We start from the raw sequence: 576,716 nt of genomic DNA, 5'->3' as shown, positions 1-576,716 counted from the left end.
AGACGATAAGGTACTGACCGGTTCTCTAGGTGCTCTTATATACTTTCGGGTCGCGCAATGATGACGTCATAGGCTGTCGCTGGCCAATAGGATTGTCGTGATTTGATCATTGTTTTCAGACACCGGTTCACGAGGAGGCGTTCCCCAAAGCGTGTCAAACGCAGTGTCTTGTTCTCTGTTCTCAGGGAACCATGGTTACATACGTAACCTGAGACGTTTGACGCAATTCATTTTTGTGTTTAAAATAACTTAAGAAAGATGGCAAAATCATTATTGTATTTTTACAGTAGATTACATTTCAATTATTTCAATGGTTCTTACAGCTTAAAAAGCAAAACAACCAAAAACCAGAAAGACACTGACCAAGCCAATAAATATAAAAAAACAACAGGATAATAATGATTTCGTTTTCATTGTGACCCTGTTTCCTATTGTGTGCCTGTTTGTTCCCTTGATTGATTCATTATTCAGTTCACCTGTTGTCTCATTAGCACCATGTGCATTTATTCTACCTGTTCTGTTCAGTTCTTTGACTTGTCTCGTTAACACGTAGTGGTTTGTTTCTCCTGTAATTCTTTTTTTTCTGCCTGTACCTTGAGTTTTTAATTAAAAACTGTTCCAGTAAAATTTTCATGCAGTTCTTATGTGTAACCACCCATAACAATAAGTGTAATAATTGACTCTGGGCCATTGAATATTAGAAAAATATTGCATACCCAAGGTGGTCATAACAATTATTCAATTATTCCTTTATAGTGCTGGGAATTGTACCGGTTCATCCGGTATACCGGTTTCAGTTTCACATACGATATGTATTTTTCAAATACCACCATAGTGATGCATAGCTGAAACAACTGAGCATCTATTAAATGAAAAATTCAGTTGTGATTCGCATTTAAAATTAAAAATCTTTTTTTTTTATTTTTTTTTTTTTTAATTAAAAAAATCTTTTTTTTAAAATTCAAAATCTTTTTTTTTCATGCCTCAGGCTGGAGCAATAATCAGAATACAATCGGACCTTCTTTTTTTTTAATGTTTTTTTTTTATTGTTGGGGCATATTTATTATGATCAATCACCAATCTTGTCTATAATATAATTCTACCCAATAATTGCACTCAAACACAGAGGATATGACAAGTTTAAGATGATCAAACCAGTTATTTTTGAATAATTGACTTTTTGCTGGAAAGTTTCCTTTATTTGAACAACTTCAATTTGTTCTAATACTTGATGATTGTATCAGAAAGTGAAGTAAGCACATAAAAGCAATCTGAACACTATTATTGTTTAATTTGTACTGTCTCTACTCGTAATTAATATTGTATGTGATGTATAACCTTGTTTTATTCTAATGCCCTTTAAAGGGGTCATGAACTGCGTTGTTTTATTGTTTTATAATGTTTCCTGGGTTGCACTTATAATGTTAGCGTGGCATGAGGGGCATGTTTTAGCGAGGTCTGTGACAGGAGAGTCAGGAGACAGGTGGTGAGTAAGTGGGTCAAGTACAAATGACAAACACCTGTGTCTTGTTTCAGTAATTGGCATGAAGAGACCGTATAAAGCCACCTGAGAAAGGAGAAGCATGGAGAGGGATTGACTGCAGACTCGTGGTGCTGGACTCTTTGCTGGAAAGCTCTGGAGAGCGTGATGATCCACTGAGCAGGACTCAGTGATTGAGAGTGCACGAAGCGTGGATTTATGTTCTATTGTTTTTTTGAAAATAAAACCATGAGTCTCAGTCAAAGCCGACCCAGTCTTCTTCCTTCATTTTATTGAATCTTGTTACAGTGGTGCCAAAACCTGGGAGGAAGAAGCAGCCGCCGCCATGCAATCTCCATTAACTTTGCCGTTTGCGGATGTCATCTTATCCCTCACTGACCTTCATCAAGAACAACAACAGGCGTTGCTGGACATGTGAAGCGACCAGGAGCTTCGCTTCCAGGCAATCATCCAAGCACAAGAGGAGGACCGTGAGAGCTTCCGGAGCTTGATGGACCGGGAGGTTCGGGCAGAAGCGTCAGCACACCCAGCCACTTCCACCCACCTGCCGTTGAACAAGATGGGGCCTCAGGATGATCCTGAGGCATTCCTGGATCTATTTGAGAAGACCGCAGAGGCAGGTGGGACCTCCCAGAACCTCCTGTTTTTTGACGACTTGAAAAGTGGCATCTTACAGCGGGGCCCTTCGTGATGGCTCAACAGCTCCGGGACTCCTGCCGCAAATGGCTATTGGCTGAGGGAAGTGACATCGAGCAGATCGCTCAACAAGTACCTGAAACAATTCATTACGGGAGGACGTCCGAGTGGGTCCAGTGCCATCGGCCGACGTCACTGGACTTGGCCATCCAGTTGGTGGAGGACCAGATGGCGGCGTGCCCAGGGGTCGGCGAAACCCTACCAGCAGTCTCTCTCTCTTCCCCTTCCCTTTCTTTTTTTCTCGCTCCACCTCTTCCCCTAGACCTGTCCCTCTCCCTAGGTCCCGTCTACCAGGCCCTCCTAGAGTCCCGCCCCGAGGGCGGGTTGGGCCCACTCTGGACTATGCTGGTGGCCCGAGAGCTCCGCCCAGGGGTGGCGGGGCTGGCCACTACTGGGACCAATGCTGCTTCATCTTTCAATGCATGATCCATTTCCTGCCACTAGGGTGGCGGGTAGGTCTGGGCTGGCCTGCTGGCGTTGCGGGGACCCAGAGCATTTTATTGACTGTTGTCCGATGATGGAGGTGGCGACAATGATCTGGGTCACGGATGTCCTGCGGGCTGCCCCCGATATTAAGGGGGGAAACCTATCAAGCTCTGGTGGATTCAGGATGTAACCAAACCTTAATCCATCAAAGCCTGATTCAGTCTGAGGCATTGGATACAAGCTGCATGGTTGAGGTACAGTGTGTACACAGGGATGTGGTAAAATATCCCCTAATGTCCACTGTTATTCAATTTAGGGGACAAAAGCATAAGGTAGAGGTGGCAGTTAACCCGCACCTCCGACATCCGCTGATTTTGGGAACCAGCTGGCCTGCTTTTAGTGAATTATTGGGGTATTTATGTGCGGATGTCTCTTGTGGAAAGAAAGAGCAGAAAAGGGGAGCGACCGTGCAGGTGGGAGAGGCTGAACTGGGACCACTGAGATCTGAACCAGGGGAATGGAGCGCAATTGAGAGGCTGATCCTCTCGGAGCACAATGACTTTACCCTGGAACAGTCTCAGGATGGTACATTAAAACATGCCTTTGAACAGGTCCGTTCTATTGACGGTCAACCTCTCCAGCCTGCTCATCCGCTTTCCTATCCATATTTCGCTATTTTGAAGGATCGGTTGTATTGAGTGACACAAGACTCTCAGACAAAACAAGACGCAACCCAGTTATTAGTACCAAAAGCGCCTTTGCGCCCCCTCCCATTGATGCAGGTCCCCTTTCGAAAGAATTGGAATGGACCTCATCGGGCCATTAGAACGATCCGCACGGGGGCATCGCTTTGCATTAGTTCTGGTGGACTATGCAACACGATACCCTGAAGCAGTGGCACTCCGTAGCATCTCTGCAAAGAGTGTCGTGGACGCGCTGTTTCACTTAATCTCCCGAGTGTGGATCCTGAAAGAAATCCTCACTAACCAAGGCACGACGTTTATGTCACGTACTTTATGCGAAGTTGGAGATCTCAATTATGAGGTAGTGCGGATAGATAGGAGTGGGGCACGTAAAATTTACCACCTCAACATTCTTAAAAAATGGACTGAGGCAGAATCAGTGATGCTGGCGACGGTACAGAAGATGATCTTGGGCCAGAAGTAAACACAAAAATTAAATCACTCGCTCTGGCCTCAGGGGGAGATCATCTTTCGCCCTCCCAGATCACTGATGTAGCCAGGTTGCAGGCAGAATTTGCCGATGAGTTCTCGCTCCTACCCGGCTGAACAAATTTCATTCAGCACCATTTTGAAACTGAGCTGGGCGTGGTGGTGCGCAGCCGGCCATATAGACTACCTGAACACAAGAAAAAAGTGGTTCAGACTGAATTAGAGGTGATGCTCGAGATGGGAGTAATAGAAGAATCCAACAGTGATTGGGCAAGCCCGATAGTTTTAGTACCTAAAACAGACGGCTCTGTTCGTTTCTGTGTGGATTACCGCAAAGTAAATGCTGTGTCGAAATTTGACGCGTATCCAATGCCGCGGATTGACGAACTGCTTGATCGGCTGAGCACCGCTCGTTTTTATTCGACATTGAATTTAACAAAAGGGTATTGGCAGATCCCCTTATCTCCTCTATCCAAAGAAAAGCTGTTGTGCTGTTTGGATTACACCAATTTGTTACTCTTCCTTTCGGGTTGTTCGGGGCACCGGCCACTTTTCAGCATCTAATGGACCGGATTCTCCAGCCACATGCTGCATATGCTGCTGCCTATCTAGATGACATCGTCATTTATAGCAACAACTGGCAGCGTCATATGGAGCATGTACGGGCCGTCCTGAGAGCACTGAGGGTGGCCGGGCTAACCCGAAGAACTGTGCAATTGGGCATGTGGAGGTCAGGTATCTGGACTTCCACTTGGGTCACAGGCAAGTGCGTCCCCAAATTGATAAGACGGCAGCGGTTGAAACTTGCCCGAGACCCAAGACCAAAAAGGAGGTGAGACAGTTCCTGGGGCTGGCGGGAAATTATAGAAGGTGCCTAATTATTCGGACCTCACCAGTCCAGTGGACGGAATGGTGTCAGCAGGCTTTTACCCAGGTAAAGGCTGCTCTGTGTGGTGGGCCGCTTTTACATTCTCCTGACTTTACTCTCCCCTTCTTGTTACAGACTGACATGTCAGACAGGGGGCTGGGGGCAGTCCTGTCTCAGGAGATAGAGGGAGAGGAGCGGCTAGTACTGTACATTAGTCGCAACCCAGGTGAAAAATAAAAAGTATACTTGAGTGCATTAAAAAAATACTTAAATGCAAGCAAGTACATTTGTAGTACATTCTTTATTTTGGTGCTAAATAAAAGTGTCAAAGTTTAATACTTTAATACTTTAACACTATAAATACACTAATTCAAAGTATATTTGTACTTAATTAGTACTTCACTGCACTTGGAAAAGTATACTAAATACCACTACTACTTAAATAGATTTTTAGTGCAGTGAAATAAAGTATACTACCTCAAAAATATATATAGGAGTTTTATTAGTGTATTTGTTAAAAGTGTGCTTTGAATGCTTTAAAAATTAGTTAAAAATTAGTAAAAATCTTAGTAGACTTTTAAGTAGTAATCCTAAGTTTAAATGAAATTCATTTTATTACAAAAATATTACTAATGTTCTAGTTATAAGTACATTTTCCCAACTGTGGTACTTAAGTACACTTAATATAAATGCACTAATTAGCACTAACACTTAAATAGTTTATTAGTGCATTGAAATAAAGTATACTACCGCAAAAATATACAGAGGAGTTTTATTACTGTATTTCTTAAAAGTGTGCTTTCAATGCTTTAAAATTAATTTCAATCTTAGTAGACTCTTATGTAGTAATCCTAAGTTTAAATGACATTGATATTATCACAAATATATTACTAATGTTCTAGTTATAATATAAATGCACTAATAAGAACTAACACTTCAAATGATTTTAAGTGTAGTCAGATAAAGTAAACCAAATATACAGTGTTTTATAAGTGCATTACTTAAATTGTAATAATATTTCACATTATTACAGTTTTACAGTATTTTTCATAAACATGAGAATTTTTACACTCTTTTCAATAACAGAAATCTCTATTTCACAAAATGACAGGAGATCAGTGAGCAGGGGCTGTCAAGCTCCTGACAGGACAAATACTATAACCACTAGAAAGGCACCATAGAAACAGTCCACATTCGACATTCCAAGTCTTCTAATCTAGACCATACCAGATCATTGTGTTATATGGACTGATTGTAGGTAGTTAAACTGTCCCTGTGTGAAAAAAAAAGCTGTGTAAAAAATCTTCAAAATTATTTACTATTTGCCATGTACACTAGGAAAGACAAATAATAATGTAAAGAAGTATGCTAGTCATTCATTAATGTAACTGATAAGCATTTCAATTAAAAAAAAAATAGCATTTATATTTCAGTATGGTGTTATATTTTTATGTTAGTAAGTGGTGTTAAAAATTGCTCTGTGCATAACGAGCTGGTGGTTTTATGGCGTGGTGTGATGCGACCGAGTGAAATGGGCCCAGGTGAAAAAAGTACACTTCCATAATGTACTTAATGTGTGCTCTATTTTCTGTTTTTGTACTTAATATATTAAAAATTCTTCTTTAGTACTTCTTAAGATAATCTTATAAACATACTCATAAAGTGTACTCAACAGTGCTATTTTGAAACACCATGAATATGAACTAAAATGTGCTTTTAACATACTAAAAAAATGTATTTAGTTACCAATTGTAGTATACTTATGGGTTCAAGTGTACTGAGAGAGCACATCCTGTATTTTATTGTATTATAATGACTATTTAATATTTACCTCTAAACTTTGACTAGGCTGGGTATGTTGCCTATTAATTGTTCTAGGAACCTCAAAGCATATTTTAATTTTTGTGTATTTTGTGCTACTCCATAATGATGTTCTAGTTGAGGTTATTTGTTGCATAGGGAGGGCCCAAACATAAACTTAAGCCCAGGGGTCCACAGCCCCTATAAGTCCTGCCCTGATGACATTGTTCTGAGTGGATGAATCCCCTATGGGATGATTACAGCATCATAGAAACACCTTTGAACAGCATATTTAAAGGTCAGGGAAAATACATTTTTCTTCAGAGATGTACATGTTACACATTTTGACTAATGTTTATATTAACAGAGTTGCCTTCTATTCTGTTCTACACAATCTATGTAGCAATAAATTAGTTAGATTCATAATAGTGGAACACTTCTGAAGTAAGTATATTGTTTTATTTGACAGCTACCAGTTGATACATACTTTACACTTTGTGAGATATTTGTTTTGTTTTTTTAGTTTACTATGTTGCATTTATTTATTTGTTTTATGAGTACTTCAAGTTGAAATGCTATTAATGAAATGCTAGCTCTGGTTGTTTCTTTTTCCTTAGATTTTTGTGAAGAGCTGAGAATGGACAACCTGACATTCAGACACAGCATTCTCCTCCTTGAGGGACTGAAAGTTACACCTCAGTCCTCCTATCCAGTTTTCATCCTGCTCTTTTTGGCTTATGTCTTTACTATGGTATCTAACTTTGGACTTATAGTTCTGATCTCAACAGAAAAGAATCTTCATCATCCTATGCATTTTCTTTTTTGTAACTTGCCACTGAACGATATGCTAGGGACCACTGTCATTTTGCCACGCTTAATGCAAGACATATTAAAGGAAAGCTCAGAGCGATATATCACATATATGGAGTGTGTTACTCAAGCATATTTTGTACATATATTTATAGCAGCATGCCACTATGTGCTGATAATCATGGCCTTTGACAGATATGTGGCTATATGTAATCCACTTAGATATTCAGCTATAATGACTAATAAGATGGTGGTTAAACTATCAGCATTTGCTTGGGGCCTGGCCATTCTTTTGGTGACAATTATGTTAGGTCTCACTGTACGACTGTCTCATTGCAGATCTCAAATTGAAAACCCTTTCTGTGACAATGCCTCACTGTTTAAATTGTCCTGTGAAAGTGTGGTCATAAATAATATTTATGGAATTGTTTATACTGTGGCTGTACTCTGCTTTTCAGCAGTATCTATATTTATAACATATGTCAAGATTGCTGTTGTTTGCAAAAGTAGCAAAAACAAAGCACTCAACAGCAAAGCCATAAAAACCTGTAGTACTCATTTAGCTGTTTATTTAGTCATGTTTTTTTCTGGAGCTATCATGACATTTCTCCACCGTTTTCCTGAATACTCTGACAACAGGAAACTAGCTAGTATAATGTTCCACATTATACCACCAGGATTAAATCCCTTAGTATACGGTTTACAAACCAAAGAGATAAGACAAAAAATAGCTAAACTTTGGTGGAGAAAAAAAGTTATTTCTTTTTAATTTTTTATTGTTGTTTTTTTACAAGAATAGTGGGGAAAACTGTTTTCTTTAAAATTTGTTGTTTCCTTTTCTCATAAAGAAAATGCAGTATATGGTTAATAACCTCTCTCTCTCTTTCTCCATCAGGGCGGTGATTGCATTGCGACTATTCTAAAATTATTTTCTTGCAATTTTCATACAATTTGTTTCATACGTTGACTAACATGTAGTCCATTGTCAATTCAAATCATTTTAACTTTCAAATACAGGAATTTTACAATTATTAGCAGACATTACATTTATGTAAACAAATCAGAAAGCTATATTTATTCAGACCATCTTTGTTTTCCTCACCGATCATTATCTGCTTATATATATTTATCTATATATTTATGAATCTAAAATGGTCTCACTATACTTTGTGTTAATCAGATCATTCATCACGCATATAGATCAGATCATTTGGGGGTTCTAAGTCTTTGGTACATCTTCAAATGTTCTTGATTTTTTTCCTCATTAAAGGATTAGTTCACTTCAGAATTAAAATGTCCTGATAAATTGGGGTGAATAATTTATTTATTTGTCATCCAAGATGCTCATGTCTTTCTTTCTTCAGTCGAAAAGAAATTAAGGCTTTTGAAGAAAACATTCCAGGATTTTTCTCCATATAGTGGACTTTAACAGTAACGGGTTGAAGGTCAAAATTGCAGTTTCAATGCAAATTTCACTGCAAAAAATAAAAAAATAAAAAATGTATATACTTTTTAACCAAACATGCTCATCCATGACTTCACGCATTATGCAGTCACGTTGGAAAGGTCACGCATGACATAGGCAAAAGTTTTTCGAGTACTCACGTGTGACCTTTCCAACGTGACTATGTAATACGTGAAGTCGTGGACACTAGTGCAAAACGATATATATATATATATATATATATATATATATATTTTTTTTTTTTTTTTTTTTTTTTTTAAGAAAATGACCAATCATTTCGCTAGATAAGACCCTTATTCCTTGGCTGTGATTGTGTGGAGCCCTTTGAAGCTGCATTGAAACTGCAATTTGGACCTTCAAACCATTGAAAATCCTGGAATGTTTTCCTCAAAAACCTCAATTTCTTTTTGACTGAAGAAAGAAAGACATGGACATTTTGGATGACATGGGGGCGAGTAAATTATCAGGAAATTTTAAATCTGAAGTGAACTAATCCTTTAATCCTTTCTTCTAACTGCAAGGTATTACAACATATTTAATGTCCTGTTTCAGGGACTTTGTATCTCCTGAATTTCTCCATTGTCTGAGATCACATAGCTTGCATCTTAGTCCAAACCAAGGTCACTAAAGGTCAGACCAACTCAAAACTAAGACTAGAAAGGGCTGAGTCTGTGACAAGACACTCTAAATAGGTTAGTCGGAAAACATTGTGGAGAAGAGAGTAATGTAATGAATGTGTCAAATGTAAAGTGTTTGAATGATCATTGTAAACAATAACATGTTCATATTGTTCAAAGCTACTCTATAGTTGTATCTCAATCAGCTCCCTAACTCACTAGGTCGTGAATCAGTAGGCTATACCGTGTACACAAATTTGTGCACTGGTAGGACCCTGGCTCACTACTCATTGGGACACTGATGACTCTATATCCGGCAACATGACAATGTCCTCATTATACAACGTCACTACTGGTATTTATAAATATCAGCAGAACTGGCATCTTTGACATAATTGTTTTAATGTTATTTAAAGTACATTATGATAAATACTTTGCTTGTTATATATAATGTAACATTTCAACCTTAAATAAACTATACATTTTAGCTATTATGTTCACTACCTGTCTAGCGTATATTTATGCTGAAATATAATAATATAACGTTTTGATTTTTGACATCTATCGTGTCATTATGTGTGGTGAGTTGGCTTGCGTGATTTATGTTTGGCACTTCTGTTAAGAAAATATAGTGAGCATCGATGCTCCCTGGTTTTCATGGTGCATTGTCTGTCTTTTTAGGGAGTGAATGTTTCAGTGCACTGGAAGAATTTTGAAATTGAGTTAGCCCTTAAATGCTGGGAATGCTTCTGCGTGACCTGCGTCGGAAGCACATGTGAAATCACTTCAATCTTATTAGCCAAAAACATGGCAGATGGAGGCATATCCAGAAGCTATAAAGGATACCTGGATCAAACATTGTCGGCTTCTGCATCTTTAGTAAGCACAGAGGGGTCGAGATTCTGGAACAAGCCTTTTCCGCTTATGTCTCTGGTCCCTCGTGGTCAAATTACTCTTTGATCATGGTTAATGAACAAAGGCATGGGGTGATGCCCAGGGTTGAAGAGACATTGGCTAGTTATCTCTCCCCTGAGTCTGTGGCATCCCTAAAGTCTCCAATGTTACCCACCAAGTCATGCAGAAGTCAAGTCAAGTCACCTTTATTTATATAGTGCTTTTTACAAATGTAGATTGTTTCAAAGCAGCTTTACAGTGATAACAGGAAAATAATGTAACGAAGTTTGTTTTCACTGTACAGCAGCTCTAGAAGAAAACAGTTTCATTGTCAAGATTAAGTAAGTTCAGTACTGATTCATTTCCATTGTAAAAATCATTAGTTATTAATTTAGTTCATTTATCTACACAGCAGCTTTGGAGAAGACAGTGATGCCATCGTCTAGCACAGTTTAGTTCACATACACTGGTGTCAATGCAGGAAGATCAGTAATATTGTTGAATAGTAGGTGTCCTCAACTAAGCAAGCAAGGAACCCAAACTCCATAAGGTGAAAAAATGGAGAGAGAAAAAAAAAGACCTTGGGAGAAACCAGGCTCAGTCGGGAGACCAGTTCTCCTCTGGCCAACAAACGAACAGTGAATAATTTATGATTTAGGCAGCATTTCAGGTCAGAAGTCAGATTGGGATCGGAACATTCAAAATATTTAATCCAGTTTCATCCGGTTGAAGAGTGGATTCATCACGCTGGTATGGAGACGAGTTTGTTGAGGATCTGCGCCACTGGCTGTCGTGTCAATGAGGCCTTCACAGGGCATGGTCTAGTTGATCCAATCTCTGCTGACACAGAGATGTGTTGTATTTGGGTCGTGTTTATCCTCGATCTGATCTGGATACGGCCTGGATCCAGCTGACTACGGTAAACCTCGGGATAAACAGAAAGACTAATATTAGTGTAGATGCCATTCTTCTTATGATGTAACAAGTACATCGAGTGCTATAGGAAGTGTTCCCAGTTCCTGCTGACCTAATTTATGCAGCCTAACAATCCTTTAACAGATGTGAAATTATAAATTGATAATGTGTTGTGTGTATGTGTAAGGTTGAAGAGATGTGTTTTTAGGCTAGATTTAAACTGACAGAGTGTGTCTGCCTTTCGAACAATGCTAGGAAGACTGTTCCAAAGTTTAGGTGCTAAATAGAATCTAACGTCTGCAGTTGATTTTGATATTCTAGGTATTATCAACTGGCCAGAATTCTGAGATCGCAATAGACGTGAAGGACTACAATGCGTTAAGAGCTTGCCCAGGTACTGGGGTGCTAAACCCTTTAGTGCTTTGTAAGTAATTAGCAAGATTTTAAAATGTATACAATGTTTAATACTGAGCCAATGCAGCGTTGAGAGAACCGGGCTAATATGGTCATACTTCCTGGTTGTAGTAAGAACTCTAGCTGCTGCGTTTTGGACGCTTTACTGATGAAACTGTGACTTGACACGGCACTTACATACTGTTGTACTCATGTTGATTTGATTGCTTCTGCTATTCTCATTTGTAAGTCGCTTTGGAGAAAAGCGTCTGTTAAATGACTAAATGTAAATGTAAATGTTATATGTGTTTGGACTGATAACATGGGCTTTGACCCTCTGCCTGGTATGAATTATGACTTTTGGGGTATACTTGTAAATAAACTGCATTTGGATCCTCACTCTCTGTTGAATGCTGTTTCCACCCCAAATCATTACAGTATTCTAGGTTATTACGTGCGGAGGTTTTTGGTCCAATAATTAGAATCTCTGTTTTTTTTCTGAATTTAGTAGTAGGAAATTACTAGTCATCCCATTTTTTTTATTTTTTTATTTTTTTATATCAGCTATGCCTTCCGTTAATTTTGTGAATCGGCAAGTTTCGCCAGGGCACAAAGAAATATGGAGCTGAGTATCCTCAGTGAAAACTAAAGCCATGCATCCTAATGATATCTCCTAAGGGTTGCATGTACAGAGTGAAAATTAAAGGTACTAGTACTGATCCCTGCGGTACTCCATACTGAACTTGTGGTCGGTATGACATATCTTTGTTTACTACTACAATTTTTTTTTATACTTTATTTTTGCTTTTCATAACAGGGAACCATGAATAGCAACATGTTCATAAGTTTCAGAAACAAGACTTCACACTGCATCATTCGTTCAAGTACAAATCATACATGTTGTTCTCATAGTAAATGAATAAGTGACTGAATACATAAAAAAGATGTCTTGTATGAATATGTAAACATATGAGAAAAAATAAATAAATAAAATGAATTAATAATAAAATTAACCTAAGAAAGCATACTAATAATATCCACATACATACAGATTTATACATATATACATACATGACCACACATACTCACATACTCGTCTTGCGACAACCCACATACGTCTATGTTCATACACATGTCAGTGAAAATAAGTTAAGTGAATAACCAAAGTAAAAAGAATATAAGAATGGAAATAAAAACTGTAAATGACACTTACACACTCGTTCCCTTTGACATTAACAAGAAAAACAAAAGGTGGTAACAATCTTTATTAACCTAATTGTCAGATGTACTATAGTTTCTAGTTAAAATAACAGACAGTACCTAAGACTAGTCAAAGGACACAGAGCACCCATCTATCCTTGACCGCTGAGCCCTTAAGAAGTTATCAATTAAGATTAAGAAATGATTTACCGCTACAAATTGATAACGGTTAGATAAGTATGATTTAAACTATGCAATTCCACTAATGCCAACATAATTTTCGAGTCTATTCAAAAGAATGTTGTGGTCGATAGTGCCAAATGCAGCACTAAGATCCAGAAACACTAATAGAGATGAAACCACGATCGGATGATAAGAGCAAATCATTTTAACTCTAATGAGAGCAGACTCAGTACTATGGTACAGTCAAAATCCTGACTGGAAATCTTCAGATACTATTTATTTCTAAAAATGAACATAGTTGTGAGGATGCTGCCTTTTCTAGTATTTTTGACAGAAAAGGTAGATTCGAAACTGGCCTGTAATTGATTAATTCTCTAGGATCAAGTTGTGTTTTTTTTTTTTTTTAATAAGACGTTTAATAATAGCCAGCTGAAAAGTTTTCGGTATGTATCCTAGTGACAAAGATGAGTTAATAATATTAAGAAGAGGATCTGTGACTTGTGGAAGCATCTTTTTCAGTAGCTTAGTCGGTAAAGGTTCTAACATACATAACATCTAACATGTTGTTGATTTAGGGTCTAACATGTTGTTGATTTAGATGATTTAACGAGTTTAGACAATTCTTTCTCTCCTATGGCAACAAATGAATTGATTTTTTGACGGTTGCATGGTTATAATTTTCTCTCTAATATTATCAATCTTGCAAGTAAAGAAGTTCATAAAGTCATTACTGCTCTGCTGTTTGGAAACATCAAAAGTTCAAGCTTTATTTCTCATTAATTTAGCCAGTGTATCAAATAAATACTTAGGGTTGGTGTTTGTTTTCTTCTAATAGAGTCAAAAAATAAGCAGATCTAGCAGTTTTTAAGGCCTTTCTGTACCCAAAAATGCTTTCTTTCCACGAAATGTGAAAAACGTTTTCACGTTTTGTATTCTTCCATTTTTCTGGCTGCTCTCTTAAGGGCCCCAGTGTGCTCGTTGTACCTCGGCGTTGGATTATTTTCCTTAATCTTCTTTAAGGTCAAAGAAGCAACTGTGACTAATGTATTGGAAAAAAGAGAGTTAATAGTTTCTGTTGCAACATTGAGTTCTTCTAAGCTATCTGGTATGCTGAAGAGGTTAAACTGATCAGGAAGATTATTTATAAAGCAATCTTTAGTGGTAAAAGTGATAGTTCTACCATATTTGTAACAGGAAGTCAATTTTGCAAACTTGGCTAATAGTATACACAAAACTAGATAATTTTCTGAGATGTCATCGCTCTGCTGCAGAATTTCAATGGCATCAATATTGATTCCATGTGACAGTATTAGATCTAAAGTATGATTCTGACAATGAGTGGGTCCTGACACGTGTTGTCTAACTCCAATAGAGTTTAGAATGTCTGTAAATGCTAATCCCAATGCGTCTTTTTCATTATCTACATAGATCTTAAAATCACCAATAATTAGGCCTTTATCTGCAGCCAGTACTAACTTCAATAGAAAATCACCAAATTCTTTGATAAAGTCTGTATAGTGCCCTGGTGGCCTGTATACAGTAGCCAGCACAAATGTCAAATGGTATTTATAACTTACACTAGATAACGCTACATAAAGCACCATCACTTCGAAGGAATTCGAAGTATATTCGAATTATATTTGAAACTATACTTTTGAGTAAAAGTGAAGATATTACTATACACTACAGCAACACCACCCCCTTTGCCTTTCAGACGAGGCTCATGTTTTTAACAGTAATCTTGGGGCATGGACTCATTTAAAGTAATGTAATCATTTGGTTTTAGCCAGGTTTTTTGTCAAACACAGCACATCTGGTCTATAATATGTGATCATAAAATTTACAATAAGTGCTTTTGAAGAAAGGGATCTAATATTCAGCAACCCACGCTTTATCATTTGTTCATATGTATTATCTCTGTTTTTTAAATGGATTTGGGGTTTTTTGTATTTACTAATTTGGGGAACAGGCACAGTCTCTGTGATGATATCTAGGTGAAAGAGTCTCTATGTGTTGAGGTTTATCTTACTTCTGTGACGTGAGACAGCTAGCAGATGGTCGGTTTAGCCAGTCAGTTATATTACTTGAAGTAAGCCCTTAGATTTTAAATTAACAGGTATGTCAATAATAAAATTTAGTCAAAAATAATAATAAATAATAAAATAAAGTTTAGTTTTCTGATGTCGGTTAATGGTCACATGACATGCAGGTAAACAACATTTTTAAAAATCCTTTTTAGTAAATATTTTATTTTGATTATTTTTATTTTAAAATTATTTATTATAATTTAAAAGTGTATTATTTAATTACTTAATAGCTTTTCATTAAACTCAAGAACCCCTTGCTGTTCCATCACTAACCCCAGTCTGGGAAACCCTGACGCACTGTAATATTTAATGCACTTCATGTTGTTAATAACAAAGACTGCAAAATACTTTGTATTTTTATATCAATATGGTACAAGATTGGCCTATTCAAATCAATGAGATAAACGAGTTAGGTCAAAAGTAATCTAAAAAGTAATCAAAAAGTAGTCAGAAAACATTACCTAAAATGAGTAATCATTACTAACGTCTCGGTTACAAAGGTAACCCTCATTCCATGAAGGAGGGAACGGAGACGTATGTCAGACAGACCGACGAATAGGAATCTCGCTAGAGAGGCCAATCTGCTTCGAGTGTAACTAAACGAGCCAATGCACATTGGCATGCAATCATATGCATCAGCTGCTCGCCTCTCAGCGCAGGTATTTAATGAGCAGCAGGTGCGTTGCATCTTCAGGTTTTTGCTGAGGAGCCGAACAGGTTAGGCGGCAGCATCAGCGGGGTACAGCGCCTGTGGCGACGGGACGTACGTCTCCATTTCCTCCTCCAGGGAACGAGGGTTACCTTTGTAACCGAGACGTTCCCATTCAGTCGGTCACATTCGACGTACGTCGGACAGACCGACGAATAGGAATCCCTACCAAAGTGCCACAGGGGCTGCCTCCTTCCAGCGCTCTGTGCAAGCCTCCTGTACCCCCTTGCCTATGGACGGTGGGACAGGGCTAACACAGAGAGTGTCGATCACTGCTGTTCCCCAAAAAAAACCATTCAGTAAGAGTATTGGATAACACTGGGAAAGCGTACCCTTCCACTGGAAGGAACGCTGCGGAAGCCACATCCTTCCCCGAAGAAGTTATGTGGAGAGTACATATGGACTAACCTCGTAGGGCTGTTCTACATATGGAAGTAGAGGGGTGACTCCAACCTGATGAGAGGTGGGTTCTCCCAGAGGGAAAGACACGGGCTTCGTTTAGGAGCAACCGTGGAACTACACATATGGGATCCCTGTAGGGTCACATATATGGTACCCAGCCTAAATGCAGCATGAACTTTGAGGGTGGAGGGGGACAGCCTACGCTCCAACCCTTGCTGCAAGAATGAAAGCACGACTCTGATCGAACATCTTCGGGGGTCTTCCCGGCGAGAAGAGCACCACTCGACTAACAGGTTCCACTTCAAGGCGTAAGCACGTCTCATAGATGGTGCTGGTGCCGAAGTGATGATGTTAAGTACCTCGGGGGGTAAGTCACCTAGAACCTCCGCATCCCGTCCAGGGACCAGATATGGAGTTTCCAGAGGTCTGGACGCGGGTGCCAGAGAGTGCCCCGTCTCTGAGAAAGAAGGTCTTTCCTCAGAGGAATGCGCCAGGGAGGGGCTGTCGCGAGGAGCGAGAGTTCCGGGAACCAGGTCCGGTTGGGCCAATAGGGCGCAACTAGCAGGACCTGCTCCTCGGCCTCCCTGACTTTGCCCAAGGTCTGTGCAAGTAGGCTCACTGGGGGAAACGCATATTTGCGAAGGCCCCGGGGCCGGTTGTGTGCCAGTGCATCTGTCCTGAGTGTTCCCTCGGACAGGGAGTAAAACAGCTAGCAGTGAGAGGTTTCTGGCGAGACAAACAGGTCTACCTGAGCCTCTCCGAACTCCCTCCAAATCAGCTGGACCACCTGGGGATGGAGTCGCCACTCTCCCGGCAGCGCAGCTCGTGAGAGCTCGTCGGCCACATGGTTCCACATTCCAGGAACATGAATGGCGCGAAGCGACCTCAGATGCTTCTGACTCCAAAGGTGGAGATGGCGGGCGAGTTGCGACATGCGACGGGAGCGTAGACCACCTTGACGGTTGATGTACGCAACAGTCGCAGTGTTATCCGTACGAACCAGCACATGCTTGCCCCGTAATGGCCCTATCAGGCGGCTCAGGGCAAGGAGTACTGCTAGCAACTCGAGGCAGTTGATGTGCCAATGCAGTTGGGGGCCCGTCCAAACCCCTGATACTGCATGCCCGTTGTACGTGGCACCCCAGCCGGTGGCAGAGGCATCTGTGAACACCACAGCATGCCGGGACACCTGCTGTAGGGGCACTCCTGCCCGAAGAAACAAGGGGTCTGACCACGGGCTGAAGGTTTGGCGGCATTCCGGAGTGATTGCCACTCGGAACGTGCCACGTTGCCACGCCCATCTTGGGACTCGGCCGTGAAGCCAGTGCTGAAGCGGTCTCATATGAAGCAAACCGAGCAGGGTTACTGCTGCTGCGGCTGCCATATGCCCCAGGAGCCTCTGAAAGAATTTCAGTGGGACTGCTGTCCTGCCTTTGAACGTATTCAGGCAGTTCAACACCGACTGAGCACGTTCCTCTGTGAGACGTGCTATCTGTTCGACCGAATCCAACTCCATACCGAGAAAAGAGATCCTCTGCACAGGGGAGAGTTTGCACAATTGAACCCGAGACTGCGCTAAAATAAGCCAGTCGTCGAGATAGTTGAGGATGCGAACACCCTGTTCTCTCATGGGAACAAGGGCTCTCTCCACAACCTTTATGAAAACGTGGGGAGACAGGGCCAGCCCGAAGGGTAGGACCTTGTACTGATATGCTCGACCCTCGAACGCAAAGCGTAGGAACGGTCTGTGTCGAGGTAGAATCGAGACATGAAAGTACGCGTCCTTCAGGTCGATCGCTGCAAACCAATCCTGGGGACGGATGTACTCGAAAATGCGTTTCTGCGTGAGCATTTTGAACGGTAGCTTGTGGAGGCTCCGATTCAAAACTCACAGGTCCAAGATCAGTCGTAACCCACCGCTTTTCTTGGGTACAATGAAGTAGGGACTGTAGAACCCTGACCTCATATCAGCTGGAGGGACCGGCTCTATCGCGTCCTTCGCCAGTAGGACCGCGATCTCCGCACGCAAGACATGGGCATCGACAGCTTTCACTGAAGTGAAGTGGATGCCCCTGAACTTGGGGGGACGCCCCTGAACTTGGGGGGACGCCGGGCAAACTGAATCGCATAGCCGAGCCTGATGGTCCGAATGAGCCAGCGAGACGGATTGGGGAGCACTAACCAGGCTCGCAGAGACCGTACAAGCGGGATCAAAGGAACCGTAGGCGTACCCGCAGTGGATCAGCGAGGTGGAACGCAGGGACGCGGCTCGGGAGGCTCTCTTAGAGAGGCGGCCCGTAGCGGGTTCAGAGTGTGCTGAGCAACACTTACCTGGTTCCAAGGTCGGGCAGGGGGCGCAGGAGAGGCTTTGGCCGCCTTCTCGAACTGCACGCTGCTGCACTCTGGCGATGGAAGAGGGGGATGAGAGTGGAGAGGTTCTTGCCCTCCCACTGCTCTCCGATCCCTCTTCAGACCCGGAGATGAAGGAAACTGCTCTTTTTTTGAAAATTTGGGTACCAAACAGAAACAAAATGAAACAAAGGATTTACCACCTGGCCCTCCTCCGGGGGAAGGAGCGGGGGGGCACCCACGGTGACGAGCAGGCTGAGGTGCTGCCGGTGGCGGATGGGTGGATGGGTGGCAGGATGTGACTGATGGCCTCAGTCTGCTTCTGTACAGTCGAGAACTGCTGGGCAAAGTTCTCGACCGCGTCGCCAAAGAGGCCGGTCTGGGACACGGGGGAATTAAGGAACCTGGCCTTGTCGGTATCCCTCATGTTGGCCAGACACAGCCAGAGATGGCGTTCCTGGACCACCAAAGTGGACATCGCACGACCCACTGACCGCGCCGTAACCTTCGTCGCACGAAGCGCGAGGTCCGTCACAGCAAGAAGTTCCTGGAGAACTTGTGGATCATGACCACCCTCGTGCAGGTCCTTCAGTGCCTTGACCTGATGGACCTGCAACAACGCCATAGCATGTAAGGCGGAAGCGGCTTCCCCGCAGGCCTGGTAAGCCTTGCCGGTAAGATCCGACGAGTGCTTACAGGCCCGGGAAGGGAGAGACGGCTCCCCCCGCCAGGTGGAGTTAGGGCACAGTTGCATAGCAATGGCCCGTTCCACAGGGGGGATGGGCGTATAACCCTTCGCCGCACCGCCATCAAGGGTGGTGAGGGAGGAGGACCCACCGGAACGGTTTCGGGCAGTAAAAGGTGCCGTCCATGTACCGGTGAGTTCTTCATGCACCTCTGAGAAGAAAGGAACCGGGGTGGGTGGCTGAGAACCAGCACGCGCCACCCCGAGATACCAATCGTCCAACCTCAAGGGCTCGGGACATGGTGGAGGGTTCCACACGAGCCCGACCCTGTTGGCGGCCTGGGAAAGCATAGCCATCATCTCCGGATCCGAATCGGGCACAGTTACCATTCCCGAAGGAGGCAACTGCGCCGACTCGTCATCTCCAGAAAAATCTGGCTCACCCTCCGATGCAGCTATCGACATCCGGTCATCGGGGGGAGCTCCGAAGGATACGGATGGTGCATACCTTTGAGATGGCCCACCGCGCTCCCCCGGCAGCTCTACTGGCTGCGGAGTGAGAGTTCCTAGGGGGTTGGTTCCCCGAAGGAAGCGCGCTCAATGTAATCCTCAGATCACCAGCGCCACTACCTGAAGCAACCATCTGAGGAGGATTGGAACGAGGCAGCGGCACTGGGACTCCGCCCCTTTGCAGGAACTGGAGTCTCGATCGCAACTCCGAGATGGTCATCTTCCCACAATGGGTACATGATTCATCCACGAACGCTGCCTCAGCGTGCTTAAAGCCCAGACACGTGATACAGCGATTGTGACCATCCCTCGGTGCCAGGTAACGACCGCATCCAGAAACACACAAGTAGAATGTCATCTTTAAAAAGACGCAAGCTCTACTTGTGTAAGCTCTTTCAGGGACTTGCTCTTTAAAAGTGCTGAAGCACGCAGGGGAACAGCCGCAGCAACACAGACAGGGATTGTGTGCAGCCTGTCATGTGCTCTCCTCTCTTTGAAGACGCTGTTCTTACCAGCTGTGAGAACAGCTATTCAGCACTCAAAAGCGCACCATTACCGGCCATGAAAACAGCCTTTTACAGCTGGGAACAGCTTTGCTCAAATAAAGCAAAAAAGAAAAATAATCAAAAGAAAGAGAGGACTCGACCCCGTTGCTATGCTGTCCGCCCGCACCGAGAAGAAGAGCAGTATAAAGAGCTGGACTCGTCTAGAAGACACTTGCTTGCAGAAACACACAGACGCATCTGTTCGGCTCTGAAGTGAAAAGCCGAAGATGCAACGCACCTGCTGCTCATTAAATACCCGCGCTGCGAGGCGAGCAGCTGATGCATATGATTGCATGCCAATGTGTATTGGCTCATTTAGTTACACTCGAAGCAGATTGGCCTCTCTAGCGAGATTCTTATTCGTCGGTCTGTCCGACGTACGTCGAACGTGACCGACTGAATGGGAACTACAATTTTTGTCATGTAATTTAGAATCAGTTACTGACTACAATTTGTAAGTAGTAATCTAAGTAATCCCAGGCAGCACTGTTTATAACCGAAATGTGCTCTGGCAATCTAGGCTTATCTTCCAGTGTAAAAATTTGTTGTTTCATTAGTTGTTTGTTGTTCAACTATCAACTTACTTATAACGCTTGAAAAGAGTTTGTTTATTCTTTCTGTATTGGTGGTTTAATCTTGCTTATACGGTATGTGTTTGACAGCTTGTAAAGAAAGAAGAGAGTGATGTAATTTCATGTTATATCTTTATCATAATCTTCTACTAATCCTAATGTTACTGTCCACAGTTAAAGGCCAATTCACACCGCACAGACAAACACGTTTGTTGGGTTTTGTCTGATCAGTGTGTTACCCCTGTTGGCATCTGTTGGAGTTGGTTGGAGTTTGTTTTCACCTCACTGACCATGTTCAATCAGTGTTTGTTGGGGTCTGTTGGGGCAATGTGAACATGACAGTTATTTTTTATAAAATTCTAAATCCAACTGCCAACTTTGTTGATTGTGTTTGTTGGCATTTGTCTGTGCGATGTGAATTGGCCTTAAAACCACCTCAGTGGTATTCAGAGATCATTTGAAATAAAAATGGAATTGGGATTTTTTTAAATGGTATATTTTTAAATGTAATATTTCATCATGATATGAACATTACAAAACAGTTGTTTCCAAATGAAGCATACAGTTTTAACAATCCTAAAACATATTAGAAATTATAATCTGAAATCACTTTGACAGTTTTTATGATTCAAGTAATGGATAAAAATGTAATATCTTACGTGGAAAAACAAGCAATCAAACAAAATTATAAAATCATTACAAATAGTAGATCTGTTGAGAAAATACAATGGAGTGAAAGAAATTTCTGTAACAGTAATAATCAACTGAATGTTTTAACTACACAATAACCAGGTTTATATATGTATCATCAATAAATCCAATTTGCTTCAGTATCATACATTGTAACTAAATGAATCTTGTTTGTTCCACACATATTCATACTTTTTAATGGATGAAACTGAATTGTTTTCACAATGAACAGATTTATGCAGATTCTAAGCAACAGAAGGAACTGTTTTCCTGGAGGTTTTAAAAGTAACAGTGCATCTACAAAACGCTCTCTTCATTGCATCTTGCAGTTCTTTATTCCTCAAGCTGTAAATGATGGGATTCAGCAGGGGTGTGAGCACAGAGTACAGCACAGCAATGACTATGCGAACATCTGGGTCAAATCTAGCAACTCGATATGAGATATACACAAATGTGGCTGAAACATACGAGATACACACCACTATCAGGTGGGACACACAAGTGGCCGCAACTTTGAGCTGCTGTGCCTTGCTCATTTTTCTCATAGCTTTGCCAATACAGACATATGAAATTAAGATGAAAAGGAATGTACTGAGAAGTGCAATGAGGGCATTTGTTAGGGATACAATACCATTCCTGGTGGTGTCAACACAGGCAAGGCTCACTACTGAAGAGTGATCACAGAACATGTGCCTAACGATATTAGGCCCACAGTAAGGCAGCTGAGTCGCCCAAATAGCTGCAGGCATCACTATAATGGCCCCAAAACCCCAAGAAGCAAATATCAATAGAATACAGAGCCGCCTGGTCATGATGGTCGTGTACCGAAGGGGGTTACAGATTGCTACGTACCGATCAAACGCCATCACGGTCAGCAAAGCGCGTCCTGTCACTCCAGTTGTGAGAAAAAAGTACATCTGTACAAAGCATCCTGTTTTGGAAATGGTCTTGGCCTCAGTCAGGAACACTGACAGCATTTTGGGAATGGTCACTGATGTGTACACAATATCAGAAAAGGATAAATTATGAAGGAAAAAATACATAGGAGTGTTGAGCTTGGGGTCGGTTCTAACAAGGTAAATGATCATGCTGTTTCCACTCAGAATAGAAATATAGACAGTGAAGAAAATGGGAAGCACGTATCTGTCCTTCAGTCCATCGAGGATGAAATATTCCACAGGCCCGCTGGTGTTCATTGTGGTGATTTGCAAGCATGCAGATCCTGACCTGGTCGAGGAAATATATGTGGGAAATAACAGTAAAACAAAACAAAATAAATAAAAAACAATTTGCAATGTGTGCTGTATATTGGGGGATACCTTTTTATCTACAGTACATACAGTTTTATGCTACATCTTGGAAATTATGTAGTCTTTATATGAACCCACATTAAAAATTAAAGAGAGGCCTTATATAGTACACTGTTTACTATATTAATAAATCATAGTATATAATAAATATTATTATATTATATATTGCTATTAATAAATAATATGCTTTAGATGTCATTTAAACATGCCATTAAAGTTCATATTTTTTACTGCATAAAAAAAGAATTTAGATATTAAAAATATCTGACAATTTCTGGATATGTAGAGAAATTGAACTAACCTTACAATAAAATATGAAGTGAAATGTAGTCAGTACTATATCTAACCATCATTCATAACAATTAAATTCTGTAGTTTAGTTAAGTCTCTAACAGTTGAGAGTCAGTATAGGTCAGTGTTGTCACTCTGGCGTCTTCCTATGTGACGAACATTAAACACAGAAGGGGCTTTAAATGCGGACATTTTCAAGAATGAAAAAAACACGTTGTTTTTCTTTTTTTTATTAACCACTTTCCATTTAATGCTTAAATGATGTTGTGCATTTTAAATCCTTGGCAACAACTCTCATGGTGCATCATTAAGAGTAGCAAATGACAGTTTAGTTTTGTTGGATTCATGACTATACATTCATATTATATTATTATTATTATCTTCATTATTATAAGCTGAAAATGTTTGAAATGTTGTAAAGATATATTTAAATAATATAAAGGAAACTTATATATAAACCTGTGAACCTGTGAACAAAATGAAAAAGCTAAACAGTCAATTCTATTGATTTTTTTATTCAGTATTTTTGAATGAGCAAAGATTATTTTGCATGATATATTTATATATTGTAATATATTTACTATGTCTATGACGCTATCTAGTTTTGAAGAAAAGAAAGTTACTTAACTGGAAACACTTATATAATATATATATATATATATATATATATAATATATATTCAGTTCACTAAATGAATGTATGCAGGGTTTGGAAAAATTTAAATATAAATCATATATATATATATTGAATATACTCAATTCAGATTCTAAGCAACAGAAGGAACTGTTTTCCTGGAGGTTTTAAAAGTAACAGTGCATCTACAAAACGCTCTCTTCATTGCATCTTGCAGTTCTTTATTCCTCAAGCTGTAAATGATGGGATTCAGCAGGGGTGTGAGCACAGAGTACAGCACAGCAATGACTATGCGAACATCTGGGTCAAATCTAGCAACTCGATATGAGATATACACAAATGTGGCTGAAACATACGAGATACACACCACTATCAGGTGTGACACACAAGTGGCCGCAACTTTGAGCTGCTGTGCCTTGCTCATTTTTCTCATAGCTTTGCCAATACAGACATACGAAATTAAGATGAAAAGGAATGTACTGAGAAGTGCAATGAGGGCATTTGTTAGGGACAGAATACCATTCCTGGTGGTGTCAACACAGGCAAGGCTCACTAATGAAGAGTGATCACAGAACATGTGCCTAATGATATTAGGCCCACAGTAAGGCAGGAGAGTCGCCCAAATAGCAGGAGGCGTCACTATAACGGCCCCAAAACCCCAAGAAGCAAATATCAATAGAATACAGAGCCGCCTGGTCATGATGGTCGTGTACCGAAGGGGGTTACAGATTGCTACGTACCGATCAAACGCCATCACGGTCAGCAAAGCGCGCCCTGTCACTCCAGTTGTGAGAAAAAAGTACATCTGTACAAAGCATCCTGTTTTGGAAATGGTCTTGGCCTCAGTCAGGAACACTGACAGCATTTTGGGAATGGTCACTGATGTGTACACAATATCAGAAAAGGATAAATTATGAAGGAAAAAATACATAGGTGTGTTGAGCTTGGGGTCGGTTCTAACAAGATAAATGATCATGCTGTTTCCACTCAGAATAGAAATATAGACAGTGAAGAAAATGGGAAGCACGTATCTGTCCTTCAGTCCATCGAGGATGAAATATTCCACAGGCCCGCTGGTGTTCATTGTGGTGATTTGCAAGCATGCAGATCCTGACCTGGTCAAGGAAATATATGTGGGAAATAACAGTAAAACAAAACAAAACAAATAAAAAACAATGTGCAATGTGTGCTGTATATTGGGGGATACCTTATTATCTACAGTGCATACAGTTTTATGCTACATCTTGGAAATTATGTAGTCTTTATATGAACCCACATTAAAAATTAAAGAGAGGCCTTATATTGTACACTGTTTACTATATTAATAAATCATAGTATATAATAAATATTATTATATTATATTATATATTGCTATTAATAAATAATATGCTTTAGATGTCATTTAAACATGCCATTAAAGTTCATATTTTTTACTGCATAAAAAAAGAATTTAGATATTAAAAATATCTGACAATTTCTGGATATGTAGAGAAATTGAACTAACCTTACAATAAAATATGAAGTGAAATGTAGTCAGTACTATATCTAACCATCATTCATAACAATTAAATTCTGTAGTTTAGTTAAGTCTCTAACAGTTGAGAGTCAGTATAGGTCAGTGTTGTCACTCTGGCGTCTTCCTATGTGACGAACATTAAACACAGAAGGGGCTTTAAATGCGGACATTTTCATGAATGAAAAACACACGTTGTTTTTCTTTTTTTTATTAACCACTTTCCATTTAATGCTTAAATGATGTTGTGCATTTTAAATCCTTGGCAACAACTCTCATGGTGCATCATTAAGAGTAGCAAATGACAGTTTAGTTTTGTTGGATTCATGACTATATATTCATATTGTATTATTATTATCTTCATTATTATAAGCTGAAAATGTTTGAAATGTTGTAAAGATATATTTAAATAATATAAAGGAAACTTATATATAAACCTGTGAACCTGTGAACAAAAATGAAAAAGCTAAACAGTCAATTCTATTGATTATTTTTATTCAGTATTTTTAAATGAGCAAAGATTATTTTGCATGATATATTTATATATTTTAATATATTTACTATGTCTATGACGCCATCTACTTTTGAAGAAAAGAAAGTTACTTAACTGGAAACACTTATATTATATATATATATATATATATATATATATATATATATATATATATATATATATTCAGTTCACTAAATGAATGTATGCAGGGTTTGGAAAAATTTTAATATAAATCATATATATATATTGAATATATTCAATTCAGATTCTAAGCAACAGAAGGAACTGTTTTCCTGGAGGTTTTAAAAGTAACAGTGCATCTACAAAACGCTCTCTTCATTGCATCTTGCAGTTCTTTATTCCTCAAGCTGTAAATGATGGGATTCAGCAGGGGTGTGAGCACAGAGTACAGCACAGCAATGACTATGCGAACATCTGGGTCAAATCTAGCAACTCGATATGAGATATACACAAATGTGGCTGAAACATACGAGATACACACCACTATCAGGTGGGACACACAAGTGGCCGCAACTTGAGCTGCTGTGCCTTGCTCATTTTTCTCATAGCTTTGCCAATACAGACATATGAAATTAAGATGAAAAGGAATGTACTGAGAAGTGCAATGAGGGCATTTGTTAGGGACAGAATACCATTCCTGGTGGTGTCAACACAGGCAAGGCTCACTACTGAAGAGTGATCACAGAACATGTGCCTAACGATATTAGGCCCACAGTAAGGAAGCAGAGTCGCCCAAATAGCTGGAGGCATCACAATAAAGGCCCCAAAACCCCAAGAAGCAAATATCAATAGAATACAGAGCCGCCTGGTCATGATAGTCATGTACCGAAGGGGGTTACAGATTGCTACGTACCGATCAAATGCCATCACGGTCAGTAAAGCGCGCCCTGTCACTCCAGTTGTGAGAACAAAGTACATCTGTACAAAGCATCCTGTTTTGGAAATGGTCTTGACCTCAGTCAGGAACACTGACAGCATTTTGGGAATGGTCACTGATGTGTACACAATATCAGAAAAGGATAAATTATGAAGGAAAAAATACATAGGAGTGTTGAGCTTGGGGTCGGTTCTAACAAGGTAAATGATCATGCTGTTTCCACTCAGAATAGAAATATAGACAGTGAAGAAAATGGGAAGCACGTATCTGTCCTTCAGTCCATCGAGGATGAAATATTCCACAGGCCCGCTGGTGTTCATTGTGGTGATTTGCAAGCATGCAGATCCTGACCTGGTCAAGAAAATATATGTGGGAAATAACAGTAAAACAAAACAAATAAAAAACAATGTGCAATGTGTGCTGTATACTGGGGGATACCTTTTTATCTACAGTACATACAGTTTTATGCTACATCTTGGAAATTATGTAGTCTTTATATGCACCCACATTAAAAATTAAAGAGAGGCCTTATACAGTACACTGTTTACTATATTAATAAATATAATTAATAATATATAATAAATATTATTATATTATATGTTGCTATTAATAAATAACATTATGCTTTAGACCGCATTTAAACATGCCATTAAAGTTCATATTTTTTACTGCATAAAAAAAAAAAATTAAATATTAAAAATATCTGACAATTTCTGGATATGTAGAGAAATTGAACTAACCTTACAATAAAATATGAAGTGAAATGTAGTCAGTAATATATTTAACCATCATTCATAACAATTAAATTCTGTAGTTTAGTTAAGTCTTTAACAGTTGAGAGTCAGTATAGGTCAGTGTTGTCACTCTGGCGTCTTCCTATGTGGCGAACATTAAACACAGAAGGGGCTTTAAATGCGGACATTTTCAAGAATGAAAAAAACACGTTGTTTTTCTTTTTTTTATTAACCACTTTCCATTTAATGCCTAAATGATGTTGTGCATTTTAAATCCTTGGCAACAACTCTCATGGTGCATCATTAAGAGTAGCAAATGACAGGTTAGTTTTGTTGGATTCATAACTATATATTCATATTGTATTATTATTATCTTCATTATTATAAGCTGAAAATGTTTGAAATGTTGTAAAGATATATTTAAATAATATAAAGGAAACTTATATATAAACCTGTGAACCTGTGAACAAAAATGAAAAAGCTAAACAGTCAATTCTATTGATTTTTTTTTTTTTATTCAGTATTTTTGAACGAACAAAGATTATTTTGCATGATATATTTATATATTTTAATATATTTACTATGTCTATGATGCCATCTAGTGTTGAAGAAAGGAAAGGTACTTAACTAGAATATATTCAGTTCACTTAGGGGCGGTTTCCCGGACGGAGGTTAAGCCTAGTCCTAGAATAAAATGGCCCTTTAAACCAGATTAACAGAAATCTGCTTTCTCTGTCATGGTTTAAAATAGTTCTAGACTTAGTCTAGTCCAGAGTTTAATAAGCTGATTTCCTGGAGGAAGACTAGAGCTACTCCAGGACTAAATTGAGGCTTAAATTAAACCTACCAGGAGGCAGGTTTAACTTCAGATTAACATTGTTTTTCAAAGAAGACACATGTATTACTTGGATATATATCGATATTGATATACACTGTTTGTGTGTGAGTGTGTATATATATATATATATATATATATATGTTTTCATTTTGAAATAACATGTTTCAGTCAAGTAACCCAACTTCCCATCATGCTTTGCACCGGGCTGAATTGGAAGAGTAAATGTTGAAAAGTGTTATTTTATGCTTTTTTTTTTTTTTAGAAAGATGTGAATATGGAGAGACTTCTTACTGTTTAATGTTCTATTATGTAAAAGTTTTTGTTATGTTAGTGTTTTTTGGAGATTACCGTTGTGGTGAAGTGTTGAGCTTGTGCTTGGGTTGAGGGCCTGCTAACAAGATTTGCCTTTTTATATAATGAAACAACCACTAGGATAGTGAATCAAACCAGTATCATTTCTAGACTGCCAACACTGATTATCACATGTGTAAATAGTTATGTTTAGTTTGTTGGTATATAAAGGACCAAACAAAAGCATTAATAACCATAGGATTACTATATATATTGAATTCATCTATTTAAATAGAATTCATTACAAACAGATTTCCAGGCATTTTTTTTTTTTCACAGCTAATGTATTTTGCTTGCTTTAAAAGAAATGTCTATTGTTTAGTAAAGTTTTTTTTTTTCTTTTTTTTTTCTTTTTTTTTTTGAATTGCAGTCTTTTTCTGCTGCCATTGTTTTCTTTGGATTTGCTTCTCAGTTCCATGCAATTTTAAGCTTTTCTTGGTTCATTCCATGTTTTCTAGGCAACCTCTCTCATGCTAATTCAGATTAGCACAGTTGGTTTTAAATTAATCTAGTTTACTTTAATTCAGGACTCCACAGTCCATCTTTATTCTTAAGATATTAAGTACAAAATTAGAGCACTTTGAGTACATTATGGAAGTGTACTTTTTTCACCTGGGTCAAGCTGCTGAACCTGAAAGAAAGTGCTGTGGAACGATAGATGTGAGCAGTGATCTATACTTCACCCTGGGTTTGGCCTTTTGAGTGGCATATTGTAAATACACCTGTCAGTTTGACTGCTGTTTGAGAAGGATCCTCTATCTGACCTTCCTCCAAACTATCCTGCCATGACACGCATGAGCACTCTTGATTACTCGAATCAAAGCTCCTCCTGAGTCAGCAAGAACTGTGGCACTGCAATCAAGTCAAAACTGCAAGGCCAGAATCCTGCTTCCCCTGCAAAGCACCAGAAAGTGGAGTCTTAATGATGAGGAAACTTAAGGTGAACTTATAGTCTATAGCATTTAGAATTAAAGCTAGAAAGCACAGCTAGCATACCTGCATAAATATTAGTTTCATATTCTTCATAAGAAAGCATCTTTTAATTTCTGGAATGTCATGATATACACTACTGTTCAAAGGTTTGGGGTCAGTAAGATTATTTAATGTTTTTTTAAAAGTCTCTTTTTTACTCTTATTTACCAAGGCTGGATTTATTTAATCAAAAATAGTGTAAAAACCACAGACTGTAAAAAAAAAAAAAAAAAAAAATATGGACGTAGTGTCCGTGACGTCACCCGTAGATTTCTGAAGAGCATTTTTGAAGCGAAAAAGCGGCCGTTGCCATTTTGGTAGCGCGTCACTCCCAGATAACTGAAAATGGGCAAAGAGGCGGGACGTGGTTGGAACCACAACGTGATCATGTTAGCAGGCTCAAGAAGCTATCTATCTTAGACACTATCTAAAATATTAATAAAGATAACAAGTTATATCATTTGAAAGGTTTACTGCCAATCTACGGTGTCTTTTCTACGATATAGATGCTCCAGCAACAGTAATATTGTAATTTGTGTCGGGTGTGCAAATGACAACACAAAGATTCAAAACAGGACTTCATACCTTTGTAATGAAATAGCGATCGCGATATGAATCCAATCCATCACACTTGTGTAAAATGAGCATCCATTGAAAAACAAACAACAGCACTTTTTGTCCACAAAAGCATTCAATCCATGAAATATTGATATATTGTCCATTGTTTGCATCACATTTCTTCTGAATGATCTTCGTTCTTCAAGAAATTATTCAACCTGAGCAGCATTTGTTGTAAAACTGTATATGATTGTATACATTAGACTCTCACAAACACATGAGCCCACATCCAAAGTATAATTTTTCAAAATAGTACAGCAGTTTTAGTTATAATATCCAAACAGTGCTGTCGGAGTTTGTGGTGTCTTGAGAGGCATATTCTCCAGCCATTGTCATAGTAAATCTCACGAACAAAACGTTTGGCCAATGCCAAGACGATCCAACAATGTGTGTTCTGTTTATCTTACGCATGTGTGCACATGTACACCGACGTACATCTGTCTCGACTATATAACCGCACAGAAAGCCATATTATTTGATAATTATATAAAATAATCCAGAAAAAAGCACAAACACGACAGAGATGCCAAATTCAGCGGCTGGATTTAGCTGAGGTAACATAACAGCTCACAGACAGCAGCAGCAAACTACCTGTCACTCAAGCGACCATGCCCTTAATTATGCAGAACTTTAAGGCTTAATATAATTTAAACTGATGAGTTATAAAAAAAATTCACCCCCCTCAGAGTTGTCATGAAGGGCAAAATTAGCTGTATAGACCAAAACCACAATTTGTACCAGGATGTAAACATGTTTTTTTCCTGCTGTAAAGTTGGGCATTTTAACATGGGGTCAGTGAGATTCTGCTCTCTTTTGGAGCCTGTCCCTAGTGGCCAGTCGATGAATTGCAGTTTAAGTCACTTCCGTATTGGCTTCAAGAGAAACTGGGGGAGGTTGCCGCTTGGTAAAAACAGTAATAATGCGAAATATTATTTCATTTTTAAATAACTGTTTTCTATTTTATATATTTTAAAATGTAATTAATTTTTGTAATGGCAAAGCTAAATTTTCAGTCTTCTGAATTTTGAGTCTTCAGTGTCATATGATCCTTCAGAAATCATTAATATGTTGATTTTGTGTTTTGTTTTTTTTTGTTTTTTTTTTAACATTTCTTATTTTTATCAATGTTGTAAATGTCACGGGTTACGACTGCAGTTCCCTAAAAAAAGAGAACGAGACACCGCGTTGGAAGTTAAGACGCTACGGGAATGCCTCTTTGGAATGCCAGGATTGTGTCTTGAAGCACATGTGTAATCAGTCCACTGGCATGGAGGGACATCATCCCCTAGCACGTGACATCACAACCAGGAAGCTATAAAGCACACCCGGACCAAACATTGTCAGATTCTGATTGGCCGAAGCACAGGTCTATCACAGGCATGCATGCAGGAAGTATAGCAAGGGCAATGCAGCATCTCGTTCCCTTTTCAGGGAACCATGGTTACAGTGAAAACCTGAGACGTTTCCTTTCAAGGGAACTCGTCAGAAGTTAAGACGCTATGGGAACATTAATACCCACTCTGCTGTACTGACAAGTAACTGTCTGGTGTGAATCCTGCTGAGCACAACCTAAGACATGAGCACCGGGGACCCTGGTGCGAAGTCCATGTCTAGGTTATAAAACCTCACAAATGTCAGCCTGTCGCATCACAAACTTCTTGTAGGGATACCCCTGCCAACAAGATTTTGGAAGCTGCCATACTTTTAGTTGAATGAGCTCTGTCAGCCATAGGTGAAGGCTGTCCACATGCATCATATGCAAGAAAGATAACCTTGGCTATCCACTTGCTCATCCTTTGCTTGGTGACCAGAAACACACGGACAATTGATCAGACTTTCGCCACAGGGCAATTCTGTGGACATAAGCATCCAAAGCCCAGACAGGGCAAAGCAAATTAAGATTCTCCTCATCCAACATCCGAAAGGGAGGAGGGCTAAAGGCCTGCAACTCTATAGATCACATTAGTCTGGACCTTAGGCACGTAACCCGGCCTAGTGTGTAGAAATGCTTTCACCATACCAGGTGCAAACTCTAAACACGAAGGGGCAACCGACAGGGCCTGAAGGTCTCCTACTCTCTTTAGAGACGTAATAGCCAGCATATTTTTTTTTTCAAAGTTAGAATTTTATCTGCAATAGTTTCTGTGGGCTCAAAGGAAGCCACTGACAGGCCTTCCAGAACAATGGCCAGATCCCTAGTTGGAAACCTTGTGCAGCTTGCAGGCCTCAGCCTCAAAGCACCATGTAGGAAACGTGACACCAACGTGTTTCTTCCTAATGAATCATCACCCAAAGGTGTGTGGTAAGCAGCTATGGCCGCCACGTAGACCTTTAGAGTGGAGGGGGTTACCCCTGGGGAGAACCAATCCTGAAGGAACTCCAACACTGAGCCATTTGGGCTGTTAAATGGGTCCATCTGGTGCACCATAAAGTGAAAACTCTCCACTTCAAGGCATACAGTTTCCTTGTGGATGGAGCTCTAGGTTGAGTATGGTCTCAACGACCTCAGTTGAGAGACCAAAGTTTAAGAGTTGTGCCCCCTCAGAGGCCAAACTCCCACAAACCCCCAGTTTCCACCGCCTGAGACAGAAGGTCCCTCCTGATGGGAATCTTCCAAGAAAAGCCACTGAGGAGGGACATCAGGTCTGAGAATCCGGCCAGAACAGGGCTACTAGTATTAGACAGGGGACCCTCTCTAAAACTCTCAGGAGCAGAGCGATCCCTCAATGTATCTCTCGATGTAATTGAATATGAGAATGCCCTGGAGTCACAGCAGCACCACAGCTGCATCCACACACTTCATAAAGGTGCAGGGTGACAATGCTAGGCCAAAAGGAAGAACCCAATAATAGTAAGCATATTGTCCCTCTCGCTTGGGAGAGGAGGTCCCGTCTCAGAGGGATTGGCCATGGCTCCAGGGGCGATAGCTGAGATAGCTCTGAGAACCATGGTTAGGGTCCTCCAAAGAGGAACCACCAGGAGGACTTTGTGAGCATCTTCCCTGACTCGTCTGATTACTTAGGGAATCAGCGCCATTGGGGGAAAAGCATAAAGGAGGAGGCTGGGCCAGTCGTGGGCCAGCGCGTCCCTGGCTTTTGAGAAATATATTGGGCAGTGATGTTTGTCTTCTGAGGCAAAGAGATCGACCTCTGCCTTCCCGAAGACGTCCCAAATTCTCTGGACTGAGCGGGGGTGGAGTGACCACTCCTCTGAGGGAAGGTTGCTCCGTGACAACATGTCCTGCCCCTATGTTCAGCACGCCCTGTATGTGTGCTGCTCTCAACGAGAGCAGGTTGCACTGGGCCCACTCTAGGATGGTTTTCGTTAGAGTGAAGAGGGGCTTCGAAGAGAGGCCGCCTTGGTGATTTATGAAGGACACCACCATCATGTTGTCTGATCTGACCAGGACATGGTGTCCCACTAGGAGAGGAAGGAAAACCTGGAGAGCTCGATATACCGCCATCATTTCCAGGCGGTTGATATGCAGCTTGCTTTCCAGGTCTTTCCAAGCACCAAAGACCAGACGGTTGTCGCACAGAGCTCCCCAACCCGGTTTGGAGGCATCTGTGAAGACGACCTTCCTCTTGTCTATCGCCCCAATTGCCATGCCCTGCTTGAACCAGCAAGGGTTCGTCCTTGAGCGAGCAACGACCATGTTGCCAGGCTAGGGGGAGGGCCCGTGGCCGCCAGTCTCCCGGGCGTATTTGCAGGAAGATCTGCTTCAAAGTGATCGTTCTGAATGAGCGCTTTATCAGGGCCCTGTTCAGATGTCTGAGATCAAGAATGGGTCTGAGACCGCCATCCTTTTTGGGGACGAGGAAGTACCTGCTGTAAAAACCTGACTCACTCAGTGCTGGAGGAACCACCTCTATGGCTCCTTTTGCCAGCATGGTGTTTACCTCGGAACGCAGGACATGTGCCTCCTTGCTTTCCACAGAGGTTTGGACCACGCCGTTGAAAAACCCTTTGAGTGAATTGGAGTACATAACCTCATTTTATTATGTTCAGAACCCAAGCTGACACTCCGGGGATGGCCTGCCAGGCCTCGGCCCGTGTGGTGAGGGGCTGAATTGGTTCTAGCACAAAGTCGCTATGAGGGACTGTGGTGCGTGTATCGGGTGGAACAGGAAATTTGCTCTCTTTTTGAGTATGTTTGTTTTTTATGTCCGCTATCACAGCGGTGCACTGCCAAGACGTTTGAACAGGCTCTGTGCAGGCAACAAACACTTTTTCTTGAACACCCGGAACTGAACGGGGTAACAGGAAAACTGGGCGAGGCATTTTGGAGGGTGGTCCGGCCGCGGCGGGATTTAGCCTCCTCCTCTTCTTCTCTTGGACATCAGGCCGACTTCTGAGGCGCAGGGTCCAACGCTATCTTGGGCTGGGTTACCTGACGCACCACAGGAGGGTGGCACCTAGCAGAGCGCGAGCGTCATCTGTGCTCAGAACATGGTGCAGGACTAGTGGCTGGCGGCTTGTCTTTGGGCGGCTGCTGCTGAGCTGGCAATGACCTAGGGCAGCTCAAAGCAGAGGAGCTGGAGCGTTTTGGTAAAAAGTGTTGCATGGCCTGGGATAACTTTTGTGCCGCTGTGAAGCGCTCGGCGAAACCATCGATGGCGGGCCCAAAGAGACTAGTGGGGGAAACTGGCGAGTCAAGGAAGACGGTCTTATCCGCGTCCTTGATCTCAGTCAGGTTGAGCCATAAGTGGCGCTCCATCACCACCAGGCTGGCCATCGAACGCCCAATAGCCTGAGCCGTGGTCTTCGTGGCGCGTAGGGCCAAGTCCGTGGCACTACGCAGCTCTTTAACAGTGTCTAAGTCATGCCCAGCCTCATCCAGGTCCCTGAGGACCTTCGCTTGGTACACCTGGAGTACCGCCATGGAGTGTAACGCAGAAGCTGCCTGACCGGCCGAGGTGTGCGCCCGTCCAGCGAGGGCCGAGGTGGTAAGGCAGGGCTTGGATGGGTGGGCGGCCTTCGTCTTCCATCCAATGGCAGCGGGCGGACACAGGTGTGCGGCCACAGCTTCATCCAAGGAAGGCAGCTTTTCATATCCTTTCTGCCCGGCGCCGTCAACAGAGGTGAGAGCGTGAGAGGCAGAAGGATGCAGGCGGGCAGAGTAGGGAGCTATCCCAATGTATTGTAGTTATCAATATTAATTCATTTGAAAACGAACAATGTACATTAATAAACATTCAAATAAATGTAAATTCCTCTTTGCCAGATTAAGTCATTGTTTAAACCAAATGAAAAAAAGGAGGAAAAGAAAAATATAACAAACAATAGGCTAGATAATAAAACAAATAGGTTTTAAACAGACTGCATGAACTAAAGATCGTTAATTTTGCTGTCCAACACATTGTGATAGACTAGTTGTTCATTTTAAATAATTTTAAAAAATAGCTTATGTCACTACTGTTTTTCAATATATAGTATATTATTATGTGTTTTTAAATTTAAGTTGTTAGTTGTTGTATTTACCTTATTTTAGGAAGCCAGTCAAATGAGAATTTCAAGGGGCGTGGTTGATTGGGCGTGCGAGTGTTTGGAAGTTTGATACTGTGGCTCCTCCGAAATCGCGTTCCTGGGGTTTGTTCTCTTGCGGTAGAAATCGCGTTCCGGGGGGCAGAAATGGGAATGCGGGGGCACCGCGATGCAACCGCAAAGGGCACTTTCGCGATCAAAGGGGCAGGAGGTCGAGCCCCCCCGGGCCCTTGATACTGTTAACAAAAATTCCACCACCAGACCACTAGGGATTTCAAGTATTAATTGCGAATCTATGTATTTATTTACTAAATTGAAGAATCTCAGAACTCACAATATATTGTATTATGAAACTATCACATTTAACTTGAGTTCTCAACGTACTATTGAAATTGATTTCTGGACATCGTAATGTTATTTTTTTTTTTCTACAATTGTTTTTGTACATATCTGATATAGCATTGTATTAGCAACAATTTCCTTCACTGTTTTGTTTCTTTATGTTTTATTAAAAAAAAAAAAAAAAAAAAAAAAAAGTTCCCCCCAGTGTTCAAGACATGGTTACGGCCTTGGTTGCCTTGTGTGCTTAATTAAGAGGTAGCCCACAGTAACTCTACTAAATTTTGCAGCCCTCTAACGTGATTCTTTTGTTAATATGCATCAGTATGTTTGACTCATTAGACAAGTAAGTTGAGAGAGACGGCAGCTTTTTCATGAGTGGGTGTGGTTTCCGCGCCGACAGCAAACACACCCCCAGCATTTGAGAGCAGAGAATACTGTTTATTTTTTCAAGATTTTGATAACTTATTTCATTTACTTGGTGTTTTTTTAATCACTCAAATCTGGCTGGGTGGTTAATAACATTTTTCTGTGGTGTGACATACTCAGAACAGTTATTTTAAAGGTGCAATGTGTAAATTTTAGGAGGATCTATTGACAGAAATGCAATATAATATACATAACTATGTTTCAGTGGTGTATAAAGACCTTACCTAATGAACCGTTATGTTTTTTTTATTAACTTAGAATGAGCTATTTCTATCTACATACACCGCGGGTCCCCTTACATGTTAAGTTGCCATTTTGCGGCGGCATGTTTCTACAGTAGCCCTAAATGGACAAACTGCTCTACAGAGCACGTTTGCTTGACTGGCTACTCTCTCCTGTCTCAGACCTGTGTTGGCCATCATAGCTTCTCTATATTGCAATTCACAACCTCACCGCTAGATGCTGCTAAAATTTGCAAAAAAAAAAAAAAAAAACATTTACACACTGCACCTTTAATATTGCTTTACATGGATTTTAAGCAAACTTGTAGGGTCATTAAAAAAAAAAAAAAACCCTCCACACATCACTTTTGGCCACTACTGTGTGTTTGGTGTGGTTAGTGCTGCAATATTGCTATTTAAAGGGATGGTTCACCCAAAGATGAAAATTCTGTAAATGTCAGTAACCAAACAGATCTCACCCCCCATTTACTACCATAGTAGGAAAAATAAATACTATAATAGTCTATGGGGGCAATATCTGTTTGATTACTGACATTCTTCCAAATATCTTTCTTTGTGTTCAGCATAACAAAGAAATTCATACAGGTTTGTAACTACTGATGACAGAAGCTTTGTTTTTGGGTGAACTATCCCTTTAAAACCCTCTTACTGTGGACTCAAGGGTCCAAGTCATCACCAGTGCACTGCTGCATTTTTCCTGCTGCCAAAAATGTCATTATTACTGTCAGTTCTGCAGTTAAAGCATTGATTTGTAGAGTGGGAGAAGTTATTAAAATTCTTACAGTTACAAAAAAAAATACCTTGACGATCAAGCTTTTATCATTTAATCAACTCCCTGTCATCATTTAACTCCAATACATTATATTTTTGTTGGAAAGTGTGTGGTATCTCCTCTTCTCTGCTGCCATCTTGTTACACCTAACTAGGTTAGGATACCTCTCCTAATTAAATAATTTAGGAGCTGAGACCTAGTATTAACACTTGGGAGCTTTTATGAGTAACACTTATTCTTATGTCTAGGAATAAGGGAAAAATTGCATCATTCTTAGAATTTTGACACACTTTTTACTTTGAACGGCTTTATACATACGGCGCCAGACTTTATCTGATACATGCTGAATAAAACTATTAATTTCCTTACAAAAAAATCTTACTGAGCCCAAACTTTTGAATGGTAGTGTAGGAAAAACAGTTTGAAAGGAATTGTAGGGTTAATTTCAATTCTTAATGCATATTTGGAAAGTCTCAGGGGGGCTCTGTAATCAAAGAAGAAGTTCGATAAGCCTCAATTTGTGTGATGAATGTAGTTTTTATAGCTCTACCATCCCTCCTGAGGTCTGCTGAAGCCAAGAGCTAATTAACCTTACCATTGCTGTGAAAGTACACAGAGCAAAAGGTTAGATGGTAGGGTGCAAGAAATAATGAATATTTAATATTGTAATTTGATGATTTATATCAAATCCATTATTTCTGACTGTGAACTTATTAAATGTTCAGTAACTACATCCCCTCCTTAAAAGGGATTTAAAATATGCTGAAAGGGTTAATTGCATAAATCTCACCATTAACAAATTATTGAAGGTGATGAGCATTTAGTTCAGTCCTTTTTTTATGGGATGTATGAGATGAAATCGTGTCCATGGATCACAGGCAGTATCTTCTGTTGTCACTTTAATGAGGATTTTTGATGGATTTACACTGTGTGAAATTTGTCCATTACACATTCATAAAACATCACAAAATGTTTTGCTTTAAATATCCCAATAAACATCCTGTGTCTCACAAAGTCAAGACATTGGCAAAGCACAGCTAAACAATTAAATGCTGTATCTAAACATTTAATGATATTGTGCATACAGTAGTGCATATAGTATTATATATATACACACAAATCAGGCAGTACCACGGCTCACATGCAGTAACAGCCAACATTATGGAATAGGCTTATATCTGAAACAGTCAGTGTTACTGTGGGTGGATTTGGCTCCATTTGTCATTCTGCTCTGAATTTTTGTCCTTCTCCATTTCCCCATGTTTTTTACAAAGACAAAAAAAAAATTAACAACAGCTTTCCATTAGCTTTCCATACTGCATGTATCACCTCTCTCTTGTCTCTCTTTTTTATATTGCAAACATAATGCTTTGATATTCCTGCTTAAAACTATTCAGAGCAGGAAAAACTTTAGTAAGGATATTCAAACAAAAAAAGGGCATTTATGTAGTAAAATGCCTGGTTGGCTGTTTGCTTGGCTTTTGCCTTCAGAGATCTATTTTCCCTAAGGTCAATAAACATAATGAGGTACATTAGTTTAATGTTGCTGATACGTAAAACATTTCATTTCATTTCCATTTCATTTACCTAATACCAAAAAAAATAAATAAATAAATAAACAAACAAACATAAATTCAAGGAAGTTGATTTTTGTGACCTTGTAACCTGACTGATCAACCCAGGGACTTAATGTCCTGTACCAAAAAACACAGGCCAACACACAACACACAATGGGTCTGATTTACTAACCAAATTTAAATTTTAGGATAAAAAGGACAAATATTTCATGTTGGCATTTTAAATCTGGAATATATTAAACTGAAATGTTTATTTATATACATCAATTGTTAGTAGTATTTGAATTACTAAATGAACCTACAATACATCTTACCTATTTATAATAACTGAATCACAAGTAGAATAATAACCGATCACAAGTAGTCTAGGCCTATATAAAATGTGTTTATTGTGTTCAGCTGATTTTGAGAATGGCAGGAATGAGGAAAGGTTGGGCATGTACACTGCTAAAAAAAAAAATTAAAGGAACACTTTTTAATCAGAGAATAGCATCAAGTCTGTTAAACTCCTGGGATACTGATCAGGACCCGTATTTATCAAGCCTCAGAGAATTACTCACAAGAACACTGCTAAGAATTGACTTAAAAGTAAAAAAATTCTTGGCTCAAAGCTGTGCTTAAAAGTTAGTTATCAAGCATCTCAGTCGTAATTTAAGTGAAGTGTAGGACTAAATCTTAAGTGTCAGTCTTAGAGATGATTCACGAGACTTTGCTCTGCCACAAACAGGATTTTAGATGACAACATAGGCATGGACCATTCACTGAATAGATTTTCTTATTTAAGAATATTCTCAGATAAATTCACACTGAATGGTGAAATTCCTAAGAGGAGTTTACATTCAACACATTTGACAATAAAGAATTTTCAAGAGAATACATTATGATATACACGTTGGAAATGAAAGATACACATTTTCCACCATGTTTTAATTGCAAATTTTAAACTGGTGTGCTGTTAACTGACCTGCCTATGTGTAGCCTAGATTTTATCATATAATCAGCCACCATGGATTCCAAAAGAAAACCGAACTGGCATGAGGAAGAAGCGCTACTGCTTGCTGAATTAGTCAAACAATTCAGCCCAACATTAATCAGCGCTGACAAAGATGATGCCTGCTCTGTACAAATGATACCGTTTGATTAACTGCTCGTAGTCAAACATTTCAAAAACTTGCTCCCCTGAAAGATTTGCACACGTCTCTGTCTCCTCGGTGCCATCACAAGCCCTACTGGCAACTCCTAACCACTTGAGAGACCTCTCGAGCTGTCTTATATAACTGGGAGAGTAAGAGTGATTCTTAGCTTTAAGAAATTTGATAACTTGCATTTATACTTAAGTTTGAAAGTAGGAGTAAATTTCATGAATTCTCAGCATTTAAGACTAAAATGGCACTTTGAGAAACTTGATAAATATGGGCCCTGGTCAGTTAAGTAGCAGAGGGGGTTGTTAATCACTTTCAGCTGCTTTAATGTTAATGAAATTAACAACAGGTGCACTGGATGGGCAACAATGAGACAACCCCCAAAACAGGAATGGTTTTACAGGTGGAGGCCACTGACATTTTTTTCCCTACTCATCTTTTCTGACTGTTTTTCAATAGTTTTGCATTTGGCTAGTGTCAGTGTCACTACTGGTAGCATGAGGCGATACCTGGACCCTACAGAGGTTGCACAGGCAGTCCAACTCCTCCAGGATGGCACATCAATATGTGCCATTGCCAGAAGGTTTGCTGTGTCCCCAGCACAGTGTCAAGAGCATGGAGGAAATTCCAGGAGACAGGCAGTTACTCTAGGAGAGCTGGACAGGGCCGTAGAAGGTCCTTAACCCATCAGCAGGACCAGTACCTGCTCCTTTGTGCAATGAGGAACAGGATAAACACTGCCAGAGCCCTACAAAATGACCTCCAGCAGGCCACTGGTGTAGATGTCTCTGACCACACAATCAGAAATAGACTTCATGAGGGTGGCCTGAGGGCCCGATGTCCTCTAGTGAGCCCTGTGCTCACTGCCCGGCACCATGGAGCTCGACTGGCATTTGCCATTGAACACCAGAATTAGCAGGTCTGCCACTGGCGCCCTGTGCTTTTCACACATGAGAGCAGGTTCACCCTGAGCACATGTGACAGATGTGAAAGGGTCTGGAGAAGCCGTGGAGAACGTTATGCTGCCTGTAACATCATTCAGCATGACTGGTTTGGTGGTGGATCAGTGAAACTTAAGGTATCGGGATGAAATCCTTGGACCCATTGTCAGACCCTATGCTGGTGCAGTGGGTCCTGGGTTCCTCCTGGTGCACGACAATGCCCGGCCTCATGTGGTGATAGTATGCAGGCAGTTCCTGGAGGATGAAGGAATTTATACCATTGAATGCTCATGCTCGCCTGACCTAAATCCAATAGAACACCTCTGGGACATTATGTTTCGGTCCATCCGACGCCGCCAGGTTGCATCTCAGACTGTCCAGGAGCTCAGTGATGCCCTGGTCCAGATCTGGGAGGAAATATCCCAGGACACCATCCGTCGTCTCATTATGAGCCAATACTCCAATAACGTCGACGTTGTCAGGCATGCATACAAGCATGTGGGGGCCATACAAACTACTGAGTACCATTTTGAGTTGCTGCAATGAAATTTCAGCAAAATGGACTAGCCTGCTGCATAATTTTTTCACTTTGATTTTCGGGGTGTCTTTGAATTCAGTCCTCTGTAGGTTGATAATTTTCATTTCCATCAAACGATGTGGCATCCTTTCGTTCCTAACACATTACCCAGTCCATATCAGTATAGAAATCCAGCATGATATTTTTCCCCATTGAGATCTGATGTGTTTTCAGAGTGTTCCTTTAATTTTTTTGAACAGTGTATTATGCTAATTGCTAATTACTGTGGGCACACACTCCCTTATTTAGAATAATCTGGATTTATCAACAATATACAATCAATGATATAAGAACAAATGAGACTTAGTATGTCCAGCTTGCCCTTGTGAAAAGGAAGTACACTTTAGCATACTTTAAAAAAAAAAAATAGAAGGCCTACTTATTACGGAAATAAGGCATAGTTCACCCAAAACTGAAAATTTGTTCCAAACCTGTATGAATTTCTTTCTCCTGCTAAACACAGAAGAAGATATTTTGAAAAATGATGATAGAAAAATTATGTATATATATATATTCATATTATAGAAGTCAGTGGGGTTCATCAACTGTTTGGTTACCCATTATTCTTCATAATATCTTCTTTTGTGTTCAGCATACAGGTTTGAAACAACTTGAGAGTGAGTAAATAATGACAGACTTTTTATTTTTGGGTGAACTATCCTTTTAAGTGCATATTGATTTTGAAATATGCTGAATCTACTAAAAAAGCATTTAGGGTAAACTAAAACATACTTTAATGTAATTTCTATTGAAACTTGTATTTCATGTATTTAAATATTTTTGTGGTTACACATTTGTAATGATGAGGTGGTAATTTAGCATTACCATAAATACCATTTAACATTATCATAAATATGGTAACTTTAAATGTAATATCGAATAACATAAAACAGTTAAATTATAATCAAGAACATGTGCTTTAGTATGTCAAGTCAACACATCAGTATAAGTGTACTATTTCAAATCAAGACAAAAAAAAAAAAACAAGCTAAAATGTACTTTAAAATTATACTTTTAATTGGACATTACTACAGTGCACTCTGTACTCTCTTTAAGTACAATAAGTGGCCTTTTATTTCATCAATTTTATGTTATTTGCAAGCACAGTTTTTAAAAAATAAACCTTTAAGATCTGAAGTAGGATACTAGTGCACATTCAATACAATTAGGCACACTTCTTTTTCACAAGGGAGTTCCATCAGTGTTGATGACGTATTTTGTCTTTTTATTTCAATTTTTGCATTCGCAAATCTTTCCATTCATTAGTATGCTAACTGCACAGACATTTACAGAATGCATGAGGCCCCTGATGTCTTTCATATCAAGCATTCAGACAGCTTTCCCTATAATAAGCAAACTCATCAGGAAGACCATGATGAAAAATATCCACATAAAGAAGCGATCCATGACTTTGGCAACTTTCCGCCACTCCCCGTTTCGTCTCTGTGTGGCCTTCTGCTCATGATAAAAGTTAGCGATGTACTCAATATTCCTCAAGAGGTTTTGCTGATGGCATAAACACTGACCTTCAACAAGTATCTCCCTTTTCTTCACCGATTCTTTTCCACTTGCTCCGCTTTCCACCATTCTCTCTCCTGTAGCTCCTGCAACCTCTCCATGGTCAATGCCCACACAGGTACCATCTGTCCAGCCAGTGTGACACTCCTTTCCTTGCCGTAGTGATAAGGTTGGACTGACATCCTCATTTAATTTATCTTTTATCTTTTGTGAACAACCGTCACTGGCTGAAATGCCTCGTACCCTCAGAGTGAAGTCCTCACCCCCGGCCTGGCCGATTATAGTGCAGTTGTTTCCCTTTTGAGCAGGTTTGTCTGTGTGCACAGACAGGCAGCCCTCTCCCATGTCATAGACGAAGCAAATCCGAGCCAGGTAGTGCAGGATAAAGCGGCGTGCCCATGTAGGAACAGGTTGGGCCTCTGGTCCACAATGGTGAATGTTCATAATGAAGATGGTCAGGGCTGTAGAAGCTGTAACCATGGTCATTGTGGCAATGTAATATTTCCCTGTGGAAACATTGGGATTGATGAAAGTAGACAACAGACTTCATTTCAAAGCTTTCAGCACTGAATAGATATTTAAACTATGCGTGACATGAGAATCATTAATTATCTGACCTCAAGAGGAACATTTCTGTAAATTATTCCAATGTTAACCATTGAATGTGCTACAACTCCAATAACGAGTTTGCTAATAAAAGGCACAGTTGCAGGCGGTCCTAGATTAATTAGGAAGGCTCATTAAAATTATTGACCCATGGCGCATTGTTTATTGCTCCATCAGCCTATTTGTGTCATAGAGTCTGATAATTATTTGTTTCAGGTCTTGTGGGTGGGGGTGTTTTCTCTTTGGTGAACTACTTAAAGGATTAGTTCACTTTAAAATGAAAATTACCCCAAGCTTTACTCCTACTCAAGCCATCCTAGATGTATATGACTTTCTTCTTTCTGATGAACATAATCTGAGTTATATTAATAAATATCCTGATGCATACAAGCTTTATAATGGCAGTGAACAGGACCAACGAGTATGAAGCTGAAGAAAGCTCATTCATCCATCATAAGCGTACTCCACACAGCTCCGAGAGGTTAATAAAGGCCTTCTGAAGCAAAGGAATGCGTTTGTGTAAGAAAAATATCCCTATTTAACAAGTTATAAAGTAAACTACTAGCTTCCGCCAGACCGCCTTTCGTATTCAACTTTTGAAGTTGAGGTTAATTTGAATACGGAAGGCGTAGGACGTAGTGTAAAGGCCGGAACACACCAAGCCGACGCCGACAAACTAGTGGTGACGAAAGCAGACTGCAGGGTTGGCTCATGTCGGCAGCGTCTGTGTCCAAAGTTGCCCTGACACACCAAACTGATGCTCAACACCCGACAGCCAAGTAGCACGTCCGTTCTGCGCCTGCGCAAGATGAAATGCCTTTCCGTACCAGCAGGTGGCAGTAGCTGAACAGCCAATCAGAATGATCAGATGGCCTGACAGACCGACTAGCGCCGACGCCGATTCAACATTTCAAATCGGCCGGAAAATAGCCGATGGAACCAACTTCAGCCGACAGTGCAGAACACACTGAGAAAAACGAACAAAAACTGCCCGACGGCCAACCGTCGGCTTGGTGTTTTCCGGCCTTAAGAGTTTGAACTGCGAGAGCCGTTACACTTTCTTCATAAGTTGAATACGGAAGGCGGTGAGTAAATCTTGGGGTTATTTTCATTTTAAAGTGAGCTAATCCTTTAAATTAATTGCACACCAAAGGAACCAAAGGGGGTGTTGTGCTGAATAGAGAAGACTAAACATTTATACAGCATGTACCCACTTTTATGAGTAGGAAATAAAAGTGCCAGAACAGATTTACCCAGCCAAAGACACTTTAACACAAAGAACCCAAGATGTGATAGAAAATTATGGTTCTAATTGTCCATTAATTGATGTTAATTGGGGTCAAATTATTTAGTTCTACTTAATGCTGCATTAATTGTACAGACACACAGGATGCCAGGAAAATATGGGAAAAGTTATTATCAATTCCAATTAATGAGGACACTTGGGATGATATTTGGGAACATGCTAAAAAGATATCAGTCTGTAATTGGGCAAAAGCAGTTCAGCTGAAGATACACAGTACACAGATTACATGTATCACCTAATTGTAGACATATCTTTTACTATTCTTTTCACTCTTTTGTCTCAAATGTAAGACTGAAATTGGTACTCACTGTTTATGGTCATGGTATTTGATACAGAAATAATGACTTCAACATACTTTGTGAAAAGCAAAAGATCTTGAGTATAAACTTAGAATTAAAGGATTAGTTCATTTCTGAATTCAAATTTCCTGATAATTTACTCACCAATATGTCATCCAAGATGTTCATGTCTTTCTTTCTTCAGTCGAAAAGAAATTAAGGTTTTTGAGGAAAACATTCCAGGATTCTTCTCCATACAGTATAGTGGACTTAAGTGGGGTTCACTGGGTGTAAGTTCTAAATTGCTTTTTCAGTGATGCTTCAAAGGGCTCTACACGATCCCAGACAAGGAATAAGGGTCTTATCTAGCGAAACGATCGGTCATTTACTTAAAAAAAAAAAAATGTATATTAATCTTTGCATGTTCGCTTTGTATACACTGGATCGGTACTTCCGCCTACGTCACACATGACCTTTGTAACATGTTTACGTCATGCATGCAGATCGCAGAGCTAGTGCAAGACGAGCATTTGTGGTTAAAAAGTATATAATTTTTAATTTTTTTTTTAGAAAATGATGATCGTTTCGCTAGATAAGACCCTTATTCCTCGGCTGGGATCGTGTAGAACCCTTTGAAGCTGCACTAAAACTGCAATTTGGACCTTCAATCCGGTGAACCCCACTGAAGTCCACTATATGGAGAAAAATCCTGGAATGTTTTCCTCAAAAACCTTAATTTCTTTTCGGCTATAGAAAGAAAGACATGAAGATCTTGGATGACATGGGAGTGAGTAAATTTTCAGGCAATTTTCATTCAGAAGTGAACTAATCCTTTAAATTGTTTGGTATTTACAACATGCAAAAAAAAATATTCATAATTAATAATAAATCATGGCCACGCTGTACTAATTTGTTCCCTCATTTTTGTAATAATAAGCTGTGGGGATAATAATCACAACATGGGAACAAATTCTGGCCACAATATATTGTATTTTTCCCTTGTTATCTTGTTTTTGTTTTCATGTCAATAACCTTGTTACATTTATTTTGACTATGCTTTATTCAACTTAATTCAAAATAAATTCTCTGAAAGCAAGTCATCTGCTAAATATTATCTAACCAAATTTTGCTTTTCAAGTAACTTGATCTTGTTTTAAGCATGGCTTTTTTTTCCCATTATTTTATGCAGTGTATGCTGAAGCCACTGAAAGCATCTGCCAATAGCATAAATGTGAATTATATATTGTACTGAACTTGTTTAAAAACCACAGACTATGCACTACAATCATTAATAATCAAATTATTAATGAGCAAAAAAAAATATATCACAAAAATATCACAGTTACTGCATGTTAGAATAAAAACTAATTGCAAGTGAAACTTATTTGGCAGGATCTCACCAATGAGTGGCACATTCTCTGAAGGAGGCATGCTCTCCGCGACCAGAAGCTGGAAGACGGTAAGGGCTAGTAACACTGTGACCCCTAAAGACACTTTCTCTCCAGAGTCGGCTGGCAGGTAGAAGCCAAGCGGAGCCAAGAAGGAGATCATCATGCACGGAATGAGCAGATTAAAGATATAAAAGGAAGCTCTTCTCTTTAGGTGAAGTGTGTAGGTGATATCTGGATAGGGGTCTGAGCAGCAGCCATAGAGAATAACGTTCTTCTTAGCAGGCATTCCCAGAACCTCCCACTCTACATTCTCCACAAAGTCAGCCAGATCAGCACTGTCCAAGGCATTGTGAAGGTCCATCTGGTTGCCGTTGTGTGTCCAAGAGCCAAAGGTGAGGCGGCACTGCTGGGCATCAAAAGGGAAAAAAGACACATCCACTTTGCAAGAGCTCTTGGATATTGCAGGTTGGTCCCACATAATCTGGCCATCATGGCGGATCACCACATTGGTCTCCATAGAGCTGGAGAACTGGTCATCTGCACTGGAGGGCAGAAGGTGGAAATCAATAAAATCATTCTGATAGTCTAGTCAATTTTCTACATTTCATAAGCTTAATTAAAACCAAAAATAAATGCATGAATCATCTTTGATAGTCATATTCAAGAAGTGCCTTCTTACTGGTGACTAGTCGAACACTACAAAAAAAATCATTTTCTTAGCTGTATTTTTGCCTTGTTTTCCAGGAAAAATATCTAAACATCCTTAAAACAAGATAAATATAATAAATGCAATATAATAAGAAATATTAGCTTGATAAGTTGAATTAAATTTCTTTTTTTTTTTATCTCATTTCAATTTTATTATTTTTCTAACATGTGTAAATGTTGTTAATGTATGCTTAAAACAAGCAATATACCATACAGTATATATATTGGTCAATTGGATAAAACATTATTAAGATGTGGCGATGCAAACATATATTAATCAGGTATAGGCTACAGATCTTATTTAGGTATATTTAAATATTTTTACAAGACAAAAATGCTGATTTAGGAAATTACTTTTTGCAATGCAGACAAATAAACACAATATTCAGTTTTTCTATATAATTCCACAGTTATCTAAGACAAACAAGGCCAGTATAGCCACATATATGAAGACAACCAGAGCTGTGTTGAGGATGGTCATGTCAGATTGGTTATGATTTGCTATGTCACACACAAAACTGTCCAAAACCTTTGAAGTGTCAGAATCTGAACTTGCTCTATAAATTAATTACTAGTCCTAGCATGTTTTGCTTTGATGAGCCTTCTAGACATGAAAAATAATGAGTAGAGAGTTCAGGCCATCTGTCAACTGACCAGCATCAGATCAGCTAAATCTTTGGAAAGAGCTTTAAAGCTGCAGTGTTATGGCCAAAGCTGTTATGATTCAAAAAATGAAGATGAATATATATATATATTAATTAAGATTAATATTGAATATTTTACTTTTTACTTGTTTGTTATTGAATTAACTGATAACAATTTAGTGCAGTTTGTTATGAGAAGAAACCGCAAACTAACTGTACAGTCCCATGAACAAGCAGTTCATAAGAATGTACAGCCTTTGCAACAAAGTGATGGACAGGACATGACATATAATTTGTGGCTGAATCGATGAAACCCAATACCAATCCGACCTACTTGTTATATAGGACAATATCGGGTCTCCATACATAACTACTAGGTATACGGATGGTATCAAGCCCATCGTAGTCTGTCTTATTCCAGGTGAGGTAGGCATCAAACCACACCTGACGAATCCACAAGTATGTTGTGAGGATCTGGTTTCTTTCATCCTAGGAAAAAAGATAGATTTCACAACTCATATTAACAAATATAATCCAGTCAGCAAATTAAATAAAATAGCTAATAATTTTATTATTATTATTATTTTTAAATAGCTAAAATGTTCTGGCATTGTCTAGTGTTCAGATGTGACATTAGTTTATTTTTGTTAGTACATGCTTTCAGTTTAGGAATTACAAGGGATTTTATTATTTTATAGGGCATGAAGTTAAAAATGTCTATGTGGTATAACTGTCCAGAGATTGTATTAAAATATATATATATATATATATATATATATATATATAAAAGTCTAATTAAAAGTTTAAGTTTTGCACTTATCTTTAATCTTTAATTATTATTCTTAAACAGATAAACAGTTTTGTTGTAAAAATGAAAACAGAAAAAGATGTCACAGAGAGAACCTCTGTATATTGTGTTAAGGTCAGTAAGTTTGTTATTTTTTATTTATTTTTTTTATAATATTGATTAAATGTGTACACCTAGTGTATTCAAGAAAAAGGGAAATATTTTATTACCTTTGACTTGATGGTTGTAAAAGCTGACATTTTAAAATTATTCAATAAAAAATGTTAAAAATTCCTTTTTTTTTTTTTTCCAAAACTGTATGATACCAACATGAAAATACTTAATTTCCTAGCACATTTATTTTAATATATTTAATGCAAGACACTATGAGCTAAACCATTTCTCTCTCTCTCGCTCTCTCTCTTATATATCTCTGGTTTATATAACATTTTATTCATAAAAACATGGTGAAAATGCCATTTTTTCTGACTCTTGACAGAATTTTCTGATTTATGGAATGATAAAAAGAGATATCCAAAATTCCCTTTGTAAAATCCTTAAACTCCAATACATGAAAATAAAAACTAATTATGAACCTGGCTTTGTCTACTGTTCAGATTTCTGTTCTGGAAACTAAAGCATATATAAACATAACATTTTAAAATACTTGGGTCCCACTTTATTAAGTGGCCTTAACTACTATGTACTTACATCAAAAAATAAGTACAATGTACTTATTGGGTTCATACTGAATTGCAAAACACTTTTGCTGCTATTGAGGTGGGATACGGGTAAGGTTAGGGAAAGCTTTGGTGGTATGGGTAGGTTTAAGGGTAGGGATAAGGTGTAAGGAATGGGTCAACAGTGTAATTATAAATGTAATTACAGAAACGAATTACAGATGTAATTACATGCAGGTGTTTTTAAAAAATAAGTACAATGTAAAAACATGTATGTACACAATAAGTGCATTGTATCAAATGATTAATTTAAATGTAAGTACATAGTAGTTAAGGCCACTTAATATAAAATGGGACCAATACTTGTAATACAAAAATAATTGTCTTAATGTACTCCAATTAATCAACTAGGGAATTTACAGTATGATGATATCTATTACTTTAACTAGTTTAACTCTATTCACCTAGTTGACATATTTGTTCAGACAGCACAATTCAAAGTTAAAGAGCTTATGCAAAACAACGAAATGAGCCCAGAAAGAAGGAGAATGAGAAAGAATGTGTGATTGATCGAGAGTCATTACCATATCAATAATCTGGGAGAGAGTGATCTGCAAGGTGACGTTAATGATGTTGTCTGTGTCCTCCACAGGCCTCAATGCACTGGTGTAATTCACAAATAAATCATTCAGCAGCTTGAATGCATATTTCCCCTGGGCACACAAACACACTGCCAAAAAGGAAGAGGAAAGTGATTTAGATTTGGTTTTATTAGATTGATTAATCAATTAAAGGTGGTTACTTGAGTAAAATGGCTATCCTCACATCCATAATGTGCTTGGTGGCTTGTGATGGAATAGTTTGGTAAGGTCCAGGGCTGATAAAGAATAATCTGAGCACTTGAGGCATTTGCAACTGTTAGCTTATTTATGACAATAAGCCCATCAGACCCTTTAGCACTCTATAGTCAGTAATGGTCCCCTCTCAAAGATAATTCTGGAAAATTACCACCACACCACAAACTATTTTACTAGCTTAATTATCTTTATTTCATTTCATGTTGAAGAAAATTAAAATATTTCCTAAAGGATTTTCCCTGATTTTCCAAATTCCCTTGATTCTTGCTGACATTTGGATTTGTCTGTAGGACAAATAAACAAGAATAACATCATTCAGCAAATTAGACTTGATCATTTTCTTTTTAGTAACCAGCTGGGTGTTAAACTAGTTCAGAGCTGCTATAAAATATGATTTGGCTGCCAGCTCAGGACGGCCTGATGAATGAGCATGCTTTATCAAAACCGACTTTACCAAAAAGCACTAGTAACAGGAGAGCTATAACAACCTTTCAAACTGCAGTCCATATATTTGATTGAAAATATATGAAGTCCATATATTTGTTCGCTGAGGATGAGTGTGGTCAGCGCTTTCACTAGCGAATCAATTCACACCAAGTGCCAGACAAAATAGCGTTCTAATGAAAGATAAAAATGGAGGCTGTGGTGTGAAAAGGATGTGTGAGTTCCAGCTGGCAGCACTGCTGTCCTGCAGCATTAACTGAGCAAGTGTGCAGAAAGTATCAAATTCTTGTGATCAAAAACACTGGTGTCAAAGTTGCTTCTTTAGACAAAATGCAAAAATGCTTTAAGGACTCTGTGGGTCATTTATTGGGTTCCTAATTGGGCAACTGCCACAAAAATAAACTTTTAAGATACACTTAATAATACATTTCAATAATACATCAATAATACATAGTACATTTAATAATACATGCTACATTACATTTATCTTTAATAAAAAGTTATTCAAGTTTCCTAGGATGTATGGACTTGAGAATGAGCGCAATTGTTGAATGTCCAATATGTAAATTACAAATCCATATACACACAGGAACTACTCACAGAAGTTCCATTCTTGCGTAATTAATAATAATAATTAAAAAAAGCACTTCCATCAGGAATTAAATAGAAATTCTGGGTAATGCTGGACTGCTGATCTTTACGTAAGCAATAAGGTACGAGAGGCTGTGCTGTATCGTGAATAAGTCATGGCTGAAGGACGTTGTTAGGCACGACGCGAAGCAAAGAGAAGTAAACTCTTACTAAAAGCCTTCCTTCCGCCGGAAAAAATAGTCCCTGACCGTGAACAGCAACAGAAGTTACATTATCACGCCTTTAGATGGCGGCAAAGACTGTCTTTATAAGTGTGACAACTGACAAATGCTTTGACTAGCGACTGTCAGTCACGGAAAAAACCCTTAACTGTTAAAAGGACAAGATAATACATCGGACATTTAAACAGACTTTTTATTATGAACATAGGACTGACCTGAAGGAAAATGCTAAATCTGAATGCAGGTAATAAACTCGCTCACTCGATCTCTTTCTCAGAATACTCTTCTACATAATACAGTAAGCTTCAATGAACAATATAAATTGAGAACATACAGTTTACGTTGCTAAGTGTGGTTGCTAAGGGTGTTGTGTAGTGATACACAGAACCATTGGGTAAAGCGGTCATAGCCGTGTTTTATCGTGAATAAAACACAGCTATTGACCAATCAAAATCAAGGACAGGGGCTAACTGTTTTTTAAATGCCTTCAATGGAATTCTAAACACTATTTTTTGTTTCAGTGGGACAACCTTCTGGAAGAACAGGTCAGATCAGGTTGATTAGAATATATCACACATTAAGTTATAGATCAGTGCTGTCATCTGTCCACTGTCGTTAAGGTTCAATCCACAGATATTCCAGAGTACTGTGGGACATGTCCATCTTAGAATCTCTTGGAGGAATATTTGTGTGTAAATTGATGCTATGAGCATGCAGAGCATTTAGGACAGTGATTCTCAAACCTTTCCTGGAGTACCACCAGCCCTGCACATTTTGTACGTCTCCCTCATCTATCACACCTGATTCAACTCATCAACTTATTAGTAGACTGCAAGACCTGAAATGGGTGTGTCAAATATAGGGAGACATACAAAATGTGCAGGGCTGATGGTACTCCAGGACAGGTTTGAGAACCACTGATTTAGGAAAACAATCATGTGTTGAAATTTGCTGTAAACGCAAGATCTTAATTCAGCATCAGCCTTTATCACATGGAGTTTATTTATTTGAATAAGTGTATTATTTAAGAATTCACATTTAGCCTATATGACTACATCTACCAAATAAACAAACACACAGACAAAAACATAAAATCTTAATTATCAACAGCAAATTAAATATAAACTCTGCAAAAGTTGCAATAAAAAAAACAATAACAACGTAAAATACACAGAAACACAAAGCCTATAGCCAATACATACAAGGAGTTGAATAAAAGACGCTAATGTCAGTTCTATCAGTAACTCTTGAGTAATTATGATCTTGTTTAAACTTAGATATAGCCGGCATATAGCTAAAAACGCAAAATACCTTGGATGTCTGAATAAACTCGTTCATTAAAATGTGCGCAGTCTTACCTGGAATAAAACCAATGGTGGCAATCAAATGGAAAGAAGCCAAAATGACACGTGGATTCATTTTGTGGCGTGAATGAGGAATAAAAACTCTTCTGTGATCTCGTGAAGGCAGGTACAGCATTTCTCAGGCATTCCCATAGTTCAGTATCGTACTGTTACCAGGCAGGCAGCGCAAGATCCATGCGCAACTCGCGAGGCAAGAGAAGTGTCGCGTGCTAGTTAGTAGCGGTGACGAAGAGTTTAAGTACTAGATACTGAAGTGCTGATAGTCGACTCGTTTTTTGTGGTAAACTGGGACCGTTGTGGTAGTTATAGCAATACATTGCGTAGACTGGAGACAAGAGTACTGAGAGGACACTACGAAGACCACTTTTGAGTGAAAGTAGGCTACTCTACCCACATGAAAAAATACTATAGTAATTTATAGTAAATACTATAGTGTTTTTGAACCATACTATAGTAAATTGTAGTATACTGTATATATTATAGTATTTGCAACACTTTGTTAATGAATGCTACAGCATACTGTGTTAACTATAGTGAACTGATAAACTAATAAATACTGGGTTACACTTTGTTGCAGTGTAATTATACATTTAAGTACTGAGGAATATTAAGTAACTACATGTGCTTACTATAGGGTTAGGATTGGGGTTTGGTTTTAGTTTTTACTACAGTAAACTGTAATGTATTGTAGTATAATATACCCTATAGTTGTAGAAAACTTAGTACGGTATTGGATAATTTATATTACTATAGTTATATTACCACAGCAACTATAAAATTACCACAACAAATTACTTTACTATAATATGGTTTTAAAACCATATTATCTAATGTTTCTGCCATTAAAGGTAAGACATAACAAAAACTATGAAATTCTGCAATTAATTTTTCACCTAAAAGACTTGCTGATATGAATTTGTAAAAAACAAAACAAGCATATTTGGATTGCTCTTAGCCATCTGTACTCCACTCTATATAAAAATACATACACAGAAAATTTTCTTTAGAAATTAAAAGTATTTTATTTGTAGTTTTACATTACAAAAAATTAAGCACGTTCATGCACAGTAATAATCAGACATCCACAAACACGCACCCATTCAAAAAGCACAACCTTAATTATCTAAAGCATAATCTGTCATAAACCAAGTTTAATGTTTACAATGCTTTTAGAAAATAAACATTACATGAAACAAGCACATTACTAGATGCTGGAGCATTTTATATCACTAAAAGAAAAGAAAAAAACCTGAGAGGATAAAGGGTTCACATAATGCTCTAATGTAATTACATCAGCGAAACCCTATCCTAGTCAGAAGAGATGTCATGTTGACTTTGATTAAAGTTTTATAAGAATCGCCAGTCACATATTGTTGAACACTTTAGAAACCCCAAAATATACTATGAACTTTAATCAATAGCATTGAATTTATTTAGTTTTACATTAGGTAAACCTTTAACAATAAGGTTTTCCAGATCAACATGTTGAAAACCCTACAAAAATAGAGATATGCCCACACTTTTACATTTTTATTCTTGCCATATATTTTTGGTGTGAGGAGAGTAATTTTAAATAAATGTGTAATCTCCTCGAAAGAAAAAAAACAAAACAAAAACCCTCAAACTTACAGGTTGAGTAACCTTTATCATTTACACAGAAGCTTGCAACTTGTAGACTAAGGCAGTCCACGGGAACAATGAAAATACTGTACTTACAAAAGGTATACACATCATGGTTACACTAAGATTTAAAAACACTATTACTGAAAATAACAGTCAAAAGAAAACATTCCTTTTTTACGTCTTTATGAATTGTACAAGGTAGGCTCTAAACACAAACACATTATTATATTTTAGCTTTGAATGGACCAGATGATACTTCACAATATAACTTTGTAACTGAATAGACAAATGTCTGGCATTTTCCTTCAAAGTATCTTAGGCAGATTAAATCAACAGATGTATTCAAATAGATACTTTAATTATTAAAGACACTCACACAAATCATGTCTGACTACAAAACAGGATTTGAAAGAGAAAAAAAAAAAAGCTCCTACACAAACACAAAAGGGAATGCTTTATTCACAAGTATTGTGCCTAAATATGCATCGAAAGTTCAACCACGGCCTGAAACAGCCATATAATTGGAGTGCTGAAGGTAATTCCACTCAAGACTCATGTTACTTCTGCAGAACTGATCAAGAAACCTATATCTTGATATTCAGTGACTGATAACATACTCTTGCAGGTACGACTGAGTAAGGCTGCGGAGTTCCTCTAAAGCATAGTCCTCTGGCATGGGTAGACGTCCAATGTGTGGAGCAAGCTGGCAAAGAGGGATGTGTCGGGGATCTGGGGTGCCTTCACCACCCTGCTGGAGACTCAAAACCACTCGCAGGATGTTAGCCACACGTTTGGCCATCTCTATAAGGCAAATTTATATCCAAAGTTACAATTCTACAGTAATTGTATGGATTCATATTGTTAATTCATATTGGTTTTCTAGCCGGTCCCATAATCTAACAAAGAAAATGGTTGAAATTAAAGGGTTAGTTCACCCAAAAATGAAAATAATGTAATTTATTACTCACCCTCATACCGTTCCACACCCGTAAAACCTTCGTTAATCTTCGGAACACAAATTAAGATATTTTTGTTGAAATCCGATGGCCTGCATAGCCAGCAATGACATTTCCTCTCTCAAGATCCATTAATGTACTAAAAACATATTTAAATCAGTTCATGTGAGTACAGTGGTTCAATATTAATATTATAAAGCGACGAGAATATTTTTGGTAAAAAAAAAAAAAAAAAAAAAACCATGACATATAGTGATGGCCGATTTCAAAACACTGCTTCATGAAGCTTCGGAGCGTTATGAATCAGCGTGTCGAATCAGCGGTTCGGAGCGTCAAAGTCACGTGATTTCAGTAGTTTGGCGGTTTGACACGCGATCCGAATCATGATTCGACACGCTGATTCATAACGCTAAGTCGTTATTTTGTTTTTTTGGCACACCAAAAATATTCTCGTTGCTTTATAATATTAATATTAAAAGCACTGTACTCACATGAACTGATTTAAATATGTTTTTAGTACATTAATGGATCTGTCATTGCTGGCTATGCAGGCCTCACTGAGCCATCGGATTTCAACAAAAATATCTTAATTTGTGTTCCGAAGATGAACGAAGGTCTTACAGGTGTGGAACAGCATGAGGGTGAGTAATAATTGACATTATTTTCATTTTTGGGTGAACTATCCCTTTAACTTTAACTTTTCAGCAACATTATTAGAGTATAAATGACAAAACACAGGAAAAGAATTTCAGACCTGATTGGGCAAGTCGGTCTTTAGCTTTGGAGCAGGGGAGGAGCTCTATTCTCCCACAGAGAGACGTCACCTCTGTATGCAGTCGCTCCAGCTCATAACCTGGGCTTTCCGTCTATAGACGGAAGTAGAAGACTATCACATTAGTGGTTTCTTAAATTTTTATTCTAGTAGAGCTACATACTTTCCTGAAGCAGCAGGTTACCTGTTGGATGTCCTGCAAAGTCTGGATGACATGGATGTAATCAAGGTAGACCCGTCCAGATGTGTCCCAGCTCTGAATCTGAACACTGCGCTCTGGCACTGCCAACCCCTCCAGGAATTCCAGTAGGTACTTATGATTATCGTTAATTATGCAGTCTGAAGGGAAAAAAAGACAAGATGATAACATTAGGCTGGTTTTCATGACAGGCATATAGAACTTTTACAGAAAGTTCTATACAGAAAATAAGTTAACTGAAATACACTGGCCATAAATTCCAAAAAGTTTATAGTCTAATTTTCGTTACCTGGGGGACCAAATTTACATCCAAATGGCATTTAAATTTAAACAAGCCAAACCAAATATTAGCTAAAAACTGCTTAAATAATTTTCAGACCACCAGTTTCAGACTTGCTCAAATTATGGGTAAATAGGTCATTTCTTTATTTTACTTTAAGTCTGTATTGCAAAAGATTGAGTTGATAAAAAGGTTTACAGTGCATTTTCACAGTTTTTTTTGTCTCTTCAGTGTGCGACATGGCAAAAAATAAACGTGGCAAATCTACTTTTGAGATGGTCACACTAGACTTTGAACATGCAATTTTTTTCAGACACTGCAACAGTCATGATATGCAGCATCTTTTTTAAAAACAAATTCAACAAATCTAATATGTAAAAATATACAACCTACTCCACTTTCCTGCAACAAGCTTTGAAACCTGCAGCTTCGAAGTTTCTGGGCTCACGTCATGACGTACTAATCTTGTATTGGTCACACTTCTTCACGTAATGGGAATTCGTAGGTGAGTTCACCAAACTCGAATTTTGAAATGTAGCGAAATGCCAAATTTTTTCGCGTGAGTCTGTGTACATGAACAGAAGTCAAAAGGACGAAAAGTGTACTGCGACCGCCCCTTTACAGTGCTACTTACGTGTACAGTCAATGTGAATACTTGTGGAAATGGCAGCAAAAATTAACATGCGCTGTTTATGTTGCTGCACACATGAAACGCATTTGAGACATAAAAAGTATGTTTGTGTGTGTTTTTGGCTTATTCAAACCTGAGGCCAGGTGCTGGATGACCAGCCGATGACAGTGATTCCAGTGGCCAGCCTTGTAAAGGTGCAAGGCTTCACAATGTTTATCTCCCTCTCTGCAGGCACGGATGGCCTTGGCTTGATGGATCCACTGGATGGGGATCAGCAACTTTTCCGTAAGAAATTGCTCCTTCTCCATTGACTCTTCTGTCTCCTCAAGGGGGCAGTGCAAGTTGAGCATCTCCCGCACTGCACTCTCTCTACGTCTGTACAGTTACATAAAATAGGAATCATCTCATGTATGGTCACTCAACTCATCCTGTATAAAACCCATCACAAACTAAATGAGTACTCAGAACAGAGCAGTCATTTACCCAGAGTCAGGTATGTGCAGCAGCACAAAGATAGCCATCTCCCATAATCCTGCGCTCTCCAGCTGGGCAGCGTAGCTGGTGTGCAGCAAGCCCTGGCAAGAGGTGGACAGGTGATTGTAGTTAAGAGCCTGCAACACGTTCCACAGGTGCCAGCACAGCCGGTAGTCCAGATGATCAGCAGTTACTGTGCTGGGATCAAGTAGCTGTTGTAGGCTGTAGTGCCTAAAGAGGGGGGAAATAGTATAAGAGCAAAATCAGCCTGCATACATAGACAGCCTATGGACATCATCTTCAAAGGAAAATCCAGGAATCAATGAGGACGTGATTACAAACCTGTCACTGTAAAGTTTAAGTAGGTGGAAGCAGATGTCATAGAGTGACTTTTTGGATTCTGTCTCGTCCATCTCTTCATCCAAACCCAACAATTCGAGTTCATCTACATAGGGAGGTAAAGGAGGGCAAGCATACCTTTTCATTTCCTCTGAACCCTGAAACACATACAAATACAGTTAATACAGCATTTTAAAATATATAATTTATTCACAGTCTTGAAGGGTTAGTTCACCCAAAAAAAAAAAAAAAAAAAGCGCCATAATTTACTCATCCTCATGTAATTTCAAACCAATAAGACTTTCGTTCGTCTTTGAAACACAAACGAAGATATTTTAAATAAAATTAGAGATTTCTGTCCCGCCACTGACAGCCTATGCAGCTACCACTTTGATGCTTCAAAAAGTTAAAGAAGAGATAGTAAAACTAATCCATACAAATCAAGTGGTTGAGTCCAAATTTTCTGAAAGGACACAATCACTTTATATGATGAACAGATTGAATTTAGGATTTTATTCACATATATACACACACACACACACACACACACACACACACACACCCCAAGCTAACATTCTTCCGTTTACCATATCTGAAGTGTGTGTTGATGAATGTTTATATGTGAATAAAAGCCTAAATTAAACCTATTCATTATATAAAGCGATTGTGTCTTTTCAGAAAATTTGGACTAAACCGCTCAATTCATATGGATTACTTTTACAATCTCTTTATGAACTTTTTAAAGCGTCAAAGTGGTAGTTGCGTAGACTGTCAATGGATGGACAGAAATCACTCAGATTTCATTAAATTATCTTCATTTGTGTTTTAAAGAACAAGTTTTATGGGTTTGGAATTACATGAGGGTGAGTAAATGACAATTTTCATTTTTGGGTGAACTAGGCCTATCCCTTTAACTTCATTACACAGTTGATCAAGAATCAGTGGCATCTCTTAACAGGAAAGAGCTAAAACATTGTCTTTAAACAAGCTATGGTCTTGTTGTGACAAGTTGCCATTTAAAGTAATTCTATTGGAAATAAAACAACTTCTTCGAAAACACTTATTTTAAAGTTTCTATTAAAGAGTTCTGGGGAAAAAAAAAAAAAAAATTCTATCAGTTTCCACAAAAGTATTTAGCAGCACAGCTGATTTAAACATTAGCTGTTTCCATCCACAATTTTTTCTTTGAAATTTGGGATAAAAAAAAAAAAATTAAAAAAAAAAAAAAAAACAACGTGTGCATGATTGCGTTCCCAAACACCAGGCTTTCCGCCTCCTAACACAGATAACATGACAGCGCTCTGAGGCACAAGTCATTTATGATGTACGAAAAGAGCCTTATTAGAGCATTATTAACAAAGGTTTTATCATGCAATTCACTTTTCCAATTTTGTGAACAAGTTAAATTTGCAGCTTTGGATGGAAACATAGCCAATGATAAGAATACGTTTCTTGAGCACCAAATCAGCATATTAAGATTCAGCTTTGACATCACAGGAATAAATTACATTAAAGTGCCCCTATTATGGATTTTTGAAAATTACCTTTCATGTAGTGTGTAACATAGCTCTAAGTGAATGAAAACATCCTGCAAAGTTTTAAATCTGAAAGTGCACCGTATATAAAAGTTATTGTCTCTCAAAAGAAAGAGTAAACTCGGAATCAATTAAACGAGTCGTTTGTAAAACAAATCCCAAGCCGCTTCGTTGTGACGTTACAACGAAACATTAACATATTGTCCGCCCACTTATTGCACACGCAGACGCCTGTCATTCAGTTACAGCAATTATAGCAATGGGCGTGCGGTGTGCGCAGTAGACCAAAAAGGATTGGGCCATCTGACCAATCAGAGCAGTGTAAGCTCACGGAAAGGAGGGGTTTAGAGAGACTGATTCTTTGAACTGCTTCAAACGAATTGTTAACGAGGTGAAATTAATTGAGGTGAAATTAAATGTATATTATGAGAGTGTTTAAGTGTTTTTTGACCTTGCATGCATGTAAACCTGTTGTAGGAGACTCCCAAAACAATATTAGGAATCTTTAAAAAGGCATAATAGGGGCACTTTAATATACATTTAAATATAAACCAGCTTTTTAAAATGGTTATAACATTTTATAATATTACTGTATTTGTGATCAAATAAATGCAGCCTTGTTAAGCATAAGAGAATCCTGCTGAAAAAAAATCCTGTCGACCACAAACTTTTGAAAGGTAGTGTAATTATGAAATGGTATACTTGTGTCAAAGATAAACTAAAATAGCTTCTAAAAATTTAGTGAGATGTGAGGTACCTGAAATGCAGATTCATATTTGGCAAGAGCATCAGCTACAGATGCAGTGGGAGGCAGCATGTACCAGAGATGAACAGCAACACACCGCTTCCAGTCAAGCTCGGAGCACACGTTTATACAGTAGTCTGTTGACTGCCACACCTTCATTAAAAAAAAATAAAATAAAATTACAAATTAGCAATATTTACTTTTCCTGCACTATATATTGAGATATGAAGAAATACAGGAATGTTTACCAAATGACTTTATTTGGTACTTCTGATTCATTAGCTGCTTTACGTAAATAACTAGAAGAATAAAGTGCTGTAAATGGTAGAACTATTTGTGCTATAAATCAGTGTGTTTATAATTACGTCAATACACTCACTGGCCACTTTATTAGGTTCACCTGTTTAACTACCCGTTAACGCAAATATCTAATAAGCCAATCACTTGGTAACTCACTGCATTTAAGGCATGTAGACATGGTCAAGACGATCTGCTGAAGTTCAAACTGAGCATCAGAATGGGGAAGAAAGGTGATTTAAGTGACTTTGAACATGGCATGATTGTTGGTGCCAGATGGGCTGGACTGAGCATTTCAGAAACTGCTGATCTACTGGGATTTTCACACACAACCATCTCTAGGATTTACAGAGAATGGTCAAAAAAAAAAAAAAAAGAAAAAAGAAAAGAAAATATCCAGTGAATGGCAATTCTGACAAATGGGCTACATCAGCAGAAGACCATACCGGTGCCACTCCTGTCAGCTAAGAACAGGAAACGGAGGCTACAATTCACACGGGTTTACCAAAATTGGACAAAATAAGATTGGAAAAAATGTTGCTTGGTCTGATAATTATCAATTTCTGCTGCAACATTCAGATGGAAAGGTCAGAATTTGGCATAAACAACATGAAAGCATGGATCCATCCTGCTCTTGTATCAACGATTCAGGCTGGTGGTGTAATAGTGTGGGGGATATTTTCTCTCAGGGGATATATTCCCTCAGTTCCAATTTAAGCATTGTTTAAACAACACAGCCTACCTAAATATTGTTGCTGACCATGTCAATCCCTTTATGACCACAGTGTATCCATCTTCTGATGGCTACTTCCAGCAGGATAACATGCCATGTCACAAAGCTCAAATCATCTCAAACTATCTCAAACTGGTTTCATGAACATGACAATAAGTTAACTTTATTAAATTGAGATCTGGTAATTGTGGAGCCCATTTGAGTAGAGATCATTTGGGATGCGGTGGAACGGGAGATTCACATCATGGATGAGCAGCCAACAAATATGCAGCAACTGCGTGATGCTACCATGTCAATATAGACCAAAATCCCTGAGGAATGTTTCCAGCACCTATGACACAAAAAATTAAGGCAGTTCTGAAGACAAAAAGGGCGTCCAAGGTGTACCTAATAAAGTGGCCAGTGAGTGTACATTAAAATAATATCGTAAAAAAAAACTAACTAAATTTAACAAAGCAGATGACACAAGAAGCCTCACACATTGAATTTACAAATGGTCGAGACTGCTTTTATTTTATTTACGTACTGGTTTGCCTGCAAGCAAAGCAAAGATTCGCAGCCTCTCCTCCTCTATGAAGGAGTCTGTCTGCATCCTGTTCCAGTCACTGAGCTGCAGAGCCAATAGATCTCTACAAAACTGAGAGCCCACAGCCTGAGACAACATCAGTGAAAGGCGATGGTCCCCTATACACACACACACACACACACACACACAGCCTTTATTAGAACCACTAATGCTGCTTGTACAGCATGCAACTTGACAGCATCCAGAAAAAATATTGTGCACACTCACCACTCTTCTGGGACAGTTTGCAGGCCTTGCTTAAGCAGTGACCGGTAAGGTAACTGAATACAGCCTCAGCATGGTTGCGCTGAAGGGCCCGGCCCACCTCCTCCTCAATGCACTCAGCCGAGCTCTCAGAGAGCCAGTGTGAGAAGCTCCTCCGCCTCTCAAGCTGCTGCTGGTAGTCTGAGTATTGCTCAGTCTCCACATCTCGGTCACCCAGACGACCCCACAGAGCAGCACACAAAGTCCAAACTTGCCGCCAATGGGCCAGGCCAACTAATGTGGAAGATCAAATTGATTTAATATGCAATATGCATTTTTTTTTATTATTTTAATCATAAAGTTATTTAATATCCAATAAGAAATTTATACAAACATACTACTGTTCAAAAGGCTTTTTGAAGATTTCCTATGCTTAAAGGTGCATTTATTTGATCAAAAACCTCAGTAAAAACTGTAATACAGTGAATATGTATCTTAATTTATTCCTGAGATGGGAAAGCTAAACTTTTTCCAGCAGCAATTATTCCAGTCTTCAGTGTCACATGATCTTTCACAAATCAATTTGCTCAAGAAACATTTCTTATTATCATCAATGTTGAAAACAGTTGCGCTGCTTAATATTTGTGGAAACCAATTTTTTTTTCCTTCAGAATCCTTTAATGAATAGAAAATTCAAAAGAACAGGATTTATATGAAATGGAAATCTTTCAATTAATCAATTAAATTGATTAAAACCTCACTAAGCCCAAATTTTTTATTTAGATTCATAAAACCTTAGTAAAAACTTCATACCATCCCCTCCTGTATCTTTGTTGACCTCCACAATCCATTCTGCATAACCATGCAGAGCATCCACTCCTCTCTCTGGCTGAATAAAAGGACAGGGGTCCTCTGTGTTGATTGTGCTGTGCTTTAGACTGATCTCCAGTGGCCTGTGGTAAAGAGCAAGGCTCTCAGCTGACTGCTTGGGCTCCAGGCCGACCACCTGCTCCATATGCACTTTAAACAGACTTTCAGTGATCCTGGGGTGATGCAACAATGGAAAAATTACTTTGAGAAAAGTTCTATCGCACTTTAGATAAATTTTATTTGCGCTGACAAGCTATGAAGAAGCTAAACTTACGGTTTGCTCTTGGTTGGTTTGGGTAAGAAACCAAAACCCATGCTCTCTGCTGCCTGTTCCTTCATTGTTTCTGTGACACTAACTTGATCTCCACAGTGCACCAGTGTCCAGTTGGGACCCCAGCCCACTCTGAAAGACCGCCCTCTGAACAGAGCCGCGTCCATCAGTAAACGGCCTTTCCCTAAAGTTACAGAGCTCTCCAGAGGTACTGGCCCACCTAGCCTACGGGCCCCAATGGTCCGAAGCGTAGGTTCTGGAGGAGGGGCCGGCAACAGGAAGGATGGACCCAATGATGGCCATGGGGCTTCAGATGCTAGTGACTTGCTAATCTTCTGAGGTATTCCACCAAAAGGAGCCTCTGGGAACTGGGAAAAAAGCCCTCCACCTGAGGTGAACTTTGTTTGTAACAGGGCTCCAACTGTAATAGAAAAGCCATAATATCAGACGTTTAAAGAAGTGTACTTCCTACAAGTACCCTACATATCAAACTTTTTTTTTTTTTTTTTGGAAAGAAGTTTCTTATGCACACCAATGCTGCATTTGTTTGATTAAAATACAGTAAAAACTAATATAGTGAAATATTATCATGATTTCTACAAAAAAATATTAAATAGGAACTGTGTTCAACATTGATAAGAACCATTAATAATAATTGAGAACCAATAATATTTGATAAGAGTGCACCAAATCAGCATATTAGAATAATTTCTGAAGGATCATTTGAACCTGAAGACGTAATGGCTGCTAAAAATTCAGCTTTTCCCGGCACAATTATAAATTAAATTTTAAAATATATTAATAGAAAACAGTTCATTTAAAATTGTAATATTTCACAACATTACTGTTTTTACTGCATTTTAATCAAATGCAGCATTAGTGAGCATAAGTGATTTCATTTAAAAACATTAAAAAACTATTAATTATTCCAAAACCTTTGACCAGTAGTGTATGTAAACTGCATTTAATGAATTAGAGTGGCATACTTGATAGCCGACCAGCTCCAGAAAGCAAAACTTTGGGGGAAGCCACATCTTGTATGAGCTTTGAAGAAACATGCTCTTGAAACAAGTCACATTCATCATCCTCTGCAAAGAGAGATGCCTTCATAATCTGTGTGGAACACAAATCAATGTTACTAAAATGACAGAATGCGACATATTTGCAATCAATGACTCAACTACACATACGCTACCTGTAAGGTATGAGGGTTGATGCCCATTGAGGAAGCAATCTGGCTGGATGCGGACATGGGCTCATGCTCGGCAGGAGTCTCAGATCTCAGCTTGTGCTCCTCCAAAGAAGTTCTCTCTCCATCCTCCTCTCCCAAAACACTGTCTGCTGGGTGCTCTTGAGTAATGTCAGCCATGTCACTGTCCAACTCCGACACACGGCTGAGCAGCTCAAGTACTGCAGTACTCTACACATATGCACACAAAGAGTTCAAGTCAAGTCTTTGTTCTTGATCCGAGTTCAGAGTACAGTTCTGAAACATCTTTAAACTGATGCCGACACCCCGTAAACTTTACATCAATTTTTACCAAATAATTTGGCAGGCAGAGGATGTAGTTGCTGCCTAAATCAAATGCTATGAAAGCATTATGTACCCATTAAATGTCCTGACACAAACATTTTATCTTCATTGTACTTTTATTTGTCAATGAAATACATGACAAAATCAAAACAAATTCACACACTTTCTTTCATACATTTTCTCAACTGCTATACTTCAAAATAAAACATTCTGAAAGCTCACAAGCTCATCTGTAGAAAATCTCAGATCAGACACACTTTTAATCATTGCATGTAATGTTACTCAAATCACCTGTTAAAAATAAATCTCAAATATATCTGGTCAAGCAAATTCTTTGCTCGGGTATTACAAATATCATAACATACAAATATACTTTATATTATGGCAAAGATAAAAGAAACCAAGTATAATTAAATACACTAATAATAATAATAATAATAATAGGCTGCATCATATTCCACTCAAAACAATCAGAATCACCCTTTTTGATTTTTAAAAGTAAAACTTTCATTTAAGCATGTAACAATTTTTCACTGAAAATGACAGATCTAGTCTTTACACTCAAAGCACCTGCTAAATGCAGCTGCTAAGGAAAAGAGTCAGCTTTACCAACTATAAATATTAGATAAAAGGCAACTCCCTTTGTTATATGAACTTGCTTTGTAAACTTATAATATTTAAAATGTGTGCACAGCATTTCAATATCCTCAGATGTCTTTGCATCACATCTGAAAAGCATTTGAACCACTAAAACTGTTTGCTCTCTCCCCGCTGCTAGTGTAGGTCTGGACTGTGGGGGGCACAGCAGGTATGAGTGAACTTGAGTGGCCCCCGGAGACCAATGTGTGTCAGACTCAGTGCGTTCCTCAGTCTACCTGAGCCTGTGGCGCCATCTGCTGCTGGGTCAGTGGAAGCTGTGGGATCCCAGGAGGAACCCCTGTCTTCAGCTTCTTCAGGTCCAGCTTGGCCGGGGGGACTTCCTCTTCTTCATCAGAATCCTGCAGGCCATACTTTGAGAAGTGGGCCACCTGTAGAGGAGATTTCAGTTACATTCTCAATTTATTATACATAACAGATAACTGTAATACAGGACCGGTCAGAAAATAAAATGATGCGAAGTGGAGCACTTTGTGTAGGTGCTCATACCTCAAAGACCCAGGAGCCAGTTTCGGGTCGGTACTCCAAGAAGCGGGCGCCTTGTTTGCGCGAGGCTGCCTCGAGACGGCCCTCGTAGTTCATCTCAGTCAGCCTCTCTAGACTCTTGATCTGACAGCACGTTGTCTTGTCATTGGGCCACACACCATCTAGAGTCACTTCAGCACGTCTGCGTGATACAGGAAACATAGTTATGTTGAACTAATAGGGAAAAGCGCTGTTTCAGCAGCAGAGACTTAAGTGATTAAGAATGCGAAACCGATCCATGCAGATTCAGGTCTTGATGCTCATTTTTTTCCCCAAGGAGCACATGAAACATTTTCATCACCCTCCAAAATTTATCAAATAATGTCTTTTTTCTTTTAATAAACAGGATACTAAAAGACATTTACATTCAAAAATGTTTTTTTTAGTTGAATACCAAAAGTACACTAGGCTTTTAATTATTGCTGCTTCAAATTGTATTTAATAATTATGTAATTATTTATAGGCCTGCATATGAAAATCTATTGGCATAAATGCAGTTTTCATTGAAAAACTGCATTTCATCGCAACAGCGACATGTTTTTACTTTGAAACACGCAGCGCTGATATTTATTTAATAAAATCATAGCCTTTTGAAGTTTAATAAATTACAATTAGGCTGTATTCATGATTCCTGTTTCTCCATTCCCAAATTTAAGACCACTTAATAATTAAGAAGTTTTTTCTGCCATTTAAGACTTGACATTAAATTTCATAAAACAAATTTGATTTAAACAATATTAAACATTTTTTAACAGAATTTTTACCTTTTTAAATCCCACAGGGACTTTTAAGTTACACACATTTAAGTTACACTGCACTTAAAATATGACTTAAAGGGTTAGTTCACCCAAAAATGAAAATTCTGTCATTTATTACTCATGCTCATGGCGTTCCAGACCCGTAAGACCTTCGTTAATCTTCAGAACGCAAATTGAGATATTTTTGTTTAAATCCGATGGCTCCAAGAGGCCTACATAGGGAGCACTGACATTTCCTCATGCGAGTACAGTGGTTCAATATTAATATTATAAAGCGACGAGAATATTTTTGGTGTGCCAAAAAAAACAAAACGAATTATTTAGTGATGGCCGATTTCAAAACACTGCTTCAGGAAGCTTCGGAGCATAATGAATCAGCGTGTCGAATCTGCAGTTCGGAGCGCCAAAGTCACGTGATTTCAGCAGTTTGGCGGATTGACACGCGATCCGAATCATGATTCGACACGCTGATTCATTACGCTCCGAATCTTCCTGAAGCAGTGTTTTGAAATCGGCCATCACTAAATAAGTCGTTATTTTGTTTTTTTTGGCGCACCAAAAATATTCTCGTCGCTTTATAATATTAATATTGAACCACTGTACTCACATGAATTGATTTAAATATGTTTTTAGTACATTAATGGATCTTGAGAGAGGAAATGTCATTGCTCTCTATGTAGGCCTCACGGAGCCATCGGATTTAAACAAAAATATCTTAATTTGTGTTCCGAAGATCAACGAAGGTCTTACGGGTGTAAAACGGCACAAGGGTGAGTAATTAATGACAGAATTTTCATTTTTGGGTGAACCCTTTAAGAAAATAATAAATGATCACATGACTGATTTATTATTATTACTATTATTATTTAAATCTGATTTGATATTGTAATTTGTGACATTGTGATAGAACTTCTGGATTGTAATGGAGTGCTGTAACTATGTAACAACATCCTGCCCAGGGACTACAGATGCAAATTAGCTGTTTAGCTAACTTTGGCACAGCATGTGTGTTGTGCATGGTCCCTGTTAAATAAAATAAATAAACTAAACTAAACTCATGCAGCATGCTCCAAAATACAGTTTGAACATTCTCTTAAGTCACAAATAAGTGAAACAATTGCAATGTTGAGTCCTAAGATTACCTGTTTAGTCCCTCTCCAACAGGAGGCTTGTCTTTGTCATCAGGGTACACAATTATCTCCTTACGCCTGAAGTGCACAATCTCATCCAGGTTCATGTTGGTAAGATTCACCTCACCAGAGAAGAAAACTGACCCATAGCCTGCAAAAAAAACAAAACAAAACACATTATGTTACGCTCCACTGGTGGGTTACTTAGAATATCATTCGTTCTTTTGCATGGTGATGCTTCATGCGATAGTTTTACCTTTCCTGCCAACAGTGAAGTTCTCCACAATACACTCCCCATTTTCATTCAACATCTTTCCCAGCTCTTCCATGGATGGGATGGTGTAGTAGCCTACACGGCCAAGAACTATACCTGAAAGAGGTCAGAATAAGATAGCTTAGAATAAGATTTCTAGACCATCAAGCACAGTGTATGTTTTAAGGAAGGTCAACAGAGACAAGCGTACCAGCTGGGTGAGGAGGTTTCTGAGCCTCCAGCTCCTCATCTCTTTCCTCCTGAATGGAATCCTCAGCCAGAGAAATGTCCTCACTGCTGGCCTCAAAGCCATTGCGATGACTGCCAGTTCCCCGCATGTTGAACTCCGAGATGGTATCCTGTAGCAAGGGGCTTGGCTGGGCGTGTGGAATGGGTTTGGTGATCGGGTTGGTGTAGAACTTGGAGACCTCTAGGTCATCCTCCCCACTTCTCTCCACACTAACTTCTCTGGTCTCTCCTTCATCCATACTCAGACTGAAGTGTGACAGGAAAACAATTTTAAATTTGTGGTTGCATTTTTACTGACTGGAAAATATTACTTCACATTAAAAGGAACACTCCACTTTTTTTGAAAATAGGCTCATTTTCCAACTCCCCTAGAGTTAAATAGTTGAGTTTTACCGTAATAATCAAGGAACTTTGCTGTCGTACCATGGGTGCAGCAGGCGCAATGATATTGCGCAGTGTCTCTCACAAATGTCTCCATGGTTGCAAGGCACGCTCCCTGTGCAAGTAGGGGTCACAGGCGCTGCGTAATATCATTGCGCCTGCTGCACCCATGGTATGTCAGCAAATTTCCTTGATTATTACGCTGGAATGAGAGTATAGTTCCTAGCCATATCGGCCTAGAAAATCACAACTTTTCATTTTCCGTCTTAGTACACAATGTAACTACAGAAGAGTCAAGTTTTAAATAGGAAAAATATCAAAACTCTTTGGTCATTTTTGAGCGAGATGCTAACGGTCTAATCAGATTCAATGAACTATGCTAAAAGTGGTACCGCCAGACCCGGAGATTGGCTGAATGGATTCGAAAACGGTAAAACTCAGCTGTTTAACTCTAGGCGAGTTGGAAAATGAGCCTATTTTCAAAAAAAGTGGAGTGTTCCTTTAACGGTTAAGAACTAGTTTCAACTTACCTGAGCCCATTCTGTGGGTACTCTGAAGGGGAGGCCAAGTCATCAACCTCTCTGTTCCCAGAGTTATTATACAGACTGCTGTTATTCAGATTCTTCAACACAAGCTTCTTTATGCTCTTCCTAAAACAAAGAATGCATGCAGACAGGAACACAGTTAGTGCACTACATGTGCAATAAGTGTAGCTAGTTATGACGTCAAGCTCTTACCTAGGCATGAAAGCTCCATTGTTAAGAGAAGGTTCATCATCATCAAGTCCATCGAAGAGCTGAGATTTGGATGAGCCAGAGGAGGAGAGCGCTTTGGGACGCACACGGGTGGCAGGACGAGGGGTAAGTTTGTATTGAGTAGGGGTAGTCAGGGCTTTCTGGGCAGCTGGATTTGTGGGCTTGAGACGCTAATGAGAGAGAAGATATGTTAGCAGTGCATTTCTTGTTTTATTTAGGTTTTTGTTTTTTTTTGTTTTTCCATTTAGTAATAAGAAATGATTCTTTTATTTTATAGGCATATTGATATATATTCACAAATTTTGGCCAAATTGTGCAGCCCTACAAACAAGAACATGTAAAATGATTTTTTTTTTTTCCCCCTTTATAATCATTAAAATAATTTTTAATCTTAAAAATCACAAATCGCAATTAGATGTTTTCACCAAATTGTGCAGCCCCAACATCATGTGAGGACCATCTAAACTGTAAAAATCAAACCTCTTCCTTCTTTTTGGGGTCCGACAGTGGGTTTCTAAAGAGGGGTGAGTCTCCAAATGGAGAGTAGGCCAATGCGTTAATCTGCTGCTGGAGGACGGCCTGCTGAGCGGCTGCTGCACTGGGGTCAGTCAGAGCTGTGAACAAAACACGGTATACTAGTTATTTATTTTACAAAACCTGAAAGGAATCTACCTCACATTACTCAACATGATCTAAACCAGTTCTGGGAATAAAATCATTTATGAAGCATTTGCACTGACCCACAGGTTGTTGAGGAGCACCAAAATTCAGAGTGTTGGCTCCGGTGTTGAAGCCTCCAGTCCCGAAGGTGCCCACTGACCCCAGAGTGGAGCCCAGCTTGTTCTGGTTGTTTCCAAACAATGACGTCTGGCCAGTTCCTACAGCTAAAAAAAATAAAGATAAATACTTAGAAGGCATGTTTTAATTCACAGTAACAAATGACCAAAAAAAATAGCACCCTAAAACGTACCTCCTCCGAAGCCAGTTCCCAATCCTGTTCCCAGTCCTGTCGTAGCAGTTTTGTTCCCAAAAAGACCCCCACCTGTACCAGTTGCACCGAAACCTTCAAAAAATTAAAAACATCAGCATTAAATATCTAGATCAAATCTAGGTGTGCAGTGGTGAAATGATGCCCTATCACTTTCACAACCAAAATTTGATTGCAGCAAATACTGATCAGTATTAAGACTCACCAAAGGTTGAGGTGTTCGTGTTAGTCCCTAGAGTGAGTGTAGGCTTATTTGCAAACAGACCAGTGCCTGTGCCAAAGGAGGGTGCGCTAGTGGTGGTGGTGCCAAATCCAGCAGGTTTATTACCAAAAAGATTCTGTGAAATAAAGACAAAAGTTAATCATTCTGAGAAAAAAAAAAAAAAGAAAAAAAAAAGCAATAACTGTAACTTATATTTGAACATGGTGAAAAATGACTTTTGGAAAAAAAAAATAGAGTAAATACAAAAAAGAGCTAACTGTAGCCTCTTCTAAAATCACCTGTGTACCCACATTCCCAAAGCCGGTGTTAGTTGGACCGAAAATTCCTGTGCCAAAGCCTGTGGCGGTACTTGTGTTAGTGTTTCCAAAAAGTCCTCCAGCCTGAGAGGCAGCCGTGTTGCCAAACAGCCCCTGCTTAGAAATGAAATTACTGAATTAAACACTAGAATTAACCTGATTTTACATTAAGAAGATCAGTTTAATAAATCAGTGCAGACATTTAGTACACCTGCTGGAACTCACCATGCTGCTGGTATTGGGCTGGCCCATGGTATTGGTGTTGCCGAAGGAGAAAGTGTTGTTTTGGGTGGTAGTGGCTGAGCCGAATGGTTTGAAAAGACTGGAAGCTTGCTGCTGCGGCTGGCCAAACAAACTTCCTGTGGTTGTCCCAAATGCCCCAGTGCCTGTAATGCAAACAGTTAACACATATATTCAAGACACACACACAAAAAAAAAAAAAAAAAACAATTCTTAAGGTACAACCACTTACTCGTGCCAAATGAGGTCTTGGTCTGGCCGAAGTTGAAGCCAGTGTTTGGAGCTGATGAGCCAAAGAGTCCAGTACCAGTACTGGGAGTAGCTGCGGCTGTCGGTCCAAAGAGACCCCCTGTGCCAGCTGCCATGGGATTGGAAGGACCCTTCCTTCCAGCCTGGTAATCCTCAAACCTCAATTCCTTAGATGAAGGAAAGCAAGCTATAGATATTTTATCATGGTTCCAAATCCTCAAAACTCTAGACAACAGGCATGTTACACATTTTTGTTCATTGCAGACAATTTCTTATCAAAACACCTTACAAACAGTGCACTGTGATTGTGACAATTTCTTTAGTAGATCACCATGTACTTATACAACTATCATAAAGTGAGAATCCATCTTACCTCTAAGGATTTGTTCTCATATTCCTTCATTGCAGTGATGCACTGGTGTTTGGTGTTAATGCTGGTTGTCACACCACCTTTTACCATTGTGTCACTACCAGTTGGTGGCTGTTAAAAACAAACAAAAAATTTTGGTTAAATATCTTGTATGAAAAACAGGTAGCTCAATAAAGAGCATCCATGAAGAAAACAAAAAATATGTAAGTGTAATCATGTCTAAACCAACATTGAATTTGATTGTTGTGCCAGGGGGTGCAGCAGTGAAACTTGATGCCCCAAACAAAGAGCCTGACGTTCCTCCAAAAGGGTTGGATGTCGTGTTGGTTGTCCCAAACAATCCACCGCTACTAGTGCTGGTACCAAAAGCTGCAAAGCAATTAAAAATTTTTTTTATATATATTTAGGTCCATTGATTCAGAGCTATTCTTTTAATCCAAGACACGTCTACAACAAATCAAAACATTTTTCTATGCAGACTTTCTGCAGGAAACTTACTGCCAAAAGTGGCTGGTTTGTTGGCACCAAAGGCATTGCTCTGCTGGGAAAACAGTCCTCCACCTCCGGTGTTGGTGCTTCCAAAAAGGCTGTTTGATGTGCCACTAGTGGCACCAAACCCAAACCCAGTACTGGTGGAGGAGGTGACAGGCTGACTGAAAGTGCTCGAGCCAAAGAGACCACCTGAGGACAAACACAAATAATTCAAGACAAATGACACTATTGACCAAATACAATCTTCTTATGGGACCGCTCATCTTATGTGGTAGCACATCAGTGATTCTCATTAAGTCTTCCCTTCCAGACCATCCCAAATCAGTAATTCTCATACAAGTCTTCACAGCAAGTCACCACTTGACTCACAGCAAACTCACTTCTAAGATGACTCACTCAACAGCAAACACTTGTTTTGTTTTGTTTCATTACAGCTCAAATCACCACTCATCTATGTAATCACGCTCTATTTGGCAAAAGACTAACATTCAACGTAAATTATTCTTGTCTTCTCAACCTGCAGTGCTCAAATCAGTGAGAACAGGTCTTGTAACATGGCAATGAGTTCATGCAGGTTGGCTATGCATCCACACCGAATAAATGAACGCATAAATCTCAGATAAGTCTCAAATACAAGCAAGTACCCAATCAATAAAAAGTTATTTATATTTCAAAATCACTCAACTTAATTAAATCCTGAAGAGATTCATTCTTTGAGTAATTAAAAAATGGTTGAGAGATTCTGCACACATCTACAGCTACAGAAAACAGCATTACCAGGCTTGTTCTGGGTGGTCCCGAAAAGTCCTCCTGTGTTGTTTGTCGCACCAAACGCTGAAGATCCAAAGCCACCTGTTGCTCCAAAGCCAGTATCTGATGACATAGGAAGCACAAAATTCTTACTTTGTCTCTGTATAGTATTAATTCTTGGTTCTCTCATTATTCTACACATAAAGTACTTCAGCACACATATTAACTTACTTTGTTGCCCAAATGTTGATGAAGTCCCAAATGCTCCTGTCCCTCCCCCAAAGGGAGCACCAAAAGACTTGTTGAACATCTTGCACTGCTATAGAGCCTGCATATGTCTACACAAAAGAGAAGTGCTTTCAGTTCTAGAATAGCAAAATACACTTCAGCTGTTTTACTTACCATCAACCTATTCAAAATAACTGAATGTTTGTGTGTCCCAACATTGTTTTGTTCACTACCATGCTGAGTGTTGCAATAACCTTAGACTTTATTTCAGTCATCGTAATATTGGCAACAAAGTCATAGGAAATCAGTTTTTTCTATAAATATCTCTGACTGGTGTGGTGTACCTTGTTAACTGCTGGGAACGATTGCCTCTGGTCTTATAGGAAGACAGGCACTTTTTGTATTGCCTTACAAAAAAGTGTCACAGTACTACTGAATTAAGCTCAGCCTCATTTCATTTTTTTTTTTTTTTTTTTTTTTAGAAATCATGTTACACTTAACATGTATGCATCAATTATGATACATCTAGTTTAAGAATGTTCATTGTATTGCATTGACTTGTATGTTTTGCCCCCACAACTACAGAATTTCATATTTTTGGCCATTCAAATATCAGCATATTTTTGCACAGTTAAAATTAAACCAAAATAAAATTTAGGTGTTTTTATTATTATTATTATTATTATTACTACATGAGTGTGAACTCCATATTCTCACTATATAAGCAAGTAAGTCTGAATGATGTATCAAATGATACACAAAACCTAAAACAAATATGCAAACGTTACACTTTTTAATATAAAAATAGATTTTAAAAGAATTAGATTTACATAATATTACTTTTCATTTTCCCAACTTATTCTTTATATTTACCATCTTATCTTAATATTGAGAAAAAAAAAAAAAAAAGCAGCATATGCATTTATATATTTATTACAATTACACAACCACAAAGACTAACTGGACATGAATGCTGCCTTTGCATAGTGCAATCATACAAAAAAAAAAAAAAAAAAAAAAAAGAGCATTTACAAGAAATCTTACCGCACCAGAAAATAGATTAATAATCTGGTTAAGTAGACAAAAATATGAGAGCACACATATAAATTTTCCACATGTCACATATGATGTGCCGTGAAGAGACAGGTGACATGTTTCAGGTAACTTGCCATGTCTGTTATTGTTCATGTTAGATTGGACGTCTATTAGCAACGTTGGGCGCCAGAAATTTCATGTCCAAGTGGTTTTACGGCCTGTGAGAATGTGCTATTAGATTTTCTTTATGGTTTTGTGATTGATATAGCTGCCTCTCGCCAACACTTCATTACATAAATATTTTGGTATGTGCCGGATTAAACCTGAGCGAACCAGTCTGAACAAACAAGTGCGAACCAACGCAGCTAGGAGCGAAAAAAAGAGAAAGTTAGCCGTCATGTGCTTACATTAAAGTTTCTATTTCAAATACATTTCTTTAAAGCTTCAACGAGCTGCTATCAATCGATTTAAAATATAACATTTTCAAAAACATTTCGATGTATTTAATCCCCCATGCAGATATACAAATACCATACGCAAAGTTTCTACTTTCAAATTCACATGGCTCGCTACAAATGCTAACTTGCTAGCAATCGGGTTTACAACGCAATGTGTCTATCAAACAGATATAATCAGTCTTACCGTTTATTCAAACGTCCAGTGAAGAGTTCCCCGCTCGAAAGGCTCGATATTTATGGAAAACGTGAATCCGGTGTTGTCAGTTTTCAACATCAACTTGCTGACTTTCCGTCTCTCTGTTCAGTGTTGATGGAGGGAAACAACGTAGCTAGCTAACCGATAGCAATCCGCGTCATATTTAGACCTCAGACGTCATCACGCATCACGTGTTAATGTCCTTCGCTTCGGCTTTTTCTTGTGTAATATACGCACATAGCGGATGTTTTTATATAAATGTCAGAAAAAGTTGTTGTTACTCCTATATCATAAATGGCAAGACTTTGTTTATAAAGCCAAATGTCCGACCTGGAAACCTATAAACATGTCCTTTGGACATTTGGAAAGAGCCCTAATTTGGTCAATTTACTTTTTTTTTTTTTTTAAATAAGCAATCTAGCTCCTCTACAGTGTCTCTTTATGTGCTTTTTTTGTGTTAAAGAATCATACATTTGGAGTCATGCTTATATTTTGCTATATCTAACAACCCAATGCTAAAGTCACCACGAAATAACATTTCATGGAATATTGCAGTATTTATTATAAATAATTTATCCGCGCACCTTATTATTATTATTATTATTATTATTATTAATTCATGTATAATATGTAATAAGCAGCGTAATTTCTTCTCCAGTTCTCCTCTGATGACCTGTTTACTGGCACAAGGGTGGGACAGCTTGTCACTAACATGAAAATCAAGTCCAGCCCTACGAACATAAGATTTGAGGTACGAGTTTAAGTTAATCCAGTAGTTGGCAGAAATGAGCAGATCGCGCGGAGTGTTCCATAACAGAAGAACAGGAAGAACTACGTCATTGAGCGACTCGTGTATATATATCACGAGGCGCACGAGGGGTAGTTCTTTCTTTTCTGAAGTGGCGAAGCGAGAAATATGCATTCAGAGAAGTTTCGATAAAATATACGACTGATTTATGGTAAGACAGAATGTACCCAGTTTCACAATAATAATTTACTTCCGTACTGTGTTGTGATGAAATCTAAACTGAAAATAGCTGGAATTACCGTCAGATGGTTCAGTGGTGATAATCGGTTTTCTGAGCACACTAAATGTGGACTAAGTACTTATCAAATGTATGATCCGTTCTTTAACAATCTGTATGTCTTTTCAGATCTTTTTCGGTGGCTTCACAAATTTACGGTGAGTTCTGCAGGAATGCTGTTATTTAAACACTGCCCGAGTTCATTACTATGATGAAACCTAAACTGATTATAGCTGGAATTACCGTCAGATTTATCAGTGGTGATTATTGGTTTTCTGAGCACACTAAATGTGGACTGATTATTTATCCACATGTATGATCTGTTCCTTAACAATCTGTCTGTCTTTACAGATCTTTTACGAGGGCTTCACAAATTTACGGTGAGTTCTGAAGGAATGCTGTTACATTTAAATGCTGACCGAGCTCATTATGATGAAACCTAAACTGATTATAGCTGGAATTACCGTCAGATTGATCAGTGGTGATTTAAGGTTTTCTGACATGAAACCAAACGTGTTTCACATTTTGTAAAAAATGGCCTGCAAATGATGTAAATCTTGTTTTTTTTTTTTTTTGTTTTTTTTTTTTTTGCCCACCAGATTTCAAATGAAGGGGATTGAGATGACTTCAGCTTTGGACTTTCAGCACTTTTTTTTTTTTTTTTTTTTTTTTTTTTTTTTTTGTGAATTTCATATTTGTATGTTTTGTATTATTGTGACTCGAAGAAATCTCAAAACCCAATAAAAGTTGTTTATTCACATTGTGTTCCATTATGTTTCTTCTGTTGATTTTATTAAAAGCCTCAAGCAATTCCAAAATCTTGATGAGCACAAAAACCTTCATTGTGCAAAGGCAACTGGGGGTCAATTTACATGACGACGTACTAAAAATGGAAATTATTATTATTTTTTTTTTTTTTTTGGCGTACAGATGACATAGTTGTCAAAACTATCCCTGTTCACACAGCCACGAAAACAGCTGTAATATGCATGCCAGGTCAGTAGTTGGCGAGGTCACTTTGTAAAAATAAATGACGCACCTATAGCTGGAACACGTAAGACGCATGAGCATAACGTCACAGTTTTCACAAATTTGTGTTTGTGAATCTGACAATAACAGTATCATTTTAACTTGCATTTTGAAACCAGTTTTCAAGTTTGCCTTTTCAGGCCCCCAAAACGCCATTGTCGTAAATAAAGCGGCAAAAAGTTTAGTTATTGTATAAATTCACTAAAAAGCTTTACCACAATTAGTACCATGTGGGTTTATTTTATTAACACAGATGAACAATTACACACTTTTTAAAGTGAAATCTCTCTTTCCCCCCCCCCCCCCCCCAAAAAAACACCTAATAAGCTCCATTTTCCTTACGTTCATAAACAAATTATTTGCCTTTACCAAACTCATATTTCCTGTTTCAAAAAGGGAACAATGTCCTTAAAAGTGAGAGATAATGGTCAGTCCATTTACTAGTCATCATCTTTTTCAATGTAGGGCTTCGCAGCAAAACGAGCAATTTGCCGGGCCAAGTATCTCTCTCTGGCTGAATTTACAGTCTGGTCACTGCTGCGTTTTGCAAATTTACTAGGTTTTGCATCACTTTGATCTTCAGTTTCCATAACCTTTTCTTCTTCTTTAGCGTCATCCGTTTTCCCCTCAGTCATATTTTTTCATCATCCCCGATTTTTGTTTTGGTGTCCATTTTCTGGCTTTCTCTGTCCCTCTGATCTTGCTCTTCTTTGCGGTCTCGTTCTCTGTCGTCTCTTCTGTCTCTTTCTTGCTCTCCTTTCCGCTCCCGTTCTCTGTCTTTTGGGCTGCTGTTTCTTCTGTCCCTCTTACCATGTCTGTCATCTCTGTCCCTTTCCCTCCTGTCTCGGCCTCTGTCCTCTTCTCTGTCCCTGTCTCGTTCCCTCTCTCTTCTGCGGTCCCTGTCCTCCTTTCTATGACTGTGCTTGTCCTCTCTTTCTCTGTCTCTCATCCTTTCTTTCTCCTTTGCTCTATCCCCGTCTCTATATTTGTGACTCCTTTCTTTAACCTCTTTCCTCTCCCGGTCTTCCTCATCACCACTGTCTGAATGAGGGGATTTTTGTCTGTAGTGCCGTTTTGAGTGGTTGCCGCTTGTGGTGGCTTTATTGAACGTTGCTCTGTTATCGCTCTGGTCCTCATCACTGTGGGATTCAGCCTCGCTCTCTCTTCGTTTCAATGCGGGCTCCGGGGTCGGTGGCTTTTCTGCTGCTGCAGAGCTTGTAGCTTTGTCCTCTCTAAAACAAATTCAAGTTGATGATTATTAATTTAGTTAGAGCTTTAAGAGTTACACAAACTTTCAAATAGTCTCTGCATTTTTAAAATGCGAAAAGTAACAAAAGGATAAAAGAGCAGTTAAAGGGATAGTTCATCCAAAAATAAAAATGGTCATCATTTACTCACTTTGTGTTCAGCAGAAGAAAGAAATTCATACAGGTTTGGAACAACTTGAGGGTGAGTAAATAATGACAATTTTCATTTTTTGGTGAACTGTCCCTTTAACCTTTTCAGATATAATTTGATGCAGTTTGAACTGAATGCTTTTCATGTCTCATACTGCATGAATTTAAATGAAATTAAAGGTTTATTTGTTTCATCCACATACAGTTAATGACCTAAATGACAGGTTCAGTCAGGTTCTGCTGTACAGGAAAATTCAAATATTTATTATTTTATATAATAAAATAATAATTATGAGCAGAACTATACAGAAAGGCCATTTACCTGTAACAATTTAATGTTAACCTGGGGTAGGTAACTGTTTTTATGCACTTTATACTACTAAGTCCCTGCTTGTTTTGCACTTATCTATGATAAACAAATCCACTTTATTTGTAATGTAAGAGCAGGCACAGCCATTTTGAACTTTTTTTTTTTTTTTTTTAAATCTGCAAGGATTCTGGTGTCAAAAAACGGATTCATAAACACTGGTGTGTAGCTCAAAAAAAAGAAATAGCTTGCTTCCGCATTGCAAGATAAGGTGGATATGCCTCACCTTTGAGCACTACGATCAGGAACTGCCTCTTCTCCGACTGTCTGATTGAGAAGATGTCTATAAAATCCACTGAGATCCTTCTGCTTCTTGACATCCAGTGCAGCTGAAAATGATAAAGAAAACTATTATGTATGTCCATTTTAATACTCTTAAAGGGTTAGTTCATCCAAAAATGAAAATTCTGTCATTATTTACTCACCCTTATGTCGTTCTAAACCTGTAAGACTTTCGTTCATCTTCAGAACACAAATGAAGATCTTTTTGATGAAATCTGAGAGCTTTCTGTCCCTCCACAGACAGCTACGCAACTGGAACTTTGACGCTTAAAAAAGTTAATAAAGAGTTCGTAAAAAAAAAAGAATCCATTCGAATTGAGGGGTTTAGTCCAAATTTTCTGAAGAGACTCGATTGCTTTATATGGTGAACAGATTGAATTTAGACTTTTATTCACATATAAACATTGATCAGTGAACATAAACAGAAGCTCAACCAAACCTGCTTGACCCACAAGAACAAAACTCTTGTGGAAGCTCAAACGTGTTGCGTAACACAAGAATGAACCTCATTGGTTCTCGCATGTCAAGCAAACATGCCTGAGCTTCTGTTTACCACAATTGATGTGAGTTGATAAATGTTTATGTGAATAAAAGCCTAAATTCAATCTGTTCATTATATAAAGCAATAGTTTTTCTTCAGAAAATTTTGAACTAAACTGCTCAATTCATATGGATTATTTTTACAATCTCTTTATGAACTTTTTGAAGCGTCAAAGTTTCAGTTCCAAAGGCAGTCTATGGAGGAACAGAAAGCTCTGAGATTTCATCAAAAAGATCTTCATTTGTGTTCCGAAGATGAACAAAAGTATTACAGGCTTGGATCGACATGAGGGTGAGTAATTAATCACCAAATTTTCATTTTTCTTTAACAACAATGCATTATACTTTAAGAACTCACCTTCTAACTCTGCTTCTCTCTTCTCTCTCTCTAACTCTTCCTGTCTTTCTTTAAGCTTCTCGCGATAAGCTGAGGTGACAAAGGCCTCTTTATCAGCAAACTTCTCGCCCTCTGCTTCTCTTTCCTTCTGAATTTTCCTCTCATCACGACGTTCTTGTTCCTTCTTCCTCTCCTCCACTGCACGAAGCAGCTGGTTAATATACTTGGGCTGAAAATGTTGAAGTGAACAATTAGCTATTAAATGTGTTACTTCAAAAAAATTATTGCAAAGCATAATACTGTAATACAACAGCTATACAGACTTATATTTAAAGTAAAGGTCCATCCACACTGAAAGCAATAACTAGAACAATAAACTGAGGCCTGGTTTCACAGACAGGGCTTAGATTAAGCCAGGACACTACTGGTGTGCATCTTGAGACAAAACAATGACACTGACATATAAGAAATATTAAGACATGTCAGTGCAAGTTACCTTCAGTTAAAACAGCTCAAACATGCATTTTAGTCTGGGATTAGGCTTAAACCTTGTCTGTGAAAACGGGATAAAGTTTTAACAATTGTTTTAATTCTATGAGAATAGGGAAGTCCACACTAACTAGTCCACAAAGAGAAATGATATTGTTGGAATCACTTTCAGAACCATTTTTTCCCCCCCAGCTAATGAACAATAAAAAAAAAATTAACAGTCAATCAGAATTCATCCTGCTTTAAAGAGCTTGAGCATTTAAAGCGGCAGATGACAAAACTTTAATGCAAGCTTATAATAAACAGAACAATATCGTCCATTAGTGTGGACGCTAATATAGTATCATTCTTGGTGTGAATTGGTCTTAAGAATTTTAATTGAATGAACAAAGCAACTTTTTATTTGTAATAAAATTTTAAAATATACCTTTTTATCTGTGCCACCTAGCAATTTCTTATTGCTTTCCAGTCTCTCTTTCTGAATATCATCATACACGCTGTCATATTCATAGACAGTGCTGTTCTCTTCAAGTGCCTTTTGCATCTCAAGACGGGTCTGAAGTGGGATATATAACAAAAGAACTGTTTTCAACACCATTAACCTCAGAATTATGCAATGGTTGTTGGGATATTTTCCATGCTCACCTGCTTCATCATCTTCTTTTTGACTGCCTCCTTCTGCAAGGTTTCCCCAACAGAGGTCTACAATATAAGAGATTGTTTTATAACAGTGCACTGCTTTAAATGTAGAGAAAGTGATATTCAGATTCATAGAAGCTGTCACCTCATCATCAGAATCATCTCCAAACACAGAGGGGCGTGAGAGAAGGGCAGATTTTGATGCACTCTTCTGGGGCAAAATGAGCCCATACCTTAAATGCACATAAGACAGCATGAATACACTTAATATCCATTATAAGTGATATGGTTAATTACAATTTAGCTTAACATATATATATATATATATATATATATATATATATATATATATATATATATATAATAAAACAGCTAAAACCAGCCTAAGCTTGTGGGGTTTTGACCAGCTGTAAAAGCAGCCAAACACCAGTTTGGCCAGGCCATCCTAAACTAGCTATATGCAGTTCAAACCAGCAAAGACCAGCTAACCAGCGTATGTTGGTTTTATCTGTTTTTTCCAGCAGTGGTAGCCAAGCAAAGCGCTCCCAATTTCATATAAGGCCAGTTAGCAACAAAAAAGCAATACTGTTACATAAAGCGAATTAGAGATTTTAGTAAAATGCAACATGTAAATACAATTTATTTATGATTTATAATATGGCTAAATGTTATTGTATTAACATGTGTTTTGGGGATAGCAGCATTAGCTCAGTGGTTCGGACAATTTTGATTAGCTTATTCTTATCAAGATACTCTTTAACAATGTGTAGACACAACTATCATCCCATGTAAATCATTATAAACAGTACATTTTTCATATGTCTTGTGTAAATGGACAAAATTACTGAAAGTTAGCATTAAGACACTTACTGTTTACCAGAGAACGCCATCTTGCTTCCAAAACTATCTGGCGTACAGCAGATTCGATAACTTAACATCGACGTTAAAACAACAAAACAGAATCGCAATGTAATTAATCACAATTATTTTAAAAAAACAACGATGAATTAATATACCCTCTGAATGATTACAAATTAGTCACACTGATTTCGTTTACGTTGTTATGAAAGTACCGTACATGAATCGAACGACATATCAACTTGACCCATTTCTTTTGGGAACATCCATAAAACGTTTCACCAATAGAAAGAAATGTAATCATCGAAGACATTTAATCATTTTATTAACTGAATTTCAAAGTAATATACAAGGGTTTTAACTGCAGCACCATCAATAATTTGTTTTAGCCTTTCACTATCTGCTAAAACTCTAAGGAAACTGAATGAATGACAAATTTAGATGTTTAAATATAGGCATTTAGATGAAATTAAGCAAATTTATATAAACATTTGTGACATAGCCTATTACTAATAGCCTACTTATTACAATACATTTAAAGCATTTCCATTTTCAAGTTTTTATTGTATGCTAAACATGGAACGATATTGCTGAAACAGAACAAGCTGCCACTAGATGGTGACAATCTCTTTAATATATCCCTAAATCACCAAGCACCACACCCCAGACAAGTTGCTGTCATTTTACTGTAAAAAGAAAGCACACATTTTATTCCTTTAGCAAACAGTCTTACAGAACAGACTGTAGGCCTACTATTACAAATATTTTAATCTTATAGGTGTTGTTTTCCCTTACTGTATGTCATATAGGCCTGTTGCAAAAAGTTAATATGGTTAAAGGTTAATTGGTCCACGTTTTGTATAGCTTCTAATCAGTTCTTTATTTATATTATGTGTATAAGCACATTTAGATCCATTATTTGATTTTTGTCCATTTATTTCTGTTATGTGTATTGTGCCATGTACTTGATTTGAATGTTTTAAATTATTTAATTATATATGTCGAATGGCATTCTTTGTATTGTGTCTCAGCATTAACCCAAACTCTGTTACACCTGCCGTAATTCTAATCTCATCTCTCTCACTGTTAATACCATTCAAGTGACTCTAGGTACCATTGGATTTGGTTGAATGGTCAGAGGCAAATAGAGCAAAACAAGGTATGAGGAAGTTTCCACTAACAAATGAAGTGTGTGTCAAATTCTTTGTGGGGTGGCTTCACACTTCAAACTGTGTACTATCTATTCATCTTTGAGAGTATCACATGGCCCACAAAAAACTGAGTAGTTGCATTTGCTTTGGCATGTGTGAAGCAGCTGTGTGGGAGTAGAGGTTATGAGCAAAAGAAGAGGAAAGTCACAGCTTGTCTGTAAACCCATTTCCTGTCTGCACATTATCTGAGAAAACAGAGATGCTGGTCTGTGTGTGTGTGTGTGTGCGTGTGCGTGCGTGTGTGCATGTATGTGTGTGTTGTTGTTGTTGGGTGTAATGCATTGCTAATGAATTACTATAATTTAATTACTTTACCCTTGATAAAGTAAAGTAAGGGATTACTTTACTGTAATTTTCTGTAATTTAATTTTAGCTATTTCTGATGTAATTGCATTAAATACTCTATAGATTATAGAACAATTAAGACATTACAGATAAATAGCCAATTAACCATGTTTGATAGCTTTAAAGTGATATTAATTTACTCACCCTCATGTGAGGAACATAAAAGAAGATATTTTGAAGAATGTTGGTTGTCAGAGTTTCAGAAACCTTTGACTTCCATTGTATTTTTTGTCCATACAATGGTAGTCAATGGAAAATGAAACTGTTTGGTTACCAACATTCTTCATGTTCATAGGCTAATATATAATTTTACGTTTCACAGAAGCGAGCAATACACGTTTGGAACGTCATGATGGTAAGTAAATGATGAAAGAATTTTCATGTTTGTGTGGACTATCCCTTTAAGCATGTTTTCTTTAAATTTGCTTTAAATGCATTTCATAGCAGTTGACATAAATGTGGTATTTTTGAGGTAGACTAAATTATTAAGAGAAACCCACTCTGGACCTTTAAAAACGCTGTTTAACTCATTATTTCACATGCTTGTTCAGAACACACACAGTTAACCATGGCTTGAGGCCACTGAATCTTGACAGCTGGCGGTTCCGGCGCATGCGCAGAGCAGCCGCAGGGAGGAAGCGCGACAGAGCAGTAGCAACGGACGAGCTGCGGCTGATATCCCCTGACACAATTATGTCTGTCTCGCCACCACCAGTTTCTCTCAGGTATCCGTTTACCGGAGCCTGAATGGCGTTGGTAACTGTGCAGCGGTCGCCTACTCCAAGCGCAACATCCAGCCCGTGCGTTTCGGTGAGTGACTCGCATCTTTCTTTTTTTCCGACACCTTCAACCGCCTCGGTAGTTTTGGGCTCATTTCCGCTGTTTCCTAAGGTCCATTTGTCCTCAGACGCTATAGAAACACGCATGCGTGAAATATAGACTTGGAATTACATTGTTGTCCATATGGCTTATCAAATATCTGGCGAGCGTGCGACATGGGCTGTATCTCAGTCGTTGAGATTTTCTGCAAAATCTACCGGTTGTTTGCAGTGGCATGTCACAGACAGGAAGTGTTTCATAATTGCTGAAATGACTCAAAGCTTCTTTTTGACAATGTATCAAATAGTTATATTCAAATGCAAATTTGACTATAACGATGTGATTGGTCTTCAAACGAAAGTCTTGTTGGAACCAGGAAGTAAACAGCTGCCCCCTTAAAAACTGAGACAGTCATAGTAAACAGGCTATCTGTAGTGTAGTGAAAAGGTGAGATTATAAACGCCCAAAACTAGACTGAATAGCAGGAGGCAGCATTTTTGTTAAATATAACGTAAAGCAAGGGTTTTCTTTTTTTATATAAATGACCCCAATATTTGTTGATCTCCTTGTCAGGGACCCCTTCACCATGTAGGCAGCTATATATTTTAATGTATAATAACCATTTAAACTGCCAAAGCAATATATTAAAGCATGCCTTCTACCCATTAATTCGATGTGTAAAACTGAAGAGAAATATTTTCAGAATTATTTGTGTAGCTCTTTTCAAAATAAATTTGATTTCAAGGAGAAACTCCCTAGAAAAATTAACAGCACAAACTATTCCTGAACTATTTAACTATTCTTGTGATTAATCATAATTTCCCTCCAGTCTTTAGACAGCAGAATGAATATTATAAAGGTCAATAATAATATTGTGTTACACGCAATACAATTGTTACAAGAAAAACAATTTGTTTGTCTCAAATTTACCTAACACCACCCTCTGTGGGTCCTTAGACTCCTGTTTGAAATCACTTGGCCTAGAGGAATGTAAATTTGTATGTAAAGATAAAGGCTAAGACCTATAATGAAGCAAAACAATTTTTTATCACTACAGAGTCATATGATATTTCACTGTTTATTTAGTTGCTAAAACTGCAGCCATGATGGTGCTGTTAAAATCTGGGTCAGTTATGACAGAATTCGAAGGTTTGGTTCCAGGTAGGGTTGATTCAGGTTCTAGTAACCAATATCTGTTTTCATCTTCTTGAGCAGTACACTTAATCCCAGGTGACTTCCAACCTGTTTGTTAAATATCATCTGTTAAGAATAACCAGTGGACAAACATTATCTCTTATAGGCACTTTCGTTGTCTTTCTAAGGTCTTGTATCATGTGACGTCGGCAAGAAATCTCATGTGAGAGTGATTTCTGTTTGACTTCTATGGAGCACCAATACTATACATGCAACAAATCAAGTCTTAGTTTGCTGTACTATGAGTTAACTATACATTTATGTGAACTATGCGTATGACTATAAACTATTTGAACACATTGGATAGTGAAATATTTTGGAGGTCTAGTTTGCCAGTCATTTGGCTTAAAACCAAATGATTCAAACAGAAGTTTTCTGGAGTGAAACATTTCCATAATGCAAAACACTGAGCTTTCATTTGGGTTTATGCAAAACATGCCCATCTTGGGTAATGTCTATCTGCCATGAGTAACTTGAGATAAATTGGTTCTCTGATAGCCCTGTCTTTTTTGGCACATTCAATATATTTCTGAACATGACAAATCTCAGGCTTATTGATACAGTGCATTTCAAATTAGGCACAATATTGATGCGGCTCTGTTTCATTAAAAACAACAATGTTCCCCTTGTGTTTTTGAGATATAATTATTATTGTCACACAACTGGTCTGGTGGAAGTTTTTTCAGTGTTTACAGAGCCCGTTGTGTCATTGTTTTTTGTTTTTAAAAAAAGCAAGTTTCTAAAAAATATCCTGTCAGCCTTTTTCAGACTCTGTCTTAATATGATATTGCGCCTCACTTTGTCTATGTTCTGCTATCTGGAATAAAGATGGTACTGTGAACTGTTCATTTTAAAATCTTTTAGGCTTTAAACTCCAAACTCTTCTTAACATGTTCATATGCATTTAGTATGAAATCCCCATCTCTTCAGTTGATCATCTGCTCTGAATATAATAACGTGGGCTTATGCAATGATCTAAGCCGTTAGACCCAAATAAATGGTGCAGCATTTGAAAGGTCTAATAAGCTGCATGGATGGATAGAATTTATTGATCACATATTTAAGTAGGGCTCTCCACAGCGATACTCCATGGGGTCTCAAATATATATATATATATATATTTTATTGTATTTTTTTTTTTTTTTCCAAATTAATTTTTGTGAGAATTGAAAATATGTGCAAAAATACAATATTAACTTAAACCAAAACTACTCTCATGAAACCTTATAAAATGCAACACTCGATTTGGTGTCCCTGCTCTGTCTCTGCATGAATTGATATCTTTAAAAGACCACTGTATTAAAGATTGATTTTGATGCTAATCTTTACATTGCATTTTCATCTTATTGTTTATCCTCCGAGTTATGACTAGAGGTAATATTTTATGTTGCAGATCAATAAGAATAATACATCTCTGTTTCCTTTTATTATTTTTTTAAAGGAGTCTGGCAGTGGGGAAGATGACCGCCGATCTCAGCCCAGAAGGTAAAGGATAAACTCATTCTCAATGAAGCCTTGATGTCTTAAAAACAAGTAGTTATAAAGGCACAGGGCCTGTTTACACATGGTCACGTCATGCATTTTTTTCTTTGATTGGACCGTGAAAAGACCAGGGGCTTAATGTATAAAACCTTCTGTAGATTTCATCCTAAAAGTGTGAGTAGGCACAAAAGCTTGATTTGGCGTACTCACAAAAGTTTTCAGATTTATGTAGATTCATAACTTTCTAAAACATCCAGGTTATAAATTAAAAAAAAAAAAAAATTACTGGACTACATAAAAAGAAACGACAAGTCTTTTCTGTGTTCATCCAAATACCATCTTCATCTTCAAAAACACAGGAAGTAACTGGCAAATATACACATAAGTCACATGATCCGCACACAAGTCACTCACATGACAACCAAGTTGTCCACATAGTATCCTTGCCAGAGCTGATGGTAAGATCCATTTTAGATTGTGCCATAAAAGTGGGTGGAAATAGGAAACTACATGTGGAAGAGTACCGTAAGCCTACACATATGGATTGGTATCTTCTGTTTGATTCCCACCACACATTAGAACAAAAACTGGGTGTGATTCGCACCTTGCAACATCGAGCGGAGAGTGTACACACATATCCTGAGGCCAGAGAACAAGAAAATAACTACATTAAACATGCACTGAAAGAATGTGGTTATCCAGATTGGGCATTTACAGGGCTTGAAATTAACTTTTTTACTTTGTAGCAACTTCAAAAAGTTAGGAGTACTAGCAAAAATTTAGGAGCACCACTAAAAAGCTTTGTCATTCACTTGTCCAAGTAAAAATGTTGCTTGTATGGGAAAAAAAATAGGATTTTTGTGTTGTAGATATAATTTATTCTGAAGCAATGTTCTCAGTGTTCATTCAGCTTTGACATTTAAATCTGCATATTTGTGATATTTACCCCGAGGGCATTTTTTTTCCTTTATAAAGGGCTTTTTTCCCTAATCTTATTAAATGTATGCTTCTTCGTTCATTTTAAATTCTTAAATTTGATCAATATATTCAATTAGAATTAGACACTATAGGGCTGTTACCAGTCAAATTAAATAATTTACACTGAAAAATTACAACTGCATGAAATAATGTTATGAGATTTTTTTTTTTTTTTTTTGAATATACAAATATGAAATGTTGGAAAGAATGATACTTTTAAACATGAAATTAAACCGCCAGTAGGTGGCGGCAGGTGACCATCTTAATGAGTGAGCCACTGAGTAGTAGTCATTCATTCAAATGATTCGTTCAAACGGACAATTCATTCAAGACAAGATTCATTCAAGATTCTTTGACTCAACCGATTCGTTCAAAATGCTGAATCATTCAGTAATGAAAACACGATTGTGTTGTCATGAAATGCGCGATGGTTCTGCTGTGATCTTTGTTTGGAACTATCTTCGCTGCTGAAACAGAACAAAAATAGTCACTATTGTGTCTAAAATGTAAGTGATTTAATTTTAACTACTTTTTACAGTTTATTGAACAGTTGTTACATTTTCAATCATGATGGTTTTATTCAGGATATTCAGGAAAACTGTACTCTTGGACGTGTAATGTTGCTTAACTGTATCAAATGTTATAAATATCAAAACTCAATCTCCCTGTCATGAGACAACAGAGCGCAGTGAAAGGGAGTGAGTTGATGGCTAATATTAACCAACCTAAAAGCTGCTTAAAACTTAATAATGTAAAGATGAAGTTTAATTAGTAATGTGAACGGTGGACCGGTTACTGTATCAGCTCACAGCAGGCACATACTGTGCAGTAATTAGCGAACGTTTTGTAGAGAAAGGAAAACAGGTCGCACCTCAACAATTTGCACTCGCACAAATGCTCAGAAATATTTTTTGAGGTCGCACACATTAAATTTAGGGAGCGTATGCGACCAAAATGGTCACAATTTCGAGCCTTAATTAAAACCAATATAAGATGAAAAAGGAGGGCAAAACAATCAAGAGCAAGTACTAGTGTCCATAAAAACCATGTGGTCATCCCCTATGTGGCTGGAGTATCTGAGAAGTTCAGAAGGGTTTTCTCCAAGCATAAAATTCCTGTGTATTTTAAACCAGTGACTACATTGACAACATTTAGTCCATCTAAAGGGCCAGATTCCTAAACACCTTAAAGGGTTAGTTCACCCCAAAATGAAATTTCATTAATTACTCACCCTCATGTCGTTCCAAACCCGTAAGACCTTCATTCTACTTCGGAACACCAATTAAGATATTTTTTATGAAATCCAAGAGTTTTTTTTTTTTTTTTTTTTTTTTTATAAATCTCTAATAGAAAGCAACGAAATTTCCACATTCAGGGTCCAGAGAAGTAGTAAAGACATGGTTAAAATAATCAACGTGACTACAGAGGTTCCACTTTAATGTTATGAAGTGACAAAAATACTTTGTGTGCAAAAACAAAACAAAAATAATGACTTTATTCAAGAATTTTCCCTGTCAGTCTTCTACGCAGTTGATGCAGTGAACGCAGTGCAGAGCTTCCGTGTTTACGTCCAAATGCCGGCTCAGTATTGGCTTATTGGGCTTATTATTAAATGAGCGGTCCTCTGCAGCCATCTACTGGTTATAGTGGTAATTTCATGTCATTTTCATGTTAAAAGTGTTTTTGTTTTCCACCAAGTGACAGAAATCCTCTACTAAAGCATAGCATATTTTACATGTAATCACCATGAATGAAAATGAGAAATGTAGATCTTTAATTAAAAGTTAATTTCACTGCACAAATGTAGAGTAAAAAAAACAAACAAAACAATAATAGTGTTTAAAACATTACATGTGTTGAAAAAAAAAAAATTATTTTACCCACATATTGCCAATCTAACCATTTTTACTAATATAAGGTTTGTCTATATTCTTAATGAATTTTAATAAATATTAGCTGGTTATTTAATATTATTAGAAATTAAATCAATATTCAGGAATTGACTTGTGTAAAACCTACTGTATTGTTCATGCCTACCCTAGTATACAAACAATATATTATTACAAATAATTCATTTTTTTGGAATTCTGGAATCGCCCCTGGCGCACGGTCTAGAGTGTGTGAACGGTGCGCGCATATTTACACTGTTTATTTTTTATAAATCCCAATATGTGTGGCATATGCACATTTCAATTCCCTTTTTGTGCGAATGCAACGTTTATACATCTGGCCCCAGGTGTAAATGCCCTCCGAAATGCTTTCAAGACTAATTTAAATCCGATCACTTCAGGAGGTGGTTTGAGACGCATTCCAAGCGATACTGGACAAGTGTAAATGCATCTCTTTGTTGAAACTACATATGCAAATTTTACTCCTCCCAAAAACGTGTGAGATCTTATTGGCTGTATGACATTGCCAGTTAATTGCCAGATATGGCAGCGCTCCTGAAACACGCATCACAGACTGCCACTGAACACACAATTATCTTCATTAAAAGTAGTGAGACTAAATTATCTTACCAGTTCTTATGCCGCTTTCTCTCTATTTCTCTCTATTACGGTCTTTGATCTTGATATTAGCTGATTATAAATAAAATGCAGCTCATATCTGTTGCTTTTGTTGATGTGAACTCCATTAAATTTACATATAGAATGGCAATTGACAATCAGATTTATATTCATTTTGCGGAGACACATTTATGTGGTCAAGTGTAAATGGAACAGTTTTAACAAATTGGACAGCTGTCCGATCAGTAAAAGTGTAAGTGTGAAATCACATGTACATAATCAAAATACATTATAATATGCATACTGCTTGATGTACTTTATATTAATTCAGTAGTTTAAAGGCAGTCTTTAACTGGAATGAATGCATTGATAGATTTATGCCCATATCAGAGGTACCCATGTGAAGATGTCACAAAAGGCTTCCTTTCATGTCACAGGTTATCATTCAGTGGTCGGGAACCCATGACTCATGAGCTACACCTGACTCTTTGACAAAAATCATTTGGCTCGCCAGGTCTCTCACCCTTTACTAACTGATCGATAAAAAATTCGACATCACTAGAGATCAGCAATTCCTTTGTTGTAGAGCCTACCGAAGTTGATAAAGTTTATAATAATAATATATTTCAAGTTGTACCAGCCAAAGTGCGTGTTCAGTGCTGTTCGCGAGTGTCACGACAGCAATCAACGGCAAACCACTTACGTGTCTGTGGTAATCTAGAAGAGCTCCTGCTGCACTCAGATTCAAGTGGCTATGCGGCTTGTTTGTAGTAATGGCGAAAAGAAAGATTTTTTTTTTTAACAGCAGCGAAAATTTAAAATATTTAAAATAGTGACTGGACTGAAACATCCTTTTATTGAAAGTTGTGCTCTGCTGTGCCAAGGGACATTTTGAAAAATTTCACCTACTTTCGCTTTTGCTGCATAGACCTTTATGTCCTATAAATGTGTCATATTTATATCTGTATGATAATCCGCCTACTGAAAGCTGCGCGGGACTGTTGGCGTTATTAATAAAGAAACGTGAATAAAAGAGAAAGTAAAGAGCGGGATGTGCTTGGTATTAAAAAGGAAACTCAAAGCCGCAAAAGAGAACCGAATCCGCTACTGAAAGGATGTTTCTGTGTGCGCGCTCCGAGTGGAACACGGACAAGCATAGTAGCCTTGGTCATCGGTTGCGCGCCTAAATGATCAAATACACAAACTGTCAAAATGCCCGCATTGGTAAGTATTCACATAAACACAGTCGACGTAAGCACTCACTGACTTACAGACACACACACACACAGGTTTGTTTTGCTATCAAACTGAGGACATTCCATAGGCATAATGGTTTTTAAACTGTACAAACTGTACATTCTATCCCCCTACACTACCCCTACTCCTAAACCTACCCATCACAGTTTTAATAAAACATTGTTTAGTATGTTTTTAAAGCTATTTTAAATATGAGGACTCATGAAGTGTCCTCACATTTCATGTTTACATTGTAATACCAGTGTAATAACTCTTAAGAGAATTTATGGTCCTCAGGTGGTAAATCAACCTCATAGTGAAAGTCCAGCACAATGAATTGTATATTGCAACTTATTTATTGTTTGTTGCATATTTGTGTATTTTAGCTGTGTATGGACCATATAAAGATACTATTATTAAAACATTATTGAGGAAAAAAAAAAAAAGAAAAGAAAAATTCATTAACAAAAAATGAAAAATTGTCTCTTTGGTCTAAAAAGGTTCCCAACCCGTGCATTAGGCAGTCACACGATCAAGGATTTTTATAATTTCTTTCTAATGACTAATACATTATGACATAATGGCAATACATTGCTTTAATAGATTGATGCAGAGTAAAGAAAGCTCTCACTTTCATAATGTCGTTAAAGCTCTCAGGTGAAAAGTTGAAATTATATAACAAAATCTTTCCCTTAAGCGGTTACAATGTTAAAAGATTGTTTTCTCTAAAGATAGTATAAGCTCTATGGTATCTCTGATCTTTAGAGCTGTGTCAGAAATCAATAGCATACTGTCCTTAACTAAACTGAGACCTCACTTGCTCTTCTCATGCGCATATCATATAGTTTTCCTGTTGCAAAGCAGTGACATTTTAATCAGACATCCTTAAATGATGATTAGTAAGAGATTAAGAGTATACTTCCATTTTTTGAGAGAGTATCAAATGAGATGGGAAGTTCTCATATATCAGTGTCATTGAATATGCCATCAGATATCGGACCTCTTTAATAACACATTGCATGCTGTAGATTGACAGATCATTGAGCCGCAGCTCTGATTTCTATGAACATTGTTATCATGATAGCAGTGACATCTTACGAGTCCTGCTCTGAGATCCAGTGATTTCGTCATGTCAAGTTAGACGGTCATTTTGTGTAGTTTTTCCTCTCATGTTCGCTCATAGAGACACCCGAACAAGCAAGTTCAGCCAGTTTCGTCTTTACTCAAGTTTCCATAAATCATTGTTGATTTTAGAGTTTCTGCGTCCTGCAATATTTCCTATTTCTTTCATAGCCAGCAGTAGTAAATCAAATCACTTGTACATACATCATTTAACCCCAACTCTTACAGTTTTAGTGTGCTTGCATATTTACATCACTTAATAATACTACTTAATAAAGCAGCAGAATAAACTGTATCTAATTGATGTGCATTAATTGGTATCTTGCTGAAGCTGACAATGGGAAACACCAAAACTACTGGAGTGAATTATACATTTTTGTGTTGTTGGTTTATTAACACCGTAATTTCAGTAAGTGGGAGTAGATTTTTAGAAGGTGTTTGGAAATATTGTTCTGTCTTGATGAACTTGAAACAGGCCAATATATTCTGATTTATGAAGAATAGGCCTGCAAGTAGTGGCTCAGTGGATCACAAAAATAATGGTTGCAGTGTTTGATTCATGGATCGGATCATTTTTCAGATCAGCAAAAATTTCTGTGGCAATTGTAACTTTGCTTTCCATTTATTACTTAAAGCACACTTACTTCGATACCACAGCAAAAGCTACTAGCCTTACTAATAAAGTTCAAACATTATTAATGGAAAGTGAACAGTCAGTAAAAAAAAATAAGATCAAACACACTAATTACAAGCATAGATGTACAATATAACAAAGTTACAAATAAAGTAAGGTGTAACTGTATTGTATTTAAGTACAGACATGTAATAATTAGGCCTAAATGTAAAAGAACACTATAGTGTTCACTGTATAAATTAAATATAGATTAATCATGGTTAAAGCTGTGTTTTGTTGTTTGATTAACATTAATGACGTAGACAGCGGAGCAACAGGCGTTAATAGGTTGCTGTCACTTTAAGCTTTAAGAACGAATGCACGGATCCAGTATAATGATACACATTTGATTTCTTTCTCAACGTTCGTTCATTCGTTTAAGACATAACCAACTGTGTTTGCAAGAATACTTGCCAAGACTGGTATTTTGATATAATTTTGTGTATGTGTCCGTTCAAGTGCATGAAGGTGCGAAAGAGGAATCAATTTGCTGTTAGCGTGCTATCTGAAACGGCTGTGCGTGCAGATAACAGAGCGCGAGAGTACCAAATTGATGGTGAAATTTAGCAATTAATCCACGAAACACATGCGTGCCAAACCGTAGAGCCTGGTCCGTACGGATCACGGATTAACTGTGATCCATTTAACCCCTAGCTGCAAGCAATGGTTTCCACTGGAGTGGTTTTATTAGTCATTGCCGAAGGGCACCAGAAAGGTGAGTAGAGCGGCATGTAGAACAAGTCAAAACAGGGATGGAGACGCTGGTAAGAACGCGGGAGGGAGGAGGATGAGAGTGTTTGCGGTTTTGTAGAGATTAGGCAAGTACATTCATGACTGATCTAGCATATAAAGTTTTTGCAAAGGTGTAAGTCATCGTATACTAATTGTTTTACTTTTTATTGTAGATTTACTTTGTTAAAAAAATCTTGTACTTACTTGTCAATCATTAGACTAACCTGAAAAATAAGAAAAATAAGACTTGTTTAAGCAGGTCTGATAGGCTGTGTTATGCCTGGTATACAGACTGCTATTTCAGCAATCCTATAAGATCATTACAAATCACACCGCACAACATGGATCTAATAAACTTGGGTACAACATGTATGTAGACTGTACGATGATGACACCTATTGAATCATAGGCTACGATGCAAGTTAGTACTATACTTTTATATACAGTAATAAGTATTTTCTCAAGCTTTTTCTCTAAGATAAAGTAGATTATTTTCTATGGAACCCATGTTGCCTTAGCTTGTGCCTGTCTCCTTCCTTTTTAGAGGAAGTTGCCTCTAGTATATAATTGAGACATTGTTGTCTATTGCAACACCTGCTTTGAAAATGGGCACAATTTACTGCCATTAACAAATGTAAAAAATGTTTGTAATTTTTACAGAAAAATAGCAAATCAGGACCATGTAACATTGAAGATTGGAGTAATGGCTGCTGAAAATATAAAATATTACTGTTTTTACTGTATTTTTGATACTTTGTGAGCATAAGAGTGTCCTTATTGACCCATTTTGGTGTTTTTTAAATTTCACTCACTTGGTGAATTGCAGATTTTTTAAAAAATATTTAAATTCTAGTTTTTTTTTTTGCAAATAAATTGAAACTTCCTTCTATGTAAAATAGATATTGACACAGGGTCAGTCACGTGTGTTCTGATAACGTGCTGATGGCCTTTAGTGGAACAGCCTCTTGATGGTCTGCCGGCGCTGTCGGACTTTTTTCTTGTATGAACAGCTGTGTTTTATATGTACTACTGATAATATTCTCACAATTTCTGAGCAGTCCTTTTCTCACATCTATAAAAAGTACATAATTAGATGTCCAAGGGAAGGTGTTCATTCACGTAACGCATATATCTGCTGTATGCAAAATAAATAGACATTTCTTTATAAGAAAAAAATCAACATATGTAAATTAGGCATGGGTCAAGACAATAAGGTTGAATATTTATTTATTTTCATTTTTTACATGATAAAACCCTCTTTGAAAAGTGACATCTCTGCAGTCATCCTCTTTAAAACAACACTGCTAAAGACATACATGCAAGCAGATGCCTTTGTACTATTTTGTACCATACATTAAGTTAAGTAAAACTGGCTTTAAACGTAAGAACACATACTGTGTGAACACCCGTGAAGAAGTTTATCTGATCAGGGTTAAATTAACCCAAAAATAGCAAATTATTGATGGCTTCCTTAAGACCCCTTACACAGGACATGAGCGCCGCTTTGCGACAAAAGCAAATAGAACCCATTATAATCAGTGATGATGTCTACACTGTCTAAACTGATGCCCTGTTTTATTTCTGACATACTTCAAGCACTTGGGCTACTTCTGACAGGAAGAACAAATTGGCCCTGTTTACACCTGGTATTAAATTGCATTTTGGTCTATCAAATCACAAGTGGACAACACTAAATACAGGTATGATTGGGGTCTAAAATGTTTTGAGCTTGTCCAATTTCAACCACTTCCAGGAGTAGTCTAAAACGCATTCGACCGGATTGCTTTTGTAGTGTAGATGCTCATGCGGTTATGTGTTTGAACAGCCACTAAAGACCGCCTTCTCTCTGCCTACTAACCTAATGCATAAACATCGTGGGAAGTGCGCTAGCGAGACGGGATTTAAAATTTGTTGGCTGAAGACTCTTCACATTCGGCATGGTCTTGCGGCTGTCAGAGCAGAAGTGAAAGCTGCTGCTCTCCGCCGTATGTTTTTCCGTCATCTCCCAGAACATTCATATGTAAATTGCATGAGCTTATTTTCGTCCATTAGATCAAAAGATCTGAAAAAGCCCATATATTTACCCGACCATAGACCCTCCCCTCGAAGAAATCAGAACAGAAGTGGTCGAAAGTGGACAAAAGAGACGGATTAAAACACAAGGTGTAAACGGGTATGTGTCTCCCTCGTCTACTTGTGATCCGATCGACCAAAATGCATCTTAATACCAGGTGTAAACGGGGCCATTGATTTGCAACAGTCGCATTATCACGTCTAGTAGACAGTCTCAAACTGTTGTGTCCGGTGTAGACACTATGTTAGTCATTCAGACAGCTCACAAACTGAATTAAGTGTAGCTGAATTAAAATATATGTAGATTTTACCACCCCTACACCAAATTAATTAACCATTAAGCGTTTGACAAACAATATCACAGTTGCTCTCTGAGATCGTATCAGATTGGTTCTCATTTTCCATTCACCCATGTGAGCCATTACCTAATTAAACCAGTTCATAAAACCCCTTGTAAATTATGTCAAGAGAGACCTTGACCTGTTTGGTCCTATTGATTACTCTACAGATGGTGAGAGACAGATCCTGATAATCAATATCGCTGCATATGTGCTCAGGTTTGCATTTTGTGAGTGTGCGTTTGCACAGAACAAAACTATCCAATGGATACAAATCTGGCCGGTAAAAAAAATCTGTGAATTAGCTTAGAATTTCTTGCACCAAAACGATCAACTATATTCTGTGTTTAACATTCATAGCAGAACTGTGTAGTAAATGCTGCACTAGAATGGACAACAAACAATGCTTTGCTAGTAATTTTCACTGTTTATACAAGTTTCACTGATAAGAGCACTATTTGTGTTTTGATGGCCCTAGCAACCTGGACTGGTTTAAATACATTGCCATAGCACATTGTCACATGACAAGCAACCTAAATGTTTACACAGGCCTTGTGTTTCACCTTTGGTTTAGGATTTCAGTAGCTCAGTCAGTCACAACAAGGGAAACTGGGCCGGACAAAAGGCAAGTGCGACCCATGGGAAAAGACCTATCCTGTCCCCTACCAAGGGCTCTCATGATTGCTATCATTACCAAGGGAAATTCCATCATCTTCCCTCTGTTACCTGAAGATAGAACAACCTCGATCGAACACTGCTGTCGCACGCTCGTATTCAGCTAATAGTTATTTATAAGCACTTATTGCAATTTCCTCACTTTTACTGTAGCTTCCTCCTATTGTATAGCTGCGATTTAGTGTGCAGTATGAGGCTGTTTTGATCACATCAAATACGCCTTGTTGTTTGAGATAATTACATTACATAGTCCCTAGTCTCATGTATTTATTTAGACTAATTCAGTTTAGACTGTATAGATACGGTCTAGATTATATGGTTTCCTCAGTTCGTTGTAAGTTTATCACAGGACTTTTATAATAGTTATGTTGGCCTTTTTAATAGTCATTTGGCAGATTATTATTACTTTTAAAAGACTTGCGACTTTAAAAGTTTATTATGCACATATTCAAATCCAATTCCAGATAGCTCTGAATCCAGTTTATTTGTGTTTACTCTCTCGGTTGATAAGGAGTCTGTTGTCCACTGGAGCACATGTGTCCTGACTCCACCCACCATCTCAGTGTCTGCCTCTATTTACTCGTGGAGCAGATGGATACACTAGAGATCCGAACTGAGAGTCTACACAACAAGAAAAATAGTTTTAACGATGAGTTACCACTGAATTATCTCTGAATACGTTTATCCGATCAGTCACTCGAATGCTCAGAAGAACCTGAGTAGTTGCCAGTGTCTTTTAATCGTTTCATCAGCATGTGGTAGAAGGATGAAAAAGCTGTAGTGAGGGTTGCCTCACCACTGTCCGACATAAAGGATGACTTTAGGTGGTCTGGTGACTGTTTTAAGCACCTCCAGAGAATGCCTGTCTGCACACGATGGAATACAAATATTGCTGCAAAGTGGCTTCGTGTACCAGGACAACATCAACACTTTGTAAGTTTGAAAAAGATTAGCATATGTTTTTTATAATGGAAGTAAATTGAGAAGTCCTTTTAATCTCTTTTTGTAATATATATATATATATTTTTTCTTTTTTCTTTCTTTTTTCTTTTCTCTTATTTTTTTTGACCATTTTGGAGTCTTTTTCTTCTTTCTTTCCTTTTTTGTTTTAATTTCTTTTTTTGGGAGTTCTTTTTATTTATTTATTTATTTATTTATTTAATTTCTATTTTCTTTATTTTTTTATTTAATGTTTTCATTTCATATCATTTTTTCTTTTCTTACGAGCATTTTAGGGTCCTTTTCTTTTTTTCTTTCCTTTTTTAATTTCTTTTATTTATTCATTCATTTATTTGCTTTTGGGTATTTTTTGGGAGTTGTTTTTTTATTGAATTTCTATTTTATTTTTTTTATTTCATTTTTTTATTTTCTTTACTCTCTCACACATAGATTCCAAAGTTCAGTTATATTACTAGACCATTGTGCTCTTTATTTTTGCTGTCATGACTGAAAACTGTTGTTCCCTGTAATGAAGGATGTTCAGTTTATCTAACTAAATATGCATGTATTCGTGTCACATGGCGATTGAGCCAGTCAAAACAAACAAAGTATAATTTTACACCTTACATCACTCATATACGATCTTCCTATTCTCAGTAAACAGGAAGTCCTTGCCGCACACACGTTTTTATCATTATGCAAAAACCAAACTTTTCATTCCACTGCAGACCGCAGAAACGTCATTACATTTTAACTGTGTTTTGTATATGTGTGTAAATTAAGATAGCAGCATCTAAGATGTGGCCTTTTTTGTCTTTACATACACAACATTGACATCTTTTTAATGTTTTAAAGCATTTATAATACAGAAACTCTCGCAGAAACATTCTTTTGAATATGCAGACTCTCTTGATTCATATAAATCAACTGATCAAAATTGATTTAGAAATGTGCGGGAGAATAACAACCATGCAGCTGGTTTCAATAATGACTCAAACTTGATGCTGTCAATAGACACACTGATGAAGTGTTCGGTTCAGCATTACACGTTTGTCATCTCGTCTTTCTGTCTTTCCCCTCCCTTTTCCTGCCGTAACACACAAACCACTGCTTAAATGAAACCATGTGTGTTATTATTTCATCGTACAGTGTGAGGATACAGACGACTGTAGATTGAAGTGTGGTTGGACAGTTCTTGACCCCTATAAAACTGCCACTTTATTTGTATGCTTCTCTGAGTTTGTTAGTTTCTGTGGTGGGTATTCAGTGAACAGTTTGCACATTTTAAAAATTGTTTTCAAGAGTGGAAGGATTTTTGGGATTTAACTGGGAAACTTCCTTATTGAATTGACTCTGATTACTCTCGACTGCAGGTTATTATGTCCAGTTGAGCCAAGATGTTGTGAAATGAGCCAAGAAATGAAAAATGTGAAATGAGCCAAGAACTGTTACTAAGTTAATCCCTATTCGGACAGGTCTAGTTTTTGAGGGGGACATCAGAAAAATTTGTGCTTCACAAATGTACTTTGCGATTTTAATCCCATTCGAATCTGCCATGTCTGTTTTTTTCTCTCAAAACCTCTGTAAATTACCTACTGTTTTTTGGCAAACTCAGCGGTCCTTTGAGAAATCTAATCCTGTCCGAATGTGAATGTTTGTGATTGCCGATATTGTATTATATTAACGCTTCTCCTCATGTGCTTTCATTCCATTTCAACATGGATGGTATCTGATGAAAAAATACAATTCTAAAATTAATAAATAGAGCCAAATTGCGGAAACTGCAAAGACCGCTTTCTGATATCTCTGCGCACTTATGTGTGTTTATTATAAGCAGTCAGCCACTTCTATAAACCTAAAGTTTATTTAAATAGGGCTTTAATAATAAATAAGTTATATTGATAAGTAATCCTCATAATTTTGGTGATATTCTTGACCTCCCTAATTTTTTGATTTCTTTGATAATCTGTTCCACTCGTTACAATACGACAGAAAAGATCTGTCGCAACTTCCATTCCTTCCACTCCGCTATCCGCATGTAATCTATCATAAACTGACGTGTGTGTGTAAATAATGATATAATAAATTACAGTAACACTGTACAATATGGTATCATTTGTTAACATTAGTTAATTCATTAACTAACATAAACTAACAATGATCAATATATTTGTACAGCATGTTAACTAATGAAACCTTAATGTAAAGTGTTACCTAAATAACAAACACAAACTATCCCTTTAAATCAGCCAATTACTGATTTGTTATTAATAAAAACGTTTGTTTAAAATAAATTTTTACAGCACACAAACGTATTTAGAGCACAGAATGTATTGATGTATTATTATTTAGAAAGCTCTTAGGCCCAAATATGCTGCTGCTGCAAAAAAAAAAAAATCCTAATAGAAACAGTCCTTTATAGCAGTTATAAAGAAATAACGTAACAGGTTCATGATTAACAACAGATCATTGAAGAGATGCAACAGACTTTAGACACACACACAAAGTCACATGTACACACTCCCATAATACTTCGTTCTCACACTTTTAAGCCGACCTACAATAACACCCTCGTAAAAAGACATATGGTTATGCACATGACTCAAAACAGCAGACGAACACACACTAAATGAATCTGTGCCTCTCTCACTTATCTGCTCTCTCTGCTATTCACACTCGCTCTTGTTTTACAGTCTGCATAGTCTGAATGTCATTGATTAGAAGGAGATATGTTGCATGGTATTATTCAAAGAACAGAAACTCGCACACACAGATCCCCCAGCTGTCGCAGTGATGGGGAACAGAGTGTTCTTGTTTGTGTCCTGCACAGAGAGTTCGGTGTGTGAGCTAATGCCTTCAAAAAGGAGTCCTCCCATATTCCCTATTGAACTCAGTGTCTCATGTTCCACACAGGATTTAAAACACATCAGAGACATTCATAGAACATATAGAAATAACACAATGTTTCTTTTCATGATAGACACCGTTAAGATGGCTAATTTAAAAATTAACTGATTTCTTAGTGCAAGCAAATAGTATTTACAAAGTCTCAGTTTTGTTTCTGGGATTTACTATAAAGGTTTTCATGCTTAAATGTTAAAAAATGCCTTATTTTTTAAAAAATATTTTACATTGCAGCTCTCTTCCCAGTCAGTAACATTGTGTTTAGTTCCTGTCTCTATGACGCCCCTCCTTTCAAAAAGCGCAGTGTGCTCTGATTGGTCGGCTGGAGCAGGGTGTTGTGATTGGTCAACTGCTTCGATCCTATTTTGTAAATGTCACACCCCTTACCGTAATCGTTTCAACACACTACTAATGCAACTCAACCAGGCCTCGCCCCATTTTTTCCCCTTGTTTTCCTTAGGCAAGAATAATTTAAATGAGGGATATTGTGACATGTATGTTCCCGGAAGAAAACTTAAGATAAGATAACTTCCTTTGGAGTGACATGCTCAAGCAGCAACATAACACGCTAAAGAAAGTTAAATGTAAAAAAAAACCTTAATGGGTCCTCTTTAAATAATGTTCAACATTAGTTTCTGTAGATTTTTAGGTTTCCTCTTAGTTTTATCTTTATTTTAATGTGCTTTACTAACATGACAAATTCATGGGTTTCAAGGCAAATAGTTATTTATTGTAATGTGATGTTTTTTTTTTTTTTTAATAATGCATTTTGTCTACCGTAGATGAAGAATGATGAAACTTGGCAGAAAAGCACTACTCATTTTGCTCATTTAAAAAGGAGCAGACAGGAATGATAAAATACACAGATAAAGCATCATTTCCACAACTAATGTGCATCCTGTGCTATTCCTTGTGCTATTTATGTCAAAAATTAGTGCTAAACAAGCTTTGTGCCTTTGAAACATTGTTCAGTAAGTCCATTTTATTCCACCCAAAAATCTTGACACACACCATGAACTTCCCAGGAGCACTTGAGTACTTAAGCAGTTAGACTTATGATTTTCATGGATGAAAATAACAACTTTATTTAACAATTTGAACTGTTGTCATACGCAGTTGACGTAGTGAGCACAGTGCAGGCTTCCATGTTTACGTCCGAACGCCGGCTCTGTATTGGCCGACGCTGTTCACTTGAGCAGCACGACATGGCCAATAATGAGCCGGGCGGTGAGCGTAACAACAGCGTATGTACGATTGACTTGAGTGCTGATGGAAAAAAAAGTCCACTAGATGCGTCTTTCTGTGCTCACGGCCAAAGGCTCGCGCACTCAACTGTGCGCAAGATGGAACGGAACGTAGAAAATGAAGTATACCTGGGCCTTTTTAATGTCTGAATTCACTCACTCATTTTCATTAACTTCTTTAGGATTACACACTATAATTCTAATATGCTGATTTGGTGCTCAAGAAACATTTCTTATTATTATCAATGTTGAAAACATTAGTTCTGCTTAATATTTTAAACCGTGATACTAGGTTCTTTGATAAATAGAATATTTAAAAAACAGCATTTATTTGAAATAAAAAAATCATTTGTAACATTATAAATGTCTTTACTGTTCTTTTTGATTAAAATCAATTAAATGTGTCCTTGCTGAATAAAAGTATTTATTTATTATTTTTTTTAAATCTTACTGACCCCAGACTTTTGAACAGTAGTGTATTCATATTTAGAATATACACATTATCTCAATTTCTGTCCCTTTCTCTGTCCTCAGCATCAGTGAGAGCTTTCTAACAGTGAAAGGTGCCGCCCTTTTTCTTCCACGTGGGAATGGCTCCTCTTCCTCTTCCTGCTCCTCCAGAATTACAGCACAGCGCAGCAAACATGCAGGTATGGGCATCCATTATAGAGCACATGCAAGCTAGGCAATAAAAAGCATATGAATATTTATGATTAATAACGGATTTGAACTCTTTTTGTACAGGGGACCTTCAGCAGCACCTGCAGACCATGTTCACTTTACTGCGGCCAGAGGACAACATCCGTCTGGTGAGGCACCACACAGTAACTAACTCTCTACCAAAATCTAGTGAGCTGCCCATGTAGGCAACAATTTTGGGCAAGTTTTGGACAAAATCAAACAACACTGCATGAATACTTTACACATAATAAAATCCCAAAATGTATTGCAGCAACCTTAGTGAAATCCAAGATGAGGGACATGTAAATCATAGCATAAAAAGCTAAAGGGCTTATCTAAAATACTGATACTGTGTTTTTCTAAATGAACTCTTTAAGCTCCCTACAGGCTGTGCGGTTGCCATTGTAAATGTTACAGCTTACAACTTATACAGTTTATACAATGACTATGTTTTTACTGTGTATTTCTGAATTAATTCCTTACCCTCCCTACAGGCTGTGCGGTTGGAGAGCACCTTCCCCCAGTGCACCCGCTACATGGTGGTGGTCTCCACTAATGGTAGACAGGACACAGAAGAGAGCGTGGTGCTGGGCATGGACTTCAGCCCCTCTGACAGGTTTGTGTGTGCTGCTACTTGTACTGTTAAGTTAAACCAGTTAAATGTATTAACAACAAATAAGTACATTTTGTGTGTGTTGCAGTTCCTGTTCCATAGGCATGGTGCTTCCTCTGTGGAGTGACGCACGGATCCACCTGGATGGTGACGGGTAGGTGTGGCAAATCTGTTAAAAACTGACAAACGTACATCTGATTGTGCAGGTTGTTCAGATAGTGTTTCACTCCTCTGTTTTCTTCACAGGGGTTTCAGTGTGTCTACAGATAACAGGATACACATATTCAAGCCAGTCTCAGTCCAAGCCATGTGGTTGGTGCTTTTCTTTTCTTCTTGAGATTCATTAAATAGAATTTTAAGTAGTGATGCACTGAAATTAATTTTTTACCCAAACAACAGAATTGACATTAAAGTTTTCATATTTATTTTGTGCTGTAACTAGAAGTAAAGATGAAGAAATAATCAGTTTATGTGCGCTTGATCCGTGCTGCCGCTTGAACTGAGGCGTACAGAGCAATCTGTTAAGCAACATTAAAGAGTACCAAAAGACATTTCTTTTTAATTTCTTGATAAAATTGTCTTTGTTCCAAATCAAAAGTAACAAAGCATAAAGATTATTGTGGTTATTTGATGGGAGGTGTGCTACAAATAGTGCTTAGTAAAATTTTGTTCATGCATCAACTGAAAACAGCACTAACAGGCCGATCTTGGGATTTAATAATCAATATCGGTTTATCAAAATGAAGATCAATTAAAATCAAGAAATCTATATTGTCCACACATCTGACATGTTTACCTGTTATAGCTTATCCACATTGTGTGCACAAAATAGACGTGAGAAACGCTGAATAAATGTCACCATTTTTTACTTTCTTTCTTCTTTTTTTTCAGTTGATGAAATTTCGGAGCATCATTATTTAACACATTTACTGAATTTGATATGAAAACTGTTTCATTCTGCCATTTATCAAATCAAATATAGTTAGATACTTTACAAAAACAGTCAGTTGGCCTCTTTGTATGACAGAATTGTATTATTCCACTTATTATTTAGTATTATTTATTTTCATAAAAAAGGAACTGAATGCATATAATTTTAAAAAAGATTATTGTGTGATTAAATTATATATGATATATTTTTTTTTAAAAAATGAGTGCTTTGACATTAAAGGGTTATTTCACCCAAAAATGAAAATTCTGTCATTAATTACTCACCCTCATGTCGTTCAACACCCATAAGACCTTTCAGATGCCCAGAAAGCTCCTAAAGACATATTTAAAACAGCTTTCTGGGCATCTGAAATTGTTCATTATCTTGCTGGCAATGGAGGCCTCACTGAGCCATCAGATTTTATTAGAAATATCTTCATTTGTGTTCTGAAGATGAACAAAGGTCTTACAGGTGTGGAACGACATGAAGGTGAGTAATTAATGACAGAATTTTCATTTTTGGGTGAACTAACCCTTTAACATTGAATTATTGAATCACTTGACCCTAATTTATTTGTTACCTAAGGTTTTGATTAACATCAATACTGGGCTGATATTGTACAGTCCAACTTTGGTATGGTTACATGTTTTGATATGGAGCACCTCTTTCTCTCAGGTCAGCCCTGCAGTCTCTTCATAAGGCCTGTGAAGTGGCCCGCTGTCATAACTACTTCCCAGGCAGCCTCTTCCTGACCTGGGTGAGTTACTACCAGAGCCGGGTGTCCTCAGATCAGGTCTGCATCAATGAATGGAACGCCATGAAGGACGTGCAGTCCCACCGCGCAGACTCGCCCGTGCTCTTCTCTGATGTGTGAGTACTAATTTTTGCCTTTTGCCTGCAAAGTTGTACCAGTGGATGTGTGTTAGATTTTAATGAAACATTCTTTCTTTTTTTTTTATAAACCTTGTGTCTCCAGGCCAACTGAGCGAGAAAGAACAGAACGACTCATCAAGAATCGTTTGAGAGAGATCATGATGCAGAAGGACCTTGAGAATGTCACCTCAAAAGATGTATGATGCAAATACACATCCTAAAAATCACTTCCTGAATGATTTATTAATTCTGTAGAATTTTCTCACATGTACTCAGCTCACGCTCTACCTGCACACACACTCCTGTTTAGATCCGCACGGAGCTGGAGATGCAGATGGTGTGTAACCTACGGGAGTTTAAGGAGTACATTGATAATGAGATGATCGTCATCTTGGGACAGATGGACAGGCCCACAGAGATTTTTGAGCATGTTTACCTGGTGAGAGTGATGTCACCCACACATTTTAATCATACATTTCAGTTACATTGTACCATCAGTCATTTTTTATTTTGTATCTAATTATAGGGTTCTGAATGGAATGCATCTAATCTGGAAGAACTACAAAACAGCGGGTGAGTTTTGTAGACGTCCTCGTCTCTGAAAACACTCTCATACCTATAATACCTGTGGTAGAAGCTAGTTTTCTGTTTTAGCCATAAACCTGTTATCTTTTATATTCTCTTTGAAGTCTGTTCCTGGCGTTAATGATTATACAGATTTTCAGTTATGTCTTTGTGTTTACCGTCAGGGTGCAATACATCCTTAATGTCACGCGGGAGATCGACAACTTCTTTCCAGGGCTATTTGAGTACCACAATATCCGGGTTTATGACGAAGAGGCCACAGACTTGCTGGCTTACTGGAATGACACTTACAAGTTCATTTCTAGAGCCAAGTGAGTAGGAATAACCTCCTAATGCTCACTTTGGAGTAAAATGTGCTGGTGTTCTAGATGTAATTGTTATAAAGTTGTTTCAGACTTCTTATGCTAAGTTTGTTATGTCAGAAATACCACAATTTATGAGTTGACAATCCTGAGATTCTACTTTGAAACATTTTAGTAATGCTTATATTTGATCCATCTGTGGCTTTGATGTTAATAGCAGAAAAGTACTTTATCACTAAAATTCTAGGGATATAGCGATATTAAAATTATGGCAATAAAATATAACCGACTAATAAAATTATTATAATCATTATTTTATTAAAAATTGCTATAAATCTAATATAATAAATAAATATATAAATAAATCAAAATATTAAAATAAATCTATAACTAAAAATAAAAAATAAATTGTTTAAAATGCTACAAGTTAATTTAGGCATCACAACATTGTAATGTACAGTATGAAAAATGGAAAATCATTTTGAGATTGCACTTAACAGTGCTATTAAATTTTTCATGTTTTTAATAATTTAACGTTGAGCAAGCAGCATTTTTCAATATGTTGTGCAACCCTAATTAATTCATCTTTTATATGCACTTAAAAAATAGAACAAAAACAGCACACGTTGTAACACTGTCTATAATAAAATGGCTTATTAAAATGTGTTGAGGTATCAAACTAGCTGTTACTGTTGAGATTGCTGCCGCCATTCTTTTAAAATGTCACAATCATATATATATATTTTTTTTTATTTTATACAAGGAAACCAATGAGCAATGCAAATGCTCACGATCCAAATGAATAAGAACTTAGAAATCAAATAACAGCCAGAAAAATCATAAGAATAAACAGATGATCAAAAGAAATGCTGGAGAAGTCAGAATTTTCAACAGTTTCCAAGTTGTAATTCAAATTTGACAAGGTATGAACAGTTTTTAGTCATAAACTCAAAATTACAGTCATTCTGATATAATGTGAGCACAGAATTTGTATAAATAAATCGTAATTTCAGGTTCAAAGTTTCTCTTTCTTTCTCTCTCCTCCTTGGTTTCAGATAAAGTCTTAATTCAAATTAATTGTTAACCTGTGTTTTAGTTTTGCTTTACCAACATGTCATGTTGACAGTACTAGCAGCACTACATCCATCTTTTAACACAAGACTAATCTGATACCTACAGGAAAGCAGGGGCAAAGTGCCTGGTGCATTGCAAGATGGGCGTCAGTCGCTCGGCCTCCACTGTGATCGCATATGCCATGAAGGAGTACGGCTGGGACCTGGAGCAGGCCTTTGAGTATGTTAAAGAGCGGAGGGCCGTCACCAAACCCAACCCATCGTTCATGAGACAGCTGGAAGAGTATCAGGGAATACTGATGGCCAGGTAAATGTGTTATTTGAATGTTTGTGAATAGCAGGAAATGTCTGTGCATTCAAAATATTTAAACATGCAAGTATGCCACTCACTCAAATGACTGTAGACATGTTCACCTCCATTTTGATGACACTGTTCTTTTCACAGTTGATTATAGGGCTCTAATTGTATTCTTTGAGAAGTTACAGTAGCTGTTCGACCACATTCCACTTAGTAACATGTGCGTATTTGATCGTGTCCTTGCGTCTCAGAGGTTGTAGGTTTGTGCATGTGGGCTTTGGTGTGGGTGGGTATACATTTGCAACACAATGCATTTTGTACTTCCTGTAAAATTACTGAATGGGGCTATTCACGTTTTTAGGTCTCACAAAACCTCTCGAGCTGTGAAATGTTTTTTAAGGAACCATATAATACACATTCGTAACACTTTTTCCCCTGAAGTTTATATTTACACAATTCTTATTTCTGACCCTTTAAACAGTTCAAACTTTTATTTGCCTCATATACAACTTTTATTCAACAAGGATGCAATAAATTGATCAAATATGTGACCGTAAAACATTTTTATTTCAAATAAGTGCTGTTCTTTTAAACTTTCTATTCATCAAAGAAACCTGAATAAACACGTCACGGTTTCCACAAACAATAAGAAGCACAACTGTCTTCAACACTGAAAAATAATAAGAAGAAGAAAAGAAAACAGAAGGATCATGTGACTGATTGAAGACTCTGAACTGAAAACTCAGCTTTGCATCACAGGAATAAATTACATTTTAAAATATATTCAAATAGATAATTATTTTTGATTGTAATAATATTTCACAATATTACTGTTTCTACTGTGTTTTTGATCAAATAAATGCAGTTTTGGTGAGCACAAGAGACTTGGGGGCCGTTCACACAGAATGCGTTTTTCTATTCCAATGTGCTTTTCTATTGTTTTTCCATGTAAACGCGCTAGAAGGATGCGTATGATCATTACGCTCCCGTCTCGCATCTTTTACAGCACCTCGAACATGAGCACCGCGTTTTTAAGACGCTGTGTCAAGTTAAAAAAAATTACAACTTTTATACGCGGCGCCGCTCATCAATGTCAGTTCCAAAACAGTCGACCAATCAGAAGAACTCGGAGGCGGGGCAAGCGTTGCGAGCTTCTGTTTACAGTAGTAAGTTGGCATGACAACTGTTTTATTTGTTCGTTATTGCCATTATTGCATCAGGTCTCAAAAGTGCATCTCGAGACACTCGCGTTCTGCGCTGCGCTTTTTTAAAAATCATTCCTGAGTGCTGCGTTTTTTGACGCAAAGGCACGTTCTGTGTAAACGAGCTCTTATTTCAAAAGGATTTTACAGACCCTAAACTTTTAAACAGTAGTGTATGTCTGTTACTGCATACTCTTTTATTTTAGCAAAGCAAGAAAAATCCGGTTTTCCATGGTATGACCCTTTTAAGATGAGCAAAACTGCCAGTGAATGTTTGGTAGTTATTTATTACCACAGTTTACATTTCTCTGTCTTATCCTGCAAGCTGTCATATGTGTACTGTAAGTCTGTAAATGTGTTGTTACAGTCAATAGTTACTCAGCTGATTAGAGCAGAGGGTGTGAAATAAGACAAATGTGCTACGAGTGACTCTTTGTTCTTCTGCAGGACTATGTGTTGTAATTCATTAGTAGTTTGCTTCAAAAACAGCATCATATTTTTACAGCAAAATGTTAAACTTATTATCTTAGGAATGCACTGTGGAATTTCTGGCCTGAAAGCAATAACCAATAATCAACAGTTTGTGCAGCATGAAACATACAGAGTATGAAAATGGCATGTTGTTACTTACAGCAGATGATCCCACTTAAAACTAGCCCAAACACAACGCAAGTGATGTCAGCTAGGCTAAAAACATGGTATTCTTTCAGCTCACGCTTATACACTGTGCGCACACATGCACGTTGACATGTGAGGCTGGTTAGGTCTTGCGTGCACACTACAAAAAACAATACAGCAAGAAACTATATGGCCACACTTTATCAGTTAGAATTATCATCTGTAATTCTACTTTCTGTATCAATAATAATCAGTTTTCCATATTTATTATCAAATAATATATCAGCCACCAAAATGTATTGTACACCTCTAGTTCTTTTATTCATTGCTCCACTTATGGTTAGTTTAATAAACATTGACCTGCTTTTTGATTTTATTAGTTATTGCCACTCCCTGCATGTTTTGTTTACTCAATCTTTCCTTTTCTCCATAATAGCAAACAGAGACACAATAAGTTGTGGCGTTCCCATTCAGATAGTGATCTGTCTGAGCACCACGAGCCGCTCTGTAAGGCCACTGCTGCACAGTCTCTCGGACGCTCCAATTCCCGCAACCAGACCTTCGGCCAGACGTCACCTTCAATACACGAGCTACTGCAGACTCTCACACCCATCTCAGCCAATTCTACTGGAGTTAAGGAGCAGGCGGAGCCTGATACAACACCCTGGCCAGATACTCACATTTACAATGGCCTGGGAAACCTTGACGACAACCTCCATAAACCCACAGAGACCCCCTCCATCCCCAGATCCAGGGCTGCCACTGTGGTCCCGGAGGCTAGATCTGATGTCACCTCTGTGACCGTTGCTGAGGCGGTCTCGCTGGGTCGTCCTTATCCGCCCGCAGCTGTACATCACCCACCCTCGTCCCCCAGGCTTCTCTCAGATGCAAAGGCCAATCAAGTACTGCCTGAGCAGCTTGAGGTGTCCAACCTTGTGCCTTTGGAGAAGTCTAGTCCAAAGGTGCTCTCATCTGTGAACGTTAGGAGTAGGACTCCTGAGCCATGCACACAGGCCCCAGACTCTTCAGGGCTGCAGGATCTCAGCCAGCAAGTGCCTAACACGGAGACGGACTGTGCGGGGTTAAGTCACAGCAGTGATGAAGACCACCACCCCAGTGCCACATTACACAGAGCTGAGCTCTCTACCACCCCTCCCTCGACTCTAAGCACAGACCGCATTGACTTCTTCAGTGCCAGAGAGAAGTTCCAGGGCCTTTCTCAGGAGGGTCAGATCCGTGGGACTTCTGAGCAGGCGTTGCAGCAGGCACCTCGGGACAAAAGTCCAAGTGTAGAGACCAAACGGCTACTTCCTGACAACCCTATCAAAGAGGAGGAACAGAAAAAGGTAAGGAGTAATGAGGAATGGTGGGATTGTTCAGTTTTTGTAACTTCCCATAGTAGGATTGAAAATTCTGGCATCATTTAATCACCCTCATGTCGTTCCAAACCTGTACAACTTGCTTTCTTCTGTGGGACACAAATAGATATTTTGAATATTGTCCATAAAATGAAAGTCAGTGGGGAACAATATTGTTTTGTAATACTCCATTGACTTTCATTGTATATCTTGTATATCTTCATTTATTTTTGCAGAAGAAAGTAAGTCATACATGTTTGGAACAACAGGGTGAGTAAATAATGACAGAATTTTAAGGAATCGGCAAAGAATCGGCAAAACTCTTTTTCATAAACTTTAACGTATATAATGATGTATTAATGTGCTACAATCCTATACTTGTGTTTAATTCATTTTTTACTTGGAGAAATAAACAAAATCACAGTGTTAACTATCAATGAAATAAATAAATCTCTATGAATGACTATAAATGCTTATTTAGATAGCTGGACAAACCTTTAAATGTATCTGTCTTAATATTATGTTATCGTCCTGCAGCAAGGGAATAATGTTCCAGAGAGTAAGTGTCAAACTTTATTAAAATCAGGATCCGTTCTCATACCGTGTCTCACCATAACCATGTTTGAGTGAAGTCTCATGCCCCACACTGCCACCCACTGTTGATGAGAAATGTTGCATGGAATCGTTCATCTGTCATGGTGTTGATCAATCTGCTGAAGTTGCATTGGAGTTTTATGCACATGTATAGTGAATGGTGAAGTGTGTAATTTTGTGACATAAAAATGTTTTATCCATTTCAGTTTCATGTTCCCATTTAAACTAAAAGAACACCAATCCTATAACCAATCCTTAACACTAGCTCCTTCCATCCCAGTTACGAATTTAATTTATACCAAAAATCTGAATTTTCCGAAAACAACTTGCGAATAAAGCTGCGTTTCCATCCAATGTGTTCAAAAGAACAAAATGGTCGCTTCTGGAAAAATTGGCGCGAAATATAAATGCAAATGGAAGTTGGAATCACTGGGAAAGCCACTGTGGCTCTTTTATTAAATGTAACAAATTACTTAGGGGTTCAGTAATATTAGCCAGTCATCTGATTGACCAGAGAAACATGCTTTCTTTTATTCTCTTAAGGTGATGATACACGGAGCAATGTTGCCAGGCAATGTTGTTGAGCGATGTTGGTTGGGCACTTTCCCACTGAAAATGGGCAACAAATTTCTATCTGGATACTTTAGATCAAAATTTGTTCCCCATTCTCAATTGGAAAGTGCTCAAGCAATATTGCTCGTCAACATTGCCCGGCAGCATTGCTCAAAAAGTTGCCCCGTGTATCATCACCTTAAGCTAACGTCTGCATCTATGCGTCTATGAATTTATTCCATCACCCAGAATGCCATAGCAATCACATGGTAACTCCCTGGCAACACCCTAGTATCAAGGTTTAGCACGGGCAAGCACTGTTCACATTTTATCGACTTATTTTTTTCAATTCTGCCTTGTGCCACTAGAGGCATAAAAATTATACACTTCACCTTTAAAGGGTTAGTTCACCCAAAAATGAAAATTCTGTTATTAATTACTCACCCTCATGTCGTTCCACACCCGTAAGACCTCTGTTCATCTTTGGAACACAAATTAAGATATTTTTGATAAAATCCGATGGCTCAGTGAGGCCTCCATTGCCAGCAAGATAATTAACACTTTCAGATGCCCAGAAAGCTACTAAAGACATATTTAAAACAGTTCATGTGACTACAGTGGTTCAACCTTAATGTTACGAAGTGACGAGAATACATTTTGTGCCCCAAAAAAACAAAATAACGACTTTATTCAACAATATCTAGTGATGGTCGATTTCAAAACACTGCTTCATGAAGCTTCGAAGCTTTACGAATCTTTTGTTTCGAATCAGTGGTTCGGAGCTGTGTATCAAACTGCCAAAGTCACGCCCCTCAGTGGTGAACCATTGAAATTCCGAAACACTTATGATGTAACGAAGCCTTGTTTACTGAAATCACGTGACTTTGGCAGTTTGATAGACGCTCTGAACCACTGATTAAAAACAAAAGATTCTGGGCATCTGAAAGTGTTAATTATCTTGCTGGCAATGGAGGCCTCACTGAGCCATTGGATTTTATCAAAAATATCTTAATTTGTATTCTGAAGATGAACGAAGGTCTTACAGGTGTGGAACGACATGAGGGTAAGTAATAAATGACAGAATTTTCATTTTTGGGTGAACTAACCCTTTAAATCACAAAATAATGGATGTACATATTCAATTCAAATGACCACCCCATGTCCCTGTGTTTCTGCTACAGGAGAGCTGCAGTGTCTCAGTCCATAACATAGTTTCAGAAATGGAATCCATACAGCACAGTGTAACCCCTCCCCCCCTTCCTACCAGCCAACCTGTTTCCTGTAGCAGCAGTGAGGAAGAGGAGTTCACTCCAGCCACATCAGCAGAAGCTGAAACTGAGAAGGTGGAGCATGGGAAAGATTGGCCAAAGGGCACCGTGCGCCGAGCCACCAGGGAGCTTGAGCAGAAGATCAAGCAGGTGGTCTCGTCAGTGGCACCGGTGTCCTCGGCCCCCGCATGTCCCTCGCTACGCTCCCCTGTCAACACCAGCAGCAGAGAGAAAACTGAGGAGACCTCATCCCACACGCACCTCACACCTGATCCAAGCACTGTGTCAACACACCATCACCAGCCTCAGAACAACACGGACAAGATGGAGAAAGATGAGAGTCTTTCGGCTGAAGAGGACAGAACAGGGAGTGAAAGCGAGAGACGACTCAGGGAGGGAGAGCACAGGAACACAGCCCTCACGCACTCAAGTCAAAGCCATTCCAATTCATCTAGCTCATCTCCAGTCGTGGTTCTCCAGCTTGAAGGAATGACCGAGCAGGAGAGTTACACTGACTCTGACTGTCCCCTGGGACTCTGTCCAAAGGACATGAGAGAAACCTGGGAGACCCTGAAAGAGCTTGGGGCGTTCCTCTGGCAGGTGAGTGGCTGCTCCGACAGGTCCCTCCCGTGGTCAAGGAGGGAGCAAAGAAAGGGCTGGGCTATGCGAGAGAGGACCAAAGAGGTGGAGGCTCGGATCCGGCAGGCTGGACTGACCCCACCCTCAATGATGAAGCGCTCGGCCTCGTTGGCCAAGCTTGGGTCGTTGGAGCTCTCGCCCGTTGACCTGAGCGAGCTTGATTTGCGTCGTCCCGCCTTACTCCCTGCTCCCACCAATAAGCCACGGCCCCACTCGTACAGTGACGATACCTCAAAAAAGAAGCGTGTTTTACCTCTTTGCACTCCTGCTCTCCCTTCCTCTTCTGCCTCTCCTGTTTCGTCCACTGGATCTCATACACTCGGACACGCAGAGAATAATGATCAGACTGAAGAGGCGGAATATAGTGACTCTGATGTCATTCCCATGCCACTGCCACTCTCCCCACCCTCCAATCAATATTGGAGGGAGGATAATAAACAGGAGGAGGCAGGTTACGCCCCGTTAACTGCTCCTGCCTCAATACCCGTGGCAACACGCCAACAATATGGGAGGACACATCCCCTGCGGAGGCTGAAGAAACGAACTGTTAACCCTTATCACACTATGTGACTTTTATTCTGTATGTGTGAGTGTATGTGTTTGTGCCTGCAAGTGTGAATTTGTGATTTAAAGGGATAGTTCATCCAAAAATGATAATTCTGTCAACATTTATTCACCCTTATGTCAGTCCAAACCTGTATAACTTTCTTCTGTGGAACCCAAAAGAAGATATTTTTAAAAATGTCTCATTGTTCCGCATAAGAAACAAAGTCGTACAGTTTTGGATCGACATGAGGATGAGTAAATGATGACAGAATTTTCATTTTTGGCTGAACTATCTGTTTAACTTGCCACGCATACCTCAGTGGGCCTTATCCAACCGGAAATCAAACAATGTGGACATTTTATAGCACAATGTGATTTGAATGTTTTTGGTGGGATTGATGGCTCATAAAATAGGAACTGTGTAATCCTGACCCATCATTTGAGTAGAAAAAAATTGCTGCTCTGGAGGAACAATGAAGTGCTATGACTGATATACTTTTTGCACAGTGTCTATCAGGTTGTTCTTTGCATACTATGGTAGTACATTACCACTTCATCCTTTACCTGTCAGTCTATGAACGAAACCCACAATGTTCTCTGCTGAATTGGATTCTGGAGGTGTGTGTGCATGTATGTGCGTGTGTGTGTGTGTGTTGGGGGTTGAAGGAGAGCCATAGATGAGTGTTTTTAAATACATTCAGAAAAGAATGAGATGTAATTGTGAGTGTAAAATTATTACAGATGTGAGATTAATATGTGTATGCATGTTGGATTAATGAGAATGGGATCAGTTCTGTGGTACTCGTAGAATGTAGAGTTTATGGGCCTCATTGTGCGTATGTATATTTTGTGGATGTGTATGATATGTATACTTAAACATGGGTGTGTGTGTATTTTCTGTCTGTTTTTGGTGCAGTTTCTTTCTTCAGCATTTTCTGTTTTATTAAAGGGACAACAAAAAAGAAACATGGGGTATTTTAATATGCACTTTTTATTATTGTTTTACGTTTTTTTAAACTGTGGTTTGTATTCTGGAAGCATGCTCACAGAGTATGTATTTAGAGTTGCTTTTAAGGGTGTTTGTTGTACAGTGCAGAAAAGAAAAAGAAAACTGAAATGTCTTTCTGTTTGTTGTAAGACTGGAAAAATATTTTCTCTTTTTATTGTGCTTAAACTGTGACAATTAAAGAAAATTTCAAATTCACAAAGATTTTTTGGTATTTTTGGGGGAGGGGGGTATTTTATGACCAGGTTTCCACAGTCCTTAAAAAAAAAAAAAAAAAACCCTGGACACTTTTTATTTTTCAGGCCTAAAAAATTTAATCTTAAAATGTCATGGGAAATTAATTTTCATATTTTTTTTTTGTAAGAAATATGTAAATAGAAATTGCTCTTTGTGAGGCCAGTCTCTATAAATAATAATAATAATCATTATCCAGTAATCATAAATGACAAGGAAAGTACAGTAATGCATGAAAGCTATAGACTGTTCAGAAGGTATAAATAAATGGCAGGGGGCTACAGCAAAGTTAATGCCTGACATCCACAGAACTGATGTATACTTAAATCAAGGGTGCAAAATGCAGGGGTTTATGCTGTGCTCACAGCCACCTGACCTCGGTGAGTGCACCCACTGCAATCTATAGCCCTGTCACCGGCCCGAAAGAAATAGCCCGACACCAACAGCCATTTCGAAAATAGACAGGACCGCCTTGACCCCCCTGCCCATACTCTATGGCAAGCCATTTTCATATTTAACATGTTTTAACATCTGTTTGAATTTATAGTTAGTAACTAAAATATATTCAATTATTTCACAGCCCTCTGGAATACCTGATTGTGATTGGTCTGTTATGACATTCTGAGGTCTGATAATACAGGTCTGACCGCTGTATCCACCATTAAGATGATGCTTTCATGTCTCTCGTATCACACCGCAAATTCACTCTGTCTCATTTCATACAAACGTAGTGGGTGGTATTTTGCGTCTCAGTTATTAATGTACTATACTTTAGTATTAATACTACTGTAACGTTGTATTATTCATCTTGTTGCCAGGACAATTGTTTTGTACGATGTAATGGGCCATAATATAATGAACAGTATTAACATATACAAATATTTTGTAAATTTTTCCTAATTAAATTTTGTAATTATTTATTTAGTTAAAAGCCATGTAATATGTGGTATGACTGAACATCACCCCTTAAATGTTCACCTTGTTTGAACTAGTTAATTCATCTTGGTTCCAAGCCACAAAACTTACTAGCTTTGAGCTAATAAAATCTTTCAGTTGCCAACTTGATACCCAGTCCTTTTACTTGAGTAAAAGTACAAAAGTAAGCCTACTTGATTTTTAATGTATTTAAGTATTACAAGTAAAAAGTACTGATTGATGGATGAATGTTTATTTATTTTGAAGTTTTATATACTCCATCCTAGACCATCATAAGAATGGTCAAATAGAGGATCTCGGGTCATTGTGAATTGAGTGAATTGTTAACCCAATAATTAGAAATGGCCAAATTGTCCCAAATTGTTTCCATGGTTTTGACAAAATAAAACCGGAAATCGAGGGCAATGATGTCATTGATAGGCGACACACGAACACGGTCTGCTTATTTCTCTGGATTTAAACATTCTTGGAAACATTTGGGATAATGTAAGTACACAAGTCAACAAAATATATAACATTGTTTTAGTGGTTTTTGGATATTTTAATCTAAAAATCCTACATATTTGTGCCTTTAACTAGTTGCATATGTTAGATTTATTGCATGACTCGAGCAGAGAAAAGCTGTTGCTTTCAAACATTGTTTACTTAATCAACTGTGTCAGTGTAATGGTGAAGGGATAGATCAAATAGACCAATTGATGGAAGGTTTGCGAAGAAATTTCATGCTCCCTTGTAAAAGTATTTTTTAGTATTTTTAAAATACAAAAATACAGTAGTTTATTTTGATACATGGTGTGGCTGCTGTATTTTGTAGCTTATTTTGATACACTTAAAATTAAGGTATTTGGTATTTTATTTTAAAATACATTTTGATGTATTTTTCGCCCAACCCTGCCGAAAGTAATATCCACTTATGCAAACTACTCAACGTTTATGAAATTAATTGAATTTAAAATATGCTATTATTTACATTTACATTTAGTCATTTAGCAGACGCTTTTCTCCAAAGCGACTTACAAATGAGAATAGTAGAAGCAATCAAATCAACATGAGTACAACAGTATGTAAGTGCTGTGTCAAGTCACAGTTTCATCTGTAAAGTGCTCGTAGCAAGGTTGTTGTTTTTTTTTATATATATATAAATATATACGCAAATAGATGGAGAAAGAATAGAAAATCGAAAAAAGAAAAGTAAAATATAAATAGAAGTGCTATATTACTGGGTCAAATGTTGGGTAAGTATTTGATTAATATGATATGAATAATGTAATTCATAACTGAATCTGATGAGACAAGAAACGTTTTGTGTTATTGACATGTAAGACGTACAAATAAGAGTGAATATATTCAAAAAATATATTAATTGCAAATAGTTTAAATTGATTATGTAGTAACTACAAAGACCTGGAACTCATTCTACTTCTTTTTCGTTATTCCCTTAAATCCCTTTTAATACCCCGACCCCCTACCCCCTACCCCATACCCCATACATGGTTACGGCTTTGTCCACCACTGCTTATTTTTCAAGGGATAATTGTCGAAATGGCTTGCCATACATAGCCTATACACCATGTCTGTGGACATATCCAGTCCCCCCAATCCATCGCTCTCTTGCTCTCTCTCTCTCTCTCTCTCTCTCTCTCTCTCTGTTCAGGAACAACTAGTGAGGACGAACTCGCGCTAGTTCTGCGAGTCCGTACCAAGTTTGTGACCTGGAATAAACGAGAGACTTCTAAAAGCACAGCGTCCAGAGGAGCCGTTAACCGTCTTGAGAAAGGGGGAGAGCAAATTTAAAGACAAAATCAGCGTATATTCCCCAAAGACAGAGGTTAGTGATTCATTTGATTGACAGATACGCAGTTCCTCATGATGGAATGCTGCATTGTGACGACATGCGCCTTGTCTAGTTTTGTAAAGTTATGTTCTGTTATTACGTAAGGCTGTGACATCATCATAACCATCAGTGCAGCACGTTCTGCTGGATTATTGAGTTGCTGTAGAAATATTTATAATTAAAGGCCAGGTGTGCGCGGAGCTTATTGAGAAGAATAGCGGACGCGGTATACAGTGGCATTGGTATATTTTCATTCTGTCCCTTTTGTAAATTTGGAAGGATTATGTCTGGAGGGGGCAGAGGGGGAGACACATGGTTAGTTTGGCATGACTATATTAGGAAAGTGACCGTGTCTGAAGACAGTGAGGGGGCCTTCTCACATGGGACAAACTGTTGTGTGGTTTAAAGATACTGCATTCTGAAAGGGGTTTAACAACTCTACCCATGTGGTGTAGTATCAGTGTCAATTACGTTTAATTGTGTGTCTCAAACTTTGATATTAACATATTTTTCTGCTATAAATGAAAGTAGTTATACATGTGTAAATTACAAACAGTGCAGTGCTGCTGTACTTACCCCTAACGCTAGTAGAAAACATGAATGTTTTAAATTAGGCACATGAATTGTAGCAATCAGATATGCTTGTTAAAGATAATTATTGTCATTCCTTATCACCACAATTTAAATTAAAAATGCTAAACATATGGAAAACCGTTTAATTGAAAATACGCAATATAGAAACGTAAAAGCTAAAAGCTCTAAAAACACAGCAATAGGCCTGCATGTCTGGTCATCAACTTATGTGGTATCAGATGAAACCAGTAATGTCATTTAACATCAATTTTTAAAAAAAAGTATAGTTCTGGTCCTAAAATGTATGAAATAGGATCAGCTCACACCAGTTCGGCATATCGCTGGGCTGTAGCCATAACGTTATCATTATTTTTTATTGCATAGCATTGTTCTGTTATGTCATGGCCTATATATTCAAGTGGAAGGATTACGCTTAAAGGTGTTTTAAGGAAAATTTGCATGTAAAAGTTTAACATGTAAGTCTTTTATCAACGGCTTCTCATACTTTGTTGATTAACATGATTGCACATCATTGTCAGCGCTGGTATCAATCTTGAGAAAGTTTGAAAGCAGTGAAAGTTTAATGAAAACCAACTCAAAATAACACTTCTCAGAATAATGAATACAAAGACATGTAAAACAGAACAACCAACATAATATTGTTGAGAACGGGCAGTGAACTGAACAAACTCAGGGTTAAATAACACACGCCAAACTAATCAACGAAATAGAGAACAGGTGCAGATCGTAATCAATCAATGAAAAACCCAGGAAACCAAACTCAAACACGGGAAACTAAACTAAAACAAGTGCAAAACCAACCCAAAACAGACATTAAACCCAGAATACCTGTATCAATCATATTATAAGTGAAATTTTACTTTCTTACCTCAGATTTTTGTTTTTGTTTTTTTGTTCTGTAAATCATTCAAGCTAACTTCTGCTCTCACCTCAGGAGGGTCAAACATGAAAGTGATTTCGTCCCTGTGGCTAATTTCTAATTGGCTAAACTGATGACGTTATCATTCAGTCTGTGTTACAACACTCCCTGATCTTTCCGGTGTTTTTAAGCTTTTGCCCAGCCATGATTTGTTCTCTGTTGTTCAATAGGCGCTATTTAGGGTGCTTTGTGTTGGTGAGGCAGAATGTGTGTGTTTATTTATGTCAATGATCTGTTGAAATTTCCACAAATAATACTCTCTCATATGACAACAGGGAAAAAATATGGATTTTAAAAGAAGAGATAATTACATTACAATGTACAGTAATATGTTTATCACAGTTATCCTCGTCACCTAATATTTCCTGCTTATTATTCTTAAATTATTATTACTGTTATTAATAATTATAACGATGTGTTCAGTGTTAATTATGTGTAATGCTGTGTATATTACTTTAATCTTAATATGAATCTGTGTATTAACAGACCAGTATTTGAGGAGTACCAAGTAATGTATCTTACTGACATTAATAAAGCAAATACATTTTTTTAATGATTTGTTTGTTACTTTCTTTGCCCAAATACATGTTTTTAAATAAAATGATTATAATACAATATTAAAATAATTACTATCAGAAATATATTTTAATGTAAAAAAAAAAAAAAAATCACAACATACAGGTTTACAGGTTAGTGTCTCATCAACTACACATTTCTCATTTATGTTGTACTAACCTTTTAGTTGCAGTATATTTGTAATTTGGAAAAATCTGTTTCATGAACTCAGAAAATGTAAGTTTTATTTAATAAAAATACAGAATCTATTTAAATGACATGTTAAAAAGGGGAAATAAACAACAGACAATAGTCGATAGTCAACACAAATGGTAACACTTTACAATAAGGTTCATTAGTTAACATTAGTTAACTACTTTAGTTAACATGACCTAATAATGAACTACACTTCTACATCATTTATAAATCTTAGTTAATGATAATTTCAACATTTACTAATACATTATTAAAATCTTGTTAACATTAGTTAAACCACTGTGAACTAACATGAACAAACAATGAACTGCTGTATTTTCATTAACTAACGTTAAAAAAGATTAATAAATACAGTAACAAATGTATTGCTCATGGTTAGTTCATGTTAGTTAATACATTAACTAATATTAACAAATGAACCTTATTGTAAAGTGTTATCACACAAATAACAGTGTGATAGTGATTCCTGAGCAGCTTTACAATGGAGTGTACACAAAATAATGATTAACTATAGTTTGCATTATATAGGCTATTCTGTATACAATATGCACATACAGTATATATGTTTGATGCTTTTCCACCCTTTCTCTGTTTTTTCACAGCTATGAGTCGCAGCATTGTGCGCCAGAGTAAGTTCCGGCATGTTTTTGGGCAGGCGGTGAAGGCGGATCAAGGTTATGATGATATTCGGGTTTCCAAAGTGACATGGGACAGCTCATTCTGTGCAGTTAACCCAAAGTTTCTGGCAGTTATAGTGGAATCCAGTGGCGGTGGAGCCTTTCTGGTCCTGCCTCTCTCAAAGGTAAGCAGCTTGAAGAGAGACTACTGGAACATGTAAAGTTCAGCGCTCTGCTTTGTCTTTAGAGGTAGTGCACTGTCAAGGTACAATAATACAATCTGTGGTCCTAATATAATGTACTTTATACATGTTATATGTATGTCAAACAACCTTTGTAGGTACTTTAGACATTCTGGGGTAACACTTTATTTTACAGTGTCATTGTTACACGTTACATGTAGTTACTGTAGTAATAACTAGAAATTATGCATAATTACATGCAGCTAACCCTAAACCAAACCCTCATCCTAACCCTAAACCTATAGTAAGTACATGCAGTTAATTATTATTACTCAGTACTTAAATGTATAATTACACTGTAATACTGACACCTTAAAATAAAGTGTAACACATTCTGCTAACTACAAGTAATTACATGTAACTACATGTTAACTAACTCTCATTAGAGTTTTAGTAGACTGTCTGCTTAAAATCTGCTAACACTTTATTTTGATGGCAACTTATTTTACTCAAACCCTAACACCTCACCCTAACCTAACACTCTACTAACAGTCTACTAATACTCTGAGAGTTAGTTGACATGTAGTTGCAAAGTTACTTATAGTTAGTAATAAAGTGTAACCCCTTTGTCTATTCTTTCATCTTCATGGGGCTATATTTATGGGTATGTTTGTTCAAGAGTCTCAACCGTGGCTCATGTTAAGGGTGCCCATCCCCCACAGGGCTTCAATTTCACCCTCATGGAGGCAAAGGTTTGGATCCCATGGAAACAGAGTACACAACTTGCATATGTTGTCTGAAACTACTTCTGTGACATACCGCAGCTGAGTTTAGAGATGATAAGTAAGCGTTTGTGAGTTGATGTAATCCCCATCATGCATTGTCATCTCTTCTTATCTGTTGAACTTTAGCAGATTGCATTGCAATATCAGCAAAGCAATAGAAATCATTATGCCAATATGAAGATCTTATGTCCATGTATCTTATAATCTATAATATTTTATCACAAATACTGATGGAACTATGAAAATACTAAGTACGTTTTTCACCATCAGATTTCTAATACAGTTTATTAAGTTAATGTCATCGGTATGCCGGCATATTAGTTTATAGAACTTTATAGAATCTGCTGGTTTCTTCAGAATGCACCCATGCTTATTTCTACATTCTGTAAGACTGACACTGACAAATGTAAGCATATGATGTTCCTATTGGGATTTCACAGATGCAATGGTTTCAAAAAGTATTTGGACACCTAAAATGCCTAAATGTCACTGAATTAGTGTTATGTTTAAAATCATCGTTTTTGTAGCTTTAACGATCTATAACAATTTAAATAAATAAATAAATGACAATAAATATTTATTTCCCATAAATTAAAGACAATATTTGTATGATAATTTTTTAACTGTGGTAACAGGGTTGACTAGTTGAGCTTGAGGAACATAGTCTTCAATTACTGCCAAAAATAAAAAAAAAAATAAAAAAAAAAATAAAAAATAGAATGAGCTGGGCCGTAGAAAGAGGCCAAATAAAGTTACTTCCTGGGTGATACAATTTTAATAATCTTTCATTTATTAATGGGGGGAAATTATGCTGTGACAGGGCTGCATGCCAAATGTGGGATGCAGCTAAATGTATTTTTACAAAATACATTATTTAAAATTTTTGGGTCAATAAGTCTTTTTTTTTTTTTTAAGAAATGAATGCTTTTTTATTCAGCAAGGAAATTGATCAAAAGTTACAGTAAATAAATGTATAATATTACAAAATATTTATATTTCAAATAAATGGATTTCATAGATGCACAGATATTTGGACACTTACATTAGATAACACTGGTCTACTATTTTGGTCACTGATATTTTGCCAAGTAAGACATGTTCCTGGAACAACATTTCTGTCTGAAAATTTTGTCCTATCCCTAACCCTAAACCTAACCATTCACATAACTTATCCCTAAAATCAGAGGGAAATGATAGAAGCACCTAACCCTGATTGTAAGCCTAAACTGTAAACTTGTCCCTTAAATCTCATTGGTTGATTGGAATGTTGTTCCAGGATCAACAAAGATGTTGATCCAGGAACATGTTGTACTTGGTGGAATCACATTCACCTGTGTGGTCAGTACCTGTCACCTGTCCAGTTTATGGAACACTTTAAAAATCAGCAAAAGGTTTATATAAATCAAATTTATTATGAAACAAATGGCAAAAAACTATGTACATAGTTTAGTCTTGTTGTGTCTACTCTGTGCTTCTTGGCTTGTCTCTTGTAATCATTAAATGGAGCATCACTTGTCACTGTCCAGCAATAGTCTGCAAGCATTGATTGGCTCCATTTGCCCTGATAGCATTTCTCCATTGTTGCAGTGTCCTGGTGAAATTGCTCGCCGTGCTCGTCACTCACTGCTCTGTTGTTCAGTGGAAAAAAATCTAGATGAGAGTGCAAAAAATGTATCTTTAGTGACGTGTCGCAACCAAAGCTTTTGTATGCCTTGAGGAGGTTTTCCACCAACAACCTGTAGTTGTCTGCCTTGTTGTTTCTGAGAAAATTTATTGCCTCTAACTTGAAGGCTTTCCATTGCTGTCTTTTCCTTGCCACACAGTGCATGGTCAAATGCATCATCTCAAAGTTCATGAATCTGAGGGCCAACAAAGACACCTTCCCCATTTTGCTTCACTTAACCTTAGAAATTTTCCACGGAGGCACTTGAAAGCTTCTTGTGTTTTGTCCATGGCCTTGACAAAGTTCTTCATCAGACCCAACATGATGTGTAAGGGCGATAACAAAATCTTCCTTGATTCAACAAGTGGTGGATGCTGAACACGTTTCCCCCCAGGCGTCAATGACTGTCGGAGTGGCCAATCTTTCTTGATGTAATGGGAATCTCTTGCACGACTATCCCATTCGCAGAGAAAACAGCAGTACGTTGTGTATCCAGTCTGCAGACCAAGCACAAGAGAACCAACCTTCAAATCGCCACAAAGCTGCCACTGATGTTGGTCATAGTTTATGTACCCCAAAAGTTGACCATCACCAACAGGAATTGATGCCAAAATATTGCCATTATGCAGCAAAACAGCTTGTCGTATATGTCATATATACTAACCCAGTAGCATATCTTGAAGACTAGAGCCAATCAACAATTTAAAGCACCATTTTCATTTTTTAATTACTCTCAGTTGGGCCTATGGTCATTTTAGTGAATGTTCACACAAGTATAATTTATCATATTAACTGATGAACACACATTTTGACAACCAAAGACTGTCTAAATTTGGCTGAATTTTAAATAGTAGGCTAATAATATTGTGTAATATTGCTTGAAAAGTGTGCTTGTGCTATCTTTCTTTATAGTAAATGACCTTGGTTTGATATTTTTGTTATAAAATGAGTGAAGTTTTAAAATAAGATTAAAACAAATGTTCTGATAGATACATTTGGGACTACTGTAACTATAGTTCTCATATAAATATGATTTTGAAGTAGGCCATGTAGGTAAACTCATGTGGAGATGCTGAGTTTGACATTAAAACATCTTAAATGGTTTCTAGTTGTTCCTAATGCATGTGCAACCTTTGTCAGATGAAACAAAGTCAAGCATAATATGTTTAGCCACAGCAGTGTATCACACACCGGTGGATCCATTTTTTTGAATTTGTCTTAAATTTCTAAGGGTCCATCAGTTAATGCCCTTTTAGTGTAGCCTCTCTGCCGAGTCACGAGCATATATCAGCAGTCCTGGATAGACACGCTATAAATACCCAGCTAGCCATCTCCCCTGTGCTCAGTCTCAGGCAGGCCAAAAGAAAAACTCCCTTTTCAACGCCTCATCACAGGGTTATAAATACACACCAGGAGTATGAGAAGGGGAGTGACTGGAGAAGGAGCAGCCGAACACAGAGCCAACACGTGCTCCCATTAGCTCAACATGAATAACAAAATAACATCAAAGTTACATCAGAATCCTTATAGAATAACTAGAATCACTTACAGAATATGCCTTGATAACATCAGTTTAGAAATACATGCTAGGCACTTTCCTAAATAGGACTGGAAAATCAAACAAACAAAAAGTGTGTGTATGTGTGCGTGCGTGTGTGTGTGTGTGTGTGTGTGTGTGTGTGTGTGTCAGTGAAAGGCGGAGCTTAACCTTCAGAAAATGTTGACATCAAACTAAATATTAAATGAGCTGTTTTATTTATTTTGCAACACTGTGAAACAAAACTTGGGATACATCTACATGTTTTAAATGTTTAAAACCCTGATTTGTGTGATTTTTGTACCACTAAACATTAAATGTATGAATGAACGAACAAACAAATTATTTTTTTGCCCCCATAAATTAAAGAAAATATTTTATCTTTTTTTTTTTTTTTAACTTTGGTAACAGGGTTGAATAGTTAATCTTGATGAACACAGCCTTCAATTTCTGTAAAATTTGATGAAAATGGAATGAGCTGGGCTGTATTAGTCACTTAGTCAGAATTAGTCAATTACAGGCCAATCTCGAATCTACCTTTTCTGTCAAAGATACTAGAAAAGGCAGTATCCTCACAACTATGTTCCTTTTTAGAAAGAAATGGTATCTGTGAGGATTTCCAGTCAGGATTTAGACCGTACCATAGTACTGAGATGGCTCTTATTAGAGTTACAAATTATTTGCTCTTATCATCGGATCATGGCTATATTTCTCTATTAGTGTTACTGGATCTTAGTGCTGCATTTGACACTATCGACCACAACATTCTTTTGAATAGACTCGAAAATGATGTTGGCATTAGTGGAATTGCATTGGCATGGTTCAAATCATACTTATCTGACCATTATAAGTTTGTAGTAGTAAGCGAAGAGATGTCAGTATCGATCACAAGATCAGTATGGAGTACCGCAAGGCTCAGTACTAGGACCGTTGCTGTTCACTTTGTACATGCTAACCTTGGGAGATATCATTATAAAGCATGGCATTAGTTTTCATTGTTATGCTGATGATACATTTCTTCGCGCCCTGATGAATCTTACCAATTCACAAAATTAACGGAATGCATAGCTGATATAAAAAATAGGATGACTAGGAATTTCCTACTACTTAATTCTGAAAAAACAGAGATTCTAATTATTGGACCAAAAACCTCCACACATAATCACCTAGAATACTGTCTAACACTTGATGGCTGCTCTGTTAAGTCTTCGTCGTCAGTTAGGAACCTGGGTGTGCTCTTTGATACCAATCTTTAATTTGAAAGCCACGTTTCTAGCATCTGTAAAACCACATTCTTCCATCTTAAAAATATATCTAAATTACGACATGTGCTCTCAATGACAAATGCAGAAAAGTTAGTTCATGCGTTCATGACCTCAAGGCTAGATTATTGTAATGCTCTACTGGGTGGTTGCCCTGCGCGCTTAATAAACAAACGCCAGCTGATCCAAAACGCAGCAGCTAGAGTTCTTACTAGAACTAGGAAGTGTGACCATATTAGCCCGGTTCTGTCAACACTGCATTGGCTCCCTATTAAACATCGTATAGATTTTAGAATCTTGCTGATTACTTACAAAGCACTAAATGGTTTAGCTCCCCAGTACTTGAGCGAGCTCTTAACACATTATAGTCCTTCACGTCTATTGCTATCTCAAAATTCTGGCCAGTTGATATTACCTAGAATATCAAAATTGACTGCTGGCGGTAGATCCTTTTCCTTTTTAGCATCTAAACTTTGGAACTGTCTTCCTATCATTTTTCGGGAAGCAGACACACTCTGTCAGTTTAAATCTAGATATAAAAATCTAGAATAAAACACATCTCTTTAGCCTGGCATACACATAACACATTATCAACTTCTATAATTCAAATCATGTAAATTGATAGGCTGCATAAATTAGGTCAGCCGGAACTGGGAACACTTCCCATAACACCTGATGTACTTGCTACATCATAAGAAGAATGGTGTCTACGCTAATATTAGTCTCTCTGTTTATCCCGAGGTTTACCGTAGTCTGCCATTTCCAGGCCGTATCCAGATGAGATGAAGGACCTGCGTCTAGACACGATGACAACGCAGCCCTGAAGTGTCAACCAAACTATCCCCTGCGAAGGCCTCCTTCCCTTTCCTTTCCCCCATGTATAGATAAAACTTTATCAAAATGATTCCAGTTTGCATGGATCCGCGGAAACGACTAATAATTCTGTATTATGCGGGCCAGACAAGTAATTTGGCGATGTCACTTTGTAAAAATGACTAAGTCTGCGCACATACACATTCAGGCGCACATACATATATTCTAAACACTTAAATGAATGGCAAGAACGCATTGCGAGTCTTCTGTTTTCAGATAAAAAGGTGTTATTTAAGCGGCCCCTAAGTTAATAATTAAAGATTTTTACAACGGAAGTGATTCAATGAAAAACTTACTTTAGCTTGATGATAACTTTTTCCTAGAGCTGCTGTAAAGCCAAAACAATCTCTGTCCATTCATTTTCCTATTATCACTGTGAAGCTGCTTTGAAACAATCTGTTTTGTGAATAGCGCTATATAAATGAAGATGACTTAACTTGATTTGACTTGACTTGTAGAAAGGGGCCAAATAACATTTCTTCCTGGGTGTCACAATTATAATAATCTTTAATTTAATATTGGGGGGAAATTATGCTGTGACAGGGCTGCATGCCAAATGTGGGATGCAGCTAAAAGTTTTTAGCTGTATACACTACTGTTCAAAAGTCTGGTGTCAGTAATATTTTATTTGAAATAAATTATTACTTTTATTTAGCAAGGATGCATCAAATTGATCAAAAGTTACAATAAAGAAATTTATGTTTCAAATAAATGCTGTTCTTTTGAGCTTTCTATTCATAAAATAATCATGAAAAAAAGTATTGTGGTTTCCACAAAAAATATGTTTTCAACATTGATAATAGGAAGAAATGTTTCTTGAGCACCAAATCAGCATTTTATAATGATTTCTGACATGTGACACTGAAGACTGGAGTAATGATGATGAAAATGTATCTTTGCCATCACAGGAATAAATGACATTATAAAATATATTGTAATAATGCTTCACAATGTTTTATTTTTACTGTATTTTTTTTTCTATCAAATAAATGCAGCCTTGGTGAGCAGAAGAGACTTCTTTGAAAATTAATCAAGTCTTAACATCATCCTTTGTTTTTATATGTTATAGATGGGTCGAGTGGACAAAAACTACCCTCTAGTGGTTGGACACTCAGGGCCTGTTCTGGACATTGACTGGTGTCCTCACAATGACAACATCCTGGCCAGCTGCTCTGAAGACACCAGTGCCATGGTAATCATCATGACAGACATTCATAAACATCTCCACTGCCTGCCAGCCACTAGCCTTGTGAAGCATGTCTCCATATATGCACACACACATACACACACACACACACACACACACACACACACACACACACACACACACAAACACACATATATATATATATATACCTTCTCACACTGAAGGGAAAGATCACAGTGACTGGCATTAGTATTAATATGAAGGGTGATGACTGGAGTTAACAGTCTGGGCATGGGACAGGATCTGATATTTATAAACACATGTAAGATAGGCGTTCTTAGCCAGAAACCTGTTCACAAATAAGCCAGTGGTAATGACAGACAAGGAAAGATGGGCCTGAGGTGTCTATAGGGATGAGTCATTTCATTTTCAGCACACACTGGAACACGTGCATCTCCTCATGCACAAACACTTCTGTATACAGCGACCATAAAGTATGTGAACACTTATGCTGTCATTTATGTCGTAATTAGACATAAACGTGGAATTACGCTTTTCTGTGGCAAAACTATCAATGGCTAAATGAATCTGCAGCGGTCATGTGGTACAAGTAGGAGCTCTCAAAAAATTCCCAGCTTGTGAGAAAGTTTTGATTACGAGCTCTATGAGTAGAGTAGTAACATAAAGGTAACATAAGCACACTTTTTTTTTTTTTTTTTTTTTTTTTTAAAGAAACATTTCATAAAAAGGTTTCGATTTTAAATTATAAAATAATACGCTATAAAAAATCATTTATCAAAGTTTTAAATAGAAGATTATTGGAGTGTGTTTTATAATATTTACTTTAAAATTTAATGTTTCAAGTTACTTGCTGTTTCTTTGTAAATATTTGTGAAATTGACAAGCAATTTCCTTTTTTTTTTTTTTCAGTGTATGTCACTGTTCAAAATTAAGACAGGATTTGGACACTGTGGTTGTCAGATTTTAGTGGGACATGTTCATAGTTAATGTGATGAGATACATTTCATCTGTGTGAACCTGAGGAGAACTGACTTCATATATCCAGTCAATCAAGATTCATTGTGAAAATAGCTCAGAAAAGTGAAGTTACTTTTGAGAAAAGCTCTAGAAGTATTTGCTTGCAGATGTTACTTGGTTTGATGTTTTGTATCTACTGTAATGACATTCCGACATCTTGAAATATGAGTATAAATACTGAAAGTATTATATAATGTATTGAAAACAGTTATCAGATGCAGTTGAGCAAGACGATGTAAACATGTATTATAATATTTGAATGCTATTAAAGCTATTTCATTACACTACATTACAAACATGAATGGCATGCATCGTATGCACTGCTGTTAGTGGAGGTTAACTGCAGCTGTCATCTGTGCTAGCAATGGCATTGCTGCTGTGCTCACTGAACACCAAAGGAACATTCCCACAACATACTGCAAACCAATATACTGTTTATCTATACCCAAAAAGTTTAATTAGGAGGCTGATTATGTTGTTCTATTATGTAACTACAGCAAAATTTAAACAAAAATAATTTACATTATACATATTAACCTGTTTGTTTAAGCATAATTATGCTTGCATGTTAATTATTAGATTAATAGTTATGTTCATATAATTAATTTAAATACAAAGTTCTGTCATGAAACTCTAGATGGCACAGGCAAATAGGCCCTTAACTCAATCTACATCATTCTCTATAGGACACAGCTAATTGGTTTCTTCTGTATCAGTAGCCAATGAGCTCGCTGCTCAACCTTCAAATACTTGGTCAGCATTTGCTGCAGCAGTGCAGCACGCTTTCAGAAACCCTCCACCTTCCCCAGCTCCACCTGTATAGATCTGCTATGGGTAATTCATGTATGCTATGCTGTACAGAAGCAGCATCTCTTACTTGCTCACAGCAGCGTGTCGTGTATGTATTGGCAATAGCAAGTCCCGTACTTGCTCTGCGGCAGCAGCAATAATCAACAGGAGCAACAATAACAGCAGCAGCAGCAGCAGCAGCAGCGTAGCAGATCTGTTCCGCCAAGACCAAACCAATTAACATGTACATGTTAAATGTATTTTCATATCCATTATCATGCCAAACAATCAGAGTTGTCATGACAAAAATAATGTATAATAAGCCATACAAGTTGCAGGATGATCTAAAAATATTAAAATTAATTATATTAAAAAATATATAAATTCTTGGAAGTTTGCTGAGGCCCCCTGGTTGAGAACTATTGCTCTAATACAGTTGTGTTCACTTAGGTATGGCAGATCCCTGACCACACTCCCTCTCGCCCCATCAGTGAGCCCATTGTGGTGCTGGAGGGTCACTCTAAACGTGTGGGCATCATCAAATGGCACCCCACTGCCCGCAACATACTCCTCACTGCAGGTAAAGATCAGTCTGCATTACTGTCTTTTAATAGACACCAACTTCTTACATTCAACAGATAGATAAATGTATAAAAATAAGGTTACTTTGTTTTATTGTAAATAAATTAGAAGAAGTTGTCTCGTCATGCAAGATGGCTTCAATTTAGTGTGCTTGTATCTCAGGCAGTGATAATCTGATCATCATCTGGAATGTGGGCACTGGAGAACCCTTGATCACAATGGATGACCATCCTGATCTCATCTACAACGTCAGCTGGAACTACAATGGTAGCCTGTTCTGCACCACCTGCAAGGACCGTCGCCTCCGAGTGTGCGATCCCCGGAAAAGCGAAGTGGTGGCGGTAAGTATTATGGCATATATGTATGTAGGAAAACCGCAGACTTGTTGGTAAACTTGGACCAGACACATTAATTCAAAACAAAAAATGTTAAGATTAACAGAGATGTGGTGGTTGAAGTGAACTTATTTTTTCTCCTGTAGGAGAGACTAGCCCCACATGAGGGCATCCGGCCAATGAGAGCCATTTTTACCAAAGAGGGCAATATTTTCACCACAGGTTTCACCAGGATGAGCCAGAGGGAGCTTGGCCTGTGGGATCCGGTAATGGAGCAAAATTAAAGGGAAAGTTCACCCAAAAATGAAAATACTGTCATTATTCACTCACCCTCATGTTGTTCCATACCCATAAGACTTTGGTTAATCTTCAAAACACAAATTAAGATATTTTTAACGAAAGCTTGTCCAGGTAATCATGACTTCCAAAAAGGTCCAAAAATATCCAAAAAGGTCACAGAGGTGTTGAAAAATGAATCCATATGAATCAAGCAGTTTAATCAATTAATTAATTAAGTCTTGTGACTTGATATGATTGATGTATATGATGAACAGATATAATTTAGGCCTTTATTCACATAAAAACACATAAATAGGGCTCATCACATATGGTAAACATGGAAGCTTGTGCATGCGTCTCATTGGTTCTTGTGCATCACACACTCACATTTGAGCTTCTGTTTACCAAATGTGATGTGCTCTGTATATATGTGTTGATATTTTAGGTGTAAATTAAAGCCTAAATTAAATCTATTTAACATATAAAGGGATTGTATCCCTTCACAAGACTTGGATTAAACCGCTCAATTCATATGGATTACTTTACGACGCCTTTATGACCTTTTTGGAACTTCTAAGTTTTGGTTACCTAGACTTTCAATAGAGGGACAGAAAGCTCTCAGGTTGCATTTAAAAAAATATCGTAATTTTGTGTTTTGAAGATTAAAGGTGCAGTAAGTGATTTCTGAAAAATGCTGTTGAAAGTGGATTCTACCGAGCACCACGGCAAGCTTGTAGCCAATCAGCAGTAGGGGGCGTATCCAGTCATGATGAGTGAGGAGAGAGAGTGAGCAAGAGGGAGATTTGAAAAAAGACTGTAGAAAGAGAGACGGCTGAGAGACACTATAAAAGAGAAAAGGTCAGAGTGATATCACTGAAAAAAAGGGGTTATGGTCAGGCAAGAGCTTTAGGACCTGCGTTAATATTAGAAAAGATTTCCAGTGCAGGAGAGACTTACTGTAAGTGGGAAGGCATGAAAACGGACGCCAAGATTGCGTTGTTTCTGCTCCATACGTGAGTAACGTTGGTTTTGAGTGTGTGCTGCTGGCAACTAACAAGAAACTCCTGCTTGTAAACTCCTGTTGTAATTCCTTGTCATTCATTCATCATCGTCGCTTTATTTTTTGCGAAGCTTTATTTTGCGAAGCTTCTGCTATGATAGAGACATCCACTCTTGCATTGCTTGTTTTTGTTTGGGTTGACTGCAAATATCAACAGTGTTCAACAATGATTCTCAGAAATTGCTTACTGCACCTTTAACCAAACTCTTATGGGTTTGGAATGACATGAGATTGAGTAAATAATGACAGAATTTTCATATTTGTGTGAACTATCCCTTTAAAGCTCTTTGATAATTCATTATCATTCAGTTTACCTCTATATTTGATTATCAGTTTGATTTCACCATCCTGGTTTTCTTTCAAATAACTGATGGTGTTCATTTCTGTCATTTTAGACTAATTTTGAAGAGCCCATAGCATTACTGGAGTTGGACACAAGTAATGGAGTTTTATTGCCTTTTTATGATCCAGACACTAACATTGTGTATCTCAGTGGCAAGGTATGACTCCATGTTTCATCTTCATTTGTTATCGTACTCAAGCTGGCACTGTAAAGTTGTCTCTGTGTCTCCACAGGGTGACAGCAGTATACGGTATTTTGAGATCACAGAGGAGCCTCCCTATGTGCATTACATCAGCACATTCAGTAGCAAGGAGCCACAGAGAGGAATGGGCTTCATGCCCAAGAGAGGAATGGACGTCACCAAGTGTGAGATTGCCAGGTCAGCTTTGCATGATTATACTTGTTGATTTGGAATATTGATCCATTGATATGTGTTAGTTGAGTTAATGGGTTAGTTTACCCAAAAATGAAAATTCTGTCATTAATTACTCACCCTCATGTCGTTCCACACCCATAAAACCTTCATTCATCTTCGGAACACAAATTAAGTTATTTTTGATGAAATCCGATGGCTCAGTGAGGCCTGCATTGCCAGTAAGATAATTAACACTTTCAGAGGCCCAGAAAGCTACTAAAGACATATTTAAAACAGTTTATGTGACTACAGTGGTTCAACCTTAATGTTATAAAGTGACGAGAATACTTTTTTGTGCCAAAAAAACACAAAATAATGACTTTATTCAACATATAGTGATGGGCGATTTCAAAACACTGCTTCATGAAGCTTCGAAGCTTTACGAATCTTTTGTTTTGAATCAGTGGTTCGGAGCGTGTATCGAACTGCCAAAGTCACACCCCCCAGTGGTGAACCATTGAAATTTCGAAACACCTATGATGTAACGAAGCCTTGTTACTGAAATCACGTGACTTTGGCAGTTTGATACCATTTGATACACACTACGAACCACTGATTCGAAACAAAAGATTTGCAAAGCTTCGAAGCTTCATGAAGCAGTGTTTTGAAACTGCCCATCACTAGATATTGTTAAATAAAGTTGTTTTTTGGCGCAAATATTCTCGTCGCTTCATAACATTAAGGTTGAACCACTGTAGTCACATGAATTGTTTTAAATACGTCTTTAGTAGCTTTCTGGACATCTGTGAAAGTGTTAATTATCCTGCTGGCAATGGAGGCTTCACTGAGCCATCAGATTTTATCAAAAACATCTTAATTTGTGTTCCGAAGATGAACGAAGGTCTTACAGGTGTGGAATGACATGAGGGTGAGTAATTAATGACAGAATTTTCATTTTTGGGTGAACTAACCCTTTAATATATGGTATACTCAAATACTTATCATTAAAAAGTTTGGGGTCAGAAGATTTTCTTTTTAAAGAAATATTATTAAAAATATATTTATATATTTATATATATGACATTAAAGCATTTATATTACCAAAGTTTTCTGTCAAACTTTCTATTCATCAAAGAATCCTGAAAAAATCCTGTTTACACAAAAATATTAAGCTGCACAACCATTTTCAGCATTGATAATAATAAGAAATGTTTCTTGAGCACCAAATAAGCATACTAGAATGATTTCATGTAACTGAAGACTGGAGTAATGACTGCAGTTATTTTGCGATTACAATGACCACCATTGCCATCACAGGAATAACTGTTAAAAAACAGTTATTTTAAATTGTAATAATATTTTACTGTTTTTACTGTATTTTTGATCAAATAAATGTAGCCTTGGTGAGCATAAACCCCATACTTTTAAATGGTAGTATACTTCATGTGTTTTTGTTGTAAGGTTTAGTACTTGATATCATTCTTCAACATATTTGTTTGATTTTGCTCAATACAAAACTAAAATTTCAATACTCATTTTGTGTATTCTTGTGCACAACTCATCAATACTTATTTAAACATTCTACATTCTTATTCTAAACATTCACATTGAGCATTCCTGAACCTTTTCTTTTTCATCATATAGATTATATAAACTCCATGAGAGAAAGTGTGAGCCTATCATGATGACAGTACCCAGAAAGGTAAGCACTTGTTCAGTGAGGGTTGTTGACGGTCATTTTAATTCTGAATGGCTAAGTATTCGAAACAAAATTAGATAATTGTTTATGAACAAGTTTGTAAAATCTGTTCATCCAGTCAACTCTTTCTCTTTCTGTTTTTATGATTCCAGTCGGACCTGTTCCAGGATGATCTGTATCCAGACACAGCAGGCCCAGATCCGGCTCTGGAACCTGAAGAATGGATGGATGGACGAGACGCAGACCCCATACTAGTGTCCATGAGGGATGGCTATGTTCCTCCAAAGAGCAGAGAGCTAAAGGTGGCCAAGAAGAACGTTCTAGACACCAGACCTGCAACACGTAGAAGCATGTCTGCTGTAGATGGAAGCAGTTTGCCAGTGAGTAGAATGTCTTGCTTATTCTTGGTCTTGAAATGTTTCTTTCATGGCTTTTGTTCCTTCATCACCTCCTTTTATCAACCCTTCTTTAGAAGCAAATAGGGCTGGGAATCTTATTCAGAACCGGGCTTATTTTATTTTTATTTTTAATTTCGGAACATCATACCAACATAGTGTTTTCTGTGGTTTTGAACCTATAGTGCTTCGGCAGATGAATGTTTTCACTGTTGCTTGATGTCTGATATGATATTACTGATTAAGAGCCCATCCACACGGAGACGCGTTTAGTTGTATACGTAAAAAATTTGCATTGTATCAGCATTTCATCCAGACGGATCCGGCGTTTGGGAGCCTGAAACCACTATTTTTTTTAAAACTGGATCCCAGAGTGGATAAATCTGAAAACAAAACCCTTGCATTTTCGTGTGTACAGCCAATCCGCTTTAAGTGTTCTTATACGTTTTAGTGTATCTCTGTGGCAGAATTACAGCGCCACATACTGGTCTGGTATGTATACTACATCGTTTTGAATCGGTTTCAGTGGTTTAGTGTGTACGCAGGTTTTTCTTGAGACAACAACGTGTTTACGAGGAAAAAAAAAAGATCAGATAGGGAAAGCTCTGGCTTCATGTGGATGTGGCCTGTTCTTTTCATTACATTGTCCATGCAATAACAACAACAACAAAAAAACAATCAAAAAATGTACCTTTACACGACATTGATGTACTAAAAATGGAAAAGTTTATCTTTTGCATTTTTTGCATTCAGGTGACAACATTTTCAAAATGTTGTCACCTGTCCCCTTTCACACAGATCCCCGAAAACGATTTATACGGTTTCATGCTGCCAGGCCAGTAGTTGGCATTGTCACTTTGTTAAGAGAAACTATGCGCCTATAGACTGAGCACGTAATATGCATACACATGACGTCACCGTTGTCACAAATTCACATTTTTGTAGTTTAAACAGAGACGATAACGGTATCGTTTTCAAAAACTTGCACTTTGAAACCTGTTTTCAAAAGTTTGCGTTTTCAGGCCCCCAAAACACTGTCGTCGTGAAAATGACTCTATCGGTACAAAATATAGTAAATGCTATATTGTTTGGATCAGTTTTTTTTTTAATCAAATTTGGTACTTGTTTGATTTCTAAGAATCATAAAACAATCATTAAAATGTAATCTGAATCAGAATCATTAAATTCCTTTCGATTCCCATCCCTAGAAGCTAAGCATGTCTTTTCATTTCCTGATTCAGTCGATCCTTGACTTGCTCTTTTGCTTTTTTCCTCTTTTTTGCTCTTATTCATCCTCTTTCCACTACTCTTCTGTTCTATTTCCTCTTTCCATCTGCCATCCTTTCTTCCCCCGCTTTCTCTTCATATCTTTCAAACTCTAGCCACAGTTGTTGGAGAAGCTTGTTGAGGAGATCCAAAATCTGAAGGCCACAGTTCTCTCTCAGGAGAAGCGAATCTGTGACTTGGAGAATAAGCTCTCTAAGTACACTAATGGCACAGTCTGAATAACTCATCCTGTGCACATTACCCAATTCACTGCTAACTCTCACAACTAAAGTAAGAGCACAGATAGGCCAAGCCACCTCAACTCACCCCAGCTATGATTTAGTTTTATCAACACTGTAACTACAGTTCAAGTGGCTGTACAGGCCACTTGACTTCACAGGCTCTTTCTAAATGTGAATGAATCACTTATAGTAGTTACATTTTGGAGCATTAGGAGATTTAATTTTGCAAAGGCACTAATAATGCTTTCCTGATGCTTTGTAGTAACATTGTTAATATTGTGTAGTAGTACACAATATTAGCTATATTCCTTAAATGCTTAAGGAATCATATTAGGAAGCATTTATGTCAGCTATGTAAAGGGTAGGCAAGACCACCTTCATTTTATGACTTACAAATCCTTGTATGCACTTACCGCTTTTTAACCTTGAAATGCTGACAATGAATGTAGCTGCAGCGTCCTGTAGTGGTTAACAGTCACAGTGTCTTTGGTAGTCTCTGTGTGAACATACCTCATTGTAAAGACCAGGACTTGGGATCAGATGGTAGCATATATAGCTCTTATTTAGTCAGCTCTGGCCAAACAACATCTATGGCATGACTAGAATATGTCAGGACAGTAATGAGCTCAGTAAGAGTTCTGCACATCCCTTCCTGCCATTTCATTGGAAAGGAACAGTGCACCCAAAAATTAAAATTCTGTCAGGATTTACACACCCTCATGTTGTCCCAAAATATGTTTACTTTTCAGTAAAATATAAAAGAAATTTTGCAGGATGTCCAAGCTGCTCTTCTCCATAGAATGAATGAAAATGATTACTGGGGCTGTTGTGAAAGCACAAAAACAATGCAACATAAAAGTGGTCCATATGACTCATGCACTATATATTCCAAATGTTCTGAAGCCTTACGATTGCTTTGTGTGAGGAACAAACGTGGCACTACAAGATGCATCATGCCAGGTCTAAAGTCAGCAACCGGAAGGATTATTGGTTCTTGCACAAATGATTGTGATTTTACATATTTGTACAAATCATAGTTAAAGGGTAGACATTTCTGTCATTAATTACTAACCCTCATGTTGTCCCAAACCTGTAAGACCTTCGTTTGTCCTCAGAACACAAATTAAGATGTTTTTGATGAAATCTGAGGCTATCTGATCCACACATAAGCAGCAATGACACCGCATCTTTTGAGGTTCAGAAGGGTACTAAAAGACATCGATAAAATGGTCAACTTGACTACAGTGGTTCAAGCTTAATGTTACGAAGCGATGAGAATACTTTTTGTGTGCAAAAACAAAACAAAATACCGACTTTTTCAACAATATCTAGTGATGGGCGATTTCAAAACACTTATTCATGAAGCTTCAAAGCTTTATTAATCTTTTGTTTCGAATCAGTGGTTCAGAGCGTGTATCATACTGCGTGAACCACTGAAATTTCAAAAGACTTATGACATAACGATGCCTCGTTTACTGAAATCACGTGACTTTGGCGCTCCGAACCACTGATTCGAAATAAAAGATTCATAAGCTTCGAAGCTTCATGAATCAGTGTTTTGAAATCGCCCATCACTAGATATTGTTGAAAAAGTCTGTATTTTGTTTTGTTTTTGCACACAAAAAGTATTCTCGTCGTTTCATAACATTAAGCTTGAACCACTGTAGTCACATTGACCATTTTATTGATGTCTTTTAATACCCTTCTGGACCTCAAAAGATGCAGTATCATTGCTGCATATGTGTGGATCAGATACTCTTGGATTTCATCAAAAATATCTTAATTTGTGTTCTGAAGACAAACAAAGGTCTTACAGGTTTGGGACAACATGAATGTGAGCACTTAATGACAGAAATTTCATTTTTGGGTGAACTAACCCTTAAAGATCTACAACAGATTTTGGTCTGGTCCTCATACAAAACTGTATATAGACCATAACTTCAGAAGAACTGGAATATAGTGCATGAATGTTTGTATTAGTATTATACTGTTTTTTGTTTTTTTTCTTCTCCTTTGTGAAGCTTGACAGCATCAAAACACCTTTTATTGTACTGAAACAGCCTGAACATTATGCTAAACATCTTTACTAAAATCAGATGGGGTTTAAATGACATGAAGGAAAGTAAGTGAGAACAGAATCTTCATTTTTTGTTGAACTATTCCTTAAGGCAGATGCAGGTGGCTCCTGGGAAAATCTTTATTCACAAATATCAAATCTTATTAATCTAAATATGATTTGACATAAAAAGCAAAAGAATGTTAGCATAGACAGCATGCCTTTATTTGTCCCTCTTCTGTAAGGAGTGCTTGCATTATTGACTCTTAAATTGCTACTAACCTCTCACTTTACACGCCTCTTCCTTTCCAGCTTTGACCAATAGAATTAAAACTCATGTGGCCTCTGTTTAACATTTCAAAATGTAAATATTATTCTAGAAAAAAAAAAAAGCATCAAAATATCAAAACCAAAGACATTGTTTTGTTTTATGTAGAGGATAATTTGTGAGTTTTATGGTTTGAATAAAACCCTTTTTGTACAAAATGTTGCATGCATTGTCACTTATTCATAAAAATGGAAAGACACATACCACACGTTCACCATGGGTAATTACTCTTCCTGAGACTAGCTAATTTATTTCTAGTCACATAGCAGTTTCTCAGTTCAGTTTTTTACAGCTAGCTCATTTCTATTACATAACCCAGGAACAAAGGGTACTGGTTTGGGTGCAATATCCTCAAGGTCTCCTACCTATTTCAGACTGTTAATAGTCAATGCACTCCACCTCCACAGCACTTGAAGTGGATTCTGATGGCAGTAAAGGAAAGAATGGCTTGTAACTCAGACATTCAAGTAGTAAAACCACCATTAGTTCCATTAGATTGCGATTAGACTGCTTCCTATAGTTAAAAACAGTCTGTGGATCAAAGTATTGTTAATGATTTCTGAAGAAGGGGGGAGTAGAGATGTTTGCTATGGGTAGGGGAGGAGGTGCAAGTCCATTTAGGCTGCAGCACTAGTGAGAGTAGGACAGAACATTTGGTTTTAAGCTCTTTTGAGTTTTCCACTTGCTCACTTGAGGAAACTATTGCCCACCAACCTCAGTGTTAAGGTATGTTCATTGTGCCGTTGGATAGACCTATAGGTTACAGACTTAGGAGCAATCTCAGCAATGTGGGAATTCTTTCTCTGCCTGCTACCTTCTCTAATGCTGATCCTGGTAAAGATTTTGCTTCGGTGGAACTGGATCCGCCATCTTGCAGATAGTACTGTTCAGCAGTTTGGTCGCTGTATGTGGATTATGGCCTGTAGACTTCTGAAATTGCCGCATTTTCCAGTGTCCTGAATTTATAGGAGAATGCCAGGCAGAAGTCAGACTGATCTGTAAACCCACGGCCCTTGCCAGCCACCTGAAGAAACATTGCTGTGCTTTGGCCCAGCCTCCGTTGGCAAGATGGCCTCAGGCCGACCCTCATCTTCAGATAATCACCAATCTCATGTGGCCCACAAAGGAAGGTGCTGAACTCCAGGGAGGAGTCCGCTTTAAAAGGGATAACCTTCTCCTAGTGGACGGGGGTATTGTGGCCCTGGACTGGGCTGTGAGTCTGACAGACCAACAAGTTCAGGCCAAAAGGGATCATCATCATCATGGAGGAAAAGTTCTGGGCCTTCACTCCAGCAATCCGGCTATTGTTATTATAATTCCCAACGCCCTGGGAAGAATGACGCCACACTTGATCAGATTGTGCCGCCAGGCTTTGCAACAGGGTTTCTATCCAGTGGTATTCCATCGACGTGGTCAGGGTGGTTGCCCGCTGATCACTCCACACTACCAGGAGTTCGGAAATCCCTCTGACCTTGTGCAAGCGGTAGCATACTTGCGGAGTCATCATCCATCCTCAACTTTGCTTGCAATAAGTGAGGGCTCGGGATCAGGGTTGCTGCTGTCATATCTGGGGGAATGTGGCTCTTCTTCATACCTGACAGCTGCTGCTTGCATCTCTCCTGTGTTTCATGGACAACTGTGGTTTGAGTATGAGCTTCCTTGGCTCTATCACTGGATAGCCCTCATTTATCGCAAGCTTCAAATAAACAGGTAGCAAATTTCACACAAATGTAGACCTTTGATCTTTAATGAAGGTGTTATCTTACATGTATATTCTGGACTGCTGTACTGGTTAAAGGGTTAGTTCACCCAAAAATGAAAATTCCGTCATTAATTACTCACCCTCGTGCCGTTTTACACCCGTAAGACCTTCGTTGATCTTCAGAACACAAATTAAGATATTTTTGTTTAAATCCGATGGCTCCGTGAGGCCTACATAGGGAGCAATGACATTTCCTCTCTCAAGATCCATAAAGGTACTAAAAACATATTTAAATCAGTTCATGTGAGTACAGTGGTTCAATATTAATATTATAAAGCGACGAGAATATTTTTGGAGCGTAATGAATCAACGTGTCGAATCATGATTCGGATCGTGTGTCAAACCGCCAAACTGCTGAAATCACGTGACTTTGGCGCTCCGAACTGCGGATTCGACACGCTGATTCATTATACTCCGAAGCTTCCTGAAGCAGTTTTTTTTTTTTTTTTTTTTTTTTTAAATCGGCCATCACTAAATAATTTATTATTTTGTTTTTTTTGGCACAACAAAATATTATAATATTAATATTGAACCACTGTACTCACATGAACTGATTTAAATGTGTTTTTAGTACCTTTATGGATCTTGAGAGAGGAAATGTCATTGCTCCCTATGTAGGCCTCACGGAACCATCGGATTTAAACAAAAATATCTCAATTTGCGTTCCAAAGATTAACAAAGGTCTTACGGGTCTGGAACGGCATGAGCGTGAGTAATAAATGACAGAATTTTCATTTTTGGGTGAACTAACCCTTTAAGAAAAGAAATCACCCAAAAAATGCTAAATCTATAGAATTGAAAGGAAGAACGATAAAAGTAGTTCATGCAATTTATGTTAAACTGTGGTAAAATTGCATCTGCACTTCAAGAAACATCGTACGCCTTTAAGCATCACTTTTGTCAAACCTTGCGAGAATTTTGAGAGCCTTAATAATAATCTCGCCACAACTTGGCAGACAAATCATATGGACTAATTTTATGGTGCCCAATCCTGTTCCTGGAGATCTACCTTCCTGCAAAGTTCCGTTCCAAACTCTGATCAAACGCAACTGAACCAGCTAAATAAGACCTTCAGGAGCACTTGATAATTACAGACGGGCATGTTTGATCAGGGTTGGATCTGAAATTTGCAGGTGACTAGATCACCAAGAACAGGATTGGGCACCCTTTGCCTACAGCATGAATCAATTCCCTTTCTCTTATGCTGCCCACACACTACATGATTTTAGCCCTGATTTTCCACTTGTGACAATTAATAGAGATTTTAGACAAAAGCCGGAAACCATAGGTAAATTGGTGTTCATTCACGAGTGATGATCGCTCTGTGTAAAGTCAAATTTGTATAGTGTATGGGCAGCATTATTGTGTTCCACAAAAGAAAATCTTTGGCTTGTAACAACAGTAAATGATAATGTTTATTTTTGGGTGAACCGAATCTTGTGAATGGAAAAGTACAAAACCTGCAAGCCAAGTTAGGGCATTGCGAGATGTCACAGTGCAGAACTACCATAAGGCAAACAGAATTACAAACTCATTGAATTTAAACATTTAACCCCTTCCACAGGTACGCCACTGCTTTGAGTTCTGTGATGGATGTAGCAAAAATTCTGCACTGCAACTCTTTGCGAGATATGGAAGAGCTCATGTTCTGTGCTACTAAGAAGTCAGATCACAGAATGTCAGACTCAATGGACCACGTTGGAAAGGACAGTTCAAGATTATCAACAAAGTCTGACTGGGCAAATTACTGGGAAAGGAATGAACCTTTGCGAGATGCAGACGAAGTGGCAGTGCCAGTGCTCTGTTTGTGTAGCCGAGATGATCCTCTACTTCCACCTCTCTCTACTGTACCCGAGGCACTTTTTCATAATAGCCCTTACTTTATGCTGGCCATAACAGAACAGGGAGGCCACTGTGGCTTTATTCATGAGGATGGACATGGAAGGACTACTTCCTGGAGTAATTTTTTGGTGTTGGAATACTTTAGGGTAGTTGCCGATTTCTTTGGGGTAGAAGAGAAGAAGGGGTTCAAGGATGATATTGCACATCGTGGCAGCCAGGGCCTGAGGCATAGCGCCAGTAGTGCTGTACTGTCCAGAAGAAGGAGGTCAACCTTGCTCCGGAAAGAAAGGCCCATCTTAGGTTCACGAAGACGGCAGATCTCAACTCCCTCTGACACATTCACATTAGAAGAAGAGCAGGTGGATTTTACTTGGAATAGATCCTACACTCGCTGAGTGAGAGAAGCAGGTGGTATCATAAGATCATAGATTGGCAGTGCTAAACTTAATACCAAGAGGCACAGAACATGTTAGGTGCCCTCAGTTAGGAAACCACAGTTGTGTGGAAATGAGGTTACAATAGATAAAGATTTAAAGGAAAGGATCAAAATGGAGATCAAGAACATGTTGATAAATAAAAAAGGACATGTACTGACTGGCCTTAATCATGCTGACGGCTTGGTCTATACCATTTAGATGCTATATTTAGCTATCTCACTTTCTTTGTACAAACTAATCACTTGGAGCAAGTTGGGCAACTCTCTGTGCACACGACAATTTCTCCTGAATAGATATTGTACCACAGTAAAGATCTCTATGGCAAATTTTTGGGCTCCTTATCTGAATTCAAAGCACTGTATTCAAAGGAATCAATATTGCTAATTAACTTGAACACTGATCATGAAAAGGATGTAATGGAAAGAATACACTTTTCTAGTACACTTAGATTTGAAACATACAAAAATGGATTAAAAGATAAAAATGACAAAACCAATATATACTAAAATTACTTTATTACAGTTGATTTATTTGTCCAGTAACCCCCTGCCAACAAAAGGAGTAATTACAAACAAAACATTACATTTGTCCCCTTAAGTGTTCATAATTTTTATATTTTTTTAATTCACTTATTGTAAGTGTTTTTGTTATGAATAGCCATAACAACTTTTGTAATCTCTCCAACATTCAGTTTTTCACAATCTATACATTTTAATACAGGTTATATATGGATTGCTATGGTAATGTTGAAGCAGGAAAAATGAGACAATGACCATCGAAAGAAAATGATTGAAATACTGGTAAACACACTGTACAGAGATGTACCACCTTCTTTGAATATTATTTATCTTGTTGTTTTCACACTTATTCAAAGGCTCATTAAAACAAGGAGCTTCCAAAGAAATCTACTCTCATACGACAGGGCACACCGCTCTCCTTTGGAAAATACTGCATGACCCTGTTTGCAAGAGTAAACTCAATGTCAAAAAGATCACATTTTGAGTCTATGGCTGTTCCTCTGGTCCAGTGATTCCATTAGAGTACTGAATGTTATTAGATAATTGGCATGTTATATATATTCTCATGTTAATTTGTTACATTTGGCCCAAATCTTTAGAATTGGCGATGCATTGGCTCAATTGCTTTAGTTAGACTGAGAAAGGCAACTTCATGAAATCTGCAATCCCATGCATATACCAGAAGTGTGCCAAAATAGTGTTTAGAATTGATAGATATTGTAGACAGCACTTTCTTTTCTTGGAAAAATGTTTTTGAAGCTCTTCTGTAATAGGCATGATGGCAGTTGAAAATGTTTCTCTTTTTTTTTTTTTTGCCCGAAACAAAAGAAAACCAATGGCATTTATGTTTCAGAAGATTAAAGTTCACTGCTGGTTCACAGATAACAGAACATGAGTACTGGCACGAGTGAATATGGTAATTGATACCTTTGAAAGCAAGGAGAGCAAGAAGCAAAGAAAGGATGATGGAAAAATCCATATAAAGAGTGATATCCTCTGTGTGAATCTAATTGCGGGGAAAATAAAATCTTTTTTGGCTTCGCTTGACACCTCTGAGAATATGCTGTGTATATATATATAATTTTTTCCTCTTTTTAAATAATCAATATTAGAAACCAAGTTATTTTTTATTTTATCTTCACATTCAGGCAATTAAATTTTAGTCTAGTTTTAACTTGGGTCTCTCTCTTGATTTCAATTTATTCATGTATTCAAAATTCTAAATATACAATATACACAAATGTTTTCCTATACATCTCACTTAAAGCTGTCTTCTGGCTGTATACCCTTCCACCATAATGTTTTATATGATATCTAACCTTGTTTTCCATTGCATTTTTAATCACTTTTTTTTCTACATGCTGTGACAAGTGTTCGGTTGGAGGGTGGGCAGCAGTCACTGGAGCTCTGGGGTGGGTGTGGAAGAAACCAAGGCATTGCAGGGACGACAGCAGCGGCACCCACCCGCCCAGCAAAAACATTCAGCGGTCTCAAGCCTACCCAACCTAGACCTCCCCACCCTAAAATCCACACAACACGCTCTTGTTAAACCCAGCCTAAGAAAGGGGAGGAGGGGGCACCCGAGGTCCAGGAGATCTGCTCGTATATGATTGTAGTGATCAACTAAGAATAGAAAGGGATGGTAAAGTGCTTTTCTGTGATGTTAAGCTCAGTGAAAGAAGGTGTGAATGTGACAGGCTATTCTCCTTTTGCATAGTTGTGATTGTTACCTTTGGCATCACTAAATCAAAAGACTAAAACGAACGTTAATATGCAACAACAGCTTTTGCCATACTGTTATGCAGGAGTGGAGTTGTACCGTGCCAACATGCTTTAACGCTCATGTACATTCACATAACAAAACCTGTTTAAGGTGTCATTATTCAGTGTCACATATTCAGTCCAAGACACCCCCACTTTTCAAGACCCTTAAAGTACCTTCACATTAATATAGTCATTTTGCACACCTACCTTATAACCACCTATGTCCTTTTGGCATATAGAAATGGAACAAATCTTTTCATACACTTGCTATCAGAGTTTTACGCTTTGTTTTCAAAAAGCAAAATGGCATCCTGCTCTCCACACTGTTTTTAGTGAAGGGTTGGCAATGCATGGCAAAAGTGTGATGGTAAAAAAAAAAAAAAAAAAAAAAATCACGATAATTCAATAATCAAAATAATACTCCTAGCATTTCACAGTATCTTTTCATAGTTAAAATTTGTTCTGGCACAAAAAGAGCATACTGTTTATTAACACATTAAAACATTAGTGCTTTATAAAAGACTACGCTAGACAAAATCAAGTGCACTGTAAAGCTTGATTCTTTCACATTCTGCTATCCAACCTTTAAACCATATATATATTTGCAATTGTTTTCCTATAACTTCTTTAGAAACATGGATTCATATGCATTCAACTCCCACTCTTTGCAACGAATCCAGCCAAAACAACCTGACCATGATAAAAACCCACTGCATAAAGACTTTCATACAATACACAGCATTCATTTATTCATTCTTACCATCACTAACATTCTCATTTCAAATCTAACTTGCTCTAAAATGCACATCGCATCACTGCAAAAATGACTTTGTCATTCTGGATTCTAGCTGATTAAACTTGCCAGAACATTTAAGTGCCCTTTCTGGCTGACATTCTGTAACTGGAACTACAGTGAATGCATTTTGTGCTTGCCATGTGTATAAAATATATATTTTGAGGACTAGAAATAAAGGAATGGATGTTAAAAAAAAAAAAAAAAAAAAAAAAAAAAAAAAAGACCATGGTGCCCCTTTATCCCTTCCCCTATGGCATTTTGGGCCAAGACAAGTGTTGTGGGTGAGCAGCGGGGGATCTTACGTGTAGGACAGGTGCGAGCCATTGGAAATCTGAGAGGCGATGCTGGCACTCCTGCTCATCCCCTGCTCACTGCGGCCCCCTGTGGTGGCCCGCCGTACTGCCTGGGGACTGTTCCGTAGCCCACTGCTTCCCCCACTTGAGCGCTGACTGCCTCCAGACCCGTGGTGCCCCCAGGGGGGCGGTCCCCCTGAAGACAGGCCGTGACCCCAGGGCTGCTGGATAGAGCCACTGTGGCTTGGGTGGTGGTGGTGGCCGTGCTGGCTGCCACTATGTTGCCCTCCCCAGTGTGACCCCTGAGAGCCTGCACCATGCTGGGAACCCCAGCTACTCTGGGCCCCTGGAAAGCTGTGGCTGTGGCCGTCGGACGGAGCCAGGCTGGAGAGCACCATGTTGCTGAAGCCCAGACGCATGCTTTCAGAGTCAAACGCCTCGATCTCCCGGGCCTGCTTCTCTAACAGACTGCGAATTCGTTCTGATCGCTCATTCTGCAGGGTAACCATCTCCTCTTCAATCTGATCAAAATCAAAATAGAATCAGGTAACACTTCAATGATGACATGACATTTTCCCAGCTACTGCAGGGATAGCTAAGGCTGGAATACACCACACAGTGTTTTTTGCCTCGATTTGCAGTCTGGAGTGTGCTGAAAGTCAGAGCTTGTCTGTCAGAGTTGAGAGACTGCACAGAAAATTGCGTATTGTATGATAAGCACAGACTTTTTTAAGCTTTAGACAATGATTCCATTCCAAGTGTGCCGCACAAGTCCTGAAAGGTGAAGCCAAAGCGTCTCGATCGCCCCCAGGTGGTTGGTCCCAGTATGGGTCATAAACCCCACCCTCTCCATGTAATTTAATGGGACGTGAGACAAACTAAACAATTAACCTTTTGAGCAGTACGTTCCCACATATGGGATTTAGGACGTTCAGTGATGTCACATAACTGCCAGAACTGTGTTTTCACGCTTTGGCTGCGAGACGGACGCGCTCAGCGCTTGTCATATATCACAACTATGCAGTGTTTTCAGCCACAATTTTTTTTTTTTTTTTTTTTAAGGTTTCAGACATTTAAATACACATACACCAGTAAAACAGTACCTTTAGAGTTTGTAAAATATACACTGATGTCAGACATCAGTAGAAGCAGCAATAACAATCCATTCAAATATAATTTACCGACGTTTATTCATATCAGACACACATAGTGAGCCTAAGTAACTATAAAGTTTACTCTATTATTCTTCCAATTCACCAGCCACTTACTTGCATGTATTTTGGGAGAAACTGATGAATTCACGTGCTGTAAATCCGACTGACAGGACTCTAAGATGGCAGCGACAATCTCGCATTATAGATCAAGATAAAGATCATTTATATAGGTTTTTAAATGACAAAACACACTCACTTACACATATTTGAGAATTGGAATATCAGATAGTTGATGACATGGTAAGCAACGTTTTGAATATTTTAAATAGAAAAGGTCGTATCTATCAGACCGTCACAATTTTGTTTATTTAAACGGGGAAAAATCTAAGATAACGATAGTAAATTATGGAGTGCCTCAAGGATCTGTGTTAGGCCCTCTGCTATTTTCAATATACATGCTGCCACTTGGTAATATTATAAGAAGACATGGAATTAGTTTCCACTGCTATGCCGATGATACTCAATTATATATTTCAACACAACCAGATGAAAACTCTAAATTATCCAATCTGACAGAGTGTGTTAAAGAAGTAAAACACTGGATGACTAGTAATTTTCTTCTATTAAATTCAGATAAGACTGAAGTATTACTTATTGGGCCAAAAAACTGTACACAGAATCTCTCAGACTACAATTTGCATTTAGAAGGATGTACTGTTACTCCATCCTCGACAGTTAAAGACCTGGGTGTTATATTAGACAGCAACTTGTCCTTTGAAAATCATATTTCATATGTTACAAAAACAGCCTTCTTCCACCTCAGAAACATTGCTAAGATACGGAATATGTTATCTGTTTCTGATGCAGAAACGTTAGTTCATGCTTTCATGACATCTAGACTAGATTACTGTAATGCATCACTAGCTGGTTGCCCTGCTTCCTCAATAAACAAGCTACAATTGGTACAAAATGCAGCTGCTAGAGTTCTTACCAGGTCAAGAAAATATGATCATATAACACCAATTTTATCATCTCTTCACTGGTTACCTATTAAGTTCCGTATCGATTATAAAGTACTGCTAATGACCTATAAGGCTCTAAATGGTTTAGCTCCTGTGTACTTAACCGATCTTCTATCGCCCTACAATCCTTCATGCTCTTTAAGATCACAAAACTCTGGACTTCTGGTTGTACCTAGGATAGCTAAGTCCTCTAAAGGAGGGAGAGCGTTTTCACATTTGGCTCCTAAACTCTGGAATAGCCTTCCTGATAATGTTCGGGGCTCAGACTCGCTCACCCAGTTTAAATCTAGATTAAAGACACATCTCTTCAGCCAAGCATTCACATAATCCATCTCATATCAGATCAATTGCACATGACTATCTTTGCTTAATGTTATGAACAGCAGCTATGCTAATTATTCTCCATTTGCTTTTCTGTTTTACCTCGGGACGCCCTTCCCGAGGTGACTAGAGAGTACATCAGTTTCAGTTTGGATCCAGCCTCTTAAGAAGACCTCAGATGACTAAAACTTTGGAAGAGACGGCGCCAACTCCTGCGATGACTTCAGAAGATGCAACATCTGGATCAACACGCACATTCACATTCTATAAATCCTAATTATTGTTAATATGTAATTCATTTTTCCAGGAGCTCTTTGCTTCTACCTCCAATTAAACTGCTAACAGTGATTGTATGTTAATCGCCTAAATTATTACATTATTAGCTAACTGCAGTCTCCAAATTGTAATGTTGACATGCATTCTCTGTAAAGCTGCTTTGAAACGATATGTATCGTGAAAAGCGCTATACAAATAAATGTGAATTGAATTGAAAAAAAAAAGGAAAAACAAAATAATAGTGATACATCTGTCATACAGTGTTATTGTGGCTGCGGTGTGTTACATGACAAGCATGACACGTCGCCATGGAAACGATAAGGGAAACATTCTAAAATAACGGTCACCTTAAAAAAAAAAAAAACTCACTCTGGGGGGGTCAGCTAGAATATTTTAAACTCAGGTTTGAAAGGGTTAAATTACACTTCGAATATTTTTTTTTTTTCCCCAAAAATGGTTTCTGTCATTATGTAGTTTTTAATCATGCTGATGTAAGTTATTTTTTAAATAAGTTTGGTTTTAGTTAGTTATTTGATGCTATAAAAAAAATGGGGTTGTGACATCATGATTGACAGCTGTGATTAACAGCTTCTCTGAGCTTCTCTACACTTCATGCTCACTACTGCGCAGACTCAGGTCCCGAGTTCACTACTGCGCACACCCCGAATCAACACAAGATGTCAGTGCCGTATTGGGACATTGGCAGCTTCACTTTTCTACAATAAAAGAGAGTGGAGGTGCGTCGTCCATATTTTTGTACAGTCTATGTTCCATCCAGTTGGAGGACATTAAACATCTTTGATATTTTGAGGCGAATTAAAACACATCGTTGTCATTTAACATGCATCTCCAAGCAACGACAGGCATGGTTCAGTGTAAGTTTGTTGTTGTTGGAACGACTTTAAAGTCTATTAGTGTGTGATCCTCAGTCAGCTAGTGTTTGATGCCTAGTGTTCAGATTTTAAAAGTTATGTAGTGTATTCCAGCCTTTAGACAAAATACCATGTCAGTTGTTGACCCTCATGTCATTCTAAACCTGTATGCACTTTTCCATGGAACATAAAAGTAGAAATTTTTGAGGAATCTACAATTTTTTTTCATTATTTTTATTATAATATTGTATTCAGATTCAAAAATCAACATCATTAATGTTCTTTCACAAGTAGTAAGTGAATGTGATGTGATTTTTTTTAAATTTCTTTTTATTCTGGACATGAATTTAGGCTAAGATGTTCCTCAAAACTTTGTAAATGCTTCAGAACTTTCAACCTTTGTATTGTCCCAGAAAAAAAAGATTTTGAAAACAAGGGTAAATGATGACAGAACTTTCATTTTTGGGTGAACTATAGCTTTAATTCTTATTCTGGAACGTCAAAAACTTTCCCCCTGTAATTTCTGTAGTGTGCTGCCTGGATTTGTATCAGTTAACATACCTTCTGTTCAAGAAGAGCCCTCCTCAGCGAAACCCTCTGCTCCAGCTCTTTCCTCTCACGATCGTGCTGTGCGTCCGTCTGCATTTTGATCTTGCTCTGATAGGCATTTAGCAACTCCAGCTCCTGCTGCAGCTGCATCCTTAGCACCTGACATTCAGCCTCCTGTGCCTCGTCCAATCGCAGCTGAGGAGCAAGATGGGAGGTGGAGTTACATTTAGAACCAGTGCGTAAAAGGCAAGAGATGCCACATTATCCACATTTAAATTAGGATAACATATTTTCACCTCTTGCATTTCATAGGCCCACAAGTAAATGCTGTGGAGTAATTGCATCTGAAATTTGTGATTGGTTCAAATTCTTTGACGGCTTTATAGGAAGATATACACATAACATGGCAGGACTCACAGCTTGTGTGGAAAGCATGTCATTGATGGAATGATCGTACTGCTCAGCAAGGATGGCTAATTTCCGTGTCTGCTCCTCCTTCAGCCTCTTCAGCACAGCCTTGTGGTCAGACTTGGGCGTGGTTTCCAGGAGGTGGTTGCGCAGGGCCTTATACTGCCGTGTCTGGATCTTACACGTGTCCTGGAACTGCTTCTTGATCTGCAGCTCTTTAGACTGATGCAGATCAAAGAGGAGGAAAGGCTTACTCACCCCACAAGACTAGTATGCACTATAAAAACAAGCATAGACTAAAAGGAAACACACCTTAAGGCTTTTGGGCTGTTGCCGGACCTCCATGACATGTTTGCGGCGCAGCTCTCGCTCTCTGCGTTTGTTGTATTCTAGCTGGTTGGTGAGCTCAGTCTGATGCTGTAAGCGGATCAGCTCCGTACGCATCTTCTGGATGGTGCCCAGCTGCCTCACCTCCAGCTCCTGCATGGACTCATGTTGGCGGAGCAGCATGGCATGTTCCAGATCTTTCTGCGTTTGGCGCTTATTAAGTTCCTGGATAAAGAAAATCTCTTGTCATTATATTTGTTTTCTTTGGAAATAAAAATATAGGACATAAAAATGTCTTTTTTTAAATTAAATTAATCAAAGAAACAATGGATAGATTAGTCAATTTTCAAAATAGTCATTGGTTACAATCCTATTTAGGACAGCTATGTCATGAGGATAAGAAACTCTACCTCCCGCACGAGGTCTTGCTCTACATTGTGTTTTGCAATGAGGATTCGGCGTTTAAAGCGCCGACATTCCAGCTCCAGGTACTGGCGCTGTCGGCGGAGCAGGTTGGCTTCCTCCTCTGCCTGGTAGTGCTGAAAGTTCTCCTTCTGCTTCGACAGCCACTCCTGCTTCTCCTTCTTAGGGGTGGACTGGTTCTCATTTAGCTCCTAAACAGTGTGGAAAACATCAATAGGAGGTTAAGCGGAAATACTTACTTAATAAAAATAAATATTTAGCTACTTATATTTATATATGAATTTATAATTTATATTCACAATCTACTTGAATCTACTAAGTAACAATGTTCCCTCTTATCCTCTAGGATGTATATTGAAAACTGTCAAATGGCTGAACAATAGGGAAACAAGACTTTTTAGTAGTGATTCTGAGAAATTAACTTCAATTTTGGTTTCAGTAAAAAAATGTTCATTTAACCAAAAACCAAAATTAAAAATAAAGTTGATTTAATAATCAAACAAATTTGTATATAAACATTTAAATTGCATATAAGGCAGTTTTATATTAGCTTTTTAAATAATGATATAATAATGTTTTCTCAATTTGTTGAAATTTACATTTTTATGGAAGATTTATTCAAACATACATTAAATAATGAAGACAACATGTTAAAATATAGTATGTAATAGTAAACCTATAATATGTAATATAGCACATACATTTAGCAAAATGTTCCTATCTATAGTTATTTTTTCTAACAAGCTACAGACATTGAATTGCATTCCTGAGGTAAATGTAACATTATGTAACATTGCTTATAAGCTGTTTTATTGATGTCTTTTCACTGATTGAGCGATTACATAAGACATATTTGTGAAACTTGTTCCGTTTCTTCCAAAATACCTTCTGATGTTCAGGCATGTTTATTTTGTGCTAAAAATAGTAAAGTTTACATTTTGTAGCTTATCCATGTTGTGTGCACAAAAAAGGCACTGACAACCTAAATGCACCATTAGTGAAGTACTAATTAAATGTCAATGTTTCGGTCAATGATTTTGGCCCTTCAAAACGGTTTCAGCCAAAAACAAAAATTCATTTTCGGTATTTTCGGATGCCGAAATTTCAGTGTCTCTCTAGTTTTCAGCTGTTTTGACCATGCCAAAATCCGGCTTTTTCACTTGTCTTGATTCATTTGCACTGTCCATGCACAAAGATCAATCTAGGTAGAATTACGCCAAGATGAAAAACACAATTGGTGGATTCATAGGTGGGCAAAAAGCCGTGCTTGAATATGCCTATACCTCTTTCAGTTGCTCCTTGCGTAGCTTGTACTCTCGTTTCTGTGACTCCAGGAAGCTACTAAGCTCTTTCTTCTGCTGGGCTTGAATGTGCTGTTGGAATTTCTTCTCATCATTGGCAAATGACTTGGCCTTCAAGACAACATTCATGGAAAAATAAATAAATAAATTAAATATAAAAAATAGCTTTGTACAGAGCCTTGGTCATGATGAAGCAGAAAAGGACTACTACAAAGTAGGAAGCACATAATTCTCTAGAACGTCATTTTTTGATGTAACAATAAGATTTGTCTTCACTGGAATTGAGGGGCCTCGCTTACAGTTAATCAGAAAGGGGTGTCATACTTTTGGCCATGTTGTGCATGTGAAATATTATTACATGGTTAAGTAACTGTTGGAATGGCATAAGAGGAAGAGGGGAATTCCCAGTTTCTGAGCAGTTTTCAGGACTTCCGCATTACTTTCTGCATCTTTATGATAGAAGCCACCCAATGATTGTGCTTGGGTCTAGACAGATCATGTGACATGCCTCGCGTGCACTTACATCTTTCTCAATGGCTGCTTGGTTTTTCTTCACAAGTCTCTCCATCTCAGTGGCAAAGCTGTTCCTCTGGGCCTCCAGCTCTTTGTCCAGTCTCAGCCTGTGTTCGTCCATCTCTGCTTTCAGTTTGTTCTCCAGGGCCATAAGGTGCTTCTGGTGCTGCCGTCTCATGCGCTTGTAACCGGACATCTGCTCCCTCAGCTCAGAGTCCTGCTCGTGTTCCTGCATCTGTCGTGTGACCTGAAAGAGGCAAGAGGAGGGACACAAGGAAATGGAGGGAGAGGGAAGATGAATAAAAATTATCATGGTTTAAGACAAATGTAATAAATGTTGAACATTTCAAAAACCTGAGACTGGGCGTAAACAATACATTCTTGTGGTGTTTTACATTTTACACTGCCTATACTGGAAGCGACCAATGCAACGGTTTATCAGTTATAAAATGAGCAATTTTAAAATGACAAATCCAATGTGGACACTGTAGGATTGTGAAGCATTTCAGTACAGATCCAATTTGACTGGCTCACCAGCGAGGCTGTGCGGATGGTGGCAAAGTGCTCACGGTTGCGATGGTGTTTGCGTTGCGGGGGCTGTGCAGGTGCTGCCTGGGCTTCTGAGGGACGAGGATGCGTTTCAGGATCCCCATGGTAAACTTCCTCTTCTTCCTGATAGACACAAAAACAGGAAAATGTATGTTCACTGTTCACAGTTACTTAGTATAACAATTCTGGGTTATAAAGGAAGGCCTGAAAGTTTCTGTAATATTTTAGGAAGAGGTATGTGAACGTACAGGCTTCAGGTGTATGACCGAACTGTTAGACATAACAGTGTGGTCTTTCTCCAGATCAAGTTCACTTTTGTCGTCAGCAGCATCAGGAAGGCTGTTCACTGAGCTGCTCTGAGAGCTCGCACTGATCGACATGCTGGGAATGGACTGATTACTGCCCACACTGCTCACTGTGCCCGTGCGACCAGCATTGTGCTCCGGCTCCTGAACACACACACACACACACACACACACACACAGAAAATAGCAGTTCAGAGCATAGCAGTAATATTATGTGCTCTGTAATTATAAGTAATAATGACCTGATTTCACAGACAGGGCTTAGACTAAGCCAGGATTAGGCCTTAGTTCAATTAAGGTATTTAAGTAGCTTTTATAAACGTACCATAGAAAATACATTAGTGGTGTGCATCTTGAGGAAAAAACAATGGCTCTGACATATTTTAAGATATGTCAGTGCAAGCTACTTTCAGTTAAAACAGCTCAAACATACGTTTTAGTCCAGGACTAGCTTAGGCCTTGTCTGTGAAACTTTTTTCACAGTAATATCTATATATATATAAAATATATATATTTTGATCAAAAAACAGAGTAGGCTCAAAAAGACTGAGATCACAGAGTTTGAACATTTTTTATTACAATAAACTGCATAAACTTGACAAGTTTGTGTAAAACCTGTTATCCACCAAGATTTGAAAGATTATCATGTGCTTCAAAAGTAACCAAGAACATATGACCTTTTTCCAAAAGTGTCCCATTTTAAAAGGTACATTATGTAACTTTTTTTGTTCAAAATTAACAATTTTAAAAATGAGTCAATTCATCAATTTTTCTTCCAAAACATGTTTTTGTCTAACTCTGATTTACTATGGTAAGCCTATTATAAATGTTTATATTTTAAACCTGACGGGATGGTTTTCGCTGGAAATTGCATACACGTATCACTTGCCTGTCCATAAATAGAGAAAAGTGGCTACTTTGATGCATGTATGGTGTGGGAGTGGCATAGGTTAGTTGTCTTAACCAGTGAGAAAGGCTGACATGAAGCAGTTAAATCTCAAACCTCCGGGGACTCATGCATTTGAAATAAATAAATAAATAAATAAATAAATAAACGCTGGACAGAGGAGAGGCTGCTGGCAAAAAAATAGTGCGACAGAGCTTTGTTATAAAACAAGAATCAACATTGGCTTGGCTTTTCAGAGATGGCGAGACATTAGGGATTTGAAATGTTGAGATGACATTTTTATTACTCAACAGGTGAGTAAAGTATTTAATTGAATAGATAAATTGCCATATGTAGCTCTCTAACAGAGTTCATTATAAAGCATTATTTATTGTGTAAGGTAATTTCCTTATTTGTTGTAGTGCTGTGCTAGTATTTATTTTCAAGGAAGTACCGTGTCTATTAATGGGTAAAGCTACAGTAACATCTTCAGCTAATCAGCTTGAGATCCTTTCCATCTAAACTGGTTACATCTCTTAAGCCTAGTAGTGAATGTTTTATGAGCAGCAGGATAACAATATTCATCCGCACAGTCACGCAGAGCCGAAGCACAATCAAAACAATGTTCTTCCACAAAATGCATGCAGTTCTGTTTTTTAACCGCTAAAGGGCCAAAAGTTACATAGTGTACCTTTAAATTTGATTTTTAACTTTTTGAACACTCTTTGAGTTTGGCTCAGACTTTTGAATTTATATATGAGCCAATTAATGTTAAAGTATTGGAACTAGGGAAGGTTTGAGATCTGACCTCATCTCCCTCCTGGGTCTCAGTGGTCGGCCCATTGTGGGCCTCTTGAAATAGGATCTTCTTCATCTTGCGATACTGCAGGTTGTCCAGCTCTCGGACTGCATCTTTTGTCCGCAAAATTAAGTCCATCAGAACAGATTCTGGCCTCTCTCGCAGGACGAATGCATGCTATGGTTTTTGCAAAGAGTGCAGAAAATAAGGCAGTTAACTCTTAATTATTCAGGTGGATTATTAAAACTAACAAAAAAAAAAAAAAAAAGGTTATTTAAATTTCTTGATAATTCAATGCAAAGTAAACACCTGCAACAGATCCTCAGAGTGTGGTCTGTCTTGGGGGATTTTCTGAAGGCAAGAGTCAACAAAATTTCTAAAATAATCCGTCCTGAGGAAAGAGAATAACACAGCAGGTTAATCGACTCAGTAACGCAGAAATTGCTCAATATTTTTCATATTTATTATAAATATTGATTATTCATGCTTTAGCTCTAAAAATACTTAAAAAGGGTAATTTAAAATGGCTTCTATCAGAGGAACCTTCATTTCTACCAAACATACATTAGTTAAGTAGATTTAAAATTGTATAACTAAAAGAATATAAAAAGTTTTCATTTATATGCACCAATAAACAGTAATTTTTGCCTACATATACACTGCTCAAAAAAATTAAAGGAACACTTTGAAAACACATCAGATCTCAATGGGGGAAAATATCGTGCTGGATATTTATACTGATATGGACTGGGTAATGTGTTAGGAATGAAAGGATGCCACATCGTTTGATGGAAATGAAAATTATCAACCTAGAGGACTGAATTCAAAGACACCCTGAAAATCAAAGTGAAAAAATGATGCAGCAGTCTAGTCCATTTTGCTGAAATTTCATTGCAGACACCCAAAATGGTACTCAGTAGTTTGTATGGCCCCCACGTGCTTGTATGCATGCCTGACAATGCTCCTAATGAGACGACGGATGGTGTCTTGGGGTATTTCCTCCCAGATCTGGACCAGGGCAACACTGAGCTCCTGGACAGTCTGAGGTGCAACCTGGCAGCGTCAGATGAACCGAAACATGATGTCCCCAAGGTGTTCTATTGGATTTAGGTCAGGTGAGCGTGGGAACCATTCAATGGTATCAATTCCTTCATCCTCCAGGAACTGCCTGCATACTCTCGCCACATGAGGCCGGGCATTGTCGTGCACCAGGAGGAACCCAGGACCCACTGCACCAGCGTAGGGTCTGACAATGGGTCCAAGGATTTCATCCCGATACCTAATGGCAGCCAGGGTGCCATTGTCTAGCCCAGGGGTGGGGAACGTTGATCCTGGAGGGCCATTATCCTGCAGAGTTTAGCTCCAGCCCTGAAAAAAAAACACTTATCTGCCTGTAACTTTAGTACTCCTGAAGACCTTGATTAGCTTCAGGTGTGTTTAATTAGGGTTGGAGCTAAACTCTGCAGGACAATGGCCCTCCAGGATCAACATTCCCCACCCCTGGTCTAGCCTGTAGAGGTCTGTGCGTCCCTCCATGGATATGCCTCCCCAGACCATCACTGACCCACCACCAAACCGGGCATGCTGAACAATGTTACAGGCAGCATAACGTTCTCCACGGCTTCTCCAGACCCTTTCACGTCTATCACATGTGCTCAGGGTGAACCTGCTCTAATCTGTGAAAAGCAAAGGGCGCCAGTGGCGGACCTGCCCATTCTAGTGTTCAATGGCAAATGCTAATCAAGCTCCACAGTGCCGGGCAGTGGGCACAGGGCCCACTAGAGGACGTTGGTCCTCAGGCCACCCTCATGAAGTCTGTTTCTGATTGTTTGGTCAGAGACATTCACACCAGTGGCCTGCTGGAGGTCATTTTGTAGGGCTCTGGCAGTGCTCATCCTGTTCCTCCTTGCACAAAGGAGCAGATACCGGTCCTGCTGATGGACCTTCTACGGCCCTGCCCAGCTCTCCTAGAGTAACTGCCTGTCTCCTGGAATCTCCTCCATGCTCTTGACACTGTGCTGGGAGACACAGCAAACCTTCTGGCAATAGCACATATTGATGTGCCATCCTGGAGGAATTGGACTGCCTGTGCAACCTCTGTAGGGTCCAGGTATCGCCTTATGCTACCAGCAGTGACATTGACACTAGCCAAATGCAAAACTAGTGAAAAACAGTCAGAAAAGATGAGTAGGGAAAAAAAATGTCAGTGGCCTCCACCGGTAAAACCATTCCTGTGTTGGGGGTCATCTCATTGTTGCCCATCTAGTGCACCTATTGTCAATTTCATTAACACCAAAGCAGTTGAAACTGATTAACAACCCCCTCTGCTACTTAACTGACCAGATCAATATCCCAGGAGTTTAACTGACTTGATGCTATTCTCTGATTAATAAGTATTCCTTTAATTTTTTTGAGCAGTGTAGTTTTTACTAAAACAGTTGAACATGAACATTTCTGAGTGATGATATAAACCAATTGTTTTGAACTGATTCATTTTGAAGATTCAATTTGAACTAATGCCATTTTGCAAGTTTAAATCAGAGACTTCTTTTAAAACTCGCAATTCACATGGAAAAAAATGGTCAAATAAAAAGTGTGCAAAAATCACCCCAATATTTGATTTACTTCCTAGCCCTAATGCAATATAATAAATAATAAAATAAGATTAAAATTAAATAAGAACATGATTAACAAATTAAAAAAATGATCTTAATAAATAAATCTAACAGCATAGATTTATTTAGTACCATACCATAGCAAGTAGAACAAAAAGAAAAATAATTTAACGAATAGAAACTAAATATTTTCCACATTATATTTCATGCATATTTATAATATTAATTTTTACACCGTATAAATTGGGTCATTGGAAACTATATAGCTGCCTTTTAAATTTTAGGATGGGGTCTCTTGCATGAGAATATCATATTTTGGGTATCTGTGGCTTCTAAAAGAATGAAACCCTCCGCTATACATTACTAAAGACAACACTAGTTTCATGTCTGATTTTTTTATTACTAAACAAATAAGTCAAACAAGTAAATAAGTAAATTGATATAAATAAGTAATACATCTAATAGTACAGTACTTTAGTACATTTTAGGATGGGGTCCCTTGCATGAGACTGATCATATTTGAGGTTCAGTGGCATATAAAAGATTGAAAACCTGTGATAGAGGACTTACCATTCACTTGACTGCAGTGTGGGACTCTCATTCTGTGCTATATGATATAAGGCACTCATCGCATTCATGTTAAACAGAGGAGGCTTCCTTTCCGCTACAGCAAAAGGGAGAGGTAAAGTAAGAGACTTTCACAATGTGAAAGACACACAATTTAATTCACGATGAGCAGCATTTCTTTGTCACCTAGTTCTATGCAGGTGATCCCAAGAGACCAGATGTCAACCTTTCCATCATACTGTCCCTCGTCCATGGCTAAAATCACTTCAGGGGCCATCCTGAGAGGAGATGGGTGTGTTAATAACCAGGCTGTGTGAATGGAGTCATAATTACTCAGAGATACTCAGTGTGCTCACCAATATGGTGTCCCCACAAAAGAGTTGGCTGGAGAGGCGATGGAGGCAGAACCAAAATCTGCCAGTTTGACTTGTCCAGGCTCGGTCAGCAGGATGTTCCCAGCTTTGATATCCCTGAGTGAAGATGACAATATACACAGAATGGTCAACATTAGAGGTAGTTTTCTTTGACAGTCCCCGTTCTACACTTTTTCTTTTTCCATAATCAGTTTGACTATTACAAAATCTATTACTACTTGCGTTTCATTGTAACTTTAAATATTTGTGAGACTTTGTGACCATAAGAATCATCTGTTCTGACTATTTACTACTTTTAGATATCTTAACTACCTTTCTGGACCTTGAAAGTGGCCGTTAAATTGCTGTCTATGGAGGAGTCAGATACCTCCAGGATTTCATCAAAAATATCTCAATTTGTGTTCTGAAGATGAATGAAGGTCTTACGAGTTTGGAACGACATGAGGGTGAGTAATTAATGACAGAATTTTCATTTTTGGGTGAACTAACCCTTTAATTCAATGCAAACTTGCTAAAACATCATTTCTTTTGAGACTGCACTGTGACACACCTGAATAAATGTGCAGGAAACCCTCCCAGAGTATTCCGGTCTTCAGCGCAAGAATGCAAATGTTCGAAAGCTATTAGCGGAACCAATGTCATGAAATTCATTTGGTTCCCGTGGAACCAGTTTTCGACTCCCAACACTACTTAAATGCACAAGCACGCACTTTGCAAAAACATCAAAAAATTAAAATCCACTAACCTGTGAATCATATTATGGGAATGAAGGTATGCAAGGCCCTGCAAAGCACCATGTGTAATTGCTGCAATCTCAATTTCCTGAAGGGGCTTCTTGTGAACTAAGCAAAAAACAGTAAAGGTGCATGTTCATCAAAGTGACAATGATTTACAATTACATTTACGCATTTGACAGACTTTTTATCCAAAGTGATGTACACTGCATTCAAGATATATCAAGATACACTGCCGATGGAAATCAATCTGACAGGACTCACAAATCAAGTTCGTGGATGAGGTAATGAAAAAAGTTTTATAACCATTACGTTTGATCACACAATTTTCTTTCATTCTAATGAATTAGCCGCTAGTAATGTAATATTTAATGCTAAATTATTACTCATACATGTCACTTTATTTGTCAAATTAAATGGTGGGGTAATGCAGCGCAGTTTTACGTGTTCAAAACAATCATACTAAAATTACACTTAAACATACCCAAAGGCTGACTTACTGTGTATGTATAACACATACTGTTTAATTACACTGCCATAGACTTGTTAAACAGCGTTAGGAAATTAGGGCTGCTTGATATATCATTTTAACATCAATATCGCGATATGCGCATCCGTGATAGTCACATTGCAGGATGTGTGACAACAAGTCACGGACACGCAACATTAAGTCAAAATGCCCATCTCAGCGAGTATCCACGTAAACAGTCGGTTTATGTGTTGTGAATAATTGAGAAAGAAAATGGATGCGTATCATTATTGGATCTGTGCATTTGTCTTAAAGTGACAGCAGGCTAATATAGCCAAAGCTGTTTGTGTCAATCAAAAAATCACTTTTGTAGCTTTGACAAAGATAAATTGTATTAATTAATTAATTTTATTTCATTTATACAGTGAAGACTATGCCAGGTCATTTTACATTTGATTATTCAATGTCTGTACCTGAATACAGTTAGATTTACCTAGAAAAACATAAAGCACTCCGTATTTCATGTGTATCTTATTCTATTGTATTTATTAGGGCTGGGACAATACATCGATTCTCGATACATACAATGATTCTGGATTGATTCTGATATTTTCCCTCTCGAATCAATTCTGAGCTTAGTTTTAACAGCAGATGGCGCTCTAGGCTGGTTTTTAACCGCACACAAAGGCTCACGAAGAAAAGTACTGGACAGCGATCGTGCGTTCGGCTTAGTCATGTAAGTGGTTAAATATATTTGCACATTGGCTCAGAATGCTTTTATGACACGAGATTAATGTAAACACAGCCCACTGCGAACACCCTTGTAATTCGCTTCAACCTTTTCAAACTTCATGAATAATTAGGTTTAAGTGGTGTGTCCTGGAAGCAAGCAGAGTACGATCGGTTTCTAAAGCACGTAGTGCCATCTGCTGTTAAAAAACTAAGCTCAGAATCCATTCAGGAGAGAATTGCGATACATCGGAAAATATCAGAATCGTTCCAGATTCTTTATATCGTGAATCGAGAAACGATGTATTGTCTCAGCCCTAGTATTTATCTATGCTTGTAATTGGTTTATTTTCTATGCATATTCACTCACTTACAAAATCACCCCAATCATCCTAGAATGATTAATTCTTTATAAATAGAGCTATTCAAATCATCTGGTGAAATTGTTTTCATATCACAATATATAGCGTAGAAAAACAAAATATCGCAACGTCAGTTTTTTCCAATATCGCGCAGCCCTATAGGAAATGTCACACCGATACTGATCCTCGTTTTATTTCTCCTCTTGTCCAAAACTATTCTCGGGTCAGTTGATTCACCTGTACATTTATGTTTCTTGGAGTTATCTTTGGCGACAGAACCTGCTGCAAACGATAACAAATAATTGTGGTCCATGACAACTGTGCAAAACAACAAAAGAGTGGCGTGCTAGATGCTACAACTCTCATTTTTTCATTAGACTCACTGTGTCGCCATGGTTTTTACGGCAGTAAAAGCGGCAACCGAGAATGACGCCATTTAGGAGGGACGTTACACTGGTTAAAATTGCGAATTTCTCTGGATTTAAACATTGTTGGAAAGATTTGGGATAATGAAAGTGCACCAGTAAACAAAATGTATAACACTGTGTTAGTGTTTTTTTTTTATGCAAAAATCTTACATATTGTGCCTTTAAAGCTTTGCTTTTATCCTATCTGATTTTTGAAAAAATAAACAAATAAATAAAATAAACACCCACATTTTGGATGAAATACTGATCATGCTTCCAAATTAAGCCAAATGTTTGGCATCTCACCTTCAAGGAGGTCAGAGGCTGAGCCCAAACAGTACTCCATGACCAGCTGAAGAAGGAGGGAAAAGATGAATCATGAAGATAAAATGGTTATTGTGTTTATGTACTCACTTACATATAATGCCAAAGGGTGATAGTAAGAATGAGTGATTCAGAAGAGAAAAAGAAAAAGATAGAGATCTTACCCATGCTGTGTGTTCCCGCAAGTAGCATCCTTTATACTCTATGCTGTTTGGATGTTGTATTCTCTGGAGGAACTTGACTTCCTTAATGATATCCTGCCATTTCTAAGTAAAGAGAAGAAAGCATCAAATCAAACAGTCTTCTTTCAAATCGTCCAGAAAAGCCTACAATGAATTCCAATTTTCCACTGGATCACTGCATCCACTATTGACATGAGCAGACTGGACATATTGATTTACTAGTACAGGTCCTGAAAAAGAAAGTCAGTCCTAAAAGCTTCTGAAGGATTCTTTGCAGAGATTATGTGTAATCCGATTACTGCTAATCTGAAATTACAAAAGGAAATGCTGCCACCAGCTAAAGTATGAATGGCCTTGGTGCTTCGCTTCAATCTGAGGTGTTACAGGAGACTTAATGTGACTTCAACAATTGACTTTAATTTGCTTGTATGATACTAAGACATGTCACTGTTTGAGAGCCAAGCCATAGTTGTTTGTGAATATGAAACAAAGAGACTAAAATATACATTCGTTTGGAATAATTAAGATTCCATGTTTTTGATACAAGTGTCTTTCACCAAGGCTGCATTTGATCAAAACTACAGTAAAAAAAAAAAAAAATTTAAAATAACTTTTTCCTATTTTAATACATTTTAAAATGTAATTTATACCTGTGACACAAAGATGAATTTTCAGCAACCACTATTCCAGTCTTCAGTGTCACACAACCCTTCAGAAATCATTGTAATGTGCTGACATGATGCTCTATTATAAGTTATTATTGGTACTCAATTATTAATAATAGTTCTTATTATCATCAATGCTGAAAATTGCTGCTTAATATTTTTGTGGAAATCATGATTTTTTCAAAACAACAGTATTTATTTAAAATGGAAATCTTTTGTAATTTTTTTTTATAGTGTGTAATAGTGTTTATTCATTGTCACTTTTGATCAATTTGACGTCATTACTGAATAAATTATTATTATTAATTTCTTTGCTTTTTATTTATAAAGGATATATCCTGCTTACCCGAATATACCAAACTCTCGAATGGTATATGTTACCGTTTCCACAAAAAATGTTAAGCAGCACAACAGTTTTAACATTGATAATAAGAAGAAATGTTTCTTGAGCACAAAATCAGCATATTAGAATGACTTCTGAAGAATCATGAGATGCTGAAGAATGAAGACTGGAGTAATGGCTGTTGAAAATTCATCTTTGCCTTCACAGGAATAAATTACATTTTATAATATATTAAAATAGAACAAAAAAGTTATTTTCAATTGTAATAAAATGTCACAATATTTCAGTGTTTAGTGTATTTTTGATGAAATAAATGCAGCCTTGGAGAGCATCAGAGGCTTATTTCCAAACATGAAAAAAAATCTTTGACCGGCAGTGTAATGCAATCATTTCTATGCCCACCCTCAGAAGGAAAAGCTGAATCCACAACCAAACTGTTGCATGACTGTATGTAATGACTGTGGAATGTTGGAAAACTGACCTCATTAGACTGTTTCCCACTGTAGGACATCTTCTTGATGGCCACCACCTCTGCAGTCCGCGCATCCCGTGCCTGAGCATGATACACATCTAATATTTCACAACTGAATCTCCCAAACATTTCATAATGTACTATAGCATGCATTAAAATGATGAATCCTATTTAATAGATATCTTGTATAAAAACATACAAAATAGACCGCGCCAAAGCTGCCATGACCGATCTCACGGAGGTCTGTGAAGAGCTTCTCGGGGTCCTCCTTGAAGAAGAGATCTGCGATCTCGGGGTCCTTCAGGCTCCCTGCCCGGCTGGTGGAGGGCATGCTGCGAGCCGGGGGACGCGCCGCGCTCGCAGGGGACTATCTGGCCGTGCGACTGCGACGCGTCAGGCCCCGCTGGTTACTCATCTGCCAGAGGGAGGCAGTGTACGCATAGAGACCTGCAGGTAAACAAATAAACAAATATAATCAACATATGTAATAGTGCTGTCACTATATCAGGTTTTCAGCTATAGACATTTTGAAAAATGTCTTTTTTTCTGTTTTATGACAAATGGCAACCAGCATTAAGGTGTTAGTCAATTTATTTTGAATGTTTAAGGCATCCGGTGTCATCCCCTTCTAGTTATTTTAGCTGTACAAAACAGCTTGTTATGCTGTTTGATATTCCAAACCGATATTTCTTATGTTATTTTAACATATTGTCGTTGTTACAAACACACTGGTTTACTACACTGATATTTTTATAGTTATTTTCCTATTGCGGCTAATGAATCAGAAGTCTCACACATTCACAGAAAATAGCTAACTTCCATGTTGCAAAATAAGGTGGATACTGTCACCTACTATGTTGGCGTGTCAACCAGATAGCTACTGGCACTGGATTATTTGCAATATTATCATATGTGTAGCATTAACATGATATCAATATTTCATTTATTAATATCAAGGCCAATATGTAGCATACACAATTTATAGAAGTAATAAAGAGATAAATAGATGTTTTACTGAATTACTGCGGGTTTTACAATGTGCACAAAATAAAGAAATAAATGTACTGGTACGTTTCCATTTGATTTAAGTTTTTTTTTTTTTTTTTTACATTTAATTTCAATTTGCTCATATCACAATCATAATTATTCATAGATCTCCATTGCAGGCTTTGAACCTTCAACCCTTTGGTTACCTGTAGTGTTGTCATGATACTGGAATTTCTATACAATACGATACCTTGAAAAATATCAATACTCGATACCACAGGAGAAAAATGGCATATTGATATTTTTAATATTATTAATATTTTTTGTCTATCCATTGAAATTCTAGGCAATCAATATACTTTTAAGCTTCAAAAGGTGCATGACACATCGTAACAGTAATCCATATGAATCAAGTGGTTTAATCAAAGTCTTCTGAAGAGACATGATCGCTTTATATAATGAACAGATTTCAGATTACCTTTGTTTACAGGCTGTAAATACAGTAGTGTCAAAGCACGACAGCCGACGTGCTCCTAAGCTTTCACAGTGACCTGCTCTGCTGCATTCTGATGACCTCTTTCTTCAGGCTCATTCAATTTGAGGGAATTGAAGCAATGTGTTGACTTACAGTCAAACTCTGGGCGTATTCACAAACTATTGGAACTGATTAGCTGGATGAATGAAAGACCAATTGTGGGTAGGTTACCCCTTTTCCATTCAAATGGAATTTCCACTGACTTGAGAGCCGAAGTGATGACATAACTGACTACGTTCCTACATAACACTTGTGGCATGTTTATCTGTAGGGAGGTAATGAGTGTTTATGCCATGACAAGCTGCTTTTGATGCAACCGTCAAACGTTATTTATAAATAAAAGTACTCAGTACTGAATTTAGCAATAAAGTAGCTAAAGTAGCTGCCTAGCATTTTGCATCACTACAACTCATATTTCCAGTTTAAGGTGCTTTGTTTATTATAATGAGAATACACTGTTTGTTTTGTGTCGGTTGTTATGTTAAAAACTTTACTTGGTGTCGACATTATACCACCCTCAGCACTCTCGAGACCAGTAAATTTGTCAAGTGCAGAACCTATTGTTTTGGCTGGAAATGTGTTGAAAGGGTACATATTGGGCATTGGCACCCTGTGTTGACATTTATGTAGATGCTCAAAGCAAATATACTCCAAAAAGTCCATTGTGCTGTCAATTATTTTTCCACAATCCTTTATCACTCCTGCAGTGACTGCATTAGTCAGAGCATCTGTGGGTAAACAACAGATTTAGCCCTTCAAAAAGTATTCCTTAGACATGTGATAACAGAGAAGGGAAGCTCGAGTCACAAGACAGGCCGTGGAGGGTGACTACCAAACGCTTAAAGCTCTGACAGGTTGGGATTTTTATCTTTCTCCTTTTGAAAACTGCATTTGTAGATTTTCTAAAGACAGTATTAGAAGCCATTCCTACAGAACTTGTTTTTGAAGGCCACGCTGCTTTTCTATATAGTTTTTCCATGTAAACATGCTAGATGGACATGATTGGACCACTGCATGTCTACTGCAGCTTCTTGTGCACAACATAGCGCTCAAGTTAAAAGCAGTTCAACCTATAAAAACGTCTCTCTAGTTCTTGCAGGGGTTTTTTTTTTAGAGATGCACCAATGCATCGGCCAATAATCGGTATCAGCCAATAAAAGCTATTATTTTCACTATCGGCTATCAGCCAACTGTTTAAAAACAGCCGATGATCAGGGCCAATTATATCCTGTCAATCAAAAGGGTGCGAAAAAACGTGTCCGACTGCAACTCATTGTGTGTGAAAAAAATCTCTTGAATTTAAAGCAAGGTAATGCGACAATAACATTAGCATTATAGCATTATCAGTTTTTAAAAAATAGCGACGTTAAAGCAGGGTTTATTTGACCCTATGAATCACCCGTAGTTTAAGCCAGGGTTGCCAGGTCTACAGTTTTTCCCTACACTAAACATTATTTATAGCGCGCCTCTCATCCAATAATCGCAAATAGCTCTGCTTTGTTACTTCTAAAACAAAAAGTCTCAGCTTTCAAATTCTGTCAATTTTATCACAAAATTCCAAAAATAAATGCTGTTTTGGCACTTTTAAATGTGACAAAACAGATTGCCATAGCGCCTCATTTCAAGCAGCAGCACAGAGCACAAGTCATCTCTTCCATTTTAATACAAGTTACAGCTCGAAAAAACATGCATGAACATCAGAAGGTATGTTGAAAGACACAGTACAACTTACCGAAATCCGTATCTTGTCTCATGTAATCACTCAGTGTTTCAATACCTGGGTTATATAAAATACCTGAGTTGTATAAAATACCAGAGTGTTAACTGCAACCAATATTATAGCATACCAGATGAGAGGGTTCTATGTATAGTTTGCAGCATTATTTTGGAGAGATTTCTTTTTCCATAAGAAAAACCAAACTATTGGTATCGGCCAATATCATTCTGTATAATCGGCTATCGGTATCGGCTGAGAAATTTAGTATCCCCTTGTTGTGCTTGCCCTTCAACATTCGTCACCACGATGTCAGGGCGCTGCTATACAGAGTCTAATATTTTCAAAACGGATGTTATGTGGTTGCTAGGGTGGTCTGGGTAGTTGTTTGCTGGCCCAAGTCAAAGGACACTCTCTGCTGACATTCTCCCCCTCAAGATGTGGGTCTCCTCAATTTGCTTTGATAGTGCTACAATATTTACACTTTTGGGGGGTGGGGGCATGCAACCTACCTACATTTAACCTTCTATCTACATTAAGATGGAAGAAAGTATTTTCAACATGAAAAAAAGTCAATTTCTCATAAATTCCAAGCTTTTCATGTAAAGTAATGACTTTTTTAAAATCAGACAAACAAGCCCCACAGGGAACAATCTTGCCTTACAAGGCTGAGTAAGCCAAATTAACTGAATTGACTTCATTGATTGATTCGGCTCATTAAAAAAAAAAAAAAATCCCTTCAGAAATATCAAACACTTTCAGCCTATTCCACAGATAACGCTGAGAAAAATTGCTTAATTACTCCTTACTGATGCTCCTCTGGGACCAAACAGAAAACAGCTCCGCATTCATAAGGCTGTAGGGAATATTGTTATGCACCAGAGAATATTTCTAATGTACAATATTGATCTTCACGCTTTATTGTCATTTGCAATCCAACTTCCTTAATCTGCTTACATTATAATTATAATTACAGGTTTCACTTTTTATAGAACCTGTCTTTAACAAACTGTACTTAAACGCTGGATAATTTGGAGAATTTCAGACAAGATCTAAATGGAAGTGATAATTATTGTAACTAAACATGGTCATAAACAGCAGCACAATACATCGTAAAAAAAAAAAAAAAAAAAAAAAAAAAAACTGGGTTGCAGTACACTAACTGCATTCAGTAAAGCTGAATGGTTAACTAGAAGACCATGCTGCTTCTTAGCTTGGGCCTGGGTCTTTCATATAATGTTGTCAAAAGTACCGACCGCAATACCAAGTCGGTGCTGAAATTTTAAAAATGTGACGCTTTGAGCGCTGTTGAGCGGATTCGTAAACACCTCTGATTGGCCTTTGTGTTCATGTGCTCATCAGATATGTCTGTGATTGGCTACAATGATCAACGCACAGGAGCGTTTGAAAGCACACAGAAGTGTTTGAATTTGAAAGCATTTTGAAAGCGGGAGAGCGTCATTGATGTCTATTTACAACATGTTTTTGAAGCGTTGATCATTGTAGCCAATCACAGACATATCTGGATGAGCGTGTGAACACAATTGCCAATCAGAGGTGTTTACGAATCGCTCAACATCACTCAAACCATCACATTTTTTAAATTTCAGTACCGACTTGGCATCGTGGTCTGTACTTGACAACACTACTTTCATAAGCAACATTTGGTTGTGCTGCAGGCCTGTACATGACAGAAGCTCAGCAAGAGAGTCTGGGACACAGACTAGTAACTCCAGTGTGACACAGACAGGAACTTGGCCATGATCTCTGGTTAATCTCTGTGGGAATTCCCTTCAACATGCTTTAAAAAAAAAAAAAAAAAAAAAAAAAAAAAAATTAAGTGAGAGGGGTCTATTGGTCCTTAATCTCCAATAAGCAGTGTCGATTTAGAGTTTGGATTTGCTAGGTCTTAACCTGTGCAAGGAATTCACACCACGATTAAATCGCCATCACATAACATGCTGTTACTTTCTCAACAACACAGTCAGGAGAGAGTAGAGATGGAGAACAGCTTTCACAAAACCTTTCCGGCTGATTTTCAAAATCACTGAAAACAACAAACTAGGACAGATATATTTTTTTGGAGCATGTCATTTACTCTGAGGTCATGCTAGTGCTGAATGATTACAAGCATACTGACATTCTTCTAGACGGCACTAACAGGAAATGCATAGATTAAAATCTTCAAAAGCCAAAAAGAGATTATCCATCACATCTAGGCTACCTTGAGTTACAGGCATGATTCAACACCAAAAAGAACAGGTGACTGACAAATATCACATTTCCAGGGAGTGTAAATGAACGAATTGCTAAATGACACAATCAGTGCTCATCTGTCTGTTCCTGCGAGTTATGAAATAGTTTGAAAGTGAGTATTTCATAACTAACACAAAGTTTTCTGCTGTGCTGCTTGGAAACCAATTATAACAAAGAACAAGGAATTTATTTTTATACAATCTATTGGTGAAACAACAAAAATAACTCCATTGAGTCAAAGAAAAGGTGAAGTCTAACAGAGTTTAACTTGATTATTTGGCATTCCTGTCTGTACCACTGACATTCAAATCACAGAGGCATTTTAACTATTCATGCTATTCTAACTCATCTTATACATACTTACATTTTTTTCCTTAAAGGAATAGTTCATACCCTTATGTCATTCCAAACATCCTCATGTATCTCTTTTAAAGGAATAGTTCACCCCAAAAAAAAAAAAAAATCTAAATTATCTCATAATTAAATAAGTAAATTATGGGATAATTTTGACTTCCTTTAATACAAAAACATAGGGCTGCTTGATGATGGCAAAAATCATAATTATAATTATTTTGGTCAATCATGATTATTTAACATGATTAGGAGTTGGTATGATCAAAATCTTAAACAAGTAGTTTTTTTATTTTATGACAGTGATATACCATATATCATTTTGCTGGAAGTAAGGTTGGTGGAATATAAAAATTTAAGATACCAGTGACATTTTACAATACCACAGCAGAATCTAATACTAGTCAAACTAATGCAAGTAAAAAAAAAAAAAAAAAAAAAAAAAGTACTCAAACCATTATTGAAGAAAAGTGAACAGTGTATTTAAATGAAGTTTAATGAGAAAGACGCTATTTTTCTTAATTACGTCACTATTTGTCACCATTTCTGAACAAGCTTATGATTAGCAAATATACACAGCAAGCTTACATTATATCTTGAGATTTTCTTTTAGTTGAAAACAAACAATGTGTGTAACCAAAATATACAGAACAATTGCATTTAAGCTGAAGCAGAGCGAACAGGAAAAAAAAAAAAATGCTAATTACCGTGCAGAACGTACATATACATTCGAGTCAGCATATGGTTATCGTGGGTACATTGTTTCATACGTTCATGTTGAGAAAAAAAATATATCCATATGCTCGGGTGAAAGTTGGCTCCTCAGTCTAATAACAATAAGGCCGGGTGCAGAGAAAATGTGCTCCACCGACAGCCATTGCAGGGACACAGGTAATGGTGCACTAAGCGAAGTTTCTTACAGCGCTTTGCGTTTTCTGTTCTTAAACCTGTCTCCCTCGACGAAACTTAAATTAAGCATATGTCTCGAGATAATTTTGCTATCAGATATTTTCTCTGCTCACTCGGGGGTACAGCTGCGCTTACCTGCAGTCGTGAATGCAGTGATGGACAGCTGTCTTTCCTCATTCGACTAGTGTTTGGATTTCATGTGATTTCATGGTGGTGGTGATATTTATGATAGCTCAGTTTCACCTGACAATGTTGATCCATTTTGATCAAAAGCAATTCCATTTTGTAAGGTCATTTAGTAAAATCCTTTTGATCAAAATAATTCCAAACTTCGCTGCGCCTAGAGGCAGACGACAACATTCTGTGAAACTTGTTAACAAGCTCCACAGCGCCACTCAGTACATTTAGTTATCACTGTGAGTTTTAGTTTGCGTGCTTAGGATTTCACTGCATTTACGGCCAGCAAATAAGCAGCAAAATTCAAATACCTTTTTTATTTTTCTGAATAATAATTACAGATCGAATATTCGACTATTCGCGCACACCCCTAGATTAAGGAGAGATGACTGACAGGACGATGGCGGAGGATTTGGTGTAGAGATCGACCGATATATCGATTTACCGATATTTTCCCCGATATTTAAGCATTTTACCATAATCGGATATCGGTTTCGTAATATCGGATTTACCTCTTCTGGGTGTTTTGAGAATTGCGCGCAGGATCGCCATTACAGCGCATCCGAGGGGAGACGAGTTACATAAATGCCTGAAATGTAGCTAGTTTATGCAGCTTGTCTCTAAGAAATAGAGACAAGCTCACGGTCACGTAAGATAATCCGTCAAGTCCTGCCCCACTCCCAATAAATGTAACTTTGCATGAATTAAATACAGCCATTAATGAGCACATGTTGGAAATAAAATTAGACATTCTACATTTATTTTGCTTATTGTTAACATTAGTGTTGCTGCTGATGCTTTTTATAAATAAAATTAGATTAAAATTAACATGAAAAACGACTAATTTAACACTTTTTTTTAAAGATGACCTAAAGATTACACTGTTAGAATTACTTTTATGTGCTTTATTTAACCTGGTTTTTTTTTTTTTTTTACCTCATCGAAGATTTTATTTTTAAACAAAAACAGTTTAGTAACAGTGCGCTTTTTTTATTTTTTTGCACTTTCAGACCCCTCTATTTATTGGTGTATAAATAAGATTTGTTTTGTTTTCTATGCGAGGGAGTGATTGTTATAAATAAAATGGTTTGTTCAGTTCAGTGGTGTTGTAATTGTGTCAAAAACAGAAGTATAACAGTAAATAAATATCGGTTCTGCATATCGGTTATCGGGCACATAAACACAAATTATCGGTATCAGTATCGGTTCTAAAAAAATCAATATCGGTCGATCACTAATTTGGTGCACAACAGATCCTGTGCATCACTGACAAATATCTTATCTTGTAAAATGTGCAGTCAGTACCACCTCTCCCCATACACAATGTACAAGTGATCGCAAAAGCTAAAGTGAAAACAGAGTGTACATTCAAAAGCAATTTCAGCACCCTGCATATTGATAACAGCTCCCTGATGCCTGCAAATTATAGACCTACAGAGTACGCATGATCCCGAATTCAAAAGTGAAAGAGAAAAGCGAGCGCCCATTCAAAATACCCCCCTCCCCCCAGCATTATTGGTAATACAGGTGTTGTCGCAAGTTTATATACCGGTGTGAAAATTTCCTCACCATGACATCCCTATTCGATTGTCCATGTTCCGCTCCGTCTCGGAGCATCAAGCTGATCCTGCAAGGGCAAAAGCGCAACAAAAGGAAAGCAACGGAATGCGGCACAATAAACGTTTTATCTCGATTATTGTGTTTTCATAAGCATTGGAAGCCAAAATCTGAAATTGAAAAAGCTAATACAACTTGGCCAGTAGGGCTGCGACAATAAATCGAAGCTTCTTGATTTGTGGATTGATTCTGAGATTTTCCGAATAAATCACGATTCTCTCTCGAATCAATTCTGAGCTTAGTTTCTAACAGCAGATGGCGCTTGTAGGCTAGTTTTTAACTCACAAAGAAGAATAGAATTAGAATGTACTTGCACCTCAGAATGCTTTTATGACACGAGATTAATGTAAACAACCCACCGCAAACTCCTTTGTAATTCGCTTAAACCTTTTCGAACTTTATGAATGATTATTTTATAGAAGGTTCAAGTGGTGTGTGTAAAGAATTGGAAGCAAGCAGAGAATGGCTGTTTCTAAAGCACGCAGTGCCATCTGCTGTTAAAAACTAAGCTCAGAATCGCGATACATTCGGAAAATCTCAGAATCGATCCAAATCAAAGCTATACGTGTTTCCCTCTGTGATTAGATTTAAAAAAGTGGCGTCAACAAGTTTGACAGCCATGGTCATAGCTAACACAGAGTTAGCGTCCTCCTGGTTCCCTCATCACATTAACAAATCTGTATGGACAGACAATGTTGTCAAAATCCCTGCAGTCGTTTATCAGATAAAAAAAAAAGATTTTCTCTCTTAACTGGTAATGTCATAATGAAGCCGTTTACAGGAGACAAAACGATACCAGACAACACCAGACGTGTTCTTTCCAGCTTGTCTGTGCAAAACAGCATGACTGTTCTTCACTGGAAGCCTCCTGTATTGATCAAAATCTCTGCTGTTAAAACTGTTCACATGACAGAAGGTTCCTCGTTCCTGGTTCAGGTATCCAGATTGATTCTCTAAAGGTGACATTTTCACACACTCATCAAGTTCCCATCTGTTAGGCTAGATAAAGTCATGTGTCACTAAACTTCAGAATAGCCTATGTAAGATTGCATTAAATATGCTGTTCTTGCTGTATATGGATGATTATTTTTGTACATTAAAAACAAAATGGTAAGATACAGTCAGTCAATCAAATCACGGCAAGGTCAGAATCGCTCATAAATGACTGTCATGCTCCCATCTACAGTCTACAGAAACAATACTGCAAGCATAGGCTGATAAAGCCTAGCATTAAGCAGGCCCAACTTGACATGTAGTAAAAAATTAGCTATTCTGAATAGCTATTCATCTCAGATATTTTAGTCAAAGCCGTGTGACTACAGTTTTCATTACAGAGATAAATAACTGAAAATGAGCCTACTCAACACATTACGAGCATCAAAATATTAAACGACAGAAGGAATAAGGCACATCATCAAGATAATACAACATTGCGAAAGGGGTAAGTGAACGAGGAACATTCAGCATTTCCAATCAAGGCCAAGGAAAAAAAAAAAAGAGAACTGATGAACAGGAGTTCAAATAAAAAGTGATTTATAATGGATGATCTAGAGAAGTAATTGCTGTTGCTTACTCGTGCCATTGCAATAACTAGATGGTAGACTACAACAGGGCAACCTATTCAAATATTTATTGAAAATATTGTTATTAATCATTAAAATGTATCCTACAGTAGGTTGAAATTATGTGCCTGAAAGCTTAAACTGATTACATTTAGCATTAGAAACACTTTACATCACTACTATAATATAAAAAAAAAAAAAAAAAAATCAAGATGTGGTTCATTTGCACTGCTTCATATTAGTATCATACAAAATAAAAATTTGACTTGGGCTAGAAAGTATAAAATATGTAATAACTGCTCCCAAAAATAAAACGTAAAATTACACTAAAATGAATTACACCCATATGCCACTTCACCACAAAGGTAAACAAGAAAAAAAAAAAAAAAAAAAAAGAAAGAAAAAAGAGTCAATTTTAGGGACACAAAATTTGTACCTATAATTGTTAGACAATCACATCCTCGAAAGCACACTAAGCATTCAATACACAGCGTAAGCAGTAACAACATATACATTAGAAAGGCAACCAGATACAAAAACAAGCGCATGCCCCGCGTTAAACAAAATATACAACTAAAAACAAATATTTATCATTCAGTCACTACGTGATATGCATTCGGAGATATTTTAACATGCAAATGGTTGCTAAACTCCATACAAGCACATCGAATATCGTATATATACCCACCGATAGATCCACATTGACAAAGAACGGGAAGAGCAGCGCAGACTCAATAGGCGATCAATATTCAGGCTGAGCTTCTTTCAGCGCTGAGACGATGTTGTTTGAAAGTGATCTATTAAATAGCAATAACTACGCTGATATGTGAACTGTATTGTCTCTAGGCCAGGTGACTATCATGAATGATGCTTTAAATAGGTATAGAGAAGAGTACACGGGCTGCTGGCCAGTCCAGTGTGCGTTACGCAATGTCAACACTGTGAGATGAGGAATGCGGCGCGCGTCACTGAATGCAGCTCACAACAAGGGAATACCCAGCTCGATAAACCAGCACTTTAATCAACTGATTACTTGTCATAACAGAGGTCTGAATAATTTATATAATGAGGAAGCAGTGAAGCACAATATACTACAAGGCCCTAAAAGGCTTGTTTTATTTAGTTATCAAAAGCCTGCTGTTGGAAACGGTGCAGTGAAAATGGGAGGGAGTGTCATTGCAATAATATGCGACACTGGACATTGTCGTATAAACAATGTGGTTAGCTGATATTACTACAGACAAATGAAGTAAAAAACCTAATGCTAGTTCAAAAAAAAAAAAAAAAAAAAAAGTACAAGTCATCACCTTTTCCCTCATCTCTTGGTTTAATCCTTAATCCTTCAAAGCAGGGCACAAGTTTGCCAAGTTTAAACATTTGGCTAGTTAGCTAAACACTAACTAAAACGTCCATTCGACTCTCAGTTTTATGAATGCCAAAGTATTTTCACCCAAATAAATCACCATAAACCAAGTTTGTTAACCCTACATGCTGGCACAAATAAAGCTGCAATTACCTAACCAGCAGCAAAACTCTCACATTAGTGCCACCGGCTATTCGAGAGAGAGGACTCGTTTAAAGAGGACAGTTTCAGTTTGGCTGTTTCACAGTATTAAACACCGCGAAAAGTTGCAGACGAAACCCAACTTAGCCATATTAGCCACATATTAGCTGAGCAGTTCGTTGAATGTTAGCCAACTTCATACGACGACAAAATAACTGCACGACAGCAACGAGACATCGGTAAGGTCCTGACAAGAACAGATAAACGGCTCGTTTGAGGGTGTAGTCGAACTCACCCGTCCACCAGGCCAGGTTTGAGCGGACTCCAGGAGAAATCCTCAGCGTGCTAATGTGGCTAACTTAGCCCACACCAGCAATCCTGGGAGGAACAGTTAGTGAGGATTCAGGAGAAATTTGTAAACAAATTCTCTTCTTGTTTATTCCTTTGGACCTTCGACAGCTCGTATAGTGGAGATGAGTTGGTGTATTTACAGTATCCAGGCAGTCCGGGCTGACAGTGTTGAAGGTGATGACTCACAGGGAATATAAACTAAATCAGCTGTGGCCAGTTTACAGCTAACGTTAACTCTCCACTCCCAGTCAGTCACTTCCAAAAAAATGGCGGCGGGTAGTTTTCACCTCCTTCACTTCGTGGAAAACACGGGAGAAATAATGTGGGTAGCTCTCTAAACAACACCATGGGCGCTCTCTGTATCCACCCAAGATATGACAGCCCTTCAATGTCGCCTCGGCCGTAAAAGTTCTTCATGCGTGGCGCGTCTGTCGTGTGGCCGGGCAGTGATTTTCATCTCTCCCTATCCAGTCTCGCTGCTCCTACTGCAATCCAACCAGCACCGAGGCGATGTTCGATTCGTGAACGAATCGTTCTTTTGAATCGGATCTTTTCGATGAATCGGTTGAACCGGTACTAGTCGTTCCCGAATCTTTCTGAATCGGTCCGATAGGATCTCAAGTCAACTAACAATTCATATTGAGATGAAGGAGTGAAAAATGTATGTAAATTGAATGTAAAACATTGTACAATTGTAATTGTAAATTAGTTTAAATTTTAACTTACAAACACAATATTATTTGTAGGAGTTCTCGGATTCAAATCTACAAGCTACAAGTTAATACAAAAGCTACAAGTTACTTTAATAGCCGATTTGCAGAAAAGTTTAGGTGCAGTCACAAAATCTACGTGCAAAATCTGCTTGGGGAAATCTTATGAACTCGTGCGAAATTCCAGATTGAGCGAATTCCTTTTGAAATGACTAAATATTATGTATAAAATTCGCCGAACAATGATAAATGTGTATTTCTCCTGCGAAAATTCAGTGAAAAAAAAAAAAAAAAAAAAAGATAAATGTGAATTTTGCCTGTGAAAATTCAACAAAAAAATGGTAAATGTGAAATTTGCCTGCGAAAATTAAGTGAAAAAATGGTAAATGTAATTTTCGGTTGCGAAAATTCAGCAAAAAAATGGTAAATGTGAATTTTGGCTGCGAAAATTTGCCAAACAATGGTAAATGGCGAATTCCCATGTGTGAAATTCAGTCATTTCAATATGAATCCATGTAAGTTGGAGTGATGTGACCATACCATTGTTTGGCAAATTTTCAATGGCAAAATTCAGTCATTTCAAAGGACACTTTTCACAGACTATTACTGTCAACATTGCAAATCTAGTAAAGTCATCTTTTTCTGTTCTGACCGCTGTAATCAGTCTATCTATATTTTTTCCCCTCTTTTGGAAAGTTGTGGAAACGCTATCACAGATTTTTGTCTTGATTTTTGCTATTAGAGCAAATGGAAACAAATATATATTATATATATATATATATATATATATATATATATATATATATATAATGCTATTGTCTCCCATTCACTGCTACAGAAGTTTACACAACTATGACAACTTCCACTTCTGAGAACGCCAGAAATGTGTAAGGGGTCCATAAGAAAACATATTTCCACTGGAACATGTAACATTTGTAGCCTAAAGTCTTGTTCTACAAATGTTACACCTTCCAGTGGAAATATGTTTTACAACTAGATTATGTGACAGTTTTATCAACAGGTGTACGAAAGTAGGTTTTTAATAAAAATGCGCAAAAAAGTTTTAAAAAGATATGAGTTTTAGTATTGTTTAATGTAAATGGTAATTATTTTTAGGTTTGATTTATGAGCTCATGTCTGTATGGCAAACTAAACTAGCCTACAAGAAATTATAATAAACACTCTTATTATTAAACTTGAAATAAAAATGCAATAAAAACACAATATTATAATATAATGTGTATGGTAGTATGTGCCTGCATGTAGCTTTATTGGTAAGTTTTAGAGTATGTTACACTGGGATGTCAGAGATGTAATTGCAACATGGTGTAAAAAGATCTCTGAATTACTTGAAAGAACCGATTTGTGGGAATGAGTCAGAATTCACATAATGTGAAGTGTTCACAACCAGCTGGGCGGGGACAAAACAAGTACCAAGCCTTGAGGTCTCTTCTTCAGTAGTTACTGAAATAAATGATTTATTACAGAATTATAATTGTCATAGAAGCTCAAAATAGACAGAAGGCTTAGGCAAAAAGCTCTAAGCAGTTAATCTATCCAACAAACCAGTATGTTTCCTAATCCCCCATATTATAACTTTAATCACTATGCCCCAATTAGATCTTACTTTCTCTTTCTGCGGGAAATGTTTGGTTGTGTATAGAACAGTGGACTCGTTTTTATTCTTGGTGAGAGTGGGAGCCTTTGTGGTTGTAGTGTGCTGAGCTTCTTAGCTGATTAACATGTAACATTAGGCTTGGTTTCTACAAATAGCTCTAAGCCACCTGCTGGTCATCAAATTCATATATATTCTCACACTGTCCAGATAATAACCCACTCAAAGAACCAAACCCAAAAAGCATATCTTTTCTTTTTCTTTCTGCTTCACTGTACACTATAATGTGGCATGACAAGTATCTATACCTATGGAAAACATGCCTGGACTGTCTCATAACTGTGAAAGACAGGCAAAACTGGTTTTATGAACTCGAGATCTGTTGTGGTTGTCATTGATGGGTTGGCACACATCTTTAAATATTTCATGTTTTTATTGTTGACAGGCTTTCATTTTTGTGTTACATGCTAATACATGCTAATATAAAGCAGCCTGTTCATATACACTGCTCAAAAAATTAAAGGAACACTTTGAAAACACATCAGATCTCAATGAGGAAAAATATCATGCTGGATATCTATACTCATATGGACTGGGTAATGTGTTAGGAACGAAAGGATGCCACATTGTTTGATGGAAATGAAAATTATCAACCTACAGAGGACTGAATTCAAAGACACCCTGAAAATCAAAGTGAAAAAATGATGCAGCAGACTACTCCATTTTGCTAAAATGTCATTGCAGCAACTCAAAATGGTACTCAGTAGTTTGTATGGCCCCCACGTGCTTGTGTGCATGCCTGACAACATTGGGGCATGCTCCTAATGAGACAACAGATGGTGTCCTGGGGTATTTCCTCCCAGATCTGGACCAGGGCATCACTGAGCTCCTGGACAGTCTGAGGTGCAACCTGGCGGAGTCGGATGGACCGAAACATAATGTCCCAGAGGTGTTCTTTTGGATTTAGGTGAGGCGAGCGTGGGGGCCATTCAGTGGTATCAATTCCTTCATCCTCCAGGAACTGCCTGCATACTCTCACCACATGAGGCCGGGCATTGTCGTGCACCAGGAGGAACCCAGGACCCACTGCACCAGCGTAGGGTCTGACAATGGGTCCAAGGATTTCATCCCGATACCTAATGGCAGTCAGGGTGCCATTGTCTAGCCTGTAGAGGTCTGTGCGTCCCTCCATGGATATGCCTCCACAGACCAAACCGGACAATGTTACAGGCAGCATAACGGCTTCTCCAGACCCTTTCACGTCTGTCACATGTGCTCAGGGTGAACCTGCTCTCATCTGAAAAGCAAAGGGTGGTGTTCAATGGCAAATGCCAATCAAGCTACACGGTGCCAGGCAGTGAGCACAGGGCCCACTAGAGGACGTTGGGCCCTCAGGCCACCCTCATGAAGTCTTTTTCTGATTGTTTGGTCAGAGACATTCACACCAGTGGCCTGCTGGAGGTCATTTTGTAGGGCTCTGGCAGTGCTCATCCTGTTCCTCCTTGCACAAAGGAGCAGATACCGGTCCTGCTGATGGGTTAAGGACCTTCTACGGCCCTGTCCAGCTCTCCTAGAGTAACTGCCTGTCTCCTGGAATCTCCTCCATGCTCTTGAGACTGTGCTGGGAGACACAGCAAACCTTCTGGCAATAGCACATATTGATGTGCCATCCTGGAGGAGTTGGACTGCCTGTGCAACCTCTGCAGGGTCCAGGTATCGGCAGTAGTGACACTGACCTAGCCAAATGCAAAACTAGTAAAAAACAGTCAGAAAAGATGAGTAGGGAAATAAATGTCAGTGGCCTCCACCTGTAAATCATTCCTGTTTTGGGGGTTGTCTCATTGTTGCCCATCTAGTGCACAATGTTGTTAATTTCATTAACACTAAAGCAGCTGAAACTGATTAACAACCCCCTCTGATACTTAACTGACCAGACTGACTTGATGCTATATACACACACAAACACACACACAGAGAGACACACACACCTTAATTGCCTCAATTCTTCGTGGCATAGATTCAACAAGGAGCTGGAAACATTCCTCAGAGATTTTGGTCCATATTGACATGATAGCATCACGCAGTTGCTGCAGATTTGTCTGCTGCACATCCATGATGTGAATCTCCCATTCCACCACATCCCAAATGTGCTCTGTTGTATTGAGATCTGATGATTGTGGAGGTCATTTGAATAATGTCATGTTCAAGAAACCAGTTTGAGATGATTTGAACTTTGTGACATGGCGCATATCCTGCTGGATGGGTACACTGTGGTCATAAAGGGATGGACATGGTCAGCAACAATACTCCGGTCGGCTGTGGTGTTTAAACAATGCTCATTTGGTATAAGGGGCCCAAAGTGTGCCAAGAAAATATCCCCCACACTATTACACCATCCAGCACCAGTCTGAACAGCTGATACAAGGCAGGATGGATCTATGCTTTCATATTGTTTATGCCAAATTCTGATTCTACCATCTGAATGTTGCAGCAGAAATCGAGACTCATCAGACCAGGCAACATTTTTTTATTGTTCAATTTTGGTGAGCCTGTGTGAATTGTAGCCTCAGTTTCCTGTTCTTAGCTGATAGGAGTGGCACCGGTGTGATTTTCTGCTGCTGTAGCCCATCTGCTTCAAGGTTCAATGTGTTCAGAGATGTTCTTCTACAGACCTCAGCTGTAATGAGTGGTTATTTGAGTTACTGTTGCCTTTCTATCAGCTCGAACCAGTCTGGCCATTCTCCTCTGACCTCTGCCATCAACAAGGCATTTTCGTTCACAGAACTGCCGCTCACTGGATATTTTGTCTTAGCATAAACCATAGAGATTGTGAGGGAAAATCCCAGTAGATCAGCAGTTTCTGAAATACTCAGATCAGTCTGTCTGGAACCAACAACCATGCCAAGTTCAAAGTCACTTAAATCATATTTCTTCCCCATTCTGATGCTCAGTTCGAACTTTAGCAGATCTTGCCACATTTGAAAACTTAGGTAGCTGACTTGTTGCCTTGCTGCCCTATAGGAAATGACTGAGGCAGCGTTTTGCACACAAAGGTACCTCACGAGTCAGCGTAACAGTTTAATGATCTACAGCAAAATAGAGTGAGCTTTGTTGAGAACTAAACAAATATTTAATTACTAAACAAAATATTTAATCTCACTAGAAATGACATCAGAAGTGGAAAACATTGGTCAAAAACATACATTTCCACACACACTGACCAGAAACCGCAACTTTCAGATACCATCTTTCTTTTTCTAGCTCAACTGTCACCAAATGGAACGCATAGGATTGTGTGATATCAAATGCAGCAAAAGATACATTTATGCTGCATTCAAAAATCGATCAGATGAAGGTATCTCAGGAGAGAGGAAGTGAAGCTAACATTGGATTTGGACATGCCTTGATGCCTTCCTACCTTGGAATGCATCCTCAGAAGGCAGCTTTTTTTAAGCTTTCGGATGCAGCCCATGTTTATGCCTAAGTGCATTGAGTTGCTGCCATGTGATTGGCTGATTAGATATTTGCGTTAAGTTAACAAGCAGTTGAACATGTGTACCTAATAAAGTGTATATGAGACTGTCTCTTATACTATTGCTGTTTTACTTTAACTTTTTGACAATTTGTGATTTATCCTGTAGATGGAGATATTGTGAATTTGGTCTTCCTATAGATGGGAGTAGGGTTATTTGTTAATAGTTATTTGTTTTCACTAAATATAAAATGTATACGTACCATTAAGTGAAAGATTTCTTGCTACATTTGTTTATTTAAAGCATCTACAACTTTTCCTCTTTGCTCCTTTTATATTGTTTTTAATAATAACAAAAATCTATTTTTACTTGAGCAAAATTATATTATACAATATTACATCTGTATTTTTTATCTGTATAAGGTGTTTAACCAGTTGTGGTCATTAAAATGCAGTGAGCACATAGATTTAATAAGCTCCTTTTTTAGACAGCAACTGACAATGAATAGGTAAGTGTAATTGCAAACATCAAATATTCAGTAAAATGTGAACTTTAGAGAATGTTAAATACAGCATTCTCAGCAGGGTCAAAACAACTGGATATAAGCACATCGTTAGCTTTGTCATACACTGACATAATATATTTCTTTTCCTTATGATGCTAAAACTGCTTCAGTTAAACTTCAAGTAAGTTCATAACTCAGAAGGAACAGGTACATCTTTATGATTCTGGGAGATCATTACAGATATGAGGGAGCTAAATAATATTGTTTCATTTATGCAGCATACCTTTAATTACTAAGTTTACTTTTATATAATACAGACTATAAGCCTATCTTAAAGGGATAGTTCACCCAAAAATTAAAATTCTGTCTTTAATTACTCACCCTCATGTTGTTCCAAACCCGTGAGACTGTCATTCATCTTGAACACAAATGAAGATATTTTTAATGAAATCTGAGCGATTTCTGTCCCTCCATTGACAGTCTACACAACCACCACTTTGACGCTTCAAAAAGGTCATAAAGAGATCGTAAAACTAATCCACATGAATTGAGTGGATTAGTCCATTGATCAGCGAACATAAACAGAAGCTCAACCGAACCTGCTTGACGCACAAGCACAACATCATTGGTTCTTGCAGAATCTCAAACGTGCTGTGTAACACACGAGAATGAACCTCATTGGTTCTCGCACGTCAAGCAAACATGTTTGAGCTTCTGTTAACCACAACTGATATGTGAGTTTGTGAATGTATATATGTGAATAAAAGCATAAATTCTATCTTTTCATCATATAAAGTGATTGTTTATTTTCAGAACATTTGGACTAAACCGCTGAATTAGTTTTACGATCTCTTTATGAACTTTTTGAAGTGTCAAAGTGGTAGTTTTTTTTCATCAAAAAGATCTTCATTTGAGTTCCGAAAAAGAAATGAAAGTCTTACGGTTTGGAACGACATGAGGGTTAATAAATAATGACAGAATTTTCATTTTTGGGCGAACTATCCCTTTAACATTCATTATGTGTTTATAGTTTTATTATATATATATATATATATATATACACACACACACACAGGTACATCTCAATAAATTAGAAAAATTAGCCTAATCATGAAAAAGTTTTTTTTTTTTTTTTTTGTAATTTAATTTAAAAAGTAAAACTTAAATATATTCTAGATTTATTAGACATAAAGTTAAATATTTCCAGACTTTTTTGTTTTCATTTTGATGATTACAGCTAAGTAACAATAAGTATCTCAAATTATTAAAATATTTAATTTCAAGTTCTATTAAATTACCATTCTCAGGGTATAAATACTGGTTTTAGGTCAGTAATCCCAACAGCAGTCATGGGGAAGTCTGCTGACTTGACAGTTGTCCAGAAGACGATCATCAAGACCCTCTACAATGAGGGTAAGCCACAGAGGGTCACTGCTGAAAGAGCTGGCTGTTTGCAGAGTGCTGTGCCAAAGCATATTCATGGAAAGTTTACTGGAAAGAAAAAGTGTGGTACGAAAAGGTGTACAAGTGAAAGGAATGACCGCAGGCTTGAGAAGATTGTCAGGCGAAGCCGATTTAAGAACTTAGGAGAGCTTCAAAAGGAGTGGACTGAAGCTGAAGTCAGTGCATCAAGAGCCACCGCACATAGACGTCTTCAGGAAATGGGCTACAACTGCCACATTCCACATACCAAGCCACTTCTGAACCAAAGACAACGTCAGAAGCGACTTACCTGGGCTAAGGAGAAAAAGAACTGGACTGTTGCTCAGTGGTCCAAAGTCCTTTTTTCAGATGAAAGTAAATTTTGCATTTCATTTGGAAATCAAGGAAGATGAGAGACACCAGACTCAACAATGCAGATGACCTGAAGGCCGCTATCAAAACAACCTGGGCTTCCATTACACCTGAGCAGTGCCACAGGCTGATTGCCTCCATGCCACGCCGCATTGATGCAGTAATTCATGCAAAAGGAGGCCCAACCAAGTATTGAGTGCATAGAAATTAAAATACTTTTCAGAAGCCTGACATTTCTGTTAAAAATGTTTTATCCTTTTTTTTTTATTGATCTTATGAATTATTCTAATTTATTAAGATAGTGAATTGGTGGGTTTTTGTTAAATGTGAGCCAAAATCATCACAATTAAATGAACCAAAGACTTAAAGTACTTCAGTCTGTGTGCACTGAATTTATTTAATACACGAGTTCCACAATTTAAGTTGAATTACAGAAATAAATGAACTTTTCCACAACATTCTAATTTATTGAGATGCACCTGTGTATATATATATATATATATATATATATATATGGAGCCTAACAAAAAATGACAAGTGGCATTCTGGTGGCAAATATTGTATATTACTTATTTGATTAGCTATTGATTAGTGATCTACACATAGTGCAGCATTTAAAATATTTATGATTTATTTTACATCCTAATGTAAATCTAATTGTGCAACACCTTATTGCATCACCTAGAACTGTCTGACACATTGCTGAACTCACTTCACACAGATTACATCTAGCAAAATTATAGATAACCTCAAAAATAATATAAAAAAGAAAAAGACAGTCAGCAGAGATCACAGGTTGAGGAGAAAAGCAGATGTAAGAACAATAGAGAAGAAAGACATGTCTTGAGTTTTGCTGGCCATAACATTTGTAATTGGCAAAGGCGTCACTGGTGTGAAATGGTAATAATATTACCGCAGCCCTAAGCTTGTAAAAAGATGTTATCTGGAACAGTTTGAGAACAATCTCCACAGTATTTTTATGTACTTCAAACTACAATATTGTGGAAGGTGGTGTGTTACAAAGGTACACTTTTATGAAAAGCAAAAAAAAACATGATTTGTTTGTGCTGTCATCAGTCATTACAATAGAGAATCTGAGTGTTATCGATCCCACCTGTTTACAAACTCTCCACTGGCTATCAGTGTCATAAAGCTGACCCATATTCTATTGTATCTGTAGTTCAATGAGGATTAATGGTTGCTGACTTTGCAGATAACAGTATATCAAGTTCTATTGACTTCCTATAGCTATCACCTCTTTATGTAACAGCCTAAATGGCTATAGAGGATGTCTTGGGATTAATGTAATAGGCTTAAAATATGTATTTTAAGCATATGTAGCTAATATATTTAACCTTGTTTTCATACAAAAGTTGTTTAAAGGGTTAGTTCACCCAAAAATGAAAATTCTTTCATTAATTACTCACCCTCATGTCGTTCCACACCCGTAAGACTTTCGCTCAGCTTCGGAACACAAATGAAGATATTTTATGTCTATAGATATAGATACTTCATAGACAGCTACGCAACTACCACTTTGATGCTTCCACTTTGGCTCTTAGTCCAAATTTTCTGAAGAGACTTGATCGCTTTATATGATGAACAGGTTTAATTTAGGCTTTTATTCACATATAAACATTGATCAGTGAACAGAAACAGAAGCTCAACGGAACCTGCTTGACATGCGAGAACAAACCTCTTGTGGAAGCTCAAACATACTGCGTAACATGAGAAAACGAACCTCATTGGTTCTTGAGCTTCCGTTTACCACAACTGATGTGTGCGTTGATTAATTTATATGTGAATAAAAGCCTAAATTCAATCTGTTCAGCATACAAAGTGATTGTGTCTCTTCAGAAAATTTGGACTGAAACGCTCAATTCATATGGATTAGTTTTACAATTTCTTTATGAACTTTTTGAAACATTAAATTAGTTGTGTAGCTGTCATTGGAGGGACAGAAAGCTCTCAGATTTCATTAAAAAGTATCTTCACTTGTGTTCCGAAGATGAACGAAAGTATTTCGGGTGTGGAACGACATGAGGGCGAGTAATTAATGACACAATTTTCATTTTTGGGTGAACTATCCCTTTAACATTAAACCTACATTTGCTACATTTGACTTTGCTACAAATTCAACTTATTTCATTTATGCATTTGGCAGATATTTTCATCCAAAGCGACTTGCGTTACATTCAAGGTACACATTTTATCAGTTCTTGCTTTCCTTGGTAATCGAACCCATTAACTTGGCATTGCTAGTGCCATGGTTTACTGTTTGAGCTACAGGACGACTCTTTGTTTCCTTTATTAGTAACTCCTAGTATTAACTAATAATTAGTAATTCCTATAATTTATATCTGTGTTCTATGTATACTGTGTTATGTTCTCATTTGTTAACATATTTAGTCTCCAGTCATTTTCATTGTTGCATTATTGATATTTACTTCATGGTTAATTTTGAAATAAGTTTTATTATTTGTATAATTAAATGCACATAATTTGAGTTGCTCTTTACTTTTCGAAGAATACCACTACTTTTGTTGTTTATTCTGGATTTGGTGGCCCAGTAATTGCCTCTATTAATTATCATATAAGTTTCAGTTTATTAACCAAATCAGTGCCAAATGTCACTGATATCAAGTGTTAGTTCATTAAAAGTTGTTTCTTTTTGTGTTCATGCTAAGATCACTGGTTAATTTATAAAAAGAATGTGCAGCTTTTTGTCATAAAAAATGTAAAAAATGATGAGCATAAATTACTAGGTATGCTATTGCTGTGATACTGATGTGCAGCACTTACCTGTGTCTTGTAAGAGTGAAACAATGTACAGTATAGACAGTCTATTCATCAACTGCAGGCTCTATAGACTGTGTGTTGTCTTTAATATATTTTTATATATCTCAAAACCAAAGTGACTAATTATTTATTTATTAACTGATCTCCTATTAATCTGGATGTCCCCGTATACAAGTTAGCACAAAATAGAAGCGTAAAGCAAGAATTTAGAACTAAGCTATATTACATTCCAGTCCCATCCTACAGGCAACAAGTTGTAATCGGCCCTGCAAGTGATAGCACGCGCTGCCGTGTCACGTGACGAGGATCACAAGATTCAGCTCGTTAACAAAGCGCTGCAACAACGCTGTCGCTATAGAAACGAAATGGATCGTAAAGTGTTGAATGAGTAAATTACGACATGCAGTCCTCCTCACGTCGGGAGTGAGCGCGGTACTCGAGCTGTATGGAAGTTGACAGCCCTGTTTCCTAAATATGAAACTGTTAAACTACTTACTGAAAGATGTCACGCACAAAATCGAATATTATTCAAGGTTTTCGCCCTCACCGATGTCAATCAAGCAATTCCTGGATTTTGGTGAGTAATGAAACACTGGGATAAATGCATAGCATTGAGATAAAGAATTTTAATGTAATGGTGTCTCATTTCGAATATATTGTTTTTAATTTCACCACATATTCTGCGTGATAGAATCAACACGTTGACTTTATATACCGTAACGTTACATATATTAACCTTGAATGTTAAGGTCAAGTGAAAGCTAAAGCTCAGCATTGGCACAGCACTGCCATCAGCTGAATAAAAATAGACTCTCCATTACGTATCACTCATAATACCATGAACCTGGTCCAGTTTTGCAAAGGCTAATACGTGCTTTATGAATAGAGTATACATTAGGTACATTGGATCTCTTAATTTCAGAATAAATAAATGCAAACACAACTTGTATCTCAAGAGTCCAATGTGTGGTTTTGTTATGCATGATGTCAAGCATACACTAGTACCAATCAAAAGTTTGGAAAAACAAAAAAATAAAACTTATATTACCTAGTAAATTAAAAACATAATGAATAAAAATCTAATATGTTTTAATTGGGTTTTTTTTATTTTATTTTTGTTTTTAATATAGTTACTTTTTTTTAAACGAATGGCTGGAGTTTGCAGACAATTCACTACCTAATTCCCAATTTTCATATTTTATTTCACTGTTTGGGTGACTACATTATTATTTTAAAATGTGGGAAATAGTTATTATAAAGTTTTGGCTGGTATAGTATATATAATTTATAGAGTTGCATGAAAAAGTATGGGAACCACTTGCAGAATCTGTGAAAATGTGAATAATTTTAACAAAATAAGAGAGATAATAAATGCATTTTTTATTTAGTACTGTCCTGAGTAAGATATTTTACATAAAATATGTTTACATATAGTCCACAAGGCAGAACAATAGTTGAATTTATTAAAATAACCCCATTCAAAAGTTTGGGAACCATTGGTTCTTCTTAATACTGTTACCTGGATGATCTATGACTGTTTTTTTTATTTTGTGATGGTTGTTCATGACTCCCTTGTTTGTTCTGAGCAGTTAAACTGCCCAATGTTCTTCAGAAAAATCCTCCAGGTCCTGCAGATTCTTCAGTTTTCCAGCATCTTTTGCATATTTGAACCCTTTCCAGCAGTGACTGTATGACTTTGAGATCCATCTTTTCACACTGAGGACAATTGAGGGACTCGAACACAGCTATTAAAAAAGGTTCAAACATTCACTGATGCTCCAGAAGAAAACACGATGCATTGAGACCCAGGGGGGTGAAAACTTTTTGAATTTAAAGATCTCAAAATCATACAGTCACTGCTGGAAAGGGTTCAAATATGCAAAAAATCCTTGAAAACTGAAGAATCTGCAGGACTTGAACGATTTTTCTGAAGAACACTGGGCAGTTTAACTGCTCAGGATAAACAAGAGACTCATGAACAACCATCACAAAACAAAAAAACAGTCGTAGATCATTCAGGTAACGACACACAGTATTAAGAACCAATGGTTCACAAACTTTTGAAAGGGGTTATTTTAATAAATTCAGGTATTTTTTTGTCTTGTGGACTATATGTAAATATCTTTATGTAAAATATCTTACTCAGGACAGTACTAAATAAAAAATAACATGCATTTTGTATGATCTCTCTTATTTTGTTAAAATATTCACATTTTCACAGATTCTGCAAATGGTTCCCATACTTTTTCATGCAACTGTATGTTAATATATTTGAGGTGTCACAGTCCTTTTCAGCGCCCTTGATTGGTTAATTGATTGATTGATTGATTGATTGATTGATTATTGTAATTCATGGTCATTATCTTCTTTCTTATTGTTATTATAATGACTTTGCTTTGTTTTTTTAAATCTTTGGCATTAAACAATGGTTGTAATACTGTTGTAGAAGTGCTCACTCATGCATACAGAGACTCAACAGGCGCATCATTGTAAAACAAAGAATAACTTGTTCTTGCTTCTTGTTTGACCAGGCAGGGAAAATGCATGTGAAAAAACCTCCTTCATGTTTCTGCGGAAAGAACTGGCAGTAAGGTTGGCCAATACGATGAGGGAAGTCAACCTGTTGCCCGTCAATCTTCAGAGCCAGCCATCCGTCAAACTGGTGGAGTCCTGGTGAGGAAGGCAGGGCTCAGTGAGGGTCAGGTGTGATAATGAGTGATAATGAAACAGTGACTTTTTTTGGTGTAAAGTTTTCAGAGTGAGTGTTCTGAATACATAAATGACAATAAGTGCATACAAAAAAGCATCCTGAATGTCAGGGATGGGCAACTTCAGTCCTGGAGGGCCAATGTCCTGCAGAGTTTAGCTCCATAAGTCCTGGAATATTACACTGCGTACTATACCGCATACTATTTTTTGAAAATTGTTACAGTAGGCATTATTCCACGATTGATTAATAGTAGTATGCGACATTGTTGTCAAGTGCATGCCGTCCAGTGATCATCTTAAAAATGTTTTAATTCCTTTTTTGTATAAAAATATGTATTAAATATATTAAAAATAAGATGTTAAAAAATGTGTCTCAGACAGAAAAAGCAAAAACAGGTTGAGCACATTGAATTATGGGACAAAGCACATTGTATGATGTTTCAAAGTTGTGAATAAAGCAAAGATTATTGGAATACATTTACAAGAAAATACTATTACAGTCTTTCTACTTCAATTCAAAATTTCACTTTTAATTAAGTGTGTAATTTCTTTGTAATTATTTTTTCAATTTACTAGAAATTTATTAGTGAAAATTGTTTCAAAGTAAATCCCACACCAATTTGTTTTCAGTGTAGTAGTGCAGTGTGCTCTGTCATATTTTGTTTTATTGTAGTCAGTCATCTAAATAATCGGTCTCAAGAGTATACATACCGTAAACTGATAAAATAGTACGATTAGTGTGCTACACTCAAAAAAATAAAGTTTTTTTATTGGCATTGATGGTTCTGTGAAGAACTTTTAACATCCATTGATTCTTTCCATTTCATAAGTTTCTTTTAAGAACTGTACACTGAAAAGTGTTTAGGTTTATTGAGCCTCATATGCCACCTAGTGGTTATGAGAGGAATGACAGAGGAGCCATAAAGTAGGGAAGAGCCAGTGTTATATAATACATGTTTTTTGTGGTATCAGGTACAGCCAGAGCTTTGAAGAGCTGTTAGACTATGAGAAAAGAAGTCCAGAGGATCCCCACACCCTTAATGAGTAAGTCTTCAACCTTTGCAAATCTGCTGTCCTGTTTTTTGTTTGTTTGTTTTTTAGCAAACACAATTTTGCCAGGGAAAGTGTAAATTTTTTCTTGCCTAAAGGTATGTGTATTACATGTGTATTTGTACTAAAAATGCATGTTTAGCACTATTTATTTTACCCAAATACTGTAGTATAATTTAGCATAATAAATCAAACATTTTTATGGATGTTTTCACACTTGGCAGGTTTGGTTCGATTAAAACCAACTGTGGTGCGATAGCTCTGTTAGTGCGGTTCATTTGAATAAGTGTAAACGTAGCCATCCAAACAAACAGACCGAAAACATCCGCTTCCAAAAGAACTCTGGTGCAGTTCGACTGAAATATGAATGCCACATGGATCCCAAGACATCTAAATGAACTAAAAACAGGATGTAATGTCCAGTGTTGGGGAAAGTTCTAAAAGTAATGCGTTACAATATTGCATTACTCACTAAAAAAGGAACTAATTACTTAGTTACTTTTTATGGAAAGTAATGCATTATGTTACTTTGTGTTACTTTTTCTCACCTGGGCTGGGCTTGCTTTTGTTTGTTTTTTAATAACAAACCAAACCAAAAGTCAAATGAATAAGGCTCAGGCTGAAGGAAATGCAAATTCACGCCTGTACAGTAGAGGGCGCAGCTAAAACAAACCTTTCAGCTGTGCTGCCATGGGTTGCTGAAGAATAGGATGCAGGAGAGGAAAGTTCAACACATACTTCAGCAATAAAAATAAAAAAAATGAAACACAATTGTGATGTTTGTCCAAAGTCATTTTTGCTTATTAGTATGGATGAATTGGATCATCGAAGATCAACAGCAAAGACATTGATTAATAAATTGAGATTAAATACATAAAGTATATTTGTGATTTTATAAAAAAAAAGTAATGCATTACTTTACTAGTTACTTGGGGAAAGATTCTGATTACGTAACTCATGTTACTTGTAATGCATTAACATCCCAGCATTGGTGATATCACAGGAAGCGACCCTAAAAAGGACAGAATACTTGTTTTTTCTCGCCTATGTTGCACATTACAGTTCGTTACATTTGTGTGGAATTCCTGCTGCTGTTTTGACACCTTTACACATTTTATAAGCTCTTTGTGATTTCTCAGCTGGTAAAAATACCATCATATGTAAGCACACACAACAAGAGCCCAACACACAGCATTGTTATGGATGTTTGGTAAGTTCTGTCACAAAATATATGTCATAAAAGCCTTTTTTCCCTGTGGTGAATTCTTGGTGTTAAAAATGTTAAGTTAACCAGGTCTAAATGTATCATTTTCTTACCAAACTACAAGTGTGAACACACTCTATGTCTCAATAACTGATGTCCTCCAGTAGTAAAGAACTTGTTATTGCGGGCTTCAGCTTCTTAGAGATCCTGATTAAGATTCGGAACAGGCACAATGACGTGGTGCCCACCATGGCCCAGGGTGTCATCGAATATAAAGAGAAGTTTGGTTTCGACCCCTTCATCAGCAGCAATGTGCAGTACTTCCTTGACCGCTTCTACACCAATCGCATTTCTTTCCGCATGCTCATCAACCAGCACAGTGGGTGACATCACATTTACGTTTGAAAAATGTTGAGTAATTAAATATGACAGAAGAAATGTCCTGATACCGTTTAAAACTGGGGTCACAAGCTACTGAAGTATAGCAATAAGCAGCTCTTTTATTCTGTTGAAGCTCTTCTGTTTGGCAATGCCACTTGTCTTGCACAACCAAAACACATCGGAAGCATCGACCCAGCCTGCAATGTGGCTGAGGTGGTGAGAGGTAAGATAAAAGATACTTAAAATGCACTGATACACAAAATAAACCATTTTGAAGATTCTGATATCTCCTTCCAGATGCATATGAGACAGCAAAGATGCTTTGTGAGCAGTACTACATGACAGCACCTGAACTGAAGATCGGGGAATTCAACTGTGAGAATGTTATCTGTTTCATTGTCTTGATAACATATATCAAAATCATAGTTGCTTTTTAATCTATCTGTGCCTTCTTGTCTTATCTTACTTTATCTGCTAGCCAAAACTCCAAAGAAGCCTATACAGGTGGTCTATGTGCCCTCTCATCTTTTCCACATGCTGTTTGAGCTCTTCAAGGCAAGAGAAATAGACAGTGGGATAAGAAAGAAAACTGGGTAGCCCTTTGCAGTAAGGTTCAATTTGTTAACATTAGTTTATGCATTAGGTACAAACAAACAAATTTTACAGCATACAGCTAATTTATAAATAAATATACTATTATTCATTATTAAATTTTGTGTTTAGTCATACTTTTAAAGAAAACTAAAAAAACTGAATTATTTATTCAAGCATTTTGTACTCAGCCTTTTTTCAAGGTATACTTTCATCAAAAGGAGGGCAAGATATACAGAGTTCTGTCATGAAACTCTAGATGGCACAGACTGTTAGGTCCTTAACTCAATCTGCATGCAATCGCATTGGCTGCATCCAAAATCACATACTTCCCTACTATATAGTAGGCGAAAATTAGTATGTGATGAAAGGAGTATGTCTGAATTCACAGTACAAAGAATAGGCAAAAAGTACCCAGATGACCTATTTCTTCCGGTGAGATAATGAAGTGTGCATACGATAGACACTTTACTATCCCATGAGGCCACTGGAGAGGATTTGTGAATGGCAGTGAAGCGACGTAACTGACGCTGATAGGTCACATGATAATGATTGCATACTACACACACTCATACTATATAGAACATACTTTTTTAGCAGTTGTGAAGTAATTCATCATTCAAAATAAGTACCTGCTCAAGAGAGTATGCGATTTCGGACGCAGCCATTGTTCTCTGTAGTCAAGTCATCTTCATTTATATAGCGTTTTTTACAATACAGATTGTTTCAAAGCAGCTTCACAGTGATAATAGGAAAATTAAAGGGATAGTTCACCGGACGACCGCGCACAGAATGCCAAAGTCGACCCGCGGCAAACGATGCGAGGAGTATTGTAAGCTTAGACGACTCTCGAGGTTCAAACAAATAGGGCTGTGCAACAAACTGAAGCTCCTCTTCTCTTATATCGAAATCCTCAGAAATTTCTCTTTAAAAATTCTCCCTTTAGACTTATAATCTGTGACCGGTGATTTGTTTTGCTCTATCCTCTGCACCTCCGCGTTCATCATTACGTTGTGCGTCAAGTCAAAGGATACTCTTCCGGAAGCTAGCCATCCGAATCTATAAAGTTCCAAATATGGAAATTTCTCCCACAAATGTAGGGCACAGCTGATTGGTTCCTGCTGTATCAGTAGCCAGTGAGCTTGCTGCTTGACTTATAAATACTTGGTCAGCGTGTGCTGTAGCAGTTTGCAGGGCACTTACAGAAAGGGTTTGCAGCGCGCATCCAGTATTCCTGAAATTCAACAGACAAGTGAACGTTCTTCTTATCACTGTGCATTATTGCATTTAATAAAAGAGCAACCATTCACAAGTTTTAAAATAAGCGTCATGTTCTACAGTCCTGCATTCAATGCAGGAGTAAATTACTAAGCATATAAGCAGCAGAAATTACGCTAGTAATATAGTTGCTGTGAGAATAAAGTGACTAAGCATTGTGGATATGAGAACATGTTAAAGTAAAGGCTTTGTGCATGTATACACATTCAACTGGGGCTCACCCTATTTTGCTCTAGACCTCCAGCTACGCCTTCATTATTCGTCCAAGGGCAATGTTTCTACACTGAGTGTACGCAGTGTCATGCGCTTTCATTCATCTATTGTTCCAAATGGCTTTCACGTATACAAATAAGAGGATAGAGAGTTTTGACAATGACAGTTATCAAATGACACTAAATTATTATACTGTTTGTTCTGGTGGATGCTGGGGGTTTCTTTTCTCATCACTTATCTAATCTAATAAAGTATTTTTCATAGATAGTTCATTTTATCTAATGCACTAAATAATGTTAACAAAATGAACCTTATAATGAAGTGTCACGAAAAATTAGCTTATATTTTTAGGTAACGTTTTAAGTGGAATTCAGTAAAGTGTTTCTCAAATTATCACATTTTAGGTGGGCTTTTGTAAGCCATTATTCCTTTTTATTACTATATATCTTTTGGGTAAGTCACTATATTATGTATATGTGCAGAATTCCATGCGGGCAACGGTGGAGCTCTATGAAAACAACAGTGAGAGGCTTCCTCCAGTGAAAGCAATGGTTACTCTGGGAAAAGAAGACCTCTCCATAAAGGTTAAACACATGGCTGTTTTGCAAAACCATTAATGTTAATGGAGACTTATAACACATGCACTTTATTCATTTGATGTTTATGTGTCTGTCTTCTAAGATTAGTGACAACGGTGGGGGTGTCCCCTTACGAAAGATTGATCGTCTCTTCAATTATATGTATTCCACTGCCCCAACACCACGTCTGGACTCCTCTCAAGCTGCTGTCCCACTGGTAAATAGCCATCACACAGCTTACATCTGTGTTTGTATGTGTGGTTTCATGCAACCTGTTTATATTGTCTCTGCAGGCTGGTTTTGGCTATGGACTGCCAATCTCTAGACTCTATGCACGCTACTTTCAGGGAGACTTGAACCTGTACTCGGTTGAAGGGTTCGGGACAGATGCAGTAATTCATCTTAAGGTATTTGCATTGATGTTTCTATCTGTGGGACACTTGGATTACGGTGAGTAATAATATTAGCTTCGACTAGAAGCTAGAAATCGCCTCTCTCCACTTTTTCCAGGCTGTTTCCAGTGAATCTTTTGAGCGTCTTCCAGTCTTCAATAAGTCAGCATGGCGACATTACCAGACGGGTCCTGAGGCTGATGACTGGAGTAACCCGAGTAGTGACCCACGAGATGCATCCACATATAAAGCCAACAGATGACTTTATTATACCTGCTACAGTAACTAGTGATGAGCTGCTTACAGCTGCCAAGCTAATACTGAACACTGCCAGATAAGAAAACTTGATTCTACGCCTTTTTATTACTTGCTTACTGCCACTTTTAACTGTCTGAAAATATGTAGTTAAGTCGTGACTTAAGACTGAGCACTATTTATTCATATTACACATTTAGGTTAAGCATTTAAAAACTTACAGTGTAAACTAAAGTCTCCGTGTAGAGTCAAACGGCAATCCCGGACAAAAACATTTTAATGATTTATAAAAGTTAAATCGCTGTCTGGCCATCTGGGATTTCAGTATGGAGATTTTTTTTGGTAGTATTACAACACACTGTAAGTGTATATTAGCACAGTTTGTTGTTTTCTTTGGCATCTGCTAGGAAGCGGTGACGTGTGAAAGGGATCCTTAAAGGGATAGTGTACCCAAAAATGAAAATTCTGTCATCATTTACTCACCTTTATGTTGTTCTAAACCTGTATGAGTTTCTTTCTTCTGTTGAACACAAAAGAAGATAGTATGAATAATGTTGGCAACCAAACAGGTGACGGTAGCCATTGACTTCCATAGTATTTTGGCTACCGTCAACTGTCTGTTTACCAACCTTCTTCAAAATATCTTCTTTTGTGTTTTATTCATACAGGTTTGGAGCAACATAAGGGTGAGTAAATGATGACAGAATTTTCATTTTTGGGTGAACTATTCCTTTAAAGAGTGAATAGTTTTACATTAGTGAGGGTGTGAAGGACGTTGGAAGAATGTTATGTGGAGAATACAGCAGCTTGTTAGTATGATGTACCATGTGGTATTTTTTAGTCATTTGCTTTACATCATAAATGATTTTAATGCTACAAATTATATAAATAAATTATGATACATACACTACTGTTCAAAAGTTGGGTCAGTAAAATTGTTTAAAGAATTATCAATTTTATTCAGCTTAGACGCATTAAATTGGTCAAAAGTGAAAACATATAATGTTACAAAAGATTTCTATTTCAAATACATGCTGTTCTTTTGAATTTTCTATTTATCAAAGCACAACTGTTTCAGCATCGAAGATACATGTTTCTTGAGCAGCAAATCAGCATATCAGAATGATTTCTGAAGGATCATGTGACTGAAGACTGAAGTAATGATGCTGAAAATTCATCTTTGCCATCACAGGAATAAATTACATTTTAAAATATATTAAAATACAAAACAGTTATTTTTAATTGTAAGCATAATTGGTGAGCATAAGAGACTTCTTTTCAAAAATCTTACTGATCCAAAATGTTTGAATGGTAGTGTAAATTATTATTAAATTAAAGTTACTATCAAATATGTTCATACTACTTAGTGATACTGGCAAAGTAAAGAAATAACAGAAATTGTTTTTTAGTTTCAGCGTTTGGCTAATATATTGTGAATTTCAGTTTCCTGTTTTGCTCAAATATTTTCATTTCAGTGCATCGCTATATATTCTTCTTTTAGAAGAATGCACATAATGCACAGGCACTGATAGCACTTTAATAGATTAATACCCAATTTGTTAGAGAATGTGACACATGACTGGGGTTGTAACTATACTCTATAGCAGTCGATAACAATGGTTTGCATGTGTAACTGAGAGCAATGTTTCAAGAATGCCTCTCAATACTGGCTTTTTAATGCGGTTATTTTGCACTAGTTTCAAAATATTAATGTATTTGCACTGTAGACATATTGTCAGTATCCATCTATCAAAACTGTCAGCAATTAATATTGTCATAATATTGTGTAATATGTAATTAGTATTTTTATGTTCCTTAAATTATTGTGTCATGCCATATTTTGTAATGTGCTTCTTAGCTCATGTTAAACCTAACTTAATCAGTTTATTAAAACACTGTAATACATTAGATCAATGGTACACCCTTTATTTCATTTAGAACAACATCCCAGCTAATGGAACATTCTCAGAACTGTTCTCTCCAAGTTATGAACAAACATTCTTCCAGTAACGTTAATAGAATGTTTGGTCTTTAATAATGTTCTCAAAACATTAGCATAAAACATTATTAAACATCTTTCACGGAAAGTTTTTTTCCTGAAACATTTTATTTGGATGTTCACCTAACATTTTTTAAATGTTAGTACTTGTTTCAGAATGTTCAGAGAACATTCGAAAGTAACATTCCCATAATGTTTGCAAAATGAAATGTTCCCTTAACGTTCACATAACCAAGGAAAAACATTTTTTTATAATGGACATTTTGCACATTCAGAGAACATTCAGAAATAACGTTTTTATAACATTAGCAAAACGTTCTTAGATCATGTTGTTAGTTGGGTTAGTGTTTAATAAAATACATAATTCATAAATATGTTTTATTTATTTGTTCACACCAAAGACGATAACTACAACCATAAAGTTTTACTAATCACTCTAAATTTGTGAGAATAGCGACGTCTACGTCACAGCTATAATGATAATGACACGGAGGAATGATATTGTTAAAATGTTTTTTTTTTTCAGCTGATGAATGCTAAAACATTGAGAGAGCGTCAGAATCCACCCGTCTTTAAAGAGATTGAGCTTTTAAAGCAGCAGACGACATAACTGTAGTGCTGACTTATAATAAACAGAATGTTATGGTCCCTTGGTGTGAATGCTAATATAGTTATAGTTATACTTATCTTTCTTGGGGTGAACGCACCTTTATTCAAACGTGACAGACAAGTTATGAAGTGCCCAGTTCTGTGTTTAAGTGGTAATACAAATCATGGCTTTTTAATTTTTATGAGGTCAGTCTGGATCTTTGAGCAGCATGCTATTGTAGATCTCAATTATGAAACATTTTGGTGCACAAAATATAGTAAACAGAACGAGAAGGTGCCTGCTCAAATGTGCAGGAGGTAGAGCCAGAGTCCATCTATTTCTCCCCCTCGTCACCCTCACTGCTGCTGACGGAGGCTCTTTTGGGTGGCGGTGAACGGAAGTGGGGACCAGTGGGTGACGGGCGATGTAGAGCGTCCTCTGGTGGGACTGGAGCTGGGCGACGTACTTGGAGACTGATAGGGAGACAGAGCCTGGAGAACACGGCCACTCCGCTCCTGGATCATGTGCTACAGAGCGCAAAAGAAATCAATTTGAAAAATGCTAAATAACACTGTACGTTTGAGTTTTGTTAATATCTTTCACATGTAAATATGAGTTTTCGAAGTAGTAAATAAAATAAAGGTTAATTTAGTATGTTTTACAAGAAAATACTCTTCCACTACACTGCAAAAATGTTCTTATCTCAGTATTTTTGTCTTGGTTTTCAATGAAAACATCTACTGATACTTTTACTTCAGAAGCAATTTGAGAGTAGAGATTTGTGGCAAACAGTGCGGGGCCGAGAGCCATGGGAACGGAGCGATAGCAAGTGCTAATGAGCATCACCTGTGCGCAACACCGGTCTCGAGTCCCATGGAGGAGCTCCGAAAGTATAAAAGGAGGAGTGATGACAGTGAAGGACGAGAGAGGACCAGGCCTGGACTTTATGTTGTTGTTTTAGTTTACGCGGTAGTCGTCCCTGAGGGGCTGCCGCTTTACTTTCGTTTTGTTGTTTATTTTGTGATTGAAGTTTTATGTTCACCGGTTCCTGGGTTCCCGCAACAATGTAACGAAGGTTAACGGCTCAGTAAGGAAGGAGGTGGGAGCTGGCACGCGTTCAATGTAAAACTTTAATCACAAAATAAACAAACAACTAAACGAAAGTAAAGCAGCCGTGCCAGGTCCTCTCTCGTCATTTACTGTCATCAATCCTCCTTTTATCCTTCCGGAGCTCCTCCATTGGATTCGAGACTGGTGTGGCGCATAGGTGACACTCATCAGCACTCACGCCACCGGCTTCGTTCCGTTCCCACAGCTCTTGGCCCTGCCCTGCTTGCCAAAATATTAAGTCTTGTTTTCTAAAAAAGTATCAATTTATGTTTCAGAAAACAAGACTTTATTTCTTACGTCATTTTCCTTCTCAAGTAAATGTATCTTGATTTAAGAATGTTTTGTTATTTGTACTAGAAAACAAGAGAAAAATACTAAATAAGGAATTTTTTGCACTGTACAAAATACTTTTAATCCAGTGTGTCACATGCCATTTACTAGCAATTTCTGAGTGAAAATTGTTTCTAAACCACTTTTTTTTTCAGTGTACCCAGGCTTTATCTGGACCGAACAGCTCCAGGAAGTTTCCGATGAACTCGCGAGATTTCTCCTCCCATTTGTAGATGAGGTCGTGGCTCTTCTCTTCAACACGGTGCACTAAATGTTTGGACTTCTCCTCCACCGTCCTCACCTTCTCCTTCATTCTGTCCACCTGCTCTTGCAGACGATATTTCTTTTCCTGTCAATCAAAACAGTTGGAAACTTGTAAATCCCATCTTCATTTCCTCTTCCTCATATCATACCAAACACATATGGTTTCATTTCTTCCACTGAACACTGAAGGAAATATTTTGCATATTGTGGAATGACCTGGCTCTTTTCTGTACCATAAAACCAAATGGGAGCTGGCGATGTGCTCCAAAGATCATACAAAGTACCATAAAAGTAGTTAATGCCACTTTTCCATTATATTCCAAGTGTTCTGAAGCCATACAATTTCTTTCTTACATTGATGAAGCCCACGTTGAGTTCCCGTGCTGTGTATCCTCTCTGCAGGTTACGCCTGACATAGACGTCATAGTCTCGAACAATGCGTGTGATGAGATCAGAGGTAGAGATCCCCTCCGTTCTTTGAGTAGCCACAAACATTCCTTACAGACCATGCAGAAGAAGTTTATTTTTATGAGTCCTTTGACTCCGTTCTATAATTGTGCAGTTTGGTTGGTGTTAAAGTCTTTACCTGCTTCTTTGATATGTTTATAGACATCTTCTGATCCAGCAGAGCTGTATGGGATATCATCATGTGCCACAAAGTCAATCTGAGGACAACAGGAAAATAAATAAATAGGTATGACACCATGACATAGGATTCCTATTCTCGAATGAAAATGAAATTAGCTGTTTTATTTTCTATTTTATTTTCTAGGGTCTTGCAACCCTGTTAACAAAGTTTCAGACACAATACAGTTTAAATATAGTTAAAAACCCTGATTTTGCAAGTGTATTGCAAAACATTAATTTAAAAAATAAATATTGTGTAAATATAATAATACTGTAAAAATAAAAAACTGTACCAAATGTTTAACAGGCAAGGTTATTAACTGAACATTAACTGAAATTAAATATATTAACTAAACATAATTACTAAAACTTCAAGTAAAATTAAAATGAAAACATTATATAAAATAAGTATATAATACATATAATATATTTTATATAAAAATATATGCTGTCAGGTGCTGATTAGGCGAACGATTACGAAGGAATACAAAAGGAGTCTTTAATAGTAAATTCCACTAGAATCACAGGGAAGAAACTCAAGAAATACGCTTAACATAAACAATTCCGGACCATGAAACAGGGCTTTATGCTGCTTTTATGTGCTCTCGGAATTATCGAAAAATACGAGTTTGCTCAGTTAAAAGTTGCACATGAACGCCTTCTGATGTCGAAACTTTAATGCTATACACTCGTAATCAAGACTTCAGAAGTAGGAATTATCAAATTTCCTATAGCACGTGAAGGCAGTATAAATACAAGGGAGCATAATAAACTGAACAGAAACAGGTGCGTAGAACTAATTAACAATGAAGAAAACGAACTAGGGAACACAGGCAAACCAGAACAGGGAAAAAAGAACCGAAACACAATGAAACTAAACTAAAACAGAATATACATGTTGCATTAGCAGCTTGCTACTATTTGGGACAACAAATGTTGGTTTTTAGTAACTAATAAACTTATATTAATGTAATTTCTTTGATTAGTTTTTCTTACAATAACTTATAATGGTTGAGCATGACAAATACAGTCAACAGAATAACTTGTGTAAAAATTGAGATAATGGAATTAAATCATTTACTTGTCCTCTCATCCAAATTGTGTTAGTTCTTGGATGTCAAGATTTTAAAGAATGTTATATATGTTAATAGGATAAAAGTTACGTGGTAACAGGGTTGCACGCAAAATGGCCATGGTTAAATAACACACTTTATGTAATCAAAATTTTTGTTTTACTACAATAAACTGAATATTAATTTACCCTGTGTTTTTTAAGGAATTCAGGAGTGAGGGTCCAGGGAGCATCACGGACCACCTCGTCCACATAACGACAGTGTATAAGGGCTTCATATCGCTCGTCCTCCGTCATCACTGTGTAGCCTTTATACTTATGCGTCAGGGCATCACTGCACACTGACAGAGATACATACTAGGTATGGAGCAGTCATCAGACATGGTTTAAGATAATGAAAAAAAAATATTCAACACAAATAAACCTTTGGCTTTTCCAAATTTTGGACACTTTTGAGGCTAATAGACCTTAGCCAAGGTAGCGCCATGTTTAATCTTTGACAAAAATGAAAACGAGGCTGTGAGGGATAAAATACAGTGCGTTCAATGGATTGTACTGTTGTTTAACAACATACCAATTGTTCAGCTGATGAAACTTCTTTCTGAAAAGAAAAAAAATCTTTCAGTAGACAAAAACTCCATAAAACACTTGTGAAGGTTGCGAGTTGTGAAAATTACATGATCTAGGAGCTTTATACAGTACGTGCCATTGTAAAGACTGTATTTCAGCCTCAAGTCTCATTTCCATCTGGGTTAAATTCAATGTGGCGTCTAACCTGATGTGTAGGTTTTGATGCAAAACTAAACAAGAGTCTGTGTGACTCACCACCAACAATCAGTTGTGTGTTTGGGAACAAATTCTTGGCCTGCATCAGAGCCCGGGCATGACCCGAATGGAAGAGGTCAAAGATTCCATCAGCATATACTCGCACGGGCCGATGAGCTGCACAAAAACAAATACATACTTAGAGTGCAATTTGGATTCACCAATTTGTACGAAAATATTTTATCTTACACTTATCTGTATCACTACACTTGACTGTTTCTCTCACCTGGAGTGCCACGGCGTGCCTGGGCTAAATTCACTTTGTCTTGTGGGGTGTCCGAGGCACTGCCTGATTGTTTAGCAAAAATGGCTGGTTCTCTTAGAGCCTATCAGAGAAATATTGGCATTATAAAAAATTATTGGAATCAAGTCCTGTAAAGCACATGAAGCTGTCAAAATTTACAATAATTACAGTAATAAGGTGATTTTTCTTTCCTTAATAAGGGGCCGTTTACACAACACAGTTTTCAACGTAAAACTTTTTGTGCGTTTATTTACACGACAACGGCATTTTGGGGGCCTGAAAAAACAAACTTTTGAAAACAGCTTTCAAAGTGCAAGTTTTTGAAAACAATACTATTATTGTCTCCATGTAAACTACAAAAACGTGAATTTTTGAAAATGGTAACGTCATGCGCATGTGTATTACATGTTCAGTCTATAGGCGCCTAGTGTTTCTTTACAATATGACATCGCCAACTACTGGTCTGGCATGAATACAGTGTTTTTAGTTGTTTTCGTGAATCCGTGTGAGATCATTTTGACAGTGTTGTCGTTTGTAAATGAAAATGCAAAGGAAAAATCTTGTCATGTTTAATAAGAGACGCTGAGCATAGGTGCTCTGTAAATATGCAGGTGTTCAATAAACGTGCATGAATGAGTGTGTGCACTAACTCCCAATAATCTATGATGTTGTAATTGCCCTTTAAACCATCAGCTGTTCAGGAGGGAACCCCCGTTTAGAGATAGATATAATCACACCACACCACTGCTTGATGAATCGAATGGTGGATATGAACTATGAGCTGTATATAAAATAAATAATGATTGCTGTGACTGCAGTAAAAGAAGAAGGCGTCAGGCTTGGAATCTGTACCATGTACTCAGATAACAAACTCCATAGGTTATGTAAGAGAAATACCAATGAGGAAAGTCACGTGCTGCTCTTTTGGTTACTTGTTATTTCCGTCAAATGGATTTGCAGTGTATTTCAAAGGCTTAATTCGTAAAATTCATACATTTCTCCATATAAAGTGGATACATATTTTACTACAGTAAGTTATTTTCTTCATGGTTAAGAATATTGGTTACACTTTATTTCGATGGTCCACCCTAGATATTCTACTAACTACAAGTAACTTGTCAACTACATGTCAACTAACTCTCATTAGGGTATTAGTGGACTGTAGTAAACTGTTAGTAGACTGTTAGGTTAGGGTTAGGTGTGAGGGTTCGGGTTAGTAGAATAAGTTGACATAGCTGCAAACTTAGTTTGTGGACCATCAAAATAAAGTGTTAGCAGATTTTAAGTAGACAGTCTACTAACACTCTAATGAGAGTTAGTTGACATGTAGTTGCAAAGTTACTTATAGTTAACAGAATTTCTAAAGTGGACCATTACCAGAATATTTTAGAGAGGGCAGAAACAGGCCCGAATCAGAGCCAAACAGATGCTGCATGGTCAAATTATGAATTTATAATATTACTAGATGTTCAAACTAACCTTAATAGGTGGCCGTATGCGTTTCTGCTGTTGCTGTGCTTGAACTCCTCCTCGAGCAGCACGACCATTAGCACGGGATCCGTTTCGCCTTCTTTTCGCCATGGTAGAGATTTTAGTTTACCCTCTTTTGGCTTTGCACTGGTTGCACTCACCAGATATTTGACAAGCCTTTGCTTTTACTCCTGTGATACTGTGTACTGATAACTGGCCAGTCACACTGACCCTTGTGACGAGGCAAAGGAGCAAAGGTTGATTTTCGTGCGACTTTAATACTTTGAAAGCTCAATCAAATGTATTATTTAAAAAAAATATTGTGTGCTTCCTATTTGTCCTTGTGAATCTGTTTATTTACTAGAAGCATCTCGACAACTTCTGCACATGGGAGTGTCAAAAATAATATCACAGTTAGATATACTGGTCACACTTTATGTCTTTATGTACTCGCATAAAAAAAATAATTGTTAGGTACAATGTACTTATTGTGTTCATGTTGTATTACAAAACACTTTTGATGCTGTTGTGTGCTGTTGGTACTAAAAAATAGTTTAACTGCATATTTGTGCACACCCTTTTATAATTGGGCATGTGGCTGTATTCATTTAACTAATAATCAAGCTCATTTGAAATTGTACACCTGTCTTTACTTGAAGTAACTCCAAATAAATCTCAGCTGCTCTTGTAAGATTTTTTCCAAAATTGATGAGAAGGTGAAGAGAAAACTTGTCAGGAAGGTTTTTAAGAGGCCTACAGCAACACTAAAAGAGTTGCAGCTCTTTCTGGCAAGTACTGGTTGCTTCCTACACGTGACGACTATCTCCCGTATTCTTCATCTCTCTGGGCAATGAGACGCAAGCCTTTTCTGACTAAAACAACACCAATGCCCAGTTAAACTTTGCAAAAACATATATCCAGTCTCCCAAAACCATGTGGAAAAATGTGTTATGGTCTGATGAGTCCAAGATTGAACTTTTTGACCAAAATTGTAAAACATTTGGCACAAAAACAGCACAGCACATCAGCAAAAGAACACCACGGTGAAGCATAGTGGTGGAAGCATAATGCTTTGGGGCTGCTTTTCTTCGACTGGAACTGGAGTTTAGTGAATGTGGAGGGAATCATGTATAGCTCCCAGTACCAGTCAATTTTGGCACAGAACCATCTGGCATCTGCTAGAAAACTAAAAAAAAGAAAAAAAAAAAAGAGAGAACTTTCACCTTACAGCATGATAATTATCCAAAACACACATCTAAATAAACAAAAAAATGACTTCAGCAAAGAAAGACTCATCTTTTGAAATGGCCCAGCCAGAGCCCAGATCTGAATCCTATGGCGCTTTTCCACTGCTTGGTACGACTTGGCTCGACACGGCTCAGCTCGCTTTACTTTGGCTTGGTTTGCGTTACCACTGCAGTTTAGTACCACTTCAAAGTGGGTGGGATTATAGACTTATCATTATAGTTGTGCCGCATCTACTGGCGTTTGGTTTGGTGTGCCCATGGACCGTTGGCTGAACGTCTGATTCGTATGGCACACTTATCTGGAAACACTTCAGGAGTTTCGAAGTTGTCATCTGGTTGGTTGAATTCTACAGGATGTCCGGGAGACATGTGTGTTGCGCCCCTAAACCTGACGCGGAACAAAACGGACTGTGATTGGTTGCGTTACATGTCAGTCAAAAGTCTTCTTGGGTGGTCCTTGGCCAATGAAAGCTGCGACAGAGTCCAGAACTTCTGCCATCATTCTGAAGGTCTGGCTATACGAGACTAGGTGTCTCGTGTCACAAATCCAATGATGCTGGTAGTGACATTTTTCTCTCTGACCAATCAGTGATCTGCAATGTTTATACGTGACATTTTAATATCGGTACGACTCGCTTGGAACCTCAACCAAGGTGGTACTATTTAAAGTGAGCCATACCGAGCTGTACCATGCAGTGGAAAAGTGCCAAAAGTGAGCCGTACCGAGCCATACCATGCAGCGGAAAAGTGCCACTATAGAAGATCTGTGAGCAGACCTGAAGAGGGCCGTGCACAGGAGATGCACGGCTCAATATGAAAACATTCCCAAGTCAAGATGTACCAAGCTGATAGACTCCTGTCAAAACAAACTGAGTGCTTTAACAGAATCAAAGGGTGCTTCAACTAAGTATTAGTTCAGGGGTGTGCACACTCATCCAGTTAGTTATTCCAAGTTTTTTGTTTTTATTTATTTATTTTCTCTGAAATGTGTCACTTTGGTTTTCAGTGGCATTACATAGGTTGTATTTTTTACATTACATGTGCAAAAGGATTTTGATAGAATTTTTCTTTGTTTCATTTTGTTACATTACATAAACCAGTTGTTTTTACAGGGGTGTGTAGACTTTTCTTTTTATATCCACTGTACAGTATATGCAAAACCTTACCCACTGGGTTGTGGTAGGCCAACCTATTAATCACCCAGCATGCTTGTTATCTTGAGGATAAAAAAGTTGCAGAATGATTATTTGTACTACTTTGTATTTGTAATTATCTTTATTAAAGAAATACAGGTTGTAAATATTTGATGTACCTCCTAGTATCTTTTATTCACTGCAAAACTTCCATTTATAAGAATTTACTTCATACTGCAGGTACTTTGCAAACAGGGAAATGTTTGCCTTGCCTCTTTTTCCATTTATTTGCCTTTGGTGGCCCTGCCTGCATCATAGTTTCCTTTATACTGGTGCATCTTGCATTGCATTCCTTTAGTTGTGAAGCCTGTCAATCCTGTCAACCTTTTGGTGTAAAAATAGATTAGAAAATATGAAGTATGTTCACATTTTTTAGGTTGGAGACAAAAAAGGTGTGATCATTATTTTCAGTAGTCAGACTTTTGTAGTCACCTGTGGAAGTATACTGTATATTCTATACAATTTGGGCTTATTTTTCATCTGGATTTTTTACTTCAGTGTGGAGTAGATGGATGTCTGGAAATTCACATTGTCAAGTCTTCTTTTCACCATGCTGAGCCCAGGGACAAAAAGGTGATATGAAATTTTGCTGTGATAAAACAAAAGAAAGCTGTGCATTATTGACTTCTTTATAGATTTGGTTGGCAATAACTTTTGTAATAACTTAATTGTCAAGCCTACATAACAGTAATACACTAGACATCAAATATGACTATAAAATATTTAATTAAATGTATGAATAGTACTTAAAAATATATGAATAGTTTTGCATTATGTATCAAAATATCAAACCAAGTGGTATTTATTGTAAAGAAAGATATCATAAGAACACCTTTCAAACAAATCATTATAAAAAATATTTGTTTCAGATCCTAAACATTGGATATATTGTACAAAATGTTTAATCACTTAAGTGACTTACGTGTCCAAAAACTATTAATCACATTTTTATGTGACTTTTAATTAATAAAATGTATTATAATGATCTTTCAAGCATTAGGCCTATATAATGTAATAATGTTTGTTCATATTATTAATCAATGTTATTATAAGGTGTTAACCTTCAGTGTAATTTAATGTATTACTAATAAATTCATCCTAGTAAATGGGATATTTTTCCACCAATCAGAATGAATGCTTCGCACTACGTAACAAATATCTATACAACCTAACGATCGAGGACTGATCACGTTTAAAACGCAGCTAAGCTAGTCATATCGTTACTTAGAGAAAATCAGGAACATCAAGAACAGCAACATTACAAGATATTTCAATGGTATGTAAGTTTGCAACTATCTATGGCTATCAAGTGTTTACAAACTTAAAGAATTTGTAGAGGCTTAAGATCTGGCAAAGATGTCCGACCGGAGAAAAACAAAATGGAGATGAGCATGCTAGTGGCAACAAGAGCAGAAATATAAACAAAATTTAAAATAGTTAATCTTAACAGTCAGTATGAACTATCTACAATTTGATTTAGTTTTTAAATATCTGTGTACAATTTTTTTGAAACATCTCAAAAAGCTGTACAGAGGCTGTAGTTGTGCTTCATGCTAGCAAGTGACGCAGCAGTTTCACCATTACATTTCCTCTCCCCTGTAGTATATAAAGGTTATAGCACTGTTATAATGTCAGAAAGTATTAATAGTCTCTTTCATTAGTTTGGATTCATAAAGATTAAACAGAGATTTTAACTTGCAAATCTAAAATTAAACAACAATCAAATTTACAGCTGAATTTGTTTGGAATGCAAACATACTAGCATTGCAGAACAGGCACAAAGTCTCGTAAAGACTACATTGCTCTTGAAGTGAAAATCCTTTGTGCTTCATATATTTGGCATGAAAATACAATTAATTATATACATAATAATATCCTTTTTTTTTTTTTAGGGCAACACATGCTGCAATTTCTCCTGGTTGTGTCCAACTCTCATTGCTTGGAAACTTAAGGTAGTCAGTTTTATCCAAACTATTCATTAATTAAACATCGGAAAAAAAAAAAAAAAAAAAAAATCTAAGTTTTATTTTGCATATATCCATACCTTGTGTTTTATTATCCTGTCCAGTGTGTGGTAAACTGTGATGGTCGAGATGGACAAGTGGTGTCATTTCCCAATCCTTTCCATTTCATCAGTCAACCAACTGTAGGTCATAATAATTCACTCAACCTGATATTGCTCAGATGTATTAATTAAGCAATTTGGTTTGAGAGGTCATTCTATATTGTGAATAAGGTCATGGGTAAACTTTTTTTTTTTGCATGATATGTGACTACACATACACTATATTGCCAAAAGTTTTGGGACGCCTGCCTTTACGTGCACATGAACTTTAATGACATCCCATTCTTAATCTGTAGGGTTTAATATGGGGTTGGCCCACCCTTTGCAGCTATAATAGCTTCAACTCTTCTGGGAAGGCTTTCCACAAGGTTTAGGAGTGTGTTTATGGGAATTTTTGACCATTCTTCTAGAAGCGCATTTGTGAGGTCAGGCAGTGATGTTGGCGAGAAGGCCTGGCTCGCAGTCTCCGCTCTAATTAATCCCAAAGGTGTTCTGTTGGGTTGAGGTCAGGACTCTGTGCAGGCCAGTCAAGTTCCTCCACACCAAACTCGCTCATCCATGTCTTTATGGACCTTGCTTTGTGCACTGGTGCCAGTCATGTTGGAACAGGAAGGGGCCATCCTCAAACTGTTCCCACAAAGTTGGGAGCATGAAATTGTCCAAAATGTCTTGGTATGCTGAAGCATTAAGAGTTCCTTTCACTGGAACTAAGGGGCCAAGCCCAACCCCTGAAAAACAACCCCACACCATAATCCCCCCTCCACCAAACTTTACACTTGGCACAATGTAGTCAGGCAAGTACCATTCTCCTGGCAACCACCAAACCCAGACTCGTCCATGGGATTGCCAGACAGAGAAGCGTGATTCGTCACTCCAGAGAACACGTCTCCACTGCTCTAGAGTCCAGTGGCGGCGTGCTTTACACCACTGCATCCGACGCTTTGCATTGCACTTGGTGATGTAAGGCTTGGATGCAGCTGCTCGGCCATGGAAACTCATTCCATGAAGCTCTCTACGCACTGTTCTTGAGCTAATCTGAAGGCCACATGAAGTTTGGAGGTCTGTAGCTATTGACTCTGCGGAAAGTTGGCGATTTCTGTGCACTGTGCGCCTCAGCATGCACTGACCCCGCTCTGTGATTTTACGTGGCCTACCACTTCGTGGCTGAGTTGCTGTTGTTCCCAATTGCTTCCACTTTGGTATGATACCACTAACAGTTGACCATGAAATATTTAGTAGTGAGGAAATTTCACAAATGGACTTATTGCACAGGTGGCAACCTATCATGGTACCACGCTTGAATTCACTGAGCTCCTGAGAGTGACCCATTCTTTCACAAATGTTTGTAGAAACAGTCTGCATGCCTAGGTGCTTGATTTTATACACCTGTGGCCATGGAAGTGATTGGAACACCTGAATTCAATGTTTTGGAGGGGTTTCCCAATACTTTTGGCAATATAGTGTATCACAGCATGGCCTTCAAGCGCTTTAAAACCGACAAAAAAAGTATTTAAATTAAATAAATGTGCTGTTTTGCTGATCAGTACCAACATAATTTGTTTCAGGTTTCTGTTCAATGCTTGGAGAATCCAGAGGGTGAAGATGGAATAGTGGTGTCTGATAATAAATCATTTCCCATTCATTTCCAGTACAACATTCAACCAAAGGTATGTCATGATAATTCACTCAGCCTTTCATGATTGATTCATTTGTAATGTATAGATGTTATGCTTTCATGTGATTTAAAGGATTTACAAGCTTGACCTAAGATTATAGTTGTAATTGTGCTGTTATAAGGGTAAAAAAGTGTGGAAAAAGTGATTGGCAAGCATAAAACTGACAGTTTAAATGAAAGTATGGTTAGAAGCAGCTTAAGTGTTGTTTTACATATTACAACCAACATAATGTGTTTCAGGTTTCTGTTCAATGCCTGGATAATCCAGGGGGTGAAGATGGAGTAACAGTGATTGGCCATGAATCATTTCCAAGGCTCTTGTCACATCTCTCAAGTAGACAACCTTGATAAAGATGCTGATGTTCAGTAATTATTCATTTACATATACTTGTAAAAAGTGTATAAATGTATATGTAATTGAAAATGTAAAAATGTATATTGTTTTATAATATCAATTAAATGCAATTACCCTGCCTCCTTGATTGTTGTTTATTTTAGATGCCTTTTTTCAAGGACACAAAGAACTGTGTTTCTGCTCTTACAAGGACATCAGCCATCTTGGTTGAGTTTACTTGAGATCAAAGACATGAAGAGGTGTACAGCTTGCGCTTACTCTTCATTTAATTTCATACACTAACTACAAGTAACTTTGCAAGACTGTTAGGTCAGGGTTTGGTGTTAGCGTTAGTAAGATAAGTTGAAATGCAAAGTTACTTATAATCAGCAGAATGTCTGTGAGCATTAAAATAAAGTGTTAGCAGACATGACACAGACTATTAATTTTCTAATGACTGGTGCCACTGTGTGTGGCTGTAGCAAGCACATGACAAAGGAGATTCAGAGAAATAGTCTTAAATCGTAAATCCAAGGAGAAACTAAGTAGAACACAACTACATTAAATCGTAGACAAGACTGAACAAAGAACTGAGAGGAACTAAGGGCTTAAAGGGTTAGTTCACCCAAAAATGAAAATTCTGTCATTCGTTCATCTTTGGAACACAAATTAAGATATATTTGATGAAGACTGCAACACAACTACCACTTTCATGGCCCAGAAAGGTAGTGAAGATATTGTTAAAATAGTCCATGTGACTACAGTGGTTCAACCTTAATGTTGTGTTGCAGTCTATCGTGGTCAGAAGGCTCACAGATTTCATCAAAAATATTTTAATTTGGATTCTGAAGATGAATAAAGGTCTTACGGGTTTGGAGCGACATGAGGGTGAGTAATTAATGGCAGAATTTTCATTTTTGGGTGAACTAATCCTTTAATGCTGCGTTCCAGACGAAGTTGGACCTGGGAATATCCCAAATTAAATGTCCCACTTCAGATGTCATGTTCACATGTTGCCATGACAAAATGAGAGCATATTGTGTTTTGTGTCAATTATAGCAAAAACAGAATAAAAATAACATAAAATCACTTTGAAAAAAACTTAAGAAGAGCAAAAATGAAGATGTCATTACATAAATTCAATGTATAATGTTAAAGTTTTGCTGATTGGAAGCAGGACTTGCTGACATCTTGGAAGTGACATAAAATGATGCATTTCGCTGAGGTTGGGGTTGATCGATGTACCCCGAGTTTACATGCTGAATGTCCGACTTTGAGTGACATTCGATATGTTATATTTCCTAGAAGGAGGTGGGAAAAATCAAAATCCAAAATCTGTCTGGAATGCAGCATAAGTACACAGAGTGAGGTAATTAACTGGAACAGAATCAGGTGCGTGTTTAATGAGAAACCTTGGAAACTAATAACGACCAGGAACACAGGCAAAACGGGAACAAGGAAAACAAAACCAAAACACAATGAGACTAAACATTACCCTGACAACTGGTAGTTTGCATGTACAACCCAAATTCCGGAAATGTTGGGACATTTTTTCAATTTGAATAAAATGAAAACTAAAAGACTTTCAAATCACATGAGCCAATATTTTATTCACAATAGAACATAGATAACATAACAAATGTTTAAACGGAGAAATTTTACACTTGTATCCACTAAATGAGCTCATTTCAAATTTGATGCCTGCTACAGGTCTCAAAAAAGTTGAAACGGGGACAACAGATGGCTGAAAAAGCTGGGAGAACATCTATCAACTAATTAAGTTAATTGATCGCAGGTCTGTAACATGATTAGCTATAAAAGAGATGTCTTAGAGAGGCAGAGTCTCTCAGAAGTAAAGATGGGCAGAGCTGTGAAAGATTACTTAAAAAGATTGTGGAATACTTTAAAAACAATGTTCCTCAATGTCAAATTGCAAAGGCTTTGGAAATCTCATCATCTACAGTGCATAACCTTTATTGGATCCCCGTGGTCTTCGGGCCCTCAGACGACACTGCATCACTCATCGGCATGATTGTGTCAATGACATTACTAAATGGGCCCAGGAATATTTCCAGAAACCACTGTCGGTAAACACAATCCGCCGTGCCATCTGCAGATGCCAACTAAAGCTCTATCATGCAAAAAGGAAGCCATATGTGAACATGGTCCAGAAGTGCCGTCATGTCCTGTGGGCCAAGGCTCATTTAAAATGGACTGTTTCAAAGTGGATAAGTGTTCTATGGTCAGACGAGTCCAAATTTGACATTCTTGTTAGAAATCACGGATGCTAAAGAGGAGGGAGACCTTCCAGCGTGTTATCATCATTCAGTTCTAAAGCCAGCATCTCTGATGATATGGGGGTGCATAAGTGCATACAGTATGGGCAGCTTGCATGTTTTGGAAGGCACTATGAATGTTGAAAGTTATATAAAGGTTTTAGAGCAACATATGCTCCCCTCCAGATGACATCTATTTCAGGTAAGGCCTTGTGTATTTCAGCAGGACAATGCAAAACCACATACTGCAGCTATTACAACAGCATGGCTTCGTCGTAGAAGAGTCCAGGTGCTGAATTGGTCTGCCTGCAATCCAGATCTTTCACCTATAGAGAAAAACACGTCAAAGACGACCACGCACTCTTCAGCAGCTGGAAACCTATATCAGGCAAGAATGGGACCAAATTTCAACACCAAAACTCCAGAAACTCTTAACCTTGATGCCCAGACGTCTTCACACTTGAAAAGAAGAGGAGATGCTACACCATGGTAAACATGCCCCCATCCCAACTATTTTGAGACCTGTAGCAGGCATCAAATTTGAATTGCATAAAATTTTGTGCATAAAATTGTACAATTTCTCAGTTTAAACATTTGTTATGTTATCTATGTTCTATTGTGAATAAAATATTGGCTCATGTGATTTGAAAGTCTTTTAGTTTTCATTTTATTAAAATTTAAAAAACATCCCAACATTTCTGGAATTCAGGTTGTAGTTGCAGAGTTTTTTAATAGAATTGTAGTAGAATAGTGGTAAAAAAGTTAGTAGAATCTAAATAAATAGTTACAAAAAAACAATGCAACATTTTTCAAGATAACTTCTGTTGTGTTCCACGGAAGAATGAATGTCGGTTTTTATACATTTTATAGTGTCCTTGTTACACGTTAGATTTACTTCTTATAGTAAAAACAGTTAATTATCCCTCTAAGGTCTTGGTCAGCCAGTGTTGTTCCATCAATTTCAAATATAACCAGCCTCTAAAATCAGTCTGTGCTATAATAGTCAAGTGTTTCCTGCCATTACTTAGAATTACAGTGGAACTGGCAAAACTTAACAAATAATCATTGAGTGCGCAGCCACATCATAACCAGCAGAGGTCAGCATAACATTTTAATTTACAGGTTAGATTTAAAATTTCAACTCTTGGTGCTGCCCCTTCCATAAGGTGATGTATCTGTTTGATAATCTGTCTATATTCTTCATTTTTGAGTTATATGACGAATTTTATATACGTCTGGCAGAGATGGTGACTTTGAAACACTGTCAATGCATGACACTTAATTTGATAGAGAGAGGAAGATAGAGAAAGACGAAACAGAAGAAGGAACTACTTTAGTCTGACTGATATATGTGTTCCTCTCCATGGGTGTCCAAAACTTTATAGTCATCTTTGTCTGAATGATCAGCTCTGGTATGTGTGCACCTGTTTTTAGTGACCAAACATGACGTATGATCATACTATCCAAGAACAATCATTTAATTTGTGTTGTAGTAGAGTACTAATTAATGCAATGAGGCAATTTTGTTTTCAAACACAGAATAAGAAAATGGCTCATTTTGAATTAGCAGTTTGATTAATTTAATCATGTGGCCATTGTTACCTTGTCCTTGAACAAAGAGGTCAACAACAGACTAATATGTCTGCCAAAATAACTGTTGCGAATAAGGTGTTAAGAGTAATAAATCACTTCACTCACCACTTGCAACTCTATAAATACATGGTAGTCCACTTTGTCTTAAATGAACTTAGTCAGCACTTCAAGCACATAATCAAAAGCCTTGTGCAGGCTACTGTCCAGAAGCAAAATGGCAGACAACCACCTCACTGTTTCTCAGAGGCATGTCTAAAGCGTTGGGCATTTAGTGGCCAGATTATCCCAATTACCTGCCAGAGTAAATCACCAGCTAGATTTAGCCTCATGCAGGACTACATAGGCAGCGTGAGGCACCACCAGTTTCAGGGAACTGTGATGAAATCAAAATGAATAGAAAAATATTTTGGTGTGTTGCCAGGAAGATGACATATATGCAATATCAGCTGTTTCTTTGGAAGAAATAGTTGAATGTAATTCAAGTTTTCCACAAAAGCTAATTTGCTCATATAATACTAGGTATACATTTTTATAATATAATATAATATAACAATTGGAGTGAGTTCTTACATTGTAATTGAAAAAAAAAAAGAATTTATTTCCATTTATGCTTATGTTCTTAGCCATAGAAAATTGGTGGATACAGTTACATAAGAAATGAGCTAAGGAAATTATTGACAGAATATGCATTCATTAATATCACGACCCTGTCAGAGAAAATATGGATGAATATCTCTTCATAGTTGTATGCCATTTATTGTCAGGTTTAGTCAGGTGGCAACAAAGAGGCGGCAAGTAAGCACTTTCTTTTAATGGGTATTATTATATTACATGTTTTTTTTTTTTTTTTCATGTAGTTTTCTGTGCTATATGATAAGTCACAAATGTGTTAGGAAGCTTATAATTGAAGTTTACTCTTTGAAATCCTACCCATGTGTCATTTTAAGCCTCTAGTATATTGAAGAGCAGGTGCAAAGTTAAATGAGCCTCATTATCTGATCAGTAGTGAGTGTGTGAAAATGCCTTCTAGGTCTGGGGTCAGCTGCCGCAAGCATGAGCAGACCAACTATGCAACTATGGAAAGAAGATGGCACCTCATAGTGCTCTATATTCAGTGACAGGTTTTTCATATTTACAGACAGTGCTCTCTAGGTTTCCAAGAAGATAAAATGGAGTTCTAGAGCAAATCATGTGTTACGTCATGACAAACAGATTCATTCCCTCTCGTTATTCATAGAAAGTTCTGGGCGTGCAAAAGGGTGGTCACTTTGATTGACATTTTCCTAGAAGTTGATGGAAATGATTCAGCCTGTTAATACTAAATGTCACTAAAGGCATTTTAATTATCTCCAATAATAAATACATTGAATGAAGTGAATGTGTTTAACACAGTGGGTTGAATGGCAGGTTGAATCGCCATGGCAGTATGTTTCATAACATGATGGCTGAATGGAGCTGATGAAAATAAAAAATGGTTTGAAATTCTTAACAAAAATAAAACACAGAATAATACACTATTTAAATGATTTAATTATACCTATGTGCATTTATTATACCTTTGTTCCTGAATGAATCAGTGTTTTTTAATGAATCAGTTGAGTGTATGATTTAATGACTCACACATAAGGTCAGTCAATTGTTTATTTTTTTTAACGAATAAGTGTTTTTAAGTGATAAGGCTGAGTAAATGATTCAATGGTGCACTCATAAGGCCAGTCACTTGCTTCGTTTTAAAATTAATCTGTTTTTGAACAAATTGGTTGAGTTAAGGATTCAATGACTCACTTATAATGTCAGTCACTTGTTTTGTTCCTGACTGAATTAGTGTTTTTGAATGAATCAGTTGAGTGAATAGTCTTGTTCAAGATGCATCGGCGCTGCGCAGACTGATCGGCGTATGACATCAAAGTACCGCAAGAGTGTTTGGAGAGCATATGATTCCTTATCCTTTTGAATCACTCTCGCATGCTTTGATGTCACATGCCGATTGGTCTGTGCAGAGACGATGCATCTTGAACAAGCCTCTTGATTCAATGGCTCACTTTTTTCTTCATTTTTAAATGAATTAGTGTTTTTGAAGTTGGTTGAGTTAAGGATTCAATGACTCACTTATAAGGTCAGTCACTTGTTTTGTTCCTGACTGAATTAGTAGACTTGTCCGATCAGCATATGACTTCAAAGTACCACGAGAGCGATTCAAAAGCATGAGTAGTCGTATGCTCTCCAAACGCTGTTGCGGTACTTCGATGTCATGCGCCGATCAGTCTGCGTGGCGCTGATGCATCTCGAACATGCCTAGTGTTTTTGAATGAATCAGTTGAGTGAATGATTCAATTACTCACTCATAAGGTCAGTGGCTGTATCCACAACTAGTAGGCAAAAAACAGTATGTGAAAAGAGTAGTTTGTTCTCTGTTACTGTTATTTGATACATAATTGACCTGAATGTTTAGCAAAAAGCTGAATATTATTGAATAATTGTTGTGGCATTACCATCATGTGGACGTTTGCTCTTTGTGGTGGGTGTCAGATCATTGTGGGTGACATGTGTGGTAGTAAAATATAGAAGCATCTTGATTTATTGAGGTGTCAGTATCAGCATACCGGTACGACCATTGCTGCTATCCCAGGGCAGCTGTATTAAATAAGAGGGGGGGCTTTCTGGGGATTTGTGTAGGGACGGCAGGTTTGGGTTCCATGAGCACACTGCCTAATCACGCACCTAATGGCCTTTTACTGCTCAGCCAGAGACATAGACAAAGAAACAGGTAGTTGTGGGGGTTTGGGGATGTTGAAAGAACCTGAAAATTCTCTGAAACTGAGATTTTCAGTGGTAGAAATTCTCTGATCTGCCATCAGGTACTCGGGAAGAATTTTGCAATCAGCTGAAATTGTGCAGTGTTGCAGAGTTTATTTTGTGTACTGTTTAGTCGAGTATAGTCCACTATAAGTAAGGTTATAATCTTACACATTTTGCATTTTCTGAAACATTTTCAAGGTGTCTGCTTACATAAAGTATCTAATATGTGTGCATCCACTCTCCATAGAATTCTAGGGCTTACCTTTTAAGCCTGAGTATGTGTCCCTTTGGGTGTAGACTTTCCTGTCTGAGATAGCGACATGTGGAGCTTGTGTCAACGTGTCATTCTTCAGTCCATTGTGATTGTTGTGTCTTTTGAGGACGTGTCAGTCATGCATTTTCAAAGTAACTGCACTTCACTGACCCAGGGGAAAGGCATCATTCCCCTGCCACGGTCAACCAACCGCTTGTCTTTCACTCTCTGTTCATTCTTTTTCTCAGAAGTGTCACACTCAAACTGGAAGACTCAGGTGTTGATCAGCGCCAGCTTTGAAACTGTATCTTACCAAGGTAGAAGCTAATCATATCTCAGTTAGTTAAAACTAAGCTACTGGTTTTAAGGTTTTAAAAAGAAGTTAACTAAGGCTTACCACACACACACACACACATATATATATATATAAAATCCACAATTTATAATTTAATCAGAACTGCACAAAAACAATGAAGGGGGTTGCAGGAAAGTAATTGAGTGACAGTCTAAGTTAGGGTATATAAAATATAACAAAACCCTTATATGAATAAAAGTTCAAATAAAAGTACAGAGACTTGAATCAGTGAATAAATTTAGATTCACTGGAATAAATCAGACTCTTTTTGTAACATTTCAAACACTGAACACAAAATGGAAATGGGGGACGAAAAAAAAAAAAAAAAAAGATTAAAATATTCATAAAATAACAAAAGAAAAAGTAATAAAGAAAAGATACAAATATCAGCTTGAGCAAATAGCTAATTAATCTTAGATTTAAAGGGTTAGTTCACCCAAAAATCAAAACTGTCATTACTCACTCACTCTCATGTCATTCCAAACCTGTAAGACCTTCGTTCATCTTCAGAACACAAATTAAGATATTTTTGATGATACCTGAGAGGTATATGACTCTGCAACGCATTGGTTGTGTAATCAGACACGAAGATGAAGAGGAGTATAAACAGGTTAACTTTAATAATCCAAACAGGTACGATCCAACAGAGAAGCAGCAACACAACCAAAACAGAAATGAGACCAGAACAAAGACACATCAGCTGAACTTATATACACAGATGATTAACTAAAATGACAAACAGCTGTGATGATTAGTGCAGTGTCCATGGTGACTGATTGTGGCGGGAAAACAGAACAAAGGAGCACGTGACTAATGAAAACAAGCTAACTGAAAGTCCATTTGGTCCTCACGCCGTAGCCAAGGTGGAGCCTTGAGCAGAGGAAGATGGTTGCTGACCCAGGCCACAGCTAAGACTGCGCCCCATAGCGGCGTTGCAGGAGGGAGGAGCCTTGGCGATGTAGTCACTTGCGCCACCATGGGGACGACGATGACGTGGAGGAAGGAGCCCACCACGCAGCCGGAGAGCCAATGCAGTGCAGGGACTCCGAAGATCTAGGCGGTCACGACGTAGCTGCAGTGACGACCCCCCGAGATGGTGGTAGGGATCCGGAGGGCTGAAATCGAGCTGGAGCGACCGAGGGCAGAGGCGGAGCCTGAGGGAGGGAGGACCTGGCCGAAGCTGAAGAGGTAGAGGGCCGGAGAGCAACGACCAGCCCGCAAGTCCGCAGCGTAGGTGTAGTGATGCCCAACGCAGGTGGAGCCGACGTACTGAGGGAGTCCGGCGAAGCTGATGGTCACTGCCGACATCGAGGGAGGAAGGAGCGCATCGTTTCCATCCCTGGTTGTGTAATCACACACGAAGATGAAGATAAGTATAAACAGGTTAACTTTAATAATCCAAACAGGTACGATCCAACAGAGAAGCGGCAACACAACCAAAATAGAAACGAGACCAGACCAAAGACACATCAACTGAACTGAACTTATATACACAGATGATTAACTAAAATGACAAACAGCTGTGATGATTAGTGCAGTGTCCATGGTGACTGATTGTGGTGGGAAAACAGAACAAAGGAGCACATGTGACTAATGAAAACAAGCTAACTGAAAGTCCATGTGGTGTGAGCGTGTGACAGACTCGTTTATAGACAGCAATATTATCAACACTTTCAAGGTCCAGAAAGGTACTAAAGACATTGTTAAAACAGCTGATGTAACTGCAGTGGTTCAACCTTAATTTTATGAAGCGACAAAAAAACTTTTTGCGCGCAAAAACAAAACAGAAATAACAACTTTATTCAACAATATCTTCTCTTCTGTGTCATTCTCATACGTTTTTTACATCCAGCATTTTCAGGTTCTACATCAGAACTTCAACTCATTATTGGCCGGCTCCTGCGTCAGCATGCAGCTTTGGCCAATACTGAGCCGGCATTCAGACGTAAACACATAAGCCTTCACTGTGCTTACTGCATTAACTGCATAAGGATAATGACAGGGAAGAGAAGAGTTTGTTGAATAAAGTCGTTATTCAGGGCCCGAGCACCAATGGTGTGAGGACCCTATTGGAATTGCTCAGTCAATTCTTCTTCTTCTCCGAAATGAATCGTATTTTTGAGGGCCTAAACATGCTCGAAAACTCTGAAAAACTTTGCACATGCGTCAAAAGTGGTGAAAATTTACGTCTGATATGGGTTTCAGAATTAGGTGTGCCAAAATAGCTCGATAGCACCACCTACAAAATTTCAATTAAGCGCCCTTCGCACTATGTTTCACGTACAGGTATGAAATTCGGTAGACATATGTAACAGCCCAATACCTACAAAAAATTCCGTGGGTGCAAAATCTGAAAACCCAACAGGAAGTGAGATATTTTGAGTTTTCTCTGCAAAATTTTAGCAGTTTTTGCCATTTCCAGACATTGTACTTTAACGTACTCCTCCTAGAGCTTTAATCAGATCAATTTCATATTTGGTCAGTCTAATCTAAAGGCCTTTGCGATGCGAAGATCTTGAGTTTTCGCTGAAGGGCATGTCCGTGGCTGCCTGACAAAATTCGACGTTTTGGCATGAAACAGGAAGTGTTTCAATATCATTGCGCCTGCTGCACCCATGGTATGCCAGCAAAGTTCTTTGATTATTACGCCGGAATGAGAGTATAGTTCCTAGCCATATCGGCCTAGAAAATCGCAACTTTTCATTTTCCGTTGGTCTTAGTACACGATGTAACTACAGAAGAGTCAAGTTTTAAATAGGAAAAATATCGAAACTCTTTGGTCATTTTTGAGTGAGATGCTAACGGTCTAATCAGATTCAATGAACTATGCTAAGCTATGCTAAAAGTGGTACCGCCAGATCCGGAGATTGGCTGAATGGATTCGAAAACAGTAAAACTCAACTGTTTAACTCTATGAGACTAAATGAGACTATTTTCAAAAAAAAGTGGAGTGTTCCTTTAAGAATCAATCTTATACTTTACTAAAAGTTGCTTTTAGCTTCTTTATAAAAGTCTCCTACTCTTAGAAAAGTCCTACTCTTTACTAAGAATTTTTTGGCACTTAAGGCAAAACTTAAGACTATTCTTAGGAGCATTTCTGAGAAGTTTCATACATATGAGCCCTGGCCTAAAGACATCTATATGCCAATATTCAGTTAGTCATAGCGCCATCTGTTGGCAACAGGAAATGGCATGCTTTGCACTGTAATTTATTCCCTGAAACACATTTCAATATGCCATGAAGTTCCAAACATACTAGAAACACTTTAAATCATGCAACACTTGGATAAGTGCTAATGTATGCGATTAATGCCACGAAACAAGAAGTTGTTGTAACTCAAGCATACAATGTCTAATCTGCCTCAGACTTTTGATAGACACGTTTTATAAGTGCCCTGGCCTGAAGACATCTACATGCCAAAATTAAGTTATAGTCATATTGCCACCAGCTGGTAGCAGGAAGTGTGGCAAATACAAATGACTGACATTATCCTCCTATATTTATGTACTTAAATGCATATTGCCCACTGTGTTCTTTTTTCCTAAAGCTACCGGGTGGCACGGGTGTGAGGGCCCTTTCATTGCTGCTTGCAGCTTTAATTTTGTTTTGTTTTTGCGCACAAAAAGTATTCTCGTCGCTTCATAAAATTAAGGTTGAACCACTGCAGTCACGTCAACAGTTTTATTGTTGTCTTTAGTACCTTTCTGGACATTGAAAGTGGTGATTATATTGCTGTCTATGGACAAGTCATATATCTCTCGGATTTCATCAAAAATATCTTAATTTGTGTTCCGAAGATGAATGAAGGTCTTACAGGTGTGAAACGACATGAGGGTGAGTAATTAATGACAGAATTTTCATTTTTGGGTGAACTAACCCTTTAAGGTTTTGCAATAACTTAAAATGTTTTTGTGCTTTGTTGTTTTTGTTTCTGTTATGTATGATGGTAGTGACCTGTTTCTATGCTAAAATAATTAAAAGTAAGATATCCAACTTTCCTATACATAATGAAAAGATGACCCTTTAATTTGGCTTCACTAGAATGAATCTGACTTTACAGTGCTGAGAGAGAAGACCATCTAGATTGAACCGATTCACTGAAATGAATCGAACTTTTCAGCGCTAACCATTTCACTTGAATGAATCAGACTTATTCGCCACATACTGTGAGATAGAGGACCATGCAGGTGAGCAAGTTTTTTATGATATTGTTGATGTAGTTTGGTCACTACAGTTGAACTATTGTCATGCTGTAAAATATATGTTAGTATTATTGTTACTTTTAGTTATTTACTGATCAACACAGTAGGTCTATTGTTCATTAAGAAAGACCTTGATCATTGATCAGATTGTTTCTTTACTTATCGTCGTGTCCTATTTGTGTTGTTCATATATTAAGTTTAACCTCTCCACCTCTTTAGGATTGTAGGCCTACAGCATCTGACATCTGTTTATGTTCCACTGCCTGCCCTGTGATCCCTCTCATATATCATTCTCCGTTTATCGGTCAAGTTAAAAGCCGACATACTCCTAGTGTGCAATGTCCTGGCAGAGAGCAAAAGGCTGTAAACATAACTGCATTAGTCTGACGAGAGACCGTTTAGGTGTTTAAATCAGACATGTAGACAGTATAACATTCCTGAAGTAGCTGCAGGTTATGCAGACAGAAATTTCTGAATATTCAAAACTAATATGTTCAAAAACATACTTTCATCAAGGTACATGGACTTGTCCAATGATTAATATTTTTTTCTACAGTATACTGTGATCCTGTTTCCAACAAAAAATTTTTTTTTTTATTTTATTCTATTCTATTTATTTATTTATTTTTTACACTGTTTATCTTAGCCCCAATTTTTGGGGTTGTGTGTTGGTGTGTGTGTATGTTAGAAACTGGAAGTGATTTGTTTACATGTGGTGACCTCTACAGCAGAGGGATTTGGACAGGTGGTATGTGTTTGTTCAGAAATAATGGTGCTAATCTAGTGCCTACAAATGGACACATGAACCTCTCATGTGTTGTCAGTAGCAATCGTCACAGGCGTTTTCTGCACACAAACACACATACCTCCATCCCAAACTGCTGATTTTCCAAACCACTTGTCCTATGTAGAGTTACAGGGATGCTGGAGCCTATCCCAGCATCTCAGGCCATAGATAGCATGCTGGACAGATGGCCAGTCCATCACAGGGCTAACATACACTCATGCATTCACACTCTCACATATACCTTTGGGCACAAAATGACATCGAAAAATACTGATATCTGATATTGTTGTTAGGTAAGTGCATTGACTTTTGTGTAGCTCAGTGTTGTCTCCTTCTCTAGCGTAAAACATAAAATTCCACAGAAAAATATACCAATTACACTGGAATAGTGTTTCGTTTTTCAGAGTCATACATAGCCCGAAATGTTCCAAGTCCACCACCAGAGGTCTCTAACTTCACAATATTAATGGATGCATTATTTCAGTCTTTGATTGCACCTGTTCCTGTTTAGATTAGTTAGGCTAACTGTTTTATACCCTTACATTCCACGTGATAAATAATTTATTTGTTTTCTAATTTCATTCATGGGTAAGGATCTGATGATAAAGATTTTTTTTATTTTTCATCTCTTCATTTGCTGTAATGTCCTGATGCTCTTGATCGATCCACTTGGAAGTGTCCAGTGTTAACTGTGGTCATTTTTAGCATGAAAATAAAACATGGTGTCTCTGTACTGTATTGTGAAGCAGTTTTTAAAATGTGCACAGTAAAGCATTATTTAACATTATTTCAAATACAGCAAGCACGATTAAAGGGATAGTTCACCCAAAAATAAAATTCATCATTTACTCACCCTCATGTCGTTCCAAACCTGTATCACTTTCTGTCTTCTGTGGAACACAAAAGATGTTTTGAAAAATGTCTCAGTACTTTTTGAAAAATCAACAGGGTCAAGTGTTGTTTTAGACCCCACTGATTTTCATTATGTGGACAAAATGAGTTAAAACCTTCTTCAAAATAGCTTCTTTTATGTTCCACAGAAGAAAGAAAGTCATACAGGTTTGGAACAAGATGAGGGTCAGTAAAAGGGTCAGTTTAAAAAAGAACCAAATTTCACTGTTTTTTGGCCATGGTGCAAAATGAGAAGCTTACATCATTTCACTAATCATCATCAGCACATAGGAAAGTGTGAAGTCATATCATTCTGGTTGGATTACAAGAGTAGACTGATTACTATAAAAGGAGGGACAAAGTGCTTCCAATCACTGTATTCCTGTGTTGGCAATGGTTACCTCCAAGACAAGCAGCCATCATCGTTTTGCATCAAAATGGCCTTACATGCAAGGAAATTGCTGCAAAGAATATTGCACCTGAAAGAACCATTTACCGGATCATCAAGAACTTCAAGGAGAGAGGTTCAACTTCAGTGAAGAAGGCTTCAGGACATCCCAGAGTGTCCAGCAAGCATCAGGATTGTCTCCTCTTGAGGAGTCGTCTGTGGAATCATGTCATCAGCGGTGCAGAGCTTGCTCAGTATTGACAGCAGGTGAGTGTGAAGACCTTTGGACAACAGCCTTGTGTTAAAGAAGGGCAGCAAAGAAGCCACTTATCTCCAAGAAAAACATCAAGGACAGACTGAAATTGGACTGCAGAAGACTGGTGCAAAGTTATTTTTTTTGATGAACCCCCCTTCCTACTGCTTGGGACATCTGGAAAATCAATTGTCCGGAGAAGAAAATGTGAACGTTTGTCCTGTGTAGTGCCAACAGTGAAGCATCCTGAGACCATCCATGCTGCTTTTCAAAGGAGTGGACTCTCTCGCAATTCTGCCCAAAACCACTGCCAGGAATAAAGAATGGTATCAATAGGTTCATTCCGTGTCAACGGAGGTCCCTGGCTTAAATTTTTTAATTTATTATTTTTTTCTGTAGAAAGGCAAACATAGTGATGAAAGCCAAAATATTAAATGTCACAGATGTATATTTACTGAGTAATCCACTATGTTGTAGAGGGGTGTCAACATAAATTATCACCTGAGATTTGGAGCCATTTTACAATGGTGTAAAAAATGACTTTAGAAAGATGTCCATATCTCTGGGATTGAACCATCAAGGGCCTTTAAAATGATGGTTTCAAAAGGAAAGTTTATCAAGAATGAGAATCTGGAAGGATATTAGGATATCTCTAATACTTCTTGAGTTACAGGCAAACTTGAGGCAAAAAACACAAGAAGTGTTTTTTTTTTTTTTTTTGCCATTTTTGAACTGTCAACGTTGGCATAAAATGAAACAAAGATTGGTAAAGTCAACAGATTTTACTAATAGACCTACCAATCTCTGTGTAAAAATAAAATAATGATACTGCCATCTTTCTAAAGAAATTTTTTTTTCACCCCTGTAAATTGGCTACAAATCTCAGGTAAAAATTGTCATTTTGACCCCCATTACTCAGTAAATATACATCTGTGACATTTAGTATTTTGGCTTTCATCACTCTTTATGTTTGTCTTTCTATAGAAAAAAATATTAACAAAATCAAAAATTTGAGCCGGGGAAGTTTCAAAATTTAAGTGGTAATGATAAGTAGCTCAGAGATCATTACATTGAAATTTTAGATCTGTGGCCAGGTAACTCCCAGAATCTTAATCCCACAGAGAACCTGTGGTCAATCCTCAAAAGGCGAATGGACAAGCAGAATTCCACAAATTGTGATCAACTCCGAGCACTAATAAGGCAAGAATTGATCACCATCAGTCAGAAGCTGATATCCGCAGTGTTGGGGGTAACACATTACAAGTACCGTGTGTTACGTAATCAGATTACTTTTCAAGTAACTAGTAAAGTAACGCATTACTTTTAAATTTACAACAAAATATCTGAGTTACTTTTTTCAAATAAGTTACTTTGTTTTCCAAATTATTGAGTTATTCTAGACCAGTTATAGAATAAATGTGAGCATACATTTACTCATTTACTTCTTCTCCTGCATCCTATTCTTTTGTATTCCAGGGCTGCGTTCCACTCCAGTTTTAGACATGCACTCGCGAACTTCCCTAAGCACTTCCCCTCGGGGGAATCCCTGCCACCATTTTGAAGTGCGTTCCACTTCGTGAAGTGGACGAGGGAAGTTTATATGGACAGCGCTCCCTCGATTTTGACCGAGGGAGCGAGTGTACTTCATATGTACACTTCAGGCAGCTCCATAACCCACAATGCAACATGATTGTGACGTCACCACATATCGCGTTTAATTTGCCCCACCACAAACAACTCTATGATATATTAATTATTTTTTTAAATATTTGAAACACACATATATACATATAGAATGCTGCATTAAATAATTTTGTAAGGGGAAAAAATAAATAATAAATCAGCTCCATTGCGGATTTCAAGTGATCAAGGGCTTAGGACGTTCCAATTCAGCCTATTGCAAAGGTTCCGCCAGTAGTGGGCACTCATGCAATGTAAGCAATGATGTACATCCGAGTCAACGAGACTGAGGGAAGTTAGCGAGCGAAGGGCATTTAAAAAACGAACTGGAACGCAGCCCAGAATGGCAGCAGAGCTGAAAGGCTTGTTTGTTTGAGCTGCGCCCTCTACTGTACAGGTGTGAATATGCCTTGCCTTCAGCCTGAGGCTTATTCATTTCACTTTTGGTGTAAAAGGGCCGTTACATTTGCCAAAAATAAAACTTTTTTGTTGTTATAAAAACAAAAAAACAGCCCAGCCCAGATGAGAAAAAGTAACGCAAAAGTGACGTAACACATTACTTTCCATAAATAGTAACTAAGTAATGCAATTAGTTACTTTTTTAGGGAGTAATGCAATGTTGTAATGCGTTACTTTTAAAAGTAACTTTTCCCAATACTGGATATCCGGCATGCCAGAGTGAATTGCAGAGGTTATGAAGAAGAAGGGTATATACTGAATGCGTTTGCAAATAAAATTCTTTAAAACTTATGAAATGCTTATCATTGTTTTCCAGTATACTATAGAAACATGTGAAAAAAAAATCTACAAATTCTGAAGCAGCAAACTTTGTGGCCACGGCTGTACATTTACTCTTGTTTGGCAGTAACACTGGGAGACAAACGGCAAAGAGAGCCATCCTAGCACTATTCCTATAAGACGAATTGTTTCTCCCTTAGCACATCCATTTTTGTTTGACAAGAAGACAAAAGTAATCTTCATAGCACTGGTTGTATTTGCGCAGCAACAGTTAGTGCGTTTCACGAGCACACTGTCTAAACACAAGACACTCATTAATCAGTACTGGTATTAACTGTACTAGACACATGGTTGCTGTTCCTATTAGCAGTTCTCTGTTAGTAGGACTAAAGCAAATTTACATTAGAATGTGTACATTCCTGAGCCCTATGTATGTCGGCCTTGAACATCCATAAAGGTCTTGCACACTTGGAGACATATATTTACCTCTGGCCTAAATGGAGGTTGCCATAGCGCTTAACAAATTACTGCAATTATGCTTACTGGGCTAATTGCCCGTGGGCACCAGCTGGGCAGCATTGGTTAGGAAAGGAGATATAATTCCATTTGATTGACATAGTCAGTGGGACTGAGAGTGAGGATGCTAGAATGGACATATTGTCTGTCTCTAAAGGAAAAGTGTTTCAGTCACAGTGGTTAGACCAGTCTAGCTTGTATATTGTCAACCATCAAAAGTCGTTGACACATAAACGTTACCTGCTAAACTGATGGAGGAAGGGGGCATAATTGCAGATAAGTGATAAATAAGTGATATGTTGAAATAAAAGGATGTAGAAAGATGCTCAAACTGAAAAATAAGATATAGGCCAGTAAGAATCAAACAAACTACAAAAGATGTATTATTAATTCAGTACAGTTCATACTTTTGTCTAGCGCATTTTCATGTGTGGATTCGTTAACTTATACACAGCCGCAGATATGAGCTGTGTGTCATCTGTAGGTTTGACATTTCCACGGTCAGTTTTGAGGTCTGCGTGCAACTCAAATGTTCTGTGCGCTCTCACTTTAGTCACTGTCGCTATCAGTGTTGGGGGTAACGTATTACAAGTAACGTGAGTTACATAATCAGATTACTTTTCCAAGTAACTAGTAAAGTAATGCATTACTTTTAAATTTACAACAAAATATCTGAGTTACTTTTTCAAAAAAGTAACAAAAGTTACTTTGTTTTCCCATTTATTGACTGACACCTCTCCTGTCCCCATGTTGAGAGAAATCGGGAGTGCAGAGGCATTGTGCGCGCTGTGTAAACATGATGGTTATTCTAGACTAGTTCTAGACTAAATGTGAGCATATTTACTTCTTCACCTGCATCCTATTCTTCTGTATTCCAGAATGGCAGCACAGTTGAAAGGCTTGTTTGTTTGAGCTGCGCCCTCTACTGTACAGGCGTGAATTTGCATTTCCTTCAGCCTGAGGCTTATTCATTTCACTTTTGGTGTGAAAGGGCCTTTACAATTGCCAAAAATAGACCTTTTTTGTTGTTATAAAAGCCTAGATGTGAAAAAGTAATGCAAAAGTAACGTAACACATTACTTTCCATAAAAAGTAACTAACACAGCTAGTTACTTTGTAAGGGAGTAACGCAATATTGTGATGCATTACTTTTAAAAGTAACTTTCCCCAACATTGTTTGCTATGATAGGGTACGCACATGGGCTTGACTCCCGTTGCACGTTAATGTTTCTATTTATTTCCTATAATAACACACTGGCTGATGCATCATCATCCTGCACATGCTAAACTTATATATAAATTGTTATAATTTAAAAGTAAATCCACATTGGCCCTGTCCCAAATGGCACACTTCATGTGCACGTTCGGTCTTGTGGACTTACAATAGCCGCTGCGTGCGCGTGTCCGTTAAGTCCACAGGACCGTAGGGTGTCCCATTTGTCATTTACGCTTAAAGAAGAGTGCTCGTGAGCGCCCCCTTTGCGGCTGCTATGCGCTCTTGATGTGCACTTCTGCTGAGCCCGCAAGACTGTGAGCTACGCAGAGGACTTTACCCGGCAGTCAAAGCGGCATTATGTTGTGAAAGTGCGGACTCAGAGGAAGACCGTAAGGGTTTAGGGTGCCATTTGGGACAGGGCCATTGTTCTTAAGGGGGGCATCGTCCCCCATCCTACCCTAGATATTTTGAAAAATGTGTTTGTTTGCAAATCAGTTGCATTCAGTGTTGTTTTGCACCCTATGGCAATGTATGGACAAAAAACAGTCTTCAAAATATCATTTTTTTTTTACAGAAAAAAAGTTTACAGTTTATGTCAAGTTTAGGCTTACAACCAGGGTTAGGTGCTTCTACATCAGTGTTATTCACCTATTATTTCCCTCTGATTTTAGGGATAAGTTATGGGTATGGTTAGGTTTAGGGGTAAGGAAAGAGTTAGGACTAAATTTTCAGACAGGAATGTTGCTCCAGAATCAAAAAAATTATGTTGATCCAGGAATATTACAGTGACCTTGGAAGGACATAAGTTGTTCCTGTCAGAAATAATATTGCTAAATTAATTTAGTACTGTATTAATTACTGTACTAATTTCCAACATAATATATGTTTTCTTAAATCAGTTCCCTCAGGTAGGTGCCAGTACCACAAAAGCCAGAATTTCTTCACACAATCTGAAGAGAAATTTTATGCACCGCAAGTGATCCAAATTTTACACACCAAAGATTATTGTCAACAACTGACCTATGAGGGAGTGTTTTAAAATCCTAAATGAGCAAGCCAAGTTTTTGTCATTTCTGCCGCTTTCACACTGACAGACAGAAAAGGCCTCAAAAGAGACATATTAACTAACCCTGGCAGAGCAGAGAAGCCTAACCATGTACACTTCACACTCTCAGTCAGGTAATCACACTAGAGTCGTTTTGAGTGCTGCAGCTGATTGACTTCCTATCACTGATTTTCAAAGGCTAGCAATCACTTTTACAATGACTTCATATAATGGAAACTGACACAGAACAGAGCACGATTGCAGAAGGAGAAGGTAAGAGAGTGAGGGAGGGAGAGGGCAAGAAAGAGATTTGTTCTTGTGTGGAACAATTGCATAAAGGTGATGAGGTTCTGACCTCTGACCTGAGATATGGCCATCTGAAGCAACACACAGAGTTAATGCTAAAACACTTTTAAAACTAGAAAATGGTCTTTCAGCTTTAAGAACCTTAAAAATAGAGCAACAAAATTATTTTAGAGACCCCAGGGCATCAGCCCCATTGGCCTGATCCATAATCTGAATTATGATTTCCGTCAGCTGATTACTGATTGGTCCATTTGGACTGTTTACAAGTCAAATTCTTTATTTCAGATGCAGCCATCTATACATAATCGCCTTACCATTACGGTGATGAAATATGATGAATTTGTTTCGCTCTGTTTGCTATGAACTGCCCAATAGTCTCAACCCAGCAGGAGTCACATCAGAATTCAAATGACTAGAAGTGCCGCTGAGAGAATGAGCGAGAGCTAGAAAACACGAGTAAATGACCGAATAGTAGAATGATGGAACTGAGAAAGCAGCTTCAAAGCAATCAGAATTTAAAACACAGCAATATGGAAAACCAGCCGTGTTTCTAACCAATCAAAAAGAGATAAATATGCATAAAAGAAACATAAACGGTGCATGGCAAACTGTAAAAAGGAAAAGTGGGAGATCATATAAGATATTTAAGAATTCAGAATGAAATGGTTTATAAAAACAAAATATAATTAGTGCTGTCAAATTGATTCGGCCGTAGGCAATCACAGCGTGCTGATATACAGCCATATTGCACAGCTACTCTTGTGATATTGCATTTATACAACAGTTAGACTGTTGTATAAATAAATAAATAAGAACAACAACAGAGTGTCTTTAAAAACCCTCTTTTGTTCTGCCATGGATTCAAATCTCAAGTTGACAGTTTAACAGTTGAGCCCAAGCCTCCGTTTCTAATTCTAAAACGTCACTTTAGAACTAGTAACGAAGCAACGTTGAGTTGCTTCATTAAAACTCACTGTAATATGTAGAGTATTATGAGAGAGAGATTGCCTAAACAAGTGTATTACCTCCATCTAGCTGATATTCTTCAGGTCAATCCTATATTCATAATCACATAATCATTTTGAATGTCCGCTGAGGAAAGCAATGTCTTTGTCCTTTTAACATTTAAGACATTCCCATGTCAGTGCTAGTGCAACATTTGTCAGTTGCGTCTTGTAAGATGTTTAAAGTAAAAACAATGTCCTTGTTTCAGTCCATTTCAATATAAAAGTCTTTGCGACTGACTGACTCACTCATAAAGATAGTCTTAATTAATGTAACTTTCACTGAAGTCGAAATCATTAACGGACTCTTTCTCAATACCAAAAAATACAGCATGTTATGTATATAAGTATTATTTATTGAACTTAAATTAACAACAGTAGCCATTATAACAGTATAAGAAGTAAAATAGAAAATAAACACAAGCAAACAGTTCAGTCAAACATACAAAAGCAGTGCTCTAGTTAGTACAGGATTTAATTTCAATAAAGTTATGAAACTTAATATTTAGCCAAATCTATTAGCTCTGGAACAAGTAATAGATTAATAAAACCAAAGATTGCCTGTTTGATATACCCAAAACAAATTATACCTACATAAGACCCAGTGGCAAATTCCCGAAGGACTGGCCAAGATGAAGCTGTTCTCTGCAGGTACATGAGCACTGAACGGTCGCTGATGGCCTGGGGATCGCATAAGCGTCTAAAAAAAATTTCAAATAGGCGCTATGTTTACATATAAATCACATATCTGAGGTCTAAACAACTATATTCTCACCTAAAAAACTCTTAAAACTACATTCCGTTACAAAATAATAGTAGTATCTATAAAAATATGGTGAGTTTGCTCATCCACCATGACACTCGCTGTGAGAAATGAGAATGCTGGCAGTGGAGTGATTCAAACTTTGAAACAGATCCCGTGGCGATATTGGTAGAATATCGCATGGCTGGAAAGACCTCTCAGCCAATCAGATTCGAGAACCAGAAAGAACTGTTGTATAAATATACATATACAGTATATACACACACATATATTACATATTTACAAACTTTTATTAACCACGATTAATCGATTTGAGAGTACTAAATATAATATAATATCAAATTAAAAAATGTGTATATTATTATTTTTGGTACACTTACAAAGAAACAAACAAAGAATTTATTATAAAGCCATAGCACTTTGAGTCAGTTCACTCACACAGCGAATCATGTTATGTAGAATTTACTCAAATGCAGTCCAGTCATAAACTAATGAATTCTACCATTTGTGACACAGCCACAACCACAGCTGCACAGAACAGGACATTCATGAAGAAAAAGCATCTTCAACAGAAATAGCTGTAATCTGAAGTGCTTAAAGAACAAATAATAAGAAAGGGTCCATCCTCTAAGACTTAAGTAAAACTTATGCTATGAGTCAATTTATGTTAATCTTTACAAAGCAAACAGTGTGGGAAACAAAGACATTTAACTGAAGCACACATTGACATCTCCACACTGCATGGTAGATCATTTCACCCCTTTCAAAGCATAATAGCCTTCTATTTAGCGATATTCAGGCTCAATTTTCAACAATTAATTACACTGGATTGGCAGCGCAAAAAATGTCAGTAGCCATGAAAAGGATTTGATTTCAATTATCTCGGCTCAAAGGGGGTATGATTTCCGAATACACTTAAGCAAAATTATAACAGGACTTTGCTCCCCAGAAAATTGGGTGTGTTTAAAGAGTGATTATGTGGTGAATGGACGGGTGTTGAATGGGAGTGAATGCTCCAGGCTCCCTCTGAAAGGCACTCAATTATCCCTGATTGCTCCCCTTCACAGCGTAGCCAGTGGAGATACCTGCTATTGCTGTGATTGGGGAAAAATTTACATGCAGCACTTTCTGCTGAGGGAAACAGAAAGGGCTGTGGGGTTAAAGATTTTCAAAAGATTGCGGAGGGGTCAGTTCAGCAGATGTGGTAAAGCGGTAATCGACAAGATGTAGGCCTAACAGGTCATTAAGAGGTGGTGGCTGTGGTGGTGGATGACTGTGAAATCAAAAGAGAAAGGAAATAAAAGAAACAGCAAAAGTGGTTAAGGAGGCATATACATGGACTTGTTCCATGAGGCACTACATCATGTACATTTTCAGAACATTTGAATGAAGAGCCTGTCCAATCATGTTTTCCAAACCTTCACACATTTTTTCCATTTAAACATATCTTTGCTTTAGGAAATATATGGTCTACCAAGTTAGAAAGAGTTTGCTATAGCAAGGTAGGCACATTTCTACTATTTCTACAGGCCTATGTCTTATTAAATATTGAGGGTTTTTATGTGCATGATGATATATATTGTGAATATAATATAATATAATATAATATAATATAATATAATATAATATAATATTGTCACAATCTTGGTCTTTTGTTCCGTCTTGTTAAAGGAATTTTATGTTGAAATGCATTCTGAGTTTCCATTGTGTCTGTGTTCCTTTTCTGTTTGGTTTCCATTTCTGTGTTGTCATATTAGTCACCATGGTCACCTTCATTAGTTACAGCTGTTGTTCATTATCTACTCATTGCATTGTGTATTTAAGCTCTTGCTTTTCAGTTAGGTTTTATGGGTTGTTGTTGGTGTTCATGTGGTTTGCAGGGGGTGCTCTTGTTTTCTCCGTGTGATTTGGATTATTTTACCGTGTCACTCTTGTCTAGATTATTTGCCTGCTCAAGGTTTGGAATGGATCTGTGACTTTGCCTTTTGTTAATAAACTGTGTGTGCATTTGGATTCGCCCTCGTCTCATCTTTATGCACCCGTTACAAATATAATACAACCCGAATTCCGAAAATGTTGGGACGTTTTTTAAATTTGAATAAAATGAAAACTAAAAGACTTTCAAATCACATGAGCCAATATTTTATTCACAATAGAACATAAATAACATAAATGTTAAAATGGAGAAAATGTACACTTTTATCCACTAAATGAGCTCATTTCAAATTTGATGCCTGTTACAGGTCTCAAAAAAGTTGGCACGGGGGCAACAACTGGCTGAAAAAGCAAGAAATTTTGAAAAGATTCAGCTGGGAGAACATCTAGCAACTAATTAAGTTAATTGATATCAGGTCTGTAACATGATTAGCTATAAAATGGATGTCTTAGAGAGTCTCAGAGTCTATCAAAAAAAAAAAAAGATGGACAGAGGCTCTCCAATCTGTGAAAGAATGCCTAAAAAGTTTGTGGAATACTTTAAAAACAATGTTTCTCAACGTCAAATTGCAAAGGCTTTGCAAATCTCATCATCTACAGTGCATAACATCAAAAGATTCAGAGAAACTTGAGAAATCTCTGTGCATAAGGGACAAGGCCGAAGACCTTTATTGGATGCCTGTGGTCTTCGGGCCCTCAGACGACACTGCATCACTCATCGGCACGATTGTGTCAATGACATTACTAAATGGGCCCAGGAATACTTCCAGAAACCACTGTTGGTAAACACAATCCGCCATGCCATCTGCAGATGCCAACTAAAGCTCTATCATGCAAAAAGGAAGCCATATGTGAACATGGTCCAGATGCGCCATCGTGTCCTGTGGGCCAAGACTCATTTAAAATGTTCAGATGAGTTCAAATTTGACATTCTTGTTGGAAATCACGGACGGCGTGTCCTCCGGGCTAAAGAGGAGGGAGATCTTCCAGTTCAGTTCAAAAGTCTGCATCTCTGATGGTATGGGGGTGCATAAGTGCATACGGTATGGGCAGCTTGCATGCTTTGGAAGGCACTATGAATGCTGAAAGGTATATAAAGGTTTTAGAGCAAAATATGCTCCCCTCCAGACGACATCTATTTCAGGGAAGGCCTTGTGTATTTTAGCAGGACAATGCAAAACCACATACTGCAGCTATTACAACAGCTTGGCTTCATCGTAGAAGAGTCCAGGTGCTGAATTGGCCTGCCTGCAGTCCAGATCTATCACCTATAGAGAACATTTGGTGCATCATTAAACGAAAAATACGTCAAAGACGACCACAAACTCTTCAGCAGCTGGAAACCTATATCAGGCAAGAATGGGACCAAATTCCAACACCAAAACTCCAGAAACTCATAACTTTGATGCCCAGACATCTTCAAACTGTTTTGAAAAGAAGAGGAGATGCTACACCATGGTAAACATGCCCCTGTCCCAACTATTTTGAGACCTGTAGCAGGCATCAAATTTGAAATGAGCTCATTTTGTGCATAAAACTGTAAAATTTCTCAGTTTAAACATTTGTTATGTTATCTATGTTCTATTGTGAATAAAATATTGGTTCATGTGATCTGAAAGTTTTTTAGTTTTCATTTTATTCAAATTGAAAATACGTCCCAATATTTCCGGAATTCGGGTTGTATAATTAGTGTTAATTGTTAATCGATTAATTAATTGTCACATCTAATAAAAGTTTGTATACGTGTGTGTGTGTGTGTGTGTGTGTGTGTGTGTATGTAGGCCTATGTATGTATGTATTGTATGTATGTGTGTATATATATACACACACACACACACACACATATCTATATACATATATTATATATTTACAAACTTTTATGCTATTGATCAATTTGACACCACTTAATATAATATAATATAATATAATATAATATAATATAATATATGTGTCTCCAAACTCTTTTGGGTTCTCATACAACTTTATCAGTTGGTGATTCAGTTTGTGATTGTAAAAAAGAGAGGAAAAAAGGCTTATAAAGACACCTGCACTTCCATAGTAATACTTGCTAATCCTCCTACTCCTCAAGTCACCATATAACCACAGGTCTAACAATAGCAAACCCCGAAAAAATGTTCAGTTCCTTTCTTTATAGAAAGTCTCTTAATCCGTGATTGGTAATCAGTGGTTTAAATTGACCATTCAAACATTTTAACATGTTAAGCCCTACGTCATTACGGGCAGAACTCTGAATGGTGGTTTCTGAATAGCGTTTCAGATCTTAAGTAGGACATTATAGGCTATTGTATATTATTCATTGCTTTCAATGTTAGGTCAAAGATGCTACACATAGTCCCACGCTGGCCCAACGACATGCTGTTTTTAACTGATCAGATGACAAATCACCGTATACACCAAACTAATTGGATGAAGCTTAGTTCGAAGGAGTTGCCTACTAGTTTTAAAAAGTGGTTTACGAATTGCATCGACTTAACAACTGCCTTTGACAAGAAAAAAAGGAAAGCAGGAAGCTGAGACAAGCGTAAGCCTCTTAATTTGCGAGAATAGTGAAAACAAGTATTGGGCATTAATGCCCAGATTACATGGACACCTATGGAGGAGTTAAAGCTGTAAATTTCGCCTTTCTTCACAGCAATTCCCATGACTACTGCAAACGAAACGACCACTTGTTCTTATAATAAGCTGGAAGGTAATAGAAGGAAATAGAATTCATTATAAAATAAATGTTTATTTTCTCGCATTCGCAGTCCTATATGTATAAATTCTTAACAAAAATCCAACTGTTGCCATATAGTTAAAGGCGAACGTACTTTTGCTTGTTAGCGCATCTGAAAGGTTGCTTAAAACGCTGTTTTGTGCAAATAATCGCTGATTTTTTAAATGTCTATTGTCATGCAAAAAAGCATTTTAAAATGCACATTACACTTATGGTCAGAAATTGAACAATAAGTCATTATACATTTTGTAAACTGTTCCTCGTCCATTTATTGAAAGCATTAAATACAGAAGTAATTTTAAGACAGCAAAAAGCTTTTTCGATTCAGTTTATTTTACTTTGACATTATCTTAATATTTTCCATGGCTGTTTCATCAAGATAAGCATACAGTAGCCTATATGGTTATTTTATTTCCTTCCCTGAATGGTGGCTCATAAGTTTAATAAATATAAATAAAACTCATGGCAATACATGGCAACCATAACCATAACAAAACTGTTTTAGTACTATTCTGTAAACAGTAACAGTATCCTAATACTGTATGTCTGATGTAGAATAAATACTTGTAGAATAAAACATTCATTTTACTGTTACAGAACAAACCTTGTAACACGTAAAAGCAGCTTGCCCTGTTAATTTGCTCAAATATGGCTGTTTTATGTTTGTTGTATCCATTGACAATTATGAAAACAGGATGATATCTAGACGGATATCTAGAAGGATCATTCAACAATTCTTGAAAACAAAAACATTCAAGCACTCATCAACAAGCAGCAATAAACAAAGAAAGAATTATTAGAATGCTACAGTTTCCTACATGTGTCTATCTATTAATAATAACTCTCCAGATATTAGTGCTTCTGCTTGACTTTGGTCTTTTTCCATCTCTCAAGTGAGATTGAGTCTCAGCATTCCTCTTTTCTAGCCATTCCAGCCACTGTGATGTGAGTCAGCTGAGCAGAATGCTCCTTTGCTTTGAGACGCAGCGCTGCTATGCTGGAAGCACGAAGGTCCACCGTTGGGGAGGACGGTAAGGGTGGTGAAGGGGAGAGAAGGTTGTTGGTGAGGTGGGAGCGTTGAATTGGACCCTCGATGGCAGGATGAGGTATCCTTTGCAGTGCCATTGGACCTAAGCTTGTAAATAGTCTATTGAGAAATGTAGAAACAGAATATTATAGTGTGAAACGTAAAGATGATAAACTTAATGGTTTGTGTTGAACGTGCAGATGAGGCTCACCTTCCAAAAGTGGGACTGATGAAAGCTGGATGTCTAAACATGGCCGCCCCTAACAGAGCGCTGAAGCCGTGAGGGGAAGCAGAGTTTGGGGGTGGCTGAGCTAGTCTTTGGAGGGGGGCAGGCCAAGCTGAATCAATAGCTGGATGCGGGTTTGGGACAAAAGGATTCCCACTCAGGTAATGACATAAGGACTGTGGAGCAGAGGGAGTTCCAGGATAGTGTAGGCTCAGAGTGTGTGACTGGACCCCCGCCTTTTCCCTTTTCCTCCATTTTGCACGTCGGTTCTGGAACCAGACCTTGAGAGGCAAACAATGCTTTTATCAGTACAAGTAAGAACATCAAGAACATCAAGCCTAGTCAAAAATAATCTTGCAATGTTGAACTTGTATTGTCATATCTGAGAATAACTGTACCCAAAAATGAAAATCCTGTCATGCCTTTCTAAACCTACAGTATGTGACTTTCTGTTTTCTGTGGAACACAATACAAAATGAAAAATCTCTCAGTATTTTCCCCACAAGGTACAGATAACCTTATGGCAATTCGTACGTATTTTACGAGGTGGCTAATTCGTACGAATTAGTACGTTTTTTGCTAAATCGTACGTATTTTACGAGTTGCCAAATTTGTATTCGTACGAATGACCTGTCCCTAACCCCCCGCCCTAAAACCTACCCGTCTCTGGGGTTTAGACAAATCGTATGAATTAGCCACCCCGTAAAATACGTACGAATTTGTCGTGAGATAACGTATAAAGTTTGGTCCTGTGCTGCTTTGGACTTTCACTGGGCAAAAACAGCTGAAAAATTCTAAAATGTCTTCTTTTGTATTACGAAGAAGAAATAAAGTTATGAAACAACTGTGAGGGCAACTATGAGTAAATGACGACAGAACTTTTTATTTTTGGTCAACTGTCCCTTTAATACAGAGGGTTATTTACTGATAGCTGTTTATAAAAAGGCGGTCCATAGCTTATGTTATAATAAGAGAAATTGGCAATAACGTGTTTAGTAATTTTTAGGTATGTGTAAAGTTGGCTTTAGTTTATAAAATAAAAAGTAACTCTCCAAGAGTCAAATAAAAAGAACGTCGAATATTCTTGCTACATTTTTTTTCTCTATATGGTGCTATCGAAAAAAGCTTCGAATCGTAGTATCGATCATTGAAGAATATGTATATCTGTTTATTATGGATCTTATAGTTTGTCGCGCGATTGTTGCCAGTATTGTGTAGAATTTTAATTAAAAATGTCAACAATATTTATATATTAGACTGAACGGTGACCCAGAATTAATAATGATGTGATTTTGTTAATGTGTCTATGCTTGTTAATTGGCCACAGTCGTGAAGAGTGAAATAGAACAGCCTAATACTGAATGTTGAAAAGAGTTAGATGAATAAGAAAGTGACTTACTTGCACTCGTGCTTCTGTAAGATCGAGTCTCATTGCTAATTCCTCCCTTTAATTAGAGAGAGAGAGAGAGAAACAAGTTGTAGGTCGAGTCTTTATCTCATTTGTTTTTACTAACATTGACAATGAATTTTACTAAATTTTCTTTAGTAATTCTTGTAAGCAAATATTAAATTCTAAACATTCCCTTTGAAATTGTTAATGTGAAGGTATTGCAACGAAAAATAGGAATATAAATTATAATTATAGGATTTTTCTTTTATTTAAGCCTAGCTTATACAATTTTCATTTTTTAATACAGGCATATAGCTACATTATTATTTTAAAAGTGTCTACATTAAAATTGTTTTTTTTTAAATTCTCTGAAAATGACTGTCTTAAATGAAGATGTGACGGATAATGCCATTTAAATCACTTTTTATTATTTTATTTTTATTTATTACTGCATAACGTTAAAGCACCAAGGTCTACCTGTTAGGCTGATTATTTGCCAGGTGTTGCCGTTACCTTGTGAAAACATCTGGGTAGTGAGTCTTTTGAAAAGCTCTTTCCAGCTCCTCGAGCTGATAGCTGGTAAATGTGGTCCGGTATCTCCTCTGTTTTCGTTTTAACATCCCATCTTCAGTGTCACTTCCCGCTGATAAAGTAGTTTCCTCACAATTCTTCAAATATTTGTCTCGTTCTTGCAGCCCCATTAGATTCGGAGACACATTCGTCTCTCTATCGGCTTCGTCCTCCTCCGGTCTTGGCGTGGGACTGGACGAGTTTTTGCACTGTAGAGACGCATGTTCCTGATACGATCTAGCACGACTGATGCTTCCTAGCGAGGCCTCGGTCATTTTTATTCTTTCACAAGCTGTGTGTAGCAGTCTTGCCTCATTTTCGTTTGTGTGAATGTCTATGGAGGAGTCTGTCAACGGGGTGAAGGGGCGGCGGAGCTTCGGCGGCAGGTGCATGTCTGCTTGAAGGGGCCACAAACAGTTTGGTGTTGCTGTCAGTAAAAAATAATTTATTTCAATGATTGTCAAAAATTAAGTTACATATAAATGATTTAATTAAACAGAAGACTCCTCAAAAAAAAAAAAAATGCTTTTAATGTCCATGCAGTGTAATTTCATTGCCTGCATGCTTTGTAAGAAATAATGAGCATTATTTAGGCTAGCCTACTTAATATGAAATTACTCTGTACTTGTAACTGCACATTGTTATTGTAATTAATTAGCCTATAATATCATGCAATAGGCCTATTTGTTACATGGGCACTGTAATGAATTATTTAAAATCCACAGAAATAAATTCTAATTTAAACTCTTGAATACTTTATTGTTGAGTTTACAAATAATAATAGATACAATTCAGTGCACAATACATGTAAAAACAACTAAAGGAGAAATGCGTCATTAAAGAATAAACGACTTACCTTTAACTTTTAAGGAACTTTTCCTTCCTAGAATACTGTCGATGCAGTACGAGGACAACAGAGGTGATTTACATTTGCAGTTTGTTTGGTCTGGATTATCTCCTCCTGCTTCGTTCATATCTCTGGCTTTCATGAAGGCTACAGAAATCAAAGGGCCATTGAGCGCGCGCGTCCCGGTGCACTCGCTGACTGATCGTTTCGAAAGCTCGCGCACACCGACCTTTGTACTGATGCTTCAGCTTCCAAAACTAATCTACAGCATCTGATTGGTTCTCCGGTAAAAGGCTCTGCCACAGGCTGTGTGCTTCAGTTTAAAGACACAATCGCTTTATCTGGCAATTTACACATTTTTCCAACACATTTCAGATTAAAATGGACTACGTCAGAATATCAATAACAATTATATAGCTAATAATAATAGCCTACTTATTAGCCTATTTTTATTATTATATTGTTGTTGCCTTTCATTATATTTAGGCTGCTGTTAGCTTACTAGGCCTATTAATATAGGCTAGCCTATATTAAAATATATTATGAATAGCCTATTGCTTATATTGACTAATCAATTACATAACTATTCATTCGACAGAATTAGAAACCCTATTGTGATTTTGTTTTTTACCCCTGAAAGAAAGACAGAAATACACAAACAAACGAGAATACTATTCAAAAGACACATTTTTTTTAAATTAACAATATCTTATTGCATAGCTGTCATAGATTTGTATAATTGTACCTTCTGTTTTAAAAACAGGTTTAGTGTGGAATTCAAGCGAGGCACGCGCTCGGTGTAGTGCGCCTTGAGCGCCATCTACTGCATGAAGCCAACACATTTACCTTCTTAATTGAAGTAAAAAATTGGGGAAAAGGAGAAAATTATGAATAAATTATCACAAATAATTGCCAAGTTACAACTCTTTCTTATATGCAAGTCAAAGCCTAAAGGTTTAGTTAAAAGTTATAGCTTTATTATCTAAACACGAACTGATTGTGTCAGTTTTATCTAACTTAATCAATAGATTTCTCATATCTTGAATATAACTAAAAATGTAAAAATAACATGGCATATAGCGTTTACACGACGACAGGTCTGCACGAGGACAGTCAAGTAGAGGTCTCGTGGTCACGCTCTCATGGTAACCATGGAAACAGTACACAACTTGGTAAAGCACAACAGAGCGACTGAAGTGAAAATGGCAGCCAGATACGAGGTAGCTGAAGAATCCGTCGACGGTCCATTTTACCTCGAGAAAGTTTTAATTCCAGAGGACTCCGAGGATGACTATATATACGACGAAGTGACTGTCGACGACGAACTCAGCATAACTGAGGGGGAAGAGGACTTGGAAACTGCCATTAAAGCAGTTCGGGATAAAACAGATGCCACCGAATGCACAACACAATGGGTCAGTTCACCCAAACATCCAGTTCCTAAAATACCTGAAGTGGTGGACGACTTTCTCCGCAATTATCTGGTAAAAATGGGCATGAAAAGAACATTAGACTGCTTCCAGACAGAGTGGTTTGAAATGATACACAAAGGCTTAATGAAAGCAGACCGAATGGAATTCGTACCTGATGCCCATACACACAACCAGATCCTAGACAATGAGCTAAAAAACATACAAAGAGAGCGGGATAGCTATAAACAGGCTGCATTTGAAGCTGGAGAAACCATAGTAAAGCTACAAAGAGAGAGAGACTTCCATAGGATGCAGCACAAGCGTGTTGTTCAAGAGAAGAATAGACTTATTGAGGACATAAAAAAGCTGAAGAAACACTATGCATCCTACGAGCCCGCTCTTAGACAGCTAAATGAGAAGTATCAGACAGCTGTAAGGCAGAAGATGCTGGTTAGTCTGGAGAGAGACAGAGCATTCAGCCAGGTTCAGAACCTAGACAGCTCTCCACGTACCGCACATTCTTCCCCAGTAACTCAAACAGCTCTAAAAGCGGCAAACCCTCCACAGGAAAAAGAAAAATTCCAGAAGAGTCCACAAAAAGGAGCACACCCGCCATGTGACAACATTACATCATACAATGGTATCAAGGACCCTAACAAGAACACAAAACATCCTAAAGATTCTGAATTCCCAGCCAGTACTCGCGTCAATCCCTACTTGCCTCAAATCAAAGCTTTCTCTTCCGCCAACAGCAAATCAGCCAACTTCTCTCTCTCAAAGTCTTTTAAAGCACACACAATGGCAGTAAGCTTCCTCGCTCTCCATCCCCGTAAAATGATAGTAGCCTCCTCAAGTGATGACCAGCTTTGGAGATTATGGGGAATACCAGAGGGAGAGATGATCATGACTGGCGAGGGTCACACTGATTGGCTGTCATCCTGTAGTTTCCATCCCAGTGGTAGATTCCTGGGTACCACAAGTGGGGACGCCACAGTTAAAATTTGGGACTTTGCTAAAGGTCGCTGTGTGCTTAGTTTGGAGGGACACATCCATGCTACCTGGGCCTGTTCCTTCCATTCCTGTGGTGATTTTGTGGCCTCTTGTTCTATGGATAACACTGCTAAAGTGTGGGACTTGAACAGTGAGCGTTGCCGCTGCACTCTCCGTGGACACGTTGACTCGGTGAACAGCATTTCTTTCCTGCCCTTCTCAAACATTCTACTTACCTGCTCAGCAGACAAGACCCTCTCTCTTTGGGATGCCCGTGCTGGATTGTGTGCTCAAACTTTCTACGGGCACAAGCATTCAAGCAACCACGCAGTCTTTAATGCCACAGGGGACACAATTGCTTCATGCGACTCTTTTGGGGTGGTCAAATTATGGGATGTGAGGAGTGTGTCAGCTATGGTGTCCATAGACACTGGGCCTCATCCCAGCAATCAAGTGGCCTTCAGTCCAAATGGAAGAATGCTAGCAGTGGCGAGTAACGATGGCTCTGTGAAAATGGTAGAAGTGGCATCTTTACATTTGTCTAGTCTAATAGCTCATGATGAAACAGTTCAGAGTGTCATTTTTGACCATAAAGGGGAATACCTTCTATCTGCAGGCTCTGATGGTGCAATTCACATCTGGTCATAACAATACATAGGCTATTTACAATGGTTAAGAAATGGTTTTGAAATTTAAATACATTCTGACATCCTTTGTTATTAATTAATATACACATATTTGTTTAAAAATAAAACGGTTTCCTGCACACAAGCTTCTAGATTCTGGAAGAACTTTATAGTAAGCTTTAAATAACCAAATAGCTATTTAAAGCAAACAGTGCATTGCAAGAATATTTTGAATTTTTTTTTTTTTTTTTTTTTGGTGCATTGGCACTTTACATTGACAAGCATAAGGACATCTTTACTCATGTAATAATCAAATGCAGACTTAATTTCATGTTCTTATTATTTAATTTGTATGTCTACACATGTTAAAGAATAACTTGCTCCCAGTCTGTAACGACATATTTTCTTGAATTTTTGCTATTTTGTTATATTATTTCCAATGTTTGAACTCAATCAATTAATTAAATGTAAAACCCCTTATAGCAAATAAAAATCTGATACAACTATTCAACTTGGTAGCTTGGACTTTTTTCTTCTAGATAAAGTTTAACATCTTGACTCTAAAGAAGTGTACATGGGTAACTGACGAATAAGGTTTTTAAAAGTGTAAAAAAAAACATAATGGAGATATAATTAATTTTGAAGTTTTATTAAGTGTTAACAATGAGATAATGTGGTTTTTATAATCAATTAACACTACTTTTGTCATTTTTTACAAGATGGACAATTTGTCACCAAAAAAGTCATTCGGTTTAACCAAAACTTCGGTTATACCGAATGACGATATTTTCAAACAATGCTAACAGTCTGATATCTAGCTACCTAGCTAGATAGATTACTAGCTAGCTAGCAAAAGGAAAATCAAGCATTTTATATTTAGTACAAGTTTTTTAAATATTACAAAACATATTTTCCATGTTTTATAGCGGTTGTACCGAATGACTTGATGTTTCGGGATATGCGTATGAGCAAGTGAAAACATGAATTTTTCAAATAGTTAAGAGAGAGTTAGTTACTTTGCTTCACAACCATGTGGTCCTTTGCAGGTGTCTGAATGATGTCACATCCTGTCACGATATTGACCACATGACTTGATCCAAAATGGTCTCTTTATATACTCCGAATGACATCAAAGAAATTCATTTTTCCTGATATTCTTTCTCATAACAAAGCAACAACTTCTACACATAATTTTAATACCATGTTGCACTATGTTAATATATGATGTTATAAAATAATGCCAGAATTTATTTTAATTTATTACATTTTAAGATATTTTAATCACAAATGAAATTACTGTATTGGCCTTTGGATGGTTAAACCGAATGACCTTTTGACACTTCGAAATCTTTGAAATAGCTTTATATGTAGCAAAATATAATTAAAACCTTTTGGATTCAATAAAATAGATCTAGTTTACTACCTTACATACTTTGGATGTCATATCTTTGTTTTTTATTATTATTAAGGCCTCTGGACAAAAAAAATGACCCGTCATGTCATTGACCCATATACGGGCCAACAAGTTAACTGTATTGGAACTCGAGTTGACACAACTTGAAATAAAGTTTAGTTTTTCTAACGTTTTTCATTTTCCATCTTTATTCCTAAATTATTGTAAATGTTATTTCATTTTTATATGATGTTGAATACATTTTGTAAATATTGTGTGAGTGACGTGTTAAAATTATCAAATGAGAAAACACAGCTTATGCTGTGAGAACATGCTTATTGTAGATCTAGACTAAATGTGAGCATTTACTCATCACACTTGCACAAAAACAGATTCAGTATTTCTCAAAATGAATAAAAACAGTGAAACGCAATCTCAGAATATTGCACAAACCTGCAATAATTAAATATATTAAATTAAACAAATATAGTTTATGTATTTAATCTCACTTTATTAACCAATGTCTTTGCTGCTGACTTTCAGTGATCCAATTCAACCATACTAATAAGCAAAAATGACTTTAGATAAACATCACATTTGTGATCAGCCTGAAGAACTTCTCATTGTTATTAAAAACAAACAAGTAAGCCCAGGCCAGGTGAGAAAAAGTAACGCAAAAGTAATGTAACGCAATACTTTCCATAAAAAAGTAACTAAGTAATGCAATTAGTTAACCAATTAGTTAGCCTACTTTTTTAGGGAGTAACACAATATTGTAATGCATTGCTTTTAAGTAACTTTCCCCAACACTGTGTCAGCCTGCCAGATGCAAGACTGACCCTCTTCTCCGTGTTTCAGGGGGACCTGAAAAAATTAGAAATTGGACAAAAATATTTCATAAAGTATAAAAATCTGTGCAGTGTATGAGGATTGACTATACGACAGTTGCAGCAGGTATTTAATGGTAACGTAAGGAAGTCAATTTTTACAGATATTTGCCATTTGATGGTTCATTTTAGACCCTGTCTGCAGCCAAATCACATCCTGATACTTTGGGCTTCAAATAGTAAATAGAGGGCCACATAATATTTTGAGATGTTATTGTACTAGTTAAAAGAGAGGTTTAAACTCTCTATAAGATTTTATAGTGATATTTTATTTTCGGAGTGCAGAATTCATAAAAACCATCCTTATTTAGTGTTTGAAACCAACATATAAAACCACTGCTAAAGAAAACAATCATTTGTGTAGTTAGACTTTTTTTTGTCTCAAAACCTTATAGTTGGTGAGACATTGCCCTTGTGACAACTTCACAACTAGACTAGATATTTCATGTTTGAATTTCCCTATTCCTTATTCTCTCACTGAAAATCAGCGGCCATTAGGTTATTTCATTCACCTGCAGAAGTGGCTGAAGTAAAGTGGTTGTGTTTCCTCTAACAGCCACATGAGGGCAGCAGACATCGCTTTCCTCTTGAAAATTAATATGCATCCCTCTTCCAGCCTACCTTTCGGAAATGTATAAAAAGGTTGGTTCTTTGGTTCAAAACATACTGAAAAATGTATATGAAATTCCTTTTCTTCTAATATTAAAATTATATTACTAAAATATACATATGAAAATATGAAATCTGGACATTGGGGGTCGTTACTTGCTCTTTCTTATGTGTTAATCTGCATCACAGAGAAATCCTACATAAATAAGAAGAGCATACTATACTAACTATACCATACTATACTATTCTAAAACAATTTTAAGTCATATTGTTATCAATGTTTAAATTCAATCTATTAAAAATATAAAACCACCTTTTGCGAATAAAAATCTGATGCAACTATTCTCCTAGTCTTTGGGTGGCGCGTTTGTCCGAGCTGATGCGAAACTTACTGCGGAAGTGCGTATCTACAAAAACACAGACACGCCCCCTAATGTTATTGGCGCGTGTGGCGGACTGGAGAAGAATGATACATGCTGATAAGCATATTTATTCAAATCACTCGTAAAATATTGATTACAAATATTGACTGGGCTTTATCTTCATCTGCAAGCTCGGATCAATTATTTAATATGAGAAAAATAACTGAATGATCATTCAAGAGACGGGAATGTAATTTGACAGCACGCGCACGCAGCATCCTGTTGCTCATCATGCGTCTGTAGATACACAACAACTGGCTAAAATAGATTAAGTTTTAAATAGAAATAACATTTTTCTTGGTAGTTAAATCAAGTGTCACTTTTTCTCCGTAAAAATGATGAAAAGCGTAGGAAAGCTGTTTGGGTTAAGGCGAAAATGCGCGCCCCCAAAGTCTCGCATTGACAAGAAAAAGACGCGCGTGAATCCCATTGATAGTATGCTGGATGACAGCGACGAGGGCTCGTACGCCAGCACAACCAGTGTCAGTTCAGAGAGCGAATACCAGAACTCCGAAGAGGAGCCCGGTTCCTCCGACAGCTCTTACAGAGCACGCGAGAGTGACGGGGATGACAGCAGCGAGACGGACGAGAAATGCACCGTGTCCCGTCAAAAGAGGAAAAGACCAGCCACCGCTCCTGCTGCTCTAGATGACAGTTCCACTTCCAGCGATTCTAGCGATTCCTCCAGCGACGTCGGCGGAGAGCCGCTCAGGAGAGTATTGCAGAGAAAACGGCTCAGGCTGCCGGAGGACTCTGAGGACGAGGCTCTGCGGGAGAAGAAGAGAGAGGCAGAGGTAAAAGAAGCCGCTGCCAAGAGAAGAGAGAGAAAGAATAAACTCATGGAGCTGTCGAAGAGAAGAAAGTCAGGAACCCCGCGGCGCAGGCGCAGGACGTTGGTAAGTTGACCAGGACAGTGCAAGAAACAGTATATAGTCATATAATCGCGGGGTCAACCACCATAACCTCTTTAGTACTTAGAGAGAAAAAAAAAAAAACACTGCATATTTCAAGTTAATTATTTACATTGCTATACTACTGCAGGCTATGTTTGCCTGCTCAATTTGATCAAATTTGGGGGAGAAACAATATTTAACTTTTCTTGTAGAAATAATTGGGGAGATTTCTAGAACTGAGGAATTTGTGGATGTGAAAAACTTGCTTCTTTGACACAGTTCAGGAAAACCTAAAATTGACTATTTTTCTTCTATAGCATCACCAATTATCAGATTTAGGTAACTTTTTATGCTCTGAGTAGCTTCTATAAATTAAAAACGTTTCAACCATTTACAATTTCCACTGTTGACACATTAATAATGATATATACCATTGTGTTGTTACAAAAATAATAGAAATGGCGACAAAAACAACAGCGTTCCCTTAAAAGTTATTGGTTAACTGGATACCTTGTCGATTTGTTTTCTGCAGGGCTCAGAAGAAGAGGAAGAGGAGAGAGAGGAGATCAAGGAGGACAAAGTTGAAGAGCAAAGTAAAGCAGACGATACTGGTGAAGAATCTAGTGTGGAAGACAACGGCAATCCTCTAAACAGCAGCGAGGAGGAAAAACTTGCTGATAGTAGTGACAGTCTGAAGGATTTTATTGTGGAGGAAGATGAACAGAAAAATGATAAAGAGCAGGAGGAAGAGGGGGACAACAAAGACAAGGACTTTCTCTCTCACCTTCCACGCCAGTGTAAGACTATGTGCTTGTGGCTTTTGTTTTGTTTGCAGTTTGAAAATGTGTAGATGTCTTTAACGTTAAAATTAATTAGAAGATCTCATGTTTCAATTCTCTTTACAGTTATCACAGGATCTCAGCTCACCCACTTTCAGGTGGTGGTCAAAGCCTTGCTGATCAATGTACTGGACTCAACTTTCCTCAGTTCACTTTACAGTACGTTCATCAAGTTATTCCTTCTCTTCTTAGCACTGAATATACGTGTGTATGTATGTTTCTATCTATCTATCTATCTATATGTATATATCTATCTATCTATATATATATATATATATATATATATACATACACAGATCAGGCATAACATTATGACCTCTGACAGGTGAAGCAAATAACACTGATTATATCTTCATCACGGCACCTGTTAGTGGGTGGGATATATTAGGCAGCAAGTGATCATTTTGTCCTCAAAGTTGATGTGTTAGAAGCAGGAAAAATGGGCAAGTGTAAGGATTTGAGTGAGTTTGACAAGGGCCAAATTGTAATGGCTAGACGACTGGGTCAGAGCATCTCCAAAACTGCAGCTTCCCGGTCTGCAGTGGTCAGTATCTATCAAAAGTGGTCCAAGGAAGGAACAGTGGTGAACCGGCGACAGGGTCATGGGTGGCCAAGGCCCATCGATGCACGTAGGGAGCGAAGGCTGGCCCGTGTGGTCCGATCCAACAGACGAGCTACTGTAGCTCAAATTGCTCAAGAAGTTAATACTGGTTCTGATAGAAAGGTGTCAGAATACACAGTGCATCGCAGTTTGTTGTGTATGGGGCTGCATAGCTGCAGACCAGTCAGGGTTCCCATGCTGACCCCTGTCCACCACCAAAAGCGCGAACAGTGGGCACGTGAGCATCAGAACTGGACCACAGAGCAATGGAAGAAGGTGGGCTGGTCTGACGAATCATGTTTTCTTTTACATCACGTGGATGGCCGGGTGCGTGTGCATCACTTACCTGGGGAACACATGGCACCAGGATGCACTATGGGAAGAAGGCAAGTCAACGGAGGCAGTGTGGTGTTAGGCAGTGTTCTGCTGGGAAACCTTGTGTCCTATCATCCATGTGGGTGTTACTTTGACACCTACCTAAGCATTGTTGCAGACCATGTACACCCTTTCATGGAAACGGTATTCCCTGGTGGCTGTGGCCTCTTACAGCAGGATAATGCGCCCTACCGCAAAGCAAAAATGGTTCAGGAATGGTTTGAGGAGCACAACAATGAGTTTGAGGTGTTGACTTGGCCTCCAAATTCCTCAGATCTCAATCCAATCGAGCATCTGTGGGATGTGCTGAACAAACAAGTCCGATCCATGGAGGCTCCACCTCGCAACTTACAGGACTTAAAGGATCTGCTGCTAACATCTTGGGTCCAGATGCCACAACACACCTTCAGGGGTCTAGTGGAGTCCATGCTTCGATGGGTCAGGACTGTTTTGGCAGCAAAAGGGGAACCAACACAATATTAGGGAGGTGGTCATAATGTTATGCCCGATCGGTGTATTAGGGCTGTTAATGCATGCAATTTATTCAAAATCAGTGTTTTTGTTGACTAGGAAAATAAGATGACCTTGCATGTCAGAATAAGTTGTGCTGTGTCTTAGTTTTGGCAATTAAAGGAAATGACTGAATCTGATTGTTTAAAAAGCTAATGATGACGAAATACTTTTAAAGATAAATGGTGTATGCTCAATTTCACGATAAGTGTGTATATGTGTATATAGTGTGTATATTTGTGTATATGTGTGTGTGTGTGTGTATATATATATATATATATATATATATATATATATATATATATGTATGTATGTATACACACACTAAGATACAAATGTATTCAGCAAAGATATTAAATTGTTGACGATGTTTACGTTTAATTTTTCCTTTTTGAAATAAACAATGTTCTTTTAAACTTTCTATTCATCAAAGAATCCGGAGAAAAAATGTATCACAGTTTTTCACAAAAATATTAAGCAGCACAGCTGTTTTCAACATTGATAATAATAAGAAATGTTTCTTGAGGACCAAATCAATGTAGAATGATTTCTGAAGGATCATGTGACATTGAAGACTGGAGTAATGGCTGGAGTTTGGCATATACATTAAAATGTATTTTAGATTAATGGTAGTGTATTTATATTTCCCTTTGTATCAATGACTACAGGTGGTGAACGAACAAAGCGATATGCCCAGGAGATGAAATCATCATTGCTTCATTTTGATGAGCGATTGGTTCTTCCCCGCCTGGAGAACCTGAAGCAAAGGAGCCGCTGGAAAGAGCGTTACAAAGTAAGATAAAAGCCCTTTGTGTTTCTCTTTGTCTTTTTAATGAAAAGATGTCACATTTCTAAGTATAATTGCTTGCTTTACTATTTTGAAACAGTCATGGTGTGGTGTAGATTAATACATACTTTCATGTCTATTTATCATTTTTATTTATGAAAAGGAAAGGGTAGAATGTTATCCCAAGTTGCGGGTTATGATGGCAAGGACCCAGACGAAGGGATGTGAAGCCTGTGAGCTTCACAGAACGGGCCGCTTCACCGTGCGGCTCTCTGGCCAGTTGTACCACAACAACACCCTGCAGGAGGACCAGTTCATGCCTGATGATTACCAGGTTGTTTTCCATGCAAATCACTTATACAATTTGACCATAATTTGTTTAAAGATATATTTCGAATGCTTCTTGATTGAATGTTTGTTAACAATTGCAGAGTTTCTATGTTGGCTCTGTCTGTGCCAGTCGTACTGAGGTCTACCATGCCCTGAAGCACTTTAAATACCATCTGTTTGAGAGGTGTCGTACAGCTTTAGAAGCTCAGAAGGAAATACAGGCAGAGGAAACAGGAGAGGACAACGAACCAGTCAAGGACACAGTCAACAAGGTGTTTACCAAACTGCAGGATGGAGGCTGGATCAGTGAGGTGGGAATATGGAACCTGCTCTTTCTGTGTCTTTGAAAGCTACTTGAAGGGATAGTTCACCCAAGGGCCACTTTCTTGCAGAGATTTCAGCTCCAATCCCAATTAAACACACAAACCAGCTGATCAGGGTCTTACTAGGCATACTAGAAACTTCCAAGCAGGTGTGTTGTGGCAAGTTGGAGCTAAACTCTGCAGGAAAGTGGCCCTCCAGGACTGAGTTTGGACACCCCTGACATAGGAAATTTTTAGTAAAATAATCCATCCCTGTGAGTCCATATAATGGCACTGAATGGTTGCTTATCTGTTCACACTTGAAAAACCACACACAGTAATCATGACAGTAATCCATACGACCCCAGAGGATGAATCTATGGGTCACATGCATGTAGGTAGCTGCAGTATTAAAAGAATGCAGTTTAACTGCACAATGGCTGCTAAAAATGACAACAAAGCCAGCAAAGATTGCAGTTTAGTCTCCATGTTATTGTTTACACAGTCGTCAAGGATACGCAGAGCGAACATGGGCAGCCACGCTATCGTTTTCAAAAGTCTCAGTTTATACTGAAACCCAACCCCGGCATTTTCAAACTAAAATGGGCTCTGCAGCGTTTTCAAAAGTCTCCATTTTCGAGGGTCGAATACGCCGTAGTAGTTTAAACAACAGGCGTAACCATAGTAAAAGTTATGCGTTTTAAAACGAAAACGCACTAGTGTACATGGGGCCTCGTTCACTAATAATTGTGTGGATTATTTTGTATTTGTACACACAGGGGAACTTCCCACAAAAAATCTCCATCTAATTCACAAGATGTGCATGCGCACATGAATTTGTTCATAATCTCATTCAAATGTTAGTGAATTTGTACAATTCTAAATGAGCGGTCGCGTGCACGAGGTTAGTCATTTGCATTAAACACGCACAAACCATCTCCATATAAGGGCTTTCCGCACAACCTTTCCTTTACAGCATTTCATCACTCTTGTCAAACATATTATGTCGCTCTCTGTAGACGCGTGCTCGCCAGATCCTCAAGCGATGCCAAGTGTATCATTCTTGAAACCAGTTCAAACACAATAAACACCTTTTATACAAACACAGATTACAGACCTCTGATTAGCCAGCTATACATGCGCATAAATCTGCGTTATTCAGAGAAACCGCGCAGCTGAAGCTATAACACATCTTTTCTTACTCTTTCACTGTATAAGATGAAATATTTAAAGGGTTAGTTCACCCAAAAATGAAATTTCTGTCATCAAGTACTCACCTTCTTGTCGTTCCACACCTGTAAGACCTTCATTCATCTTCAGAACACAAATTAAGATGAAATCCGAGGGTATCTGATCCACACATAGGCAGCAACGTCATTGCACCCTTTGACATCCAGAAAGGTAGTTAAAACATGGGTAAATTAGTCAACGTGACTACAGTGGTTCAACATTAATGTTATGAAGCGACGAGAATACTTTTTGTGTGCAAAAACAAAACCACTGTAGTCACGTTTACTATTTTAACCATGTTTTCAACTATCTTTCTGGACGTCAAAAGGTGCAATGATGTTGCTGCCTATGTGTGGATCAGATACCCGTGGATTTCATCAAAAATATCTTAATTTGTGTCCCGAAGATGAACGAAGGTCTTACAGGTTTGGAATGACATGAGGGTGAGTAATTAATGACGGAAATTTCATGTTTGGTGAACTAACCCTTTAAGATGAAATTAAATTGCATTATTTATTAATTTTATTATATAATTATAGCAGGTCACACAGAGAATACATTTTAGTACTGAAGTTTTTGGTGAATCATGATTTTTTTTTTTGTGAAAACTTTCATATGCAGATTTCACATATGCAATTTGTGTGTATGCTTGCTTAGTGAATGAGACCCAGTGTCTTTTTAAGTGAAATGACAAGTGTATGAAAAATACTTATTTTTTAGTTTTTAACTATAAATCATTGCTTCCAGTCTACTGTGATGTGAGCGATCACAAGGGGGACATCTATCATTTCACTTCACAAGACATTGATTCATCCACTGTGGTCGTACGGATTACTGTCATGATCGCTGTGTGGTTGTTCAAGTGTCAATTGAGCGGCACCCATTCAGTGCCATTATATGGACTCACAGAGATGGATTATTTTGCTAAAAATCTTCTTTGTGCTTATCTGAAGAAAGAAAGTCATATACATCAGGGATGGCATGAGGGTGAGTAAATGATGAGAGAATTTTCATTTTTGGGTGAACTATCCCTTTAAATGTGTAGGAGCACACTGATTCCTTTTTTCTTTCCATCCATTTAGCAATACGAGAAGTTTCAGGAACATCTCAATTCTGCCGATTACTTCCAGGAAGAAAAGCTGGACTGAAAAGATTAAACTTACCCTAATGGCATCAATCTACCCTGTTTTTGTAAATATTTTTTTTTTTTGTTGAAGCATGGCTAACTTTCGGGTTTTTGAAAAGTGTGTGCCCTGAAGTTTTAGCTTTTTCCTTTTATAATCACACTGCTGTGTAAATTGCTTCTGCATGATTGTTACAAATTCAGTACTGAGTATATAATACTCAATATATACAAACAATATTACAAGCTGCACCCCAAAATGTAACAAATTTGTCCAAATCCTGAGGATTTAAAAATCATGAAAATACAGTATTTTACCGATTCATTAAGATATGTATGATGTTTTTAAGCCTTCATTTATAAGTAATCTTCTCATATTAACACTTCTGCGTAAATGCATCCAAGCGATTTTAGTGTTTCATTGTTCTTGTAATAAACAAGATTCATAACCAGGTTCTGCTAAATGTTGTTTTGCATCACAGTAATGATTTCTGAATTCAAATTGTACATTTTATTAGAAACAGCAGTCAAACAATGCATATAACACAATCTACAGACTCGTGCTGAAACGGCATCCTCACAGGACACCAAGCTTGTATTCGGTCATGATGTGAGGATCGCCCATCATCTCACTCTGGACAGGATCTGAGGGGGGAAAAAAGTTACATATAAACCTAATATACTGCACAAAAAACACTTGTCAAATTGTCCAAGTAAACTGTAATACAACCAGCAATCACTACAACCATGTTTTTATAAAGCAAACTCAAGCAAGGAACTAAACAGCTCATAACTTTAAGAACATGAAAGGTAACGTGTGTGTGTGTGTTATGATGGATGTTTCTTCGTACCATTGAGGATGTCCTCAAAGCCAATGTAGTCATCACTACCTCTGAGGGTATCCAGGGCCAGATTTGAGCTTGGCAGGAAGGGCAAACGCTGAATCTGAAAGAAGGTGAGTGCAATATTTAAATACGATGGTCATAATGAGCATAGGGTGTACAGTTTATGGTATAATTTATATGTGAGCAAGTGTCATAAACACCTGTCTAGCCGCTCTGTACTCCATCTGTAGTTTGAGGGGTGCGTGGAGACCCTGGATGTTCCTTAATGTGTTGAAATTCATCTTGTCCTGGTTAAGCTGAAACTGGTTTCACATAATACAAGCTGGGGTTACACTTTAAGATGTCCTTGTTACAGTGTAAATACACAGAGTAAAAGTGAATAACACATTTTTACTATAAGGGTTAGGTGCTTGTATAATTTACTGTTACTATAGAAAGTACATGTAACAAAGACACTGTAAAATGAAGTGTTGCCCAATCTTGTTAAAAATCACAATCATGCATTTTGTGCTGATGATTAAAGGTGCAGTGTGTAAATTTTAGCATCTAGCGGGGAGGTTGCAAACTGCAACCAATGGCAGCTCACCTCTCCCTTTTAAAGCAAAATAGAGAAGCTACGGTGGCCATCTGGCCGATACAAGTCAAAGATGTCTTCGTCGGAGACAGCAGAGAGTACGTTAGCCAGTCAAGCAATGAAGTTTCTTCTTGCTTCTAACAAAGAACGGTCTCTGCTTCCGTAAACCAGACGACTACTACTACTACTCCTTTGTGCGCATTTAACGTAGTGACGAATGCAAGCTGCTTCTAAAAACACGAAGAAGAACAACATAGTGATGAAACACGCTCTGTAGAGTGTTTGTCCGTTTAGGGCTGCTGTAGAAACATGCCGGCGCAAAATGATGATTTGACATGGAGTGGGGACCCGCGGTGTATGTAGATATAAATGGCTCATTCTAAGGTAATAAAAACAACGGTTCATTATGTAAGATTTTTATACACCACTGAAAACATAGTTATGTATATTATATTGCATTTCTGTCAATAGATCCTCCCAAATTTTACACATTGCATCTTTAAATGTCAGAAATAATTGCTATGAACAATTTCATTTGGTTTGTCATTGTACACTGTCATGTCACTTACAGTGTAAGCCTAAGATGTTTTTTTTTTTTTTTACTTCGAATCGTATATAATATAATAATAAACATTATAATAAAATATGCCCATATGATTTAATGCCGTGACAATATTTAAATAACTATAATATAATATAATGCAGTATGATTAAACACAAGCCTTCATTTTGTATGAAGAAAGAACTTTGACTGTACTTTACAACTGTTTTTTTTTATTTTTTATTATTCAAAATGTGATTGAAATTATTGCAGTTATCTCAAATAATTGCAAATAACCATGATTAGACAATTAATGAATCGTTACAGGCTTACATTTGACACTACGTTCCACTCAACACTAATAAGCATTGGTGGATTCAATACACACTTATTGAGCTAATGGCTATTTATTTTATATGTTTCTGAGGCTTATTATTTAATGGTAATGAATGGTTACCTATAAGGCATATACAATAATTCGAGTTTTTTCTAATGTTTGTATATTAAATTTATTATAATCAGTCCTACTATGTTATTTAACAATTATACAATATATGTTTGTATAGATGTGACTATTTAAAATGATGTATATCACAATACATTTCGGGTCTTAGCAAGAGTATCATCATTTAATACCAGTATTTTTCCTGATATGTTCTGTTCAATATTTTCCCCCCTCCATTTTAGCATCCATCCTGCACATGTATTCATATACATTTATATGTATTTTGTAGGACAATGCACTCAAGCAGCCATTCTACTTACATTTTTCTCAGAGAGCTCCAATGGATGACTCGGTAGAAGCTCATTTTTTACACTTGAGAACCTATGGTCACAGCAAAATGAAATCTTTAGAATATAAATAAGCATAAAGAAATGCCTATTTATAAGGTTTCTATGGCCAGAAGAACTCACCCTCTTCGCAAAGAGTCTTGAACTCCATAAGGTCCTGCCTGTGGACACAGACCTGTGACAGGAACACTGTCCTTCAGCTGAGAGCGCAGGCCACGAGTATTCTGCAGAAAACACAGTATTATTATTATAGAAATATAAAGAAAAGGAAACTAAATGTCGAAATTCACAGGTTAAAAAGGCCTGAATGAGTGGTTAGCTACCACGCTGCGTTAATGTTTTCAGTCTTTACAGGTAAGACTAATACAAAGTGAAAGTAAGGCCATGACACATCACAATTCATTTAGAAGCTAACAACTAAGTGGCAAAATTAATTCTGATATTACTAATTTCTGTCGCGGCAAATAATAAAAGATCGATACTTTTAAGTGGAAATTATGACTGATTAATCTGTCCTGGAATATAAATAAACACGAACTATTGTGCTATGCTAGCTAACTAGCTAAATACCAGTAAAGCACAAATAAGCATTTTATTAACCTCAAACGCACATACTTTCACACTGTGAAATGGACAGCAAGAAAATAACACACATCACGACCTTATGAAATGCAACAAAATTAAATCAATAATGAAAAAACAAACTGGAGCTCTACATTACCATCTTCAAGCGAATTTCGTCTTGACGATCAGCATAAATGCACTTCCTGTCAATCTCCGGAAACACTGTTATCATGTGACCGCGACGTATGAATATTTTTGGTCGCTGTTTAATACAAGATTATTGTTATGTTATCGTTTATGACAACATATATTAGAGGGGTATGTATTTAAAAATATATATTAATTATATGTAAGCAGCAAGAATCCATTCTGATCCTAAGCTAATGTTCAAGTATGTATCTGCATATTAGTGTTTAGCGGGTGGGGGTATAGCTCAGTGGTAGAGCATTTGACTGCAGATCAAGAGGTCCCCGGTTCAAATCCGGGTGCCCCCTCACGATAAACACTTTTTTGGCATAGTTAGTACACATAATGTGCACAATACATTTGTCGACATGAAATTATGCACACAAAGAAAGCCAGACGAAAGACTACACAGAACTGACCAGTGGTGCTTGCAGCTGTATGCACCAAGTGCATCAATGTGACTAATCCAAGATCAGTTTTTGAAGAAACATTTTCAGTTGTTGAATGAAAGCATGGGCAATTGAAAAGACTCGCTCAAGCTGTTTAATTTCCTAAGCATTTCCAAGACATTCGATTACAAGAATCAGGTTCAGACTGTTTCACTGCAAATTTGGCAGCTCACTTACAGGAAAAAAAATGATTGTCCCAAATCATAGCTCACTCTGTTAAAGTCCCCCTGAAATCAAAATGTAAGTTTTTTAGCTTTTAGTATGAACATAGCCTTAAGGTTATGAATAAGCTGGTGTGTTCCAAAACAATAACAAAATTCACATTTAGGAGATATAAGCATTCAAAACTGCACACTTCAGCTTCTCATCAGATCTTCTGTCCAATCAAATGATCTCTAGAATCTAAAGCGTCCCGCCCCTTACATTATTACGCTGAAGCTGGGGCTGAAATCGGTCACTTGTTCACACATTTACTATTTTCTACATGATGAATGGCACATAGGGCACCATATAAGGGATAGGGAATGATTAAGACCAGGCTTGGGAGGGTTACTTTAAAAATGTATTCCGTTACAGTTACAAATTACTTCATAAAAAAAGTATTCAGTAACGTAATCCAAGTACCACAATATAAAAGTAATGTAATCTGATTACTTTTGGATTACTTCAAGGTCACATTTACAAAGAAAGAAAGAAATAAAAAAGAAAGAGATAAATTGCATTTCTAAAAATCAGATAAATTATCTATTGCAATATTATTATCGTTGTTTAGGGCTTAAAAACATAAAAGTGACATCAGATCATAACCAAACTGAACAAGCTTAGATCAAACATTTCTGTTTATGTTTGTTCTGCTTTAATTTTAATGTTTAGCATTTTGGTTACTTTTAAAACCTATTAAAACTAAGCAATCATGTCTCATTTCCACAATTTGGGAATACACAGCCCTGAATATATTTGTAAAGGGCTATTCAGACATCTAGTGGCTACAGTGTGGTATTACAGATTATTTTTTAGTCCTTTGATAAAGAAAGTGTTTTCATAGCTGGAAGGCAGAGTTTGCACTGTACAACCATGTTGTTTGCATTTTCTTCTTTGAAAACAAAATAGCAGCGAAATTTCCATGAATTGAAAGCGTTTTTCGCCGCCGGCAGCATCGTTTCAGTTAGCAGCAGTGGTTCAATCTGCGTCTGAGGAGATTGTAGACGGGTGTTATTTGCGCATGCACCAGCGGGTGGCTCACGTTGGTCATCACTGGCAACAGAACCAGGAAATACTGTATAATCAAGCAGCACTTAATATGTGTTATTATGGCAAAATAATATTTTATTTAGTTTTAAATGAAACGATTGTAATCCTAATAGTATTCCCCCTTTTTTCAAAATGTAACTGTAATCTGATTACTATGTTTTTTGACGTAACTGTAACAAATTACAGTTACTTGATTTTTGTATCCTGATTACGTAGCGCCGTTACATGTATTCCGTTACTCCCCAACCCTGATTAAGACAAGTTAAATATGCTTTCCACTGAGGCGAATGAAGTCTTTTTTTACGTTAGTGTCACGCGAACCGGTTAGAGATGGTTAGAGATGCGAAGGAAACTGATGTTTACCAAGCTTAAGGACTCTGGCTGAGCTGTGATATAAACAAAACGCTATTGGCTATTTTAAAAAAGCAGAGGGGCTGTTGGATATGTCCCGCCCCGTCTTCCTGTTTAGATGAAATTATGTCAACACATTGAATAATGCTGTGAGTTCCAAAACACTTCAGTGGGCCTTTAAAGTCCCCCTGTTTTCAATAATTTTATTCCTTAAAACTCATCTTTGATCACCAAAATGACGCATTTAAACATTTTTTCCTGTGAAAAAAATTTCTTCATGACTTAAGATAGCTTGAATGCAACTCTACACCCTTGCCTCATTTATTATACGCGGATTTGTGAATATGCTAATTAGCCCCGCCTCCACTCACTCGCACAAGCTCAGGAGATCCACTCCTGAACTTACTGAGGTAAACTCTGCACAATGGTATCGCTTTTTTTTTACAACGCCAGACACATAAGGTAATTAATATGATTCACCTTTTGCTTGACTACATTATCAAACAGCTAATAATGTGTTGTTAATGTTACACAAACCATGTTCCCGTTCGCGAGTCAGACAGCTGTCTTCTAACAATCAGTAGCTATACTTAGAAACCATAGACTGTATAAAAAATAAAAAAAAAGAAATGCTTTGAATACCTTAACGTCAGTGGAGAAAGGCATATAGTTCATCATAACATACATCATACACCCGCTATATTGCCAAATCTACCCGATTTTTTATATCAACAGAAAAATATATCGGGATCTATTCTCTGAAGACTCTCCTGCTTCAGAGCGGTCATAGTTTAATGTTATGCTAAAGCCCACCGGAACGTTGACATGATTGGTTACAAGGTAGTTTGTGATGTCAGAAAAAAAACATCTTTTTTCACTGCAGTTTTAAATAGAAGATATAGTGTTGAGTTATGAATTTGCACATGGTTTGTCTTAAAGCATATTAAAAACACCACATAGACATAAACAACATTAAAAACTTGATTTTCACTACAGGGGAACTTTAACATTTAGTCAGACTTATTTGTGTGTGCTTGCTCTTTGGTGAAGTTTTACACCTAGTTCCAAAATGTGAAAAGGGAATAGTTTTAGTGTTTCTTAGAATCTTGTCACATATTTATTTTCCCCCTCACTTGTATGCCTATGTAAATTTTACAGCTTATTAATTACAATGATCATTGCCCAATAGATATTGATTAGAGTCAAACATAAGGTCATGAGGTAATAATTTGCACTTTAAATGGTTTGCTATGGGTGAAAATGTAAGTGAACTCAGGTTTGAGGTTTTAACTTCACAATTAAAAATTCATTAAAATGCTGCTGTGCAACAAGCCGTCTGAAGACCTCTTGGCTATTTCCTTGTCTCTGCAGATTAACGCCCCTCGCCCACACACTTTTAACAAGACACTGTTGTGCAAATCAAAATTCTGTCATATACATTCGTGTGTTACTGAATGCATTTAGACCTTAATTTAATGCAAATTATAAAATAAAATTTTTGATAACACCAGGATCAATGTCTCAGGATACCTCAGGTAAGACTGATTTCATTTCATGTATACCGCAACTTGGTTCTGCGTACATAAAATTGGTCTTATTCCCATCCAATATTTATACTGTATATTTTACACCTTTTATGCTTTTTTTGACACAGTGGAATTCCAAAACAGCATAACATTGTAATATCAGACCAACTTTAATTTAATTTAAAATTTAATTTAATTTTTGCCCAATTGCCCCAGTGGATTTTTCTGGCAATGAAGAAAATGCATCTGTTGAGATGAACTGCTCAGGAAAGGATCCTCTCATCAGTATTGCTGTAGCACTGTGGGTCGCTGTCATGGCATTTGTGTTTTTTATCTACTTGTACTGGAGACACATTCATCTCAAACCAAGGTATAATTCATTGCTTCATTTGTTTTGCATAATAATCAAGAAGAATTCCACTCATATAAAGATGTTTCAGCATTTACATATCAACCTAATTTTCCAGTTTCCATGTTTCATGCCGAAATAATTTAGAGATGCAAGAAACCAATTTACATTCCGGAAAAACTACTGATCTTACAGTCGAAAAAGGCAAGCAATAATATTACAAAATTACAAAAAAATATTATAAAATATGATAGTCATAAAAAGTCAATTTCAAAGTATTAGAACTTTCAAAGTGTAATTATATGCTGCATGTTGTAAAACAGCTAGTTTGTTTGTAATCTTTTTGTTATTTTTAATTTCATTTAAATTATAAAATGTAATTGTTTTGTGATATATTTTAAGAGATTATTGTTTTGTGTCACAGAGCTTGAACAAAGAGAAACAGAGCAGTATGAATCTCTTAAAGGACGTACAAACCAAAATGAGGGTAAGCATACACAATCTGAGATAAGTGACCCGATACAGTGACATACAAAGACATGTGCTGTCTGTCTGAGACCTTTAGAAGCATTTTGTAAATTCGCATCTGCACATTGGTATCAAATCTTTCTTGACATCAAAGACAAGATAAACCAAAGGTTCTCACACTTTTACCAGCAGTGTGCTTCCTGAGGAAGTCAGCACTCTATGTTTTGTAGTAGATGTCTGACAATTAAATGTCTTTTCTCCATTTTAAAGATGTTTATCACACTCTGGACACAAAACAACAGGAGCCCAGTTTAGAGAATGAGGAATCTATCCACGCCAAAGACTTTTAACTTGAAGGAATTCAATGGAATAATACACTGTACATGCAATGACATTGTTCTGGACACAACAAAAGGAAGGATTTGAAATGGTGAGGGAAAAGAGTGTGTATAAGACACTGACGCACAAATAAATGTGAACAGAGACAGAGATTGAAGCAGTTTAATGTCCTAACACACTCCACCAAATGGTGGATTCAGGTCGACATGTCAATCTGATTAACAACAATAATAACAAACACAAAGAATAATACAAAACCATTTACATGACATCCTAGTTTTGTGCTGAAATACTGCAAATATATAGAGATTTCTTTACAGAGAGTATAAATAGGAAAAAAATAAGAAACACAAGGTGCTACATGACCATTAACTAAGACTATCAGTCAAACTCTTTCTCAAGGCTTCTTTTCAATGAGTTTACATGCTGAAGAGTCAATCGCTTCTATACTTTCCCCCTTTGTTTTAGCATTGAGACCTGAGTTAATTTGTGATATAATACATGTTTTTTTTTTAAAGTAAGGGAAAGTGCAGTTGCATATTTTAGATATAGCATCACATAACTTCCTTCAGTGGCATTCACGTGGGTGCTCAAGTGCCCGTGGGCATCTCAGATCAACATGCGCTGAGATCGAGTTTGTAAGAGCTTTCAAAGAGCTTATTACATTCAAATGAATGCGAATAAAAGGGCTCAAGGGTTTGTTCCTGTGGATTCTACATCATGGGAGTAAATCACATGTTCTGCAGGTGCGGTCGCATTAGTGAATTTTCATGGGCAATTTGTCATTAGGGTAGCAATGTTTGAAGCACAGTTCACTGAAGTCACTTTTAAACCAAGCAGCTTTATGGCAAAATCTGTGTGGGGAAAGCGTTTGTACGCACCTTTATTGTGTCTTTAAATTTTTTTTTTTCTGAATTATCAAAGTGGCTGTTTACACAACACCGTTTTCAACTAAAAACGGAAAACTTTTTTATGCGTTTTGGCCGTTCATTTACACGACAATGGCGTTTTGGTGGCCTGAAAACACAAACTTTTGAAAACTGGTTTCAAAGTGCAAGTTTTTGAAAACGATACCGTTGTCATCTCCGTGTAAACGTGAATCTGGAACGGTGAAAACGGTGACGGCATGCACATGCATATTACGTGTTAAGTCTATCCACCTTATTTTTCAACGTGAAGGTAAGGTTTTCTGTGAATGTGTGAGACTTCTGATTTATTAGCCGCTGTGGGGAAATAACGAGAAGAATATCCAACGCTATTTCACGGCCAGTTCGTACGTATTTTACAAGGTGGCTAATTCGTACGAATTTGTACGATTTGTCTAAACAATACTAAAAAGTAGTGAAACAACACAAACGCAAACGGCCGTTTTAAGTTTAGAAACATTTTGAGTCACCCCTCACTTGCCTCACAGTGGTTTGGTCCACCGCGCACATCACCTACACACACAAGTCCGGCGGCGGGAGAGAACAGTTCTTCAGACAATAACGTTAGTTGAGGAACTCCAGTAAGTAGGCTGTCTTATTCAAAAACATGAATAAAACACATCAACGAAGTGATTATTTTCTCTTTGATACAGACGATGCTGAGTAATTAGTCATAAAAAAACAAAAATGATGATAACTGATGTATTTTTTCCGTGAGTCTGCTATGTTAGCGATTATAATGTTACCTAGCTTGTTTGGTAGCTTGTTTACGATAGCTTGTTGGATACTATGTCACCCACACCAACTACAACTAACATTGTGATAAGCATATGTGTGAACTGTAATAAGGCTAATAGATTTACTGTTGTGTGTTGGGTTTTGCTCAATGTGTATTCATCGTATTTTGGTGACTTGGTTGTAAACAACTTAAAAAATATTGCAATAAATATTTAGTCAGCTTTTTCATTGAACCAAAGAGAAACATTGAGCATAATGGCACAGTCTCCATGCTACACTAATAATAGTTGTAAGGTTTTCTTTTGTGTAACGTTACATATATCCTTATAAGTAAAATTTTGGCTGTATTATTTGTCCCCTTCAAAAATTGTTGATTGTCGTACGAATTGGGCAACTCGTAAAATACGTATTATTTAGCAAAAAAACGTACTAATTCATACTAATTCGAGTGAGGTCGTACTAATTCGTATTAATTAGCCACCTTGTAATATACGTACGAAATTGCCGTGAGATCAGTTTGGAATATCGAAGTGTAGTAAACTAAAAATAAGGTGGATAGGATAGGATAGCGTATGCGCAGGCACGTACTCTTTCTGGTCTTTCGTAGTACTTATTTGGCATGCATAATACAGTGTTTTTAGTCAGGTTCGCGGATCCATGTGAACGGGGATAGTTTTCATAACGTTGTCATCTGTACAAAGAAAAAACTTTTACGTTTGTACTACATCATTGTTGTGTAAACGTACCATTAGTTTTTAAAGCCCTCTGCCTGTGTTCGCAAGTACCCAAGCAAAGCCTCGAATTTCCAAGCATGTGCAAAATCATGCAACGGTGGAACTAAACCGAGGGCTCCACAAACCAGGATTATAACAAACAATGTGTGTCTTTATTGGGGGTCACTGATATCTCCTCATCTGCTTTTCTGAACTCACAATGGAAACAGTGAAAGTGACAAAAGCAGGGTCTATCTAAAACACGACTCTAGCACTGATAGCACTACGTTAATTGAGGTCTTTCTGTTGTGTGTGAAGATTGCTCTGTTTGCTCAAGATAAAGTAACGACCTTGATTATTCTGAGCTTAAATTGATTTTAAAGGTGTATTAGAACAGCAAACAACATCCTTTTTCACAAACGGTTTACTGTTGATATACGGATAGTAGGTTTGAAGCTAAATTTACTTTTTGAACACAAATGTGACCTAAAGGGAACATCTCTACTGTCTACATATTAGTCATACAAGAATTAGGTCACTGTACATCGATACTTGCTATCAAAATATATCACACATTGCGATTCAACTGCGATATACATCTTATTGCACAACTTTTAGATGTTGTGCAACAAGATGGAAATAAGATTAGAAAATTTTAAATATTGATATGATTAATTTCTGAATCTGAGGTTGTACGGAGTCCAGGGTTATTAGATGTTACTCAGTCACACAGTTGTTGGATCAGAGTTATTGTTCCTTCCAAAATAGATCATATTTCAGCAATATCACTCAAGCAATACAGCTATTCTTCTGCGTGTGTGATACTGCTTTTATACAACAGATCAATAAACAAGAAGTTAATAGAGTAACTTACATTTCATACACAATATTTTGTATTACTTTGTCTTTTCTTGCTCCGCCAATGAAAAACAATGAAAGTAGAATCAACCGTTGCGTTTCTGAGCAACACACAGTTGAGTAAGTGATTCAATTACTTAAGCCGAAAGTATAGTTCCATTTTGCACATTCCACTCCAGTTCGTGGACAGTCCACATGACGTCATTTTTGTCATTAGCTGATGTCTGCACACAGCCTGATTTTTTGTCTGTGTGGACTTGTCTTTGAAAAGTAAAGGTTAAAGTAAAAATTATGACCCAGGTATACATAATTTTCTGCGTTCTGCACACAACTCCATCTTGCACACAACTGATTGCGCAAGCCTTTCAAAAATCATTCGCACAGGTGCTGTTGTCTGCACACAAGTCTGCACGTACACAAAATTGGGTGTAACATGGATGTTGTGCACAGGCATCAGTGGACGGTGCTGATGAAAATTACATTATGCAGACTGTCCTGGAAAGTACACAGCAGAAGTATAGGCCTACTTTTGGCTTAAAGGATTAGTTTACTTTAAAATAAAAACCCTGATGCTCCAAAGCTTTATAATGGCAGTGCATGGAAACCACCTGTTTGAATATAGAAAAAAAAAAGCATCCATCCATCATAAACGTACTCCACATGGCTTGGGGGGGATAATAAAGGCCTTCTGAAGCGAAGCGTTTGTGTAAAAAAATATCCATATTTAACACGTTACAAAGTAAAATAACTAGAAAAGATTGTTTTGTAAGTTGAATACGGAAGGCGGTCTGGCCGGAGGCTAGTTATATTACTTTATAACGTGTTAAATATGGATATTTTTCTTACACAAACGCATCACTTCATTTCAGAAGGCCTTTATTAACCCCCCAGAGCCATGTGGAGTACGTTTATGATGGATGGATGCACTTTTTTTCGCGTTTCAAACAGGTGGTTTCTGTGCACTGCCATTATAAAGCTTTGGAGCATCAGGGTTTCCATTTTAACCCAAACAATCACTAGTTTACAATACGGCACTTCTCAGACATTCCATGAGCTGACAAATGCTGAATAAACATGTTCAAAACTAGTGCTGACAAACGGCAACAGATGCTGATATGGGTAACAGGTCATTTTGCCAAGTAAGACCATGTTCCTGGATCAACACATTTTACTGATCCTGGAACAACATTCCCACCTGAAAATTTAGTCCTAACCTTATCTCTAACCCTAAACCTAACCCTACTCATAAGTTACCCCTAAAATCAGGAGGAAATGATAGGTGAATAACACTGATGTAGGAGCACCAAACCCTGGTTGTAAGCCTAAACTTGACATAAACTGTAAACTTGTCCCTCAAATCTGATTGGTTGATTGGAACATTGTTCCAGGGTCAACAAAGATACTGATCCATGAACATGTTGTACTTGGTGAAACCACACAAACATGTCTGTTGGTATTGGTTGGCGTCTGTCAGTGCGGAGTTAATTAGCGTTATACCAATCAAATGTTAGGACAGGAACTAACTTTTGTATAACAGCATTTGAACTGCAGAGCATTTGGTGTTCTGTCAGTTTTTGGAATGTGAGAGCACAGCACCTCAATGTCATTTAAACACTGTTCTGCACACCTACATTCAGATATGTCAATCTTCAAAAACACTGTTATTAAGGGCAATTAGGTGGGTTGTTTTTTGTAAGGTCGTACTGGGGAGCTTAAGTTTAAATGTTTTTTAAAAATGCCAAAGGCAAAGGATACTTTAATATCTTAAGCTTTCTAAGCTTCATGTTTATTCATTCCTTTCATCTTTCCATGTCCTGATATCCCCCTCCTCAAAGCCCATCAGGCCCCATTCCCCTCCCAGAGCCGCTGTTGTTAGGGTGTGGGTACCGCAGAATGTTTATTACGGAACGTCTCAAAAAATGCCAACATGCCCTTCTTCACGCTGGGAGAGGCCATTTTGGAAGGTGTGTGTCCTTGGTGTCGAGGTGGGAAGCTGGAGCCATCCATGGAGTTGGCTCGTCTAACTTTGGAGCCTGCCCGCCACATTTTGGACCTCACAGGAGGTGTCTGTGCAACCAAGCACTTCTGGTATTGGACCTGAAGGGGGCACCAGACATTTGATTTTGCACTGAATTCTGTATCGATGCTATGAAACTATGAATTAAGTGTGGGATATTTTATGAATTATGTAGAGTGAAAGTCAAATAAATTTAGTATTGCCTCACCATGCATGCAGCCTGAACTGCCTCAGAGATGATCCCAGCATCGGGCTCACACCAGAACACGTGACACTCAAAGCGCTGGGTTCCGGCATCCACTATGACCGCAAAAGTGTGTGTGTCATGACCCACGCCTAGGAAAGTTAAGTAACGTACTTGGGATTCCCAAAATGGGTCATCTCCATCCTGAAATAAAGCAAGAGTGGAAAGAAAGAGTGAAAAACAGAAAGACTATGGTTCATGTACAGAAAAGCATAATACTTATACTATTACTGCAGTAAATAGTGTGTATAGTGCGCAAAGTGTCCTTACGCAGAGCATACAGCACTGGCCATTGTAAGCTACCCAAAAAATGCAGTGCACTTGACTTGACTGAGTAGGCTAAATCGTGCGCACGATTTACTAATTTGTTCCCTCGATTTACTAAAACGTGTGCACGATTTACTATTTCGTTCCCTCGATTTATAATGCGCATGATTTATAAATCGAGGGAATGAAATAGTAAATCATGCGCACGATTTAGTAAATCGAGGGAACAAATTAGTAAGTCGTGCGCACGATTTAATTTTTTTTTCTTGCATATTATGTGCGGGGCTATGTAATTTTAAACTACCAAAAGTTTTTTTTTTTTTCACTTTTGAATTAAAAACACAAAGCAAATTTACCTATAAAATGAGAAAACTACAGCACTTGATGAATTAAACATGGGCCCTGTTTACACCTAGGATTAAGATGCATTTTGGTCGATCGGATCACAAGTAGACGGGGGCGACACATACCTGTTTACATCTTGTGTTTTAACCCATCTCTTTTGTCCACTTTCAACCACTTCTGTCCTGATTTTTTCGAGGGGAGGGTTTATGGGCGGGTAAATGTATGGGTTTTTTCAGATCTTTCAATCTAATGGACAAAATAAGCTCACGCATTTTACATATGAACGCGCCTGGAGATGAAGGAAAAACATAGAGATCAGTTTTCGTTTCTGCTCTGATAGCTGCAAGGCCACGCCAAATACTGTGAGTGTGTTAGAAATCAGGGAGAGAACTTTGTGCTTGGTATGTTTTTTGTCTTCAAACCAAACTTGGGTCTCCAGCCATTATGTCAGTAGGCAGAGAGTAGGAAGTCTTTTGTGGCTGTTCGAACACATTAGACAACATGGGCGTTTACACTACGAAAGCAATCCAGACTAATGTGTTTTCGACTATCTCTGGAAGTGGTCGAAAGTGGACCAGCTCAAAATAATTTAGACCTCATTTACACCTGTATTTAGCGTCGCCCACATCCGATCGACCAAAATGCATCTTAATACCAGGTGTAAACAGGGCCAACAATGTAGCATACTTCTCTTTGAAACCCATTGTTCCATAACAAATACTGTTTTGCATGCTACAAAAAAATTCTAACAGTAGAAACCCACATATCCAAAAAAATACAGTAGGGTGAATTCAGGTTGATTGGGACACTTTTTTCAAGTCATCTCAATGGCAAAAAGTGTCCCAATAATATATACTCTCACCTCTCCTCTCCATAAAGACAGAACTGTATCAGACACATGGATGACTATAGGCTCCCACTCATCTCTGTCTCTGGAGTGCATGATACTCTCAATAGCTCTGTTCAACACTTCCATTCCTGTCAGCATACACATAAAAAACACATTAACCACAAACCCATACAAAACATCACTACCAGGACGATACATGATTTTCTTTGATGTTTAAGCTAGGGTTTCTAGATCTCTAATCAGCCACCAAAGTAATAATTAACCTGGTTTTAGATCTTAATCTTTTTAAACTTAAGCTTTTCATTGAGAAAATCTTTTAAAACTGTTTGATTTGTGTCCAAATTGGATCCACAATATGTTGTACTCATATTTAACACTGAAAATGTTTTAAATGTGACATTTTAATTCAAACTTGAGAGCAGGGATACTATATGCCAAACATGAAGTGTTTGATACTACATGGCAAGGTTACACAGACAGGGCTTAGACTAAGCCAGGAGTAGGCCTTAGTTAAATTAGGACTTTAGCTTTTGTAAACGTGCCTTAGAAAAAAACATTACTGGCATGCATCCTGAGACAAAACAATAGCACTGACATAAGCTGCGTTTCCACCAAAATTACCCACAACAATTTGTCCCAGGAACTTTTTTCCTCCAGACCTGTTGCTGTCTGCGTTTCCATCGTGGTCTAAAGTACCGTGAAGATTAGGCAAATTAGTGCGATGACATAGGACTGCATGCGACTTTCCAGTTCCCGCTGGATTTCATCCTAGCTTACCTCGTCATCAGTCCATCCGTCATATTTTTTAAACTCCATTGTTGATTTGAATAGCAAACAACTATTAATAAGAATTAATTAGGAGTTTATTGAGGCAAAAGTCATAGTTAATAGTTAGTTAATAGTAAGAATTGGATCGTAATCTAAAGTGTAACCGAAATTTTTTTACCCAGAACTTCATTTAGACCCTTGTCCCTGCGGTCAAAACACACTGAGTACAACCCCAAGGTCCCTAGTTCCTGGGAAAAGTTCTATAATAAGCTCTATCTATAAAAGGCTATATTTTAAGATATGTCACTGCAAGTTGCTTTCAGTGAAGATAGCTCAAACATGAATTTTAGTCTGGGACATGGGTTGTAATAGTATTACAATAGTATAGTTGTAATAGTATTATAGCTTTCATTCCAGTGTAAAAGGGTTTATAAGTTATCTGAATGGCCCGAATCACACTCACCCATTGCTCTGGATACAGGTAGGTTTCCAATGTACTCCACCTCAAACTTCTGCACCCTCTGCCTTACTGCGTCCAGGAAGTCAACTGGAAAGCACAAATTAAACATTAAAAAGGATACCATTTGCGGTTTAGAAAACCAACCAATCTGCTTTAAAAGATGCCACTTTCTCAAAGAGGCAGATGTTGTACCTTGGCGGGGCAAGTCCTCTGGGGAGATACTCTCCATGGTGAGAGAACGGGCCATAGAGGGCTGCAGCGCCGCTTTCTCTGCCATGATCTGTGGAAACAGACCAATCACAAACAAACCACCAGCATTGAAATATGGACATTTTTGATCATGAAAATGTTAATGCTAATGTTAATGATGACAATAGAGTTAACAGGATCATGTGATCTTACCTTGGAGCACATCTCATGCAGGGCAGATGCGATGGTCTTGGCTGGAGAATTGCAGCGGAACACATGACACTTCAGCATGCAGGTGTCTTTATCACTGGCCACAAAGGCAAAGTCCCTACGGAGGATCAGGAGACTGGAGTAAATACTTAACACAGTGATATTCATGCTTCTTCTAACAGCCTGATAGACACACTAAATATACACACACATTTTATATACAGGTGCTGGTCATATAATTAGAATATCATCAAAAAGTTCATTTTTTTATTATAAATTATTTTTAAAAATGAAACTTTCATATATTCTAGATTCCCTACATGTAAAGTAAAACATTTCAAAAGTTTTTTTTTTTAAATTTTGATGATTAGAGCGTACAGCTCATGAAAGTCCAAAATCCAGTATTTCAAAATATTAGAATATTTCCTAAAATCAATCAAAAAATGGATTTGCAAAACAGAAAAGTTAAAGTTCTTTAAAGTATGTTCTTTTGTGCACTCAATACTTGATCGGCAGGACATATTACAGCAAATGACTTGCTCCTAGCACAAATTACTGCATCAGTGAAGTGTGGCATGGAAGTGATCAGCCTGTGGCACTGCTGAGGCACTATTGAGCCTTCAGATCATCTGTATATTGTTGGATCGACTGTTTCTCATCTTTCTCTTGAAAATATCCCATAGATTCAGGTCAGGCATATTGGCTGGCCAATAAAGCACAGTAATATCATGATCAGCAAACCACTTGGAAGTGGTTTTTGCACTGTGGGCAGGTGCTAAAGTCCTGCTGGAAAAGGAAATCAGCATCTCCATAAAGCTTGTAAGCAGATGGAAGCATAAAGTGCTTCAAAATCTCCTGGAAGATGGCTGCATTGACCCCCCCCCCCCCCCCCCCAAATCATTATTGACTTCAGAAACTTCACACTAGACTTCAAGCAGCTTGGATTCTGTGCCTCTCCAGTCTTCCTTCAGACTCTGGGACCATGATTTCAACATGAAATGCAAAATTTACTTTTATCTGAAAAGAGGACTTTCGGCCACTGTTCACTGTCCAGTTCTTTTTCTCCTTAGCCCAGGTAAGATGCTTCTGACGTTGTCTCTGGTTCAGAAGTGGCTTGGTAGTCCTTTTCCTGAAGATGTCTGAGTGTGGTGACTCTTGATGTGCTGACTCCGGCTTCATTCTACTCATTGTGAAGCTCTCCCAAGTGTTTGAATCGGCTTTACTTGACAGTATTCTCAAGCTTGCGGTCATCCCTGTTGCTTGTGCACCTTTGCCTACCCAATTTCTTCCTTCCAGTCAACTTTGCATTTAATATGCTTTGATACATCACTCTGTAAACAGCCACCCCATTCAGTAATGACCTTCTGTGACTTACTCTCTTTGTGGAGGGTGTCAATGATTGTCTCCTGGACCATTGCCAAGTCAGCAGTCTTCCCCATTAGTGTGGTTTCAAAAAACAAAAGATACCCGGATTTTATACTGTAGGGATGGTCATTTAATGAAACTCAAATGTAAATATTCTAATATTTTGAGATACTGGATTTTGGACTTTCATTAGCTGTACGCTCTAATCAACAAATTTACAAAAAAAAACTTTTGAAATGTTTTACTTTACATGTAGGGAATCTACAATATATGAAAGTTTCATTTTTTAAAATAATTTTCAATAAAAAAATGAACTTTTTCACGATATTCTAATTATATGACCAGCACCTGTATATAATCAGTCACATGTAGTCATTTATGGTCATGAAAACAATGGTTAATAATCAAAAAGTTTAAATAATTACATTTTTAGGTTACACTTTATTTCAATAAACCACATTAGTCATTCTACTAACTATAAATAACTTTGCAACTACATGTCAACTAACTCTCATTAGTGTATTAGTAGACTTAAAAAATCATTTAAATTCTTTGCTCAAGAAACATTTTTATTATTGTCAGTGTTAAACATTTCTGTGGAAAGCATTATACATTTTTTTCAGGATAGAAATTTCAAAAGGAACAGCATTTATTTGAAATAGAAATCTTTGGTAACATTCTAAATGACTTTACTATCACTTTTGATCAATTTAATGCACCCATACTGAATAATTGTATTAATTTCTTAAAAAAAAAAAAAAAAGTCTTACCCCTACTTTTGAAGAGTAGAGTATATATAAAACATTATATATATTATTTTGACACCTAAAATATATATTTTATAAAATATTAAAAAACTATACTAATAATATACTATAAACTAAGTATTAAAAAATATTAACACATATTACACCTAAATATATATATATATATAAAATATCCATGCTATGGCATCATGATGACTCAATTGTGTTTGACTTTGCCATAAGCATGCTGGAAGGCCACAGTAGTGAGCAGCCCTTCTAAGAATAGGGCTAAAATAAAAATGGGACAAAACCCCCTGCAAGCAGGAAATGACATCGGCCAGCTGGGTATTAACAAAGTGATGCAAAACCATCTCTAGTCTCTCAACCTAACTTGTTATTCACTAAATCTCCTCACATTAACTTTAGAAAGTCTCTCTTAGCTGACTGTTTGTGGCAATATCAGATGTCAGTGTTCTATAAATACAGATCGATCGGCATTTCTGGGCAGTATGACTTTCTAATTCTATATGCAATGCAACGGTGCATTCCCCCTGATTCTTCAAGACCTAAAGCTGCATGCTGGCTCCTTCAAAGAGAATGTTTTATTCATGAATATTACATTGGAGAAATGTAGAGCAGCAGTGCTTCATACAGCACATGGCTCAAGCTCACACAGCATACTGATGCTTGTGAAATCCAGCACTCGTTTACTCTCAACTACTAAGGGAGAACATGCAAGTCAAACAGAATAACAAATTAGTTTGTCTGGTTAGTAAACAGGCAGATGGAAACCTTCATTGTGTGAATACAGAGTCATTGTGCCAGCCCCTGCTGATCTCAGTTATGAAAAAGCTCAGGGTTCCACACTTACACTTAAGTTACCTAGACTGGAAGGGTCTATTTTTGGATTTGCAATCTAAACACATTCTCACAATATAAATAAGGTATAAAGACGATCTCATTGGCACATGCCAACATGCTCTAGTGATGGTCTCATTACAAACTAATCTGTTCCCCCTTTGTCCAAACAATTTTGACAAATCTAAAAAATGTCATGGTTACTGAGACTCTGATTGGTCCATCATGGCAGAATCATCTGCATTTATTGTTTGTTTGAACACAGGGGAGGGTATTTCTTAGACATGCAGAGCAAAGCAGACATTTAAATAAATGTATCATCATTGGTTAATCAAAAAACACTTGTACACTTGTAATTTTGTTATACTTTTTGCATTTAGTACAATTTACACCTGAGATGCATGACAGTAAAGAAATCAAATGAAAGAAAACATGGCTAATGAGGAGCGCTACTTCATGACCACGACATCACGAAACATGTTTTCTAGGTCTAATTGAAAAAAGAAAAAAGTGCAGTTATTACCTGTCTCTGTTTTCACAAGAGGTGGTTTAAAAAAGAAAAAGGAAACAAAGGTTAATAATAGTTAAAATAATGCAAAAGAAACGAGAATGTTTTTTAGCAAGCTAAAGACCCTTGTGAAAAAGAAGTGCATTATAGCATACTTTTAAAAAGAGTACTTATTACAGAAATAATATGCTTTAAAAGAAAAGCATACTGAATCAAACTGCATCTCATGTTTTTGGACACTTAATTGCATGTTAATTGTAAATACATGAAAATATATTATAGTTTAAATTTATATTACATGCAATTAGACTTCTGCTTATTTGACCCACTTAAGTAGGACTTAAGTATATGAAAATGTAATTTCATAATAACTATTGTCTTTGAAATACTGTACATGTACTGTGACCATGTGTTTATGGTAAACTAAAATATACTCTAATGTAATTTCTAGTGAAACCTGCATGCAATGTACTGTATTTTAATATATTTTTTAATTACACATTTGTAATGATGAAGTTGCAATTTAGTACATTTAAAATACATTACCTTTAAATGCAATATCAAATATTACACTACAGTTATAATCAAGTACTTTCCATGTACAAAACATTGTCATGAAAGTGTACTCTCTTTAAGTGGCCTTTTATTTCATTAATATTATATTATCTTCAAGTACAGTTTTATAATTTTACTTTTTATACTTTTTAAAAGTGTGCTTTGAAGTACATTACAAGTGCATGTTCAATACAATTAAGTGCACTTGTTTTTCACATGGGGAGCTACTCTACACTCTAGTCAGCTTTAGCCAGTAATCGCTTTCAACAACACACAAATCAAAAACAAAAGCAACACATTTCATGCAAAACATTTCTTATTATGGTTTGCAAATATTCATCATCAGTTGCTCAAACCACAACTCAACTCAAAATAGCACCGGGCTTCACTTCACTAGGCTTACATTTAAAAAGCTCTCTGTTTTCAAAGACCTGCCACTGCCTGTCACTGAATGAGGAAATATGATTGAACTGAAGGGATGTTGGCCATTTGTCATTTAGCAGGCTCATAAATTTTCTGTTAAACTGTAGTGAATGGAGCCTCTGCAGAAATCCAGATTTATCATATGTGATAGCATTGAAAAGTAGAAAAACTGAGAAATTTTAAACCCACAAATAGAAGAAGGGTACAGGTCAGTCTACCTGCCATTGTTGCAGCCCACCCCCCATACACGGATGTTGATTATGGGCTGACAATGGATGAGGCTGCGGTCCACAGGGTCCATTAGACTGAGAGTGTCCTTCTTTAGCACCATCATCATATCCTGACCCTGAACACACACACACACACACATATGCTTTGAGTAGTTACCATGAACTTCTGTGAGAGCTAGGCTAACCTGAGGTGATTTAATATAATTCAAACCGAACTGTAAAATAGTGTGTAAACCTTATGAAAATTAGTAATGGACATACAGTTGTTAATTAATGGGACCCTTGTTAAATATGATCAAAGATGACTGTAAAAATAAACCTGCATTGTTTATCCTTTTGATCTTTAATTCATAAAATTAGCAAAAATCTAACCTTTCATTGAAGGAAAAGAATTGAAAGTGGGGGAAAAATCACATTATGAAATAAATGTTTTTCTTCAAAACACGTTGGCCACAATTATTGGCACCCATAGAATTTTTTACAAACCCGATTCCAAAAAAGTTGGGACACTGTACAAATTGTGAATAAAAAAGGAATGCAATAATTTACAAATCTCATAAACTTATATTTTATTCACAATAGAATATAGATAACATATCAAATGTCATGCCAAATATTGGCTCATTTTGGATTTCATGAGAGCTACACATTCCAAAAAAGTTGGGACAGGTAGCAATAAGTGGCCGGAAAAGTTAAATGTACATATAAGGAACAGCTGGAGGACCAATTTGCAACTTATTAGGTCAATTGGCAACATGATTGGGTATAAAAAGAGCCTCTCAGAGTGGCAGTGTCTCTCAGAAGTCAAGATGGGCAGAGAATCACCAATTCCCCCAATGCTGCGGCGAAAAATAGTGGAGCGATATCAGAAAGGAGTTTCTCAGAGAAAAATTGCAAAGAGTTTGAAGTTATCATCATCTACAGTGCATAATATCATCCAAAGATTCAGAGAATCTGGAACAATCTCTGTGCGTAAGGGTCAAGGCCGGAAAACCATACTGGATGCCCGTGATCTTCGGGCCCTTAGACGGCACTGCATCACATACAGGAATGCTACTGTAATGAAAATCACAACATGGGCTCAGGAATACTTCCAGAAAACATTGTCGGTGAACACAATCCACCGTGCCATTCGCCGTTGCTAAAACTCTATTGGTCAAAAAAGAAGCCATATCTAAACATGATCCAGAAGCGCAGGCGTTTTCTCTGGGCCAAGGCTCATTTAAAATGGACTGTGGCAAAGTGGAACACTGTTCTGTGGTCAGACGAATCAAAATTTGAAGTTCTTTTTGGAAAACTGGGACACCATGTCATCCGGACTAAAGAGGACAAGGACAACCCAAGTTGTTATCAGCGCTCAGTTCAGAAGCCTGCATCTCTGATGGTATGGGGTTGCATGAGTGCGTGTGGCATGGGCAACTTACACATCTGGAAAGGCACCATCAATGCTGAAAGGTATATCCAAGTTCTAGAACAACATATGGTCCCATCCAGACGTCGTCTCTTTCAGGGAAGACCTTGCATTTTCCAACATGACAATGCCAGACCACATACTGCATCAATTACAACATCATGGCTGCGTAAAAGAAGGATCCGGGTACTGAAATGGCCAGCCTGCAGTCCAGACCTTTCACCCATAGAAAACATTTGGCGCATCATAAAGAGGAAGATGCGACAAAGAAGACCTAAGACAGTTGAGCAACTAGAAGCCTGTATTAGACAAGAATGGGACAACATTCCTATTCCTAAACTTGAGCAACTTGTCTCCTCAGTCCCCAGACGTTTGCAGACTGTTATAAAAAGAAGAGGGGATGCCACACAGTGGTAAACATGGCCTTGTCCCAACTTTTTTGAGATGTGTTGATGCCATGAAATTTAAAATCAACTTATTTTTCCCATAAAATGATACATTTTCTCAGTTTAAGCATTTGATATGTCATCTATGTTGTATTCTGAATAAAATATTGAAATTTGAAACTTCCACATCATTGCATTCCTTTTTTATTCACAATTTGTATGACTAAAATATCTCTGAAGTATATTTCCATTCATATTTACATTTTTTTTAGCACACCAGGGTGGTCATGAACATGAAATTGTCCAGCCATGACTTCCTGTTCCACAGGAGTATAAACATGAGGAAACACAAAGGCCAAATTCCTGTAATGATTCATCACAATAAGTAAAACCAAAGAATATAGTTCTGATGTGCAGAATTGTTGAGCTTCACAAAATAGAAAATGGCTGTAAGAAAATAAAGCATTGAAAATCCCCATTTCCACTATCAGGGCAATAATTAAGAAGTTCCAATCAACTAAAGATGTTACAAATCTGCCTGGAAGAGGACGTGTGTCTAAATCGTCCTAATGCACGGTGAGGAGGAGAGTTTGAGTGGCCAAAGACTCTTTAAGGATCACAGCTGGAGAATTGCAGAGATTAGTTGAGTCTTGAGTCTCAGAAAGCCTAAAAAAAATTATCAAACAGCACCTACATCCCCACAAGTTGTTTGGGAGGGTTTCAAGAAAAATCCTCTGCTCTCATCCAGAAGCAATCTCCAGCACATTCAGTTGTCAGACAAGACTGGAACTTCAAACGGGACCGGCTTCTATGGTCAGATGAAACTAAAAAAAGAGCTTTTTGGCAGCAAACCCACCAGATGGGTTTGGTGCACACATGGATAAAAAGTACCCCATGCCCACGGTTAAATATACTGCTGGATCTTTAATGTGGACCTATTTGTCTGCTGGAGGTCCTGGACATCTTGTTCAGATACATGGTATCATGGATTCTATCAAATACCAACAGATAAAAAATCAAAACCTGACCGCTTTTGCTAGAAATACAATAATGGGCCGTGGTTGGATCTTCCATCAGGACAATGATCCAAAACAAACATCAAAACTAACACAAAAATGTGTCACTGAGCACAAAATAAAGCTTCTGCCATGGCCATCCAGTCCCTTGACCTGAACCCTAAAAAAAATGAGTGGAGTGAACTGAAGAGAAGAAGCACCAACATGGAGCTGGGAATCTGAAGGATCTGTAGAGATTCTGTATGAAGGAATGGTCTCTGATCTCTTGTCAGGTGTTCTCCAAACTCATCAGGCATTATAGGTGAAGACTCAGAGCTGTTATCTTGGCAAAAGGAGGTTGCAAAAAGTATTGAATAAAAGGGTGCCAAAAATTGTGGCCAACATGTTTTGAAGAAAAACATTTATTTCATAATGTGATTTTCCCCCCACTTTCAATTCTTTTCCTTCAATGAAAGATTATATTTTTGCTAATTTTATGAATTAAAGATCAAAAGGATAAACAATGCAGATTTATTTTTACAGTCATCTTTGATCATATTTACCAAGGGTGCCAGTAATTCTGACCACAACTGTATATAACCAAAATATATACTGGTAACACTTAGCAGTATGTAGCAACAATGTTTTGTGCTATTACAGGGTTAGCATGCTAGTACTGATATTACGCCTGTCTGAATGATTTCAGCGGACCTCCAAGGACATTGGTGGGCCCCAGCTAAGCAGATCTCATCTATTCTAGGTCACATGTATGAGTCCAGGCTGTTCTCACCTCTCCCCAGGCACCAACTGCGTCTCGGCCCTCTGCTTTACTGTGAGAAAGCTGCTGGATGCAGTTGTTTACCGCCAGACTACTCTTGCCAGGGGTAAGTTCCTCCTCAGGGATCTCAACCCAACCCAGCGAACGCACCGCAAAACACTGAAAGACAAATGGAGAGATTCTCATAACAGTACTCATACTTTAGATAGACTATATATGGGGCAAAATATGTTGACACTTGTAGCTAAATTCATTGGCATTAATAGTGAGTTGGATCTTTGAAGCCTTTCCACTCTATGTATCTCTCTATATATAGAGAAAGAGAGAGAGAGAGAGAGAGAGATACAGTAGTAGTTAACAAAAGTGATGTTCGGTCTAGGAAAATTGACATCTTCACCCTGTATTTAAATATTATTAAAAAATTGTTAAGGATTTTGTTTGCGTAGTTGTGCTTGGAGTCAGTTGTTTTGTTTTTGATAACTGATAACAATGGCAACATGATTGTGCACTTAATTTTTAATCACGACTTAATTTTTGGCCAGAATTTCATATAAAGAAATTATGAACACATTCAAAAACGTGTCTGGTTTCGACTGTAACCCTAGTTCCCTGAGAATAGGGAATGAGACACTGCGTCCTGAGAAGCTATTGGGGAATGCCACAGCGTGACTGATGTCTGAAGCTCATGTCTAATCATGGCAATCGTATTGGCCGGTGACAGCCTATGATGTCACTACTAGTGCGATCAGGAAGTATAAAAGGGGCGCTTAGAGAACATGTCATCCACTTCTTTGTCTGAGGGAACTACGCAGGCAGCCCGGAAGCATGGCAACGAGACGCAGTGTCTCATTCCCTGTTCTCAGGGAACCAGGGTTACAGTCGTAACCCGAGACGTAAAGGGACGAAAGTAAACTCGCACTGCGTCCTTAGAGGCTACTGTGGAACAAAATACCCACGCCGCCGTGCTGAGCGGAGTGCATGCCGTAATGGTTGCACAAGAAATAATGGCAGTTCAGAGAAAAGCCAGAATCAATTCCCAAAGGCTGTCAGTGACAGTACTTCCTACGGCCACTGCCCAAGCTATAAGCTCAATGAAAAAGTACATTTGCAGTGTAAACAAAAGGACTTGGTCAAAGGCTGCTCAAGGCTTGGAACCAAAATCTTCACTCTATTATGGGAAGAGGTTCCTTTAAGGGAATACAGCCATGGGTAAAAAGGCCCTGGCCAGTCACTATTAGGGGGACATACGTAAACCCCCAGAGCCACCAGGGATGCTAGCTAGCCAACAACCTGTGTCTTTCTTAAAAGATGCGGGGGGAGGAAGAAAGAAGAGGAGAGGGTAGATGTAATGACCCTCAGAGGGAAAGAATCCTTCACTGACGCTGGGCGTCAGTTCTTCTTTCTAGTGACGCACCTTCTTCGCGACCTGCTCCTTGGAAGAGACCGGGACCCCCAGGCTGTTTGGGGGCAGACTCGGACCTTAGCGATATACATGATTTAAATGCGGCCGAGCGTACCTTCACCTCTCTAAACTTTCTGACCACTGCCTCGACGGACATGCCAAAAAGTTCAGAGGGCAAATCCGACGCATTAAGGAGCATGTATCCATGCTCACGCATTCCATAACCCCCAGCAGCTCAGCATACGTGGGGCAGGGTGGCTGAGAGGGCTCAGATGACTCATCTTCTTCACCCTCAGCAGCCATCTCCTACTCTTCCTGGCTTGAAGCCAGCAGAGCACTGGCTGCTGGATCAGAGAGTGCAAGGGATCATCCTACATCCTCATCCAGGAGCATACTCCCAACAGCCACTAAAAGGGTGCAAAAGATATACACCTCTCTCAAACTCTTCAGCAAGCTCCATCTGAGACCCCCACAATCTCTGTCTCCTCTCTGCCTCAGCGCGAGAGGGACCCGAGCCGCTGGGTCCAAATGCCTGTCCCTCTTCTTGAGAGCCAACTCACACGCTCAGTCCTTGAGGGGGCTATTTGTGTGCATTGTGAGCATTTCCCTCTGAGGAAGCTCCGCTCCCGAGAAGAGGGACAGGCATTTGGACCCAGTGGCTCGGGTACCTGAGTCAGAGAGGAGACTGAGATCGTGGGGGTCTCAGATGGAGCTCACTGAAGAGTTTGAGAGAGGTGTAAATCTCTTGCGCCCTTCAGTGGCTGATGAGAGTGTGCTCCTATATATATATAAATGCATAGTAAAATATATAAAACCTGTAGCTTGTAGTTTTGCCAATTTTTTTTTTTTTTTTTTTTTTGCCTTACCGCTACTGTATGTAGTCACACAATTTAAAGAAATAAAGTTGCCATTATAAGACACAGTCACAATTGCAAGATATAAAGTCTGAACTAAATAGTCACAATCACACGAAATAAAGTCATATTGTGACATTTAAAGTCTACACTGTGAAATATAAAGTACCAAGAAGGGGGTGTTGCATACATTTGGCATGAAGTTCATGTTGACATTCTGGGTAACAGCCATTTATATTACAGTAATTACTGTTAGGATGTTTTATATTGTCATACCTCAGTGTTTCTTACTAAGCAAGTAGTCATTTAGCAAATGCTTTTATCAAATATGACTCACAGTACACATATTACATTGACAACATTGAAGTATCTTGGGGTTTAGTTTTTTTTTTTCTTTTTTTTTCACATTGATGATAGATCATGACTCATTCCTGTAGGAAATCAAACCAGCAAGCTACCGTTTACTAAGCTGGTGACTGATGGAAGTCTAAATGTTTTGTACAGAGCATATATCTATGACCCTGCCTAGGATCATTTTACACAGACTCAATAAAGCTGTCTTAACATTGCATCCCTTGTGCTTTTAGAGGTCATAGCCCTCCACCCCCACCTTCTATATACACTCTACCAATGCACACGCATATACACACTACTGAATCACTAAACATGCCCTGATTGATGCTCCTTTCCAAATCTGACCTTTCACCCTCACTGGTTACCTCAGGATGTGCTTTCTTTTAAGTGTGAAATTTGTGGGGCACAGTGACTAATAGCAGAGAAAACAGTAATAAATTGTACATGTTGAACAGTATTAGGGCAGCACACAGCAAGATTCTACCTTGGAGTCGGGATCCATGTTGGCACAGAAATACTCTTCCTGCCAGGAGGGCCTGAAGCAGATCAAGAGAGTACATCATTATGATAATGACCCATAATTAAATACTGGGCTCATTTCACCAGAAAAAAATAAATAAATAGGAATACAAATTAAGTCTTGAGATGCTGAACACTTATTTTTCTATTTGGTGTTCTACTGAAAGCACTTTCATTTATGCTCTATAAAAGCCTATTCAGACCGCTGGGGTATTTTGTCCTGTAAACAAGAAACAGCTCCTATAATTATCACTCTCAGCTTTGGCCATGATGCTTGTGAACAAGTCAGAGCATTTTGGGCATACTTCCTCCCTATAATAAACAGTGGTCCTGAAGAGGAAAATTATATAGTATAGAGCTATAAAATAGAAAGTCCTTTATTGGGGTCTTTGTCTCGGTAGAAACAAAATAAATAAATAAATCAGAATAATAATTAATTAGACTGAATAATACATTAAGCTAAAATTACATTCAACGGAATATTACACTAAAAAGTTAAAAATTGCAGTCATTAGTATTTGAACTTAATGTGCCAGAGTGTAATTTTGTTCTCTGTCGTGTAATGCCACCTCAAGTTGCTGACAATATATGTGAAGGTAATTGCATTCCCTGTAGCTGTCAACAATTCCCAAACAACTTTGAACAAAGTCATTGGAAAGGTCAGTCAATAACAAACATGGCACTCAAAGGATTAGTTCACCCAAAAATGAAAATTCTGTCATTAATTACTCACCTTCATGTCGTTCCATACTCGTAAGACCTTCGTTCATCTTCTGAACACAAATTAAGATATTTTTGATAAAATCCGATGGCTCAGTGAGGCCTCCATTGACAGCAAGATAATTAACACTTTCAGATGCCCAGAAAGCTACTAAAGACATATTTAAAACAGTTCATGTGACTACAGTGGTTCAACCTTAATGTTATGAAGTGACGAGATTACTTTTTGTGCGGCAAAAAACAAAATAACGACTTTATTTAACAATATCTAGTGATGGGCGATTTCAAAACATTGCTTCATGAAGCTTTGAAGCTTTACAAATCTTTTGTTTCGAATCAGTGGTTCAGAGCATGTATCAAACTGCCACGCCACCCAGTGGTGAACCACTGAAATTTCGAAACACTTATGATGTAACGAAGCATCGTTTACTGAAATCACGTGACTTTGGCAGTCTGACACACGCTCCGAACCACTGATTTGAAACAAAAGATTTGTAAAGCTTCAAAGCTTCATGAAGCAGTGTTTTGAAATCACCCATCACTAGATATTGTTGAATAAAGTCGTTATTTTGGGGTTTTTTTGGTGCACAAAACATATTCTCGTTGTTTCATAACATTAAGGTTGAACCACTGTAGTCACATGAACTGTTTTAAATAAAGCAATAAGCCCCAAGAAGCCGTGGTTTACAGTGAATTTATAACAGCTAAGGGGTGTTGTTAAAAAACCCCCTTAGCTGTTATAAATTCACTGTAAACCACGGCTTCACAGGGCTTATTACTTTTATAAAACGGTTACCACCCAATACAATGCCAAAAAATACGTATCAATGCAACTTTCATGAAGTAAAATCATTAAAAGGCTTCCTTCTACTGGAAAAAATAGTCCCTGACCGTGAACAGCAACAGAAGTTACATTTATTACACCATTAGATGGCAACAAAGATTGTCTTTATGAGCGAGTCACTCAGTCGCAAAGACTTTTATATCGAAACGTGTTGTGAACACGGAACAAAACGCAAATGACAAATGCTTTGACTAGCGCTGTCAGTGTCAGCAGGGCACGGGAAAAACACATTAAATGTTAAAAGGACAAGATCGCAACGGACATTCAAACTGATTTTTTATTATGAACATAGGACTGACCTGAAGGAAAATGCTAAATTTGAATTCAGGAAATATACTAGGTCACTCGATATCTCTCTCACAATACTCTTCTACATAATGCAGTAAGCTTCACTGAACAAAATCAATACAGAACAAACATATGTTTACATTGCTAAGAGTGGTTTCTAAGACAGACGCAGCAACATACACATTCAGTGGCACAGCTATAATGCGGTCAGCTGTATGTTTTTGGGAATTTTACAACGGCTTCGAAACGTGGCTCAACCAATCAGAATAAAGGGGCGGAACTATCCATTTTATAATATGTCTTTAGTACCTTTCTGGGCATCTGAAAGTGTTAATTATCTTGCTGTCAATGGAGCCCTCACTGAGCCATCAGATTTTATCAAAAATATCTTGATTTGTGTTCTGAAGATGAACGAAGGTTTTACAGGTGTGGAACGACATGAGGGTGAGTAATTAATGACAGAATTTTCATTTTTGGGTGAACTAACCCTTTAATAAAGGCACGTTCCAGCCTGTTAAATGCGTGTACAATATTTTGTCCTTCACTGGCAAAGACCATATTTAGCACTACAAAACTCTTCTCAGTGTTCTTAATTCCCCAGGTGAGTGCTCGCTTTTGTTCAAGCATTAGTGTGACTGGGGCCTTATGGCCTGATATCAGAGTGTTTGGAGGTTAGCCAAAAATAAAAGTTTTAGTCTACGTCCCACAGTTGTACAGACTACACCTGACTGGCTATCTAAAGCAGAGCCTCTTTCGTCATTTCCACTAGCAGCCAGCGGAGAAGACATCTGTTCACAGGATTCCAGGTGGGTAATACCACCTTCAGGTATATGAATGTGTTTGTTCATTTAGACGTCTACAGGCTTCATCAGTGGGGTAAACAAATGGGGAAACAGAGAGAAAAGGTGCTTTTTCATCTCCAGAGCACCAGAAGGAGAATTTGGCTTAACTGTGTGTGTGTGTCTGTGTCTGTGTTTCTGTGCCAGAGTTTAAATTGACAGTCCTGGGTAATGTGTTACTACACCCAACACATTAAAACAGTTGTGATAAATTAGTTGAAGACACATTTTTAACTAATTATTTTGTGGCTGCGGACACATTTTAACAAATTATTCAGTAGTACTGTCAGGTTGGTTTAGGTTTTGTTCATGTCTTCTATTTTGTAATTTCAAAGTCATGTTTTACCTGCCCTCATGTGATCATGTCTTGTGCTCCCCTTGTGAATGTGTCACATTCTCACTGGCTCATTGTTCATTGCTTTCATGTGTCTTTTGTTAAGTCATTAGTCTTTGTATATATATAGCCCTCATGTTTCATTGTTTTATTTGTGCATCCGCTGTTGGTGAGTTTGCTACATTCATGTTTTTTTTAATGTAGTCAAGTCATTGTTTTTTTCACTTTGGATCATATTCAATAATGGGTTCAAATCAACTTGCATTTTGTGGACTTTACTTACAATTACAAAAAGTATTGGTGACTGACTTCTCAAGGAGACATGTCCCTATGACTTTTATCAAATGTATGCACATAAATGGAAACTGTTTATTACACTGCACTCTGGAATACTTGATTCACAAACATGGCATGGTGTGGTTAAAAAAAAAACCTGACTGATGAACTGTATAACTTGACCAGAGAAAAATGATATAGCTGAGACGTTCATGCTTCTATTCTTTTTTCTAATTTAAGTATCAACTTTGACTCAGGCGTTTCTCCTCAAATTCCTTAGGAGAAATAAAAATGGACATGAATGAGACAGTTAACATATAATAACATTAATTACAGGGGTCTTTTTTCACTAGAAAAATCTGAGAAGCAGGAGATATTTATAAGATCTCAATAGTGATTTTCTTTTACTACAGGCTATCAAAAAAGGTGACCAGGGAAAAGACAGTGACAAAAACAAAATAGTCAAGTTGCTGTATAATAAGTGGAATATTGTCAGTCAGTTATTATCCTGGAACTACATTCCAGTCAAACAACCACTTGTATCGAACCTGGAATATTCCTAACCCTAAAATTATAGGGAAATAGCGGATAGCAAGCCTATTATCCTAATCCTAATGAAATAATGTTATTTCAACAAGGATGTTCCAAGAACATCCAAGAGCATCTCCAACTTGGTTAAAGTGTTAGTTCACCTAAAAAAAATTTAATTCTGTCTTCATTTACTCACCCTCATGTCGTTACAAACCTGTAAGACCTTCATTCATCTTCGGAACACAAATTTTTTTAAAGAAAATGAGAGCTTTCTGCCTCCGATAAACTGCAACGTTATTACCACTTTCAAGGCCCAGAAAGGTAGTAAAGACATTGTTAAAATAGTCCATGTGACTAGTGGTTCAACCTCAATGTTATGAAGTGACGAGAATACTTTTTGTGCTCAAAAAAACAAACAAAAATAACAACTTTATTCAACAATTTCTTGTCTTCCATGTCATTCTCCTACATTGTTCACATTGTAAACACAGTGCAGTGCTTCCGGGTTCTACATCAGAATGTAGTTGTTGAATAAAGTTGTTATTTTTGTTTGTTTTTTTGAGCATAAAAAGTATTCTCGTTACTTCATAACATTAAGGTTGAACCACTGTAGTCACATGGACTATTTTAATGATGTCTTTTCTGGTCCTTGAAAGTGGTAATAATATTGCAGTCTATCAGAGGCCAGAAAGCTCTCGGATTTCATCAAAAATATCTTAATTTGTGTTCTGAAGATGAACGAAGGTCTTGCGGGTTTGGAACGACATCAGGGTGAGTAATTAATGACAGATTTTTCATTTTTGGATGAACTAACCCTTTCATAATCATATTGAGCTTCACACACTTTTGTTCGCATGTTTTATTGTCTAGTTTCAGAGAAACATCTGTAGCCTGTCCTCAGCTGTACGGTCACCAGTGCAGGTGTGATTCCCTCACCTTTCGTTCAGAGAGGGTAACGGGTTTTCAGTCAGTCTGCCTCTTGATTCCCGCCTGACATCTACTGCAGTCTGAAGAAATCAAGAGTGGAGATGTGATGGCTGACAGAAAAACACACACACACACACGCACGCACACACAGATCAGAGTATCTCACCTTGATCTGGCTGGCAGTGATGCCGTTAATGGTGTTTTGTTCCTCCTCTGCGCTGTAGGAGGGATGCTGCCACTGTGTGGTGCCCGTGGGCACGTGCCAGTAATATGTGCCAGTGCTGTCACGTATAGTGCGCCATCCTGGAGGCAGATCTGAGTCCAGCTCCAGACTCTGATCATTCCAGATGTTATCTACACAGAGAATGGATTACTGGATTAATCCGTACCTGAAATAAAATGTTATAAACATTTCACATGCTAACTTCAGGGCAGCATGCAAAGATTCTTGTAAATGTGCCATGTTACAATTCCCACCTACTAGCACAGAGCCAGCAGCCCACACACACACACTGAGATTCACTGAGGCAAACACGCCCTGAGGTGAGGTCGCTGGGCTCAGATCTACTCATGAGAGACAGACCAGGCCCTAATCTGCCCACATGACACAGCCTAAAATGAGGTCAAAACTAAAAGCAGCTCTGTCTTATTAAAAAAAAAAGGCTGGACTAATGTTCATTTCCATTATCTCTTACTCTACCACCCTGTCCCTCTCACACAAACATTTCATTCATATGTAACTACTGTATCTGTACTGTATCCGGACTTTTTTATGACATGCTTTTTTATTGATTTTAATTTGATTAACATTTTATTTTTTGATGATTTTTGTTTATGTATGATAATATTATTGGGTTTACATGGAAACTGTGCATGCAGAACTCATCAAAAGCCACATTTTTACAGAACTGGAATGACCGTCATTTACAAAGGTGGGCACATTGCTTGCCATTTTTATTTTATGAAATAGTATTTAATTAAATAGTATTACATAATTTTATTATGTTTACAGCTAACAATCGGTGTCTAGTATCCATTTAACATGTTTAAATTAATTCCACAAAATACCACTGATTAAACATTTATAACCAGAAAATACTTTTTTTTTTTTTTTTTTTAAATATTTAATACTTTTAAACAATAACCTCGGTTTTTCTACATTATAAGACAGAGATGCAGAGAAAGCAAGGAAGTGTATGCTAATAATTAATGCTGCTGTCCAGATGTCACGTGTATGTTCTGTTTTGGTTTAGTTCTAGTTCCTGTACCTGTTTCCTTTGTTCCCATTTTCCCACCACTAGTTTGTTTCAGTGGTTACTGATTTGAGTTACACACGTTTCCTGTTCTGTTGATTATGTCCCTGTGTATTTAAAGATGTACAACCTGACCAGTGCAGATTCATTTAGGAATTGATAGTGGTGCCTATATGGTAATTATGACATGGTGTGAATGCGGTTTTCTACTGTTTATATTTATATTATTACATGCATAATTTTTATTTATGCTTTATATTAAAGATATATTAATTCTCTTTAAAAATATTCACTTAAAAAAAAAAATAGCAGCTATGGTTACCAGAAATTCACTGTAAAAAATATGGTGAGAATGTTTTAAGTATTACTGGGCAGAATTTTGTTGCCTTTGCCTGCATATTTTACTGTATAATTTATAACCATATAGTTCATAAACTGATAAAATGTTAATATGTGAACTACTAAACATCCTTTGATAACCACCATAATAATACAAGTGGTAAAATAAATTTTGAGTCTATAAACTGTGGCCAAAACTCATATATAGATGGTGCACAGTGTCACACAAAGACAAACCACCATAATAACTAAAATAATGAAATTAATATTAACAACATAAAATGTAACACTAAATACCCTAATTTACATAACTAAAAGCAAAAATAAGGAACCATATCTCTGTAAATAAAATATAATCAGATGTGATGCATCATGTCCTTTTATTGTTTTTCACTCTAAATTATAACGTGTCTTGTTTTTTTGACTAACAAAAACCAGATTTATCAACCAATCATTTTACGATACTGTACAGTATTTTAAAATATGCATTTTTTCACTGTATATGGAAGTAAAAGTGACATATGGGCCAAGTATGGTGGTAACCCAAACTTGGAATTTGTCCTCTGCATTTAACCCATCCAGTTAGTGCACATTAGGAGTAGTGAGTAGTGAACACACACACACACACTGCAAATTGTGGACACGCACACCGGAGCGGTGGGTAGCCATATTTGCTGTGGCGCCCGGGGAAAATGGTATGGTAACTTACAACAAATTGGCAGGTTTTAACTGTAGCTTTTCTTTTCTTGGTAAAATCACACAATTTTTACAGTGTTTATGTGTGTCAAAATCATCCTGTCACGTCTCCTGATGATTTAGTGCCTCAGACAAAGGCATAGGGCTACTGGCAGAACAGCAAGCAGGAAAGAGCAGCTCTGTCTGCTGAATTATATTTGCCTGAATTTATCTCTAGCCTGAGAGAATCATTTAACACAATGCATCTGGAAAGCCCTGTCCATTCTCACAAATAACACAATGCAGGAGGCTGGAGGGGACGTTTGGGGAGAAAATAACACTGTAAACGTGTGTGCGCAGAACTAGAACTGGGTCAGTATAGCGACATGAGATTGCCTGTGCACGGGTATAAGAGTTGCCTCTGACATTCAATGACACAGAGAGTCTCATGGTGACATTTCACAAATGACATTTGCACATAAATTTAAATTGTTAATTTGTTGAGGAAGCCATTGTGATTTATGGTCAGAATAGATTTATACACACAAATCAGTATGAGTGATTGGTTTGAGAGTGATTTAAGCTGTGTTTTATACATCGCTACACTATTGACTATAGATATTGGACCTTTTTGCCCACACCTAACAGGTTTCAGTTATTATGTTGAACAGCTGATCTATGAGCTCCCAGCACGAATTGCAACATGAATAAATTATGCGGATAGTGCTGCAAGCTTGTTGTGTGCTGACTTTATATATGAAGCTCTTGTTGTTTTTATCACCAGTTAGTTATTTGTTTGTATTTGTGTATAGTTATATTAAGAGCTTATCTTTTTACAATGTAGTTATGGTTTTGCCGTACATATATGTAAAAATAGTTACATTTTAGAACCTTTGAAGTCCAAACATTGATACTGTACACATGAATGCCTTCATTTTTTTATTCTTTCTGAAAAAAGTATTAATTTGTTTAAACTCCCCCTGTAGTCAATAATTTTATCCCTTAAAACTCATCTTTGATCACTAAAATTACACATTTAAACGTTTTTTTTTTACACTGTAAATTTTTTTAATGACTTAAAATAGCTTGAATGTAACTCGACACCCTTGCCTCATTTAATATACACAGATCTATGAATATGATAATTATCCCCGCTTCCACTCACTCGCACGAGCTCAGACGAGATCCACTCGGTCAACTTACTGAGGTAAACGCTGTACAATGGTATCACTTTTTTACAACGTCGGACACATGATTAGTGTTTTGCTTGACTACGTAATCAAACAGCTAATAATGTGTTGCAAATGTTACACAAACCATGTTCACATTCACCAGTCAGACAGCTGAATTCTAACAGTCAGTATCCTTAGAAACACTTTGAACAACTCAGAATGTCAGTGGAGAAAGGCATATAGTTCATCATAACATCGCAATATGCATCATACACCCGCTATTATTGCAAAATGTACCCGATATTTAATATCAACAGAAAAATATACCAGGATAACCTTCTTTTGAGACTCCCTTGCGTGGCCCCTTGATATGCTAAAGCCGCCGGCACATTGATAAGATTGGTTACAAGGTAGTTTGTGAGAAAAACCAGCGATTCAAACCGCGGGTTTGAGAGTGTCTTTGGTTTACTGTATTTTTAATGAGAAAATACTCAGCAATGGTGTTATGAATTTGCACAGGGTTTGTCTTAAAGCATGTTAAAAACACCAGATGGATATATAAACAACATTAAAAACTTGATTTTCACCACAGGGGGACTTACTGAGTGCAAACAATTGAATTGTAGTGTATATTTTCTGAGAGTGTGCAATATGTAGTGTGGTACTGTATAAATAGGACTGGCAGAGCACTAAGTGGAGAGAAGAGGAGGTGGTATTACTTAGCTTTGCTTTCAACAAATTTAAAAGCATGGAGAGTCCTGTTAAAGCCACAATAATCTTGCAGCACAAAGGACTGTGGGGTTAACCTTTAAACCAACACCTAAAATCTGCTTCAGTCCAATTAAACTTGTCGCAGTCCTGAGGCATAATAGATGACCATTTTTAAACTTTAAGCTGATTATTTAATGGCTTGGACTGTTATCAGGGTTCATACTTTACTATTGAAATATAAGCACTTTTCCAGCACTTTCAAGCAGTGGCAGCAGTGCTTTTCAAGGCTGGGTACAATGATTGAAAGCTCAATGATTAGTGAATAATCAGATGTACATGATATGCAAAACAGCTGAGAAGTAAACTATAGGAGGACAAACTGCTAAATGGGAAAACATAGCAAATATAAGTTTGTGTTTTCATTTGCTCCAACAGCAATAGTAAAAAATCTATTTTGCATTTCCAATGACTATCAAACTGTATATATATATATATATATATATATATATACACACACACACACATTATTCCATCATCATGTGTGTGTGTGTGTGTGTGTGTATATATATATATATATATATATATATTATTCCATCATAGCGAAGGAGGATGGGTGTAAGCGTCTTTGTGAACATTTGTGTGTGTGTGTATATTGTGTGTATACACTATATTGCAAAAAGTATTGGGACACCCCTCCGAATCATTGAATTCAGGTGTTCCAATCACTTCCATGGCCAAAGGTGTATAAAATCAAGCACCTAGGCATGCAGACTGCTTCTACAAACATTTGTAAAAAAATGGGTCGCTCTCAGGAGCTCAGTGAATTCAAGCATGGTACCGTGATAGGTTGCCACCTGTGCAATAAGTCCATTTGTGAAATTTCCTCACTACTAAATATTCCACGGTCAACTGTTAGTGGTATCATAACAAAGTGGAAGCAATTGGGAACAACAGCAACTCAGCCAGTCAGTGCATGCTGAGGTGCACAGTGCGCAGAAGTCACCAACTTTCTGCAGAGTCAATAGCTACTGACCTCCAAACTTCGTGTGGCCCTCAGATTAGCTCAAGAACAGTGCATAGAGAGCTTCATGGAATGGGTTTCCATGGCCGAGCAGCTGCATCCAAGCCTTACATCACCAAGTGCAATGCAAATCGGATGCAGTGGTGTAAAGCACGCCATTATTGGACTCTAGAGCAGTGGAGACGTGTTCTCTGGAGTGACAAATCACGCTTCTCTGTCTGGCAATCCGATGAACGAGTCTGGGTTTGGTGGTTGCCAGGAGAACGGTACTTGCCTGACTGCATTGTGCCAAGTGTAAAGTTTGGTGGAGGGGGGATTATGGTGTAGGGTTGTTTTTCAGGGGTTGGGCTTGGCCCCTTAGTTCCAGTGAAAGGAACTCTTAATGCTTCAGCATACCAAGACATTTTGAACAATTTCATGCTCCTAACTTTGTGGGAACAGTTTGGGGATGCCCCCTTCCTGTTCCAACATGACTGCGCACCAGTGCACAAAGCAAGGTCCATATAGACATGGATGAGCAAGTTTGGTGTGGAGGAACTTGACTGGCCTGCACAGAGTCCTGAACTCAACCCGATAGAACACCTTTGGGATGAATTAGAGCGGAGACTGCGAGCCAGGCCTTCTCATTCAACATCACTGACCTCACAAATGCGCTTCTAAAAGAATGGTCAAAAATTCCCATAAACACACCTAAACCTTGTGGAAAGCCTTCCCAGATGAGTTGAAGCTGTTATAGCTGCAAAGGGTGGGCCAACCCCATATTAAACCCTACGGATTAAGAATGGGATGTCATTAAAGTTCATGTGCACGTAAAGGCAGGCATCCCAAAACTTTTGGCAATATAGTGTATATATATTATTTCATCATAGCGAAGAAGTATGGGTGTACGCATCTTTGTGAACGTTTGTGTGTCTCCGGCCCTCCCCAGAGATCATCAATCATGACCAGATCGAACTCCTCTCTTTTTCACAAGCTGCCCCTCGCCTTCGCTCCTGACAGGCCATAATAATCGCACTGTGTTGCCATGACATTTTTAGTGCTTTGGGCTGGCGAGCTGTGCTGTCAGCTGGCTGAAGTAAAACACAGGCAGAAAAAGGAAGAAGAAAGGCTATTCTCAGTCTAATTCTGGTCCCCATTCAGAGTGCACCTGAAATGATGTCTGCTGACTGTCTGTGTTTGGAGCTGAAGGCAGTTTTAATAAAAGTGCAATGAGTGGATGCATGCTGAAATCTCATTGGTTATCACTTGTTTCCAGGCTCAGGGACCAGTAGATGAATACTGATGGATATTACAAGAAGAAAGAGGTTGCTAATATACAACACATCTGTTATTCTGACACCAATTTGCTTCAAATGACACCCATGCTACCTGCTGCATAATGTATACACATTATATTACATAATACATCATGTAATACAGTATACTACAGACAGACAAATCTCAAATGCAAGTCTGTGGTTTCAAAAAAAACTCTTAAGGTTATTAGGGAGCAGCTACAGTGAGATACGACCTCACTTCCTGTAATTGTGGTATCACGGTTTTTCGCACGTAGGTGGTGCCGCAGTTCCCATCACGCACCCGCTAACAACTTCAAGGCTATGTCATGAGGATGAAGCAATAACAACAGATTGAATGCTGAAAACAACGTGGGGGAGTGGAGGGGTTGAGAAGAGGATGTTTGTGAATTATTGATGATCTCCTGAGAAAACCTGCACTGCCTGATGAGTCCCTATAGAAACTGCTATATAAGGACTGTGGCACAATGTTGACAAAGTCTGACATACATACATACGTTCATTACTTGGCACTCTGCATCTAAGAGTTTAATGTGTGAGTAAATTTCCAGAAGAGTTGTACTTGCCTGCACACAATGCTAGTTGTGGGTGGTTGCCAGGCTATTGCTGTACAGTCTGAATGGTTTCAAGCATATTATTTTCATGTTATGCAGTTGCTAGGGTGTTCTGGGTGATTGCTAGGCTGTTGCTAGGTGGCTGCTGACAAAAATGGTCTTATTTCCCCTATAGTATGCACAAAGTCTTAGAAAAGTAATAGCACCTTTCCTCAACAAAACATATGAGTTGGTGTTAAATCTGTTAAGGCAATATTAACACTGATGCTTGCAATTCAAGCACCAAGAATTATTGAAATTATTCTGGAAAACTACTTGAATAGTAAACAGGACACATGACTCAACACCCAGTCACACTTGAGAGTGACCACAAGCACCTAAAGAAAAACAATGTCTGAATTGTGCCTTATACCAGACAGCTCTTATGTGGCCAATCCGAACTGACCACTCTTGACTCCCATGAGCCACTGAAACAACTGTAATAAAAGGCACCATTACTGCACTGATTGCAATCAATAGATTTTTCGCCTTCCAATTTAACCACTTCAAAGTAAAGGTGAAGTATGAGGTAAAGAACACTGAGACGGATGTACGATAAAGAGAGAGAGAGAGTACAGAAATGTGTTTACACTTTTTGGTTAAGGCTGCTGTCACCCTGGGTTATTACCCTTCACTACAGGCTCAAGATGCATCACATTAGCTCACGCAAATGTCACTTTCAAACCAAGCAGCTTTCTGTTGGTGAATGCGGTGAATCCATGTGGACAACTTGTACCCATTACAAAATCTTTTGTCCTCATGCGAAATTCCCCACTGCATGGATTCCTACTGAAATGACTGAATTTCACCCACGAAAAGCTGCATTAACATTAGCACTCTATTAGCAGTTGCATTGCTACACAAAAACAGTTATTTAATAAACTAGTTTTAAAAACCCAAAAGGCACTACTGGATAGGGCTGCACAATATATCGTTCTAGCATCGATATCGTGATGTGCGCATTTGTGATAGTCACATCACTGGATGTGCCATGTCAAGTATAGGGATCATTAATCCGTACGGACCAGACACCACGGTCAATAATAACCAACTGCAGCAGTGTCAGACCGGTGTTGGGGTGGAGTTTATAGCATCATTAAAGTCCCCCGTAGTCAATAATTTTATTATAAAACTCATGTTTGATCACCAAAATTACATATTTAAAAAATTTTTCCTGAGAAAAATATCATCATGTTTTAAAATAGCTTGAATGTAACTCTACACCCTTGCTTCATTTAGTATACGCATATCTATGAATATGCAAATTAGCCCCACCTACACTCACTCACACCAGTTCAGAGATCCACTCGGTCAACTTACTGAGGTAAACGCTGCATAATGGTATCGCTCTTTACAACGTTGGACACATAATGGTGATTAATATGATTAGCCTTTTTCTTGACTATGTTATTAAACAGCTAATAATGTGTTGCTAATGTTACACAAACTATGTTCACATTCGCCATCTCAGAGTCAGACAGCTGCCTTCTAACAATCAGTATCCTTAGAAACGCTTTGAACAACTCAGAACGTCAGTGAAGAAAGGCATATAGTTCATCATAGCATTGTAACATACGTCATACACCCGCTATATAGCTAAATTTAACCAATTTTTCATATCAGCAGAAGAAATACCAGGATAACCTGGCTTCACGGCATTTTTAACCACTTTAACTATCATACAGTGCAAGCTTATCATTTGCATGTTTTAGCTCCTGTCAGTTTAAACATTCAAATGATTTTAAACATTTTGAGCACAAAAAGAGAGCTCAATTCTGAACTTAGCAGCACAGACAGCACGCAAACACCGAATTCCCTTCTTTTTCGCATCTATTTGTGCTTAAACGGACACATACACGCAAAAATACCAGTCTCGGCAAGTATCCTCCTAAAAACAGTTGCTTATGGCTTAGGTGAAAGTAAACAATTGAGACAGAAAACAGAATCTGTGCATTTGGTCTTAAAGTGACAGCAGCCTAATACTCCTACTGCTGTCTGTGTCATGAATGTTAATCAAACAACAAAACACTATCAGTGTTATTTTACATTTGATTATTTAATTTCTGTCCCTGAATACTGTTAGACTCACTGTAATTTGTTTATTATCTTTCTATGCGGTTTCACTCACCCACAGCATCACTCCAATCATTCTAGAATGATTAATTCTTTCCAAAAAAAAGCTATTCAAGTCATCTGGTGATTTTTTTTCATATCGCAATATACTGTATATATATCGCAGAAAAACAAAATAGCGCAATGTCAGTTTTTTCCAATATCATGCAGCCCTACTATTGGAAAAAAAGGTGAATATTGCGAAAAGCAGAGAAAAGGACAAAGCTAAAATATGTCCAGGTTTGAAATCTGTCAGGACAAAAGGGAGAATGTGAAAAGCAGAAAGAGATAATTGTAGCTAGATCTAGGGAAAAAAATAATAATAATCCCAATGGCGTTATGTCAGTGGTCAGATAATCCCAATTCAGTTATGTCCGTGTGAGGTCAGAGCGGGAAGATTAAGACTAGAGGTGGATCTAAAAATCCATCTGGGACTTAATCCTTGGGCCTTCAATAAATCAAGAAGCAAGACACAGCATGAAGACATCCTCACATGGAGGCAGGCAGTATTTCAGTAACTGAAAGTACAACAAAATTCATTAAGCAAGGAAAATTTGACTCAAATGCAATCGATTCCTGTACATCTATAGGAGCTCCTGCCATCAGCATTCACTCAGCACCATTCATCATTGTGTCTAAATGCCTTAGTGTCCATGCCTTTGCTTTTGGAGAAGCTATTCCATCATTCACTATCTCTCATACAGAGACAACAGACAAACACCTTCTTTCTCACACACACCTCCTCTCTGTGTCTTTAACAGAAGTTATTTTAAGAGTGATGACGTAGGGAGGATGCGGCGAGGACAGTTTCTGCCTTTGTACAGATACTGGGTACTTGATACATAATGTGTCCTTTTTATTATAAACATCAAGGTTTTAGGTTAAAATGTATATAAATGTATAAGACAAAGTGTATATTTTGGGTCTTTTAATATTTTAGGTGTATATTTCAGGCCCACCATTTTAATAAACTTTTTTTCCTTCAGTAGTTCATTTTAAATGCTCCTGTGGTGTGACTTTATTTTTTTTTTTTTTTTTTTTTTTTGACAAATATTCCATGTATAGTCTCTGAATAGATAATTTTGGTAACACTTTAGTATGGGGAACAATTCTCACTTTTAAAGGGTTAGTTCATCCAAAAATTCTGTCATTAAGTACTCACCCTCATGTCGTTTAAAACCTGTAAGACTTTCGTTCATCTTCGGAACACAAATTAAGATATTTTTGATGAAATCCATGAAGTTTTTTTTATCCCCCATAGAAAGCAGCGTAATTACTGTCATTTAAGGTCCAGAAAAGTAGTGAAGACAACATTAAAATAGTCCATGTGGTTCAACCTTAATGTTATGAAGTGACGAGAATACTTTTTGTGTGCAAAAACAAAACAAAAATAACGACTTTATTCAAGAAATTCATCTCTCCCCTGTCATTCTCCTGTGCTGTTTAAGTTCAGCGCTTCCAGGTTCTATGTAAAAACGTCGGCTCAGTATTGGCTGGCTATTGCATCAGCATCACGTGAACAGCGTCGGCCAATACTGAGCACAACGTTCTGACGTAGTACCTGGAAGCGCTGAACGTAAACAGCGCAGGAGAATGACAGGGGAGAGATTAAATTGTTGAATAAAGTCATTATTTTTGTTTTGTTTTTGCGCACATAAAGTATTCTCATCAAACCACTTGTAGTAATGTTGACTATTTTAATGATGTCTTTACTACTTTTCTGGACCTTGAATGATGGTAAATACGTTGCTTTCTAGGTGGGATAAAAAACCTCTTGGATTTCATCAAAAATATCTTAATTTGTGTTCCGAAGATGAACGAAGGTCTTACGAGTTAAAGTGTTAACATAATTTTTATATTGACATGTCAATAATATTTTTATCAATATAACTGACAATCACACCACAAGACATGTTCAACTTTCCGTTCAAATCCCCTATTCTGTGAGCAGAATATGAAAAATATATCATGTAACATGATGGTTTACTGGTCAACAACCATCTAAGATCCCATTAATATTATCTTCTGAAAACAAAACTCAAGATATCAGCCCACTATCACTTCATCATCTGGGAAGTTTAATTTAAACATTTTGGGAAGCAACTCTCAGCATCACAGCTCTAGGTAAGTTGTTTTGATTATAGTTTCAGCACTAAATGTATCACCTTTGACACTACATCTCAGGTGGCTGCAACCATTATTAATAAACATTATGTATTTTTGGTTGGAGCTCTTTATGTAAATCATTATAAACTGATTGCACCGCAAAGAATATCAAGCTCTACCACATAAACTCATGAAGGGGAGGAGTTTACTGGTCTATCTGATGCTTCATGTTGTGTGGGCAAATTATCCACAATCTAATCCTCCAACAGATGCATAATCCCAACAAAACCGCACAGGTGACATTGTCCATGAACGCTTGTACGCCTGGCTCATATCAAGAGGCAAACCTATCAATTTCAACTTTTTTAGATTGTGTTGGTCTCGAGTGTGAAAATCAATCGATGTAAAAATCAAGTCCTTCTCACTAAATGTCTCAAAAACAGGGTCTTTAAACAGTCGAGTGGGTCTAGTATGACACAGCACCTGTAGTTAAAGTCCATGATTGAGCGTGTGAACAACAACTCTTCCGCTCACTTCGATACCTAAGTAGTAGAGAGTGCACTAAGTAGAGAGGCGAAAAAGAACAAAGAGGAGGGGAAAGTGCAGATGCATCGGTGTACCTACCATCGTAGTTGACGATGATGATGGCGAGCATGTAATCCTTGCCCAGCATGGTGTCTTCCCGAAAGCCCCCTGAGGTTAGTTCAGATACATTCCAGTTCAAAGCGTCCCAACACCACCAACAAACTCTGCAGCACACACTCACACACAGGGTGACCACCGCTCTCTGGGATACACTCACATGCCAAAAGGATTAAAACCCACACTCCTCTTTTCCTCTCTCCGTCTATCCACTCTTTTATTTTCTCCTCAGGTAATTTCACTGCTGTCTAATCAACCTCATCTTTGTCTTTCTGCCAAATGCTTGTGAGATCTTGCTCTCCTGTTTTCTTTCCTACTCTTTTCACTGTCGTTCCGTCAAGCTGAGAGTGATGCTGTTTGTGAGATCGCTTCTCTCTCTCTCTCTCTCTCTCTCTCTCTGTCAGTGTGCGTGTGTCTCTCTGTGGATTCTGTAATTCAGTAATGCCTGCAGCTATTCCCCCTCCTTCGCCCCCCACCCCTCTCTCCCTGGCACTCTTTGCCCCCCTAAGCTCATGGTGGCGCCTTAAGGATGGCTGAACACACAGCTGATGAAAGCAAACTGCTGGAGCAAACACAGCCGTCCGCTTCCTATACAATATTGCAGGTGTAAATATTTTAGATGGAGAAAATACATGCAGCAATATATACAGCAAAAAGGATTTTAGTATTTTCATTAATCAAACAGGGCACAAACTGTGACGTGTGTTCCTGAGAAGAATTAGTGTCTCCAATCTGTTCCACACAATGAGGCAGAGAATCACCATCTGTAATGTGAAAACAAATTATCATTTTTGACACTGGGTAACTTTCTGTACATTTAAAAGCCCTTTATTGTATTGTTACAATATAATATGGATCAAAATATGCTATTAGAGTTTATGTTATGTGAGGAATTAGGCTATTTATTAATTTGTAATATAACAGCTTCATTAGACTTCATAAAACGTTTCTGGGAAACATCTTAAGATGTGTTTTTACTGAGATTAGCAAGCTAATGTTACTAAATACCGAGGCGTGTATTATGTAGCCTAAATACGATAATATAAACATTTGACTCATACAGTCGCACATGAAATATTCTTTAGGAAATGTTTGTGGTCAATAAAGAGCTGTGGGGTTGTAAAGGTTAGCGGTTTGCGTTGTGTTGGTCCACCTTAATTCCTCCCGTCATGAATTCAAGCGAAGTCCGTCATCGTCCAGCCTCCGTTTGCATCATCCCTCTGGTTGCCGTGGCAACGACTTCTCTGTCGCGAGCGTCTGTCTGCTTCTGCAGAGTCAAAAATGGAGATGGGCTCGCGCATTTATCAGTGTAAAAAGCTGCTGTAACGATAAAAAAATATCATAATTATATTTTATATATATTGTAGGCCTATGTCTAAGCCGCAGTTGATGCAGGCTATGAAATAGGTTACATCGTTGTTGAAATATGCCACATTCTGAAAATAAAGCATAAAACAGTTTCAGTCTCAGTTCTCTTGTGAATATGAAGTGCGCTTAACTGTGTTGAGTGTGCACTTGTAGTGTACTTTAAATCTTAAAGCTATATTTATTTTTAAAAACTGTAGGCCTACTGCAGACAATCTAATATTAATGAAATAAAAGTACTCACTTTCATGATTGTTTTTTAACACACTTAAGCATTCTAAAAAAATTACACTTTGTAATAATGTCAAATAAAAAGTTTTACTTTAAAGAACATTTTTAATTATTATGTTTTAATAGGCCTAATCTTTTGTCATGCTTTAAAGTACACTTGTTTTGATGCGTTGAGTCTGTTGACATTCTAAACCACGCGGAGCCTAAAGTATTTGATTATAAGTGCTATTTGATAATATATTTAAAGTTATTATACTTTTAATGTACTAAATTGCAACTTCATTACAAATTTGTATTTAAATCATTTAAATAATGACATAGTTTCAGCAGAAATTAAATTTAAGTATAGGCCTATTTTATTTTACACTAAATGCCTGTAATGAATTAATATAATATAGATTTAATATAATTGAAAACTAAAATACATTTTAACTTAATTGTGAATAACATACTATTACTGTAAATGTCTGGAAACATTACATTCAGGTCGCACATAAGTAGGCATATTTTAAAATAGGCCTATATTATTTATGTAATAAATAGGCTAAACGTATGCTAAAGTGTAGGTCTACTTCATTTTCACAATGCCAAATGTCAGACATTAATGACTTTTAAAAAGCCAACGGATTAAAAAAAAAATAAATGAAAAAATAAAAACATCTGACCTTGACCTTCCAAGAAGAAAAAAAGTGCACTTTTATCTTAAAGTTAAAATTTCCTCTTATAATAAACTATGAGATTGTTTTTAGAATTATTATATTATATTATATTATTGTCATGATCCCGGCCTGTGTTCCTCGTCTTGTGTTGGACTCTTATTTTGAAGTATAACTATATTCCTTTTGTTCCTATGTTCAGTTTCTGTGTTAGGTTTTGTAGTCCTTTGTAGTCCTTTTTTTTTTTTGATTAGTTCCCCATTTATTAGTTTTGATTGTCCCCAGGTGTGCCTTGATATATTGTTAGCCCGGCAGCCATGACAGCTGGAGACTTTAGGGTGGCAGCCATGACAGCAATGATGAAGGCTGAGACCAGTGATGCGCCAGGCTCCACATATCTAGAGAGATATGAGAGAGAAGAAGAGAAGGAAAGAGAGAAGAGAGGAAAGGACAGTGTTTTACAAAGTTCAAAATGTGCAGGAAGAAACAGGAGAGATGAGATAATAATATCAAGATTAAGATTTGAACACACAATACTAAACAGTACACTTTATAAAATGGGGAAACATAATACAGGAAAGTGTAAATATTGCGGGCAAAATGAAACGGTGACATGTTATGGTCCACTGTCAGAAAGTATTCTGATACAAAATTTTGCAAAGATAAAAATGCAGTTTAAACTAGTAGATATTCTACAAAAATGAGCGTTATAGTTTTATTTTTCTGACATTCTGATCGACACAACACACCAGTCGGTGGCGGTAATGCACCATTTCGTTGTTTGTCAACCTGCCGTTAAAACCTCAAAAGAAGAAGAATGGGGCAGACAAATGTAATCAAACATAGAGCGCGATTTATCTATAGCAGATTTCAGGTTGCTCAATCGAGCTCAGAATCTCTGATCTCACGCAAGCAGTCATGGCGGATAAGGTTGGTGGGCTAGCGAACTTAATTAGACGTTTCATGAGTTACTTTAAGTTCTGTATATTTGATGCTGTTCTCGATTACTGTTTAGCTACTATGTCATGGCATTTAGTAGCCGCGAGACAACGGAAAGAAAACAAAATATGCAGTTCCGTACAGTTTTTGAGTTGGTCACTCTGTTACATGTGTTTTCCCTGTCACGTATCTGTCCGTTATGATATAACCTGTACTTTATCCGTATTCCTAAATGTCTTGTTTTTTTTTTTTTTTTTTTTTATAAAACGTGTATGATAGATGGCGCCGAATTACAATCCCTTTTCTGCTGGCACACCCGCGATGACTCATACTGCTGACAGTCCCATCAACCACAATTATGATTGGGTTTGTGTGTTGTAAATTTCTCAGTATTTATGTTTCTTGAACAGGATCCATTCCGGCAGCTGAAAGATCTGTCCCTGCTTAAAGACCAGCTCGAAGACATTCAGCGTCGGATGGAGGATGAAGTTGGGGTTGGAATTCCACAGGCAGGACTTTATACTTTTGTCAAACTCGGGACCCTTTTCACAGACTGTGATGACGCATTATCGCAACAATAAACAATATAAATCTAGCATGGTTGTATTTAATAAAATAATAATGTAAATTTACAATTCTCTACATAACTTACCCTGGCATTGAATTAGAAAAAAAAACTAGTAAAAAAAACTACTGTGAAGGTGTTTCGAATAGAGTGTAACAGTGTCTGCCCACTTTTTCAGCATCTTTGGTTCCAGAAGTATTTTTCTTATTAATATTTATTTTCTAAACTATAACAGAATTTGACAAAATTTGTCACCAAAATAAGTCATCCGGTTTAACCAAAATTTCGGTTTTATCAAATGACACTTTTGGTTATACCAAATGATGATATTTTCAAAAAATGCTAACAGGCTGATATCTAGCTAGTTAGCAAAAGGACAATCAAACATTTTATATTTAGTACAAGTTTTTAAAATATTACAACATTTTCCATGTTTTATAGCGGTTGTACTGAATGACCTGATGTTTCAGGACATGCGTATGAGCAAGTGAAAACATGAATTTTTCATCTAGTTAAAATAGAGTTAATTACTTTGCTTCACAACCATGTGGTCCTTTGCAGGTGTCTGAGTTAGGCTTAGTTAGGTGTCTGAGTTGTACATCCTATCACATGATATTGCCCGCATGACTTGATCCAAAATGGTCCCTTTATATTGGTTACTCCAGACATTCTTTCTCATAACAAAGCAGTGACTTCTACACATAATTTTAATACCATTTTGCACTATGTTGATATATGATGTTATAAAATCATGCAAGAATAAAAAAAATATATACATTTATTACATTTTAATATATTTTAATCACAAATGAAGTGGCTGTATTGGCCTTTGGATGGTTAAACCGAATGACCTTTTGACACTTCAAAATGTTTTGACATTTCAAAATGTTTAAAATACCTTTATATGCAGCAAAATATAATTAACTTTTTGGACTCAATAAAATAGATCTAGTTGTACTGCCTTACATACTTTGGATGTCATATCTTTGTTTTTTATTATTATTATTATTATTATTATTAAGGCCTTTGGACAAAAAAAATGACCCGTCACGTCATTGACCCATATATATATAGTATGTATATCCATATAGTGTGTGTGTGTGTGTGTGTGTATGTGTGTGTGTATATATATATATACAATGTATTTTAAGTTTTTTGCAAAATGTGCATATATGTACAAATATTAAAGTAATTTGATAGCATAAGGAGATTGATTCTATTACATAATTTGCTTCATGGGAGTGGGCAGGCATAAACAGATGTTTTGGCATGATTTGCTTGTTTCGATTCCCTGATTGGAGATTTCTTTGCAGAATTCTGGGTAATGTGGTTTTTCACCTAGAATTCTGCTGTTAAAGGGATAGTTCACCCAAAAATGAAAATTCTGTCATCATTTACTCACCCTCAAGTTGTTCCAAACCTGTATGAATGTCTTTCTTCTGCTGAACCCAAAAGAAGATATTTTGAAGAATGTTGGTAACCAAACATTTGTTGACTTCCATAGTATGGGGGAAAAGTTACTATGGGGTCCATCAAATTTTTGGTTACCAACATTCTTCAAAATATCTTCTTTTATGTTGAGCAGATGAAAAAAATTCATACAGGTTTGGAACAACTTAAGAGTGAGTAAATGATGGCAGAATTTTCATTTTTGGGTGAACTATCCCTTTAAACATGATTATTTAAAAAATAATGCGACTGATGGCTTCACTAAAAGCATAAACCATTGATTAACAACCTCGTCCTTTACAGTTAGTCCGTCTTTAAAGGTTTATAGAGTTATTGCTAAAAAATAAAATCAATTCCCTTATGGAGAAAATGAATGGCATTTTATACTTATGGAACCCGACTGTTGCATTCTATATAGCTGCTGTACTTTCTATATTCCCTCTTTTGGAAAGTTGTGGAAATGCAGTAGTAAATGTAAATTAAACTCGTAAATGTGAAAAGGGTCTGTATGGTCATTTGGCTTAATGAAGTTCTTTGTTTTCTCTCTCACTCACGGTCTCTTGCCCTCTTCCTCAATTTAGGGTGGAAGTGTGCTCAGTTCTCCCTTCCTCAAAGGTTTTTTGGCTGGGTATGTGGTGGCAAAGCTCCGCTCCTCTGCGATCCTGGGAGTTCTTGTAGGGACCTGCACAGGCATCTATGCTGCTCAGAGCTATCAAGTGCCTAACATTGAGCAGACCATTAAAAACTACTTCAGCTCATTCAAGAAGAGATAGAGGGAGCCATATCAAACAATCTCAGAAAAATGGTGCCTCATTCAAGAACTTCAACATGTACCTCCTCAACTGAAGGTGCCACTCATCAGACCACATAGAAAAACTGGATGTATTTAAATGACACTTTGGTATATAAAATAATTGAGCTTCTCATGTTAGCAGTTTAGGTTGTTTTCTATTTAAAGTTGGTGTGGGCTGTGCTGTTACAGTGTTTTGATTTTATATATACCAAAATTCCTCATGATGGTGCAAATGGCCAAAACTTTATCAGTCTTTCATATAGTTTCGGTGTTAATGCATGTATGTTCTGTCTGTTACATAAATATTTTTTCCACTAATCTTTTTTTAATAGAAGTTTGCACAAAAACAGGTGAGCAATCAAACACAACACACTCTGTAAATAATGTCTGCCATTGAACAATTCCTACCTGTCAAATGTCAGAGGTTGCTGGACTTGAGTAGCTTAAGTATTTTATATAATTGTTGGATAAATATATGTTGGATAAATATGTTGCACTTTACCAATCGCAACTCTACCACTTCTGCTTGTAATAAATAATGGAAGTCAGCCATTGGAAGTGAAATAGAAAACAGGAAGTAGTCCAATTAGAGAAGGAAAACTAATCTACATGCATTTGGTTTTCAGATGGAGTATTGAATTCATTTGTATGGTTTTAAAATGTAATGCATCATGTTTCTATGTAAAGAATTATTTCAAAATTATAGTTTTCAATAATGGGATTTATTTTCTTTGCTTAATGTTCTTTTGTTTTGGCTTTGGGTTTATTGCCATAATGTGATATATTTTTTGGAGAGATTCTGTTTTAATGAATAAAATCTCAAATTGCAATCTATAGTAAAATGTATGCTAAACGTGTTATTTCCTTCCAGAAAAAGGGCGAACAAAGAGCTAAATCTTTAAACATGTTTTGGAATTTTGGGCCACGATATACAATCCAATTACCTTTTAATTTACCCACGACACAAAATGGAGTTTTGTGTTCATGTAAGTACAGTGGTTCAACCTTAATATTATGAAGCGAAAAGAATACTTTTTGTGCGCCAAAAAAACAAAATAACAACTTTTCAACAGTATCTAGTGATGACCGATTTCAAAACACTACTTCATGAAGCTTCTAAGCTTTATGAATCTTTTGTTTCGAATCAGTGGTTCGGAGCATGTATCAAACTGCTGAAATCATGTGACTTTGGTGATCCGAACCACTGATTCGAAACAAAAGATTTGAAGCAGTGTTTTTTGAAATCAGCCATCACTAGATATTGTTGAAAAGTCGTTATTTTGGGGGTTTTTTGGCACGCAAAAAGTATTCTCTTTGGTTTATAATATTAAAGTAGAACCACTGTGCTCACATGGTACACTTGCACATAGTTTTTCAGATATCTTTGCAGGAAGGTTTCTTCAATATATAAATATAAATAACTGGCTTAAAACTATTTTTTAGGGGGGGTGAAAATACTAACGTGCCTAAGACTTTTGCACAGTATAGTGTATATATATACATAAACAAATGCCTTAAAAAGTAATATATTTAAATTACATTTATTTCATACTTGGTTAAAATATATCAACATATTTACTGACATCGCTTGAGACTGATATAAAAATTATAATTAAACTTTATTTGGAGTACTACTTTTGCACAATGCACATTTCTTAATATTAAACCTAAAGTGTGTTTTAATGTCAATAAGGATTCTATGAACTTTGTATAATATCAGTCTTTAACTGCAAGATATTTAAAGTATACTTGCAATAGTTCCACTTTAGCACAATCAAATATATTTATGTATATCTTTAGTTGGACCTCAACACTACTTCTGCACAATTAAACAGCATTAAGTACAAAATTAATTCCAATTTTGTACTTATACCAGTTTAGTATACCAAAAGTACAATTGCAGGGTATTTATATTAAGTACATAAATATGTAAATATATTTGTAGTATACTTAGCATAAAATAAATGTATTTCAAATACATTTTAGTATATTTTTCACTAGGGTGGTAAGAAAAATAGTTAAACACAATTGTAAAAATATTTTTTCTCATTGTTATTTTTAGTAATGTGTGAGAAGTATTAATATTAAAGGTTTACTGTTTTGACCTAATTTTTATTTTTCATAGTGTGATTTTTCATGAACTGTATTGAATCTAGTAGGATCAATTTGACCCGCAACATAAAATTTGTATTCAGAATTCAAACATATGATGAAATCACATGTGCATCCCTCATAAGCTGAAAGAACTCTCTCTCTGTGTGTGTGTGTGTGTGTGTGTGTGTGCACTATAGCATTTGCAAAACATCTTTGGGTCATGGAAATTCACATCATAGCCTTTACCATACAACCTGAAAGTACAAGAAATTGTCTAAAAAAAAAAAACAGAACACACAAATGGTTAGTAATTAATTTTATTGTCCATCTTTGTTAGCTATCCATCATCCATTTTCAGCTCTCCTTCTAATATTAGTTATCTCTCATCATCCAGTCTACAAATGTTCAATAAAAGGTTAGTTAAAAAAAAAAAAATAACAAAAAAGTACAATTATTAAAGTGAAAGTTTTTTATAAAAGGTTTGCTGCAGTTGATCTACTAAAGTCTGTAATTATTACCAGTACAATATGAAACACAATACATTTTATTTTAGATTTTCACTATCGTTACAGCAAAATATCTGGCTACCTCAAACCAAGCTATGAATCTAAAGTAAATGTGAAAGTTCAGCTGTTAAAGTTAAAGACAAAGACACCAGAATATGATATTTATGAAATCTTCACTGCTCCTCTTCACTGGTTATCTGTCCCCACCAGAGGCTCATTCACCATTTTCTCAGCTAAAATAAAGAACAGGGATGCATGCTTTTTATTGGAGTTACATATCATATGACACCACTCAGTAAATAAGCGTGCATGCTAAACAATATGCAAGTCAGCTGTCATTTAGGAGCATGCTAACCTTGCTGTAATTGGAAAATGACAAAAATAATTCCTAAATATTACTTTTTTTTTTTATTATCATTAAAATAAGTAGCTCATCTCTGCCACAGTATATAAGCAGTAGAACACAAATACTCAGCTCATACCGGAATTGAGGGCCCAACACTGAGCAGGACCTTCTTTCAGAGAATCTGGAATCTCGACGCCGTTCTTGTCCACACACCAGCAATAGTCAGTCTTATCCCAGCACTGCTGGGCCAGGTAGTTTCCATTCTCATCACACCTAGGGCGGAAGGATGGCAGGAGGCTCTTGGCCTCCCCTGCAGCCTCCTTCTGGCACTGGGTGAGAACACTGGGCTCTGTGGGACAGAAATCAACAGAAAATACATCTGTGTTAGAGCAAAGACATACAATTGCTGAGAACTACATTTGGTGTTTGACAATGACAAGATCTTCATACCTGGTTTGGGAGATGAGGAAGGGGAATCCTGAAAAATAGAGCATGATGACAGGCATGAGAGAACTGTATTTATATATTGTATGTTTTTATTTATGATTTTATATTTTAATTTATCATTTCCTGTTTTTACACTACCGGTCAAAAGGATAATTAAGATTTTAAAATGTTTTTTTTTTAAAAGTCTCAGATTCTTTCCAAAGCTGCATTTATTTATTTGATCAAAAATACAGTAAAAACAGTCATGTGAAATTTGGAAGAACTTTTCAATTTAATAATAAATAATTTTAATATGAATAAAATTAAAATGAATCATTACTCCAGTCTTCAGTGTCACATGATCCTTCAATCATTCTAATATGCTGATTTGCTGCTTATTTATTGTCAATTATTATTGGTGCTCAGTTATTAATAATGGTTCTTTTTGGTTATTGATAATGGTTCCTCTTTTTTCAGGATTATTTGATGAAAAGAAATTAAAAAAACAATAGAGTTTATTTGAAATAAAAATCTTTTGTAATATATATAATGTCTTTTCTGTCTCTTGCTCAATTCAATGTGTTGTTGTTGAATAAAAGTATTAATTTCTTCTCTTTTTTTTACATTTTTATTCTTAATTAATTTTATATTGCTTAGGCTACCCCAAAATTTTGAATGACAGTGTATCACAGTTTCCAAAATAAATAAATAAATAAATAAACAGCAAAAATGATTTTGAACATTGATAACTATTATTAATAATTGAGTAACAATAAAAATTGATAATAACTGAGCAGCAAATCAGCATATTAGAATGATTTCTGAAGGATCATGTGACACTGAAGACTGGAGTAATGATGCTGAAAATTCAGCTTTGCATCACAGGAATAAATTACATTTTAACATAGGCCTATATTAAAATAAAAAATTAAATTGTAATAATATTTCACTATATTACAGTTTTACTGTATTTTTGATCAAATAAATGCAGTATTGGTGAGAATAAGAGACTTTTTCAAAAACATTAAAAATGATTAATTAATTATTTTAAACTTTTGACCGACAGTGTTTATTCATAATTTCAGCAAAACCATCTGAGAAACGCAGCTTCAACTTTCTGACTCAATTCCGACACCATGCGGCCGCCTGACTCATTACAACACGAGAGGAAGTGAGTTTTACCTTCTTCTCTTTGGGCTCTTCCTCAAGCGTCAGAGCAAGGGAGCTCATAGGAAGATGCATTTTCATGGGGGCGCTGGAACGCATGGCTGCACAAAAAAGGGAAGAAAGTCAGAATTATCATGTTTCCAATTGAGGACATTTATGGTAATGGGTTAAGGGTGATTTAAATAGTAGTATGATGAAAAGCCCATAAAATAAAAAGATGGAAAATGATGCAGCTCTCTGACCAAACTTGCGGCTGAGCTCATGCAGGCGGTCATTGCGTCTCTCTATGGTGTTGAGCTGATCCTTTTGGCTGTATGCCATGTAGGCGGTGAAGGCCTGACCTGCGATCAGTATTCCAGCCAGCAGAGTCACTCCTGCCACCTTCAGGGCCTGATTGTTAGATCTGTTAGGAAACATAGACCAGTGCATTCAAGCACTTCATCTTGAAAGCATCTGCTGATTACAAACATCTGACAGACGTCTTTAAGATGTCAGTTTTACATACATTCCAAATCATAAACATCTTAAAGACATTTTCTGAACACCTAGGCTTTGACATCTGACAGGAAACGTCCTACAGACGTATTTCAGATGAGCAAAGTACTTCTTCCAGATTTAAACACACATCAAATAGACGTCTTCGAGATTTTATTTTAAGACATCCTTTGTTCCGTGTCAAGTGAAGAGAAGTTTGATGAACTTTGGTTTACATTAAAGATTTTTATTAAAAAAAAAAAAAAAAAAAAAAAAAAAAAAACAATATGAGGGCTTGGTCATTAAAGTTGTATTGAACTATGAATATGCAATGTGAGCAATGATTCGTGATACGCAGAAACAAAAACATTGCGATGATACAAAAACGTCTATATTTCTTACAGAACATATAATAACACTTTTTTAAAGAAGCACTGCTAGTGAGGACTGTAAATTTTTAGCAATGTTTGATGCTTTTAAGCTGTCTAACACTATTTTTCTGCTAATTTATTAAATAAATCACTAAAAAAAGCTCTTTGCACTCGAGATAAATTCAGTCACTTAGCAAATTTAGTTTAGCTACATTTAACATATATAACTGAGAAAAACAAGATTTGTTTATAAAAGAAAATATGAACAAAAAGTTTTCCTCACCGTCCCTGAGGTCCCATATTGATGGAAGATTGCTCACTTGGAGCTCTGATAAGTGGTCCATCGTTTCCGTCGGTCGACATTTCTTATCAATAGTCAGAAACTTTCCAAAATGTTGTCAATTTGCTTAAGGGATTTTTGTACCAGCTCTCTATTATGAAAATGTGAGAACTGAGAGTCCAGCAGTGGCACTCGGATGAAAGTGTCTAGAACAGACTGAAGTTATTATTTCATTGGATAAGACGGGCTGCATCATCGGTTGTCAGACAAAAGTCAACTTGAATGTACTGTTCCGCATGTCTCACATACTAGTCTTAAGCATTCAGTTTGAGAATTATGAAGTGCGACTTTCAACATTTTAAGGAAATTTCTGTCAGTAATTTTCAAAGCGCAATCGGTTTTTTGAGATTGCTCTCATGGCACCCCTTGCACCATTAAAAAAACAACAACAAAACAAAACAAATCCATTTTTTGTAACATACTTTCCAAATATCAGTGTGCAATGAAGCCATAAACAATGACAGTACTTATCTTATGTCTGATACGGATACTTATACGTAATTAAACCAGATTTATAATTCTTTTTCTATTTTAAAGGATTAAAAATACACATTAAAGTGTAACTTTCACTTTCACTCATCTTGATTGTTCCCAGTGTTGGATAAGTTACTCTAAAAAGTAATAACTAGCTACTAATTACATCTTTAACAGTGTAATTAGATTACTGTACTAATTAATTACTCTCTAAAAAGTATTGTACTTATTACTTTCTAAATCCCATATGATATGGGCCTTATCAACTTCAACGAGTTGAACAATACAAGGATAGACTTGAAACTGCACTTTTAATTCTTTCAAATAAACAATATATAAATGCATAAACTATTCTTGAACTGACCAAAGTGTGTAAAGTGAGGTTACATTAAAACATTTTAACATTAGATATAAAATTTTGATGTTAAATCCACTATTGTTTTATATAGAATTGTTCTATAGTCTATGCAGTATTTAATGCAATTACATCAGAAGTAACTGCTACAGAAAACTTAAGAGTAATCCCTTACTTTACTTTTTCAAGGGAAAAAGTAATTAAATTACTTAGTAATTAATTATACCCAACACTTCTTGTTCCCCAACTTTGTACAGATGTACCATTTTTGTAACATACTTTCCAAATATCAATGTGCAATAAAGCCATAAACAATGACAGTGCTTATCTTTTGTTAATGTCTGATATGGATCATAATTAAACCAGATTTATAATTCTTTTTCTACTATTTTAAAGGATTAAAAACACACATTACAGTGCAACTTTCACTTTCACTCATCTTGATTGTCCGCAGCGTTATGTAAGTTATTCTAAAAAAGTAATTACTAGCTACTAATTACCCAGGGTTCCCACACCTTGGTTAACTTCAAATTCAAGGACCTTTCAAGGACTTTCCAGGTCCAATACCCTCAAATTCAAGACTTAATGTGGGGACACATTTCAAGTGAGAGCAAGGTTACATCGTGTTGCCTTGTAAGATACATTGTTACAATTTTCATGTGTCAAACAAAACTGCAACTTTATTTTTGGCCATATGCCAGAGATCTGATATTCTATTTGTAGTATTTCTGTTTTGCATAAAACTGAAGAATATTCGGTACATACTGTATTCTAAAATGATCTGATATTAACTTTTGCATGGATTTTACTGAAAAGAGCTTAGGCTCATGTAACCAGAAGTTTTAAGATATATGAATATGCTTTTAAGTTATTCTTGCTTAATGGGTTTACATCTGTGAAACGTTGAGGTACCATTGTAGTACAGTAGTTTTGTATGTGCGTGAACGTCATGGCAACGTACAACACAAAGTACCTCACGCAGGAAACACTTAAAGGGTTAGTTCACCCAAAATTGAAAATTATCCCATGATTTACTCACCCTCAAGCCATCCTAGGTGTATATGACTTTCTTTTTTCAGAAGAACACAATCAGAGATATATTTAAAAATATCTTAGTCCTCCAAGGTTTATAATGGTTGTGAATGGCAGCCCAAATTTTGAAGTTCACTTTTTGGATGTAAGTCGAATGCGTATGGCTGTCCCGCCGGAAGCTCGTTATTCTACTTTATAAAGTTTTAATAAGGATATTTGTCTTAAACAAACGCATCGATTCAGAAGGCTTTTATTAACCCCCTGGAGTCGTATGGATTAATTTTTTTATGGATGGATGCATTTTTTGTCTTCAAAATTTGGGCTGCCATTTACAACCATTATAAACCTAGGAGGACTAAGGATATTTTTTTAAATATATCTCTGATTGTGTTTGTCTGAAAGAAGATAGTCATATACACCTAGGATGGCTTGAGGGTGAGTAAATCATAATTTTCATTTTTGGGTGAGCTATCCCTTTAATGTAACTAACATAAATTAAGCAAGCTAGTATGCATAGGCCACGAAGTGTTGGCGAAATAACACATTAGCAGACCGGAGGGAATAATATGGAATTTTTTCCCAGAAAACTTCTTGCACAAAATAAATTCAAGCACTTTCAAGGACCCTATGTATGTTTATTTTCAAAATCTTTCCAGGGCCTTGAAATTATTATTTTTTTTCCAGATTCACAAACTTTCAAGAATTTCAAGGACCCGTGGGAAACAATGTAATTAGATTACTGTACTAATTACACTCTAAAAAGTATTGGATTATTACTTTCTAAATCCCATATCAGCCTCCACCAGTTGAACAATACAAGGATAGACTTGAAACTGCTCTTTTAATTCTTTCAAATAAACAATTTATAATTCCATAAATTATTCTTGAAGTGACCAAAGGGTGGTGGTTACATTAAATACATTTTAACATTAGATGTAGAATTTTGATGTTAAATTCAATATTGTTTCATATAGAATTATTCTATAATATACAGTATTTAATGCAATTACAATAGACGTAACGGTAACACTTTACAATAAGGTTCATTAGTTAAACATTAATGTATTAACTAACATGAACTAACCATGAGCAATACATTTGTTACTGTGTTTACTAATCTTCGCTAACAGTAGTTAATGAAAACACAGTTGTTCATTATTTGTTCATGTTAGTTCACAGTTCATTAACTAATGTTAACAAGATTTTAATAATGTATTAGTAAATATTGAAATTAACATTAACAAAGATTAATAAATGCTGTTTATAAAACAGTTCGTTCCTGTCCTTGATTCTGATTGGTCAATAGCTGTTTTATATTCACGATAAAACACAGCTATGACCGCTTCACCCAACAGTTCTATGTATCACTACACAACACCCTTAACTCTTAGCAACGTAAACTGTATGTTCTCAATTGACATTGTTCATTAAAGCTTACTGTATTACGTAGAAGATTGTGAGAAAGAGATCGAGTGAGCGAGTTTATTACCTGCATTCAGATTTAGCATTTTCCTTCAGGTCAGTCCCATGCTCATAATAAAAAATCTGTTTAAATGTCCAATGTATTATCCTGTCCTTTTAACAGTTAAGGGGTTTTCCCGTGACTGACAGCACTAGTCAAAGCATTTTTCAGTTGTGTCTTGTGTTCACAACAATTCAGTCTTTTCAATGTAAGTCTTTGCTACTGAGTGACACTCAAAGACAGTCTTTGCCACCATCTAATGGCGTAATAATGTAACTTCTGTTGCCGTTCACGGTCAGGGACTATTTTTCCGGCAGAAAGAAGGCTTTAGTGAAAGTTTACTTCATGAAAGTTACATTGATACATATTTTTGGCTTTAATATTTGTAACTCGCGTCGTGCCTAAACACGCCCTTCAGCCGTGACTTATTCACAATACAGCACAGCCTCTCGTACCTTATTGCTTACATAAGTGCAGTTCATTATTAGTTCATGTTAACTAATGAACCTTATTGTAAAGGGTTACAAACATAAAATTACATTAAAATTAAGAGTTTTTCCAAGAGAAACATAAATGCAGTAATTATATTACTTGGTAATTAATTACACCCAACACTGTTTGTCCCCCAACATTGTACAGATGTACCCAAGCACATTTAGAATGACTCAATTAAAGCATAAAAACAATTGCCATTAGCGACAGCTAATTAAGTACTAACAAATATATGGAGAGTAGTTTACAGAACCATAAAAACAAAAGTAACCAGTCTCTACACAATACATGTTTTATGCATAGTCTGCATGGTCATACTTTGCTGTGATTTTACTTTTAAGCATGTCTCAAATTTGAGTTTAAGAAAAACAAGTTCTTTCAAATTGTTACACAACATTTTGCAGTTGGAGCCACAACTTCAGTCTCTGTGCAGGCTGAAAAACTTTCAGCAATGAGGAAATTAATTGTTCTGGCATCATTTGACTAGGGATGCTTTTTGGTATTCCCCAAACATTCATTCATTTGGTTTCAAACACACCAAAGCATTATACATTAAACCGGTTAGACGTGTATAATGAGCTTAAAGGAAACTAAACACCTTAGTCACTGCAATCATAAAAACATCAACTTGTGCCGCTGCAGTGAAGACAGGAGGCAAAAGTATTGTTTGACTTTTTATTCTGAAAAAAATCCAATAGTTTACAGACGACGTCCACGACGACCTCCCTTTCTGCGGGTGCTGTCTGATGGAATGGGGGTGACGTCCTCTGAAAAAGAAAACGAAAGTGAATTAGACTTCCTCATGGAAAACTATTCATAACCCACTGAACAGAGATCAGGCTTCATTAGATGACACTGTCAGATTTCACGTACCGATACGGCCGATCTTCATGCCAGAACGAGCCAGAGCCCTGAGGGCAGACTGTGCCCCTGGTCCTGGTGTCTTGGTTCTTAAGGGAGGGAAAAAAGGAACAAATAAATCATGATGCAAGCACAAGTTCTTCCTTCCCATAAACCCAAACCCAGTGTCAGCAACATGACATTTCTCGTCAGTCCCTGTCTGTAAATGTTCTGTTCATTCAGGGTCTTACCTGTTTCCACCAGTGGCCCTCAGCTTGATGTGCAGGGCGGTAATTCCCAGCTCCTTGCACCTCTGAGCCACATCCTGAGCCGCCAACATAGCAGCATAAGGGGAGGACTCGTCTCTGTCGGCCTTCACCTTCATCCCACCAGTAACACGGCAGATTGTTTCTCTGAAGATCAAAAGGGAGGAAAACTCATTCAGAAGATGATCACCAGGATACAATGACAAAATTCACCTGAAAAGATTCTGTTCACCCAAAAACAAAAAGACAACCTCAACTTATGACTTTTTCCTTCTAAGAAAATCCTGGGCACTATTTACAATGAAATGGAGAAAAAAAAATGCCTGTACATGTTGCATGGTATGTACCACTTCATCAGAAACCATATCATAGGTCTCTATGAGATGAAGCCCAAAATTTAAGTCATCGAAGGACAGCTTTAAGAAAATGTTGAAATTACATTAAACGTCAATGGATCATGCACGTCTCATATCCACAAGCCATTGATATAAAACCTTATGTAATGCAACTAATGGCCATGTTTAATTTGAGAACTAAAGGAAAAGGCAAAATTGTTAGTAAATAGTGTGCAACAGTTGTTTCCTTAAGTAAAAATCATTCCATACATTTTCTCCATAGGGAAATTGATTTTTTTTTTTTTTAATGATAACTTATAACCCTTTAACTTTCTCCACCATTGACAATTTTCCATCATTTATAACAATGCCTCCCTGCCACTGACAGAATTTTCCAGCAATCCATGTTTTCACTGTTATGCAGTAGAGGGCGCTCTTTAGCATCTTTTGAAATAGAGAATCTCTAGATAAAAACAGACAAAAAAAAAAAAAAAAAAAAGCAGAAACAAGCTTTATAAGCATTGCTTATGCATGTTGTAGTCTTGACAAAAACGCAATTTGTTTAAAAGCTTTTTGTTCAAATTGTTGCTTTTTAAATTGTACCCACATTCAAGTGTTGATGCAGTAAGCTTGAATAAACCTTTTTTTTGTTTGTTTTAAAAACAGAGGCTCTGTTCTTTCTTTTGATACACTGCATGTTCAGATATTTATACAACAAAATACTCAAATACCTTTCACGTTGCAGCACTTCCAGGTTCTACGTCAGAATGCCGGCTCAGTATTCACGTGATCAGCACGACGCGTGTGTGATGCTGACGAAGGAGCTGACCAATAATGAGCCGCCGTTCTGACATAGAACCTGGAAGAGCTGCAATGTAAATAGCATAGCAGAATGACTGTTAAATAAAGTCGTTATGTTTGTTTTGTTTTTCTCGTCGCTTCATAATATTAAGGTTGAACCATTGTAGTCGCATTGACTATTTTAATGATGGTTTTACTACTTTTCTGGACCCTGAATGACTAATTACGTTGCTTTCCATGTGGGATGAAAAAAAAAAAGCCACCTCGGTCAAAAATGAGAACGATATTGAGTGAATGCTCTCCGCACATAGTATACTTTCATCAAATTCTTTCACTACAAACCCGCCAAATTCCAGCCTAAGCCCAATTATAGGAGGCTAATAAAAACGTTAATTTTAAAGAAAAACGTCAGACTTAGAGGCTTTTGCATCTGAAGTCTTCATTTACACACACACACATAAATTGTGTGTATGTATATATATATATATATATATATATATATATATATATATATATATATATATATATATATATATATATATATAAATAAAAATAAAAATCTGCATTTTTAAATTAGTTTTTTATTACTTAGTTTAATTCAATTGTGCTGTTTGCAATGCTTTATGGGATTGTAGTTCTTTCCCTCACTAAAGAAGTTAAAAGGTTAGTTCACCCAAAAATGAAAATGTCATTTATTACTCACCCATTCCACACCCGTAAGACCTTCATTAATCTTCGGAACGCAAATTAAGATTTTTTTGTTGAAATCCGATGGCTCCGTGAGGCCTGCATAGCCAGCAATGACATTTCCTCTCTCAAGATCCATTAATGTACTAAAAACATACTTAAATCAGTTCATGTGAGTACAGTGGTTCAATATTAGTATTATAAAGCGACGAGAATATTTTTAGTGCGCTAAAAAAAAACAAAATAACGACTTATGTAGTGATGGCTGATTTCAAAACACTGCTTCAGTAAGCTTCGGAGCGTTATGAATCTTTTGTGTCGAATCATGATTCGGATCGCATGTCAAACTGCTAAACTGCTGAAATCACGTGACTTTGGCGCTCTGAACCGCTGATTCAACACAAAAGACTCATAACGCTCCAAAGCTTCATGAAGCAGTGTTTTGAAATCGGCCATCACTATACAAGTCGTTATTTTGTTTTTTTGGTGCACGAAAAAATATTCTCGTCGCTTTATAATATTAATATCGAAACACTGTACTCACATGAACTGATTTAAATATGTTTTTAGTACATTTATGGATCTTGAGAGAGAAAGTGTCATTGCTAGCTATACAGGCCTCACTGAGCCATCAGATTTCAAAAAAATATCTTAATTTGCGTTCTGAAGATTAACAAAGGTCTTACGGGTGTGGAACGGCATGGGGGTGAGAAATAAATTACATTATTTTCATTTTTAGGTGAACTAACCCTTTAAGTACACAGTCTTGTCCCTTTGTATTTTCATCCTGATTTTCGAATACATTTTTTTGCTTCAAATTAAAGTTTGCAATGTCGCTCGCTTTGTTCATGGCTTATAACACTTTAAAGACTTTTTAAACTCCCTCTGAGAGAAGTGAAGTGAATGGAAGATTTTTTTTCTAGAACGAAGACCAGCTGAAAAAGTGGACAGGCACAGTTGCACTCTATAACGAATTACATTTTGGTTTGTTCATCACACAAAGCTAAATCGCAGGGCTTATAAAACAAGTACGAACTACTTTGCTTTATTTTGGAGCTTGACAGTCCCAGTCTACATTTACTTATTATAAAAATAAATATATATTTGAGGTGAAAGTCATACAGGTTTGGAATGACAGGGTGGCCAAGATAAAACAGTCAATGGTCAAAATAACTGATATCAACAGTTTTCAAAGCACACTTCACTGTGTGCAAATACAAACATCACTCCAATTGTTTTGCTGGTATTTGTGCTTTTTATGAAACATACAGATTCTATTCCACATTCTTGGGTTACGTACTTGCCGGAGAGATCAGTGACATGCACAAAGGTGTCGTTGAAGGATGCAAAGATGTGGCAGACTCCAAACACATTCTCGCCTTCGGCAACCTGAGGTCCCAGACTGATGACCTGCTCTTCCTTCTTTTCCTTACCCTTGCGAGGTGCCATTGCTGAAAAAAATTAAACATTCAACAGTCAGGCCAAATTAATATGAAAAACATCCTGGGTCTCATGATAATTTAGATCCTGAGGTCTACAATTTAAGTTAAACAAATGATCTTGACATGCTCTAATAATGCATTTGCAAAGTGTGCGACTGCGCGTTTAAACTAGTTAGTCATAGCATTATAAACTACAGACTTAATTCAACGTTAACTGCAGACTAACCATTATCACGAAATACTAAGGAAAAACATCCAAAAAGGCCAAAGGATTCATCCACAACATGGCTTTAGACGCCAAAGGTCTGCTAACAAACCTACATTATCAATAACACGTTCATAACGTTTAAGACATTTTAAACGAAGTCGTTTATTGATTTGGACGAGAAACTAAGCACATTCCCCACACAAACTGTAGAGCAGCGGAGTATATCTCCTCCGAATATAGACAACTATAGTGGCTCATGGAGCTGCGCTAGACAGAGCAAGATGGTGCAGGACCCCGCTAAAGCAACACTGGTAATCCGGTTAAAATACTACATTTATCACCATTTGTGGGAGTAATATCACGTTCTACTGGTGCATGAAGTGTTAGGGAACATTACAGAAGTTCGATTTTATATTTCACACTTTTTATAAAGGTAGGATTTGAACGGATTGAAACTGTGTTATCTTACCTATGTGTGTCTCTAATCGAGGCCGAAACAGGAAAGGAAAGAAAAATCGCTGCCGGGTTGAAAGTTCAACTTCTACAAGCGGAAGTAATAGTATATATAATAAAAGTCCCATTGACCGGCATATTTTACGTATACCCTTCACATGCTCGGTTATATGTACTCTTGTTTGTAAAAATGTGCTTGGTTCTCAAAAAAAAAAAAAAAAAAAAGAAAAGAAAAAAACCTCTTTCCCACTAGTTATTTCGTATAAGTTATTTCTGATATATAGACAGACAGACAGACAGACAGATAGATAGATAGATAGATAGATAGATAGATAGAATAGTGCTGTCTGTACAACCCCATTTATGCCTCAGTTAATTATGACTTTTTGCATGTTTATGATTTATTTTGCTTATTTATTCAAGATATTTACTTAAGTCTAACTCTTGCTCTCTTTACTGCTTTTTTAGTTTTTTTTTCTTTTTCCCCCCTATTTTTTCCCCAGTGATCTTGCAACAATGATGTACACCACGATGTGTGTATATATATATATATATATATATATATATATATATATATATATATATATATATATATATATATATATATATATATATATATACACACACACAATGCCCTCCATAACTATTGGGACAGTAAAGACAAAATTGTGGTGTCAAGACATTATAAATACGATTAAAAGATTGAGGCAGAAGTACAGAATTGCACATTTTATTATTGGCTGTTTCAACACAAAATGTTTTACCAACTAAGAAGTACAGCACTTTTAGAGTTTCATCCCTCTGCCTAATGTGAGCATAAAGTAAAAAAAAAAAAAAAAAAAAAAAACGCTAATATTTAATTGTAAATCCCTTGCAAGCAATCACAGGAGTGAGTCTGTGACCTATAGACATCACCAGACTCTTGGTTTCACACTTTGAAATGCTTTTCCAGGCCTTTAATGCAGCCATTTTCAACGGTTGCCTGTTCTGGAGAGTTTCTGTCTTTAGTCTCCTCTTCTTCAGCTGGTGAAAAACATGTTCAATAGGATTTAAATCTGGGGACTGACTTGGAATGTCCAGTTTGGTATGTCCTGAAAAAGACTGATACCACTGGCAAGCTTCAGCAACTGACAACGAGCAGGTCAGCTGAGAAAACCAACAGCAGTTGATAAAAGACAAATGACAAGGGCTGTGAAAAAAACTCTAAAATAACTGCCAGTAAAATCACCAGCAACCTGCAGAAAGCTGGGGCGATGGTCTCACAATCTGCTGTTCGCAGGAGACTTCACCAACAGAATTACAGAGGCTACACAGCAAGATCAAACATCTGATCAGTTCTACCAAATTGCAAAAACACACAGAGATGAGCCTTTATGGACAGATGAGACAAAGATTAACCTTTATCAAAGTGGGAAAAGCAAAAAGTGTGGAGAAAAAAAGAAACTGCAAATTATCCAAGATATACAACCTCATCTGGAAAGCATGGAGGAGGTAGTGTCATGTCATGGGTATGCATGTCTGCCTCTGGAACAGGCTCACTCATCTTTATTGATGACTTATTCAATGATGGCAGCAGAAGAATGAATTCAGAAGTGTAGAAAAGAATCTTGCCTACCAGTGTTCAAGAAAATGCCACCGGACTCACTGGAAATTGTTTCATATGGCAACAGGACAATGACCCTATACACTAGTACTGCCAACTCAGTCAAGATTATCATGGTAAAGAAATTTTGGGTCTTACATTATGTTGAAACAGCCAATAATAAAATGTGACATTCTGTACTTCTGCCTCATATTAATCTTTTAATCATAGATGTCTTGACACTACAGCTAACAGAGCAATTTTGTCTTTACTGTCCCAATACTTATGGAGGGCACCATATATATGTGTGTGTGTATATATTTATATATATATATATATATATATATATATACACACACACACACACACTTTTCTGTATGGCTTAATACTCCAAAAAGTAGAGACAGTTGAGACTTCATTAAAATGATGGATGTCTTCTAGCACAGTAGCCTACATGCATCTATATTGCATGTTTATGTACTTAAACAAATCACACAGGTCATATATACTGTGGCCATCCTAAGAGTGTTCAGCCTTCCAAATGTAAATGAACAGTCTGTGGTTAATGTAGCGGCTCATTGGCAGTGTCAGAATGATGGAGTGTACAGCTCTGGCCAATATGCACTCTGCTTTGATGAGTGTGTGATGTGGATGCAAGCCATGCTCACAGATGCCCTGCTGCTGACAGATTGAGATGCAGCTGTAGTTTATGTTTGTTATAAATATCAAACCAACCAGTGACACACCAATGTTTCATGGGACAAGGATCAGCTGTAAGTCTGCATATCCGTATGGAAAGAGGCTTCTTTTGAGAATGTAGATCAAAATTTTCGGTGCCATAAAATTATATCCATATGACGGTATAAAAGGGCATTCAAAGCCCTAGAATTTTTCGGGTTCGTTCACCCAAACATTCTGTCATTAATTACTCACCCTCATGTCGTTCCACACCCGTAAGACCTTCGTTCATCTTCGGAACAAATTAAGATATTTTTGAAATCCGAGAGCTTTCTGACTCCTCCATAGGCAGCAATTTAACTACCAATTTCAAGGTCCAGAAAGGTACTAAATACCTTGTTAATATAGTCCATGTGACTACAGTGGTTCAACCTTAATGTCATGAAGTGACGACAATACTTTTTGTGAGTAAAAACAAAACAAAAATAACTTTATTCAACAATTTCTTCTTTTCCATGTCGGTCTCTTATGCAGTTGATGTAGTAAACACAGTGCAGTGCTTCCGGGTTCTACGTCAGAACGCCAGCTCATTATTGCTCTCTTCTCCTTCCTTACCTGCACTAGATAACATTTCACTTCACAATCACACTTCAAATTCTGATACATATTTAAAAAAAGTCAAACATTATAATATATATATATATATACACACACACACACACAGGTGCTGGTCATATAATTAGAATATCATCAAAAAGTTGATTTATTTCACTAATTCCATTCAAAAAGTGAAACTTGTATATTATATTCATTCATTACACACAGACTGATATATTTCAAATGTTTATTTCTTTTAATTTTCATGATTATAACTGACAACTAAGGAAAATCCCAAATTCAGTATCTCAGAAAATTAGAATATTACTTAAGACCAATACAAAGAAAGGATTTTTAGAAATCTTGGCCAACTGAAAAGTATGAACATGAAAAGTATGAGCATGTACAGCACTCAATACTTAGTTGGGGCTCCTTTTGCCTGAATTACTGCAGCAATGTGGTGTGGCATGGAGTCGATCAGTCTGTGGCACTGCTCAGGTGTTATAAGAGCCCAGGTTGCTCTGATAGTGGCCTTCAGCTCTTCTGCATTGCTGGGTCTGGCATATCGCATCTTCCTCTTCACAATACCTCATAGATTTTTTATGGGGTTAAGGTCAGGCAAGTTTGCTGGCCAATTAAGAACAGGGATACCATGGTCCTTAAACCAGGTACTGGTAGCTTTGGCACTGTGTGCAGGTGCCAAGTCCTGTTGGAAAATAAAATCTGCATCTTCATAAAGTTGGTCAGCAGCAGGAAGCATGAAGTGCTCTAAAACTTCCTGGTATACAGCTGCGTTGACCTTGGACCTCAGAAAACACAGTGGACCAACACCAACAGATGACATGGCACCCCAAACCATCACTGACTGTGGAAACTTTACACTGGACCTCAAGCAACGTGGATTGTGTGCCTCTCCTCTCTTCCTCCAGACTCTGGGACCCTGATTTCCAAAGGAAGTGCAAAATTTACTTTCATCAGAGAACATAACTTTGGACCACTCAGCAGCAGTCCAGTCCTTTTTTGTCTTTAGCCCAGGCTGTTGTTCAAGAGTGGCTTGACACAAGGAATGCGACAGCTGAAACCCATGTCTTGCATACGTCTGTGCGTAGTGGTTCTTGAAGCACTGACTCCAGCTGCAGTCCACTCTTTGTGAATCTCCCCCGCATTTTTGAATGGGTTTTGTTTCACAATCCTCTCCAGGGTGCGGTTATCCCTATTGCTTGTACACTTTTTTCTACCACATCTTTTCCTTCCCTTCGCCTCTCTATTAATGTGCTTGGACACAGAGCTCTGTGAACAGCCAGCCTCTTTTGCAATGACAGTGGTCAGTGGTCGTCTTTTGGACAACTGTCAAGTCAGCAGTCTTCCCCATGATTGTGTAGCCTACAGAACTAGACTGAGAGACCATTTAAAGACCTTTGCAGGTGTTTTGAGTTAATTAGCTGATTAGAGTGTGGCACCAGGTGTCTTCAATATTGAACCTTTTCACAATATTCTAATTTTCTGAGATAGTGAATTTGGGATTTTCCTTAGTTGTCAGTTATAATCATCAAAATTAAAAGAAATAAACATTTGAAATATATCAGTCTGTGTGTAATGAATGAATATAATATACAAGTTTCACTTTTTGAATGGAATTAGTGAAATAAATCAACTTTTTGATGATATTCTAATTATATGACCAGCACCTGTATACACACACACACACATATATACACACACATATATATATATACACACACATATATACACACACATATATACACACACATATATATACACACACATATACATATATATATATATATATATATAAAATTTACCTTATACCTCTGAAGGGTCATAGGGCTGGACCCTATATACAGGTGCATCTCAATCAATTAGAATATCATGAAAAAGTTTTTTTTTTCCTGTAACTTAATTCAAAAAGTAAAACTTAAATATATTCTAGATTTATTAGACAAAGTAAAATATTTCCAGACTTTTTTGTTTTCATTTTGATGATTACAGCTTGCTGCTCATCAAAATAAAATAATCAGTATCTCAAATTATTAGAATATTTAATTTCAAGTTCTTTTAAATTACCATTCTCAGGGTATAAATACTGGGTTTAGGTCAGTAATCCCAACAGCAGTCATGGGGAAGTCTGCTGACTTGACAGTTGTCCAGAAGACGATCATCATGACCCTCTACAATGAGGGTAAGCCACAGAGGATCATTGCTGAAAGAGCTGGCTGTTCGCAGAGTGCTGTGCCAAAGCATATTCATGGAAAGTTGACTGGAAGGAAAAAGTGTGATAGGAAAAGGTGTACAAGTGAAAGGAATGACCGCAGGCTTGAGAAGATTGTCAGGCGAAGCCGATTTAAGAACTTAGGAGAGCTTCAAAAGGAGTGGACTGAAGCTGGAGTCAGTGCATCAAGAGCCACCGCACACAGACGTCTTCAGGAAATGGGCTACAACTGCCACATTCCACGTACCAAGCCACTTCTGAACCAAAGACAACGTCAGAAGTGTCCTACTTGGGCTAAGGAGAAAAAGAACTGGATTGTTGCTCAGTGGTCCAAAGTCCTCTTTTCAGATGAAAGTAAATTTTGCATTTCATTTGGAAATCAAGGTCCCAGAGTCTGGAGGAAGAGTGGAGAGGCACAGAAACCATGTTGCTTGAAGTCCAGTGTGAAGTTTCCACAGTCAGTGATGATTTGGGCTGCCATGTCATCTGCTGGTGTTGGTCCACTGTGTTTTCTGAAGTCCACAGTCAACGCAGCCATCTATCAGGAAATTTTAGAGCACTTCATGTTTCCTTCTGCTGACAAGCTTTATGGAGATGCTGATTTCATTTCCAGCAGGATTTGGCACCTGCCCACACTGCCAAAGGTACCAAAAGCTGGTTCAATGGCCATGGTGTTACTGTGCTTGGTTGGCCAGCAAACTCGCCTGACCTGAACCCCATAGAGAATCTATGGGGGTATTGTCAAGAGGAAGATGAGAGACAGGCTGCTATCAAAGCAACCTGGGCTTCCATTACACCTGAGCAGTGCCACAGGCTGATTGCCTCCATGCCACGCCGAATTGATGCAGTAATTCATGCAAAAGGAGGAACCAAGAGTGCATAGAAATGAACATACTTTTCAGAAGCCTGACATTTCTGTTTAAAATATCCTTTTTTTAAATTGATCTTATGAAGTATTCTAATTTTTTGAGATAGTGAAGTGGTGGGATTTTGTTAAATGTGAGCCAAAATCATCACAATTAAAAGAACCAAAGACTTAAAGTACTTCAGTCTGTGTGCACTGAATTTATTTAATACACAAGTTCCACAATTTGAGTTGAATTACTGAAATAAATGAACTTTTTCCATGACATTCTAATTTATTGAGATGCACCTGTATATGAAATGTACTGTATATTTATACTTAATAAAAGAAAAAAGAAGACAAAGAATTAAAAAGACAGTGGTTTCTTTATTTGCAAATTAATCACAAAAATATTGGCTACCAACAATAAAAAATATTAACAACAGTAGGTTTGATTGTACAGTCCAGATGATTATTTCCTTACAGTTATTTTATTCTACCTATTGATACCCTACGTTATGATACAGAAAGCACAATATTGGCAGTGTGAAAGTCACTGAGACCCTCTGCACATCTGTGAGTGTGGTCGACGTATATAAAAAAAAAAAAAATCATAACTAGTTCATTCATATTTTATAATTTCTCTCTGTTCCATTCACTCAAAATAAACGGGTTCTGTACACTGCGAAAGAAATTTTATTTAAACAATTTGTGCTTGGTGCAAAACTTCCCATTTTACCAGGAATCACGATATTGCATTATTAGATGTCAGTTGTCGGCTTGGGAGCAGAAATACTAAATGATATAGAGAAAATGAACTTTTATGTGTATGATTATGAAGAATCCAAGAGCAGCATGTAAGGTGCATGATTCTGTACCGTAGACAGTTGTAAACTACTTATATTTTAACCAAGACCCAGTAAAACTATCTTTAAAAGGTACTGGTAATACAAAAACACTCTGTGGACCCAAAAGTCTTCCTGTGGACTGTTGCAAAACCTTTGTGTGAAATGATATCCTGGCATTGTACGCTTTTACACTCCTTGGTCAACAACACAAATATTGTGCTTCTCAAGCATCATACTTTGAGGTCAATGAAGAAAATTAAGGGTTGTACAGTTTTTACAAATAGGATCTATATTATATAAAATAAACGCTCTGAGATACTGTCACTCCTCCAACTGTAATATTGCCAGACCCCTTCCACCCTAAAGCAGGGAATATCAGGGGTGATCAATCATCAAACATAGTTCAATTTGTACTTTTTGGTGCCTTTTCATCATGACGTGCTTGACCAAAGGATGCACTTGAATCGAAACGCCAAATGTCTATAGAGGCACACAGCTGTTAGAGGAGACTGATATATGCAGCGTGAAGTGTGATGTAATTGTGCATGGAAGTATGGAAGAAAGTGCACAAAAACCTTTCAAAGACGAATGAAAAACAGAAGGGAACAAAATTAAATCCAATTAATTTTATGTTATACATAAAATGAGATTTGGGTTCGTTTCATGACTTCTCATTTCAGCAGCAAGAGAAATGAAATCCATTAGCGCAGTGGTTTAATTCAGCCCCAGCGACTGGGTTAAGGGGCTTTGTGGAGCTTTCCATGGTTCGCCCTGCCTGCCACCGAAAAGGCATTGTGTCTATTATATAGCATCCTGATTACTTGCTTACATTCATGGGTGTAATTCATACGGTTCAGTAGCAGTCAACAGTTCCTACAGAACACATGTCATATAAAATGGCCTTTTAAAATAGTCTCTTGGCAGAGGCAATACATTCCTGGACACATTCTGATGAAAAACCTGAATGAAAAGTGATTAGATGTTGTGATATGCTAAACAATCACATAAAAACAGAAAAAAGGGTAAAACATTCATTAAAAAAAGATTAAAAAAAAGGTGATAAAAGATTATTGGCGGGCAGGTTTTATGAATCGCTATTAAAATGGCAATCCCCTTACTTAATGCTCCAGTGAGATTTGTGATATGCCAAAATAACACATGGGGGTCCAGTTCTCATGGGGACATTCATCATTCGAATTAAGATCAGCCCCTCGAGGCCTGTCAAAACCCTTCAGCTTGTATACTTTAGTGAATTTAACCGTAATTGGCTTGATAAAGTTGCATTAAGGCAGTTACTGCACATATAACGGGCCAACAACATACCCAGATTTTTTACAGTTTCATATTTACAGTCACATTGATTATGGATGTAGCTTATCTGTGTTTTAGTACCACAATTTATCACGCATTATTAAGCTGTCCTGTGGATTCGCAACTAATAGCCATAAATACGTCGTAATGAAATTTCACCTTTAAATGTCACATTTTAAGCCCGGAGGGGGCAGCTGTAATGAATGGGCTCAATATCCTATGAGATAAAAAACATTTAAAACAGAAGAATGAAACTACAAGGCGAACAGCCTTGTGTTGTGCAACACAACACATGAAATGAGTGTTAAAATAATATTTAACCAAGAAAACAAAGAAAGTCTGACTTTAAGGTACCACACTGGCACTTATTTATCTGTCGCGGACTTGTGTATGTCCTACAGTTCTGTCAAAAGATACGTGCCTCGTCTCCCATATTGCATGTCCATTTGTTCTGACGCTACGTCTCCCTGGTACTTCAACACACCAGAGAATCTGAATGTCTTTTGGAAGCCTCCCGTTGTGATTCCATGTTCGAGCCAAGATTTGTGGCAGGTGTACCCCAAGGCTATATCCTGGGCACATCACTGTTCTCCAAAACGGAACAGAGCCACTAGCGCATCTAAGCCCATCTTTCTCAACCTCTCCGTCTTGTCCTCTAGAAGCTCAGTTCTCTGAACTGAAGGTCCTCAAAGCCGCTGGAGAAGACTTGACCGACCGTGACCGGCGGCTGACAGGGGTGGACAAGAGGGCGAGTCCCCTCAAGAGCAGAAGGAGGGGTGTCCGAGTCTGACCAGTGTGTCCCCACCCCCCTCCTCAGGTTACCTGCTGTGGAGTAGCTCCTCCCTGAGCCAGCTAGGTAACGGCTGGCCCATTTTGTACAGCAGCTTGGAGAGCTCAATGTTGTGCTCATGGTAATACTCTCTCAGGAAGGTCCGGGACTGTGGAGAAAGAGGATGGGCGGTCAGTTTCTCTGCCAACATGTAATGTACATGTCATACTAAAGCTATTATCATTTCCGCAATTTTTACATTTAGATTAGCTTTGCCATCATTTGACACTCAGTTAAAATTAATCTTTAAATTTTTTTAAATGCAATCTTTGGCAAATGTCAAAATAAATATCTTTTTTTAATACTGTACATTATAATGTTGTGATGTCCAAATTCACTTATTTTTTCACACATTATTTTTAGTTATTAGTGTTTTATTTTAAATTTATTTAGCCTAAACAAAATATCAGCCATTTATCAGCAATCACATGAAAATCATTACTGGATTTTGATATTGGACAGATTTTTTATATTTATTTTTTTTAATCATTTACTTACCAAATAGATACATATTTGAACTGACTGATTAATAAAGCACACTTTATTTTATTTTTGACTTTTGTCACTTATTGACAGGAACAATATAGATTAGAGAGGAAATGATGATGTAAATGTGAAATGAGCAGGAACTGATATAGGCTGATCTTGTGTTGCCTGCATGAGCACCATGGGTCGGCGTGTGCACTAAAGACAAGTACTCACCTTCTTTCTTGTCGTTCCACACTCGTAAGACCTTCGTTCATCTTTGGAACACAAATTAAGATATTTTTGCTGAATCCGAGGGTATCTGATCCACACATAGGCAGCAACGTCATTGCACCTTTTGACGTCCAGAAAGATAGTTGAAAACATGGTTAAAATAGTCAACATGACTTTAGTGGTTCAACTTTAATGTTATGAAGCGACAAGAACACTTTCTGTGCGCAAAAACAAACAAAAATAACAACTTTATTCAACAATTTGAACCGTTGTCATACGTAGTGAACTCAGTGCAGGCTTCCTTGTTTACATCCGAATGCCAACTCAGTATTGGCCGGATCCCGGAGTTCACTAACGGTTCGAATTGTTAAATAAAGTCGTTATTTTTGTTTTTGCGCACAAAAGGTATTCTTGTCGCTTCATAACATTAAGGATGAGCCATTGTAGTCATGTTGACTATTTTAACCATGTTTTTAACTACCTTTCTGGACGTCAAAAGGTGTAATGACGTTTCTGCCTATATGTGGATCAGATACCCTCAGATTTCATCAAAAATATCTTAATTTGTGTTCCGAAGATGAACGAAGGTCTTATGGGTGTGGAACAACAAGAAGGTGAGTACTTGATGACAGAAATTTTATTTTTGGGTGAACTAACCCTTTAAAATGGCACATATCCTCATGCTTAACAGCTAAATATTTATGACTGGATATTAGACCAAACACCACTGGCCTAGAAAAGGTCATGAACCTTTAGCCATGCTGTGTGTGTGTTAAATGACAGTGTTCTGCTCTGTGTACAGCTCTTTATTTCAGGAGTGCTGCTACTGCGACTGCGTCTGCAAAGCCACAACACATCAGCCTGTTCTTTCACCCCTCATTAACTTTGATGTGTCTGCCAAGAAGCCTCAAGGTAACATCAAGGTCCTCGGCATTCGACTGAGCCTCTCTTTATCATACTCTGTTAAAAGATACTGACTGAAGCTACACCCTTCTAGAAAATACACCAGTCTGAATGACCCTGAAGTAATGAGAAAGGAATTCAGTGGCTGCAAACAGACTTACTGAAAGGTAAAAATATGTATTGAAACATTCACAACTAATTTAATTTCTGTAATGTGACATATTTCTGAATAAAACTGAATATTCAACAGGAAATGCTGTAGGGCAAGATTTTATCTATCTGGATTTAACTGGATTGTAGATTTGTTTGTTTATTAAGTTTTTCATGTTAGCATCATGGCTATTTACATGGCAAACACAAAGGTCAGTATCATCCATAAAATTTACGTTATTATATAAAACATTTCAACTTAACATAAGATAGAAATTCTAAAATACGTTTGGGTGATACATTTTGAAATATTCCATGCAAGCATGTTTCGAATAAAAGCGTTAAAATGGATTGTAGATGTTAAGCTATATGAATTTATTGGTTATTATTCTTTGTTTTATTTTAAAATATGAGCATTTAGACTACCAGGTGGATAACATTTTTTTTTTCTTTTTTAAAGAAACCCCTTTATTCAGCAAGGACACAAAAAAATGGATCTAAAGTGAGAGTTAAGTACGAAGCCCCTAAAGGGACATGGTGGTGCAAAAAATTTGGGATGGGAGGAAAAAATTATTTTGCAAAACTTTTGCGTTCCCTCGCTAAACTTTTGCGTACTCTCGAACACTTCCTTGTTTAATTCCCCGCTGGCAGTTGTTCAGACAGCTCACGTTCACAATGGAGCCGTTCATTTTATTTTGAACTTGGACTCAAATATAAAGAAATGCTTTTTAAAATATTTTTTAAAAACTATTTAAAAAAAAATTCAAATCACTTTTCTCCCACAATTCTGAAAACAAAACATGACAACACAAAATAGCATGTAATTTACTCGAGGTTCTGTCAAAATGTTCTATTTAACGTTATATGTAAATGTGTATTTTTATAAATATCTAAAATGTTATACAGTGCTCAGCATAAATGAGTACACCCCCTTTGAAAAGTAACATTTTAAACAATATCTCAATGAACACAAAAACAATTTCCAAAATGTTGACAAGACTAAGTTTAATATAACATCTGTTTATGGTTAGGTTAATAATATAACTTAGATTACACATTTTTCATCAAATTAGGGTGATGCAAAAATGAGTACACCCCACAACAAAAACTACATCATCTAGTACTTTGTATGGCCTCCATGATTTTTAATGACAGCACCAAGTCTTCTAGGCATGGAATGAACAAGTTGGCGACATTTTGCAACATCTATCTTTTTCCATTCTTCAAGAATGACCTCTTTTAGAGACTGGATGCTGGATGGAGAGTGATGCTCAACTTGTCTCTTCAGAATTCCCCATGGGTGTTCGATTGGGTTCAGATCAGGAGCCACTGAATCACTTTCACCCTGTTCTTCTTCAGAAATCCAACAGAGGGCTTAGATGTGTGTTTAGGATCATTGTCATGTCGGAAAAGTGCACGACGAGGGCACGGAGTGATGGTAGCATCTTCTCTTTCAGTATAGAGCAGTACATCTGTGAATTCATGATGCCATCAATGCAGCTCCCCGACACCAGCAGCACTCATGCAGCCCCACATAAGGACACTGCCACCACCATGTTTCACTGTAGGCACCATGCATTTTTCTTTGTATTCCTCACCTTTGCGATGCCATACAGTTTTGAAACCATCAGTTCCAAAAACATTTATCTTGGTCTCATCACTCCAGAGTATAGAGTCCCAGTAGTCTTCATCTTTGTCAGCATGAGCCCTGGCAAACTCTAGGTGGGCTTTTTTGTGCCTGGCTTCTTTCGTGGACGGCACCCATGCATGCCATTCCTCTGCAGTGTACGCCGTATTGTGTCATGGGAAATAGTCACCTCAGTTTGGCTGTCTACTTCTTTAGATAATTGCAGTGAACTTGAATGCTGATTTTCTTCAACTCTTCTCATCAGAAGACGCTCCTGTTGAGGTGTTAACTTCCGTGGATGACCTGGATGTCTCTGTGAGATGGTTGCAGTTCCATCTTTTTTAAATATTTGTACCACTTTTGCTACGGTATTCTGACTGATAAGTAAAGCTTTGCTGATCTTCTTGTAGCCTTCACCTTTCTGGTGTAAAGAAATGATTTTCTTTCTCAGGTCTTGTGACATTTCTCTTCCATGTGGTGCCATTGCTGACAGCATGAAATGGGAAGGGGTTTTAACACCCTTTTATAGTCAACTGTCTGCTGGACACCTGTGTAATGAATAATTAGACTCACCTGTGGTTGAATTCTTGTTAAATTAGACATTTGTAGTCTAAAGCTTAGCTTTGCTCCAGAGACTTTCAGTGGGGTGTACTCATTTTTGTTTAACCCTAATTTAAGTAAAACTGAAAATTTTGTTCTCTAAGTTATATTATTAACCTTACTTTCATGTAAGTTAAGTTATAAGTTAAACAGTTGCTATATAAAACTTGTCAACATTTTGGAAATTGTTTTTGTGTTCATTGAGATATTGTTTAAAATGTTACTTTTCAAAGGGGATGTACTCATTTACGCTGAGCACTGTAAATGAGTATAAAACGAGTATATTTAAAAAAAGAATATTCATTTAAAAGAATTTGTTATGCTAAAGAAATGAATTGTTGAAATTAATTAATCAAATACATTTTAACAGTCTCTGGTCCCCACCTACTGGTGTAATAATGTAATAGATACAATCTTTATTTGAAGTGTAACATTAGTTTCAAAGATCATTTACTCATTTTGATCGTGGCTGCCGCAACATCAGTGGTTATATCCGAACTATAAACTTTAATCCCAATACTTTCATTACTAATTAATTTTTGCAACACAGAAATAACAATACTGTGAAAACACTGATTTTGAAGCGATTTCAGACATAGACTGCTGCGCTCTCTGGATCAGAGGCAACGCAAAAGTTTAAATAGGCCTATCCCGGTTTTATCATAATTTTAGGTTAGACAAAGTGGAATCACTGTCTTTTAGGAATAAGATCGCGTATGAGTTTGAATTTTGATCGCAATCTTGTAATGATTAATCGTGCATACATATGGGTCTAAAGCCTATATTTTTGTATGTTATATTTGTACCAGACCTTAAAAGTAACCCGATGAACCTGATGATATGCACAAGATGCACTAATCACTGTTTGGACATTTATTGGGAGTGTTTTTATCCAGCATTTTCCAGTTCAGATTTAATTTAATTTTTCATGAAACAACGCTATTTAGCGAGAGAACAAAATATAACAGGATTTTTTGCGAGAGAACGCAAAAGTTTTGCGAGGGAACAAGTATTTTTGAGATAGAACGCAAAAGTTTTGCAAGGGAACAATGTTTTGCGAGGGAACACAAATATCTATGTGAGAGAACGGAAGTTTTGCGAGGGAATGCAAATATCTTTGAGAGAGAATGGAAGTTTTGGGAGGGAACACAAATATCTTTGAGATAGAATGCAAAAGTTTTGCGAGGGAACAATGTTTTGTGAGGAAATGCAAATATCTTTGCGAGAGAACGGAAGTTTTGCAAGAGAACGGAAGTTTTGCGAGGGAACGCAAATATCTTTGAGAAAGAATGCAAAAGTTTTGCGAGGGAACACAGTTTTGCGAGGGAACACAAAAGCTTTCAAAAATATTTTTTCCTCCCATCCCAAATTTTTTCCAAGACCATGTCCCTATAGGGGCTCCGTATTTAAGGCATTTATAATGTTACAAAAGATTTTTATTTCAAATAAATGCTGTTTTTTTTTAAAAAAAATTAAACATTTTATTCATCAAAGAAACCTGAAAAGAGTTATCACAGTTTCTATAAAAATATTAAGCAGCACAACTGTTTTTAACATTGATAATAAGAAATGTTTCTTGAGCACCAAATCAGCATATTAGAATGATTTCTGCAGGGTCATGTGATGCTGAAGACTGGAGTAATGATGCTGAAAATTCAGCTTTATCATCACAGGAATAAACTATATTTTACAACATATTCAATACATTTGTTGCCTGTATGAACAAGCTTCTTTCTCCTTTTGTCTCTATGAACACTCAATCAAAACCCACAATCAAACCCAAAAGGACTGGAATGTTTTTTAACCGAAACAGGAGTATGAACTAGAGTCGTAATCTCACATCAACATCCATGTCAGGATATCTCCTGCCTTTACTCTTCCCCAGGCATTTGGTCTTCCCTCCATCTAGCAGCTGGCACCAGAAGCCCTTCTTCGGATCGAACCTGCAGCAGGAAGGAAGGGACAAAATGGAGAACGGGCAGCAAAAACAGGGCGATGTTTTAACATCAGCCTAATCAGAAGGGAACATAACAGACAGATGGTGCACAGCAAGGCCTCTTGAGAGGCTGCCACAGGACAAACCATATTCATTGTCCAGTGGGAGATGTGGCTGACAGATGTTACTGCTTATGAGATTATGAGATACAGCATGAGAGGACAGAGGACAGATAGAGAAAGAGAGACAAGTGGTAGGGGTTTGACTGAAAAGAAAGAGTGTACATGAGGTGGTAGAGAATTAACAAGCACTCTTGTGATCCTGTCAGACTAATGGGATCCATCAGGATGAGGAGCCTACTGTGAAACACTTCAAAGCAGCTCCAAACCAAACACTTCAGGTGCTCAATAATGTACAGCATATTAATGACTCTTAATTGTCAGTCATAAAAGAGAAGCAAGAAACTTGGAGCTTTTAAGGACAAGCTTCTTACGCAAGGATCTTGTGGTAGTTGAGTGTGTTTGTCAGACCAAGAAACTTCTGGATTTTGTCCATCACTGAAGCCGGTTCTGTCCTCAGCATCTGTCCATCCAGCACCAGGATCTGAGAAGAAACAAACAGGTTAATGTAAGTCATAGAAACATTCTCAAAAGCACAACGCAGTGATGGACATACATGCACTTAGAAAGTTACCTGACTGGGGTGATAGTGTGTGAGCCAACGCTGAAGGTGTGTGGCGTAAAGTCCGGGCACCAGACATCGGCTCTGCAGGACCCTCAGTTTGATGGGCGCGTCCCGGCCAGCAGTGATGACATCATGGAATGTATATTTCTGAGCCACAGGATCATCATGAGCCCTCTGGTGCTGGGAAACAGCAAAAACAATAATGAATATACAAATTCATAAAAATACAGTTCTGTGAAAAGGTACATTTAAAAGTGTATTTAAATTTCATCAAAAATGTTCAAATCAAATTGAAAACTTAAGACCTTTTTTTAAGGCCTGCACAAATAAAATCAATATCGTATGTCCATATAGAACAAACTCATACAATCTCAAAATAAATCATGCATCTCAGAATGATAGATTTTGCTGATCAGATAATATGTTAAATGAAAGGCAACAACAGATTATTGTGCCAATTACTAGTTAAATCTAGATACTGAATGTGTTAATGTTCTTAGTCTTTATCCTGTGATGGGCCAGAGAAAGATAGAAGAGTTTATGTTGAATTAATTACCTGATTCAGCTTATTGCATAACCAATATACCAACAATACCATGTAAAAAAGATTTTATGCATAAAGTGGGAATTTTAGTTATAAACAAGCTAGAAATTCAACTGTACTTTTATTTTTAAATGTTTATGCTTTACTACTTCCAGACGCTCAGAGATAAAATATGCATTCAAAGTTTTTCTTTCAGACGAATACAATCAGAGATATATTTAAAAATATAAGATAAGATATATCCAAGCTTTATAATTGCAGATTTTGAAGTCCAAAAAAATTTCATCCATCCATTATAAAAAAGGGGGGGTTAATAAAGGTCTTTTGAAGCGAGGCAATGCGTTTTTGTGTTAAAAAAAAATACTGTTGTATACTGTCCACAAATAGACTTCTTAAAATGATAATTAAGACTTATGTTGTTCAGATTAAAACATTTAAAACTTTTTATGACTTAAAAGGCCAGATTTACTAACAGCTTGCACCAGCACAAACACTCTTTTGGCATTAAAAAACTACTGTCAGGATTTACTAAAGACACGTAGTGGAAAAATTAGCGCTGAAAAGGAGTGGACAGTTGTTTTTGTGGCTGACCTTATTGCATATGCATTTGTAGGAGTTTCCCTTTCAGATGCAAAATTTATGGGAGGAGAGTATTTAAATGAATCAAGCAAGGTGAATTACTAAGGTTTCCGCTAGTCAATTTACTAGCATTTGCGCCATTATTTACCACCCAAAAAGCATGTCTTAAACCAGACTCTAATTTGCACTGCTCTTGGTAGATAGCGTTGGTCATTATGGAAATGATCTGACTGCGTCTGCGTTCTTTAATTTGCTAGTCATCAGTAGATCATGTGCAGAACTTTCCACTCCCATCTGCACTTTTGGAATTGCGCTCTCATGCTAATTTGCCCTGTTTAGTAAACCTGGCCCTAAATTTGATAAAAGAAAATTTACCCTGTATTTATTCCTGTATTAGGGTTTTACCAGTGTTAATAGATAAAAGGCAGTATAATATAACAAATGACACTTAATGTAATGCAAATTTTGTAATGATTTCTACAGATTGCCCTCATAACAGCAACTATGAATAACAAATCAAAAAGTGAAGCATGAAACATCTGTAAAAAAAAAAAAAAAAAAAAAAAAAAAAAAAAAGTTGAAGCAGAACTGTGACATTTCAACATGACAATGAATCTAAGCATGCAATCAAATCTGCTACAAAAACAGCTTAGCTTGTCTAACATTATAGGTGGACTTCTGGGGAAAAAAGTAATAAGCTACAGAAGTGTACAATATGAACTCTATAGGATCCAGCAAAACGATGTCATTTACAATCATTTCCGAATTACATGTTTTTCCATTTTTGCAGATCTAATCTCCTGTCCAGAGCCAGCATCATGGCCTTGACTAACCCTGGATGTGACTGAATGACACATGAGCAGTTAGATACTGACCTGATACCAGGAATAGGCTCTGTCAGCTGGGTTGATAAGAATGGTGATGATTTTGGCTTTGGGCAGAAGAGCAGCTGCTCGCCGGGCCGCGACCTCTGAGTCGAAGTAGTTGGCACTTTTCTCGAAGTAGAAATCCGAGCTAGTGTTGGAGGGTAGAGGAAAGTACTCCATGTACCTACCATTAAAACAAACAATCAAACTATTAACATTTCATTAAATTTAGTCCACACTTCTAAAGGAAGCCAGATGGGAGAGAGGCATGTCAGCACCTGTAAAAAACATGTTTAATTATTGCTGCACCATTGTTTTTCTCTGTTTGGTGAAATGAATCTCCCTCTTTACAATCAGCATCGTATTCGCCTCTTGTTTTTGAGATCAAACCACCACATGAACCATCAACTACCTTCATTTGTTCACAAACTGATTAAAGAGAAAAAGAAAGGCAGGAAGAGAGAGATGTGCATCAGACACCTGCTTTCTATTAGTCACATTTCAGACTACTGAAAGGAAAAGAAAAAGCTGGTAGTGAAGGCAGTGCTGTGTTTTGAAATGACCCATAACATTTCCTCTCATGGGAACATTTGCCTCCATGTCTCTTAATACTCTTTAACTTCAAAGCATGCCAGACCTTCACAATCAATGTACTTCACAGCAGTTTATAAGAGCTATTTACTATAAAGAACCCATGACATCATCTTGTTGTCTTGCCTGTGTTGATGTACTCCCTATAGAAACAAGAAGTTAGGACGTAGCAAAAATGGGTCTGTTTAGGAGGAGGGGACCTTCTCATTCCAGAAAGCACTTGATTGGATACAGTTGTGGATACGCCCATAAGAGCAATGTGATTCAATATTTGAAATTAATCATCTGGATCAAAATTTTTGAATACATTTTTGTCAAGGCCTGTTCACACCAAGAACGGTGGAAAAATTATTCTGAAAGTAATTCCATCGATATGGTTCCTCCGGTCCTGTTTACACCTGGTATTAAGATGCGTTTTGGTTGATCGGAAAACAAGTGAACAACGCTAAATATAGGTGTAAACGGGGTCTAAAACGTTTTGAGTTTGTCCATATTCGACCACTTCCAGATGCAGTCGAAATCGCATTCGACCAAATTGCTTTCACAGTGTAAATGCTCATTTGGTTGAATGTGTTCAAACAGCCACAGAAGAATGCCTACTCTCCACTTAGTGACTTAATGTGTAAACATTATGGGAAGTGTGCTAGCAAGACAGGATTTAAACTTTGTCGGCTAAAGATCCATGTTTGGTTTGAAGACGAAAAATGTACCAAGCACAATGTTCTCTCACCATTCCTGATTTCTAACGCGTGGTACGGCGTGGTCTACGCGTGGTCTATGCGTGGTACGGCGATGCTCCCTGTATGTTTTTCCATTGTCTCCAGTTGTATGTAAAGATATGTAAATTGCATGAGCTTTTTTAGTCCATTAGATCGGTGTTGCCAAGTCCGCGATTTTCTCATGGAATTGGACTACTTTTACACTGTTGCTGCCAGTTGGAAAGCGATTTTTACCCCCTGGAACGCTATTGCCTTTTTTGACCGTAATTGTGCGGGTTTTGAAAAGCAATTGGGATGGTTTTGTTACGCAAACATGGCAACCCTGCATTAGATCTGAAAAAGCCCATACATTTACCTGCCCATAAACCCTTCCCTTTGAAGAAGTGGTTGAAAGTGGAAAAGATATGGATTAAAATACTAGGTGTAAACGGGTATGTGTCTCCCTCGTCTACTTGTGATCCAATCGACCAAAACGCATCTTAATATCAGGTGTAAAGAAGGCCTCTGTCTCGTTATTGTTACAGTTGGACTTGACTACTCTCATAGAATTAGAACAATTATTAAAACTTTATAGTTAGCGTTATAGTTATCGTCTTTGGTGTGAATGGGCCTTTATCCTCCTAAACGTTTACTTTGTCAACTTTTGCATGTACACTAGCACACCCTCATAGCTAACAAGAGATATGGATTAAAAGACACAAAACATGCATGGTCTCAAAGAGACTGCAGCCAACAAAACTGAAAGTATGGAAGAAACATTTCTGTTCAAAATATTAGCACATACCAGTCAATGCCTTTGTGGTAGTTTCGGCCATTGAAGAACTGGATTTCTTCGAAGGTCTCTTTGCTGGGGTAGTTACTGGTTAAATCGGAATGCATGCCCAGAAACAGATAGAGAGCAGTAGTTCCTGAACAGACACAAGACAACAGTGAGTGAACAGGTCTACTGTCACATGATCAGGTTTTACATAAACTCGTGGAGTTGATGCAGCTCAAGTGCTGCTGTCAGTAAAGCAAAACATTCATGTCAATTTTTGAATTTAATGTTTCACTCAAATTGTTATGTTGATTATATAATTTGTTAAATAAATAAATAAAAAGTGGTCTTCACTCGTGCTCTCAGTCATTTGGACCTCACTGTGCCTCTTCACATTCTGCTATTGAGCTATAGAAGTAATTATATGTTCATGTGTAGTATAAACCCAGAGTTAACTTGAGCAAAAGGCAGGAAATGTTTTGTATAAGATGCGATAATAAAGTTTCACTGAAAGCTTACTGAAATTATGCTGTTAGCTAATACACAAGTCTAAGAAGTGAAGTAATAACAGTACAAAAAAAAAAGAATAATAAATGAATAAATAAAATAAAGTCACTCTATGGCCCAACCCCCTAATCTAACTTATATTAAGAAGATTAACACAGCCATTTTACTACCCACTCTAAGAGTGGGCTATTGCTCCCTGAAGACATCTTTAGAAGTTTAATTAGTCAACGCTGTAAAACTGAAATTCACATTTACTGAGGAGCAGCTAGGGTTGTAGTAGAAAGCTTTACGAAAGCCTGCATTCATCTGCTATGAGCCTGTACAGGATATAAAACTCTCCCAACCCTGTGCACACTTAAATCAAGGGCATTGGGCATTCATAAAAAAAAACTAAAACAAACACCTATTCTCCCCGCCCGCCCTATAATTGCGTAATACATTTAGAAAACATTTAAAAATCTCAAAAACACTTTTCAGGACACCATTACAAAGGTTGTAGATATTTACAAATGAAATGAGATAAAAAATAATAAATAAAAACCCACATACACACACATTTAAGTACATAATATGATTTCGTATCCCAAAATGAAACATAATGGCTGTTTTTATTATTTAAAAAAAAAAAAAATCTTATTATTAGAATAATAAGTATACATTGGATTGATTTTAATAAGAGAACATATCTGGCCAACACAGCTAGATGGTGCAAGTGCACACATGTGTGGAGGTGTAGCGTGCTGAAAACACTCACCAGTTTTCTGAGGTCCGATGATAAGCAGCTTGGGGAAACGGTCACAGGTCTTTTCCTTAGACCAGATGTCTTTATGTCTTTTGTCCTCACAGGGGTCCTGTAATGGTAAGAAATAAGCTGAAGTGAAGTATAACCTATACATCACTGAAATGAACACCTTCACAATAAAAAACACAGCAGTGAGTCTATGGTTGTGCCTCAATAACCAGCGGGAAATTATGAAAAAACTGGAGAAATTGTTCTCATTCAAGCCAGCATGAATATTAAAAAAAAAAAACTTGGGCGTTTTACCAAATTACTCAGGGCAAGATGTAACCTACGTCTGAATATGCATACTTCCCAGCAAAAAAAAATTAAGTCAAATCAGTAGGATGTCCAAAAGTTCAGGACATGCTCAGGAAATATAGGAATTAGGATGAAGCCTGAGCACTTGGCCTCAACATAAGCAGAAAAAGTGCATTATGGAGGGATGGCTGTTATCCAGCCAAACTAGTCAAGCATGTCAAATATCTTACAACACATCAGCAGAGTCCAATAACAAGCAGATTTTATATTAATTCAGACTTAGCCTTTAAACTCGCCATAACAACATCCCAGAGGTGGCCGTTTTATGGGATTAACTAGATAAAAATCAGTTGCATAAACCAACCCCTGTCAAGAGCTTTGAAGCATCTCAGGAGAAAGATGCCCTGCAGCAGCCATTTTGAGCCCTTTATCCATCACAGCTGAAGATGCAGGCAACGGTGGTAATTAATTAATAGTTTTAACCCTTGCCTTTAAATTAAAATCTTGCATGAATGCAAGGTGGTCAAACGGTGCATCAAGACTGTGAACCACAAGCAATCCAACACCTGTCTGTCCTAATGAGTAGATTAACAGCCAGCGCCCCGGCGCTAATGACCGAAGAGTCTTGCTTAAGTACACGCAAGTGCTAAAAGAAATATTATACTGAATTAACACATCTGTGAATTTATTACTAATGTACTCATGGGATGACAGTTTATAACAGTAAACATGAGCTCTGTTCCGAATCCTAGTGATCTGCCTACATAGACTGCACTGTAGGCACACTTCGAAGGCTGTTCCAAAATCCCGAAATGCACTGCGATGTGTTCAGTAAGAAAATACATACAAGATGGTGGACTGTGAATAGAATATGAACTATAAATATTAGGGGTGGCTCGATACATCGATTCTCGATCGATACATCGAATCTGGATGGATCCTGACATTTTCTCTCTCTAATCGATTCTGAGCTTAGTTTTAACAGCAGATGGCGCTCTAGGCTAGTTTTTAACCGTACACTGTCAAACGCTCATGAAGAAGACTGCTGGACAGCGCTCGTGCGTTTGGTTGAGTCATTTAAGTGGTTAAAGATACTTGCACATCAGCTCAGAATGCTTTTATGATGCGAGATTTGTAATTCGCTTCAACCTTTTCAAACTTTATGAATGATTATTTTAGGTTTAAGTGGTGTGTGTAAAGGAACTAGAAGCAGGCAGTGTACAAGTGTTTCTAAAGCACATATAGTAGTGCCATCGGCTGTTTAAAAACTAAACTCAGAATCGATTCGAGAGAGAATCGAGATACACTGGAAAATATCAGAATCAGTTCAGATTCTTTGTATCGCGAATCGAGATTCGATGTATTGTCCCAGCCCTAATAAATATACACTACTAGTGTTGCAAGATATACTGGTACTAGAAAGGTATTGCGATACCCTGCTATTAAAAACGGTATGATACCACATTTTATGCAAGTTTTAAATTTTTTTAAATGTATAAAACTATGAATTTTCTAGTTCTGTCATATTGTTCAATTACTTTTACTGTTTTAGTTTTTTTGCTGAGGTATCGATTCAGTATCGTATCAAGGTATTTTTATCGAGGTATCGTATCGAAGTCATAATTTTGGTATCGTGACAACATATTGCCACTACCATTCAAACGTTTTTTGAAAGAAATTACTACTTTTATTCATAATATTCCACAATATTATATTTTTTATTGTATTTCAGATCAAATAAATGCAGCCTTGATGAGCATAGGAGATTTCTCAAAAACATTTGAGCTGTTGTGTACTAATTCATTTAGTATTCAAAAATGTACTATCATTCACTATTTATGTGTGCCGAGTATTTTTTGGCTTACTATGAGTGTTGTGTTGTTAGTTTAGCAACATGCTAACTCTAAGGGAATCAACTGTAAGGTGAGTCTCATGTTCAAAACAAAACAGGTCACCTGCCACAGGCAAAATTACCTGTAGTGCGAGGTATTAATTTCCCAGCCTGGTTACTACCTTAAACGATATAGCTGCCCATGTAGGACGTAGACATCAAGGCAGCACACTAGATTTTGGAACAGAGCCAAGGGCATGTTGTATTAAGTCTAAAATAAAAACCTAAACTCTTTCCTCTGCATGTAACAGCAGCTTGCAGATTTCTTGGGAAAACAACTGCAGAAGAAAGAAGATTATTCAGAGCAGGGCAAGCTGTGGAACGCTGGAGAGCCGACAGAAAAGATGGGACCTCAACCTTGACAGGAAACGAGAGAGATCAAAAGAGGGATTTAGAGCTTTCAGGCACCCACTTTCTCTTTCTCTAAGGGTGAAACAAAACAACGGAGTTAGAGACATGAAATAAAGAAGATGGATAAATTGAAATGGGGAGTGGTGGTGGTGGTGGTGGGGGGGTAAAGAGAGAAAGACACTTCTTCTGCATTGCCTCCAACTTTCAACTGAATTATAGGAACCGATTTTAAAAATAGCATTCTCTGATTTCCTGGCAGGCTACACGGAAAACCATTTTCACTCTTTGTACATCACAGTAAATGTGAAGACAACCATACGAAACCTTTTGCCACATATTACAGCAACAGCGCTCAACACTCTCAACCTCTGCTGATCCACTGCCACTAAATAAAGTTGTATTTGTTTCCCATAATGATCCCAGGACAGAACAGACCCCCAACAGAGCTCCTTTGTTACCTGCCAGATGGGGTCCCTCTCCTCAGGGAAGATTTGGAAATATCTCTGTGCCAGCTGTACAGGCGGAAGAGTCTGCAGTTTCAGGTTGGTCCACATCTGTATGAACTTCACCAGGTTCTTGAAAGTGTACAGGCCAAGACGGTCATTCCCGTAGTTGGACAGGTGGGTCATGAAGATGCTGATCTGGTTCAAAATAAAGCGTAAGAAGTCATGAAGGCCCAACCCAAAGATTAATGTCCTATCCTTTGAACAGTTGACTTCAAAACCACTCTAAATTCAATGGATCATTCAGAGCGTCTTATTGAGCCCCTTTTGAAGAATGATGTTTGGGATTCTCCTATTAAACATCTGATGTGAGGGTTAGGCCAGGGTACAAATTACATTGGGACTGACCTCCAAAAGGAACCTAAAATGTTGGGGGAGGGTCTTGAAACATATACTACTGTTCAAAAGTTTGGGGTCAGTAAGATATTTTAATGTTTTTGAAAGAAGTGTTGTGCTCACCAATACTGCATTTATTTGAAAAAGAAAGAAAGAAATACAATTTTGTATTTACAGAAAATTATTTGTCTATCCGCTTGTTAAGTCATGACGTAAGGAACGCCATTTCTGGGTCCAAGCCACAGCTCGTTTCACTTGAGAATGCCATCTTGACGGCCGTTTATGAGCGCTATTTATTTATAATAAACATTTAACATTTTAAAATGTTAAACATTTAAAATACTTACAGTCTACACAACAGCCGTGCTCACAGTGTCACAGACATTAATATTTTAACGATTTATAAGATGAATCAGTGTCTGGCCATCTGAGATTTTGGTATGGAGATAAAGGTTATGATTATAATTTTTGGTAGTATCAAACCACATCATATGTGTATATTAGCACCGTTTGTTGTTTTCTTGCGGTATGAGATAGAGCGTTTGGACCCGGAAGCGCTGCCGCGTGACGTCAGACTTAACAACCGAATACAGTTTTTCTATTGTACTATATAGTAAAATTTAATTTATTCCTGTGATGACAAAGCTTAATTTTCAGCATCATTACTCCAGTCTTCAGTGTCACATGATCCTTCAGAAATCATTGTAATATCATGATTTGGTGCTCAAGAAACGTTTCTTCTTATCAATGTTGAAACTGTTGTGCTGCTGCATATTTTTATGGAAACTGAAATTATAAATGTCTTTATTGTTACTTTTGATCAATTTAATGCATCCTTGCTGAAAAAAAGTTTTAATCTCTTTGGGTTTCGAGACATTTTGAGATCTATAGTAGATTGTGAGTGCTATATTAATCAATAAATCTTTCATTAAAAGCATCAATAAATAAAATAATTAATATTTAAAACTATTTTTAAGATTAATAATTAATATGCCACTCACAATCCTCCATAGAGATATGGAACATTTGAACATATGTGCATATGCAAATGAGATATGGCAGCTATAGTGTACAGAGAGATTTGCAGTGAATAAAGACTTTTTACACTTTTTTCTTTTAAAACCCAACAGATCATGCCCCAAAAGTCATTGTGTGATTCACACACTGGTTTAGATATGATAAAGAATATAACAGTGTCAATACTCACTGGGTTGAGGAGGACAGTGAGGAAAAGCTCTCCTCCATTTATGAGTTTGTCCAGCTCTTTAGAGCCTCCAGGATACTCATTGTAGAAGATGGTGTGAGTAAAGAGACCACAGGTCTGCCTGGGTAACACCTGAAAAACAAAGTCTTTTCTTTCAATATGTAATCTCTTTATTTAAAATAATCGATTTTCAAAAAGAGCCTTATATAAACATCTGTGACATCAAATTCAATTTTATGAATTTTGTGAATATTTCACGATTTTGTAGAAGCTATAAGCCACTTAAAGGTATAGTTAAAGGTATAGTAGTTAGTTATATAAAAAAAAAAAAAAAAAAATCACATGCATAGATCATAATCCATACAGCTCCAGGGGGTTAATAAAGGCCTTCTGAAGCAAAGCTATGTTTTTTTGTAAGAAGAATATCCATATTTATAACTTTATAAACTATAATCACTGACTTCAGGTAATGGTTAAGTTCCGGTGGAAGAATGACCTCTGACCAGGGTGCGAACTACGGGGGAGCTAGGGGGAGCTCGGCTCCCCTTAATAAGACATGGGCTCCCCTGAAAACATGATTTGTGAAATTTTGGGGGGGGTCTCAAAAAATTTGACAATGTTATTTTGACGTGCAATTTCAGTTTTGTGTAATGTGATCATCGTGGATTATTATGTGTAAAATTGCAAAAATATTCATTCATGCATGATGGCGATTTAAACCTAATTCACTTCAATGAAGATAACTATACATGCTATTCTTGTCATGAGCATCAAGGTGTGGGGGTGCTGCAGTGCAAATCTCGGTGCGGTGTTAAGCAAAGAAAGCTGACCCCAGGCCTGTGTTAAGGTGAGGCATGTTATTCGCAATTATGTGTTGTGGCTGGGTTGTTATAGGTGTGCGTGACTCTCGATGTATTAGACCTAATTTAACGGAGGAATTTTGGTATTCTTCTGTAGTCTGACGAGTAACTTTAACCGTTGTTCTTGTGAACTCAAAGACAGCCTGATGCTTTGTTTATAGACTATTTGTAGGTGGCTGTTTGTTGTTTCACCTATCAATTCGTGTCGATAATGCATAATAGGGTACATCCTGTATAGTGATTTATCCTATATAGTGCTTGCATAAAGCAAGTAGTGTACACAGTCGTAGCTGTTATGTATCTTTGTAACTCATTGTAAGCCCTCTTTTGAGGCACGTGCAAGCACCCCTTAGGTGAGAGTAGACGCCTCTTGCGGTTCATACAAATAGGGTTGGGCAACAAACTCAAGCTTCTCTTATCTAATATTGAAGTCCTCTGACATTTCTCTTTAAAAATTTGGGTCAGAGGTCACTCTTCCACTGGAAGTAGACTTTCATACGGCCGTTACCTGAAGCCAGTGATTATAAAGTAATAAATATGGATATTTTTCTTACAAAAATACATTGCTTCTCTTCAGAAGGTCTTTATAAAGACCCTGGAGCTGGTATGGATTATTTTTTATGATGGATGAATGCACTTTCTTGGGCTTTAAAATCTAGTGTACCATTCACTCCCATTATATAGCTTGGAGGAGCCAGGATATTTTTCAGTATAACTCCAATTGTGTTTGGCTAAGAGAAGAAAGTCTTACACACCTAGCATAGCTTGAGGGTGAGTAAATTATGGGATAATTTTCACTTTTGAAAAACTAACCCTTTAAATTACAGTCTATTACAGATTTTAACATGGTTATGGAGCTCTTGTAGGCTTACTGCTGTATCAAAATCTAAGCAGAAATGTTTGTTTTTGGCTATAAGGCAAATTAGCTGTGGTGTTGACAGCTCCACATGTGCAAATAAAGAAACATTTTGTATTTCATCACCCATAATACGTAATCTCATTTGAGAGTCACTTTAGACTGGAATGAGAACTGAATGACTGAATGACCTCACTGTAGAAAAATAAAGTTCCACCAGAGTTCACATGTAATGAGTTGAAGAAATGTTTTTGCTCTAACAAAACATCAACCCTGAAATAAGTGGCCCACACATCTGCATACATGATCTTATTTGACAGCCGATGATGGTAGAATGGAGATGATTTACACTAAATGTGCTTTTTTAGTCATTTTTCCGCCATTCTGAAAGCATTCTTTACATAATACATGTATGATGAGACGGCTTTCTTTGTTTCCTCATGCATGTTTATCTTTCCCTGATATGAACATTGGATAATAACTGTATGTCAGCTTGAGGAAATGTTAGATGTGTCTTTAGAAAAAAAAAAGCTGCGGTTTATGATTCCCAAGATGATTTTTTTTCTGCCCATCGTGGCCAATGCATTCTTACACTCACATGCACACAGAAACCGCTCTGTCATGATTCAGTGAGCTTTTGTCATACTCTCTCTCTCTTTTGTCCCCTGAAGCGATGCACAACTGATAAAGAAATAAATAAATAAAAAAATAAAATTGTACTTTTACAAACAGTTTGCCCTTAACCCCCTACTGGGATTCAAAGCTCAAACCATACACAAAATAGCCTGGGGTTTATTGTACTGATTCCAGCCGGAGTAAGAATTCAACATACTATCATTCAACCATACAGCCGTACAGACTACAGTCTCAATAAATATGCACAATCTGTTTTTATCCATAGAAAAATGTATGCCTTGGTGCACTGGTAGTGCATATGTTTTGCAACATTTTAGCCCCAGGGATGCAGGCTCAAGTCTATGTTATTTCCCAAACACTTTCTTCCTATTTCTCCCACATTTTCATCTTCACTTTATTTATTAAAGGCATAAAAGCTTAGCATTCTTACACTGATGCCACTGTGTACAAAGCCCCTGCGAAAGCGTGCGGGTTTGAGGTGGGGATACTCCTCTGTACTGGTCACTTTGATGCCCCATACTTTCTTCCAGGCCTCGTACAGCTGCAAATGGATGGGATACACTCCAGAGTGATGGGGAGCCACCGCATAACCCATGTTTGTGGGAATGCCATGCTCCTGAAAGGGAACAGCAAACACAGCTCATTAATGGTCAAAAATAGCATGCTTCAGGATATGCATTACTAGTTGTGCATGACTTCATCCCAATTTCCATATGCATTAAAGTATATACATTTCTGGTGAGGAGAAAGTAAGAGTTTTTGATCATTTTATGGTGTAAAATTATGCTTTGATGCCACATATGGAGTGCATTTGAATGGGATTTGTTCATTTAAAATTAATTACACCTTAACTTTGAAGTTTGTATTTTAAAACTGCTGAGGCAGCCACTGCCTACAATATCTTTCTAATCTTTTACAACGGAGAAAAAAAAAAAAAAAAAAAAAAAAGTCACAAACTCCTCCACAGGGCTTGTAGGCAATATCAAACAGCATGCTTGGACGCACATCCATGGATGCACAAAAAATAAATAAGTAAAATTGTATACCATCCAGGCAATTTCAATGTACTGTGGGCCATCATGTTTTTGAGCCACACTAATTCTGATTTAAAATGTATTTGGGCCACACTTATTCTAATCTTGCATGTATAGTCAGTTCCTCCAGGATTTCACGATTTTACATGAACAGAATTTAATGCAAAATCAAGCAAACTCTGCAATACAGCTTGCAATTTTTTCGAAAATAGAATTTGGCTCGAGACATGTGACATCATTACACGTCATCGCGCATTCAGCCAAAGCCCACTTCAAAAGTGTGTCGAATATGAGTCCAGCTAAAAGGTCTCATTTACCAACTAACATCACTGTGTTCTGTTAAAATGCAAAAAGACAGATATACATAAAACTAAAACAAACAATGGGCAGTATAAAATGAAAATTTTTCATTTTTATTTTGTGGTAAATTTGATTGAAATGAAACTTTCAAACTGTATTGTTATTAATTGTTATTTTCAGCATTCTCTTTTTATAAATTTAAGAGACCAATGGTTCTTGAGGTCAATAAAGTAATAAAAATGTGTACTAAATGTCTGTGATGTACTTTTTAATTTAGAAAGTGATTAAATAATGTTTTCACAGGTAGTAGTTTAAAAGAAGGCAAGGTTTTCCTAAAAAAAAAAAAAAAAAAAAAAATATATATATATATATATATATATATATACACACACAACATACACACACATACAGTGTTTAGCGTAAATGAGTACACCCCCTTTGAAAAGTAACATTTTAAACAATATCTCAATGAACACAAAAATAATTTCCAAAATGTTGACAAGACTAAGTTTAATATAACATCTGTTTAACTTGAAAGTAATGAAAGTAAGGTTAATAATATAACTTAGATTACACATTTTTCCAGTTTTACTCAAATTAGGGTGATGCAAAAATGAGTACACCCCACAACAAAAACTACTACATCTAGTATTTGTATGGCCTCCGTGATTTTTAATGACAGCACCAAGTCTTCTAGGCATGGAATGAACAAGTTGGCGACAATTTGCAACATCTATCTTTTTCCATTCTTCAAGAATGACCTTTTAGAGACTGGATGCTGGATGGAGAGTGATGCTCAACTTGTCTCTTCAGAATTCCCCATAGGTGTTCGATTGGGTTCAGATCAGGAGCCACTGAATCACTTTCACCCTGTTCTTCAGAAATCCAAAAGAGGCCTTAGATGTGTGTTTAGGATCATTGTCATGTTGGAAAAGTGCACGACGACCAAGGGGACGGAGTGATGGTAGCATCTTTTCTTTCAGTATAGAGCAGTACATCTGTGAATTCATGATGCTATCAATGAAATGCAGCTCCCCGACACCAGCAGCACTCATGCAGCCCCACATAAGGACACTGCCACCGCCATGTTTCACTGTAGGCACCATGCATTTTTCTTTGTATTCCTCACCTTTGCGATGCCATACAGTTTTGAAGCCATCAGTTCCAAAAACATTTATCTTGGTCTCATCACTCCAGAGTATAGAGTCCCAGTAGTCTTCATCTCTGTCAGCATGAGCCCTGGCAAACTCTAGGTGGGCTTTTTTGTGCTTGGGCTTTAGGAGAGGCTTATTTCGTGGATGAAACCCATGCATGCCATTCCTCTGCAGTGTACGCTGCATTGTGTCAAGGGAAATAGTCACCCCAGTTTGGCTTTCTACTTCTTTAGATAACTGCAGTGAACTTGCTTGCCGATTTTCTTCAACCCTTCTCATCAGAAGACGCTCCTGTTGAGGTGTTAACTTCCGTGGATGACCTGGACGTCTCTGTGAGATGGTTGCAGTTCCATCTTTTTAAAATTTTTGTACCACTTCTGCTACAGTATTCTGACTGATAAGTAAAGCTTTGCTGATCTTCTTGTAGCCTTCACCTTTCTGGTGTAAAGAAATTATTTTCTTTCTCAGGTCTTGTGACATTTCTCTTCCATGTGGTGCCATTGCTGACAGCATGAAATGGGAAGGGGTTTTAACAGCCTTTTATAGTCAACTGTCTGCTGGACACCTGTGTAATGAATAATTAGACTCACCTGTGGTTGAATTCTTGTTAAATCAGACATTTGTAGTCTAAAATTTAGCTTTGCTCCAGAGACTTTCAGTGGGGTGTACTCATTTTTGCATCACCCTAATTTGAGTAAAACTTAATGTTGTTCTCTAAGTTATATTATTAACCTTACTTTCATGTTATAAGTTAAACAGATGTTATATAAAACTTAGTCTTGTCAACATTTTGGAAATTGTTTTTGTGATCAGAGATATTGCTTATTGCTTTTCAAAGGGGGTGTACTCATTTACGCTGAGCACTGTGTGTGTGTGTGTGTGTATATATATATATATATATATCATTTACAGAAAGCTCTTAAAGGATTTTTATCTAATTAAAAAAGACTTCAAGAAAACTCAGATCATCTCTCTGATTAAATCACCTTGAGCAGTGGTTCTCAAACTGGGGTATGCGAAGTGACAAGAGGGGGTACGCAAACAAAATGCTGAGTTTTGCCATTCATTTAATTCTACCTTACCTTAAAATAACATTAAAACCGAGCATGTATTTCTAATAGGCAAAATATTGTAAATACATGACATCCAATCGAATAACCCCATCTTTTGCGGTCAAAACTGACTGCATCCACACAAGCACATCCACACAAATAATATGTTGCGTGCAGAGTATGCTGTCTTAGCAAATCGTGCTACATTACAGCTGTTCTCGACAATGTACCTTCGTAAAAGTGTGGATTTAGCACTTACTAGCATGAAGAACAAATAGCCTATGAACACAGGTTGTGCATAGAGATCGATTTAAGACTCAAACTCTCTTCGACACGAAAAACCTGTGTGAGTTTCGAAGCAAAGTAGAGAAGCTACGGTGGCCGTCTGGCCGACACAAGTCAAAGATGTTATCGTCTGAGACAGCAGAGAGTATGTTAGCCAGTCAAGCAATGAGGTTTCTTCTTACTTCTAACAAAGAACGGTCTCTGTTTAGGGCTCTGTAGAGTGTTTGTCCGTTTAGGGCTGCTGTAAAATTGTACACATTGCACCTTTAAGTGATAAACATTTTAAACGCAGTATTGTCAGTGTTGTTTGCTCAATTTTGCAACGAAATATTAGTTCCAAAAGCCACAGAAAAACTGCAACAAGCAGCAGTGAATGAATCTGCGGCTTTGAACGAATTGTAAGAGTCAATGATTCAATGACCCATTCATAGATACAGCCACTTGCTTTGTTACTGAATGAATAAATAAATGATTCGATGACTCATTCACTAAGACAGTGACTTACCGCCACCTACTGGTGGTTTTAGTTTAATATTTAAAAGTATCACTTCGTTTTTTCCATCATTGCATATTTCTCTACTGAACCTTTTTTATTTAAAACATTATTTATTAAAAGGTATTTATAAAGGTTTAAAAAAAAAAAAAAAAAATCCACTGGAAAACCTATTTAAGGGGGCAACTATTGTCCCTTAATGGAAAAGGTGTGACTGCAGTCTAAGTGGAAGAGAAGGGGTATGCAGAAAGTTGTTAAATGCTTCAGGGGGTACCCAATCTAAAAAGTTTGGGAACCCTGACTTAGAGTCTTACCTCTGCGAACTTGCGGTTGAGCAGCATTTGTTCGGCCAGCACGGACTGGTTGTGGAAGAGGTGTGGCTGCATGTGACTCCACATGTGTGGGAACCACCAGAACTCCTTACTGTAGGACAGAAGCAGGTCATCTCCAAGATCCTCCTCATCTGTGCCTGGAATATAATTACACAGATGCAAACAGTGAACATCTTGACTCTATTCCAATAGCTGCCTTATAAAACAGCATCCTAATCATCATGGAAGCTCATAAGTGGCTGATTAGTAACACACTACAAACTCATGCATAGGAGACTTGACTAACACTGACAGATACCGAAAGAGTAGGTTGTTAGCATTTTGCTAAGCTAACAATGTGATATTTACTTACCCGCATGGAAGAACTTTCCAGAGAATCCCAAGTTGAAAGTGAAATTGGGCACGTGGGTTCGGAGTTCATTCTGCGTCTCTAGAAGTGCCTTTGAAACAAGGAGTTTAGCAATTTAATAAAAGTTGCCTAAACACCCCTAAGTCAGTAAACACACAAAACACATTCAAAAAAGCACACAGACAGCAGACGAGAACACAAAAAAGATACATAGCTAACATACGCCAACGCACGTATGCGCACATCCGTAACAACGCTAGAGGGACAGCGCAAGCATGTCTGCTGTCTGTTAGTCTCCTCTGTTTGCTTCATTACCCTTCTCAGATTTAGCTCTGCATCTGCCTCTCATTTGATTTGTTTACTGTGCTTGTTTTTGACTGCCTGTCTCTCCAGTGTGACTCAATCAAAAGCCTGATTCATATTTAACTGCACAGAGGTCCGCAGACAGACAAGACGTCTTTGATTATGTTTGCTTTCTATTCCTTCCCCTGGCTGAACATCTGCATCGGAGCGCTCCGAAGATGAGAGATTCACAAGAAGGATGCAGAAAACTGCATTTGAAATATTCATGCTTGCGGCGAGTCTTTGGATGCCCTTTGAACAGTGAGCCATAAAAAAATAATAAAATAAAAAAGTGAAATGGAAAGAAGAGGAGATATTTGGAATAAGAACAGCAGAGGTTGGAGTATTGAGAGAAAAAAAAAAAACAAAAACAAAAAAAACAAATGAACAACTAGTCATAGGAAAAGTGCTGTCATACCATGAAAAGTTAGTGAATTATTTGACTCTACCAAACCAGTTTCTCCATGTTCTGCTTCTGAGGTGCTTTAGACAGATTAGCATCATAAAAACATCTTTCCCCTTCTGAGTCTTCATCCATGCCTTTTTAATGGCCTCTTCTTTTTTGCCTCAATGTATATTTATTTATTATATATGGGTCAATGACATGACACCTAAATATATACTTAAATAATGCAGTTTTTTTTTTTCAGTTAAAATTTAGTTTAAATGTACAAAAAGATACCATATATATGTAGTACCTCTCCTGTGCATGTACTCACTTTAACTTTAAAAAAAAAAAAAAAAAAAAAATAGTTATTTGCAATTTTCTGTTATTTAAAGTGTCAAAATATCATGTGTTGCGACCGTCCGGCCATAATTTCTGTTTTGGAAATGTCTTTGAAATTACTCTAAATTTATTCAAATTAATTTTCTGCACTAATTGGCATGATTTCCAACATGTTTTGTAATCCTGTACAAAATTGCAAAGCATTCGTATTTATATTTCCATCATAATATACAAACAAACTTTGTCCGACGATGTCCATTTTATGAAATATCATGTGGTGCGAACATCAAAAAATTACCACTTTGGGACTTCTATGTTGAAATCCATTCAAAGACAGGAAGTTGCATCATATACCAATTTGCAAAGGACCCATGGAAGCAGCGAGCAGGTTTGTAACTGTCTTAAATTTGAAAAAAAAAAAAAAAAATACCTTTTTAATGGCTGGTATGTAGTTCCCACATTCTGATATCATGTGGTATGACCTCAAAAAAAACAATGAATATGGAGTTATTTCTGCAAATATATACTTTTATTACAAATTTCATAGTGACCTTTTGCTTTTATATTCAATTGATGATTTATATACATAAAGTACTTTATTTTATTATCATTCGGAATAGATTTTTATGCAATTTAGGTCATTTTACAAAAATATTTCAGACAATTTATGTATGTATTGTACAATATGAGAAAAATGTAAAACAAAATTGTTTAGAGCATGTAATTTCAGTTGGATAATTATGCATTTATTAGTCATTTATTGTTTATTTATTTATAACTATTTCAATCTATTTTACCAGATGCTTCTGCCAAGCAAAAACCGCTGGCCATAAAACCGCTGGCGTATTAATTCTGACCCTGCAGCAAGAATGGAGTTATACCTTGCTAGGAGAAGAGTGAAATGTTATTACAATTTAAAATATCTGTTTTATATGTGAATATATATTAAACTGAAATTTATTCCTGTGATCAAAGCTGAATTTTCAGCATCATAACTCCAGTCTTTAGTGTCACATGATCCTTCAGAAATCATTCTAATATGCTGCTCAAGAAACATTTCTGATTATTATCAGTATTCATATTTTTGTGGAAACTGTGATATATTTTATTTGCCAGGATTCTTTGATGAATAGAAAGTTCAAAACAACAGCATTTATTTGAAATATAATCTTTTGTAAAATTATAAAATGTCTTTACTGTCACTTTTGATCAATTTAAGCCTAATGTGTCCTTGATGAATTAATTAATTTCAACTTAAATGAAAGTCAACTTAAATGAAATGGTACACTTATGTTTGTGATGTGATTTTTTAAATATAAAAAAAGTTATTAAAATTTGTGTTCATGAAAATTCGGTGAAATTTTAATAAAATCTGGTTTAAATCTATTTTTTTTGTATAAAATTGATTGTTTATTGATCTTTTTAAATAGATTTGTAATGAAATTTAAGGTCTTCATGTCATTTGGAGCGACCACACATGTGGTGCGAACAATAATAACAATAACTGTTTTAAATTAAAAATAAAATATCTCATTTCTGTGGCTGAAATATGAATCACTGATACAGACAGCATGCTTAAGTGAATTGTATTTTTAAAACATTTTTATCAGTTTTATGCGATTTACAGGAAAAAAAAAAAAGTGTTAAACTACATTTAAGAAGGCAACTCTGAAGTTACAGAGCAAAAATATAAGGTAATTCTTTACAGAATCTCAAACAAAATGCAAATACTTTGTTTCTAAATACTAAATACTTTGTTTCTAATTCTACTTTAAATACTGAGAACTTTAAAAAAAAAATGTTAAGCATGTTAAGGAAATTAATTAATTTTAAGATAAATCACGGTCGCACCATATGACATTTTTTAAGGCTATGGCCAATTCATCTAGATAAAAAAAAAAACACTAAAATCACTTAATTTAAAATTATAATATGAATTTATGTGTACACAACATTCTTAATGTTTGAACAATTGCAATAAATATTATTTTTTTGTATTAAAAATTGGCCTGTCGAAAATCCTTATACGTCATTGACCCATATATATATATATATATATATATATATATATATATATAAAAAATTATATAAAGATTATATTTTAAAAACATGTATTTTTTTAAAAAAATAGATTAGAAGTATATTAGATCTTTGAATAAACTTAATAAATCAAATAATTGAATAATAATGTAAAATTTAAATCATAATAGTTGATGGATCATTCTTGCTATTTTAACAAATCTTTATCCATGTTACGTAGGTAATGTTACATTCATGTAGGCATTAAATGTTACTTTCAGGAACAATGTTCAGTACATCACAAAGTTCTCAAAGCATAAAAATACATAAATGTGATCTAAAAACATAGGACAAAGTTGCCAATAGAGTAGGACAATTCTGTCAATTGGCCCGAAAATCTCTCACATGGGTCCTGGTCCATTCTTACTGTTGAGCTCTGCTTTTGCTCTCTATGCATAAGTCTGGATCACCAAAAGGATAAGCAGACAAGGAGCAGGTAAGAGAGAGGTAATAAGATAAAGAAAATAGGAGAAAATCTTGGTTATTTGGCCCATATTTCCAGACATCCAATCATAGCTAGACTTAAGATAGTTACACTTGAGTGAGTCACATTTAAAATGTATAAATGTGATGGAATTGATGATAAACTAGCAAACCAACTTGCATTTATTAAAGAAAAACTGCACAGAATTTTCAAACAAAACAGTACCCACCTTGACGTCAGACACCTTCATCCGTGTGCCCTCCTTCCCAACAAAGATGTCATCGATATCCACCAGTATGTAGCGCTCAAGAGCCAGTGAGAGACGTTTGCCAGTCAAGAAACTCACTGCGTCCACCAGCACCAGTTTGTGCAGCCAAAAGTTCAGGTTGTTGCCGAAGAGTACCCGCTGGATGCCATCATGAAGACCTAAATCCTGAACCACGGCTGCATGAAGGGGTCCGGGCACTCCACTAGCCTCCGTACTCCGTCCCCGTGCTAACAGGACAGGCTCATAGGTGGTATGGTTAGACTGGAAGACAGTCCAGTCATCTCCAGGTAAGGGACCATGTTCCACCTCCCGGGCCTTGGTTATGAGCAGCAGTGGAGACTTGGGGTTGACGCTACAGTCCCTTAAACCCAGATTGGAGTGCAGGAAAAGAGGAAAGCCCTTGAGCTGGGCGCTCTGCAAACTGTTCTCATTAGCCTTTCATAAAGTGTCGGAAGAAGAGAGAGCAGAAATGATTGGTAAAACAGAGGAAGGTCAAAATATTTAGAGGTATATTTCAGAAGATAAAATATATAGGGGTCATATTCACATTCAGGCTTTTAGCATTTTATTTTTCCCCATTTATACTTTTAGTCATAGTAATAATTTAGTTTTACAAGACCATTATCCATATTTAATGTGTTCATGGCTGTGATGTCATAACCATTTTTTAAATAACCCATTTTTTAACAGCTTAGACTTTGAGCTGAATTAAATTCAGCAAGAGTTTCCAACTTTTTACTTGGAAAAGTGCAATGGAACTCCACTTGATGTGAGATTTCCAACTTGGAAAATGTGTTCAAACCCCGAAATCTGATTTTCAGATGCTAGTATAGCATATCCTTAATTTGGTTGCTAAGAGAGAACTTTGTTGACAAATCAAACACCTGCAAAGCTAATATGTGTCGACATTTTGTTTCTTTCTACATTGTTTGTAAGCGTCCAGCAATGCAGCCCTTTTGTAGTTAGAAAAAGATTTTATAAATGGTCTGGATGTCCTGTGAAGGACATTTGCTTTGTGAACAGATTTTTCTCCCCCCCTTTAATATATCAGTAATGTATTGCTCTTGTACTTCCTTTCATGAATTAGATGCCCTGTGGTACTATGGGTGGCAGAGTTTGTTTAAACACCTTCCGCACTCATCTGTATGCAGCTCACTCTCCTCTCGGGCCAGCTGACCCTGTGAAGCTGGATCAATTGGTGATAAACTGCACACTGAGTGGAACAAACACAATGAGCCTTACAATTTGGAGAGAGGCCTGTATCCTGCTCATCTCCAAACACAGCCATTTTTCTGCCACCAGAGGTAGCAATGGGACCCTCTGGAGAGATGCACAGTCCACAGGAGATGTCTGATAATTCATACACATTATTATCTGTTCCTTTTAGTGGCAACACACTCATACAAGATGAAACTGCAAGAGGTGGTGATGTCACTCAGCACTAGGAGAATAAGGGTGGATGGTAGATTTTCCACATACCAGCAGCCTTAATCAATAACTTCCCTGAGCCTCTCCTTCTCTCCTTAATCCCATATTCCTGTCTCCATTGTTACAGCAACACTTGCAAGCCAAAGGCTCCTTCGAAGCTTATCAGCATTTAACTTTCTTTGACACTGAACAATTCATGAACCGTGTTAGACAATTAGCCCATTTCCAAAAAGCTGTTAAAAGACTTGTAAGCCACCTTGTTATCTACTGCCAAATGCCAACACAAGCAACTCCTTTCTAAGGGAGTCACTTGGAATTTTCTAAGTAACTGATTTGAAACTCTATACATGTAGTAACTCTGTGAAGCACAAAGGAGAAATTGATTACAATAGTTTGATGTTAGCATGTTGCTAAGCTAACAACACACTTCTCTAACAAAAAAAACACAGTGAAATATAAGCATAATCAAAAAAAAAAATCAAAAACTGGTCTTGTCTGATAGTTTAATCATTTCTTTATTTTCCTACTGAGCTGGGGTTTGCTTTTCCACATAGAATACATGTGATGCTGCCTTTAAACTTGGTAAAAATAAGGTTTAGTTTATGTCGTTTACCAAAAAAAAAAAAAAACTCTTTTTGAACAGAGCTAGTGTGTTCGGTTGGTGCCGGAGACTTAATATGGCCTCTAGAGATTATGCCAACTCAAGTGCTGGTTAGGAAACCAAAAGGGTTTATTCCAATTACACATTGACTCTATGGATATGGGATTAAGACAGAAGACTAATAGGAGGGCAAACAAGAGCCTGAACCCATTGATGCATGCAAGCGTAACTAAAAGAAGTGCTGGTATCCACCGTGATGTTTGTATATGTGCGTTCAGACATACTCCAACTCTTGAGAGATAAATGCATTTGGCATTGACAGGTGCAAGTCAAGGCTTGATGTGAAGCTAACTATGCATGTTCCATTACTAGTGGCAGCACTTTTTCCTTAAAGGGGGAAAAAGGTTTGGTCTGCTCATCCATTTACCAACAGACATGCTCAAGGTTCTAAATCAATGAAATCCAGCAAGGAAAGGATGCCTGGACAAGAAAACAGTATTTCCAGCCAATCAGGGATCGAACTGCTTCTGTTATTCTGTAAACTGCAAAGCCTGGGGTAAAAACAGCTTTGAGGAGAATCGTAGCAGCCTGAGTCAATAAAAATTAACGAGCGCAAATTTTTTGCGGTTCCTTTTAAGATGTGTTGATGTCCTCGCCTTTTTGCTGCAGGCGAGTGAGACACAAACAGTCTCATCAACTGGGTTAACCTCCACTAACAATTAGTGTGCAGCACTTAAGCTTGTGAGGGTAATAAAAGCAGGCCTGGCCTTAGGCAAACAATATATTAGAACTGGGAGAGGAGGTTTACAAGATGGCAATGACAGACAGCAATGAGTAATAGTCAAATGTGCAGACTCTAGGGCTGATTATTTCCTCATACTGATTTCTTAGAGCAGCTCCCTCATAGAACAAGAGCCAAGACAATCAACAAGGACATTCGCATTCAGTAATGTGCTATTACTGCAATGTTTAGCATAATGCCCCAACCTCCCTCTGCTGGCAATATTTCTGCAAGCTAACATCAGAATCAGACTGTGAAATGTCAGTTGTGAGATCGTTTAGTGCAAGGTGATTGACCCACTGGAATTAAGAGTCACATTAACACCCATTAGTGACATGATTTGCTGTGAAAGGTCACACTGTACAAAAAAAAAAAAAAAAAAAAAAAAAAAGTCTCACCTTGAAAAAGCCGATGATTCCAACACCATACTCCACACAGTACTTGTCCAGCAACTCTCTGTTCCAGGCATCAAGGTTGACATATTTGAGGATGTTCTCATAGATGACCAGTGTGAATCGACCCCGGTTCTTGTCTGTGAGTGTGGGCATATCGCCCTTCCCAGGTGCGATCTCGGTCTGGTACCGAAATCTCCCAGATTCCAAGATGGCCACAATGTCCTGGCCCAACTGAGAATACAAGCTCTCCACAAACACCAGCACCACAGGGTCAGTTCGAGACATGTCTGCCGGTTTGGCGGTTCTGGCAGGCAGCACCCTTGCCGACGGAGGAGAAGGAGTCGCCCGGGGATCTTCCCAATCAGCAGTACCTTCTTCTGGGACCACCATACCTCCGACTCCTGCTGGTTCGAGCTCCCGTTTGACGCCATACAGGAAATAGGCTGAGATGAGAACACTGACCATGCAAAAAATGAAGAGCAGCAGCAGGCTGGTCTGCAGCGTGAGCTGACGGAAGAGCCGCCTTACGCGTCCACACATCAGCATCATCACCTTGCAACCACACCAATTAGGATAGACACAGTCCTCTATTTACAAATCTATTGTATGGTTTTTCCAAAGAGACAAAATATATATGTTGAAATTGGGCTTCTCCTTAATGCATGCGCTCATGTCACCATTGCAGAGGGTGTCGAGACTGGGTTGGGCAGGGGACGGCATGGGCGAGGTGGGCTTCCACTCTCCAGCAAGGGATGTGCACTGCCCCCACATGCACCAGCGGCCCCCTGCCCAACACCTCTATGCCCCTTCTCTACCCTCTCTGAGTCCTTATCTCCTGATCTCGTGTAGAGAAGATTCTGGGTTTCAGACTTGGTGAAGGTGGCTTCTTGTTTTTCGTCACTGGATGCTCTAGACAGATCATGCCCAGAGCATTCTGGCCTCCTTGAGTTTACCTAAAAAGAAAACAAAGTGTTAATTTAACAAAAGTACACTTTAACTCAATGAAATTATTGCAAAAATATCTACTCCGCACCATTTTAGAAATCAATTCTTTTACTTCTGGACAGAACAATCCTTTAACTCTAAGGTGCAACTGTGAATTCTGTGCAAAGAATTTTGACTAGACCACACGAGCAACTCTTTTATTACCCCTCTCTGAATGTCGGCTGCAAATGCCAAACCCACATGATGCCGTGGGAGCCCTACAACCTGGGTTTCTTTTCACTGAATACCAAGAACGTCTAGAGAGGCATTTACAAAGGCAATGCAAGGATTATGGGATAATGGAGGCGGCTTGTATTGATTAGTGAGGGCTTTAAAAAGTGATCCTCACTATCCTTTATGCACTTCAAAAGGGCAAAAGTCATTTAATCTTTTCATCTTAAATGAATGGTTTAGTGCAAAGTGTGGCACAGGTGAATGAGTCGAGTAGGATTCAGATTAGCACTAACCAAGTAAAGACCTCTGCAGAATGAGGACTAATGGTGATTACAGGAAGTAGTATCGAAGGCTAAAGGTAAGGACAGCCATTAAAATGTTGACAAGTGTGAAAGGATTTTACAAGAGAGTTCATGAAAGTGTAACTTCAGATGTTACCTAAACCATTCAAATATTGCTTATGTAACTTTCAAAGACATTTTGATCTACAAAAAAAATCTTGTTTCAGACAAAAGGATGGTAGAAAGTTTGAAAAGTCAGCAAACATCGAAGTCCGCAGCTAATTTAAAGCCATTCACATTAAGCAGACACCTAAACAAACAAAACAACTCTGACTTTTACAGATGTCTTCTAAGTTGAAGGACATGAAGTGGTTTTAGGTTTTTTGTTCACTTTCAATAACATCTTTTCAAAAGACGCAGAGTTTATAGACATGCCATTATCATTGGCCCACATGTCATTTAACTAGAGGGAGAAGCATACAATAGCACACAGGGCGTCTGAAAACTGAAGTGAGGCAACAAGACACAACGTGTCTGAGAAGCAATACAGGTCAATTTTCAAAGGCATCACAGACCTATTTCATGTATGGGTTATGTGAAAAGGGAGAGTAGAACAAAGAATCAAAGCCTTGCAGGGGTTCTGGGATAAAAATGCATGAAAAAGGCAAAAGACACAAGAGTACGCCTCTAAAAAGATGATGAAGGGGAAAAGAAAATCTTGCCAGAGAAATAAGAGAGCCTCAGAGAAGGCCATTTTATCACTTCAAAAGGTTGCTGGGAGTACAGCATGTAAAAACCCTCTCACATTCACAATCCTGAAACACATCTGTTGATTCTGCTGTCTGCCTGTGTGATCCAAAATCCTCATCAGGAATTTTAGGGATCGGTGACGTTAGGAGAAGAACATGAAGTGTTTGAGATGAATAGTGGGGAGGCATTGGGTTTTATAAACCAAAAAGACAAATCTAGGCTGCATTCCACAAGGGACCCTCAAGAATAATGTTTTTGCACCAAGTAGCTTCACATCTCCTTCCCTTTACACCAGGATTACTCTCAGGGCACAATACCTGTCACTGGGCTCTCATTGTGTCCAGCAGAGAAACGTGAACAGCCATCAGCATGTCGTCAGAGGTCGGATTACAGTCTTTAAAGCCTTCCTATTCAGAGCCTGGTTCTTTAATATGCAAAAGTTCTGACTAGAGTCGGCTGAAGCAGCCCATTGTGTACTACGTGGTCTGAACAGTATGACTCAGATGACATGAAGCAAGATAGCCCACACCCAGAACAAAATTCTAAGGACATGAAATGGCTTTGTGGCATACAATATTGTTAATAAGGTAATAAAAATATTCACTTTAAAATATGTGTGAAATGTATAAAATATGTGAGTGAAACTAGATACAGTACAAGATTTCATCAAAAAAAAGTGTGAAAAAGCGAATTGCAGAATTGTCCACTGCTCTTATTCAGATGCTTTTACACACATAAGTCTTCAAAATCAAGGTTGCGCATTAAGAGAAAGACTGTTAAATGGTAGTTTTCAATTATTTATTCAAGTACAAGGTTTCCTTGAGTGGCAACAACAAACACCGTTCAAAAGAACATTCAATAAATAAAAGTCTTTAATAATAACTTTTTTTTGGGGTGAACTTTCCTTTTATTTAGGCTAGACTAAAGGTGATATTTTAGATGAAGATGTTTAGGTGAACATGTGATGTGTACATATACTTATCTAGATTATAGTTATGTTATAGATCTAAAAACAGAGATAACTTGCCGTAAACATATTCCACACTATGGCAAAACAAAAATAAAGAAAAAACAAAACAAAAAGCTTATAGGTTAAAACAAAAACAAGGGATGAAAAAAAAAAAGTGTCAAGACATGGAAAAATAAGGACCTTGACATTTAGAAACCCGTCACCATCTCACCCACGCCAGCAAGTTTCTTCTGTCCCACATCTTCCCTTTTCACGGTCTCAAAGCCCAACAGACGTGTGAAAAAATGCACCCTGCCTGGGAGTCACAAAAGCCATTTTCTGATGGCAGGATAGCTTCCATAACACTCCCTATCTCAAGGGCACAGCAAACCTTCATTCCCAACAGCTCACACTCTATTGTCAGCTCTGGCTCTTTCAAATCCCTCTGAGTGTCAGTAGAATTGTGAGCCTAGACAATGTCCGACAACTATTGTATTTCAAAACACAGATAAAAAATTTAAAATGAAGTTAGATTAGGCATTAGAATGTTTAATATTTATGTGCTCCCAGTTATGAGCGCAATAAAACCAAGAGACCGGAAAACAAATCAGAACAGCGACAACTACATGATATCCGGAAACACGGGGGGGGCAGAGGAAAAAGCAGAGGATATCAATATGCACAGGTGTTTTTGAGGGATCTACTGTCAGGTAAAAAGATATGGAGCCATCAAATGTTTATCTGCACTGTCTCCACTTTCTTGTTTTATGTCAAAGCAAAGTGATGGTAAAGATTTGCTGCTGGAAGAATGAGACGATAAAAAGGATGGCATGCTTGAACAGCTTTGAACACGAGGCCACATTCACTGCCGCTCAGAGACACAGGACACTTCCTGGAGCAAGTGCCGTGCATCTGCGTGCCAGGACAGCAGGACAATAGCTGGCTGCTCGCCCTGGACAGCTCGCCTCGCAGGACTAGTTTCTACTGAGCTTTAACTGCAGGCAGACCTAAAAATCAAAAGAACCCCACCCAAATCGGTACAGTGCCATTTAAGGTTCACAATGCCGGACATTGTTCATAGCACATGATGATGACGGCGGCTGCTGTGGGGTCCGTTCATGCTCATGAATGGAAGTAGTCAGACTGAGACTAATGCTGGCACTGACCACCCCTGTTCTGTTACAAGTTCGGCCTAAACCTACAATAAGAACAGTCCCGAATTTGCCTGCCAGTAAAATATTTGTGTATTTCATAAAAAGAATAAATAAAACATGTTGTACTTGTCATTACGCTCAGCTGATGCTGAAAAGAAATATGTGCCGTTAATATGTGCCTGTTAATTCATGATGTGTCACTGTACAGCGCAAAAACAAAATAGAGGAAAAGATTTACCCAAGGGAAAAAGCTGAATAGTCTAATTTGTTAGAGAGACAAATCACCAGCTGCAGGTCACTGGGAATGAACTCAGCCTCAGTAGATGAGCAACATTCAAAATGTTGTTGACTTCAGGATGATTGCGTCTGTAAAAAGTGGGGAGTTGTTAAAAAAAAAAAAAAAGTGGTTTTTTTCTTTTGTTAGGAAGGATGAGATTTCATTATATAAAATCATCTGCTCGGCTTGCGTCTTCTTTGTTTAGGTAGCAAGTCTCTCAGCGTGGAGCCAAAACAACCCCTACCTAGTCAAAATCACAGCTATCAAAACGAAAGTGACCTGGAGATGGACAGCCACATATCTAAGAACGTTTGTTAATATGGCAAGCAACAAACTTTATGAAATCAGTAATAAACACAATGATTTACAATAAACCACTCATCACATTAGTGACCATATCCATGGCCGAAAGATGCCAAGTTTTCTGTCTTGACTAGGGTTGTCACGGTACCAAAATTCCAGCAGTTGGTACCAATTAGGGGTGGGAGTGACAGTTCGTTGTAAAAAAAAAAAAAAAAAAAAAAAAAAAAAAAAAAAAAAAAAATCGAACCGTTCGGTTCTCCACGCGCTTGCACCGCGGTTCATCCCAAATCTGACGACGCATCTATAATATGGTTTGTTGAAAACAACGTGCAAAACAGACAGACTGATTCGGCTAATGTATGTTTCAGTTGATGGATATGCATTCTGGCTTCCCAATACGTTACAACAGCGATGATCAAAAGAACATGGACAAAACAGTCACTCATTGTAAACAAATGTTCAACGACGTGCCGAAAGCTTTATGACTAGTCATTTACGCCATCATCACCCGGGTATTGATAGCGCGCAAGCCCAGGTGAGACATGAACATCTCACGTTGCTATCTGTGTTTAAACTAAACTCATTTAAACCATGCCAATTTAAACATTCAACCGTAGGACGCGAAACACAACTCGCGTGCGCTGTGAGGAGATTTGTGTGTACTCATCCGAAGAGTGTACATGGAGAGCCGCGCCACAGCGCGCACATTCTCTTTCAAGTCTTGCACCTAAACGGACAAATTCACACAAAAATTATGTCAACATGCCCATCTTAGCGAGTATCTTAAACATAGTAGGTTATGTCTAGGAGACAAACGAGATAGACAATGCATGTGTATCAGTATCAATGTACTTCTACTCTTTGTATTATGTCTTAAAGGGACAGCAGTCTAATATTCCTGCTCTGTTTTAATGTTAATCAAACGACAAAGGACGAAGAAATCACTCTTGACTGAATAGCTTTTGTAACTTCAATAATGTTTTATCTTTATTTAACTATTCAAAGTTTATATGCAGTGTTATTTTATATTTGATTACTTTATTCAATTTCTGTACCTGAAAGCTGTTAGATACCTGAAGAACCTGTAAAGCATTGTTTATTGTATTTGTATCTCAGCTCTCATGTATTTATTTCTGCTGTTTCTTGTATTTAGATTATTTCTTTTTATTTTCTTTATCTTTATTTGACAACTGTCCTGTTTTTACTGAACATAGCACATACCAAACTGTACCGAAACCGTGACACTAAAACCGTGATACACACCGAACCGTGAGAAATCTGAACCGTCCCACCCCTAGTACCAATACCAGTAAAATTACACGGTTCTCTGTACCAATTTTGGTACCATAGCAAAAACTGTTTTACTAATTGATTTAACTATTTGTAAATAAAAGTATTAAATTAAATGAGTTTCTCAGGATTAGTTCACTTCAGAATTAAGATTTCCTGATAATTTACTCAACTCCATGTCATTCAAGATGTTTATGTCTGTCTTTCTTCAGTCGAAAAGAAGGTTTTTAAGGAAAACATTCCAGGGTTTTTCTCCATATAGTGGACTTCAACAGTTACCAATGGGTTGAAGGTCCAAATTGCAGCTTCAAAGGGCTCTACACGATCCCAGCCGAGGAATAAGGGTCTTATCTAGTAAAACAATTGGTCATTTGCTAAAAAAATAATAAAAATGCACATTTTTTTAACCACAAATGCTTGTCTTGCACTAGCTTTTCAATGTGCCACGCAATACGTAATCCCGTTGGAAAGGTCACGCATGACGTGGGCGAAAGTACCAAGCAATCGTGCAAAGGCTAAGTCAAACAGCCTTTACAACAACGATGTTGGACGATTCTGAAGTTGGAGGAGAAAACGAGTTTTTCACCCTACCGCGGTACTTCCACCTACGTCATGCGTGACCTTTCCAATGTGATTACGTAATGTGTGGATCATATAGAGAGCCCTTTGAAGCTGCATTGATACTACAATTTGGACCTTCAAACTGCTGGTAACCATTGAAGTCCACTATATGGAGAAAAATCCTGAAATGTTTTCTTTAACCTCAACTTCAACATCTTTTAATTAAGTTAATTATCAGGAAATTTTAATTCTGAAGTGAACTAATCCTTTAAACTGCATGTATCCTTCAAACGTTTTATGTTGCAACAGTATATGTTGGCCATTTATAAGTTGGCCATTTAAACATCGGGCCGTTGGTTTTGCAGTATGTTCCATATGTCGGCTCTTCTTGCTCTCACGTCGGTGGGAGTTTGCCCGATTCAGAATGTTGAATCGGCGTTGGGCTGTCGGTGAGAGAAATCGCTGTGATTGACTGGTCAGTACACAAGAATAAAAGCAAAGAAGTCAAGACCACACAGACAGAAGGCTGTTCTAATTTTACATCATCTTACCAGAGCATTCCAGTACACGAAAATTTTCATAACAACATGAGCCGCCTGGAATAAAGAAAGTGATCAGCATGGTTGATATTCAAAATTGTAAGCAAGCGTAGCTTTGTTTACGGTTTGTATATATGCAGTCCTAGTTTCGATTTCGATTTTTGAATGACAAATTTAGACTACTGATACCTGTTGATATAGACAGCTATTTTCTTACATGCAGGCGCAGAACGCATGTGCAAGTTGACAGTTGGCTGTAGTCTTTTTTGGGCCGGACAAAGCCGACGCGAGGCAACAACACAGTTGTTGACTTTTATCGCCACTAGTTCGGTGTTCACTAGGTGTGTCACGGTCTCAGATACACACAGGAGCTTTGAAAGCAGCCACCTATCAGAGGGGACCGAATATACCAGAGTACTTGGTACTACTGGTACTGCAGAAATGCTGGTATAGTCACATTTTTTAATATTTCAGCACCGACTTGGTACCGAAGTACTGGTATTTTTGACAACCCCAATTAAGTAATACATTAAAATCTACAGTCATACAGGTCAGTGACTTAAAGGGGACCTATTATGCAAAATTCACTTTTGCATGGTGTTTGGACATAAATGTGTGTTGGCAGTGTGTGTACACAACCACCCTATAATGATAAAAATCCAACCACTCCTTTTTTTTTAATCCCCATAAATCATAAGCAGTGTCTCAGAACAAGCCGTTTCCAGATCCCTGGCAGTGTGATGTCACAAAAGCCACAGGCCCTGCCCACAAATGTTGACAGACACTGCCGTTTTAACATAGAACCGCCCTGAGCGAGTTCACAGCAAGTTCACAGTTTTATTACAGTTATACTTATTACTTTATTACAGTTCATCTGTGTTGATTTGCGGATATAAAGTTTACCAGTTTATTAAGCACCACCCGAAAAGGCATAATGTATATATTTGTTTACTGTTAGTTGTAACGAGTGTTTCTGTGTACTTCGCTTTGTATGTTGATGATAATGCAAGGGAGAGAGAGAGTTTATGGATAATATTTTGTGTTTTATTAAGCTCTTACAGTGATTTTCTAGAGTGAAGACAGATGCTTCATATTTTGTATGAAGTACAATAAACGTCATAAAACTCATTGGTAAACTGGCTTGTACTAATATAGTGCATAAAAACAAGAAGACAATATAAGTTATAACCGTAATTGAACTAAACTATACCTCTTCTATCTCCATGCAGCATATATTCGCAGTTTCTGACATTATAGTGCGTCCTGACTGAATCCTGACAGCGGAGAAGAGCTCTTGAAGCTCCGCCCTCTAAGGCCGAGCGCAGCAGCTCATTTGCAATTAAAGGGCACACACTGAAACGGCGCGTTTTTGCTCAACCTCAAAAAGTGGCAATTTAAACATGCTATAAAACATTATCTGTGGGGTATTTTGAGCTAAAACTTCACATACACACTCTGGGGACTTCAGAGACTTATTTTACATCTTGTAAATGGGGGCATAATTGGTCCCCTTTAACTTAGAGTGTGCACAGTAACTAAACGTATTGTAAAATTTTAATATGTTTTGGATTCTTGCTTTTGCCTCATAAATACATGCAGCAGGGTCAGCTGTATGTTGTGCTCTAATCTCAAACCCAAAACTGAAGATGTAAGGAGACAATTTGCTGAAATCTCAAATTTTCAAAAGCAAAGGGCTGCAAACAAAAGCTTTAAAGTTCAAAGACCATGTTCAGTGATAAATATCTAAATCTGTCTGAAAGAGAGCGCCAGCGATTCCCACTGCCAATGTGTTCAAAGCTCATTTTTGCTTTTATTGTTAATAAATAGCTAATAATAACGAATATGGGATGCCACGCTAGCAGAAGATGACATATTTTTGTCTTTATGGGCTATTGGCTTGATGTGAACCCATTTGACATGAAAGCTGTGTGTAATCCCCTCAGGTCTCAAAAGCGTGTGATATTGGCCTAAATATTGATATTATAACATGCAATATTCCCACAGAAGAAATTCACATTTTTTTTAATGGTAGTTTTAAAGGGACTAAATCTGAGTTTGATTTAATACATAAACATTCTTCAGCACTCACTATGCAAAACCTACCCAGGTTAAACTGACTAAAAAAAAAGGCCGTTCTGAAATAGTTATGGTTATGGAGTCAAAGGACAGAGCACATGAGCGGCCACGTTTATATAAACTATGCACAATATATCTGTACCATATATCTATTTTTTATACTGTATTATAATGTGATGCCTAAATCCATTTGTAGCATTTAAAATGATTGTTTTGTGAAACATGCGCAATGAAGCCAAGCTAATCATAACAGATCTCATTTACATAGAGAAGTTTTAAAGGTACAGTAGAAAAAAAAAAAAACAGTGAGTAATTATAAGGGTCTGATAGGATGGAAAATTATGACAGCAAATTAGTTTTGGTTACAAGAAAACGTATTACTCTTAAACTCTTATTAAAGGGTTAGTTCACCCAAAAATGAAAATTCTGTGATTAATTACTCACCCTCATGTCGTTCCACACCCGTAAGACCTTCGTTCATCTTCAGAACACAAATTAAGATATTTTTCATAAAATCTGATGGCTCAGTGATGCCTCCATTGACAGCAAGACAATTAACACTTTCAGTGCCCAGAAAGCTACTAAAGATGTATTTAAAACAGTTCATGTGACTACAGTGGTTTAACCTTAATGTTATGAAGTGACAAGAATACTTCCTGTGCACCAAAAAAACAAATAACGACTTTATTCAACAATATCTAGTGATGGGCGATTTCAAAACACCGCTTCATGAAGCTTTGAAGCTTTACAAATCTTTTGTTTCGAAACAGTGGTTCGGAGCATGTATCAAACTGCCAGTCACGCCCCCCAGTGGTGAACCACTGAAATTTCAAAACATTTATGATGTAACGAAGCCTCGTTTACTTAAATCATGTGACTGAAGGTTGACTGTAAACCCTAATGCTCAAAATACTTGGTTTGAGTAGGACAAACTTAAATTGAACAAATTAGTTCAGTTAAATTAACTACTATGAGTATTTAGCACTTTCTTTTTCTTTTGAGTTCACAGCACTGACATATTTCAAGTAAACTGAACTGTTTTATTGTTTTGAGTTGTATGAATTCATTTCTTTTAATTTAGACTAACTTAAGTTTAACTGAAACTGGACTGGGATTTCTATTTCCCAGCATGCTTTGCCCATGGCACTCAAAAGCGAGAGTAAATGCTAAAATTAAGTGTTATATAATGTTTTTTTGCTTATATGTTTGCTTATATAATGTTTTTATAACTCATTTGATTTGCAAGAACAAAAGTTAATTACCAAATATTTTATGTAAATTGCTATCAAAATGTATGGATTAGCTAACTCAGTACTGCAAGTTAGGAGCAATTAACATGCATGAGTACTACAAACTCAAAACTTGATAGTTCTGCTTACTTAAAATTGGGAACATAACTCAAAAAATTTGATGTAACTGATTACCTCAAATTTTTTGAGTTAGCCCAACTTATTCGGGTTTACAGTGTTTGAGACGAAATGAGGGTGAGTAATTAATGACAGAATTATTTTTGGGTGAACTAACCATTTAAACTCTCATCACTAGGTAAAAACATGAAAATTCATGACTCGTTCATTAGGTGTAATTTGGAAATTAAAACTATTATTATTATTTATTATTATTATTATATAATATTGTTTCTAAAAAGGCAACACTTGAAAATTATGAAAAGATTTAAATCCAGTGCTAGTTTTGTAAATGCATATTATGTTATATTTAATTTGCAAATAAAATTGAGTATTTTAAAATGTTATTAATTTATTATATATTTCATGGACTTAAAATATAATTATATTACACACTGAAATAATTATTAAAATAGATTATAAATATAAATTATTACAATATAAATTAATATAATTCACTTATTTAACGATTTAATTAAAAATGCTACAAATGTGTATGTCCCCTTTAAGTATTTATTAAGTGTGTTAATAGATAGTGCTTTGTCAGAGCTGGAATGAAACTGGATAGGACAGAGAGAGAGAAATAGACAGTCAGAGAAGCAGAGCAAGAGATAAAGGGGCTGATAGGATGAGAGCAAACAAGAGCTACATAAAAAAAGGCTATACCATTGAGCAGATTGCTTAGTTCAAAGGGTAAAGACGCCACTGGGACAAATGGTTGGTAAACTCCTCAGGGCTTCAAACACTGAACTGACAAACAGCATTAGATACTCAAAGGGCCTAGACACAGCACAATCTGGAGAAGGTCGGGGAAGTGTAATCCTCAATCCCTAATCCTGTTTATCTGGGCTGGACCAAATGTGCCGATGAAAATGGCAGATAAATGCACATTGAGTGGACTAAGTGCAACCTGAAACTTCATCGCCGACAGCAAAAAAAAAAAAAAAAAAAAAAAGTCTCTGCAGATCAGTTCACAGTTCAAATCAATTAGAGGCCATTACAAAGCAGGGCACAATAATATCGCAATACGGAAGCTACACACCCGAGCGATGCAGATATACCGCAAGTACAGGTAACACCATAGCCGGATTTCAGTTTAACGGGCAACTGCCCCAAGAAAATCCTGTTTAATGGGTTGATACTGATGAATAAGCAAGTGTGAAGTCTGAGAAGCGAGAGCAACTCAAGAAATCTTGACAGATCCGAAATACTTGAGATGTAAGGACTTCTTCTCTGGCAGAAATGGAGGGGACACTCAAAGTCACTATTATGTATGAAGGCACAGTGGAAGCTGCAGAGAGCAACAAATCAATCTTCCCTGCTGGCGGCTCCAATCTCAAGGGCACTCAGTCTCCATCAGAAGACTGCATATGCCCTTGCCAGGCCAGACGGTGTGTGTGCTGAGCTTCATCCTGTGCGCTCTCACACCCGGCATCCACACACACACACACACCAGTTTTGATACAACTGTACTGGTAAACACTTCAGTCTGTCTGCACACAGTGTGCTGCCACCGTTCTGCTGCCGGTGCCAAGCTCGAGGACAGGCTGACTTGCCAAAAGTTCCTTCCCCACCCTACGCACAACATGGGCCGTTGCTGTATCTGTGCATCCACCGCACTGCTGATCTAACGTCCGTCCTAATCAGTGGGCGTAATCTCCTGTTTCACTGGGACCGCACTGACCCCGAGAAACCGGACAACAAAGACACGCAATCATGTGCCCCCAACTGTCTTAACCACAGGGGAAATGGGATTATGGGTAGGGTAGGTTCGTGGGGGTCGCAGGCTGTTAGGGTAACGGCGTGGACTCAGTAAGATTAAAACAAACACAAGCTGACTGAAAAAGCATAAAATTAAATTAAGTTAACCAAATCGAAAAGTTATGAAAAAGCTAGGGGTTTCACGGTATATGAAAACGATGGTTCGGTACGTACCTCGGTTTTGAAATCACAGTTCTGTATGTTTTCGATACAGGAGGGGGAAAAACAAATCATGTTTTCTAAGAGAAAAGATTTGAAGTGCTTACACTTTTAGAGGCAAAATATGTTGGTAAAACAATTAAGAAGAAGGTTAGAATTATTGTGCACAAAATTCGAATCCGCTTCATCTATTTGATGCGCATTTGCTCATTGAAGTTAAACATAGACTCGCTTGCTGTCATGATAATCCTTTACACTCTAAAAAATTTTGGGTTATTTTTTCTACCCAAGTTCTGGGTTGAGCCTTTTGGGTTTATTTTTAGGGTTATTTTTCCAGTGTTTGGGTAGTTTTTGTGTTAACCAGATCCTGGGTCAGACATAACCCAGGGGTTGAGTTATTTACGGCGGGTTTTTTGCGAACTTTTCAGGAGAGAGGGGCATGATGTGTCGGCCTTTTCGCATGATGGAAACGCCTGATGCCTTTTATGCCTGATGCATAAATTTTATGTTTTTATTAAAACAAGATACAGAATATAAATACTTAGGATGTTAAAATATGTTCTCAGAATTGTAGTGATTATTTATGGACAGGTTATGGAGCCAGTCACAGCATTTTTCGGCTACAAGTGAAACGCAGGGCAGCAGTCTAAAGTTCGGCACGAGATCCAGCGCCGTTACGGTGAAAACAGGACAACAGAGACTGGTCGATTACACTTGAATTTCTTCTAAATGTTTAATTTTTATTTCTAATATTTGTTAAACAATCTTAAATGTAGGCAATGTATTAAAAACGATATAAAATATGCTCGGAAATAAAGGAAATCATCATGCAAACCAGTGGTTGTGTGGATTACATAAAAAAAGTTTAGAGGATTTAATTCGTAAACATTAATTTACGTATGAAGTAAAAAAAAAAAGAAAAAAATAAGAAGTTAGTATTATAGTAAAATTTAATTAACCCATTATGCTGGGTTAAATAACCCAATTTGCTGGGTAAAATTAACCCAACATGTGTTCTGTCCTATATTTACTCAGCCCTTGGGTTGTTTTCAACCCAGTGTTGAAACACCCCAGTAAAAACTCTAATCCAAAAAGGCATTTGAAAATTCATGATACATTTATTAGGCATCATTAGAAAATTAAACCTATTATTATTTATTTATTTATTTATTTTTAAAGGGCAACATTTGGAAAAGCCAATTATTATTAAAAAAAAGTGCTAGATTTGTAAGTGTATAGTTTGACGTTATTTTTTTTATATCAATTTAGTGGGTTTTTTTTAAACTGCTTTGTATCTTTTTAATTTTAAAATAATGTTTTATAAATATTTAATTTGTAAATAAGATTTTGAACTTTATGAATGTATTTGCTGTCACTTTTGATCAATTTAATGCATCTTTGCAGAATAATTTTTCAATATGTCCAAACTTTTGTACCTATAATTATACCAAATATTAAAATAGATAATAAATTATTATAATATAAATTGATACAATTATTAGAATAAAACAATAAAAAAAATGTTAATTATTTATTGATTTAATTTTTATTTTAAAGGTACTTTAGTCCTTCGACTAATTATTTAAAATTAAAAAGTTGATTAAAATGTTGCTATAACAGAAAAGGTTTTTTTCCCCATCAAAAGAAAATGCAGAAAAGAAATTACCATCATTTTTAACATTCCATGAGCAATCATTTAGCAGGTGTCACCCAAATGAGCCTACAATCACACAAAATTAGCTAATTACACAGAGTCTAGGCAATCCTGGTGGTAAACAAACAAAAAAAAAAAAGAAGAAGAAAAAAAAGAATGAGCAGAATATAAAGAGCAACTAGGCAGATGAATGTTTTTCCAAGACCAATCAGACAGGAAGCAGCACCTACGGGTGCTCTTATCCGTGAGACGTGCCAACGTATCAAAGCTAACCGTGAGGTGCATCAGTGCAGCTCCATCTCTTCTCGTGTCCCTCCATCAGTCGCTTATATCCAAATACCTCTCAGACGGCGCTAAGACAAAGAAGCATTTCAGAAACATGTTTGACACAGGCACAGAAATAAATCAATGAGCTGTCAGCTCAATCTCTTCCTTCGGTGCACCTTAATGGCTCAGACGAGAGAAGACAGTGCAAGCTTGACCCCATCACTTATAAAGTCATCTAAGCTTCGATTTCACTTTAAATGACAATCTGCAGGGTTAAAAGTGCAGAATTAAGAGATATTTTGATTTAACCAGCCTTCAAGGCCCATGTGGATGCCAACCTCAGGGCTGCCTTGAAGAAATTTCAGGGTGGAAGCAATCAGACACTTTGTATTCTATGTATCCACCTGGTATCTACAAGTGAAGCTGCACACCGATAACGACAACATCTTGAATTCCCAAAATAAAGTGACTCGACTTGTTCAGAATGACATTCTGTGCTAAAGGAAACTGCTTATACTGAAACTTGTGTGACATAGCGCGCTGGGAACAGGGTGCAGAAAAACTCCCGTCAGCTTCTTTAAGGATGTCTTCAGTGGTTAGCCATGCTACAGGGGATAATTGGTAGCGGTGCGCATACACTAGCAAATAAAAACAAGGGCAGCCATTACATGCCGAGCCCAGATGCTCGGAAGCACCTCCGTCCCTCTCCTCTTAATTAGGTTGCACAACACGAAGGGAACTAGGCTATTTTTAGCCCCTTTAACTACCGAGGGCTCTCAAAGACCTGGAGAGAGTAGAAACAAGAGGAGAGAGAGCGCGAGAGAAATGTCACCTTTATTTCAGAGGACACTGGAGCCACAAAAGGTTACAAAAATAAATATCAGACGGGCTTGCTTGTTATCTCTGGTCAGAAAATTTTGACTTGACCCTGAAATTACCTCCAACGATAACAGTGAATTCATCTTCAGGATGTTGGGAGCCGTTTGCGAATCAGATTACGCTAAAGGCCAATAACACAATCAATTTTAAAGAGCGAGTTACCTAAATCAAATATCCCATTTTATACACAGTCCTTCTGCTTCACAGCATAAAAAAGCATATTAGCTGCATTATAACTCATTCGCCCTCATAACACTATTAAAATATTATCATAAACTATTATGTTTTCAGATTCCCTTAATAAAATGTTTTACAAAATCAAAGACATTAAATACAAACTGACCTGGCACTTTATTCTGTTTCACCTGCTTTATTTGTAGGTCCAATTAGTAGGTCCATGTGGTTAAAAGTAGCAACAACAAGCAGCACAATTTTAGGTATTATTCATGTTGATCGCTCTAATGGTGAGAGTTACACCCCACGGTTTATGACTGCCTTAGAAAGCATCGCTAATAATTATATCACTTTCACAAGCTAATCAAATGCTAGCGGATAAATCAAGTCTCGCTCTACAGTACTTCCTGCTGAATATCCTGTCATACTCAGAAATGGGTCACATTACAGAACTTTAAAGGGTTAGCTCATCTAAGAATTAAAATTTATGTACTCATTCCGATACAAATGCACAAGCTGTTGATTTTCCCTGTTACCACAGGAAAATGCTAAACCAGCTACTTTCCATACAAAACTTCACAGTGACCATGTCTGTGAAAAATATCGCTCTCTCTTGTTTCATACAAGTGATATCTTGCATCTCAGTTATTGAAAGTACTGAAAATGAATGAGGGGGCTATCAACGCCTACTTCATCATTGCAACGTTAGCCCCGCCCACTGGTGTGTTAGTGAGATGACGAGGAGAGAAGAGCGATACAGGACTAAAAATAACATTACCTTTCAAAGGATCCTAGGGTTAGGAATATGGTTATTTATTTTCAAGAATGTGAATGTCTCAGTTGAGCTTTATTTATTTGTATTTGGTACATTTCACTGTGGATTCTTTGGTAAATCAATCACATTTCGGTGCAGACTTTGCAAACATACTTTTTCGATATGGACTCGACAGTAACGCAACAACATGTAAGTAACTGTGTTAATACTAATGCCTAATCTGATATCTATGACTCATGTACAGTCAAATGTTCTTTATCTATGTGTCAGTTAATCAAACCAGTGACTAAACAGTTAACTTTACGTTGTTGCTCTTAGTAGGATGAAAATAATTTGTTATTTAAATAGTGATTAAATTATATATAGAAAGCGATCAAAGAACGCTCCCTTTACAATGGCTGGAGCCGTCAATCAAACAGCGCGAGTTTATCAGTGGACGCCAAAACTCCCGTTTTATTCAACTTATCTCTTAGTTACATCGCATTTGCGTTTTATTTATGACGAAAGCATTCCTTAATGTGCAGAAATTGAGTTGCAATGATGAGATCACTGCTTTCATGCGCTCAACAACATGTCTGTGATCGGCTACAATGTTCATCACTGCAACTTTTCATGCCACGATCTAAATATATATATAATGCCATAGATCTAAATGTAATGCTATAATCAACACTTTTCATGATTAGTTTTGAGATCTGTAATAGTAAAAACATGCTAAAAGTTTTCGAGAGAGTAATACTTAGACTTACTTAGTAGTACTTATGCAAAGATGTTAGCCAATCACAGCAGTGGGCGTTTACACTGGTCTCTCACAGCAGACACACCTCTTAAAACAGAGCGTTCAAATAAGAGGGCTAAAATCAGGGTAGGAAAAAGGCCTTTTATTTCTAAATTATGACAATTTATGATGTAAAAAGCATATTAACATTATAAGTGCACCCCAGGAAACATTTTAAAACAATAAAGAACACAGTTTATGACTTTAATAGTATTGTTGTAGTGTTTGTTCTGTTGCCAGAACGATTGTTGTTTGTAATGGATTATAAGATAATGAACAGGTAAGACTTTAAAACAGTTTCAACTGAAATCAATATTTCATGTCCGCATAATTATTTATTTGGTAAAAAGCAGTGTAACAAGTGGTATGACTGTACATTATCCCTTAAATGTTCGTCTTGTTCGAACCTGTCCGTTTGTCTTGGCTCAAAGCCGCTTGCTAGGAACTATTTTTCCTTCGCGCAAGCTTTCAGTTGAGAAAATATCATTATCTTACGTTCTTATGTGAAAAACAGCTAACAAATTTCTTATGTTTAATTGCAAAATGAGTGAATGTTAAGGTGTAAATCTAGTAAAATTCCAATATGAAAATCTTCATATATTAAATAACCATGTTTTTATTCTGATTTTAATCTAGTACTTTAAATACAAAATTTCATAATTTTCTCTTTTAATTTGTATTAACTATTTTTTTCCCAAAAACAAGATTATTCATAATAAATAAGTCTGACATCAGCACAAAAACAGCAGCTTTACTTTGTATTTATTTTCATTTCATTTATCTCACCATCTAGAGCTATTTCCACAGCAAGAATAGAATAGAATAAGTAAAAAATAAAAATAAAAAAAAATAAAAAAAATAGGAAATTAAATTAACAAACATTTAAAAGGAGTTAAGGTGTGCTTTACATTGCACAACAGCTCCAGCCATGATATACAGTCATACAGCCCTATGTGGCAAGTTAAAAAAAAAAAAAAAAGCTTCTTCAATATCTTCAAAAAGATTCAATTCTCAGCTTCGACTGCTGTCCTGAGGCCAATGCCATATCCTATTCTGTCCATCAAACTCAGTGGAGACACAATACTACAATGCCATAAAGAAGGATATAACAGGCTGTCTAATCTCCCACAGCTCACGCTCGATTGATCCAGGACAGCTGCGCAAACCGCTTACACGTCTTTTTTTAACCCGTTGTTTAAAAGAGAACTGTGGCAAAGCACTGGGATTTATTAGCTGTGATTAGATTGGGTTTAATATGATAGATTATAATGGATCACCATCAGCGTGGGTGTGCAGTTCTGCATTGGAGTCCAGTGTCTGAAACACAATGAGATGACTATGTAAAGCTCCTCTTAAGAGACAAACAACAATGGAATGACCGTGTCAGTTCGTACATTTCTCTTGTCATCCAGGCTCCATTTGTGCCGAGGCAGGACAAAAGACGCTTCAGGTTTCACTAAAGGGAAAAAAAAAAAAAAAAAAAACTGTCTCTGATAAGACCACAGTCCTTTCTTTTTCTCATTTATAAACTTCAGATTACTGGTAGAAACAGACATTTTGACTGATATGAATGCAAACAATGGCAATGGTCTATTCTTTTAAACAGCATTCGCAAAAACTAATAACTTAGATCACATGCAAGTACAGGCTTAAAGATAATAAATATCTGTTTAGAAACTGAAATGTGAAACAGAAATGATATCATCTGCTTCCAATATCAATCTAATCCCACCGGGACTGACAACACCCTATTGGACTACAGCATTGAATCTTGCTCCATCATTTTGTTGTGTTTTCAATATATTGCTTGAGTTGGATTAGGCCACATGTACTTCCAGAGGTTTATGGTTTATAAAGAGCCCTGAGAACTGAAAAAGTGCTACATATTATAGAATAATTTTTATTATCAGGAATCTTAGGGAATTTAATTATTCTGATTATTCCACATGATTCCTGTTCCTTAATTAATGAATGATTCTTTTCGTACCAAATGATGAGACACTACCATTCAAAAGTTCGGGGTTGGTGAGATTTTTTGTTTGTTTTTTGTCTCTTATGCTCACCAAGGCTGCATTCATTTGCTCAAAATACTTTTGATTTTGTGTAATATAATTACAATATAAAAACTGCTTTCTATTTTAATATATATGTATGCGTATCATAATACTTAAGAAATCGTTCTAAAGGCCAATTCACACCACACAGACAGACGCCAACAAACACAGACAATCAAGTTGGCCATTGGATTTAGAATTTTATGAAATATAACTCATGTTCACACTGCCCCAACAGACACTGACAAACTTCGAGCCAGAATGTCTTTATGTGTCATTTTTCACCTGAAAAGAGGACGTACAAAACGGGAGAGGTTGTGGGTGAAGCCGTGGTTGGTGTGATGGGAAACACGGGCGCGTAGTTGAATTTATGCAGTTGATCTGGACAAACTGTTTCATTAGAAAGATTAAATACTCTAGCTTCGATATTTGTTCACTGTTTATGTTTGTTAAAATTTGGTTGCAGTGACAGTAATTTCTTAATTCATGTCAGGAGTGCAAAATAATCAATTGGTAACTTATGGTATTTTGAAACGCATTCATATTCAGTCACGTCTGCTGTGGTTTATTTGTGTTCACACAGCTGCACTGAACAGTGTCAGTTAGGGCTTTTAGTCCAAAAGTACGCATACTTGGAGAAATATTGATATATTTACACAAGCTAGTTTAATATTTATTAGACAGAATCATCATTTCTATTCATTTATGCGATCTGATGACCATTGGCGGCTTCTTGCGCTATCTGTTTGTGTTTTCACTTCCCAGAGAAATGTTTCTAAGCATGAAACATGAAGCTAATAAACACACGATTACGATAGTATATGATTTGTATGTGATTTTCATGAAGTTTGGGGTATTTTCGTATCGATAAAGGATGTTTCAATCAAGGATGTTTCGTATCAATAAAGGATGTTTAGTTTGTCGGTGTCTGTTGGGGCAGTGTGAACATGAGAGTACATCAGACATTACTAAACATCTGAATGTATGTTAAAATATACAGTACAACTTACCGAAATCCGTATCATGTCTCGTGTAAATAGCTCAGTGTTTCAACCTCGGAAAGACATCAATAAAACAGCTTGTAAACAATGTCACGTAACGTCACGTTTACCTCAGAAAAACATATTCAGTGACCATAAACTCATTAGTCAGCTAGAAAAGTGAACTCTAGAAAGCAGCATTCTGATAAATATAGCTATGCACCGTTTCACATTCATTATAATGTTCTTCAATATTTAATGCATGTTTGAATAAATCACTTATGACAGCCACGATTAGGGTTGGGAATCGTGAGAAATTTTTCGGTTCTGGTTCCGGTTCTGGTTCTGCCTAATGATTCCGGTTCCAATAAAATAATTAAAAAATAGTAGTAAGGGAAAAATGCACAATACTCGACTCAAACAGTCCTTTTTGTGTTTGTGTTTTCTGTTAATCTCAATAAATTCGCTAACACTTTACAATAAGGTTCATTAGTTAACATTGGTGAACTAATAATGAACTGCATTTCTACAGCATTTATTAATCTTTAATTTTAACATTTACTAATACATTATTAAATTCAAGAGTTGTATTTGTTAACAGTTAATGCACTGTGAAGTAACATGAACAAACTATGAACGGCTGTATTTTTATTAACTAACATTAACAAAGATTAACAAATACAGTAACAAATGTATTACTCATGGTTAGATCACAAATGAACCTTATTGTAAAGTGTTCTCACAAATTAGATAAGATGCTTGAACACACATGTAAGATTCAGACAGGTTAAGTTGGATTCATAAAGACTTGTTTCTGAAAGAATGATTCAGTGATAGACACATTTTTAACAGTAAATTAGTTGCCACCTAGTGGTGTAACAATGCAATCGATACAGTCGTTATTTGAAGTCCAGTTACATTCAGAAGGTAATTTATTATAAACATCAGCGTTTCTATTTAAATAATAAACTTTTGTATACTTCTGTTATAAATGGAATAGGCCTATTTGTCACACAGAAATAATGATACTGTGCGTTTGAAAAAATTGTTTGTGAAGCCTGTTTATATCTAATCATGACAACTCTCTTCAGATCAACGGCAGCGTGAACGCAGATTTGAATGTTGCGATTTTTTTTTGTCAAAGGTTTAATATTCACGGGCGAATCGTTGTCATTTAGGAATTAGATCATGTGGGTGATGAAATCGAGGACGCGATCTTTTAAAGATTATTCGTGCAGCTTTGGGCACCTCTCTCTCTCTCTCTCTCTCTGCATTGAAATCTGACGTATATGAGTAGCGCGAGGGCTTTTCAGTGCTTTCATTGCTATAATATTCATGATGTGAGATGTCTCTATTAAAGGATACGCTCCCCGCACTTCGCCCACCCATCACACCAGAACTGTTTTCGGAACTGAAACTTAGAAATCTTGCACGATTCCGGTTCTTTTTCAAAAAACACTACCGGTTCCGGATGAGAACCGGTTCTCGGTTCCCAACCCTAGCCACGATTTAAATGTTTATTTTAAAAAAACGAATTGGAGTAGAAATATGATTATGTAATTCTGAACTTAAAAAAAAACATAACAGTGTAATTTAAGTGTTTGTATATAAATAAGTTAATTTTAAACGTTCATATTATAGTAAAGTAGTACCAACTGACTTCCATGTGAAGTTTACAGCATTAGTTGAGAGATTTTTTTCCTCTAGAAAATTTGCCATGTACTGTAACTGATATACTACATCCAAAATAATCAATATCGAATCGTGAAAATTGTGTCAATACCCAGCCCTACTTAATTTTAAGGCAATTGTGCTATCCCTGTACCTGCGACATACCTAAACCTACCCCTTCCAGGAGGGAGTCTTAATTCTAATGCAATTGGGCTGTCCCTGTACTTGAAACAAGCACTAAAACCTACTCCTTACAGGGGAGTGGGCCATAGGCGGGCCCTAAGGGAAATAGCCCGATGATAACCTTAACTCCATGTTGGGGAGCGGCACATTAGATTTTGATGTGAAGGAAGGGGGATTAAAACCAGAAGAAAAAGGAGGATGGTTTTGATTGAAAGAAAAGGAGGGGGTAGGCAAAATTAGCAGAGTGGATCAGTCCCGTCAAAAACATGCTCTGGCCAATGCATTTCTGCGTCCTTCCTAATCAAAACTGGATAACCGGAAGGTTGTCTGGGGGAGTCGTTGTCCTTTTCAACCCTAACCCCACCTAATTTTCCAAATCAAATTGGCAGTAAAAGTCATTTCAACTCATTTTTGTCTATTTGAATCTTGTATAACTTACAAAATGAAATTAAAATTGGTTAAATTTATTTTGAGGAGTTGAAGTAATGGAAAAACATGTTGCCATGACTTACTGATCATATCAATTTTTGCAGTGTAGCCAGTCCAAACAAAAGTACACAACAGCTGCATGACTACAGGTGGAGTGATTGAGAGGGTGGCTCAGTACTCAAGGGCCAGTGCAAAAACTCACAGTGTAGTTGTTTTGGTTCAATAACCCATGTACAGAAAAAGTATTAATCTAAAGCCATAAGGATATATGCAAGCTTAGACATAATGCATCTTCTATCAAGGCTGTAACCGACTATATCATTTTAACCTTCCTATTACTTATAGAAAAAAACAGAAGGCGTAAGGGAACACCTTACCGAAACAACTTTGCCCCCATTAATGTGAAAAACCATCCCACGGAGGACAAACATGACACTGGCTCAAAGACGAATGCATAGCCTACATAAAACTGCAAGCTGAATCTACTTGGTAATAAGCAGAAATGAGAGCAAATGCTATTGTGTAGGGTCCTCGCAACTGGAGGGTAAAAAAGCCAGTGCCTTAATCTTTTTGGCATATTCTATATGCCCCATGGCTTTAGGGAATGAGAAGATTTCCTCTTTCACTTTGAGAGAGAGAAGGAGGGATTTAGGTTAAGAGAGACGAGAGGAGGGAGAAAGCGAGAGAAGATGTTGCTTTAGAAGTTATAGCAAAACCAGGAGCAATGCATCATGCTGACATGAACGAGCAACAGAGGGAGAGTGAATTTACTATATTGGATTTCAGTGGAAACAAATACGATTGGCCACCCCCAAGATTCATCACATTGACTACCAATTAGACGGGCAGAGCAGAAGCAGCCATTGATTTCTGAGAGGTCAAACCTTACGTTACACCTTAATTGACGCTCACACGGCTGCAGCTTGGCAAAAACCGAGAAACAACTGTATAATCGCACTGCCGAGATTAACTGCTGAAAAAAGGAGGAGTATATGTGTTTGAGAGTGTGATTGTGTGTGTGAGTGTGTTTTATTGGCCTTTTTGTACTTTGCCTGAGCTGAAAAAAAACAAAAACAAACTTCAATCACTGTGTAACGGTCGCCATTTTGCTGTGTGATCAGATGTAGGAATATGAATAACCACAACTTTAAAATTAACTTTTTGGCGGGTTGCCTGAACAAGTATTCGACTAATTGGTCTCAAGAAAAATCTGTATAATTATGTATATAATATTAATTTTATATAATTGAATATATATTGTATATATTGTATTGACAATATTACTGTTAAAATAGTAATATAGTATAAAAATCAATATTTCATAATCACATATATATATTTTATATACAAGAACCATTTATAAGAACACATTTGAGGAAGAAAAAATGCATTCATTTAGGGTCAAGTATTCTGAGCCCTCCAAGGACCCACAAACACTCCCTCTGGTGTAACTCCACAAATGGTGTATTATTGGCAGGGTGTAATACAGTCTAACATGCTCTCCACATCTTAAGAGAATGAAAAACAAAATCCCAATTCTGTCTTCTTTTGTGTCTTCCATCAGCACTTTTAACAAACTGGGGATGCACCAATGGCACATTTTAAATGTGTTCAGCATCTATTTTGTGTACACAACATAGATAAGCTATAATAGGTAAACATGTCAGCTATGTGGACACTAGCTCGAGTTTAATCGGTAATGATATGGTTTCTTATATCTAACAAAACGTCACTAAACATTTGTAGCGCGCCTGCCATCCATCACAAAAAGCTTTGTGCTTTGTTACTTTTAAGTCTCAAATTCAAAATTCTGTGGATTTTATTACAAACTTCAAACAATAAATGTCGTTTTGGCGCTCTTTAATATGGCGTGACAGATCACTAACCACCTCAGTTCAAGCGGCAGCATGGATCAAGCGCATGGGAACCGATCATCTCTTCCTCTTCACTACTAGTTACAGCATGAAATAAACATGGGTGAACACGCAATCGCTCAATCTCAACCAGGAAAGACGTCAATAAAACAGCTTGTAGGCCATATAATGTCACTAAATGTTACATTTACCTCAAGAAAGCTCGTGTGACTCTGTGGTCGTTAAAAATCCCAGGATGTCCTTCGAAAAGAGTAGGGATGTAACCCTGACATCCTGGCCAAATTTGCCCATTGGCCTCTCTCCATCATGGCCTCCTAATCATCCCCATATACCGATTGGCTTCATCACTTTGTCTCCTCTCCACCAATAAGCTGGTGTGTGGTGGGCATTCTGGCGCAATATGGCTGCCGTTGCATTATCCAGGTTGATGCTGCACATTGGTGGTGGTTGAGGAGATGCTTTGAGTACCCAGAAAAGCGCTATATAAATGTAAGGAATTATTATAAAGCCATTTAAATGTCCATAAATTCATTAGTTAGCTAGAAAAATATCTCTAGAGAAGAGCATTTTGCTAAATATATGCACTGTATAACATTCTATTTTTACTTAACCTGTTAGTGATGTCTTCATTATTTAATGTATGTTTGAATAAATCTGTCATGAAAACAAGTTCTTGCAGTTTTTTTGTCATTTAAATGTTTATATTTCACCAACAAACTGGAGTAGAAACAATTCTGTTATTAAAAAGTTGGTATAAAAACTGTCTTATATGCAATTTAAATATTTGTACAACTCAGTTTTAACTATTTAAGTTGATTATCAAATAACTTTGATTAATTATTTATTTATTTCGGTTTCAGCCCAGAATTTATTTCAGTGCATCCCTTAAACTCGCGACTCAAGGCTACGGCATCAAAGACTATCTCACAAACATGTATAAACGTCTAAAATCAGCCTTGACTTTAAACAAAAACTACAGTTCTGACCTCAAAAGGACTAGTGGCCTAAATTAAATCTGCACTAGGTGATGGTCCAGCTACATTTAAACACTCCAAGGAGAAACCCGTCCTAACCCTGGAAATGAACAAATGACTTCTGAAGTTCATTCAGCCCACAGGTCTTCCTTTTCACCACAGGTGCAGCAATCAGTTCGGAGGGCAGCACCGCATACAACTCCATTGGCACCTTCCATCCTCTGCATCTCGTTTCTGATGCCAAATCCAGCTAAGTAAGCCAGGTGGTGAAAGTCACAGGTATAAGCCGGGCCACAGAGTAAGCTTTGTGTGCGAGCAATGTGGGATAGTGCTAATGATGAGTGCTAATATATGCATCTTTGCTTCACTAAATCACAGCGCTAGATTTAACAGCAGTAATGGCCATATACAGCTGTCACATCGAACAACACTACGTATTTTGGAAATGCTCCTTATAAGATGACAAAATTATTTAAGTCATTTTGAAATTGTGTTTGTAACCCATTTCTATGTGAAACAGCATATTTCATTAGAAAAATATAGCAGGATGCGACTTGGTTTTATGCAGAGAATTAATCACTGATGTGCAAAGTGGACAAAGAAGTCACTAAGGTTGAATTTATTTGATCAAAAATACAGTAAAACACTAATATTGTGAAATATTAGTACAATTTTTATTTTAATATATTTTTTAATATATTTACTGTATTTTACTATATTTTATACAGTCTTGGTGAGTGTAAGAGACTTTCAAAAACATAAAAAAAGAATTAAATATTCCAAACTTTTGACCTATAAAATATAATATAATATAATATAATATAGGAATAATTGACGACGGGCCATTGAATTATTAGAAAATAATGCACACCCGAGGTGGTAATGCGGCCAGGATGCAAAGCGGGTGTGCATTATTTTCTAATAATTCAACAGCCCGGAGTCAATTATTTTGCTCATGCTACAGTGACCACACCTTAAGACACTGTTCATATGTTTTATTTCAAGACATTTGTCAGGTTTTTGTCCTTAAAACACACTTGTGTGTGGGACTAATTTCTTACGCATCTCATCCCAAGCCTCCGTTGCTAATTCCAAAACGTAATTTCAGAGCTAGTAATGGAGGCTTGATTGGTTATTAAAGCAGATATGAGAGAGAGAGAGAGAGAGAGAGAGAGAGAGAGAGAGAGAGAGAGAGAGAGAGAGAGAGAGAGAGAGAGAGAGAGAGAGAGAGAGAGAGAGAGAGAGAGAGAGAGAGAGAGAGAGAGAGAGAGAGAGAATTAGCCTACCTGAGTCGGTGGTCTCTCAACAGTGTTCGGCAGCAGTGCCGCTACTAATAGCAAAACTATATATAATATAATATAATAACTTTATTCCACATTAAAGAGTTGATGTGGTATCTACCTTTTTATGGTCAGCCCCTAAGATATCCGGTTTGACTGCCAGAGTATTGACTCATGCTGGAATAACTAGAGTCGGAACAAAGACTCATGTCAATCCACAATCCACCCACCTGAAACACCCTGAAACCATCCTGCTTTATTCTCTTTTGCTCGTCTTCCCAACTGCCAGAGAGCTGGGTGCCATTTGAAGGCACGGTGTAGCATTTGCACTGCCTTGATCATCAGTGTGTGTGTCCAAGCTCTCAGTGGGGAATTCTGGCTGGCATCTCTACTGAAATTGGCAGAGCTATTTGTCAGACACAGGGAACGACTCTTGCAGAGATGAGCATCTTAAAATGTCAACATCGTTGGAACGGCTCAAAATATAATTTAAAAAAAAAAAAAAAAAAAAAAAAAGTTATTTGCTTTTTTTGTTGTTGTTGTTGAAAAGTCAGCAAAAGCCACTTTGGAATTGCCATAGCCTCTTTGCACAGTAGGACTTCAAGTCCAGCTAGTTTTAATCACAGTGACGCAGTGAGTCATCAGTGAGACTTGGCTCGAGGATCACCGCAGGAATCTGCAGAAAATCTCACTCGTGTTGACAGATGAGCATGTGGCTCGCCGATCGATAATAAGCTCTACAATTTTAGAGCAAAAGGTCAGTCTTCAACTCAACTTTCATCAAATTTCGGACATTACTGAGATCACACATTATTGCTTCTTCAGTAGTGTATGTGCTAGTTCTTCTGTGCAGATTTCCACTTAGGCAGAATAAAGTGCTGAATAATGTTATTTATAAAATCCCATCAGTACAACACATCCCAGGGGTACCGGCCTGACATTTGAGGCTAAAATCCACTAAGTGGTTCCACCGTCAGGGTGCTAAGTCGAGTCCAGCTTTCAGGTTACTGTGGAGGAAACATTTTCTCGGTGAGGGGGAATCTATACACACAGGAGCTGTTGCTGTCACTTTTATCGGCACAGCAAGCTTAAATGGAGCCATCACCCCATGAGCAGCCAGGTTGGGAATGGTCTAAATGTACCAGACCAGGTCTCACATGATGGGGAGAAAGACATGATGGACACTTACATGATGTGGTTCCAGCTGAGGACCATTTCCTCTCCCTTAGAAAAAAGGGGAGTAAGGAAGGTGGTGGATGATAACCCTTCTGGAACAAGCAATGGAGAAGATTACCATATTCTGGAGCAAAAGCAAGAGCAATTGGGTCAATGAATTATAAGGGTGTCCAGAATAAAGAAAGAGAAAAATCTTTGAAAAATATAGTTTGAAAAAAAATAAAAAAATATTGTCAAGTTCTTAGAAGTTTACTGTGTATTCATGTATATATTAAAAAAAAAAAAAAAAAAAAAAAAAAAACGCTTTCAAGTTTCACCTGGTGAAATGGTGTGACCCAGTAAAAAGTGATAACATTTACACATTGATGATGCATACATGTGAATTATAGGTCATTATTTTTTTGTTTTTTTTTTTATTTTAGTTTTAGTTTAGTTTTTAAATATAGTTTTTAAAAGTAAAAAGTATTTTTACAAATATCATTAAAGGGATAGTTCACCCAAAAATGAAAATTATCCCATGATTTACATATGGCCGTTACTATCATTATCAAGCTTGAAAGAGACAGGATATATTTTAATATAACTCTGATTGTGTTCATCTGAAAGAAGATAGTCATATACACCCAGGATGGCTCGAGGGTGAGTAAATCATGGGATAATTTTCATTTTTGAAAACTATTCCTTTTATTCATATGGCTCACAGCTTTAACAGCTTGCGCTTTGGTTGCTCAACAACAAAGCTGGAGAATCTCACGCAGCCAAAATGACGATTGTCAGTAACGGTGTTCAGCCTTACATTGTTCAAATGGGAGTCGGACAATGATAGAAGTAGAAATAAGATTATTTTTAAATAAATTAACAAGTCCATGACCCAATTGTTAGTTATCCAAAAACAAAGATGTTCCTCTTTAGACAGACACCAATAAACTTAAGCCGAGATGTTAAGGAAGCACCAGGAAGCAAGAAAAGTGAAACGAATTCATAAGGTTAGTCTGAAATCCTAAAGCTCATGTCTCATAACAATAATTCTCTGGAAGAAATGACGTGTACAGTGAATGAATGGAAGAAAATATAGAGGATTAAGTGGAAAAAACAGGGATTCTTTTTGTTTTGCGTCAGCTCTGAGCTCTCTCGGTTGAAGGATGAATCCCGGGGGCAAGGCCTGTAGGCCTCATTCCCCCACAGCATGCAGAGAATTCCTAATAGTACCGCACATTAAGAGAGCGGAACAGACTACTCAGCGAATCAGATAATTGAGTTGAACAGCAGCTGGGGAGGAAAAGAGTGAGAGAGAAGCGGTAGCATCTCCGCTGAACGTTACAGGGGGGAATATATTTCCACCCAGCATCCCAGTCGACGGCTCTTTTCTTGGTCTCCACCCTACTTGGAGAACATTCGAGCACTTGAAGCATGCTAGCACATGTGGCCTGTTGGTGATTGCCCTGGATCGTGAAGAGAGCACACTCAGATTGTTGAGACGGCTTATTGTTCTGGGACTGCGAAAGGAACATGAGGGCCTGCCAGGAAAACAGGGGGATGTTTAATTGTGAATGAGTGCGTATGTCTGAGAATGTTAGCAGCATTACGACTGCACCGAGAAACAAAGTGCAAGCATGTGGAGCCCATGAGAGAGACTGATCGATACCAGGTGCTTGTTCCATTTAGGCCGCCCAAAAAGGACATGAGCTAAAGTTAAAGCACTTCTGTGTCTGCTAAAGTGGGTCGAGGTACCACTCCTGTTGCTGTGCTGCATCCGTGCCGACTCTGCGGGTCAAAGGAGGCTGTGTGGAGCTTGCAGGCAACCTGCTTCTTGTCTCCCAAGGTGCTGGGAAATGAAAAAAGGGTGTTGGTCTCCAGGCGCATTCGATCAATCAGCAGTTAGAGGGCAGTGGCGCAAGACACACAGACGGGCGTGTAGGGAACAGGATTGAGCGAAGATGGGCATGTGTACACATATACACACAGACATACACACAGACACACACAGACATACACAGACATACACAGACATACACACAGACACACACAGACACCAGCTGGCAGTCGGCTGTCAGCTGAAGTAGGATGCGGTGAATGCTGATGTCAACAATGGGAACAATGCTAGTATATATCATAAGAGTTCAAGATGCTTGAACAGAATAAGGAATAAAAAATTATATTCCCACCTTGGTGATGTATCATGATAATTATCACTTTAATACTACTACTATTAATAAAAGACATTACAAACACAATCCAATAATCATAAGAAAAAAGAGAAACTATAAAAAAAAACATTAATAAAAGTTGTTGTTATTATTATTATTATATTAATGATGTCGATGATGATGGTAACAAATGAAACACTAAAACATTTTTTAAAAATTATAAAAAAAATTGTTGATGTAGTCGTTATATTAATCATGATAACAACAACAACAACAACAACTATAGCCTCTTTCACACAGTAATCCCAGTAATTTACTGGTAAAATACTGGTAAATTTTGTGACGTCAGTTATCGAAAATGATCTTTAACGTGTTTTTGCTCTTAAAAACATGAGACATGCACAATAGTATTCAACTGCAGAGCCGCAGTGCTGATGAATGAAAAAGAACGCTGGGTCTCGAGCACGACACACTGAAAAAGTTCCGAGATGTGGCTCAACGGTCAAAGACGTCCATCTAGTGCATATTTTCATAGAAAAACTTAAAAAGCAGTGGACCTTACTGTAAACAGTGCGGCGTAACCGTGTCACTTCCATAAGAACTTTATGATTGGCCTAAAGCAGACTTCTTTCGCCAGCGAGTTCGGACCTTGTACGTGTTTATGCCGTAATCTTCATTCTATGTTCACACACAGCATCAGGTAATTTACTGGTAATTTTACAACTTCTCACACTGCTAAATTGCCAGAACCGATTTACCAGTTTTTTTTAAAAGGTCCTGTTCACACACGATCTCTTACCGGTAATTTACCAGTAAAGAATGTATGTGTGAAAGGGGCTAATAATATAACAACAACAACAACAACAACAACAATGTAGATATAAAACAATTATTAATCATAATAATATACAACAGGTGAAACAACTATTCATAATCATCTTAACACTATAATGGACAGCAAACATTGAAACTGAACATAACCTTACATGAAATAACCGTATAATAGCTATACTGCTTATATTCATAAGTTTAGTATTGCATGCACATAAAAGTTTCCTCTAATCCATATTCTCTTTCCACTCTGCACTTAAGAATACAGGCACTGGTTTAATATACATTTTTGTAGGTAGGTTCTTTTTAGTAAAGAAGTTTTTGTAAGATTAATGCTACACACAGATAAAGGAAAACAAAAGCATGTTGGTTATCTCAATTTTCCATATGGCTCAGTGTGAATGTTTATGCCAGACTCCAAGCTGCTGGTGTGAGTGATCCCACCGGTTCCTGCACTCCGCAACTCAACTAAGCGCAGGACCCGTGACCACCTGGGCCATGTGCGGACACTGCTTTGTCAGAAAAAAACTCTTTCAAGTGTGGAATTGTGATGATTTCGCAGGGCAGGACGACTCTGGAGTGTGTTGGGTATAGTCATCAGAGGTCCCGGCCAATATGCAGCTGTCAGCTGTTTGAAATCTCATCTTCATTTCCTTTGACAAAGCAGGACAGGCCATATACTGAGCCCAGACAGTGTTACATCCACAGAGAATCATTTTGAAAATGGGAATAGACACAAACTTCACCTTGACCACTGCTGAGACAATCACTAAACAGAATGATAAAACAGGAGAGAAAGTGTAGCGGCGGGAGAGAGCGCAAACAAGAGTAATCCAGTACTGTTTAGGCACCACGGTGAATTTGCTCAAAAGTCTGTTTCATTAGTATTCATAGACATGATCCAGGAGCCCTCCGCAACAGTTGTAGGTTTGCATTTACATTTAAAAACACTCGCACAAAAGACAAACACAAGTCTAGAGCTCTTGGCATTGCCACTGTCTAGAGCAAATGATCTTGGGTGCATAATTAACCGTATTTACATGAGTGCAAAAGAATGAGTGTAAAAGAACTCCTTGTGGCTGTTTAGACGCTTATCTACTGAAATTGCTATTGACGGGCATTTTTTTTTTTTTGTCATTTTTTCCTTTCGAGTACTGGATAGTAGGGGTGTGACGAGACACTTGGCTCACGAGATGAGAAGAGACATGAGATTGGGTTCATGAGAACGAGACAAGACTTTTGCACAGTATTTTTAAGAAATCCTCAATGACAAAATTCATGACTGGAAAAATAGTCTGCAGGTACATTTTGAAATGTTTTAACTAATCATCTTGTAATGAATGTCATTTCAGTTCTACTTTGTGAGTATGAATTATCATATGCATTGAAAGACAACAAGCACTGTAAAAGGTTTTTCCACAAACTCAAATGACTGGATTCTCTCCTGTATGATTTCACACGAGTTTCTTCAGACCTTATGGTACATTAATTATGAGCTTCCAGAACTTCTGATTGAGGCTGTGTGTGACCTCCTAATTGAATTCCTTTCCACAAATTGAACATAGAAAAAAAAAAAGTATAAATAACAAAAATTACAGTTTTTTAGTGCAAACAATAAGTGCAACCATAATCAAAGTGCTCTCTCAACATTCAAAGTGCAAACAGAGACCAAAACAGAGACCAGAGCTAATAGGTGGGTACAACTACACAGCCCAGCCTAAGATAGTTCTGATATTGGGAGACAGTGTATGAGTGTCATGAGGATAAGTGCATCTTGAACTTGTACTTTTTGTTGAATCTGGTAGGTTTGGTCAGGATATTCTTATCCAGTATGTGTCTAGAATAAGTCCCGGCTGGTGTAGCTGTATTTAACAACTTTTGATTAGGTCCAAACTGATTCCTTTGCTCTGTCCAGTCTTTATCAGCAGAAAAATCCCTCTCTATGATTGCGTTGATTGGTTATTTTCCCCGCTCTAACTAGAACATGACGGCTGTGAAACTGAATTTTTAAACAGCATTTTTTTACTATCATATTTATTATTGTGGTATTGCAATTTCATTGAAGAAAAAAACAATACAGATATAATTGAAATGTAGGACAATGCTTAATTTTGCAGGACATGGGAAAAAGCTCCCAATTTCAGAACTGTCCCACATTTTGTGGTCACCCTAGTGACAAGACACTAAAACAAACTACAGCAACTAAAGCACAAAGAATTCCCAACATTCTATAGTGTTCTCCTTATAATATTACAGTATGTATATGGCATTTTGGCACTGCACATCTTGCTCTTTACTGTATTTTTAATTATCAAACTGATTCCAGGCATCACTGTGCACTTTTTAAAAGCTAGTTTCACTTTTTTTTTTAAAGCCAAAGTTTCACTTTAATTCTCCAGTCTGTAGTCTTTGGACAGCATGCTGCCCTAACGCTAACCAATCAGACCTCAGGTACCACCCAAAATGCCACAATAACCAATCAGAAAAAAAGATTAATATATTTTTAAAGTCACAGTGACCATCATTTTCATGATCAATGGTCACTGCCATTTACTTGGAATAGAAATCTTTTGTAACATTATAAATGTCTTTACTTTAGATTTATAATTTAATGCATTCTTGCTGAATAAAAATATTTTTTTCAAACATAAATATCTTACTGACCCCCAACTTTTGAATAGTAGTGTGTGTATATTTATATTTCTATACACGTACACTATGCACTAATTTCATAAAACAACCTTCTCGATAGTTCCACTATTTCATACTTTCAGCTGAATCACTTGTAAATATCTTTGGAAAAAAGCGAATGCTAAATGAAAAAAATGCAAATGTAAATGCAAATAATTTTTTTTTTTTTTTTTTTTTCCATTTTTGTATTTTTTTTTAACTTGCCAAACAAGGACAATAAGCACAGGTGTGTTAACAGAGCACATAATCCAAACACAAATGAATTCAGTGTTTCACAGCAAGCAAGTCGAGTTGAGCTCCAGCTGGATCAAGTCTTTCACAGGTCAGAAAAGATCTGAACTTATTCATGAATAAGTTTTTCATTAGGTAAAATTAGGTTCCACAAAGAAAATCATTTGCTTCTATTCCAGAGTCATTTCGCATCAAGTCAAAGTCAAGCCACTGCTTGGTATCTGGCACAGACCAGGGTTGCATTTCCCAAAAGCATTGTAGGGACTAAGTAGATCAGAGACCATTGGTGCCAACAGTTTCTATGGTCTACTTAGGCTTACGATGCTTTTGGGAAATGCAGCCTAGATCTTGACGCACGCATGTAAACGGCAAAACACAGCATTCTGATTTGATTTCACTTTCAAGTGTGGTTCTAAATATGACATCTGCTCACTAGGGCTGGGCGATATGTAAAAAATATTTTATCGATAATCGCCTTAAAAAAATATCGCGATATCCGATAATATCGTCTACCCGAGCCCCGCCCCGTCCACCCCGCCCCGCCCCCGTCGGAGACAACATAGCCGACACGCACTGTAAATCAGTTTGGTTGCACTTTATCTGAAAATAGCCTGCAAATCAGTAGGCATAAACTTAAACCTTTAACCTTTTAATTCAATTGTTTTTCTTTTCTTAGTTTGTGCTTTAGTATAAAACATTAGCTTTGTTGTTATGTTAGTGTTGTTAATCATTTCCACACTGCTCTTATCAAGTGTTTGAAATGAATTTCGTTTCGTGAAGAGAACTGTTGAATTGATCGGAGTTTAACGGAGTTCATTGTGAAGGTGGACATTCCGGTGGTGATTGTAAGAATCATGCATGTTGATGTCAAATGTGTCATGCCTATTTTTTCTTAAGGTCCGATGTTTCTCTTTCATTTTTGAAAGAAACAGACACATTTCATTATGATACGTTTAATTTATTTAATTTGAACGCGTAGCGCTGTTTTTTAAACTTGTAGTTAAGCTATATTTGTTATTTGTCTAAAAGCGATTAAAAACAATTTGATTCGTTCTGCATGACCAAAAACGGAAAGGTTATTTTTTCTCATGTTTTAGAGCTCCAATGTGTCCTTACAGGCCTCTTATAACGAAATAAATAAATAAAAAAATAAAAAAAAAACATTATTTATTTGGAAAAATAAGTAATTACAAATGTTGTTTGTTAATTTTATTTTTCATTTATTTTGATAATGAACAGGCTGCGACGTCAAGCAGTGCTATTAACATGAGTGCGCTCGAGGCGCCGGCATGATCACTTGAACTGCTTCCTTACACCAGTGAAAACAACTTAAAACACTCATTTTTGGTCATACATAAACTGTAAAGAGTTTAATTATATCGGTGTACACTCACAATAAAAACAAAACATTTTGTTTTTGTAAAATAAAGAAAACAGGTAGGCCTACCGCTTTCTTCCGTCTTAGTTTCCTTTTTGAACGTGTTTGTGTGGAGAGCGTCGCAAAAAAATAAATCAATTAAAACAGCATATGGCTTCAGTTTTTTTTTTCTTTCGTTTTGTAAATCCTATAATTGTTTAAGTGAATATATTTTGTGTATTTATTCCTTTTATTTAGGCTATATGAGTATTTTGCGCTGCAGGTGCTTGATGTGAATCCTCCTTTTCTGTTGTTTGCGTGTGTAAAATGAAACCACTGGAAAACAAATTTTGTTATTTTTAATGAGTCATAGACATTTAGGCTATCCATTCTAATTTAATGTAGCCTTTTAATTCTAATTTAACAAACTTGTCGGTTTAAACAGAAATGAACATTATTAGCGCCGCGGCTAGGCCTAGGTTGATGTCAATACACGAATCCAATATAGTCTGTTACACACACATGCGTGACAAAACTGTGTTTACGGGAATATTTTTACATACTTTTCTGTGTATTTGTCCACGAAATAACCTATGAGGCAGCTCTCTTGTGCGTGCTCTGGATGTGTGCGGAGCTCAGAAAACAGCGCGCGGGGCCTACAGAAGTGTTGTCTGCTTCATCTCGCGCTTGAATGTTTTAAAAATAAAAATACATTGTTAATAAGCAAAATCAAAATGTTAATTTTATAAAGAGTAGCCTAGGCCTATTCGATTCCTGGCCTTAAGTAAATGCGATTCCAGAATAGATTTTTATTCCTAACCCTATTAGCTACAATAGGCTACAAAATATTTCATTTATGCTATTGCATGTGAATAAATATGTGAATGGTAACTACGGGACTATGTTAAATAAATTTGTATTTTTTTTTGTCGATATTGGCGATTATCGTCTGTAACTGACTTTTATTATCGACATTGCGATACTTGCAAGACATCATCGATATATGATAATATTGTCATATCGCCCAGCCCTACTGCTCACTTGACCTATATTTCAACATTCATATTCCTCTTAGGCTAAATAAGATAGTGTGATGTGAAAACATCACTGGGCACTCATGTAAGGTTAGTAAACATATGAGAATTCCTTCAAGTGAATCATGGAGGAAGTACACCTGTATCTATCACATCTATTAATTTTATGTGATGTACTTTCTTATTAAATGTAGACATACGTCAAATTGCCTATTACAGTCGTATTATTGTGTAAACAGTCAGTTATGTTTTAAAAGCTAATGTGCTTCATTTTTTGGTAAAATACCTTTGTGTTTGAGTTTAATGTGAAGTAAGACATTTGTAGGCTGATTCCCCTGAAAAGTGGGGTTATGGGTAGGCTTAACAAATGGTGTTACTTTGGGGGTGGGAGCACAGCTTACGCATAACCTTTAATTGAATGGAAACAGAGTAGGGGTGAAAAGGAAAAAGAAAAAAAACATTATACCTTGCAGTGTAAATGCAGCCAAAACATCCATCTCTCTCTCTGTGTGTGTGTGTGTGTGTGTGTGTGTGTGTGTGTGTGTGTGTGTGTGTGTGTGTGTGTGTGTGTGTGTGTGTGTGTGTGTGTAACGCTATTTAATGCATTTAGCACTTTTCTTTTGAAGATTTCACATCAGATTTAACATCATAATTTTAAACATTATAAAAGAGGATAGAGCACAAAAATCACAAGTACTCCAGCTGCTTTATCAATTTTTTTTTTTTTTTTTTACTTAATGAAAGGAAATAACACGTCTCTGCTTTGTGAAACTAAGATACGCTCATGTAAGCCCATCTCTACGCATCAAGAGAGATGCCTTTTTCACCTATTAATAATTCACTTCTGCCGATGGCTCTCAATTATTTATGAAAGTTTATAATTCATCTCCCACCTTCACTTCCATAAGGTAAAAAACAAAAGAGGAGTTGATGTAAAAATCAATGATGCCTGTGAGCATCACATCATCATCAGGCCTCAGGTATTCGGGTGTATGAGACATGAATGTGAAGGTATGTTACAACATGATTAGGGCTGCAACAACTATTCGCTAAAATCGATAATAATCGATATGAAAATCATCGACACCTATTCTCATTATCGTTTAGTTGGGTCTGCCCACCGTGCACGGAAGACTTCTGTCAGTCGCATCAAATTACAGCACTGAATAACGCATTTCTACGGACAAAACGGTGAAGGAAATAGTTTGAGCTGATCAAAACATGAGAATTATTTATTAATTCTTTTAAGCTAATGCATTAGGCGCTTTGACAGATGCATGTACGTCCTCAACGCAAAACGTTCATTCTACGTCTATATCCTTATCTGTAAATGTTACAAGCATTTCCATTCTGCATAAAGGCTCGTCCTGACCGTCTGCGTTAAACTTCAAACTTCACTGAATGAGCGCCGGCGCGCGCACCCGCGTCAGATAGATGGAACGCGTGAGAAAGGGAGACAATTAATATTCAGCGCAAAAATATTCATTTTGCTGAAATATCTGTTGTTTAAAGTTAAACTTAGATTTAAAAACATGTCATTCAAGTATTTTATGAGAGTAGTAACTGTAAAGGGATAACAACATTTAATTGAATATAAATGTAAGACATTTTTTATAGCCTATTTACAGGATAAAGAAATGACAGTAAGAGGTGATTGTGCCCGAAGTGAATGTGTGTGTTCCTGCAGAACATTTATCTTGCCTGTTGGTTAACACTGAGTTTGTGTTTTTCTTTATTATCTTTATTAGGCTACTATCTTGATTTTTAATGTAGAGTAGAGATTTAAACTATATTCATTATATACAGTGCTAAAGTTATTAGACATCTGATAGGTGAAGGTTTGTGCCACAGCTATCCTAAACTAGCAGTATTAGTGCTAAAATAATTTTTCGTGTTTCTGTAATGGTTAATCCACCAGTATGCGTAAGCTCTTTAGTCACAGCAGTATTTCTAAAGCTACAATATATTTATTGTTATCCATGAATTTTTGATTTTACTGTTTTACAAGAAAGGCAGGAAAAAATAAAACACTTCATAGTTGTTGTTTGTTTTTTCTGATGCCCAATTACAGTCAATAAAAACAGAGACTGTTATTAAGTTTTTTTTTGGATATTATGTGTGTATATTATTTAGAAACTATTTAGTTGTTTCAGTTTGTTATTTTCCTAATAAATGCCAATACCATTTTTAGCTTTAAACAAGTTTTTGATAGAATCCTAAAATATTTGTGTTCTCTCTTTATTTTGACAGGTAGTATAATAAATTAAGCACTGTATGTTTTCATAGCATTAGATTGGCACATTTGTTTGAAGTACATTGGGCAGGATATGCATTTTTATTTTATTGAAAAAACAAAAAACAACAGTAAATAAAATTAGGATCTTTATCCGATTAATCGAAAAAATAATCGTCCAACTAATCGATTATCAAAATAATCATTAGTTGCAGCCCTAAACATGATAAACATCAGAAAATGTTTAGTAGTGACTATTTGAGGCATTTTAACCTAAATGATCAAATACAGCTCACAGCAAAACAAGACTGGCAGAATTTCAATTTGTTAAGGAATCCAAGGTTTCATTTTTCATGCATTCCCACGGGCAGGAATGTGAACTGTGTGAGAGATACAGTAGTGCTCTAGATCTTTGGCTGATCAGAAACACAGGTACCTGCCATCAGTGTGACTCATGTGCCTTTCTGCCTCTTGAAACCATAAGGGAAATGCTTCATACATGGTGCTTTAAACCCTGACGAATCCCAATTCCAAAGATGAACTTTGATACAGGGCTCTACATACCTACTCCATTGCTAACAAATTGTAGACAGAATGAGGCAATAGAGAGGGGCCAAGAAATCATACCTGCAAACGAAGAATGTCCAGGGATGGCAAAGTTGCTACTACGATTAAAAAGTCTTTCTACAGTATTAGGAGAACCAATTTAATTAAAATGTTGTTTTAGACCACATTGACTTTAATTGTATGGACAAAACACTTGATACAGGTTTGGAAAAACATAAGGATGAGTAAATTATATATATATTTTTTATATTTTTGTGAGAACTAAAAACTACACACTGCACTATAAAGTTGTCAATGGAGTGCTGCAGTGATGATGTATTTTTGTAGGCCAACCTGGAAGTTAGCATCACCATGGTTCGTGTCAAAAACCCAATAGGATTTTTCCGTTGGCATTTGGATTGTTGCATAAAATAAGCTCTGTGACCAACAAATGTTTGATTCTTAGACGTTTTGTTCATCATGATAATCTTCACAAATAAACAACTTTTATGAATTTTGAAGCCTGAATACAATTTCCAGAAGTAAAAAGCTAAATGTAGGCTATAAATGAACTACACCACAGTCACATGACTTCAAAGTAACCACCATTAAACTCCTTCAGTCTTAATTTAGAAAACATTTTCCCTGAACGTTTGAGTTAGAATAGTTTGCAAGAGCACAAATGTTCAGTGTGGTAACGTTTAATGTCCATGGTAAACTCTGCAGTCCCATTTAGGCACTTGTTAGCAATTGCCTTATTGAAGACAAAAAAAAAAAAAAAAAAAAATAATAATAATAATAATAATAATAATAATAATTCACAAGAGGGTATTACTGATGTATTTTAGGTCATAGAATAAAACATGAGCTTGTGTTAACCACAGACCTTATTTCAGGCATTTAACCAAAACCCCATTACAAAACCCATTGACTTCGGGACAATGGAGCCGCAAGTGCTAAAATGCAAGTCAAAAATAAGTCATCCCTGCAGGACTTAGATAATTAATGTGGTTCAGATAACATAATATTTTGAGTTTCTGACTCATTTAACTCAAATTTTTAATTTCAATGAACTAATTTTTAAGGCAACCAGGTAACTTGCTTTAAGTTAAACCAACAATTCTTTTTTACAGCCATTTTCCTGGTTGCATTCACACCGCCAGTAGGAACTCTGAAGTGACGTAAGCTGCGCTTGTTGTTGTGACTTATTTTAACGGCGCAGAGCACATTTATTTTGACGCCGCAGAGAACGCCAGAGCCTGAGCACACAGCGCTCCCATTCTCCATCTTCATCAGTTTATGATCCTGTCTAATACATTATTAGATAGAACTGTTATACAAAAAAAGTAAACAGCATATGAAAAAGTATTAGCGTTTGCCGTTTGGTTGAAGTAAATATATAGGGTATAAACTGTGTGTACACAGCATTTTTAAAAATGACGGGCACTGGTGTTTTGCGTGCATTCGGCCAATCAGCGTACACTTATGTCACTGGTAGTTCCTATTGTGCTGGGTTAGACCCTACTCTGAAGTAGGAGCTAATTTTGTTCCCCCAACTAAAATTGTTCCCAGTTCCTGTGGTGCAAACATGCCAAAAAGCGTTTACTTTCGGCATTAGTTCTAGGAACTATGAAAAGGTTTCTCCAGTGCAAAAGCCCCTAATATGACCATTTAAAGACTTTGTAAATTCTGTTTATTCAGTGTTTTGTCCTTTGACAGACATACAGCTGCTGCAAGCACATTACAAGAAACAGCAAGGCCACACAACAACGCTCCAACTGGTAAAGCAATAAACCCTGACCGGCTTCCTTCCTACCTCTGGTTGACAGTGTGGTCCTCCCAGAATCTCATCAAAAGTGGCTCTGCTCGCCTGAGCTCGGGATCTGCAGGTGAGTCTTCCGAGACGCTGCAGGCATTCCTGCGAAACGAATCAGAGCGCATCGATTAACAAAGCAATAACAGGTGCAAGCAGGGGAGAATATAAGGGACATGCTGGTGGGCTTCAGACAGTTTACCACCCAGGTGTTCTGTGGAAAAACAGGCCTTGCTTTTATTCATTCAATTAAAGTAGCCGGATGGATTTAAAGTGAATTAAATGGGGTGTAACGGTACACAAAAATTACGGTTTGGTATGTACCTCTGTTTTGAAGTAATGGATCAGTTTTCGGCACAGCAGGGGAAAAAAAACAAATAAAATGGCTTTTTATTTCCTTTTTTTTTTAATTAAGCAGTGGTTTACTGAAACTATGGCTCTGTCTTTAAACAAAAAAGTCTGCCAATACTACTGCAACTGGCTGCAACACACTCAGTTTATGGTGCTATTGTAAATAGGGGAAGAGATTTGAAGTGTTTCCACTTTTGAATACAAAAAAAAAAAAAAAAATAGTAGTAGTATATTTTAGTCAGAATTATTGCAATCCCCTTCTATTGCATGCCATCTATTTAATATACATGCATGAGCAGGTGCCGTGCACCATTGAAGTCTGTGAAGTTCTTCATGCAAAATGGAAATACTCAGTGCAAGACAAGCATTTGTGGTTAAAAAGTATATAAATTATTATTTTTTTAAAAACGACCAATCGTTTTGCTAGACAAGACCTTTATTCCTCGGCTGGGATCATGTAGAGCCCTTTGAAACTACATTGAAACTGTAATTTGGACCTTCAACCCGTTGTACCCCGGTGAAGTCCACCATATATGGAGAAAAATCCTGGGAAGTTTTCCTCAAAAACCTTAATTTCTTTTTGACTGAAGAAAGAAAGACAAACATCTTGGATGACATGGGGGTGAGTAAATTATCAGGAAATTTTAATTCTGAAGTGAACTAATCCTTTAATGGGAACCAAAAAAAAAAAACAAATTAACTTATTTAATGTTCCACAGAAGAAAGAAAGCCATACAGGTTTGGAACAACATCAGGGTGATTAAATGTTGGCAATTTTCATTTTTGGGTGAACTATCCCTTTAAATAACCATGCTACTCTATAAGAAGATTAACTGTCTAACAAACTAACTAAACAGCATGGGTGAGTCACTACTGTTCAATAGCTGGATGAAGCTGCAGTGTGCATCAAAAGATCATTTGGAATATCTAAATCCAGTTCCTGCCCCCAAAAGCAAGTCAGCGTGCTGCAAGATATATTATATGAATAATTCAAGCAGAATTTGCCCTGTTTTGATGCTCCACGGCTATGGCAACCACAGGTCAATTTATCCAGTTCCTACCGGAGCAGTCATGGAACTCATGGCCTGCAAAATCTCTTTAAATTGAGCTTTCATGCATGAGCTACAGCACGCATTGTAGCCCCTGACGGGCTACAATGAGAAAATGAGAACAAGGAGTAAATTCTGCATCAATATCAATGCTGAGATGTGCATTTTATCTCCAAAAAAAGATACATTATCTTAGCAGGGCCACATTACAGCAGTGAGAGGGGAAAAGCGCTGAATCCGAGCCATTGGATTGAAGCCACTAAGGGATTGGCAATGACACTGTGGCAGCTCTGGATCACCGCCAACTGGTTCCTCCAAAAAAAGCCATATCTTGCAGTCTGTCATCATGGCAAAGAGGCAAGAGAACCAACATGCTCTTCCAGCTATGCTCCAAAAGGGTTAACGTAATGGCGATCAGTCCAAGCAGGACGCAAGATATCCAGTAGAATGCAATAAATGCTGACGCACAAGTGCTCAAGCGAAGAGTATCGTTCTCTTGCTGTAATGACTGCTCTCTAATCAAGAGCCTCGCATGGAGAGATCTTGAGTGGTGGATTACAATCAGAGGTGCACGAAATCAGCACCGGGTGCCGTCATCAGTCCCGAGGAGTGACAGGCGAGAGCACAGACAGAAAGAATGGTTATTGCAGCTGTTCGGGGCCAAGACCCTTTATATATCCGGCTGGCAAGAGCCACTTTAAAAGAGCATCAAAACACAGTGTAGGTGAGCACAAGGAATGGAGCCAAAAATAACAACTTCACACTTCACTGGTGCCTGTCTGAACAGCTGAGGCCGTTCCTCACCGGCTCACACAACTGCTGCAAGATCGCTTTCTGGACAAATGCAAATCTGTGGGTTATTAAGGGAGCTCACAAGTTCCTGAATCCTCACAGACTGAACAAAAAAACAAAAAAAACAATTAAGTATTATTGCAGGCAATATCACTAAAACAACATTCAAAATCCTAGTTCAGAATTAGAAAAGTTTACATGAAGCTACACCATCTGAACAGAGCTTTCTGGCATTTATTGTTGGGGTGGTTGATTGTGATCTCACTTTTTTTTTTAACTTTAGTTAGTGTGTAATGTTGCTGGTTGAGTATAAACAACGTCTGCAAAGTTACGATGCTCAAAGTTCAATGCAAAGGGAGATATTTTCTTTTAAAGAATTCTCTGTTTAAGCACTACAACAAACAGCCGGTAGGGACTACAACAAACTTGTAGCTTCTTCCTGAGTCTCTCCATCAGTGTCCGACACTGTTTTGAACAATGTAAGGCTGAACACTGTTACTGACAATCGTCATTTTGGCTGCGTGAGATTCTCCAGCTTTGTTGTTGTTGAGCAATGAAGCACAAGCTGTTAAAGCACCGCCCTCTTCTGGAAAGCAGCTGGGAGCTCATTTGCATTTAAAAGGGACACAAAAATGGCGTGTTTTTGCTCATACCCAAATAGGGGCAAATTTGACAAGCTATAATAAATGATTCTGTGGGGTATTTTGAGCTGAAACTTCACAGACACATTCTGGGGACACCAGAAACGTATATTATATATTGTAAAAGGGGCATTATAGGTCCCCTTTAAAATATCAAATAATGTAACCTTTTTATGACAAGGGAAGGTAAGTTCAGGTTGCAAAAATGCCATGTGGTGTGCCTACCCAAAAACATTTATTAATAACTATATTCAAAAACATTAAAGGGCATATTGCAGGTTAGAGCTTCAGTGATTCAATGTATAGAAAAATAATGTAGGAACTAGATTTTCTAGATTAAATACACTACTTAGGCTTCTGGAGTCTTATTTTGTCAAAAATGCCAAATCGGGAGTAACGTAACGGGAGGGAGTGCAGTCAATATAAACGATAGGAAAACAATGAATCGCAATAACAGTTCAGTCGCTGAGGAAATTGTAAATGTTTATTCATTCTCCTATGACAGACCACAGCCATACAATTAGCCTGCTATGTAGTCAAGAGAGCAGGGACAGGCCAGGATTAGACAGAACAACGGTCAAAAGAGACAAATTGAGCTGTGGTGTTAGGAGAACCAGTGGAGAACAGGGCAGAAGACCGATGTTAGCTTGTAGACATATACACGTTAGCTAACAATATGTAACACTGTGCTCAGATCACAATATTGTACAGATTATTATCATGTATCAGGCAATAGCAAAGCTAGTATTGGTCATCTAGGAGTATTGATTACTAAAAACAGAAACTAATAAACTTTGATCAGGCATAGCCTATGTCACACTCGTTAATATCCGTCCACACTAACGTTACGTGATATAAAGGTTTCTCATCACGACTGATTTGTTAGTTAGCAAATGTATATAAAAAAAAAAAAAAAAAAAAAAAAAAAAAAAAATAGATGACTGTGCACAGTTCACGTTTTCGTCGAGCTGCATCTCTGATGGATCTGTGACAATCATGTCTCCAGCCGGTGGCCGAACAGACAGTAGTGTTACTGTATGTGTTTCATGTTATCCTTTATTCATTAATTCTGTGTTATGTTTATTCCGTGCCCATTCACTGATAGTGTGAGGATGCATATGACGTCGTGAATATGTAGTTAAGTGAACTTGAATGTGCATCCATGGCATGAATGAAATTGGAGTATTCACATTACCAGCACATAATTCGTTTTTCGAAGCAGATGCAGAAGTGAAGTCCCGTCTCTTCACCTGCACAAAACACACCCCAGCACGGAAGATAGCACCGTCCTTTTTTTATGTTAGTAAACCTCTGGACTCAATGTCCTGATAGGCTGGAGTTTGTGCAACCTCCACAAACACAATAATTTGCCATGACGATGATAAATTAAAATACAAAAACTACCAAAAACACACTGATTCACAACCGCTGTTACTGAATACCAACATACTCTGCACTGACTCAACACAGAGCCCGGCGAACAACTCCCTCTCGTGACGTAAAATGACGCGACGTTGAAAAAATAAATAAATAAAAAAATAAAAAAAATAAATAAAAAACGATTTTTACAGAGACGTCACTTTATCTACTAAATTTGTGCCCTCATGTCCTGCAAAACATTTGTCTTTTCGTACAAGGTTATATATTCATCTAAAAAAAAAAAAAAAAAAAAAAAAAAAAAAAAAAAAAATATAATAATAATAATAATAATAATAATTATTATTATTATAATAATTAACCTGCAATATGCTCTTTAAAAATTCAAGTACAGTCAAATGTATTCAGGGTGTAAGGAAAATGACAAATAACATTTTCCATACACCTTGAATACATGTGACTGTATACATCTTAAATCATTTTCTAAAATAAATACAGTTAATAATTCATAAATATTGCTTTCTGGTTAAAGCAAGAGACTTGTATGAAAAATGAATGCAGAGATTTCACTCCTAAGCACATGGATTTTAATATTAGGGGTAAAAATAATCTTAATCTTTTTATCATCTTTATTGCTTGCCACTGACCAAGCAGCATCAAATTACTATGCCAAACATCTCCCCATTTCCCAAATATGACTTGTCATAGAGTTTAGACAGAACTGAGATTAGGACAAGGAGAGGAGTACAAAACTATCTTAAAATGGCTGCACATTTAAGGTAAATTTATCAAACTCATGCCGTCAGCCTGTCATCTCTTTTCCTGTGCCTCTCGCCAAAACAGAAGTTGCTTTGCTCTTTAGCACAGTTCATATCCCTGAAGCCAGAATATCACTACAGAACCACATACCACAATATAGCTATTTCCCCTGCTCCCCCGCGCGTGCAAATGCCAAGCCAAGATGTTACAGAAAAAGCATTTACTAAACAGCTGCTCAAAACTTTTGGGGTGGTTTTGTTATCTAGAGCTCTTTCTTTACAATGACAACAGTGAAGTATTACCTTCAGCAAAAGGCATTTATGCTTTTCTAGTTCAGACAGAAAATCATTTAAAAACTGACAAAATGTCACAAACATTGTCCCTGGGCTATGACTTCAATATTCCATCAACAGCGCTGCAAGATTTCCATTACGCTTCATTATTCTGAGACCAGGGGACGGTTGACAGGAACTCGAGGCATCGAGTTTCTATACCATTCAATACTTTGCATTTAAAAGGTTTGTGTCATAGAAAACAGAAGTGTTTTAGTGTTTTTTAAAGAGTTTGAGGTATGCAGGCAGGCATACCAAATTCACCATGCAGAGAGGTTAGCCAATCCAATCATAGAGTGATTTATAAAGCAAAAACCTCTTGTTTACCTCTAAATTACCTCTAAATATTTTTTTTGGTCCATTTTCCAGAAAGAGAAAAACTATACTTTTTAAATGTGTATATCTGATACAAGTTTATTTTGTTAACTTTTGTAGTAGTACACTAGCATATAGACACCTCAGAGTGAACAGACATGGACTAAAACGGTTTCATGAGGTATCTCTCACTCGGCATCATGTGGTAATAACCGTTTCATGTTCATTCCTAGCAGTGTGAACAGACTGAATTAATACGTTTAGTAAACATTATGTATTGGGTCACTGCAGCTGGTCCAATCATTCCCGGTGCAAGATACCCATCTTAGATATCAGCGAAGTAATGGTTTTCACCCCCCAAATCTGGGGTGGAACGCAGCTCACAGCTGTCTGGCCGGATCAGCAGCTGAAGAGGCTGACAGAGCAGGAGGAGCTGGAGCCCTGACAGCTCTGGATCCATGTGTTGCTGGCTTGGCCTTCTCCACAGCGGACCCTGGCACGAATCCAGGTCCTTTCCCAAACCCAGGTGGTGGCTGATGAGCACACCGAGACAGCACCCTGCATAAGCTTTACATCGGAGCGAAGAAACCCAACCTAAGAAAATCTCTGCATTATGATATAAATTATGTTCCATCTATTCTCATTTCATTCAAGACCATTAAAAGTCATTCTTGCAACTTTGCCAAACCTTATCTACGTTAGCCAGCTAGATAACGCAATTCACAACAATCAAATAAAAACGCATATACATGATCAATGAAGGCAAGGTGTAGTGAAAGTGTATCCTGAAAGTGACAGACTGTCAGATAACCCGTGACTCTCTCAAACTGGATCTGGGCCATTGGGACATCATTATTCTTTGCTCAAATATTAAAGTTCAGTCATGATTCTGCATCAGGTATAATGTTCGAGCATGGATTACAAGTGGCACTTAAAATAAAGGAATCAATTATTACCATACGTAAATTACTATTAACAAGATTATAAACCTAAAAAACTGTTTGTATATAATTATAATATATATATATATATATATATATATATATATATAGAGAGAGAGAGAGAGAGAGAGATGTAAGAAAAAGTATATGAACCACTTGCAGAATCTGTGAAAATGTTAATAATTTTAACAAAATGAGAGATCATACAAAATACATGTTATTTTTTATTTAGTACTGTCCTGAGTAAGATATTTTACATAAAAGATGTTTACATATAATCCACAAGACAAAAAAAATAGCTGAATTTATTAAAATAACCCCATTCATTGATTCTTAATACTGTGTGTTGTTACCTGGATGATCTACGGCTGTTTTTTTGTTTTGTGATGGTTGTTCATGAGTCCCTTGTTTGTCCTGAGCAGTTAAACTGAGCTCTGTTCTTCAGAAAAATCCTCCAGGACCTGCAGATTCTTCAGTTTTCCAGCATTTTTTGCATATTTGAACCCTTTACAGCAGTGACTGAATGAATTTGAGATCCGTCTTTTCACACTGAGGACAACTGAGGGACTCAAACACAACTTTTAAAAAAGGTTCAAACATTCACTGCTCTAGAAAAAAACATGATGCATTAATAGATGGGGGGTGAAAACTTTTGGAATTTGAAGATCAAGGTAAATTGTATTTAATTTGTCTTCCAGGAAACATGGAAGTATTTTCTGTTGCTTCCAAAGGGCAGTGCTAAATGAAAAAAAAAAAAAAAAAAAAAAAGATATTCAAGCGAAATAAGAAAAAAATCTCATGGATTATATGTAAACATCTTTTATGTAAAATATCTTACTCAGGACAGTACTAAATTAAAAATAACATGCATTTTGTACGATCTCTCTTATTTTGTTAAAATTTTGCACATTTTCACAGATTCTGCAAGTGGTTCACACACTTTTTCTTGCAACTGTGTGTGTATGTGTATATATATATATATATATAATGTGTGTGTGTGTGTGTGTGTGTGTGTGTGTGTGTTTTTTTAGATAAATGTAACAAAATAATACTAATTTTTTAATGATTGGTAAATGGTAAAAAAGAATTTGGCAAAAAGATAAAGAAAAGCAAGATAACGCTATTTTAAAATACATTTAAATAAAAAAATAAATAAATGTTTACATTTTACAATAAATACACTTAAAATGCTTGATTTAAAAATTATTTACTAGATTATTAAAAATGAGTTAAAGAGTTCTAAATTTGAAACTATTATTTACATTTTTAATTAAAACACTGATAATTGATTTCAAATTGATAATTGATTTTTTGATCAAAATTCAAATTAAATTTAATAATTTTGTGCAATATACAGCAAGTCTTCTGATGCCATGCAACAGCTTTGGGAGACGAACAGACCAAAATACAATCATTATTCCATTATAATCTCTTATTTGATTGTGTATTCAAATATGTCATGTGAAGACGCATTGTGTGACACCATTGTGTATAACAGAACTGCACAAAATGTAGAAACTTTTATACGACACCTTATATATTATTCAGATTATTGCTCTATTTCTCACAAAAAGCTATCAGATTTAGAAAATTTAGAATAAGTCATATAAGACTACTTTTAAGGGGCTTGACTTTACCTAATTTTTCTTTTTATGTACCATGAATGAAAGCAAGTGGATTTCGAATTTCAATCTGTTTAACATATCTGGAAAGTTTTTCTGATTATTGTACAAAACCATAGCCATTCTTTGTAAATTAAATCAATGAGATTAAATTACCACATGCAGATGAATTTTAATTAGAGATCAAAGGCAGAGAAACAAGCCAAGATACAAACTGTGATTTTAATTTTCCCAACTTTGATAGGATATGTGCAGCAGAGAAAGGACATACACTCAAAAAATGATTTATTGATGCTGTTCACTTTATTTCAACAATTCATTTTGATTTAACACCTTTCTTTCTGGTTTCTCATTCAAACAAGACTGCATCATGTTTCCATTTCCCATCAAGCTTTGCATGGGTGTGGATAGGGAGAGTAAATGTTAAAATAAAGTGTTATTTTATGCATCTTTAGCAAGATGAGAAAATGGGGAGACTTAATAGAATTTTAAAATTCTAATAAGTTTTTTTTTAACTTTTATAATAGTTTCTGTTATGTTAGTGTCGAGTATGAGCTTGAGTTAAGGACCTGCTAACAAGTACTCAAGTTGCTTTAATAAGAAAAGCAATACTATGGGAATGTCACGGATTGTAACCAGTACCATCTTCTGGTTGCCAACATGTAGAATGAATTAAACTGAACTGAGCAAACTCAATTAAACTTAGACGTGTCCAAATAACTTGACTCAATCAATTTCATCCTACATGAAGTATCTGAGTAGAGGTAACATGTTTCCATTGGGGGGTAAAATAACAGAAGAAAGAGGAATGAGATTGGGAAAAGATGTGAATTTTTATTTGGCTTAAGTAGCTATTCCTTTAATATCTAATGTCCAAATGCAGAAGTGTCTGAGCAAACTGTAACCTTGAACAGTTTACCATAAATGACAAGCAGGACTCTCTGCTGGTTCCCACACATGAGAATCAAGGCTAAATATGCTCAATGATTACCATCACCCAATAACAGCTTCTCAGTAGGAGGGTTTTGTGTAGGTAGGTGCACATCTCTGGAGAGGAATTCAACTGAAAAACCACCTCCAGAATACCATGAATAAAACCTCCCCAGACTAAAAGGGGTACGCGAGTGCTTGCTTTTTATTTCTTTCACAGATCGCCCCTCAATTTGGACTTATTTATAAACCACAAAGGCTTTTAAGAATCACAAATATTTTCGCCAAATGTACTTTGGCTAAAGCTCTCAAGAATCACCAATCATTGCTGGCATTCACAAACAGCAGGTACCTGACTAGTGGGTGGTGAAAAATAAAGCTATAACAGTAAATGTTTGGCTCTGTTACGTTCCCTCATGCATCCTAAATGGCGTGATGATAATAGTCTGACAGATTTTAATCAACTGCTTACCAGACAGTAATGCATAGCTGCCCAGTGATGGCATGAACTTCAAACCACAGCTTCTCAAAGCATATTTGAAGAGCACAAGTTCCAGCAGGATTTCAAAGACATGCATATATGCATACACACATCCAGCACACATGCCTGATTAACTTTGCACAGTATAGTCTAGGGATGCATGATATATCAATATCATCTGTTATCAGCTAATTTTTTCAGAGATTTTTTTTTTGGATATTTAATTGTCCATGTTCATTTCCTCTATTTTTTCATTTAGATTACCTTTGTAAATAAATTACCTGGGAAATTTAAATGCCTTTCGAAAGTTCACCCAAAAATGAAAATTATGTCATTTATTACTCACTCTTATGTCGTTCTACACCCGTAAGAACACAAATTAAGATGTTTTTGATGAAATCCGATGGCTCAGTGAGGCCTCTATTCCAAGCAAGTTAATTTACACTTTCAGTGCCCAGAAAGCTACTAAAAAACATATTTAAAACAGTTCATGTGAGTACAGTGGTTCTACCTTAATATTATAAAAAGTTACGAGAATACTTTTTGTGCAGCAAAAAAACAAAATAAGGACTTTTTAACAATATCTAGTGATGGTCGATTTCAAAACACTGCTTCGAATCTTTTGGTTTGGAGCACCAAAGTCACGTGATTTCAGCAGTTTGGCAGTTTGACATGCGACCCGAACCGCTGATTCGAAACAAAAGATTCTAAGCAGTGTTTTGAAATCGGCCATCACTAGATATTGTTGAAAGGTCGTTATTTGTTTTTTTGGTGTATAAAAAGTATTCTCGTCACTTTATAATATTAAAGGGGAACTATTATGCCCCATTTTAAGATGGGGCATAATGTCTCTGATGTCCCCAGAGTGTGTATGTGAAGTTTTAGCTCAAAATACCCCACAGATTAATTTTTTTATAGCATGTTAAAATTGCCACTTTTTGGAGTTGAGCAAAAACACACCATTTCAGTGTGTGCCCTTTAAATGCAAATGAGCTGCTGCTCTCTAGTAAATGGAGAGAGCTATGTGGATTAATCCATCCAGCTACAGAACACCTAAAAAGCTTGGGAGACATTCTTGTCAGTGCAGTAATGGCGGACTGTACAGCTCGCTGTGAATTCGCTCAGGGCTCAGGAATTCATTCTATGTTAAAACGGCAGTGTCTGTCAACATTCGTGGGCGGGGCCTGTGGCTAATGTGACGTCACACTGCCAGGGATCTTGAAACAGTTTGTTCAAAGGCACTGCTTATGATTTATGGGGATTAAAAAAAAAAAGGAGTGGTTGGATTTTTTTCATTATAGGGTGGTTGTGTACACACACTGCCAACACACATTTATAGCCAAACACCATGCAAAAGTGAATTTTGCATAATAGGTCCCCTTTAAGGTAGAACCACTGTACTAACTTAAAAACTGGATGGTTTTAAATATGTTTTTGGTACCTTTCTGGGCACTAAAATTGTAAATTAACTTGCTGTCAATAGAGGCCTCACTGAGCTACAACGAGCTTCTTACCAGGTTAGTGGCATCACTAACCCTAAAATTTATATAAACCCTGACCCCGAGAACACGCAACAAAGGGGGTGAGGCCGTTTTGGGCTGTTTTGGAGAAGAGGAAGAGTTGTTGTAGTAGAGTGTTGTTGCTATGCCATGAGGGTCAATTCAATATTGGATTTACACAAAAGACTAACATGACGGCACATGCTAGTCTATGACTTGAATCAACTCCACAGCAACTACATAAATGTATCCACTAACCATTCAGAAACGTCCAGTTGCTTTCTAAACATTGTAAGTTCTTCCTGAGTCTCTCCATCATTGTCAGACTTTGGTTTGAACAATGTAAGGCTGAACACCGTTACTGACAATCTTCATTTTGTCTGCGTGAGATTCTCCAGCTTTGTTGTTGTCGAGCAACCAAAGCACGAGCGGTTAAATCTCTGCCTTCTTCTAAAAAGTGGGCCAGGAGCAGCAGCTCATTTGCATTTAAAGGGACACACAAAGACAGCGTGTTTTTGCTCAAACCCAAATAGGGGCAAATTTGACAAATTATCTGTGGGGTATTTTGAGCTGAAACTTCACAGAGACATTCTGGGGACACCAGAGACCTATATTACATCTTGTAAAAGGGGGCATTATAGGTCCCCTTTTAAGTCTATTGTATACGTTTATATAAATTAGAGCTTGCACGGCTATGCATTTTACTAGTCAACCAAGTAGGCAGATCGGATGTTTTCCTTAGTCAAATAAAAGGTTGCGTTAGTTATTTTTGCAAATTTCCACACATTTAAATTGACATCCACCATTTGTAGAGATAAAATGCAGGACAGAAAACCATTTAAACCATAGCAATTTTCCTATTATTAAATAGGATATTTAAATAAATGTTAAACATGTGACTGGCCACGTGACAAGCGCATTTCCCGGTTCACTCCTCCAACGTGAATATATCGTCATCTAAATGCTGGAGTTATCACTATCACTGAGGAACCATGCAAATATATTTTTACAGACATCCCCATGAGAAACGATTACCGCCCGAATAGGGTTATAGTCCACTAAACGAGAACTCCATGCTGCATTGAACAGCCTCCTTGACAAACTATCCTCCATTTCTATTAGCTAATGGCAGCGGCTCATGGAGGAATTATGGGAACTGGCCTGCTGATGACCGTAAGCAGGTCATCTCGATTTGATCTTCCAAAGGAGCCTGTATTATCCACTCCAGCGGTCTGGTTTATCAGGTGATCACCTCTGACCTATGGTAATTCAGCAAATAGCACAGAAAAAAAACATTTGTGCTTTTGTATATCATATTATTTTGATGTTATCCAAATCTTCTTCATATCAAACCCCTGTAGTCCTCATTTATATTAAACTAATCTTTCAGTGGGGAGCAAAATGACTGACCCGTCTGCTTTCCCAGCACCATCTGTGCCCAGGACAGCGAGCACTTGACAGAGTAAAAGAGATGGTGAGAAATGCTGCTTGTCATCTTCGTGGGCTAACAGAGCCGTCTACAAAGAGACACACGGGCTTGTTCCCTTCCTCTCGGCCTACATTTATCCTAACAAATACAGACAGCAGAGGAAAGGAAAAATTACCCACACGAGGTTGATGCTACATATCGGATATGCCTCTGGGTGCCAGGCAGTAAAAAAACTGGAACAACAAAGGCGAGCATGTAAAAAATTCAGATGGGGAAATGAAAGCAGAACGTGTGTCAGCAACTCAGAAGCACAAGTTAGTAAGGAAAGGTTAGTGGAAAAAACACACTTAGCTATTCTGAATAATTTTAATTTTTAAGGCACAGATGCCTTGTGGTAGTTGTGTTCTATAGGAATATAAATCACGTGAATGGAAACGTGTTTGAACCAGGGGACTTAATTGAGCGCTAATCAATTTTGAATATGTATAAACATGAGGTCTCACGAGATGCCACTAGTGATAATTATATAGAGCTAATGAAGAGATCAGAGGAAAAGACACAATGATGATCCAACCTTAGAGATCCCTAGAAGCAATATGAAGTTGAGGGCTTTGCTAAGGATCACAGCATTTACTCCATTCCATGACAGTTTAACATTTAATCTATATTACCAGTCAAAAGTTTAAAAATGTTTTAAAAGAAGTGTCTTAAGTTCACCAAAGATGCATTGATTTAAACAAAACTACATTAAAAACTGTAATATTGTGAAACATTATTACAATTCAAAATAACTTTTCTATTTCAGTACAATTTTCTATACATTTTAAAAATGTATTCATTGCTTTGATGGCAAAGCTGAAGTTTCAGCAGTCTCAATTCACATGATTCTTCAGAAATAATTCAAAAAAGGTAATTTTATTATTATCAATGTTGAAAAAAAGTTGACCAGTAGTAGGGATGCTCTGTTCAGGATTTTTGTAGCCAATACGGACTACTGATTTCTTGTCATCATGATCAGCCGATGCTGATCCTGATCATTCAAGCTTTATTTAAAGGGTTAGTTTACACAAAAATGAAAATAATGTAATTTATTACTCAACCTCATGTCGTTCCCGTAAGACCTTCGGAACACAAATTATTTCTGATAAAATCCAATGTCTCAGTGAGGCCTCTATTGCCAGCAAGATAATTAACACTTTCAGTGCCCAGAAAGGTACTAAAAACAGTTCATGTGACTACAGTGGTTCTACCTTAATATTATAAAGCAACGAGAATACTTCTTGTGCGCCAAAATAAAATAAAATAATGACTTTTCAACAATATCTAATGATGGCCGATTTCAAAACACTGCTTCGAAGCTTTATGAATCTTTTGTTTTGAATCAGTGGTTCGGATTGCGTGTCGAACTGCCAAACTGCTGAAATCACGTGACTTTGGCGCTCTGAACCACTGATTCGAAACAAAAGATTCATAAAGCTTCGAAGCAGTGTTTTGAAATTGGCAATCACTAGATATTGTTGAAAAGTCGTTATTTTGTTTTTTTTGGTGCACAAAAAGTATTCTCGCCACTTTATAATATTAAGGTAGAACCACTGTAGTCACATGAACTGTTTTTAGTACCTTTCTAGGCACTGAAAGTGTTAATTATCTTGCTGGCAATGGAGGCATCACTGAGTCATCGGATTTCATCAAAAATATCTTAATTTGTGTTCCAAAGATGAACGAAAGTCTTACAGGTGTAGAACGACATGAGGGTGAGTAATAAATGACATAATTTTCATTTTTGGGTGAACTAACCCTTTAAGTGACATGTAAGTTCTCTGTTTGCTGTCAGTTTTAACCCCTTACATCCTGAAGGCATTTTTAATGATTATACGTGATTTGGCATACTTAAAAGTAATGGCTTACTTTTAGTAACTCTACAAAAAAACAAAAACAAAGTATCATCAGGTACATGGCCTCATTTGCTAGAACCTTTAAAATTTTGAAGAAAATAGATTTAGATCATGTTTGAAGGTTCTTATGTTACAACACTGCTGAAAAAACCCAGAAAAAGTGATGCAATTTATTGATTTATTTTGTTGTTATTCATGCTTGACATGATGACTATTAGAAATGACTATTGGACAGGTCATAAAAACAAGTTTGATTTAGTTTTTGATGATCTTCCAGCACTGTTTCAGCTGTACACTTCTATTCTATTGTTCACAGTAAATGAAGACTTGACAATCTTAGTGATCAATCCAATCCAAGCATGCTCCAGCTGTGAAACAATGTCCGATTGGTCTTGACACATCGTCCCTACCCACCATACCCAAGATCCAGTTTCCATTGTTTGAACTATCAAATGTGTTGGCAAACACTGCGTTGTGATAATGACGCACGCATTTGACCCTTCACCGGGAGTTTAACTGACAAGCGATCTAACCAATCATAACGCCGAATCCGCCGTTATGTCAGACAAAGCAGTCAGGGAAGTTAGTAGATTAACGTCGGTGTGTACTGACGTCTTTCCACGGTGGAAACAACATTCCTTCTGATGTTCATTCATGTTTATTTGATGCTATAAATTAACTAGTAGGAAGAGATGATCGGTTCACAAGCCTACTTTTGATGGTTTCATATCAAAAGTAACCTGCTCTGTCTTGTCTTTTGATGCATTGTCAGTGTCCTCTTTGCTCCGCGATGTATTTTTCACTGCGTGAGAACATGATGTGTGGTAGGGCTGGGACGATACATTGATTCTAGATAGATACAATGAATCTGGATCGATCCTGATATTTTCTCTCTCTAATCGATTTTGAGCTTAGTTTTAACAGCAGATGGCGCTCTAGGCTAGTTTTTAACCACACGCTCTCAAAGAAAAATATACTCGTGTAAAGGAACTGGAAGCAGTCAGTGTATGAGTGTTTCTAAAGCACATATAGTAGTGTCATCTGCTGTTTAAAAACTAAGCTCAGAATCAATTCGAGAGAAAAATCGCAATACATCAAGAAAATATCAGAATTGCTCCAGATTCTTCTTAGCGCGAATCAAGATTCGATGTATTGTCCCAGTCCTAATGTGTGTGAGAGCTGCATAATTCTGGATAAATTGAGATTTTTTTTTGTTTTGTCAAACTAAGATCACGATTCTGAATGACAACTAAACTAAATAACATGTAATTTACTAGAGGTTCTGACAAAATATTAATTGCTGCAGTCTATTTTAAAATTTTTAATTTATTTGAATTAATTATTTTTTAAAAATCTGTTTGGATGTATGATTCAATGACTCACTCATAAATACTCTTGTTTCCTTACTGGATGAATCTGTATTTGAAAGAATCTGTTGAATGAAGAGTCAATGTCAAATACATTTTTTAACATTCATTTGTTGCCACCTGGTGGTGAAACAATGTAATCGATAAATGAGTTGTTTTCTTCAAAAGCTGATTTGCTGTATTTTGATCAATAACAAAGACATTAGTGTTTATATCTGAACTATAAACTTTTATCTCAGTATTTCTGTGATAATTTGAATATTTGTAGGCTAACACAGAAATAAAGATACTGTGTGGTTGAAAACACTGTGCAGCTGTTTATACCAACATGACAACTGCTCTCTCAAGACAAACTTTGAAGTAGATCAACTGTAAGACGTAAGGAAACCATGAAACTGCCACACTGACAAGCTGATATGTACTTTTTTTTATTCACAATCTCATCGTCGGCGGCAAGTACAGCACTCATTTTCATGTGTTTGTGTGTTCTGATTTCACGTGGCGATAGCGCAACTTAACTCCACAGCGACTTGTTTTCGTGTCACTCGTAGGGCGTCTGTTTGTGACCCAGGGACGGAGCGATCTTGAGAGTTGTTCATGCAACCGAACTTCATGTTTGTTTACATTTTAATGCATTTAAGTGAAACAATATCGAGAGTTATATCGAACATGTTTTCTATCGTTATCGATAAAGACATACCGTTTTATCGCCCAGGCCTACTCCCAATTGAGTCACAGCATTTGAATATCGGCCAATACCAGTCTGCAGCCCATCAACAGGATCATCCCTATCCGGTAGTGTAGATCTATCCTAAAGACCTTTGGTCATGTAGATCCTTTCGGCCCTGTTTACACCTGGTATTAAGATGCATTTTGTTCAGTTGGATCAAAAGTGGACAACACTAAATACAGGTGTAAACGGGGTCTAAAAGGTTTTGAGCATGTCCTCTTTCGACCACTTCCAGAGGTAGTTGACTACTACTAATACATGTTCATATGTAAATTGCGCAATCTTATTTCGTCCATTAGATAAAAACCCATACACTCACCCGCCCACAGACCATCCCCTCGAAGATATCAGAACAGAAGTGGTTGAAAGTGGACAAAAGAGATGGGTTAAAATACCAGGTGTAAATGGGAAGGTGTCTGCCTTGTCCCTTTGTGATCCGATTGACCAAAACGCATCTTAATACCAGGTGTAAACAGGCACCTTTGATAACCCTGAGAAGCACAAAGGACTGAAGTCAAGGCTGCTTGGTTTTCTCCTCAAGTAAGGCAGAGTCGCTGGAGCTCAGGGACTTGCTGGACAAACCTCTGCCATTCCCTTGTCTCTGCTCCTTGTTTCAATGCCGCTCTCCATGACAAAGCACCCTTTTGTCGGCTCTCCACCAAAACAACATGGATGGGGGAGAAAAACAAGGCAGTCATTTTGCCACTGCTCTTGACATCTGAACTCAATTCCTCTCCTGCGCAAAAGTAATCAAAACTGCCTCAGTGCCAGAAGGGTGTAACGGTCCTCCAAAACACAGCTGATACAAGCAAACAAATGCTAAGGAAAACAATGCTGCCACAATACCCGAATCAACGCACTGCTCTGTGAATTTCTTGTGGGTCATACTGCATATAATCTGCGTCTTACAAATAAAATATTTCTGCAGAGGTAAGAAACTCTGTTGGCGGCTCAGGCACTCTCACATTTGATTGAGATTACGAATGCTTTTGTCGCTGACCTTTCCAGACTTGCTGAGGATAATTTAATTCTTCACAGTCTCAGAAATGTGTAAACAATGATGCAACTTCATGGAGCAAATATTACTAGAATATGTGGCAATGTAAGATGCTGTTGTTGCCAGGGTGTTGTTATGCGGTTACTAAGATGTTCTGATTTATAAGCGTTTCTGTGGGCACTGCTAGATGGTTCACAAGTGGATGTTTAATAGCCACAATCAACCAATCAATCAACCAATCAAGTCCACCCCAAGTCTCTCTGATGTTTTGATCCCAAACAAACAATTCAGGAGAAGGAATATCTTTTGGTACACCTAGATACTAAAATAATTTGCTTATTTAAAACAAAATATTTATAACAAAATGAAATGAAATTATTGAAATTATTATTATTGAAATTGTAAAACAATTTAACAAGCAAATAAGTATAAGCATCAACAAGAACCACTTAAAACGAACAAAGAATTTTTAATTACCGTTCAAAAGTTTGGGGTCGAATGATTTTTTAAATGTTTTTAAACAGAAATATAGTGAAATATGGTTATACTTAAAATAACCTTTCTATTTTAATTTATTTTAAACTAATTTATTCCTGTAATGTCAAAGCTGAATTTCAGCATCATTACTCCAGTCTTCAGTGTCACATGATCCTTCAGAAATCTAGTTTCTGCTAAAGAAACATTTTGTATTATCCATGTTAAAAGAGGCTGTGCTGCTTAATATTTTAGCGGAAAGTTTTTCAGGATTCTTTGATGAATAGAAAAGTTCAAAAGAACATTGTTTCTTTGAAATAGAAATCTTTTGTAATATTATAAATGTCTTTTCACAATACATATTGTTTCAACATAGCCTTACAGAAAATGCAGGTTCCTATATTACAATTTAGAGTAATCTGTTATCAGAGGTGACTCTGTCAAAGTAATGTCCATATGTCAAAAATGTACAGTTCTAAGATAATACAAATCATGCAGTTAGCTAATTAATTTAGACAGAAACTATAAGCTCATTAAAGCAATTATTACAAGCTGGATCATAATGATTACAATATATAGAAATTATATATAGTAATATAAATTATGTAATTAAAACACAAACATTCTAATAACTAACTAAGCTAAACAAAGATGAATAAGCAGTTGTGTTCTTCTAATATCAATGGATTCATTAGGGGTTTTAACTGCTTGTAATTAGGGAATATAAAAATGTTCATAGGAGGCCCATTTAACAGTGTAAAGATCAGTGTCAGCACATATTGTAAACCTTTGAGTGCTCTCTTCAACCGTGAATAACCCCTGTCTCCCGCCACACCTGAGACCTGACGCAAAAAAAACAAAAAAAACAAACCACTACACTGATGCCTAAATACAGCCGAGCAAAGCACGCAGGGACAAAAGGCAGCAGCAGCAGCCTGAAGGGAAAGCAAAACAACGCTGTGGCTCCACCAAAGCATGACCTAATGACATTTCATCAATCTTCCATTTACAAAGACTGATGCATTCAATTATAATACTCTTTCATATACACAAAAACATGTTCAGACATGAGAAAGACAAATAGTAGCCTCACAAGACTGTAAGTGACGAGTGGAAGCCCAACCCTGTGTCACGATATTCGAAAACCTGAGTCTATTTACTTGTCAATTTTGACAAGACCATCAAGACTGCAAGTGCCAAACACTAACTAAAAACTACACAAGACTGAACACAACACATGCAACAAACTCTGCAGCAAAACACTTCATGACGGTCACCAAAGTGTTGCTATGCAGTTTAGGGTGTACTCACACTAGGCGCTCTGAACCGTGCCCGAGCACGTTTGACCCCCAAAGCCCGTTTCGTTTGACAAGTGTGATCGCTCCATTCCGTGCCCGGGTGCAGTTCATTTAGCCGGCCCTGGCCCGCTTGGAAGAGGTGCCAGAGCACGGTTCAGTTGGTCTCTAGCGTGGTTCGCATGCAGTGTGAGCGCTAACCCTGCCGGAGCACAGAACAGCTACTACTTTTGTGTGCACTACTGTCATCATTATGACAGCAAACATCTTTATTACTACTTTGATAGTACACTTATCAATTCATGTAATTAATTTGAGTGTATTATTTGGGTTTATAACGGGTCTGATTCTCACCTTATTGATGAACAGGAATTGTAGTTTGCGAGTAAAGCTGCAAATTCCTCCATTAACGTCAGCTGCCTTCGTAATAATCCTCTGATACGTGCTATTGAAATCACTGCGCGGCATAAATTATAAATAGCCTATTAGGCAGTATCTTAGCGAAAGTGCATTTCTTCCTGTTTTCTTCCATTCAAAAAGTTGCATCGTATATGACGTAAGCGTGCTCCGGCCTGGAACGTTAAGTGCAGGGGAGTGGGGAGGGGGGGACAATCGCGCTCGGGCTCGGTTCAAGGCAATCGTGCCTAGTGTGAGTACACCCTAAATACAATTAGCTATATAGACTAGACTACCCTTGAGATCTAAAGCCATGTTCACACCAAGGACGATAATCATCCATAACCATATACAAAAAGATAACCATAACTATAAAGTTTTAATAATCGTTCTAATTCTAAAAGAATTAGATAACATCAAAAACAAGACACAGAGGAACAATATCATTAGAATCACTTTCAGAACATTTTTTTCCAGATGATAAAGGATCAAGCATGTGATCAGCTAGAGATAAATAGCAGGAAAATCTGTCCAATGGCCACGCCCCAAGCCACACCCCCAGCACTTATTTAAAAAGAATATATATTTTTTAAATCACATTAAAATATATATCTCATATTGTAATAATACATACTATTGTCCTGTAAAAAAGCAGCATTTGATAAACATGATAAAAACATTTTGTTAGCCAATTAAACTGAATTGAATTTTGCAGCCCCTCACGAATGACAAATAAATTCTAAAAATGCAGTGTTCAAGTTAAAAGTTCAACTTTTAAAAAAAAACAAAACAAAAAAAAAACAGTCAAATGTAAAAATTAATTTCCATTTTTTTTATCAGTAGAATATAAATGTTGTGATGCCTAAATTTACTTGTAGCATTAAAAACAATTGATGTAAGTGTTTTATTTTTTATTTAGCCAAAAATATTTAAATATATCAAAAATAACTATATATTACAAAAATAATAAATTAGCATTTTAGATATGAAAATTTAATTTTAGCCAAAAGTTGTATATTGGTACATCTCAATGTAATTTTATGCAAGGATTAGAGACTATAGAAACACCAAGACGTGAATCAATTAAAAAAAAAAAGAAAAAAAAAATATATACACTCACTTGAGCTGAATACAGGTTTAGTCAACATGCATAATCATGGATAATCTATAATGGAAACACATTTAACAAATAAATTCCCAAAAAATGATTGCATACAATCTCAAATGTTGCTCTGTGATTCGCTGATCACTTATAAACAAGAGCTCATTCATGTCTGTAGCACAAACGGTGCGGAATGAGTTATGCTCTGACGTTATATATTTAGAGTTAGGGGTTTTGAAAAAACATAATTCCATGTAGAGCAATAGCACAAGTAGCAAACATGACTGAGTCATTGTTATACCTGGCTCTAGTGAATGAGGTTCATTCATTTATCAGGTCGGATGTTAAACACAGCTGAGATTGTTTAGCTGGTATCAGTGGTGATTACAGATGCTGTGGTAATAGCGCTGCTGTCAGCAGAGCCCACCTGCAGCGGCACGAACTGCACAGTTCACGCCTACTGGATTACAGGATCACGCAGATTAAAGCATCCGCGGCTCTGTCACATTGTCACAATCGGACTGCGCGGAAAAAAATGTGAATGGGGTGAGCAGGTGTGCTGGAAACATTGCAGCCTTCTATATTCCTCTCTGTGTGTTGCTGTTTACAGGGTTGTAACAAAGACTGTTCTGCATCCAAGCGTTACCGCCGCTGCCAGAGGAGCAAAGCCTTCCTGGAGCCCCGCCAAAGACAAGTGTGACCAGATCAAAGAACGTAAACAGATGCCAACACAACTACATGCTCACGTCTCACAATACAGGTGTCAGTTCATGAGCAAGAAACACAAAAATTGCATTTACTCAGTTTGTTTTGGTTTGTTTCCCTTGATGGAAAACAGGTCACGATGCGGCTGTCTGTAAAGATCCTTAAAATTTCAGACAACAGTCGTGGCCATTTTACCAGACCCCAGCCTACAACCGACAGCTTATAAAAATTCAGAGCAAGAGCAGTTGTTTTTCCTTCCAAATGCCGTCCATCTGTCAGGAAATGTGCAGGCCTTCTTAAGACAAATTTAACCCAGCATGTGCTGGTTACCGAGAAATTTGTCTGATCTCTCCAAATGAACTCAATCTGCAAGCTTGTTGGAGTGAGGAAGGGAAAAAAACTTGACCAGATGGCACAATTTAACAGGAACTTGTATGGAAAAGTTAATACTTCTCAGACATGGAAATGGGTTTAAGCAATTTCATCAAGAAATGTCAGACAGCAACAACAACTATTTTGCAAAGTATTAAAGGGATAGTTCAGCCAAAAATGAAAATTCTGTCATAACTACTGACTTGATGTCCTTCCAAACCTGTATGACTTTTTCCTTCTGTGAAACACGAAAGAAGATATTTTGAAGAGTGTTACAACTGTTTTTGATCATAAAATTTAAGTCAATGGGATCCCATTAGAACCCATTGACTTTTATTGTATCGACAAAAACAAACGGACAGACATTTTTTCAAAAATCTTCTTTTGTGTTCAGAATGAACTAGTGCTGTCAAAAGTACCAACCGCGATACCAAGTCAGTACTTGTAACATTCGTAAACATCTTTGATTGGCCTTTGGGTTCACGCACTCATCAGATATGTCTGTGATTGGCTACACTGATCAACGCATGGCAGCGTTTGAAAGCACACGGAAGTGCGCATGCGCTCGTACATACACATATGGCGTGTTGTTCACACAACTTCATGAATGAACTCCATTATTCTTAAGTTTTCAACCCCAGAAACTCCAGAATATCTGTCCAGAGACAGTGCGAAGACGGCAACGTAGGCAACCCGTTACAGCGGCATGTTCATCGTGGTGCCGATAAATATCCAAATGTCCACAGAAATGTGTTTTGCATTTGACATAAGTGGATTAAAAGAGTGGTCAGTAACACACCGACTGTATGTGCGTTCATCATTTGTGCTTTACATTGGGGTATGAGAAGAATGGCGGTAAAAATAACCACACTTCTTAACGTATAATCAGAATAATGAAAATTGCATGTAAACAGGAGTGAAGAGATTTGCTTGTGAGTTGTGTCATGTAAACATCTTACTGCGATTAAGTTCTTACTCTGTTTATTGTAAATAAATAAAAATCACATTATTGGTGCACATGTAAACTTAGTCATCGTTTAGATGTAAATAAAACCTAAAACCTTAAGACCTAAATTAAACCTTTTCATCATATAAAGTGATATCTCTCTTTCACAAGACTTGGATTGAACCACTTGATAAAAGGTTATAAAAAAAATCCATATTTAAGTTTTGGTTACCTTGACTTTCAGTGGAGGGACAGAAACCTCTCATGTTTTCATTAAAAATATCTCAATGTGTTTTGAAGATTAACGAAAGTCTTATGGGTTTGGAATGACTTGAGTGAGCAATTGATGACAATTTTTATTTTTGGGTGAACTACCCCTATAAAGGGTGAGTTCACGCAAAAATTTAAATTATTCCATAATTTACTCAAGTCATCCTTGGTGTTTATGACTTTTTTCTTTCAGCCAAACACAGTCGGAGATATATTAATAAAAATATCCCGGCTCTTCCAAGCTTTATAATGGTACTTTAGATTTTGAAGCCCAAAAAGTCACATCCATCCATCATAAAAGTAATCCATACAGCTCCAGGGCGTTAATAAAGGCCTTCTGAAGCAAAGCAATGTATTTTTCTGAGAAAAATACCCATATTTATAACTTTATAAACTATAATCTGCAATACGCAAGTCGATTTCTGGCAGAAGAGTGACCTCTGACCCGACTAGCGTAAACTTACGTGAGAGTAGACGCCTCTTGCGGTTCAAACAAATTCAAGCTCCTCTTTTCTTATATCGAAATCCTCTGACATTTCTCTTTAAAAATTCTCATGTTAGACTTCTAATTCATGACTTCTAATTTGGTGTTTCATTTTGCTCGCGCTTCTGCGTTCGTCAATACTTCATGAGTTGGGTCAGAGATTACTCTTCCGTCAGAACTAGACTCGTGTACGGCCATTATCAGATGCCAGTGATTAGCCTATAGTTTATAAAAATATAAATATGGATATTTTTCTTACAAAAACGCATTGCTTTGCTTCAGAATGCTTTTATTAATCCCCTGGAGCTGTGTGGATTACATTTATGATGGATTGATGTGCTTTTTTGGGCTTCAAAATCTAGGGTACCATTCACTATAAAGCTTGGAAAAGCCAGGATATTTTTTTTATATAAATCCAATTGTGTTTGGCTGAAAGAAGGGCTGAGGCTTGAGCGGCTGAAAGAAGAAAGTCATATACACCTAGGATGGCTTGAGGGTGATTAAATTATGGGATAATTTTCATTTTCGATGAACTACCCCTATAAGGTTTCTTAATTAGACCTTAGTTTAGCTAAAGTCTGACAATCACCTAGGCCTTTTTTATATGAATTCATAAATAAAATAAATAAATAAATAAATAAATAAATAAAAAAGTACAAAAATAAAGAATAAATCATTCAAATATTTAAAGTTTTAGGAAACTTGATAACTGCTTAAACCAAAACTACATTCCATGACATTCCACATTTGTAAGATTAGATCTTGAATCAAGTTTGTAGATTTCCATCTCAGAGCGCTGAGAACTACATGCGGATCTGACCTCTGGGCACGATCATAGCAACACTGCCATCTATTAATGAAGTGAAGTGTCTCAGGCGTGCCAAAAGATAAGCAGCCAGCTGCTGATGTACCCCTGCTCAGATGACGAGAAGCTGATACTTGGGCGAAGTGAACACAAACACTGGCTTGTTGACGGAGAGGTGAAGCGACAGCTTGCTCAGTGTTACGTTCCAGCAGGAAGAGAGCAAGGGGAGATCGGGCCAGGCAAAAATTTAGCCAACACCCCGGCGAAGAAGACAAATTGTTATGCAGTGCCCCGATCTGGCACGCTCCTCCTGGAGATTAATTACTCTTCCCTACACAACAAACAGAATCAGTGTTGGAGGGGGGCTGGCGGAGAGGGCAGAGGACGACGCAGGTGAGGAACAATCTGTGTGACCGTCCCCTTAACTCCTTGAACTGGATCACGGTACAAAAATCCAACCACGTACCTGGACATATGCGGACTTGTGAAGTGCTAAATAAGGGTGCTTAGTAGCTAAAGTGAGGGAGGAAAGCGTGATTTAAGGGTGTATGAGAGAATTCATTTCAGGGTGGAGCAATAATTTGTGTTTGTGGGAGTACAGATAATGAGGTTTTTTGAAACCGAGGCCAGGATTTGTTCACACTCGAGTGCTCTTTTGGGGCCTCCACAAATCACTCGAGCTCTGATTTGTTTTTCACATCTCATTTTCTAAGTTTCACCACCCCAATGTCACTAGGGTTGAATGAGGCAACATCAGCACATAAAACACAGGACCTGACTGCTATTGCACATTACATTCTCTCTGATTGGATCAGACTTATCCAATGAAAAACCATCCTTTCTGTGATATACTACAGATTAGACTCAAAAGATTAGTACAACCCTACAATTACGCTCACGTTTAATGGATACCGAAAGATTGCAGGACCTTTTAATGATAAGAGGGCTTTATGAAAAGAAAATAAAGCATGATTCCTGGACTAAGAGAAAAAATAAATGCCTTTACCTCAACTCCCTTCAACATTAAAAGATTAGCAGTGGAAAAACAGCTGGTTGAGTTTCTGCTAAGTGTCCATTATTTTGATAATACCGCCGTAGCAGAGCAATAGAGTTAATTGCTTGTAACATGCATCTGAAACATATCAGCATTGGATTTAGAGAGCATCCCAGACGTTTCAATGCCATAAAGAGTGATTGCTACACAACAATAAATGTGCTTTGACAGATGATCTGTGTAGCGAAAAGCATTAAGGTACAGACTTCCCATGGTGCAAAATAAAATGGAGAAATAATGTTATATGAAAGGAATTCTATGTGATTATCAATAGCTACGTTTACATGCAACCAAATAATCTGTTAGTAATTGGATTAATGGCTCAATCAATCTGAAAAGCTTTCATGAAAACACCAGTTCACTTCGAATAAAATGTCAAATCGGACTGGAAGGGATGGTGCAGACCTGAGATAATCAGATGAATAGGAAAATGTAAGCATGTAAATACTTAGGGCCAGATTTACTAACAGCTTGCGCCAGCGCAATCCCTCTTTTGGTGTTAAAAAAACTACTGTCGGGATTTGCTAAAGACACACAGTGCAAAATTAGTGCTGAAAAGGCGTGGACTGAGTTGTTTTTGCGGCTGACCTTATTGCATATGCATTTGTAGGAGTTTCCCTTTCAGATGCAAAATTTATGGGAGGAGAGTATTTAAATGAATCACGCAATGCGATTTACTAATGTTTGCGCTAGTCAATTTACTGGTATTTACGCCATTATTTAAAGCTCAAAAAAAGCATGTCTTAACCCATTTTGTGACATGGCTGCAATTGTTGCTGCTAGGAGGAGACACCGCAGAGAACAGAGAGCGTGTAGTAGAAGGGAGAAAATATTTCCCACTCATATTAATTTCTTTGGAATGCCAGAGGAATATGTTATCCGTATATTACATGTAACAAATTGCGCTTGTGTCGACCCGCACCTGATGATCATCAGCTCTGCTTATTTGCGACCCAACGCTAATTTGCACTGGTCTTGGTAGATTGCCTTTGTCATTATGTAAATGATTTGACTACATCGGTGTTCTTTAATTTGCACGTCAGCAGTAGATCACGCGCAAAACTTGCCACTCCCATCAGCGCATTTGTGGAATTGCGCTCTTACGCTAATTTGCCCCATTTAGTAAATCTGGCCCTTAAATTAAACCATTTTCTCAATCAGATTTTAAAAAATACCTTATGCACATGTGCAATGCCGTGATATATATGTTTTACATCTTAAGAACATGCATGTGTTTATTTACGTCTTGCTTTTTTATTATTAAAACGTAATTGAATCATTAAAATGGAATTCAGAAAAATTAAAACTGAAAACAATAATGGAATTTGGGGTAAATGAAACTGTATTCAGGAAAAAATAAAACGGACCAAAAAAAATTTAATTGTTCAGATTTTGATAAATTATTGTTTAATTGTATATGCTTCATAATTTCAACTAATTAAACATGCTTTTTGATTAATTACATTTAATTTAACCATTAAAGCGGAATTTAGAAAAATTCTAATAAAAAAAAAAACTCAATCCAGAAAAATGAACAGAAAAAAAAAAAAAAAAAAAAAAGGGAATTTAATGGGACCATATGCTTAAAAAAAAAAAAAAAAAAAAAAACTACACTTCAGTGCATGAAGTAACAAAATATTTGATGTTTTTCAGTAAATGCAATTTCACAAAGTTTTACTTAAAAAGTCTGATGAAAAGCAGGCCTGTCATCATAGCACATGAAACAAAACAGGCAGTTCAAGGGCAGCAGTTAAGCATTTAGATTACCACGGTTATTAACACTTGTACTTTTGCACTCTGCACAAACTTAACTAACTTGTGGTCATTGGCCCAAAGTGCACTTATAAGAACTGAAACCACCACCATCTCAGGTCACTTGTCAACAAAAATAAAAAGAAGAATAGAAGTGATAAAGGATGTACTCAGAGCCTGTTCAATACATTATCTGTCACCGCCTTAATCTTCAAGCTTCGCTGGCTGAGCCTTGGCAAAGAGTCGCTGTTCAAACGACGTTGCTTTTAATTACTGACGAGCAATTAGGCTAACTTGTGTGAGCGTTTTATGTCAACTAATCAACCATGAGACATATGAACATTAATCAAACATGGGGAGGAAAGCACAGGCTCTTATGTTATACAACAAATGAGATGCTTACTGAATGACAGAGGCCAGAAATATCAAAATATTTCAACATGAGCGAGATCATACAAAACTTGATTTCCATAATTCCTGAAAAAAAGGTAGCAAAACTCGCAGTGTTTTCAACTTACGAAGAAAATGGAACTGGCGTTGCATCAGTTAAAGGGTTAGTTCACCCAAAAATGAAAATTCTGTCATTTATTACTCATTACCCTCATGCCGTTCCACACCTGTAAGACCTTCGTTTATCTTCGGAACGCAAATTGAGATATTTTTGTTGAAATCCGATGGCTCCGTGAGGCCTGCATAGGGAGCAATGACATTTCCTCTCTCAAGATCCATAAAGATACTAAAAACATATTTAAATCAGTTCATGTGAGTACAGTGGTTCAATATTAATATTATTAAGCAACGAGAATATTTTTGGATCTTGAGAGAGGAAATGTCATTGCTGGCTATGGAGGCCTCACTGAGTCATCAGATTTCAACAGAAGTATCTTAATTTGTGTTCCGAAGATTAACAAAGGTCTTACGGGTGTGGAACGGCATGAGGGTGAGTAATAAATGACATTATTTTTATTTTTGGGTGAACTAACCCTTTAAGCTTTTTCCGTAAGTTGAATAGGGAAGGCGGTCTGGCAGAAGCTAGATATTTTACTTCATAACTTGTTAAATATGGATTTTTTTTTTTACACAAATGCATCGTGTCGCTTCAGAAGGTCTTTATTAACCCCCCGGAGCAATGTGGAGTATGTTTATGATGGATGGATGTGGATGGAAGCACTTTCTTCAGCCCATACTCGTTGGTATCGCTCACTGCCATTATAAAGCTCGGATGCGTCAGGATATTTATTAATATATCTCTGATTGTGTTCATCAGAAAGAAGAAAGTCATATACACCTAGGATAGCCTGCGGGTGAGTAAAGCTTGGGGTAATTTTCATTTGAAAGTGAACTAATCCTTTTATGCATTTAGCACACCCACCCCGCCCCAGATCTACGTAGTTCATCTTACAATTCATACAGTTGATTGGTGACGAACATGAAGCAGGGCAACAACTCACTGAGTGAGTGATGTAGCCTACAGAATGCACTGCAGTTATAATATAAGGTATCAGGGCAAAAATGCTCCTGTATGAGTTTTTGTGATGTCTATTTGATGCTTTTCTTATTTAACAATAATGATCTAAATTTAAATTATCTTTTGGGAGTTATTTCTCAGCCAATTTTGATGTGCAATTAATTAGCAATTAATTAATCGGATTCGGCACATCATGTAATTAATTAGATTAAACTTTTTAAATCGCTTGACAGCCCTAGTAATAACATTGTAAATAAAAACATGATCTGCATTTTAGATAGTCCTAAAGGAGTCATGCAATCCCATAGTACAGCAACACTGTGTCTTCTTCCCTTGTTGACGTGTCACTTAAAAATCCAGGCTGTCTGTGACCAAGGATATTAAGCTTCATTTTGCAGATTTTTTTTTATGCATTTTATCTTCATTACATCAACTTCCTGGAACAACAAACACTTGCCCCCATCAAGAGGTCCATATCCGGTGGTAGATGACAAAGTAAACTGAACATGGAAATTATGATGATACGTTAACATTTTTCTTGAGTATACTTGATTATTTGATACACAGCTATTATGTAACGCACTTTACATTTCAACTTGGCACATGACACCTATTCATTAGGGTTCTGACAAAATTAATGGTCTAGATATAATCAGTAGGCTATATCTTATTCATTTATTACCAACCTGAAATCTCTTTATCTTTATCTACATGCCACTATTTGACATGTACCAAGAAATTAAAGGAATAGCAAATTATAAGATTCAGAGATTTTGTACTGAAACTACACCCACAAGAACAGAACAGCCAAATTGACTGCCATCAACACAAACGCTTAAAAAGACTTGTCTAGGAAATCATTAGTGAAAGAATACATTAACTGACTATAGAGGCTGTCAAACTCCAAAAAGACTTTAAATTACTTTAAATAACTTTAAATTTTAGTGCGCTAATAAAGCATTAATATGTAGGGATGCATCGTCAATCTAGAATTTTTCTGATAAAATAACCAATAATTGTTTATATTTTGAAACAAACAACTGATATATTGGATAATATTTTATATCAATCCACAATGCATGAGGATGCAGGATGCAAATGCAGAAAACAATCTTTATCAAAAGGTAGGCAAACAGAAATTATAAATACTATAAATTATAAGAAATTATAGAAATTATAAATAAGAACTTTCATAATAATTTAATAGAAAATATAACTTTTGCAAATATAACAAAAATGTAGATCTTACAGGCTAGGAAGAAAATTGGAGGATTTTATTTTATTTGTGTTTAAGCCACAAAGAAAAAATGTTGGGTCCCATGATCATTGGGATATTATTTATTAGATGAAATATATATTGGCCTATTTTACCTAATGAAACTATACTTTTAAGATTAAAAAGTCTCTATTATACAATAGTGATAGCTTGAAAGCCATTGCTTCCAATGTAAAAGAGCAGCTGGGAAACTAAAGTCATACAGGTTTGGAGCAACATATGGAGGAATAAATTTAATTTTTGGGCAAACTGTCTTTAAAATCAGATCATTTGAGAGTCAATAATCACAAAGGCATTTTGATCAAATCAAATGCTCTCATGCAATTTGGGATATTACCATTTTGCTCACCATAATTCTTTCGAAACCAAAAGAGTGATAGCATTACGCAAAAACCCAATCACTAGTAATGCCCCAAATTGAAAGCTTTGTTGTAATGTCAGTAAACTGCGACTATAGGGATTTAAAACAGAAAAAAAAATTTCCTTCATCGGTTACATAAATCCACTTGTCCTAATGTTTCATAAATCAAAAACACAGCTATTCAGAGAAAGAGAAAAGAAAGCTGAGCTATTGATGTGCTGCATGAGTAAAATCGAGCTCTAAGCGCACACCGCTTCCCACTGCCCTGCTTAATTTGCCTGATTGCTCCTGGCAGACCACCCCCCTGACTCTATCCAGTCATGAGAGGTGAACCCATGGCACTGCACAGCAAGAGCTCAAGAGCATTAGATGCGCTACAGACTGCAGTCTCACCCGGGTCCAATCCTCTAGTAAAGGGGTTTAACCTGATGGGAGAGGGTCAGAATATCCGCACTTGCAATGCTGCAGCCGTTGCTGCCGTTTGCACAAATATACCAACTTCTAAGAACAATCTCATACGAAAATGATCTGCTATTAGTATGGCTGCCCCCGACTAAAGATTTTTCTAGTTGACTATTCGTTGTTCATTTAAAGGCACAATATGTAAGATTTTTTGGATTAAAATATACAAAAACCACTAGAACAGTGTTATATTTTGTTGGCTTGTGTACTTGCATTATTCCAGATGTTTCCAAGAATGCTTAAATCCAGAAAAATAAGCCATTTTAACCAGGACACGGACCATGTCTGTGCGTCACCTATCAATGACATCATATCCACGTTACCCTCGATTTACAGGTTTATTTTGTAGAAACCATGAAAACGACAGACGCTTTAATATATTGCATGTTTTATTAGACAAAAGAACAACTGTTTGGATACATTTATAGACAGAAAACTAATCACTGTTATGTAGCTCAACACGTTTAGTCCTATTGTTTGAATCTCGTTTTCTTGATTTTCCGTGAGTACCATGTTTTTATCATGCCTCAGAGACAACACTATTTTGTCAAGTGGCTAACGTATCATAATCAGATGCAGCTTTATTTTTAGTAACAGTAATACAGCATTTTCTTCATCATACAGTATGTTTTAAAATTAATTGCATGCCATTTAACAACACAAGCCATCCAGCATTTAATAGGATATTCTAAAATCGATCTAAAATTAATTGCAAGCCATTTATCAGCACAAGCCATCCAGCATTTATTAATATGATATTCTATTATCGATCTAGCTTACTGCAGTGTGCAACAACGTTATAGCATAATTTTCAACACTCAAATGTATTTAATATGATAAAACAGTGCTGCGTTACCCCACATACGCTTGACCGAAAGAAGTGGAAGCGGCAACTGTGGCATAATAAAAGTTTAACTGCTCGAGTTGTGTGTCGCGCTCATCTCTCATTAGCAATCGCTCCAGCGGCCTCATTCCGCTCCAAGAGCACTTGGCCTTGCTCTGCTTGAGGTCGATGGATGATAGGCGAACGTTTGGATTTCCTGCCCGACATACTGTAATTTCCACAAGGACCCGGCGTTAACAATCTGTCCCTCACCGACTGCGTGACTTCCCCACAACTAAGCAACTAACAAAATGTTGGGTTGACTAAGCCTCTTCTAGTCGACTAACGATTAGTTGAATATAAGGGGGCAGCCCTAACTATTAGCCTCATTCTGAATAAACATTCAGCCCTGAGTTACAAGAATCACATACAAAAACATCACAACTTAAGGTCATCATGAAACAAAAGTTGTGAAGAGGGGCTTTCGCACCGGAGGAACCTTTTCACAGTTCCTAGGACTATTGGCTTAAGTACCCGGATTTTGCTGTGTTCGCACCGCAGGAACTAGGAACTATTTTAGTTCTAGGAACTCCTTTTGGGGGAACTAAATTAGCTCCTACTTGAGAGTAGGGTCTAAACCAGCACTATATGAACTGACGTAAGTGTACGTTGTTTGGTCAAACGCACGTCAAACACCAGCACCCAGCATTTTTAAAAAGCTGTGTAAACATATTTACTTCACCAACGTGGAAAACAGCGATAACAGCATTTACCTGTTGTCTGCAGGGTTGTGTTTTTTTCTCCGCCTTGATATGTAATACTGAAAGGTGTCATAGGAGATTTCGCCTCTTAGCCCCACTTTTTGCTCTTTCAGTCGCGTAAATTATGCATTTACATTCCATCTCCACTATCATGAAACGCACGACACACAACAAAAACAGCTCTGATCACGGCATCCTCCATTCACCGGTTTTAGCATTTGTCCCGCCCTCGCACCAGTAAACACGGCATCAAAGAAGAGATTGTTTTTAAAATGATGTGCACAGATAAATCATTCATACACTGTAAACCCTAATGCTCAAAATACTTAATTGGTTTGAGTAGGACAAACTTAAATTGAACAAATTAGTTCAGTTAAATTAACTGTTATGAGTATTTAGCACTTTTTTCATTTCTTTTAATTTAGGCAAACTTAAGTTTAACTGAAACTGGACTGGGATTTCTATTTCTCAGCATGCTTTGCCCATGACACTCGAAAGGAAGAGTAAATGCTAAAATTAAGTTAACTTTTTTAAGTGTAAGTGTTAACTTTTTTTTTTTGTGCAAGATTAATGGTAAGAGAGATTTAGTAGTGATTAATGTTTTGTTAGGCTAATTTAGAAGAGTTTCTGTTAATGTGGGTAGCGAAAGTAGCGAATGCAGCTTGGTATGAGAGCAGGTAAGTTACATGTTTTAAGTTGCTGTACTCATTCAGTAAGTGCTATACCATGCTATTGTTAACATATTAGCAAGTTGGCATTTTTTGTATTTTCTTAGGGTTTACAGAAGTAAATAACTCATTCGATTTGCAAGAACTAAAAATAAAAAAGTTAATTAACTAAATATTTTATGTTAATTGGTATCAAAATGTGTGAGTTAGCTAACTCAGTACTTCAAATTAGGAGCAATTAACATGCATGAGTACTACAAACTCAAATAGTTCTAGTTGATAGTTCTGCTTACTTAAAATTGGAAACATCATAACTCAAAATTTGATGTAACTGATTACCTCAATTTTTTTGAGTTAGCCCAACTTATTCGGGTTTACAGTGTAATAAATAGTGCGATATTCTATAAAAAACAAGAATTGTCCATTTTGATTTCATGGTGACTTTCTGTGTTTACATCAATTACAAAAATAGCAAAAAATAATACTTTTTCAATAGTCACAGCTGCAAACAAGAATTAATGTAAGTGCTTATACTAAATTATACGATTCACATTTCTGCTTTTTAAACCATCCAAAAACTGGCCCCATTTAACATCCATTGCAAGCATCTCATTCTCACCATGAACTTGTTTTTTGCTTTGAAAGCGAGAGATGAGTCAAAATTATGTTTTTGTAGCAATCAAACAAAATGGCACAAATGTAGGGTGGCAACAACTAATTGATAACATCTATAATACTTTATAATAAAAATGATCGACAATGAATTTGATTGCATGCTGTGTTCTTATAGATGTTCTTATATCGTAAATGTTCTTATGTTTGCATAGTTTGGAGCACAACATTGGGCAGGAACTTTTTTTTTTTTTTTTTTAAATAAAATACTGAAAATTCATCTGGTTTAATTAAATTAATCAATTAATCGAAGACACAATCAACAGATTAATTGATTATCAAAATAATCAGTTGTAGCCAGGGGCGTAGCCATCATTTCAGAGAGAGTGTTTAGCGCTCAACAATGTTCAGATCACCTAGTTTTGGATAAGAATAAAACGACAGGTCATGCATAGACTATCTTGTCACTTCTAGGTTTATTCACATTGGCCTCTCTGTGAACACACTTGCCCGAAAAAACTGCGGGGAATGAATTTACACCTTATTAAAAGTGTGTCCCCACCGTCCTCTACGCCCATGGTTATAGCCCTAAACAAATGCTGTCGATTAACTTTTATTGAACCTTCGAATATTCCTTAAGGTGTGCATGTCGAAATGCACTGCATGATGAATCAAAGGCAAACTACCGAGTTGAGAGAGCCACACAACCAGCTGACTCGAAGTTCACCACTCTCAGCTTTCACCGCTAGCCAGAGGCGGTCTGAAATCTTCCTTTATCGACTCGAGGTCATACTCTGGTTCTCTCTGCATTGCTGGCAAGGTCTCCGTCCTTTATTTAATGAAAAACTCAATTTGATATTTATCTTGCTGCACAAAGAGCCACACAAATTGTGAGCCACCAATTTTCATGCCCCCGTTTTCCATTTGACTCCTTCATTCACATTCAAACCGGAGATAAATACCTGCACAGAGCACAGACATTTAACATCTCTGGCTATTCAGCAAGGAGCCTCAAAAACCCCGTCAATTCTCATCATTGAATCTTCTAACCTTTCCACCCAGATGCAGCTTTTCAAACAGCAAAACAAGAGCCTTTCGCCCTAATCCCAGAGACAAACCACTCTGAACGCCTCATGCTGCCTGAACATGTTTTGCTGTGCCCAGATATTCCACAACCACTGCACTGATGTCTCACAAAGCCGCTTTTTCAGCGCCTACAGCTAATATTTCCCAAAGACACTGTTCAGACTGACAGTCAGTGTACCACAGATAAATAAACATGTGCCAAAATATTTGACAAATGTTGACCAGTCTCATGCACATTGTTTGTTTACCTGGTGGGTTTGCAACTCGCTTTGACCGGGGTGGCTAAATTTCACGGCACATGAAGGTTAATCTAAATCTCAATGAGAAACCTTAAGACTCCAATTACTTCGTCAGCGCAATAACGCATTTATGAGCTCCCTAATACATTAAAGGCTTAAATGGAGCCACAAATCTAATTATAAACTAACAAGCACATTCCTTTTCACAACCCTACCAAACAAACACATACTACAGTATCTGATCATCAGTAAATGTTGTCTTACTGTTGTTTCCTCTATATAAGCACTCATTTGGGATGATGATGGCATGATACCATATTGTAAACATACCATATAGTCACTTTTAGTTTCATTAACTTGCTTACACAGAAACATAACCTTCATATTTGGGTCAATACCAGGCTATTCTCATCCACAGTTGTATATTGTGCATTTTCAACATTTAATAACAATGTTTTGGTAAAAGAAAAAAATCCCTACGTGTAGTAATACGACTGTTTCAAATAACACACAGGCAAATACATTGATAGCAATAACTCAATATTAACCACAACTCTCAAGAGAAAGAGATACTGACCTGGAACCATTAAAAGAACCAAACAACTCCCAAAATAATCCAATTCAAACGTAGGGGACAATTAACTTGAACAGTCCAAACTTCTTTTTCTTCTCTGGCTTGTTAGCTTGCTAACAGCTAGTCGACCCGTTTAATTCAGCGCGACGGGTTTTGTCGAGTTGTGTTGGGATGGACGGATAGAATTACAACATAAAATTCCATTTCCAGCGCTGTTGTAAACGCTTTTAGAAAATACTGGGGCAATGTGGATGTTTATATAACAAAAAACATGTCCAGTTCAGTAGCAGGCTGGCTAAGCTAGGCTAAACAGTGGAGAAGGTAAATGAGGTTCATGATCCAGAGAGACTTTGAGCTGTGTTTCAAAACTAGTGAGCTGCCTACCTAGACAGCTTTTGGGAATCGTTCGAACACGCCCAAAAAATGCTGCCTGGTAGACAGCTCTCTGTGTTGTGGAACAGCCTTTTGGGCTGCTGTTATGCTAAAGACGGACACATATAACCTAGCCTGCTACCCATTCCCAACACTACAGCCATTATCTCTTGCACGGTTATACTAATTTGGCACCTCCAGGGCGTATGCCAGCCTAGACAAAACCTAACACTACTGACGCTATTTCACAAAATACCTATAGTTTACATGTTAGCAAGTTAGCTGGTCCAGAATTCAAAGAAAGATCCACTCACCAAGTTAATATCAGCCAGAGGCAGCTGCAGCGAGACAGTCTTCAATCCAGAAATAAGAATGTAGCATGGGAGGTTTTCAGCCTGATAATATAAGCATTCTGCCTTAGGAAGAATCGAGCGTCCCGGTCAAAGCCTAGAGTGAGCGGTGCGTCTCTGCTGGGCTGAACCCACCAGAACGCGAGCCTCGAGCCTGACTGTCCCTCTCGCACACACACTGGACTCCCTCTTTCAGTCTCCACAGGCTACTGCTCACTGAGAGGCTGCAGCGCACACACTCGCCGCTAGTGGGCAGCAACGTAGAGGGATATAATCAGACTTTATTATTTAACCTCTTGATGGAGATCAGCAGTTATCTGTTATCCGCATTGATGGATAATTAATGTACGTTAATGTACATAGTTTTTGAATTTATGTGCATTTTATCTGAATACGTACTTCATATAAACCGTATCGAATGAACTTGGTTTGTATGTGTTCAATTATAGCTGGTGAGTCTTACAAAAATCCAGTTTTGTAATAGATAGATAGAAAGACAGACAGACGATAGATAGATAGATAGATAGACAGACAGACAGACAGACAGACAGACGATAGATAGATAGATAGATAGATAGATAGATAGATAGATAGATAGATAGATAGATAGATAGATAGACGGACAGACAGAAAGATGGACGGACGGACGGACAGACAGATAGACAGACGACACATAGATAGATAGATAGACAGACAGACAGACAATAGATAGACAGATGGATGGACGGACAGAGAGATAGATAGATAGATAGACAGACGGATGGACAGACAGACAGATAGATAGATACATAGATAGACAGACAGGCGACAGACATAGATAGATAGATAGATAGACAGACGGATGGACAGACAGACAGAGACAGATAGATAGATAGACAGACGGATGGACAGACAGACAAACAGATAGATACATAGATAGACAGACAGGTGACAGACATAGATAGATGGATAGACAGACGGATGGACAGACAGACAGAGACAGATAGATAGATAGATAGATAGATAGATATATAGATAGATAGATAGATAGATAGACGGACGGACAGACAGACAGAAAGATGGATGGACGGAGAGACAGACAGACAGACAGATAGACAGACGACACATAGATAGATAGATAGACAGACAGACAGACGATAGATAGATAGACAGATGGATGGACGGACAGAGAGATAGATAGATAGATAGACGGATGGACGGACAGACAGACAGACAGAATAATGGACGGACGGACGGACAGACAGATAGACAGACGACACATAGATAGATAGACAGACAGACAGACGATAGATAGACAGATGGATGGACGGACAGAGAGATAGATAGATAGATACATAGATAGACAGACAGGCGACAGACATAGATAGATAGATGGACGGACGGACGGACGGACGGACGGACGGACAGACAGACAGACAGACAGACAGATAGATAGATAGATAGATAGATAGATAGATAGATAGATAGATAGACAGATAGATTCTTATTGCTTAGATAAAGCTTCTCCATACTCATATAGTGACAGAATCACACATGTGCCTTCCAAACTTAGATTTATCTCAAATATTAATGCCGTTTAACATCAAAATTATAAGCCTGACAGACCTTGTCATTATGCATTTATCATTTGTAGTGGAGAGTCGGTCTACACAATCTCGGTCACTCTTTATTTATAAGCTGCAGTGTTTTACATCACATGGCCTTCGGTGCTTTGACACTAATGGTCTAGGGGGCTGTAATGACATTAGAGTGGTTATTATGCCATTGCTCATCCTACATTCCTTTGTACATCCTAGGTCATGTCACATTTGTTGACTCCCTCCAAACTGCAGTCAAATCACAGTTTTGGTGACTTATATCCAAAATATCAAAAGTGGATCTTTGAATTGTAATAACATAACCACCACAGTCCATTTCAGATAAAAAGATAAAACAAACTGCCACAATACAACTTTCAGTTAGATTTGTTACTCGATGTTGAAAGTGATAGGTTACGTTAGGGTACAATAATAGTTCAGAAACAGACAATTGTACACTCAAAACATAAATTCAAGTGTTCATAAATTTTAATACTGACATAAGAAGAAAGAAAACATTCAAAAAGCAAAGCATATTAAAACAAATACCACCACAGAAATCAGTTTAAATGCTGAAAATGGGAAGAGCACATTTCAAATGTTTTGATTACTTTTGTTTGGCATAATTAAATATTGTATCTATATTATGTGCTATTTATTTCATAGAAAATTGAAGAAGGGCTGTGATCATAAAAATATATCTGCCTACAAGCGAGGGTTTGTTTCAGAAGATTACATTAAAATTAAATTCTTAGTGCAGAATTTTTCCATTTAGAAGGGGGCGAAATTTGTATATTCCTCCATAACAATAGGTGGCGCTGCCATTCTTTCCCAGCCGTATAGACGCAAAGCATTGTAGGTAAAGTTTTCGTTCGCGCTAGCCTGTAGCAATGGCGACGTCTTTAGGATCCAACACTTACAACAGGCAAAACTGGGAAGATTCGGTAAGTATAGCATATTTTAAGATTATTTAAGAAGTTTTACTTGTTACAACTGGCGCATTTACGTTCTCTGCTTGAGCTCGCCAAAAATTAAAACCTTTTCTAATCGGATCCCATTCTGTAGTGTCTTAGCTTATGGCTAATGAAAACCCTTTCTCATCAATAGTCAATGTTTTAATATAAATATCGAATCACCCATATCTGCAAACTGAATAGTGTGAACATCCTCTATCCAGTCACTGTATCGTGACTGATCTTTATTGTACAGACGCAAATAAACATCCTTTTGAAATGACGAGAAAGGCTAATTTTATCCATTAAAAGTGTCCTGTTAACAGAAGAGTTTATATAGCACCAATAACATTTAAGTAATCTATTTTTAATTAAAACGTGCATGTATAATAGTGATATTGTTGGCTTATAACATTTAGAGTTGTTTCTGTGTTATATTGGATGCATTTTGTTTTGAACTATGATTGTGTGTGTGTGCGTGTATGTAGATAACAACAGTAGTTAAAAAACATATTAATTTATGTAATTAGTGAACTGTACAATTATTTTCAGTTTGAATGGTAATGGCCTTTGCTTATTTAAACAGGATTTTCCCATCCTCTGTCAAACATGCTTGGGAGAAAACCCTTATATACGCATGGTAAGTAGAGTTCGTGCACTTATTTCACTTATTAGCTTGTTTCATTGTTAATTTTTAATTAATACAAGTTGTATTTATTTTTTTTTTAAATTTTTTTTTGGTATTTAAACACCTTTTCACTTTGTATGTGTATTTCTTTTAACAGACCAAAGAGAAATTTGGCAAGGAGTGCAAGGTACTGCTGCGTTTATCCTCACAAAAATGCTAAATGTGCTCCTGACTGGGTTCCCACAGTCATCTCAGAACGTTTCTATGCCTAATATATTAATTCAAATGGTTGGTACATGATATACAAATGGAAACTCGGTCCAGTAATCTCAAGTTATTTGTTAAAATCCCTATCCAGTACACAGCAAAGTCATGGAAATTTATTGATAAAAGACCCCATATTTTTCCCACATTTTGAAAGTGCAGCATGTTATTTTATTGTGTATTCTTCCTATCTTCTAGATCTGTGCGCGTCCCTTCACGGTGTTCCGCTGGTGTCCTGGAGTCAGGATGCGCTTCAAGAAGACAGAAGTGTGTCAGACCTGCAGTAAAATGAAGAATGTCTGCCAGACCTGCCTCCTGGATCTGGAATATGGTAATGCAGAACTGTTATGATTTAGAATTTCAGTTAATAAAATCCTAATTTGTGGCTATACTCTGGATACCATAGATATCTGTAAGTAAAATGTTGACATTAGTGTTGTAAAAATAAGAGATGCTGTTTTAATCTCATAATTGACTATCTTATCATTTTAACTTTCTATATCATATTTATGATTTTTTTTTTTAATCTCATAATGACCACTTAGTATGTCATAATTTTGACTTAAGTCATAATTATGACTTTAGCAGAGCATGATTTATTTTTCTTATGTGGCAGAAATGGGCTTCCATAGAGTCTGTCAAACTGACACAATCCTAAGCCTAGCATTCATATGTATATTATGCATGCGTGTGTGTTTCTTGAATATTACAGTATTTTCTGTACTTTGCACAGGCTTGCCCATTCAGGTTCGTGACACTGGGCTGTCCGTTAAAGATGAAGTACCGAGATCAGACGTGAATAAGGAGTATTACACTCAGAATATGGAGAGAGAGGTAATTTGTCCATATATTGTGCACTTATTAATGTGTTTTGTGATGTCTGCATTGGCACATCAAAGAAATCTTTAAGGATTTTCAATATGGTAATATAGCATACTGAATGTAAATACTAAACAGCATGAAATAATACTTAGAAGTATCTGTAGGTCAAATTGTAACATTTTGGTCTGCAGATCGCTAACTCTGATGGCACAAGACCCGTGGGGCTGCTTGGGAAGGCACCGAGCAGTAGCGATATGCTGCTGAAACTGGCTCGTACCACGCCGTACTATAAGAGGAACAGACCTCACATCTGTTCCTTTTGGGTGAAAGGGGAGTGCAAGAGAGGGGAAGAGTGTCCGTACAGGTGAGCAACATCTTAAGAATCTTTTATTGGTGTAAAATTATGACCCAGAATTCTCCATTTCACTCTCACCTAGTGGAGTTCTTTTGACAATGAACACCCAATGTTGGTTGTGATGATTTTCATTTTGCTTCATGTCTAAAGGTGTGAAATGTATGACCAATTGTGAATTTTGATTACATTTGTGATGAAATGCATTGCTTTGATATCATAGGCATGAAAAGCCCACCGATCCAGATGACCCGCTGGCTGATCAGAACATTAAGGACCGTTACTATGGCATTAATGATCCTGTGGCTGATAAACTCTTGAAGCGGGCCTCCACTATGCCCAGACTGGACGTACCTGAAGACAAGTCCATCACCACGCTGTATATCGGGGGGCTGGGAGAAAACGTTACAGACTCTGAGCTCAGGTAAGTGCACATTAGAGCTCATAAAGCTATATTTGGTTAGTTGACGTGCAACTTGTCCTTAGACTTTTTTTTTTATTATTTATTAATCAGCATCAAGAAAGTATCATAGTTCCTGTAATTGGTCACCTTTTCAAGTTTTTAATGACCTTTTTTGCCTTTTCTAGTTAATTTTAAGTGGCCCCATGGTGTGACATTAATTTTTATAAAAAGTTAATGTTTTATGTAGTCTCTCACATGATCAGTATAACGCTGCTTGCATAATTATAAAATAATTAACAAAATGCCATTTATTTAGGTACCATTTTTAAAGTGTATTGTTATTTTAATATTCTGCTGTTTTGTTTTATATTTTATATTATATTGAGCAAAAAAAATCTTTTTTTCTCTTCTGTGTCATTTCTTGATTAAAGATTCCATTTTTTTTTTTTTTTCCCCACAAAAGGAATCACTTCTACCAGTTTGGGGAGATTCGTACCATCACCATCGTTCAAAGGCAGCAGTGTGCTTTCATCCAGTTCGCCACACGGCAGGCCGCAGAGACAGCTGCAGAGAAGTCCTTTAATAAACTCATTATTAATGGGCGCCGGCTTAATGTTAAGTGGGGCAGGTCAGTGACTGATCATGCAGCAAAAACCTGAAAATCAGACAGTCTTATGTATGTGGTGGCGGTACTGAATGTTGCTGTGTGTCGTTTAGGTCACAGGCGGCTCGAGGGAAAGAGAAGGATGGGGTGACAGAGAGTGGAATCAGGCTGGAGCCAGTGCCAGGGCTCCCTGGTGGTATGTGCCAAAGTCTCTCATACATATATATATTTTAGTTAATTTCGTTAACGAAATCTGTGACAAAAAAGTTAATCAAATGACAACTGACTATATCAACATGCAATATTGTTGACGAAAAAAGTTGAGAAATATGAAAATATAAAAAAATGTGTCTAAAAATGAGGAGTCAAAATATGACAGACTGCTGTACAAGCCTCTACTACGAGCTTTTGTGTTTGTGGTTGCCAGATGTCAAGAATTTAAATCCCCCAATCAGAGCTTTTCTTTTAAAATGATACATTTTCTGCCCAGTGTTTTATTTAATTTTTGCAATCTGGCAACCATGTGCACTCTACACTGCGGAAGAGGCGCTGATGATCTGAAAACACTGACAAACAAGTAAGCTGGAGTTTAGCGATCTTCATTTGAGATATTCTGCTCAAATGACAGTGATTTTAGCCAGTATGTGTTCCTTCACGAGCCACTTGTGCCGTTTGCTGCCATCAAACCTTCTCAGTGATAAAGTGTAATAAATCCAAACATGGATCTCAACTATATTGCTTGTGGTTGCTGAATAAACTTGCGCAACCTCTTTGTGGCAATACAAAGTATTTTTTGCTGCTGTTTTAACAAAAAAAAAACATTAATATAATTTGTAATTACTATTAGGAATTTCACTGTTTTCATTTTTGAGAGAAGTTTGTTTTACCAGATTTCATTATGTAGACAGAGTGGTAATTTATATTATAAATAGCCTATAATAAATCAGTACACTAGATGAGGTAAAATAAACCATGGGTATGATTCGACATTCTATTGATTTGTGCTTATTGGTGAAAGTGCAATAATTCTGATGAAATGTAAAAATACATTTCTCAAATGACAACAATCACAAAATAATCATATTCTTAGGGTAATCATTATGCAGCATGATGAAAATGTGACTTAGTTTTCATTGACTAAAACTAGACTAAAATGCCCAGACATTTAGTTGAACTTGACTAAACAAAAACAGGACCAGGTTGACTAAATATGATAACTAAAAAGTACATTTGACACAGGACTAATACTAAATTTAAAAAAAAAAGAGCTGACAAAATTAACACTAGTTTTAGAAATATGAATTTATTTCATTGGTTCTGACTGATATGTCTGCTATAATTTATCTTATGTATTTTTTATTTTTTTTTTTTATTTACTTCACCTGTAACACTAGTAAATTAAATAAATTTACAATGATAATTTAATAATAATAATGTACTGCTTATAAATGTATTAATTTAAATGAATTTATTTTAATTTATTTATGGTGAATTGTATGCATTGCTTTTAAATTATTTATTTATTTATTTATTTATTTATTTTGAAGCTTGACATGTCTCACTGATAAATTAAATTTACAATGATAAATATAAAACTAAAATTAAATGTACTGCTTATAAATGTTTTTATTTGTATTTAAATTTATTTATTTATTGTTAAACAGTATGTATTGTATTATTCAGTTATTTGGAGCTTGTCCTGTCACACTTTAAAATTTAAATAAATTTAAAATAATAAAACATTTTAAATCTTTAAAATTATTCCAAAATAAATTGGGGGCCACTATATATTACATAAGATAAAGCAGTGTGTGAATCTTTTCAACAGCTCTGCCCCCACCCCCTGTGTCTGATGAAGATGCCTCCACCAACTACTTCAACCTGGCTCCAACCAGCTCCCCTGCTGTCATGAACCTGGGACTTCCTCCTCCACCTGGGGTTGCCATGCCCCCACCACCTGGTAAGTTTCACCCCACTCACTTCCCCCTTTCTCTTTTTTTGGCCTGTTAGTAACCAAAGGTGAAATGCCTCACTATCCCATTAACCTCATCTGTTCTCTCCAGGTTTTGGTCCTCCTATGTTCCACACCATGGATCCCATGTCCCTCTTCAATGCCCCCTCCAATGGCCATGAGGCCCCCCGGACAGGTCCACTACCCATCCCAGGATCCTCAGCGGATGGGCGCTCATGCGAGTCGTGGAGGCCCCTAGATAGTCATACTGTTCAGTGAGGACTGCTGAACAACTGAACCCAGAGTGCTCTCATTTTTGGTATCTGTTTATATGTCAATCATTTTCAGAGCAAGTGAGTAAGCGTGTAAGATGGAATGCAAATGCATAACGAACAAGGAAAACATCAGAAAAATTCCAGCATCTTAGAATTTAATAAAAACGTTTTTTTAAGCTTTTGTTTTATAATGACCCTTGATGGTTTCCATCATCTTTTTGTCAGTTTTTATTTTGTATGTAATATGAAACATATATCATGCCCAATCTAGGGCAAAATGTCAAAGAATTGGTTGCAGTGACCAACAATTACCAAATGGGGGCACTATTGACTATTTCAAATGCCTGAAGTCTTCGTTTTTGTTTTTGACACTGTATTGTCCTACACCTCTAGAATATTCCATTGTTCATATTACAGTTCCCACTAGTGTCCATTTCTTCTCCTCTAAATATAAAGAACGTCAATTGTTCATCATGGATTGTTTTTAAGACTTTTTTTTTTAATGTACAGCTGTGCAGTTTGTGGTTACATTAAAGATGCTTCACATTTTTAAATACTGTGTGAATGTTTATGTAAACAGTATCATAGCATATTAATAGACGATGTATGTAAACTTTAAATTGGTATTTGATGGCTCAGCTCACAATTCACAGTAGAGTATTAGGTATCCCTCAGAAACACAGTCCTCTTGTATATTTTGCCAATATTCACCAGCTTCACAAATCAGGAGACTCAGCATACTGGATTCTCCAGCCCCGTGGTGTACGGTTGAAATTGGGTCGGTGGCACATCCTGTCCCAGGTTAGGTGTGGCTCTGTGCGAGCCTGCAGCATCTCAAAACCAGGTAGTGGCAGAGTCCTCTCCGTACCTACTGTCCCACCAAAAGGCGTAGGAGCTCTGTAAAGAATGACAGTGATGGCTGTTTATTTCCCTTTTCATTGCTAAAAAAATAATCAGACTTTCCCTGACAGACAAGTGGACATGCTAAGAAGGTGTTAAGTGAATATTCTTGTACCATTGCCTTTTTGTCCGATTTTTACTTTTTTTGGTTGGTTTAAATAAAAGTTTGTAATGTTATGATTCTCCATGTTGCTGGTAGCTGGCCAAACTTCGTGTGGCCTTTAGATTAGCTCAAGAACAGTGCGTAGAGAGCTTCATGGAATGGGTTTCCATGGCCAAGCAGCTGCATCCAAGCCTTACATCACCAAGTGCAATGCAAAGCGTCGGATGCAGTGGTGTAAAGCACGCTGCCACTGGACTCTAGAGCAGTGGAGACTTGTTCTCTGGAGTGACGAATCATGCTTCTCTGTCTGGCAATCCGATGGACGAGTCTGGGTTTGGCGGTTGCCAGGAGAACGGTGCTTGCCTGACTGCATTGTGCCAAGTGTAAAGTTTGGTGGAGGGGGGATTATGGTGTGGGATGTTTTTTTTAGGGGTAGGGCTTGGTCCCTTAGTTCCAGTGAAAGGAACTCTTAATGCTTCAGCATATCAAGATATTTTGGACAATTTCATGCTCCCAACTTTGTGGGAACAGTTTGGGGATGGCCCCTTCCTGTTCCAACATGACTGCGCACCAGTGCACAAAGCAAGGTCCATATAGACATTGATGAGTGAGTATGGTGTGGAGGAACTTGACTGGCCTGCACAGAGTCCTGTCCTCAACCCGATAGAACACCTTTGGGATGAATTAGAGCGGAGACTGCGAGCCAGGCCTTCTCACAAAACATCAGTGCCTGACCTCACAAATGCGCTTTTAGAAGACTGGTCAAAAATTCCCATAAACATTCCTGAATGGGATGTCATTAAAGTTCATGTGCATGTACAGGCAGATGTCCCAGAACTTTTGGCAATATAGTGTACCTATGGGAAAAATTTATTGGAATAAATACTTGCAGAACCAAGGCATTTGAAAAAGTGGACCAGACACTTTTGCAATCTATTGCTGTTTGCAACCCATTTTACTTCCATAAACTTAATTCCTTATGGCCAAATGAAACTGGCTTTTTAACTGGAAAATATGCAGGTAGCTATAGCTATTTGTTAACATTATTCAATAGCCTGTGTGGAAAGTTTTTTTCAGAAGAAGAGCAAATTACATTTTCATCAAAGATTACATAATCAAAACTTTTTTTATCTTTGGGGTAATGTGAAGCATTTACAATAAGACCAGGAACCTACGTTTATAAAGTAAATGGAATTCATTTGGTTTCAAGTTCTCATTTGGCTTTATAGTTTCATCATAAATATAATCCATACGGCTCCAGGGGGTTAATAAAGACCTTTTGAAGCGATGGGTTTTTGTAAGAATTTTTTTTAAAACTTTATAAACTATAATAACTATAATATCTAGCTTCTGGCATTGCGCCATTGCGTCGGGTCAGGGGTTACTCTTTTGCCGTGAATCGATACGAATGGCCCCCTGCCTGGAAGCTAGTTATTATAGTTTATAAAGTTTTAAATATGGATATTTTTCTTACAAAAACCCATCGCCTCGCTTCAGAAGGCCTTTATTAACCCCCTGGAGCCGTATGGATTTACTTTTATGATGGATGGATGCAGTTTTTTGGACTTCAAAATCTCATGCCCCCTTCACTAATATTATCAAGCCAGGATATATTTTATAATAACTCTGATTGTGTTCAACTGAAAGAAGATCATATACACCTGGCTTGAGGGTGAGTAAATCATGGGATAATTTTCATTTTTGGGTGAACTATCCCTTTAATGCTGAATTTACTAATGAGGACAGCAATATCAGTTGTGCTACCTGTTGAAACATTTGTAGTTGGCTGGGGTAAGTTTGTAAGGTGGCTCAGGCAGGTGGGTACTTATAGTAGTCAACAGTGTTTCGCTGTCAATGGGCTTTTCCTCCCAGGGTGATTGGTAAGACTTGGGGATCACAGTGACATTGAACTTTTCAGGAGGAATCTCTTTCAGAGGCCCCCCATAACCTGTGTGAGAGAAATTAGTGACCATCAGGTTTTCCCTTGACTTTGGGTACAAAAGTTACCTTAATGTACTCATACAGAATTAAAGATACATTGTTCTGTATTTACCAGGTGCAAGTAAGCTTGGGTTTCCTTTCATAGCTACTGTGTGCTTGAGTGTGGTGACCAGGTTGTTTTTTCCAGGCTGGGTGATGTACATTTCAGAGGTGAAGTACTCGCTTCCTTTCTCTCCTTGTGTGGCGTTTTGGCCTTGAAGGCTTTCTTCTAAGTCCTAGGCAGTGTTAAATAATCATCCATTATTACTGAACCTCTAAAAATAAAGGTTCTAAAAGAGGGTTTTTGCAGCAATGCAAAAAGAACCTATTCTTATGAGTATGAGATTAATAGTTACTTCAGGAGTATCTAATACCTAGTGGGCCTGAGGAGTTTAGCTCCAAAACACCTGCCTTGAAGTTTCTAGTGATCCTTGACGACTTTGATTAACTGGTTCAGGTGTGTTGTAATTTGGGCAAGAGCTAAATGCTGCTGGAAGGTGGTCCTGCAGTTATTCCCTAGTAAATTTGCCTCAGTAAACATCTTAAGTTTAGCTTGAGGTGTCCAATCTTGCTCCTGGAGGCTTTCCCGCAGAGTTTAGCCTTAACGGTAATTAAACACAACTAAACTAGCTAATCAAAGTCTTCAGGGTGATTAGAAACTTTCAGGCAGCAGGTTGGAGCTAAACTCTTCAGGAAATTGGCCCTCCAGGAGCAGGATCGGACACCCCTGGTTTCACATTCAAATAGCTTTCACAACACATTTTATTCTGTAAAATAAATCTCTCACAATTCTGAGTGAAACTGGATCTTCAATTAAAAGAAAACAGGGCAGGACTTGATTTTCTCCATCAGGGATTGATTGGATCATGAAAAGTGGGCATTGCATACCAAAATGGAACCGGACCTAAATATGAGTTTGTAGTTGATTGTGGAGTTTCCTCCTGAAACTTTTGAGGAGGCTTTTTGACATAGAGGCTGAAGTTCATCCTCAAGATAGGTAACATGATTTATTCAAGTTTATTTGTTATTGTTGCAATCTTAAAGTTAACCCACACAGAAATGGTTGATTATTCACATTAGCCTCAAATGTGACCCTGGACCACAAAACCAGTCATAAGGGTAAATTTTATTGAAATTGAGATTTATACATCATATTTGACAATATTTGGCTGAGATACAACTATTTAAAAATCTGGAATCTGAGGGTGCAAAAAAATCAAAATACTGAGAAAATCGCCTTTAAATTTGTCCAAATGAAGTCCTTAGCAATGCATATCCAGTCACAAAAATATTTTTTTTTATATATTTACGGAAGGACATTTACAAAATATCTTCATGGAACATGATCTTTACTTAATATCGTAATGATTTTTGGCATAAAAGAAAAATCGATAATTTTGACCCATACAATATATTGTTGGCTATTGCTACAATATACCCGTGCGACTTATGACTGATGTTGTGGTCACAAATTGGTTAACACTGGGACCAAGTTTGTAAACATTTACAGTATTTAACCTGGAATATTCCTTTTTAAGAAATTAAATAGGGTCCATTCTGATTTCATGTTAACTTGGTGAACACAGTAAAATATCTTACACTGAGGTGTTCGTGTGCTATACTCTCCAAGGTGAATCTCTCCACTCTCTTGAGTCTTTCCTGAAACATTATAGATCCTCTGTTTGACAGCAGATTGAGCTCCTCCATCATGAGATCCTGAGGAACACTGATCTTCTTTCCCAGGTTCAGACATGCTGATTTACATGCACAGATATGTTGAAATGCATTTTATATTAATCACAGAATACCATCCATAATGAAACTACATTAGAATGTTATAAGCTAGTAATTACATCACATTCTTCTGAATGTTAACATTATTTTTCATAGACATTCACAGGTTTTTTATTGATACTGTATATAATCATTCACAATTAATGTCATCAAAAGCATGTCTAACATTCTCTGTCAACATCTTGACTCTTCAAGCATAAGCACAATGTGTGTGGCTGTGATTAAATCGTTAAATTTGACACAGGCATCTGAGGGTAACTTCAGCCTGCAGTTTGTTCTGTAATGTTTAAGAGGGTTCAGATCTTTTCCAATCAGGCGTGGATGAGTCATGATCCCTTGGAGTAAAGCATTTAGTCTCCTGCTGTCATATTACATTACAAATACCCTTACTGTTTTGGGAACCAAGTCAAAGCAGTTGAGACATGCCAGAGCAGAAAGTAAAAATTTGGCTCTGTTTTCACTTTACAGACTGTTTTGCTGCTTTTCCCACACGTCATAGTGCTGTTGCTTTCAAGCTAATTTCATTAAATCAGTCATATCCATTTAGATGGCATGCTATTTGAAGAAACAGAGCTTTTTTCCATGCTTCTGATGTATTTTACCTCCATCTGTGTCCGAGCACAGCTCCTGTTGCTCTTTCTCCTTAGATACGTCAGTGTATGGCACAGGCATGATGATATTAATAGTGTCCAGTCTTCAATAAAATCAGTCCAGAAGAAGAATAATTTATTTTTATATGTTTTTCCCCAGTAAAATTAATCTGATTTGATTATTTCTTTGTGATAGATTCATATGTACTCCTTCTTTGATCTTACATCAGGCCTGAAAACACTTGTTTAAACTGAGTCGCATTGATCACAAAACAAACAAATCCTTTGATTATAGCAAAACTTACCAATTTTAAAATCCTGTTTTTGCTCTGAAGCCAGTCTACAGATGATATATCCCGTCCTGAGGTAGAAACGCTTATGTGTCAGACACACTTTGGACCTTCTTTTTTGCCCTGGTTAGATCACTGTCTTATTATAGCAAGTGAAGTATGTATCTAATGGGAGTGGATTAGCACGGTAGACCTTTAGCATCCACACTAATGAAAATTTGATCCACTGGCCATAACACATTCAGACCAGTGACCGGGGAGGAAGGCAAGACTCTTGAGTCATGCCCAAGTCTGTCTGCCTTGGGGGTTCAGCACCTTTTGCTGAAGGTATGCCATGGGTCTGAGAAAAGACTTCATTTTTCAGTGCTTGTGTAAATGGACTGCTGCAGGGATGATGTATATTTTTAGGCCAAAACCTGGAAACTGTTTTTTTTTTTTTTTGCACTTCTGGTTCCATTGTCCTGAAGTCAATGTGTTTTTTGAATGGGTTTTTGATTGAATGCCTGAAATAAAGTCTGTGGTTAACACAAGCTCAAGATATTTTCACATTTTATTCTACAACATAAAATACATCAGTAATCCACCCCTGGGCTTTCACTTGTCTTAAAGGCGACTGCTAACAAGTATCTAAATTGGAACTAAAGAGGTTGTTGGCGACATTAAACTGCATCACGCTGAACAGGTAAACTACTCATTAATCAATTTCCCAGCCTCGTAATCGTGCTCTTGCAAACTATTCTAATACAAACTTTTTTATAAAATTAAGACTGAAAAAGTTAGAAGCCTAATGGTTGTGACGTTGAAGTCATGTATTTAGGCTTCAAAATTCAAAGTCGTGTTCATTTGTGAAGATTATCATGAAACAAACATGTAAAAATCAAACTTTTTTTTTGTTAAAGTGTTAATTTTCTTCAATAATCCAAAAGGCAATAGAAAAATGCTGTTGTGTTTTTGTCAAGGGAACCATGATGCTAACTTCTGGGTTGGCCTACAAAAATACATCAACACCTGCAGCACTATGGTGTATGTGCTATCAAATATGCAAGCTGAATAATATCAGTCCAGCCCAAATTCATACAAAAAGTTTTTAGAGACAGTGGGTCTCATTCACTAACCATGCGTACACACAAAATTTGTGTGTGATATCAGAGCATGAACGTTTTCACAAACAAATCATGATTCATCAATAACTTTCGTAACAACTGAAGCCAGATGTATGCAAAAAAAGCACATACTCTTTCATAGTGGCAAATAAAAGAGCAGATACACATATGTAAAAAGCTGGCTGATATGAGGTACACAGAACAAATAAAAGGTGTTTGTTTTTGAACTTGCTTTGAGGACAGTACACTTGCCATTTCTTGATGATATTGCTGTACCTTTTCTCTAGAGCTCATCTTTAGGTCAAGCGGTGCTCGCTGCAGACAGAGCCAAATGACGTCCAGCTCCCCCTCTCTGTATGTCATGGAGCTTGAAGGTCCAGCCACACCCAACCCTTTCCATAACCCTATTGCTAAACATAACTTCACCAGTGACCAATCAGGTCCACAGAGGTGGAGCTGGACGTCATTTGGCTCTGCAGTGAGCCAAAGTCCCTTTTAAGGAAAGTCTGTTCACTCGGCGGCCATATTTGCAACACCTCCAGGCAGTTATTTTGGGCATCCAAGACCCATTCTTATCTATTTGAATGGGGGAATCCTGAAATCTCATAAACTGCTTGGCGAACTCACAATTAAATAACATTTCAAATCAGCAACAAAATCTGCATGAACTGTCCCAAAAAATTGTTTCTTACTGTGTGTTTACACCACCGCTGGCGAGAGCGTCAACGTGACAGGAAGTCATTCATTTTCAGTGTAAGCAAGCGGCTAGCTCCGGCGCGTCTTGGACGGTGAGGGTGTTGAGGAGAGTTGAAGTCAGGTCAACTTTATGGTAATAAGCTATGACGTGGTTCGACGGCAACCAATCGGAATGTACAGGTCCTCCACTTTGGTTCCGACCAAACATTAGTTCCCAAGCAAATTGACATTTGACTGACATTTCTGAATGTGCCACTGTATATATTTAAGCCTAATGACATTTATCATTATTTTCTCCAGCTAAGCAATTTGTTCTCTGCGTTCTCTGGAATCCTCTCAAGTGGAGGACTTCTACATTCCGATTGGTTGCCAGTCACTTTGACGCTCTCGCCGGCGGTGCTCTGAACGCATAGTATAGCGTTGTTGGCAGGGCAGCCAGAGCAAATTTTGACGCTCTCATCGGCTGCAATCTGAACGCACAGTTATGCTCAAATAGCGTTAAAAAAAGCTTATTTTTCAGGCTAGACGAGCAAATGCGCATGTGCAGTCCAAAGCCCGAGTTTCAGGTTTCTGTGGGAATTGAAGCTTCTAACGGTAGCTGTAGTAAAGCAATGACTTTATCAATCAGCGACTGGCTCTTTAACTTAGAAGGCGGGACGTATTCCACCATATTGCCTGTTGCAGTTTCTCCCATTCATAACTAGATGGAACCGTTTTTCTATATATAGTCTTTGAGCGAGCAAGGTTTGTCTCCTTTAGAGAGCGTTGTATGTTTGCTTAGAGAGTAACGGAAGGCTGTGCGGGAAACCCCTTATGGAAATGGTTTATGCAAACATGCTTTATTCAAATTAGTAACTTCGGGCATGTGGTCGCTCGTTTAGAATACTCCAAATTCATTAACATTACAGCAAGGTCAAGAACAAATTCATGAGTGTATGCACATGTTGTGAATTAGGCGGAAATGTTTTGTGAGAAGTTCTCCTGTGCGAATAAATAAGAATGATCCACACAATTAGTGAATGAGATCCAATATCACAGAAAGTTAAACTCTATATAATGAACTAAATGAATTTCATTGAAGGAGCAAAAACAAAGCAACTAGCAATATTTTGTCTAAAATGTAAATGACTCAATATTAACTTCCTGTTTATTAAAGTGTTGTATAAAAGCAATTATTACACTCACAATCTTATTGTTGATTCCAACATCACAATGGCTGTATTTACATGTCATTCAGAACAGCACTCTTGCTTGTGTGTTATTGCTTGAATATCAATTTTAGATCTTCCAAAAAAGTTTGGAAACATGGAAAAAATGAACATGACTAGTCCAGGATCTTGTTTGAATTAGAATTAAAGTCATAATCTTAAACAACTAGAAAAAAATGTAATGTCACAGTTTCATTTCACATAATCACATGATACCCACACTGGATAATCATTTAGAAACTACCAAATCCAGTCATACTGAGACAAAAAAACGAAACAAAAAAACAAAAAAAACAAAAAAAATGGGTTTCACATATCACCTTACACAAAGTACAAGAGTTTTGCTCTGTTACAGATAATTCTTCTGTGTGACAACTATAAAAACAGCAGAAGAAGAATATATATGTGAAAGATACATGAATGCCTCATCCTTATTTTAGGCTGCAAATCTTGCTTGTGTGCATCATTTATGCCCTTGTGTCATATCTCCCATAAATGCGACAGCGACAGAAAGATTTACAGATTGTAAGGAAACTTGTCTTGTCAGAGAGCAACAAAAACTCTCTGTAAGAGATGGGAAAAATGATTTGGTTTGCTGTTTTCTTGTCAGTCTCTTTTGGCAGCCAATTTACAAACAGGAAGAAAGATCATTAATATTATTACAAAAAGAGTTTTCCAAAGTTAATATATTATATATGGTTTACATTAACAGAAGTATTAGAGCAATTGTAAAAAATAACACTCGGAGGTGAGCAGATTCATTTCTTCTTATTTACAATATTGTTGCTGATCCAGTTCATGCCATCCTGAAAGACAAAATAATGTCTTAATGTCTAATCATGGGTATCATTTAAAATATATATATTATTATATAATATATATTATAATATAAAATATATTAATAATATAATATAATGTAATATATTAGAATAAATTTAAATGGTTATATGCTTACTCAAAGGTTTTATTAAAAAGCTGATACAAATTATATATACAAACCTGTACACCTTCTCCAGATACGGCAGAACAGGCCTGGATCTGCCACTCTCTGTCCCGGTACGTGTGCAGGTTGAGGCCCTCCGCGATCTCACTGGCAGGGGAGGCCGTGGCCAGGTCTTGTTTATTGGCAAAGATGAGCAATGGCACACCCTTCAGGTTCTCCTCATCGATGAGCTCCGACAACTCCTGTGGAAGGTTAAAACAGAGGAGTCAGTGTGATACTAGATACTTTAAACCAGAGTGACTTGAACTTACACGTTATAGATTTTTTTGTGTGTCCCCTAAGGATTGAACCAAAGACCATGGAATTGCTAGCGCTAAGCCTTATCAGTTGAGCTATAGGACCCTCAGTGTACAAACCGGAAAGACACAGTGTTCACCATCAAAGTGGAGTGTACTTTTCATACAGTACAGTACATTTTGATCATGTTGGGAGTGAGTTGGTACACTGTAAACCCTAATGCTCAAATAACGAATTGGTTTGAGTAGGGTAATCTTAAATTTAACAAATTAGTTCAATCAATTTAACTTTTTTGAGTATTTAGAACTTTCTCTTTCTTTTGAGTTCATAAAACTGACACATTTTAAGTAATCTGAATTGCCGAAGTGTTTTATTGTTTTGAGTTTTATGAACTTGTTTCTTTTAATTTAGACAAACTAAAACTGAAACTGGGCTGGGATTTATATTTCCCAACATGCTTTGCAATGACACTTGAAAGGGAGAGTAAATGCTAAAAATTTTTTTGTTTTTTTTGTGCAAGATTGATGTTAAGTAGGAGATTCAGTAGTGATTAATATTTTGCTATACTAATTTAGAAGAGTTTCTGTTAGAAGAGTTTCTATGGTGACAAGTGGAGCATGAGCTTAGTTTGAGAACAGATGTTAAATGTTTTGTATTGTTGTGCTCATTCAGCAATAGCTGTGCTATGCTAATGCTATCAAAGCATTGTGCTACCAATTAGCATGTTAAAGGAACACTCCACTTATTTGGAAAATAGGCTCATTTTCCAACTCCTATTTAAAACTTGACTCTTCTGTAGTTACATCGTGTACCAAGACCGACGGAAAATGAAAAGTTGAGATTTTCTAGGCCGATATGGCTAGGAACTATACTCTCATTCCGGCGTAATAATCAAGGAACTTTGCTGCTGTACCATGGGTGCAGCAGGCGCAATGATATTATGCAGCGTCTCTCACAAATGTCTCCATGGTTGCAAGGCACGCTCCCTGTGCAAGCAGGGGGTCACAGGCGCTGCGTAATATCATTGCGGCTGCTGCACCCATGGTACGACATTTTCCGTCAGTCTTAGTACACAATGTAACTACAGAACAGTCAAGTTTTAAATAGGAAAAATATTGAAACTCTTTGGTCATTTTTGAGCGAGATGCTAACGGTCTAATCAGATTCAATGAACTATGCTAAGCTATGCTAAAAGTGGTTCCGCCAGACCTGGAGATCGGCTGAATGGATTCAAAAACGGTAAAACTCAATTGTTTAACTCTAGGGGAGTTGGAAAATGAGCCTATTTTCAAAAAAAAAAAGTGGAGTGTTACTTTAACATTTATTGAAATAGCTAGTTAAAGCTAGCCAAGTTTCCACTACTAAAAATATTTAAGTTGAGATTACATGATTATTTTAAGTTAAATGTATGAATTAGCATACTCAAATTTTTCATGTTAAGAGCAATTAAAATGTACGAGTACAAAATAAAAATTTTGTACTTAAACTTTGAATTTCTTAACTTAAAAAAAATTGCTGTAACTGATTACCTTTTTTTTTTTTTTTTTTTTTTTTTTTTGAGTTTTGCCAACTTATTCGGGTTTACAGTGTAGGAATTGCTACCGAAAATCTTAAAATCAAATCCTTCAAACTATATTTACTATACATTAATAATTTATCTTAAATTGAACATTTTAAACTTAAGACTGTCACTTTTCTGGCATAATACAAATGTGTTCACCTGTCACTTCTCATTTCCACCATAACCAAATATGTAAATTCAGTGCTTGTTGTTTGCACAATACCAAATTAATTATAATTTGAATTTCCCAGGAGCAAGAGCAATGTAAAATTCCCCTGATTGTAACACTTTTGATATTTATTAGAGGGGAAGTTCAAATCTGGTTTGGGGACAAGCCCAAAATAATGCAACTAACTGTGGCATTTCAACATTCTTCGAAATGAGGAACTAATTAATGATACACAATGAGAAGTTTAAAGCCATTAAAGTGTATTATTTGAAACTAGAAAGATTGTTTTGAAAACATTTCTTCTTCTTGAAAATTGTCTAAAGGGACAGAAAGGTTCTAATCAAATTTAGGAACAACCCATACCACATATCTCCCTTTATTTGTGCTGACAGCTGCTTCAATTGAGCCTCTACAAAAGATGTGCACATTACAAGTAAACGCAATTTTGGCCAAAATGCTTGACGTATAATATATAAGATAAAACACTTCAGGAAAAAAAAAATAAAAAAGAGAGAGAGAGAAGCTGTGATTGTCTCAAATTGATTCTCTTACCAGTCCTGTTTCCTCAAATCTCTTTTTGTCTGCACTGTCAATCACATAGATCTAAAAAGAGAGAGAGGGAGAGAATGAACACTACCACTATGAAAGAGAAAAAGGATTTTTGACTGATGCACAAAATAAAATGTAATTATAGTGACTATAAATACTCTCACGAAATGCTCAATGTCATTGGTAAAGTAAACTTCAGAATTTTCCCCTTTGAGCACTGCTGTCATACCAATAAATCTGTGTTCTCCAGGTACTTTTTCCAGAATGGTCGAATCTTCCTCTGTCCTCCAATGTCCCACACATTCAGCTTCATGCTATCACAGGTCACACTTTTAATGTTGAAACCCTGAAAAATCAAAATTAGCATATGATACAGCTGTGGATACATGCTTTGTAGATTCTTTTTGTGATTTATAAAGTCAGTGTGACTTTATATGTTACATTGTGACTTAAATCTCACAATTGTAACTTTATACCTCTTTATTTCTCCCAATGTGACTTAAATTTCACAATTGTGACTTGATACCTCACAATGACACTTTAAATCTCTCAATTTTGACTTTATATATCCCACCTGTGACTTTAAATCTCACAATTATGACTTTATATGTGACAATAGTAATTTAAATCTCGAACTTGTGACTTCATATTTCACAATATTACTTTAAATCTCACAATTGTGACTTTAAATTTCACAATCGTGACTTCATATATCTTACATTGACTTAAATATCACAGTGTGACTTTATATCTCACAACTGTGACTAGTGTTGGGGGTAACGCATTACAAGTAGATGCACCAGATTTGTGTTTAATTTTGTTTTTGTTTTTGGCTGCATCCAAAATCGCACTTCCCTAATATATAGTAGGTGAAAAACAGTATGTGACAAAAGATGTCCGAATTCACAATACTCATAAAAAAGCAGGCAAAAAGTACCCTGATGACCTACTACTTCCGGTGAGGTTCTGAAGTGTGCATATGAGGCCACAGGAGAGGATTTGTGAATGGCAATGGAAGTGACGCAACTGACACCTGTAGGTCATGTGATAATGACAACATGGAGAATGTCCAGATTACATTCATACCACATACATTCATACTATAAAGAACATTTTTTAGCAGTCGTGAAGTAATTACTTATTCAAAATAAGTAGCCTACTCAAGAGAGTATGCGATTTCAGAAGCAGCCAGAGAGTTGAACATTCTTCTTTTGCGTCCTATTTTTCTGCAAACCAGAAAGATTTGTTTGAGCTGCGCCCTCTACTGTACAGACGTGAAGTTGCATTTTCTTAGTTTTAATGTGAAAGAGCCTTTACTTTTGCCAAAATATTACTTTTTTTTTTGTTGTTGCTAAAAAACAAACAAGCAATCCCAGCCCAGGTGTGAAAACGTAACGTAATGCATTACTTTCTAAGAAAGTAACCAAGTTACTTTTTAGGTAGTAACGCAATATTGTAACGCATTACTTTCAAAAGTAACTTTTCCTAACACTGATTGTGACTTTATGTTTTTCACTCTGTGACTTAAATCTCACAATGTGACTTTATATCCTACAGTTAAGAATATATTACTTATAGTGTGACTTTAAAATGATCTCACAGTTACCTTCTCATGTTTTACTCTGAGGCAGAAATTGGCTTCCTAATGAGGGACTTTCTTATTCAATTTCTTATTCTTATTCAACTGTTTGGCTTGATTGGGCCAAAATCCTGATAAGACCACAGACAGAAGCCTGATGTATTTAAACTCTTAGTCTAAATTTATCCTGCCCCTGAGCAGCCTCCAACTACTGAGACTTTATGGTTAAGTAATCTTTAACCGTGGGATTAAAGACACTGTTGTAGGGCTATTCTTAGAGTGGATCTTCTCTCCCCAGAGGCCTCGGCTCTTTACAGCTTTAACTGGCTGTAGCATATAATGGCTGTTAACAAAACACATGCTAAACAGCAAATAGTCTCACATTACATCCAGGTCCAAGGGTATTTTAAGTAATGAAGCAACAGTGTGCCAACATCTTAACTAGTAGCAAGCTGTGCACAGTGGAGTCCAAAAGAATCCACTCTAAATGTTGTGTTAACAGCCATCAATAGCAGCCACTGTACAAATTCACTGATTGAAAATACTGTGAATTTTACAGTGAATTTTTACATCAGATGCGTTCTCTCTGTGGCTGATTTCATGCTAATAACCAGCAACTATCTCTGACCCCTCAACAGTAAACAGAGCGGTAAACCAGACTGACCACATTTGATCCTATTACCTGAAACTTTCTTGGATTATTGAGATGCCATCATGTCTATTTATACCATTGTTTTTGGATAGTAGTTCTTTCTAGGACAGTCACCACCATCACGTGGTTTCCTAGCAGTGGTTGTAGTCTATGGGTGCTTTTTTGTTTGTCTCTGAGAGTTGTAGGTGAGACCTCAACATCTAGTGGATCGCTTTCAATATGCGACAATGTTGTATTATACAAGACACATACAATTGTTGAACCACATATATCTTTATAGTGGGACAAAGGGTAAGACTGGATTCTTTTTTTTGATGGCAACTGAAACAGCTGACATTTAGCCATCAGTTAAACTCAGTTTCTAAATGGAAGTGGTTTTCACCTCAGACTAAAACAAAGGTAACTGTGTTAAATGAAGCTGTGCATTCTGACAAAATACATTTTATACAAATTATACATTGCAAATGTTACATTTTATTATTGTAGATGTTTTGCCAGGGATTGATTGATTTACTAACCTCATCTCACTTTTTTTTTTTTTTTTTACTCTGAGGCCGAAACAGGCTTTCATATTTCTAAACCCCCCCAAATTTTTCCCCATTGTCAATCAAAGACCTTTGAAGGGGTTTTTCACTGTACTATTCGTCCACAGTCTGCCCTCATTATCACTGATTAACCTGATTCATCCATTTTGGTTATACAGTCTAGTGTTATCCAAGATGCAGCTAAAGATACTCATTGGTTTTATGCCAAAGAATGACTTTAGCATGAACATTTCCAATTCAATGTGTTATTTAAATGTAACTGTCAATGACTTTGAGAGTATTTCTGCTGGAAACACTAAAAAATGTGCAAGAAATGTGTTAGCATGCCACACTAGCTCGTAACTTCACACCTCAGCAAATTAGACTGAATTGCTCATGAGTTTTGGCAGTCATAACCCATCATTTAACAGCTGGATAAGCAGTAAATGTACATTCTGTAATGTCAGAGGGCTGTGCTGCTTTCATAACCACATGTGTCCTTATTATCAAACACTTTTTTTGAACTAGCATTTTAAGAAACTGTAAAAAATCCAATGCTTTAAAAGCCCCTCACAGCTGCCTTCTCACCTGAGTCGGGGTGATGGTGTTCACATCTTCGGAGGCAAGTTGTTTTAACAAAGTGGTTTTTCCGGCATTATCCAGACCGAGAAGGACTATCCGAAGCTCTTGCTCTGTAGTGCCCTTTAACTTCTCAATGACTGAAAACAAACCCTTAAAAAACAAACATTTGTACCTTAACTATCTGATTAAATAGTTTAATTTTAAGTTTCAGATACATCCATGAGATATCTTATCTATCACAGCGATGTGTATAACATTTATTAAACTATTCTTTGTTCCAAAGAATTTCCAAATAGGCCCTTCAAGCAGATCGAATCATTTACCTTTTGGACTTCACCCATAGTGCCGTGAATTTCGTGGTAGGAAGAGGATGTAGAAAGAGATGGAAAGGCGCAGCTACATTCTATGTGGGATATATCCAGGTAAGGCTTTCTTATTGGTCCACTGTTTCTTGGGTGCTCTTCCCTCAGAATATGTGTTCTTCACTTCGCAGGGTGCAGTACCTTTGCTTCTCTATACGTGCCTGGCCTTCCTCATATGTGACACAGGGGAGGATGTGGAGGTGGGTGAAGATGGGGGAGGAGTTGGATTAGTAGGACACAATTAGCAATCTCTCCGCTCGCCTCCCCTCCACTCGTCTCTTCCAGCACATCTCCAGCATTAAAGACTTACCTGGATTATCCTTAACCACCACCTGCTTCAGGATAGGCCTCTGAGACTATCTCTGTGCTCTCTTTTAGTCTTCACTATGCTGTCTCCCCCCCTTTCCTTTAACATATGCAATCTTGGTTTAGATGTTTGGTTTGATATCACCATTATGGTGATCAGTGTTTGCTTTAGTTGGGCAGTTTGACTCTTAACTTTTTAATGTTTGTTTTTCTTTGGCTGCTGTAACTGTTTATTAAGGCAAGGACAGCAAAAGAAAATGTGATCAGGTAATGTTAGCTATTTGTTGATGATAAGGATATTATCATCATGTAGCGGTCTGATTATCTGATTTCACCCAGTCTAATCTATGGTATTAATTTCACATTATTTCTTATAGCATCTCTATGATACTCTATAATGAACCAGCAGCCTTTTAATCAGATAATCTCAAAGATAAATATAAAAAACACCCTGTGCACAAAAAAATTAAACTCCTTTGACAATAAGACACACACAAACATCAAGAATCAGCATATGAATCTTACCAATGGTGACATGCTTCATGCTGCAATGCATTCTGGGTGCATCATACAAAACTCATCCATGGCTCCCATAATGGATTGCGGCATGAAGCATGTCACCATTGTTCAGATTCATATGTTGATTCTTGATGTCTGTGTGTGCCTAAGTGGTTCAGTAGTTCAAAATGTTTAGTGTACAATATGTTTTTAAAATTCTACAGATTATCTGATTAAAAAAATGCTGATGATTTCTCTTTTTTTCTTTATTTTTTTAATTTCCCTTGTTGTGTGGGGGTGGTTAAGGGTTGGGATTTAATGTGTTTATGGCAAGGACATATTGTTGTTGATCATCAGTGTATGTACCATTTATGTTGCCCTGACAAAATGGCAATAAAAAAGATTGGGAATTATTAATAACCACAGTAAAAAAAAAAAAAAAAAAAAAAAAAAAAACTGCTGGATCTCATGCTGTAGAAACAAGTTACTACAATCAATAATATGAAAATAACAACATAGTTGATTATATCTTAATCATCAACAAGTAGTCAAGAGTCAAACTGCCTAACTAAAGCAAACACTGATCACCATAATGGTGACAACTAAACTGTACATAATGGTGACAAACTAAACTATTACTTTCAATAAAACATCAACATCTAAACCTCTGTTAATTCTCAATAAGAACTTTTGTACACATATGACAGAAATAAAATCAATCTGGTTTGTAATAAGTGAAGCTGGTAATGCTGTTTTGGAGTTATTTAATGACAAACAAAGGTTTGGTTTTCACTTTCAACCAAAATTTGATGTCTGAACAACATTTGAGTCCATATCTAATGCCCAATGGGAAGCTTCCTGCTAGAAATTAAAGAATATAAGAATGTTAGGGGATAACATTCTAATAATGTTATCACTAAACATTTTTAGAATGTTTTTAGAGAATGTTAGCCTACCTTTTAGCAGAACATTCTGGGAACAAAAATAAAACTTGCCCCTGAAAACACTCCTAGAACATAAAAAATTTCTAGCTGAGAATACCTCTCCCATACAGCAGATGTCAGTAGTGTGCATATTTGAAATTAGGGTTCTACAGGCTATAATGTCAGATAAGGGAACAGTTTTAAGATAATACAAATAATAAAGTAAATCTGACTTTTATTTTTTATATCTATTGTGTGTTTTTGCGTATTACTCAGGATAGTCGCTAGTGAGGTGTTTAAGACTTTTGAGTGTTCTCATGATGCTATCAGCCAAGGTATCTGCTAAGGTAATTGGCTTGAAATTCTTACCAAAAAACACCAGTGTAAAAGTTATTTTATGCAATTTTTGTGTCTTTAGTTTCTGGTTAACTGTCAAATAATAATACTGCATTGAAGTAAACCAACAAACATTTCCACTATAGTTACAGTGTCAAAAACAATTATCTCCCTGCATATTTGGTTCTCTTGCAGTCTTGAAATAGAGAGTCTTTATGTGCAAGATTCCACTTCATATTGAGTCTTTAAAGCTTACCTTCCTGCATAAGACCTCAGTAGATACAAGCTGGCAGATAAGGCTTCAGATCTTTTTCCGTAGCAGTATAATAGAGGCCAACATCAAGACTTCATCTTTCCTTCGAACACTTTCTGGGGATTAAAAAAAAAAACAGTCCTTCCCTCCCTTTGTATTATGCCAAAAAGCCACAATGTTCCTTTTTCCTTGCTAATGAAAGCAGTGGGGAGCATCTCTATCCACAGAGCAGTCAGAATCCAGACTCACAATGGTGAAGATTCCTAGTGCATCCAGAGGGTCCTTATCACTGCTCTGCAGACGTACTGCACTCTATTGTTGGCTGTTTGCTCCTGTAGGGATTCCATAATATTCTTGGGGATTAGGAACCAATTACTGAATGACCAACGAACTCCTCCAGAGATGTTTATGGAGCAGCTTCTCGTGTTGCCGCTCTTACTACCCTATCATCTTTATTCTTTAGCATGAGGGAAACTTTGAGTTGAGATATTATTCATTCTATGATGATAGTGTCTCTTACATTTCCAAAACTGTCTAGCATGTTAATTATGACACTATTAGCATTAATTACATTACTTTGAGTCTTCATGATTAGATTAGTCTACTAGTCACATATGTGTTGACTCATTTAATACTAATTGATCCCTTAGAAAAGAACAAAATCGTAAATGAGACCTCATTAATATCATTTTTCCCAGAGAGCATAGAGATTAGATTCAAAGCAAATAGAGACATATGCTCTCCTGCTTCTAAGATTATTCTCCTGAGCAAAAATTATAGTTTCAGAAGAGATCTTGACATTTTCACAAATTGTACTCAGAACTGCCAAGCCTGTAAACTCATAGGGGCTTCAAGGGGGTGCTATGAGGTTTATGTAAAATTGTGTGTGTGTGTGTGTGTGTGTGTGTGTGTGTATGATATAATCATAATCATTCACATTCGTAATATGGGGTTCCGTGGAATCAAGTTTGAAAACTCTTGTGACAAGATACCAAAATAAAATTTCTCACCAAATTAACTAGACTAGACTAGACTATCCGCATTCATTTTATAGCTCTACACTTTAACTGTATATCAACAGTTTTCCTTATTTTGTGCCTTTATTGTTGTTTCTCTATGGTTATTCTTCATATAAACATTTCTGCGAGCTCCACTAATTTGAAATGTTAAGCAGTTAGCTTGTGTCTGTATCCTACTTAAGGGAACCATTGTCATTCTAAAACAATACACTTATATTCATTATTCAATATTTCTTATGAGAAAATGTGACAACCATGTCTGTTAGTCCAAGCATCTGAATGTGAACATCTTGACAAGCACTTTCTTTCATTTTTGCTAAGGGTCATTAATTACTACATTTGCTCTTTCCTCAGACACACAGGAACACAAATGCCTTTGTTGCTGGCTGAGCTCATCTCTCCAGCTGTGAGAGCGAGATGGTGAATGGGCTTATGGCCGCACGGACTGCTGCACTGATGAATTGAGAGGAACAGGTGTCGACCATCGCAGAACAGAAGGAGCTTTGGTGACGCAAAACAGAACTGGTTTTGGATGGTTTTCCGGTCTGGACCTGCTTTGGGCAGTTTGGACGATTGACTGGACACGTCTGTGCAGAAAACTTCTTCATAAAGCTCCCCACAAATCACAGTCTCCATTTGAAAATAAACTTCTGAACGTCTATAGGACTGATCATAATCAAATTACTGTTTGTATCAGTATATGATGAGAAGGTTTCTATTTAGGAGTTACTGTACATAAAAAGGGACCTGTTTTTGAAGTGCACCAGTTGCAGTTCTGGCTCTTTTGGTGCCATCGGTGAGATGTGATATGACTAAGGGGGAAATAACTTTAATGAACTTAGTCATATTACATTAATATGTGTTTAGTTGTATGTAAAAGAACAGTTTTGACATTTTGATAAATCTCTTATTATTCCACAGGCAAAAAGTTGAGCAGGTAAAGATGATGACAGAATTTCAACAAATCACCTGTGAAAGGTGTGCTGTAGATGATCAAATGCAATTGGGTGAGACTAACTTTTTTTTTTTTTTAACAATAATTGTGCATTTCTTTTGTGTCTGGATGGTCATTCATCCTCAGGTTTCTCTGGATGATTGTTGCCTGAATGTACGTCAGTGTGTTTTCCTTCTCAGTGACTTTTATACCCAGCGGCGTTGTGTTTTATGGTGTTTGCACAGTGACACGTTGTTTCTGTGAGCCAAGAAGTTCTAGCTCAGGTTTTGTGTTACCTCACTGGTCTCCAGCACACAGCCAGCTTCATCATGGAGATCTCTCTGTCTCACCTCCAACAGAAACCATCTGTCCAGTCAAGGGAAAAGGTACCAAATTTCCTCTTCACTTCTTACCTGTGGTATACAACTGGTAGGGTGGAAAAATCTGGCCATGATACTATAATATTGTGATTTTTTTTGTGTGTTCAGGGTGTAGTTATACAAACTGTGAATACTTTTTTTTTTTTGCTTCTCACAACTAAATTTGGAGCTTGTTCTGAGTTTGGATTTGGGCCAAATTGAAATATTTGAGTATGTGTTGACCTTATGAAACAGTATGTTTGACTTTTGACTTGGTCTGAATAGTGGTCAATCTACTTTTTCATTAAAATCTATGTATGCAAGTATGTACGTATGTATCTATCTATCTATCTATCTATCTATCTATCTATCTGTCTATCTGTCTGTCTGTCCGTATCGTTTTAATTAGATAATGTGTGTGTGTGTGTGTGTGTGTGTGTGTGTGTATATATATATATATATATATTTATATAGTACTGTACATATAGACATATATGTATATATCTGTCTGTCCGTCTGCCCATCTAGTACCATAATGTAAAATTAAATTAAATGTAATTAAAATATCTATATCTAGAATATCTAGAATATATATATATATATATATATATATATATATATATATATATAATACTGGACATATACCCATAGACATATACTATATATATATGTCTATATGTATATGTACAGTACTATATATATATATATATATATATATATATATATATATATGTGTGTGTGTGTGTGTGTGTGTGTCTATAAATTATATATATAAAATTATGTTATATTATAGCAATATCATGACACTCAGACAAGGAAGAAATCATTTTGTTTACATTTTTCCATGAATATTTTTATGAAACCATAGATTGATCATTCATACCATGAATTATATTTAATTGTACAGTAAAGCCTTTATATTGTGAGGTTGTAATATATGATATTTTTTTTGTGAATTTTATGTCAGAGGACCTTGAGTTTCAATGAAATTACTAGAGGGTTCTCAAACCTCGCTCGACGCAACTCTTTGCGAAGGACCCTTGGAAGACACAACACCCTGTCAGACAGTCTCCCTCATGCCCTCAACAAGGTAAAACCTTTGACTAATTTCAGAAGATCCCTCATTTCCTCATCTCTCTACTGTTGCTAAGCACATGGAGTTACTGCCATCCTAGCCATAAGTTCCAGTCAGGGCCGGCCCAAGCTTTTATGGGACCCTAAGCAGAATTTTATTTGGTGGCCCCTCGGTTGAAATAACTCTCTTCTTATATAAAAAATAAATGTAAATGTACAACATGGACAATATTAAATATTTAAATAATGACATAAAATTAAATAGAATTCAGATAGACCTTTAGGAAGATAACAATAATAAATGTATTAACATTAAAAGAAAAAGTTCACCCAAAAATGAAAATTCCTGAATGAATTTCTTTCTTCTGCTGAACACAAAAGAAGATATTTTGAAGAATGTGGGTTGCTGGTCACCAACTCTTTGGTTACCCACATTCTTCAAAATTTCTTATTAATACATAATTAAGAAATTAATACAGGTCCCTTTAAGGACAAGGGCAGTTTGTTTACAATTAGGCGGCTGTTACTTTAAGACCTGCACACATTTAAAATACAGACACGCATCCGATTTTCTCTCAACTTATTACTTTCACTTTAGACATAACCAACTGTGTTTATGTAAACCTTGTGTGCATAGGCGTAATTTGCGGGTGGGACATGTCCCCACCAGGATCGATTTTGTCCCCACCACTTTTTCTCGCGGCACGGATGTATCTAATACAAAATAAACATCTCTAGTTGATTAGCAATTCGTTCGTTTGTGTTAAATAATAGGCGATCTGGCGCTACAATGTTGAGTGCTCGTTGCCGCTGTTATCAGTGGCGCAACAGTGCTCTCTTGGCGCTCGTGCACACTGCGCAGTCTTCACACGGACGAGCGCTTCAACCTATCGCTTAGCGCTGTTGCGGAGACACTATTCGTTCAGGTAAAATCACAAAACAAAATACACATAAACGTTACATAAACCTACTCTTGATATACAATCACTGATGAACATCTTTGGTTTTAATGAGAAAAAAATAAAATAAATGATACGAGGGCGGATTAGAACCCAGAGCCTCTGGTACGCCGAACAAAAGTTCTGTCGTTAGTCCATCAAGACAACCTAACATTATCCATGAATCCACATATTTATTGACTAAAATAAATACTCTTGAGACTAACAAAATATTGTATTATAGATGTAAGGATGAAACTATCATATTAAACATGAGGTCTATGTCAATAAATTTTGTGCTTTTATTATTGTAATAACACAATTACAACACACACACACACACACACACACACCCCAACACACACTGTCCCACCCACTTTTTAAAACAAAGTTACGCCACTGCTTGTGTGTATTTGACAGTATTAGTGCAATCAGACGCGAAAGATAAAGTCCACTATTCGGGCGCTGTTTGACAGGCTTTTAGTGTGTGCGCGTGCGCTTCGGGTGAACGAAAAAGCGCATGTCAGAATTAAATGAATGAAAAGTTTAACCGGCAAGGCTTTGAAGCACATGCAAATAATGAACTTTTGTGATTGCGAATAAGAGCAGAGTCCCTGTGCTGGAGACCAGTGAGGTAACACAAAACCTGAGCTAGAACTTCTTGGCTCACAGAAACAACATGTTAACGTGATGCAAATGTACGTCGAGTTGTACAGTGTTGGGACGGAGGCGCCAGAACTGCAACTGAGAGAATAATCAAGCTGTCATTATTTGCTCTTGGGGGCTCCCTGGTGGCGGTGGGGCCCTAAGCAGCTGCTTAGTTCACTTATAAGGAGGGCCGGCTCTGGTTCCAGTAATGACTTTTAAATGTTGAATCATCTCAAAACGGTAGATTTGCTTGCATTTGAAGCAAAGCTGATTGAAGTTCACCAGCAGAAGTTCAGTGGTACGTGGTATGTTGGTATTGATTGCTTGAGTGATAATGTTTTATCTAATAGCTGTGTGCTCTTTCAGAGTCTAAACATGTTATGACCGTTGTTATTGACATGCTAAAACATGTCAATAACAAAAAAACAAACAAATGTTAATTTTCACAAATACCTAATCTTTTCATTCCAGTTAATGTTTTTCTACACGAATGACCTTATTCATTATGTAATGATGGAAGAACTGCAGCCATGGTTTCACTGTAAAAAAAAAAAAGTTCAAAAAAGAGCTCTGTCTGAAACATGCCCACACTTCCTCTTGCGGCATGTTACCATGGTAAGACTTCCTGCTCGAGCAGGAAGTTATACTTTGTTTAGAGAGCCATCTCAAAAGCACATCAGAAACAACTCACTCATGCGCTCAATAAACTAAAGTACATGTGATTCCAAGGATATGTCTCTAAAAGGGAATAACATTGAGATATTCAACGGACTTAAGGTAGGTTCAAAGAGCCTGACTATATATTTATGTGTAGTTCTGTGTGTTCAAACACAGCGCTGTCACAGTATTTTTTAACCTTATCATGTCAAACTATAAGTGCCTTTGAACTCACTAATTTTGAGTTGCAACTACTTACTTTCATTCAGGGGGCAAAAAATTGTTTTAAGCACTATTGCTTGATTTTTTTAACGCAGATCATTGAAAATGTAAGCTCTACTACATTATCCTTCAGGAATGAGAAGATCAGAGAACAATAATATTAGTTAATATCCAGTTTGAGGGAAAAAGGAACAGCCATTTTATCTCAGACTCCAATAGTCTGTCACATTTTGTTGCTCGTGTGAACTCTTTCACTCGGTCTATCTGGTGCTTTTGTGTCTCAATCGCCTGCAGGCATTGAATCAAACCACATTTATTTCCAAGAAATGTGTGCTTCAATTGAGTCACTTATACCACAGATGAAAGTACGCTATGATCCAACATACATATTTTTGTTTAGTGTACTTCTTTACAACTCTGTTTGATATCATTTCATTTTCTCCTACAGACACTGGCCGTTTCAGATGGAGGTGAGTTATTCATTAATAATGTTTTTTAGAGGAGGTGTAGGATGAATGATATGTTCCCCTTCATCAAATGTACCATGGTGAAAACAAAGGTCAGTAGTCCGTGCGGCCGTGTGTTTTTATACTTTATCCACGTGGCCAGCAAACAGCACTAATGCAGTCATACACCTGGGTTTATCATTTTACCATTGACTTGTTTACATCCGGTTTTGGGGGTGGGGGGCAGGTGTAGTCACATCAGTTTCCTCTCTCTCTCTGTTCAAGTGTCATTGTGAGACCGAGAGATTGGGAGAAAAAAACAGGTTGGTAGGCAGAAAGGCAGACAGACAGAGGTATAGAAAGTCATGTGACTGTCTGGAAGTGAAGACAATCATCGATAGCACCCGTATAATCATCAAACGTCTGATGCTAGTCATTCATAAAGTGTGACTCGATCTCATGTTCGGGAAATTCCTCTACTGCATATCAGTGCAACAAAAACAAGTGACGAGTGAATTGTCGGAATAAAGGAAGAGAACTGTAAAAAGTGTCATCAACAGATTTTGGGTTCAGACAGTTTAGCAATGCACAAACGTGCTTTTTAATTGACATTACATTTAAACAGAGAATGTCAGTGTTTTGAGCCTAAAATACAAAAAAGAAGTTTCAGATTGATGAGCTAATTAGCATGTCTCACACATTCCCACAGCCTAAGATAATCTGAGGAACTGATTATCAAAAATTATGCAAATTTTTTTCAGCACTGATACTAGTTTTTTTGTAATACCAAAACCCTTCTAAATGTGAATATATCGGAAAAAATATTTGATGCAATATATATTTTTTTTTTTTTCAGATAAAATTGGACAGATCAACAGCAAAAATTGGATTGCTGTGAATTTAAATTTGTAGCATGCATGTAAATATTTTATATTTAGAACATTTTTCTTCTATGAAATGTAACGTCCCTGTTGGAAAACTGTGTAATATTTGCTTAAATTTCTCAATCTTAGCCCCACCAGCTGGTAGTCCATCTGATCGCTCATTTATCCAACTAATGACCGAAATGGTTACCCTAGAAACAATGTAAAAACAGCTACCATAAGAAGAAACACACAGACTACCATGTCTGTGCTATAGCACCACTACTATTAGACCATTAATGGATAAAAAACCTTTGTGAAAAAGTACACGTTAGATAATAAATAAAATTTATTATAGTTTAAATTTATATTAAATGCAATTAGAGTGCTTTTTTGACCCACTTAAAGGGAAAGTTCACCCAAAAATGAACATTCTGTCATTAATTACTCACCCTCATGTTGTTTCAAACCTGTAAGACTTTCGTTCATCTTCGTTCAACACAAATTAAGATATTTTTGATGAAATCTGAGAGCTTTCTGTCCCTCCATAGACAGCTATGCAATTAAAACTTTGACGCTTTAAAAAGTTCATAAAGAGATCGTAAAACGAATCCATATGAACTGAGTGGTTTAGTCCAAAATTTCTGAAGAGACACAATCGCTTTACATGATGAACAGATTTAATTTAGGCTTTTATTCACATAAACATTGATCAGCGAACATAAACAGAAGGTCAACCGAACTTGCGTGATGTGTGAGAACAAACTTCTTGTGGAAGCTCAAACGTGCTGCGTAACACACGAGAATGAACCTCAATGGTTCTCACACGCGTCAAGCAAACATGCTTGAGCTTCCGTCAGCTCAACATTTTTGATTAAACTCTTATACTTAAATTATTATTTTTAAGTTTACTGAGCGATATATTGTGACATCATCCACGTCACGTTGTTGCTCTGACCGACGTTATCAAAAGAACCAATTCAGCATTAAACTGAGTTGCAGCAGATTTCAAGTTCCCAGCATGCTTTGCGTCACACTGTGTAAGGAGAATAAATGGTGAAATTGAGTGTTATTGTGTGTGTTTTTGCACAAGATTGATACAGAGGAAGATGTGTTATTGTTTAATGTTCTGCTTTTTTGTTATTTAAAGGTGTTTGTGATGTTGAAGTTTTGTAGGGTAAGGGTCTTGGTGAAGAGTAGTGTCTGTGGTTAGGTCAAGAATGGGCTGCGAAACTTTAAGGCTATATATACTGCATGTTGATGAACAGTTCATGCAAGTTTGGTTACATTAGCGCATACTGGTGTGCTGTTACTAACTAACACTTAACCATAAAGTTTTAAGTACAGTGGACTTAAACATTAAATAAAATTAAACTTAATTTTTTTTAGTTATTTATAACTATTGTTTACTTAAAAAATTTGAGTTTTCTTTTTGGGTATTCTGAACTGTGTAGCTGCAATTTAGTATATATAAAATATATTAACTTTAAACATAATATAGAATAACACTACAGTTACTGATAAATTATAATCAAAGTGCTTTAGTATGTTAGTCAACACATCAAAATAAGTGCACTTATACAAAAGATTCTTAAAACATAATGATTTAAAAATATACTTTAAAGTAAAACTTTTAATTTGTGATGATTACAAAGTACTTAAAAGTGTACTTAAGTTAAAGGGTTAGTTCATCCCTACAATGAAATTTATGTCATTTATTACTCACACTCATGTTGTTCTACACCCGTAAGACCTTCGTTCATCTTCGGAACACAAATTAAGATATTTTTGATGAAATCCTATGGCTCAGTGAGGCCTCTATTGCCAGCAATGTCACCGCACTGCTCAAGATCCATAAAGGTACTCAAAACATATTTAAAACAGTTTATGTGAGTACAGTGGATCTACCTTAATATTATAAAGCGTCGAGAATACTTTTTGTGCACCAAAAAAACAAAATAAGGACTTTTCAACAATATCTGATTCGAAACAAAAGATTCGTAAAGCTTCGAAGCAGTGTTTTAAAATCGGCCATCACTTGATATTCTCAAGTACTCTTGTACTCACATGAACTGTTTTAAATATGTTTTGAGTACCTTTATGGATCTTGAGAGGTTCGGTGACATTGCTGGCAATAGAGGCCTCACTGAGCCATCGGATTTCATCAAAAATATCTTAATTTGAAGCTCTTATGGGGCGTTCACACCAGACGCGACTTGCGCGAATAAATTGCGCTATTCGCGCATAGTTAGATGCTTGAACATTTTGAGTTTACTCGCTTCATTCACACGTGAAATTCGCTTCATTCGCGCGTGAAATTCTCTTCACAACAGACACAAATTTGCGTCATGGGAGGGGAAAGTAGTTTTAAAATACGCCGAATAAGCTCAATTTGCCGACTTTAGCTAGCTTGTAGTCTCAATATGTATATATATAGCTCAAATAGCGTTTTTTACAACTTACCAGATTGTCCGACCTCCTCACTCACTTTCTTCCAAGCAAGATCCTTTTTATTCCTGTTTCTATAAAAGTACGAAGATGTATCGTACAGCTCCGGGTATCCACATACAGCGACAATGATTTTGTCCTCCATTGTTGTTTCGGATTTCTGCCTCCGCTCGCTACGTCGTAATCACGTCACTACTAGAGCAAGCTCCTGATTGGTTAACGCGGCGCGATTATTCGCCAAAGTTCAGATTTTTCAACTGAAACGCTCGAAACGCTCAATTCGCGCCTGCATCATTCGGCCGAATCGCATCATTCGCGCCGAATCGCATCATTCGCGCCGAATCGCATCATTCGCGCCACCTCATTCGCACGAATCGCGCCGCAGGATGTCTATCGTGTCTTTGCCTTGACTTAACATGTTAATCACTCGCGCTTAACGCTTCATTCGCGTCTGGTGTGAACGCGCCATTACGGGTGTAGAACGACATGAGGGTGAGTAATAAATGACATTATTTTCATTTTTGGGTGAACTAACCCTTTAAGAAGCAGTCATAAAAGTGTACCCTCTTTAAGTACACTTAAGAGGCTTTTTATTTCATTAATATTATTTTCTGCAAGTACAGTTTTTTTTTTTTTTTTTTTAAACATAGACTACTTTTAAGAGTACACAACAAGTGCACACACAATTAAGTGCATTTCTTTTTCAGAAGTGTATCCAAACTCTTACTGTTGTCGAATGGCATGGTTCATATTCGCTCATAATAGTAATGATAGTGAACCATCAGAACCATTTTAAAAAGTATTCCACTTTACCTGAAAGTTAATGTAAAATCTTATATAACATGTTAAGGTAAAGTGGGACGATACTTAAACAGACCCTCACAATACATACAAATGCTTTAAGTTCAAATGCCAATCTTCTCAACATCCTCTCTTCTCATGGGTGTTAGAACTGAATGCACTGGAGACTGATGAGCGCACAGGGACGCAGTACTCCAGCAGTAACTCCAGTCTGCCCACTGTGCCCAGTGAAGGGACCAGAGGGGTGGGTCAGGTGGCCAGCTGGGCCGTCAGCTTTGAGAGGCTGCTGGAGGACCCCATGGGCGTACGCTACTTCACGGTGAGTAAACAAGCATCATTCGCACAGCCACAGCACTAAGAGTGAATATTTCTGGACATAAAAAAGCACACAGATGAATGGACTTTAGGGAAAGATATTGATTTGTTTACTGTGTAGGTTTCATTCACTAATGGTTCTTCTAATGGTTCTTCCCACTTGAGTGGGAAGGTTGCTGGAATGATCTATTTATAACTTCTAATATTGTCAGTTTAGTGCTTTAAAAAAACAAACAAATGCAATTGGACCAATTCAAACTAAAAGTACCACTTTCAAATGCTTCTACAGGCATCTCAGGTAATATTGATATAAGTGTGATTAGTTGCAGTTAATTTGATTAATAGATTTGATCGAATGACAGCCCTAAAAACTGGCTGATTTCAAAACATTTCTTGGTGATTTACAAACAGATCTATTGAATGCAACAGGCTGACTGTCTAACTCAGAGAAAAGCAGAAGTTGTGTTCTAAATAAGCACTTTGCTTCTAGTTTCTCACTGTACACGTCATATACTTCTGCACTTATTCACTTCTTAATAAACAGAGTGCTGTAGATAGAGCTGCTGCCATGTTGCTCGACACTCTCATTTGTTTACCGACCACGCAGAGCAAGCAATTCAACCCGATTCATTGTGAAATGTGTAAAATCAGAAAAAAAGGAGGTGAGGAGGAAAACAACCCACGGTATGAGTCACTGTAATTATAGGGAAATGAGGAGGTGTGGAGAATGTTTCAGAAGGGAGGCAGGAAGAGAGTTTGAGGGGGGAAAGGAAACATTTGGGTGTTTAGGTGAGAGAGCTCTGAGATGGATAAACCTCTGTGAATTCTTCATTTGGTGGCCAACAGAGATGCCAGCTAGAACCAGAAATTAAATTGTCTTGTTTTTAATAATAATACAGGTGATGGTAATTATCATGTCTCTATGCCCACTGACACATGCAGTTCATCCAGATTTGGGGATATTCTTAGCATTAAAGAGACAGTAACATTTTATCTGTATAGGCTTTTCTGAAATCTGAGGTCAGTGCTGAGAACATCTTATTCTGGCTGGCGTGTGAAAAGTTTCGCAAGATACCGCCCTATCAAACTGAGCAGGTAAATCTCCGTATTGTATATCTAACCACTATTTTATCATCATTTCTTTTCCTTTCTAATTCCTACAGAAAGTGTAAATATTACATTTGTTTTCTGGCCCTAGCTCAAGAGGGAGGCGTTGTCAATTTATAACAACTTCCTGTCCAGCAACGCAACTTCTCCTATTAACATAGATGACAGGGTACGAGTCGAGGAAAAAGATGTACAAAACCCTCATGCTGACATCTTTCAAAAAGCCCAACAACAGGTATGTGATATCATATTAGACTGAAATGTGCTAAATTAAAATACATTTTTGTGTAATTTATAAAAAAATAAAACATATCATTTTCTGATACTAAACAAATCTCCAAAATTTAAATATTTTATTAATCTCTGTTAATGTTTTATAGTGTTTGACAAAAGTTTATTTCAATTATGACAACTCTCGAAATAGATTTCAAGAACATTTTATTGATAAGAACGGAGTGCAGGTAGGATTGAACTTGGTGAGCTAGATCTGCTACGCTGCTGCTAGCATATGCAAAGACTTGAAACATGCTCAGAATTACAGGGATTAGTATACATGCTGCTGCACGGTAGGGAGATCCCCGTAACAGATCTAGACAGGTGGTGCTGGGGAGGAGGAGGGACAGAAATTCTCAATTCTCATTGTGCACAGTACTGAGTGGGATGTGAATAAAGGTTGTGTAGATAAGAAAGAGACACTGATTGGCTGTACTGCCGGCTTGAGAAAACCAATCAGCTACTTGAAAGAGTTTCATGACTTAACTATGCATATTATAGAACTATGCATATTTTTTTTTTAATGATTATGCTCTTTTATTGTTGTTAAGAAATGGAAAGCAAAAAAAAAAAAAAAAAAAAGTGATTCATTGCAGCATTTAATGTTAAAAAATAGCTATACCATTATATTTTCAGAAATCTCACATTTAATATTATCAAAATCTGCAGTATTGGCTTTGATAATACTACTTTGTCTTAGATTAAAGGCAGAAAAAAGTTTACATTAACATTTATTCATTTGGCAGATGCTTTTATCCAAAACGATATACATTGCATTAAAGGTATACTTTTTTTTGGTATCAGGTTATATAGCCAAATTCAGAAAAATTACTAAATATTTCAGGGGTATCTCAAATAACTAATTTCATCACAAGGTTTCAAGAAAAAAAGTTTAGGAGTCTCTGCTCATGACAGTATCCCAAGTGCATAAAGAGTTCCATTTAGTTGTGCAATAAGATAATCTAAAGCATTCCCATTATAATCAGCAAAATTGTCTTCACTGCAAAAATGCACCATATTAAGAGTCTTTTTCAAATGCTTTCAGCCTCAACAACAAACCAGTAGATTTTGCATCTCTCAAACAAGCGAAAAAAGAATAATAATAATAATAATAAAAACACATCTGCGACACTGGATGCAATTGTAGTTTTGCCCATTTGTGAGGCTTGAGAATGGAGAATGTCTTATATTGAATGTATTGTTCCATCCATGACAAAGATGTTTTTGTTGTGTCATATGAGGTGAGGCAAACCACTTTAGTTTAAGAACAGACGGCAATCATGACTCAATTTTCCAGAGCTAAAAGCAATCAAATCAAGAGCCCGCCCTCCGTTGACTCCCTCTTGAGCAGAAGTGTCCTTACCTATCCTCTTCGTTCTCTCTCTCCCCTTCTAGATCTTTAAACTGATGAAGTTTGACAGCTATACTCGTTTCGTGCGCTCACAGCTCTATCAAAGCTGCATGTTAGCTAATGTGGAGGGTAGACCTCTGCCAGGGCTGGATGCTCGTGGCAAACCCCTCGCATCAACGAAAGCAATGAATACCAGCAGCACTTCACCCAGAGAGCAAGTCAAGTTCGATAAAACTAAGGAGGTAACTGGATATCTCAATGTAAAATATGACTGTGTTTTATTTTAAAGGGATAGTTCACCCAAAAATGAAAATTCTGTCATTAATTACTCACCCTAATGTTGTTCCAAACCCATAAGACTTTTCTTCATCTTCGGAACACAAATGAAGATCTTTTTGATGAAATCTGAGAGCTTTCTGTTCCTCTATAGACAGCTACGCAAATGACACTTTGACGCTTCAAAAAGTTCATAAAGAGATTATAAAACTAATCCATATGAATTGAGCGGTTTAGTCCAAATTTTCAATCGCTTTCTATGATGAAGAGATTTAACTTATGGTTATATTTACATATAAACATTGATCAGCGAACATAAACAGAAGCTCAACCGAACCTGCTTGACACATGAGAACAAACCTCTTGTGGAAGCTCAAACATGCTGCGTAACACACGAGAATGAACCTCATTGGTTCTTGCATGGCAAGCAAACATGCTTGAGCTTCCGTTTACCATAAATAATGTGAGCTGATGAATGGTTATATGTGAATATAAGCCTAAATTCAATATGTTCATCATATAAAGTGATTGTGCCTCTTCAGAAAATTTGGACTAAAATGCTTGATTCATATGGATTACTTTTACAATCTTTTTATGAACTTTTTGAAGCCTCAAAGTGGTAGTTGCGTAGCTGTCAATGGAGGGACAGAAAGCTCTCAGATTTCATCAAAAAGATCTTTATTTGTGTTCTGAAGATGAACAAAAGTCTTACGAATTTGGAACGACATGAGTTTTTTCATTTTTTCAATTTTCATTTTTGGGTGAACTATCCCTTTAATAAGAGATTTATATGAGTTTGTTGTTTTCCAGAGGTTAAAGGTGAAGCCAGAGGCTGATGATGTGGTAGAAAGGAGGAAGGTCAATCTGCCAGGCATAATAGGAAAGGACAAACGCAAAGAGAAGAGAGGGTCCTGGGGAGGTGAATTTATGATGTCAAAACCCACCTAACCCACACATGGTTTTAATATGGAGCAAACTGAACTAAGAATAGAGCTTTAGACCGTCTAATAATAAGATCTATGTTCTCTATTGGCCATTTCCAGAATCACCTATCAGCTTCAAGACTGGACTTGTGAAGAGTTCAGAGGTAACTTGCTACAAAGTCTGCTTATACCAGCATTATACAATGCCATAGCAGTACTGGTATCAATATTTATCTGTTGTTGCAGGTTGAGAAATTAGTGGCACGCTCTGCAGACGGAGGGGTTGATAAGTACTGCTGTGTTTTCCTGCCTGATGGTACGGCATCTCTGACCCCGGCCCGACCTGGTGTCACTGTCCGCAAAATGCTCACTGGTGTATGTGAAAAAAGAGGCCTTCCTCTGTCAGACATCATTATATATCTACAAGGCAAAGACAAAGTAAGAAGCGCAAAACATTTACATGTACATTACCAGTAAAATGTGGACATATTTGCCTGAATTTTGTTTCTTATTATCCTAAAAACCTTCTTATTTACCTATATATACTTCTTTGTGATCTCCCATTGGGTGTCACTTATAGCAACCACTGTCATTGGACCAGGACAGCTCTATGCTGAAGGATCAGCAGGTGTTTTTGGAACTGAGGGTCACATTTGCGTGAGTGTTGTGCAAAAAAAAAAAAAAAAAAGTCCCCCAAAAATGAAAATTCTGGCATCATTTACTCATTTACTCACTGTATGCATTTCTTTCTTCTGTGGGACACAATAGAAGATTTTTAGAAGAATGTTGGTAACCAATAAGTTTTGGTTGAATTCCATTATTTTGTCCATACAATTAACATCAATGGGGAAACGAAATTGTTTATTTACCAGCATTCCTAAAAAAAAAATCTTTTGTGTTCCACAGAAGAAATAACATCATACAGGTTTGAAACAACATGAGGGTTAGTAAATGATGACAGAATTTTCATTTTTTGGTGGACTATTCCTTTAAATGCAAACAATCTGTTTGAATTGCCTGTCGCCGCCGGGTGTTAATATGTGCATGTGTGTTTCTTGTACAGGGTAAAAGTAGCATTCGCAGGTAAGACTGTGGCCATTGTGGTGAAGTCCAATAAGACCCTGCAGGACGCCCTTGCGAATATTCTTCAAAAATACCGACTCAGGTCACAGGACGCCACTGTTACCATGGTGAGGGGAGGCTTAGAGTGACTGGAACAAGGATTTTGTTTTTTGTTGAAAGTTAATAGTTTGACCTTTTTTTGATAGACCACAAGCTTACAGGGAGACATTCACAAATTTTCCTGTTTCTCTAGTTTTTAAATTGCAGCTGCAAAAGTAGGACAGTGCCAGTATTGAACAAATCATTTCATGTTTTCATGTTTATCAAAGCCCTAACACACAGAAAAATGAAAAACACAATATAGTCTATATATCAGGGGTGGCGAACATCAGTTCCGGAGAGCCACAGTCCTGCAAAGTTTTGCTTCAACCCTAAACAAACACACCTGAACAAGCTAATCAAGAAACAAGCTAATCTAGGAAGCTACAGGCAAGTGAGTTTTTATCAGGGTTGGAGCTAAACTCTGCAGGACTGTGGCTCTCCAGGATTGACGTTTGCCACCACTGGTCTATATGCATAAGAAACCTCCACATGCTCTTTAGTATTCTTCATAGTAATGTATGCTAACATCAATTCAGTTTAATTTATTTCACAATACTTATGTTACAAAGCAACAAAGAATTGTGCCTTCACACCAAGTGAGCAAACCAATGACTCTCACTCTAACTTCATGCTATTTAGACATACTAAATGCTAATAAAACTGCTTGTCATACAATCCTAATCCTAATTAATAAATACTATTAGAAATGACATTGATCTGTGTATTTCATTTGCATTACGTCAGCCATATTCTCACATGTTTTATCATTTTTGTCCTCTGTTTTCAGAGTGGAAGTGGACAGTTAATAAGTATGAACACAGCTGTTACCTCTCTGGCCAATAAGACACTAATTCTGGATAGACGTATGTAACAATTCTATTTTAAATTCTACCTCTTATAGGTTTCATATTGTAGGTCTACTGAACAACTGAATTTACTGAGTGGGAAGACAGATACAGACAGACAGACAGAAACAGACAGACAGATAGATAGATAGATAGATAGATAGATAGATAGATAGACAGACAGACAGACAGACAGATAGATAGATAGATAGATAGATAGATAGATAGATAGATAGATAGATAGATAGATAGATAGATAGATAGATAGACGGACAGATAGACAGACAGGCAGACAGATAGATAGATAGATAGATAGATAGATAGATAGATAGATAGATAGATAGATAGACAGGCAGAAAGAAAGATAGACAGAAAGACAGACAGACAGACAGACAGACAGATAGATAGATAGATAGATAGATAGATAGATAGATAGATAGATAGATACAGAGATAGACGGATGGACAGACGGACATACAGATATTGTATTGAGCCTTGGAATTTTTCTTTGAGCTTGAATGGACCAACAATGATCCAAGTGATTTGTGCTCCGTCCCTTGTGCGAAAGCCTCAGTGCTGTCCACTGTGGAGAACATGTCACCTTCCATTTGTGTTGTTGTTGTGGGCCCTTTAACTGTTTCCCTGTACAGCACTAAACCTGATTGCATAACCAGTTTGGCTCCTAAATTATATACCCTGGAATCAGTCTTCCTAAAGGTACAGTTCACCCTAAAATTTTAAGCTGTTGATCAATCTAATCTATCTTGCAGGTGTTGATCAAGCCAGCAGCTCAAAAGGGAACCTCGCACCTCCTTCGTTACAAGTGAGTCTATAGCTTTAGAACGGCATATCTCAATATCTCGATATTCTTCAGTCCTTCCCTGAGGTATAACCTCTTCTGCATCTGTCACCAGGATCGGAGAGGTGCTGTGGATGCGAACATGTTCCCTCCAGGGATTTCTCGATCAACTGCCCGACAGAAGAACCCTGGACTGAGGAGAACCTATGACATGGAGGGTAAAAGATGATTACCTTGTTTCTATTCGCTGGTCTTTATAGTACAACGCATATCTTATGCTTATCTAAATGTGTTGGGTCTTTCAGGTTTGGTGGAGTTGTTAAACCGAGCTCAGGGCTGCAGTGCTGATGATCAGCGAGGACTCCTGAAGAAAGAACATCTAATGCTGCCTCAGTTCCTTCAGTTACCCCTGGAGGAAGGTGAGACAAACAGATCGCTGGAGGAGTCCTGTTCCAGTATGGAGTCTCTTGAAGTGGATTCTCCTGCAGGACAATCAGACACATTAGGGGAAGAATCATCTGAGAGCCAGCGCTCAAACCCGGCCCGAGAAACTGTGGTGTGAGCTAAATGGACCTGTTACATCCTTTGCTTCAATGATCAGTCACACTGGAACATGAAGAACAGAGAATAATGTTTTAGGAATGCGAATGTGACGGTCTTTAATGATGGACACTTTTTATTAGGATTTTTTTATATATATAAAAGCAAATGCTATGAAATATTGTTTACAGTAGATGTGATTCTGCACATGTTAATGTCCAGCTGCTTGTATTTATTTCAAATTGTCTCACAAAACAAAAATACATTCTTCAAATACAATCTGTTTTCATGAAGACATTCATTGCGTACTTACCTTAAAGTTTTCATTGAGGTTTTCAAAAAACCATTAGAAAATGGTTTTGGTAACACTTTATTGTGTACACTTTACTACGTTACATTAGTTACGTAGTTACATAAAGTGGTCGTTCTTTGTACATTTTCTGACCCTCAGTCATTTTGAGCATTTTCAGCAGGCAGTTCTATGGGAAGATGGAATCTGAGTGCATGATAGATGGACTTTAGTTTGGTTACTTTAGTTTAGAAGGGTGTGAAATGTTCACGGTTTGTCAACATTTTTTAGAAAATGAAAAGGAATAAGAAGACAATTTTTTTTTTTAATTGCCTAAGAGCGTGAAAACAGATGCTGAGCTTTTTTCTGCTTGACAGGTAAAACATGTTTAAAGGGTTAATTCACCCAAAAATGAAAGATATGTCATTTATTACTCACCCTCATGTCGTTTTACACCCGTAAGACCTTTGTTCATCTTTGGAACACAAATTAAGATAGTTTTGATGAAATCTGATGGCTCAGTGAGGCCTTTATTGCTAGCAATGTCACTGAACCTCTCAAGACCCAGAAAGGTACATATTTAAAACAGTTCACGTGAGTAGAGTGGTTCTACCTTAATATTATAAAGCGACAAGTATACTTTTTGTGCGAAAAAAAAACAAAAAAAAAAACGACTTTTCAACAATACCTAGTGATTTCAAAACACTGCTTTGAAGCTTTACGAATCTTTTGTTTCGAATCAGTGGTTCGGATCACGTAAATGAAGCCTCATTTTCTGAAATCACATGACTTTGGCGCTCCGAACCACTGATTCGAAACAAAATATTCGTAAAGCTTCGAAGCAGTGTTTTGAAATCGGCCATCACTAGATATTGTTGAAAAATCGTTATTTTGTTTTTTTGGTGCACAAAAATTATTCTCGTCGCTTTATAATATTAAGGTAGAACCACTGTAGTCACATGAACTGTTTTAAATATGTCTTTAGTACCTTTCTGGATCTTACGGTCTTACAAGTGTAGAACGACATGAGGGTGAATAATAAATACATTATTTTCATTTTTGGGTGAACTAACACTTTAAGTAGTTGGCAGAAGTTTTAGAATAGCTAACATCCTTTACATTACCTTTAAACTAAGGCAGTACGGTTAAGGAAAAGTTGCATTACCTACAATGGTAGCCTAAAATGCTTGAATGGATATTTCATGATTAAGGTACACTATGTAACTTTTGGCCCTCTAGCAGTTAAAAAACAAAACTGAATGCATTTTCCGGAAGAACATTGTTTTCTTTGTGCTTCGGCTCTGACTGTGGATGAATATGGTTATCCTACTTCTCATAAAACATTACTACTAGGCTTAAAGGGTTAGTTCACCAAAAATGAAAATTACCCCATGATTTACTCACCCTCAAGCCATCCTAGGTGTATATGACTTTCGTCTTTCAGACAAATCTGAGTTATTTTAAATAATGTCCTGGATCTTCCAAGCTTTAAAATGGCATAGAGGATTGGAGATTTTGAAGCCCAAAAAAGTACAGCCATCCATCATAAAAGATATTCACGCAGCTCCGTGGGGTTAATAAAGGCCTTCTGAAGCAAAGATTGTGTTTGTGTAAGAAAAATATCCATATTTCAAACTTAATAAACTAAAACAACTAGCTTCAGACAGACGGCCGTACACATCAAGAGTGAACTCTGACCCGACGCTTGAAGTATTGACGAACGCGTAGGTGGAAAGGAGAGAGCAAAACAAAACACCGGTCACAAATTAGAAGTCTAAAACGAGAATATTTAAAGAGAAATGTCAGAGGAATTTGGTAAAAGAGAAGAGGAGCTTGAGTTTGTTGCCCAGCCCTATTTTTTTGAAAGCTTACGCTACTCCTACATCGCGTCAGGGGTTACTCTTTTGGCGTAAGTCGACATGTGTACAGCTGTCTGCCGAAAGCTAGTTATTTTAGTTTTTAAAGTTTTTAAATATGGATATATATATATATATATATATATATATATATATATATATATATATTATTTATTTATTTTTTTTTACACAAAACGCATCGCTTCGCTTATTAAACCCCCGGAGCTGTGTGGATATCTTTTATGATGGATGGATGGATGCACTTTTTTGGGCTTCAAAATCTCATCCTCTATTCACTGCCATTCACTAAAGCTTGGAAGAGCCAGGACATTATTTAATATAACTCCGATTGTATTCGTCTGAAAGAAGAACATCATATACTTGGCTTGAGGGTGAGTAAATCATGGGGTAATTTTCATTTTTGGGTAAACTATCCCTTTAATAGACATTATCAGTTTAGATGGAAATGGATCTTAAGCTGGCTAGCTGAAGACTTTACGAAGACTGAAGACTCAAAGTAGCAAATTTTCACTCTTTACGGATATGATGAGACTGGCAAGTGACATATGTATGCAATTTCCAATGAAATGTTTAAAATATAAACATTTATAATAGGCTTACCATAGTAAATCAGGGTTAGACAACACGTTTTGGAAGAAGGATTGATGATGTATTGACTGAAAAAAAGTTACATAGTGTACCTTTAAACCAAGTGACTTCAACTGGAAACATTTCAGAGGTTGTTTCAAGCGATTACATTTTGTTGAAAGATTATGAAGATATTATTTCACTTCTACACATCTACTGATGAATTATCCACAATAAGACCATGATATACCATTAGTTTTAATTTTTGTGATTTAATGGCTTAAAAGATTGATAATGGATGGGGTTCTGATTGTAGATTCAAGGTTTGTTGAGTTTCACTCACTCATGGTGTGTCTTCTGAAGACATGCAGCTGCCCCGAGGGTGAATAAAGAGAGAATGACAGAAATGGAAGGAGGTAAAATAGAGGCAGGGAGGGAGATGGAGCTAATGCATGGAGTGTATTCTGCTCGTAAGCTTGATGGTTCCCTAGGCTTTAATAACACAGAGAGACTAAACACACACACATTTTCCCCTAGTGCACCTTGTCCTCTGGAAAGTCTTCATCAGGGACGTTATATTTATGGCCTCTGAATGGACGGCATGTAGCGAAGTAATCAGACTCAATCAGATGACCAGCCCCCAAGCTGAGGCACAGATAGAAAGAAAAAAAAAAAGAGAGAGAATGAGAGGAGGGATGGGAAGGCAGGGAGAGTGAAAGAAGAGTGAAGGGAGGGAGGCGAATCTAAGAGGTGAGGATTCTGGCTTACATCACTGAGCGTGTCTTTCTGAGGATTCAATTGTTACTGTTCTAACTCATTTGCAAAGGTCCATTTTGTGTTCTTTTTCAAACAGAACATTGCCGCACGACTGTGTGTCTGTCCTCAATGAGTATACACTGAAATATCAACAGGTTTTGCAAGGTAAGACTACTTTAACGAACTCTAATACGTAATGTCTTTTATCTTTTGTTATGCTTATTACAGGATACGCACCATATTTTTATTTTTAGCTGAATTTATTTATAAAGTATTGTAATTATTTTTTAGAATGGGATGTTGATGTTATCTTAACCCTGTGTGTGTATGTGTGTGTGTGTGTGTGTGTGTGTGTTTGTGTGTGTGTCAGAAGCAGAACAGAGAGTCTGCTACACACACACACACACTCACATTCTTGTTTTTCTTTCACGTTAGGGACTTTCCATTATCTTCTATTGTTTTTAATGCTGAGCTAATGATATGTTCCCAACCCTACACATAACCCTTTTCAGTTTCATTAAGGCATAATTTTTCATGTTATTGTTTTCCATCTTGGGCCCTGTTTACACCTGGTATTAAGATTAAGATTAAGATTAAGGTTTGGTCAATTGGATCACAAGTAGACGATGGAGGCACATTCCCGTTCACACCTGGTGTTTTAATCCATCTCTTTTGTCCACTTTCAACCACTTCTGTACTGATTTTTTTTTGAGGGGAGGGTCTATGGGCGGGTAAATGTATGGGCTTTTTCAGATCTTTCGATCTAATGGATGAAATAAGCTCATGTAGTTTACATATGAACGCATTCTGAATGCAGTGAGTGCATGTTAGAAATCAGGAATGGTGAGAGAACATTGTGCTTGGTAGGTTTTTCATCTTGGACAAACTTGGGTCTTCAGCTGTCAATGTTTAAATCCCATCTGGCTAGCGCGCTTCCAATAATGTTTACATGTTAGCAGTCTTTTGTGGCTGTTCGAACACATTTGACCACATGAACGTCTACACTATGGGTATGTGTACATGACAACGATGTACTAAAAATGGAAAAGTTTTTTCTTCGCTTTTTTTGTGTACAGATCCCCGTTCACACGGATCCAAGAAAACAATTAAAAATGCTGTATTATGCTGCCAGGCCAGTAGGTGGCGATGTATAGTAACACGGCGCCTATAGACTGAACACGTAATTCCATTGTCGTGTAAATGAACAGCCAAAACGCATAAAAAGTTTTTAGTTTCTGGCCTGTACGTAGGCAATCCAGTCGAATGTGTTTTTGACTACCTCTGGAAGTGGCCAAAAGTCGACAAGCTCAAAACGTTTTAACCTGTTTGAAAACACAAACTTTTGAAAATGGGTTTCAAAGTATATGAATACAACACTGTTATCATCTCTGTGTAAACTACAAAAACCCGAATTTGTGAAAATTGTGACGCCATGCACATGTGTATTACGTGTACAGTCTATAGGTGCGTAGTGTTTCTTTACAAATATTATCGCCAACTGCTGGTTTGGCAGCATAATACAGCATTTTTAGTCATTTTTGCGGATCCGTGTGAACGGGGATCGTTTTGACATCGTGGACAACTTTACGTGAAAAATGCAAAGGAAAAACATTTTAGTACATCGTTGTTGTGTAAATGTACCCTGTATTTAGTATCATCCACATGTGATCCAATCGACCAAAATATCTTAACACCAGGTGTAAACAGGACCTTAGGGACACATTACAAGTAACGCGAGTGACGTAATCAGATTACTTTTTCCAAGTAACTAGTAAAGTAACACATTACTTTTAAATTTACAGGAAAATATCTGTTACTTTTTCAAATAAGTAACGCAGATTACTTTGTTTTGACAGCTCTCCTGTCCACATGTTGAGAAAAATTGTAAGTGCAGAGGCGTGTGTGCTGTGTGAACATGATATTTATTGTAGTTCTAGACTAAATGTGAGCATTTACTTATCTGACTTGCACAAAAACAGATTCAGTATTCCTCAAAATGAATAAAAACAGTGACATGCAAACTCCAAAAAATGTAATGCAAAAGTAACATAACACATTACTTTCCATAAAAAGTACTGTCCTCCAAAAAAAACGACCCTATAGGTCGTTTTTCAAGCACCTTATAATGACCTATATTTACGTTTAAAAGTCATGCGCCCTCTAGCTGGTGTAAAAATAATGACGGTGTCGTGTTACGTCTGTTGTCATGAAATGACGTATGACTGTCGTTACCAATCAAAATGCGTGTTCATTTAAATACAATGTGTGGAGTTTTTACACCATTTCTCCTATTTCCATTTAGCAAAACTCATTTTTTTTAATAAACGACTACACCCACCCCATCCCTAAACCTACCCTTAGTGATTTATAGTGCATATACTCCTTATGAGCACATGCGTTCCCTGGGATCAAACCGACGACTGCATGATCACATGATTGCATATTGTTATTGTAGGCCTAATGCTCTGGCAAATGAGCTACGCGAAACCCGAAATATGACGCAGATAAAAGGGAACAATGCTTAAAATCAAAGTGTCCTGTTGTCGATAGGGGCGCAACTTTAGTAAACGCTCCTCTGGGTCGTATTTCAGGGAAGTGACAAACGACCTATATGGTCGTATTGGTTGGAGAACATGTTGCAATATTGTAATGCATTACTCGTAAAAGTAACTTTCGCCAACACTGAATATCAGTCACCATAATGTAGGTGATTTCATGTTTTACTATCTTGGTGACAATTGGCCTCACAATATAGCCAAACAACACAGCTGCATTTCCCACAGTTTTCATTCAAATTAGCCAAATTAATCATAGGATGTGTATATTATTACAGATTTTTATAGTTTTGCTTGTTAAAATGTACTAAGAGTTTTTCAGTACTGACACTAAAGACACTGCCAAAACTACTTTGGATGAACTGAGATAAATTTCAAGAAGTGACTCCCATCAAACTGATTTCCTGTGATTATTTTAATAGATATCTTTTATCTGTTTACAACATTTTAAACTCTTTCAGAGTTTGTGCGCAACATGATTAGAGATGAATCATTAGATTTAGTTGGCTTGGTTTATGGAACATAATTATTTTGACTCATCTTGATCTGCCAGTAAAATCTTCATAACACAGAGATATAAAGTACACAACAAAGACAATTTCAAACAGTGTGAATGATTCAGTATCATTAAAAGGTGAGGTCAAACAACTTGAATGAGTCAAGCTAATCATTTTCCATTATTCAGCAGCAAACTCAACAGTGTGGTTGTAACCATTCTGAATGTTCTCCAGAACACTGTGAACAGGCACAAAGTTTACCCTTCTCTGTTTTGAAAGATGAAAAATCACATTTTGAGACTGGGGTCTCTGTAATCTAAACCCACACTGGAGGGACACCGCTGCTTCCATGCCGTGCTCTTGTTTGGAATAACTATTGAATACTGATTAGGATGCTGTTTATGAACATACACAAAATGCCCAACTAAGATGCAGGGCTGAAAATGGAGGCCATTTTCTTATTATGTTTCTTCTTGTACAGTATTTGCATGTCATTTTAGAACAGTCTTTCCCTCGTCTGTTTATCTATCTATCTATCTGTTCATCTCTATAGCTCTATCTCGCCCTCATAGTCTCTTTCCTGCCAGCAAATACACATGCAGGCAGGGATGATGGTTTGATGAGTCACCGTCTGCTGTCTTCTAGGTGCTGACATTTGCACCAATCTCATGTTTGAGGTCAGACTCGCCTCAGCTGGTGTCCTTCTTCCAGTTGACATGACATTTCAAGTGTCCTGCTGGGTGAAATAATAGTTCCTCTAAAACAATTTTTATGTAATAATAATAATGACAACAATAAATTACTTATATAACTGATATGTTTTAATATTAACATGATAAATTATTAATATTATAAAATTAATGTTCCATAAATAATTATAATTTTATTTTATTTTATTTTTTTTTATTATTATATTTATAAAACCGTTAGTTCCTGTCCTTACTGTATTATGTAGAAGAATATTGAGAGAAAGAGATCGAGTGAGCGAGTTTATTTCCTGCATTCAGATTTTAGCATTTGCCTTCAGGTCAGTCCTATGTTCATAATAAAAAATTTTAAATGTCCGATGTATTATCTTGTCCTTTTAACAGTTAAGAGGTTTTCCCGTGACTGACAATGCTAGTCAAAGCATTTGTCAGTTGCGTCTTGATCCGTGTTCGCAACAATGCAGTCTTTTCAATGTAAAAGTCTTCACTACTGACTGACACACTCATAAAGACAGTCTTTGCCGCCATCTAATGGCGTAATAATGTAACTTCTGTTGCTGTCAAGGTCAGGGACTATTTTTTTCCGGTGGAAGGAATGCTTTTAGTTAAAGTTTACTTCATGAAAGTTGCACTGATACATATTTTTGGCTTTAATATTTGTATTGTGTGGTAACCATTTTATAAAAGCAATAAGGTACTTGAGGCTTCGCGTCGTGCCTAACAGCCTGTGACTTATTCACGATACAGCACAGCCTCTCGTACCTTATTGCTTACTTATGGAATATACATTTAGAGCAGGGGTATTCAAAAGTTCCAAGAGGTCCAGCCTTAATTTTCTGGAATAGTTATACATTTCCATCTGGGCAGCAGTAGTACTTTTATTTTGCTTAAAATAAGTAGCTATTTGCTATAAAACAAACAATGTACATAATAATCAAAACTCTCTCATTATGAGCAGAAAACAAAGTTTAACTATGAATTTCAAAGTTTTAATTGTTTTTACTTGTCATATACAAAGAATGTTCCCAATTATAACATTGTTTATTATGAAATGCTTTTAACATGCTGATTAACAGGACTAATGCTACATGTAGATTAAAAAAAAAAAAAAAAAAGTCTTGTCACAAACTTGGTTTGAACAGTTGGAAGTGTTTTAACTGTTTTTTTCCCCCTCACTGTGTTTCTGCTACTGTTGTTAAAATAATCGTGTCTCGCAGCTCTTAATATGGCACTTTAGCGTCTTTAGTGGGAGTGAGAAGCAACACGAATGGAACGGAAAGAGCTTGAATGAAGCATGTTTCTCTCTCTCTCTCTCTCTCTCTATAGCCTCTCTATATATATATATATATATATATAACCCGAATATATATAACCTAAATTATCTTGACAAATGAGAATGAAAAATACATAGTCTGTGTATCATCTAACCATATACATATACAACAGTATTGCATATGTATTCTTAATTCCATCTATATTTTCCCATCTTTATTCAATTTTTTTTATGTGCACCCTTTAAAAGGAATTGTACTATGGAATTGTGCTGTTTTTATAAACTGCTTAGTTTATTAGTCATATTGTATTGTACCTCTACTGTTGTGATTAAAATCTCTGTCTATGCCTTGGTTAGTATTTGCACTACCATGTGTTTGCAATTTAAGAGCTTTGAAAGGTGTTGATGAGTCATATCAGTGAAAGGAAATACTAAGCACACAGCAAATAGATGCAGTCAGCCTATTTGCCAGAGCCTGAGATTATTAAAGGCATTTATGCAGTCAAGGTTCTGAGCAGTCAATAACAACAGAGGTTTAAATCATTTCATATGAACAGAACGAGGACAGAGATTATTTATTTGAAGCAAAGATGGCATTCATGAATGCATTCAGCAAACATCAATATTTCTACATAAGCAGTTTCAGATATGATGAGTGCAAAAAGAGAAATACCTAAGTCAGTCGCAGGCTTATTTCTGCTTCAAAAGCTTGGTGCTTTGGTAAAGTGGGTCCTTTGTACTGAGATGATTCAGTGACACAGCATGAAGAAATTAACTTCACTGTTCTGCTCCAGATTTTGAGAACTTTATTGGAGCAAATGGTTTCTTAAATAGGCCATATTATGCCCTTTTACAAAGTCTTGATTTTGTTTGTCAACCAGGTCTCGTCCCCCTTTTTTGCATATGCCTTTGGTGGTAATTATTTAAATGAGGGATATTGTGACATGTACGTACGTTCCCAGAAGAAAACTCAAGACTATAATCAAGGTTTTCCAGGGAGTTCAGAAACAGTGCTTACTGATATAAAGAATAACTCCCTTTGGAGTGACTTTGTTCTTAACTTCGCAGACCTTTTTCAAGCTCAAACAGCAACATTACAGTAAGGAAAGTTAAAGGGTTAGTTCACCCAAAAATGAAAATTCTCTCATCATTTACTCACATTCATGCTGTTTCAAACCCATAAGATTTTCATTCATCTTCAGAACACAAATGACGATATTTTTAATGAAATCTGACAGCTTTCTATCCCTCCATTGACAGTCTATGCAATTACCAGATTGATCCTTCAAAAAGTTCACAAAGAGATCGAGCGGCTTAGTCCAAATTTTCTGAAGAAACACGATCACTTTATATGATTTAATTGAAACACTGATAAGTGAACATAAACAGAAGCTCAACCGAACCTGCTTGATGCGTGTGAACAAACCTCAATGGTTCTTGCAGAAGTTCATGTATGTTTATATGTGAATAAAAGCCTAAATTAATCTGTTGTTCATCATATAAAACAATTGAGTCTCTTCAGAAAATTTGAACTAAACCGCTCTTTTAATATGGATTAGATTTACAATCTCTTTATGAACTTTTTAAAGTGTAAAAGTGGTAGTTGTGTATCTGTCAATGGAGGAACAGAAAGCTCTTACATTTCATCAAAAAGATCTTCATTTGTGTTCTGAAGATGAACGAAAGTCTTACGGGTTTGGAATGACATGAGGGTGAGTTAATGATGAAAGACTTTTAATTTTTGGGTGAACTATCCCTTTAAATATTTGAAAAAGAATAATAGGTCATCTTTAAAAACTATACAGTAATAAAGTTAGTGACATTTAGTGAATAATCTGTAATAAAACTCAGCAGCATTTTGGTCACAAAGCTGAAGAATATCAATGTAGGCATCAGTCATTTTGTTTTTCATGAATATAGCCATCAGAAATATGGAAATTATCAACTGGTGAACCAAAAAAATGTTTAGAACGTGGAAGTAGACTATTTTCTGTGAATGTGCGAGACTTCTGATTCAACTGCCGCTATACTCCGATCAGGCATAACATTATGACCACCTTCGTAATATTGTGTTGGTCCCCCTTTTGCTGCCAAAAACAGTCCCTGACCCGTTGAGGCATGGACTCCACTAGACTCCTGAAGGTGTGCTGTGGTATCTGGCACCAAGATGTTAGCAGCAGATCTTTTAAGTCCTGTAAGTTGCGAGGTGGAGCCTCCATGGATCGGACTTGTTTGTTCAGCACATCCCACAGATGCTCAATTGGATTGAGATCTGGGGAATTTGGAGGCCAAGTCAACACCTCGAACTCGTTGTTGTGCTCCTCAAACCATTCCTGAACCATTTTTGCTTTGTGGCAGGGTGCATTATCCTGCTGAAAGAGGCCACAGCCACCAGGGAATACCGTTTCCATGAAACGGTGTACATGGTCTGCAACAATGCTTAGGTAGGTATCAAAGTAACACCCACATGGATGGCAGGACCCAAGGTTTCCCAGCAGAATATTGCCCAAAGCATCACACTGCCTCTGCCGGCTTGCCTTCTTCCCATAGTGCATCCTGGTGCCATGTGTTCCCCCAGGTAAGCGACGCACACGCACCCGGCCATCCACGAGATGTAAGACCAGGCCACCTCTTTCCATTGCTCCGTGGTCCAATTCTGATGCTCACGTGCCCACTGTTGGTACCCTGACTAGTCTGTGGCTATGCAGTCCCATACGCATCAAACTGTGATGCACTGTGTATTCTGACACCTTTCTATCAGAACCAGTATTAACTTCTTGAGCAACTTGAGCTACAGTAGCTCGTCTGTTGGATCGGATCACACAGGCCAGCCTTCGCTCCCCACGTGCATCATTGAGCCTTGGTCGCCCATGACCCTGTCGCCGGTTCACCACTGTTCCTTCCTTGGACCAATTTCAATAGACACTGACCGCTGCAGACCGGGAACACCACACAAGATCTGCAGTTTTGGAGATGCTCTGACCCAGTCGTCTAGCCATCACAATTTGGCCCTTGTCAAACTCGCACAAATCCTTACGCTTGCCCATTTTTCCTGCTTCTAACACATCAACTTTGAGGACAAAATGTTCACTTGCTGCCTAATATATCCCACCCACTAACAGGTGCCGTGATGAAGAGATCAGTGTTATTCACTTCAGCTGTCAGTGGTCATAATGTTATGCCTGATCCTTGTATGTAAATAACTAAAGAATAACAAAGTAAAGTAAATGAAAAACTATTTGTGCAATTATTTGTTTATGATTAGTTTATGATTACGACATTAAATTAAAATAACTTAATGGGAATGACACCGGAAGCCTCAAGTTACAAATAGCTGCACCCCCTCTTATGTTAAAAATATGGTGGATATCATAAATGTCCTGGCAACCATCCACAATACCTTAGCAACATCTCATCATCATGGTAGTGACTTTTGCACAGCACTCACGTTCTTCAGAAAATGTAAAAATGTTGTTTTGTGATATTCAAATTCAGGCTTTTGGTTGACATTTGCTTTCAAGGGTGTCTTTCCTGCTTTACTTTACCTCAAAAACAATGTCTCATTCTCAGCTACGCCTACAGTACCTTGTCATGGGATTCCTGCCAGGAGCAATTTGGAATCAGTTTGTTCGGTGACAAATATTCCACAGAGACATGGTACAAAAAGTTGTGAAAGTGAAGCAAGCTTCTAAAGAAGACCCGTAATCTCTGTGGACCAATTATGGTTATCATCCTATTAAACAAATGAGTGACATTCAGAGTGACATTCTCTGAAAAGAAAAGAGTGATATTAATCTTTGTGAAGTATTACAATGACTAATGTTGTTGCTCTCCATCTCTTTCATACTTTTAGATAACCAAAAGCATTGACTACATTACCTAGAGACAGCTGATTTCCTCAAGCCAAAATCATGGAAAGGACAGAGAACAAAGTGAGTGGGGGCTGAACCAAATGCTGAGAGCATCATAGAAAAAAAAACGAAATGGTCCTAATAGAAAATACAGATTTTTCATTGGTGAAAGCTGATGATTTTCCGGTCTGAACCCATGTTATTTTCATTCCCCCAAGGTATCCAGTATCTCCCCACAAAAACAGACAGTGAAAAATAGATCCAAGTCCACAGAAGAGGTACAGCAAGCCAAAAAGGTAATATCTCTGCAGAATGCTAATGTCCCACACATTTCAATTTCATTTGACGTTCACCTCTAACACATCTTTAATGCACCTTATGTACATGAAGATGACAGTATGGCATTTGTGCATCAAATGAGATGATGATTAAATGGGCAGGGAACTGTCTCAATTTTCAGTTTTTATAAGCAGTGTGTCACTCTACTAAAGATTTCAGCAGCTGTCCAGCACCATCTAGTGATGTGGTCGAATAATCTCTAAATGTGTGTGTGTGTGTGTGGATTTACTGTGGACAAGTATCTCTACCTTTTTTAGAATGCATATTGGCATTTGGAAAATTTTCCTATTCCTAATAATAATAATAATAATAATAATAATAATACTTAAAAATAACTTTTAATATTAATATTTAACATTTTAATACTTTTATTATTAGTATTATTATATTTTTTTGAATATACAAAGTATATCTACCTTTATTTGAGTGCATAGAAAAAAAAATCAATATTTAAAAAAAGAAAGAAATTAATAATAATTACAATTTATAATAATAATAATAATTTATTATTTAGGGAATTAAGGTATTAAAATGTGCTGTATAAAAATGTTGCCCCAGGTGAATAATAGGCATTTTTGGACAGCGTATGTCATCATTTAGATAGCTGAGTAAACGTGCATATGTTCAGAAATCCTCTTACTGCATTCTAAAGTCTTTCGTTTTTGCCCTCCTGCCACAGGCCTTTCATACGCCACAAAAATCTCTTCCGGCTAAACCAGAAACCGAGCAACTAGAGGTAAACATGAAATGACGGATTATGGACCGCTTTAGAGCTTGACTTTGGAAAAATGAGATCAAAGATTAGACCCAAGACCAGTCGGTCCTGCTTGTGCTGTCAGAGCTGCTTTATTATGTGCTGCTTCATGTTTGTGTTTGCTGTTCTCGATTATATTGTGTCTAATGGTTTGTATATTTTATAGGAGACCTCAGAACTGAGTGCCTCATCGGAGGAATTCAAATGATTGCTGGATTCAAACTTCGGGCCTTTGAGCTTTAGACAGATCAACTGGAATTATGGGTAATAACAAGAGGGTTATTCAGTGTCTCTGTTTATGGAATTGTGATTTTACTTAGATTAGTTAGCATAGAAGAAAACTAACAATAGTCATGTGTAGCTTCTTGAATTTGTATGAGTCTGATGATGTTTGTGAAATAAATGCAGACCTGGATATCACAGTGCATTGTGTGTGTAATTCATATTAGTAGGTTAATACATGTAATGGCTTGTAAAATATCAATAAAATTAAATTTAACAATGCCTTTTCACAAACACTGTGTCATAATATTCAAAAAAGTAACATTTTACATTTGAAGTGCACTGAAATGGATTTTGTTTCTTGTGTTCCAATACAAATATCTAAAATATTTGAATAACTAAATATCTAATCCAGTAAAATATCCTTAAAATGTTTTTTTTTTTTACTTTTAACTTTATGCAATATAAAGCATCTTCAGATTATAGATATATTGTTTATGTATTGAATTAAGCATAAACCTCACTATATTTTGTAACATTTACTCTTAAAGGGGTCATGACATGGATTTTTAAAAATTATTTTAATATGTTCTTTGAGGTTCACTTAAGTTTTTTGCACAAAAAAAAAAAAAAAAAAAAAATCGATCAATTCCAACCTTCAGTCTGACCCTCTGTCTGAAATGATCAGTTTTTAAGGTGCGGCTCCTTTAAGGCTTGTCAGTAAGCAGCCACTGTTATGATTGGCTAACATCATTGCACAGGAAACAGTATCAACATCCACTCGCAACTGCATACTGCCGGCATCTGAAAAATTTTAAAAATTGGATGCATTCCAAGGTAGGAAGGCTACCAATGTTAACTTCACTTCCTGTCTCCCGAGATACCTTCATCTGATCGATTTTTTTGAATGCAGCATAGATGTATCCTTAACTGCCTTTGATATCCCACAATCATATGCCTTCCATTAATGACAGTTTAGCTACAAAAAGAAAGATGGTGTCTGAAAGTTGTGGTTTCAGGTCAGTTTGTGTGTAAATGTACAGTGGGTACGGAAAGTATTCAGACCCCCTTAAATTTGTCACTCTTTGTTATATTGCAGCCATTTGCTAAAATCATTTAAGTTCAGTTTTTTCCCTCATTAATGTACACACAGCACCCCATATTGACAGAAAAACACAAAATTGTTGACATTTTTGCAGATTTATTAAAAAAGAAAAACTGAAATATCACATGGTCCTAAGTATTCAGACCCTTTGCTGTGACACTCATATATTTAACTCAGGTGCTGTCCATTTCTTCTGATCATCCTTGAGATGGTTCTACACCTTCATTTGAGTCCAGCTGTGTTTGATTATACTGATTGGACTTGATTAGGAAAGCCACACACCTGTCTATATAAGACCTTACAGCTCACAGTGCATGTCAGAGCAAATGAGAATCATGAGGTCAAAGGAACTGCCTGAAGAGCTCAGAGACAGAATTGTGGCAAGGCACAGATCTGGCCAAGGTTACAAAAAAATTTCTGCTGCACTTAAGGTTCCTAAGAGCACAGTGGCCTCCATAATCCTTAAATGGAAGACGTTTGGGACAACCAGAACCCTTCCTAGAGCTGGCCGTCCGGCCAAACTGAGCTATCGGGGGAGAAGAGCCTTGGTGAGAGAGGTAAAGAAGAACCCAAAGATCACTGTGGCTGAGCTCCAGAGATGCAGTCGGGAGATGGGAGAAAGTTGTAGAAAGTCAACCATCACTGCAGCCCTCCACCAGTCGGGGCTTTATGGCAGAGTGGCCCGACGGAAGCCTCTCCTCAGTGCAAGACACATGAAAGCCCTTATGGAGTTTGCTAAGATGGTGAGAAATAAGATTCTCTGGTCTGATGAGACCAAGATAGAACTTTTTGGCCTTAATTCTAAGCGGTATGTGTGGAGAAAACCAGGCACTGCTCATCACCTGTCCAATACAGTCCCAACAGTGAAGCATGGTGGTGGCAGCATCATGCTGTGGGGGTGTTTTTCAGCTGCAGGGACAGGACGACTGGTTGCAATTGAGGGAAAGATGAATGCGGCCAAGTACAGGGATATCCTGGACGAAAACCTTCTCCAGAGTGCTCAGGACCTCAGACTAGGCCGAAGGTTTACCTTCCAACAAGACAATGACCCTAAGCACACAGCTAAAATAACGAAGGAGTGGCTTCACAACAACTCCGTGACTGTTCTTGAAAGGCCCAGCCAGAGCCCTGACTTAAACCCAATTGAGCATCTCTGGAGAGACCTAAAAATGGCTGTCCACCAACGTTTACCATCCAACCTGACAGAACTGGAGAGGATCTGCAAGGAGGAATGGCAGAGGATCCCCAAATCCAGGTGTGAAAAACTTGTTGCATCTTTCCCAAAAAGACTCATGGCTGTATTAGATCAAAAGGGTGCTTCTACTAAATACTGAGCAAAGGGTCTGAATACTTAGGACCATGTGATATTTCAGTTTTTCTTTTTTAATAAATCTGCAAAAATGTCAACAATTCTGTGTTTTTCTGTCAATATGGGGTGCTGTGTGTACATTAATGAGGAAAAAAAATGAACTTAAATGATTTTAGCAAATGGCTGCAATATAACGAAGAGTGAAAAATTTAAGGGGGTCTGAATACTTTCCGTACCCACTGTACATTTTTGACCAACATTTTCCACTTCGGATGTCATTTCTAGTGAGAAATTACTACTGTAGTAATTAAATATTTGTTTAGTTCTCACCAAAGTTCACTGTATTTTGCTGTAGATCATTAAACTGTTACGCTGCCTCAGAAGTCTGTCTGAAATCAGTTTCTTGAAGTGCCTTTGTGCGCAAACGCTGCCTGCAGAGTCATTGCCTAAGGCAGCAAGGCAACAAGTCAGGTGCCTAAGATTTCGGATGCAGCCATAGTGTTTTGAAAACAACCATATAAAATCATCATTTACAGACAAAGCATCGTGAAGTCATTTACTAACAGTTTGTGATGCGGCTGCTGTCAGATGCAATACAGTTGGCTGCTTCAACTTTCAACAAAAGTTTCTTTGCTATCTCTTCATTACACTGTGCCTCGTTTACAAAACGAAATGCTCCAAACAAACATATAATCCTCCAACGCGATTCAGGACGTCATTAAAATAAACCATCCACTTGGATCCTTCTGAAATCTCTACAGAGAAGCAAATGAGCTTTTTAAACTGGACATGTCAAAGTGAACGGTCTTTCACACTTCCATTTACCCTGTTGTCGACAGACTCAAGTGCGTGGAGTATGCCATAACATGCATCTGTATACTGTATCCAGTGTAGTATGGAAGGCCATTAGAGCCAAAAGGTGTGAAACTAACATGATAATGCGTAATTATGCATTAAGATGTTAGTTTCACAAATTTTGGCCTTATTTGCCTTCCATAGTGTAGACAGCATCAGTGATTATCATGGGTTCTGTTTGCTTTTGACCCGACACAACGCTCACATCCAGTGTAGGCAACTGTCATCTGTTAAGCGAATGAATGTCAGTGGGTGGGGCCTGTGGTGCAATGATGTAAAACTATTTGTCGATGTCTTGCTTTGGAGGCAGGCATATGCAAATGTATTTGTCATGTGACGTCACAAGTAACCCAATATCAAAACAAGCTGTTTTCGAAGCTTGATTAAATCAATTCTTTGTTTATAATGAGGAGGATGTTTTAAGCTTTGAAACTTGCAGGATGTTTTAATGGTACAAAGACTTATATGTCAAATGAGTTTGACAAAAGTTTGATTTCTCATGGCACGACCCCTTTAAAACAAGAGATAAAAAATTGAAAAATTGATTTTTTTCCCCCCAAGTATGTTCAGATATATATATTTACTGGAAAAAAGACAAAAATACTGATTTAGAACATCTTAATGACTAAAATAAACCAATTTCACTAAAGTCTGGATTTCTATTCAAAGCACCAAATATATTATTAGCTTTGTATATCCAACTTTATCCGTTGCAGTCAAAGGCTACCACCTCCTATCTATTGCTAACAACCAGGCCAGTGTCCTCTGACTGATAACAGACAGACAGATGCCGAGGGTTCACATCACGAGCTTTCACCCACTCTAAATTATTTCTGCTTATTTGGCACTGAAAATTACTGTGGGCCGGATCATTGCTGTTGCTCCATTGTCACATCACCACAGTCAGCTCACTGCATGAGTACGGAATGATCCTGAAGAGCAGGTTACCCAGAGTAGAGTACTAGGTTTAGAGAATTAGAGTTTCAGGAAATAATGTGCTCACAGTGATACTTTATGAGGAAACAAATCAATTCTGTCAAGCTTTCATTTCATTGTTCGTGGGTGTTCTTGTTGGCCAGCTGGCCAAGACGTAAATTATAGGAAAGTTTGGTGGGAAAGTTATTTTTATTGAACTCACCACTGTTGCTATTTGATTAATGTGAATATCCGACTGGTTTCTGGGAAAACAAAAATAAAACAAAACTAATAAGCAACATCTTGAGAGATCAAATGAGAATTGAATTGTTAATTGTAAGATAGCATTGGGATAATAGGGGTCTTGTGAGGTAGTAACACTTTCAACAAGGTTCAATTTTTCACATTAGTTAACCTGATCTAACAATGAACAATACCAATAAAGCATTCATTAATCATAGTTAATATTAATTTCAACATTTACTAATACATTATTAAAATCAATATCTGTTAACATTATTTAGTCAATATGGTTACACTTTATTTGGATGGTGCTCTTTCGTGATCTCATGAGAATACGTGTGTATTTTTTACGTAAAGTGTGGTTCTACCACACGTACATTTACTTACGTTTTCATACACACAAAAATCCAGCATTAGCATCAGTTCTGGCAGGTCATGTCAGTCAAGCTCGCATCAGCTGACTCCCAGGTGACTCACGTCTACCTATAGGAATACGACGCCTATCACAGCATCCATATATAAGCTCCTCAGAATTATTATAAGCAGCTATTGCATTTCTCAGGAGCTAATTACCCTCCTCCATCCCCAGCTCCTCCTCTCTTCAGTCAGGATTGGCCTTATGATTCCTCTGAATCAAACTAATTCTTGAAATATGTGTACATGTTAAATTATTGAGGGTGCTCTCAGGCTGTTCTCCCTGCTCTTATATAGGCTGCATGGATGCGCAGGGAGTTCTTGCCCAGAACAGAACCGCCAATACAAACTCTATGCAATTATCAATCATATTTGACGATAGTGGTCCTGACAGAAACGCACAATATTGGCGTATTTATAGCACTAAAACATAAAATACTTGCGTATTGACAGCAATGAAATGTAAATTACTTGCGTATCCAAGTGTGAATGTGTATGAATTCCCATGTATTAATATTAAAATCATGGCATTGTTTTGATTCTGTTGTATTCAATTGTCATATCAATACATGTTTTTAGTCGCATTTATTAAATGCAGTTATTTCATCTACTTAATATGAAATAACATTTCTGTTCGTGACTTGTGCTGCAAACTCGTTTCGTTGGATTACATAATGTTAAACAAGACTACACTTTAAAACCTTAAAATGAATGACATTTCTGTAATTGTTTAACCATTATGTAATTTAGTTTGTTTGCTGAGAGACAGACACAAAAAGGCATTTTCTACTATGCAGCAACTGACAATACAACCATAAGATCACAACTTAAATTCACAAATCACATCAATTTTATTTGTTCGCTGTACTCCAAATCTTTAGAGTCCATATGTTTGTAAGGAACAGGTCCAAATTCAGCCCTTTATCCGGCAATTTTCATCTTTATTCTCAGCAGCGAGCCCGCGCTTGTTATGATTCAAATTTGAAAGTTGCGCCCTCGAGAAGCGTTACGACATGGTTTACGGCACTGATATCAAACGCTCATTGGCTCTCTCACCTGCTTCGTCACAAATTGCGACATGCCGTGTTTCAGACATTTGAAATGAGTGCGCACCTTCACAAACAGAAGCCGCATTCATATTTTCATTGATTAATAAATTAAATCCTGCTCTGTAACCCATAAACTATTACCGCCAGAGAGGACTGCGACTCATCATCATTTGAACTACTTTTGGTACCACTTTTGACATTTTCGCAATAAATAAATTATTGTGATTACGCTTGTTTGTCTGTTATTCTTTTTATATAACAGTATAAGAAATGGGTAGGTTTAGGGGTAGGTGTGGGATTAGCGGCTCAAAATATCGTTTTAATGCTATATTGTTGCTAAAATGGTCATTTTCCTACACATTCCTGTCCATTATGTTTTATTCTTTTAATATTCTGTATAAAATGGGTATGTTTAGGTTCGGGGTGGGATTTAGGGATCTTACATTTATCTATATAATGATAAAAGGAAAATTATACATATATCTTTATGACGAAAAATTCGTAAATATTTTACATTTTTTCGCTGTAAAAACGTAATAATTCTACGTTTAAATGCTGCCAATACGTCCATATTGTACGTTTCAGCACCTATCCAAACGTACAAAAATGTACGTTTTGTGTCTTTGAAAGTTAATTTACGTATTAATACCTACGTATTAACAATGAGACCAGACTGGCTCTTTAGATATTCCACTAACTATAAGTAACTTTGCAACTACATGTCAACTAACTCTAGAGTATTAGCAGGCTGTTAGGTTAGGGTTAGGTTAGTAGAATAATTTGACATGTAAATGCAAAGTTACTTATAGACGAATGTCTGATGGGGAGCATCAAAATAAAGTGTTAGCAGATATTAAGCACATAGTCTACTAATACATAATGAGAGTTAGTTGACATGTAGTTGCAAAGTTATGTCTATAGTGGACCATTGAAATAAAGTGTTACCGTAAAGATTATTTAACATGAGCTAACGTGAACAAAAAGTTGCATTTTTATTATCTAACGTTTTACAGAGACGAAAAAATTGTTGTTGAAAAAATTGCCCAAAAATTGGGATCGCTTTGTAACGTGTCACCTGTGAGGTCATTTAATTGCAGGGCTTGCTCATTCCAGAACAGTGAGTGGCAGGATTGAATGCACCAGGGATTTTATAGTTCATGAGAGTTTAAAGGCATGTTATTCATTTATGCATGTAAGTGAATTATAGTGTAACTGATTGTTTGGCTCTTAACTCTGCATGGTGTCTATAAATCTAAACATCAATAATTTGTCTCTTTATGCATTATTCACAATCTTTTGGTATCTGCAATCAGATATAATTGAAAAGCATAGCAGGTCTGGAAATATTCAAACCATTCATCAATGTCTCACCACTTGGTGTCCCACTGTCCATTCTCTGGCCCCTCAGAGAGACATGAACACAATTATTTAGCTCTGCATATCAAATTGCTCTGTCACAGCTAAAGCATTTTAAATAAAATGGCTTTAGTAAATGTTTTATTTAACTTTTATTTCCCCATGTTTTTCTATTTACTTTTTAACTATGCACTGCATAATGAGTGACTTTGTCCCCCAAACTGAGATGGCATGTATAAATGCTGGCCGATGAATGAATATACATGCAGCCATGCAGGTGTACAGAGCATCATTACATGATGAGGTACGTATTGACCATGCTGTTTTCTTTTTATCTTTTGTTGTTTGTAATTGCTTCACAATCATGACTGTGGTTGTCAATATAATTTTTCCTAAATCAAAAAGAGGATGAAAAAAGAAAAAGAGGAATGAAGCAACTCAGTATTGTTTCAGGCGAATAAGCTTTTAATGTTCAGGAACATAATGAACTTTTATAGTTATTAATGTTCAGTTTTCAAACAGGAAAACTGCTTTTTCATGAAGAGACACTAAATTAAATGGTGGTAAAATGCCTCGGAATGGTAATAAAGCAAAAATGAGACATTTTCTTACAATGATGTTTATGTTGAATGATGGTTTTAATTAGTAGAATTGAATCAAATGTGTTTTTGCTTTCTGAATCCTAGATATATGAAAATGGATCTTGCTGAGGGGGATGAAATTAAAGCTAATTTAAATTTTCATTGAATTCACAAGTCATATTGTACTGACTCTGTTGCTAACCACACTTTTTAAGAACTTGATCAGCTCTGTCAATATATATATATATATATATATATATATATATATATATATAGTTTTAGTAAGATAAATATAAATCAATAAAAGGATTTCCTTCCTAGCGGTGATCTATGGCAAGATGCCCCATAACGTCATCTGAGCCATAAAAGAATAAAAGTAGGACTATTTTACCTGTCTTACAAGGAAGATCTCAGATCAGTCAGTAAAATAGTGGGTGAGTATGATTAAAAAAAATCTAAAAATACTCAATAAAACTGTATTCCCGAAAAATTCTTTAAAATAGACTTTTTATCCAGAACCATATGATGGGGACGATGGGAAAACACATCTTCATCAAAATTGGCAAGATACCTCTTCTTCTTCTCTTTCTGTACATGTTTATCTGTTCTCTGGACATCCTGAGCTCAGCCTTTCAGTTAGCTGGAGGTAACCTTTAACACCTTTTTGTTTTACATTTTCCACTGTTCACTGATATAGTAACTACTGTAAACACAATATTTCCAAATGAGGAAATGTGAATGTGAAAAGCTGGTTACTTTGTGACCACTAATTACTAATTCAACATCACTTCCTCGGAGTGGAAATAAAGCTTTGAGTGGGATGTGTTCTGTATCTTTGGACAGGTAGGGTTGCAGGTGACATATTTAAGGACAACGCGGTCTTTTCTAACCCTGTGGCGGGACTGGTGGTGGGAATACTGGTTACTGTCCTGGTCCAAAGTTCCAGCACTTCCACCTCCATTGTTGTTAGTTTGGTTTCCTCTGGATGTAAGTCAGATGCAGTCGTTACAAACGCAGTATTGCTCTATATATTATAAACCTATATATTATAGATTATTATTGTTACAAAAAACAAAATATTTATACAGCACTCTGGAATACTCAATTCTGATTGGTTAATTGGGACAATATTCAGTTTGCACGTCGAATATGCTTTCATAAAGTAGGCGAAAAGCAGTACGTGGAATGAGTAGTATGTTCGAATTCACAATATTATTTTTATGGCATCACTCCGCTCATTCAGTTTGCTCATCTAGGTAACTATTTTTGTGTCTCTAGAATCACACTGTAAAATTGTTTTTTCTTGTTTCATACAAATGCAAATGGCGCCATCTTATTCTTGTGTAATTAAAATATTAAGTTTTAATATTACTGTTATAACTATTATTTTGCTATGCTGGTTGTTGATATATATATATTATATATACACCGATCAGGCATAACATTATGACCACCATCCTAATATTATTTTGGTCCCCTTTTGCTGCCAAAACAGTCCTGACCCATCGAGGCATGGACTCCACTAGACCCCTGAAGGTGTACTGTGGTATCTGGCACCAAGATGTCAGCAGCAGATCCTTTAAGTCCTGTAAGTTGCGAGGTGGGGCCTCCATGGATCGGACTTGTTTGTTCAGCACATCCCACAGATGCTCAACTGGATTGAGATCTGGGGAATTTGGAGGCCAAGTCAACACCTCAAACTCGTTGTTGTGCTCCTCAAACCATTCCTGAACCATTTTTGCTTTGTGGCAGGGCGCATTATCCTGCTGAAAGAGACCACAGCCACCAGGGAATACCGTTTCCATGAAAGGGTGTACATGGTCTGCAACAATGCTTAGGTAGGTGGTACGTGTCAAAGTAACATTCACATGGATGGCAGGATCCAAGGTTTCCCAGCAGAACATTGCCCAAAGCATCACACTGCCTCCGCCGGCTTGCCTTCTTCCAATAGTGCATCCTGGTGCCATGTGTTCCCCAGGTAAGCGACGCAAATGCACCCGGCCATCCACGTGATGTAAAAGAAAACATGATTCATCAGACCAGGCCACCTTCTTCCATTGCTCCGTGGTCCAGTTCTGATGTTCACGTGCACACTGTTGTCGCTTTTGGTGGTGGACAGGGGTCAGCATGGGCACCCTGACTAGTCTGCGGCTATGCAGCCCCATACACAACAGGTGTCAGGTGTATTCTGACACCTTTCTATCAGAACCAGCATTAACTTCTTGAGCAATTTGAGCTACAGTAGCTCGTCTGTTGGATTGGACCACACAGGCCAGCCTTCGCTCCCCACATGCATCAATGAGCCTTGGCCGCCCATGACTCTGTCGGCGGTTCACCACTGTTCCTTCCTTGGACCACTTTTGATAGATAGTGACCACTGCAGACCGGGAACACCACACAAGATCTGTAGTTTTGGAGATGCTCTGACCCAGTCATCTAGCCATCGCAATTTGCCCCTATCAAACTCACTCAAATCCTTACGCTTGTCCATTTTTCCTGCTTCTAACACATCAACTTTGAGGACAAAATGTTCACTTGCTGCCTAATATATCCCACCCACTAACAGGTGCCGTGATGAAGATATAATCAGTGTTATTCACTTCACCTGTCAGTGGTGTTATGCCTGATTGGTGTATATATATATTGTAATGAACTATAGGTGAGTTCACGTCATGTCGTAATTATTATCCTCATAGTATTCGTAATTACAGTTTGTAAACTGGGAATTTTCTAAGAGCTCCAACTTGCACCACGTGACCACTACACCACCTGGGCACCACAGATTCATTTTGACATTAATTTTGTTGCCATAGAAATGAATAATTGCGAACAGCTCAGAGTAGAATGTCACGTGTTGTCATTTTGTAATTACAGTAATTATGGCGTAAACGCAACATATTTTACTCTTAGTGGAAGCTTTAGGATAATATATACATGCAGATAAAATGATAAAATATTTTAAAGTCAAATCAATATTTTTTTATTGATTTGGTGAGTAGCCATCTAATACTTATTTCCTGAGAACGAACATTTTGTGCATGATAGCAGCCTCCTGGGTTTGTTTTTCTTCATAACTGCCTAAGGATAATTGTTGTACTTAATGAAGCGTGACTCACATCTATTGATCGGCTTTCTACATTTTGTATTTCATACAGTGCTGGATGTTGAATCTGCCATTCCCATCATCATGGGATCAAACATTGGCACATCTGTCACCAACACCATTGTGGCTCTGATGCAGGCAGGGGAGAGAGAGGAGTTCAAACGGTAAAGAGAGCATACAGTACCTCACACTGTCAGCATTCAACCATCAATAAAAAGTTTGGAGCTCTTTAATGACACTTTCTGTGTGGGACTGTTTCAGAGCTTTTGCGGGTGCCACAGTGCACGATTGCTTTAACTGGCTGTCAGTGTTGGTGTTGCTGCCGCTGGAAGCCGTCACTGGCGTGATGAGGCTCGCGTCGGAGGCGGTGGTTGAAAGTTTCAACATCGTGAGCGGAGAGGATGGCCCAGAGCTCCTGAAAGTCATCACAGAACCCCTCACCAAAAGTATTATACAGGTGCTGCTTTATTCTGTTATCAAATCTGATTCGCTGATAGGGATATTTGTTCCAGGACCAACAAGGTTACCTTTCTTTCTTCTGTAAAACACAAAAGAAAAGTTTTAGAACATAGTTGAAAGGCTGTCAATTTTGAAAAATCCACCATAAAGGTATCAAAGAAGTGGTCCATATTACTCATGCTCTGTAGAAAAGTTTTCTCAAGCTATACAATAAATGTTTCAGATAATATTGTTCTACATTTTGCACTGTTCCTCACATAAATCTGGCTTCACAAGACTTTAAGGCCGTTCACACCAAAGGACGATAACTATAAAGCATAATCTTTCTACTTCTATGAGAATATGGAGGTCCACACTACAACTATAATTATAAAGACACAGAGGAACAATATTGTTGCAATCACTTTCAGAATTATATTTTGCAGCTGATGAATGATAAAAAACACTGTCAATCAGAATCCACACAACTATAAAGAGCTTAAAGGGTTAGTTCACCCAAAAATTAAAATTCTGTCATTAATTACTCACCCTTATGTCGTTCCACACGTGTAATGCCTTTGTTTATCTTCAGAACACATAAGATATTTTTGATCAAATCCGATGGCTCAGTGAGGCCTCCATTGACAGCAAGTTAATTTACACTTTCAGTGCCCAGAAAGGTACTAAAGACATATTTAAAACAGGTTATGTGAGTACAGTGGTTCAACCTTAATGTTATGAAGCGACGAGAATACTTTTTGTGCCAAAAAAAACAAAATAACAACTTTATTCAACAATTTCTAGTGATGGGCGATTTCAAAACACTGCTTCATGAAGCTTCGAAGGTTTACGAATCTTTTGTTTTGAATCAGTGGTTCGGAGTGTGAATCAAGCTGCCAAACTCACGTGATTTCAGTAAACGAGGCTTCGTTACGTTATAAGTGTTTCGAAACGTTTCGAAATTTAAATTGTTCACCACTAAGGGGCGATAATCTCTGTGAACCCATGAATCAAGTCTATAGGTTTTACCTGATCTCTGATCAGATTTATACATTTGTAGATGTTTAATTAGACATTAGTAGGTCTATAATTAAAAAGAATAATAGTAGTTAATAGTCTCTTATTGGCCTGTTTAGCTGAGCCGTCCATGGAACAAACAAAACTACAGCTTTACTTTCATTTGTTCTTTGTTTATTTTGTGATTAAAGTTATGTTTAACGTTCACCGGTTCCCACCTCCTTCTTCCCTGAACTCAAATCTTTTTACAGTTTGAAAGTGACTTCTGTGTGATTTACAGGATCACTACAGTCAAAGAGTATAGAAACCAAGAGGCGGAACTCTGATGCTTTTTTGGTAACAGCCACTAGGTAGCGCTTCGATAGTGCGGCAGCCATTTTGGTGCGAAAATGCCAACTGGACAACAGCACAGCTACACAGAAACAGACAGAATGACAACGAAAGTCACCCAAAATCGCCGAATCTCACAGCCAAATCAGAAGCACAATAGAAAATTTATCAAATTAAGTCATCAGTAACTTTTATGACACAGTAAATGTTGTATTGTCTTATGTTTTATGTTATCAGTTGTGGAATCCAACAATTAAGTACACATTTGAGGTAGTTTTAGCCTACTTTATTGAGTAAAGCAAGTCTTTATCGCTTCTCTTATTGTGCTCTTATTTTGTTTTTTGACCTTTTTGGAACTTGACAGCCCTTTATAACCGTCTATTTTCATTGAATGGAAAAGATCAGCGTGACTGTTCTTCAAAACATCTTTTGTTTTCCATGGGAGAACGAAAGTTTGGAATTACATGACATGAGTATAATTAAATAATGAAAGATTTTTCATTTTGGGTGATTTATTGCTTAAAGTACATGGCCAATTGGGTGTCATTATAAAAAAAAAAAAAAACTGGTCATTAGTTTTCTTGTTAAATGCTTTGGAGCTTGTTAAAACTTGTGTAGCCTAATTAAATATCACACTGTTTGCCCTCCAGTACTGTCATTAATCTTAGAGTTTAGAGTTAAAAGACATTTTTATTTTTTCCCTTTCAGCTAGATAAGAACGTAATCATAGGTATAGCAACAGGCCAAGAGGTGCTGCGCAATAAGAGCCTGATAAAAGTTTGGTGCCAGAAACGGATCACGGTGAGTGATGTCTCTGTTTGCCTACAGATGAAGATCTTTGATGTATTCTTGCAGCACATGACGTTATCTAAATTTTTTATCCACAGTTCCAAGAGAATATTTCTTTCGTGCTTTCAGAAAACTCGACAGTACCAACCACATCACTTTACATGAATGCCGAAAAATGTGAGTCAAAACTCTATCAAATTTCAAAGGAATAGCAAACAAAATGGACAAAAACACAGCAAATAGCCTTCCTTTGATCAATAGTCATTTCATGCATACAGTTTTAAATAAAACAGAATTGTTATCCATTCAATCTGGCTTCAAACTTTAAGATTTCTAATACTAGAGCAATGCCTTATTCAAACAATGCACCCTTTTTTCAATCCTTCTGTTGACTGTTTGGCTCTTCTGCATTTACTCGGAGCTCTGTCTGGGCTAATAACGGTCATTTATTCTGTATTAGTACATCCTGTGAGAGAAACAGTCACTGAGTCATATGCTTGTGTAAAAGACTAACTACACATTCGACATCAAAAACAGTAACAAACAGCGTACATGCTGTATTAGGAAGCAAGATGTTTTTAAACTTTCAATGAGCTTTTGAGTCATCCTGCCTCATATATTGACTTTGAGGTAATATTTTTTATCATCTTTTGACCCATCATAATGAGAAAAACATATGTAATATATCCATATTTATCAGAGGACAGTCTGACTCAAGCTATCAATTATAAATTATTTCTAGAAGCCACTTTTTTGGTGATGCTTAAATAATGTTTTTTTTTTTTTTGTAAGAATCTGAAATCCTCTTTCTACTAACACATCCCATAATCAGCAGCTGATGGGCTAATCACTGTTAATATGAACACATGCCTGTCAATGCGTGACTGACGGGCACATTTCCGCAAGAGACTGGAGATGTAAATGCATGTGTGTGTTGGAGCAGGCACTCATCTATTTGTGGAGACGGGATTGTCTGATCTGGCTGTGGGCTTGATTCTGCTGTCTTCCTCACTGCTGGTGCTTTGCACCTGCCTCCTGCTGCTGGTTAAGCTTCTCAACTCCCTCCTCCAGGGACAAGTGGCCAAAGCTATCCAGAAAATCATCAACACAGGTGAGAACTACCAGTTTATATGTGATTGTGAGGAGGTATGTGAAATGTTTATAAAGATTCCTTAGATGTTATTTTTCTTATTTGACCACAGATGTCGCTATAATGCATCTCAACACATTGTTATGCTCTTATGAATCTTGATGGTCTGATCAGAACATCAACTTTTATGAGATTTATTCTGAAAAGTTTAGATTAAAAAAAAAAAAAAGTCATAATATAGTTATATTGATCTGTTGGATATTAAAAGATGTATATATATATATATATATTTTTTTTTCATTTTATATATTAGTGATTATTTTTATTTGAAAAATGTCCAATACTCCTTACACATTATCCTCACATATTAATATTATAATTCATTGACTTATATACACTATATTGCCAAAAGTATTGGGACACCCCTCCAAATCATTGAATTCAGGGGTTCCAATCACTTCCATGGCCAAAGGTGTATAAAATCAAGCACCTAGGCATGCAGACTGCTTCTACAAACATTTGTGAAAGAATGGGTCGCTCTCAGGAGCTCAGTGAATTCAAGCGTGGTATCGTGATAGGTTGCCACCTGTGCAAAAAGTCCATTCGTGAAATTTCCTCACTACTAAATATATCACGGTCAACTGTTATTAGTATCATAACAAAGTGGAAGAAATTGGGAACAACAGCAATTCAGCCACGAAGTGGTAGGCCACATAAAATCAGAGTGGGGTCAGCGCATGCTGAGGCGCACAGTGCGCAGAAGTCGCCAACTTTCTGCAGAGTCAATAGCTACAGACCTCCAAACTTCGTGCGGCCTTCAGATTAGCTCAAGAACAGTGAATAGAGAGCTTCATGGAATGGGTTTCCATGGCCGAGCAGCTGCATCCAAGCCTTACATCACCAAGTGCAATGCAAAGCGTCGGATGCAGTGGTGTAAAGCACGCCATTATTGGACTCTAGAGCAGTGGAGACGTGTTCTCTGGAGTGACGAATCACGCTTCTCTGTCTGGCAATCCGATGGATGAGTCTGATTTTGGTGGTTGCCAGGAGAACGGTACTTGCCTGACTACATTGTGCCAAGTGTAAAGTTTGGTGGAGGGGGGATTATGGTGTGGAGTTGTTTTTCAGGGGTTGGGCTTGGCCCTTTAGTTCCAGTGAAAGGAACTCTTAATGCTTCAGCATACCAAGACATTTTGGACAATTTCATGCTCCCAACTTTGTGGGAACAGTTTGGGGATGCCCCCTTCCTGTTCCAACATGACTGCGCACCAATGCACAAAGCAAGGTCCATAAGACATGGATGAGTGAGTTTGGTGTGGAGGAACTTGACTGGCCTGCACAGAGTCCTGACCTCAACCCGATAGAACACCTTTGGGATGAATTAGAGCGGAGACTGCGAGCCAGGCCTTCTCGCCAACATCACCTCACAAATGCGCTTCTAGAAGAATGGTCAAAAATTCCCATAAACACACCCCTAAACCTTGTGGAAAGCCTTCCCAGAAGAGTTGAGGCTGTTATAGCTGCAAAGGGTGGGCCAACTCCATATTAATCCCTACGGATTAAGAATGGGATGTCATTAAATTTCATGTGCACGTAAAGGCAGGCGTCCCAAAACTCTTGGCAATATAGATACATGAATAATGTGAAGTTTTACTCAATGCAGTAACTCATGCACTCGATTTCCCAGCGAAATGACAGACTAAGTTGTTGTGCTTCAACAAATAAGAGCACGGGAGAGAGAAATTAAATAGGGGAAGGGAGAAACAGTGCCAAGAGAAGAGAGATGTTCACTTGATGCTCTTAACCCTCTCTAATCCACCTGCCCTTCTGATGGCTCGACAAGTGATGGTCTAACATTGCTTCTGGATTTATTGTAATTAGCTACACAGTGATTAGTCCCAAAACTCTTGGCAATATAGTGTATATGGTTTAATGGTTTGTCTTTCAGATGTATCTATGTCTGGGAATCTGTTTCAGTCATTATTCAACTAAACTTTCAAATTGCATACATTTACATAGAATATTTGATTTCATAGTTGACATTCATTATGCCTATTTCTTGTTTTTATGAATTATTAAAAAAACTGATATGATGTATTTTTGCAAAACTCAGATAAGAGTTGGGTACAGTAAGTTTACCCTAGGGTAATTTTAATTTGCCAGCTTATTTATTTCTGTTTATTTACCTTAATAATTGTACGCTGCATGATTATCTTGTACATACTAAACTCATCTCTAAATATGTTATAATTTAGGAGTAAATGCACACTGCCCTATTGAAACATTTCCCTTATGATGGGGTTTATTGGTGGAACCACCCCTGAATCAGAACCTAAATTGACCAAGTACAACATGTTCCTGGATCAACATCTTTGTTGACCCTGGAACAACATTCCAATCAACCAATCAGATTTGAAAGACAAGTTTACAGTTTATGTAAAGATTAGGCTTACAACCAGGGCTAGGTGCTTCTATATCAGTGTTATTCACCTATCATTTCCCTCTGATTTTAGGGATAACTTATGGGTAGGGTTAGGTTTAGGGGCAGGGATATGGTTGGAATGTTGAAGGAATGTTGTTCCAGGATCAACAAAATATGCTGACCCAGGAACCCGTCTAACTCTTACAGTCTTTGAAAGAACTTACAGACTCCAATAAACACTTTCCAAGAGTTTCCAAGTGTGCTGACCTTTCCAAAAACACACTGAGAATTTCATCCAGTTTTTCAGTTTAAGGAATCCCAAAGGGAGCCTAAATTATATTGTCATTTTTACAGCATTTTCAGGAGATGTAAACAAAACACTTTCCTGCAGACTTTCCTTTTCCGTTTGGATGGTTGAGTGGCTACCTGGCCATTCTGGTTGGTGCTGGCATGACCTTTGTTGTTCAGAGCAGTTCGGTGTTCACTTCTGCCATCACTCCTTTGATAGGTGAGTCCTTCTTCCCTTAGATGACCAGGCTGAACCTATGGGCAAGAATGTCAGCAAAGTGCTTTGAATTTTCAAATTATCTAGCTGGGCACCCAGATGACCTGAGAAATTCATTACACCCAAGATCACCTCTGAGTAATGCACTAATATTTGCATTTAGACACCACTGAGCCTTAGAGGAGTTAATCTTTAGCCCTCACAGGGTTGACTTCCACTCATTCGTATTCACTATGAGCTTTGTGCCCTGGGAATAAATGGTCTGTTCTGGCCGATGAATAATGTGAAGTTTTACTCAATGCAGTAACTCATGCACTCGATTTCCCAGCGAAATGACAGACTAAGTTGTTGTGCTTCAACAAATAAGAGCACGGGAGAGAGAAATTAAATAGGGGAAGGGAGAAACAGTGCCAAGAGAAGAGAGATGTTCACTTGATGCTCTTAACCCTCTCTAATCCACCTGCCCTTCTGATGGCTCGACAAGTGATGGTCTAACATTGCTTCTGGATTTATTGTAATTAGCTACACAGTGATTAGACTTTCTAGTGAGGCATGACAGATTATGGATCCACAGCTTCCTAATTACACTGCCTGGGAGACCACTAATCCCAAGGAGCTTTAGAGCTGCCACAGAAGTCGTGCAGACAAAATTTTTCAAACATTATTTCTTCTTTTCAAAGGCAAACACAGAGGCAGTCTTTTCAAACAATTGAAAGCTTCTAGGGGTCAGTGACAAATAAGAGTGTCAATGATGGTGTCAATGATCATGGTCATACATGGTCATCCAATTTGCTCCTAATAAGGCTGGATTCACCTTATGGGAAGGTCTCATTAGTAACAGAAATCATCTGCTCTGGTAGACTCTCATGTTCATTGTGCTTTCAGGTATTGGTGTGATAAGTATCGAGCGGGCCTACCCTCTGACCCTGGGATCCAATATCGGAACAACCACTACAGCCATCTTAGCCGCATTAGCTAGCCCAGGAGACAAGCTAGCTGCGGCCTTTCAGGTGATGCCATTTGAGACCTGAACATTCTCAATTAATTAAACAGTGTCTGAGTTAGAGGACTCTAGGAATGGCGGATTGATCTTAGAATATTGATGCTTCCGATAATACATAACGTTGTATCCTGTCACTCAAATGAGATTACAGTAATTAGCAAACAACAGCAACCCAACTGTCCAATCAATTCCCAATGGACAAAATCAAGTCTGCCCTACATTCAAGAAGTTCACTCAGATATATGTCACAATAGGGAAGAAAAAACATTGAAGCTTCTGTTTCATGTCGACTTTAACAAATGATAACACAGAAGTCAAATATTTTGCAGTTTAAAGGCCAGATTTACTAACAGCTTGTGCCAGCGCAAACCCTCTTTTGGCATTAAAAAACTACTGTTGAGATTTACTAAAGACACGCAGTGCAAAATTAGCACTGAAAAGGCATGGACTGGGTTGTTTTTGCAGCTGAATTTATTGCATATGCATTTGTAGGCGTTTCCCTTTCAGATGCAAAATTCATGGGAGAGAGTATTTAAATGAATCACGCAACGCGATTTACTAAGGTTTGCGCTAGTCAATTTACTGGTATTTGCGATTATTTAACGCCCCAAAAAAAGCATGCCTTAACCCATTTTGCGACATGGCTGCAATTGTTGCTGCTAGGAGGAGACGCCGCAGAGAACAGAGAGCGCGTGGTAGAAGGGAGAAAATATTTTCCACTTATATAATTTCTTTGGAATGCCAGAGGAAGACGTTATCCGAACATATCGTTTGCCAAGCCATGTTGGCCTATATATATGTGTACGTGTTTGTCAGATTACATGTAACAAGTTGCGCCTGTGTCGACCCGCACCTGATGAGCATCAGCTCTGCTTATTTGAGACGCTATGCTAATTTGCACTGCTCTTGGTAGACTGGGTTGGTCATTATGTAAATGATTTGACTATGTCTGTGTTTTTTAATTTGCGCGTCAACAGTAGATCACGCGCAAAACTTGCCACTCTCATCGGTGCATTTGTGGAATTGGTATATCATAGGCGATATTGGCCTTGATAGCACTAAAGGGGCTGAAAATAAGTTGTGTTGCTCATTCCTAGAGGACTCAGAGCATGCAGAACCTGATTTCACCAAGTACAACATGTTCCTAGATCAACATCAGCATCTTTGATCAACAACATTCCAATCAACCAATCAGATTTACAGACAAGTTTACAGTTTACAAGTTTACAGTTTGTCAAGATTAGGCTTACAACCAGAGTTAGTTGCTTCTACATCAGTGTTATTCACCTATAATTTCCATCTGATTTTATGGATAACTTATGGATAGGGTTAGGTTTAGGGGTAGGGATATGGTTGTGTTTAAATTTTCGGACAGGAATGTTCAACAAAACAAAATATGTTGATATATGTAGGAACGCGTCTTAACTTGGCAAAATCAGGATGTGCCTCAGAGCACAGATCTACTATACTGATCGTCTGTTTGTAAAGCAAATAAAACCATGTCCCATCCCTCATGACGCTCTGCTCATTGTCTCTCTCAGGTTGCTCTATGTCATTTCATCTTCAACATTCTGGGCATATTGCTTTGGTACCCAGTTCCTCTTACCCGTCTCCCCATCCGCATGGCACGATATTTGGGTGAGCAGGACGGCAAAATATCGGTGGTTTGCTGTGCTATACCTGATTCTGTGCTTCCTCCTTCTGCCATCCATTGTCTTTGCCCTCTCCATGGCTGGATGGCAAGTTCTGGTGGGTATCTGTGTACCATGTGTTGCTGTCCTCCTCTGCATTGTTGTTGTGAATAGATTGCAGTCACAAAAGCCTCACCTCCTGCCTTCATGGCTGCAAACCTGGGACCACCTACCTCTCTGGATGCACTCACTCAAACCAATGGATACCATCATCACAAGAGTCACATTGTGCTGCAGGAAAGCCCGGAACAGTGATCAGAGCTGCACGTCTCCCGAGGATCTGCCACAGTTGACAGAATATGAAGATGAAAAAAATCACATGCCTTTGCCACAAAATAGCCCAGCTTTGATTTATGATTATGAGACTGAGGCTGTTTTTGACTCATTGAATGGCAAGAGCAGCAGGCTGTAGACTATACATGGTCCATTAAATGCTTTTTGGTCCTTAAAATGGTTTCTCTTTTCACATTGTGATTAAATCGGTTTCCTCTCTGCGTGTTTTTCTGAAGCTAAACTACCTGACACAGCCACAGAAATTGATTCATACAATGGGGTACAAATTAGGGCCTCTTACAAAAATATTTTTTCCTTTATTCAGTGAGAGATGCTTAACATTCAAATAAAATGTTGATCGTCAATATGAGTGTATTATATAAGCTGTTATTTTCTATTAATTTTATAACAAGTTAATTATCAAGCTATTTTTTTTCAAGCCTGTGACCATGTCTAAATAAACCACAGTGTTATAACACTGTGTTGTAAAACACCCACGAACCCGATAAAGAAGGTACAATGCAGTCTTTAATAAATCCACAAGCAAGTAATCCAGACAGAGAGAACAGCTACAACACATCTACACGTGAACGAGACCCAACAGCAACAAGGGAACTTAAATACAGGTGCTAATGAGATGATTAATGAAACACAGCTGACAGAGATGACTCAAATCAAAAACCATGACACCAAACTAGTGGTGGGAAATAGTGCAAGCAGGAAAACAAAGTTTAAACTGAATGAAAGTGTGACACACGATTTCTGTGATCTCTACACCATTGCCTCATTTAATATACGCAGGTCAATGAATCTGCAAATTAGCCCCGCCTCCACTCGCTCACGCCAGCTTAGAGATCCACTTGATCAACTTACTGAGGTAAACGCTGCACAATGGTATCACTCTTTACAACATCGGCACATAATGGTGATTAATATGATTAGCCTTTTGCTTGACTATGTAATCAAACAGCTAATAATGTGTTGCTAATGTTATCATATTGTAAATCCACAAAATTTATATATATCAACAGAAAAATATACCGGGATAGCTGGCTTCTTTTGAAACTCCCCTGCTAGTTCGCTATTAATGATGCTAAAGCCCGCCGGCACGTTGATGTGATTGGTTACAAGGTCATGGGCGTTTTCTCCGAGGAGGCAAGGGAGGCAGTGCCTCCTCAAAAAAAATAGGATGAGAAAATAATCCATATTACATATAAAACAACACAAATATTACAAATTATGACAGTAAAAAGAGCGCAAGTCACGCGTATTTCTAAAGAAACACTGCCCAACAGCGACACCCGCAGGTAAAGTTACAACAGGAATCATGCCTCCCTTTGCTCTCATAGGAAACAATAGAAAACCATCAGACCCCCAGCGGTGGGTTTTGTGGGGGGTAATTGAGAATGAATGGGGGAAAGTCACGTGAGAGGAGGCAATGTCTCCATCGCGCTATGATTGGATGTAATTGGTTATGATTGGATATGATTGGTTTGTGCGATAAATCCCGCCTCTTGTTGACGTGCGAGTTCCGAGCGTCAGTTTGAATGAACAAATGATGGCGTCAATGGGAAGACTAATTGAAAAATAAGTAAACAGATCACCCAGTTAGATATCACCGCTTTATGTCACGTCAAAATCAAACTTGAAATGGACTGAAAGCATGATGACTGCAGTTCTTTTTTTTTTTTTTTCAGTGCAACCAGCTTGGTAAAATTAAAAATACAATTCGTGTCTGTGACAGAGCATGTTTCACAAAAACATCCGTGTTTACGGAGCATGACTGATCATCCAAAATAGCCTAAGATGACAATCAAAAAGAAAAACATCAATAGGCTACACAAATTAAATATATTGTTTAAATTATTATTGCCTTTAGTTATTATTTTGGAATGAATGTAGAAATGCTTAAAACACTAACTTGATGAGATTGACTTGGTTTTGATAAACGGAACATTTATTACAATACATTGTTAATGTAAAATTATTAAATAGAATTGTATTTGGTTTCTTTTTTTGATGTAATTTAAAGTAATGTTCATTTAACAAGGAAGATGTGTCGTTAAGAGTAATGCATGAATTTACATTGATTCATAAATAAATAAAAAATGTGCCTCCTCATTTCAGAACACCACTGCACGCCACTGTACAAGGTAGTTTGTAAAGTCACAGACACCGATTTCAAACTGCGGTTTTAAGGAGAAAATACTCAGCAATGGTGTTGACTTATGAATTTGCACATGGTTTGTCTTAAAGCATATTAAAAACATCACAAAGACATATAAACAACATTAAAAACTTGATTTTCACCACAAGGGGACTTTAAGAATAAACATAAAACAGACAAAATTTAAGAAACAAAAACAAAATAAGCTCAATTTTTTTATGGAACACCACATATTTTACTGACATAATTTTAGTTCCACTGCAAATATGAATATGGTTGAATTAATGGCCCGTCATAAACTGAAGATTCATTTTCAGTCAAGCTCAGTCCGACTATATGAACACTTTTAAATTGACTTCCTTGAGTGGCCCCGGTGGCTTTACTGAGGAGTCAATTTTAAAATGCACAGATTCAGTCCTCAGAAGCAATGACATGCATAGTCAAGCATATAAATGGCTAATTACAACAGGCTTTTCAAAACGGTCATTTTCACATGGAATTAAACTGACTGACATTTCCTTGAGATCAACTTGATGCATAAAATTAATTTTCCTATTAAATAATATTTAAAAAAGTTTATTCATTCTAATTATATAAAATAAAATAAAATAAAATAAATAACAATTAATAATCAGATTGATGCAAACAAGAATAGGTTGACCTGCCTAATATTTTTATGTGAAAAATCTATATGGAACAAGACAGCTGCATAATTTTCAGTCAGCAGCACATTCACTGAGAAATAGGCCTACCCGTGCATGATGTGGTGTGGTCTCATGATATGACGTTGTGTATCCGACACGATCATTGATTCCGGGGACAGCAAGTATGGACTTTGAGGACCGCCCACATAAACAAGGTGCTGTAAAAAAAACTTTTAAACTACTCCCAAATATTAATTAAGGGGTTGCTGATGGAATGCCTGGTGCTGTCACAAGTTGTCAGATGAAAAGTCACAATTTTTATTTTGTTATTTAGTGGCGAAAAAAGAAAAGAAAAGTGACAACTCCATAATGTGATTTATTTTAAAACATTTATGTTTTCATTTGGTCAGAACAAAAGTTCAGAGTCAAAGGTCAGAGTTTGTATTATTATAGGGAGATGAGAGGGTCTGTATCTCTTACCATTGGAGAAAGTGCAACGGCTAACTTAATCACATGCGACACCTCTCAGACTATCATGTAATGGCCTCTGGTCTCCTTTCCTGCGTACTGGCAGTCTTTACCACAGCTGCAGCGTTAACATTAGCCGTTACACATTTTTGGCTAATGGTTGCAGGCTTGTCATCTAGTGGCTTTGGTACGGTCCCACATATGGGATTTCTATTTCTGTGCCCGTGAGAGTACGGTCCCACATATGGAATTTAGAACATTCAGTGACGTCACATAACTGCCGGATTCCAACTTTGCTTTCGCGCTTTGGCTGCGAGACGGATGCGCTCAGTGCTCGTCATATATCACAACTATGCAGTGTTTTCAGCCACACGTTTTTTAAGGTTTCAGACATTTAAATACACATAAGCACTAGAAAAACAATACATTTAGAGTTTGTAAAATACACACTGATGTCAGACATCAGTGGAAGCAGCAATAACAATCCATTCAAATATAATTTGCAGATGTTTATTCATATCAGACACACATAGTGGGCCTAAGTAACTATAAAGTTTACTCTATTATTCTTCCAGTTCACCAGCCACTAACTTGCATGTATTTTGGGAGAAACTGATGAATTCACTTGCTGTAAATCCAACTGACAAGACTCTGAACTGCGGCGCAAACTAAGATGGCGTCGCCCATTTCGGGTTATAGATCAAGATACTAAACTTTTGTTGATCACAGAGCTTGTTTTTTGCGATAATCCAGAAGCCTATGGAAAAAATCATTTGTGTTTTTAATCGAGGGAACCAGTGTGATGCTAACTGCCGATTGGCCTACAAAGTGACGTCATCCCTGCACCACTCTATTATGTTTGTTGTCCCATTTTGCATTTTAACCCTTTTCTTCAGGTGTAGAATGTGAAATTTAGCAGTGCTGTGAAATGTTTTGCACTGTCTAGAGCTGCCTTTGCAATCTAGTGCACGTTCTGAAAGAGTCTGATGGGAACAGGCAGGTCCGGCAGTTCAATCAGACGAGGAGTTAAGTTGGTTGACCTTGCGGGACTGGCATAGAACTGGAACTGGCTCTCTGTGGCAGGTTCCACGGACCAGACGGCACAGGAGAAATTGGAGAAGATCAAGCAGCACAGCAGTTAATTAATATGAAGCTTTGGCAGCCCAGCAGGTCTTTTCTACCCTGTCTTTGAAGAGTTTTGAGTTCAGATATCCTAGGCTGTCACTTTTCTCAAATATCTGTAAAGGCAATAATTAAGTTGTGGATATAAACCTTACTTAGTACCAAATATGTGGGTGTGTATTTTGCTTGGATACTATGCATTTTTTTTTTTTTTTTTTTTTTTACAGAGATCAAACATTTTTGGTGGTCCTGAGTATCGTATTGATTAAGTTTTTGGCAAATAGTATAAAATACCCTTGGGTCAAGACAGTTCTTTTTTTGACAAATGATATTAGGGGATCATGATGTGCCCACATTATGGTAATTTATTCTACACAACTTTAAATAGAGTTATCATAACTAATATCATATGTTTTTTAAGAGGTAATGGAGTGGAAACTTTCTAATAAAAAAATCATATGAAACGTTAATTCCTGGCATGCCATTTAATCCATCACAATATAGATGTATTCAGAGAGATCCTGTTTGCTTCAGGTATCTGATTTGCCAGTAGATATTATTGCTTGAGAGGGAGCCTTTTACCTTTGAATCTTACAGATTGTGTTGGGTACATTCACCTCACACTTGGGCTAAAAGGCCCCTGCGATATGGCAACCACTTGCCTATTTATTTAACTCATTTTCTGTTTATTTAATCACCTCTCAAAGTCTTTTATACAAACTCCAGCATTATTCTGCTTTTAGTAAGTAGAAAGTGTCTTGGAACTACTATAGCCTATTAGTACAGGCATATTTCACAAAAGAACGGAGCAGTCAAAGTAAGACCACTTTCCATTTAAAACAAATCCATTCTCATTTTTGGAAAACAATTCATTGCAGTACTGGCATTTTGTGCCCAGCCACATTTTTACTCCTTCGGTTCAATTCATCGAACTGAAAATTGTCTCATTTCATGGATTCTACACACTGTGATATTTAAAAAAATTTAAAACATTTTAAAGGGGTGGTTGATTATGATTTCACTTTTTTAACTTTAGTTAGTGTGTAATGTTACTGTTAGAGCATAAACAACATCTGCAAAGTTAGGACGCTTAAAGTTCGAGGCAAAGGGAGTTATTTTCTTTTAAAGAATTGTCTGTTTAAAGTCCCCCTGAAATCCAAATTTAAGTTTTTTAGCTTTTAGTATGAATATGTTAGCCTTAAGGTTATGAATAAGCTGGTGTGATTTCAAAACAATGACAAAATTCACATTTAGGAGATATAAGCATTCAAAACTTACAGTCTCTCACTTCTGCTAAAATGGATCACGGATTTTCATGACATCACAACGCACTTCAGCTTCTCATCTAATATTCGGTCCAATCAAATGCTCTCTAGAATCTGAAGTCCCACCCCCTCCTACACTATACACTGAAGCTGCGGCTGAAATTGGTCATTTGCTCACACATTTACTAGTTTCTACATGAATGGCACATAGTGCGCTATAATAGCGCTATAATAACGATGACGCATTATATGACCCCTTTAAAATGAAATCTTTTGAATTATATAGCGACAGACTCTTGTTTAAGGAAGTCCTGTGGTGATATTTGTAGCCTTTTTTGGTGTTTTAGGAACAAATAAAATCAAGAAGACCTTTTACCTCAGGGATTGCTTCAGCCATGTTGTACCCTGTGTCTCTGCTGTAGAGGTTTATTTCAGTTTAGGATCAAAGTGTCAAAAATGATTGGGTTTTGATGAAAGCGTTGCTTTCAGGTGACAGCCAGGAAATTGTTTTTACGCTATCCTATGGTGAGACATGATTAAAAAAAATGTTCTAGACACTAGACAAAACTATTAAATTGTGTAAGAGGTTATGTTTCTTTTAGAGAAACCCTCTGTGATTGCATTAAAAATGTAAAAGTGTAAATTTTTGTACAAACAGCAGTAAACAATTATCTCATTGTGCTAACACTTTGTCTCAAAGAGTCAATGTCAAATGTTGCTTATGTGTTATTTTATTCAAAGTACAGTAATTCAGCAATTGCTGAATATATCAGCTCTATACAATTTTCCCTATTAAGAAAGATTAAAGGCATTCTTGCAAAGACACAACTTGAAGTTACTAAAGAGGTTGCCTCAAGCATAAACCATAGACTGAACTATGTCTACAAATAAAATCTTAAAGAGACAGTTCAAAATGTATTCTCTTATGTTCCACCTAAGTAAGAAGAAGTAAGTCAAGGTTTGGATCGACATGAGGGTGAGTAAGTGATGATAGAATTTTCACTTTTGGATGAAGTGAACTAATCCTAATGTCATAAGAAAAATCAAGAAAATTAGTATATCAATGAGCTGATTTAGTTTGAAGGCTTTTGGTTTAGGCCAACCACTCTGGACTGCAGTCACAAAGTTTGAGGCAAAACTATTCACACAGACACTCTTCAGAAGAATATTCTAAGAGTTCACTCTTGATTAAACTCTGCATTACACTTTTATATTCATGTTTATGCCAACGTAGCAACAATAAACATTCAGAATAAAGGTTCATAAACTGCCAGAGTCACTTAATTCTCAGTATCCTGTCTTAAAAATCTCTCTTAGCTTTCAAGCTTTTTGATAATAATGAACAACATGCTCAAAAATTAGTTAGCAACCTTTTATGTTCAAACCTGATTAAAGTACATTAGATCCTTCCCTTGTGTTAGAAGATACATTCCTGCATCTTAATATGCTGCTGTCCTTATGACAGTGAATTCACTGATGGAGTCACCTACACAGTTAAATGAGCTGCACTCCTAGTCACCTCCCCCTCACTTTTATGTAAAGTGCAGCGTGTGTTCCAGCCACCTACACTGAGCATGTTACCAGCAGGCCCATAGGAAAAGAAACAAACTACTCCATATCACACAACATTATGGCTTTGATGCATTGAGCTTGGGCAGAACCGTTTGCAGGTTTGCTGTTCATCATTTTGATTTCAAAAAGCATTAAGTCATAGAGTTTCTGCTGTGTTAGGGGATGCGTATCTGTTCAACTTCATTTCGAACAGGCGGACTACAAGACATGTAATAGACCTAGAAACCATTTCAGCCTACACAGTGAAATCTGCTGCCTGTGATACTAAACAAACTAACCTGCTCACACATTTATAATTCACCCACACCTGGAGTCCTTGATACACACTGAGAAATAGAAATGTATACGGAAAATGTCACATTTCTTTGCTTGAATTCATTTGAATTTCATGAGAAGGCCCGGTGACTGATTGTTTAGAATATGGAAGTGTTTTGCCACACTGGAAAGATCATGAATTGCACATTAAGCCTCTTTTTCGCTGGTTTTATAAACACCCTGAATGCCATTTGCCAGACATGTGGTAACATTAATTAGAGAGTAATTTGTTTTGAAAACCCCCTTGAGGTTCTGATTGTTAAGCAGGGAATATTCATAAGTTTGAGAATGTCGATGTTTAAAGAGTATTTATTTTGCTTTACACCTCAATTAGCCCTTCCTATTTGAGACACTGGCAAAATCTTTATCTAAAGATTTAATTTACCTTAAATTGACAGTACTATAATGATTTACTCAGCTTTATTACGTTCCAAACCCGTATGATGCTCTTTCCTATGTGGAACACAAAAGGAGACGTTTTGAAGAACTGTCTACAGCAGACACGACAGTTCAGTGCAGCTTGAGGCTATCTAAACTATACATGACAAAGCAACCCGATCTCAATTTATACATATTTTACGAGGTGGCTAACTCGTACGAATTCATAAATTTTTTGCTAAATCGTACTTATTATACAAGTTGCCAGATTCATATGAATTTGTACGAATGACCTACCTCTAACCCCGCCCCTAAACCTACCCATCACTGGGGTTTAGACAAATCGTATGAATTCGTACGAGTGAGGTCATACGAATTAGCCACCTCATAAAATATGTACTAATTGGTAGTGAGATAGCATTGGACAAAGCGACCATTGCATATCCATTTGTTCTTTGTGTCAGAAGTAGCGTGAGTATGTCAGAAATAGACTTGGGCATCAATATACTGTCCGGAATTTGTCATGTCGAGGTGTGTCGCATCAGGTGTAGAAAGCATCACTGATTATAATGGGTTTTATCTGCTTTTTTCCGCATCGCATCGCACTGCTCGCATCTGGTGTAGACACGGCTTTAAAGCTTCCAAAAGCACCATATATTCCAAATTATCCATATATTCAAGTTGCTTGAAGTCATTTGATAGCTTTGTGTGAGGAACAGACCAAAATTTCAGTTGTTATTCACTAAAAATCTTCCCCAGTCTCCAGTCAGCTATTAACCACTATGACCAGATCAGTTCATGAGTTTAATTAAAGAAAAGAAGCTCGTTTATAAAAGAATCATTGTGAATTACTGGTTTTGTGGATTGTATCAAATGATCTGACTCAAGAATGAAGTTATGTTGCTTTGCAAAGATATGAATGTCAAGATTTTCTGTGAATTACGGTCTGTTCCTCGAATGATTAAAAAAATGGAATGTATTTGTATAGAATACTTTATTTATACTTTAATGAATTTGATTGTTTTTGCATCCTTTTTTAGCCTTCCACCCTTTTGAAAACTTCCACACTCGTTCATTGCCACTTCATGGAAAAGAGCAACCAGGACAATACTGAAAATGTCTTCTTTTGTGCTCTACAGAAAAGGTTTTCTCTAAGAAAAGGTTTGGTTAGAATTTTGTAATGCTAAAACATAATCCCTGATGATATATACCTGATATTTTGACTGACTATGAATGAAATTACACCTCTGCTCATAGATTACTTTGAGCCTGACTTAAATCTGTCATGTTTTTCAAAGCATCTCCTTTCAAGAAATAAGAAATAAAACACGTACTGCCCATGATATCAGTAAAGATTAAGCAACGGGTTTAGGACACATGATGTAATGCTGTACAAACATGTTTATATCTGCTTGAAGGATAAATAATAATAAAAAAAACTTCTCATTGTCGTGCACATCTTGCTGTGTTGTAATCAGCGTGCACCTGTTCCATTTTGCTTGCCTTCCATTTACTCTAGATTGTGATTTCAGAGGTGTTATGAAAAACCCACAATATAGCAGATGAGCGTTTTTCACAGTAAAATGTGCCCATTGTTTACGACCCTGAAGCAAAAATGCAGACTATGTTTATGTTTGCAGTACTAGCAGCCTGATCATGCTTTCTTTTGCTAACACTATGTAAAGTCTATACATTCAATCTTCCTAGTATGAATGGATAAATAGGCAGATCTGTAGTTTACTTTAGGGAATAAATTTAATTAACCTCATATTAGCTCTGTGCGATCCAGGCAGACGGAGCCCTTAAGCTAACGGCAGGCAGACTGTTACTTTGAGATTTCATCTGAGAAATAATAACTAACAATCAGTGTATTTGTGGAAGGTACAGAGAGAGCAGAAACAACTGATACCAATAGTTTGGCATTAGCACATATTGCTGAGCTGATAAATAAGTATAAAAATATACACAAATATTGGGTAAAATGGTAAAAATGTGTTTTTAATTGGCATTGCTTTTGGCTACTTCTCTTATCCTGGATGAATGTTTTCTCTGAGCCTAAAGCAATGCATTCTGGAGTTGATCTTAAGGATGTATGTGATGTTGATCTAGATTTTGCTCAAAATGAAGTATCTTAAAGAGCAACATAACTGTGCCTAACTTTTGCAAAAAAAAATAAAAAATGTGTCAATGTAACAATGATTCAAGGCTCAGGGCAGAAGGAGGCGGAAACCGTCAAACATTTAACGTAAGCTTTAATCCAAAAAAACAAAAGTAAAGCGGCAGCCCATCATGAATGACTGCCTCATATATACATAACAAAACAACATAAATGTCCCAGGCCTTGTACTCTCTTGTCTTGCACTATCTTCACATTTTTATCCTTCCGGAGCACCTCATTAGCACTCGCGCCTCACTCCGTTCCCACAGCTCTCAGGCCCCACCCTGATTGCCACAGTCTGGCTTTAAAGGGACAATTCTCCCAAAAATGTAAATTCTGTCCTGATTTAGTCACCCTCATGTCATTTCAAACAGACATGACTTTTATTCATCTTCAAAACACAAACAAAGATATTTTTGAAACCTGAAAGATTAGGGTAACGGGGCAAAAGGCACTTTTGACTTGGAGGGTTCCAAAATTCTGTCATTAATTATTCACCCTCCTTTCGTTCCACACCCGTAAGATCTTCATTCATCTTCGAAACACAAATTAAGATATTTTTGATAAAATCCATAGGCTCAGTGAGGACTCCATTGACAGCAAGATAATCAACACTTTTAACGCCCAGAAAGCTACTAAAGACGTATTTAAAACAGTTCAGTGACTACAGTGGTTCAACCTTAATGTTATGAAGCGACGAGAATACTTTTTGTGCGCTAAAAAAACAAAATAAAATAACAACTTCATTCAACAATATCTAGTGATGGGTGATTTCAAAACACTGCTTCATGAAGCTTCGAAGCTTTACAAATCTTTTGTTTCGAATCAGTGGCTCGGAGCATGTATCAAACTGCCAAAGTCACGTGATTTCAGTAAACGAGGCTTTGTTACATCATTCGAAATTTCAATGGTTTACCACTGGGGGGCGTGACTTGAGTCAGTTTGATACATGCTCCGAACCACTGATTTGAAACAAAAGATTCATACAGCTTTGAAGCTTCATGAAGCAGTGTTTTGAAATCACCCATCACTTGTTAGATAAAGTCATTATTTTGTTTTTGGCGCACTAAAATATTCTCGTTGCTTCATAACATTGAACCACTGTAGTCACACGAACTGTTTTAAATATGTCTTTAGTAGCATTGAAAGTGTCAGTGGAGGCCTCACTGAGCCATCGGATTTTATAAAAATATCTTAATTTGTATTCCGAAGATGAACGAAAGTCTTACAGGTGTGGAACAACATGAGGGTGAGTAATTAATTTCAGAATTTTCATTTTTGGGTGAACTAATCCTTTAATTCTTGATCAAACTACTAGAAGGCACAAAAATTCAGCTCAGCAATTTTCTTAACAACCTCTTCTGATGATGCACGTGGAAATTTGACTCCTTGACCCGATCATGCCCCATGCTGGTGAGCCTTTTATCCCGTGTGTGGGGTAAAAGGTCCACCTTGCCACCTCATACATTTACAAGATTTTTAAACAAATATGTATGTATGTATGCAGTTTCTCTATGGGCAGCTATAGGTTACGGTTTATGAGAAATCTAAACTTCCCAATGCACTTCCCACACATTTCTCACAGGATGGGCACTTGAGGTCGGCTTCTCCATGGGGAATTTTTCTTGAGTCTGAGTGAATCAAGGGCTTTAGATATGTTTTGTTAATTTACCATCCATTCATTGCACCTGATGAGCAGGCATTGAGCCTCAGTTCAGTCTAAAGAACGTGTTATCACTTCTCATCATGCTACTGTGATCTTTTGTACTATTGAGTATGACAGTTAAATTACAGTGCTACAAATAGTGGTGGCTAAATGACTGGTATTACTTTTTGAGAGCACACCAGCTGACAAGTGAGAAAGCAGAAGGTAGAGCGACGGTTATGACTTAAACTTTGTGAAAGACCTTCTGACTGACGCAAAACTTTTTCTGATACTCCTGTTTGATCAAATGAAAAGCAAGTGATACATACTTAACAACAAACAAGCTTGAAAGCACTTCCTGGAGCCCTACAGTTTGCATTCCAGTTATTAACCATTCATGTTAATAAAGAGATCATGATGTTCGTAAACAGCAGATCACATGCCTTTACCAAGGTTTCTCAGCTTAATTTCAAGTTTATGATCAACTTGTAAAGTGTAAAGTGTCTCTAAAGGTGTAAATGAGCATCAGCTCTTTGTGAAGTTGATTTCACACCACACACATTAGTAGCACGTCCGTGGAACTGAAATGTAACTTCAGCAGGCTCACATTGTGCTTTCATACTGGAAATAAAAAGACAGCCATTAAAGGATAATATGCTGTTTTAAGCTACACGTGACCTTTAAATTTTCAATGCTTAAGTGCTCCGCAAATTGCCTTTTTCTTTTTTTGTTACTGCACCTTTGATCAGATAATTAGATAATGTTGTTAACTGGTGTACTTCATCTAACCTTCTTTTACAGAAAATTGAGAAAACGTTGCCATATTATGATGCTGTATCATAGTGTAAAAATTAGTGTGATGCCATATGGCATCTTGCACTAATGCATTTTCTACATTTTATATTTACATTTATGCACTTGTCAACTTACATTCCATTCAATACATTTTATTAATTTCACATTGGGAATTTTTATAGATGGTGGCATCAATTATATTATTACATTTATACAATTGTTTGGAAGTGTTTACCATTATATAATTGCATTTATAAAACGGTTAGTTCCTGTCCTTGATTCTGATTGGTCAATAGCCGTTTTATTCATGATAAAACACGGCTATGACTGCTTCACCCAACGGTTCTGTGTATCACTACACAACTTAATATGTTTAAATGTCCGTTGCAATATCTTGTCCTTTTAACAGTTAAGGGGTTTTCCCGTGACTGACAACGCTAGTCAAAGCATTTGTCAGTTGCATCTTGTTCCATGTTCACACTAATTCAGTCTTTTCAATATAAAAGTCTTCGCTACTGAGTGACTCACTCATAAAGACAGTCTTTGCCGCCATCTAATGGTGTAATAATGTAACTTCTGTTGCTGTTCATGGTCAGGGACTATTTTTTCTGGCGGAAGGAAGGCTTTTAGTGATTTTACTTCATGAATGTTGCATTCATACATATTTTTTGGTTTTAATATTTGTATTGTGTGGTAACTGTTTTATAAAAGCAATAAGGTACTCAAGGCTAGTGCTGTATCGTGAATAAGTTACGGAAGAAGGAGTTGCAGGCACTCCGCTTCGCGTCGTGCCTAACAACGCCCTTCAGCCGTGATTTATTCATGATACAGCACAGCCTCTCATACCTTATTGCTTACTTATAAAAACGCATAGTTCCAGCCCTTTATTCTGATTGGTTGAGCCGCGATTGTAGCCGTTGTAAAATTCCCAAAAACATACAGCTGACCACATTACATAAGTATCACTGTGCCACTGAATGTGTATGCTGCTGCTTCTGTCTTAGCAACCACTCTTAGCAACGTAAATATATGTTTGTTCTCTATTGATTTTGTTCATTGAAGCTTACTGCATTATGTAGAAGAATATTGTGAGAGAGATATCGAGTGACCGAGTGTATTACCTGCATTTAAATTTAGCATTTTCCTTCAGGTCAGTCCTATGTTCATAATAAAAAATCCGTTTGAATGTCTGCTGCAATCTTGTCCTTTTAACATGGGTTTTTCCCGTGCCCTGCTGACACTGACAGAGCTAGTCAAAGCATTTGTCATTTGTGTTCAATAATACATTTCAATATTAAAGTCTTTGCGACTGAGTGACTCGCTCATAAAGACAATCTTTCCCGCCATCTAATGGCGTAATAATGTAACTTATTTTGCTGTTCACTGTCAGGGACTATTTCTTCCAGCAGAAAGAAGGCTTTTAGTGATTTTACTTCATGAAACTTCCATCGATACATATTTTTTGTCTTTAATATTTGTATTGCCTAATAGTATGAGGGATTCAGACTTTTAAGACTACACTGACATTTCACATGCTTGTGAAAATGTAAGCAGTGTTTCCCTGTGTAAAAGTCATTCCCACCGTGCTTTAGGGTCTTGTGGGTGGTTGCTAGGGCATTGCTATGCGGTTGCTAAGGCGCCCTGGTTGATTTTCCCTATGGTTGCTTTAGGGCAATGCTTACTAGACCAAGTCAAAGGAGCAGATCCCCAAATCTCTTCAGGTCTACAACTCCTTCAATGTTTTTTCTGCCTGTTTCATTGTCCATCGACAAAAATCATAAGTTCAGTCATTTGGAAAAGTAATTCACTTCTCCTCAGCAAGCTACTTGATTTCAGATGCCATACTATAGCACAAATGGTTATGAGTCTAACACTTACAGGGAACAAGAGATTTCAGGTTTTTATGATGAAAAGGCTCAAATGTCTGAAATGTTCATAATTATTAGATACATGCACTTCTGGAATAATATTAAAGATTAAATAAAGCGTGTGCTCTTCCTTTTCATGTTAAGACATTCATTCCTCCAGTGAATCCAGGCGCTCGTCTCTCCTCAAGCAAACACACCTGGTCCTTCACTGCGAGCACTTACAGGAGCATATGTCCCCTTAGATACTAAAATGAAAAGCATGCCTGCATGACATGCATGCAAAATTAAGGATTCTCAGTTTTTATCAGCTTTTAAGTTTTCCATATACAGGACCTAATTTTTCCATCAGAGAGACCAAAAGTTTCTGATGAACTGTAAAATCTTGATTACACTTGACAGGCAGAATAACACTCGTGAGACTCTTATGAGTTTTACACTGGGCTGTGTAATTACTCTCCGTGTAACACTGATAATTAGAAAGGCGGACAGAAAAATGTGAGACAGCATGTAAATAAAGCACTCATGTTTTGTGAGGATGGTCTTGAGTGTCCACTACTGCCGCTAAGCTGTAATTTTTCTGGATTTCTTTGCTGAAATCATAGTCTGTTGAACCAGCCTCTCTCAGAAATCCCCCTCGAGTGGGAGAACCTATATTTTGCTGTCATCCTCCTTACTAAAGGATGAGTTTTTGATCTTCTCCTGTTGGAATAACTGTTGGATCGTGCTTTACTTAATTTTGCCTTATTTTAATATCTCAAACTGAGAACAAGAGTCTTCTTGAGAATTTGGTTACAAAATATATTTGGTTCTTCAGCGGTTCTTTGGGGTGGTTGAGGTGCTATAAAGGACCACTGCCATACAAAGAACCCCTTTAAGCCCCTGTATAGTTCTTTAAAGGTTCTCTTGCTCTCTCTTAGTCTCTTATTTTAGTTAGGGAAAGGATTAAAAAACAGTGTATTTTTTTCTGAAGACAATGTGGTTCTCAAATTTTTTGCCCCCAAGGCCAGTGGCGTCATTTCACCAAAAGCCAGGGTATGGCAGTCCCTGAAGACATCATGCAATCTTACTCCCTAGATGTGACAGTCCTTTTTACAGCACTTCAAAGCTCAAACTGAATATTATCCGATTTAAGTGTTATTTTTAATATGATTACCAAAAACATTTTTGTTTTTCCTACAAAGATTATCCTCATTTGTAAAACTACAAGTCAATCAAAAACCACAGCCAATCAGAACAGTGTGGGCGGGCGGGCTCTCGCGGCATTTGCACGGCACGAGAGATTAAACTTGACGGAAAAAAAACAACTTGACGGCACTTGCACAGAAATGGATAAGTACATAATCAAATTCACAAATATTACACCATTTAAACATTATTAAAAATACATACTAAAACAATCTTTGTCATAGAATACACTTGTTTGTTCACAGTTTGAACGTTCTTGCTTCCATTTGTTTAATTTCAAGATCTGAGGTGAATTAGCTTTTACTACGGCAACAAAGCTGGGAGCACTAAATGATATTCAAAATCACATTACACGCTATTAACATTAAATAAAGCACATAAACATAACCTGAGATTATCATTGCCATACTTTGTGTTGCTGTTCCAGCCGCGACTTCGCAAAAAAAATAAAAACCATTTCTAAAATAGAATCGTCGCGTGTTAGGACAACCGGTAACTTAAACACATCTGATTGGTCATTATTTTCAACAGAAATCCCTGTGATTGGCTACAATACTCAACGCAGAACAAAATCACGTTGTGAATAGACACATTGGCAGCGCTGTTGATCTTACATGACACAAATATAACATCCATTTCGCTTTAATTTACTTACTTTTCTGTTTTATTTAACAATACAAATTATATGTTACACATAGTAATATAACTCCTGCATGCAATGAATAAAATTATATAAGTTGCATTGACTTGACCAGGCAGCCAAGCTATGGCAATTGCCATACCCTGCCATACCCAATTGACGCCCCTGCCCAAGGCCCGCCTATAAGGAAATGTTCCAGTGACCCCACACAAGACTTTATGACCTCAGAAAAGCATAAAAGTGATTCAAAACAGCTTTTGTCATTGTAGTAAATTTCCATTCATAGCAAACATATGAGAGTGGAGTAACATATCTAAAATTTAAGGAGGAGAATGGGGTGGTGGTGGTGGGATGCAACAAGACAGTTTGGAAATGAGAACTGTCAGTTGCAGTTTAAATTATGTGGAAGGAGGAATACAATTGGAGGATGAGGGAAAGCTAAGACATGGTGATTGGCTGTAGTCTTTGAAGGAATGTAAACTGATAAGAGGCTCGACAGTAGGAGGTGTTTGTGAAGTCAGTTACATACCGAAATCATGTCACAATAAATGAGTTATTTGTGTAGTCATATAATTAGGCTATATCTTGATGTTTTGTGATTCAAGCATTCTAAGTTTACAATCAGCTCTTATGGTTCTACATAGCACCATTTGACATTATGCCCTAGTTTGTTACCATATTTACTGATTAGTTTCACCTGTGTTTAATTTAGCTCCCTTTGTTTGCTCAGTGTGTTTAAGCCCTGTGTTTCTGTTCGGTTCTCATTGATGTATTGTGTGTTTTTGCTCCTGAGATGATTCTGGTGTTTTCCTGAGATTTGTTAAAGATGCATTTATTTCACAATTCACAATGGTAAGCTTGTAATAATGTTTTCTAATAAGAGCGGTACTGGTGGGTTTCTGCGGGAAATTTGAGCATGCAGCCATTCGTCTTTGCGTCATTACGTCACGTCTGTTTACATAAAGAAGGCTATATGTCATGTGAAGGATGCTGCAGGTGGCGGATCATTTATAGCCTTTTCTTACAGCAGCAGGGAAAATGAAACTTATCATTTTGATGGCGAAATGTAATCCAGAAAGGTCCAAATGACAATCATCAGTAACAACTGGAGATTAACCCATAGTCAAAAGCAAAAGACTTCAGACTGCGGAGTGGCTACAGAAATTGAAATCTACAGGTAATGCTAATACACACTAAATACACATAGTCACACAATGCTGATGTTGTTAAGATTAACAATTTGAGAACAAAGTATAACAATAATTTGCATGGTTTGATGTGATCCGAGCTAAGCAATCTTTAGATTTAATCACCACTGACAGCACGATTTATTGTAATGCTTTATTTCTCAGCTGGTCAGAACAAAAGTGGCAGACACATTACTTACTTGCTCAGATGACATTTTCTGGTGAAAATTCTTATTTTGGTCATACTTCCAAGACGTAGAATCTGTGATTCCGAAGTACAGTATCCACACCGATGTGGTGACTGACAGCAAACATTAGATTCATCCACGCTGCGGAGCCGTGTCGATGCACAACGCATGTAAAGATGATAATTCCGCAAATAACTGCAATTGCAGGTTTCAAACAGAGATGGCGACAAATATGCAAAACGTACAGACTGCAGCTTTAAGTTTAATAAAGACTGTTAATTATATCTTCTTTGTCTTGATTGTGCGTTGCTATCATCACACGTTACAATAAGTGTTTATTTAAACATACTTCACATGTTGTGTTTATGATAACGTTTATGAGTAATTTATGAGCCCTTCAAGTGGAATTGTAAATATCGCAATTATGAGTTCCGAGCACATGAATAACTAAAAGAAGGCGTATTTATGTGTGGGAAATTCTAGATGTTACATGAATTGCGACTCTGAGGTATGAGTATGAATTTTATAAGTTCACTTGAAAGCAGTATTATACTGAGAAAAAGAAAAAAAAGAAAAAAAGAATTGTTTTGATTTAATTTCATTTTATTTAAATTCTACATTCCATGTGTCATAAAGAGATCATTCTTAAAACTGTATCTCATACCATAATCTATTACAAAATGCTGTTTTATTTACATGTATGCATTTAGCAGACAATTTTATCCAAAGTGACATACAAAAGAGGAATCAGAGCTGTGTGACTAAAATTTCCCCTGTGGACAGTTCTTCAAATTTTCCAGCTTCTCCCTTTGGCTCTTCACATTCCTCTGCTGTTTATAAGACGTCAGGGGCCAACAAATCTTCAAACATCATATGTTGAGTTCCTCTTTTCAGGCACACAACTTAACATTGCCGGAGCGTGGTGTGCAGGAACATACGTCAACACATTTCTTTGACGCCGACCCCCATGGACCCCGATCCACTTCTGCTCCCAGCGGCCAATAAAAACCCATAAGAGAAGTAATTCCTCTCATCTGTTGCCAGGGGTTGTACACTGTCAGGCTATATTCAGGATATAACTCTCCACACAGGGTAATAGGAGTTAAAATACCCATGAACCTCTTAGTAAAAGCCTCAAAAGACACATTAAGGTTGTAGTTTGACATATGCCAGATCAGGCAGTTGACAGACGCCTCATATGTAAACACAATATGCATGCTTTTATGCCCTTGCGTATTGCTAGATTTGATTTATGAACATAAGCTACATAGCATACTTCTTTATTTATTTATCTATATATTAAATTATTTTCCAGACAGCAGGTTAGAGCATACTTGTGTCATCTTGAGCTTTGTAGAACAGGAATAGAACAATACTTATTGATTTGCTTCCAGCATTGCTCTCTGCCTTTGTCGAATGTCTCCACAGTCAATATTCAAATTCTGAACCCTTCAGACTGTTTAAAACCCCTGAAGATTGAATAGATCATTTATAAAATATTTGGAAAACTCTATTGACCTGACTGGTCTAGATCACGTGACCACTATTTGAGTTTGATGGAGCTCTAGGATACAAACCACATATGTCTTGGTGATTTAAAGTAGTTTAAATCCAAAAAAAAAAACAAAAAAAAACAGTGCTGATATTCTTAACAAAACTGACGCGGAAAAAAAGGAGAAACATTGTTCCACAAGGATCCAGTTAGAAGGCTCTTTAATCTACAAATCTCCAACATTTATCATTACAGTAGTAACACTAACCGGTTACACTTTATTTTACAGTACGTGTACTTACGGTGTACTTACCCAAGGAAGTTCTGGTAATATACTGTAAGGTAACTACATGGGCTAAGCTTGGGTTTAGGAGTAGATTCAGGGTTAGTACCTAGTTAGTACCTAGTAACCCAGTTATTGTAATTGCTATAATAAGTACATAGTATGTACATGCGGAATAGGACTGTAAAATATAGTGGACAACACATTACAATAAGGTTCCATTAGTTAAGGTTAGTTAAGCATTAACTAATGTTAACTAACAATGAGCAATACAGTACTTAATTAATCTTCGTTAACATTAATTAATAATTAATAAAAAAAACATCTGTTCATTGTTTGTCCGTGTTAGTTCAGGTTCATTAACTAATGTTTTTAATGTTTTGAACTTTTGATTTTAATCATGTATTAGTAAATGTTGAGATTAACATTAACTGAGATTAATAAATGCTTTAGAAATATTTTTCATTATTAGTTCATGTTAACTAATGTAGTTAACTAATGTTAACAAATGAAACCTTATTGTAAAGTGTTACCATAAAGTGCTACCCACTAACCATGGTATTGTGGTAGAAATGTAGGGATATTCATATTGAATTGTATTACATATATTATTAATGTATGTATGTGTATTAAACCTATTAAAGGATTAATGGAATATAATTAGCCTACAGTGTTTTTTAAAGGATTAGTTTTAAGCTTTACTCACCCTCAAGCCATTCTAGGTGTATATGACTTTCTTCTTTCTGACAACACATTGGGAGATATTTTAATAAATATCCTGACACATCTGAGCTTTATAATGGCACTGAACAGGGGTCACGGGGTATGAGCTGAAGAAAGTGTCTCCATCCACATCCATCCATCATAAATGTACTCCACAAGGCTCCAGGGGGTTAATAAAAGCCTCCTGAAGCGAAGCGATGCATTTGTGTAAAAAAAAAATCTAGCCTCCACCAGACGACCTTCCGTATTCAACGTACAAAGAAAGTGTAACGCCTTTCGCAGTTCAAAAAGATTAGGCTACATCCTGTGCCTTCCTTATTCAACTTACGGAAAAAAGTGTTACTGAGGCAACGCCAGTTTACACTTTCTTTGTAACTTGAATACGGAAGGCGGTCTGGCGGAAGCTAGATATTTTACTTCATAACTTGTTAAATATGGATATTTTTTTACACAAACGCATGACTTCACTTCAGAAGGCCTTTATTAACCCTCTGGAGCCGTGTGGAGGATGTTTATGATGGATGGATAGATGTGGATGGAAGCACTTTCTTCAGCTTATACTCGTGACCCCTGTTCAGTGCCATTATAAACCTCGGATGCGTCAGGAGGACATTTCTTAAAATATCTCTGATTGTGTTCATCAGAAAGGAGAAAGTCACATACACCTAGGATGGCTTGAGGGTGAGTAAAGCTTGGGCCAATTTTCATTTGAAAGTGAGCTAATCCTTTAAGCTGTAGCAGTTTTATTGCATTTGTATTTATAGTAAATGTGCTTAGGCTACTGTTATTTTATAACAAATACCATAGAAACTAAATAGTTATTTTTTACCATCATATTAAAGTGTGTGGTTCTACCTGTGGTTATCTACATATGTATGATACTCTATGAAAGATCAGTGGTTAATTTTCATAAGAGTACAAGAGTACAAGAGTCCTAACTACATTTAAATACATTTACTTACACATCCCAACTCAAGCTACTGCTATTGTCAACTTAAATTACTGGCAAATGTGCATTTTATAGAGAAAACATGTAATATTATTCATTAATATTAAGATTTTTTCCCCTCTGTGCTAACAAGTCAGGTGCTGTTGCCACCATCTTTATAACTTGGTGGCAGCGGTGCAACAGTTGTCAAATGTTAGTCTAGAGCCCTGACTTCCATAGACGTTTGGTACCAAGTCGACCCTTTTCCTCTCAGTAAGTCTTTCATTCTCAAAAAGGCTTCCATTCATTAAGTAAAATCCTGATGGATGTAAAGGCAGCTGCTCTCTGATCTGAAAGCAGGCTGGGACACAGAACGTGGCAGTTTCCATGGTCACCAGCAGAACGGTATCCGTCAGGAACACCGCCTAATCCATCTTGTCTGAAAGGAGGACTCTTTTTCTTTGCGCTGGATTGCTCTGTTGATTTATAAGTCTATTTTGAACCCCAAACTTGTATAAAAAATGAGTGGGCAATATGTATGCAAGTGAACATGTGAAGCAGGAGTTGAGCTTCTGGTAAAGTACTTATCTCCGCAGATCATAAGAGGCTGGGTTTTTGGCATTCTAGAGAGCAGAGCGATCAGAATACACATCTAAACGGATGGGCTTGTGCCTGCTTTGGCTCTAAGCAGGATCCATCTTACTGTCAGCTGCAAGATAATGATACGCTCTGATTCTTTTCGAGAGGGATGCGATGCGATGTCTCGGCGATGACATTTAGTGCATCTTAATACGACTACAGTGTTTATTTTCATGCCGTTTGTGGTTCAATTTTTGAACAAGTTTATCTATTTGGTGCTTACTGTAATCTGGTTTGTGGCATATACCAGTTTTGTTCCTGTCCTCTTTCTACTTTCATTTTAATTAAAGTGACAAAAAAGCCAACATTAAACTTTAAAATTATAGTAATTAACAAATATTTAATTAAGTTCACCACAAGCCATCAGTGTGGAAATCAACAAGCTGTGGTTCTTCAAATAAGGAGCTTTGAATGGTGGATATGAGCAGTTCCAATGATCTCTTAGCATAATGTTTGTTAATTATAATGATGGTTATTATTTATATTGAATAAATGAATGACAGACAAAATAAGTTTTCAACTTTATTTAGTAGGTTATTTGAATAAACTCAAAATAACCTGTTAAAAACATTTTTGTTACTTGAAATGAATGAAGATGATAAGACGTAAAATAGAAATGACTTGGCTACTAACTGAAACAAGTTAATGTTGAAGCACTAAAAATTACTAACTGGAAACAAATAAAATCTAAAACTGAAATAAATTAAACCTGATAGTAAAATTAAATCAATAATGATAAAAATGACGAAGGCACATAACAAAATTACTAAAACTATCCTTAAAATTAAAACTGAAAAATAAATATAAAAGCTAATTCCAACTATGAATAAAAACTATTATATACTGTAACTTGTATAATAGTAAATTATATAAAAGTATATAAGTAATATTAAAATAACTCTGATTCAAATTTGTCAGATGTATAACAGGTTGTTAAATATACACTCTTGAAAGCATTTTCATCCAAAAATGAAAATGGTATCATCATTTACTTACTTTCATGTCTTTCCAAACATGTATGACTTTTTTGTGGAAGATAAAAGATATTTTGAAAAATGTCTGTGCTGTTTTGCTGACTTTTATCGTATGGACAAAAAGCAGTTGATAAATTATTAAAAATATCTCCTTTGTTTTCCACAAAAGAAAGAAATTCATACAGGTTTGGAACTACATGAGAGTGAGTAAATGATGACAGAATTTTAATTTTTGGGTTATATTTTATAAAACAACACTTCTAAAATCAGAGAAATGTGAGATTTTAGAGTAAACAGAAAAAGTGAAAATAGTGGTTAATAAGTTATTGCATTCAAAATATATGCAAGGGTGAATTTGGTCAATATTGCAAGATTTTTATTGGCATATTCTTTCATAAAGATCCAATATACACTGTAGATAATCAATGATATTGTATTTGTTACCGCAGTTGCACTTTATAAGTTAAAATCAATCATTTGTGACTTGAGGGTTTGTGTGATGCTTCAAGAAATGTAAATGTCACATGCCGCAGCCACAGAGCATTCAATCTTATTAAAGCAGAGGCGGGCATGATGAACTAGGAACTGTGAACTTGAATCATAATTTGTGTCAAATCTAGAGTTAATGATGGAGCGTTCACATTTTCACCAATGTTTTAGAAACAGACTGTTTAAATCCCCTACACAGCATTTTTTGGTCATTTTTAACTCAAATTGAATGAAGCGCTAATGTAAAACGGTTCTTTTCAAGGGTGCCAAAGGAACCCGAAAGTTTAGCATTGGAGTTGTTTTAAACATTAATTTAATCTAGACTTAAACAGTGTATCTGGCTGCACAGAGTCGGGCTGTGTAGGATAGTGATTCATAATGTCAGATACAATGAGGAACTCTAAACCTGGTTATACGGGCCACTTAATATTGCAACATTTCCTGTGCACTCCTGTGCACAATGAGGCCATGAAATGGAATAAAGAAAGGGTGCTGTAGAGTCAGAATACAGATAGAGGTAATTCTCACCTTAATTCAACAACCTTGACACATAACACATTGTGGAGAAGTAATTATAGAGCCAAGCTTTGCACAACGCTGACATGAATTATCTATAACTGCAGCATGCAATAGGCGTCAAGGGAATTAGCCATGTGGCATGTTCCTTAGCTTATCCTGACAAGATGACAAATCTGTGAATAAAGTGATTTGCTTGATGTGATTCTTGCTTGAAGAATGTTTCAGTATATGTAATAGATTGTTTAATGGCAGGTGGCTCAATGACAATGATATTTTAAGAGAATTGTTGACCTTGGGACACAGTCATGAGACTGCATATATTTTGCTGTTTTATGATTATTTGCTTATTTCTGCATATTGGTTACACCAAATGACTTTGACGGATAAAAGTTTTTAAAATATTAATAATCTATGAATAAATTAATAGATACAGATAATTAAAATCAGCATCGTATCTTTGACCCAGGTATGTTTTTTTAAGACCCCAGATGCAGACGGTGCGACCAGTGTCTTGATAAAGACTTATTTATTCTCACATGAATCATAAAGTAGCATTGGAAGGAGGGCACCATAAGCGCAGACTGATGAATCTGTCTTTCTTGTCCTATAGATGGATACTCGTACCATCACAATATGAGAGACACTGTTACAAATCTATTGAGTACGATCACATTGCGTCTGCATTCATTCCTGGTTGTATCCCTCCAGGCTGATGTCCTGTGATCTGTAGTCTGTTATATGGAGGTTTAATGACAGCTTACATCAGTTGATAAAAATAAATCTGTGTTAAAAGACTGCTGAAATCTAATTTGGTTCAGAGACAATCATCTATATCTGCCAACAGGAAATTGAAAACAAACCAAGGTGGTGAAGCATTCTCATAGCAGTCTGCTTTCTCTCAGAGAATTGAAAATCACTCAGACCTAGTCTGCCAAACGCTCAGCAATCATCTGCTCTCAAACAAAGACATTTACTTAAGTAGTCAAACTGTATGAAAGAGAGATTGTGTCAGAGAACTTTCAATATCATAATTCACCAATACAGTATTATCAGAAATAGATTTTCGAACATTCACTGACAGTTAATAACTTGGCCTGTGTTGGTGTATGCCCTGCAAAAAGATAACAGAGCTTGCATTGAATGATATTAATCTAAAGACATTTATACACTATGTAACTTTTTTTTTTTTTTTCAAAATAAACAAAATTTAGTCAATACATCATAAATCCTTCTTCCAAAATGTGTTTTTGTCTTACCCAAATTCACTATGGTATTATAAGTGTTTATATTTTAGACCTAACGGGATGGTTTTCACAGGAAATTGTGTACAATGTTACGGTACAGTGTTACGTTCAGTTCTGTTTAGTTTCAGTTTTCATTTGTCTCATGTTTCTTTGTTCAGTTTCCCTCCACTCGTCTGTCTCCTTGGTTACCGTCATTATTAGTTCATTTGTATCAGCTGTGTTCCATTCATCATCCTCATTTGTGTTTGCCTTATAAGTTGGTCCCTCACATTCATTCCCTGTTCATTCACCTTCTAAGCTAATGTATGTTGCTACCTGTTGGCCCTGCCTGTTGGAATTGTCATTAAACCTTCGTTTTGGATTTATTATCTTCGTCTTCATCTGCCTTCCTGCAACCCACCGTGACAGATGAACGGACCAGCCCAAAAGGACGATAGGGCTAAATTTATTGTCATAGCTCAGGAGAGCCCTGATTATTTTTCTTTTATTAAGAATTTTTGTTTTTTGGCCAGCTACTGCCTTCTGGAGGACGAAACCCTTTAGACCCTGTTCCGGATCGGGGCAAACTTCCACAACCCCATCCACCTTCCAGACAACACCGGACTGAGTTGGAGGGAAGCTGTCATGAGGTATCTGGACAGCGTATGGCCCCAATCCAGAACCCGGCCAGACCCAGAGCCAAGCCCGTCACCAACCTTATCGACAACGTCTGAGCCCCCCGCAGACTGGAAGTTTCCGCCTGCTGCGATGAGTGAGCCTATACCCAAGGATGGGAAGGCAGAGCACAACATCGCTCCAGAGCCGAAGCACCACGGAGAGTCTGACCAGGGCTGTGAGCCGGCAACACTGCCCATCGCTGTGGGAGTCCTTGTGAAGTTCGGGGGGATGGAAGCGAGCCCCACCTACCCTCCCGTCACTGAGAGCGAGCACCGACTGGACTTGTTGGACAAGCCTCGCTGCACTCTGTCCCACCTCGACCATTAACCATCGACCATTCGGTCTCGCCAGGCTGCCTCAAACTGTTGACTCCACCTGGGTCGGATTTCGCCAAGCCTTAGCTGTAGACTTGCAGGCCGTCTGCTGCTCTCCGGCCCTCCACCCCTTCGGCAAGCCCTCCACTTTCTGCCCTTCCGCCCTCCCTCAGGCTCCACCTCAGTCCTTGGTCACATCAGCTCGCCCTCTGCTCTCTGGATCTCAACTTCCGCCTCACATCATGCCCCTCCCGGCAAGGCGTGTCCTCGCGCCATAGAAGAGTGCAGATGATGGAGAGATGGAGGTAAATAGCATTGCAGACAACACAAATCCAAATCCACTGTAATATAAATAAGTAAATAAATAAATGAAAGTAATGGAGCAGCAGCCAAATCAGTCAGCAGGACACGGGGGTTTTTCCTGGCTGACTGCGGGGCTGCAGGCTGTGGGCACGTCAATGCCATTTACATTTGGGTCCAGTCGGGTTTGAAAATAGGCTAAATGCTGTCGGGTCGGACTTGGGTCTAATTTTATCAGGTCTGTCTCGGGTTGGGTTTTTTTTCTTTCTTTTTTTAAAAAAATTATTTACGTATGTCGGGTTTGGTTAAGAAGGTATTTGGGTTGGGTACAGATGGAAAAGGGTAATTAGCTCCCGAGCAACATGATAAAGCTGCTGATAATACTTAATGAACCTTTTATATAGGGATGCTGTGATCGGTGTCATATTCCTAAAGGTAGATGTGGATCAGCTAAGAGTCAGCTAATGTGAGCTTGACTAACTGCCAGAATGCTAGATTTCTGTCACAACCACTATCGTCAAAAATAATTGACAATTAGCATACAATAAGAGCATGGTGAGCAGCAATTACCCCTCAAAACAAAACCATATGCTGACATCCCCCCAACCACAAACAGTGAAAAATCTGAATGCCTTTTTTTTTTTTTTTTTTTTTTTAAATCTGATACTGGAAAAGACAGACAAGAATAGGACATTTTGGAATGGAGCAGCATGTCCCTCTGAAACAGCAGAGACTGGAGCAGCTTGCCCCTTACAGGAGGAGAGTAGCAGCAAAGGGTTTTAAATACAATTACCCAAATGAGCTTAAGCAACAAGCATGCTGCCAACAATAACTGGAAAGCTTTAAGCAAAAAGCATTTTGCCCTTACCCAGACTTGGCTTAGCTTAGCAACCAGTGCATGAGAAGAAAAAGCAAGTGATCAAGCAAGAAAACATTGAAGTCAAGAGAGCACACACAGAAGGGTTCTTCTTCTGAGCATTCCAATGCAATATTTCCGTAAATTACATGCCATTTGGAATGAAAGAAAGAGAAGATTAAGTGATCAACATCGATCAAGCACTGCTTGTATATGGTTTGCATATCTGTGGTCCAAGTTCCAGTTTCTTTTGAGTGATGAATACAGACTACTTGCACTGTGTTTGAGCGCAACTTGACCCAGATGCAGGCAACGTAAACGTAAACAACGGTTGCTTGTTGCCACTAGTTCTTGATCTAGGCTTGGTGTGTCTGAGCTGTTAGCCACAAACATGTTACCAATAACCATCAGAAGGCAACAAACATATTGATAATAACCTGAAAAACCTTGAGGTCAACATGAAATCCAATTTGACCCTGTTTGTAGCTCAAATGTCTTGTTTTAAACCTTTCATCCGTGCAAATTGTCTTTTAATAATCTTGCTCAAAATTCCGGCAAAGAGTCCATGTCAATAATGCAGCGATGCGAAAAGCAATGCTTACTCAGGTCACTTCCAAATCAAACAACTCTTATGATCAATGCGGCGAATTCGCATGTTCAAGTTCATGAACTTGAATGTGAAGTGAAATCCGTGTGGGGAACGAATCCCTCTCGCTAAATTTCCGATTGCACAATTCCTATTGAGATGATGCAGTTTTGCCTGCCGAATTCGCTGTTTAATTAGCTCCTGAGCAACACGATAAAGCTTCTGATAATACTGAATGGAACTTATATGTAGGGATGCTGTGATAGGCGTCATATTCATATAGGTAGACGCGGGTCAGGTAGAAGTTTATTTTACATATCTGTATCTATATCTGTATCTTAAATATATATACATATATATATATATATATATATGTATATGTATATATTAAAAATATAAGTATTTTGCTGATATTTTTAAAAGTTTTAAAAGAAATTTGTTGAAACGGCAGCCTGTGATCCATATCATCTCCTCTGGTAAGTCTGTGAGAGAGTTTCTCATTGTAATTCAGTCACCTCCTCTCACGATCAGGCTTTCAGAGTGTCTCATGTGTCTCTTCATAAAATCCTGTCCAAGCAAAACATTAAATTCCTTCTAGCCTCCCACCTCCTGTCAGTACATACAAGATTACATGTGTTCACTCTCTATACTAATGATACCTATTTGTATTCCCTACTCGTAGGTCAGTAACCACAGGGTTCAATCCTCAAATTCCCCATCATCACACTTCAGTTCATTGTTAAAATGCTTCTTACCCTATTCCATTTCAGATATGCACTCACACACAGCACGTATAGCTAAATATGCTCACACAAACATGCACACACACAAACACATCTCATTATACATTTATCTGTGTCCCTGAGGGTGTGTGCTTGTGTATCTTTGTGTTTCTGTGAAAGCAAGTGATTTGTCTGCTTTAATGGGCACTTAAATGGTTAAATTATTCCAGAATTAATTTACTGGCAAAACATAGACATTTAGCCTTAGCCCAGCGTTTGCACTTTTGCCCTTTTGCTAATGAGAATGTTTGTTCGACCCTTTAATGAATATTTGGAGTAACAAGTATGAATGTAATATACTGATGATGGCTCAGTAGAATAAACAGAAAAATTAATTGTTTGCTGTAAAATGATATCTGGTCAATTTAAATGGAATTAGTTTCATATACAGGTGCTGGTCATATAATTAGAATATCATCAAAAAGTTGATTTATTTCACTAATTCCAATAAAAAAGTGAAACTTGTATATTATATTCATTCATTACACACAGACTGATATATTTCAAATGTTTATTTCTTTTAATTTTGATGATTATAACTGACAACTAAGGAAAATCCCAAATTCAGTATCTCAGAAAATTAGAATATTACTTAAGACCAATATAAAGAAAGGATTTTTAGAAATCTTGGCCAACTGAAAAGTATGAACATGAAAAGTATGAGCATGTACAGCACTCAATATTTAGTTGGGGCTCCTTTTGCCTGAATTACTGCAGCAATGCGGTGTGGCATGGAGTCGATCAGTCTGTGGCACTGCTCAGGTGTTATAAGAGCCCAGGTTGCTCTGATAGTGGCCTTCAACTCTTCTGCATTGTTGGGTCTGGCATATCGCATCTTCCTCTTCACAATACCCCATAGATTTTCTAAGGGGTTAAGGTCAGATGAGTTTGCTGGCCAATTAAGAACAGGGATACCATGGTCCTTAAACCAGGTACTGGTAGCTTTGGCACTGTGTGCAGGTGCCAAGTCCTGTTGGAAAATGAAATCTGCATCTCCATAAAGTTGGTCAGCAGCAGGAAGCATGAAGTGCTCTAAAACTTCCTGGTATATGGCTGCGTTGACCTTGGACCTCAGAAAACACAGTGGACCAACACCAGCAGATGACATGGCACCCCAAACCATCACTGACTGTGGAAACTTTACACTGGATCTCAAGCAACGTGGACTGTGTGCCTCTTCTCTCTTCCTCCAGATTCTGGGACCCTGATTTCCAAAGGAAATGCAAAATTTACTTTCATCAGAGAACATAACTTTGGACCACTCAGCAGCAGTCCAGTCCTTTTTGTCTTTAGCCCAGGCGAGACGCTTCTGACGCTGTCTGTTGTTCAAGAGTGGCTTGACACAAGGAATGCGACAGCTGAAACCCATGTCTTGCATACGTCTGTGCGTAGTGGTTCTTGAAGCACTGACTCCAGCTGCAGTCCACTCTTTGTGAATCTCCCCCACATTTTTGAATTGGTTTTGTTTCACAATCCTCTCCAGGGTGCGGTTATCCCTATTGCTTGTACACTTTTCTCTACCACATCTTTTCCTTCCCTTCGCCTCTCTATTAATGTGCTTGGACACAGAGCTCTGTGAACAGCCAGCCTCTTTTGCAATGACTTTTTGTGTCTTTCCCTCCTTGTGCAAGGTGTCAATGGTCGTCTTTTGGACAACTGTCAAGTCAGCAGTCTTCCCCATGACTGTGTAGCCTACAGAACTAGACTGAGAGACCATTTGAAGGCCTTTGCAGGTGTTTTGAGTTAATTAGCTAATTAGAGTGTGGCATCAGGTGTCTTCAATATTGAACCTTTTCACAATATTCTAATTTTCTGAGATACTGAATTTGGGATTTTCCTTAGTTGTCAGTTATAATCATCAAAATTAAAAGAAATAAATATTTGAAATATATCAGTCTGTGTGTAATGAATGAAAATAGTATGCAAGTTTCACTTTTTGAATGGAATTAGTGAAATAAATCAACTTTTTGATGATATTCTAATTATATGACCAGCACCTGTATATCAGTATTTGCTAATAAACCTCCAAAAGTAGATAATTCAAAGACAGTACAATATTGTGACAGCTAAAACCTTTAAATGGCTATTATAAAAAGTTTTTTGGGAGACAAAAAATTGATTGTTTTGTTTTCATTATAATATATCACTTTTTATTCATTTTCATAATCAATTTTAAATAATGATTAAATAATTATAGTGAACTACTAAAAATCCAGTTTAAACCAGCCTATAGGTATTTTGCCAGTGTAGCTCTTCCAAGCCTGTATGTGTCCAAAACCCTCCTAAAACCAGCAAACCTGCTGGGAGACCAACCATCTTAGGCTAGTGTAAGCTTTTGTTTTTTAAGTTTAAGGTTTTTAAGTTTTTTTTTGTTTGTTTGTTTTTTTGCACTTTGAAATAGTAAAACATATTTATTTGTTACTTAGGACATAAAAAGTTGTTGAATTGCATCACACTCGCACAAGCTTGGATATAAAACCTCTAAAATTCAGCCTTGCTAAAGTCAGTTAAATAAATCTAGATTTTCTCAAAGCTCTGGTTTTGTGAGAATTTCAAGCCATGAACTCACAACTCTGTTCAAAACTCACATCTGAAGGACCGTGAGAACCAAGATGACAGATGCCAAATGTAACCATTAATATTTCATATGGCTGGTAAAATAACTGGAACATATTTTTTGGTTAACTTGGGATTTTTCTGAGTCAAACCCCTTTGTGGGAGATTCTGCTGATATGAAAGACCTAAAGGCTGTCAGAGATAAGGGTAACTCCATTGGGAATGCTACAGGCAGAGAAAAGTATATCATAAACTCTTAGAAAGGTTGGGAACCACACTTTGAGGCAGTCGGCACATTGATTTTTGTTCATTAAAATTGTACCTGAATTCCTTTGGTACTGCAAATGCTTCAAAGGTCCTTCTAGTGCAGTGGTCTCAAACTCAGCTCCTGGAGGGACTGCCCTGCAGAGTTTAGCTTCAACACCAATTAAAAAGACCTGATCCAACTAATCAAGGTCTTCAGGATTACTGGAAGCTTCCGGGCAGGTGAGTTGGAGCTGGTTGGATCTAAAGTCTGCAGAACAGAGTTTGGAATCACTGTTTTAGTGCCTGAAACCAATGACTGTCTGTTTGGGAGTGTTGACTTTCCCTCTCAGTGGAGTAATATCTACTGCTATAGCAACCAATGTTTTGTCTTTTGAATTTAATGCTGGGGTACTTTGCAAAAGCTTTGGGCTTTGTGTGACCTTGAGATTTCAAGATATTAAAGTTAATTAACAATGTTGAGATTTCCAATTTACTTCCTACTATATTGACTATACTTTACACTATATAAGATCCAAAGGCACTGAAAAGTGAAGAACGACTTGGAACTCGGCTTGCTTTCAAACCTCATCCAGCCAGTACCAGAACTTGTCATTGATTGGCCATCCACAGGATTTAAAAGCTGTCAGTCATGAATGCTTCACACTTCTTCCAAATGAAGTTTCTCCGCTTTCTCATGGCATACAGCATGAGATAGTTAGTCCTTCGTGTTTCTTAGAAGATACTGGCAATGGTGAATAGTTAGGTTCTAAATTTTGACTCTATTCATTGAAGATATCTGATTGCAATTGCTTTAATGGTTTATATTACTGAATGTGTTGTAGGAGTAGAGGAGTATTGCATTTGTCAAAGATTAAAAAAAGAAAGAAAAGTTGTCTGGGCATGTGGTGCAGTCAAGTTTAATGCATTTCTGACTAAATGAAAAGAACAAAACACAATATAAGCATCACATTATTGACCCATTTACACACACAGCTGATTTACTGATCTCTCTGCAGCCTGCACTGACACAACACCTTCCATTAATGATAGCATGCACTGTTCTTTGTAATGTTGCCCTCATATTAAATATTGGGAAAGAGAGGCAGTCTGTTTTTTTCATAAGAGAACTCAGTGAGCTGATCTCATTTAGCCTTGAATGACTCAGCATCAAAATTAAAACACACCCACAGAAACTATAATTTTTGCTGAGGCTAAGGTAGTTTTCCACAGGCTATGGCTTAACTAATTAACCACCTTCAACTTTGCAGTAACTTTGCAGTCTTTAGAAGCATTGTTCTTTGGAAGTACATTTAATCTAGAGCATTTCTTCCCCACTCAAAATAGCATTGAGGGGGTGAGTGGTGCAAATGGATTGGACATGCTTGCATTTAACTAGTGTGTTTAAGAGAATATCAGAGTTGTTGTGGAGAGTTAGACACACATGAAAATGTTTTCTGGCAATTTATCGGACTGATGGATGGGGGACACATCTGTCATGTTTGGTGAGTGAAAAAGATGAAGACAATGAGGAAAGAGATCGCTGCAGCAGACTTCCAATTTTATTTAACAAATAATTCAAATATGAGTAATCCACAATAGAAATAATCCAAATATCATGCGCAACAGCTTTACATAACACATAAAGACAACCCTGAACAAAGACATAAATGAACTGAGGGCTTAAATACATACTAACAAGCAACTCAACAAGAACCAGGTGCACAACATAATTAGTCGCTATGGCAACTCACTAGGTGAAGGGAACATAGGAACAAAGAAAACAGGAAACAAAGAGACTCAAACTAAAAGTCCATGAAAATGAAACTGAAACAATAACGGAGTGTGACAACGTCATGGCTGTCAGTTGTGTCTGGGTTTTTGAAAACAGATCCTTGACTGGCAGGGTTTAGTTCCCTTTCTAGGGAACTCGCGCTGGGTCAGTGATACATGGAACGCCTTCACCATGAGCACGTCTGAAGCACGTGTGTAACTAGTCTAGATCTAATCTAGACTAGTGTAACTAGTCCATTCTGATTGGTGTTGCGTCGCCAGTGGAAGCTATAAAAGGGAAGCCGGCATCACAACAGAGATCTTCAGCAAGCGCTCTGTGTGTATACATCTTATTTGCTGTTGTCTGTCCCACACATAAGCATTATAAAGTGTATAAAATGGTGAGCAAGCAGCAAAGCAATAAACAATGTGTTACACATGATTCTCCTGGCCTATATCAGATCGGCACAGTCTCTAACTGTTTTTACATCTTCTCTTAAAACTTTTTTTTTCCCTTAGCTTTTAATTCAGTATGAGTGTCTGGTGTGAATGTATGGTTCACTTTGTGCTATCTTTTTTCTTCGCTTTATGTTTTTGTTCAGCACTTTGGTCAGCCATGCTTGCTGTTTTTAAATGTGCTATATAAATAAAACAACCTTGAACCTTGAACCTTGATGATTTGTTCTCAAGGGAGTTGCCTATGTGCATTGTGAAAATCTCCCTCTGAGGACACTCCGCTCCCGTCTGGCCATGTTTGATGAGAGTTTTTGTTACTACATCTTCGCTGGTGGGTAAGGCATATATGGCAGCAGGTCAGGCAGGCACTTGCCTACACACTCTGGCAGTGCTTCAAGCATATCAGGCCGACCTGCTTCAGGACCTCGACAAGTGCCAAGGTGCGGGAGGTGCTATTAAAGAGCTGCATCAGGCTACTAAACGTTTTTTCCGTGTGACCAAAGAGACGGCCTGCACTATCGGCCGCTTAATGGCAGCCATGGTGGCAACCGAGAGTCACCTTTGGCTGAACCTCTCAGGCATCAAGGAGAGGGATAAAGCTTTCCTCCTTGATGCCCCACTCTCGCCTTCTGGTCTCGTTGGCAATGCTGTCAGCTCGGTCATCAAGAAATTTCAGGAGGCAAAGAAACAATCAGCGGTGTTTCAGAGGTTCATTCCTCATCGCCAGAGGTCCCGAGGGGCTGCTGCCAGGGAGCAGCCCCAGCCATCTGTGCCCAGCTCCTCATATCGACAACAGCATTGAATTTGCTTCAGGATACCAAAATAATTCCTCAAAATATCCCAAGGTCAGCCCCAGGAGGCTGACTCCTCTAGTAGATTTCCCCGAAGCCTGGCAAAATCTACCTAATATATCTCATAAGATTATTGACTTCAGTTTGGGTCCCACCCACCGAAGCTCAGTGGGGTTTTACCCACTGTTGTGGGCCTCGAACAGGCTCATGGAACAAGAGGTTCAAGCTCTTCTGGCGAAGGACGCCATAGAATGAACCAGAGAGAAACAACATGTTTTACAGCCACTATTTAATAGTGCTGAAGAAGGATGGCGGCCTGCGTCCCATTATGGATCTTCGACAATTGAACCATTCTCTGAGGAGATTCAGGTTCAAAATGTTGACAAATTCTCTCATTGTGAGCCAAATTAACTTCGAGGACTGGTTTGTCACGATAGATCTGAAGGACGCATATTTCCATCCTGAGGTTCACTTTCGGGGGTGAAGCGTACCAATATCGGGTTCTTCCATTTGGCCTAGCTCTCTCCCCTCACACATTCACGAAATGCATGGATGCAGCTCTGGCCCCTCTAAGACTTCAGGGCATCAGAATTCTCAATTATATAGATGACTGGTTGATACTAGCTCAGTCTCAGGAGATGGCGGCACAGCTTCGAGATGTTGTGCTCGACCCCATAAAGTGCTTGGGGCTGAGACTCAATGTGAAAAAGAGTATGCTCACTCTGGTCCAAAAAATGACCTTTTTGGGAGTAGTATGTGATTCGCTTACAATGCAGGTACAACTGTCTCCTGCACATATCGAATCGATAATGGCAACAGTGACCAGAATCAAGCTAGGCCAGGACATCACTATCAAACAGTTTCAGAGATTGTTAGGGCTCATGAAAGCAGCGTCCATAGTGATACCTTTTGGCCTGCTGTACATAAGACCCCTGCAGTGGTGGCTCAGGACCAAGGGGTTTTCCCAGAGGGACAACTCAAATCGTATGATCAAGGTTACACACAAATGCGTTTGTTCCTTGATCACATGGAAGAAGCTTTGTTTCCTGTACCAAGGTCCAATGTTACAAGCGTCCTCATCACAAGATCATGTCATCAGACAAATCCAGTACTGGGTGGGGTGCAGTCATGGAAGGCCACTCAGTTCAAGGTCTTTGGAGGGAACATCATCTCTTTTGGCACATAAATTGCCTAGAGATGTTGGTAGTTTTGCTAGCTCTGAAGCACTTCCTTCCAGACATCAGAGACCATCATGTACTTATTCGAACAGACAATATGTTGGTGGTCTCTTACATCAGCCACCAGGGAGGTCTGAGGTTGCGCCCTCTGTACAGACTGGCATATCAGATCCTCCTATGGTCCCTAGGGAAATTGCTCTCGCTGAGAGCAATTTACATCCCGGGGTATCTGAATGTGGGTGCAGATGTCCTGTCGAGGCAGGGGCTGAGGCCCAGGGAATGGAAACTCCAGGTTTCAGTGGCTTCAGTGCTATAGTTTCTTCAAGATCGGTTTTCTGCCGGTCTTACCCCATCCACACTTAAGCTCTATGTGGCGCTCATAGGTGCCTTCCACACACTGTTAAGTGTCGGATCTTTGGGGAAGCACCAATTGATAGCTCGTTTCCATCATGGTACTCGAAGGTTGAGGCCTACAACTCACTCCAGGGTTCCGGCTTGGGACCTGGCAGAGGTATTGGAAGGATTGTCCCTGGCACCCTTTGAACCTTTGGATGCTGCCCCCATCAGGTTCATCATCCTTAAGATGGCATTTCTGCTCACTATTACCTCTCTCAAAAGAGTCGGAGATCTGCAGGCCCTTTTCAGTGGCCTCCTCTTGAGTTAAAGCTATTTTGCACCCGAGGCCCGACTATGTGCTCAAAGTACCATCGAATGTGGCCCATTCTACAGTGCTCCAGGCCTTTCATCCTCCACTGCACGACTCGGCAGAGCAAAGGAAGCTTTTTTTTTTTCTTACCATGCCCTGTTAGGGCCCTTGATATTTATGTTCAGAAGACGTCTATTTGGAGAAAGAATGACCAACTGTTGGTATGCTTTGGGCCCCCCAAGAAGGGCTGCCCAGCTACCAAACAATCCATTAGTAGATGGATTGTAGATTTCCCTAGCTTACGAGGTGCACGGGCTGCCTTCACCTCTTCAAGTCAGAGCACATTAGGGGTTCCCCTCCAGGATATATGTGATGTGGTAGGGTGGTCTTCCCATCACACATTTATGAGATTTTTTAGCCTAGACCTTCTGGTTACTCTGGGAGACTGCGGTTACTCCATTCCCTTCTCAGGAAATAGGGGTTAGAGTCTTAACCCGACATGATTTTTTCTTTCTCTCCAGTGATCTGAGTCACCCCCTAAGAATCACAATGACTCAGTAACTCACACAGAAACGGAATGAAACAACTGTTGACTGCTGATATGATACAGTATGTGCTATTCTAGGCTAGCATGTGCTCACTGACTAAACAAACATATTAGCATAATATATCTTAAATCAACAAAAAGAGTAAGATTTGATTGATAAAACTAGATTTCAATTAACAATTAAATAAAATCAATTTAATTAAATCAAAGCACTAATAATCTTATATTTTTTTGTAGTTATTCAGCTTTTTCAGATATTACCTTTCATATAGTGTGTAATATAGCTGTTTGTGAATGTAAAAGGTCTGCAAAGATTAAAATATCAAAGTGCACAATAAATAGAGTGATTGTCTAACAAAAAAAAAGAACTAATTCTGAACTGCCTGAAATGTGTCAGTAATTCCAGCCTTACTTTCTGCACCTATGTAAGTTCGTAACAATTTTGCATAATGCATCATTTTTAAACAGCAAGCACAAACTACGCAAAAGCGGCAGCCTTTCCGGCACACTCAGTGTCCGAATTCACTCACTCATTGTCATTCACTCCTTCAAGTGAACTATATTAGTGGACTTATAAAGGAAATAGTGAATGAGGGTATAGGGGGGGAATTTCGGACACAGCCTAGGATTTCAGATATACAAACCGTAAACAAAGCAGTACTTGCTTACAATTTTGAATGCTGATCACTCTCTTCATTCCAGACTGCTCATGTTATGAAAATATTTGCGCATTGGAATGTTTAGGTAAGATGACGTAAAATTATAACAGCCTTCTGTCTGTGCCATCTTAACTTCTTTGCTCACTTTCATCTCTTTTGCTTTTAATCTTGTGCACTGACTCATTTGCTAATCTAAACAGCCAATCAGAGTTGTCTCACCAATGACAACATGTGGCAATTCAACATGCTCAATCGGCCAAAATACCCCTGAAAATGTCCAACTAGTGCCGAAGGTGCAGAACACACCACAAAAACTTGGCCATTCGGTGCTCAAAAGGCCTGGATCACCTCTTTTCTCACAGTGTCTGAAACAGTTTGATCAAGGATTCTGTCTCTCTAAAGGCCGTCTAAAGACACACCAAGCCGACGGTCAACGTGAGAAATGTAGTGTTTTTTGACCTTGCATGTAAACCTATTGTAGGAGACCTCCAAAACAAAATTAGGAACCTTTAAAATAGCATAATAGGGGCATTTTAACACATCAAGGGCCAAATTCACAAAATGGTTATGCCATTTAGTATAAAATTTATATTTATATTTATTTAAATATATATATATTTATTCATTTAGTGTAAAAAGCCGCATGTAAACTGTTTTTATAAAAGAGTTTTGCTGGTAAGTTAATGTTTGTCAAAAGTCTTTGTGCAGAACTAGATTGAATTCTCAGACAAAGATGAATCTCCTTCTGTTGCTGACCCCATCAAAGACCCACAAGCACCTCTGACTCCACTGATCGTGCAGAGTATAAGTTTCTAATATTGCTTGCTGCTGAGCTTTTTTCATTGTCATCAGATACTATCATGCTCCTACATATCCTGTTAGCCCTGAGTGTGTATGTATTTCAGACAGCGATTCCCCTCAGATCACTGAAATTTCATGCATTTGCCGCTGACAAGATTTGTCATAAAAGAATGATTTGCTACTTTCCTTGATTACATGCTATAAAAATGTTTGTAATCGTTGGTAAATTAAAAAAAAGGTAAATGGTTTAATATTGCATTATATTTCATTTTACTGTCAAACGTACTGTCAATTTTTACTGTTAAAATACTGTTAAATTTTTCGTTTTTGGGGGGTAAAAACTATGAATTATATAATTTCTATTAAAAAAAAAAAAAAAAACGGAGATACAATTTTGTTTCAGAATTCTTCAATGAATAGAAAGTTCACTGAATAGCATTTATTTGAAAAGACATTTATGTTACAAAAGATCACTTCACTTTTGATCAATTGAATGTCTTTGCTAAATAAAAGTATTAATTTCTTTCTTACTTACCCCAAACTTTTTAATAATAGTGTATCACAGTTTCCACAAAAATATTAAACAGCAAAAACTGTTTACAACATTCATAATAAGAAATGTTTCTTGAGCACAGAATCAATATATTAGAATGATTTCTGATTTACTGCTGAAAATTCAGCTTTTGCCATCACAGGAAGAAAATTACATTTTAAAATATATTACAATACAATAGTTTGTAATAATAACTGTTATAATATTTCATAATACTATGTTTTTACTGTATTTTTGATCAAATAAATTCAGCCTTGGTGAGTATAAGAGACATCTTTCAAAAATATTAAAATATTGTAATTATTCCAAACTTTTGACTAGTAGTGTATATAAACTGTTTGTCCTATCTTGTTAGGGTTGGAAGGGGAATGCTGGAGCCTATCCTGGCATCTTGGGCCATAGGCAGGGAAGCAACCTGGATGGATGGCCAGTCATGTTTCCATTGAGGTTAACTAATTCTGTATCTATTTTACAGAGGCTCTAAGGGAGCAGAGGTTACGTTCAGAAGCCGCTCTTACATCAAAGGCTTTTTAAGAAGCATTGTCATCTAAGTTGTTTTTCCTCTGTTCATTTGAACACAGGTGTGCATATAGGTCTATTCATCATGAGCAGTTTGAGGTTTCATTGGAGATGTGTTGTCCTGCAAGCCAAATCTATTATTTATGTTGTTGATGAGACTTTCAGATGCTTAGAGGCAGTGCTGGGTTTTCCGCTTTCAATACACATAATGAAGACTTGAGGGAAAGTTCAGCTGTAAGTCTTTTCTCTCTCTCTCTTCTCTTTGCTTTTGTCTCGCATATCTCTCTCTCATTCTTTTCCAAAATGTATTCAGCTGCCTCACTGCCTACTGCCTATACATCTTTTATGGCAGCATCCTAATTGAAATAAAACCTCATAAGTCAATGATTTGAAACACATAACAGCAAAAAAGCATCTTACAAATTAAGTGTTCTGTCACAGTCATAGCAGAAAAGAGCAGAGGCTTGGATCTATTTGCAACAGAATTTATTAAAAAAGCAAAAAGCAAATCCATTCATGGGCGCTTTTGAAACATGCTTTGTGAAGCATCAAAATCTTCGCAAATAATTTGTTTCACACCAGTGATTCTGAGTGCATATCAAACTGCCAAAGTCACATGATTTCAGTAAATGAGGCTTTGTTGCATCATAACGGTTTTATCATTTCAATGGTTTGCCGCTTGGGGCAATCTGTGAACCCATGAACCTGTGTCCTATTTTTCACCTGTTATAATTATTTAAAGTTAGAATTTTAATTATACATTTGGAGACATTTGATGACACATATGTATAATACAAAAAGTCTTTTATTGGTCTGATTAACCAAGCTCTCCATGAAACAAACACACAAGCCCTGCAATTTAATAAAATAACATATTATAAAGACACTTTATATTTAAAGGGTTAGTTCACCCAAAAATGAAAATTCTCTCATTTATTACTCACCCTCATGCCGTTCCACACCCGTAAGACCTTTGTTAATCTTCGGAACGCAAATTGAGATATTTTTGTTTAAATCCGTTGTCTCCGTGAGGCCTACATAGGCAATGACATTTCCTCTCTCAAGATCCATAAAGGTAAAAACATATTTAAATCAGTTCATATGAGTACAGTGGTTCAATATTAATATTATAAAGCGACAAGAATATTTTTGGTGCGCCAAAAAAACAAAATAACGAATTATTTAGTGATGGCCGATTTCAAAACACTGCTTCAGGAAGCTTTGGAGCATAAATATTCTCGTCGCTTTATAATATTAATATTGAACCACTGTACTCACATGAATTGATTTAAATATGTTTTTAGTACTTTTATGGATCTTGAGAGAGGAAATGTCATTGCTCCCTACGTAGGCCACACGGAGCCATCGGATTTAAACAAAAATATCTTAATTTGTGTTCTGAAGATCAACGAAGGTCTTACGGGTGTAAAACGGCACGAGGGTGAGTAATTAATGACAGAATTTTAATTTTTGGGTGAACTAACCCTTTAATAGTGTTAGATGATTTGTTAATTGTATTTAATTATATTTAATTAATTAAATTTCATCTTCAATAAAACATTTACAATTGGTTTGGTGTTTTTTTTATGCATGTTTGGGCTGAGTTTTCACTGCATTTACACTGTTCGAACCAGCAGGAGTCAACAGCGTGTGGCGTTTTTGAAACAGTGAATCATTTTGCGAAGCAATTGGCTCAAATGAGTCAAAATTGTGAAAAGCTTAATTTCTCCATCAGTAATCCATTCAAGGGAAGAACAAGGCAAACACGGCAGCTTTACTGATAAACACTGACTGAAACACAGGGCTATTTATGAACAGACAAGCCAGAGACCACCATAGTGGTGCAGACAAAGCCAGAGACCAGCAGGCGGAGCAGATGATCTTCGGGTTGAAGCAGACCAATGCGACAATGGATGAAGATGGAGCTCATGGGCTCTGAGGCCCTGAGATACAGCCAAAGGATTCGTGTCACAAGGCTGACCTGGTGGTGAAGCCTGAGGATGGATTCTGCAGTGAGGGCAAAGCCGAGGAGCTGTGCGGCACCTGCGGAGAAGACAGAGACAACGGACTGGATGTCACCAGCGAAGAGAGCTGAGTCGAGGGGCTAGACGGTACCAGCAGAGAGAGAAAGGAAAATAATCCATTGGCCACAAGTCAAAGATACAAGACTTCTCTGGCTCTGGAAGGGGCTGAGTAGCTGGCGTTGACTCTGGGATGGATCTGGCTGTAGGCTCTGGCCTTGTGATGGACATGATGGCAGGCTCTGGCTCTGTGGGATTTTGTGCGAGGTCCGTGGCAGGTGTGGGCTCTGTGCTGACAGAGCCCACACCATATTTAAAAAGTCGCTTGCATGGTCCTTGAGGGATCGATCCATTTGTTCCTACTGCTAGTTCCATTGTATGGTCAGTTGTTCTATCATAACAGGGAAAAATAGAGGCTTGGCTGTATTTGCAACTGTACATATAACATATAACATATATATATATATATATATATATATATATATAACAAAAAGGTAACCCATTCTGGGAAAAACAACACAACAATGACTGACAAACAATGACTGAAACATGGGTCTATTTATACACAGGCAAGATAACAAGGTAACAAGACACACCTAGGGATTCAATCAATGGGAACCAGTGAAACAATAGGACTACAAAGTGACTACAAAACCAATACAGGAAACAAAGACATGAAACACTACATAATAATGAGTCCTTAGACACCAAACACATGGAAACCTGTGACATTCTTCAGGTGTTTGACTCGCAATTGATTTTGATAGTGGCAATAGAACATCGTAATACTCTGATTATCATAAATATACATAGCACACAGATTTGGGGTGAAACAGGATTAAAATTATTTTAATTTTTAAACATTTTATCAGTACATCAGTACTGAAACAATTATAAGTATAATTTAGTTTAATTTCCCTAAATGCATTCTGGGATTGCCTTCTCCACAAAGGATAAATGCGATGATGCTTTAGAATTTGGTCAAAATACGCTATTTGGACTAACTTTTGCATCAGGACCTGACCGTCTCTATTTGTTTCTCTGTCTGTCTGTCTGTGTCATTTGCTGATTCTCTCTTCTTGCATTTGAGAGTGTGTGGCATTCATTTTGTTTTTGATCTCCCTTTTTGCCTTTTTTGTTGTATCCCACTGGGCTGTTGTGATTTCCTCTATGTGCCAGCTGTGCCCCAAAAAATATGATTTGAATGATGACCAGCAGGGATTACTTCCAGATTTAGTGATGTTTTTTAATGCTTCTGTGATTTTTTTACTTTTAGGGTATAAAACAGTGGTACTCAGCTCAGCTGGTAAGTTGCAACCCAAAAAAAATATTTTTTTTTAGTCTGATTTTATAGGATTGTGCACAGGAGGGAAAAATAGCAATGCTAAAGTTGTGCCTGAAGCCAAATACTTTATTCAGAAAGGCACGAAAGAATGGAAATCTCCATGGAAAAATACAATATTTCTTCTATTTTTTCTTATTATCCATAAAGTACAAAGAAGTTTTTTTAGCTGTATTTTACATAAAGGTTGACATAGAATGCTTTTATGAATTATACAAGGCATATTTGCTGTATACTCAGCAAAATCCCCTGTATTCAAAGAACACTGCTCACTGTCTCCTGGGGTCCATTTCAGAGTGTTAAAAACTAACACTAAAGCAGTGTTGCAGCTAATTAAATAATTAAGTCATTCATTAAGTGATGATTGATCATTAGTGATGATACCTGCTGTTAACAAGCAGAATCAATGAAGGAAAGATGAACTAGAGAAACACAAGAACTACAACTGACTTCCAGCCACTGCCTAAAGGCAGGAACACACCAAGCCGACACCGACGAACTAGTGGAGACGAAAGCAGACATGTGGGGTTGGCTCACGTCGGCAGCGTCTGTGTCCAAAGTTGGCCTGACACACCAAACCAACGCTCGACAGCCGACAGCCGACAGCCAAGTAGCACGTCCGTTCTGGGCCTGCGTAAGATGAAATGCCTTTCCATACCAGCAGGTGGCAGTAGCTGAACAGCCAATCAGAATGATCAGATGGCCCGACGGACCGACGAGCTCTGACGCCGATTCAACATGTCGAATTGGCCAAAAAAAAAAGCCGACGAGGACCAACTTTAGCTGACGGTGCGGAACACACTGAGAAAACTTGGTCGGCCGACGAACAAAAACTGGTGTGTTCCTGCCTTAAGATGAAATCAAGTGAAGATTAAAGACATTAAGTGTACGTTTACATGACAACAATGTAAAAAAAAAAAAAAAAAGGAAAAAATTTGTCTTTGTACAGATGACAACAAACCCCCAAAACGCCGTTGTCATGTAAATGAACTGCTAAAATGCATAAAAAAGTTTTCTGATTTATCAACTCCACAAACAACATTACCAGGTTCACTTATTTTTGGGCAGTTGTGGCCTAATGGTTAGAGAGGCAGGCATAAATTTTCATATTCATGAAAATGTTTTGTATAGTTTAAAAATGTTAGTTGTAGCGAGTTAGCTCAAAGGGGAAATATTAATATTTATTCATAACCGGTTATAATTAATTATGAATATTTGAATCAGTTAATCAAATTACTTCATGTAGCTACATTAACATTACAATCAATCAATCAATCAGTTCATCCTGTGAACACTCAGTATTGATTATTAATTCACTCTAAGGGAAGGGTATTTTTCATGGCCACAGAAAAATAATTCTTTCTTAGCATTTACAGCGCTTAGAGCGTATAACAAGATCAATCATTTAAGTGACAGTTATTTGCAGGCAGGGAATCATAACCAAATATGTATTGTGCACAAGTTTTATTAACTAAATCACGAACACATAACTAAACTAACAAACACATACATACACACAAATCACACGTACATAGGTAAAATTAAAAGTGATAGAGTGAAACCAGAAGTGGGAACAGGAAATGAAGCTATGGAAAAGTCATTAACCAGGAAAGAATCACCAACATATTATTTCAAAACACCTCGTTTAGAGGATTCTACCCCTGTTTAGTGAAAATGTTCGATACTTGCATGCCTTTGCAGTGGGAGCAGTCTTTTGTCCTGAAAAGGTTCTTGGTGATTCCGTGAATCGATTTCTCCTGCGTTGAATGAAGAACCAATGACAAACTTGCGTGGTTAGTTTGACTCTTAGTGGAGAAAGAGTCCTCTCTCTCTCTCCTAGGTAAGAACATGGCTGGAGTGCAGGTTTAGGCCTACAGGTCTTGGCCTGAGAGGCCACCCAGGAGGAGATATCTTAAGTCCGTCGAAGAAGCAAGAGAGAGAGGGCAGAACTGTGCAGGGGCTTTTAGCCTCTGCTGCTGGCCTCTCCTCCTAGGGGTCAGTGGGCCAATCATACTCAAGCTTTCGAAAGGAAAGTTGACGATCCTTTGTCTTGAGCAGATCATTTGCATATGTAACTGGATTGGTCACAGATGGAGAAGAAACTAATACTGATATGTTGCACAGGTATCGACATATCATATACACAAGCGTTTAAATTTTCAAAATACAAATCATAGACACTAAACTTGGTATAGGTGAGTTTACGTTAACATTGGCTCTTATCATAAAATATGCATAAAACAGAAATACCATACAAAAGACACTATACAAGACAGGCATAATCATACACACAATGTCCTGGGATGCATGTTCATTTATAGATCAGTTCATCTATAAATTAATGCAGGAAAGTCTTCTTTAAGGGCTATGAGTTTTTCCTATGCCCTTTGCTTTTCCACATGGCTGGGAGGGCAATAAACCACCTTATCAGTTGGTATCCATGGTTACTGAGGCCCTTGCCCAAGTTGGTTCTTCAGGGGATGGGTCCGCAGACCCCAGAGTGAGTTTTAAAGATTATTTGTTAAATATAACAAATAATTGTGTCTGATTTGTCTCAGTCGTTACACAGTTGATACGAAAAAAATTTACACCCGCTCCCTACCACAAGCAAATGGTGCGTAAAACATTCGAACATTCTGCATTCTTTTAGGCAAACTGATGACACTGCATTTTGATGCAGTATGTAGCATAATATTTCACTTGTTCGTTTGCCCTGTTTTTTTTTTGTTTTGTTTTTTTATAGCTGAGAGTTGAAAACTGTTCAACTTTGGGTGAAACGCAACGCTCGTCATTGTCACAATTTACCTAGCCATCCAATCATAGTGGAGGAAGGGCGGGACAAATACTACACAACCAACCATCCTACTTGAACAACAATGGAGAAGTTTGCTGGTTACTGCTTTTTTATATTCAGAAATATTCTTCAAAATAAGATGCTAGTAACATGCCACATTACTGCCATGGATATTCCAAATCATAGCAACAAAAGCGTCTCAGATGGAAAAATGCTGCACCTCCAAAGCGCCACCAGCTGGCCATTTTCAGAAGAGCACCAGGCATTTCTTCAGCTGGCTAAAAATGCTTTGGTAGACAAACGTTAATTGAATATTTATTGTTAGGCATAACCTAACATTTATTTGTTAGGCATTATTAGTTCGCTAACCTCTGAATTTTCAGAGAGCACTCTGGCAAAATCCAGGCCTGCATTTGGGTCGAGCTGAAGACTGTCCAGAGGAACGAGATTCAGTTGCTGTGGAGGAGCAAAGAATTGTGCTTGTATAGTTTCTTCTTCGATTGGGCTAAAAGCAATCAATCATTGAGTCAGTTCAGGATGCGTACTCCCATCTGTCTCAGGGGGAAGGAGCCGCAACCACACATTTCATAAAAATGTGTGGAGCTAGGGACAGTCCAAAGGTAGGACTGTAGGTTGGTAAGCCACCCCTTTTTGAACACGAATCTCAAGAACGGTCAGTGATGATGGACTATCTGGATATGAAAGTAAGCGTCCTTCAGATCCACTGATAAAAACCAGTCCCCTGGGCGAATTTGAGAATTTGTTTCAAAGTTAACATTCTGAATGGCCATCTTATCAGGGCACGGTTCAGACACTTCTCTGTGGGCTGTGAGAACTTTCTCCACAGTGCCCTTTTGCTCAGCCCAGAAGATGTGTGCGTCGATGTCTGAGACTGAAGTGTCTATCTATTTTCTTCTTCTTCAGAGTCAGTGAGGAGATGATCTTCGGACTTGAAGGAGAAAAATTCTGATGAAATGGCAATTAGCGCAACTTAAATAGGCAGTCAGTCCTGGCTGTTTCGGCAGGCTTAAATACCATTTGTCTGTGCAGGTGCACAGATGTGAACCAACCAGGCTTCAGTATTTGGAGAAAAACTGAGTTTTCCCCATAAGCATCAGTAACTGACACAATGTGAAGTGAACCATATTGAAAGGGAACATGCTGTTAATTTAGTTTTGTTGCATGTATGGTTTTATCAGGGCTATGTTGTGTTTTATTATGTTTTTGTTCATGTTCCTGTGTTTCCTTGCAGTTTAGTTCCTGTTTCTATAATTAGGTTCTCCTTGTTGTCTTGTTTGGTTGCACAAATGGCACAACGCAGGAGAATTATTATTAAAAGGGAACGAGACACTGCGTCTGAAGTTGGAAGCACGTGTGTGATCAGTGAACTATCCACTTGCTCATTCTTTACTTGGTTGCTATGGGAATGCCTCTGTGTAATTACGTCTTGAAGCATATGTGTGATCAATGAACTATCCACTTGCTCATCCTTTACTTGGTTGCTGGGGACTCTCGCCTAGGTGACCCGAAGCACACAAACAACTGATCAGATTCTTGGCCACGCCTGCACCATGGCATCCAATGCTAGTGGGGCTGGAAGCGTGAGGGAGAACCAGAGCAGACGGTGGGTCGTTTCTTGAAATGTAAATGGGTCCACTTCCGCATGACCAAACTGCCTCCAAATCATCTCAGCCCCTGCCTCAACAGGATGTCTGCTCCCTGATTCAGGTACCCAAGGATGTACAGTGCTCTTAGTGAGAGCAGCTTGCCCAAGGTCCACAGGTGGATCTGGTGTGCCAGTTTGAAACTGGGCATGACCGCAGACCACCCTGAGGATTTATGTAGGCAACCACCATTGGTTGTCTGTCCAGACAAGCACACGATGGCCCCTGAGGTCTGGAAGGAAATTTCTCAGAGTCAGAAAAACAGCCATCATTTCCAGGCAATTTTTGTGCCACGAGAGATGGATAAAGAGCAAAGGACAGCTGGTCGCTGGAGGAGTGCGTGGAGGAGTTTCTGGAGCATTAAAACAAGGCCCACTGGGACGATGAAAATTGGAAACAGCTTTTTTGGAGTTGAATAGAGAATATACTTGTTCAGATGCTGCTGTTGGGGAAGGATCATTGTCCTTTCATTGAGTTCATTGATAATGTCTTGTAGGTGTGTGGATCCTCCTCACTGCAAAAGTCGTTGAGGGTGACGACACCATTAACTACAACTCCCCAAGACTATCAACACCTCCAGCAGCCATCTCTCTGCCCACTCTAGAAAGGACACATTGACCCAGTCTGGAGTGTCACAGTAAAGCAGAGAGATCTCCCGCAATGGGCCCAGAGATGACACCCATGCCTGCCACGAAACCAGAGCCTGAGCCAGTACCCGCTGCGGACCACGAGCCTGAGCCCCCTCATCACCATAAATAGAGCCAGCCAAAGTCTCGTGGAGACAGAGCCGGTCGCCACATCTCTCCCGAGACTGGAGCCGATTGCTAGGTCCATCAAGGAGTTAGCACCGGTGAGACAGTCCACCAATGCATCAGTAGAAGAGCATTTTCACCACGGAGCCAACTCCCACCCGTGCCCTCACCCCTGAGCATGTCCCTTCCCACCCCAACACACACTATGTCTTGGATGACCTGGTCCCACCCAATGTTCTGCCCACACCATTGTCACTATCATCACCGCTGGTTCCGTCAAACTCCCAAAACTCACCTGCTCACCGATGCCTCGCAGTTCTTTGGCTCAGCCTGCGCTGCTGACTCCCTCCAGCTTGTTGGCTCCAACTTGCAGTGGCGGTTATAGCTTGTTGTAGCTTGTAAAAAAAAAACAAAACAAAAAAAAAACAATTATACTTTAGTACAAAAAATTCTAAACTTTGATATAGAGTAATTTATTTATATTTAGAGTAATAATGATTTTATAGTGTGAACCATTGATTAATCATCTGTAGCCATGACTATAGTTAAAAATTAATGTTATTTTAATTTTAAAAGTGTTTGCTTTCCAGTAGATGGCAGCAATCGTCCACTAAACTAAGGCACATTTTTCATGTCTATTACCATGAATGAAATTGAGAAATGTAGATCTTTTTTTAAAAAATGGATTTAACATAAAAATTTTGCTGTTTTAAATAAATGTACAAATTGAGGCAAATAAATAATAAAACACCATAAATCCCCCAAAACTGCACAACTTACAGTAAAACTATTAAAGTGAGCGATATTACATTTGTTTAAAAAAAAAAAGTTACATTATGTTACAAAATCACATTTTACTGTCTGGTTATGTAAGCTATTTGGACAGAAAAATGAATATTGTTGCCCTTTGTGTAATAGCATAGCCAGCAAGCATAACATAAGTGAAAGTCCCTATATTAGCCTATTTTATTATTTGCCTTATATTATTATGATATGAGTAATGGCTGCATACATGCCTTTATCTTTTGCATGTTTCTTCTCTTCCTTTTTATTTATTTTTATGGCCTCCAGTGGCTTAGACCTTTTTTCTTACCATAATTTAGTGTTGATTTAGAACTTCTCCCACTCCCCTCCCACTCTCCCTACAGACATCACCTCATCCCTTCTTCTCGTATACTTTTGAGTGAGAGTTCCTCTCTGGGCGCACACTCCGAGTCCCTCCCAACCAGGTTAATTGACCCATATGGTGACATGATATCATTGATGTGCAAATGAGCGGTAAAAACCTGGTCTCACATTTGTTTTTGTTTTTTTCTTGCGAGGGCACCCCGTGCCGCGCCCAGCAAGATGCCCCCTAAATCCGCCACCTCGGACCCCATCACCACCAGTACAATACTGTGAAGCAGATCCCCTGGCTTCACCTTGGGCCTCCAGGCCAATTACACCATGTCGGCCTGGTAGCCCTTTGGCTCTGCCTCGGCTCGATGCTCCCTCAGCTCCACTGTGGTCCGCCATCACTCAGGCTTCACTGGGCTCCCTCGTCCCTTCGGTTCCCCACAGCAAGCTCTTCCAGTTTCCTGCCCTTCATCTGTTCCACAACCTTCTCCAAAGCCCCATTCCTCCCTCCCTCCCTCCATTGTTGTACTGTCTGTTACGGTACAAGGATGCACCTTGTGGTAAGAGGGGGACTAATGTCAGGATTATGTTATGTTCCATTATGTTTTGTTCATGTTCCTGTGTTTCCTTGCAGTTTCCCTCCTGTTTCTATAGTTACTGTTCCTGTTTCTATAGTTCTCCTTCTTACCTTGCTTACTAATTATTCCCACCTGTATTTAGTTTAGTTCTGTGTATAAATACTCCCTATTTTGTTTATTCCTTTGTCAGTTCTCATTGTGTTCGTAATGTTGTATGTGTTATTTTCCTTGCAAGTATTACTGTAAGCATGAATTTAATTTTATCGGTTCAGAAATTTTCTTAAAGGGTTACTTCACCCCAAAATGAAAATTCTGTCATTTATTACTCACCCTCATGTCGTTCCAGACCCATAAGACCTTCGTTAATCTTCGGAACACAAATTGAGATATTTTTGTTTAAATCTGATGGCTCTGTGAGGCCTACATAGGGAGCAATGACATTTCCTCTCTCAAGATCCATAAAAGTACTAAAAACATATTTAAATCAGTTCATGTGAGTACAGTGGTTCAATATTAATATTATAAAGCGACGAGAATATTTTTGGTGCGCCAAAAAAAACAAACTAACGAATTATTTAGTGATGGAAGATTTCAAAATACTGCTTCAGGAAGCTTCGGAGCATAATGAATCAGCGTGTCGAATCCGCAGTTCGGAGCCCAAAGTCACGTGATTTCAACAGTTTGGCGGTTTGACACGCGATCCGAATCATGATTCGATACGTTGATTCATTATGCTCCGAAGCTTCCTGAAGCAGTGTTTTGAAATCGACCATCATTAAATAAGTTGTTATTTTGTTTTGTTTTTTGGCGCACCAAAAATATTCTCGTCGCTTTATAATATTAATATTGAACCACTGTACTCACATGAACTGATTTAAATATGTTTTTAGTACCTTTATGGATCTTGAGAGAGGAAATGTCATTGCTCCATATGTAGGCCTCATGGAGCCATCAGATTTAAAGAAAAATATCTTAATTTGCGTTCCGAAGATCAACGAAGGTCTTACGGGTGTAAAACGGCACGAGGGTGAGTAATTAATGACAGAATTTTCATTTTTGGGTGAACTATCCCTTTAAGAGCTTGGTTATTTTTGGTCATCTTGGTTATTTTGATGTCTGATTTGTTATTTGTTTGATTCCTTCACAAAAACACCCCAGAGGCTCTTTTTCAAAGCTTTAAAAGAGGAAATGAACTTAAATGTTCTAAAATTAAGACTAGTAAGCATGATATGTTGTCAAGCAGTGCTATTAAGCCAGTCACTTCCTGTGCATACATTACGCCATCTTGCATCACGCGGCAGTTGTCGCATTCATTCCTTACATCTGTGTTTCAAAGCTTGAGGATATTAGAGATACTCCAGTCTCATCCTGACACATCCTCTGAAATCTTAAAGGACAAGATTTTTCTGATGCCTGAGTATTTTAAAGAATGAAACAAGAGGGCTAAGAAAAGAAACTCTTTCTTTTAATAAGGTTTCAGGTGCTTCTATGCATAGGTTATCTCCAGCAGATGATATTTTTTTCACCTAACTCATTCTCCATTGATGAATCTGAGGCTGAGAAGAGCTCAGAGACTTTAGAAGCTTCTCTAGCTACTCAGAATACCTTATTACCATGAAGCAGAATATGAAATATAAGCTGGTGGAAAATATTTGAAACTATGGCTGCTGTATTCTCTGGCTTAGGGTTTCGAGATCATTTTGTTAAGTAACTGTATTTTCAAGAGTTATGAGTATTAATAAAAAAAATCTATGAGATTTGAGTGAATTAAACTGCAGCACAACACTCTTGTTATTTTTTTTGTGGCAAAAAGCTGATGAGAAATTTCTGTGGGCCTTTTTATGATGTCTTAAGTAGCTCTCAAAGCTATTGGTGTTTACCTCTCTCTCTCTCAAACAGCTGACACCTGTGATGGGCGAGCACAGGGTTTCTACAAAGACAATCATACTCTGAATGAATATTCAACTACATAAAGTATTTTCTTGATTTCACCCCTGAGAAATTCAAACACCAAAGCCATTGGCACTGGTGATTTCCCTACAGAGAAACTTGAGGAAAACTGCCAATTTAGCTTTAAGTATCTCCTCAGATTGTCTTCTCAACATGAATGAAAGTTCATCGGGAATATGTTTATCTAACAGCTGTTTCACACCTATTTTCTTCCGATATATACCTTCACAATGTACACAATGTCAACCCACTTTAAAAGCTTGTTTAATTGCTGCCTTACAAACTGAAGTAATGTCAAATGTTTTTTTTTTTTTTTTTTTCTCACTGTTTTAGCTCCATATTGTAGAGTATGCTCAAAAATATTATTAATGTGCATTTTATTTTTTTTTTTACTTGGTAATGTTTTTTTTGCAAAGTATGTAGTACCAGACATACTACATTTGTCACGTCATTGTCACGTGACCTACAGTGTCAGTTGTGTCGCTTCACTGGAATTCACAAAAAATTTGATTTTTTTTTTTCACACAAAGAAAAAATAGTTCTTTTATGGCACTGCTGGAAATTTTTGGAATTTTGGTATATTTTGGACACAGGGACTGTCTTAATGTCTTTTTGAGTAAGTCAGTGAATCATTCACTCAACAGATTCATTCAAACACACTGATTCAGCCAGAAAATGCCATTGTAATTTTTGCTCTGAGATGACGAATAGTTGATTCTTTTTTACTCCATTTGGAACTATTTTCGCTGTCAATGTGAAAGTTATTGGCAATATTGTATCTAAAATGTAAGTTACCCAATATCACCTTCTTCTTTATTGAACTATTGTGTAAAAGCACAAGCAAGAGTTGTCTGAATATCAGTAAGGCAGTGAGTTATTCGATCAAAGGAGTTCATAGTTTACTTATGATTAGTGACCCAGAAATTTTCAGAATCCTGAAACCTTCTTAAATAAGATTTTAAATAGATTTTTTTTTAATGTGATCTCAGACATTAGACTCCACCGTACATAATGCAATGAAGTCAAATGCTTTGTTGTCATGTGATGAAACTGTTAAAGCATCTGTCCTGTGTAATTTTTCTTCCATAACCTAATTGCAACAATGTGAGTTGTTTTGCTCTGAGGTTGCACACATTCCTGAACGCTTCATCTTCATATCGTTTCCCTCTGCGCCACAGTACACAATGCTGCCCCTCATCAGTTTAGTGTGTGCTGGAGCTGCCGCCCACCCCCGGTTTCCCCCGATCTGACCCCGTTCCATCTCTCACAGGGAAAGCAGGACTCTCATGTGATTCCTTTCTCTCATTTTCCTAACAGTCATCAATGTGCATGCAAAGTGGACACCTCCCTGCTTTTAGTCACTTCACCATGAGCTCTGGGTAATTCGGCCTGGACGACAACCGACTGCAATTACAGTTCTCTGAAAAATTTATTAAGCTTCTCGCTTGAGTCCTGATGGGGATCTCTGCCAAATGCAGTTTCTAAGCATTAGCCTGAAGCAAGATTTTATACATATTTTTTGATGGTTTAACCATCCAAAAGTGACAAAAACATCTCATATTGCAGTTGAAAGTCTTGTAAACAGTGTGTCCACCACAACATCACACTATTTGCTGTGAAACAGCTGCATCCTCTGTGTTAGGTGTGTCAAAAGCGGAACATGGTGCATATGATGGGCAAGATTTTCCTCAGAGGGAATCTGTTCCTGCTTTTTGCTATTCTGTTTTATTCTCTTTGAAGTGTGTCTCTGGTCACTGAACAAAATGTATTTGTTCTCAGAAGACGATTGCTGAGATGGAAGTTTTTCAATAGCTTTCAAGTAGGAGAGCGGGATTGTCTTAGCTATACCAGTTCTGTCAGTGCTCTTATTAGGGCACTTGGTTTCAGTTGATGCCAGAAAAGAACGAAATGGGCCTGTGGAGCACATGCCCTGGGGCCCCAGACTCCCAGGGGCCTGAAGCGGTGAGATGCCCTTCTGCCATGTTACTATAATATATCCATATGAACTGAACTGGAGCCAAGTCTGTAAACAGGGGCCCCTGAACTTGAACAATTGTTCATAATCACACACAGTATGCATCAAACAACTTAAACAAAAACACAACAGAATTCTTTTGTTGTTTGCATAATTTTCACACATCCTCCAACATGGGGTTTTATTAACTTCCATTGTTTCTAACATCAGCCTTAACCTGCTCTCATACTGTGATAAGAAGACTAACCAAATGATTATTATTTTTTGTTGATTATGAATTATTACAAACACATTTAAGATCAATAGTTTTGACTTAAAGGGTTAGTTCACCCAAAAATGAAAATTCTGTCATTAATTACTCACCCTCATGTCGTTCCACACCTGTAAGACCTTCGTTCATCTTCAGAACACAAATTAAGATATTTGATAAAATCCAATGGCTCAATGAGGCCTCCATTCCCAGCAAGTTAATTTAGACTTTCAAATGACCAGAAAGGTACTAAAGACATATTTAAAACAGGTTCATGTGACTACAGTGGTTCAATCTTCTTGTTATGAAGTGATGAGAATACTTTTTGTGTGCTAAAAAACAAAATAACGACTTTATTCAACAATATCTAGTGAAGGGCGATTTCAAAACACTGCTTCATGAAGCTTCGAAGCTTTACGAATCTTTTGTTTCGAATCAGTGGTTTGGAGCACTGCCAAAGTAACGTGAACCATTGAAATTTCGAAACACTTATGACGTAACAAAGCCTCGTTTACTGAAATCATGTGACTTTGGCAGTTTATGATCGTTTGATACATGCTCCGAACCACTGATTTGAAACAAAAGATTCATAAAGCTCCGAAGCTTCATGAAGCAGTGTTTTGAAATCGCCCTTCATTAGATATTATTGAATAAAGTCGTTATTTTGTTGTTTGGCGCACAAAAAGTATTCTCGTCGCTTAATAACAATAAGATTGAACCACTGTCACATGAACTGTTTTAAATATGTCTTTAGTACCTTTCTGATCATTTGAAAGTCTAAATTAACTTGCTGGGAATGGAGGCCTCACTGAGCCATCGGATTTTATCAAAAATATCTTAATTTGTGTTCCGAAGATGAACGAAGGTCTTACAGGTTTGGAATGACATGAGGGTGAGAAATAATGACAGAATTTTCATTTTTGGGTGAACTAACCCTTTAATTTTAGTTTTATGATAATAAACCTGAAAATATCCCTAATATAACCTGACTTTTGTGCCACAGAGTCTCGTGGTCCTTTGATCCAGCCCTCAATAGAGAGTTGACATCACTACACTATTGAGATTTGGAACAATAAGGATATGATTATTTGCCAAATAAGGAGAAACAAACAACATAATAAATGAATCATTCTTCTTTGGCCCAGACTTTTCAGCTCTGGCATGTAGCCTAATCTTTGATTTTAAAGATGATATGAATAAGCCACTCTGTCTAACTGTTCGATTCAACTGAGATGTAAATGCTATGGACATTTCATTATATAATTAGGGTGGCATTAACATATAAATTACATTTAAATGAGGATAATCAAATTTAGACTTTAAAAACCCAGTTATTCATGTCATCATATGCAGCCTTTGACTGATCTAGTTAATTTTACATAATCAGATTGGGGGGAAAGAAAGAATTAATATTGCATGTATTAAATGTCCTTTGGATGAAAAAAAAAATTCTCCACCAGGTTTAATTTGCAGGCCTTTGAAGTCCATCCGGACTGAGGACAGCAGTAAAGATTCAGGTCTGCAGTGTCGTCACAAGACAAAAACATGTGCTTCTAATGAACAAACAGTTGCAACATACCTTCAGGTAATTGGCAATTAAATATTCAGAGATTTTAACAGTTTAATGTTTTTGTAAGTTCATTTCATAAACACTGGTTCAAAAACTTTATTAAAGTGTCTCACATTAATGTCTTTGTACACTGAAACAATTTCATGAAAGTGTCTGTGTCATATCTAAGCTTTTTCGATCCAGTTTTGCAGTATTTTGAACATGTACTCCTATAAATAATACACATTTAAAGTGGACTGCCACATTATGTGTGGTCTTTAAAGGAGTTTTCACATTTGGCCAGGTCACCTGCCAGTGTTTAATAAACATATTGTATATTTTAAGTTAAAATCTCAAATATGAATACATTACATTCCAAAATATGTGCACAAAGAGCAAGAAAAATGCTGTAAAATCCTGTAGGCTAAAACTATTTACAAAGCACACAGACTAACTCAAACAAACACACACAACACATATGTGATGTAGGCCTATGGGTCAATGACATGATGCTCATTTTTGTGTCCGGCTCTATTAAATTATTCAAAAATACAACAAAAATTCAATTTATAGTTACTTAAATACACCTTATGATGAAATGTTTTTAATTTCTGAAATAAAAGTCACATTTGTGGGGATTAAAGAAATAAAAATGTATTTTTAGTGTAAATGGCTGGAGGTAAAAAAAAAAAGGCTTAAATTCTTGATAAAAGAAAAGTTTTATCTTTCACAACAAAACAAGCAGTGAAGCAGTTTGGTTTAAAATATTATTAATATTGAAGAAGAAAGTCCGCCAAATCAAAGTCATCGTGGTGTGACTAACAAGCAGAAAGCCATTTTGTTTTCATGTGACAAGAATACCATAAAGCCATATTACTGCATGTCAAGTTTTTTTTAAATGCTTGTTATAAAAAGGGCATGTTTTGTTCAGCCTAAGAAAACTTCTTGATATTCATGAATCACTATTCATGATATGATAATAAAATATTAGTTTGAAAACTTAAAAAAAAAAAAAAAACTACATATATTCAATGTGCAAGGTAAGAATGTCAGACATTTTAAGGCAGATGGGTTATATTATGTTATATTATATTAGAATATATCGATATATTATATTATATTATATTATATTATATTATATTATATTATTACCCTATTATATGTGTTATATTTACAAAAGATTGCCCCTCTGACTCTTATATGTCATTGATTCACATATACATGTGCATTTACGTGCGTGTAGAATGCTGACACATTATCTTCTTGAACGCTTTCCTAAAGTCTCTGTTGAAAATGGTATAAATGATGGGGTTCACAGAGCTGTTGCAGTAACCAATCCAGAAAAAGAGATTGAACAGAGAATCCGGTATCGTGCAACTTTCTCGACATATTGCATGAAGGCTGTACGTGAAGAAGAATGGAAACCAGCAGAGCACGAACACCCCCATGACCACTGCCAGAACGAAGGTAAAGCGCTTCTCTCGCATCTGTGCCAGTTTTGACTTGGACATAGACAGCTGACGCGCCTTCGGCTCCTGCTCGAGCTCCGACGCGCGGCTACATGCCCATGACAGCCGTCCATTTTGCTTTGGGCACGCGTGTGCACCCTCCACCTTCCTGCTCTTGGCGAAGCGCGAGTTCCTCTGTCTGTTGGAGACGCTGCTCTCCTCCAGATCGATGTCGTCGAGCTCGCCTTTGCGCTCTCGACTGCCTGAGCTGTGGCTGCTGGGGCTCTCCATCTCAGATTTGCCTTTACGCACGAAGCAGGTCTCGGACTGCGACGGTTGTCGCTCCATCCCGTTCTTGGCCACGAACACGGTGGACGCGCGCTGTTTGGCCACCCTGTAGATCTTGCAGTACACCAAAATCATGATGAGACCAGGGGCAAAAAACGACACCATGCAGGAGGAGAGAATGTACCAGGTCTCGTTGTTCAGCAAACACTCCAGATCGTTGTGTTTGGTCATAAGAAGCGGCGGGAAGGAAATCACCGCCGAGATGACCCACACCACCGTGATCATTAACTTTATTCTCCGCGGGGTTCTCTTTAGATTGTAGCTGACCGCTTTGGTGACCGACCAGTACCGGTCCAAACTTATGGCGCAGAGGTGGACAATAGACGACGTGCAGAAGAGCACGTCCAGAGCCAGGTAGAAGGCACACCAGGTGCTTCCAAAGTACCAGTAGCCCATCACTTCATTGGCTAAGGAAAATGGAATGACCAAAGTGGCCACCAAAATATCAGCAGACGCCAAAGAGACCAAAAAGAGGTTTTGTGGCGCACGCAGCGCGCGGCTGGTGAAAACGGCCACCACGACTAATACGTTCCCCACAATGGTCACCACGATGATCACGGTAACCACGAGAATGATGAGCACCGCCGCGCACTGTGAATGCGGCGGGGGTCTCGGCGCGCTCGTGGCATTAGTATCCGCAGATGAGTTCGGCGAAGTGAAGGTGATGGTAGTTAATTCCATTCTGTGGACCCTTGGTGCTGATCCCCCATTTCCAAGCGTATTCTCATCCAAGGCGCGCTTCGACTTCAAACTTGTAGAATCCAATCTGAAGCGCTGCGCAATCCGCCAAACACTCCACGCCAAACGTATCATACCAAAGATGATGTGCTAACTTTTAAAACTCCCCGATGATTTGGATATATTTTGTCTGTTTCAACTGCCTTTTTGATGGGGCAGTGGAGAACCACAGGGAGCCAAGACATGTTTTGTTACCTAAAGAAGCGCGCGCGCGGAGACAAGCGGGTTGAGTCTTCGGTGCGCTCCAGTGTGTCGCGTCGAACAAATATGGGAGTGTTTGTGCCCGTCTCTCTCTCTCTCTCTCTCTCTCTCTCTCTCTCTCTCTCTCTCTCTCTCTCTCTCTCTCTCTCTCTCTTCATGGGGCGTCAAACTACACAAGCGACGTGTGATTAATTAGCAATCAAGCATTGTAAAATCCATAGGTAGTAGCACATTATAATAACTTTCGTTAATAAGTCATGAATGTACATGGAATATATATTAATCAAAGTTCTATTCCATTACCCAATAATGAATTAAATATAATTATATATAATTATATAGTGCTATTTATGTAATAAAGTAGGCTATATGGTGGAGAACTGGCAGCTGTGGTTGTCAGAACTTTATTAAAAATGTTACAAACATTATAGGATGGCAATGTTGAGTTACATTAATAAAATGCAGCATAAAATATAAAAAATGGGAAGTAATATTTTAAATCAAATCTAAACAAATATGTTGTAATAATAATAATAATAATAATAATAAGATAATTCATAAATCTTTTTGCAATATTTTACATTAAAATTACACACTGTCTTTGAAAATATATTCTTTCTTTTTTTATCATAGCCTACAGTTAACCAATTAACAGGTTTTTATTGTAGCACACATTAATTTTCTGTTATAATTAGCATTTTTTACAATGCATAATCTTGTGCTGAAGTCAGTTACCCACCAATGTAATTCCCAGTGTGAACTGATACATATATTATGCCACATGCCTGCGCTTTGGGGTAATTTGGATGCTTCATTTTGCCCCACAGTTTTGCAACAAATATCCCCATTTATTTTTAGAGACCTGATTGTTAACTTGCCATGCAATTATTAGGCCTGTAATTCTCCTAGTGAGTATAGTGATCGAAAGTGTATAGAGTTTCATTGACTGCTTGGGCAAATTAGCTAGAATTTAAGATGTCAGTATCCAACTAATAATACCCCTGTGCTTTTGCTATTACTAATCAAACTAAAATGAAAATGTTTTTATATATATAACACCATTTTTGGTGTAAAAGCAGAATTCTTGAGTTAGCTAACATTGCTGACCTATAAGTCACAGTTATTCAACAAAGATGATGACCCTTAATGATCCTTAATGTTGAACGCTTTGAAATCCAGTCAGCACCGAGGCATAATGACTTTTGGCATAGTGTCAAAATGAGAGTATTGCTGAATGAATAAAGTGCGTGGATGAAAATAAGAAGGGCTGTTGCGTTCAACAGACATTTGCATTTACTTAAGCCTTAAATATTTCTACATGTTTCAACATGAAAAAAGAAATGTGAAGTCCGCACACTGAAAATAACTGCTCCAATAGATTATTTAATGCAACGTTTCGACCAACAGGTCTTCATCAGGCACCCTACATGTTTCAACATCTCAAGACATTTTGTGTATTTCCCGATTTCTAAATTCCTTTTTGAATCCCAGATTTTCAATGTAGTCTCAGAGTTTTGGGCCAAACTTTGTTTTCAGGTCAGATGCTTGAGAGAAAAAAAAATGCTTTTTATTGTATTGCATTGAGGAGCTGATGACGGTAGTGTGTTTTCTTCCTGTATACTGTATAAATGCAAAATGTAAATAATGAAAACTGAAAATTTGACTCAACTTTCAAACTGATTAGAGAAAGAAAACATTTATGTGCATGTTGAAAAATGAAAAATTACACCAAATCTCTTTCTTAAAGAGCACCGCCCCACTGCCTACTGCTTTCTGATGTGGAAAGCCACACAAATATCACTCAACTCAAAATTGTTTTCAGTAGAGTTTGACGTTAACATGTCTGCAAGCTTAACTGTACAATACTAGTAAGCATAAAAATAAACGGCTCTTAAAATACTAAGTTTACTATTAAATTAACATTAAGCATGTTTATGGTCAAAATTTTTACTGAACTCATCATGAGGCATTCTGCGTAGACCTTCTCTGTGAAATACATATATATATATAAAATGTTACCTATGAATTTGGCTACAATAAGGTATCTTAACCCTGAAACACATGCCGTAAGAAATAACAGTCAGAATTTTTTTTTTTTTTTTTTTAAATGGAACAGAAAATGTTGACAATGTAAAACAAAAAAGTTTGCATATGTGTATTTGTTAAATAACATATTTGATACATCAGGCTTTTATGGCTCATATAGTATGATATAGGAGATTATGGAGCTCATAATCAAGGAGGATCAAAGTAAGATGAAATTCTGCAACAGTTTTTCAGCCAAGTTTTGATCATGTTGGTAATTTAGAGGCCTTAATGTGTGTATCAAAAATGATACAGTAGGCTTTATAAATTTAAAGGGAAAGTTCAACCAAAAATACAAATTCTGTCATCACTTTCATGCTGGTCCAAACCTGTATGACTTTCTGTGTTCTGCGTAACACAAAAGACGATATTTTGAAGAATGTCAGTAAATAAATGACAATTTTGATGACCATTGACTTCCATTACTTGGAAAAAACGCTCAAAACTCAAAATTTTAAGGCAACTTACTTTTTTAAGTTAAACCAGCAATTATTTTTTTTTACAGTGTACAGGTTTGAAACTACATGAGGGTGAGTAAATGATGACAGAATTTTCATATTTGGGTGGATTAGTCCATAACGAAGTTGCGGTTTTGTGATGCCTTAAAATATTGCCTCTGTAGGCAGATCACTAGAGCACATGAGAAAGACACTGGTGTGTTTTTTCTGAATGCTGCTTTGCTAATGTCAGCAGTGGACTCACTAGGTGTTTACTGGGTAATCAACTGTTCTCTCTTTATGGCCCTTGATGGGCAAATGTTCTGGCTTCGGAAGTGTTGATTGATGCAATTACAAATTCAGTTGAGCCCTCTTAATTGTAATTAAGGTCATAATTGCACAATAATTTCAGAGCCAGAGAATAAAAAAAAGTAGATGATGGATGCTGATATAATTTGAGCTTGAAAAGTGAGTACTGAGTAATGAATACTGAAGGTTCACAGTTTAATGAGTGGAGTGCACCATGATGTGTTGCTCTCATTTGGTTGCTTTTTTCACAGGAGTTAGTGCCAGCCAGCACATGTATCTCGGTCTAAAGATGTGTCATTGCTGCTGCTTCTTGATGAGCAGAGATGTGTGTGGCAACTGTGCACATTTCTTACTCTTTATCTGCATATTGGCTTACATATCATGAATATAATCACACAGGCTAACACACTTTTCAGTGGAATATCCCCACGGTCAGCGGGTTCTGGGGGTTTATGGACTCAGGGATGCTGAACTCCCTCAGTGTGTGTAATGACTTGGTGGGTTTACCAGCATCACAGCTGTAGCTTTCTATGACGCCATTGCCACACGTGGCTGAAGGAATACAGATCCAACACAAGGTTAAAAGATGTTCTACAAAACACAGCCTTGAGCTAGTTTTTGCTCCAGCCTATTTTGGTTTGTTCTCTTATTACA

The 576,716-nt window shown here is 37.5% G+C and overlaps 26 protein-coding genes, 5 long non-coding RNA genes, 4 other non-coding genes and 1 pseudogene across 49 annotated transcripts; 19 read left to right on the top strand and 17 right to left on the bottom strand.

Annotated features, from left to right (window-relative positions):
• Positions 1 to 7,100: 7,100 nt before the first annotated feature.
• On the top strand, positions 7,101 to 8,042 carry LOC127503370 (olfactory receptor 146-like). The gene has a single exon (XM_051877061.1). It carries the CDS (start codon positions 7,101 to 7,103, stop codon positions 8,040 to 8,042), a length of 942 nt encoding a protein of 313 aa, XP_051733021.1.
• Positions 8,043 to 21,734: 13,692 nt separating this feature from the next.
• LOC127503379 (olfactory receptor 6N1-like) lies at positions 21,735 to 22,709 on the bottom strand. The gene has a single exon (XM_051877073.1). It carries the CDS (start codon positions 22,683 to 22,685, stop codon positions 21,735 to 21,737), a length of 951 nt encoding a protein of 316 aa, XP_051733033.1. The 5' UTR covers positions 22,686 to 22,709.
• Positions 22,710 to 23,856: 1,147 nt separating this feature from the next.
• Positions 23,857 to 25,261, bottom strand: LOC127503378 (olfactory receptor 4E2-like). The gene is made up of 2 exons (XM_051877072.1): positions 25,231 to 25,261; positions 23,857 to 24,857 (listed from the first exon to the last, which is right to left on the bottom strand). Exon 2 carries the CDS (start codon positions 24,805 to 24,807, stop codon positions 23,857 to 23,859), a length of 951 nt encoding a protein of 316 aa, XP_051733032.1. The 5' UTR covers positions 24,808 to 24,857; positions 25,231 to 25,261.
• Positions 25,262 to 25,997: 736 nt separating this feature from the next.
• On the bottom strand, positions 25,998 to 27,129 carry LOC127504346 (olfactory receptor 4E2-like; annotated as a pseudogene).
• Positions 27,130 to 42,761: 15,632 nt separating this feature from the next.
• LOC127503354 (neuronal acetylcholine receptor subunit alpha-10) lies at positions 42,762 to 53,237 on the bottom strand. The gene is made up of 6 exons (XM_051877040.1): positions 53,033 to 53,237; positions 50,146 to 50,291; positions 48,429 to 48,583; positions 46,752 to 47,284; positions 43,338 to 43,667; positions 42,762 to 43,169 (listed from the first exon to the last, which is right to left on the bottom strand). The coding sequence occupies exons 1-6, from the start codon at positions 53,151 to 53,153 to the stop codon at positions 42,973 to 42,975; spliced, it is 1,482 nt and encodes a 493-aa protein (XP_051733000.1). The 5' UTR covers positions 53,154 to 53,237; the 3' UTR covers positions 42,762 to 42,972.
• Positions 53,238 to 54,035: 798 nt separating this feature from the next.
• Positions 54,036 to 75,498, bottom strand: nup98 (nucleoporin 98 and 96 precursor). 4 transcript variants are annotated; one of them, XM_051877024.1, is made up of 33 exons: positions 75,288 to 75,498; positions 73,614 to 73,720; positions 73,410 to 73,505; positions 72,639 to 72,821; positions 72,370 to 72,509; positions 72,144 to 72,251; positions 71,754 to 71,937; positions 71,507 to 71,667; positions 71,264 to 71,398; positions 70,968 to 71,100; positions 70,745 to 70,837; positions 70,515 to 70,658; positions 70,255 to 70,388; positions 69,757 to 69,944; positions 69,550 to 69,669; positions 68,601 to 68,884; positions 68,393 to 68,506; positions 68,149 to 68,287; positions 66,213 to 66,390; positions 65,942 to 66,094; positions 64,728 to 64,952; positions 64,519 to 64,645; positions 63,536 to 63,953; positions 63,205 to 63,434; positions 62,416 to 62,685; positions 62,149 to 62,306; positions 60,605 to 60,745; positions 58,316 to 58,470; positions 57,983 to 58,204; positions 57,633 to 57,874; positions 56,574 to 56,728; positions 56,372 to 56,483; positions 54,036 to 55,462 (listed from the first exon to the last, which is right to left on the bottom strand). In XM_051877024.1, exons 2-33 carry the CDS (start codon positions 73,690 to 73,692, stop codon positions 55,260 to 55,262), a joined length of 5,424 nt encoding a protein of 1,807 aa, XP_051732984.1. In that variant the 5' UTR covers positions 73,693 to 73,720; positions 75,288 to 75,498; the 3' UTR covers positions 54,036 to 55,259. The 4 variants fall into 4 exon arrangements, with proteins under 4 accessions (XP_051732984.1, XP_051732986.1, XP_051732985.1 ...); XM_051877026.1 differs by having other exon boundaries at positions 71,276 to 71,398; XM_051877025.1 differs by having other exon boundaries at positions 71,264 to 71,395.
• A 571-nt stretch (positions 75,499 to 76,069) lies between these two features.
• Positions 76,070 to 77,082, top strand: LOC127503384 (uncharacterized). Its single transcript, XR_007927075.1, has 4 exons — positions 76,070 to 76,258; positions 76,454 to 76,482; positions 76,676 to 76,704; positions 76,924 to 77,082. It is a non-coding gene; the product is annotated as an uncharacterized LOC127503384 (long non-coding RNA).
• LOC127504401 (small nucleolar RNA SNORD65) lies at positions 76,310 to 76,384 on the top strand. The gene has a single exon (XR_007927369.1). It is a non-coding gene; the product is annotated as a small nucleolar RNA SNORD65 (small nucleolar RNA).
• Positions 76,531 to 76,605, top strand: LOC127504403 (small nucleolar RNA SNORD65). Its single transcript, XR_007927371.1, has one exon. It is a non-coding gene; the product is annotated as a small nucleolar RNA SNORD65 (small nucleolar RNA).
• On the top strand, positions 76,752 to 76,826 carry LOC127504402 (small nucleolar RNA SNORD65). The gene has a single exon (XR_007927370.1). It is a non-coding gene; the product is annotated as a small nucleolar RNA SNORD65 (small nucleolar RNA).
• A 490-nt stretch (positions 77,083 to 77,572) lies between the features above and the next one.
• Positions 77,573 to 82,351, bottom strand: nsrp1 (nuclear speckle splicing regulatory protein 1). The gene is given in 8 exon segments (XM_051877039.1): positions 77,573 to 77,993; positions 77,996 to 78,585; positions 79,344 to 79,446; positions 80,298 to 80,505; positions 81,193 to 81,321; positions 81,411 to 81,467; positions 81,550 to 81,637; positions 82,275 to 82,351. Coding segments are annotated over 8 exon segments (1,443 nt in total). The 5' UTR covers positions 82,343 to 82,351; the 3' UTR covers positions 77,573 to 77,793.
• A 2,050-nt stretch (positions 82,352 to 84,401) lies between these two features.
• ssh2b (slingshot protein phosphatase 2b) lies at positions 84,402 to 116,075 on the top strand. Of its 2 annotated transcripts, XM_051877030.1 has the most exons (15): positions 84,402 to 84,628; positions 87,273 to 87,316; positions 103,269 to 103,384; positions 103,479 to 103,543; positions 103,910 to 104,031; positions 104,117 to 104,182; positions 104,275 to 104,340; positions 105,635 to 105,829; positions 105,936 to 106,029; positions 106,143 to 106,271; positions 106,359 to 106,405; positions 106,582 to 106,728; positions 107,899 to 108,099; positions 110,347 to 111,256; positions 113,596 to 116,075. In XM_051877030.1, the coding sequence occupies exons 1-15, from the start codon at positions 84,566 to 84,568 to the stop codon at positions 114,889 to 114,891; spliced, it is 3,561 nt and encodes a 1,186-aa protein (XP_051732990.1). In that variant the 5' UTR covers positions 84,402 to 84,565; the 3' UTR covers positions 114,892 to 116,075. The 2 variants fall into 2 exon arrangements, with proteins under 2 accessions (XP_051732990.1, XP_051732989.1); XM_051877029.1 differs by lacking the exons at positions 84,402 to 84,628; positions 87,273 to 87,316 and adding an exon at positions 98,243 to 98,580.
• Positions 116,076 to 118,635: 2,560 nt separating this feature from the next.
• On the top strand, positions 118,636 to 144,361 carry coro6 (coronin 6). 3 transcript variants are annotated; one of them, XM_051877042.1, is made up of 11 exons: positions 118,636 to 118,871; positions 121,764 to 121,963; positions 129,150 to 129,272; positions 131,505 to 131,634; positions 131,799 to 131,977; positions 132,118 to 132,237; positions 133,706 to 133,810; positions 133,887 to 134,032; positions 135,653 to 135,710; positions 135,860 to 136,087; positions 143,321 to 143,640. In XM_051877042.1, exons 2-11 carry the CDS (start codon positions 121,766 to 121,768, stop codon positions 143,414 to 143,416), a joined length of 1,383 nt encoding a protein of 460 aa, XP_051733002.1. In that variant the 5' UTR covers positions 118,636 to 118,871; positions 121,764 to 121,765; the 3' UTR covers positions 143,417 to 143,640. The 3 variants fall into 3 exon arrangements, with proteins under 3 accessions (XP_051733002.1, XP_051733001.1, XP_051733003.1); XM_051877041.1 differs by lacking the exon at positions 143,321 to 143,640 and adding an exon at positions 137,485 to 138,752 and having other exon boundaries at positions 118,637 to 118,871; XM_051877043.1 differs by lacking the exons at positions 118,636 to 118,871; positions 121,764 to 121,963; positions 129,150 to 129,272; ... (5 more) ...; positions 135,653 to 135,710; positions 135,860 to 136,087 and adding an exon at positions 140,743 to 141,704 and having other exon boundaries at positions 143,321 to 144,361.
• A 172-nt stretch (positions 144,362 to 144,533) lies between these two features.
• On the bottom strand, positions 144,534 to 177,828 carry taok1b (TAO kinase 1b). 3 transcript variants are annotated; one of them, XM_051877031.1, is made up of 20 exons: positions 177,262 to 177,828; positions 165,554 to 165,801; positions 165,364 to 165,435; positions 163,857 to 163,958; positions 163,675 to 163,720; positions 161,413 to 161,509; positions 160,650 to 160,763; positions 160,480 to 160,571; positions 160,297 to 160,390; positions 157,421 to 157,502; positions 157,121 to 157,288; positions 155,370 to 155,570; positions 155,107 to 155,244; positions 154,583 to 154,819; positions 154,042 to 154,170; positions 152,746 to 152,949; positions 152,321 to 152,560; positions 152,018 to 152,230; positions 151,613 to 151,795; positions 144,534 to 147,927 (listed from the first exon to the last, which is right to left on the bottom strand). In XM_051877031.1, exons 2-20 carry the CDS (start codon positions 165,683 to 165,685, stop codon positions 147,412 to 147,414), a joined length of 3,060 nt encoding a protein of 1,019 aa, XP_051732991.1. In that variant the 5' UTR covers positions 165,686 to 165,801; positions 177,262 to 177,828; the 3' UTR covers positions 144,534 to 147,411. The 3 variants fall into 3 exon arrangements, with proteins under 3 accessions (XP_051732991.1, XP_051732992.1, XP_051732993.1); XM_051877032.1 differs by lacking the exon at positions 177,262 to 177,828 and adding an exon at positions 176,151 to 177,166; XM_051877033.1 differs by lacking the exon at positions 177,262 to 177,828 and adding an exon at positions 173,853 to 174,120.
• Positions 177,829 to 188,536: 10,708 nt separating this feature from the next.
• Positions 188,537 to 197,335, top strand: pdk3b (pyruvate dehydrogenase kinase, isozyme 3b). The gene is made up of 11 exons (XM_051877044.1): positions 188,537 to 188,790; positions 190,745 to 190,886; positions 191,895 to 191,966; positions 193,371 to 193,555; positions 193,691 to 193,780; positions 193,855 to 193,932; positions 194,036 to 194,112; positions 196,122 to 196,223; positions 196,321 to 196,434; positions 196,511 to 196,624; positions 196,728 to 197,335. Exons 1-11 carry the CDS (start codon positions 188,688 to 188,690, stop codon positions 196,869 to 196,871), a joined length of 1,221 nt encoding a protein of 406 aa, XP_051733004.1. The 5' UTR covers positions 188,537 to 188,687; the 3' UTR covers positions 196,872 to 197,335.
• A 1,439-nt stretch (positions 197,336 to 198,774) lies between these two features.
• pcyt1bb (phosphate cytidylyltransferase 1B, choline b) lies at positions 198,775 to 205,611 on the bottom strand. The gene is made up of 8 exons (XM_051877047.1): positions 205,404 to 205,611; positions 203,907 to 204,006; positions 203,681 to 203,797; positions 203,045 to 203,196; positions 201,743 to 201,821; positions 201,511 to 201,653; positions 201,053 to 201,241; positions 198,775 to 199,979 (listed from the first exon to the last, which is right to left on the bottom strand). Exons 1-8 carry the CDS (start codon positions 205,503 to 205,505, stop codon positions 199,809 to 199,811), a joined length of 1,053 nt encoding a protein of 350 aa, XP_051733007.1. The 5' UTR covers positions 205,506 to 205,611; the 3' UTR covers positions 198,775 to 199,808.
• On the top strand, positions 204,053 to 212,051 carry LOC127503385 (uncharacterized). Its single transcript, XR_007927077.1, has 6 exons — positions 204,053 to 204,954; positions 208,333 to 208,407; positions 209,727 to 209,786; positions 209,903 to 209,980; positions 211,465 to 211,566; positions 211,815 to 212,051. It is a non-coding gene; the product is annotated as an uncharacterized LOC127503385 (long non-coding RNA).
• Positions 212,052 to 237,797: 25,746 nt separating this feature from the next.
• On the bottom strand, positions 237,798 to 242,733 carry arxb (aristaless related homeobox b). Of its 2 annotated transcripts, none has more exons than XM_051877046.1 (5): positions 241,716 to 242,733; positions 240,803 to 241,253; positions 240,299 to 240,344; positions 238,885 to 239,180; positions 237,798 to 238,793 (listed from the first exon to the last, which is right to left on the bottom strand). In XM_051877046.1, exons 1-5 carry the CDS (start codon positions 241,846 to 241,848, stop codon positions 238,553 to 238,555), a joined length of 1,167 nt encoding a protein of 388 aa, XP_051733006.1. In that variant the 5' UTR covers positions 241,849 to 242,733; the 3' UTR covers positions 237,798 to 238,552. The 2 variants fall into 2 exon arrangements, with proteins under 2 accessions (XP_051733006.1, XP_051733005.1); XM_051877045.1 differs by having other exon boundaries at positions 237,800 to 238,793; positions 240,803 to 241,286; positions 241,716 to 242,730.
• Positions 242,734 to 242,744: 11 nt separating this feature from the next.
• Positions 242,745 to 247,908, top strand: LOC127503351 (sperm-associated antigen 16 protein). The gene has a single exon (XM_051877036.1). The coding sequence runs from the start codon at positions 242,849 to 242,851 to the stop codon at positions 244,754 to 244,756; it is 1,908 nt and encodes a 635-aa protein (XP_051732996.1). The 5' UTR covers positions 242,745 to 242,848; the 3' UTR covers positions 244,757 to 247,908.
• A 161-nt stretch (positions 247,909 to 248,069) lies between these two features.
• Positions 248,070 to 255,488, top strand: ccdc82 (coiled-coil domain containing 82). 2 transcript variants are annotated; one of them, XR_007927074.1, is made up of 8 exons: positions 248,070 to 248,941; positions 249,471 to 249,735; positions 249,844 to 249,936; positions 251,932 to 252,056; positions 252,214 to 252,384; positions 252,482 to 252,691; positions 254,660 to 254,899; positions 254,995 to 255,488. XR_007927074.1 is itself a non-coding variant. In XM_051877038.1 (7 exons), exons 1-7 carry the CDS (start codon positions 248,381 to 248,383, stop codon positions 255,058 to 255,060), a joined length of 1,491 nt encoding a protein of 496 aa, XP_051732998.1. In that variant the 5' UTR covers positions 248,072 to 248,380; the 3' UTR covers positions 255,061 to 255,488. The 2 variants fall into 2 exon arrangements, 1 of the variants encoding a protein (XP_051732998.1); XM_051877038.1 differs by lacking the exon at positions 254,660 to 254,899 and having other exon boundaries at positions 248,072 to 248,941.
• A 43-nt stretch (positions 255,489 to 255,531) lies between these two features.
• pomp (proteasome maturation protein) lies at positions 255,532 to 258,628 on the bottom strand. Its single transcript, XM_051877070.1, has 6 exons — positions 258,509 to 258,628; positions 257,911 to 258,011; positions 257,761 to 257,821; positions 256,081 to 256,182; positions 255,887 to 255,980; positions 255,532 to 255,680 (listed from the first exon to the last, which is right to left on the bottom strand). The coding sequence occupies exons 1-6, from the start codon at positions 258,581 to 258,583 to the stop codon at positions 255,613 to 255,615; spliced, it is 501 nt and encodes a 166-aa protein (XP_051733030.1). The 5' UTR covers positions 258,584 to 258,628; the 3' UTR covers positions 255,532 to 255,612.
• A 145-nt stretch (positions 258,629 to 258,773) lies between these two features.
• trnac-gca (transfer RNA cysteine (anticodon GCA)) lies at positions 258,774 to 258,845 on the top strand. The gene has a single exon. It is a non-coding gene; the product is annotated as a tRNA-Cys (tRNA).
• Positions 258,846 to 260,958: 2,113 nt separating this feature from the next.
• On the top strand, positions 260,959 to 262,667 carry LOC127504140 (uncharacterized). Its single transcript, XR_007927297.1, has 3 exons — positions 260,959 to 261,050; positions 262,331 to 262,484; positions 262,582 to 262,667. It is a non-coding gene; the product is annotated as an uncharacterized LOC127504140 (long non-coding RNA).
• A 268-nt stretch (positions 262,668 to 262,935) lies between these two features.
• On the top strand, positions 262,936 to 268,480 carry LOC127504139 (uncharacterized). Its single transcript, XR_007927296.1, has 3 exons — positions 262,936 to 262,950; positions 263,202 to 264,777; positions 268,341 to 268,480. It is a non-coding gene; the product is annotated as an uncharacterized LOC127504139 (long non-coding RNA).
• On the bottom strand, positions 268,378 to 300,389 carry apbb3 (amyloid beta (A4) precursor protein-binding, family B, member 3). Its single transcript, XM_051878582.1, has 12 exons — positions 299,900 to 300,389; positions 288,165 to 288,352; positions 288,008 to 288,078; positions 283,205 to 283,256; positions 280,123 to 280,269; positions 276,529 to 276,656; positions 271,859 to 271,973; positions 271,649 to 271,736; positions 271,460 to 271,543; positions 270,241 to 270,356; positions 268,731 to 268,910; positions 268,378 to 268,602 (listed from the first exon to the last, which is right to left on the bottom strand). The coding sequence occupies exons 1-12, from the start codon at positions 299,946 to 299,948 to the stop codon at positions 268,378 to 268,380; spliced, it is 1,443 nt and encodes a 480-aa protein (XP_051734542.1). The 5' UTR covers positions 299,949 to 300,389.
• Positions 300,390 to 302,953: 2,564 nt separating this feature from the next.
• On the top strand, positions 302,954 to 306,757 carry LOC127504087 (SLC35A4 upstream open reading frame protein). Its single transcript, XM_051878497.1, has 3 exons — positions 302,954 to 303,099; positions 303,519 to 303,617; positions 305,704 to 306,757. Exons 1-3 carry the CDS (start codon positions 303,088 to 303,090, stop codon positions 305,893 to 305,895), a joined length of 303 nt encoding a protein of 100 aa, XP_051734457.1. The 5' UTR covers positions 302,954 to 303,087; the 3' UTR covers positions 305,896 to 306,757.
• Positions 306,758 to 308,310: 1,553 nt separating this feature from the next.
• On the bottom strand, positions 308,311 to 311,819 carry cd74b (CD74 molecule, major histocompatibility complex, class II invariant chain b). Its single transcript, XM_051878287.1, has 6 exons — positions 311,583 to 311,819; positions 310,697 to 310,857; positions 310,470 to 310,555; positions 309,312 to 309,339; positions 308,998 to 309,210; positions 308,311 to 308,748 (listed from the first exon to the last, which is right to left on the bottom strand). The coding sequence occupies exons 1-6, from the start codon at positions 311,660 to 311,662 to the stop codon at positions 308,702 to 308,704; spliced, it is 615 nt and encodes a 204-aa protein (XP_051734247.1). The 5' UTR covers positions 311,663 to 311,819; the 3' UTR covers positions 308,311 to 308,701.
• A 4,296-nt stretch (positions 311,820 to 316,115) lies between these two features.
• On the bottom strand, positions 316,116 to 320,660 carry rps14 (ribosomal protein S14). Its single transcript, XM_051878316.1, has 5 exons — positions 320,503 to 320,660; positions 319,684 to 319,834; positions 316,546 to 316,707; positions 316,328 to 316,404; positions 316,116 to 316,221 (listed from the first exon to the last, which is right to left on the bottom strand). Exons 1-5 carry the CDS (start codon positions 320,612 to 320,614, stop codon positions 316,154 to 316,156), a joined length of 570 nt encoding a protein of 189 aa, XP_051734276.1. The 5' UTR covers positions 320,615 to 320,660; the 3' UTR covers positions 316,116 to 316,153.
• Positions 320,661 to 326,784: 6,124 nt separating this feature from the next.
• Positions 326,785 to 437,459, bottom strand: ndst1b (N-deacetylase/N-sulfotransferase (heparan glucosaminyl) 1b). 2 transcript variants are annotated; one of them, XM_051877169.1, is made up of 16 exons: positions 437,161 to 437,459; positions 400,986 to 401,087; positions 360,291 to 361,240; positions 357,044 to 357,517; positions 353,246 to 353,333; positions 352,876 to 353,030; positions 348,674 to 348,859; positions 345,895 to 346,023; positions 344,307 to 344,489; positions 341,322 to 341,418; positions 340,088 to 340,211; positions 338,003 to 338,177; positions 336,014 to 336,184; positions 335,814 to 335,923; positions 335,225 to 335,327; positions 326,785 to 329,514 (listed from the first exon to the last, which is right to left on the bottom strand). In XM_051877169.1, exons 3-16 carry the CDS (start codon positions 360,834 to 360,836, stop codon positions 329,395 to 329,397), a joined length of 2,661 nt encoding a protein of 886 aa, XP_051733129.1. In that variant the 5' UTR covers positions 360,837 to 361,240; positions 400,986 to 401,087; positions 437,161 to 437,459; the 3' UTR covers positions 326,785 to 329,394. The 2 variants fall into 2 exon arrangements, with proteins under 2 accessions (XP_051733129.1, XP_051733130.1); XM_051877170.1 differs by lacking the exon at positions 437,161 to 437,459 and adding an exon at positions 436,478 to 436,829.
• Positions 437,460 to 439,569: 2,110 nt separating this feature from the next.
• On the top strand, positions 439,570 to 445,579 carry rbm22 (RNA binding motif protein 22). The gene is given in 12 exon segments (XM_051878227.1): positions 439,570 to 439,717; positions 440,313 to 440,366; positions 440,512 to 440,541; positions 440,817 to 440,949; positions 441,352 to 441,452; positions 441,632 to 441,804; positions 442,016 to 442,216; positions 442,659 to 442,823; positions 442,913 to 442,995; positions 444,628 to 444,759; positions 444,863 to 444,912; positions 444,914 to 445,579. Coding segments are annotated over 12 exon segments (1,272 nt in total). The 5' UTR covers positions 439,570 to 439,663; the 3' UTR covers positions 445,010 to 445,579.
• Positions 445,164 to 450,849, bottom strand: LOC127503955 (myozenin-2). The gene is made up of 6 exons (XM_051878228.1): positions 450,698 to 450,849; positions 450,405 to 450,496; positions 449,608 to 449,762; positions 448,082 to 448,244; positions 447,793 to 447,976; positions 445,164 to 445,922 (listed from the first exon to the last, which is right to left on the bottom strand). The coding sequence occupies exons 2-6, from the start codon at positions 450,472 to 450,474 to the stop codon at positions 445,742 to 445,744; spliced, it is 753 nt and encodes a 250-aa protein (XP_051734188.1). The 5' UTR covers positions 450,475 to 450,496; positions 450,698 to 450,849; the 3' UTR covers positions 445,164 to 445,741.
• Positions 450,850 to 453,146: 2,297 nt separating this feature from the next.
• Positions 453,147 to 461,635, bottom strand: arl3l1 (ADP ribosylation factor like GTPase 3, like 1). Its single transcript, XM_051877679.1, has 6 exons — positions 460,869 to 461,635; positions 460,552 to 460,695; positions 457,438 to 457,554; positions 457,212 to 457,262; positions 454,689 to 454,874; positions 453,147 to 454,495 (listed from the first exon to the last, which is right to left on the bottom strand). The coding sequence occupies exons 1-6, from the start codon at positions 460,884 to 460,886 to the stop codon at positions 454,448 to 454,450; spliced, it is 564 nt and encodes a 187-aa protein (XP_051733639.1). The 5' UTR covers positions 460,887 to 461,635; the 3' UTR covers positions 453,147 to 454,447.
• Positions 461,636 to 468,761: 7,126 nt separating this feature from the next.
• rgs14b (regulator of G protein signaling 14b) lies at positions 468,762 to 481,504 on the top strand. The gene is made up of 15 exons (XM_051878100.1): positions 468,762 to 468,972; positions 469,523 to 469,544; positions 473,782 to 473,951; positions 474,950 to 475,042; positions 475,146 to 475,289; positions 476,723 to 476,920; positions 477,765 to 477,873; positions 477,998 to 478,041; positions 478,124 to 478,315; positions 478,458 to 478,534; positions 478,941 to 479,067; positions 479,829 to 479,904; positions 480,657 to 480,709; positions 480,801 to 480,903; positions 480,991 to 481,504. Exons 1-15 carry the CDS (start codon positions 468,928 to 468,930, stop codon positions 481,245 to 481,247), a joined length of 1,710 nt encoding a protein of 569 aa, XP_051734060.1. The 5' UTR covers positions 468,762 to 468,927; the 3' UTR covers positions 481,248 to 481,504.
• A 3,077-nt stretch (positions 481,505 to 484,581) lies between these two features.
• LOC127503198 (uncharacterized) lies at positions 484,582 to 495,112 on the top strand. 3 transcript variants are annotated; one of them, XR_007927039.1, is made up of 6 exons: positions 484,582 to 484,708; positions 484,812 to 484,879; positions 493,600 to 493,678; positions 493,816 to 493,893; positions 494,616 to 494,672; positions 494,857 to 495,112. It is a non-coding gene; the product is annotated as an uncharacterized LOC127503198 (long non-coding RNA). The 3 variants fall into 3 exon arrangements; XR_007927038.1 differs by having other exon boundaries at positions 484,646 to 484,708; positions 484,785 to 484,879; XR_007927037.1 differs by lacking the exon at positions 484,582 to 484,708 and having other exon boundaries at positions 484,718 to 484,879.
• A 6,968-nt stretch (positions 495,113 to 502,080) lies between these two features.
• slc34a1b (solute carrier family 34 member 1b) lies at positions 502,081 to 515,371 on the top strand. 2 transcript variants are annotated; one of them, XM_051876675.1, is made up of 12 exons: positions 502,081 to 502,462; positions 503,061 to 503,173; positions 503,256 to 503,385; positions 503,583 to 503,726; positions 505,895 to 506,006; positions 506,104 to 506,299; positions 508,336 to 508,428; positions 508,515 to 508,593; positions 509,360 to 509,527; positions 512,283 to 512,436; positions 513,319 to 513,443; positions 514,978 to 515,121. In XM_051876675.1, exons 3-11 carry the CDS (start codon positions 503,262 to 503,264, stop codon positions 513,410 to 513,412), a joined length of 1,164 nt encoding a protein of 387 aa, XP_051732635.1. In that variant the 5' UTR covers positions 502,081 to 502,462; positions 503,061 to 503,173; positions 503,256 to 503,261; the 3' UTR covers positions 513,413 to 513,443; positions 514,978 to 515,121. The 2 variants fall into 2 exon arrangements, with proteins under 2 accessions (XP_051732635.1, XP_051732634.1); XM_051876674.1 differs by having other exon boundaries at positions 502,085 to 502,462; positions 512,320 to 512,436; positions 514,978 to 515,371.
• Positions 515,372 to 570,480: 55,109 nt separating this feature from the next.
• adra2db (adrenergic, alpha-2D-, receptor b) lies at positions 570,481 to 573,574 on the bottom strand. The gene has a single exon (XM_051876677.1). It carries the CDS (start codon positions 573,103 to 573,105, stop codon positions 571,726 to 571,728), a length of 1,380 nt encoding a protein of 459 aa, XP_051732637.1. The 5' UTR covers positions 573,106 to 573,574; the 3' UTR covers positions 570,481 to 571,725.
• Positions 573,575 to 576,716: the final 3,142 nt, after the last annotated feature.

This window comes from Ctenopharyngodon idella, chromosome 21 (genome assembly GCF_019924925.1).
Source record: "Ctenopharyngodon idella isolate HZGC_01 chromosome 21, HZGC01, whole genome shotgun sequence".
NCBI lineage: Eukaryota > Metazoa > Chordata > Actinopteri > Cypriniformes > Xenocyprididae > Ctenopharyngodon > Ctenopharyngodon idella.
This window is presented reverse-complemented; position numbering and strand designations above follow the sequence as displayed.

Bases quoted from the DNA above. Each gene is read 5' to 3' on its own strand.
- LOC127503370 (XM_051877061.1), top strand. From the start codon at position 7,101: ATGGACAACCTGACATTCAGACACAGCATTCTCCTCCTTGAGGGACTG.
- LOC127503379 (XM_051877073.1), bottom strand. From the start codon at position 22,685: ATGAACACCAGCGGGCCTGTGGAATATTTCATCCTCGATGGACTGAAG.
- LOC127503378 (XM_051877072.1), bottom strand. From the start codon at position 24,807: ATGAACACCAGCGGGCCTGTGGAATATTTCATCCTCGATGGACTGAAG.
- LOC127503354 (XM_051877040.1), bottom strand. From the start codon at position 53,153: ATGCTGTACCTGCCTTCACGAGATCACAGAAGAGTTTTTATTCCTCAT. The intron at 48,584-50,145 runs GTAATGACTCTC...CTTTTTTCCTAG, and splicing joins TCTCCCAGATTATTGATATG to GATGAAAGAAACCAGATCCT. The intron at 43,170-43,337 runs GTCCAACCTTAT...TACTTGTTGAAG, and splicing joins TAAATTAAATGAGGATGTCA to GTCAGTGTTTATGCCATCAG.
- nup98 (XM_051877024.1), bottom strand. From the start codon at position 73,692: ATGTTCAACAAGTCTTTTGGTGCTCCCTTTGGGGGAGGGACAGGAGCA. The intron at 71,938-72,143 runs GTAAGATGGATT...CCTTCATCTAAG, and splicing joins ATGAGAACAAATCCTTAGAG to GAATTGAGGTTTGAGGATTA. The intron at 70,838-70,967 runs GTGAGTCTTAAT...AATTTTTTGAAG, and splicing joins CACGAACACCTCAACCTTTG to GTTTCGGTGCAACTGGTACA.
- ssh2b (XM_051877029.1), top strand. From the start codon at position 98,462: ATGACTTTAGGTGGTCTGGTGACTGTTTTAAGCACCTCCAGAGAATGC. The intron at 104,341-105,634 runs GTTGGTGCTTTT...TCTTTCTCTCAG, and splicing joins GTCTCAGTCCAAGCCATGTG to GTCAGCCCTGCAGTCTCTTC. The intron at 111,257-113,595 runs GTAAGGAGTAAT...TTTCTGCTACAG, and splicing joins AAGAGGAGGAACAGAAAAAG to GAGAGCTGCAGTGTCTCAGT.
- coro6 (XM_051877041.1), top strand. From the start codon at position 121,766: ATGAGTCGCAGCATTGTGCGCCAGAGTAAGTTCCGGCATGTTTTTGGG. The intron at 129,273-131,504 runs GTAATCATCATG...GTGTTCACTTAG, and splicing joins CTGAAGACACCAGTGCCATG to GTATGGCAGATCCCTGACCA. The intron at 136,088-137,484 runs GTGAGTAGAATG...TTCAAACTCTAG, and splicing joins TAGATGGAAGCAGTTTGCCA to CCACAGTTGTTGGAGAAGCT.
- taok1b (XM_051877031.1), bottom strand. From the start codon at position 165,685: ATGCCCTCCACCAGCCGGGCAGGGAGCCTGAAGGACCCCGAGATCGCA. The intron at 157,289-157,420 runs GTGTTTACTTTG...CAAAAACCATAG, and splicing joins ACTCTGAGGATCTGTTGCAG to CATGCATTCGTCCTGCGAGA. The intron at 155,245-155,369 runs GTACGTTCACAT...TGTGTCTATCAG, and splicing joins CGGTCATACACCTGAAGCCT to GAAGAAGAGGAAGTTTACCA.
- pdk3b (XM_051877044.1), top strand. From the start codon at position 188,688: ATGAAACTGTTAAACTACTTACTGAAAGATGTCACGCACAAAATCGAA. The intron at 191,967-193,370 runs GTAAGTCTTCAA...TGCGGGCTTCAG, and splicing joins GATCCCCACACCCTTAATGA to CTTCTTAGAGATCCTGATTA. The intron at 193,556-193,690 runs GTGGGTGACATC...ATTCTGTTGAAG, and splicing joins CATGCTCATCAACCAGCACA to CTCTTCTGTTTGGCAATGCC.
- pcyt1bb (XM_051877047.1), bottom strand. From the start codon at position 205,505: ATGGCGAAAAGAAGGCGAAACGGATCCCGTGCTAATGGTCGTGCTGCT. The intron at 204,007-205,403 runs GTTAGTTTGAAC...TTTCTCTGATAG, and splicing joins GCATACGGCCACCTATTAAG to GCTCTAAGAGAACCAGCCAT. The intron at 199,980-201,052 runs GTACACTGAAAA...TGCGCTCTGTAG, and splicing joins TCGGTCCAGATAAAGCCTGG to CACATGATCCAGGAGCGGAG.
- arxb (XM_051877045.1), bottom strand. From the start codon at position 241,848: ATGAAAGCCAGAGATATGAACGAAGCAGGAGGAGATAATCCAGACCAA. The intron at 239,181-240,298 runs GTAAGTCACTTT...TTGCCTCTCAAG, and splicing joins TTACAGAAGCACGAGTGCAA to GTCTGGTTCCAGAACCGACG. The intron at 238,794-238,884 runs GTGAGCCTCATC...ATTTCTCAATAG, and splicing joins ATCAGTCCCACTTTTGGAAG to ACTATTTACAAGCTTAGGTC.
- LOC127503351 (XM_051877036.1), top strand. From the start codon at position 242,849: ATGGTAACCATGGAAACAGTACACAACTTGGTAAAGCACAACAGAGCG.
- ccdc82 (XM_051877038.1), top strand. From the start codon at position 248,381: ATGATGAAAAGCGTAGGAAAGCTGTTTGGGTTAAGGCGAAAATGCGCG. The intron at 248,942-249,470 runs GTAAGTTGACCA...TGTTTTCTGCAG, and splicing joins GGCGCAGGCGCAGGACGTTG to GGCTCAGAAGAAGAGGAAGA. The intron at 249,937-251,931 runs GTACGTTCATCA...CAATGACTACAG, and splicing joins TTTCCTCAGTTCACTTTACA to GTGGTGAACGAACAAAGCGA.
- pomp (XM_051877070.1), bottom strand. From the start codon at position 258,583: ATGATAACAGTGTTTCCGGAGATTGACAGGAAGTGCATTTATGCTGAT. The intron at 258,012-258,508 runs GTAATGTAGAGC...TGTTTTCTGCAG, and splicing joins ACGAAATTCGCTTGAAGATG to AATACTCGTGGCCTGCGCTC. The intron at 257,822-257,910 runs GTGAGTTCTTCT...CTGTGACCATAG, and splicing joins CAAGACTCTTTGCGAAGAGG to GTTCTCAAGTGTAAAAAATG.
- apbb3 (XM_051878582.1), bottom strand. From the start codon at position 299,948: ATGCTGGGCAAGGATTACATGCTCGCCATCATCATCGTCAACTACGAT. The intron at 276,657-280,122 runs GTGAGAACAGCC...GTGTGTGTTCAG, and splicing joins CAGTTGGTGCCTGGGGAGAG to GGTCAGGATATGATGATGGT. The intron at 270,357-271,459 runs GTGAGTGTGATT...GTATGCTGACAG, and splicing joins ACCTGTATCCAGAGCAATGG to GAATGGAAGTGTTGAACAGA.
- LOC127504087 (XM_051878497.1), top strand. The intron at 303,618-305,703 runs GCAGGACTTTAT...TCCTCAATTTAG, and splicing joins TTGGGGTTGGAATTCCACAG to GGTGGAAGTGTGCTCAGTTC.
- cd74b (XM_051878287.1), bottom strand. From the start codon at position 311,662: ATGTCGACCGACGGAAACGATGGACCACTTATCAGAGCTCCAAGTGAG. The intron at 309,211-309,311 runs GTATGAAGATCT...TCTGTCCCACAG, and splicing joins TTCCTCATCTCCCAAACCAG to AGCCCAGTGTTCTCACCCAG. The intron at 308,749-308,997 runs GTATGAGCTGAG...TCTTTATTTTAG, and splicing joins GTGTTGGGCCCTCAATTCCG to CTGAGAAAATGGTGAATGAG.
- rps14 (XM_051878316.1), bottom strand. From the start codon at position 320,614: ATGGGACTTTTATTATATATACTATTACTTCCGCTTGTAGAAGTTGAA. The intron at 319,835-320,502 runs GTAAGATAACAC...AATTTTTTTCAG, and splicing joins TCGATTAGAGACACACATAG to CAATGGCACCTCGCAAGGGT. The intron at 316,222-316,327 runs GTACGTGAAATC...TTTCTTTTTCAG, and splicing joins CATGAAGATCGGCCGTATCG to AGGACGTCACCCCCATTCCA.
- ndst1b (XM_051877169.1), bottom strand. From the start codon at position 360,836: ATGATGCTGATGTGTGGACGCGTAAGGCGGCTCTTCCGTCAGCTCACG. The intron at 346,024-348,673 runs GTAAGAATGCTA...TTTGTTTTTCAG, and splicing joins TTGTACACAGTGGCATCAGT to GTGTTACCCAGGCAGACCTG. The intron at 335,328-335,813 runs GTAAGAAGCTTG...TTCCTGCTGCAG, and splicing joins AACTACCACAAGATCCTTGC to GTTCGATCCGAAGAAGGGCT.
- LOC127503955 (XM_051878228.1), bottom strand. From the start codon at position 450,474: ATGCCTGTGCCATACACTGACGTATCTAAGGAGAAAGAGCAACAGGAG. The intron at 447,977-448,081 runs GTAAATACAGAA...TCTCTCACACAG, and splicing joins CCCAAGCTTACTTGCACCTG to GTTATGGGGGGCCTCTGAAA. The intron at 445,923-447,792 runs GTAGCACAACTG...CATTCTTTACAG, and splicing joins AACTACAAATGTTTCAACAG to AGCTCCTACGCCTTTTGGTG.
- arl3l1 (XM_051877679.1), bottom strand. The intron at 457,555-460,551 runs GTGAGAAGGCAG...TTGATTTTTCAG, and splicing joins ACACCATCACCCCGACTCAG to GGTTTCAACATTAAAAGTGT. The intron at 457,263-457,437 runs GTATGACAGCAG...CTCTCTTTTTAG, and splicing joins TGGAGAACACAGATTTATTG to ATCTATGTGATTGACAGTGC.
- rgs14b (XM_051878100.1), top strand. From the start codon at position 468,928: ATGTCTCTAAAAGGGAATAACATTGAGATATTCAACGGACTTAAG. The intron at 473,952-474,949 runs GTGAGTAAACAA...TTATCTGTATAG, and splicing joins TGGGCGTACGCTACTTCACG to GCTTTTCTGAAATCTGAGGT. The intron at 475,290-476,722 runs GTATGTGATATC...CTCCCCTTCTAG, and splicing joins TTCAAAAAGCCCAACAACAG to ATCTTTAAACTGATGAAGTT.
- slc34a1b (XM_051876674.1), top strand. From the start codon at position 503,262: ATGATGGGGACGATGGGAAAACACATCTTCATCAAAATTGGCAAGATA. The intron at 506,300-508,335 runs GTGCTGCTTTAT...TTTCCCTTTCAG, and splicing joins TCACCAAAAGTATTATACAG to CTAGATAAGAACGTAATCAT. The intron at 509,528-512,319 runs GTGAGAACTACC...ACTTTCCTGCAG, and splicing joins CCAGAAAATCATCAACACAG to ACTTTCCTTTTCCGTTTGGA.
- adra2db (XM_051876677.1), bottom strand. From the start codon at position 573,105: ATGATACGTTTGGCGTGGAGTGTTTGGCGGATTGCGCAGCGCTTCAGA.